Genomic DNA, 576,716 nt, shown 5'->3' with positions numbered 1-576,716 from the left:
TTAGTACTAGCAGTCCGCCACTGTTGTCCACGTACCCAGAATTTCCTTATGTATGCCAGTATTGTTCCACTGGTGCCCTATATGCCAAGAATTACCTCTAATATGCCAGTACCAGTGTTCTTCCATGGGCACACTTCACTGTAAGAATAATCCCCAGGGTGGCATGTCAATATTTTGTCACAAGTGTCTGTCAGGCTCAGAATTACTGCAAGTATACCAGCAGCAGTATTTTTCCATGGTATCTCTACAAGATAATAGTCACCTTTATTGTTCCAGTGCCAACGATAAACTCACATTCACAATCACTCACTTATATTCACTCTTGTTATTCACACTCTCATCTATTCTCACCCACCCCCATCAAATTACACTCATACATTCTCACTCATTCACTTGCATTCACTCCTAATCCAACTCATTCTCACTCATACTTACTGATACTCAGACCCGGTTTTACTAATGCTTTTTCCGGGTTTGCATTACTCGAGTGATGCAAACCTGGTGCAAAGTGTTGGGGTGGGATTTACTATCCAACACAAATCAGGATTTACTTTGGCTAGTGTAAGAAATTTGGTTATTAGTTGAGAGGAATGGAAGCTTGACTCAAATAATAAATACAATCCTTATTAGAGTGAATCACCAACGTCACTAAATTAACATGTGCTTGATTCTTTAACACCTAGGCCTAAAGCAGTCAGGCTTAACTTAGAGGCAATGTGTAAAGTATTTATGCAACACTCAAACAGCAATAAAGTGAACACACAACGCAAGAAAAATCCCAAACCAATTTAGAAAATAGAGTGCATTTAAAAAAATAAAATGATAGCAAAATGATTAAAGACAGTGCAAAAAAGCAAAACGTACCACTCGTGATTATCTGGTTGCGCTGAAGCGGGGAAAGTCACAAGTTCAGGCTGACTACGATGGCACGCAGATCAGATACAGGGACCAAGTTCATCCAGCCGAAGAGTTACCTTTTCAAGTCTGAATGAAGAGTGGTGTTCACGTTGGCGGGGGAGCACGAGGAGAAGATTGTTGGTGTGAGAAACAGGTCAGGCATTGTAGTCAGTTGCTGCTGTATCATAAAGATCCGGACATCGCTGGAGATGCGCATTGGTAGTCGACACAGGTTGTCGCTGTTGGAGCAAAGAGTAGATCTCATTGGAGCTTCGAGATTTTGGTTGCTACAGAGGGTCGCTATTGGTGTGAAGAGCTGGTCCCACTGGAGCTATTTGTGACAGTCATCTTGTGCAATCAATTCTCAGTGCAAAGAGGTTACTATACTAATACAACAAGTCTTAAGCATCTAAACCTCTGCATCTTCACTTTTTCTTCAAGAGAAGTAGTCTCTGATGCCAGGACCACGGGGAGCACCTCTTGGAGGAGATCAGGAGTCACTCCAGCAGAGGCCAGAAGCAGGGCTCGGGTTGGTTCAGTTGGTTCTGATCAGCTGGGCAGTTGCAGGAGGACCTCTGGAAGCTTGGTGTACACCGGTAGCTCAAACATAAGCCAGCCAACTGACCTTTGGAGTCACTTTTGGAAAGCCTGGGTTCATGGCAAGCAGTTCCAATCTTACTGCTTCAGACAGCAGGGCAGAACTTCTTCTGAATCTTTTTCATAGGTCCAGATGTGTTCAGATGAGATGTTGTGAAGGTCCCACTTTTATACTTTGTGCCAGCGTTTATGTGAGGGAATTCCCTGGCTTACCTCCAAAACTAGTTTTGGTCAGTTCTTCCTCTTCCCCTAGTTCTGGCTGCAAACTGTCTGTGATGACAAAACAAGGGCAAGCCTGGTGTCAAGTTCCTTTGTGTATGCTGCAAGGATTGCCAATTGAAGTGTAGTCAGGGCAGGACACATCTCCTCTCCTTTCTGCAAGAAAGACCTTCTCAACCTCACACCTAGGTGGCTTTTGTCTAAATACCTGGAAGCAATTCACAACCCACAGCAGGCGAGCCATTCACAGTCATGTGACCCAGGACGCTGGCAGAAAGGCACAGTTGGCTTGGGCAGAAAAATGCCAACTTTTTGAAAGTTGCGTTTTCAAAAATGTAACTTAAAATTCAACTTCACCATTAAAGTGGGTTTTAAATTACAATTAATTTGAGTGGAAACAGAATTTCTCTGTCTGGTTCCAAATTGAAGTTAGTACTTATTACTTGAAATAAGGTAACCTAGTGTTAGTCTATGGTTGAGAGAGCATCACAGCAGTGAAAAACAACTTTAGGAGGACATGTAAAACCAACATCTCCTACTTTTTAAATACTATGCACCCTGCCCTATGAGCTTTCGGGGTCTACCCTACGGGTGACTTAGAAGTACTAGAAAGAAAGGTTCAGTTCCAGCTAAATGTGCTGCATTTTTTTTGTACACTAATAGTGAATAATGGAATAGTATTCATTTTTAGTATAATAAAAATACAGAATGTGGAGCCTCCCTTGTGCTCTTGGCACTGAGTTTGCCACTGTGAAGACAGGGGCACAAAGGCAGTGCTAGGGACTGCAAGGGGCAAGCCAGGAGTCGCAGCTGGTACTTGTGGTAACCACTAAATAATGCCCGTGTGCTCTTGGACCTGTCAGCTGCATTCAGTACCATCTTGCACAACATCATTCTGGAGAGGTTGACAGGGGTAGGGGTTGCAGGACAAACACTAAAGTGGCTTATCTGCTTTCTAGTAGAGTACCTTCAAGCAATCCTTCTAGGAGAATTCATGTCCTCTGCCAAGCACATCTCAGTTGAGGCTCTGAGCATCTCGGCTCTGAGCCACTCTGTCTACCTTGTATGTCTTTCCCTTGACGTTATGTATAGACTCTTTTGGGTTCAACCTTTCGCTCATGCAGACGGCACACGAGTAAGGGTGAAATTAGAGGGGGATCCACAACAATCCACAACAATCCTCATTCTGCCTGACAAAGGTAACAGAATGGATGAAATACACCCCCCAACACTAACTGGGAAGAAAATGGAGGTGGTGATATTTGGAAATCAATCAATCTGTAGCCAAACCTATACCCTACACAAGAAACCTTGGAGTCATGCTTGATTCAAATCTTAACCCCTTAAAGGGTTTGGTTGCAACCTTTATGTTTCTTTTAAAAGTCATCAGTAAAGTAATACCACTACTCCTGTCTCATGCAGAAGTATAATGGCCTGGGCACTGGCCCTGTCATACCTGGACTATTACAATGCACCCTTACTGAGACTGCCTAAATACCTAATTCATGCAAAATGCAGATGCAAGATTATTGCTGGGTCTAATTTCCAGCCATCTTCGAAATTGGCTCACCTAGGTCAGAGAAGTTTCTTCAAGGCACTCTGCCAATGCCATAAGTCTACCTATAATTTAAGAAATGAAGACTCTGTTAATAAATCCCTTTTTACTACACATAGACCAGTGAGAACTCTTAGATTATCGAATCAGAGCCTGCCGATGACATGGAAGTTTATAAAAACAGAATAGGGGGAAGAAGGCTAGCAGTCATCATTCCTAGGCTCTGGAACAATTTGCCTGCAGGGATTAGAGCACAATCTGACTATCTGAATTTCAAAAGACTTCTTAAAACATACCTGTTAAGTTTCAGTGATCCACCTTAAGAACATTTGCCAGAGAAGTACATTTGCCAAACATCGGAGAATGTAAGGATGTAAGATGGTGAAGGAGTTGGAGAGCTAGGACATTGCGGTTGAAGCCATTATTGTGCTATACAAAACCCACATTCATTCATTCATTCATTCACACCTCTCACAGCAGAGTCATCAGCCATGTTACAGAAAGCGTGCAGGCTCAAGCTTCTGATAGCAGTGCTACCCCCTTCTTAAATACACCTTGCAGGCTCAGACCAATGATAATCTAGATGTGCTTCCGATAACTAGAAATTTTACAGGACAATTTGCTGCCTCAGGCTTCTGGCAGCACTGCTTTCCATCAAGGTACACAGATTCTAGAGGCTGAGGCATCTCACTACAGACCTATCCTTCAGGTTACAGAGGTCTTATATCCTCAGGCATCTGACAGCAACTCTAAGCCTCAGGCTACACAGAGTTTACAGACTCGGCCCTCTGACAGCAGAGTTATCCTTCGGATTACCAATCTCTTAAAAGCACAAGCGTCTGACAGAAACCCTATCCCTCAGGTTCAGAGGCCTTAACGGGTCAAGCATCTGATGGCAAGGCTATTCCTAAGGTAGCACAGGCCTTGCAGGCTCAAGTCTTTTCCAGCAGAGCTATACTTCAACTCATGTATCTCTTGCAGATGAGACCTTTTAAAACAAGAGCTATTGCCCAGAGTGCAGAGATCTGCCAGCCTCAGGCTTCTACCAGCAAAGTCTTCCCCCATGCTACACAAATCTTATAGGCAAACACTTTGTACAGTAAATCTATCCTTCTTTGTATGACTACATTACATACAAACATAAACAGAAGAACAGTCAGCCAGGTTTCAAATATCTTAATTCACACAACAGTTCTATCATTTAGGTAACGCGTTTTTAATAGAATGAGACTTCTGCCAGCAGCCTATCATTGAATCAGAAAATGCACATGTCCAAATCAGAGAGGAACGCAGAGCTATCCACCAGGCTGCTATTCTAGGAAAAACCTAACCCCTGGGGAAGAGTTTCCTAGACTGGGGTATAGGAAACAATTATTCTCTGCAGAAAGCACTTAAAGTTAATGAAAACATGTTACTATATAAATCCGCTCTAAAACACATCAAAATTACCTGTCAAAGGAAAGCATATTGGTGTCTGTTAGTTTTACAAAGTAGATTTGTCATCGACAATTTTCAGTAATAGGAGACACTGGATAAAACATTTTTATTTGTGTAGTTTGCTAATGTAGTACACAGTTACATGTGCAAGTGGGGTTAGTAATTTCCCTGACCAATTCACCATACAGGCAGAGCACAAGGAAGAGGTCTGCAAGCTCAATTTACACTCATTCACTTCACGCACAGGAAATGTAACAGCTGATGGGAGGGAGCTCCAGAAGGATCTCGGGCCAGGGCCCCATTCGCCAAACCATTAAAAACATCTCCATCTGAGCTCCCCTTCATCCTTGGGTGAGCATCACCTGGCAACTAAGTACCTTGATTGAACCTGCCTGGTACCCGCTTAGGCAAACTCAGAAAACATGTGATGCATTTGACACCACATATTACTCTTTGCTCTTGCTCAGTAAGCACATGCGGTGACGAGATCTCACTTTCTGGTGGCATCTAACTTCTGCCAGTCACCCAAAGGTTGGCAGATACTGATCCCTCAACCATTAGTCATTTTCATGTGGACTTTGGTAAGAGAACTCTGCATTCAGTTCAGTTCAAAGACATTGACAGGAACACAAACCCCTTGGTGGCTGAAGCCCCTAAAGGCATAAAGTAGGCCTAAGACCCTGATAATGTCTATTGATTGGCTCAGAGAAGTAAGCTGAGAAGAGGAGCTGCCAGCTAGAAAGACAATAACAATGGCCAGGTAATTAAATCCACATGAACTATGTGCAGAAAATGTGTGCTGATATGCAGTCACAAAGACTTCTCTGCCCAGCTAGTAAAAAAACAAAATTTGAGTGTAAATTGGTAGTAAAAAATAAAACAGTTGTAAGTCCAGGACCACACATGGCCAATCACTGGTACTGCAGCACATCCCATAGAAAATAATAAAGGTAGGGAATTAAAATAAATCCCCAAAGGAAATAATATTACATTGAATTATTTAAAATAGTTAAAACTATAAATAAATATAATTTAATGTTAAATGTTGAACGTAGAACAAAATAAAGAAAATGCTACAGAACTATTAACTTAATTTTGCAATAAATATTTTAATTAATGACAATATATTAAATTACAATCAAATTATTTTTCTGAAGTTTAAATTTTAAAAAAGTAATTCCCACCTAAAGAGCAAAATATTTCTTGATATGCATTAATGATTATTAAAAGTGATGTACAAAATTAATGTAAATTAATGTAGCCTAGATGACACACCACATCCTAAAGCTTAACCCACTTAATAACTTTAAAGTACCCTGCTTGAAATGTTATGCAGGTTTGTAGAGCACACTATAATCTGGAAGGGTATCCTGGTGCTGAGCAGGTGTGAGTTTACCCACACCTAGGGCCTAGTGGGATTACTCGTAAAGCCAGGTCCTCAGCTTCTTGTGGAATTTAAGAAGTGAGGAAGAGGCTCCTATGTGTAGCGTCAGATCGTTCCATGCTTTTGGAGCGATGTAGGAGGAGACTGAAGTGCCATGTCTGGTTTTCTGTATGTGTGGATTGTGCGTAAGTAGGAGTCCGGATAAGCAGAGGTGCTTGGAAGGTTTGTCAAAGCAGGTGCAATTGTTGAGGCATGCTGGGCCACTGTTATGAAATACCTTGAAAGTGTGGGTGGGGAGTTTGAAAGGGGCTCCTTTGTGTATGGGGAGCCAGTGGCGCTCCTTCAGGTGTGGTGAGATATAAGTGCGGCTTGGGAGGTTGAGGGTGATTCTGGTTTCCTAGTTTTGAATGGTCTGCAGCCTTCTGGTAAGTTTTTTGTTGATCCAAGCAAAAAGGGTGTTACCATAGCCCAGCTTGCTTTTGTTCAGGGCATGTGTGAAGGTCTTCCAGATGCTGATCGGAAGCCATTTGAAAATATTCCTCAGCATTTTCAGGCTCTCGTGGTCCTTGGTGTGGATTGTCGGGGTGGGTGTTGGTCCTAGGTCTGTTGGAATCCCACAGGGGGGAAGTGCTCTTCCCAAAGATCTTGATTTAGTTTGTGTTGGTGTTCAGCTTCAGACAGCTGATCTTCATTCAGGAGGCAATTTCAGTTATGCAGGCATTGAACATGACCTGGGTACTGGGCTTCTTGACCATGAGGGAGAGAATTAGTTGCGTAACGTCGGCGTAGGAGAGGACGTTGATGTGAGAGCGGATGATGCTGGCTAGTGGGATCATGTATGAGTTGAAGAGGCTCAGGGAAGATCCTTGTGGAACTCTGCAGAGGAGGTTGTGGGTGTCCAAGGTGTACGGTGCTAGGCTGACTGACTGGGTCCTTCCAGTCAAGAAGGTGCAGATACATCAGAGTGCGTGTCCTTGAATTCTGAAGTTGTGTAGGCAATGGATGAGAATGGGATAGAAGACCTTGTCAAACCCTGCAGAGGATAAGGGCTGTCATGTCTCTTCTGTCCAGAGTCATACGGATGCCACCCTTGATGGCGATGATGTTGGTTTGTATGGCTGTGTCTGAAAAACAAACTGAGCGGTGTCAAGGAGTTTCTGATCACTGAGGTATGCAGTGAAGCATCTGTTGATGATTTTCTCTAAGACCTTGGCCGGGAATGGTAACAGGGAGATCAGTCCGTAGTTGGCAAGAGTCGAGGGGGGTACACAGAAGTCTTTTTCAGAAGAGGATAGTTTCATGTTTCAAAGCATCTAGGAAGGTTGCAGATGAGGTGGAGGCATTCAGAATAGGTGTGGTCTTGGTGCTGATGGGTTGCAGACTTCTGGAGTAGGCTTGGTATCAGCGGTGTCTGATGGGTCCCCTAAGTTGATTAACTTCATGGTGGCCGTAGTTCTTTTGGAGTGATGACAGGTCATGTGCATCGTATATAATGTCTGTGTTTCAAGAACATCTAACTACCTCCCCAGACACTGTCCATCTCAGTCAGTTGACACAATGATGGGAGAAGGGAATACCTTCTTGAGACACCAGGATTTAAGGGGACTACAACTAGAAAACACCCAGGCTGTGAAGTTCCATCCCTTCTCACATCAGAACAATTTCTTCCTTTACTACGTTTAAAACAAAGCTGAAAAGGCTTGGCCAGAGACATTTGTGAAAATCATCATTCTCTCTGAGACAGTTTTTCAGAATGATTACTATATTTCACCATAATTTTCTACCTTTGTGTGATACGGTATTTTACAACTGTTTCTTACAATTGTGATACACTTTATAAGATTATATGTTATAGAAGGTGTACTTTTTATCTAATAGAAGATATTAGATTTCATTTTTACATTGGATTGTATGAGATTGTTCATCTGTAAAGCTCTCTGCTACCTATCCAGGCTTATCAACCCCATGCACAACTGCTTACTAATAATTAAAAAATAAAAAATAAATAACTGTTGGATGGTGGACAATGGAAGTGTGTTTTCAATGGAGGGAATTGAAAATGTTGCAGTGGTCAAAATGGCGTCTGATAATTTAAAATCTTGTCATTTGTTTCCACATTCACAGTAGCTAGACCTGCTTAATATGGTTCCCAGATTGCAGTTGTTCTTCTGCAAGTCATTTCCTGTCACACTAGCTATTATTATCCATTTAAAAAAAATGTCCTGTTTAATTTTTGTTTGTGGATCCTTCCAGTCGAAAGTAGTTCTATAAAAACCTATTAAGGCCTGTATGTGTTCTTTTCATATTAGGTATGCCATTTGACCATCTCTGCTGACGTCGGCCCCCATTTGTAGGTTTTAAAGTCCCCTTTTGAGCGCTCAGCGACGTAACTTCATTTATTAAATAACAGAGCCGGTATCATCTACACAAACGACCAATTATTATGCCCTCCGACAATAACGTATCTAAGTAACTTGTGAACAAGAAAGTGTGACCTGCTTTTGTTTTCATTCCACAGTCACCCGAATATCTTGATTCTAAGAGAACATTAAGACATTGGTTCAATAGCTTCAAACATAGGAAACACATCTCTGTCACACATACCGGCAGTCACGGTCAAAATCATCAAGTTAGGTTGGCTGCCCTGACATATCCCCTGTATTGGTTCCTTCATCTTCAATAATTAGTTTAAAGAACTCTTTGCCACAGCTTTTTAATTGTTTTAGCCATTTTTGAAGTGTACCTCTGAGAACCTCACAGCTGGCGCCTGTTGCCACATAATCTGTGTTTTTGTAGCAGGTACCCTATAATGATAGGCTCAAAATCCGGAGGAACTCATATCAATTCCTCCACTACATTTAAAATATTACCAAATTAAAAGTTACAAGGGAGGCAAGCATGTTTATAGCTTGCAACTCCTTTAAGATTACTGTTCATTTCTAATTTTACTTTAAGTGTACGATCAGAATTGCTTTTAATTTTTATTAATTTCCAAGAGGACGTTAAAGATGACATTTTCAAAAGGCCACCTTAGCATGCCCAATATTTTCTAAATGGAAAAGAGAAAAAAATCAAATAAGTTGAATGTCAAACATTTTTGCAGTCGTTCAGGGTGATTTAGAGTCTGGTGGCTGCCCACCACCCTCCTGGGTCAGGCGAGGCTGGGCCTCAGCTCTCCTGGTGGAGGACCGAACACCAGGTTTAGGGTCTCCGCCTACTTGGAGGGGATGCTGGGTCAGCAGAGGCTGTGGCCTCAGCTCACCTGGTGGAGGACCGAACACCAGGTTTAGGGTCTCCGCCTACTTGGAGGGGATGCTGGGTCAGCAGAGGCTGTGGCCTCAGCTCACCTGGTGGAGGACCGAACACCAGGTTTAGGGTCTCCGCCTGCTTGGAGGGGATGCTGGGTCAGGGAAGCCGCTGCTGCCCTGGAGGCGTTGAAGACCCTGTGTTTCTGCAAAGCAGGCACCATGCTTGCCTTCGTCATACCTCCACAATGTAAGATTTGAAGCACCAGACTTTTTGCAAAAAATTCTAAAATCCATTTGGCATGCAAAAACCCAGCTCAGAAGAGACAGTGAAACATCTACCAGCATTGTAATTTTCTTGGTGTCAGCTAAACATCTAAGTAAACCTGAAGAAGAAAGAGTGTGTGTTTTTAAAAGAGACAAAAAGCAACAACATTTTTGAAAAAAGTTCCTTGTTTCAGATTGCATCAACTTTTCAAGTAATGACACAGGCTCGGTCCGGCATTAAGGGCCAGATGTAAGTAGCCTTTTGCGCCTCGCAAATGGTGAAAAACGCTGTTTGCGAGGCGCAAAAGGCGAAAAACGCCGTTTGCGAGGCGCAAAAGGCCTCACGTGATGCAGAAACACATTTTGCGAGTCGGTACCGACTCGCAAAATGTGTTTCCGACTCGCAAATAGGAAGGGGCGTTCCCTTCCTATTTGCGACTCGCACCGCGATGTAGAGTTGATTTGTGACCGCGAAGCGGTCGCAAATCAACTCGCAGTTACCATCCACTTGAAGTGGATGGTAACTCATTCGCAAACGGGAAGGGGTCCCCATGGGACCCCTTCCCCTTTGTGAATGCAAACAAAAATATTTTTTCAGAGTAGGCAGTGGTCCTATGGACCACTGCCTACTCTGAAAAAAAACGAAACTAAAAGGTTTCGAAATTTTTTCTATTTGCAGCTCGTTTTCCTTTATTCAAAAGCAGTCACGAACATGGTGGTCTGCTGTCTCCAGCAGGCCACCATCCCCGTGAGTGCCTAGACTCGCTATGGGGTCGCAAACTGCGACCCACCTCATAAATATTGATGAGGTGGGTCTTTGTGACCCCATAGCGAGTCGCAGAAGGTGTCTGAGACCCCTTTCTGCATTCCCTTTTGCGAGTTGAAAATTGCGAGTGGCTGGGACTCGCAATTTGCAACTCTCAAAAGGGAACCTTCCTACATCTGGCCCTAAATCTCTAGTGGAGAAGAGATTCCTGATTCGACAAAGAGGGAAGGACTTCCCTGCTCATCTTTTGGTAACATTGTAAAGTTACCCTGCAAGATAATGAGATGAGTGACTCCTATTCATAGAGAGGGATTATAATGTGTTTTAGCTAGCACTTCAAACCAGATAGTTTTTTATGTCTCTGTCCGCAACAACTAGTAAGTTTGATGATATTCAATTTACTAGCTCAAAAGGTGGAAGGCCGAGTTGCCATGTGTAATCAAGGATTGGCGTATTGAGCCTCCTATAAGAAAGATCACAGCACTGTTTGGCTTTAAGGCAAGTTAACATCATCATTAAAGACAAGGAAAGGGCAGATTAAGAGGCAGACACTCTGGTGAAGTAAATGAGTCAAACCCTTTCATTGTGGATAATAGTGTTTCACTCTGAACTTTGCTCGTGATTATACTCAGACTCATCCAGACCTCTGCTCTTGATTATACTCTGGGACACTCAGAGCAGTGGGTCCCAACCCGTGGTCCGTGTACCCTCAGGGGTCTGTGACACATTCCCAGGGGGTCCACAGGCATCTCAAGGTGTGGGCAGGCAATCAGGCAGTCACTTCTCTCAAGCTGGGGTCTCTCGACAGAAACATGTGAGTGTTTTTGTATTTGTTACTTCATTTGTGCAGCAGTTTTAAAAGCGCTTCAAAGTTCCTTGTATATCCAGCAGTTTTCGGGAAAAAATAAGTGTCAAGATAACTCTTGTGATTAATGTACCTGCTGGAGAGAGATGGGAGTTTTGTCTAGTGGTGGTTTTGACTCATCTGTGGTACAGCAGATGGTTAATATGCTCGCTGCAAAGAACGTGTATCATGCATATCAAAGAACAGTATTTTATGTGCATAGCACAGTAGGTTACTGCTTTTGTCACAGGGATTCTTTTGTTGCTGTGCTATTCATAAGTTGCATTCCTAATGAGCTATGAACTGCTTATGAAGCGTTTTTCGACTCTCTTCCTGGTGTTACCCCATTACAACCCTATTTAAAATGGAGGTATGGGGTCCTCCCAGTAAACAGTTTCTATACATAGTGGGGTGAGAAGTACTGCAGTTTGAGTAGGTGCCCACTTTGCAATGCAGCAGAAGAAACTCTCCACCATTTTGCCTTTTTTTGCCCTGCATATGCTAGGCCATGCAAGCATTGGCTAAAACTACTGTGCAATCTCTTGGGTTTCAGGCAATAGGCACCCACACTACGCATTTTACGATTTGATACAAGAGAGTTGATTGTGGTCAGGGCTGCCTTTAGGGTGGTGCAAGCGGTGGGGCCGCTGGGTGCTGACCTGGATTGGGGGGCGCTGACCTCAGGGGGGCGCTGTGTTTAGCAATGACTTACGAAACCTGCAATTTTAAAGCACCTGCTGGAAAGTTCACTGTGCATCCAGCCTTCAGGAAACAATTAAAAGGTCAAGATACCTCTTGTGATTAATGTTCTTGCTAGGAGAGAAATGGGAGTTTTGTCTAGCGGCAGCTTTGACTCCCATGAAGTAGCGTAGAGGGTTAATGAGCCTGATGCAAAGAACAGAACTATATTTTATGTGGATGGCTGAGTGGATTAGTAAAGCCAGCCTCTACCAGCGCTTTAAAACAAATGAATGTATGTGAAGGGGGGGCTATGGAGAGAGATGAGGGGCAGTGAGTGAGTGAATCCGAGGAAGTGGTCATGGGGTCAGGGGTGCCAAAAAAGACTGTCGCACGGGGCGCCACCAGCGCTAAAGCCGTCCCTGATTGTGGCCGCAATGACCAACTTTCTGCACGCTGCCTGGCTCCTCCGCAAACGTGGAATTCAGCATTAACGTCTTCGCCATGGCCGTTGCTGCCTTGTTTTTATAGTACCTTTTATTCGTCTTTTTAAAGGCGCTGCCTGTTTACTTTAGAGCTAGTTTTATGATCTGTGTCTTGTTTTTGTATGCATCAATTAATGCTATTGTACGACACAGTATGAGCCGTGGTCAGCTGCTTGTTTCTTAGTTTTATTTTAATGATTTTACACTGTGCTTATTTTTATATTTGCATTTTAATGCATGATGTTTTAATGATTTTGATATTCCAAAATAAACATTTATGATGAGGATGATAAACAAGTAAGTCCTAGCTGTGGTCTTCATAATGCCCAAACTCACTCATAGTTGTGTGCTGATCAGACCTAGGAGCTCTGCTACTGATCTTAGCCAGACTCACTCACAGTTCTGCTCCTGATACTACACAGACTTTTTGGATAATGGGCAGTATCACACAGTAACTGCTCTGCACTCATACTCACCTGTCGAGAAGGAAATAAACATGAAATCACTTTTTAGAAGTCAGTCCAGCGACCCCTCCTAGCATCAAATTTTTTTCTATGAGGTGGAAATGAAAAAGTGTGAAAAATCTTCATCTTCTGTGTTTTTGAATTGTATTGTTTTTTCAAGACTTTCCCACCCGCTCACCTCAAACTCATTTACTTATAACATTACCATCCTATTCTTTAGATCCATAGGTGTTTTCTAACTAGATGCTGGCTTCTGAACACCCTACCCTGCACATCACATAGTAAGTAACATAAAACAAAGGTAATGCAATGCACTTAAAGCTAAAAGTTTGGGCTATAAGCACATTTTCTGACAAAGGCAGGTTTGCTATTGCTGGCCACGTAAACGTGTTTTTAAGACTGAGTTCCTGGAAAGAGAGGAAATGCCCACATCTGTTAAAGACTGACACTGCAGACATCCTGCCTTGGCACTACTACCCGTTGGCACTGCCAAACGTAGTTTGTGGATCATTGTATTTTTTCAGTAGCAGATAGATTTTGATGAGAGGATTTTTCATTTGCCCTCTTGAGAACACAACGTCAATATGCTGCTGCCTTACCAGACCTGCCCTGCCAATTATAGGCCCAGATTTGAGAGGGCCTAGTGCCTCCGTGTGCCCCATTGGCACCATTTTGCATGACTCTAATGTGGCCCAATGAGGCCAAATTTGCAGCACCAAATTTACAAATGCATGCATTGTGCCACTTTGTAACCCTAAGCGCCACATTAGGGGGAACGCAAAAATGGCATAGTGCAATCGGAGAGCTTCCACTGCGCCATTTTGTGTGGCTATTTTTAACGCCTACACAGAGCAGGAGTTAAAAGAGGGCATACCATTGTTTTCAATGGGCCCCTATGTACTCTGCAGGATTAGCGCCAAAATATTGGCGCTAACCCTGCACAGTACGTTTATAGCGTCAAAAATGTAGATGCTATTGCCCCTACCCTGCCCCATGGTGTGCCGTATATTAAATACAGCGCACACATGGTGTAGTAGGGGGGCACAAGGGGCTGTGAGAAAAATGACGGTACATGTAATGTAGCGCCACTTTTCTTAAATATGGGCCATCATTTGCTGTAGTCTGTTGAGCGCACAGAGATTGCACACAACCAAGGACAATTTTTCAGGTCTCTGTTGGTGTTGGGTCCATATGCCAGTTGCTTGCACCCCTATGGGCGATCACCTAATGGGGCGCGTAGAGCGCGTGCTGAGACGTACAGTTACCCAGAAGTTGGCAGCCTTGTCCGGCCCGCGCCATGAATGGATGGAAATGAGGAAGGAAGCACCTGCCGCTTGAAGGAAATCCAGGAGAACTTTTATTATCCCTTTTCATAGGTCTATTCAGAACTGCATTAGGGGTTTCCTCTTTCCTTCTCTGGTACTTCACGGTCATTCATAACAAGGACGGTATTGTCTTTAGGAAAGATATGCCAGGGATTATGACTGGAGTTTACAGAAGCCCTTGCCAATAAAAGTATTTATAACAAATTTACAAATGAATGCATTTTTTCTAAGAGGTAAAGCTTGCCAAACAAACACTACAATGAAAGCGACAAAAGCAGGTTTTTTTCTGAATTGGACGTTAGGTTTCTATTACCACAAAAACTGAGTTTCCGACCCTTCTCACTCCCCCGGCCCTTGCTGTGCTGAGATGTAGTAACTCCTCGGAGTATTCTCCCAGAGATTAGACTGAGCTAAGTCTAAAGCAGGCATTGATAGAGAGGGCTAGCCACAAAGGCGTTTGGAGTACCTAATGAGGTACTCCTGTGGTACTCTTTTACAGCACCCAGACAGATTTGTGAGGCATCCCCTGTAAGTGATACAACTCTACCCCCAGTGTTGCTTAGATCATTGAGTAAGTGCTAAGCCGGGTGCAGAGAACATTTGCACCTGTTTTAGCATCATATAGTTTCTTGGCCAGAAACACGGCTTTGTGATCTCCGCTCCTTCTGAATTCTCTCATATTCAGCATCTGCTCATGCAGGAGTTGTCTCGGAGAAACCATGTGTTTTCATTGTTCCCTGCCTGAGTAGCTCACTACAAAAGTCTGAGAATCTGGAAGTCTTTCTTCATTGGCCCACTTTTCTGAGGCGTCCAAGACATGGATTACTGCGCCTCGCCCTACAATTACATATTTCTGGGTGTCTTTGTATTTTTCAAACAGTCATTGAACCACGTGGAGACCTGCAAACCTATTGGGGGCCACGGAGGGCAAGACTGTTGGCTCTCTGAAGCTGTTTGGCCAATTTCAGACTTAATAATAATGGCTGAAATGACTGCTAACTCTGGGAAGGATGACCATTGTATTGATAACATCCGGTCCATTTTTGAGGAGGGCTTGCACAATGAACTTCAGGCATAGTGCAAAATGGCAACTGTATGTAGAGTGTGTGTGCCCTTTTCAGATGGCACGAGGCATAACTCATCCCAAAACAGTGGGTTCGAATTCCACATCCCTGGGCACTTTCACCAAGCCGCACATAGCACTGGTTGCATGATGGTGAATGCTTTGCATGGTACTGGATTTGGGAGATGTCCTAGAGCAGAGGTCTTCAAACTGGGGGGTGGGCCCCCCTAGGGGGGCCTCAAGTGATCCCAGGGGGGGCCCCAGACTCTGGCCAAAATAAATATTATACAGATAACAGGCTTTTGTTTTAAGCAGAAACATGTTATTGCAGTTTAAAAAAGGTAACAGTACTTAACTGCAATGTTTAAATAGGTTTAGACATATTTAAACATTGGCTTGTTTATAAAAATAATTGTGAAAAATTCTGAGGGGGGCCCAATGATTTTTATTTTTCAACTGGGGGGGCGTGGCATTAAAAAGTTTGGAGACCTCTTTCCTAGAGTCTTCTGTCAACCACCCATTGCTCCACATGTAGCTTGTTATATATGTTTGTGTACTGCTAATTGTGGTGTGTGTAACCCAGGCACAACTACAGTGGTGCAAAGATGACTGCTGAGTTCTGAATAAACAAAAGTCTTTTAATAGATTTTCTGGTGGATCGGCATAGATGGGAATGCATAAGTCCCAGCAAGATAGGAAAAGTGTCTATGCCACAACCCTTCTGTGACTGGTATGAGAACTCTGGGATGATAACACTAAATTCTGGAAACTGACAAAACCTGAGAGGACAGTCTTGTGTCAGAATCAGTCAGGGTTGTAAGATTTCTGACTGTCTATGGTGAAGGTAGCAGGGGCGGCTCCTCCGGAATGCCGGAGGAGCGTTGCCCCACTGGCTAAGAGCCAACAGCAGAAAAATAATACAATATTTGAATATCAGGTTATTTTTCTGCCGCTGGCTCAGCCAGCAGGTGCATGGAGGGGCTGGGCCTCGGGAGGTGGGAGGGAGGATGAGGAATTGTGTGCACTATGTGCGCATGTTTTTGGATGGCCTAAGATGGCCGTCCAAACACACATGCACACTTAGGTTTCTCCAGCCCGGCTGTGTACACAGCTGGGCTGGAGAAACTGCACAAGCCCCAGCTGCTTACATGCTATGTTTAGCATGTAATCAGCGCCAGGATTACTGGGGAGCCTCTTCTGGTGTCCCAGCACAGAATGAGGATGAGCGAGGTGGCAGAAGAGGACGCTGGGGGCAATGAACGGTAAGTTTTTTTTAAACATTTATTTTTTACCCCCCATCCCTGTCGTCCCTCCCGCCCCCCCTTTGATATCTGTAGCAGCCGTCGCTGGGAGGAAGGCAAGGGCCCTAAGAGATAGGGCAGAGACTTGAGACACTGAGGATTTACTGCAAGAATCTCAGATTTGGAAGGACTGAGTTCAAGACAGTTTGCATTCATCCACCACTGCACCTCATCCAGAGACTCCTAAGGGGATCAAAACTCAAAAATCAATGCAAAGACCTGAGGCTGCCTGCCTGGAAACTGATGCATCCCTTCCCTGTGTGGAATGAATTGATGCATTTCTTACCTAGTCAACAAAGACTCTACGCATGGTTTCACTTACTTATCAGGGTCGGAGAGAAACTTTCTGACTAATACCTGACCACACCCATTCGTATTTCGAGTTGCACAATAGTGAGATACTATACGACAGTAAGGAAACTGCTCATCATGCAATTGGACACTTTGGGTCTAACTTTTATATTTCTACGGCTCACTTGTACAAGCAACACGTTTTAGCCTTGAAAAAGTCATGTAATTACGAAACACATGTCGGCTGTCGATGTTTTAATGCTACGAATGGTCTCAACTTGGCGACGTCTTTCCCGACAATAAACTTGCTGATGCTACATCTCTTTGATCGTGTATATTGACTCACCATGGAGAATTAAAAGACACCAATATGAAAATCAGGATGTGCCGTGGTTTTATATGTACGGTACAGCAAGAGGGTACCATGTGAGTGTCACCTGCACACATGCAGATTACAATATCTAATCTATACCTCACATGAGCTAGAGGTATGAAGAAAAGGCTGTACTCTCTGGAATAAACCCAGGGATTGGCTGATGGGAAGAGGTGAAGGAACCCAGGTGAACCCACTGATGTGTGTTAGAAAAGACACAATCCCTTCCAACGCTTCTTCTCAAATACAAAGCGTCCCAAGATGTTCCAGGAGAATCTGGCAATGGTCGGTATTGAAGACATCAGATGGATCTAATGCAGCTCCCACTTTGCCATTGTCCGCGAGTCTCATCATGATCCAACCAGATGTCACTGTCGTTTCTGTCCCATCACCTGGGTGAAAGTCTAACTGAAGTCGATGAAGCAAGGTTTCCTGCCATAGCCTGCAGTTGTTTTGTTGTTGCTTTCTCCATCAGGTTAAGAAGAGAGAATGGTCTATAATGTGCTGGATCATCTGATTCAAGAGAGTTTTTTTCAGAGATGAAGAACAGGTTGGTGTCTGGAGTTCTCCTTGTCTTGCTCATCTGCTCCTTCCACTCCTCTTGCGCTCACTGTTACAGAAGGACAACCATGCTTCCTCTGTCAGCCTGAGCCAGGTCCAGCCAGGATAAACAATGTGATGGTCATGCTCACACCCTTTGACTCCTACCATCATTTACTGGAGTCCTTATCGCCCGACACATATGCCGGGTCTGCCTCTTGGACATCTTGAATAGTGGACATACAGGTTTCCCCCTACATAAGTCGCTTACATTACTCAGAAAACTTTGCATTCTGAGGGTTTGAAGATGATTGTGAATGTCAGGCCCAGAATGCAGACATGCGGTAGGAGTGCAACTAAAGCAATTTGTCATCTTAGGTCATAAAATAATTTTGAAAGCGCCTGGACCTGGCCCCACTCCTAGCTTGTTTGTGCACCCTTTTGATTCCTTGTCAATATGAGACTATCACTGCTGCATACAATAGATGCTTTATTATGTGCATAATGATTTCCCCCTTGTTTGCACACCTGGCTGGGAAGTAACTTGTTTTTTATAGTGCTTCATCTTCACCTACAGTTTTGCCACTTCGAAGCACCATAAACACCAGATCCCACCCTATTGAGTTGTAGGTATTTCATCAAACTTGGACTGGTGAAAGGCTAAGTATGAACTGCTGGGATTCAGACTCAGGACCCTCAGATCGTATAACCAAGGGCTGCTCCTTCGCAATGGTGAATGAGCGTCGCCCCCCTGGCTAAGCCAGCAGCTGAAAATTAAACAATAGTTTACTAACATTTTTTTTTCAGCTGCTGGCTCAGTCAGCAGCATGTGTAGGGAGGAGCGGGCTGGGCCTTAAGAAGGGGAGAGGGGAGGAGGAGTAGCGTGCACTTCAGTGCGCATGTGTGTTTGGCCAACTGTCTTAGGCTGGCCAAACACACATGCGCTCTTAGGTTTCTTCAATCTGGCTGCGTTACACAACTGGGTTGCAGAGACTGCACAGCCTCCCATGCAGTGTCTGAGTAGCAGACCAAGCCACTCAGACCAATCCTGGTGCTGCTCTCATGCTAGGTTTAGCATGAGAGCAGTGTCAGGATTGTATGGGGAGCCTGTGTTGGTGTTCCAGGGACTGCTGGGACACCATCACCCTTGAGAGGGAACAGGAGCGAGGTAGCAGGCGTCAGAAAGGTACTTTAAAAAAAATTATTACTTTTTTATTTTATTCCCATGTCCCATTGACCCCCGCCCGTCCCTCCCCTTGAGATTTGCGCTGCTGCACATAACATGACACCATTATGCCTTTCACACTTTGAGCTATCTTGCTACCTGGCTTAGAATTTAATCAGATTTCAGTGCCATTGGTCTACGAGTATCACGAGTAAGGCTCCCAGTTTGAAAACCCAGAAATGAGATCTTCCTCCAAAATGCCAATTCCATGCTACAAATCATTACTGCAATCCGATTAGCTGGATAGATTGACAGCATGGTGGGCCTTAAAGGGCTTAAGATGTGTACACTTGAGAGTACAAAAATGCTACTCATGTCATGTGAGGTGCACATTATTGCTTATGGCTAATTATTGCCCTAAATCCCAACAGGCATCAAAGAACCAGGTGTTCATTACAACTTTGGTGGTCTTTTCGAAAACCCCTGACGCTGCAAGCATCAAAAGACCGTCAGTGCTGGCGGTTTGAAGACCGCCCTTTTACGACGTCGTGCCCATTTCTGCCTGATTTTGTGTGGAAATCCAACACCGTTGACCTGGTTGACGTCCTAATAGAGGCGCTTTCCACCGCCGGCACCACCCGCCAACAGGACACCACCTGCCATATTATGATCCGTAATACGGCGCTGCGGTTTCCTGCACGGCGGTGCGGTGCCGGTGGTGGAGAGTGTCCCGACCCATCCCCTCCCAGGCAGCCAACTCACCGAAGCAGGTAAGTTGATCGACTGAAGGGGGGGGGTTGTGTGAATGTGTGTGGTGTCTGCGTGTGTGTATGAATGCGGGGGTGGGTGTCTGTGTGTGCATTTGTGAGTGCGTGTATGCCGAGGGGGGGTGTTGTGTGTGTGTGTGTGAGTGCATGTATGTTTGTGTGAATGCGGAGGGGGGAAGGAAGTGTCAGCTTGAGTGTGTGAATGCGAGTGCATGTGCCCGTTTGAGTGCGTGCATGTGAGTGTATGTGTCTGAGTGAGTGCATGCCAGTGTATGTGTCTGTCTGAGTACGTGTGCGCGAGTAAATGGGTGTATCTGGGTTCGTGTTTGGGTATGCATGTGTGGGGGTGTATGTAGGCGAATGCGAGGGTGAGTGGGGGTGTGTGACTGTAGGTGTGTGGTCTTGTGGGGGTGTGTCTGCCATCAGGTGCATGACCACCAGCATTTTCGTGACGGTGCGACCGCCACAAAAATGCTGGCAGTCTGCTGAGTCGTAATACTGATGACAGTATTACAGCTACTGCCGGGCCGGAGGTGCTCACCTCTGGCTCTGTGGACCGACCGCCCTGGCAGTACGGGCGACGTTTCAGTGGTTTGGGTTTGGCCAAACCGCCGAAGTCGTAATATGGCAGTCTTTACCGCCAGCCCGGTGGCGGTCTTGTCTGGCGGTCCAACAACCGCCAGACTCATAATGAGGGCGTGAGTGTACATTTATTGGTTGAAATATGTGGAACTGTCGTAGTTACCACTACTTTAACCACAGAACAAAAGTAAATCTGGATAACTGCCAGTAACTTGTGCAAAAACAAATGTGACAACATAAAGATGTACAGTCAAGATTAATCAGATATGCATATCAGATGTAGAGTTTGCTACTTTGTTAAGTCAAATGCACACCCTTGTAATCACTTGGTTGAACCTTCTCCCCCATTCTAGGAAAAGCAGCTCCACAAGTGTAAAATTAAATCTTCCCAGGAGAAGTGGTGTCTTTATTAGAATTGGGCATGTTGCCTTATTGCAAAACTGTATTGAACGGATAGTTATAAGAGGTGAAGATGAGGCAACCATTTATTTTTGGCAAAATTAATCAACGCTGAATCATCGAAAGAAACTTTAACAGCATTAATGCTAATGTTATGTATGGTTCTCAGTGAGCACCTCAATTGTGAATACTAGATTCCTGCTACAATAGCATAGTACCTAAGATGAGATCTATAGGTGCTGTATAAACAATTGTATAGCATGTTGTACATTTTGCACATTTGTCAAAATAAACTTTATAATTGTTTTTTTCTATCTTAGATTAGGTGCTGTAGAAACTGCTCTGATACTTACCCTTTCCATGTGGGAGAGACATTTATTTTTCTCTCAATTAATTAATTTTCTGTGGTAATTAATTTGTGCTTTATATGGAATGTTCTTATTCCTCGAGCAGAAGCGTGTTATGAATGAAGCTTAGAATTGAAACTGTTCTCAAATAGAAACAAATTATGATACTTTTAGGAATCTTCCCTAGGTTTCTGGCTAAATGTTTTGAAACATAGGGCCATAAGCAAGAACACATTTTCCCATAGACACATAATGGGTAGAACTCTTTGATACCCATAGTCTATTCCCGGACCGTGTGTTTCATTTAATGAAAATATCTGTAAGCAACTCTCATGGATCGGAAGCTGAAGACCAAAAGCAAATGGCATTGGTTAGACTAGACGGTAGATGCAGGCCTACTTTATCAATGCACTCAAGATCTGAAACAACATTCCTGTATCTATCAGGGCCTCACAAACCCTGCTCCGAAATGAGACACACCTCTTCAAAGAGCACTACATCACAACGCAGTAACAGTTCACTTCTCCCAGAACCCTGTGTCCCTTCAATCAGTTGTTGACCCTGCATGGGGTTCCGCTGTCAATAGGGTGGGATTACATCTATGATTAAAATGCCTTCATCTGCTTCATACCAATTATTTTAAGGGGGAAAAATTAAAGCTCTCCCGAGACCGGGCTTACATCCCCCACCCTCTAAAAAAGTGTCATAATGGGGAGCCTCAGCAAATCCGCCAATAGGTCAAGGCAGCCACGGTTCAAAAAGTTTGGAAACCACTGGCATAGATGATTCCTACTGCTCTGTGAGAGCCTGCCAATGTAGCGCTGGAGAGCCGAGAGCACAGCTTCAGGGGTAGGGGTAAAAGCAAAGCACAGAGGATGTTGGGTAGCAAGAGGCCAGCTATTTATTTATGTTTTTTAACATTTGGGACTGGGAGGAGAGGCCATGTGTATGTGACTCCCCCACTACTCCTCGGCCCCTTTCCAGCATTTGAAAGTAGGGGCAGATGATTTTGAGGGCCATACATAATGTAAAATTATAGATTGGTAAAAAGTCAATAAAGTGTTTTTTCACCTCAGGGATTTAAGTGACATAAACGTCCCTTTGATGGTTTGTGAGGTGTCACTCATAACCCTTTGTGAAAAGCATCCCCGGTCTTCACTGTCACTCATCTACAGTTCCATGTATCTTTAAACCAGTGTTTCCCGATATAAAGTTCCCTATTAATACTTCATCAATTAAAATTCTTATTCAGTTAGAAACACAGGTGACAGTAAATAATGTGAGGGTTCTCTTAAATTAGCATTAAAACAAAGCTGCCAAACTGCTGACCTGCTCTTAATTCAAACATACTGGACCCCATTGTCACAAGTTCAAATCCTGACATGTCCACTCAGCCTTTCATGTTCCCATGATCCATAAAATGAGTACCAGTGAGCTGGGTGAAGATAAACCTCTGTCATAGATGTCAAGAGGCCGGCAAGGAGTTAACGTGCTGTTGACAAATACACATATCATTTTGTGTTTTCTAAGCCATTAAACAAAAGATTATAGTAATGAAAAGATAATTATCTTCCAACACACCACCTGCTCTGCTCCTGATGACTTTGAACAAATATATAGGCGTAATCATTTGTTAAAGTAGACAAATTAAGCCAGATACTTACAAATGTCAGTAAAATAGGATTCTAACTAGTACCTTGGTTGTTTTCTAAAACCATGAGCATGCAGCCCCATCCCCAACTAAAAGCGTTTCTGCCACCTTTGAGAAGATTTGTGGTAAACATCCCCAGTCTGCTCCCTGGGGCAGCAAGTCAAAGCCCAGGAGACACTAGGGAAGGAGATTCAAGTAATCTAGCACATGCCTCTGGATCACAGTCTTTGGCTGACACCAATCCACTTACCAGGTGTGCAAAATGTCAACGCAGACGCATTATTGTTGGTGTTTTTAGAATATCATGAAACAGGAATAACCACTAAGTTGACAGGGCCATTCCATAGTTAGACCGTGCATAACAGCCAGAACTGCAAAGTTCAGAGACATAACATCCAGGTGTCTGGAGCTCAACTCTAAAGAACATACACATTTGATGAGCTACTTGGGTGATGTTCTGTGTGCTTGTCACTGGCTGTCTAACCTAGGACAATTTGAAGGAATTTAGAGCCAGGATTACCTTGGTCCTGGCAGTAGTGGTTTCTGAGTGACTTCCAGCGGCAGCCGCTGCAAATGTCAAGGGAGGAGCAGGGGACAGCGGGAATGGGGGGAACAAATAATTTAAATTTGAAAAAAACACTTTCTTTCCCTACCGCCGTCTCCTGCTGCCTCACTCCTCTGCTGTTCTGGAAGTCACTGGGACACCAGCACAAGCTCCCCAGCAATCCTGGTGCTGCTCTCATGCTAAACCTAGCATGAAAGCAGCGTCAGGATTGGTCTGAGTAACCTTGGACTGCTGCTCGGACCCTGCCCTGGGGTCTGTACAGTTTCTCCAGCCCGGCTGCTCAACACAGCCATGTTGGAGAAACCTAAGTGTGCATGTGTGTTTGGCCGGCCTAAGACGGCCGGCCAAACACACATGGGCACTTAGTGCACTCCACTCCTCCTCCCTCTTCCCTCCCATGGCCCCGCCCCTCCCTTCACATGCTGACTGAGCCAGCAGCAGAAAAATAAAAACAATAATGATGTAGTGTTTTATTTTTCTGCAGCTAGCTCTTAGCCAGGGAGGCGATGCTCCTCCGCCATTGCAGAGGAGCCACCCTTGCCTTTCTCTCAAAAGGAGACATTCAGACAGAACATGGTTGCAGGATGAATGGCTGCACGAACCGCCATAGCCACCCATCTCTGAACCTACAAGCTTGGCTCCTAAAAAGAATGAGTAACTTTATCTGAACCCTCCTGCAGACTGCAGGAACGTCTGCAGGGAAGCCAAAGACCATCAATAAAATGTTCACGTGCTTTTAAACGGGAAAGGTTCTGCATATAGAAGGTGAACAAGACGTCTTACACAAGAGCATCCTTTGAATAGTTGATGCTACCTTGTGTTCTTGATTTATTTACACCTGGCTATTGGTGCCCTTCCATTAAAGACCCCGTTGCCCAGTGAAGCAGCAGTGCTGATGGATAAGGAATGCAGGGGAAGGGTCAACATTAAATAAAATAACAAAGCAACCTGCTGCCTAGACCCTTGGGGCGTCGGTGAATCGAGAAGCCACAGAGTATGCTGTTCAGCTGCAGCAAAGCCCCTTTGTGCCAGAGACCTCCCTGTGCTAAATGTGCTCAATTTGCAAAGTTCAAGGTTACAGCCTCAGCTTCAACTCACCAAAGAAAGTTGCATTTGTACGCTTTTGTGAATATTTTAACTTATTTATGTCAGAATTCATTTCTCATACCGAACACCTGCCCACAATTCAGGGTGATTTAGTGCTGCCTTGTCAGTTTTGTTGAACTGTGGGGGTGAACACCAGATCAGCCCTCGTATTCTTGGCCTCTGTGCGTCTATTAGAAGTCATCTCTTACTTTCATCCCTTCTCTGAAGTCAGGGGCCTTGCTTGCTGGTCCACATGTGTGTGCTGTGAGTGTCCGCGTGGTGTGTCTGTGTGCTTGTGTTTGTTCGCAGTCTGTGTGTCTGTAATTCTGTTTACGTCACTCAGATCTTCATCACAGTTTCAGTGATTAGGGGTCTTTTTGGGCGGTCTAAAGATACTTTTCTATTGTGGCTTAACACCGTCTTCTCCACAGTGATGGGTCCTCATTTGAACCCCATGTACAAGTCAGTTGTGTATCTTTTCAATAGAGCATAATCTCTATTTACGTTTTAAACGCACCCTACGCTGTTCTTAATTTCAAAGTCTTCAAAACTAAATGCAATTTATTCTTTATAGAGCAAAAACGTGACCTCCATCAAATGTCCAGCAGAGGGAAGCAAAGCCCAACAAAAGGTTCCTCGCCTGCGCCCTTATGACATGATTAACTTGGTTCCGAATTATTTTCAGTGTTAATTTATATATAGCACTGCCGTCTGATGTCCCATCAGTTGATAAAAAGCAGGTCTTGAACAAAAGCTCCTGGAAAAGGCTAGTTTATACAATATTAGCAGAACCTGGAAACAAGGTCACTGTAGTCTGAGACTGAGACTACCACGGCGCTCGTGTTTGTGCCACTTAGGAGAGAGGCGAGGCAACGCGTGCTTCTCATGGAGAGTCAATGTGAAACCACGAGTATGCTTTTGCAGCACAGTTTTGTCTCACAGAAAAGGCACTAGATAAATAAATAGATTACAGAAGACCACAGATGATAGAGGGAGACCTTTGAAGGTATATTGTAACATTTATATAGCGCTTACTACTTCTTCGTAAGGCGCTTAAGCACTTGCCTACATGGGTAGCATGCTTGACCATGAAGGGTATGTGGTTCGAAGGGTGTTATGTTTTTTTGGCTTCTATGCGGGAAGAGTTTACATGTCGTGCGTGACGACCCACCAATCAATCAATCAGTATTTGTAAAGCGCGGCTACTCACCCACGAGGGTCTCAAGGCGCTGGCGGGGGGAGGGGTGGAGCCTCATCCGAAGAACCACGTCTTGAGGTTCTTCCTGAAGATGGTGAGCGATGGGCTTTGTCTGAGGTGCAGGGGGAGGTTGTTCCAGCTCTTTGCTGCAGTGTAGGTGAAGGATCGTCCTCCAGCGGTGGTTTTGTAGATGCAAGGGATGGTGGCCATGGCCATCTGGGAAGAGCGGAGGGATCTGGCAGGGGTGTGGAAGGAGACGCAGTGGATCAGGTAGGCTGGTTCTGTGTTGTGTATGGCCTTGTATGTGTGGGTGAGAAGGTTGAAGGTGATTCGCCTCTCGACCAGTAGCCAGTGGAGGGTCCTCAAGTGATGGGAGATGTGTTCTCGGCGCACCAAGGTGCAGTTATCTTGTTACAGAACTCAGCACTTTGCATGACGACGAATAAAGAAGTGTGAGAGACAGAAATACAGATTCATAGCTGCCAAGCTTCCTAGGTCCATACCTGATGTGGTGCTCCAGTCCAGATTTTTTCCTTTGAATTCTGGGACTTGTAGTCCTCTTTTATAATGGAATGAACAAGACTATAAGTCCCGGAGTTCAAAGAAAAAAATGTACTGGAGCAGCACATCACACATGGACCTGGGGAACTTGGCAAGGCTGCAGATTATGTTTTTCAGTAAGCTGGCAGTTTTAATCACCTTTGCAGGTCCCTTTATGGTATTTATTATGAACAGAGTCCACTAAACTGGTTGCCGTGCATGGCTGTCCAGTCTGAGATTTCTATGAATGTTTATGGTCCCGAGCAGGTGTTGGATGGCGGGAGAGATGGTGGGGAGCTCTGCCTGGGTGGACTGCGTTACAGTCATCCCTTATATGATCGTCTTTATGGGTTGTCAAGAAGCAGTCATAGTATGTAGTTAGTAGGGAGGCTGCAGTGGTGGTACCACAGCTCTCTTCAGTTATTCCACGCCTGTTCGGTTGATGATGGGTGGTTTGTTGCTGTGGGCTGGTACAGTGCTGGGTGTAGTCCACATCCACATGCTGGATGTACAAAAAGGGCACATCATATATTCAATACACTATCCAAGAGCCTACATTTTGGTTATGGACTGAGTACATTGTCTATCGTGCACCCCAATGACCTACAATAAGTTGTGGGGGTGACAATGAATGAGGGCTAATTATCCTTGAGAAAAAGCTCCCACTTGGGACTATAAGTATTCCCCTAGTACACTGCAACTCATCCACCATATTGATTGCCTTTCTATGTGACACACGTTACCACTTACTGCCCATGAAAAGCATTGACAGTTCCTGGTCCAGCAACTCTTTTCTCATGCTTGCATCTCATGAAGACAGGATGCTGGAGACACAAATCTTGATGACTCTACTCAGTGGTGGCTCAGTTTGCCTTAGTGACTGGATGTTTGCTGCCAGCATCTCCTTGGATCTTAACCTTCCTTTCAGGCTGGAGCCCTGGCATCCTTCCAGGAATGGTGTCAGATCACTGCTACCCACACAGGGCAGTGGGCGTTGCTCTACTATCTTGAGAAATCAGAAACCTTTTCCTGTGCCAGGCCAAATAATGTAATTAGGAAGCAGGTGGGATACGTGGATTTCTTTGCAGAACATGAGGATTTATGTAGACATTTGTCCTTTGGACACATAGGGGGTCATTCTGGGTCTAGCAGTAAGGATGCCGAGGCCAATACTGTAACACTGTTCCTGCCGGTCAGCTCGGCGGGAACTCGTAGTACAATGTTCCCGCTGGGCTGCCCAGCTGGAATATTGTAATATGACGGGGGGAACAACACCGGCATGGCGGTGGTGTCCTCCCTGCTGCTTTGGCGGTCCCAAGGTGGCTCCGCTAAAGTCGCGATGAGGCCCATAGTTTTAAAAAAATCGACACCTCAGAACAGCACCTATTGCATTGGATTTCCTCCCTGAAGGAGACACAGGCTAGCGTTTGATATAGCTCCCATGTGCAGAGGTCTGTAGTGATGGGTGGGAGTACACTAGCAATAGTGAACATTCTGATGGGATACTGGAAGGTGGCCCACATGTACTGGAGTGGTTGTCAGCAATTATTTCAAATGTATCTAATTACATCAGAATATTAATCAGAATACATCTGATGCTGAAGTCTGCAGGAACCATTCATGAACTTTCAGTTATAAATGTAATTTTATACCTTGGTGGGCTTGGTATACAATAAAAAGTGTTATTTTGGTGTCCTTTAGTGGCTGCACCCAGAGGCTGCTGCCTTACCTTGTCCTTTGGAAGCAGATCTTGCACCGGGTGACTCAATTTCCGAACCTCTTTGCACTCTGCACTGTCTCCCAGCAGAGAAAAGAAATATCCTTACAGCTTTGTGCTTTTGCTACCAGGAGGCACATGTTCTTTACCTGTGCACCCTATCACAATCTCAAATCGGCCAATACCAATCTTGCTAATGTTGTTCAAATAAGGAAGATAACTCGAGGGAGGTGAACCCTTCCAATTTCTAACCACCACTCTATAGAACAGACTGCAGAGTGCTTTCCACACCCTAACTTCATATCTATGTTTTAGGAAACATGTATCATATTTTTGTTTCATCATCTCTTTCTTAATCAGCCATCCTGTAAGTTAGTATATAGCGCCAAGACACCCACAAAGCAATCAATCTACCAGTCAATCAATCCATCAGGATGGGAAACCTTCAGACAAGCTATTGATGGAATTCTCGGTTTTGGATGCATATGTAATACCGTTGGTTGCTTGGAGTGCATAGCTGTGCACTTATCACCATTTAATAAGGTCCATCCTGGCCCTGCTTCCGTTTTCATCTCTTCTGTATCAATCAGATTCAAAGGGTTGTACACTAGTAGATCCAATTTGCAACCTCAAACCTCCCCAACAGCTCCCATTAATGTTTTGCTTAGGTGAGTTTCACCAACTGCTCTGTGAACTCTAGAAGTACAGATATTAATACATGTTTCACTTGTAGGTTGTTTCCTAGTTTGACAAGAACTAATGAATGGATTTGCTCTGGACCAACTTCTATCTTAATACCAGACTTGGATTCAGCAATCTTCACTGCAGTGGGGACCAAAAAATCTACTCAGAATGCGAATTACAACTTTGGAACCCCTTCTAAATCTCCAACCAGGATCGCTCGGCAAAATATTTTCAAGATTTCGTAAACCACACCTTTTTGGCAAAGTATCTTGCAGATTCTTCAAAACAGGACAAATTTACTAGCGATCCCAAAAGTTGTCTTGTAATAAGGTGCAAATTAACCATAACTACAGTGGTACTTAAGCTGACTCTACCACGCCCATGTTGCTTTTTAATGCAGATTACAACACTTTAAACAGGCATACTCTTGAACTCTCTGCAGTGTGGGAAAATTGCCACAGATTGTTTTAGGAAAAAGACATCCTGGGTGTTGTAGGGGCGAGGCTGCCTCTTCCTGCCAAACCACATTCATCCAGTCTGACTCCATGTTGTAGACATGTCCTCATGTCTGCTTCATTTCCAGTATCTGAGGGTTTGTCTTCCTGTCTGTCTGTCTCTGCAGTAAGCATGCTGCTTGCTGTTTTGGGTACCTGATTGCTTCAGGTATCCTAGTGTTTCTCTTCCTTTCTGGTTGAGCTCCACAGTAGGCATTTTGTTTGCTGTTTCGGGTTTCTGATTGTTTCATGTATCTGAGTGTTTGTCTTCCTGGCTAGCTGAGCTCTCCAGTAAGCATGCTGCTTGCTGTTTTAGGTATCTGGTTGTATCAGGTATCTGAGTTGTTTCAGGTATCTGAGTGTTTGTCTTCCTGGCTACCTTGCTGTTTTAGGTATCTGATTGTATCAGGTATCTGAGTTGTTTCAGGTATCTGATTGTTTCAGGTATCTGAGTGTTTGTCTTCCTGGCTAGCTGAGCTCTCCAGTAAGTATGCTTCTTGCTGTTTTAGGTATCTGATTGTATCAGGTATCTGAGTTGTTTCAGGTACCTGAGTGTTTCAGGTATCTGAGTGTTTGTCTTCCTGGCTAGCTGAGCTCTCCAGTAAGCATGCTGCTTGCTGTTTTAGGTATCTGGTTGTATCAGGTATCTGAGTTGTTTCAGGTATCTGAGTGTTTGTCTTCCTGGCTACCTTGCTGTTTTAGGTATCTGATTGTATCGGGTATCTGAGTTATTTCAGGTATCTGATTGTTTCAGGTATCTGAGTGTTTGTCTTCCTGGCTAGCTGAGCTCTCCAGTAAGTATGCTTCTTGCTGTTTTAGGTATCTGATTGTATCAGGTATCTGAGTTGTTTCAGGTACCTGAGTGTTTCAGGTATCTGAGTGTTTGTCTTCCTGGCTAGCTGAGCTCTCCAGTAAGCATGCTGCTTGCTGTTTTAGGTATCTGGTTGTATCAGGTATCTGAGTCGTTTCAGGTATCTGAGTTGTTGTCCTCCTGTCTGGCTCAGCTCTACAGTATGCATGCTAGTTGCAGGCACATAGTTCTGCCATCTTACACCTGTGAATATGGAGCTGCACCAGGGCATAAGGGTTGCACTGAGCATATGCAAGTGCACATCAACCTATAGCTGTATAAGTTTGCATATAGAGCCACACCTGCAGGTATTCAGGCTGCACCAAGCATATGAAAAAGAACATATAAGTGTACACCTGTTTGCATGGAGCAACACCAGAGTGGCTGCATTCATTATTTGGGACTGTACATGTGCATGTCAACCAATATATGCACTTATGAGATTTCACTCAGGAAAATGGGTTATGCACGCACACACAGGGCTGGACTGACCATGTTTGGACAAACATGAGCAAATGGGGCGATACCAGCACATATGGACAGTCCATGAGCGTTTAGGGTTGCAGTGAGGGCCTGTTCCAGAGACAAAGTGGCCAAAATATTGCTACTACAACCAACGTGACAAACAATGTGTTTGCCCATGAGAACAACAAACCTGGGCAGCAAAACTAGAAAGAAACTGTCTGGTAATGTGAAAGAGTGTTGCCCAGGTTTGTGGGCAATCTTCCGCCCTTATCCATGAAGTCAAGAATGGTGTTTCTTGAAATCAGGGGTCTCCAAGAGTTACTTATGTTCAATGAAAAGCATCCTGAGCTACTAATATTAGTGATGTAATAATTATCACCCCATCATCACAAGTCCCTTTGTATCCCTGAATGTTGGTTATTGGAGAGGTGGGTGTCAGAGGGGTTGAAAAAGGTCTTGCTATGCTCTATCAATCTCAAGTAAATCTTTGTTCGTGAGGTTTGGTGGCAGACTCATCCTTTTTCTTTATCAGCGGGAGTGTCTGATGTCCGATCCTTGGAGTCTTCAGGCTGTACAGCGTTACAAGAAATAATTATGTTCTCAAGCATATCAGTGAGAAGTAGACACTGCCAGTACACACCCAGAGATTTAATAGCTACCTCTTTCAGATGATAAAAGGACAGAGGGGTTTCCACCCTGTAATCAATTCCAGACTTTTGAAATGTTTACATGAGATGTCCCTGGCCTTTCACAGAAATCTCTATTAGGCATTCTTGGGGTCTGGCAACTTACAGATATGACTAGTCAGTCAGGGTTGGTTGATGTGTGGAATGACATATTAATCCTCTCATTTGTGCTCTTTCAGAAGAGTTGGTGACCTTTTTAGTTCTGCTAAACGATAAAGCCTACTGCAGTGTTGAGGATTATAGTTGTGTTATACGCACTAGTCATATTTTACTTATGGGTCAACATTCACTTGAAGTACAACTGCACCCTCTATTTGCATAAAATTCTATGTTGTGGGATGTTAGAGTGGTTTTACATTTCATTTTGCAATGGCCTGATGATGAACTTCCATCATGATTTTCTTCCATCTCAACTATGATTTTATGCCTGAGCTCTTTTAAAAGGGTATCCGTATCAGGGTTTGGTTATACATAGCAGTTTTCCACCCAGAACGAGTTTCTCGATATGTCATTAGGCATCCTGAGGCCTTTTCTACTAAATATTTTACCCATGTTTATATTAAAGGCAGATAATGGCGGTCATTCTAACCGCGGCGGGCGGCCGTCGCCGCCCGCCATGCGGTTACCGCCGAATGACCGCTCCGCGGTCAAAAGACCGCGGTGGCCGTTCTGGCTTTCCCGCTGGGCCGGCGGGTGACCGCCAAAAGGCCGCCTGCCGGCCCAGCGGGAAACCCCCTGCAACAATGAAGCCGGCTCCGAATGGAGCCGGCGGAGTTGTAGGGGTGCGACGGGTGCAGTGGCACCTGTCGCGATTTTCACTGTCTGCATAGCAGACAGTGAAAATCTTTGTGGGGCCCTGTTAGGGGGCCCCTGCACTGCCCATGCCAGTGGCATGGGCAGTGCAGGGGCCCCCAGGGGCCCCACGACACCCGTTCCCGCCATCCTGTTCCTGGTGGTAAAATCCGCCAGAAACAGGGTGGCGGGAAGGGGGTCGGAATCCCCATGGCGGCGCTGCAAGCAGCGCCGCCATGGAGGATTCCCTGGGCCAGGGGAAAACCGGGGGGAAACCGCTGGTTCCCCTTTTCTGACCGCGGCTTTACTGCCGCGGTCAGAATCGCCCAGGAAGCACCGCCAGCCTGTTGGCGGTGCTTCCGCTGCCCTCCCATGACCGCCAGGGTCGGAATGACCCCCAATGTGTTGTGGAATCTCTCAGATGGTATGTAGCACAGACTTCTGCTGTCAGACTTCTTGCAGTCTTTTAGCTTTTAATTTCATTCAAGAAGCCTTTTGCTCCTGTTTCTTTGCCACATCGGAAAAGTGAATTAGACGGTTAATGACAGAGGTAGCTATTGTTGTTTCTGTTGAGGCTTCTGCCTGTACGGCTTGTTTTACCAAGGGGACTATGGTGTCTAAAGGCCACTTGTCTTTCCAAAGTTTGCAAGATAATATGAGCACCACAGGCTAGTTTTATAAATCTGTTTTAGAATATGGTGGCTCATGTATCACAGAATATGATTGACACGCTTTAAACCTGTCATTATTGATCTTCGAGGCTTGTCATAACATGAAGGGAAAGTTAGACTCTATTAAAGATTCAGAGATTAAGATTATGCTTCCTGACTACTTTCTTAACATTGTGTTTGTACTTTAATCTTACAGGGACAAGAATGGAGTATATAGTTCTTAGAACAGCTCAGTTTCTGGTTACACATGAAGATTTCTAGTTGTCTGTTCAGGAAGTTGGTCTGCGATCTGCTGTGTTTTCTCTGCAAAGAAGAGAAGGAATGATCTCAGGCCAAAGCGTATGACATGGGGGCCTCCATATTTATTGGTGGACCGTGTATGACATCATCATTAAAGTAATACTGGAATTCATCATTAGGGTTTTACTGTGGAACGTGCTTACCATCATTGTTATAATGTTTTAGTTACTGTTTCTAGTAGACATTCTGCAGTAAAGAATGCAAGTCATATTTTTCATGTCTTTAACTGAATTTACCTGTCACTTTAGTGTTAGTGAATTTTGCACAGTGGTTGAGGTATCCCAACAAAATATTGTGGTTCACAAATATAATGGGACAGAATATAGAAGGTAAAAATATCATCTTTTTGTTGGTTCTTTGTTACTGTTTTTCAAAGTATAATTATATATAATATTGTTTTATATAACATATTTCTTATTAGTTTGACAAATATTACTTATTATTTGTTTTTAATTTGTTTTGTTATAGTTTGTGAGTTTTTATATGATTTTTTTTTATTTATTTCGAAGTTGTGAATGCAGTAGTGGGTTGTTGGGTGTGTAAAAGACTAGGGCGTGAAGCTTTTTTTTTAAAAAAAAAAATTGTTTTTAATTTATACTTGTTTTATGCAATTACATATTTAATTGATAATTAATTCTGTAAATTAATTCATTAGCTGTTCTTTTAATAGTTGTTGATTTTTTATGAATTGTTAAATTTCTGATTAATTTGCTTAGTTTATAGTTTAGATTGAAGTGTTTTAGTTGAATAAACTAGGAGTGGGAATAGTAAATCTGACTCCTCCAAAGTCCAACATTTTTCCTTCTGTTGCTTAAATTGGAGTGGGTATAGTAAATCTGACCCCTCCAGATTCCAACTCATTCCCTACTTTTGCCAATGTTGGAATAGTAAATATGACCCCTTCAAAGTCCAACACTTTACTGTTGCTTAAACTGGGATGGGTATAGTAAATCTGACCAATCTAAAGTCTAACACTTTCCCTTCTGTTAGATTAGAGTGGGAATAGTAAATTTAACCCCTCCAAGGTACAACACTCTCTCTATTTTTGTTAATACTGGAGTGGGGATAGTGAATCTAACCCTTTCAAAGTTCAACATATACCCTACCTTTGCTAATGCTGGAGCGGGAATACTAAATTTGAACCGTCCTAAGTCTAACACTTTCCTCTACTCATGCTCAGGTTCGAGTGTTTTACATCTCTAAATCTAATGTTTTTCTTTAATGTTTTTAGAAGACCTTTAGTATGTGCATTTGTGTTTTACTTTTAATTGTTGGCACAATGTAAATCGTTTTTATATTCATTTTTAATTTTTGGGTTTATTTTTTTCTTTATGTGTAGTCTTTAATGACATATAACATGTTTTGCACAATATTTTTAATATTTAATTGTATTTTTATTTTGCAATTATTTTAAAGTGCATACTTGTATTTCATGTTTGTAATTCATACATTTTTATATTTTATACATTACATATATTGTTTTAAAAATCTAATAATGTTTTTAAAGTTTAAATATGGTTTAAAGCTAAAATAGTGTATGATAGATAAAATGCAATAGACTTGCCATTTTTTGAGGATCTCTATGTTTTTGTTGATATTTTTGACTTTGTGTGCAAAGTGTATAAAGTTTATATTTCTGTTCTCGATATTTTCTTGACAATATTTTTTTATGGTATTTTTGCCCATGATATTTCGTCAGACAACCGTGTTTGCGCATGACCGACACTCAGTATGTCATCAAAAAGTCACAGCCAAACCTGATTGTAAGTTGGGACACCCAATTAGGCATGGTATACAGGGCACAAGTCCTAAAAAAAGAAGTGAGGGGACTAACCAAGTTAGATAGTATTCAAGTGACATCACAGCTCGTGACATCGCACGCAGCTTTACAGGAAGTGAAATCACAGGAATTGGCATCACAACCCATGACTGTACAGGAAGTGACATCACGAGAAGTGACATCAGATCTTATGACCTCACACATGTGTTTAGCAGGTCTATCATGAGAACATTTGAGCGCTTTATGAGTACACATGCAAACACTCCTGATTTAGACAGAAGCTGCACATAAAACAATGTTGCCTTTTGTCAGCGTATAGCTTCCTTTTCCCAAGGACAGAACACACTATCTCCATCAGGCATAACAGTCCATAAGCAGCACATTTCCATGTTGATGAAATTGCTTTAGCTACCTGCGCATGTAACGCCTACCTGACGCAAGGTGACACAAAGCGGAGCAATGTGCTGCCTTGCGTTCGTGTATGTTTTGTAACAAGTCAACACAACAGGAATTTGTGTGACACTATAAATCCCAAAATAGATTTTGCATCAGGGTTGCGCCAGAAAAGTGACACAACCCTAATGCAAAACCTGTGTCTCAACTTATGCATTTGTTTTTAAAAGCTCTGTCACAAAGAAATTGGCAGCAACGTGAAACAGGACAGTAAATCTGCTCTGTTTAATTGGTTGCAAAGTCTGATTTTCAAAATATCGTATGGGGTTAAGGCACCTGGTGCAGAGATCTTTGGGTTCCCAGTAAATCTGAGAGAATAATAATAATGGTGAAATAATTTTGGCGATTAACCCACTTGCTGAAAAGATCTAGTTTTGTCTAGTGCCCATTTTGACTCAAAGTAGCATACAGGGTTAATGTGCCTCCTGCAAAGCACATCAAGTAACTCATTTTTATTTTATGTAGATAGGTAAGTGGGTTACTGCTTTTAACACGGAGATACTTGTGTTACTTGCAGTTCATAAGTTGTAGTCCTTCTAATATAGCGCAGTGAGCTATGAAGGACGATATGTGACTCCTACACCTTGTAACCCTCACTGCCTTATGTAACATATCCTGAACATTGATGTACAAACTTGTATGATTTATTGTCAATGTAATGAGTATGTGCAATTTAAAGCGCTCTGACACCCTGCATTTTGATGAGCAGCGTTAAAACAAAAAGAAAATAGCAGTATTTCCATATTTTTGTTTAACTACTAGGACAGATCAATACATCTGACATTCTTACAGGGCATGCATCTCTCATACCCAGGAAGTGAACAAAGTCAAACATGTGCCTCTCTTAAGAACTTGTAAAGTGCTAACAAACTGTGAGCCTTTGTTTTCCCTCCACTGCATTTACATCTAGATGTTAGGCTCTAGATAGGTCCAAGGCAGAATACTCCAACAAAAGGAGGCCTGATGGCCCCTTAAATTTGCCCTTTGTTAGGGGACTAGATGGAGCTTGAATTATGAAAACCCCTCGCCCTGCACATTGTTGTTCGGATCGAAAGCAGACAACGCGCAGGCGCTGCCGAATGTGTTCCAGTGTCTGAAAATTACACGGGACACGTTCAGCAATTTTACAGTACGGCCCAACTTCTTCTTGGCAGGGTGGACAGCGTCCACCCCTGTGAAAACAGTGGGTAGACGCCGTCCACCCGCGTCTCCCACCCACATGTGCCCAGATGGTATATGTTGCATTTGGTGGGTGCTCTCCAAATCCCCTGTAAACATGTCTTCAAATCTAATTATATGTTGCACAAAATTATTCGTTGAGTATACTTAATGTTGTGTTATTTGCCACAAATCTCCCAGTGTTCCGTGGAGTAAGCCAGTACCAACAATGAAAAAAAACTCAAACACAAAATTTCATCATTTTAACACCTAAGAATATTGCATCATTTTCCCAAAAATGCTTACCGGAAGTAGAACCCACCTTACAGTTTCACTCTAATGTGGCCATCAGTGACTAGCGAGGGTACCAGGGGTCCCTGCCCTGTGGGTGGGTAGTATAATTCAGTCACTCTGGGTTTCAGAGGACTACCAAGGGCATTCCGCTCCCGGTGCCACTGTACCTGCTCCACTATTGATGGCTACACCTGATGGGGCCATCCCCTGTGCCCCAGACACATCCTCCTGGCCGCGAGCCTGTCCATGTGTAAAGCATAGCAGCTCAAGGGACTTCCTTATTTACAATGAGGACTCGTGTTGTCTTAACACAGCCTGCAGCCACTTTCACAGTTTAGCAAGCTGTTTCTAGGTAAACCTTCCTCCGAGGGAGAGCTGTGAAGACGGCTTAGCAGGAGCCCCCGACTTAGAAGCTCGCCTGCGAAAGGCTGGCGGCGACAGCTCCTGTCATTGCACGTGCAAAGCAAATGTCAGGCTCCCTGCTGCAGGGCGGCACACCCCGCAGGATGTTCGCGGGATTACGCGTCCTCGGTGAGGCAGGATTAACGCCTCTCCAGTTCCGCCTCCTCTTCCCGGTTCTGCAGCTCGGCTTGGCGCGCAAACACCTCTAAGAGCAGGTGGTCAACAGAGCATCGTCTTCAGGTGCCTGTAATGGAAGGGTTGTTCTAAGCATTAATGCGCGCAGACATCTAGGGTGTAACCAGGCACCCATCCGTGCAGCATTCACAGGGTCAATACGTATAACATCCTGATTCGGCTCTTCACCTGCTGTTCTACACCGAGGCGCGCTTTAGAAAGGGGCCAGGGAGTCAGTCTGTGCAGGGAGTATCTGCACAATCCAAGGTGTGCTGGGCCCCTGCAGCTCTGTCCTTGTATAAAACGTGCAGTGGTCACATTCCTTCCCCATCCAATGATGCCAGCTAGCACTTCCTTGCAGGACACCTGATTTTGAGGAACTAGCCTTGCAAATAATGTAAGATATCACGGCACCGATGTACCATCAGTGTCATAAAAGTAGCTACATAGGTTGTCAATGAGTACACCATGTTTCAGTCTCTTTTGAGTATTTATGGACCTCTTCAGGACATTTTGGCTATGCTGCCTTCAATAGACATTTCATATACATGTGGTGGTTCTAATACACCAGTCAACAGGAACTCAGAGCGCAGCACTTAGTGATCTGGAAGTATAAATCACCAGTCTTCATCAATCTTTCATCAAGACACTGATCCCGGACTCATTAAGAGAATAATGGAATGAGGTTGCTTAACAAAAACAGAAAGTGAATTCCGCTTCCACTGTGCTTTTGTAGAGTGTCACTGTCTGATCATGGGCTGTGTTGTTTTGGCATGCTATAAAAGCATGCCCTGTTACTTACTTCAGCATTACTGCATGTAGTAATCAGTCCTCAAAGGGCCTGAATTACCACAGGACACCAGGGAACGTTTAACACGTATTCTTTATTTCACTCCTGCTCCGTAACTGCCTTCGCGCCCTTTCTCCCCCTCCCTTGTCACCTCCCCTCGCCGTCCAGCCCATCCTGTCTCTTTGAAGAGGGGTGATCACTTCTTCCCCCTCCGTGACTCCTCTGCTGGTGCAGTCCCGTGTTGGTGACGACACCACAATACAGAATTAAGAATGCATGACACACTGCAAAATTAGAATCCACAAGAAAGACATCACTGCTCTCACAAGGCCACGCGTCCAGTGCATGCTGCTGTAAAACTCCTTCATCCAGTCTAGAATGTTTCATTGATAACTCTTTGCCTTTGTTGCCTTGTAGGTTCCTGCATCCAGAGTCCTGGTAGCCAGGCAACACCTGAGCCGCAGTGACTCGGCACCAACGATGTTACAGCCAGAAATTCACAATTTAAAAAATTCCAATAATTCAGTTGCGTCCATCTGCTGCTATTTGCTTTCTGACTCACAGAACAAGATGATGTGCATTGTCAGGCATCGGTGCTTTCCCTGTCTACCCCCCATGACTCAGCCGACAGTAGTCAGAAGGGCAGGACACACTATTCCATGCTATAGATACTTACACTTTGGTAAATGACGTTCCAGTGGATCAGTGCCTCGCTTTTCTGTTGCACTGTTTATTGCATAGTGTGTGTTCATAAGCCTTTCAAGATGTGTTTTTAAAAATGTTCATTTTTTTTATCTTGAATTTAATTTTCTTCGTGAGTGGTTGCATGTAATCTACCTTCTAGAGCAGAGGTCTTTAAACTGGGGGGCAGGCCCACCTAGGGGGGGCCCAAGTGATCCTAGGGGGGGGGGTGCCAGACTCTGGCCAAAAGAAGCATTATACAGATAACAGGCCTTTGTTTTAAGCAGAATCATGTTATTGCATTTAAAAAAAGGTAACAGTACTTAACTGCAATTTTTAAATAGGGCTAGACATATTTAAACATTGCCATCTTTATAAAATAATTGTGAAAAATTCTGAGGGGGGCCCAAGGATATTTATTGTGCAACTGGGGGGGCGCAGCATTAAAAGGTTTGGAGACCACTGTTCTAGAGCTAAAACATACATACATGAACAACCACGAAAAGGGGCCTTGATAAAGTGCAAAAATCCGCATTTGTCTTGTTTTTATATTTTTCCTGCCTTCATTTAAAGTGGAGATGTTTATATGCTGCTAAGTGAATAGGAAAGATCATGTAACAAATGATATTATTACATATTACAATAAGGTAAGATAATTTACAATGTATGCCCTTTCAGTCACCCCTTCTTGTACCCCCCATCCATCTTCCTTGCACAGTCCTTACTAAGGTAAGGCCTTGCCTCAGATACAGGCACTCTTGCGGATAGACCTAAAATCCTTACTCACCTGAAAATGTTTCCAGATATGTGATCTCTTTAGCGAGGATAGTGACATAACCACTCCTCCGGGAAGGACATGATGAACAAGAGAAGCTTAGCAGTGATTGAAGTCTTGAGACTTCTTTGTCCCAGCTCCAACTGACTGAGAGAGAAGTCATGGCCAGAAGAACTTTGACAACTTTCTGGAGTAGCAGGATGGTAGATATGTAAGTCATAACTCAAACTAAGGAAGCTCCACCCTTTACTCTTTTTGTTCTTCTGGCTGGAGGTAGGCACCCTTGATCTCTGGCTGTGGAGATTGGTTGGGAGATGCCATGCCGGGATATCCTTTTGATCTGGGTTCTATAGCAATTCTAGAGATTTGGTGGTCGGTCAACTTTCTGCCATCTTTCCTTCAGAGTCTCTCCTTCTGGTTGTTTGAAGTTGTCGATGGGTTATGTAGTCGCCTAACCAAGTGTTCCTTCGAGCCCTGCCCCTCTTCATTTGAAAATAATTTTGACCTCCTGTTTGCAATACATTTCATATAAATAGAATAGGCTATTGGGTCAGTCCATTCCTCGGGACTGGATGACTTGGTTGTCTATCTCAGTTCCCTGCTCCTGATTCAGTGACGCTCCTCTCTATTCTTACATTTGCCCCGCCCAGGAGCTTTTCAGTCTTATAGTGGTTTGACGAGGCCCCACAATGGAATGTAAGGGGCTCTTCCTGTCTCTCGCCTTCCCAATCCCACTCTCTTTAGTCCCCCTTCTTGTACCCCTTGTAGCATCTGTTTGTTCCCACTTCCCCCTTGTACATTTTGCACTGCTCCCTATGCCAGAGCCGGCTTTAGAGCGGTGGGCGCGTGGTGCGGACGCACTGGGTCCTGACCTGGATTTGGGGAGCGCTGACCTCAGGGAGGTGCTGTGTTTAGCAATAACTTACGACCTTGCGATTTAAAAGCACCTGCTGAAAAGTTCCATGTGCGTTCAGCCTTCAAGAAACAGTGAAAATGTCAAGATGCGTCTTGTGATTAATGTTCCTTCTAGGGAGACAGATGGGAGTTTTGTCTAGCAGCAGCTTTGACTCGCCATAAAGTAGCGTAGAGGGTTAATATGCCTGCTGCAAAGAAAATAACTATATTTTATGTGGATAGCTGAGTGAATTAGTAAAGCCAGCCTCTACAAGCGCTTTAAAGCAAATGAAAGTATGTGAAAGGGGGGCTATGGCAGTGGTGTAACGAAACTGAAGGGGGCCCCCAGCAAAGTACCTGTAGGGGGCTCTGCCGCCCTTGCACTGTGTAGTGTGCTGAGGGCCCGAGCATCATGGTAGCTACAGGGGCCTTTGTTATGCCACCGGACTATGGAGAGTTGAGGGGCACATTTGCCGGGCAGTAGTGAGTAAATCCAAGGAGGTGGTCATACGGTGGGTGCCAAAAAACACTGTCACACAGGGCTCCACCAGCGCTAAATATGGCCCTGCCCTACGCCATGAGGTTGGGTTATAGAAGAGAGAGTAGTGGGGTATGTAGATGTGAGGGAGATGCGAGGTAGAGAGAGAAAGGAGATAGATGAGGGGGAGTGGTAAGGTAGAGAAATAATTGAGAGAGGGTATGGTAGAAACATGGAGATAGAGATAGAAAGGGAAGGTACTGATAGAGATGATGTTGCGTGAGGTAAGTTAGAAGGGGAGAGCTACAGAGAGATCGTATGGAAAAAGCTCAGTGAGGTGCAGTGAGGGAATGAGGTGGAGAGTTGAGGCAGAGAGGGTATCAAGACTGATAGATTTAGATGTATGCACCGAGAGTAATAGAGAGAGGGGCAAAGTCACGAGAGGGATGGAGAGAGATGAAGTCAAGTGAGGCATATGGAGAGAGCGATAGATAAAGGTGAGGCAGAGAGAGCTGAGCTAGGGAGTGCGGATGAAGGTACATGAAGGAAGTTGAGATGGAGAGAGGGATAAGAGAAAGGGTTAAAGTAAAAGAGGGGAGGTGAATTATGGAGAGAGAAATGACAGAGAAATATAGGGCCAAATTTAAGAAAAGTGGCGCTGCACCCAGTGCAGCGCCACTTTTCTTTCGCCCCATAGCCCCCCCCAACCCCACCGTGTCTGTACTGTATCTAAGATACGGCGCACCATGGAGGTAGTTAGGGAACTAGCGTCAACGTTTTTGATGCTAGTTCAGAGCTTTGCGGGATTAGCATAAAAAATGTTGACGCTCATCCTGCAAACCCCATTGAGCCCCCATTGTAAACAATGGTGTGCCTCCTTTTAACGCCTGCCCTGAGCAGGCGTTAAAAGTGCCGAAAAAAATGACGCAAAGATATCTCTTACATTTCTTTGCACCATTTTTTCGGCCCCCCCTAATGGGGCAACACTACCTTTGCGTACATTATGCCTGGCACAGGGTTACCAAGTGGCACAATGCATGCATTGCACCACTTTGTAAATTTGGCACAGCGATTTTGGCATTGTTAGGACACATTGGCATAACAAAAATGACGCTAATATAGTGCAAGGAGGGGCTAGGGGCTCTCAAATCTGCCCCATAATTTTTCATTTATTTGCCACCGACTGCCAGAGAGTTCGAAGGTTAAGGCTGGGCAGGCCTGGCATGCACAATGGGGGATATAATTTTTTTATAGCACACGGCAGTGAAACAGCCAGAGCTGCTGAACTGAGTCATCCAAGGGAAAGAAACCAGCATAGAGCCATATTTACTATAAATGGCCTGCTGTTGCTCACTACCCTTGCCCTGGCGTACAAACAGGTGCCTGGCACCACACACAATGCTTGTACCATGGTGCAGAAGTGTGTGTGTGTGTTGTCTAGCATTGAATTTGTAATAGAAGCGTCCCCTTCCAGTACAAAATCCTATGCCTAAATTTTATTCTTAAACATTCCACACATTGTATATGTGATGTACAGTGAAGGAAACACACAATATATGGAATGTCTGTAGAAATTAAAATATTTCTCCATGTTAGTGCATTATTCAAGGAGGTGTTATTTTTTCTTTGACAAAGCCCAGTCTGACTATCTTAGTTGATTGGGCTATGCATCAAAAACAATGGGTGCTTGGCTAATGGGACCAAATTAGAAGTAACGCCACATTGACAGAAAGGGCCTCATTTACGAGGCCCTTGCACCACCGGAGTGTCACTATTAGCAACGCTCTGGTGGCGCAATGCCCTGTGCCATATTTTCAAGGTGGCGTTAAGCCACTTTTGTGGCGTAACGCCGCCTTGTGAATTTCACCCCTTTACACGCATCACTTAGTGTAAAAGGGGCGTGCAACAAATGTTGCTATGGGTGTTCTACCGCAACACCCATTTTGATGCTGCCCTAGATGTGGGATAAATTGTAAACCTTAGGCAGCACCAAAAACTAACGCCACCCCAAGGGTAGCGTTAGCATGGCGCAACAAGGAGAAATACTTTTATCTATCCTCGTTTTTGCTTTTTGTATGTGTGCTGCATTCTGCAGCACACACAGAAAGAGCAAAATCCCATGAATAATTGTTAATGTGCAGGAAGGGACACCTTCCTGCACATAAACAATCATTCCCTGCAACGCAGGCACCCTTGCACTAGTGTGCCTACGTTGGCGCTAGGCAGCTACATTTAGAGCCAGTGCTAGGGAAAACACAGGGGTGCACCATATTGTCTTAAATACGGCGCGTCCCTGCATTTCTGAAGTGATGCAGCATGGCGCTGACAAATTTGGCACAGCGCAGCACTGCACCGCTTTCTAGTAAATGAGGCCCAAAGTGACATGAAGTGGTGTAAAGCAGCGCAAAGGGCAATTTGCGCTGAGAAAAAGGCAACTTGCCAGAACACATTTTGGTGCTGGAATGTGAAACACCCTTGCAAGAGTTAGCCCTGCTTTGCATCACTTGGTATGACTTCGCCCTCGTGCAAACCCTTGCTAAATGTGGGCCTCAGCCTCGGTTAAACATGCGTGTCTGTCAAGTTATTAAAAAAGCCTGTTTCTATAAGCTATGTTATTATGGCAAGAAGTTCTACTCTCACTCGCTTTGTTAGTGGGCCCCTGGGAAGGTGGGGGCCCTTTGCTAGTGCCCCCTTTACCCATGGCGTAACGAAACTTGAGGGGGCCCCCTGCAAAACACATAGAGGGGGTCCCCTCCGGACTCACTCAGGGGCTACCAGGCTAGGGTACAGTGCCAAGGGGACCCCCCGGAGCTCGAGGCCCCCCGGCATCGCGGGGGCCGTAGGAGCCTTTGTTACACCACTGACTTAAGTGACGGTGTATTTGCAGCAAAAACAGGGATTACTTTTCTCACGACTGGCAGTTGTGCTCGGTGCATGTCAGGCCCGTTTGCTGCGACCTGTCCCCATGTGAGGGCCAAGGGCGCTGCATCTCGTTGAGTGAGTTTTTGTACTTCCGAAACAAACTACTCTGCGTTACTGAGAGATTGCCCGGCGGTGCCCCTGGCAACCCTTCAAGGTAACATGGATGGTACGTGGCAATTATGAAACATAACAGCCAATCTCCATGGCAACGCTCGCAGCTGCTATTAGCATATGGGCATTTGAAGGCACATTGCACACTTTGCTGACAATTCACTAAGTGTGCACGTTTAGGAAACCATGGATGAAGAAAAAAAGCATTGGCAAAGCCACGCCAATAGATTTCATGGCTGAGACCTATTGAGTTTTCAAAGGCACGCTATTATTACTGACATTACTAATATTATTATTGTTGTTATGAGTCTTGCAAGGAAGATGGATAAGTCTGTCATAGGCCAATTACAGCTGCCCTTCATGATTTTAAGGCCAACTCTCTCTCTCTCTTTCTCCCGCTGTCACTCACTCTCTCCATATATATTACCTTATGGCAATAGCCAGCAGGTAGTTATAGTTAGCACCTAGTTTCCGTAGGAAAATATTTTTTGTTTAGCCTATAAGTTTGGAGCTGTCTGACGAATCGTCACGAAATTTTCAAAACTAGTTTGCCCCTCACTTTTGCTGCTGTTTGGAAAGTTTTGGGGCGATTTGTTAAGTGGGGGCCTAAAGAAAAAGAGGTTCCAAAACTTGTTTTCCCCATGCAAATTCCCATGGGGATTTTAGATACAACTATAGCCCGAACCGCTAGACTGAATTACACCAAATTTGGCAGAAAGCTAGATCTTGGTACGGAAAGCGTGCTTTTTAGGTCGCAGCCTACCAGACAGAGCAGCTGTCTAGGTATGCTAAAGACATCTTGGGGAGTTTCAGAAGTGGACCTGGGGGTGCATTCTGCCTTTCTCGTGCCATTGGCTTTGTGGTTTGTAACTCTTGTTTTCTTGCTTCCCATTTGCTGGGTTTATTTGCTTTAGGCTGTCTAGGTTCAGTTCGTCCCACCCGAAGAGAAAGCTGTGTTCACTAAATACTTCCACAAACTCATTTTTTTGTCAACAGGCCTTTAAATCTTGGCCTACATTTACGAGCAGCCTGAGCCACCAGTGCATTACTTTTTGTGATGCACCGGCGGCACAGACTGCGCACCCATATCTACCAGGGCACTTTGCGTGGCTTTATGTGGCCTTCTAGATATGGAGTAAGGCAACGCAGCTCAAGTCACTGAGTTGCCTTACTTTGCGTCAGGGAGGCGCTTCCATGGGTGTTGCGTGGGTGTTCCCATGCAACATCCATGGATTTTGATGCATTCCCAGATTTACAAGGTTTTGTAAACCTGGGAATGCGTCAAAAGTCTACCCCACCCCAGGGGTGGCATAAGAGTGATGCAACGGGGAGAAATATGTTTATTTTTCCCTGTTTTTTCCTCTTTCAATGTGTGCTGCATTATGCAGCACACATAGAAGGAGGTAATAACCTCCATTGATTGTTTTTGTGCAGGAAAGTGTCCCTTCCTGCACAAAAATAATCACCCCCCAAAACACAGGCACCCTTGCACCATGGTGCAAGGGTGCCTGCATTGGTACATGGCAGCAATTTGTGCGCCAGCGCAGGGGGTGAAGACAGAAATGCACTGTATCTTGTAGATATGGTGCACTTCTGCCCTTTCCCAATGGCGCACGGCTGCGCAGCAAAGCATTTGCTGCACAGCACTGCACCATAGGCCTTGTAAATATGGCCCCTTGTTCCTATCTGTCACTTTGCTGGGCATTCAAAGACACGGTCTAATGTCAAGCTGTGTTTTTGCAGCACCCTGATTATTTTGTCTTGCTTTCTGCTGACTTCAAAGTGACAACCTTTAAAGGAAAGAGGAATGCAGCCTTTCTCCGTGGACCCTGCTTGTGCCCTTTTTTTATTTTATTTTAGACATCACCATCTCAAAGGGTATCTTGTTCTTTATCTGCACAAAACATTTGCACGTTTTTTGCAAAATTCTTCTTCTTTGAGTTCATTTAATTTGTAAAACTGCCTTTTTAGAAACAAAGTACAAAACCACATTTCATTCTCAGTGTCAGCCTAACATATAGTGATAGTGGGCAATTTATACTGTTTATGGCTCATTCACTGTCAAGCACAGGATAAGATGTTTTCACAGAAAAGGGTCACCAACATTGTAACACAATCTAACAATGCTTGGTTTTCACTTTCATGTGTAAAGCAAATCCTTTATTTATGACATGTGGCAACTCGTTTGGGAGAGTTGGATAAGTTTAAAGGCATGTTTTATGAAAACTTTTGTGTTTGTTTACCTACAAAATAATTATGTATTCCATCTACAAATGTGTCTTTTTCGGAACACACACATTACTGGATATAAACGATCCCCTCATGTTACCTTGCAGGCACTAGGGCCATGATTTGGATGGTGCAGCAGGTGCAGTGGCACAGGGGCCCAAAGCTCTAGGAAACCCACCGAGCACTGATTATTGCTATATGTTAGCAACACAAAAGGATGATGGACGGAGTGCTGAACAATGCAATCACTCACCCCCAGTCACAGATCTGGGTGTAATCCATCGTTCTTTTGCTCACCATGCCACCCCAGTTTGGACCCAGTGAAATGATGAGGAGTGACACCATTTACGATGAAATCCGTTATCATTTATTTATGTTAAGAGTCATATAAAACACCCCAGACAACACAAGCCTTCTTCCTGCTCTTCTCCACCAACTGTCAGATCCCCTGGTTACTGTCACCAGGTTCCCTTAGTCACAGTTGCCAGGTTCCGTAACCAGGTTCCAGTGCAGGTTCTACATACAGAATGCCACACCCAGCCATATGCAAATCAGTCTTGATCCTGTTCCTCATGGGAATAGTCCAGCCCGAACTGCCAAGCCAGGTCCTCACTGGACCGGAAACAAGCCTCCTGGGACCGGTTTCAGGGCTTCATCATTAGCCAGGCTAGCTTGAATCCAGTGGCACAGTGAGTAAGGGACCCACGTCTGGACATACCCTTCCCACTTAGGGCAACATTAGCAACACAAAAGGATGATGGACGGAGTGCTGAACAATGCAAACACTCACCCCCAGTCACAGATCTGGGATACAAGACTTTCAGCCATTTGCAACATAGCTCAAACCCAATAGAAAAACCAATAAATCTCACATAGGCAAGACCTACTGGATTTGGCAATGCCTGTTGTAAATTGGTGTAAGTCTGTTTAGTAGTTTCAGAGTTATTAAAGGAAAAAGAAATATAGATATCTAGGGATGCGAATCCTTCCCGGAGACCGCAGGGAAAAGTAAGGCTCTGATTGGCTGGCCGCAACCTAACAGGAAAGTTGTGGCTGCCATTTTCTTTCTCGCTTGGGGAAGAGAGAAAAAAGGGGAAAACATATAAGGGGTCAGGATACAGGTATCCTGACCCTTGTGGAAGAGTCCCTCAAGGACCCCTCATGGGCAAAAAATTGCCCAATTTTTTTTTCGGCCAAAAGTCGGATCGGCAGATCCACCGTGAATTCATCACTGGACTCAGCACGACCCCCAGTGTCAATCTGCGATGGATCAACGAATCCGAAGCAGACTTAAAAAAACATGGCCATGCGCAGCGTGGACTTAGGTGCACACAGAGGGGTTACCCTCAGGGCTTGGCCCAATCCTCGCCATGCATGGCCTTTGGCGGTGGTTGTATTAATGTACGGCAATTACATATTACTTTACGTTAAAAAACATAGAAATTCACTGAGAAAACAAAGGTTACAGTGATGTAACCTTAACCCTGTAACCTTTGGTTTTGTCAGTGAATATATGTATATTTATATATATATTCACTGACAAAACCAAAGGTTTTAGGAATGTTATAGTTAGGTAGTTAGGCTCTGAATTTACTCGACAAAACCATAGAAATTCAGCAGTTATAGTTATGGTTAACTCAAGTAACTTTAACTCACGCTCTAAGGTAACTATAACTCACTCCCCCACCATGCAAAGTTTTCTGATCAATAATTTTATTGCAAATGTTGCAGTGATAATATCAATGATGTCATAGAAGGTGTCATTAATGATGTAATATGTGGAGTAATTAGCTGTGCATGGCAAGCATAGGAGTTATGGTTACCTTTGGACGTGAGTTATAGTTACTTGAGTTAACCATAACTGCTGAATTTCTATGGATTTTTGCAACTGAATTTAGAACCTAACTATAACGCCCCTGTAACCTTTGTAACCAGTGAATTTCTGTTTTTTTTAGCATGCACACACATACATATAACCAGCACTGTGCATGGCCTTCAGCCGTTTGTAGCGGGGGTTGGCCACAGGGCCAGGCCTATAGCCAGGCCCAGCCTGGCGTCTAACTCTCCTGCACGCACCAAAACCCAAGCTGCGCAGAGCTTTTGGCCATGCGCAGCATAGGGTTGTATGCAGTGGGTGTTTTTTATTCTTTTTTTTTCTGGATCTCTGGATCCACTGCACTAGATCAGCAGGTCCTAACTATAACTACCTACTAGCGACATATATATATATGTATATTCACTGAAAAAAACAAAGGTTACAGGGACGTTATAGTTAGGAAATAGAAGTTTTTAAAAACATAGAAATTCACTTAAAAAACCAAAGGTTACAGGGACGTTATAGTTAGGCTCACATTTTAAACATACAAAACCATAGAAATTCACCAGTTATAGTTAAAGTTACCTCAAGTAACTATAATTCGTGCCCTAAGGTAACTATAACTCGCGCCCCCGCATGCACACTTTTCCGGCAAATTTGTGGGATAATTATTAGTGCATGGCGAGGGTGCGAGTTATAGTTACCTTAGGGCAATTATTTCAAAACAAGCCCTTTACAGGCAATCTGTGACCGCAGGGAGCCCTCAAGGGCTGCCCCGCAGTCCCTACTTTTTTTTTTTTTTTTTAAAAAGCCCTTTCGGGCTACCTGACACTGCAGAGGAAGCCTTAAGGCTTCCCTCACAGTGACAATGCTTCAGGAAGCAGGGAACTGCTTTGACAGCAGCTCCCTGCTTGCTGAAGCATTTCATCTTTGTCCCCTGCACTTGTACAGGGGAGAGAGATAAAACTTTGGATTTTGACAGGGGGACCTCAAACCCAAAGTATTTTCTGTGGCTTGGCTGCAGCTGCAGAGCTGCAGCCAAGCCACAGCAAACAGCTATGTCCCGGGGTGGGCACCCCCGGGGCATAGCGGGAGCTGGCCCTGGGGGGTGGCGGTCCCCAGGGCCATCTGTGGCTCAATGAGGTGGTACCTCGAACATGAAGATAGCCCCCGGGGCTGATGGTCCCCAGGGCTAATGGTTTAAACGGGTTTGAAACGGGACCCCTTTCCATTGTTTTCTGTTTGCCCTGGGGGTGGTTGTCCGGGGCATGGGGGGCCACACGCCCCATGCATATATCTATGTAGAAGCCCCAGGGAATGGTGGTCCCCAGGGTGAGGGGCGCTGCACACACCCCCTGCTGAAAATTCACTGTAGCCCTGGCGGGTGGTGGTCCCCGGGGCTAATGGGGGTCCCAAAGGGACCCCCTTTACTTTTTTTTTAAATATTCAACCCTGGGAGTGGTGGTCCCCAGGGCACGGGGGGCACAGGCCCCCTGCCTATTGTTTCTTAAACCCCCCACATTTCTAAACAAATGCCGCTGGGACTTCCGTAAAATAAAAAAACAATGCTTTTTAGTCCTGGGGTTCCCTTTGGGACCCCACCACCCGAGCTAAGGGGTCAGGCTGTTCATACCCTGGCCCCTGTTGTACTTTATAATAATTTTTGGGGGGACTCACCTTCAGCTGAGTCCCAAGATGGCTGACAACACTTCTGTTGTTGAAGTGTTATCAGCCAATCAGATCTCTGCACGAGATCGGGAGGGATTGCATGTTCATACCCTGGCCCCTTTTGTATTTTTTAATATTTTTTTATGGGACTCACCTTCACCTTCAGCTGAGTCCCAAGATGGCTGACAACACTTCTGTTGTTGAAGTGTTATCAGCCAATCAGATCTCTGCACAATATCGGGAGGGGTCGCAAATCCTTTGCATACCTATATACACAAATTTGGATTTTCTTAAATTTCTCGAAAACTACTGAACAGATTTACAGCAAATAACAAAAAGGGCTCTTTCTGGACCAAGAGCTAGCGTTTTGCCAGATTTGGTGTAATTCCGTCCATTGGTTTTTGCGCTATCGCTGTTCAATTTTTCCTATGGGAATTAACATTGGAAAAGCTCTAAATTTCAACCCCCCTATATCTCTGCCCCCGCTTCATGGATCACCCCAAAATTTTCCAGACATCAGCTCACATGACTATCTAATTTTTTTAGAAAATTTCGTGAAGATTCGTCAAGCGGCAGCAAAGATATAGGCGAGCAAAAAACAGCTTTTTCTATAGTAACTAGAGCCTAACTATATATAAATATATGGGTATATATATATATATATATATATATATTGCTATTATTGAGTGTTTGCTAGAACAATTTACTCACACAAAAACGTTTATGTGTATAAATGTACCCTAGGGGCAGGCAGTATGGATTCCAAGGTGGGAAGAATGAACGTTTCTGTACTTCCACAAATGTACATATTTGTAGGAATTCACAACTGTTTTCCTACCCATTCTAGTCCCATTCAATTCCTATAAGTGGTGGGATATTTACTAATTTCAAGGCAGAGTAAATCCCTTTCATAGTGGAACTGGGCGGGGAACACCGCCATAATAGATGTGGGTGTAAGGAAGAGGTGAAGTTGCACACATACAAAGCATTTTGTTAAGTACAATAGTACTCTTCGTGTAGTTTCACAGGTGGAAATCCCTAGCATTCGCATAGGTAGATATTCACAGAACCTTCCCTGGAGCACTCCTTCAAAATCTACAACTATAAATATTTTTAGGAGAACGTATGGAAAGGATTGGGAGTTCTAAAAATTCTGAAATCCGCAAAAGTGCAAGGTAACAAGCCTCTGGGGGCAGATTTTCATTTTTAATACAATCAGATCCAAATATTTTTAGGTTTTAAGGTAGTATCTACTGTCTCTGACGTGGAGCCTGACGTCAGTCAGTAAAGTCTGTGACGAGGGAGACTCCGAGTACTAGAGGTAACATGCAATTATTTCTCGTTTTGCCACCTAATTTAAGACTGCACTGCAGGTCTGGGCTTGCTGTAATGAGAAGCGCCTCCTGCATGGGGTGGCTTGGCAGCAGTCCAGGCCCTGCGAGCATTTGGCACATGATCAGCGGAGGTGACACCAATTATATGTGTCACCCCCTCCGGAAGTGGGCGGTGCATGAGAGCCAGTGCAAAGACCATCCATCACGAGGCACTGGGCCCAGCCGCCTCAAGAGCTTATTGAGCGACCGTGGCATCCCAAGGGAGACTCTCCTACAAAGAGATTCATATCATCTGATTTGAGCTTCGGGGGTGATAAAGAAGAAACATGTATATGTATGTACTAAAAGGCACAGTTAAAGTGCAGTTATTGTTCTGAAATGTACTTAAAAAATGCTGAAATTCAGCACTTATGGTTTGTTTCACAATCCATGTCTCCCAAAACAGCCCTGCAAACCATAAGTGGCACACCAAATGCAACGCTCATGACCTCACTACAAAAGGCATAATAAATCCCTAAATGAACTTATCAATCAATCAGTATTTGTAAAGTGCTGCTCATGCACCCTGAGGGTATCTGGGCGCCAAGGTTTCGTTGGTCTCAGTCGAAAAGTCAAGTCTTGAGTCCCCTCCTGAAATGCGCCATGGAGGGCGATGTATGTTCCAGACCTTGGCACGAGAAAGGAGCAGGAGCGCCCTCCACTGCGGCTGCGACGAATGTACAGGGGGAGTGTGTGCGAGGGCGAGGTGAAACGCGGGTGTCTGGGGGCTGGTGGAAGTTTTTGCGGTGGTTGATGATTGCTGGTCCCTGGTCATGTGAGGGTATAGGGTAGATTCCATGTCATATTGCCATTTGTACTTTCAGTAAGATGACTATGGGTACAGTATTATTTATTGGGTTGAATCTTTCATTATTTACCAAAATTGTGCTTTCATGTGTTGTCACTTTTTGGTTCAAATATTGTGAGTGCATGACCACTGCAGAGGTTTTGCTCATATACTACCTCAAATTGAAGGGAAGTTAAAGGTTTAGGCGGGTCAAAGGTGGCTCATCAAAAAAACAAAAAGGCTAGAAATTCAGAAGTTAAAAGTTCACCTAACCTCTCACCCTAGCCATGCTAACTTTTCCTTTGCTCTCACCACCTCCATCACTTGTGACAGATGTAAATGAAATTCAATGAGAGCCAGAGTATTTATGAGTGTGGAAGAGTTTGTATGGCTGCATGCCTACATAGAATGAGTGACTGGGGCCAGATTTAAAGTTTTACAGAGAGTACTCTGTCCATGAGGGTAGCAGAGGACATTAGCTCTGCCACCCTGATGGATTATCCATCTAACAAATATAAAGATAACTGGTGGCCCAGCAGTGATCTCTGTAGGAAACCCACTGAACACCGATTACTGGTATATGTTACAACTACACAAGCAGTCACAAGCGCAGTTACCTTGCAGGCACTAGGGGCTCACGCTATGTGTGATCTGGTTGGAACCACCCTCATGGGGTTTTCCTTTGAGATACAAAGGTTTGGTTGGGGGCCGCCATTGGTTTTGATAGCCATCCACCAAACCTGTAACATTTTTTTTCCTTTTCAAAAACAAATTCCCCAAGTGGGTGTTTGTTATTGAAAAACAAAAAATAATGACTCCCCACACCTCCCCAAACTCGGAGTTTTCTCTCAAGGTGTAGTGATAATTTTATTTTCTGTTCCTCGGCCCCACCAGGTTTTTCCTGGTGGTGATGGATCGGAAAAACATCAGATCATCAATTCTAAATAGAGTGGGAAGTGTGAAGGCCTTTGACAGCCCATACTCCGTCATGCCATCAGAAGAAGCTTCCAGTTGAAGGAGCCCATGGTGGCTCCATCAAAAGAAAGCTGACGGTCCAACTGCTTTTGAACTAGGGGGGTGGACATACTAGGTCTGCCACCTTGATGGCCTACTGTCTGCCACATTTAGAAATCACCACTGGCACACCAGTGATGTCTGTACTTTGTAGGAACTGTTGCCATGGCAGTTCCTGTCAAGGTACACAACGTCTGGTGGACGGCTGCTGTCGTTTTGATGGCTGTTTACTATGCAAACACTTCTAACAATTTTTGATTTTCAAAAACAAACTGCCAAAGAGGGAGATTGTTATTGAGAAACAGAAAACTAACAGCACCCATTCCCTGGGTTCATTATTTTTTTTCTGTTGCTCACCGCCAAGTTTTTCCTGGTGGTGACAGACAGAACACGCATTTGCAATGCAACGGGTCTCGCGTTTGCTCATGTTAGAGCGTTGTAAACTCCTAACACGACTTTTCATCTATCGGGCAAAAGTGCATTTATGTACATAACCCAAAAAAGTGTAATTAACTATGTAAAGCGCTCGACTTCTGCCAAGTGAGATCGCGCTCATAAATTAGAGAAAAAGAAGTCCACGAGCCCGATGGAAAACAGCGAGCCTCGCATGTTTTCTGTACTTGGTCGCTGCGCTCGAGGAGGGCTAGCCACCGGAAAAGGCATGACGTATGCATGCTTTCGACTAATGAAAGCAAGCAGATTTTATTAGGCAAGCCCACGAACCAATAAAAAACACTGACCTGACGTTGACAGGGATCCGAGCCCTTTTCTAAACACTAAAGCGTCTCGCTGCGATACGCATGCGCGAGCGCATGCAACGCAGGCTCGACCCTAAAAACAAATCAGATAGTCTACTCTAAACAGACATGGCTGTTTGATTACTTTACTCTAAAGGCCCCTTATCCACCAGGCTGTTAGATGTTGTTCTCTGTCAACAGAGCCAATTGGGGCTTCATTAACGGAAAGCTGATGGTCCACCTGTCTCCAAATGAAGCGGGCAGATTGTCAGTTTGGCGGAGAGGATACCCTGTGATGTCTGCCAAAACTCGAAATCAACCCCCAGAAATGTCCACATTTTTATGCGGGGAATGCATTGGCATGGTGTTAAAATGTCTAGAATTGATGGCAACATTGGTCAATGTGTAATCGTACTTTATAATTTACTTCTTACATGTGAGTGAATAATAGCTCTTTTTTATTAAATGTTGGCATAACACTTTTGTGATTCAAAACTTGGTTTCCGTCCATATGTAAAAAGTACAGATTAAATTGCTAAAATTGTAGATTTTCCAATGAGATATGCTGTGTGTGAAAACATGCCTGATGTTGTTAAGAGTGTAGCGCATGGGGTGGGAGTTATCGGCTTAAATGCCAGTGCGTGATAGTACTTTTAGTATTGTATTGTGGTGTTTCATGTTGTTCTCTTTCAAAATCTGAGTTCCACCCATGTGTAATTATTTTCGATGTAATTCATGATAGTGTACATTGTGTACTGCACTGTTTGTGTGTGACAATTTCTTTGAAGTTCCTAAGAGTGTGTGCTCAGGTGGCAGGTAATGCAGTGGGGGTGAGAGTAGATGGAGCCAGTGCCTTAACACGCACATTTTAGGTATTTTTAGGATTTGCTCTTTAGATACTATTGATTTGACCCCTCATCAATCTTAACCTCTATTTAGCATTATGGGTTTTAGGGAAATGCATTGGATTTATAGATCTACAGCTTTCTGAGCTCTGAACTTCCACAATGGCCTGTTTGCTCTTGCAAACAGTGAGCTGCGCCAACTGCTCAAGCATTTTTCACCTCAGTCGCGAGCAAGGCACAAGGTGTTTCATCTTTCGTGGGCCTTGTTGGGCTGCAAAATGTTGGTGGCCACCGAGGACTGGGGAAGCTTACACCTGCCATGGAAACCTGTCCACTATCGCAAGCCACCTATCAGCTTTCCTGGTGTCCTTCATCCTCATGTTTTTGAGGTAATTGCAAACAGGGCACATGGACAGCTGACATCTTGTTGGGGGCCAAGGAGGAGCTGCCTCCTGCTCCTATGCCATTCACTATAGCAGCTGGTTAAGTTGTTGGCCGACCCCGCTCCTATGCCCTTCCATTTGTTGGGCATTTAAACAAGTGTTCTCCAGTGGCTTACACAGTGTGGTTTACGCCTGCAGTAAAGGGGTGATAGACCATGAACTTGTGGGTCTGATGATCTGCATTTGGTTGATCGTGTGTATGAGTGTGTGTGGGTGTCTGGTGAGTGGAGGTGTCTGATGGAAGCTGTATAGATATCTGGTAGCGGGTGTAGGGGCTTCCTATGGAGCCTTCTATTGGTGTGTCTGTTGATGTATGATGATGTGTGATGGTGTGACTGGATCTCAAATTATGTACGAGTGTCTGCTCTCTCTCCTTGACTAGTTGTGAGGGTGTACATCTTTATCTACACCCCATCTTGCTCAAGGGCATGGATTATGTATGCCCCTTCCCCACCACCACGGCTAATGATGGGGACAATGCTTTCCACATTGCCTTGCACAAGGATGGACATGTTGTTGCGGGCCCACAAGATGTAGTGGCCTATATTGTCAGCACCTGTCTCTACGCCCTGTTACCAACTGCATGACCAAGCCATATTTAAAGTTGCAGCTCAATCAAGGAAAACAAATACTTTGATTGTCCTGCATAAAGTATTCAGTTCAGTATGATGATGCAACTAGTTTAGTTTGATGATACAATATCCATATAAGCCAACAACCCATACTAGAGATAAATATTAAAGTGAATAAGTAGAGCTCAGGCTAGTGACACCACAATGTGGGCACACCATCACCAGAAATTTGATCTCGTTTACTGAAAACAAAGCAGCGTTTTTCTGATCAAAATAGATCTGACTTAATTTCTCAGTGTACAAACAATGTATTAAATGAGTTAATTAGTTTATGAGTATAAATCCCCGCACCCCTTCTCTGGGGATCGCCTCCTCCCGCTCACAGTCCATCCATTGACCAGGCCTCCTGCAATGGTTCGGTCTCACAAATAACAGCTGTTTTCATTTTAAACCTAAAATGTACATTTTATTTCAGGAGATTGAATCAGCCATTTGTGGCTTGAAGCAGAATCAGGAAAGCTTAATTACACTGCAAACATTACATGCTGCTGGAAAGCTGCATTTCCCATGACTCTGTATCCAGACTTGCTCCTGCCAAATCAGCAGGGCTTCTTGCTGCACAGAAGCTGAATTTTATGGCAAGACCAGAGGCTCATATTAGGCTTTTAACTTCCTTTAATTTCAAACGTAGCAGTCCAGAACAACAAGAAAAAGGCATTTCCAGCAAGGCTTAGAGCCATCAAGCCAATGGGTGAATAACAGTAGTTCAATAAAAACACCAATCAGGAATAATATCCATCTTGACTGCAATCAGCCCTCCTTTCCTTTGCTAGAGGTCTACATTATCTTCGAAGGTGGTCAACTAACAAGGTTATGAATATATTTGTATGTATGCATATTTAAGATACTTGTAGTAATATCATTTTCTTTGCAATATTTAATGATAGTGCGGTCACTTCTTGCGACCTTGTGTTTCCTCACCACCACATCTCCCAACCGGTCATTGTCCTAAGGCGGCAAGTCGTCCCACTGCTCGACCGAAGCGTGGAGTTTGGCTGCTTCTTGGTCACCACAGACCAGTTGTTATCATTTCACAGCAACGCTCCCTCCCAAGAAGCCAGGCCAGTGTCACTCCTTACCTGGAGTCCAGGGGCATGGCCTTGTCACCAGCCTCCCATGGTCCACATCAGCTTCTCTGGGCTGCTTACCTTTGTTTCAGCCTCTCCCCAATGGGTGTGACCAGCCCACATCAGGAACCAAAGTCATCCCAGTGTATAAAACCTTACTGGGTTGTGTACCACTATATTTATATTCTGCTAGGGCGTTCTTCTGTATATCTTAACTGTCTCCTAAAAGGTGTGCTTTATTTTAGTCTGCATGTTATAGTTGTTCATTTTAGTTAACAATGACTTCTGATTTTCCTCAACTTTTTTTCTGTGATGGCGACAGTGGGGATTTTAGAAATAATTCAAACAATTTTATTCAGTTGTCTGTCCATCAAGCTGTGTCCTCATCTATGACTGGAATAACAAAAAATATTGAAAATACTAAGCAAAATATCATGACTAAAAATACTTTGATCCTTCTTGCAGGGGACTGCAGAAAGTGCTAGGCGCAAAATATATCAACCAAATTATCTACCGTAAGAGACAATGCAACTGTTAACATAGGTGATTTATCTAATAAAAATCATCCACAAGTAGAGCGCAGTCGGTTGTGAGTGCACCTCGAAAACAAATGAGAGCCATGAGAATTCCAGCCCTCATTTAAAGAAGGGCATTTTGTTTGCTAATAAACAGAATTTTGCACAAATAATATTTAGAGATGTGCAAGATACAGACAATGATATTTATCATAAGAACACTGAGTCACTTTGCTGGCCACTTCAAAAACTATCAAAACTACTGAGGTTCTATTACTACCTGCAAGACTTGAAACCCCAATTCCTCCTAACAAAGAAACCAAAATGCCTGAAATTGCTGAGCAAAAGTACACAGAGGTACCATCCCAACTGATAAGTAAAAGTTGTGGCCTTCATATTTTAGGGGGGAAACATCCTTTTTTATGACTTTTTTTTCCGAAAGTCGTGGTTAACGAAAGCGCAACAACGCTTTTTTTAACCACGACTCCGTTTTTTTGTGCCTTAACTACATATGTTCTGAACAACGAACATGCGTGGTTAAGGTACAAAGAAGGGAGTTGGCGAAGGTAAGTGGTGGGTTTAGGTTTTGGGGAGGGGGTAGGGGGTCAGGGGGTTTAGGTTTTGGGGTGGGGTTGGGGGGTGGGGCGTTTTTGGTTTTGGGGAGTGGGTGGAGGGTCAGGGGTTTTAGGTTTTAGGGTGGGGTTGGGGGGGTGGGGCGTTTTTGGTTTTGGGGACTGGGTGGGGGTCAGGGGGTTTTAGGTTTTAGGGTGGGGTTGGGGGGTAGGGCGTTTTTGGTTTTGGGGAGTGGGTGGGGGGGTCAGGGGTTTTTAGGTTTTAGGGTGGGGTTGGGGGGGTGGGGCGTTTTTGGTTTTGGGGAGTGGGTGGGGGATTAGGGGGTTTTAGGTTTTAGGGTGGGGTTGGGGGGGTGGGGCGTTTTTGGTTTTGGGGAGTGGGTGGGGGGTCAGGAGGTTTTAGGTTTTAGGGTGGGGTTGGGGGGGTGGGGCGTTTTTGGTTTTGGGGAGTGGGTGGGGAGTCAGGGGTTTTAGGTTGGGGGGTGGGCGTTTTTGGTTTTGGGGAGTGGGTGGGGGTCAGGGGGTTTTAGGTTTTGGGGTGGGTTTGGGGGTTGGGGTGTTTTTGGTTTTGGGGAGTGGGTGGGGGGTCAGGGGGTTTTAGGTTTTGGGGTGGGGTTGGGGGGGTGAGGCGTTTTTGGTTTTGGGGAGTGGGTGGGGGTCAGGGGGTTTTAGGTTTTGGGGTGGGGTTGGGGGGGTGGGGTGAGGGATGTAGGGTGAATGGTGCCTATTGCTAATGATTTTCTCAGGAATGCCTTTACAACGAAATATCGTTGTTAAGGCATTCGTGGTAAAATCATTAGTAGTAGCAACGAGGTCGGTGTTCCGACCTCGTTGTTAAGGCAGTAGTTGTTTTTGAAGTCGTTGTTTCGTCGTACAATCGTTTTAGGGACCTGTTTAAGACATTTCCTTCCAAAAATGGCAAACTATTACTGCAGCATCTTGGGTGTTTTCCAAGGTTCAGGGTTATTTCATAGAACTTTAAACAACTGCTGTTCAAGATTATCATCTTCTTCCTCTAAAAGTCGCCAAAGACTTGGAATCTATAATATTTCAAGAGGTTCAAGCTCTCCTTCACAAACAGGCAATTAAAGAAATCTATCCTCCTCCCTCTAGTTTCTAAGTACTATATTTCTAATGAATATTTCAACCAATTTGTGGTCTATTATCATTTCAAAATAGAGACTATAACTCATCTAAGGGACTCCGTATTGCAAGGGGATAGGATTATCCAAATAGATCTCCAGGATGTCTGACTAGCTATTCCAATTCGCCCACAGCTCAGAAATTATCTTCAATTTCGAAGGAAAGATTAAACATACTGGTTTACGTCCATTCTGTAAATCATCAGCACCTTGGTGCTTTACCAAAATCATGAAGCCAGAAGTTGTACTACCCTTTATATCTTAAGATGATTTCTGGTTGGGCTTGGCCTGGAAGGAGACCAGACAAGACGTGTCTCTGAACTCTGCATGTCGGGCCCTGTAACTCTCTCCCACCATGGTTAAAACCAGGGCCATATAATGTCTGTGAGCTCCAGTGGGCCTCGGAGCTCCTGCAGAATGATTGGGGAGCTCATTGACACCAGGACCCTTTGTAGTACGCATTCCTTGTCCCAGGGCCTCTGACTGTCCAGCGGGACTTCCAAGATGACGGTCACCGGCATATCACCCCCGGCCAAGCGGTGCAGCAAGGAGCCTGGTTGCAGCACCAAACCAGCACTGCTGTTGTTTGGCACGAGCAAAGTGATCGACTGGGGTTGGGAGCATGGAGGGCCCCCAAAATGTGCCCAGCGGCGGGGGTACGCCATTGACTAGTTAATGGACTGGGTCCTCTGTGACCTGGTGCCTTGGTCAAGGAGGAATACAGAGAGGTGCTGCGCTGGTACCCAGCGAGAGGCAAAGGGGGGAGCGGCGACTGATGCTGGGGCAGCGATACACCTGGAGTGTTCAGGGGAGGCCTTTCACAATAGGCCTATAGAGGAAGACGAGGACTACCCTTAAGCCAGGCGCACAGGTTGGGTCCAGTGGACAGGTTACAATAGACTTGGCCACGAGTTGCAGAGTGGCTCCCGAGGCTGAGAGGCCAGAGGCCTGGTTCGTGCGATGTGAGTACCGTGGAGGCCCGTTGAACAGTGCTACAGGGTGTGAACCCCTCTGCAATGCAGGATTCAGGACCCTAGTAGCCAGCTTCCCCTCTGAAAGTGTATTGTCGCCATCTTTTGCTGCTCTCTTGGATGACGAGGCACAGACAAAGAACATGGGTGCATAATCAACCAGAAAAAAGATGTGAAGTGCCCTGCACTCAGTGATATTCCCACCCTGCAACTCTGTTGGGCTGGGGTAGAGGGCCCCTTATCGGCCTCCTGGTAATGGCAACCTCAAAATTGAAGGACACCAAAACCTCTACCATATGGTACCTTTTGCAGAAAACTGGACTCGCTCCAGCTCCATGTTGAAGGTCCCCATCCTCCCATAGCAAAGTCAACCACAGTCCCGGACTCCCAGGCACCAGCACCCAAAGAGGACATTCATACATTGCTCTGAGAGTTCCATAAGGACATCTCTCAGACCAGACTTTGCCAGAGTCCTGCCAGATTTGAATCAATTCTGCACCACGCAGAAATGTTCCTGGATAGTATTAAGACAACTATAGCTGAACATACCCTGGAGAACAACAACCACTCGTCCCAGATGGATTTACTGGAACTCCAACAGCGCATGCTGCAGGATATGAATGATGCCCTGGAAAATTGTTCCAGCCGTAACAATATCCAGATCCACAGTATATCTCCAACAGTGTTGACATCGCACTTGGAGGCCCACTTTCAGGCCTTTTTCACTCATTTGCTCGAACTTCTAAGGAATGTCCCTGTTCTCTTGGATTATATGCACAGGGTGTACTCGATCTACCAACAACAATGGAACCTCTCCCCAGACCTGCTCACCCGACTCTACTATTTTCATGTGAAAGAGAAGATCCTAATGGCAGCCTGCCAACAGGAGTCACTAATATTTCAAGGTGATACCATATCAGTATTCCAAGACAAATCACCCAGTGGCTCCAACACAGCAAGATATAGTATTGCTGAAGCTTCCCCTTTCAACTGCTTTTCACCTACAAGAACAAGTGCCACATGTAGAAAGACCTCCAGGAGGCGAGGGTGGTCTTGGGCCTCCCTTCCCCCATTCCACAGCATCTAAACCATGACCAGGCACCCATGAATCTGATGGATAAGGGATGCGGATGGCATGTCCAGCCTCCGAGGGCCCCCCAAACATCACCACGGAAACAACAACACCAGAAAAATAAAGAACGCCATCCGTCTTCCTCGGAGGCTGACAGTCTGCCCAGAGAGGAGAAACCATGAACTCGTAGCATCCAATGTATTGACTGACTCTGGCTGATAACCATTTTGTGCTGGTGTTAATGTTACATGCATCCTCGTATCAAAGGGGGACAGGCAGGCGATCGACAATTTCAGTGGAGCCAGACCCACTTTTGTAGAGTAACTCAGTGAAGCTCAAACCCAAGGAGTTTGACATTTTGTTCACACCCAATGCCCCTCATTGGGCCCTGAGTTCCCTCCCCCCCACTCTCCTTTTCCAGTACAATCAACTAAGTACTGACTTGTTTCACTAGTCTACATTACACATGAGACCAAATCTGATTCCATTTACCATAAAACGTCAGGCCCCCTTCAGGCATTCTCAACACAGCTTCATTCCTGGTGGCCCCCCTCATTGGCAGTTCTTGCCGCCTTCTCCCTACTCACCCCACAGGTTGATAATCACACTCTTCTGCTTGAAGTCCCGTCACAAATGTGATGCCACCCCTGAAAATCATCTCACTAAATGGTCAAGGCCTCAATTCACCAATGAAATGATGAGCGCTACTTCAATGGCTTAAACAAGGAGGTTGACATGGTGCTACTCCAAGAGACCCGCCTAATCAAGGAGGACACCAGAAGCCGTTCATAAAATTGGTGTCCCTCACAATTCCACTCCTCCCACACACGCAAGACCAGAAGGGTAGCTATCCTCATATGTAGAAACCATACCTTCCACATTGACGTCACCTATAGGGATTGAGAAGACCATCTGAGGTAAACTAGATTAAACTTCTCCTTATCATCATATCACTCAACCCTTAACAAGGGATGGATGGGATTTCTATGCGCCACTAGATCCTCGGCTGAACTGGTCCCGTGCCAGACACGCAGATTGCTCTCTTTCACAGGTTCAGGGAATTACGGACCTTAATTTTGCGGACTTTTGGTGGCACCTTCATTCAGGCAAGAGGGACTGCACGTTCTATTCCCACATCCACAAATCCTACTCCCAGATAGACAATTGTTTGAACTCCGGGCCCTCTTATCTGCTTTGGTAGACGTTACTATAGATGTCACATCTCTTTCAGACCATGCACCTGTTTGGCTCACAATATATGTCCTCCCACCACAGATACTATATCTGAAACCCTGGTTTAATAATGAAGCAGCATTGAGGGATCCAACTCCCAGTGCCAGTATTAAAGGCACTATAGAGCACTACTTCACTGAAAATGACAACAGAGAGATTAATCCCTCTATCCTATGGGATACTCCCAAAGTGGTGTTTTGAGGAGACCTGATCTCCCACACAGCGACATTCGAACGCTTGGCCAAGCAGTCTAGAGCTGACCTGGAGCTCCAGCTCACCCAAGCTGAGCAGAGGCAAAAACCAGGGGGTTCCTTCAGAGCCATGGGAGACATGCACAGAATAAGGTATGAATTAGAACACCACCGGATTCGGCCAAGAAGCTCTTGTATATAGGCCAAACTTTTATGAAAAGGGTAATAAGGTGACCAGGCTATTTACCTATAAACTCCAACAGGAAGCGACACATACCCAAATACAGGCACTCAAAACTCACGTATCCAAACAGCAACCCACACAGAGTAGGTTAAGTACATTTTTTATAATTAGTACTCATCGCTGTTTCATAGTCAGGGGCTTGACCCTGAATTCCAAGACAACTACCGTGGGGACTACTCTCCTCCAGACCTGGAAATTGACTTGTGCTACTTAGAAGACAATGCCCCTCATTATGACCCTGGCGGTCGGCGGTAATATGGTGGAAAGTACTGTCAACAGGCTGGCGGTACTTTCCACCATATTATGACATTGGCAGTTTGGCTGAAGCCAAACCGCCAATGTACCACACCGACCGCCACGGCGGGAACAGCCGCCGGGCTGGAGATATCAATCTCCAGCCCGGCGGCCGTCACTGTACCACCTGCGGGATAATGACCCTGCCTACCACCATGGTTTCCGTGGCTTCCCTACTGCCATGAAAGCCATGGCGGTAGGCACTATCAGTGACAGGGAATCCATTCCCTGTCACTGATAGAGGTCTTCCCCACCCCCACCTCCCTCTCCAGATACCCCCCAACCCGCCCTTCCTCTCCAAACCCCTCCTACATTCACACCCCCTTCACACACACACACACACACACACACACACATATACACACACCCATTCCCACATGCATCCACGCATGCATACATCCATACACACACACAGCCGCACACACTTTCATACATACATGCAGACACGCATTCACAGAACACAACATATATGCACTCACACCTCCATACATGCACACACATTCAACACAAAACACACACCCACATACACGCACGCACAAACATTTACACCCCCTCACACACACATAACACCCCCCTCCCGTGTCGGAGCACCCACTTACCTGTGTTCAGGGGGTCCTCTGGCAGGAGACGGGATGGGGCACTGCTGCCAGCAGCAGCGTCCACCAGCAGAACACCGCCAGGCCGTATTATGGGTCATAATATGGCTGGCGGTGGTCTACTGGCACCTTACAGCCATCCACCGGCATGGCCACAGCCGGATTTCTGCCATTTTTCTGGTGGAAATCCGGCTGTGGTCATAATACGGCTGGGAGCCGCAGCAACGGTCTTTTGGCGGCCGTCGCCGCGGTGGTAGGCGGTTTTTACCGCCAATATCATAATGAGGGCCAATATCTCTACAACAGAGGTACTTGATTTGATTAAATGTCTCCCCGTGCGCAAGTCCCCAAGCCCAGACAGCTTTATGGACACTTTTTAGAAAGCATACGCTTCTCTCCTGGCTACCCCACCAGTGAAAGTTTTTAATTATTACTTGTCGACTGGGCAGTACCAGACACTATGATGGCAGCAGGCACTATGATGGCGTCAGGCATAATATATGCAAAGGGAGCATTCCACCATTAGGGGGGCCGAAAAAATGTTGCAAAGAAATCTAAGATTTCTTTGCGTCATTTCTTTCTGCACTTTTAATGCCTACCCAGAGCAGGAATTCAAAGGGGGCTTGCCATTGAATATAATGGCCCTCTATGTACTCTGCAGGTGTAGTGCCAACATTTTGTCACTACTCCTGCAGAGTACATCAATAGCGTAAAAAATAATGACACCATTGTCCCCTACCCTGCAACACAGTGCACCGTATTTTAAATACGGCGCAAACATGGTGGCGGTAGGGGGGCGCTAAGGGGTGCAAGGAAAGTGGCGCTGCACTGGGTCAGTGCCACTTTCCTTAAATCAGCCCCTTGATTTTCTTCGTGTTAATTGTAGGAGGCTGGCCTGGCTTGTAGTGGGTACCAAGGGGTACTTACACTCTGTACCAGGTCCGGTTATCCCTTATTAGTGTAGAAGAGGTGTCTAGCAGCTTAGGCTGATAGAAGGTAGCTATAGCAGAGCAGCTTAGGCTGAACTAGGAGACATGCAAAGCTCCTACTATACCACTGGTGTCATATGCACAATATCATAAGAAAACACAATACACAGATATACTAAAAGTAAAGGTACTTTATTTTTATGACAATATGCCAAAAGTATCTCAGTGAGTACCCTCAGTATGAGGATGCCAAATATACACAAGATATATGTACACAATACCAAAAATATGCAGTAATAGCAAAAGGAAGTAATGCAAGCAGTGTAAAGTTACAGGAGATTGCAATAGGAGCACATAGGTATAGGGGCAACACAAACCATATACTCCAAAAGTGGAATGCGAACCACGAATGGTACCCAAACCTATGTGAGCTTGTAGAGGGTTGCTGGGACTGTAAGAAAACAGTGAGGGTCAGAAAAATAGCCCACCCCAAGACCCTGAAAAGTAGGTGTAAAGTGCACCTATAACCCCCAGAGAGCACAGAAGTCGTGATAGGGGGTTTCTGCAAGGAAGACCAACACCAGCAAAGCAACAACAGTGGATTTCTGGACCTGAGTACCTGTGAAACAAGGGGACCAAGTCCAAGAGTCGCGACAATGTCGAGAGTGGGCAGATGCCCAGGAAATGCCAGCTGAGGGTGCAAAGAAGCTGCCACCGGATGGTAGAAGCTGTGGATTCTGCAAGAACGAAGAGGGCTAGAAACTTCCCCTTTGGAGGATGGATGTCCCAAGAAGCTTGCAGAGGTGTTCCCACGCAGAAAGACCGCAAACAAGCCTTGCTAGCTGTAAGGGTCGTAGTTAGGGTTTTTGGATGCTGCTGTGGCCCAGGAGGGACCAGGATGTCGCCACTTGGATGAGGAGACAGAGGGGGTGCCCAGCAAGTCAGGGAGCCCTCACAGAAGCAGGCAGCACCCGCAGAAGTACCGGAACAGGCACTTGGAAGAGGAGTGAACTGGAGTCCACCCGAAGACACAAAAGGGAGTCCCACGACGCCGGAGGACAACTCAGAAGTTGTGCACTGCAGGTTAGAGTGTCGGGGACCCAGGCTTGGCTGTGAACGAAGGAAATCCTGGAAGAGTGCACAGGAGCCAGAGCAGCTGCAAATCACGCGGTACCCAGCAATGCAGTCTAGCGTGGGGAGGCAAGGACTTACCTCCGCCAAACTTGGACTGAAGAGTCACTGGACTGTGGGAGTCACTTGGACAGAGTTGCTGAGTTCCAGGGACCACGCTCGTCATGCTGAGAGGGGACCCAGAGGACCGGTGATGCAGTCTTTTGTTGCCTGCAATTGCAGGGGGAAGATTCCGTCGACCCACAGGAGATTTCTTCAGAGCTCCTGGTGCAAGAAGGAGGCAGGCTACCCCCAGAGCATGCGCCACCAGGAAACAGGCAAGAAAGACAGCAGGATGAAGCGATACAAGGTTGCAGTAGTCGTCTTTGCTACTTTGTTGCGGTTTTGCAGACGTCCTGAGCAGTCAGCGGTCGATCCTTTGGCAGAAGGTGAAGAGAGAAGTGCAGAGGAACTCTGGCGAGCTCTTGCATTCGGTATCTGAAGAATTCCCCAAAGCAGAGACCCTAAATAGCCAGAAAAGTAGGTTTGGCTACCTAGGAAGGATGATAGGCTAGTAACACAGGTAAGAGCCTATCAGAAGGAGTCTCTGACGTCACCTGATGGCACTGGCCACTCAGAGCAGTCCAGTGCGCCAGCAACAACTCTGTTTCCAAGATTTCAGAGGTCTGGAGCACACTGGAGGAGCTCTGGGCACCTCCCCTGGGAGGTGCAGGTCAGGGGAGTGGTCACTCCCCTTTCCTTTGACCAGTTTCGTGCCAGAGCAGGGCTGGGGGATCCCTGAACCGGTGTAGACTGGCTTATGCAGAGATGGGCACCATCTGTGCCCATCAAAGCATTTCCAGAGGCTGGGGGAGGCTACTCCTCCCCAGCCCTGACACCTTTTTCCAAAGGGAGAGGGTGTAACACCCTCTCTCTGAGGAAGTCCTTTGTTCTGCCTTCCTGGGCCAGGCCTAAGTAACTTAGCACCCAACCTTCACCAGGTGAAGGTTAGACATATAGGTGACTTATAAGTTACTTAAGTGCAGTAGTAAATGGCTGTGAAATAACGTGGACGTTATTTCACTCAGGCTGCATTGGCAGGCCTGTGTAAGAATTGTCAGAGCTCCCTATGGGTGGCAAAAGAAATGCTGCAGCCCATAGGGATCTTCTGGAACCCCAATACCATGGGTACCTCAGTACCATATACTAAGGAATTATAAGGGTGTTCCAGTATGCCAATGGGAATTGGTGAAATTAGTCACTAGCCTGTTAGTGACAATTTAGAAAGCAGAGGGAGCATAACCACTGAGGTTCTGGTTAGCAGAGCCTCAGTGAGACAGTTAGTCATCACACAGGGAACACATACAGGGCACACTTATGAGCACTGGGGCCCTGGCTGGCAGGGTCCCAGTGACACATACACTAAAACAACATATATACAGTGAAATATGGGGGTAAGATGCCAGGCAAGATGGTACTTTCCTACATTAATGAAAGAAGTTCTTCATTCAACATTGGCCCATGTTGCACGTTACTCATTGTGTGTTTTATATATTACATGATTTGTTAATTGATTTTAGAACTTTTTGGAAAGAGTTGGTGTGTTTGAGTCAGTCCTGTGAATTACAGAAAATTATTCACAGAGAGGACCTCTTTTCTGTGAAATACAAGCTTTGAAAGAAATACAAGCTTTGAAATGATTGGTAAACATATGCCATATCTATCTATCTATCTATCTATCTATCTATCTATCTATCTATCTATCTATCTATCTATCTATCTATCTATCTATCTATCGACACAGACGCAAACATGTATGTGTGTATATTACCCAGTGACGGTCACCACAGAGTAGCTATAGTTAGGAATACGTTTCCATAGGAAGTGGGTTTTTTGGTTTGCTAATAACGTTGGCCCTGTTTGATGAACTTTCACAAAACTTTCCAACCATACAGTCTCATCAACCTCAGCTCCATCCTGGGAGGTTTTGGGGCAATCAGTCAAGTGGGGGCGAGAAAAAGGAGGGGTCGCAAAATGTATTTTCCTCATACAATATTCCAGTTTTCCATGGGAAAATTAGATACAGCTACAGCCAAAATGGCTTAATGGAATTATACCATATTTGTCAGAAAGCTAGATCTGGATCCAGAATGTGTGCTTTTCGTGATTTGGTGTAAATCCATTTAGTAGTTTTTGAGAAATTAAAGTTAAAAAATGACATCGTTTGTGCCCTGGAGGATCAACACAGCCAACAGATCTAAAGATAAGATCAGATTGTCTGTCACCACATCAACAAAGTTGTGACTGCAGCCATTTTAGGATTCAGGACTCTATCCACTGTCCTGCAAAAAAATAAAACAGACGATTTAGCGGGCAGGATAGGGATACCCTGGCCCCCTAGGCCCAATGAGGTGTCCCATAGGACAACCACCCTTGTGCTAAAAACGTGTATTGTTTTAACAGTAAAATTAAAATAAGGTTTGCTTTCGCACTTCTGCAATAAAATCTGCCTGTGTGGGCCAGGGCCCGAGGGGTCGGTGCAAAAACCATTTATGGGTTGAGAGGTGTTCATTCCCACACCCTGAGCATTTTAAGGTACCACTGGGACCCCATCCCCTGAGCCACTTTCATTTTAAAGGGGAGGAGGGTATGACACCTTCCCTTAGTCGCTTTAAGACCCCGGGGACCCTATCCTTAGGGCCGATTTGCTTTTTATGGGGAGGGGGCGTGTGGCCCCCCACCCCAGCCACTTGGCCGCAGAGCCAAACCATTTTTTTTACCTGGGGGAGAGTGGGGCCCCACTCCCTGAGCCTACCCATGGCCCCAGGGACCCCATCCTCCAGGGCAAAAGCATTTTGTAATTTAGAAAGGGGGACTGGGGCCCCCTCCCCAAATCATCATAAAGCCCCAGGCATCCCATCAGATGGGGCTGATGACATACAGTGTCCAGGGGACTCTTGCGGGCAGGGAATTCTAGATTGCTCCAGCCGGTAGAAGCAGAAACAAGAGCTGCTTCTGCCGGGAGAGAGTAAACCATTGACACCAGCCAATGGTGCATTGGGATGGGAGCTGACTGAGGAGCTGACTGTGCCGGGGGTACATAGGCCTTCGCTCACAGCCCTCAACATTTATTTATATTGTGAGTGCCACGGGTGGGACCAGGGCACCCAATTTAAAAAAAAACACACACACAGGCAATGCTAGAATGTGCTCCCCACACTGCCCTTTTTGTAAAAAGAAAATTGTAGGCTGTAGGTGCCCAGATGAGACCAAGGCACCCAAGTAAATGTTTAAAAAAATAAGAAAAGTGGCTTTGCTGCTTCATTACAATTGCGGCAAGGCTGCTAATAAAACATTCACTGCTCACTCCTTGTTGTGACCCATAATGCCCTGCATGGACTTCTTCAGAACAATTAGGCAGGAGCATCAACTAAACATTTGAAAAAGCATTGGGGGACTGCTAGAAGTGCAGCAGCCCCCTAGGAAAGTTTAAAAAAAAAGTAATTCTCCAAGATCATTGAATGCATAACCCTTGGAAAGCTTACAATTTTTTTCTAAAGCACTCTGAGTTGGAGCTGTATGCTATACAGCTGGAGTGCGAGGGCCCTCTTTAGTTGGTTCTAAGGCTGAATATTGTGGCCTGAAGAATGTCAAGGAAAAACTCACACACACTTTCATAGTTGCTTGGAAGCAAAAACTGCTTTATTTTACAGTTCTTTGTGAAAACAATTATGCATTTTTCTGCATGTATTTGCAAGAATTATTTTGGAATATGGTTATTGATAAATTATTGTGGGGATTTTTTGGCAAAGCCAATAGGTCTGCTTTATATAGCTTGATGTGCTCATCTCTTGATAGTCAATAGGCCTTTCATATTTCTACATATTTGGGCACCCAACCCCACACGGTCCTGCCTGGCACCCAGCCCTATGCCACACAAGGCCAAAGGTCATGCGCGGTGGGGATAGAGCACCCACAGGTGATTGGGTGCCTGAAAAGGTTTGTACTGTGATGTTCATCTTGCTTTAGGTTAAAAAAAAAAGCCATAGAAATTCACTTTAAAAAAGGTTAAAGGGACTTTATAGTTAGATGAAAATGTTAGTTAAATTATAACCTTTAAACTAACAAACCACTGAAATTCTCCAAGAGTCTTTTCTACTTTCCCTAAACAGAGAGTTCTTGAATGTTTGCCTATTGCTAATGTTTTTTTCTTTTTATTATTTTTTTAGTTAATTTCCCACAATTATAATATACCAACAAGCGAAATCCAATAATCAAAAGAGACAAAATCCATATCAATACAGTACATAGAAAATCATACAATACTGCATAGACACCAAATCATCATGATGTAATATTAATCCAGATTAATCCATGATCACGCCTTCCAGCCCTGACTGACGAGACAACCAATTAATCAAAGCACTCCAGCATTTCCTGGCTCGTTTCCCTTTACAATTATATGAAGAGCTTTCCAAGTTATAAACACACAATAAGCGCCCGAACAAGCGATGAACAGTGGAGGATCAGAGTCTATCCATGCCATTGCAATAAGAAGACGCGCTACAGCTAATGAAATAGAGATAAAATACACCTCCAAGAGCTACCCTCGAAAGATTGATCGAACCCAAGGAGCATCATAGAGGAGGTGATTTGAACCTCTTTTCCAAATAATTGTTGCCAATATGACTTAATTCCTTTCTGTAATGGCTGAAGCTTGTCACGGCTATAAAACATATGAACCTTATCAGCTGGACCCTCATCACACCTAGGGCATTCATCATCCTTTCTCTTTCCCCAACCAAAAAGTTTCACTGGTGTAAATAAAGCCTAAAAAGAGTTTTGTAATGCCGCGCGTGGAGACTGGACGACAGAAGAACTTTCCTTCCTATTGCCAAGGCCATTTGCATATCTACATCTTCTTTCCCCAGCCTCCAGGCCCAAGTAGCTTCCTGATGCTGTAAATCACCTGTAGCAGTATTCGTTCTAATCTTATAAATAGGACCGATTTTACAACCTACCTGCAGAATAGCATCCAGAAGAGGAATTATCTCCAATGAAATTAAGGGCCAGATGTAGCAAAGGGTTTTTCCCATTCTGTGTCAATGGGAAAATGTGTTCGTACATATGGCCTTAAATCCTGATTGAGTCTACTAAAAAATCTCTTACTTGCAATTATTTAAAACATGTACGATGAGCTATACCATAATCTTGTTGAAGGTCACGAAATGAGCAAAGCTGACCTATCGAGAAAAGATTCCCCAATCCATTCAGAGAGGATTGCTCCTATTGCCTACCAATAACATCGTGCGAGATCATAGGAAACAACAGAGACCACCAGAGAGTCGTATATACATTATATTGTTTGACATTAATCAGCTTACAAATGTTATGCCAAATATTCTAGGCTGTGATCCCAAACCTTGAATTTCACCTTCCTATAATAACTTGGCTCAATCTGATGGAAGTAGCCACGTGCCTGAGTGCCCAATGCTAGTTCATAAATAGTGGGGGTGGTGGATTTTTTTCCTCTGGCCCTGTACGACGATCCTGTGCTGCCAAAAATAAAATAAAATATCTAGATGCTGAAGCAAGGCTGCCCAGTAATAAAATTGAAAGTTTGGAACCACCCAACCCCTATGTTCCTGGGGAAAGCAAAGACAGCCCGCCTAGTTTTATTATATTGCCAGATGAAATTTGTGGATATCAAGTTAAGCTTCCTGAGCTAAATCTGATCTAGCTCCAGAGGTATTGTTCAAAATAAATAGAACACCTTGGGCAAAACTGTCATTTTAATAATATTATATCGTCCAATCCGAGAAAGATGAAAACCATGAATATTGCGGAGGTCCAAGCTGATCTTCTTAAGTAGGGGATCAAAATTAATCTGGGATATATTTTGAACTTTCTGTAATATTTTAACACCCAAATATGTAGCCACATCCACTCTATGAGAGTCCACCAAATTGATGTTTTCAGTGCCTATTATATGAGTTTTTTGGAGAGTAAGTAGATAACAGGATTTAACTCCAAATTCAATGGCCATCTTATCGATCTCGAGAAGTGCACCCTGAGGATCAGATGTTATTACTGCGATGTCAGTATTACATTCTCTTACACATACTGGCTTAATAAGCAGAATTTGAATAATTGGCTGTATAAAAGATCGATATAGAAAGCAAAAAGGATTGGAGAGCAAGGACAACCTTGTCTTGAACGCCATATAATTGTAATCAGTCCCGATTCACAGCCCATGATTTTAAGCTTAGCAAATGTAGTAAGATATAGGCCCTCATTCCAACCCTGGCGGTCTCTGACCGCCAGGGTGGAGGGCAACGGAAGCACCGCCAACAGGCTGGCGGTGCTTCCAGGGCCATTCTGACCGCGGCGGTAAAGCCGCGGTCAGAAAATGGGATCCGGCGGTTTACCGCCGGATTTCCCCTGGCCCAGAGAATCCTCCATGGCGGCGCTGCTTGCAGCACCGCCATGGGGACTCCGACCCCCTTCCCGCCAGCCTGTTTCTGGCGGTTTACACCGCCAGAACCAGGATGGCGGGAACGGGTGTCGTGGGGCCCCTGGGGGCCCCTGCACTGCCCATGCCACTGGCATGGGTAGTGCAGGGGCCCCCTAACAGGGCCCCATTAAGATTTTCACTGTCTGCTTTGCAGACAGTGAAAATCGCGACGGGTGCAACTGCACCCGTCGCACCCCTGCAACTCCGCCGGCTCCATTCAGAGCCAGCTTCATTGTTGCAGGGTCTTTCCCGCTGGGCCAGCGGGCGCCCTTTTGGCGGTCGCCCGCCGGCCCAGCGGGAAAGTCGAAATGACTCCCGCTGTCTTTTGACCGCAGAGCGGTCTTTCGACGGGGGAACTTTGGCGGGCAGCCTCCACCGCCCGCCAAAGTTGGAATGACCCCCATAGTGCCCTAATTGCGTTAATTAGCTATGGGCCGAAACCCTTACATTCCATCGTTGACCACAAAACCCCCCATGATACTCAGTCAAACACCTTTTCAGCATCGAGGAGGAGTATTGCCATCCACTCCCCAGTAAAAGTAATGGCCCGTCTGACATGGTCTGTAGTGCCTCTGAATGGGATAAACCCATGCTGCCACAGAGAGACCAGATGGGCCACAACCCTCCCCAAGCGAGCGGCAAGGATTTTAGCATACAATTTAGATTCGGTAGTAATCAGATATCAAGCTCTCACCTCCGGCCCAGTGGTCCGACCGCCGTGGTGGTACGGGTGGCATTTCAGCAGTTTGACTTCGGCCAAACCACCAAAGTCGTAATATGGCGGTCTTCACTGCTGGCCTGGCAGCGGACCGACCGCCACCATGGCGTTTAGGTGACTGCCAAAAGCATAATGACCACCTAAGTCTTTTCATGCAAGCTGAATGCGTGGTATGTGCATTGCTAACAGGAGAAAGGAGGAATTGAGTGCTCAAGCTGGTGTGATGATGCGCCTTCTTCAGGCTGCCACGCATACAGGAGTGTGCAGAAAGATGTCTGGATTGCTCATGGGTGAGGAACATATTTCCCAAACATCCTTTCACATAGTCACACTCCAGGTTATTTAGCTAATGTACTGCACATGCCTCAGGTAGTGTAATACATCTGCGAAAACTGAACTGTCAGGGCGCTCATCAATCCATCTGTATCCCTATGACCAAATGAATTTGTGATCCTACAGCAGGAGTGGTATCCCCAGCCTGCCCCAGCTTGTGATGAGGCTATAAGTGCCAGCACAATCAGAGCTGGGGGAGAGTTTGTGATGAAACTCCTTTTTCTTAGTCCCACCCATTTTCATCTACCTGCCTTCATTGTACCTCGACACTGAATTTCTGGAGTTGCCTGACCTGCAGAGTGGCCCGACATTTCAGGAAGTAAGTTGAATATATTTCTGGTGTAACTGTGTCTGCTTGTGTTAGAGCATGCTATGATGTGTTTGTGTGTGTAAGTGAGTGAGAGAGCATGTGTTTGTGTGTCTACGCATGTGTGTATTTTTCAGTAGGCTGAACCGGGTTTATTGGTTTGTGGCCATTCATTGTATGACAGCGAGAAGTGTACTGTTAGCTTGAATTCAGTGGAATGGTTGAGATTGTGTTTTACAATCGGAGACTCCCTTGGCTTCAGGGAGACTTGAGTTTGTGTGACAGCAGTATATACACAACTGTTATGAACTATTTAAATTGAAGTTCCCTGCAGCCCTTGGTTACTGTGCTTTTGCAGATAAGTAGGTTTCCTATCCAACTTTCACTTTGACTTTTTAGGCCTGGCTGGGATAGCGCAATGTTGCCAGATGTTAATGTGATTAACCTAAAAAAGAGCTTTTAGGAGTACTCCAGACAGGGGTATTGGCTCTGCCCACATGCTGGTAGGCAGGAGTAGACGTTCTGATTGAGCAGAAGTTGTTTACTTCTACAGAATATGGTGCTTCCCCTCCACACAGCTGTGATTATTTTGTTTATCTATCTGCCTGAGCCAGCAGCAGTATGGTGGCCTGATCTTAAACTTTCCGGGGCATACACGGCATTGTAGTGCTTTTAAAGTGTCTTAAATAACTAGGTAATTTACAGTGTTTGTTTTACTGTGGCGGCACAGATTGGAGGAGGACAGGCATGGGGAATGTATTGCATTCCCTGCACCCTCTCCTTCTATCTTAACTTTAAACATCAGAGTGAAGTTTTGTGTTTGAGAGCAGTTTGGGATGCCCAGTCCTACACTGATCTACGAGAACTTTAGGTCTAGCCTGACTGTCTAAACATTGCTGACTCTTATTTGATTAACAAAAAAGAGCTTTCAGTACTGAAAGAGGAGCTTAGACCAGTGCTTAATTTGTAAATAAAAACATGCCAGTCCCCAAAGCCCTCCTCTTAAACACGCAGCTGCTGCAATTACATGTGCGAACACAGAATACTGAGGCAGCATAATCCTGAAGACATCTCGGGCCTCTTCAATCCATTTACAGCCACTCCCTCCCCTTTCAGCTCACTTGTGCAGCTTTCTGTTTTCTCCCTTTGTGACGCTTTTTCATTTTTTGCTTCCTCCGTCTTTCCCATATGTGTCTTTTGCTCGCAGGAAATGCTTGAGGCAGAAGAATAAGTGCCAGCCCTCAAAAATAAGTGCTGGTGCCTGCACCGGGAACAACAAGCACAAATTAAACACTGGCTTAAACTCCGCACACACATTGGTTTCCCTGAGTACACAATGTAACTGGACTGAATTTGTGTGCTTCCACTAAAAAGACAGCTTGTATTTCACTTATTGGCTTGTGACAAAAAATACTCATTACAGCAGGACTGATGTTTATGGTGCAAGGCCAATGATAAAGATTATAGGCTGATTGTTTATAATGAAAAATTATGATAAAGGCTGTAGGCTTCACATATTTATTGAGGAAAGCATATGTTTAAGTCTATAGGCATTTAAGGGTAGATTGTTATCAATCTGTATTAAAGCCCACAGATAATTGTGTTACATGGAATCCCACAGATTACCATTCTAGGCCAGGGTTTTGGCATTGGTTGCCCTATCAGACAAACCGTGGGCATAGAAGGTTTGCACTATCAGAATCCCTGTTAGGCCCTAGTAGGAGAGACAGCATTTTGCTTTGCCTTCTCTAAATTTGTATACTATGTAATTTTATGACTGTTTGCCTGACGGTTGCCTTGTGGAAAAGCGTAGTATCAGTACAGAAGGCCTTATTTGGTATGATAATAAGCCAATGATAATAAATAAATGCTTGATTGGTTGACTAAGAAAAAATATTTCCAGTGCCAAAGGTCTGATCTGTTTATATGAAAAGTTTTGATAAATGTCTACACCCGATATATTGATTGTGAAAAGCATATGGTAAAGTCAATAGGCATTTAAGGGTGGATATTTATTCCTCTGTATTACAGCGTACAGATAGATATTTTGTTACATAAAATGTCACAGAGTGCCTTTGTAGGGAAGGATTTGGGTGTTCCTTACTGTCTCTGACAAACCCTCGGGGGAGAATATTTGCACTGTAATAATTCTTGCTATTTTTAACTATCTCCAAGAATCTTGTAATGAGAAAATGTATTAAATAATATATACATCCATAAATGTAAATAGACGTCCATATGGATACATAGAGGGGCTTTGGAACAGCTATGTGCTGTCACTGATCTGTCTGAGTGTCATTGACACTCTGCTTCCATCCATGACAGTGTACCACATTGGGTAGTAGTTCAAATCTTTAAGATTGAAGGGTCATTAAGTAAAGCTCAGTGTAGGTAAAAGCACCGAAGTTAAAATTGTCATATTCACCCTTTTAAATGAAGAGTGTAAATAAGTGCACATGTATTTCTGTCAGACAAGCAATGTAGTGGATGAACTACCTATCCCAGGGCTCGGTGAAACGGTTAAGTCATAGCAAATTAAATACTGCTAAACATACAAATATTAACCTGAGAAATAATGCGGACCCTCATACATCCGCCTAACACTCTTACTTGCCCTCTCACATCAGTGTAGATGGAGACACCAGCTAAGGCTATCACACGAATCGCACAATGGGGATGCCAGAAAGGCCCACTGAGCCCTTTTTTTCCATATATGTTTCTAGCTTTACTCTGATGCACGACGAAAGGGGGACCTTATAAACTTGACAAAATGTACCCTTCTGCCCCTAGGATTATATTTACTCTTACAAAATGCATGCACACTCTCAAATATTTAAATATCTAGGATACTGCTTCCAAATTCTTATTTAAACCAGTGACTTTTTATCCAAGTTATTTGACAAAGTGCATTGTAAAATGGGTTTTTTTGCAGATTCATTTTCAAAGTTTTGTCAGAGTGACTCCCCTTCCCGGACCATAACTTGAAATGCCCAGCTCCTTCGCTTTGCTTGCTTGCTTGGTGAAAAGCAGAAACAATGTGAATACACCCCACTACTTCTATACTTCACTGGCAAAGGCCAAGCGTTGGAGAAGCAGAATGATACATTTACCACCATACACAACCCCTCAGTGGCATCTATGGTGTTTTACTTTGCACCAAACCACTTAAAATCATTTTTGTGCTCTCAAACAACAGACATACAAAAGGTGCAATGCAATTTTTGTGAACATGAAAACGCACAAGTAGTAACACACAAAAAAAAAATTCTTTAAACCAAAATGATCTATTTTTGAACCAGATTGGTAGTCCTGGATGACCCTGGAGTTTTTGGGTATCAAGTAAAAGCTGTACTAAGGACTTATCACTGAGACATAAGAGACAAAGGTCCAAGATGATATTCTTCCACTCATCGCCAACTTCAGTACCAGAGCAGAGCATAGCAGGCCACCTGACTCAGTGACATTGAAGTTGTCTGAGCACCTGATGGCTGTCACAGAAGAATTCTGTCCTCCTAGTTCATCATCTGAGCAAATGCACCTCTAGGGGCTGCAGGATGGAAACCAACACCACCACTCCATCCACCACTTTTCAAATGTGGATATGCACTTCTTACATCTGTGCCTAGGCATAAGTTAAAATCTTACCAGAGGCACTCCATGCGCCAAAGAGGAAGAAGCATTGACTGCACTGAGATGCCGCGCTCAGCATGTAGCCCGCCGAGACTAGTCATAGAGTCTTAATGCTTGCAGACATCTTGAATTGCATCCTACAAGATGCTTTGTGCTCAGAACTTGAAAGCCACCAGCAAGCTTACTGGAACACATACGTAAAACTTGAGGGTCTTCTTCGCTTCCTAAATGAGTGCTATGATTTTCAGAGTGAGATGTTCAGGGTGATAGACAGTACATAGGAAGTGGCCTGGCAATCCCTATCCAACATGAAGTGTGGTTCCTTTCCTTTGATCTCATTCCTTTTAGACCATATATAGGGAAGTTTAGTTTGTCTCAGATTTTTGCTTCTTGTGGCTGTAACTTGAATTGGATATTTATCGGGATGTTGGCCTGACCCTTTTCCCTTCCTGTTCCATCAGGAGGAGTTTGGTACTTGCCTTTCTCATCATCCATACTTTTCACCTTTAATCAAGACTCTTGTGATTGCCAGGATGTTTATTTTTCCTTTCTGGTTTTTCTCTCCAATGTAGACCCCTCTTAATAATACATCTGACACCTTTCATGTGTACTGCTCTGTACAGGATAGCAGTATGGCCACACAATAAATGATTGGAAAAAGTTTAGTTGCAAACTAAGCAGATGTTCAATAATGTGTTAGTTTTAGACGGTGGCATTTTTTAACCAATCTGTAGTTAATGTTTCTGCTTCTGGGTGTTTTACCTCTTTCCAGGACACGGCTTCAGTCCGTTTACCTTTTTTTACTGCAGCTGCCATGATGGCTTGCACAGTTCTTCTGTAATCTGGCTTCTAGGAAATCCCTGGCTGTCCCGGAAAGGGCAGGAGAGGGAAGGGCAGTATGCTCCGCAGTATAAATGGCAAGAGATTTGGGTTATGCAGGAGCTAAGGTGAAGGGTTGCAGAGTTCGTGGTATGAGATGGAGAGTTCCAGTCCCAGCTGCCATCTGCTTGGGCAATCTAGAAGGGGCTCAGCATCCTGTACTTGACAACAGTACACAGCATGCACCGCCAGCACTGTGACTGCATGTGTTACAGCACAGTCTCCATACACAATCAGTACTTAGACACATTAACATTCCATAACACATCATCACATACATTGCAAGCAGCGTATTCTGAGAGGTGGTGTTTCAGATTGGCACATAGTAAAAATGAGACCACAACTATAGTTTTGTTGGCCTCTTCGTCCAACTAGGGTGACACTAACAACATCTGCTGCAGCTTGTGTACCTCTGTCCCCAGCCACGGGAGCTTTGGATCCAGCAGTATTGTCACTCCTGTTCCCAGCAGTTCCTTGTCCTGTGAGCTTTGTCACTGTGAAAGGCACATACAGAACCCTATAGAATGGCTCCTCCGTGTAAGTTACCCTGCTCGGTGCAAGGAATGGCCATCAAAGATTTCCAAAACTAAGGTTCCGGACATTCAGTATAAGTAACACCTTGTTAAAAGTGCACCACTTTAAAAACTGCACAAATGGAAGTTCCAGTGCCAAACATTACATAAAAAACACCTTTCACTCCACTTTAAAATTACTCAACAATTAAAAGATTAAAAACATGTTTCTGGAGCGTGAACTGAATGGAAAACGTCGGGGAGGCAGCAGCCACTGCAGCTGAATTATCATAAATACTTTCTCCTTAGCAGAGCTTCTATGAGAAATTAGTACCTACTGGTAGTGAAATAAACATGTTTGGAAAAAGGCAAGACACACATTGAAATCATGCATTAAGATATGCTAAATGTTGGCTGTGTTTTAAGTGTGATTAAGAAAAAGCTTGTTTGCATAAGGTTAAAAAACATAAATTTTTACATCCCCTTTCAAAGAATACTCTCCGGTCCATCTTCTAAACAAAAATACCAGTTTCATAGAAACAAAGGGGGATATTTATAGTCCCCTAGCGGTACGTGGTGCCATATTGACGTCATTATTTTTTACGTTAATGTGGCTCAACGAGGCGGAAATCTCCGTACCGTATTTACAGGGTGGCGCAATGCATGCATTGCACCACCCTGTAAGCCTTTGCGCTACGTTATGCCTGCGCCAAGAATAATATATGCAAAGGGGGCGTTCCCCAACTAGGGAAGCCGGAAAAAAGGCGTAAATATGAGATTTCCTTGCGTCATCTTTTACGGCACTTTTAACGGCTGCGGAAGAGCAGGCGTTAAAAGGGGACTTCCATTCTTTTAGAATGGGGACCTTTGTACTCTGCAGGAGTAGCGCCATAGTGTCATATGAAATTATGCTATTGCCCCGTACGCTGCGCCATGGTGAACCGTATTTTAAATACAGCACACACATGGTGGCGGTACGGGGTACTAAGGGGCGAAGGGAAAGTGCAGCTGCACTCGGTGCAGCGCCACTTTCCATAAATCTGCCCCTCAGTACCACCGCCACCGGCGATAGTATCAACCAATTAGCTTCATGTTGTAAAGAAGACATTTATCTTTTCAAATACTTTTTATTGCCCCCTCATAGCTGCACAGCTTTGCTTCAATCACAACTTCTTGCGAGAGATGAAAAGTTGACTTTTAAGTAGATTTGAGTCTGACACTGCATGATCCCTAATGCTAATGAAGGTGCAATGGATATCATTAGTGCAATCTAGGCAAAACTACAAGGATGAGGCATGTCCAGACATTGTACTGTGAGAGCATCACACATGGAATACTTCTGCCGCCAACTGCAAGTCGCTGAGGATACTAAAGGAGTCGATTTACCTTAACAGCAGAATGTACTGCACGAGAATCAGAGTTGAAGTTTTGGTCTTCAGTGAATCTACTTCAGATTCACCATCAATAATGCAGTTCCTAAAGGCAGTTCCTTCATAAAGAGTTATTAACATTTCTGTTCTCTTCATTTTAACTGATGTGTCCGATACATACACTGTGATAGCCAAAGCAGTAAAGAATATTTTTTTGTAATTCATGAACATAACAAAATTGGCATTCAGTCTAATTATTTTTCCCTTTGCCACATACATTGAACTTTTCTTTACCTCCCCGTTAGTAAGTCCTACTCTTGTGCAGCAAATGGTTTAAAAGGAGATTAAAATCTTTTTCTTGCATTGTAATGTTAATGAGTCCATTGTTCACAGACATTTCTGAAATGCTTGAGAACACTGCACAAAACTTCAGAAATATGTTCAAAGAACATAATGCAAATCTAAATAAATCAAAGAGCAGCCCTTTTTGGTGGAGAGATGTAAGTAGACGTGACAAGGTGGCATGTCTCATAGCATTTTGCAAATTATGCTAAACATTATGCTAAACAGCATTACCAATATCAGTAAGACAGATATCATCTCTGCAAAACTAAACTGGCTTTTTGCATCTTACACTGCCATGGGAAATATTGCCAAACAGATCATCTCCAAAATATGCTGTCGTGAGTCTGGGACGTGCATGCTCCACCCTTCAGTTGAAGTCAGAAGTGAAGGCTTATTTTCGATGCTGGGAATTGAGCGGAAAATAAAGCGTGGATTGTGATACATGCAACGTAAACAGGTAAGATCTTCCTTCATTACAACACAAAGGTGTGACTCTGGACTATGTCCAAAAACAGAACCTCCAACGTCAAATAATTACATGAGGATGACGCAGAATCCACATTTCCTGTAATGTAGGAACAACAGTTCCATCTCACACCAGGAACTTCAGCCCACTTTATCAAAACTCCTGCACAACCCATGGTTGCCAAGGGATGCTCGACTGCATATTGCTCAGGAATCTGCTAGAAACCACACTTCAGGAGAACACAGCAGCTGCAGAAACAAAATGCATTGAAAAACATGTCCGCTAAATAGTATGAACACCCAGAAGCTGAAATGCCAACTACTGACTGGCTAAATACAATGTCACTATCTAAAAATAACAAATTATTGAACATGTGTCTATTTTGTGATTAAATGTTTTTCAGTCATGTGTTGTGTGACCTCAATCAGGTGTTTGCACTATTAACTGAAATTAATAGACACGTGGTATCTGTTATTGAAAAAAACACTGAACTTGATTATTTACTGTTCATGAACGTTAAAAAACAACAACAAAAAATAAAAATGTTAGTTCAGTTTATCTTTATTTGCATAGTTACTTAAAATCATTGCCAGAAAATACCCATTTAAGGCTAAAATATCAACCATCCAACATTTAAGACTTAAGTATAAAACATACCATACCGCATAGAAGCGTAAAATGTTCGTTTTATCCTGAATCTGTGTAAAGATTTCCTGAAACGCAATGCATCACATAGTTTACCTATTCATGAAATCAACTCTTAGCCGCCTCCCTGGGCCGAGACGGAATCTATGAGCTGTAAGTGCAAAGAGTCAAGGTCCGCACACAAGTGCTGTGTGCCGAACGGGTCTGAGGACCTTACTGGCCTAGTTACAGTCAGGTTTGCCTGAAAAAAACAACAAAGGGGCATATATACACATTACCTCAATCTAGTTAGTGTGGTGGCCCTGGAAGCTTCCTGCTTGCCAGAGTGAAAACTGTTACCACTCGACTCGTCCGAAGTCGGTTTCCTTGGATTTCCACCAGCTTTCCTTTCAAGGGCCCAGGGACTGGATAGGGCACCACTTGTCAGAGCAGGAGTCTCTCCAGAGACTCCAGGTGCTGGCAGAGAGAAGTCTCTGCTGTCCCTGAGACTTCAAACAACAGGAGGCAAGCTCTAACTCAAGCCCTTGGAAGGAAAGCTGGTGGAAATCCAAGGAAACCGACTTCGGACGACTCCAGACCGACGCCGCTGCTGAATCCGGTAAACGCCGCCTGCACCCGACGCCGTGGCCCTCGCTGGAACGCGATGCTCTTCGCAGGCCCGAAGCCGCTGCAGCCCCACTGAAGTCCGCGTCTCCGTAGAAGTCGCCGCACCACGTCATAACCGACGCCGCTCGAAGTGCGTGGATTCAACGTTTCACACAGACGCCGCAATCCCCGACTTCGCGCATCGGCTTGTTTTCACTCTTCACAAAAGGTACTGTACTTGGGGGTCTACACGACTCCGTGTCCGGCGCTGCTGGTGTCGGCTTGTTGGGAACGACTCCGTCACGACGCCGTGTTAACGTCTCATCGAAGCATTTTTGTTTCTAATCGCTATTTTTGAGTTTAATCTTTAAAAATTCATAACTTGACTTGTGTATGTCGGATTTTTGTCGTTATGGTCTTGTTTTGTTTAGATAAATATTTCCTGTTTTTCTAAACTGGTGTTGTGTCATTTTGTAGTGTTTTCATTAAGTTACAGTGTGTGTTGGTACAAATACTTTACACCTAGCACTCTGGAGTTAAGCCTACTGCTCTGCCAAGCTACCAAGGGGGTAAGCAGGGGTTAGCTGAGGGTGATTCTCTTTTACCCTGACTAGAGTGAGGGTCCTTCCTTGAACAGGGGGTAACCTGACTGTCAACCAAAGACCCCATTTCTAACTTTGGTGATCAGCGGTTGGGATTTGGACTTGTATTTGTACTTGACATACAGTGATTAAGTGTACACTACTGTTTGAGTTCAGACAACTACGTGACCACATACTACTTGCTTGGTGATCTTTTGCTTTTTCTCTTAAGGACTCCTTTTTGTTCTACTTCCATGATTTTGCTGATCCCTCGACTGATTCTTTTTACTTCATTAGGAACTTATTTTCTGCCTTTGGAACTTTGCACTTGTGACCATCATGTCTCAATCTGGAGATGCAACAGCTGGAGCTGTGTTTGAAATAGAGAAACTGAAGGAGTACTCAGTTGCTCAATTGAAACAGTTCCTTAAAGATCTTGACTGTCCCACTTAGAGCTCCACCAGGGAGGGAGCGCTGCAAAAGGCACAGAGGGCCTGGGTGATAGTCAAGAAGGCGGGAGGGCACACAGAGGAGGAGAATGTGGGTGGGAAAGTGCAGAGGATACACAGTGGTGTAGTGGAGGTACCTGTTACGCCTTGGGGGAGGGTCCCCAGCAGGGGTAGCAGGGTGTCATCCAAGGGTCTGACTCCTGAAGAGTTACAGGATAGACAGGCAGATAGGGTTGAAGTTCAAGGAGTTGAGGATGCAAAGGGAGAAGGAGTTGGAAGAAAGGAGGAGGGTCTTAGAGATCAAAAAGAGGATTTGGGCTTATGAGCTCAAAATGAAGGAGCTGGAAGTCATAAGGGCTGAGTCCAGCTGGAATGGTGGCAGCAACAATGTTATATCTAGTGCTGCTGAAGAAATGCACATGCCCAGAGATGTGGTGCCCTACTTGAAGGAGGGAGTTAACACACACCAGGAGGTTCAGGGGTATGAGGTAGCTCCAGTGATGCACAGGGTCCCTGAGGTGGATTGGGGAACTGGCATGGGGAGTCATATTCCTACTGGTGGGAGGGACACTCTACTGACTCTAGGTGAGAGTGACAGGGAGAGGGCTTCCCCCCAGGTAGAAGTCCTGGTTATGGAGTGTGAAGACATCCCAGAAGAGTGTGGGTTGAGTGTCAGGGACAGTCATGTACTGTCTCACCAGTCTCAGGAGGGTGATGTGGGGTGCTTTTTCAAAGCAGAGTCACTGGATGGTTGGGTGAAGGGTACTTTGGTTAATTCATGTGAGGGGCTGAGTGATGTAATTGCTGGAGAGCATATGTCTAGTCCTTATTTTCCAGAGCTATGCCAACACCAGGTGGAGTGTGAGTTCTCTGACCCCAGGGAGCTTACAATGGAGGCAGACTTCTGGGTGAGTACCAGAGAGTCTGAAGAGGCATTTGGGGGTGCTCCTGAGAGGAGTGGTCTAGGTAGTTCCCAACCAGGTGAGGTAGGGAAGGATTGGAGTGTCCCAGGTAGGTCCCAGTGTAGTGGGATGGGTGAGGGACCCCATGTCCAGTCTCAGAGGAGAGGGAATGGGAATGGGTTGAGGCCCAAGGTGCCCGAGATCCGGTCCCAGGTCCTGGAGGGTTCCATGAGGGAACACCAGGAGGGGAGCCTAGCCTGTACCAAAGGGCCATCTGTTGAGGGAGACCCCACAGTGTCAGGAGAACTTGGGGGGGCGGCTGTAGCCAGTGTCCCACCAGTTCAGGTGTCTGGCAGTACCACTCCTAGTGAGGGGGTGCAGAAGTCCAGACAGAGGTTTGAGAGGGGGTTGCGGACCTCAGTGGAGAACCTGGAGGGTCAGGGGTCAGCTCTGAGAGCAGAGCCCCCCATGAATGACCTTGATGAGACCATTTCTGGGTTGGGGGGAATCCAGACTCTGTCAGATGGGCAGAGGTCAGGAGACCTGCGCCAGCCAGACTCTTGTGTGGCCCTTGGGGACGGTGTGTCCCTTAAGGGGGGTAAGTGTGCCCCCCTAGAAGTCCTGGTGTGCCAGGCAATGGTTCAACTGCAGGGTGGTGACTCTGGGTTGAATGATCAGGTTCAGGGGGTAAACTCTGACCTGATGGGGGGTAGGTGTGCTCCCAAGGACGTCCTGGTGCGCCAGGCAGTGGTCAACTGCAGGGTGGTGACTCTGGGTTGGATGACCAGGTTCAGAGGGTAAACTCTGACCTGGTGGGGGGTAGGTATGCCCCCCAGAAAGTCCTGGGTTGTCAGGCGGCGGTCCTGTCTGTGGGTACAGACCCTGGACTGGAGGATAAGGTGCAGGGGATAAACCCTGACCTGAAGGAAGGGGCTACTGCTAACAGTGCCCCTACCATGTTGTCTTCTTGGGGGGCCACTCCTAGTTGGGTGGTTCAGGACCCCAGAAGAGAGGGCAGGGGGAGGGAAGCCTCACCCCTGGCCCTGGTCCAACCTGAAGGTACAGACCCCAGGTTGGAGGACCAGTTGCAGGTTAACATCCCTGCACTGGTGGAAGAATTGTGCAGGACTGCTTCTACAAGCACCCTGACAATTTTTTACTCTGGGGGTGCCGCTCCTGGAGGGAGGGTACAGAGCCCCAGAGGGGAGGACCAGGGTCAGGTTATCTTCTCTGACCTGGTGGAAGGGAGAGTGGTCAAAGGGTGTCAGGCACCTGGGGCTACCGCCCCCACTCTCCACAGTCACAGTGGGTGGAGAGGCCTGAGGTCAGGCTCTCATCCCTGACAGTCATCAGGGGTCTCTGTGGCTTGCTGTCCTGGTGGACAGAGTTGCCCCTGGGGGTGGGACGAGAGTCACACCCCAGGGGTGGAGTGGGCAACACCACTGTGTTGGCCCTGGTGGTACTATCTGCCCATTGCAATACATCTGTGAGCAAAGTAAAGTTAGGCGCTGCACAGATGGTGTCTGCAGATATGGAGAAGGGTTCCCCATGGGTTAGCTCAGTGGGCCCTGAGGGTATGGACAGAGGGATCCAACTGGAGTCAGGATGGTATAGAACTGGAACATGCCCCTGCTGTTGTGGGCCTGGGTCCTTGTTCTATCGCCCCAATCAGGGAAGTAAATCAAGGTATTGATTGTTCTCCCCTGGCTTTAGGCTGGTAGGGGGTCGTGTTGGACTTTTGCTTATGCAGGGTCATCCCGAATCTTTTTGCCTCCTGCCTCCTATTTTTTTCTGACCTGTCGCTGTTGGCTTTCGAACTCTGAGCACTTTCCCACTGCTAACCAGTGCTAAAGTGCATATGCTCTCCGTGTAAATTGTATGTAATTGGTTTATCCATGATTGGCCTATTTGATTTACTAGTAAGTCCCTAGTAAGGTGCACTAGAGGTGCCAGGGCCTGTAAATCAAATGCTACTAGTGGGCCTGCAGCACTGGTTGTGCCACCCACATAAGTAGTTCTGTAATCACATCTCAGACCTGCCACTGCAGTGTCAGTGTGTGCAGTTTTAACTGTAAATTCGCCTTGGCAAGTGTACCTACTTGCCAGGCCTAAAACTTCCCTTTTCATACATGTCAGACACCCCTAAGGTAGGCCCTAGGTAGCCCCAAGGGCAGGGTGCATTGTATGGTTAAGGTAGGACATATAGTAATGCGTTTTATATGTCCTGACAGTGAAATATTGCTAAATTCGTTTTTCACTGTTGCAAGGCCTGTCCCTCTCATAGGTTAATATGGGGGCTACCTTTAAATCTGATTAAAGTGTAGATTCCCTTTGGGAGCGGATGGACATGTGGAGTTTGGGGTCTCTGAACTCACAATTTAAAAATACATCTTTTTAGTAAAGTTGATTTTAAGATTATGCGTTTGAAAATGCCACTTTTAGAAAGTGAGCATTTTCTTGCTTATACCATTTCTGTGACTCTGCCTGTTTGTGGATTCCCTGTCTGGGTCAGTTTGACAGTTGGGTTGTTTTTCACCTCACACTAGACAGTGACACAAAGGGAGCTGGGGTGTAACCTGCATTTCCTGATTAGCCATCTCTGCTAGGAGTGAGGGGTGGAGTGGTCACTCTCCTCTGAAAGGACTGTGCCTGCCTCTGACAATGCAGACTCCAACCCCTGGTGTGTGTCTGAGGCCTTGCCTGGGCAAGGCAGGATCTCACAAGTAGGTGTGAGTCCCCTTTGAAGAAAGGTGACTTCAAAGACTAAAATGGGTATAAGAAGGGCACCCAAATCTACAGACTTGAGAAACACTTCTGGAACCAAGAGGAACCTCTGCCTGCAGGAGAGCTGAAGAGCTGAGGAGAAGTGCTGCCCTGCCTGTGACTGTGCTTTGTGGAGCTTTCCTGCAGTGCTGCTTCTGCCAGAGTAAGAGGGCCTAGACTGGACTTTGTGTGCCTTCCATCTTGTGAAGAAATCTCCAAGGGCTTGATTTAGAGCTTTCCTCCTGTTGTTTGAAGTCTCAGGGACAGCAAATACTTCTCTCTGCCAGCACCTGGAGTCTCTGGAGAGACTCCTGCTCTGACAAGTGGTGCCCTATTCAGTCCCTGGGCCCTTGAAAGGAAAGCTGGTGGTAATCCAAGGAAATCGACTTCGGACGACTTCGGACCGACGCCGCTGCTGAATCCGGTGACACCGCCTGCACCCGACGCCGTCACCTTTGCTGGAACGCGACGCTCTTCGCAGGCCCGACGCCGCTGCAGCCTCGCTGAAGTCCGCGACTCCGTGGAAGTCGCTGCACCACATTGTGATCGACGCCGCTCAAAGTGCGCAGATTCAACGTTTCGCACAGACGCAGCGATCCCCGACTTCGCGCATTGGCATGTTTTCACTCTTCACCAAAGGTACTGTACTTGGGGGTCTACGTGACTCTGTGTTCGGCGCCGCTGGTGTCGGCTTGTTGGGAACGACTCCGTCACGACGCCGTGTTAACACCTCATCGAAGCATTTTTGTTTCTAAGCGCTATTTTTTTAGTTTAATCTTTAAAAATTCATAATTTGACTTGTGTATGTTGGATTTTTGTCGTTTTGGTCTTGTTTTGTTTAGATAAATATTTCCTATTTTTCTAAACTGGTGTTGTGTCATTTTGTAGTGTTTTCATTAAGTTACTGTGTGTGTTGGTACAAATACTTTACACCTAGCACTCTGAAGTTAAGCCTACTGCTCTGCCAAGCTACCAAGGGGGTAAGCAGGGGTTAGCTGAGGGTGATTCTCTTTTACCCTGACTAGAGTGAGGGTCCTTGCTTGAACAGGGGGTAACCTGACTGTCAACCAAAGACCCCATTTCTAACAATGGCCAACCTCCAGTCTTTGTAGCAAGCAGAATTAAAATATATGTTCCTACTCAAGCCCACAGATACTCTCCTGCCATCCAGATGAGGATCCCTTGTTTCAAGTGACAGAGGGCAGGAGCTTCTCTGTCCTGGCCCCCATCTTATGGAACTCTCTTCTTCCTTGGTCAGGCTGGACACTAACTTCGTGAGCTTCAGGAAGCCTACGAATTAAGCAAGATTTTGATTAGCACGAGCCCTCTCTTCTTTCCCTCCTGGTTATCACGGTACCAAGAAACCCTTAGGGGTACATGTGCTCTATAACTTTTCCTAAGATAACATAACATAAAATCATTGACGCAAGGTAAATTCCACACAGGCATCAAAGTAAAACAAGTAACATTTCCCCTCCAAACAATCCAGGGACATGTCTGATATACATCATTTTAGAACCATCACAAGCATGTTTTTCTTAGCCAAGGTAACTGTCATATATGCATACAGTCAATTATTAATTTACGTGATGGAAAATAAGGTTCTAGGGAAACACTGGTTTCAGACCAGGGTCTGCGCAGAAACATCAGTATCTAACAGACTGCATCAATGACAACAGTGGTCCTGGTCTTGCATGAGTTGTCTAGCTAGTGACTCATCCCATTGCAGCATCCTGACAAGCAGCTTTGTCACCAGACCCTCGAATCCTTAACTGGTTCTTGTGATTTCTGCAAAGCCATACATAAATTTGAGGACTCAAAGTCCACCAAGTCCTGCAGGGCTCTGTATCCGCTCTTATTCTAGGCAGAGTTTGCATGAAAGCTTTTAGACCAATAGGCCTCAGCTTGATATCACAACATCTTGTAGATGACAGAAAACACTTCCAGAAAGTAAAAAAAGACCATTGTTTCTCAGCTCTACAAGTACCTTACAACTTTGAGCAATCATTTTATCGCTATTCATCCGTAGATATTTTTGGTTTAAGAAAAAATAAAGTTGCAGTTGGTATTTTATCATACTTTGGAAATGAAAACATACACTTGCCTGAGGATATTTGTGTATAAATTGTGCACTCTATTAATGAGCAGTATACAATGCCACAATATGTTTTTATTACAGTTTTTGATGAACACATCTTGTGATTTTTATAGCTGGTATCTGTGTGTGACCCGCAGGCAGGTTTGCCACCTTCCTCGGAGAAATAAACCGGCCATTTGTACATTTTTTCAAGCTCTTGAGGGCCAGACTATGATACTTAAACAATAGTTTGTGAAAATTCCTCTGTATCCTTTATTCATACGGCAACTCAGCCTCTAATTTATTCACAAGTCAAATATGAATAGTTCAAACAGCTTTAAAATAATTTTGACTTTATATTTGTTACGTTCAATATATATTTCAAAGCAGAAGAAAATACTGAATGTTTATGTTTTTTACTTTTTTAACTGTCTTGGCAGAAAAATAGCAGCTTATGTCGATAAAATACAGGTCAAACGTTTGACCATTTTCGTGCCATTTCATCCCATTTGCCTTCTAAAGTTAACTGCTAATAATTAAATTCGACATCGTTAATTACACTACAAAATTTCGCTTGCAAATGCTGTACTCCAAGTAGTTTGTATTATTAGAAAAATCTCTCTCCTGCTTATGGTAGCCAGCTTGCCAGTTATTTACAGGCATGGCTCGTTTTAAAGTCCTGTCAGTACGAAAACAAAGAAAGTGGCCTAAAGCTGGTATTTTTCCTCTTCTAAGCACATACTTAAAAGGAGACATTTATGAAGACGGCCTTTTAAATTTTATTCTAGCGCTGTCTCAGTGATCCGTGCCTGATAGTTAAAAAACACACAGCAAAGCCATGTGATAAAAGAACATGGGCGAATTTATATAAAGTCATATTCGAGTAAAACGCCAGGGCCTTTGCAGGATCTTAAAACATGAAGAAATGGCCGGTATTTTCCTTTGAGAAAAGTGACAACCAAATCCTTTTGTCAAGGCAATGCTCCATGTTATTAATAATATTTTCTCCAGGACTTTGGGCCTCATTCGCGAAGTCTCCGTTGGCGCCTCTGGATCCAGGGCTGACATTTCGGGGGAGCCTGGTTTGACTCTGAAACCACCAAACTTGGCTGCTTTCGAGCACCCGCCATCTTGCTTCGGCCAGAAACGTGTCACCCCAGTTCAGCACTAGGCATGCAAAGAGTTGCTCTGTCTTCCTACAGGAAACAAACGCACTTTGCTAGCAGGGGCTTTCTGCTTGTTTGGGAAGGAGACAGAAGTTTCCTTGAGTAGACACTGCTGAATTATTAGAAACTTTTCTCCCCCCCTTCCCCCGCCTAACTAACACGTTTTTGTGTTATTGTTTCTCGTTCATTTTCATCTCCAAACTTTTAAATGGGTTGTGTTTCCAAATGTTTATACTTTTATATTTTAATCCGTTTTTGTAATATTATATTGATGGTTGGGCGTTTTGATGGCCGTCAGCCCTGCTTTGTGCGCAGTATGCATTTTAATAATTTACCCATAACAATTTTCAGTTTGCAAAAAAAAAATAGTTCGTTCAAGTTTGGGCGCGCTATAAATACCTTAAATAAATACATGAAAAAAATAAACCAAATAACCCACAGCTGGTGCCATTTTCAACTTGATCGCGTTTTGCTTAATTTTTCGTGATTTTTTCCTGAACAAATTTCCAGTGTAGTGTTTTTTGCTTTGTTTTTTCAGAAGGAAAATAAAATCGCAATCCCTACATGCAGAATGACAAGCCTTACTAGTTTGTCGCCGTAAGTGTGTTTATATCAGCACAACTCCTGGAAGTGATGTATAGAAAACATGTACCACTTAATATAACTGCTACATATATATATATATATATATATATATATATATATATATATATATATATACATACACACATACATATTGCATGGCATATGTAGGGGGACAATTGAACTGTAAGCAAGGGAATGGAATAAAAAAGTAAGAACTATGAAAAATATATTTTAAAAAAATCTACAAAAGGCAAAGTTGCAGGCCAGGGAAACAGGGGATCTGCAGTAACGGCAAGGCTTCAAGTTGATCGATGGCGCCGCAGGCATTATTAATGGTTTGCAGATTTTTACCTTTAAAACTCTGGGTGGATTATTTATTATGTCACAGCCCGGCATGCATGATCTATGAAAGGCGCAATAATCTTTGTACGCGCCCCTCTGATTTGCCTGGTCTGCAGCCTTTAATTACAAACCCAACCCAAAGAGCACTCCTGCTGTTGGGGCCTACAGAAGGAAAATGGGTAAGAGTGGGCGGTGGGAACCCATGGACCCCCAATGTAAAACTGTTTCCTTTAAATTATTCTCAGCCTAATTTGATGACACTAGGTGCTCGAAGTGGAAGGCAGCAGGACGGTGGTGGTGGGCGGGGGTCATTAATTTCCTTTGGAAAGCAGACATACATGAAAGTGCCCCTTTGCCCTAAGCTTGTCTTGCGGTCCCTTGGGCTGGTCTCTATGGAGAAAGGGTGGGCGGCAAAGCCTATTGTGGCAGTTTTCCTACCCGCGTCTTCCTGCTGGAAAGGCAAAGCAAAGATCTCCACCATGTAGAGTGTCCCATTTATTCCAATCTAGCATTTGGTAGAATGCTTGCTACTTTTCAGCAAATCTTATTTACTCAAAGAAATCATGTTATTTAACAAGCATTGGTATAGCACATCCTGCCATTTGTATGGCCACGTGCCACTCATCAGTGTTTGGAACTGGTGATTCCAAACTATAGGATGAAAGGTAAATCTAATTCAGAGGGCACAACAGTCTCCAAAGCCTACCTATAAAATCCATGAAGGGATATGATGATTGTGGTTAAATCCTAGACTTAACAGTTTGCCTATTTTGCTGTTCAGGTGAAATGAGGCCAAGCACCTTTTAGGTAAAACCTTCACAATAAAAAAAGGTTGAATCAAAGCTACTAATAAGATTGATCATCGGAAGAAACACTGTATTAATGGCGCTGTCGAAATCCAGCCACTAATGAAGGGATTTACTATAACTTGCAATCTACACCGGGAAGAAGACGCCAAACGTTCAAAACAGCCTCCTCAATGCTAAATTTTCTTTGTTTCACTTTTTTATTGTCTTTTGGGTTATGAGTTTAGAAAATGACCCTTAAATATTCCACATCACCCGGGCACTTTTGAATAACGTTATGATCTCACTCTCGAGCTACGCTACCTGAAGATCGTAACAAAAATATCATCGGCCAGAAATATGGAAAGTAAATATTGTTTACAAAAAAGTTAGCGCTTTTGAGTTCATACAAAAAAACCTAATGGAGCAATATTATTGTAAGTGATAATTGGAACACTATATCTTGAGAGGCAATATTTGTGCAAACAATATTCTGATATACAACTAGAGGTCTAGTTATCAGTGGTGCAACCGGAGCAGTAGCACCAGGGCCCTGGACCCCAGCGTTTCTTCCACCTACTACAATTTATTTAAAATCTTGCTTATTTTGTTGAGGAATATTTGCTGTGTGGAGGTGCCTGTGCTTGTTGGGTGTGTACTCTTTCCTACTAAGTGAACGGGGCTCTGTGGGGTGGTGGGACAGCAGAGGAAAGGTTGAGTGTAGAAGTGAGAAAGGAGGTTGGGAGGGTAGAGAAAGGATGGAAAGGAAGGGCTGGCAGAAGAGAAGAAATAACGAGGAAAGGATAGAGGTGATTGAATATAAGACAGAGGATAGAGAAAAGAGGGGCATAGGGAGGCTGTAGAGACAGAAAGTGAATGGTAAAAGAGGAAAAGGAGTGAAAGATAAGTAGAAACAGCTATTTAGATAAGAAAAGGGAGAAAGGAAGACGAAAAGGAGAGCAGAGGATTAGGAAGAAATGAATAACAGGAAAAGGAGGTAAAAGATGGTGAAAGGTAACAGGGAGAGGATGGAGTGAAAGAAGAGGGAAGGAGGAAAGAGAAGGAAGAAAAGATGGAAAATGGGGACATGGAAGAGACAGACCTTGCACAAATAAAGAGGAGACGAGAGTACGGAGAAATAGATAGAAGTGAAAGCGAGATGTAGATGTGAGATGGAGGAAGGGGTTTGGATGAGAGAAATATTACAGGAGGTTGGGGAAGGAAGGGTAAGTTGTAGACAGACAGGACAGCGGGTGAGGAGGCAGAAGCAGGGGAGAGGAAAATGTGGCAAAGGGGAGACTGGAGGGGAGCAAGGAAGAGATAAAAAAAAGTGGTGAAAGGGGAGGAAGAGTAGAAGGATGAGAGAAGGGTGGAAGAGAGGGAGTGTGTAAGACAAAACTGAGAGGTAGGAAGGAGAAGAGAGAGGGGTCATGTATACAGGGAGCCAGAGGAAACACAGTTAGAAACAGGAGCTCAGAGACATATACTTAGTGGCAAAACTATAATTAAAGCAGTAGGTGCAGCGCCTAGATGTGTATGGGGGCACTGTAGCTCGGTTATTGCCTTGTTCTAATAAATACCTGAGAGATGAGGGGCCTGTTTTTCCTTGTTTGCACAGCAGCCCTAACTATCCCAGCTACACCACTACATACAGCCCTTGCTGCTGGATTTGAAATCTGCTCCTAGATTCAGATCTGGAGAATTCAATCAATCAATCAGTATTTGTACAGCACGGCTACTCACCCGTGAGGGTCTCAAGGCACTGGGGGGGGGCTCATCCGAAGAGCCATGTCTTGAGGTTCTTCCTGAAGATGGTGAGCGATGGGCTTTGTTTGAGATGCAGGGGGAGGTTGTTCCAGCTCTTTGCTGAACTGTAGGTGAAAGATCTTCCTCCGTCTCTGGTTTTGCGGATGCGAGGGACAGTGGCCAAGGCCATCTGGGTGGAGCGGAGGGATCTGGCGGGGGTGTGGAAGGAGATGCGGTCGTTCAAGTAGGCTGGTTCTGCACTGTGTATGACCTTGTACGTATGGGTGAGAAGCTTGAAGGTGATTTGCTTCTCGACTGGTAGCCAGTAGAGGGTCCTCAGGTGTCTGGAGATGTGTTCTCGGCGAGGGAGGTCCAGAATGAGTCTGGCCGGTGGCATTCTCGATGAGTTGAAGTTTTTTGACGTTCCTAGATGAGGTGCTAGTGTAGAGGGCATTGCCGTATTCGAGCTTGCTCATGACTAAGGCGTGGGTGACTGCCCTGCGACAGGCTGCTGGGATCCATCTGAAGATCTTCCAAAGTTTGCGGAGTGTGTGCCAGCAGGAGGAGGCGATGGCTTCTGACAATGGCAGCAAGAGGGGCCATGTATACGTTGAACAGTGGGGCACTCAGTGAGGATCATTGGGGGACTCCACATTTGACTCCTTTGGGTCTGGAGGTGTAGGGCGGGAGTCTGACCGTCTTCGTCCTCCCGTAGAGGAAGGAGTGGATCCATTTCAGGGCTCTTCTGCGGATTTCTATGTCTTGGAATCTGGTGTACAGAGTGCTGTGGGAGACTGTGTCAAAAGCTGCTGAGAGGTGGAGGAGTATGAGTGCTGCGATATGGCCGCGGTCTAGGATTAATCGGATGTCGTCAGTGGCTGCCAGGAGTGCTGTCTCCGTGCCGTGATTGCTGCGGAAGCCATACTGGGAGCTGTCCAGGGAGTTGTTGGCCTCAATGAAATTCCGCAGTTGTGTGTCGATTGCTTTTTCTAGTACTTTGGCGGGGTAGGGTAGTAGCAAGATGGGCTGGAACTTCTTTAGTTCTGATGGGTCGGCCAAAGGTTTCTTCAGGAAAGGGTGTATTTTTTGGCGTGTTGCCATTCCTCAGGGAAGGTGCCCCTGCTGATGGAGCAGTTGATTGTGTTATGAAGCTCGGGGCGATGGATGCGCTGGCTCTGATGTATATGTGGTGCGGGCAGAGGTCCGAGGGGGCTCCGGAGTGGGTGCTGTTCGTGATGTTGACTGTTTCCTCTGTGATTAGCGTGGACCAGTCATGGATGGTCTGAGCGGGTTCTGGGAGGGGTGGGTCGGTCGCAGGTTCCGGTGCTAGGTGACAGAAAGCTGTCATAGATGTCCTGGATCTTGTGGTGGAAAAAGAAGGCAAGTTTGTTGCAGAGGTCCTGTGGGGGGGTGCTGGTGGCTTTGGAGGGGGGAGTCTGTGAGCTTGTTGATGACTGAGAAGAGTTCCTTCAAGTTGTGTGCAGAGGAGTTGATGCGCTCCTAGATTGCGTCCTTCCTTGCGTTCGTGATTTTTCGTTGGTGGGTGGCGGTTGCAGCTCTGAATGAGGTGAGGTCTTCGCTAGATTGTCTGTTCCTCCATTTTTTATGTAAACGTCTGCGGGTACACTTTGATTCTTGGAGTTTGGTGATGAACCAGCTGGCCTTCTTAGGTACGCGTTTGGCCGATGTCAGCCGGTGAGGGGCTAGAGTGTCGGCACATTCGGTGAGCCATGGGTTGAGATTGCGTGCTGCTGTGTTGGCGTCCTCAGTGGGAGGGAGGGAATTGGCGAGCAATGAGGTGAGTATTGCATTTGTGGTGCCTAGACAGGGCAGTTAGGAGAGTGTAGCATTTGTGGTATCTAGACAGGGCAATTAGTTAGGAGAGTATAGTGTTTGTGGTGCCTAGACAGGGCAGAGAGTGTAGCATTTGCGGTGTCTAGACAGGGTAGTTAGGAGAGTGTAGCGTTTGTAGGGTCTAGACAGGGCAGTTAGTGGAGTGTAGCATTTGCGGTGTCTATCATGCCTCATTTTTAAGACAAGGCAGATAGTGATGTTTCAGTCTGAGCAAAGATGAAACCAGTTCTGTGAACAGTCGGTGGTTCTGAAATTTGACAGCTATAAGAGCCTTGACAGAAGCCCTTGCCTTTAAGTCTTTGAGGATCCATGTTTTCTTACCCTGTAACAGATATATCCGTGTTCTGTTTATACTTTGTCAGCTTATCTTTATTTTCAACAATGGCAAGAAGCAGGTAGGAAGTTGCGTGGAGTGGATCCCTTCAGAAGAGCCGTCAAATGAAGCAAGTCGATCACCTGACACCCATGAGGCATGTACTGGGTCTGACAAGGTTGAGAGGCCTAACTCTAAGCTCATTTGGGGAGCCACGCTACTGCAACTGGGCAGCGCAAGAGTACATGTGAAGCTGGCGGTGCTGCTGCATGTGGGAGCTCACCACAGTGGAACCACTAGACATACCCATGTGAGTATGTGAAACTGGTGTGCCCAGGCAACAGCTATAGAGAACTTGTCAGTGCTGTAGCTGCAGTGGTTCCCAACCTTTTGACTTTTGTGGACCCCCACTTATTATTACTAGAACTTGGGGACCCCCACTGAATCATTATTGGAATACGGGGACCCCTCCACTGAGTCATTACTGAAAGCTGGGGACCTAATGTGTTAAAATTATCAAATTTTCTAAGCAGTTGCGGACCCCTGAGGAGGCTTCACAGACCCCCAGGGGTCCTCCGACCACAGGTTGGGAACCACTGCTGTAGCTGGCACAGTGAGACTTTATCTACAGCGTGTTTGGTGACCCAGGTCAGGCATGGAGGAAGATGGTGGCAGGCATGTTGTGTGCGCGGAAGCGAGATTCAACAAGGAGTGCTACTGTTTCCTTTATGCTACAGGACAGAAAATGTAAATATCCTGCCCATATTAATACACTGCTGTTGACGTGGAATTCAACATGCGTGCTACAGTGCAGTCTGGTGTCGCTTTCGCAACTGGGTAATCTATGTACATTGATTTGGCAAATTTAAGGTACTGTGACTATTTGTTACATTGCACATGGCTTGGAAAAAAGGTGAAGGTAAAGGCCATTTTGACTAGTAATATATCAATGTGTGACTTAAACAGTCTGGCTGCCACGTTGGACATCAGGTATTTCAAATGTTTGATCTGGCTCAGATAAAACAAAGATATCTGGTCTTGTGTAGCAGTTCAGACACAGATGTCCGGTGTGTTGTGGTGAGGGATGCTGTGTACGTGGTCACTAGGCAGAATGAGCAGACACGTCATATGTTTTGTGGTCACCATGAGCCGCCACTAGGGATGGCAGAAGCACGAAAGGCGAGTTTACATTCTATAACTGTAAATCGTGTGGAAATTGTGAAGGCAGAGCACAGAAAAGCTTTACTTCTGCCTTTTCTTGACCCAGAAAGTCAGATTGTTTTTATAAATTTAACAGAAAATTCTAGATGAAAATTAATTCAGCAGATTAGAAGTACATTTGATAAATATACATGTAGAGGAAGGGCCTCATTTAGAGCTTGCTGGACGGGGTTACTCTGTCACAAACATGAGGGATATCCTGTCCATTATATTACCATTCCAATATCTCCTATGAAAATTCCAATATGGCGGACGGAATAACTGTCACGTTTGTGACAGAGTAACCCGTCCACCAAGATTTAAATCAGGCTCAAAGTTTGGTGATAGGATGACAGAGGCATCATTTTGGAAATAGAAAGCAACATGCGCTGCACAGCATAAGAAATAGTATAACTGGTTTATGGGAATTAGCAAGCAGGTGAGTTAGGCTAACTTGGATTAAATAGAAGGAGGTGATGATGATTGTATTCAGAACATAATATTAGGAGGAAGTGTAAAGTGAGGACAGACTCAGGGCAAAGTTGATGCTAATTTCTGAGGAGGGTTTTAAAGAGCTGTTTCAAGGAATGCTGGAGTTATGTGTGGTTACTAATAAGCTAGGTGGATATGTAGGCTATCCCGTTGATATATGTGGGTAATTGCAACAGGACAAGTTTTTAAGAATAGGAGGACTCTAGGCGGAGAGGATATTTTGGAAAAAGTTGAGGAGGTGTTGTGAAGCCTAACCAGAAACATTTGTGGATGAAACTGAATCCTAACTGTGCGTCTCAGGTTTTGCAGTGTGACATACACCGTGTGGCAGACAGAATCCACATTCAGGCCCATATTTATACTCTTTTAGCGCCGCATTTGCATATTTTTTTGACGCAAAAACTGCGCAATCTTACAAAATACAATTGTATTTTGCAAGTTTGCGCCGTTTTTGCATCACAAAATGACACAAATGCGGCGCTAAAAAAGTATTAATATGGGCCTTAGTATTCAGGGAAAACGAACTGGGACGTGACCTAGAATCAAGGTGGGAGCCTGAGCAGTGGTGCAGAGGGTGAGAAGTAGTCAGTTGAGCTTGAAGGGTGCTGTAAAAGAAAGAGTTCGGTAGATTGTGTAAGGCGAATGCGGTATAGGTGAGAACCCCCTTAATTGTCCCTTCCTGGTCATGGAAGGAAATGAGGGCGTACGTTTTGGGCTATTCCTTTTGCTTTCATAGTTACAATTTTATAGTAGGACTCGTCTCGTGAGGAGGCCCCACGGGACGGAGTAGGGAGCGGTGCAACAAAGGGGAGGTGATGGTTAGCACTGTGCACACACCAGGCTGACTTAGTGCTTAAAACGAAAAAGAAGCAGAGGCCGCCCATGAACCCATTGGATGGAGAAAGGATGAGCTGTCGCTGAGCAGTGAATTATTATCTCATTTCTGTTTTGTTGGGATACTTTTGCTGAAAAGTGACCTTCGCACCAGCTGTCGAAACCCTTTTTTCAAGACCTTCCGTTGTCAGGCATTTCTCACGCAGTAAGGTATTTCTTCCGAGTGGCACCGGCGGCCTCCTGAGTGGCCTGGCAAAGTTCAACTCCAACAATAGTCCTCCAGGCGCGCGGCCGCCCTCTCTCGGGAGACAATTACCGCGGCCTTTGATGATGGTGAATTATTTCCTCGCGCCATTTTTCTGCAGGCTGAGGCCTAGCCGTGAATGCCGTGCCACGGCCCTGAGGAACACATGCCTCGATGAACAATCTCCCTGCTCCTGGAGCTGGCACGGGCTGGGGATAGAACCAGTTTCCCACCTGATGACCAATAGGTGCGGTGTTTACTGCCGCGTGACCTAGTAGTGGGCTTAGGTGACAAATGATCTAGAATGAAGTGTTATGTAAGGCGCTAACAGAGCTCATTCCTTCCAGGTCAGTGGAATGTGGACTAACTAGGTTTTGAGTGTGAAGACTCACAGGGAGAAACTATCAGTGACATTATCCTGGCAGGAACAGCAAAGCTGCCAAGTTTCACAGCTCCATGAGTGATATGCTGCTCCACTCCAGGTTTTTTTTCTTTGAATTCTGGGAACTGTAGTTCTGTTTTATAATGGATAAAAAAAACAATACCACAAGTACCAGAACTCAAAGAAAAAACCTGGAATGGAACAGCATATCACGCATGGACCTGGGACACTTGGTAGGGTTGAAACAGAGGAACCAAACAAGCAAGCATGTACTAACAGCCAGAGGCGCAAGCAACGACAAACACGGACATACAGAGCCCGATTCACAAACTGCATTTTTAGCGTGTAAAGCAGTACAAAAGTATTACTCACGTACTACAAAGTTCTATTCACAAACCTACAGCCAGAGACTTTAGTCTCTGCCGTTCCTATCTTTTCTGCATGAAAGCACAGGGGTACAGATATCCATACTTGTAGGTATGTTTTGGTAGTAGACGTGGGAGAGACAGCTGAGAGTGCCTGGAAATAAGGAATACTTAGTTCTGAATGGGAGGGGTTTAGAGAAATTTAAAAAGGGATTTTCAGGGGGCGGGGCACACACTAATATAAAACACACATCGAGGGGCATGTCCCAAAATGTGTTTTACAAATGTAGTTTTCCATAGGAAAATCAAACAGCGATACTGCAAAAACAGCTGAACAGAAGTACACCAAATTTGAGAGAAAGCTAGATCTGGGTACAGAAAGCATGCTTTTTGTGATTTGGTGTAAATCCATTCAGTAGTTTTTGAGAAATTACGGTTTCAAATGGCTGTACAGTTCACACTGCAGAAGATCCATGTAGCCAATCTTAGAGCCAACAGATCTCAGGATAAGGTCTGATTGGCTGCCATCGCATCAACAATGATGTGGCCTATTTTAGACTTAGAGACCAAGGGGCATATTTACAAGCCCCGCTGCGCTGGGCAGCGCAGCGCGTGATCTTGCTGCGCTGTCATCCGCCACAGGGAAAGGGCAGAAATGCACAGAATTTACAAGATACAGTGCAGTTCTGTCCTTTCCCCCGCGCAGGCACCAAAATTGCTACCTAGTGTCAACGCAGGCACCCCTGCAGCATGGTGCAGCGGTGTCTGCGTTGTGAACAAGATTGTTTTTGTGCAGGAAGGGACACCTTTCTATGGGTTTGTACGTTTGCAACGTGAGCCTAATTATAACATTCCTGTAACCTTTAGATTTTTAAGAATAAGAGCAAGATTATATATATATATATATATATATATATATATATAATATATAAATTTATACATATACCCCCAAAATGCAGCAGCGCCAGTCCGCTACCAAGCCCCTGGCGGTGCCGGTTTAAGGAGTCTTGCTGCTTCACAACCGTTGAATTCCCTCCACTCCTTACCAGAAGGAAGTACTGGTAGTCGGGAACGTGTGTCAATATAAATTCCTTTATTGCTGCACCATCGGCAGTATGACGTGTTTCGACAGTAAACATACAACTTAAATAATCATGTCAGTTAGCGTAGTTATGTAAGTTAAGGAATTTGCATTGACATACGTTCCAAAGGGAGTTCCTTATGGTGAGGAGTCAAGGGTGTATATATATATATATATATATATATATAGACATATATATATATATATATATATATATATATATATATATATATATATATATATATATATATATACATATATACATACATATAGATAGATATATTTTTATTTATATATCATTAATTCATTGTTTATTATTATTATTATTATTATTATTTGAAATCCCAATCCTTGCCTTTATTTTCTATGAGAGTGTGTTGCAGTATCTGTGAATGTCCATGTGTGGTGTTTGACTTACTCCAAGGCTGGGATAGAGTACATTTACTTCTAAAAACAGGCGTACATGTGTTTATATGTCCGCTCCAGATAGAAAAGACAGGGGGAGTGGATGTCTCCACCTGTATGTTAGTGTATGTTAGCATTTTGTGGCATGTTTCGTACATAATAGAAGCAAGTCTACTTGCAAACACTTTTTGTAAAAAATAAAAAAAAGGGTGCATCTTTTATTCTGCACTTACCAGCTATCCTTTTGGAGGTTCTTCTTATCTCTGAGTGTCCCCTTGAACTAACTGTTGCTTTAAGCACTGCGTCTGTGTTGTGAACATTAATTTGAATGAATATTGAAATAAATTATTCCCACAGGCAAGAAGTATTCACCCTATCCACACAGGCTGGATTACTTTTAAGTGTTTACCGTTTTTATTTTCTGCTGCAGGCAAAACCATCTTCTATAAATCATGAACCTTACCACCACCTCCTGTTTAATGCTGCTCAGTTAACTTTAACAGCTATTGCACTGCGTTGGTGAAAGATGGATTTTATTTTTATTAAAATGTGCAAGTTATACATCAGGCTTCGTGTACATGAAAGATGACGTACGTCTAAAATGAAAGCAGTGGTCACACAGTTGCGTAATTACAGTGACCCTGCCTATGGTGACACTGACGCAAGTCGTCATAGAGTCTCTGAAAACAGGCTGCGTATACCTCACACACCTTCTTAGGCAAGGACTCACAGACACTCAGAGAGGCACTGGCATAAACTCAGAGACATTCTCAATCACACACTCTCAGACTTAAAACACAACTATTTACAGACACCCACAAACAGTCTCAGATAGACACTAACAAACGTGAATCACAAAGATGTCACTTACAGACACTTAGGGCCAAATTCACAAAGTTCGTCGCTCCGGCACCATGCAAGGTGACGTGGGCGACGCAAAACCTAGAACGAGATTTACCAAGCCACGCAGGGCCACCTTGCGTGGCCTTGCGTAGCTGCGTAAAACTGAAGTAACGCAAGGCAGTGCAAGTTGGTGCCTTGTGTTACTCTGCCCTGAGGCATTTCATGGGGGGAGCGTGGGTGTTCCCACGCATCCAGCCTTGGATTTTGGTCTATTCCCAGGTTTACCAAAACAGGGTCAACCTGAGAATTTGTCAAAATGATACATAGAGAGAGGAAAATGCCTCTAAGGAATGTTTTTGTTCATGAAGGTGCCTCTTCTGCACAAAAACAATCCTGCCTACGATGCAGGCACCTTTTTCACCATGGCACAAGCGTGCATGCATTAGCGCAACGCAGCACATTGTGCGCCAGCGCCGGGAGAGGACAGGATTGCACCATATAACATTAAACATGGCACATTCCTGTCCTCTCTCTTTCACGTAGCGCTCCAAGGTGGCTTGATGTGTTGTATTACATGGAAGTATGATAAACCTGCCCCTTAGGACCTTACCACAGGTGCGCACAAATTACATTTTGCTTTAAAATGGGAGCTTGCCCCATAACCAGGGGTCGAAGTTATTATCAGAGACATTTTGCCACGAAATGCCTGTTCCAGTGTGTGTGTGTCTGAAGTGAAATGGTGCCAAAGAGGTAAAACATGCTATATTCCAGTGCACAAAGCCTAAAAATACACCCCACGCCTCTTTTCTCTTTATTAATTCAAACTGACATGCAGTTTACCCGCCGACTAAATAATGCACCACATGATATCAGAGTATTTATTTGGCAAGTGAGTAATATGCACATAAAACGAGAGGCAACTTGTAATAAGGCCCTGAAAATAAATCAATCACAGAAAAATGACAGCCAAGGATTTACAGACCCTAGCAAACTTTCAAGGACAATACCTACCCTTAGAGTAGGAGATTGACATAGCCACCTTAACACGTGTGATATTATTCTTCTGTGACCTCGTATTGTAATAAAAGATTAGTGAGTCTCTTTGATGCAAATATTAGTTTTGATTTTTCTATGTTCACAGTATCTGCATTGACTCTAATCAGAGCACAACTAATGGCCTGGTGTAGAGTTGGCGGTGGTGTTACTCCCGTCCACTGTATTATGATTCCCATATCATTAATGAGATCGGATTCGGGGAGACGGAATATCCGTCACGTTTGTGACAAAGGAATCCCCTCTGCCAATCTCTAACTCAGGCCTTTAGTTCTTGAATTTCTTCTAAAATAAAAATAAGCTGGCGAACATTTTCAGGTCTGGCATAACAGCGGAGCTGTTCCGTGCATGTTGCTACAATTTGTCTAAAATATACCTGGAGTGGACTTTGGCTTTACCCAGAGGAATATTCCTCTCTTACCCTATGCGTTTGGCTAATTAAGATATCATTCCCTCTTAGAGGAAGTGCTTTGACTGAAATACCAGACTATTTTACATCTCAGTACTGTCAACCATGACACTGTTCGTCACTTTCAAATGTTTATTTCCTATACGCATCATACACAAAAAACACTCCATTTTGCTACTTTTGCTATTGGCAAAGCCAAAACTGCTTTGTAAATGCCTATGTTTACATGTGCTGGCACATTAAAGCCAGACCTGTTGAATTTGCCAAGGCTTATTCTCCCAAGACGAAACTGTGTTTCATATACTTCCGATCACAAAATATATCCCAGCAGCTTCCTGCTTTAGCTATCACCTGACAATAAAGGTGCTCTGCTTCCTTGCTCTCCTCTGCATGTCTCTCCAAAAAGGAGCTTGTCTGGGACATGAAGTTGACTTTCACTGCTGAAGGCCTGCCACGTGGAGGAAACACTAAGAGGCTTATTTAGGGCTTGGCAGTGATTGGCTGTTTCAGGTAGACTGTGTCATATGGATTTGAGTCAATCAGCTTTACCATAAGCTGCTGTAGCGGGAGATAATGAAGCCAACATAGCGTGCAGAGGACACATTTCAGCCCTGTAGGTGAGCTGCAGCGCCTGAGCATTAAGGGGCTGCTTCTCAATGTTTTTTTGTATAGGTAAGTCAAACTTAGCGCTGTGTCATGTGAACAACTCTTACTGGTGCAGGCGATACTTACTACAGTGAAAAATCCAGCACTGGCTGTATTACAGATAGTGCCTTGGGGGTGCAGTGGGCATGTGTACCCATTTTCTGCACCCTGTGAGCGTTTTGACCATAGAAAAGGGCCCTAGACACTTGTTTGGCACCCTCTGCAATATAAATTGTGGCAGCACATATTTTGTTCCTGTTTGATCCCAAGAGAGTGTTCTCTCATTTGCAAGGATTGTGATACTATGCAAATGAGAACATTTCTTTGCCTCTGCACTCGTGCCATATTACATATACGGACACAGAGGCAAACAGACCTCCAGGAGATGCTCTGTTTGTACACATTCAATGTTCCCCCTGAAAACACCCTGTGGTAGCCGGCCCAGGTGTTCCTGGGACCCCATTCATCAGTTACATGCTACCTGCAGAGAGATCACTGCCCTCCTTGTTCTGCCAATCCTCTTCATTGAAAGACTTTCTGGTGGTTTCGAACCACTGGTCTGCGTTTCAATGCTGTGCGGTCCCTTGCGCAGTGCGAGTTCACACCTACCCAAAAAAAGCACACTTTTTTTTAGTGTAATGGCACATTGTCCCCCTCTGTACCAGCTGACCTCAAAATGAGTTTCTACTTAGCGCAGACAGGACAATGTGCATTTTATATATATGGTCCCAGGTGGACATAATTTCCATTCGGTGTTTGGGATGGAAACATGGGTTGTTTGCAAACTGTGGATTGTCCGCAAAGCAGCTAAAATAAATTTATATCTCAGTTCAACTGGAAGGACTTTCTCCACAGATAATATTTTTTCAACATAGAGCGAAAAAGAAAGAAACAAAAATAAATGTGTATTTGTAAATTTATGCTAACCCTATACCTGCTGATTTCCCACTCAGCATTCTAAAGGAAATAAGCTGTGGCCGCCGCATAGGCACATCTCTGTCTATCTTAGTTATAAGAGAAGAAACCCCTACAGCAATGAGAAGTGGAGTATCATGGGTATATCTCTTCCAGTCGCGGGTCGCTTCGCTCACTAGGGGAGGGTCGGGGTGGGGCAGCTGAGGCATGTGGAGGTGGAAGGGGTGTGGGTAGGAGGGTGTAGAATGTAATTAAAAAAATAAAAAATAAAAACTTACCTGATCCGCCGCGCTGCTCCTCTTTCTCCCATCGATGCAGGCAGGCAGGCACGGGCTCCCAGCCTGCCCTGTGGCGAATCCAGACGCTGCTCAGAGCATCGTCAAGATTGGCTAGGATCGCCCAGCCAGGGCGCTCCCAGGCAGACTGGGAGCCTGTGCATGGTATCTCCAGCCCGGCAACTGTGTTGCTGGGCTGGAGAGAGCCTTCTGCGCATTTGTGTTTGACCAGCTCGAGACAGCCGTTCAAACATACATGCACACTGAGAGGAGTGCACAGTGCACTCCACTCACTGCTCATCACCCCCTTGGCCCGCCCCTTTAACAAACAACACGGTTTATTATCATTTTGTTTGTTAATGGTTTTGCAGCTTCTGCTGCTGGTGAGGGGTAGGGCGTAGCTCCTCCGTCATAACGGAGGAGCTGCTGCTGATCTCTTCTACTCTTCTGGCAGGAGAGGAAGCATGCCACGATCCTGATTCAAGTAGGTCAGAAAAGGGTGAAGTATTTGCGAGGGGCTCTTTAGATCTTCTATTTCAAGATTTTCACTTGAAAATTAAGTATACCCTAAATAATTAGTATTTGACAGACCCTGTTCTTCATTTTTTGTCTTTTACTCCAAGCCTTTTCCCCCTTTCCAGATCTGCCCGAAATCTGTTGGGGTGAACAGTGGAGGTGCAATAATTATTGCAAAACTCAGAATTCTGATTCCTGTGTAAACTCCTGTTTGCACAGAGTTCAGACTTTAATCCTCACCTCTCAATCAGTGCCTTAGAGAAATGTGCAACAGCAAGAACAACATGGGAATAGCACTTTCTACGCTCCTGGTACAGAACAACCACTCTTAGACCACTGAGCAGCGCCAGAATCCTTGGCATATCTCTATCAACTCTTTCAGTATCCTTAGAAGTACTATAAGAGCAATAACCAGTGAGGGGACCATGGGGACAGGTTGATCTGCCCTTCAAGTAGCAGAAGTACTTCTAGAGTGATAAGCAGCTGGAGCAGCATGAGCACATCTCTGTCTACCCTTCCAGTAGAAGAATAACTCTTAGGGCAATGAGTAGCGCAGGCACTTGAAGCATTAAATCAATCTACAGTTTCACTTCTGGGTGGTAACTATTGATGAAAATACACCAATCTCAGGGACATTTAAACGTGTACAACAACCAATGGACCAAACCTCTTAAGTGCAGCGAAATCCAACTCATAGCAAATGCCAACAGTTCTTTGGGACAAGGCATCATGCATATGTGTTTAAACAAACTCTCTTTTCTACCACTCATCCTTGTAGCTGCGTCAGTGCTCTCGGCATGCACTGTAAGTGAGCCAGACCAGATTACTGAGATCCCTTGAGACGTCAGAATGTATTTCTTGTATTATGAAGATCTGGTTTGGTGCAGGTGATGCTGTGGCAGAGCCTGATCCATCGGCTGAGGTTCGAACATGGGACCACTAGCAGCTAAAGGCCAAGCTAAAAAACTTGTTGAGTTAGGGTTCAGGTTTTACTAAGTTCAATTGCATCTAGGGAAGGATGGCAGTATGATGTTTGTTTAATATGTCAGCAGTGATTGAGTTGGAGTAGTTGATTCTCAGAAAAATCTGTAAAACGTCGGTGTAGGTAACAGCTTGGGCTGAACTTATAAATAAGGTAGGGCTAAGAGTAGAGCACTTTGGAAAACGCATAGGTCACTGCATGACCTGTGTTTATATAAGAATACATGGCAGATTGTTGAAAACGTCAGGTCAGGAGTTATGAAAGTCATTCCAAGACTAAGGGCCTAATTTACAGTTTGGCGGATGGGTTACTCTATTACAAACGTGACGGATATCCCGTTCCCCGTATTACGATGTCCATAGGAAATAATGGAATCGTAATACGGCAGATGGGATATCTATAACTTTTGTGATAGAGTATCCCTATCCGCCAAATTCTAAATCAGGCTCTAAGCCTGCTAAACTCATATCCATCATTCATAGCTAGCTTCCTTTACCTGCAACCCAACACGCATAGTTTGCACCATGAATATCAAACCCAATATATCAGTGTTACAGAATATTGAGGACAAAATATTGAAGAAAAAAATCAACAGATAAGTAAGTCTACATTTTCTATACCACTTTACTCCACATATATGTATCTACATGTAACATATATCATCAAGATATGTAGATGTGGATTTATGAACAGTAAATCTATACTTCCCTATATGCGCTTACCTTTAGATATTTTGTCCCTTGATATTCTGTCCCAGATATTCTTGGACCACTATTTTGTTGCTGTCGATATTCAGTAGTACAATTATATGCATAGGGCAATGATTGCTATAGTTATCTATTGATATCAAAGGCACTGCTATCACCTTTGGCAGTGTTATGGATATTTCTTTAATGCATTTGCTACTATATATTATGCCAGCACACACTGCTAGCTGCAACACACATGTATATTTCTTAAACAAGGTTTTGTTATTATATTTTCAAATTTATTAAATCTATCACTTAAACCAAAAAAGTGTAAAAAAAAAAATATATATATATATATATAAAAAAAATATATACATATGTATATATATATATATATATATATATATATATATATATATATATATATATATACATATGTATATTCACTGAAAAAACAAAGGTTACAGGGACGTCATAGTTAGGAAACATAATTTAAAAAACCATAGAAATTCACTTAAAAAAACCCAAAGCTTACAGGGACGTTATGTTCTGATTTTACTCGCACAAAACCAGAGAAATTCAGCAGTTAGAGTTATCTCAAGTAACTATAACTCGCTCCCTAAGGTAACTATAACTTGTGCCCATGCCACGCAGTTACCTGATCAATAATTTTACTGTAGATGTTACAGTCACATTATCAATGATGCTATCAAAGATGTCATGAGTACTGTAATTTGGAGGGCGCTAGTTATAGTTACCTTGGGTTGTGAGTTATAGTTACTTGAAATAACTCTAACTATAACTGCTGAATTTCTCTGGTTTTGTGTGAGTAAATTCAGAACATAACTATAACGTCCCTGTAAGCTTTGGTGTTTTTGAGTGAATTTCCAATTTTTTTGTAATTCCATTTCCTCACAATAACGTACTTGTAACAATTTTTTCAGTAAATTTACAAATATATATATGTATATATATGTATTTTATATATATATTTATATATGTATATGTATATATATATATATATATATACATACACCCTTTTTTGGCTTAAGTGATACACATCATAAATATTTGCACATATTTGCACGCAGAGAAACAGATGAAAACTCTGCTTTCTGCAAGCAGGGGCTGCGTGACAGCTCCTACTTGCAGAAAGCGGAGTTTGTTTGCTTTTGCTTAGTGGGAACTGTCAGCTCCAATGTTGTATTGGCCCCAGGGAGGTGGTGGTCCATCGGGCCAGGGGTCCACAATGGACCCCTTCATTCTTTTATGTTAGCCCCGGGGAGCTGGTGGTCCCCAGGACTGCAGGGGCTGTGTGGCCCCCCACATAGAATTTAATGTTTGCCCCTGGGAGGTGGCAGTCCCTGGAGCTGTGGGGAGGGGCGCCCGACCTACATAGTGTATTTAGCACCAGGAATTTGGAGGTCCCCAGGGCTGCGAGGGGGGGGGCGTGGCCCCCAGCATACAATTGAATCTTTGCTCTGGGGAGGTGGGGGGTCCCTCAGACTCTGGCAATATGGCCTCCCTATCTCAAAGTATTGTTTTGCCTCAGGGAGGTGGTGGTCCCAGGTTCTAATAGAAGCCCTGGGAGGGGGGCCCTGTGCACCCTTCTCTTTTTTAAAGCCCCCAATGCCCTGGGATGTGGCCCACCTGGGGGCCAATTAAAAGAAAAGAGCAGGAAACTGCCTCTCTGTTTTTTAAAAACATTGGAAAAATCCACAGATCTGGACCCACTGATTTTCCCGACATTTGTTTTTTAAAATGCTTTTTAGCCTTGGCGGTATCCCTGAGGGACCCCTAGACCAAGGGTAGATTGACCCTACCCTGGACCCTTTTCTTTTTTTTTTTAACCTTTTTTGTGTGGGATTCGGCTGATCCCAAGATAGCTGCCAAAACGTCCTTGTTGAAGTGCTGGCAGCTAATTAGATATCAGCATGGGCTGTCTCTCTATGTATGTATATCAGTGCCTAAAGAAAACTAGTGGTTGCCGGTGGGGGGCACCGGCACTTATTTTTGGGGATCGGCACTTATTTTTCCTATATCAGATATTTATCAAGTGCAAGATAGAGAAAAAAACAGAGATCGGAAAGACGGAGGAAGACTGCAAAACCAGTCACAAACAGAAAGCAGAAACCTGCAAGTGCAAGAAAAATGGTCAGGGAGAGTCTGGTAGTGGATTAAAGACTTGTTCTTTTAGTATTCGGTGTGGCGATGTTTAATTGCACCAGCCCCTGGCTTCTAAGTAGATTCCTTCATTATGGTTACAGCAGGCAACAGAGAGATAGGACAATAATTGGACACAATAGAAGGATTAGCGTACGTTTTTTGTAAGACGCAAGCAGGAACTTCAACTCATTGTAACCAACAGATAAAAAACTGGTTAAGAATTTGAGCAATAGATTCTGTAGCTAACATAAATAGACCAGGAGGGCCTGGATCGTTAGTCAAACCAGATTTGCGTTGTAGAAAAGCCTGCTGAGTTTATACCAGCAATATAGGTCCCAAGTTATTCAGAAAGTAAGTTGTAATAGATTTGGTACCTGTCACTTCTGCTCCCAGGGAACCTACAACAGAAGCTGATGAAATGAAGCTCTCATGATTCCTTCTATTTTCTCAAAATGAAACTTGTTTCTCACAGAGATCTGCAGAAGCAGGGATTGTCGAATTACACGCTATCTCGTTCAAATATGATTTTACCATTTTGAAAGTCTATCTTGAGGAATTCTCTGCCTCACTAATGCCAAAGGCATAGAAGGAACGAACATTGAGTGTTCCTAATAGTTTTTATGATATTCTTTTAGAGCCAGTTTATAACAGTCCTTGTGAGTATAACTACAGTCCAGACACACTTACACTTAAGTTGGTTACTTGAGCGTAGGTTGAAAGTTCAGCATCTGTGTCCATAGAGACCGAGAAGATAGGTTGCGAGGTCATTAAAAAAGGTAGTCATGTCTTCTGCTTTAGTTTTCCTCCACTCTCTCGCCTCCATCGAGTACTTAATAACAGAGCAACTCTTCATAGGACCCATCTCCCATGTGAAAGAAACCAAGTAACTGTCTGACCAAGGGCGGGGGTGAAAGGTAAATCGAGAGACAAAGCAAGATTAGAAAACATAGGATCGAGCATATGTCCACTTTGATGCGTAGCATGAGTGACAACTTGGTGCAGACTAGGAGCTTGGCACGCTTCTTCCAGAGCACACCCAGAGGTCTCTGTTTCCATATTCAAATACCAATTAAAATCACTCAGTATCCATGGAAGCCAATTCACCAAAATGCCAGGGTGGCGGAAATGACATCACATGCCATTTCATCTGGGAAACAGCCATTACAACGTGGCTGCTTTCCTGACTAGTCTTTACCGCGCATGATGTACAACGCATGCGTCATTACAACGAATAGCCTTTACCACGCATACCAATACAATGATTGTAATGGTTGGCATGGTAAGGGCTGTGCATGGTAAGGATGGTGAAGGCTATCAATGTCATTAGAGGAAACGGAAAGATCATTCTGTTTCCTCAGAACGAGCTGCAATGTGCCTTAGGAGTAATGTAAGGGGGATTGGGTCTGAGGGTGCTACTGTTTTAAGGAGGGGGTGGGGGGCTAGGTTTTTGGGCATGGGTGGTTTTCGGGCTTAGGGGTGTATTCGGCCTGGAGGGGGTACTGTTTGAGGGAGCGGGTGGGGGGTTAGGATTTAGGGTAGGAGATGGTTTTTAGGCTTAGGACGGGGGGGAGGATTGGGCTTGGGGGTGGGGGTACTGTTTTAGGGAGGGGGTGGGGAGTTAGTTTTTAGGGCAGGGGTCGTTTTTTTCGGGATTAGGGTGGGGGATTGGGTCTGGGGTGGGGGAACTGTTTTAGGGAGGGGTGGGGTGGGAGGGTTAGGTTTTAGAGCGGGGTGGTTTTCGGGCTTCGGGATATTGGGCCTGGGGGGTACTGTTTTAGGGAGGGAGGTCGGGGTTAGGACTTAGTGGGGGAGATGATTTTTGGGTTTAGGGCAGGGGGATTGGGCTTGGGGGGTGGGAGGTACTGTTTTTGGGGGGGTTAGGTTTTCGGGCAGAGGGTGGGTTTTCAGGATTAGGGTGGGGTATTGGGTCTAGGGCGGGGTTGGCTTTCAGGTTTAGGGGGATACTGGGCCTGAGAGGGTATTGTTTGAGGGAGGGGGTGGGGTTAGGATTTAGGGTGGGGGAGTTGGTTTTTGGGCCTAGGGTTGGGGGGGAATTGGGCTTGGGGGTGAGGAACTGTTTTAGGGAGGGGCTGGAGGTGGGGGTTAGGTTTTAGGGTGGGCCGGTCAATTTTCAGGATTGTGGCAGGAAGACGATTTTGGGGCTCAGGGTGGGGGATAGGTTTGGACAAATTTAGGGCTCAGGGTGAGAGGGGGCATTTTTTAGACTGACTGGGGGGTCGCACTAGGACCTTTGCCATGCATATGCCTTTAAAAACGTGCTTTTACAACATAATTCATTGTAAAGGCATGCGTGGTAAGGGATATGCGAAGTAATGGTATTCTCGTTGTAACGCACTCGTGGTAACAACGTGCGTTGCAACGGAATGCATGGTTCTGACATACAACCTTTCATCGTTACTTTCACTCACACACACATGCTTACACAAACACTCATTCACTCATACAAACACTCTCTTTTACATAAACACACTCTCACCCACAAGCATGCACACAACATACATTTAAAAGTGTTTTTTACTTACTTCAGCCACCAAGTAGGGTCATGTTCCAGCTTAGCGGTGGCCGCGCAATTGTCAAAGGGGGGTGGGGGCCACAATGGGGATGGGGGAAACAAAAAACAAAACAAAACACTGACCGTTCTCATCGTCGCCGACGACTCCTGCCACCTCCTTCTTCCCCCTTTCCTGCCCCGTAGCCCGGCCCAGTCCCGCCACTCCCTGCAATGCTGGCTGAGCAAGCAGATGAAAAATAAAACAATATTAAGCTATTGTTTTATCTGTCACATGCTGGCTCTGAGCCAGGGGGCAACACCCTTCCGCCATTGAGGAGGAGTCACCCTTGTTCCAGCTAACTGCACTCCAATTTTTTAATACACTAATAGTGAATAATCTTGAAAACAAGGAAGTGAAGCCCCAACCAGCATCAATAAGGGTGAGCTGTCACTGTGTTCCTGGCACTGCGTTTGCCACCTCTAATGTCAGGTAGTTGCAGAGGCAGTGCCAAGGGTCGCAAGGGACAAGCTGGGGGTTGCAGCTGCGAGCCCTAGCGACCTCTAAATGACATCCATGCCAATATGGTCAAGTTCAAATACTTTTGTGCCACTGGGCAAATTGCTTTATCCCAAGATTCCAGGAATTCTGAGAGCAGGCTGGGAGGCCAGTAGACCAGAACTCAAGAGAAAGAAAGTTTCGGGGAGAAAGAGATACAAAAATCCCAATCTTTAGCTCCTCTTGAATTATTGATCTGAAAAATACTGCACTGCTAATCTGCCCGAACTATATTAGCAACTCAACCTCCCTGTTTACTTAGCCGATCTTTTCGGTGAATGACAAACCCTGAAGGAACAGCTTAAAAAATGTCATGCCCAGAGTCACAGTGTAACCAAGTATCAGTCAAAACAAGAGTTTGACAACAATTGCAAGATGTGAAGTGCATGTTTAGGCCAGTGGTTTTCAAACTTTTTAATGCTGAGCCCCCCAAGTGGGCAAAAAAAAATAATAATTGCCCCCTCAGAATTTTCCACAATTTTTCTATTAAGTTGGCAATACCTTTGCCAGAGACGAGTAACCTTCACAGCGACTTCTGGTTTTGTGAGTATCGTCTTATTTTAATTGTACGAAGAACATATTATTTTAATTCTCTGTGTCTATGCTGGTTTACAGCAGCACCTCTTTCCACTAAAAACTTTCATGAAAATGCATAACTTATTGAAACGATTGTTAACTAAGTTCCAAGCCTACCTTATTTGAAAATGAGGTTGTCCTGCCTGCCCAGTCCCATCATACTGAGCAAAATCCCTCCTCTGACTGAGAGGACTGGAGAAAGATGGTCGGCTAAACCTCTGTCGGCTCCTTCCTCAATAGTGTATGTCGCGCCCGGATACCAAAGTCATGATCAGGGGGCGTAGCTACAAGGGGGGTGTTTGGGGTGTTACACCCCCTCTAATAAATGTATCATTTAATCAATAGTTGGGTACAGGATCCTTCAGTCGGGTATGGTAAGATGTCTGCCAAATTTTATCTGGAATTTTTAAATACTCAGACAAAAACGCACACACACACTCTCATCTTTGTTTTGAAGGTCTCAATACATGGTTATTTTACAAAATGCTGTTTTTTAAAGTATCCCTTCACAATCCGCACTCCTTTACTTTTCCGCTGGCCCTTAAGCCACCCTCATGTGCAGCTTCACATACATTGATTAGCATGATATGCCAATGCGATTGTCGGAAACTCTGAAGCTCACCACCTCTCCTCACCCCCCCCCCCAGTCTTACTGACCAAGCTACACCCCTGGGCATGATTGGAAATGTAACAATGTTTTCTTTAAAGCAGACTATTGCATTAAAACACTTAGGGCTATATGTATCAAGGGTTTTACCCATTCTGGGTCTATAGGAAAATGTGTTCGTACATATGGCCCTTGAAGCAAAGTATGATAATTGTTCATTTATTTAGCTGCCCTCATTACAAATACATTATGAATATTTCACAGCTACAACAACAAATTCCCAAAAATGTTCTAAGCCCCCTACTCTCTAACCCCGTACCTGATAATTGGTATGCAGCACAAAGTAATGCGCAATGGCTGGCTGACACTGTAGTGTAAATGCGGAGTAGTTAAAATGTTGTGTTGTTGAGTCACATAAGCAGGACCTGGGGATATTTACACCCAGGCATTGTGGATATGCTGATAGGAATGCATTACTACATGCAGGGCTGTGGGAGGAGTCTGGGGTGGACATGCAAACTTTAGTGAATATCCACAAACCTATGGGGTTGTGGAGTTTCGTGCACTTTTTGCTGCACTTTTCCCACGTATGAAAGGCACAAGTATGTGTGTTTCCAAGATTAGAAAGTGAAGGGTAATCATGAGAGTAAAGGGAACATTTTTTCACTGAGGAGAGATATAGAAATATGATTGCATATATTTACAGTTGCACGAATCGATCAAACGTATTATTCAGAACTAATTGACTTCAAGATTGCCTGCTTAAATCTTAAAGAGTTATATAACGCCCAACCATATACTTGAACAGTAAACTTAATCTCAGAAGAGATGACCAAAACATCAGGAGCAGGCTAATTCTGGAAATCCCAGCATTCAAAAGATCAAAACTTCCAAACTTGCTTTCTCCTGCCTCGCGCTCAGGCTGAGAACTTCCATCCCTGGCCACAATAGACCAAACCCGAGTCTCCTGCTCGTCCTCAAAAACATAAAAACCTGCCTCTTCAAACCCTTGTGGCTAGGTCTTCACTACATAAATACTATCAATAAATAAATACGTAAATAAACACATACATACATACATAAATACATACATACATACATAAATACATACACAAGTAAATAAATAAAATGTTGATTCCCCACTCGGTGCTGGTTTAAGCTTAGTAGAGGAGTCTGCATGGATAGCTATAACATGCTTAGATTTAACTCTTACCCTTAGAGAGGTTTGTAAATTCACAAATACTTGGACATTGTACAAGGACATCTATGATGTCTAGATTTCTGTTAGCTAAACAGTTGTGATTCTGACTCTTAGCCTTGTTCTGTCGTTCTAACTACAGCCAGCAAAACTCCTTAACCACCCTAAACTGCAGCAAACAAAAGCTGCCACCATTTTTAACCACAGCGATATATACTCAATTACCACTCTTAACCTCAGCTAGCAATACACCCTAACCTTCCAACACATTTCCATGCCCACCCTTAACCTCAGCTAACAAACCTCCTTAACAACCTTCAGGAGGAACCTGGTTTCTCATATCTGAGAATCTACATAGTGCTTTACAGTGAAAACTTTATACATGAAAATCTGTTTTTATGGTTCATCCAGCTTTGTTAGAGTTACCAGCGCTCCCAGTGATAAGAATGAACGTGTTCTTATATTCTTTATTTCAATGACTCAATATTCACAAAAATCAGTCCAGTCTCTATCTTATAGACAAAATACCTTGAGTTGCATTATTATACATTACGCATTATAATATTGTTCTATGTCAAGTGAATGTCATTATGGCATTCTTTATTTAAGAGTTCTAGAAATCCAAATCATCTAGCTCAATGCTCTGATCATTAGGTTTGTTAGCCTTCTTTAGAGAAGGGGGTCTATTGCTTGCAGAGACAGGACTGACACATGCTGAGCCTCTATCCTCCTCATCCGAGGAGCTGTCAGGGTACATTTGTGCAGGTTTACTGCCCGAGCTGTCAGAGTCACCATGGCCACCTTTGCCATTTCCATTCTCCAGGTCCTCGCTCAGTCCATTAGAGGCTGGACCTATATTCATTTCATCTGCTGGCCTGCTATCCAGTTCTTCTTCTGTATCCCTGTTCATATTCTCTGTTGAACTTTCACCTATGTCCTCTAATATATCTCCATTATCATCTTCTGGCATACCCCCATTATTTTGGATTAATGGAATTTCATCTATTTCTTCTCCTATTTCAGTGATATGTTCTATGCGCCTTCCACAAATTGCCTCTTCCTCATCCCCAATGTCCTCCTCAGCTGGACCTTCATCCTTGTCCTTTGCAGGGCATGCATTATATTCTTTTGCTGGATCTTCATATTTTTCCTCTGTCGAACCTCCATCCAGATCCTCTAATGGATCAGCAGCAGTTTCAATTGCTAGATCACAATGTTCTTCCTGTGGGGTACTTTCAGCAATGTCCTCCTCTGGAACGTCATCAGTTTCTTCCACTACACCAATATTATTTTCTTCTGCTAGATGTGCATCAACACATTTTGCTGGGCCATTGTTCTCTTCCACTGGCTCTTGATCTACTTTCTGTACCAAACATCCACCAGTATCCCCAGTGGGATCATCATCAGCCTCCTCTGCTAAACATCCATCTTTTTCTTCTGCTCCAGTCTCATCCGCAGCTGGATCATCATCAGTTTCCTCTCCTAGATCACTATCTTCTGTCTCTTTTGGAACTCCATCTACATCCCATGCTAGAGTATCACTGAGGTCTTCTACTGTATGTCTGTTCACTTCTTCTGAAGAATTTCTAGCTGTTTCCATGTCCTTTGCTGGATCTTCAATTACATCCTCGGCATCACCATCTTCATTTTCCTGCACTGGTTCATCATCTATTTCATGTGTGTTATCCCTATCCATATCATCTGCTGAAACCCCATCTGTTTCATCCTGCCTACCGTCAACAGGATTATGCATGTCACTGATTGAGGAACACTCCAAAGCAACAGTAGCTGTTTCTATTAAGATCGCTTTTTCCTTATTGCTGTCATCTTCAAGCAGGTCATCATCTAAAGGTTCAGCTGTTTCACGTTTGTTATGGTCAGCATCACTGTTATACTCTGATTCTGAGTCACACTTCTCAATTTGATGTGTTGTCTCTTCACTTTCCACTATCTCTTCATCCTCGTGTCTCTCTTCTATTGTAGACAGTTCTGAATATCCATCACCTAATGCTCCTGGTTCACCTGTGCTGTTTTCTTTCTCTTCTCTATAATCAACTACACGAGAGCCAGTATAGTCACTACCTTCTAGAACCTCTTCATCTGTAATATTGTCAGGAGTGTTTGGATTATCCATACCTTTGTTGAACTCATCCACAGCCTCTGCATTATCAATAAGTTCATAAATACTTTCATGTTCAGAATTGTTTCCCTCAGCTTTGTGGTTTTCCATCAATGTGTTTTCTTCTTCCTGTTTATCCTGATCCTCTTTTGTGTTTTTAAGGTGTGAGCAACAAACATTATTCCCACCCTCTTTTAGGTTACAAGCCCTCTCAATTTCATGCTCACTAGTTCCATCTTGTTCTGAGTTATCATTATTCTCTTGTTTAGAAGACCCTTGTGTTATATTCTTGTTGTCTCCAGAGCTACTCAAAGTCACTGAAAAAGCTGGATTAGGTTCCACCACAGTGTCATCTAAAAGTTCGTTTTGGATTACTGAGCTCTCTTGAACCTCTTTTCCTGAACTGCATGGACAAGCTGGGTTTGTTTCATTGTGCTCTTTTTTCATCCGCAGAATTTCTCGCAAGTCAAATGCTCGAACAATCGGAGCACTGGCTGATACTGTATTGCCTTTAAGCGGTCTCATAGCCAGCTTTTTCCGTATGCAGGTTTCACATGGACAGTATTCATCATCCGCACTTATCTCATCTGCCATTGATGCACTGAAAGTAAGATCTTCTTCATCAGTTTCCAAAGAAATGTCATTTGATACTGCTTGTTTGTTTTGTCCCATAATCAGCTCATTGAATGCAGATTTCTTGCGCATAGTTTGCAAGCGCTTTCTCCTTTGCTCTACTTGCTGTGCAGGCCTCTTCTTGGATGTTTCGTTGGGGGGTCTGGGGGCTTTATTCCCGGCTCTGCTTTGAATTTTGGCTACTTCGATTTCAACACTTTTCTGGATTCTCTTTTCAACCTCACTTTTAAGCTCTGCAATCATTCCATCAAGGCTCTCATTGTCCTCAAGGTTCCATCTTATTTTGAATTCATTCATGGCATCAACATAATGAGTTATGAATTCTTTCTCAATTTTCTTTAACAATTTTAGTACCCACACAGGGTCAGTGACAAATGATTGCTTGTTCACAAAGGATTCATTTTTCTCATTAGATTCTGAAATGAAGTACACTGTAGAGTCACAGTCACTCTGAGAATTGGCCTCTGTAGTGCCCTGTGACCTCAGTGCATTTGGATCAAATTCTTTCTCATCACTGCTGCCAGGTTTTACAGGATCAACAGTGCTGTCACCACTTTTGGCCTTAGACACTGGTTCTTCTTTTTCACAATCTACAGTCTCTTCTTCATCCAATGGAGAAGGGATGTCTTTTTCAATAATTCCTTCATCAAGATCAATATTTCTCTCTTTCAGGTTGCTTGTTTTCATGTATTCATCTACCTCATTAGCATCTATATTACAGTCTCTGCACTGTTCCGTACTTTGGAGGATTTTATTTGCTTCAGTGTTTGGTGATGTAGCCCTGAAACGGTTTTCCACAGATTGGTTTTCTTCATTTTCACTATCCATTGAGGAAGAAGATGAAGGTCTCTCACACTGCTCTTTATCACCAAGAGCCTCAAAGGTAGTTGACACAGGCTCCATCTGAGTTGTAAACATATTCTCTACACTAGGGGCTAGAAAAAACATTTTACATTCACCTGTTTTCTCGGATGTTACTGTGTTATCTCCAGTACCAGACACACTACCATCGCCAGATCCTCCAGACCCACTGTTGACATCCACTCCAGAAGAGGACGCAGGTGTTGGCTCAGCATCTCGTGAGCAGTTCTGATGTGATTCTCTGGACACACTAGGCTTTTCCTTTGTTCGTCTATCTAGTTTTTGCTCATCTACATCAATGGAACCATCTACCCAGAGTGCCTGGAAAATATTCACTAGGTCTATGTATCGGGAGCTGCACAGGCCTGCTGACTTGCCAATGGGGTCTTCTGTCTCTTCATCAAGAAGTTTAAGACCAGCAAGACATTTGATCAGAACTTTGGCTGAGTTACTGAGTTTTCTACCTATAGTAGGTGATACTTCAGGCAAACTATGTGACCTGTCAATTGTTGGTACAGTGGATGGCCTCAACAATGCCTTCATTATCTGTACAGAAGCATGGACAGTGCTTGGCAAATCTTTTCCATTGCTATTTCTACATGTAGGAAATTCTGTAAGACTGGCCTCATCCTGGTTCCTTTTCACTCCTTCCAGCATAACGTTGCTATGATTTTCCTGAGTTCTAACTGTTTCTGTTTTCACTGTGTCAGCATCAGTTGCAGAGGTTCCGAAGCTTAATGTCTCTTTCATGAACTCACTGTTTTTATTTTCAGCCTCTTCACCAAGTATTCCCTCTGTTGACACAGTTATTTGACTATTTTTCAATGTTTTGGTGGCTGTTTTTTCAATGTGTTGCTGCTCTGCCTCATATTCAACAACAATTGTTTCTGCTGGGATGTTTTTCAACCACTCATGAACAACTTCTTCTGAAGTGATATTTGGAAGTGCAGAAGGTGTCATCCCACTGCCTTCTACTATCAAAGCACTAGTGTCCTCCACCTCTAAATTACCCTTCTTTTCAAAATAACTTGTACTACTTTTTCGTCTGCTACGGATCACATCTTGATCAATGCTGATATCGTCCTTTTCAGTTGTTGCTGTGTTTTGGTCACTTCGGGGTTTCTCTTTTGAGATGATTGGCTTAGATGCCGAAGTAGATGGTATAGAGCTTTCAAGGGTTTCTCTTCTGTCTTCCGCGTTCTGTGCTGACCCCAAGTCTATGCTGCTAGAAGAAGAAAGCTTTAATTTTGAATGCCTTGGTTTGTTGCCACTTGGTTTTCCTTTTGGTGGAGATGGGCAGTGTGAATTGGTTGAGCAGGCAGTCTCAGATCCAGAGCCTCTTTTACAATTTTTAGCATCACACCCTCTGGACAACTTTTTTTCCTTTCTCTGATCTGAAGCGTTGGCGATGCTGGATTTCGACAAAGTATCTTCACTCATGCTATCTCCATTCACAACCTCATTCTTCATTTCAGAGTTTGAAGACACCCCAGAGCTGGTGCTTTCAAGCCTATCAACACCTGGATTGCTGACACAATTATATTTCGAGCTAGAAGAGAATGATTCATGGGAAAGCTTGGACACCAGGGATCCAAAACTGACATCTGTGTTGTCTTCACCACCATTCAAGTTTGACACAAACAGATTTGAACCAGATGAAAAGTTGGTTTTGTTTCCAGGTTGCTTACTATTTGAACTCTCACTTTGTGGACTCCAGTTGCCCATGTTAAAGTTAGGTGAGGATGCTTTGCTCACATCCTCTACCTCTGAATGTTGTGAGCTAGAATTGGAAAATGTTTTATTTTCACATACTTGCTTATTTGAATCAGGAGATAGCCTTTGGTTTGATTCAGGAGGTGGTTTTTGGTTCTGACACAATGGTCTCTGAAGTACTTCAGAATATTCATCTGGGCATATTTTGTCACCCTCATTCTTCTGCACGTCTGTATCCTTTGCATTGGTGGGTCTCTCTAAGGACCACTGCTTAGCTTTGCTCTGCAGTGTTCTTGCTGATACTGAGGTAATTATGCTTTTACTGCTTCCCTTTTCCTCCCCATCTCCAGCCTTGTTGATGTCATTGTAATAGTGGACAGACATGGACGACCTTTCTGTTTTGATTCTGCAGTGCTTGTTGTAATCAGAACAACCTCTTTCTGCACTGCCGAGCCTGTTTGCTGACCTTGGGGTCTCCATACCTGTTTTATCAAGGCTGTGGATAGAAGAGTGACTTTTGGAATGAGCACCATAATGTTTACAAATGTTTCTATTATTGTTTTGAGAACTTTGAGATGACTCAGACATATTGCTGTCTTGTCTGTCATGGTTGGTTATGTTTTTTCTTTTTTGTGATTGATGGGCTGAAGATGGCTCCACCTGCTCATAACTGGTAGCATTGTTATCTGAATCAGACTTTTGGTGGGTTAATTCAACAGAGACTTGAGCATCTAGACTCTTGTTCGAGACTAGTTTTGAAGTTATACTTGCTGAAGAGCCCTGTCTGCTTCTATCTCCATGTACTCTAACCTTGCTATGTGTTGGTCCAACACTAGAAGTGGCTGTGGATAAACCACTTTGGCTTCTGCAGTGACTGACAGCGCAGTGTCCCGCTCTAGAGTCACCATTCTCTACAACCTCAGAGTAACACGATGACTCCTGCACAAAGTGTCCTGTGTACTCCTCACTGGAAGTGGTGCGGATGCTGTCTATGGAGGTCTTCTGCTTGCACATCATTCTTCGGTGTGATGAAATACTGGAGCCTGAGGACCGAGCTTGCCATGCGTTCCTCATGCAGGCCTCACCTTCGCATGATGAAATCATTGGATTCTTCCAAATGTCATAATCCTGGCACTGTTTACCACAGTTGTGGCAGTATAGTTCTTCATCATCTGCCTCATTGTGTTTGGAACTGTACGAGTCAGCGTCGCATGGGTAGAAGGACTCGTCAGTCTCTGAAAGCATCCCTGGGTTTGTGGCCTCCCTGCATTCCATCCTATCTTCTTCTTCTTCATACACACATAGTTCCTCACCATTCTGCTTGTTGTGCGCCCTGGACTTTTTGATCTGCGTGGACCACTGGAGAGTCTCATCGTTTAATAAGCGGAAGCGAACTTTCATCTCCACTGACAAGCTACCGTCCTTATTCACGTGAACTCTCTTCTCAATATCATCATTCACCAGGGAATGGGACGAGTCCCTCTCCTTTGGCTTTGAGAAGGATGCATGCCTGCTGTCTATGGGTGACATATTGAACCCATTGCCATATGACTTTTCAGACGACAGGGAAAATCTTGTTCTGTTACTTGAAGCAGATCGTGGGTGGATGACACTTTTTTTGGCTTTCAGTCCAAAGCTCACTGGCACGGCGTCATTTTGGGCATGAGAAATAAAATAGGAAAAAGAGAAAAAAAATTAGAATTTATTTGAGCATGCAATTTAAATATGAAAATCACAAAACTAAATAGACTGCTCCCATAAATATTTCATGCAATTAAATTACATATGCTTTGTTCCATTTTAAATTGTGTATGTTCTTCATGCCTTTTAGGTCCTCATTATGAGTTCCCCATATTTTGGTACGTGCACTGAGGGGTCAGAGTTATCTATTCCAGCTGGGATACTTGCACCAAAATACTGAGCGTTCAAGTTATATTTGCCAAAATAAGGTATACGACATAGATCTGGGAATCACGGACCAATTTCATGATCTCATCTCTGTTTAGGGGACCATAGCAGGCCCAATACTGCATCTATTTACCATTTGGAGCAGTTGATAAGTGGATAGCGGGGTTATTTCGAGGTGTGGGATGAGGGTGGCAGTCTGTAAGACACAGCAGGTGAAGGGAGAGCTGGGGGGAGCGTTTGCTCCTCCCTCTTTTGTACAGGAAGTGGGTGGGTGGAGGCCATGCACAGAACCTGCCTGCAGCACCACATAAGGCTCAGTGTGTGGTGTCCCTGGGCCTGGGATTACAGAGTCTGGTATTTGCAGAGCTATTGAGTCTGGGTTCAGAGAAACTGGGCAAGATGAATGTCCGCCCCTCCTCCACCACCCCCCTCCCATGGAGATACAGCTCTAGACCAATTGTAACGAGGGCCTTAGTGTTCTTTTTACATCATATTGCAATTCTAATGTATGCGCCCCCAGGCTTGCTAGGCCTAGCAACAGGCAGCTTGTGCTGTCTGGACAGACATATTGTTGTTACTTTTTTAAACTATACTTAGAGGGAGCTTCTGAGAAGTATTTATCTCTCACCACATTATTTGTCGTTTTGTGGCGGAATCTCAAAACTACAGTTAATTATCACATTTTGTCACAGTCAATCCTTTGTCACCCATGGATTCCAAAGTGCGAGAGGGACCCTAAAATAACCTCCTAAATGTTTTTCTTTTCACAGATATGGAGAGGCCGACCCCAATATGATGGTCCCAAAGTCTTGCAAGACTGTATCTTTGAGTGTGAATTTATTTTTCCTTTTTTAAGCTCTCAGCTATTTTTGGTCCCACCTATTAGGCGGCTTGCAAAAGACCTACTGGGGGCTTCCAGCCCACCCACTTCTTACCATTGGTTGGCTTTGCTGTCACTCTCATTTGCTTGATTGTTTAGTGTCTTTCTCATCTTGTGTTTGTCCCTTTCGTGGAGCATAGTCTATTGCTTGTGTTTTCCACAAATCTCACTTGTGTGCTTCTGCTCCCCCTCCAAACACCCACTCTTCCCTAACGTGTTACTCCCTCCCTCTGTGCTACATGTTCTCTTTCTCATGAGCTTCTTCCCCCAGTCCCACCATGCTCTGTGTTGCTCTCTCACTCTCTCGTGAACTTCTCCCCCGCCAAACTCCCTGCACACATGCTCCATGTTCTCTCCATTATGTGCTTCTTCCCCGGGTCCCACCTTGCTCTCTGTTGCTCTCTCTCATAGGTTGCTTTTCTCTCTTCTCCCACCCACTTGCTGTTGCACTCTCCCACCCCAGCAGTCCTTTATGTTGTTTTTTTTCACTAAAAAAGAGTCAATTTTTTCTATTTACACATTCAAGATGTGTCCACCATCCAAGCAGCATGCACCATCTTCAACTGATAAAGAAAGCAAAGCAAATAGCAGCCAGGCAATTCTGCTGGCATGTCCATTTGCGCTGACGCATGCTAGTGCGTAAGTCATCACATATGTACACTGCAGTGAATTGACATGCTTCATCGTGCCTTTTTTGCCAAAACTACAAGGCATTAGGATAAAGCTTTTCGCCGTTTCTCCCGATGATGCACAACATTGGAAAAAAGCATTGTCAAAGCCAAAGGGCAGCAAGGCGAGGCCTACTGGCTTTGCCAATGATTGTTCTTTCCCTTCCGCTGGGACACTGTATACTTCAACTTGTAAATTATTACCCTTTCATAAATTCGGTAATTTGCACATTTTGCTCTTCCCATTAACGAATGTGCAGTGCAATGTTAACAACGTTCTTGAACTAAACTCGTTTCACAGCCAAAGGCCAAATTTCCCAATGAAACACTCGGCAGCATTTAAATATGGAACGTGAAAATGGCTAATCGAAAGCTCTAGAACGTGTGTGGATTGTGTCAGTTGGGTTTTCACATTGTTAATTGAAACATATCTGCCTGGACAGTACAAAGTTGCCACCAAATACCAGAAAATGTTTTTTTCCCTTCTCACTGCACTGTTTACATTACTGACTATAAAAGCCAAAGCCTGTCAAAGCGGCTAATGAGATGACCCCACCTACATGAGACAAGAAACAGGAAATGGTGAGAAATAAATCCCGCCCCCAAGTGGGTGGCAGACGAAGGCTCACCTTCCCAGCATCCTCACTGCATACTAAGGGCTGATTTAGATCTCGGTGGATGGAATGCTTGGTCACAAACGTGACGGATATCCCATCCGCCGTATTATGATCCCCATAGGATATAATGGGATCATAATACGGCGGACGGGCTATCCATCACATTTGTGGGAGTACTCCCCTCCGTCAGGATGGAAATCAGGCCCTAAGTCCTGATGAAGGCCACAACGCGGATGGTGGGTTTGGGGTCTGTAACGACTGGGATGGATGGGCGCAGACCTACAGGTAATCAAGATTTCCAGTTAATAACAAGGCCATCACCTCTATGTTGCACATACGAGCCATTACTAAAGAAAATAAACATCATCAATAATAGATATCATGCTAAATTTCAATACAGACCCAGAGGTTTAATGAACCCCATATATTCATCACATTACAGAGCTTAATACTCCAGTTCCAAATTTCTTGTCACTTTTATGCAAACTACAAAGTCTATTATGACGAACAAAAGGGCGAGGAGTCGCCCATGTAGCTGAAAAAGCCAATTTAATATTACATCCATCCAAAAGGATTGTTATATAGTATCACATCAAGATTAAAAAAGATTTCCAGTGTGTAGTGTAAGATTTAAGAGTGGAAGCCTTCCTAGAGTTCTGAGTTACTTCTTCTGGATGAGACCTCTCTGCTGCTACCCACCCCTCTTAACTTCTAGAATGACTGAGCTATTTTGCCCAGCCTTGTCCCCTCAGGCCCTAGGGAGTAGGAGAAAAATGAGGAATTCTCCACAGTTCTAGAATCCCCAGTGACTTCGGCAGGGGAACCAAGGCTTCATGGGCCAAAACGGAACCACTAAAATTAAGTCCCTTTTCCCCAACTGTATTCTGGACACAATGTTCAGAATTAGGGAAAAAGGGGGAAGACATGAAGAAGAGTTGGAGGCAAGTCTACTGAAAGAACATCTACACCCATGAATCACCCATCTGAAACCTGGAGCAAAAGATTGGAACTTGTACAATGTTCACACTGACAAAAAGGTAGAAACTGGGGACCCAAACCTGCCCCAGTCTGTGTCCCACCTTATCCTAGAAGACTGGCATCCATAGTTATCACATTCGGAGGATCTGGATATGGCGGAACCCCCTGCTGAGATTTTCTGGACCAATCCATCATCTCATAGTATTCTGACAGCCTGAGATACTGGGATAAATGTCTTGTAAATTAGGAACTGGGTTTACAAATATTTTTCACATGCTTCACCGTGGGATAAAGATACACCAAGGACCCATGGTCCCATGAAAATACAAGAGGCCATGGGGCCTAGTTAAGAGTTTGGCGGGTGGGAAAGCCATTCCACCAAACTCCCGACAGGGTGGCCACTGCCTTCGTGGCAACCACCCTGCCGGAGTCATTAAGAGTTTGCTGCTAGGTGGGTGGGCAGAAACCTCAGTTTCCGCCTGCCAGCATAGCGGAAAGAGGCTACAGCATTGTCTCCAGCTCGTAATTGAGCCGGTGGCAATGCTGTAGCGTGCACCGGCACCCTTGCAATATTCACTGTCTGCAAAGCAGACATTGAACATTGCAACAGTGCTGGGAAGTGGGCCCCAGTACTGCCCATGCCAATTGCAGGGGCCCTCCTGTGGCCCCCTGCACCTGTTCTCCGCCAGCCGTTTCATGGCGGTGCTACCGCCATGAAAAGGCTGGCAGAGAACAAGGTCGTAATCCGCAGCGCAGCATGCAGCGCTGCCCTGCGGATTATGATCTCCAATACCGCCATGCCGCCAGGATCATGGATCCTGGCGGTTCCCTAGCAGTCTGACCGCCAGGGTTTTAATGTGGCAGTCAGACCGCTGCAACAGCGGCAGTCCTGACCGTCACACTCGTAATGAGGCCCCATGTGTCTCTGGATCTTCAGTCAGAACCTTACAGAGCATGAGACATCCCAAACAATGTCTCCATTACCTGAAGTATCTTGACTGCTGGAAATGCTGGCAAAAGGACTAGATTCAACTCTGTCCTTACTCCTGCTCTGGTAAATGTCCTGTTTAGATGGCATTATCCGACACTTTGATTTATTCAGAAGGTATGAGGACAAAATATTGAGTTTTAAATATCGAGTTACAGAAATATCAGACAAAATATTGTGATACAAAAATATTGAGGTGCAGAAATATCTTTCTCAAAAATATAGATTTTTTTAGGAAAGTAATAATGTTGTCAAGGATATTGTTGGTAATATTGTTTTTAATAATATAGTTGTAAAAAATCTTGTTTCTTAATTACCTTTATGTTTTTAGTTAATATTTTAATTTTATGTGTTACTGTTTGTATCATAGCTAATAATATTTTTAATTATAATTTGTAATTTTAAGTGATTTATAATTTTTAACTTAACTGCTGGTAGTTATTTATAGTGTTGCAGCGGCTTGCTAGTTTTGCAAGGGTGTAGGGTGAGAAGTTAATTGAATACAGTGAATTAACACATATTTAATAATTATTATTTCATTGATTAATAATAATGTAAATTGTGTAATAATTATATTTTCAAGCTACATATTAGGTATGGGCTGCTAGGTTTGTAAAGGCATAGGGTGGGAAGTTAACTAAGTAATAATTAACTATTAATTATTCATGTATTATCCATTATGTAATTGAGTAATCATTATGAAAATTGTGTAATAATTATATTTTTTAAGTTGTATATTAGGTCCGGGCTGCTGGGTTTCTCGGGGTATACAGTGACAAGTTAATTATGTAACAATTAACCATTTAGTATTAATTATTTAATTGATTAATGTAAATTCTATAACACTTCTAATGTTTAAGTTATATGTTAGGTGCGGGCTGATACGTTTGTAGAGGTGTAGGGTGGGAAGTTAATTAAGTAATAATTAACAGTTATTAATTTATTCTTAATTATTTGATTATCAATTATGTAAACTGAAATAAATAAATTTTTTGAGTTATATATAAGTGCCCGGCTTCTGGGGCATACAATGGGAAGTTAAATAATAATTATTAATTAACAAATAATTGTCAATTCATAATAAGTATGTATTTGATTATTAATTATGTTAATTGTGTTATACTTATTTATGTTAGTTACATTTTAAGTGCGGGCTGTTAAGTTTGTGGGGGTATAGTCTGGGAAGTTAAAATATCGAGTAGAAAACAAATAACAATTATTTTTAATTGATAAATACTTGTTAAATTGTTTAATAATCATGCAAATTGTTTTATTTTTGTTTTTATATGTATATATTTTTTGGTTAGTTAATAATGTTCCTATTAGGAGTTTTATATTTGTTGTAAATTAATATGGTTATTCAGATATTTTATGTGTTTGAAGTGAAATACCTTACCTACTGTTGCACACACTGAAGTGAGAATAGTAAATTTAACCCCCTGCCCCCTGTTTCCCCCCGCCCAGCGCCTTGAGACCCTCACGGGTGAGTAGCGCGCTCTACACATTTTTTGGATTGATTGATTGAACCCCTACAAAGTTTTCCTTACTGCTGCACAGGCTGGAGGGGGAGTAGTAAATATTACCAATCCGAAATCTAACACTTTCCCTACTGTTGCACAGACTGGAGCCGAATAGTAAATTTAACCCTTCCGGAGTCCAACACTTTCCCTACTGTTGCACAGACTGGAGTGGGAACAGTAAATGTAATCCTTCCAAAGTCCAACACTTTCCCTACTGTTGCACAGACTGGAGTGTGGAATAATATATTTAATCCATCGGAAGTCCAATGCTTTTCCTACTGTTGCACAGACTGGAGTAACAATAGTAAACTGAATCCCTTTGAAGTCTGAATTTTTTCCTACTGTTACAAATATTGGAATAGTACATTGTACCCCTCTGAGGTCCACCACTTTCCCTACTGTTGCACAGCCTGGAGTGGGAATAGTAAATCTTACCCCTCCGATGTCCACCCCTTTCCTTACTGTTGCACAGGCTGGAGTGGGAATAGTAAATCTTACCCTTCGAAGTCCAACACTTTCCCTACTACTGCAAATACTGGAGTGGGAATAGTAAACCTTACCTCTCCGAAGTGCATTGCTTTCCCTAATGTTGCAGAAACTCGAGTCGGAATATTAAATGTAATGTTCCAATAGTTTTCAGAAATATTAGTTAAATAAATTGTATAGTAATATTTTTTTTGTTTTTTTAATATTGTATATTATTTGTTATTTTTAATTTTATTTTAATGTTTATAGTATTTTTTGTAAGTGTGTTTTTTGGATTTTGCAATTTTTAATATTTTATTTACTGTCTACATTATTTAGTATATTTTTCTTATACAATTGGTTATATTTTTATGGTTGTATTGTCTGTGTATGTATAATATGTATGTGTGAAAATATATAAATAAATACATATTTATTTATAATATAATATAAAAATATTTATTTTACATTATAATATACATTTTTCAATTTAGTATTACAAAATATATTTTCATATTAGAATATTTAAAAAAAGAAAAAGAAATGACAGTGTTATTATGTTACACTATATATTTATATACATATATTCACAAATAAAAAATATATTGTGTGTTTACATACGTATATATTTATTTATAGTATTAAATATTAGTGGAATACATTTCATTTATATTATATTAAATTTATATATTAACATATTGAATATTTACTACTTTAGTTTCTACATAATAAGATGTATATTTCTGTCTATGTTTGGATGATATTAGTGTCAACAATAGCTTTTTTATCGAATACTTTTGTATTTACCATAATAAGTATAGGAGCACAATATTGTGATAAACAGTATTTATTACAATATTTTTGTCTTTTTGTTTACCACAATATTGTGTCAGTGATCCATTCAGAAGAAACCCCTGAGTCTTCAGACAGTTGCAAAAGTCCGGTAGCCCTTCCTCCACCTTCAGAACTATTGAGTAGATAGTCATCCAGGTGTGGTAATAAGGACCAACCCTGAAAATGCAATTGTGTTACTACGGATGCTATCACTTTCGTAAACACCCTGAAAGCGTATTTCAGTCCAAAGGGGAGCAACTGAAACTCAAAATGTTTACCTTGAACACAATTATGAAGTATTTCTTATGCGCTTACAGGATTGGAATGTGAAAATATGCTCTCTCAAATCCAATGTGTTCATAAAGTCTCCTGTTGAGATTAGAAGGATCATTTTTTGCAAATTCCCCATTTTGAAGTGAATCACCTCTACCCATTGGTTCAATTGTCTGAGGTTGATTACCATTCTGTACCCTCCTGATATTTTGGGTACAACAAAAATCCCCAAGAAAGAGTCCTATGCTGACCCCTGAGGTATAGATTGCATCTAGCAGCCACCAAACCTCAACCAGCCCAGGAAGATGCTTTGACAATGTCAAAGCAAATGTCAGAAATGTTCTCAGTCTACCTTTCCATCCTTCCAGAAGCAAACAGCTTTCTGCTCTTTTCTTCGTAGTCATGGAAAGCTTTTTGAAATCTGATATGAGAGACTGAGAGGTTCCAGTGCCAACTGGAATCCAGAATAGGCTTCTGTCAGCAAACAAGCTATTTTCTCACCCGTTCTTTAAAAGCACCTCTTTAGTCATTGAGGTTTTCCCCACTAAATGTCCAACCAAAGAATCCACTGGTTTCTTAATTTAATTCAATGCATATAACCTCTGCATAAACTTTGGAAGAACAATCTTGTCCACACCCTTCCATCACAAAGAACCATTTCCTTTATATGAGGACATATGGGCAGAGTCAACTGGGGAGAATGAACAAATTCACATATTAATATCTCTGTTAAAGAACCAGGTTCTTCCAGAGCGGAAAAACTTGTGTTTTCTTTTACGTGAGCCAGAATCCTGAATTACATATCCTTTTCCACCTTTTTACCACATTGTTCCTCTGGGGCAACACCCGCCTGCGCATTCTCAGCATCTGAAGAATCTGAATGACAGCTTGCAGCATTTAATCCACTTTTATCAATAACTTAGTCCTTCTTGTTACCCAATTCAGCTGGTGTTTCAATAATCAGTTTTTTAAAAATCTGACATCGTCTGATTCTTTGTGAGATGACTTACTCCTCTTCAGAGGAAGTGAAGGGGATTTTGAGGCAGAAGATTTGAAGGAGGAGGAAGGAGACACATGCTTACGCTTCCTATCAAGTTTCCACATTATTACCAAAACAGCAGTTACAGGTTCAGAATAGGAGTTTCTCACAACTCCAAACAGAAGTGCTTACCTTTGAAATACTGGTGCTATATAGAGAAGCTTACACGTTGAAAATCAAACTGTGCGCATGGCCTTCTTACACAAGGTGCATGAGCGGACACTAGCATTTCTAACGTCCCTTCCCTCACTACAAGGACCTTGTGCTAAGCAAAACTACTTTAAATATTAAGGCAAGAAACAGAAAATTCTCATCAAACCAGACCTGACAAGACATATATACTTAAAACAAAATGTCATTTAGATGTTACAGGAGGAACGTACAAGTAAGAAGAAAATACATATATGTATATACCCATTGGTTTATGAAATTTTGTTTTTTGTTCTGGGTTTTGGTTTTCTGCTAACAATTGGGGTTGGCATGGGTAGGGGGTGTAAGGGGTAATGATAACTTTGGAAGTACTGTTTTTTTATGTTTTTGAAGCACAAAAGCATCATCGAAAGGAAAACTGACATGGTCTTGTTGATGGACATTGCCATAGCACACAAGGGGGGGACGTAGGGATAGTAGGATGCAAATGAGGATTATCAATTTTATTATTTGTAATGTGTAAGGCGTGAATGACCCTAGTAAAACCAGAAGAGTGCTGGCCTATTTAAATAGACACGGTATCGATATTGCCATGCGTCGGGAGACACGCTGCTCTCTGCTCTCAACCAGATTCATGCTGAAGTGGGGTCCACATAGATTCTTCTCATCATGCTCCACATATTCCAGAGTGGTGGTGACTTTAATACACAGATTATTACACTTCCAACTGGTTGAATGCTTAAATGACAATATAGAATGATCTATGGTGGTGCCTAGCACTGGAGGGGAAAAACTGTTTTTTGTGAATTTATATGGCCCAAATTTAGACGCTCTAGTACAACAATGCAATAAGTATACGGACTAGCCTATAATTTGGGGATTGGATTACAGCATTGCGCTTTCTGATACAGAAGATCGAGATCTAAGGACCACCCGTTCCCCTCAGAGGGCCAGCTTGGCATGTATTGGAAATCGTTACACTGGTGGATATTTGGAGGCTACTACAACCGGCTGACACCAAATACACTTTTTACTCACCCATGCACGGCATACACTCAATTTAGACATATGGTTACTGTCTTGTAGCTTGGTATCCCTATTGCATGCCGTAGAAATATTGCCTTGTAGAATATCAGACCATGCCTCTGTCAGAATGGTACTTAATATCGGTACTCTGCGTCCTAGACAACTGCTTACATGGAGACTTAGAGGTATGGAACTAAGAGGTCAGGTGTTCAGGACAGATATATGGTGTAGGAGGCTGGCCTGGCTTGTAGTGGGTACCAAGGGGTACTTACACTCTGTACCAGGTCCAGTTATCCCTTATTAGTGTAGAAGAGGTGTTTCTAGCAGCTTAGGCTGATAGAAGGTAGCTATAGCAGAGCAGCTTAGGCTGAACTAGGAGACATGCAAAGCTCCTACTATACCACTGGTGTCATATGCACAATATCATAAGAAAACACAATACACAGATATACTAAAAATAAAGGTACTTTGTTTTTATGACAATATGCCAAAAGTATCTCCCTCAGTATGAGAATGCCAAATATACACAAGATATATGTACACAATACCAAAAATATGCAGTAATAGCAAAAGGAAGTAATGCAAGCAGTGTAAAGTTACAATGTATTGCAATAGGAGCACATAGGTATAGGGGCAACACAAACCATATACTCCAAAAGTGGAATGCGAATAACGTATGGACCCCAAACCTATGTGAGCTTGTAGAGAGTCGCTGGGACTGTAAGAAAACAGTGAGGGTTAGAATAATAGCCCACCCCAAGACCCTGAAAAGTAGGTGTAAAGTGCACCTATATTCCCCAGAGAGCACAGAAGTCGTGATAGGGGAATTCTGCAAGGAAGACCAACACCAGCAATGCAACCAAAGTGGATTTCCGGACAAGAGTACCTGTGGAACAAGGGGACCAAGTCCAAGAGTCGCGCCAAAGTCGAGAGTGGGCAGATGCCCACGAAATGCCAGCTGAGGGTGCAAAGAAGCTGCCACCGGATGGTAGAAGCTGTGGATTCTGCAAGAACGAAGAGGGCTAGAAACTTCCCTTTGGGAGGATGGATGTCCCACGTCGTGAAGAAGCTTGCAGAGGTGTTCCCACGCAGAAAGACCGCAAACAAGCCTTGCTAGCTGCAAGGGTTGCGGTTAGGGTTTTTGGATGCTGCTGTGGCCCAGGAGGGACCAGGATGTCGCCACTTGGATGAGGAGACAGAGGGGGCGCCCAGCAAGTCAGGGAGCCCTCACAGAAGCAGGCAGCGCCCGCAGAAGTACCGGAACAGGCACTTGGAAGAGGAGTGAACCGGAGCTCACCCGAAGATACAAAAGGGAGTCCCACGACGCCGGAGGACAAATCAGGAGGTTGTGCACTGCAGGTTAGAGTGTCGGGGCCCCAGGCTTGGTTGTGCACAAAGGAAATCCTGGAAGAGTGCACAGGAGCCGGAGCAGCTGCAAATCACGCGGTACCCAGCAATGCAGTCTAGCGTGGGGAGGCAAGGACTTACCTCCACCAAACTTGGACTGAAGAGTCACTGGACTGTGGGAGTCACTTGGACAGAGTTGCTGAGTTCCAGGGACCACGCTCGTTGTGCTGAGAGGGGACCCAGAGGACCGGTGATGCAGTCTTTTGTTGCCTGCGGTTGCAGGGGGAAGATTCCGTCGACCCACGGGAGATTTCTTCAGAGCTCCTAGTGCAGAGAGGAGGCAGGCTACCCCCACAGCATGCACCACCAGGAAAACAGTCGAGAAGGCGGCAGGATCAGCAATACAAGGTTGCAGTAGTCGTCTTTGCTACTTTGTTGCGGTTTTGCAGGCGTCCTGAGCAGTCAGCGGTCGATCCTTTGGCAGAAGGTGAAGAGAGAGATGCAGAGGAACTCTGATGAGCTCTTGCATTCGTTATCTAAAGAATTCCCCAAAGCAGAGACCCTAAATAGCCAGAAAAGGAGGTTTGGCTACCTAGGAAGGAGGATAGGCTAGCAACACAGGCAAGAGCCTATCAGGAGGAGTCTCTGACGTCACCTGCTGGCACTGGCCACTCAGAGCAGTCCAGTGTGCCAGCAGCACCTCTGTTTCCAAGATGGCAGAGGTCTGGAGCACACTGGAGGAGCTCTGGGCACCTCCCCTGGGAGGTGCAGGTCAGGGGAGAGGTCACTCCCCTTTCCTTTGTCCAGTTTCACGCCAGAGCAGGGCTGGGGGATCCCTGAACCGGTGTAGACTGGCTTATGCAGAGATGGGCACCATCTGTGCCCATCAAAGCATTTCCAGAGGCTGGGGGAGGCTACTCCTCCCCAGCCCTGACACATTTTTCCAAAGGGAGAGGGTGTAACACCCTCTCTCTGAGGAAGTCCTTTGTTCTGCCTTCCTGGGCCAAGCCTGGCTGGACCCCAGGAGGGCAGAAACCTGTCTGAGGGGTTGGCAGCAGCAGCAGCTGCAGTGAAATCCCGGGAAAGGCAGTTTGGCAGTACCCGGGTCTGTGCTAGAGACTCGGGGGATCATGGAATTGTCTCCCCAATGCCAGGATGGCATTGGGGTGACAATTCCATGATCTTAGACATGTTACATGGCCATGTTCGGAGTTACCATTGTGACGCTGTACATAGGTAGTGACCTATGTACAGTGCACGCGTGTAATGGTGTCCCCGCACTCACAAAGTCCGGGGAATTTGCCCTGAACGATGTGGGGGCACCTTGGCTAGTGCCAGGGTGCCCACACACTAAGTAACTTAGCACCCAACCTTCACCAGGTGAAGGTTAGACATATAGGTGACTTATAAGTTATTTAAGTGCAGTGGTAAATGGCTGTGAAATAATGTGGTCATTATTTCACTCAGGCTGCAGTGGCTGGCCTGTGTAAGAATTGTCAGAGCTCCCTATGGGTGGCAAAAGAAATGCTGCAGCCCATAGGGATCTCCTGGAACCCCAATACCCTGGGTACCTTAGTACCATATACTAGGGAATTATAAGGGTGTTGCAGTATGCCAATGTGAATTGGTGAAATTGGTCACTAGCCTGTTAGTGACAATTTAGAAAGCAGAGAGAGCATAACCACTGAGGTTCTGGTTAGCAGAGCCTCAGTGAGACAGTTAGTCATCACACAGGGAACACATACAGGGCACACTTATGAGCACTGGGGCCCTGGCTGGCAGGGTCCCAGTGACACATACACTAAAACAACATACATACAGTGAAATATGGGGGTAACATGCCAGGCAAGATGGTACTTTCCTACATATGGGAAGCCACCATTGATTTTTTTAAGATAAATGAAAATTCGGTTACAGAGGTGAGCACCCTGTGGGAAGCGTTCAAGCCCTACATCAGAGATGTCTGTATGACAAAAAGCTAAGATATTCTGAAATCACTTTGGGGACAATTAGCTAAATTAGAGGGACAGCTACTTAATGCTGAATACTGCAACACCAAAGATGATGCTGTTTTATCAAGACTGAATGAAAACTGATAGAATTACGGGAGGCTGCAGACAGGGAAGTACTATCTGAACAAACAGACAAGAGCTTGAGTATTTGATGAAAGAGACACACTGAGCCAACCAAAACTCAAAATGAAGTGGGCCCGATACACTGTACTAAAAATAGTGACGGTGATCTAACAACTGAACCAAACAGCATACCTCATATATTTAAGAGTTATCATGTGAAGCTCTATCATTCGTCCTTGGATAAAACTGATGAGGAAATAGATGCATGTTTTGGAGATATCACCTTGGGCTGGGTGGATGGTGTGTTGAGGCAGCTACTTAACTCTCTGCTCACATTGGAGGACATCAAACTAGCTATCATAGCGTTATCCAGTAGTAAATTCTCCCAGAGGTCCCAGACTAACTATATCTTTTATAAACAATATGTGGACTTGCTAGCCCCTAGACTGCTGGATGTATATAGCGAGGTACTGGAAAAGGGAATCCTATCCCCATCTATGAGGGAGGCAGTACTCGTGTCTTACTGAAGCAGGGGAGGGATTCCCAGAAATGGTCTTCCTATAGGCTACTGTCGTTACTGACAGTGAATAACAACATTTTTGCCAAGATACTAGCACAGAGACTGCTGCCTTTGATGCATTTTCTGGTATTTTCAGAGTTTAGGTTTATCCCACAGAGGTCAAGTGATTTTAACCTTCACACCCTCATGTCAGTATTGCATAATAGCTAACTCAATTTTTCAGCATTGGAGGTTTGCCTAGATATAGAAAAGGCATTCAACACCATAGTTTATCCAAACATAGGTAGAGTGTTGTCATCAATGGGACTCAGGATGCACTTTATGAAGATGTTAAATCTGCTATATATTGCCCCAATGGCTACAGTTAGAATTGACAATGATTACTCTAAGCCATTCCAGATAAATAGGTGAACCAGACAGGTTTGCCCACTCTCTCTGTTAATATTTGCCTTGGCCACAAAGCCACTGGCTTGCTGTATGCAAGAGTGTCATGGGCAGCACAGGTTCACACTCGGCAACTTTATGTAGATGATGTTGTGCTATATGTAAAGTACCCAGCCCTTGATCTGAACCCTATGCTCAGTGAGGTGCTGTTATTGGGCGGATTCTCTGGGCTCAGAGTAAACTGGCCTGAATCAATGATGTTCCCGATGGTGGACAACATGGTTGCCACAAATGTAGAGTTGCCCTTGTCTTGGTGCGAAGATGGGCTGAAATACTTAGGAATACACCTAACTCGAGACACAACAGAATTAGTCCGCACAACTTTGGGGTTGCTTTAGAATCCCTTAAAACCAGAGTGCTGAGGTGGGTGAAATTGCCTTTGCCAATGAATGGGAGGGTCTTTATCATTAAAATGATAATTTTGCCACAGTTTTTAGATATGTTCTTAAACATTCCCGTCAGGCTATTTCCACCTTTCTTTAAATGCTTAGGCAGGTCTTGCTTAAATTGATATGGGCTCATGTACAGCCTCAAGTGCGCTGGGAGATCCCGATGAGATCACAAGAGGCGGGGGCCTGGTGGTTCCTGACTTTACATTGAACTACCTGGTTGCACAGACACACTATACTAAATACTGGATCAATCATACTTCCTCACTGAGACATGTTGAAGTCAAGCGTGCTATCAGTCATACTTAACAACTAGTAGGCAGAGTCAAGAATCCCTTACAACCTAGAATGGACAATGTATGTAGATACTGTAAGAAGTACTAGCTACTCCTGGTGAAGGCTGTTCAACCTTCACCTAACAAGGCCTAACAAGGTTCTCTACTCCACCTTATCACCTCTGGTGGATAATGCACTTCTGCCACTAACTAAGGACAAAGGTAATAAAGAGAGTAGAAAGATGATTGACCTGTTCACTCGTGGTTCATTCTTAATGCTACTGGATAACAAGGAGAAAGGAGGCTGCTCTGCACTGGAAATAATTACATATACCAGACGTTCTGACGAAATCCAGGATGTATGCAGCTATTTTCCCAGTCCTCCAGTTGTGCTTGAAATGTTGCTGAAGTATATCGAAAGGGAGGAGGGGAAGGGCTTGGTATCATTTTTATATGGTGGAATGTTGTCGTCACTGCTGAATACATTAGACAAAGCTTGACCCTTGTGAGAATGGTCTCTGGAAGCGTCAGTCTCGGACAAAACCTGGTTCTTCTGTTGTGACAGGTCACAGACATCCCATTCACATGTGAACACAAACTGATAGGGCCCGATTCACAAAGGTAAACTTAAACCAAAAGCCTAAGTTTAGACCAGAAGTCTAAACTTAAACCAAAAGTGCAACTTTACTACAAGTAAAGTTAGACTTTTGGTCTAAGTTTAGACCAAAAGTCTAAACTTAGACTAAGGGCCGGATTTATGGAAAGTGGTGCTGCACCCAGTGCAGCGCCACTTTCCTTGCATCTCTTAGCACCCCACTAACGCCTCCATGTGTGCTCCATATCTAAGATACAGCGCACCATGGCGATAGTTAGGGAACTAGCATCAAAATTTTTTACACTAGTTTGGAGCTTTGCAGAATTAGCATCAAACATTTTGATGCTAAACCAGCAAAATCCATTGAGGCCCATTGTAAACAATGGTTTGCCCCCTTTTAACATCTGCTCTGAGCAGACGTTAAAAGTGATGAAAAAAATGACGCAAAGAATCTCTTTGATTTCTTTGTGCCATTTTTTGCCCCCCCACCTCTAATGGGTGACATCCCCTTTGCATACATTATGACTGGCGCAGGCATAATGTAAACAAAGGGTTACAAAGTGGCGCAATGTATGCATTGCGCCACTTTGTAAATTTGGTGCATCGATTTTGGCCCCGTTGGGCCACATTAACATAAAACAAAATTATGCTAATGTGGCACAAGGAGGTGCTAGGGGCTCTTAAATCTGCCCCTAAAGGTCTAACTTTACTAGTAGTAAAGCTAGACTTTTGGTCTACGGTTACACTTTTGGTCTAAACATAGACCAAAAGTCTAAACTTAAACCAAAAGTGTAATTTTACTCTTTTATACACTCTCAGGTTACAACTGATCGCTGTGGTAGCCTGGTCACCTTCATCCATCAGGAGGCTTTTGGCTCTCTGCTTTCTCCCTAGTGGGAACGCCCCTTGTACCCCTGATGGCACTTGATTGTTGGGTTAGTTGTAAACAGTGGAGTAATGTCTGGATACCACTAGCGTTGGTGTGTTTGAGAGGGTGGGAATGCGCCTTAAGCAGGCTGGGATTGCTGAAGTGGGAGGGAGGATGGGCTGTTTAGTTGCTTATGTTTTGCCTAGACAAACTGTTTATCTGATGCCTTTCCTGGTATTGGTACATATATTACTTACATGCACATGTTGATGCCCCGGAAACATGAGTATTAACGGTGGTCCCAACACAGCCTCTCTCTACTTCTTATCCTGGAATGTATGGGGTTTAAGTAACCCAAAAAAGATTAGAGAGGTATTGGCTTCCTTAGATCGCAATCACGTGCAAGTCGCTTTTCTGCAGGAAACACATTTGTTGAAGCATGCGGCAGAGGTGATGGGTGCTAGATGGGCGAGTTTATCGCTTAGTCTCATACTCCATTCATGGGGGGGAATCATCTTAATTTGGAAAGGGGTGCAGTTTGAGCTGGTGCATGCAGAGGCAGATGTTCAAGGACATTATGTTTTAGCACAAGGTAACTATGTGGTACTATTCTTTGTCACTATGGTTAACACTTATGGCCCCAATGTGGATGACCCGGATTTCTTCATGCATCTTTGGAGACGACTGCGTGTCTTGCCCTCTATGTCTTTGATGTGGTGGATGGGGGGGACTTAAATTGTGCCTGGATGCTGGGCTAGATCGGTCGGCCTCTACAGGTAGACAGGATAACTGTGCGGAACGAGTCATGTGAGAAGGTATGGCGGAATATGGGGCTAGAGATGAGTGGCATCTCCATCACCTGGGAGTCAAGGAGGGCACATACATTTCCTCAGTGCCTGGTTCTTGGTCATGTATCGATTACTTGTTGACTACAAGGGAGGTACAGACTTTGGTGGCCAAAGTTTGCCATTTTCCCCACACTTTATCAGATCAAGCTCTGGTACACATGACACTGCATGTCCCCACATATGTCCCTCCACAGTTTCACTGGCACTTATCCCATACAGCTTTACTAGATCCAGTGTTTCGAGGGGATGTCAATAAGGCTATTGTACAATACTTTCTTCTAAGCAAAGATTCAGTGGAGAGTGCAGGTGCGCTCTGGGAGGGATTTAAGGCCACTATTGGAGGGGTATGCATTGGGGCGCAGGCTGGCATACTAAAGGATATCAGGTCCCGGTTGCGGACTATTGAAATCACACTTCAGGATCTGGATGAACTATGCCTTCCGACTTCCCCATGGCACATTGGCGAGTATTCAGGACCAGGTGACTGCTTGTAACGAAAGTGCAGAGCAGGAGGTGAAGCACTTGTCAAGAAGACATGTTGCCCGTGCCGATGGCGAGGGGGATAGGCCTGCACATGCTTTGGCTTATAAACTCACTTGACTCCAGCAATTACTTCCCAATAGGGTTCTGCCGGATCATGCTAGGTTCATCCACCTGCTGTATCACTCAGAACCTCTGTATTCTATTTGCCCTGGACCATCACCTTGATCCATTCATGAAGGCAGAGATGATCCTTCTTGATGCTACTAAGGTGTTGGATTCTGTTGCCTGGACCTACCTGTTCACTATATTGCTGAGAATGTTTATCCCTTCCGGATTTATCAGGTGGATCCAGCAACTATATTTGGTTCTGGTAGCCAGGATGCCTGTAAATGAAGTCACCTCGGACCCCATTCCGGTGTGCAGGGGTACTCACCAAGGGGGTCCCCTGTCACCAATCCTATTTGCCCTGGCTCTAGAGCCATTGGCTTGAGTCATTATGCAACGTCATGCTGACGGGCCCTCTCCGATTCCGCATAGGTTCCTTGAGAGTACAGGACTAAGCACAATTACCAACAATAACCACTGGATTAACCCCTAAACCTTGGGCTCTGAGGTAGTGTGCTGTTCAGAGTAAAGTGTTTCAATGCCTCATCAGGGTTAGTAAGTGCTACATAAATGCAATTACAATACAATAAGCTATCGTGTCACATTATCACTGGCAGCAAAGCTCAAAGGTAGAGTGGATGCCATGTGAAAACCGAGTACTAAAACGTTTATAAAAGACAAAATCCAAAATATAATAAAATCATGACCTCATAAAAATATCTTCCTGAAAATTGCTTTTGTTACATACTTACTATTCCATTTCATAATGAATAATAAATGTAAATTAGATATGAAGTTGCACAAATCATCTGGATTCACAAAGAGAATTTATTCCACTGGAATAATTATGGGAGAGGTACAGATAGGGGTGGAGTTCCAGCAAACCCTTATTCACAGCGGGATGTACTGGAAGACAGCTGTAGATGTACAAGTAAGACATACAGCAGAAAGAGGCATCAGCTCACCCACCCAGACAAAATAATGGAGGAGGACACTATCCACATACCCACTTGTATTGGTCTTTTCAGTAAGCAGGACTTTGTACAGGCCCAACAAACTACCAACCATTCAACCTTGGCTCTGCTTTCATGCTCAGCTATAGCTGCTAATATCCTCACACGTGTCTTAATTCCAATATATTTATCACTGTAAACAAATTCCAAGTGGGTATTTTCTGTCAAACCTACAAGATGTGAGAGGTCATGCTGATTCTGAAGAATCCAGCTCTCTGTCTGTACATTTAGCCAATATTCTATGATAAGTTAAATAATAGAAAAGGTATCAGGTGCTCAACTTTAGATCTGGTTTAAAGACAATGAACTCTTGGCCATCCATCCATTAGACTGGATATAAACCTAAGTACAATCTGTCCCTCTTAAGGTTTGGATTGAATCCTGCTGACAATCCTCATTATGTTGGATCTGTCAACAGACTTTGTCACAATCCAGCATAAGATACGCTTGACGTCACTTGACAGCACGCTTTCTCTAAAGCAAACCATGCCATGCGTAGTTTTTCATGTCAAAGACAATGCTGCCTAATTAGTATTTACTGTATATGCAGTATGGATCAGAATCTCCTAAGGAAGAAGAAATATTGCAGGCCTGGACCAAGCATTGATCACTGTAGCATTTAGGTATTGGATCAGATTTGAGACTCGCATGCCAACAGTGTCAGTCATCAAATTTGTCTCCCTCTATCAGTATTGTATCTCATAAAATTAAAAAAACTGGAAACTTTCTAGAAGAAAATCTCACAACTGGGTTCATAAATGTGTTCCTTTATGCTGTGCAGCTCCCAGTGGTGGATTCCGCTAGCACTTCACACCATTTCTTTCTGGCCAGACACATATTAGTAGCTCAGTGTAGGAAGTTGGCTCTGTATGTACTATTTCAAAGTAAGAAATAGTGTGCACAGAGTCCAAGGGTTCCCCTTGGAGGTAAGAAAGTGGCAAAAATAGATAATTCTAATGCTCTATTTTGTGGGAGTGTGGTCGAGCAGCAGGCTTATCAGAGGGTAGTGTTAAGCATTTGTTGTACACACACAGGCAATAAATGAGGAACACACACTCAAAGACAAATTCCAGGCCAATAGATTTTTATATAGAAAAATATCTTTTCTTAGTTTATTTTAAGAACCACAGGTTCACGATTTACAAACAATACTTTAAATGAAAGGTATTTCACTCAGGTATTCTAGGAACTTTGAATAATCACAATAGCATGTACAGCTTTGACAAAAATGGCAATAAGCTAATTTAAAAGTGGACACTGCAAAAATCAACAGTTCCTGGGAGAGGTAAGTAAATGTTACGTTCACAGGTAAGTAACACACTTACAGGGTTCAGAGTTGGGACCAAGGTAGCCCACCGTTGGGGATTCAAGGCAACCCCAAAGTTACCACACCAGCAGCTTAGGGCCGGTCAGGTGCAGAGGTCAAAGTGGTGCCCAAAACACATAGGCTTTGATGGAAATAGGGGTGCCCCGGTTTCAGTCTGCCAGCTGGTAAGTACCCGTGTCTTTGGAGGGCAGACCAGGGGGGTTTTGTAGGGCACTGGGGGGGACATAAGCAGGCACAGAGAGTACACCCTCACGAGCACAGGGGTGGCCGGGTGCAGAGTGCAAACAGGTGCCGGGTTTCTAATAGGAATCAATGGGGAGATCCGGGGGTCTCTTCAACGATGCAGGCAGGCACAGGGGGGGGGGGCTCCTCGGGGCAGCCACCACCTGGGCTAGCCAGAGGGTCACCTGGGGGTCACTCCTGCACTGGAGTTTGGTTCCTTCAGGTCCTGGGGGCTGCGGGTGCAGTGTGGTTTCTAGGCATCGGGTTCCTTGAAGCAGGCAGTCGCAGTCAGGGGGAGCCTCTGGATTTCCTCTGCAGGTGTTGCTGTGGGGGCTCAACTCTGGCTACTCATGGGCTCGCAGTCGCCGGGGAGTCCTCCCTGTAGTGCTAGTTTTCCACAGGTCGCGCCGGGGGCGTCGGGTGCAGAGTGGAAAGTCTCACGCTTCCGGCGGGAAACGTGTGGTCTTTAAAAGTTGCTTCTTTGTTGCAAAGAGTTGCAGTTTCTTGAACAGGGCCGCTGTTCTCGGGAGTTTCCTGGTCCTTTATATGCAGGGTAGTCCTCTGAGGCTTCAGAGGTTGCTGGACCCTGTTGGATGTGTCGCTGTTGCAGTTTTCTTCGAAGTAGGGAGACAGGCCGGTGGGGCTGGGGCCAAATCAGTTGTCGTCTCCGTCTTCACTGCAGGGCTTCAGGTCAGCAGTCCTTCTTCTTCTTTAGGTTGCAGGAATCTATCTTCCTCGGTTCTGGGAGCCCCTAAATACTCAATTTAGGGGGGTGTTTAGGTCTGGGAGGGCAGTAGCCAATGGCTACTGTCCTTGAGGGTGGCTACACCCTCTTTGTGCCTCCTCCCTGTGGGGAGGGGGGCACATCCCTAATCCTATTGGGGGAATCCTCCTTCTACAAGATGGAGGATTTCTAAAAGTAAGAGTCACCTCAGCTCAGGACACCTTAGGGGCTGTCCTGACTGGGGGATGACTCCTCCTTGTTTTTCTCATTATCTCCTCCAGCCTTGCCGCCAAAAGTGGGGGCAGTGGCCGGAGGGGCGGGCATCTCCACTAGCTGGGATGCTCTGTGGTGCTGTAACAAAGGGGGTGAGCCTTTGAGGCTCACCGCCGGGTGTTACAGTTCCTGCAGGGGGAGGTGAGAATCACCTCCACCCAGTACAGGCTTTGTTCCTGGCCACAGAGTGGCAAAGGCACTCTCCCCATGTGGCCAGCAACATGTCTGGTGTGTGGCAGGCTGGCAAAAACTAGTCAGCCCACACTGGAAGTCGGGTATGTTTTCAGGGGGCATCTCTAAGATGCCCTCTGGGTGTATTTTTACAATAAAGTGCACACTGGCATCAGTGTGCATTTATTGTGCTGAGAAGTTTGATACCAAACTTCCCAGTTTTCAGTGTATCCATTATGGTGCTGTGGAGTTCGTGCTTGACAGACTCCCAGACCATATACTCTTATGGCTACCCTGCACTTACAATGTCTAAGGTTTTGCTTAGACACTGTAGGGGCATAGTGCTCATGCACATATGCCCTCACCTGTGGTATAGTGCACCCTGCCTTAGGGCTGTAAGGCCTGCTAGAGGGGTGGCTTACCTATGCCACAGGCTGTGTGAGGTTGGCATGGCACTCTGAGGGGAGTGCCATGTCGACTAAGTCATTTTCTCCCCACCAGCACACACAAGCTGGCAAGCAGTGTGTATGTGCTGAGTGAGGGGTCCCTAGGGTGGCATAAGACATGCTGCAGCCCTTAGAGACCTTCCCTGGCATCAGGACCCTTGGTACCAGGGGCAACAGTTACAAGGGACTTACCTGGGTGCCAGGGTTGTGCCAATTGTGGAGACAAAGTTACAGTTTAGGGAAAGAACACTGGTGCTGGGGCCTGGTTAGCAGGGTCCCAGCACACTTTCAAATCATAACTTGGCATCAGCAAAGGCAAAAAGTCAGGGGGTAACCATGCCAAGGAGGCATTTCCTTACACTCATTCATAAATTCACATTACTAAAACCAAAATATTTTCAAACAAATCAAAACCACTGTCTCCAAGAGGAGGAGATTTTCCGGCTTGCTCTTTGATGTATTTCCATATGCCTGGCAGAGGATTGTGGGAAGATTGTATCTCCATACCTGACTTGAATGACTATCACTAATACTAAAAGGGTGGTTTTATGGTTAGGTGAATGAAACCTATTGCTGATGTCAAAGAAGGGAAGTGTTCAGGTCCTGCCTAGACCATGGAGTTTCAGTTCTGAAACTGGAAAGTGCTGAAGGCTCTGTAGACAGGCGGAACAGTGATTACTGAGTAGAAACTGGAAAACCTCTCATCTGTGCTACTTCACTTTGTCTGGGGATCCAAGACCCTATGGGCACAGTGGGTTGATGCAGCTGGAAAGTCTTGGTTTAAAAGGCAGTCACAGACCTACTAGTGCACTATGATTTTGACAGATGTTTTGGGTGCAGTGCGGAAACAAGTGAGCTTCAAGTGGTAAATGAAATAACACATACCGGATTACTGTGGTTCCTGCTTGCTCGTTCTGCAGCCACAGCTGCCTAGAACAGTGATAAGTCCCTCGTGCATTCCTGTGCTCTTGACGGTGGCAGCATCCCTTCCTCCAGTGACAGTAATGAATAGGCAGGGACAGGGAATTGACTAGCTGTTTGAGGAATGCCCTGGCTGTCATTGCAGGAAAGGTGGAGGTAAAATGCACCAGCAGAAAAACCAACATGGATTCCTTTGGAGTACAGGGCTCTATAATGCACAGAAGCATAAAAGTGCTGGAACGGTGGGTGGTGCTGGAGTGCTTAGGCTGCCTTCTTTATCCTCAATGCCTGCCCTACATGTGTATATGGAATGTGTGTTGACACTGTAATGGTCAGGTGGCCGGGGTCCTGTGGCACAAACAAGATTGACAGAGTGCCAGAGAGAGAAACAGCTCAGAGTGGCCCATGGAGAGCGAGAATCTGCTTAGATTGTCTCTTCCTTAGATCGACTTCCATCTGTTCACCCTCCTCTGTGCAGCTCCACTTGTTTGCTGCTGCTGCCTCTGCTGCGAGCAACCTGAGAGCTCGCCTGACTCTCAGTTCGAGGCCCACCTCCACCTGCAGGCTCCCGCCTGTGCCTCATCCATGGTGCCCATCTGAGTATAAGTATCTTCTGTCTCTTTTCTTTTTGCTATTTTTTCTGCCATCTTTATTTATTTTTTCTTTCTTTTCATTTGTGTCTCTCTCTCCTTTCAGCCTTTTACTCTCCCTGCGCTCTGTTCCCTGCTGCTGCTCCCACGGCGGCCCTGCCCCCACCTTCCCTCCCTCCTGTGAAACGCTTTCCCACCCTCCCATCTCCCAGCTGACTGGACCCCCTGCCTCCTTCCCCTTCTTGATGGCGGCCACTGCGCAGCCGTGCTGAGGGCATGCCACTGGCACGCCAAAGGTAAGCCTGTCTGCGCCCATCCGCACCTGGACTGCGCCCAGCGCCACAAACCCTGGTCCTCCAACATTCCATCGCTACAACTCGGAGACAATGGAAACGACACCAACACCGCTAAATAACCTCGTCACAACAGGACTAAAGCAACTGGTTACCTCGCCAAACCACACATGTCGCTGGACACACACTCAAAACCATCTTTTCCACCAGCAACAACATCACCATTGACAACACTTCCATGCTTCACTGGACTGACCACCACTTCATCCATTTCCCCATCACATCACCGACCGTCCCCCTCTGCACACTCTGAGCCCCAAACAAAAAATGTAACCAGATCACTGAGAAACAGGTCACCAAGACCCTCAGCAAGTCTCCCCCACCCCTCACCGCAGAAGCTAACATCTCAGCTTAGAATTTCCTTCAACGGATCTCTGGATGCACCAACACTCTAGCACCTCTCCGGAAGGCCTCAGCCAAAGACCACCTCAAGAAGGCCAGCTGGTTCTCCCCCGCCTTCCAGGACCCCATGTGCACCTGCAGATGGCTAGAGAAAAAATAGACAAACAGCAAGGTCAATGAAGACTTTGAGGCCTTCAGAGCTGCCACCAAATCCCACCACCACCTCATCAGAGTCACCAGGAAAGCCGCCCTGCAGGACTGTATTAGCGCCACTGTTCACAACACGAAAGAGCTCTTCGCCACGGTCAAGGAGTTTGCCAAACCCAAATCGGAAACACCATACGTCCTTCCATCTAAAGACCATTGCGACAAACTAGCCACCTTCTTCCACTGGAAAATCAAAGACATATACAATTGCTTCCGACCCCAATACCCTCCAAGCCCTCCTACAAACCCCCAGTTCCAACACCCGAACCTTCACAGATCCTGCACCGCTGGACCACCCTCCCCACGGACGAGACCCACACCATCATGAGTAGCATCCATTGTGAAGCCCCTACGGACCCCTGTCCTCACCACATTTTCAACAAAGCCAAAAACTCTATTGCACCCGAGCTCTGCCACACTCTCAACTGTTCCATAGATACAGCCACTTTCCCAGAGGACTGGAAGTACGCTAAGATCTGCCTGCTCCTGAAAAAACCCACAGCCATTCTTCTGGACCTCAAGAATTACTGCCCCATCTCTCTGCTGACTTTCCCAGCCAATGTCATCAAAAAGGCCATCAACACTCAGCTCCATAAGCACATCGAGGACAACAACATCCTGGACATCTCCCAATCAGGAGCAACCACAGCACGGAGACCGCACTCCTCGCCGCCACAGATGACATCCGCTCACTCCTCAACCACAACCATACAGCATTCCTTATCGTACTGGACTTATCGTCGGCCTTCAACACGGTTTCGCACCTCACCCTCTGCTCCAGACTCCACACAGCCGGCATCCGCAGAAAGACCCTACAACGGATGCGTTCCTTCCTGTCTGGCAGAACCTACGGAGATCAGCTGCGGAGTTCCACAGGGCTCCTCCCTGAGCCCCACACTCTACAACATCTACATAGCCCTGCTCGCATCCATCGTCAAGAACCACGGACTGAACATCATCTCCTACACCAACAACACTTAGCTGATCATCTCTCTGACCGAAAACCCCACAACTGCCAAGAAGAATTTCTACAATAGGATTGAAGCTGTCACTGCCTGGATGAAGGATAGCTGTCTCAGGCTAAACTCTGACAAGACCGAGATCCTCATCCTGGGACCCTCCATATCAGCCTGGAATGACTCCTGGTGGCCATCCAACCTCACCCTACAGACCACGCACGCAACCTCGGCTTCATCCTAGACTCATTGTTCACCATGACCCGCCAAGTCAACTCAGTCACATCCTCCTGTTATCACACACTCCGACTGCTCCAGGAGATCTACGAATGGATCTCAAAGAACTGCTGCAGAACCGTGACCCACGCCCTGGTTACCAGCAGACTCGACTATGGCAATGCCCTTTATGCCGGTATCACCCAGAAGAACCTGAAGAAACTACAGCACACTCAAAATGCCTCCGCCAGAATCATCCTGGACACTCCCCAATGCAAACACATCTCCAATCACCTAAGAGACCTCCACTGGCTTCCTAAAAAGAAAAGGATTAACTTCAAACTCCTCATACACGCATACAGGGCCCTCCACGTCCTAGGATCCGCGTACCTCAACCACTACATCACCTTCTATTCCCCTACCAGACCTCTCCGCTCACCTCAACAAGCACTGGCCACCGTACCCTGCATACGGAAGACCTCAGCTGGTGGAAGATCCTTCGCCTTCCACATGGCAAAGAGCTAGAACACCTTGCCCCTGCACCTCAGGCAGTCACCATCACTTCATCAATTCAGAAAGGTCTTAAAACCTGGCTCTTCCACTGAAGCTCAGAGGACAAACCCCCTCAGCGCCTTGAGACCCTTAAGGGTGAGTGGCTGCGCTTTATAAACATTGATTTAATTTGATTTTATTCCTCCAAAATGATGCTCTGTAACTATTTGTGTATGTGACCATAAGCTGCCTTATTTACTTTTAAAGTTCTCCACCTACCATGGAGAACTGATAAGTGCAAAATACTACAGACAGACTGTACACAGGAGAGGTGGCGCGCTTAGATGTACTCCCTCTTCTACTGTCTTAATTGGATGGGGACAGATATGTTGGGCTCAAAGATAGGATCTAAAGGGGTAGAGGAGAGTAAAAGCAACAAGGAGAGTGTACTGTCCAGACAGGGCAAAGCCCCTGGCCTGAGTGTCATTGGGTCGTGCTTGTGGTGGCACGGAGGCCACCTTATAACAGCACATTTGCACAGAGTCCTTCTGGTGTGCTCCATTATGTAATTGGTGACAAGGTGGGCTACAGTGCAGCAAAGCTGTCAGCTAATACGGTGATCTTAACAGCAATGTGAGGGTGACATGAACAGAAGGGATGTGCCAAGTGATATATTTAAAGGCACTCTGGTTTTGCACTCCTTGTCAGGGTGTGGGGGTTAAATGTGAGGTATTGGCCAGCAAAATGCTCTACCCAGCAACAAAACTGAGGCTCACCAGTGTTTTGGAGGGGCTATCAGGATGCTGCCATACTGCCACTTTGAGAAACAGGCTTAACATTGGTACTGGGCAACATGCACATCAACACTTACCGTACTTAGTTTCACTTCACCTTTAAGTCCAGGTCTCTGTTTCACTTCCCTGCTGTATTATGGTACTTGTAGTTCTCTCTTTCTTCAGACTCTTCCTAGATCATGGATTGGTCATGGCTTATTGTTCACTAGATTTGGTTCTGGACCCGATGATTATTCTGACCCCCTTATATTTGCATCTTGGACCCTTCTTTATGTTTGCGTTGATCCATACTCTGTTCTAGGCTTTCCTATTGCATCTTGTGACTCCTGGTTTCCCTGGCCTTCCCTTCTCCAGGGCCCAGTTCTGCCTTCCCTTTATTGGTGGTTCCTCGAGTCCCTGCAACTTAAGTCCTTTCCCCTGGCTTTTGCCCTGCACCTGCGTTCCTCCTCTAAGCCTCCAGCTATTGCAGCTCCATGAAAGCAAAGTACAGCAGCTCGCAACTGACTTCTGTTGAGTCTACTTGTGCTCTGTTTTGTTCCTGCAGCTGTTATTACAGACATGTTCTTTGATGTTGTGTCCCTTATTCCGGGTACTCATTTTCCTGTTTTTGGCTCTTTTGTAGTATCTGCTCCTGTTCCATGTTTTCCTGCATTTCTGTTCCTGTGTTAGCCATTGATCATAGTTTCCTCTCTGCACTCTTCTTTATCTGCCCTGTTATATGCAGGCTTCATGCCTTGTGTTCTGTGTTCCTGTTTCTCTGCATATTTCTATCTTGCCTTGTTTGAGTGTAGATCTTTCCTAGCCTTGTTTTCAGTATTTCAGCTCTGTGCATTCCAGTCCTGTTCCTGACCCTGATTCCAGTGTTGCTTTTCCCTGAGCCCAGTTTCTGTTTACGTGTTCCTTATTCTGTTCCCTGTTGTTCTGTCTTGTGGTTATATTGTAATTCTGATTGTCTTAGCTTCCAAGGGTGCCAGTCAGACTCCAAGTGTTGTGCCTTAGGGACAGAGCACCACCTTGCACTCCTTTGCATAAGAGCTACTGAGTGTCTCCAAGAACCCTGAGATTAACTTGCTCCCTGCTTTCCTATAAGATCTTTTCAATTCACAGAGAGATAATTTCCGAGGAGCAGGCATTTATCATTTATGATAGTCTGTCTAGCGTTTCCCTGCCTTACCTTTCCTGCAGACTTACTGTTCCCTGTTCACTGCCTGTTCCAACCAACCTGCTTCAGTTCTCAGCTTCTGCCCTGTTTCCCTTCCAGTCTTCAGGTACTCTCTTGTTTAGATTAAATTTCAGTTATCCAGCATTGTCCCAATCTCACCCAGCTAGTCCCCTGACAGACCATTTGCTAGTCCCCTGACAGGTGCAGACAATCGGCAAAATAGAGGAGACACTTTTCAACCACAGGAAAGTGGACAAGTTTGCTAGGCTAACTCAAGACCCAAGGTTAAGATCCACATGAGAATGAAGGTTAGATCCCCAGGACTTGTATGCCTCCCTCAAAATAATCCTGCATATCACTGAAAACACCAGCAACGTTTCTGTGCTTCTTTAGAGGAAGATTTGTAAAGTAGGAGTAGATATTGTGCTACTGCTCCAAGACATGTACAATGTAGGATGGAGAGTCACAGGAGCAGTGAGTCAGAGCTCTGAGCTGGAGATCTATTAGGGCAAGGCACCTACGGCCAGGAGGACCTAATTAACACAGAAAAGGATAACCAGTAACAGGACCAGTGAAAGGAACATAAGAAAGAGAATAACCAAGAGGAGAAAGAAGAGGACAAGAATAGGTGGAGGTTTTTGTGATTTTAGACCATGTATATTTGGACATAATATTGATTACATAGGCCATGCAGCTTAGATTGTTCAACCTTTAGAGACCCCATCACTTCAGCACTTATGGTAAGTATGGGCTCAAAAATCACAGCATGCAAAAGGCTGTTGGGTAGGGGGATCACCTCATTCTAGGTCATTACGGACACTGTCTCCAGTCCTGACCTTTTCACTTACAAATCATGATTTAAGTGTTGTAGTCTCTTTAGTTAATTGAACACAAAACAAGATTACAGCCCCGAGAATGTATATGCCTGTGACACAAACATCCAGTACTGGAAACAGTTTCTGCAGTGACCTGGAGGGAGGTGGTCACCCTGCTATTTGGTGAAAAGCCACAACTGGCACACATGACATAGGCCACTTGGCAACAGGGCTGTGGCCTAGCAAAGTACACTAAGAGCCAGCATGTGTGAGAGTATTCAGAGGGATGGCAAAGGTGCACTGAGGGACAGCAGGCACTGCCTCATGATGGCATATTTGTCTGGTGGCTGATTGGGTGCAGGAGTAGTGAAACATGGCAGAGACGTCAAAGGGTGGATAGGCAAAAAGGGTTGTGGTATGTAAAAAATGGCCTAAAGTAACTTGTAGGACTCAAGTGAGCAAAAATGTTTACGAACCTTTGGAGTTCAGAAGGGTTCAGGATCAGAAGGCTCTGATGACCAGAAAAGGGGCTCAGTAGTAAAGCAACAGCTTAATGGGCTCAGATGGACCACATAGGGTCGATGACTGTTAGCTGTATTGCAATGAGACAAGAGTCCAGCAGTGGAGGCCTTAGCACCCGAAGGGTGGCCTGTGAAGCTGCTGAAGCTGCCTATGAGGCAGAAGTGTTTAGAAGTAAAGGAGTTTTTTAGCTGACAAGGTAGTGTGCAAACATCTTAGCAGTAAAATGTGAAAATGGATAGGGGTTTTTTAAGGCTGAAGAAAGAATAGGGAGGGCTTTAGGGCCATGATAGATTATGAAGCAGTGGTTTGGAAGCAAACGGGGATGGGGGGGTACTAAGTACCAATAGAAATAATTCTAAAATTAAACAAGACATTTTGAAGCCAATAGTGAGGCTGTGAGATCCAGTATAGGCGTGATTTTTGTGGGGGTAACAGAGCAGCTCAAGTTGTTTGTGAGAGCTGCACAGACCACAGATGGGTCAACATGGCTACAGTAATGGAAGATATTAGGGAGTGAAATCTTGCAAAGGAGAGAACTTGGCCAGTAGAGCAATGTGAAAGCTGACGTAGAGCTGGAGGGTGGTTTGAATGCCAAGATCATCAAAAAGGATTAAGGGAAGCTAAGTTTCTTCTCAGGAGCATGAAGACCAGCAAAGGATGATCTCTAAAGAGCCAAAAGGTAGTGAGGATGTGGTTTGAACACTGGAATAGGGGCACTGAGTGCTGGAAAAAGTAGGATGCCTGCAGGTTTGAGACCAACTAAAGGGTTTTTACAATGACAGAGAAGTGTGGATGAGCTCTAATATCAACAGAGGTGTAATCATCATTCTCATAAGGGTAGCAGATAGGTTCTTTGGGATGATGATAGCAGAACTGAACTGAGTACCTGCAGAAAGTACAGAAAATCTTTGAGGAGCCATCAGGCATCTTCAAAAGTTGGCAGGGAGAAACAGTTGGGTCTGGTGAACTCTTAAATCTTGAAGCGGGAAGGTTAATATGGATTCCGAAGGTCAGTGGAAGGGTATGTGGACCAGGAATGGCCTTGTGAGAGCCAATGGTGTTTTCTTAGGTGCTCTGAGAGTTAGTAGATATGGCCAGAGAGATGGTGTGGGCACCGAGCATTGAGAGTAGTGCTGTGAGCATCAGAAGAAGCCTTTTAGGTGCTGATAGGGTCTTTATAGAGGGTCAGAGTCTCTTAAATGAAGTGGGAGGGTGGCAAAGGCCGATAGGGTCTTTATAGAGGGTCAGAGTCTCTTAAATGAAGTGGGAGGGTGGCAAAGGCAGACAGTGGGGCAGGTCAGAAGCCTGTGCTGAGGGTTTTTGAAGAGGTCTTCAAGTATGTACTTAGGGGTCTTAGAACGACCAGAAGGTAGTGGCAGGAAGTATAGTCAATTAGGCTCGCTAGGGTAGAAGAAGATCAGGTGGATGCTGATGGGCACTAGTGGAGGGGGTGGTGAGAGCATTTCTGAAGTTGATGGGAGCCTTCAGGGTCATTGGAAGGGTTTGGGTAGGCTGGGCTCTGAGGCCTGATAGAGGACCTGTGAGGGCTGTCACAGGCAGCGTTAATTGTAGGGCTGGAAGGATGCTCTGAGGTCCAGAATGGGAGATTAATGAGTCAGCAGACAGTCTTTGTGGAGTCGTAAGGATTCACAGACGGACTCAGATAGACTGCAAATAGGAGTGTTGGGTTTGGGGTTTTAAGGAAGGGGGTCTGGAGGAGGTTTTGAAGGAGTTGTGAAAATGGGATGGATGTCGATGAGGATATCTAGGTTGGGTGTTGAGGCTCTATTTGCACAGCCTCCATCCAAATAATACATAAAACCTACTATTTAGCAAGTAGCTGGGTAAATAATAAAGTGTCTTTGCTATTTGCACAGCCACAAGCCAAATACTATATAATCTTTGCGATTTATCTGGTGGCAGGGCAAATAACCACCACATATGGTATTTGCTCAGAAAACATGTTTTTGCATCTTTTATTACCTCGTGGTTTTAAATGTCCCCATTAATGACTTATTTTGCTACCTGGTCACATTTCAAATGAAGAAGTAAATAGCTCTTCAATTTCTACAGCTCTTTGAAGTTGCATGTGCTTCTCTACACTCGCCAAAAAGCAAACTTCAGGTGTCTAGGTAGGGTTTTGGGGCCCGTGGAGGTCTTCCTGCCCCCTCAAGGACATTTAACGCTTCTCTACATTCTCTACACCTCCTTAAAGCACATATTTATAGGTATAGGTAGATGTTGTAATTTTCTGAGAACACGCTTTGTGCATTATGGTGAATGTTCACGAAGTAGCAAGTTTTTCTTCTCACATCCAATGCCATATTCCCAGACATACTTGATAACAGGGCACAGCTGTGACCCGTTGTTTTGTGTGTTGGTCCAATCTATTTGTCAGTATTCTGGAGCACATGGTACGTTCTGGTCACATCTGTTTTGAGCCTTGTATGAGTTCGAAGGATAACTCAGAAACGGCTTCACGTGTTTGTTACTCTGCTTTCTGTTTGATCTTTTCTAGCAGATGAATAACAAGGCATCATATAGGAGCACCTCAAGGAGATCTCCAGCAGTATGAGGCTTGGTAAATATTTGCTCCTATTGTAAAAGTAATTTTTGATTGACCACTGAATATGGCTCATGGTCTTTCGAGTATTGTTACACAGGATGTCTTCCACTTTAGGTGCGGTGCTGAGGAAGACCCTGGTTGGATGATATGAGTAACACATGTTGATCCAGGGGTCGAAATGTCAACGCTTTTATAACCAGCACTTTAGCTCCTGGCATCTGGCCGGGATACACTTCTTGTCATTGCCCGGACATTAGATGAATGTTGTTAAAAGGTTCGTAGCCAAGTCTATTGATGAAGAAATAAAAACTTTTACATTGGAGGATGTTTTTTAATTAGTACTGGTTCTGCACTGCACAAGCACTTTACCACTGTCACACATGCATAGCCTGTTCTTTTTAAAAAGTATTCCATGAAACATTCTGTATGATATGGCAAATAATTTATATTGTTTAAATGAATTGGACAACACATTACTGAGCCCCGTGGTCATCATTCAATGTATTGGGTATAAAACAGGTTGGAGAAAAGATGAATGCACTCCATCTGATTATGTGCATGCTGTTCAAATTACTTCGACAGAACCACGTGTTTACATTGACTATATACCCAGGTTGTGAGGAACATGGGGTTTCCCCCTTAGATGTTACGTCTATGGCTTCAAAAAAGGCACTTTCGCCCTCTTCCTCATTAACCTTCTTTAGCAACTGAGAAAAAATGTGTGATATGGAAATATTATTGCAAGGCCTTCAAGTTACTTTAGGCCCTGACATACTATTTCAATTTAAACTCCTGAACATATGAATCTTGGACTGAAAAATGAAAAAGTTATCAATTACAGATAGTGCAGTTGGTGTGGTCGGAATAGGATTTATTTATTAAGTTGTTTCCTTCAGAAAAATATTTCATATTTCATCCATGTCTCTAATTCTGGCTATTATTTTTATTTTATTTTTTCTAGTGCCAACTGTTTTGAAACTTCAGTTCGAGGAGGTTCCTTCAATTACATTGAAAGGAATGCTGTCAAGTGGAGAAGTGTGGCACAATGGTTAGAGCAGCAGACCCTGATGCAGAGATCTGGCCTGGGACCAGCGTTCACCTCGGCAGGTCTTGGGATCAATTCCCTTGGACCAGATAATTCTTGACTTGGGTCCCACTCTGTAACTCTGGCCAATAGCTTGCTTAATGTCCACGACAGCTCTCACAGCGCTTGGATGCCTGGCTTCACCCTGGGGCTGTCCAGGAGTGGGTGCCTTGCAGGTAAAAGCCAGGAGGGGTTCCTCAGTGGTATGTGTACAGTACCTTGAGACCCTAACAGGTGAGTAGTGTGCTATACAAGTGTGAAGTTTACGGTTTATCAAAAGGAAAGATGCCAAAATGAAGCTATGCAGCTGTACTCTTAATTAGACTATAATGGCCTAATTAAGGGATTGTTGGTAAAGGAAAACCTCTGATTTGTGGTGGAATTGCAAAATCTGGAGAGGAATCTGCTAGTGGAGTTCCATCTGCCTTAAAACTAATATAGTTGAAGAGGCCCAGCTTGTGGATTCTCCTCCGGATATAACATTTGCTTTTGGGAAATGCAAGTTGATTCAATTTAAACTGTATTTATTTCATAGTCATCTTTAAATAAACCATTATTAGTATACAGAAACTATTTTACAAAAGTCAATCACTGAGTGCACTTTTCATTGTCTTTTACAACTTTGCTTTCCAGCACAATGTAATTTAGGAGTTTAGGGCCTAATTCCGGCTTCGGCTGATGATACTCTTTCCATCAGGGTGGCTGAGGACATTACCTCCGCCCCTGACAGGCGCCTGTGCGCCAGTTTTAGTGACGACCGCCGGCCTAGCAGTCATATCCATGCCATTAAAGGAATCATCTTCACAGCGGTTCCCTTCAATGTACAAAAAGTTGATGGATGAGAACTGTCGGTTTTGACTACAGTTGACCAAATTGTTAAACTTTTTTTTGTTTTTCATAAACAAACTCCCAGGGCGTGCATTTCCTTCTGAAAAACAAAAAAAAAATGATACCTTCATCCAGGTAGATTTCTCATAGGGTGTGGTGGACATTGTTTGATTTCTTCTGTCTCTCACTGACAGGTTTCATCTGGCAGTGATGGACAGAAAAAAAGGACATTACACCATCCACCCTAAATAGGGCGGGCAGTGTTATGCCCTTCTTCCAATGGCCCTTAATTCATCAGGTTATTGGAGGAAGTTTTCCATTTATAGAGTAACAGGAGATTCACTTACGGAAAGTTTACGGTCAAGGTACTTCATCGTGGCAGAGTAGCCTGTCAGCCAAACTGTAAACAAGGCCATAAGCCTATTTTAGACACTTGGAGCAGATATGAAACTAAGATTGTATCCATGAGATCTGTGATAACAAATGATGACATAAAGTGTTATCTGTGAGAAAGAATGTACCAAGTATAAAACACAGACAAAAGTGGAAAATTGACAAATTGAACACTATGATTAGAATCACTCTAGTGAGTTGGCGGCCATTTTGTTTAGAGGCAGACTAACAATGCAAGTACTGAAGAAAACATTAGAGGAACCTTATTACAACGTAGGTTGGTTCTGCTACAAAATACAATTCCCCCAGCCTGATGTCTCAGGAGGACTCACCGTTTTTCTTACCGTCTGTTGAATTGCTCGCTTGGCTAGGATGGGAGCGCAAGCTCAGACCCGGCAACTGGTCGGAGGAGCTTTTTCTCCGATTCTCTGTCAGAAGTGGCTTGAAGGCTTCCCGACCCACGCCTACCAATACATTGGAAGATTGCAACACAGTCTGGATGTTGTCAACCTACAAAAAAGAGAAAAAACTGCCATTTAAAGCTTCGGATAAATTGGTAACAGTTAGACGATGTGTATTAAAATGTATATACATGTTTTATTCAGTTCCTAGGTCCAGGTTTCTGTGTATTTTAGAACCGAGTAAATGCAGCAATACCAGAGGGATTCGGCGGTGTAAGCAGGTAAAAGAGTAGAGGATATTGCACAAGTTTTACTCAGAAGCCTTCTGATTTCGAAACATTTTTAGACCTGGATTCTTAGAGTATTTTGCACATCTAAGCGCGAGTTAGGTGCGCACAATTACCACTTTGATGAATATCTTCAATTCTAATTCACCATGCATGTCCCACAGTAGCAATGGGTTAGGATGATCCCTATATTGAAGGGAGCATGGTGGATTGGATTTCTCCATAGGGAAAATACTTTCCTCATGGAGAAAAACAAGGTAAGTTAAATGCAATCTACTCTTATGTATTATATTAACACACATTGAATAGAAGTCTTAGACCTGATACCAATTTCTTATGTAGCTATTTTACACATACCAGCACAAAAGGAAATCTATGACACATTCTTAAAATTCTTTGAGAATCCCAAAAATGTTAGACTCTACATGATTTTTCAGTCTGTCATGCGATGGATGCTTTGAAAAATCACCAGCATTACGCCCCTATCTGAGCAGACCACTGCACTACGAAGTCGCTTCTTCTGGAGCCCATCAACCACCACCCATAGCACACTGTAAGCGATCTACCCGAAAGACCTGGGGCCATAGCACATACAGTGAAAACACATCCTCTGCCACAGGCTGGGGCTGACTGGTGTCTACAGTGGTTGAAGAGCTGGACAGTGGTAAAGTAGTACTTGTCATAGGAACATTAAAGGCATGTGCTGCTTTTGGGTGGAAATGTAGCAGCAGAACACAGTAGCATTCACAAAGCAACATACTGATACAAAAGGCACATCACAACAAAAGAGTCAAACCAAAACGCAACATAACTGCAGTACAACAAAATCATGTTGCAGGAATAAGACCCAAAAAAACAACTGAACGCCAACACAACAAAATGCACAACAAATGTGCATAAACAATCTTGCCACACATTACCACCTCTAGAATCCTGTTTTCATATTATGCTGGTAGAGGTGTTTGGAGCAAGCACTTTATTAACTTACCACCAAGGGCATGAAATGGCGCCAGTCGAAAATGTTTTGTCATCATGACCATGTACTCTGCCGGATGTTCAAGACCTTCGTTTTGTTAATGTGTTAAGCACAAGTTAGAGCATCATAAAATAATTCATCTCAGGATGTGTACTGTATAAAAACCTCCCTTGAATATGGTTTAATAGACCATAACGCTGTTCCATTTCTAGTAACAATATTGGCCACATGTAGGGGGGCTCATGACAACCGACTTGACGCACCTCACTAATGGCATTCAAGTCAGGACAACAGATAGAGCAAATCTTCTCTGCACCACTCTTGCAACTTGCATAGTAGGTGAATGCAGCAGACCAGTCAATATTACACGAGGAAGTTAATACCTGAGCCAGAATGGAGGAGTAGTATTGTCAATTATTGTAAAAATGTTAGACATTAAGTGCTTATCAATATTTGTATTTGTAAAAAATGTAAAAAAGGAATAATAGAGTAAACCGTGTGCACTGGGTTAACACGTTAATTTTAGGACACATTTTTTTTCTACGATTAACTAGCCTACAAACACAAAGTTTTTGTATTCATTAAAATATAACATCTTTGGCCGTATTACTGAATTTGACACTCCAGGCACAAATTACCCTTTAGTTCTTTGTGCTGCATGGGTCCAGACTCAACATACCTAAATGTAGACCTGTCTGAAATATGGATTGAGAACCCACATGTGAAGCATCTTCCATGCAAAGGGGGTGCTCTTAGGCAAGCCGTTATCTGTGAGCCTTTTGGCATTTCTGAGGCATGTCCACAGGGGTAAAAAATCCAGGAGTACAGGCAGAATCTCAGTAGACAGTCTGCATGACGAGTCCAGGTCATCTTTTCGGAGGGAGCACAGGAAGTCTCAGGAACACTGGGGGGTACGAGGCAGTGGGTTCAGGGTCACGCAGCTCCATTGTGATGGTTGTCGGTCTCCTCCCCTTGCAAAGAGAGGCTGGAGCATTCATATTTGAGATTCGCCTGGTACGTAAGTCATTTCTAGAGCGTGATTTAGTACTTCTGGTGTGCTTGGGAAGGGACCAGTGTATTGGAAGATCTGAAGAGAGGACATATAACATGCGCACTCTGACGAGAAGCAGCAGAGCAAATTGGGCGCTCTTTACTGCCATCTAGAAGCAGGTCTACTGCACTCAAAGTTCGGTGATTTCAGTCAATTCTGTACTCAATTGTGAAGATAAAACTTTCAAAAATAAAAGGAGCACAAATGGTACCATGACTATGTGGAAGTTAAATATGGAGAACAGCACAGATTATGCACATATTCCTAGAGAATGTCATAGCGTTCGAGCCACATTATCAGTATCTGTACATGTGAACCACATACCCAACACTTGAGGGGTAGCCGGTTTTGTGGTCACACAAGATGGCCGACAGGACCCACCCTTGAGGAGCTCCTCATGGCTCCATTGATGTCCTGCATCATCCTGCCGTAATCCTATTTGCTGTTTGTGGTTCCCTGGTTTGGATATATTGGCCGACCTACAGAGTCCCCTCCCCTTGTGTCAGATCGTAGCTGCAATCCCATGCCTGCGAGCGGTGAAGTTGAGATTCAGGCAGTCCTGGCCTGGAAGAAATGCATCACAAGTCTTGACTGCAGCCTTGGTGGGACAGCTGTACTGGTGCCTGGACCTTTGTGGTGTATTCGCCTGCTCTTGGGGCCGGTAGAGGAGTTGTGGGGGGCCCTGTGGATCCTCTCTGGGCCTGTGTGGAGTGGTGTGAGCCCTTCAGTCGTTGCCTGCGTATGGGTGTCCTTTCTTCTGTGTATGACGCTACCATGTGGAGGGTGGCAGCACCAGAGATCAGAACCAGGAGCCATTGGCACAGACGGGAGGCAATAGGATCGGTGCAGAGAGCACGGGGCACCAGGGGGAGCCTAGACAATGCTGAAGTAGGCCCCAGGAGAGCCTGACACACGAGTGCCAGATTGCAGAGAGGGAGAGCGGGAGCGGTCTAGTGGACTTTGGCAAGAGGCGCTGGATCAGAGGTGCACGGTGGGGCCTGTTTCCTTCCTCTCCCAGATACTGGTCACCTCCTCTGGTGTAAGGACCACGGCGCCTCTTCCAGTGGGGCACGGAGACCAAAAGGACATCAGGTGGGCCCTGCAGAGACATTTGGGAGAGCACCTTGGACACTACTTCGAACCCCATTCATCACGCATAGTGCCTGCTGAAATCTGGGCACAGGAGTAGAGGTCACTTCTGCCTTCGTGGGGCACGACATCCAGTAGGGCCCACAACATCCAGTAGGGCCCAGGCAACCGGTTGTCATCTGGAGGGTTCTGCTAGACTGGCCCCTGAAAGGGTGTGGGGTGTGTTGCTGTGTTCTGCGGTGCGTGCTTTTATGGGGCCCCCCCTACACATACTAGGGGCATGGATCTCGTTCCTTTGAAAGTGAGACATCCCTTGGGACTACCCTTGCACTCACCAAGCCACATGGGGAAGAACTTAACCCCACTGCCCCTATCAGGGCAATACTATTGAACAATACATGACACCCCAGAAGGGCATGCTCAGACAGACATGTCATTGAGGCCCTTGGTACGATCCTAGTCCTGTGGCTGCTGCGGAGGAGGCATCCAGGGTGGAACTAATGGTGGCAACACAAGGCTCCAGAGTAGTGCTAGACAGTAAGATAGAAACAGTGTTCCTAGAAGTCAATCTCCTCTGTACCAACCTGCGCAAGGTCACCAAGAAGGTGCACACAGCTGAGGGGAGCATCGACAATTTCAAACTAAAAGTGGCCTCTCTCCAAAAGCAAATGGCTACCATCCTCTCAAAAACAAGGACATTGGAAGCAAGAGCGGAGGATGCAGAGGGGCGTTCACGCTGCAATAATGTCAGGCTTCTGGGCTTCTCCTAGCGCACAGAAGGGAGATCAACGGAGCAATTTATAGAGTAATGGGTGTGAGATATGCTGCAGCCAAAACACCTTTCCAATGTTTTTGTCATTAAACGTGGAGATAGGGCACTGATTGATTTGTGTTCTTAACTATAAGGATGGAGACAATATCCTGTGGGCTGCTCGCAAAATGGACACTGCGCACTTTGACAATCGCAAAATATTCGTATACCCGGATTATATGCAACAAGTGCAGCAGAACAGTAAAACCTTCCTGGAGGTCAAGAGACAGCTGAAAACTATGGGCCTGAATACATGCTATTGTACCAGGCCAGACTGAGATTAATCTCAAATGGTCAGTCTCACTTTTTCAATAGCCCTGATGATGTTTGTGATGGCTCGAAATGTGGGATAAAGCACCACATGGCGCAATGGGTTCTTGGAGGAGCCGGCAGAGGGGACATCACAATGCCGATGGGGGCCCGAGGGCCCAGCAGGTGGGTCAACTTGTGCCTCGCAGCAGGACTGGACACATTGAGAGTGGTAATACAAAATGACAGCACCCTGGCAATGGACGCTGTCCCTGTGGAATCGGGGGGTGGACAATGGGGCTGAGGATGCAATGGATGTGTCAACCCTGGGTGAGCCTGGAAAGTGAGGAGATGCAACGGAACTGCCGTCGAATTTGTCTGCCCCTTTCTGTGCCCATTGGGTCTGGGGCATGACTGAAGATTCAGCACTTGCATGTGAGTGGCAGGGGGCTCCGTGAGGGGCATCTTATCATTGCTGTAGCTCTGGACTTTCTTTGTTGGGAGGGATGGGGCCTTGTGTTCTTCAGTCACCTGATGACAGATTGGATTATGCAAATATTCTGTACCCAGGGGCTCCTGACTATTTAATTCAGCAATTACAATTGGTATAGAATATAGCAATTCGCCTTGTTTAAGCTTCCCAAGTTACCAAGCATGCTTCTATCTCTCGATACCGGAACCAGTAAAAAAAAGGATTATGTTCAAAGCATTAATAATGGATCATGTCTCTTACTTCAAGACCGGACACAAATATTTGTCCAATAGGACGGTGGAATACTGTCCTACAAGAACCCTATGTTCTCAGTCAGCAAGGCTGTTCACGATCGCCCACACCAAGGTAAATAAATGGGTCTGGTCTGCCAGCTTAGTTCTTGCTGCCATATAGTGGAATGAGCTTCCTCTCCCTCTTAGAGGCATTTCTGAAAAGAAAGTGTTTCAAAAGCTCTTGAAATCTTATCTGTTTAGGTAGTAGGGTGGAGAAGCGCCCCTACGGGTCATCTGCCTCAGCGCTCTTATAGTATCTATTGTACTTTACAAAACCCCTCATTCATTAATTAATTCATTGCAGGTGGGAAATACTGTACATTTCATAATGCTGTATGTGGATAACGCCCACAAAGATTTGCGGCCACCATCTTGAGTGGCAGTTAAACCTGAAGAAGCTGGTTCTAAGAACAGCCTCCGCAAGAGCCACCGGGAGTGAGGACGCCGGTGCAACCAATGTGGGTACAAAGAAAAGGGGAATAATTTTTGCTGAGGGAAGAACTTAACAACACTGGCAATAGTTTTCCTGACACGGAGTCCTTACAGGTGTTGGGTGGGCTCCTTAGATCAGGTGAGGGTGAACATTTGACAATGCTTTTTAAAAGGGCCATCAGAGGAGATCTTCCAAGCCACCTCTACACGCTCGGCAGGCATGGGAGACAGAACTGGCAGAACCATTCCCAGGTGTGAACTGGGATCGGGCTAGTGTACTAGTCCATAAATTATCATGGTACAGTAGATTGAAGCTAATACATTTCAATTACCTTCACCGCACGTACATTACTTCATATGCCCTTAGTAAGATTTACCCCGCTAGGATGGCCAAATGTCCCGGATGAGTGGAGGAAAGGGCTACATTTTAGCCTCTAGCCTGGTCATGGGGGGAGGTCATGGCATATAGGAGAGGAATAGCATTGTGGCTTGAGGCACTTCAGGGGTTCTGCTCCCGGTTAACCCTGTGCCTGTTTGTTGGGTATGTTGGCACATCCCTAGGGCAGAAAGATGTCTGATAAGTTCTTACAGCTGGCTCTCCTTCTGGTGAAAAGAAGGCTGGGCTTGGGATGTCCTGGAAAGGTGCACAGTTGAAGAGCGGTGCTGAATTTGAGCCGGTGGTCTCCAGTGGAGGGCACTGGCACTTATTTTTGAGAGCCGGTACTTATTTGCATTTACTGTGAGCAGTCGTGGCTCACTGCACGGTGAAGGGGCGGGACAGTGCACGGCAGGGGAGGGACAAAATAAACATTCAATTACAGACATTTTTTTTTTACCTGCCTCGCCCCTCCTCTTTCCTAGTCAATGGAGGCATTGCTCCAAGCCTGCCCTGCGGCCAATCCTAACTCTGCATGAAAGCAGCGTAAGGATTGGCTGGAGCTCCTTGGTTGGGCGCTCCCAAGCAAACTGGGAGCCTGTGCCTACTATTTCCAGCCCAGAAACACAGTTCCGGGTTGGAGAGAGTACAGTGCACATGTGGGTTTGGCCAGCCTGAGATGATTGGCCAAACATACATGCGCACTGAGGGGGAGTGCTGTGCACTCCCCCTTTGTCCCTGTCGTCCCCCATGGCCCCGCCGCTTTAACAATAAAATGATAATAAACACAGTTTCCACAGTTTATTATTGTTTTATTGTTAAAGGTTTTCAGTGGCTGCTGCTCGTGGGGGGGAGACGCTTCTCCACCATAGCGGAGGAGACGCCGCAGACTGTGAGCAAAAGATTCATATGGGAAAGACGGAGGAAGAAAAATTAGAAAAAGCATCAAAAAGGGAGAAAGCAGAAAGCTGCTACAGTGACCGGGGCAAAGAGTGGCTGTAAATGGATTAAACAGTCGCGGCTCACAGGTGTTAAAGGGGGTGGGGTGGCGTGTGCTGGTGGGGGGGGCAGGGTGTGGCGGGGGGATAGTAATACATGAAAAAAAAAAAAAACCTTACCTTGGCGCCCGTGCACCACTCTTCTGCTGGAGGCAGGCACAGGATCCCAGCCTGCCCTGCGGCCAATCCTGATGATGCTCAAAGCAGCATCAGGATTGGCTGGGAGCGTCCAGTCAGGGTGCTGCCAGGCAGACTGGGAGTCTGTGCAGGCTCTCTCCAGCCCAGCAACAGTTTGGCCCGCCGAGACGGCGGGCCAAACACACATGCGCTCTGAGGGGGAGTGTTGAGGGAATGCTGAGCACTCCTCAAGCACCCCTCTCAGAGCACGTCACCCCCATGGCCCTACCCCTTTACAAGGAAACAATAACAAAAACTGTTTGTTATTGTTTCCCTGTAAAGGTTTTGCAGCTGTCGCTGTTGGAGGTGGGGCGATGCTCCTCCGCCCTCATGTAGGAGATGCCCCTGGGATTAAAGAGACCTGAGATGGGTTTAGGATTATGATTCCTCAGTATTCTGTGCTCGCACATTTAATTGCAGCAGCCGCGTGTTTCAAAGGAGAGCTTTGGGCACCGGTGTGTTTTTATTTACAAATTAAGCACTGCTGAAGAGCAACACATTAAAATGACTAGGTGTGACAACAAAACTCAGAAGGTCATTGCAACGTGGGTACTGGTGTTGAAGCAGTTTTAATTGTACGATAGAGATGATGGATCTGATTGAGATGTGGCCACTGACACAGATGAGGGATAATGAGACTGTTGTGATTGTTGAGCCTGGGAATGACTCCACTTGTTCTGTTGGTGCCACTCATGGGTCACGGGTGCAGGCCTCTAATCCTGATTCACAGTGTATTGAATGTATACTTTCTTCTGTACTTATACTTATGCTGATCCTGTATAATACCAGGCTGTGGATAGCACTAAGGATGGGTGGTATGGGCAACTGGTTTGTTTTAGATTTATTTACTTTGTTTCTACTTAAGTTTTTTCTATGTAGCCATGACAAAATACATAAGTAAAGGTGTTAAAAACCCTTGAGAGGAAACCAAATGGAGCCCCCAAACAAGTCAGTGCCTTCTGAACTGTACCCATCCTCTAGGGACCTTTGATGCCCTCTCAAGGGGTGGGTATTCCAAGCACTCTCGTGGATCAGCAAGTTCATTCTCTGCTACTGTATGCTGAGCCCTTCCTTGGGGAGGAGCTTACAGGGGCTAATACACAAAGACGGTACTTCTAAGTGAGCTGACATTTTTGGGAGTTCAAAAAGGATTACATTTGGTGATTTTCGATGCATCAGCTCCTAGAGGGGAGGTCAGTTCGCCAAAATGCAAGTGATAGTGGAAATTACATCACACTCTCAATAATATCACAGTGTCGACCTTTTGTTTTTTTACCTCTCAGACTAGGAATTATGAGGGCTGTGTTGGGTGTACGAAATGGCAAACCAGTGGTAGCAGCTGCTGACCTATAGCCTTAAAGCTCTATGGGGCATATTTACAAGCCCTAGTGCCACCTGAGCATCACTTTTTGTGACGCTTTGGTGATGTTGTGCACTGCGCCATATTTACAAGTCGCCAATAAACCACTTTGTGGCTTAACGCCACCTTGTAAATATGGTCCCCTCCGATGCAGTTTTCTGCGGCAAAGGGGCGTGCAATGGGTGTGGCTGTGGGCATTCCACTGCTATTGACTCTGCCCCTGATTTACAAGGAATTGTAAATCTGAGGCAGTACCAAAAACGCATGTTGCAACGAGGAGACATACTTTTATTTCACTTTGTTTTTGCTTTTTTCTGTGTATTCTGCTTTCTGCAGCACACATTGAAAGAGCAAAAGGCCATGAATGATTGTTTATGTGCAGGAAGGTGCCCCTTCCTGCACATAAACAATCATTCAGTAATGACGATTTGCTACTTCTATGTATGCTGCATTCGGCAGCACAAATTGAAGTGCCAAATCGACATTTTAGATTGTTTATGTGCAGGAAGGAACACCTTCCTGCACATAAACAATTCCCTCCAACGCAGACACCCTTGCACTTTGGTGCAAGGATGCCTGCGTTGGCACTGGCAGCACAATTTAGTGCCAAACACAGGGGTGGGCCGTATTTTTATAAATACGGCACATCCCTGCGTTTCAGAAGTGACACAGCGCGGCGTTGCCAATTTTGGCCCATCTAACTCTAATTTTCCTAAGCCTGGATCTACAATTGAAGGGTTGCTAAAACATCTTTCTTGTGCAAAGGGAAAGTACTCGTCCCTGTGGAGAAACTCCTTAATCAACACCTCCGTTGAATGTGTGGATGCTTCTTTCCCTGTATTACCCTGAATACATAAATAATAGCAATGTCAGAAAAAAAAAAAAGTTTTCTGAAGCAAAATTGGTACATCAAATTTCCCAACATTTTCAGGTCTTGACTAGAGACACCTTTAACTGTTTCGTGAGCCTCATGTTTCCAAAAAACAAAGTACTATTAAAAAATAAATACGAACATATAATCATACAGCAGCTTTCGGTCAGTCCTCCTTATCCACTGGTCTGTTAAACTGTTATTCAAATTTGTTTCCACTTATCACAGCGTAGAGCATGGAGCGGTCAGCCCACTTCTGTCATTGTCTATTATGACTGTGAATGTGGCATTTTGGTTGTGTACATCCATGTAAAACTAAGTCCACTTTAGTGCCACGACTAGGGGGCCAGTCCCTGCTTTCATTTCTGCTTTCGTTTCATGTTTTTTTTAAAGGTTTTTTAGATGAGTAATTTTTTACTTTTTTTTTGCAAACATGTGCCTTTAGATATTGAACTATTGATTAAAAACCTGGAATCATAATTTTTGACAATGCAGTATTTTGCTGTGTTATCAACAACTCAATAATGAACTCCTACAGCTATCGAATCCCGGGGGATGTTAACAAAAAGTCGCCAAGAAGTGGCTCACTATTTTAGTCAGTTCTAATACTCCTACTTTCTACAAACAATAGGGCACATTTACAAGAAAGTGGCACATCATAGATTTTGCCCCACTTTTCTTGCACCCCGCTACAGGCACCTAACAACACCATGGTTGCTCCATATTTACAATACAGCACACCATAGCGGTCATTGGCACAATATCGTCAACATTTTTGATGCTATTGTGGCACTTTGCTACACTAGCGTCAAAAAATGTTATGCTAGTGCAGCAAAGCATAGGGAGGTCCATTAAACATAATGGATGTGTCATTTTAACGACTGCTCTGAGCAGGTGTTAAAAATGATGCAAAAAATGGCACAGTGAAACCTTGTAAATTTAACTGCACCATTTTTTCGGGTCTTCCAGCACTGGTGAGGATGAGTTGAGAGTAGGGGTGGGCAGTGAACTCTGCTCCACTCCCCGGGCTTGTGGAGTTTTTCCGACTCTGCTTAGAGCGCCGACTTCTGAAAAACTCTGCACCGCTTTTTCCTCACTCGCGCTTGGCAGCATTAAGTTTGCAAGTGCGAGTGAGGAAAATCTTACTCCAAACCACCTCCCGGGAAGATTTCTCAACGCGGGCAGTCACAGATGGTTGCTACCACTTGCATTGAGAAACCTTCCGTTCGTGTTGAGGAAGCTGCCACTTGAGTAGAAAATCTACTCGAGCAGCAGAAAAACTTGAGCTGTGCATGGTGCCGTTTGCTCTGATTTTACAGTGTGGGCCAAACATCAGTGCGAATGGCGTGACCTAACACACAGTGCTGCTTCGCAGAACTCTGCGTCGCACGACAGAATTTTTTGGTTACTCTCCTGAGTTCTGCGAACTCCGCAACCACCACGCGGGCCTAGTTGAGAGTCATGGTGGATGAAATCATAAGAGTAGAGCCACAGTTGTTTGGAGCACTAGTCCAGCACATTCCACTCAGTAGGAAAATGGAAATGTGGCAAAGAATAGTCTACAGAGTCAATGCTGTAGCACAAAGGAGGACATTAGGAAGAGGTGGAATGACCCGAGGGGGAAGGTACATTCCCTGGCCTTCAAGCAACACATGGAGTCCCTGAAGACTGGTGCTGGTCCTGCCAGTGCCCCGTTACAACTCTTTCCCGAGGCGGAGAAGGTCTTGGTCTTCCTGAGAGCTTGACAGGAATAGCTCGGGAGTGGAGTCTGGTAAGTTACAACACCAAAACTGTCACAAATCTTCAATGGCCTGCATGCTCACATTTCACTCCTTGCCACTGTTGGTCATCTACTTACCCAACATGCAATACCCAGAGTTGCAGAGATGTAAGCTTGTCAATGTGCATTGTCGTACAGAACATCACATGTATCAATCCCCATAACATTCCATAAGTTGGAATGGGGTCTCAATTGTGTTTGGGTCTCAGGTGTTTCAATTTCAAAAGATCATCCCAGGACCCAGGCTATGTGTCAACATATAAACGTATGGGCCAGCATGAGTGCAGTGTGGCAACAGATATGGAAGACTAAACATTTGTCAAGTGTTGGGAAGTACAGAGAGTGACATGACTGCAACTACCAGGAGGCCCTCTTTCTGTAACACATACCAACAGGTCTTCCTGCATTTGTCCAAATACACCTGTGTCTCATCTCTCAAATTATATAACCTCCCCTGGGAGTTTAGCATTTGTGTAGTTTGGGGAGTCAGCAAATGACATGACTACAACTACCAGGAGGCCCTCTTTCTGTAACACAAACCAACAGGCATTCCTGCACGTGTCCAAATACACGTGTCATCTCTCAAACGATGTACCCTTCCCTGGGAGTGAGCAATCTACATATCATGCTCAACTCAGAGACATGTCTGTCTACCTAGCTGATATTTGTCCTGGTATCACAAAATGAAACTATTGAGGACAGGAATGACGCCTTAACAAGTTTGTACATCAAGTGTTCCTAAGGGATTAAGCTGCTACATCAAATTGGTAGTGGCAGTTAACACATTGACTCAGCACTGCTCATATGATGGCTACAGCTACATATCCAACAAAGTAGTGTGTTTGCCTGTATCCCACACAACTAGGCCTTGGAATGGTCAAATACACGTCTCCTCTCCTCTATGTTGGCTTAATGGTTACTAAGATGTCATGTTCATTCCCTCGTCTAAAGTGCAACTGATCACCACATCTAAAGAGCTGCTTGAGTCCAATAGTTAATGCAAGCTTCACATGCCATGTCAACAACTTCAATACCATTGTAACATAGCACAATCAGCAAACCTACCACTTAACAGTGTAGTGTTTAAGGTCTCTACTTACAGTCACACAAAACCTTTAGGTACGGATGCCACACTTCAAACAATAACAATGTACTCTATTGGTCAACAGGTCGAGCTGGCACAGCACCTGGCCAGACATTGTCCACCGACCAGACCTCCAACCCACCTCTGGATAAAGCCCTCAGTGATGAAGACACTCTTGGGTATGTGGACGTGGATGATGGTCCTGGCCCATCTGGGCAGCCTGGTCAGATGTCAACAACGAGTCCACAATAACACCTCCTACCCCAGTTGTTTCAACATCACAGACAACAACGTGCCCCCCAACCTGTGCACTTAGCACAATGGCTACCACCTTGTGCTCCCCAGTCCTGGATCCTGAGGTGCAAACCAACAATCCTGACTGTTAGGGTCCAGGGCCCAGTTGGAGAGGAAACCGTGTGCCAAGGGTACAAGCTTGTGGGAGTAGGGTCCATGGGAGAGATCCTGTGGGCCAGTGGAGTGAGATCACTGGGGCCATTCACGACCAAGATACCATCAGCCAAGTCTTGGGGGCTATCATGAGTCCCAAGGGGTGATGGGCCAGGGGCTAACAGAACTCTGGGAAATCAAGCAACTGCAGAGGGGCATGAACCAACATATGGGGGCCCATAACACCACCATGGGCACCATAACAGGGGTGCTGAGAGACATCCATACAAACCTAAGGAAGGCTCCCCCCCCAACTTCTACCCCTTCCTGTGGGCCAGCTACATCAAGCCCAAGTACATCTGTGGCAGACACAGGAAGAGAGGCCCTGCCAGAGGACCAACCACCCTCAGATACCCCTGCCTCTGCAGCAGCCTAGCCCCCACCCCTCGCCAGCGGGGACATCCATGTAAGAACCCAGGAGGTGCTGATTGCATGACACCCACCACTGCCAGCAAGAAACCTCATCCTTAATGTCCTCCTTTGTGTGTCATACATACACTCTGTGGACTGATCCTGAAGCCCATACCATTTCTGATGGTAGGAGTACTCTGGGCTTTGGACTTCCAGTGGTGTGGCATCTACCCCCATGATTTTACTCACCATGACTGACCCCTTCACTTTTCTTTTAGCAATATAGATATGTAAGAACATGTGAACCATAAAATGAAAAAAATAACTACTTGTGAAAGAAGGGACATTACATGTACAGTGTCCAGCTCAGGATTACAACTATTCCACTTAAACACATAATACAAGTATCTTGTCAAAGAAGTAATTTGTATTACATTTTTCAGCTCATAGGCAGTCAATACATCTGAAACATAGCAAATCATACATGATGAAATCATACTGGCTAAATGATCAAACTTCCAGGCATGGACCTCCAGACCATGGAAGGAAAGGATATATCAGACACTGTCCTGTAGAATAGGCAACAGACAGATGGCAGTACAACAGTTTCTGATCACAGGTTCATTACAAACTGCATCTGGTGGTATGACACAAACAAATGTCAGTGATGTACCACAGGCACTTTGACCTACAATGATGAAACACATCAACAGCTACATATAGTTAATATAAAAAGAATGTTCGCCAATGTGAAGAGAAACTAACATGAATTTGGCCTAGGACCATATCTTTTCTGACCACATGATGACACACATGATGTATAAGGGCCACCACACAACAAGGAAGAAGTTCAATGGAGTCCTCTAAACTTCAGTGGTGTTAACAACCAAGGACAGTTGAAACATGCAGAGTCTTCTGTTTTGTAATGAGACATAAGTGCCACAATGAGTCACACACTTCCTGATTGTAGCACCTGACATTGCACACACAAGATCATGATAGATGTAACTTACCACCAATCCAGGACCTTTCTAATTGCAGTTGGGACATCAGCTGGGGTATAGTGCTGTCTGCATAACAAAGGAATCATGGGCTGAACCTGGGAACCGGGCACAGACGTTTGAAATGTACAGACCTGACAAGCAGACAACTTCCACGTTGATCGAATGGAAGTGCTTCCTGTTGCAATAGACTTGTTCACTGCCATGTTTGGCACCAATGCAATTTGGGTGCCATTAATGGCTCCCACGACATTTGAGATCTGACCAGATCCTTAGAAGTCAACCTTCACATTAGCTAATTCCTCACGTCTGGGGACCCTGATTTATCTGTCAGAGTGTTTCATCACACTCACGCATATCGTTTAAAACACCACTGAACGCAGTCGTTTAAAACACCACTGAACATAGGTTGTGACATACCACCAGATATAGCCACTGTATATTGAAATAACCCTGTGACCAGGAAGTGTAATACTGCCATGAGTCTCGCAATGGGTGGCATACATATTTGATTAGTCTTTTGAAGCATGAGATCTGGCTCCAACTGACGACAAAGATCTTGGATTGTTTGCCTATTCAGATGAAACTGCTTTATTATGTCACGTTTTTTCATGGTCTGGTGGTGTGTGAATGGACTGTAGACTGGAAGTTGTCGCATCCTCCCTCTCTCAAGTTCCCTAATTGTGGAATCAAATGATTTGGAGCATTAGACATTGTGTCCAGACCAACATATCTGACAAAAAAAGTAATGTGACAAAATACACATTAGACCCATTACACATCCAAATATTCTCCTACTCAAGGTTTAGCTCTGATCCTCATTGTTGTCTAGACATGTTTCTACAACATATATATGCACATAACACACCTATCTGCTCCTATTGTGCCCTTTAATATTGTAAAGTATGTTCCGACTGCCAGAAATATCATCACTGGCGGCAGTGCTTAATTTGAGCCCATGGTTTCTGGTGCGGGCACCGGCACTTATTTTTGAGGGTTGGCACTTTTTTTTCTGCATCAGGAAATTAATGCGAGCAAAAGACGCATATGAAAAAGACAGAAGATAGGAAGATGGAAAAGCATCACAAAGGGAGAAAGCTGAAAGCTGCAAGAGTGAGTTGAAGGGGCAGGGAGTGACTGTAAATGGATTAGAAAGCCCCAGATGGCTTTAGGATTAGGCTGTCTTAGTATTCTGTGCTCGCACATTTAAAATGCGGCAGCCCCGTGTTTCAGAGAAGAGCTTTGTGTATCAGCACCTTTTTGGTTACAAATTAACCACTGACCGGCGGGTTACAGTGCACTGCAGTAATATGGCATATGTGACCAGCAACACACTACACTGATGACTGTGTAGAGAATTTACATATCAATGGATGTTGACATATTTTGAGATGTGTGTGCACATTTATACATCTTGTGACAAACTTTACAGTCTGCAAAACTGGAATTTCAACCACCAAAATGGCAGATGCCTGACCTTGCTCATAGGACTTTAGGCACGGTGGGCGGTTTCAACGGCTGCGGTCACAGCCATTGGCTAACGTAGTTGACTGTGACCGTTGCGGGCCAATGGCTGTGGCTGTCTATGGAGATGACCAAGTACGTGGGGTACATGCATGTCGCATTTTGGAAAATTGCTCACTTGCCTCCTGATACTGCTGCCATCAACACTTCCACCTCGTCAGCTGCTGTGTGCACCTCTGGGATCAATCATGCCCAGCCAAGCAGGTGAAAGGGCCCCTGCCTTCTCTCCACAGGAGCTGGAGAGGTTAGCAGAAGAGGTTAGTGGAAGAGGTTATTCCCCTGTATGGCCAGCTCTATGGCTCACCAAGGGAGCAGGTAACTATCTCATTGGCATATTTGACTCTGCTCAATGCTACCCTTTCCTTCCTTACAGGCCACAATGTGCCCCAGAGTCCCAGTGAGTTATTTGGGTTCCTGTTGTCCCAGTCTGTGATCCATACATAGGATGTACTGGTTGTGGAGTGTGGAGCCCTGTACTCTCTGTATTTCAAATAACCATTGTGATGAGTGATAAGCCCTAGATCCTCCTTGTTTTGCCTTCATACGTCTATGCAAGTGGACTTTATAGACAAACAATGCTATATGTGATGATCTGATGATGGTAAATTACAGTAAATGTATTGGCATTTCAGCATGAGCTGTGTATGTACACTGTTTGAGTCAGTTGAGGATGATGGTAGCAATGTGTAAAGTGCCATTGATCACTCAGCCCAGATCTGGCCTTGGCCAACTGTGGTGTGACAACAGAGTAAATCTCATGGAGCCCTTCAGAGTGCCACACAACTCACATATAGGATGGCCACAGGATGTACTGTCATGCCAGGAAGTGATGGAAATGTGATGGTCATGTAGGTTCTGCATGCTCAGCCTGCAGAGGGCAAGGCCTGTCAAAGCCTTTTCACAGTATGGGACTTCTGGAAAGTGGGTTATTGGTAAGGGTAGGTAGGTACCTATACTTAGCAATAGGCCACAACCCCCCACCAGGTCCAGTCAAGGTCTCAGTAAGTTAATCCTTGCTCAACCCTTAGTAGCTTGGCCCACTAGCAGTTAGGCTTCAATCAGGAGACCGATGTGCAAAGCATTTAATATCAACAAAACAGTAAATAAGTAAACCACAACACACAATAAAAATCTAACACCAATTTATGAAAATAGGAAGTATTTTTATGTTTAAAATTACACCAAATGGCACAATTCCAATGTAGGGAACCAAAGATATGTTTTTTTTAAAGATTAAAAGTAAAATTAGTGCTTAGAAGCAAATAGCGCTCAAAGGGTTAAAAAAAAAAGGTTGCCCCGGACAGAGACAAAGTCCAGAGTTAAGGCCACCCGGTGAAATAACACTGTTACACTTGCTTTTAGAAGAGTTTCTTGATTAAGGAAAGTGGTCCACAGCACCAGTCAAGGGTTCAGAGACTCTGGTCTGCCTTTTGGGGCCTGGGGCTACAACTCCCACAATGCACCTCTTTAACTATGGAGCTTTTTACAAACATTGCTCCAAACGTCTCCAAATGTCTGTGGTTCTTCTTCCAGAGGTCCTTTTTAGGTCCTTGAAGTGTCCACAAACTTGATCCAAGGTTCCAGAAGCTCTGAGTTGCTCCTTGGAAGTGGGGACTACAGTTCCCAGAATGCACCTGGTCATAATCCTCAAATGGCCACTGGACGCTGGTCAGCTGGGCTCTTCTTGCAGGACTTAATGCAGGGAACTCTGGTCAGCTCCTTTGTACCTGTAGCTTGTGGGGAGTCCGCTCCTGGAGTTGCAGAAGCAAGGCAAAGTGCTTTTCTTACTGAAGCCCAAAGTGAGCAGCTGGTGCAGTCCTTGTGAGTGCAGTTCTTCAGGTGCAGACCAGGGGTTCAGCAGGGCAGTCCTTATTCTCCAGTATCTTCTTCCTGCAGGGATCTGAATTATCGGGCAGCTCTGCCATATTTATTCCTGCTACTGGGGTGGGAAACAGGGGGATGCTCCTGTCCAATGGGGAGCATGCCATCACCCTCTGGGTGACCACTTCCTGTGAAGTGTGGCAAAAATCAATCACAGAAAGCAACATTTTCTCAAAATCCAAGATGGAGAAAATTTATCCTTGGAGGTTAGATCTGTCTGAGTCCACCCACTATTGTGGTTAAGTCTCCCTTAACACATCCCTTCCAGCCCCTCTCCTAATCTAATCAGTGGGGCTCCCATCTGTCTGGGGGAGCAGGAAATGAAGGAGGTCCAGTTTCTGTCCCAAGAGGCTATCCCTCCTTTGAAGATCAGTTTGGCTACTCTTCCCCCATCCTGCTCTGCCATCTGCTGCAGCAGTTCTCCTCCCACCAGATGTTTCCTTTATCTCATCCCAGGCCACTTAACACCTCGTTAAGGTAGCTTGGCTCAGGCTGCCAGAGACCGACCAAGCAGGGAAGGGCACTACAGGGCTGAATTTGGTAACTTTCAGAAAGAGTTCTAAAACTCTTTCCCTGTGCTAGTTATATTAAATTCAACATTGACACGTTGTTGGATTTATTATAGCATTTCATTTGATGCCAAATTTGATATAGGTAGCTCCTCTCTGTCAGAAATGGGACTTTATTATTTTAAAACAAAGGGGGTTATTACAACTTTGGAGGAGGTGTTAATCCGTCCCAAAAGTGACGGTAAAGTGACGGATATACCACCAGCCGTATTACGAGTTCCATAGGATATAATGGACTCGTAATACGGCTGGTAGTATATCGGTCACTTTACCGTCACTTTTGGGACGGATTAACACCTCCTCCAAAGTTGTAATAACCCCCAAAGTCTCCCAATATTAGCCTATGGAGCCCAGTGACTGCATTTGAGAAAATTAATTTGGCTGTTTACCCCTCACCAGGGCTTATAAAGCATCTTTTATAAAGTCCCTGCTTATATTTACACTACACTTAGGGCAGTCCTTAGGAGTGACTTATATGCAAAAATAAGGTAGTTTAAGACTTTGGAAGTACTTTTAATTCCAAAGTCAAAGTTGGGGTTAACTTTAACTTAAAAGCAGCCAGCAAGACAGGTCTGCCTTTACAATGACACTGGACACCACAGCAGTGAACCTATGGGTGCACTAACTATACTGGGGTCCCTAAACCTACATGCCCTACCATGTACTAGGGACGAAAAGGTAGGTTGTTAGAGCCAATTATAATTAGGCCTAATTTGCATATATCATTTTAAATAAAGCACTGGCCCTGGGACTGATTAGTAGTGTCCAGGGTACAGTCAGAGTCAGAAAACACCAATATCAGTTAAAAATGGGGGCAAATGTGAGGGGGCTTCTGCAATCAGCCCAGTTTTCCCACAGGGACATAGCCTAGGCTAGTGCACAGTAACTTTGGCTATGTAACGGAAGCACCAGGCCCACTCATGTCACTTACTAGGACTTCAGTTACAAAATTGTTAGATACAAAAGTGTTATCTTACTTTATTTATTTATGTTACTGGGTGGCCGAGTTAATTTTTTTTATTTTATATTTCTTTTTTTATTGCCTGTATATACGATTTTTATAGTGCATATATTTATAGGTGGTGGAAAGGTGTGTCTTTCTTAAAATATTGTTCAGTAGATTGTATTGTATATTTATTTATATATTTTTAATATACATTCATTATTAATCTGGATTTTAGACTTTCTGTGAATTATCTTTTTATTCAGATTGGTATTTTAAATTTGCTTCGATAATATTTAGAGGAGAAATATTCATAAAATATGAGTGTTGGTGTTTTAGAGAGGTTAAATGGTATTGTTATATTGGGGGTCATTCTGACCTCGGCGGTAAAAGGCCCTTACCGCCGGTCAGAAGTCCGCCATTCTACTGCCGCGGCCGCGGTAGACCGCCACGGTCATTCTGACCACCAACTGTGAAACCGCCAAAAATCCGACATCCAAGGAAGGCCGCCACATCAGCGGGCCGCGGAAAACTGGAGATGAACAAACCTCCACCGTCACGCCAACACAAACAAGCCCATGCCATTCTGACCAACGAATCCACGCGGCGGTCTTTCAACCGCGGTATTCCATTGGCGGTACACACCGCCGCGGTCAAAATACACACCCAGCTCCAAAACACTGCCACATTGGACATTTTGAAATACGCACACCTGAGACACATACAAACAACGCTCCCACACATCCAATCAACTATAAAACACACACCCACATCACCCACAAACCCCCACTAGTTGGAAATCGGAGCGAAGGCGAGAGCGAGAGAGATAGAGATAGCGAGCACAGCAATAGAAAACCCCAACACACACAGGAACCCAACTTCATCACCCACACCACATCTACGCACACATCACCACATATCACCACGCACATCACCACAAACACCACCCCACACCTCATCCACACCACCCGATGGCACCCCAAAGACACCCAAGGTTTTCGGACCAAGAACTCCGGGTCATGGTGGAGGAAATCATGAGGGTTGAGCCCCAGCTCTTCGGCACACAGGTGCAGCACACCACCATAGCAAGGAAGGCTGAGCTATGGCAAAGGATCGTAGACAGGGTCAACGCTGTGGGACAGCATCCCAGAAATCGGGAAGATATCAGAAAGCGATGGAACGACCTACGGGGGAAGGTGCGCTCGATGATCTCCAGGCACAACATCGCTGTGCAGAAGACTGGCGGCGGACCCCCACCCACCCCACCCCAATTCACAGCATGGGAGCAAGAGGTGGTAAACATCCTGCATCCTGATGGCCTCGCTGGAGTACACGGAGGAATGGACTCTGGTAAGTCGAATCTCAACTACTTCACCCCCCCCAACCACCAGCATGCCAACCCCCCCCCTCCCCCACCCCCAATATCACCCCCCAGCACATAACCTCCCTGCCAATGTCTCACCAGCACAACCCACCCTAAACAACACCAACCCCTGAATGCCAACACAAACCATAGACAGCCACCACCAAAGCATGACCATTGCACATACCCATACACCCCCCCAAAACCCTCACAACACCTCCCACAAGGGAATGCCAGCACTGGGGGACAAGGGCACTCAAAATGCACGCCATGGCACACACAGAAACAATAACCATACTCCTTCACCCCTGCAGGGCCCGAACGCCAACACACCGCCACGGAGGGTCCAGAGATGTCCATCCCACCCCCAGAACAGGCCCCCAGCGAGGACAGCAGCTCTGTCGACCTAGAACCTGACGACCAGCCCGGACCATCGGGGACCTCTGGACAGTCGGTTCCCCACACACAGACACAGGCCACAGCAGACCCAAACCCCTCTGGGAACACCAGCACAGCTCCCACCCAGCGGGCCCATGCCTCTGTCTCACGGACGCGTCAATCAGCGGTGTGTCCGCCACTACAGGGCACCCAGGCTGACCCAACACCCCAACAACAACAGGGACCTGGGGGCAGTGGTAGTGGGCACACCGTCCAGGGGACAGAGGCCTGGGGAAACAGGGCAACTGGGAGGGCTGCTGTGCGACAGGGGGGGAGGACAGGCCCAGGGAACCGACTCTCCAAGAGGCCCTCACCACCATCATGGAAGCATACCATCACTCCCAGGAGACGATGGCGACGGTACTGGCCAGGTTCACCGAGATCCAGGCACAGCAGGAGGAACGGTACATGGGGTTCAGCAATGAACTCCGGGACATCGCTACCGCAATGGGGACCATAGTCCAGGCCCTCAACCGGATAGAAACCACATTGCGGGACCATGTGGCACCGCAAAGGGCCCCTGTCACTAGCCAGGAACAGCCTACCTCCTCCGCTGGCGCTAGTGGTCAGGAGGCCCCCACAGAATGACGGGCCACCAGAACCCCACCTCCTGCTGAAGAACAACCACCCCGCAAGAGGAACCTGAGATCTCAAAGGAAGACAGAGTAGGATGCCAAGACCCCCGCCAGCCTAATATCACCCCGGATGTCATTCCACTGTCCCACAGTGTCACCCTGTCCAACCTTGAACTGCCCCTGCTCCATCCTTCCACAGCCATATGAACAATGCACCTGTGCGACCGAGAACTGGACTCTGCCATGGACATAACTCCACCCTCACCCTTCACCGTTTTAATATCATGTACCAATATATAGCACTAAAAATAAATCACTCATTGCACATAAATCATTCTGGAGTCAGCCTGTATTAATTACAAATGTATAACACATTACTTATCAATAATGTTCTGTAATTTATGTGTGGACAACATACCGATGTCAATAAGCATTAGTCCATGGGCTAACCAAGCAGAAGTCACGCAGTGGGTCATACAGCACTGAAAAGGGAAGGGAAAAGTAAACTTCAGTTTAAAAGAACTGGGGGGAAATACACAAAGTAAAGATGCAGGGGGCATTCAGTAAATGTTAAATGGCGTGGGTGATTCCTACCTGTGTGCTACTGAAAATACTGTTGGATAACTCTGTCCCTGTTGTCTGGGTCGTCCTCTTTGTCTTCCTCCTCTTCACTCTCCGCAGGCTCCACAGCTGCTTCAACCCCACCATCTGGACCATCCTCCTGCAGGAAGGGCACCTGACGTCGCAATGCCAGATTGTGAAGCATACAGCAGGCCACGATGATCTGGCACACCTTCTTTGGTGAGTACATCAGGAATCCCCCTGTCATATGTAGGCACCTAAACCTGGCCTTCAGGAGGCTAAAGGTTCTTTCAATGATCCTCCTAGTTCGCCCATGGGCCTCATTGTACCGTTCCATGCCCTGGTCCGGGGATTCCTCACTGGGGTCAATAGCCAAGGCAGGTTGGGGTAACCAGAGTCACCAATTAGCCACACACGTTGTCTCTGTAGCTGTTCCATCACATAAGGGATGCTGCTATTTCGCATCACATACGCGTCATGCACTGACCCAGGGAACATGGCATTCACATGGGAGATGTACTGGTCAGCCAAACAGACCACCTGAACGTTCATCGAATGGTAACTTTTCCTGTTTCTGTACACCTGCTCATCGTCTTTTGGGGGTACTAAAGCCACATGGGTCCCATCAATGGCACCAATTATGTTGGGGATATGTCCAAGGGCATAAAAATCACCCTTCACAGTGGCCAAATCTACCTCCTCAGGGAATACAATGTAGCGCCGCATGTGTTTCGTCAGGGCAGACAACACTCTAGACAAGATTTTTGAAAACATAGGCTGAGACATTCCAGATGACATGGCCACTGTTGTCTGGAATGAGCCACTTGCCAGAAAATGGAGGACTGACAGAACCTGCACTAGAGGGGGAATTCCTGTGGGTTGGCGGATGGGGGACATCAGGGCTGGCTCCAGCTGGGCACACAATTCATGTATAGTGGCTCGGTCAAGTCGGTATCGTAGTATGATGTGGCGTTCTTCCATTGTCGACAGGTCCACCAGCGGTCGGTACACGCGAGGATTTATCCTTCTCCTCGCAAGTCCCAGCGGACGGTGCCTAGGAAGGACAACATGGAGCACAGAGTCAAGCAAGTCACAGGTACGTTCACCACTGCATGCAAAGCACACGATTATCTATGTATTGAAAGGCGTGTATGTGTGGCAATGCAAGGCCTAGGCCCGTGTGACGCAGTACAAATAATGCCATGTGGGCCCTTGAAATGGCGGCTGCCTGACCTGTGAAGTGGGACAATGGGATGTGAGGTCAATGCGCTGGCATGGCACACCGTGGCGGTAGGCGGTCGAAGACCGCTATACGAAGCCGCATTGGCTAACATTGAAGTCTATGGGTTTCAGGAGCCAATAATGAGGTGCGCCGGCGGTCGCGGTACGCACCGCCGCGGTACGCACCGCCGCAGGCGTGACCGCCATTTTCTATCTGCTTAATCACTCGAGACCTGATCTTCCACAGGAGAGGACCTATACTGCAAGTGCTGCTGTGACCTCGGTCTGGAAGTGACAATGGCTGCTGCGACGGGGGAAAGGGCCCCCGCCTTCAGTTCCGAAGAGTTGGAGAAGCTTGTGGACGGGGTCCTCCCCCAGTATGCGTTACTCTACGGTCCTCCAGACCAACAGGTAAGTACACTGGGTGCACATTGAATGGGCTATGCCTGTGTGGAGTGGGGTGGATGCTAAGTTGGTGGGGTGGGGGGCGAATGAGGAGTGCAACGCACGACAGATGAGAGCATGTGCCATATGGCAAGGTTGGGGAGGGGGGCCAATCGCATCTAACATGCAGGAATATGATGATTTCTCCTTCCCACCCTGTACATGTCAAATAGGTCAGCGCCCATCAGAAAGTGGACATATGGCGTGCCATCGCCAAGGAAGTCCGGGCCCTGGGGGTCCACGTCAGACGGGGCACCCACTGCCACAAGAGGTGGGAGGACATCCGCCGCGGGACCAGGAAGACCGCCGAGTCACTGCTGGGGATGGCCTCCCAACCTAGGAGGGGTGCCAGTCGTACCCTGACCCCCCTGATGTCCCGGATCCTGGCGGTGGCCTACCCTGATTTGGATGGGCGCTTGAGGACATCACAGCAGACACAAGGGGGTGAGTATCAGCACATTCTGCTATCTCTCTGCGCAGTGGAGGCGTCTGGGTGGGGGAGGAGGGTTGGGGGTGACATTAGGCCAGGGCGCTTTCTGTAGTGTAGTCCTCTCCTTTAGGCAAGGCCCTGTGCTCCCGGCCCCCACCTCTGTAGGGTGACAAGTACAGCTATCGATGGTCCAGCATCACACATGTGCGCCTTTGTCGTTGTCCTAGTCAGAAGTACTGAGTAGTGTACCCCGAATGCGCGGCTTAGTGCATGAGGCTCCTGTGTCTGTCCTCTCCGCCAACGGTGTTGACATTGCATGCACTCAACCTGGTCTTCGTTTTTCTCCCCCCACCCTTCTTCTTCGTCTTCTTGTGCATCTGTGCTTTAGCATCATCAGGCGGAGGAGATTTGGCATCGGAGCACGAGGGAGCTGCAGGTCACAAGGCCCCAGTGGGACCAGGAACAGACACCGAGGGCACCAGTGATCCGGAGGGCGAGGGGAGCACCACAACGGGGACCGGTGGTGACACCAGCGACAGCGACACGTCCTCGGATGGGAGCTCCCTAGCGGTGGCGGCAACATCCGGGCCCCCCGCCTCTACAGGTACAGCCGCCACCCAGCGCACCAGCCCCGCCCTCCCAGCAGCCCCTCAGACTACGCTCCATGCCCGCTCGCCCAGGAAGGCGGGCGTCTCCTTCGCCCCAGGCACCTCAGCCCCTGCCCCTGCTGCCCTCAGTGAGGTCATTGATCTCCTCAGGACACTCATTGTTGGGCAGACTACCCTTTTGAATGCCATCCAGGGGGTAGAAAGGGAGGTGCATCGGAGCAATGCCTACCTGGAGGGCATTCATTCGGGTCAGGCTGCCCATCAACGATCGTTCAATGCTCTGGCCTCAGCACTGACGGCAGCCATTGTCCCTGTTTCCAGCCTCCCTCTTCTGACTGCCTCCAGCCTGTCTCTGTCTCCTGTTCCTCAGCCTATCCCATCCACACCATCAGACCAGCCTGCACACACCTCAACACCCAAGGGCAGCTCATCCAGACACAAGCACCACAGAACCCACAAGCATTCACGCAAGCAACACCCAGATGCAGACATTCCAACAGTCACTACCACCTCTGTGTCCCCCTCCTCCTCGTCTCCCTCCTCCCTCCCTTCTCCCTCCCTGTGACGTCTACACTCACACCTGCATGCACACCACCATCAGCCAGTGCTTCCATCACCAGCACACCCTCCAGTCCAGTCCGCACACGTGCAGTCACCACCCCCACTACCATTTACACGTCCCCTGTGTCCTCTCCCACTGTGTCTGTCACCCCCTCTTCCAAGACACACAAACGCAGGCAGACACCCACCCAACAGCCATCCACCTCACTACAGCCTCCAGCACATGCACCTGCACCCAAAGACAGCACACCTGACTCTCCTACAACCACATCCTCTTCCTCCACTTCCATCTCCACTTCTCCTACCTTTTACCTTGGTCCTAAGAAAGTTTTCCTTGCTAATCTTGACCTCTTTCCCTCCACTGACCCACCCCCTCCATCTGCAAAGAGTCCCAAGAGCACCTCAGCCACCACCAGCCCAGCTTCGAGTGTCACTGTGGTGCATGGGTTCTGGAGCCCACCCTTTGCCAGCAGTGACACCTCAATCAGCAGCAAGGGGACAGCCAGCCCCCCACCAGGCAAGAAGACCAGGAAGCTAAAGGGCCGCCGTGAGAGGACTGACACGGCTGCCCCCAAGGAGCCAAGTTCGCCCACTTCACCAGCCACAACATCTAGGGGAGGCAAGGGCCCGAGAGCCCCATCTAAGGAGCGAAAGGGCAGCAGGGCGGAAAAGTCAGCCAGCAGGAGCGCGGAGCAGGAAGGGCCCACAAGCCCCATCCCGGGTGTTAGGAAGGACACCAAAGGGCCCAGGACTCCGTCACCGAAGGGTCCAGCAACAGCACGGTCGGAGGGCGAGTGAGCAGGGAGTCCAGGCCAGGTCTGGCTCCCTTGATCTACTGGACGAGCACCGCTGAAGAGGGCCCTGCCGTGCAGAAGAGCACCGCTGAACAGGGCCCCGCCGCGCAGAAGAGCACCGCTGAAGAGGGCCCCGCCGTGCAGAAGAGCACCGCTGAAGAGGGCCCCGCCGTGCAGAAGAGCACCACTGAAGAGGGCCCCACCGTGCAGAAGAGCACCGCTGAAGAGGGCCCCGCCGTGCAGAAGAGCACCGCTGAAGAGGGCCCCGCCGTGCAGAAGAGCACTGCTGAAGAGGCCCCCGCCGTGCAGAAGAGCACCGCTGAAGAGGGCCCTGCAGTGCAGAAGAGCACCGCGGAACAGGGCCCCGCCGTGCAGAAGAGCACCGCTGAAGAGGGCCCCGCCGTGCAGAAGAGCACCGCTGAACAGGGCCCCGCCATCTCAAGCACCGCTCCGCTGGGCCCTTCATCCCAAGCACCGCTCCGCTGGGCACCGCCGTCTCAAGCACCGCTCCGCTGGGCCCTTCATCCCAAGCACCGCTCCGCTGGGCACCGCCATCTCAAGCACCGCTCCGCTGGGCCCTTCATCCCAAGCACCGCTCCGCTGGGCACCGCCATCTCAAGCACCGCTCCGCTGGGCCCGCCATCTCAAGCACCGCTCCGCTGGGCACCGCCATCTCAAGCACCGCTCTGCTGGGCCCTTCATCCCAAGCACCGCTCCGCTGGGCCCCGCCGTCTCAAGCACCGCTCCGCTGGGCACCGCCATCTCAAGCACCGCTCCGCTGGGCCCTGCCGTCTCAAGCACCGCTCCGCTGGGCCCTTCATCTCAAGCACCGCTCCGCTGGGCCCTCCATCCCAAGCACCGCTCCGCTGGGCCCCGCCATCTCAAGAACCGCTCCGCTGGGCCCTTCATCCCAAGCACCGCTCCGCTGGGCCCCGCCGTCTCAAGCACCACTCCGCTGGGCCCCGCCATCTCAAGCACTGCTCCGCTGGGCCCTTCATCCCAAGCACCGCTCCGCTGGGCCCTTCATCCCAAGCACCGCTCCGCTGGGCCCCGCCGTCTCAAGCACCGCTCCGCTGGGACCTTCATCCCAAGCACCGCTCCGCTGGGCCCCGCCGTCTCAAGCACCGCTCCGCTGGGCACCGCCATCTCAAGCACCGCTCCGCTGGGCCCTTCATCCCAAGCACCGCTCCGCTGGGCCCCGCCGTCTCAAGCAACGCTCCGCTGGGCACCGCCATCTCAAGCACCGCTCCGCTCGGCCCTTCATCCCAAGCACCGCTTCGCTGGGCCCCGCCGTCTCAAGCAACACTCCGCTGAGCCCCGCCATCTCAAGCACCGCTCCGCTGGGCCCCGCCATCTCAAGCACTGCTCCGCTGGGCCCTTCATCCCAAGCACCGCTCCGTTGGGCCCTTCATCCCAAGCACCGCTCCGCTGGGCCCCGCCGTCTCAAGCACCGCTCCGCTGGGCCCCGCCATCTCAAGCACCGCTCCGCTGGGCCCTTCATCCCAAGCACCGCTCCGCTGGGCCCTTCATCCCAAGCACCGCTCCGCTGGGCCCCGCCGTCTCAAGCACCGCTCCGCTGGGCCCTTCATCCCAAGCACCGCTCCGCTGGGCCCTTCATCCCAAGCACCGCTCCGCTGGGCCCTGCCGTCTCAAGCACCGCTCCGCTGGGCCCTTCATCCCAAGCACCGCTCCGCTGGGCCCCGCCGTCTCAAGCACCGCTCCGCTGGGCACCGCCATCTCAAGCACCGCTCCGCTGGGCCCTCCATCCCAAGCACCGCTCCGCTGGGCCCTTCATCTCAAGCACCACTCCGCTGGGCCCTTCCTGTCAAGCACTGCTAACGGTTCACTGTGCCCACCATGCCTCCTCCTTGACCAGTGGAGACTGTAATCCACCTGATGGACTGTGGCTTTGCACTCCCCAGGATTGATCAGTGGGCAACCCACCCACTGTAGAGACTTGAGAGACTATGGCTTTGCACTCCCCAGGATGGCCGAGTGGGCAACCCACCCACTGTAGAGACTTGAGAGACTGTGGCTTTGCACTCCCCAGGATGGCCGAGTGGGCATGGTGGCCCCTTCGTGGATCTGGCGTCGTGGAATCATGTGGCTGTGGTGCCCCCCCCCTTCCCTTCCCCCTGAGGTGCCTGTCGTTTTTTCATCAGATGCCCCTGCAGTGTTCTCTCCAAAGGACTCAGGTCTCCTGTGTGGGCTTTGCCCTTGTGTTGCTACACTTTGGCCCACGGACACTTTGAATCTCGTTAGTTGTGCAGGACTTATTGCCTCGGTTTTTCGTATGCACTGGATATTGAATTTGGATTTTTGAGTTGTTATTGCTATTTGACCGTGACTTATCAGTGGTTTTTATTTCCCATAAATTTCGAGTCACTATTTAATTATGTCCTTGTTTTCTTTACGGGGGTTTGGGTGGTTTCACTGTGACTTGTTGCTCTGCATTGGTGTGTACATGGTTTGGGGGGGTGGGTGTATCGCGTATGTGTGTGCACGTGACCTTTCGTCCTCCCCCCTCCCCTGTGTCGTAGGTGCAGTACTCACCGTTGTCGTCTGCGCCGGCGTTCGTACTCGTGGTAGATGAGCAGGTAGACGAGAGCAGGTAGGATGTTTAATTCAGGTTCCATGCTGTCCTCCTTCCTCGTGGAGTGCGTAGAGGTGCGCGTTTTCCCGTTCGTAGTCTGTTTCCGCCGTGTTTTTATCGGCGGTGCTCCCGCCCCGGAAAAGGTGGCGGATTGGCCGGTCATGATAGTGTGGGCGGAACATTGTCTGCCGCCTGGCTGTTGGCGGTGACCGCCGCGCTGTTTGTCGGTCCCGCCGTGGCGGTCGGAGTGTTAATGTGGCGGGCTGTGTTGGCGGTTCCCGCCAGGGTCAGAATTCCATTTTTTGGACCGCCGGCCTGTTGGCGGGTTGGCTGCCGCTTTATCACCGACTGCCAGGGTTAGAATAACCCCCATAGTGTGTGTTTTTGAAAGTAGGGTTCTAAAGTAGAGTTGTCATTGAGTCTAGATATGGTAGGTCTGACTTGTTAGTAAAATGTGTTAGGAGTTCATGTAGTTGTTTAGCTTGTTTGGAAATGTTTGGTTTGAGTTGGGTTAAGGCCTGTTCTGTTGTAAGCTCCTGGTAGCTTTGTTCATTTTTAGTTTTAGGAACTGGTAGAATGTAGAGTTGTTTCTTCCAACTGTTCCCTGGAAGAAATTGTGCAACCCTTCCACTGCATTATTCGTCTTTGCTTCTTGGAACATGGTACTGTCATAGAGATTCCCCCATGGAATGTTATACTTGGGTTGGCTTTGATTAGTTCATGCGACCAACCCAAGTATCTTCAAAATAATCAGCTTTTATATTTTACGTGCAAATTCTAGGTTAGTTGCGTGTTCCAGTGATTCTTAAACGGTGGTCTGTTGACCCTCGAGGGCCACAACACCTTCTCAGGGGGTCTGTGGCTACTTAGAAAATTTTAATTAATAATAGATTGTTAAAGTGTATGTAAATAAAAAGCAAAATGTAAAAAATAAAATTTTAAAAAGCTAAGTAAATGCGAAGGAATTTACAATTGGAGGCTAAAAAGTAAGTTGGTGTCATCAGAATGAACAGTGGGAGCAGTACAAGTGCATGAAACTAAATGTAATATGGCTGATGGGTGGCCTCAGTTGAATTTAGAGTAGCCCGGTGTTTCCATTTAAATGAAATTTTTTATTATTTTATATTTGTGAATTAAATAAAATATTTCAGCATTTATGTATTTATTTGTTTGACAAATGCTCGTTTCTCTATTTGTGTGTATTGATTTGCAATTCAAATCAGCAAAATTGCTTAAGGTGGGGTCCACATCTTCCAGTGATGACTCGGTGAGGGTCCCCAGACTCCAAAAATGATCCATGGAGGGTCCGCAGATTTCAGTAATGATTAAATTGGGGTCCTCAGAAGTCAAAAGGTTAAGAATGACTGCTATGCTCAAGTTCGGTTTTCAGGTTTTTGTAGCTGCCTCCATATGATCTGGTTAGCACGACAGTTGATTTCCTGAGCTGCAGTGTGTGGGTAGATTTTGAGTGTGGGTGAAATCATTGCCTGATTAAAACCTAGCCGAGTTTTGGTGGAGTATAGTTGTTTATTTGTCATTTTATGTGTTAATATTTCATTGTAGGTTACACTTAGTTTATTAGGTAAACATGCACACACTAATGGGATGTTTGTGTTTTTATACTGGTTATTCAGATATATACATACCCCATACACTGGCTGGTGGGCTGGTGACTGTGCAGCTGGCAAATCAATGGGGGTTTTTAAAATAGGAGACCAAAAAACCAAAAGTACACAGTTCCAGCCAATAGACTAGTACAAATGTATACAGTAAGTAATAGAGTCTATGAGTCACCGGGTGGATAACCTACCCCTGTGTAGGAAAGTACCATCTTGCCTGGCATGTTACCCCCATATTTCACTGTATATATGTTGTTTTAGTGTATGTGTCACTGGGACCCTGCCAGCCAGGGCCCCAGTGCTCATAAGTGTGCCCTATATGTGTTACCTGTGTTATGACTAACTGTCTCACTGAGGCTCTGCTAATCAGAACCTCAGTGGTTATGCTCTCTCACTTCTTTCTAAATTGTCACTAACAGGCTAGTGACCAATTTTACCAATTCACATTGGCATACTGGAACACCCTTATAATTCCCTAGTATATGGTACTGAGGTACACTACCTATGTGTAGCTTCACAATGGTAACTCCGAATATGGCAACGTAACATGTCTATGATCATGGAATTGCCCCCTCTATGCCATCCTGGCATTGTTGGCACAATCCCATGATCCCACGGGTCTCTAGCACAGACCCGGGTACTGCCAAACTGCCTTTTCAGGGGTTTCACTGCAGCTGCTGCTGCTGCCAACCCCTCAGACAGGTTTCTGCCCTCCTGGGGTCCAGCCAGGCTTGGCCCAGGAAGGCAGAACAAAGGACTTCCTCAGAGAGAGGGTGTTACACCCTCTCCCTTTGGAAAAAGGTGTTAAGGAAGGGGAGGAGTAGCCTCCCCCAGCCTCTGAAAATGCTTTCATGGGCACAGATGGTGCCCATTTCTGCATAAGCCAGTCTACACCGGTTCAGGGACCCCTCAGCCCTGCTCTGGCGCGAAACTGGACAAAGGAAAGGGGAGTGACCACTCCCCTGACCTGCACCTCCCCTGGGAGGTGCCCAGAGCTCCTCCAGTGTGCTCCAGACCTCTGCCATCTTGGAAACAGAGGTGCTGCTGGCACACTGGACTGCTCTGAGTGGCCAGGGCCAGCAGGTGACGTCAGAGACTCCTTCTGATAGGCTCCTTCAGGTGTTGCTAGCCTATCTTCTCTCCTAAGTAGTCAAACCCTCTTTTTTGTCTATTTAGGGTCTCTGCTTTGGGGATTTCCTTAGATAACGAATGCAAGAGCTCATCCGAGTTCCTCTGCATCTCTCTCTTCACCTTCTGCCAAGGAATCGACTGCTGACCGCGCTGGAAGCCTGCAAAACTGCAACAAAGTAGCAACGACGACTACTGCGACACTGTAACGCTGATCCAGCCGCCTTCTCGACTGTTTTCCTGGTGGTGCATGCTGTGGGGGTAGTCTGCCTCCTCTCTGCACTAGAAACTCCGAAGAAATCTCCCGTGGGTCGACGGAATCTTCCCCCTGCAACTGCAGGCACCAAAGAACTGCATCACCGGTCTTCTGGGTCTCCTCTCAGCATGACGAGCGAAGTCCCTTGAACTCAGCAACTCTGTCCAAGTGACTCCCACAGTCCAGTGACTCTTCAGTCCAAGTTTGGTGGAAGTAAGTCCTTGCCTCCCCACGCCAGACTGCATTGCTGGGAACCGCGTGTTTTGCAGCTACTCCGGCTCCTGTGCACTTCACGAAGATTTTCTTTGTGCACATCCAAGCCTGGGTCCACGGCACTCTAACCTGCATTGCACGACCTCCTGAGTTGTCCTCCGGCGGCGTGGGACTCTCTTGTGCAACTTCGGGTGAGCACCGTTTCACTCCACTTTGTAGTGCCTGTCCCGGCACGTCTGCGGGTGCTGCCTGCTTTTGTGAGGGCTCCTTGTCTTGCTGGGTGCCCCCTCTGTCCCCTGACGCAATTGGCAACATCCTGGTCCCTCCTGGGCCACAGCAGCACCCAAAAACCCTAACCGCGAGCTTTGCAGCTAGCAAGGCTTGTTTACGGTCTTTCCGCAGGAAAACACTTCTGCACAACTCTCCACGGCATGGGACATCCATCCTCCAAATGGGAAGTTTCTAGCCCTTGTCGTTCTTGCAGAATCCTCAGCATCTACTGTCCAGTAGCAGCTTCTTTGCACCCACAGCTGACATTTCCTGGGCATCTGCCCACTCTCGACTTGATCGTGACTTTTGGACTTGGTCCCCTTGTTCCACAGGTACTCTCGTCTGGAAATCCATTGTTGTTGCATTGCTGGTTTTGGTCTTTCCTGCAGAATTCCCCTATCACGACTTCTGTGCTCTTTGGGGAACTTTAGTGCACTTTGCACTCACTTTTCAGGGTCTTGGGGTGGGCTATTTCTCTAACCCTCACTGTTTTCTTACAGTCCCAGCGACCCTCTACAAGGTTACATAGGTTTGGGGTCCATTCGTGGTTCGCATTCCACTTTTGGAGTATATGGTTTGTGTTGCCCCTATCCCTATGTGCCCCCATTGCATCCTATTGTAACTATACATTGTTTGCACTGTTTTCTAATACTATACTGCATATTTTTGGTATTGTGTACATATATCTTGTGTATATTTGCTATCCTCATACTGAGGGTACTCACTGAGATACTTTTGGCATATTGTCATAAAAATAAAGTACTATTATTTTTAGTATATCTGTGTATTGTGTTTTCTTATGATATTGTGCATATGACACTAGTGGTACTGTAGGAGCTTCACTCGTCTCCTAGTTCAGCCTAAGCTGCTCTGCTAAGCTACCATTATCTATCAGCCTAAGCTGCTAGACACCCTATACACTAATAAGGGATACCTGGGCCTGGTGCAAGGTGTAAGTACCCCTTGGTACTCACTACAAGCCAGTCCAGCCTCTTACACCCTGCTCCGCGTTTTCTGGGACGCGCAGCAGGGGTAGGTTATCCACCCGGTGGCCACACGAGCGGGTTGACTATACAAGCGTGGACCACTGATGCTTATCGCTATCCCGATGGGACCCATCCTTTAATACAAGGAGGGTTTTTGTGGTATGAAGAAATCCTGTATTGGGTTATAACATGTGGATTAGGTACGTTTTTTGGTCCTGACGAATCGGACCGATCTTAACAGACATTTTTTGCGAGAAACATGTTGACCCTGAAGATAGAAGTAGAGTTAGTTCTGTACTGTAACTCTCCACATTCCCCCAATTCAGGGACTGACAGTTTTTTTGTTTCTGAGGGTGGACTAGACATTACTTCTAATCCTTACCCACACTCTGTTTTTAATCATGACAGGGGTCTGGGTTGATTAAATACGATATTTCCAGACCTCTAGCCATTTTTATTTTCACATACCCATATACCAATCCCACATACTAGAACTCAAATACTGACATTCTTTACACTTAAAAGATCTCCGGCAAAGAGCCCGATGATGAAGCATGTCACCATTTGGTGAGTGAAGGCTCTTGTTCTGATAAGAGCAGACTCATAGACTCTATTACTTACTGTATACATTTGTACTAGTCTATTGGCTGGAACTGTGTACTTTTGGTTTTTTGGTATTATGATGGGAGTACCGTACACAGGACCAACTTTTCTCTAAACACTCCTGACATATTAGCCCTTCTTTGTTTGTATTCGATTTAAAATAGGAGAACCAGCCTGTTCTGTAATCTCCAAATGTCCTTATTCAAACAAAAAATGGCTCCGACGCTCTTGGAAGTGAACTCACTGAAGTTTTATTAACAGTCCACCACACATTACGTTGAGATAAGGTTAGTAAATTATTATTGGTAACATAAATGATTATTTTTATGATTGTTATTGTGGTTGTCATATAGTAAAAAGGTGCCTTTTTCTGTGTGGTTGATAAGTATTGCAGTATGTCTATATATTCAAATGTGTTGTCCTACTAGTGTTTCCCTGCCTGTTGTACTTTTTCTGACAATTAGGGTCTCATTATGAACCTGGCGGTCATTAGACCACCAGGGCCACGGATGGCAGCTAGACCGCTGGCAATGTGGCAGTCCAACTGCCATATTAGGACTGCGTCTGACCACCGGCACTGCCACGTTGCCACCAGCCGACAGTGTGGCGGTGTCAGATATCATAATCCACCAGAGTAGCGCTGCCCTCTGGATTACGAGTCCCCTCTCTGCCAGCAGTTGCATGACGGTTCCACCGCCATGCAACGGCTGGCGGAGACGGAGATACGGGGGCCCGATGGGGGCCCCTGCATTGCCCATGCATAGCAGCCCCCCAGGGCCAGCCCTGTCGTGCTTTTCACTGCCTGAAAAGCGCAGCATTGCTACCGGCTCGAATGCGAGCCGGCGTCAATGGTGTGATGCCGCCAAGTTCAAAATCAGACCCTTAGGGGTTTGTTTTATTTTACTTTTTTAATTTGTTGAAACATTATTGTAACTTTAGTTTTAGTTTTGTGCATTGGTTAGTATACTTACTTTCGAGTTGGTCTGTTTTTTAAATTCGAGCAATTCCATGACTATGGCTTTATTTTTTTTCCTTGAAACGTTTTTTCTTTTTGTAAAGGATGCACCTGTAATTTCAAGAAATAAACATGTAGTACAGTTTTAATGATTTGTTATCTATAATGTTAGTTTTTTATAATTTTGTAAGCTTTTACTGATTGTCAAACTTACTTTACTTGTGTTATTTAGTGGTGCGTTGAAGTGTTGCAGTCTTCCTTTGTTGGTGTACAGTCTGGTATAGTGTCCTGCTGTAATTCTTTTTTAGGAAGCATTTTCTTGTGCATTTTCGTGACCTTTTTATACTGTTTGTTAACTGCAAAAGCATTCCTATTTCTTAAATGTTTTTACGTTTGATTTAATTTGATTGGTTGGGTGGAGACTAGTTTCAATTTTCTTTTACACCATTTATGGTAAACACTAGATATTGTTTTTGGGATACATTTATATTTATCTTAATTTAAGTTTTACATATTTTCATATGGTGTATAACTTTCATGTTTCTGTGTTTTATTTAGGATTATGTCAATTTTCCAGTGTTGGATATTTTGGTTTTCATGATTTTTGTTATGTTTCCTTAGTTTTCATGTATGAGCAATATTTGCTATTTAGATATTTTTTTCAGCCATATTTTTCTCAGCAACATCTTTGTGTTAACTGGTAAAGCATAGCGTTATAAATATTTCTATTTTGGATAGTTTAGGGGTTGACAATGTATATTCTGTTTGTATAGATGCAAACCAAGGAGATTATAAATGACAGACATGCAGTGATACTTGCAATTTTTTACTAAATCCCTACCAGCTAATTTGCTGACAAAATATGACATAATTATTGTACCATTTGAGAAAATGCGTTTGTGATAAAGTAGCTGTTTATTGTTAGTATGACTTAAGGATGCCAATTTGTAACGATTTTATTAGTAATTCTTCCAGGATGCACTCTGACTTAAGGAATGTGATTATGGGGGTCATTCCGACCCTGGTGGTAAAAACCGCCAGGGCCGCGAACGACGGAAAGCACCGCCAACAGGCTGGCGGTGCTTCCTGGGCCATTCTGACCGCGGCGGTAAAGCCGCGGTCAGAAAACCGGGTCCGGCGGTTTCCCGCCGGATTAACCCCGGTTGGCCCAATCCGCCATGGCGGCGCTGCAATCAGCGCCGCCATGGGGATTCTGACCCCCTTCCCGCCAGCCTGTTTCTGGCGGTTTTTACCGCCAGGAACAGGATGGCGGGAATGGGTGTCCTGGGGCCCCTGGGGGCCCCTGCACTGCCCATGCCACTGGCATGGGCAGTGCAGGGGCCCCCTAACATGGCCCCATGAAGCTTTTCACTGTCTGCTTAGCAGACAGTGAAAAGCGCGACGGGTGCAACTGCACCCGTCGCACACCTGCAACACCGCCGGCTCCATTCGGAGCCGGCTTCTGTGTTGCAGGCAGCCTTCCCGCTGGGCCGGCGGGCGCTAACAATGTTAGCGCCCGCCGGCCCAGCAGGAAGGTCGGAATGGCCCCAGCGGTCTTCCGACCGCGGAGCGGCCATATGGCGGTTCCCGCCAGGCGGGCGGCGACCGCTGCCCGCCTCGGTTGGAATGAGGGCCTATGTTTTTATTAGATACACCAGTGGTTCCCAACCTATGGGTTTTGCAAAGCCTCCCTAGGGAGTCAGCGACTGTTAAGAAAATGTAATACTTTTAGCAGATTAGGTCCCCAGCTTTGAGTAATGATTCCATGGGGGTCCCTGAATACCAATAATGATTCAGTGGGGGTCCCCGGGTCCCGGTATTGATATAGTGGGGGTCCACAGAAGTCAAAAGGTTGGGAACCACTGAGTTACACAATTATGCATCTGCAACTGATATGGCTTAAATGATCAGTCGCCATCTTTCTCTGTGCTAAAACAGGAAGCTTGTCCTCAGTTTCTCCACCACGCATTTTATTTTTAGTTGCAGAAATAGTGGACTATTACTGAGTGTGAAATTATAGTAACACTAGTACTATACTGTGTTGTATTCCGTGTTCTTACACTGTGTTGTGCCACTTCCATCAATGAACACACTGCGTAGGATGATTCTCATCCTTGCTAACTGAAATCCAGTGCATGCATAAAAGCAGATATTGAACATAGTTCACTGTTTGTTCATCATCTTCGTGCAGTAGTATATCTATTAGCTTGAACAAGTGTATGTAAGAAGAGGAAAGAAAATGGTTAGGGTACATTATGTGACAACTATGTGCAAGATCATTCATTACATTTTTATTTACTTAATGTTATTTCACTCTTTACTACATTATACTATGGGTACTGCACTTGGGAGTTAGAATGCTTAACTGATAAAGGAATACAACAAAAGAGGCTCAACTTGACATGGAGTGCCTCAGTATTCGCATGATCCAGCTCAGCCAATAGACCCATAAAGCAAATGTAAACTAAATCCAGATTCTTAAAAATATATCAGTGAAAGAGGCATCTTTAAACTCTTGGAAAACTGAACTGAACTCACACATTCACTCACAGAGGAGGAGTACAGTACTTACTTGTCTTTGTGTTGCAAAGGTCAATGCTGTGGTGGCTCTGGTCACTCAGAGAACTGAAATGGGGGAACCTAACTGTGAATAAAAGTTTTTTTTTTCAACATCTCCATATAATCTGAAACTCTTGTGAGTCCCAGGCTGTACTATCATTCAGGCATATTTAGGTACAGTTATGAACTAAAAGTGATTAACAACCATTTCTAATGCACAATCTCTTGTTTGTCATGTATTAGTGACATATTTATAGAAAGGTACTGAAATCAAACTACATAATTTTATTAAAGCATTGAATTCTCTCCATGAGCTGCAATGACAAACAACCACAACAGTAAATGACCTTGAAGGAAATGTACATTTCAATTAAATAAATATGTAATGGGGGCAAAGCCTGGCAGCCAACATGGTCGATACATAATCTGGCATCTCCATCACTTCTCCACAATCCATAACCATCCTGGTGCTTAATGCACCGAACACATCACATCACTGCAGTCAAGTCAGGGGACGGCCTTCCCCCTAGCCAGGAAGGAGGGCAACTCTGGAGGTGCCCTTCTGGGCATCCCGAAAGTTCCCTTGCAGAGATTTCCCTACATACAGGGCTGCCTGGGGTACCTATGTAGAGGCACTCCAGAGTCTTGGGATGGCTTTCATTATCTGGACTACCGTCTACATTGAGGTAGGATCCATCTTGACCCAAAGTCCTGAAATATAACTACTAGGAGATGAGGTGGGGGGAGCACAAATGGCAAGGATACACTTTGTTTAGACTGCAGCAGTAGGCATTGAAAAGGGCGGTGTCACAGGAGGGGGATGGCAACCCAAATTGAAGATCAGAAAAAGCAGGAAAGCCTTTTGGGCTCCCCCCATGGGCCTGCTGAAAGTGGACTTGCAGAGATTCTTCCCATACAGGGCTGCCTGAGGAGCCTGTGTCAAGCTGCTCCAGAGTCCTGTGCTGCTTTCACCACCTGGATGACCTGCCCTGAGGATGAGGAATCTATTCCAGCCCACAAGCCTGAAATATAACCACCAGAAGGTGAGCTGGAGAGGCAAGACACAAGGGGCGAGAGTGCAAAGAGGCCTTGGGTTCGGCTTTTCCATGTCCCACCCCATCCCTGAGAATGTTGCTGGGGCAGAAATGTCTTGATTTTGGTGGACTGGGAGACTTCAGTTCCCCCACTGATGTCTGGCAAAACTAACTGTGGTGGAGTCCACAGGCAAAAGAAAATAGCAGAGCACATGAGGCACTGTTCTACCTTTCCCCTGAAAGCAGCTCTTCAATCTCAGGCCAATATAGACACTAACATTTTAGGAGAGGCTGCGATGACTGTGCCTGACCCATGGCCGAGTCTGGGTCACCAGGGAAGTGATTTTACAGGCAATTAAAACACCTCTATTCCAAGACTACATCTGCTTGGGGCAGCAACCAAGCTGCTCCTTCCTTGTGGTGAAGCTAAAAATGAGGGCTATGCAGTTCAACTATAAGTTGATTTTCCAAGCAAACCTCCCAATGGGATTCCAGGGAAATACATTTTTTGAGTCCCTGGAGGATGGTGGAGGAACAGATAACAAAGGGACCCCCCCTGAGCCAGCAACCATGGGAATCTATGACTTCCCTGGTGGTGATACTAACTTATTGGACCTGTTTGCAGTTTTCTGAACCCTTGAAATACATGGCTGATCTGTTTTGCTGCGTCCCGGCTCCTATGTGTGACTGTGAGGCTGACACTGTGAGGGACACCAATAGTGTGCGGGGAGCCAGAAAAAGCGAACATTTGTTTGGTGGTTTACCCTTTAACAATTAATATTATGGTCTGGTTTGTAGATGCAGTGGATCATATTGGAGACAGCTCCATGGCCCCCTTAGTTCAAGTTTAGTTCTATTAGGAAACTTACAGAGGGTCGGGCGACAGATGGTTTGAGGGTGCAAGTATAGGGTGGAGGAGTTGGGAATGCAGGTAAAGGTTTACAGGTTTTGTGTTTGTTTAGCATGTATTTAGACAGCATTGCAGAGTAGTCTCAGGCCTTCGACCACTGGGCAGTGGAATACCAAGAAGGAGGCAGCCCGGCAGGGGCCCATGCCTTGCCGAAAGAGAGAGGTGAGGACTGAGGCCTATAGGGGTGGGTACTCTAGTGCCCAACAAATGAGACGATAAGGGATTTTGCACTCCCTCATGAAGGCAGATCATTGTTCCTCACTATGGATAGCCTTAGTGAGACCAATGGTAAGTGCTTGTGGCAGTGTCAGATCCTCTCCTGGAATGTTAAAGGTCTAAATAATAAAATCAAGTGAGGAGCAGTGATGTAATATGTTAGCCGACATGCACCTGATGTTCTCCTCCTCCAAGAGAAACACCTCATGGACACTAGATGTGGGTTCCTAGGGTGATACATCTATACAAGTGTTTTCCATGCTGGGTTCACCACCAGTTCCAGGAGGGTGGCTATACTTCTACAGAAAATGTTCCCCCTCATAGTCACAGCAACTCAGGTCGACTCCTTGGTTCATGTTGATATTTGGGATTTTAGTGGGACAGGAATGGATATTGGTTGGTGTTTGAGCTCCACAGGTCTGCTTGAAGTAACCTTGATCTGGGTCACTGGAGATTAGCTGACTCCCCTCAGGGCTTCACGGTGATAGTGGGGAACTTTAGCTCTGTGATGGACCCAAAGTTAGATGTGATTGGCATCACCTCCACCATTAGACCAAGAGCCCTCCTCAAGTGGGTGTCTGCGCCAGGCTTGACAGACACCTGACTCAGTATACTTATTATTCTTTGCAGCATCATTCCACAACCTGAATTGATTATATATTCAGAAATGGCAGATGATAGGGAGATAGTGCAGACCTACATTCTCCCAGAAGTCTGTCAGACCATTCCACAGTGATGCTGGTGGTCAGCGGAACAGAGGTGCTTGGTGGCTCCAAGATTACTACTTTGAAGACCTGCTTAGGGAAGCCACTATAGAATATTTTGAGCTCAATTTACCCTTGGTCTCCTCCATTATGCCCTTATGGGAAGCCTTGAAGATGGCAAGCTGAGGTAGGGCACTATCATACATTTGAGCTAATGAGAGAGACAGGCATCAGGTGGTGACTTCACTGGAGAATGAAATCAGCAACCTTGAGTCACATTTCACTGACTCCTCTTGGAAGACGTGCTCAAGCAACTCAAGCAAGTCAGACCCGCAATGAGGCATACCTTGCTGAACTCTTCCCATGCATGTGTCTATTTACACACCATAGAATTTACAAATGGGGGACAAAGCGTGGAAAATTGTATACTAGCTGGCAAACTGCGAGGTGAAGGTGCATATGATATCATCTCTAAGACAAAATACAGAGGCCTAGTAACTAACCATTTAGGGAATCGATACACTAGCAATTCCCTTCCCCCCTGCAGGCAGACCTAGGCTGTCCAATATTGAACAACCGGCAACTTCCTTCTCTCAGCAGCAGGCCGTTCAGCTCTTTGTGTCACCCAGGAAGAGTTTCAGCAGGCACTTTAAGAAATGCCCCAGGCAAAACACCTGGACCAAATAGGTGGCCACTATTTATTTTTTTAGAAATGTACCTCCCTTCTCCTACCACACCTGCTCTCCGCCTTTGAGGAGGCTCATCAGGTGGGCTCACTTCCGCAGGACTTAAGGGTTACCACCATAGCAGAGATATTCAAAGAGGGGAAGGCCCTGCAGGAGTGTAGCACTTATCGCCTCACCTCATTCATTCATTCATAAATACAGATGTGCAGATTCTGGCCTGGGTTCTGGTGAATAGATAATCTAAAGTCATACAGTTGCTTATCCATGGAAACAAGAATGGCTTCATGGAGCCCCTGACACTCACCACTGTCTCTGTAGAGTGAATGTTGCACTGGTTCACTCATACAAATTAAAAGGAGATGCAGCCTTGATACCATTAGAAATAGCCTTGGATGCAGTGCATTGGCCTTTCTTACACCTGTTACTGTGGAGGATGCATTTGAGCCCTTAGTTTGATAAATATGTACAGGCATTTATATAAGCATATATGCAATAGCTAGGGTCAATGTGGTTCTCTCCCTATCCTTTGTAATACAGCAAGGCACCCACCAGGGGTACTTGCTCTCCTGCCTCCTCTTCGCCATAGTAATGGAACTTTAATCCCACTGGACTAGATGTGATGCACAGTTGACTGGTTTCTGCTGGAGAGGTGATCGGGAGGACAATGTCTGCCTGTACACCGACCTCCTGTTAAATGTCCAGCATCCTAGTGTCTATTTGCCTAGAATATCTGAGATCCTAAAGGTCTATGGCAAGGCCTATGGACTGCAGGTGAATTGGGCCAAAAATGTATATCTTCCTGTAACATTGGTCCTCTGGGAACTACAGCATCTTCCGCTTAAAGTAGCAGGTGACTATTTCAGGTACTTGGGGATGTGGGTACAAGAGGTCCAAATAGGGCTATAGAATTAAGCATTTCCCTGCTCATCAGGTGAACAAGCAAGGAGTTAGAGGGCTGGTCCACCCTGCCACTGAGAATCATGGGCTGCAGTGTCCTCTTCAAGAAGCCGAGGCCCCTGCAGAGGTTTCTTTACATGTTGCAGAATTTCCCCTTTCCTCTACAACTACAATTTTATCAGCAACTAGTTGCTGCTGTTGAGTATTTGTGGTGAGGGAATCCACAGCGGGTTTCCCTGATAAGACACATGCAACACCAGTATGATGCGGGTTTTGGGACCCTGGACATTCTGACCTACTACTGGGCTTCATATCTGGTTCTGCTTCATGATTGACTTTTTAGGGAGAGGTCCAATTCAGCTCTGGAATGGAACCTTCAGGAACCTTATAGAATACACTCCCCGATGTACGGGTTCACACTTTCCAATGTACTCCTCTCAGTTACAGGTTTTCGTCTGCAGTGCTGGCAAGAGGCACTTCAGTGCACTAAATGCTTGAGGTCCCTTCAAAATAAAACTGCTCCCTGAAGGGATTCCAGGCCTGGGACCATATAGGAATAGCAACGTTGGGAAACATACGAGCACTAATTCATAATAAATCTTTTGAACAACTGTAAAACAAATGTAAGCTCCCCAAGTCTAATTTCTTCTGGTACTTGCATGTTCGTCATGCCCTTAGGACATGTAAAGAAAGGCTAGCACAGGTGCCTGAAAACTTGAAGCTAAGCTAACGACTGACCCCTTGGGTAGGAGGGGCTTTTCAAAAACATACATAGCCCTGATAGTGAATATGCCTGGTGTATTTGATACACTGTGACTGGCACAGGACCTCGAGGTGGGAGAGCTACAGGATGAAGAATGGAGGACGGTCTGAATGATCCCTCGGACCCGGACTGTGAGAAATTGGGTTTTTGGTTGACTCAGGTGTGAGCCCTGGTTAAGGGTGAACCACAAAAAGTCACTAAAGTAACCTGTGCTTAACCCTGGGTAGCATGGTACAAAAAGCAGTCAGGCTAAACTTAGAGGCAAAGTGTTAAGTATTTATTTAGAACACAAACAGCAAAACAGTGAAAACACGACACAATAAAAACCCCAAACCAATTTAGAAAAATAGAGAAATTTCAATACATTATTTGACACCAAAACCATCAAAATCCAATTAGGAGAACCAGTGGCCATTTTCTGAAGTTTTAGAAAATGGCCACCTGGGCACCTTTAGCACCAAAACCTTGGGGATTCAAGACCCACTCAGGCTCTGTCCAGGTGTGAGTTCAAGATGGTGGGAGGCAGTTATCTCCTTGTGGCTGTGAACAAGAGTCCAGCTAAACTAGCCCTTGGAGTCACTTCTTAAGTCCTGGGTGCAAGTGAAGATGCAGAGCTGTCCTCTGAAGTTTCAAGGTAGTCTCCAGGCAGCAAAGCAGTCCTTCCAGTTACAGAAGCAGTCTGGCAGAGTGCACAGCATGTTACTGCAGCAGGGACTCCTCTGAGAGTCCTTCTGCAGGTCCAATAGAGAACTGAGGAGTAGGTCTGAGAGCTCTATGTTTATACCCTGGTTCCCTGCTTCTAGAGGTTGGGCGAAGTTTCCATAAGGGTTCTCTGAAGTTCCAGGACTTTCCTGCCTCCCCTGGCTCCTAGTTGGCTGCACTGACAATACCGGGCTGTTAAGTCAATTGTGTGACAGCAGAGCTCAGCCTATTCAGGTGTAAAAGGGACTGTGCTTAGTTCCACCCCCCATCAAGTCAGTGAATGGCCCATTCAGGCTCTGCTAATCCCAGTATTGTGTGACTGTCTGTGGTGAATTCACAGAGTCTCAACTGTCAGTTATAACAAGTCATGTGACCTAAGGCAGGCTACAGGCACAGAGAGCTAAGGGCAGGCAAATGCCAACTTTCTAAAAGTGACATTTTCAAACTTGTAAAGATAAATCCGACTTTACCAATAAGGAGGGTGTATCATTACAAGTTCATAGATGCCAAACATGATATATCTGCCTCCTCTGGTTTAGGAATTTAGCAGTTAAATATAATAAGGAATCCTCAATGTTATCCTGTGGAAAGAGTAGGCCTCACGGTAGTGAAGAAACAGATTTGGGAGTTTTTCACTACTAAGACATGTAAAACTAAAAGGCATATGTCCTACCTTTTAAATACACAGCACCCTGCACTAAGGGCTAGCCCGGCCTACTTATCAATCAATCGTGGATTTGTAAACCGCGGCTAATCACCCATAGGGTCTCAGGGCGCTGAATGTAGGTGTGCTGCTCAGTCGAAGAGCTAGGTCTTGATGTTCTTCCTGAACTGCTTTAGTGATGCGGTCTGCCTGAGCTTGAGGGGTGGTGTGTTCCATGGCCGGGCTGCTAGGTAGGAGAAGGATCTTCCTCCTGCTGTACTTTTCTGGATCTTGGGGATGGCTGCAAGGGCATGTTGGGAGGAACGGAGACGTCTGATGGGTACGTAGAAGGAGAGGCAGTGGTTGAGGTATGCCAGTCCTATGTAGTGCAGTGCCTTGAAGGTGTGGATCAGGAGTTTGTTTGTGATGCGCTTGTTGAGGGGGGTGGCATATGTAATAAAAAGGGAGTTTAAGGCTTGGCAAGGGGTTTTTTAATGCCACGTGGGGCACTGCCTTCAGGCTGCAATGGCAGATCTGGAACAAGTTTTAAGGTGCTACTTTAGTGGGTGGCACAATAAGTGACGCAGGGTCACTGGTATCATTTAATTTACAGGCCGTGGGTATACGGTATAACACTCCACAATGGATTTACATGTAAATTAAATATGCCAATCAGGTATATGCCAATCAAACCATGTTTTAGGGAAAGAGTACACACACTTTTAGCACTGGTTAGCAGTGGTAAAGTGCACAGAGTCCTAAGGCCAACAAGAAAAAATCCACCAAAAAGTATGATGAATGAAAAAGTTTGGGGGTGTCTCTGAGAGAAGGCCATTACCAACACTGACAATTTTAGCCAGACTCCAGCTTATTCACTTCATGTTCCTCCACAAAATATCCTACCACCCTGCTTGCCTCTGGAGGATGGGGAGGACTCAGATGAAGGCAACCAGAAGGCATACTCCTACCCTATCCTGGAATATCTGGCAAATGCACAGTATAGGGAAAGATACATTAGTCCCTTGGAGAAGTCCTTGGTCAGCATATCACACTGGACCCCAAGATGGTTTTGTTAGGCAGTATGTAGGAATGGGGAGGGCCAACAGTGGCCCATGCTCTGGTGAAAGTAGTGTTCTTAATATCCACGCAGGTCATTGCCAAAAGGTGGAAGGAAAGGGAAGCTCTGACAAAAGCTGAATGGCTTTGGGGAATTGATCACTGCTCGATGGTCAAACAGGCTGTGTATAGAGCTCGGGGTTGCACCAAGAATCTGGGGGCCCTGGTGCAAGTCTCATGGTGGTGTGAAAGGGGGAAAAGGCAAATAGATGATTTCCTTGATCTGACAAGACTGTGGATTCAGGTCTTAGACACTAGTGGGGATCGCTGGTTCTGATAAGCAGTATGAAGTTCTGATATCTGTGACTAACCACTTGATTGCAACGTCTCTCATTGGTTGTATTGTTATCATAGGAAAAACAATAAAAGGATTTATTAAAAAAATAATATGTAACAGGCATTTAGTTAAAAACTACTTAAGTAATTAATTTATTATGAGTATTTACATAACAAGTACACTTAAATAATTACATGACAGTCATCTGCTCCAGTACTGTATAAGGCAATATTATTATAGGCGAAATAAAATGTATTAAGTGAAACATTTCAAGTACAAAATCAGAAAGAAAATAGTTAGACAAATGCCTTACAGAATTCCACAAATAAAATTCTGGATAAAATAGTAAAACATGCACAGTTGCATCCTAATTAGAAAATGTGTTTTAAACAATTTCACAGTCAGCCCTTAAAGTAAGAAAATATGACTATGACACTGGAACACATAGTGATGTCCTTACAGACATGTTTTCAGTTAACTAACATTGGCTTGTAAAAGGAGTCCAGAGGTGAAGTCAATATTAGAGCAGAAAGAGTTCCACTGTTGTGCTCTGTTAGACTTGTCATCTCTTGGTGTGGTGTCCCCTATCTTTTTGGCTTCTGACCTCCTGTTTTGATCTTGTGTTGAATTGTGTTTTTGCTGGCTTTTGGGACTCTGGGCACTCTACCACTGCTGACCAGAGCTAAAATGCAAGTACTCTCTGTCTAAAATGGTACTGGTAACTGGCTTATCCATGACTGGCATATTTGATTCACTAGTAAATCCCTAGTATAGTGCACCATGTGTGCCCAGGGCCTATAAATCAAATGCTAGTAGTGGGCCTGCAGCTCTGATTGTATCACCCACAGGAGTAGCCCTATAAACATGTCTCAGACCTGCCACTGCAGTGTCTGTGTGTGCAGTTTACACTTCCAGATCGACCTGGCAAGTGCACATACTTGCCAGGCCCAAACCTTCCATTTACTACATGTAAGTCACGCCTAGAGTAGGCCCAAGGCAACCCCATGGGCAGGGTGCATTGTATTTAAATGGTAGGACATGTACTGGTGTATTTTACATATCCTAATAGTAAAATACTGCTAATGTGGTTTTCTATATTGCAAAGCATATCTCTCTCAAAGGGCAACATGGGGGTTGCACTGAAATATCTTTTAAGTGTAATTTCCAATTCAGAGCAATATGGAGTCTGGGGTCTCTGAACTCACAATTGAAAAATACATATTTTGGTGAAGTTGGTTTTTAAATTGTAAGCTTGAAAATGCCACTTTTAGAAAGTGGCCATTTTCTTGCTTAACCATTCTGTGCCTCTCTCTGGCTGTGGAATACACGTCTGGGTCAGGATGACAGTTGGGCTGTTTGTGAATTTCCTCTAGACAGTCACACAAAGGGAGCGTAGGTGTGCCCTGCATATGCTGATGGATCTTCCTGGGCTAGAGTGGTGGGAGGAACTGACACTTTATTTCCTTTATTAAGTGCAGTAATCAAAAAACAAAGTACAAACAAAGACAGTGATACATGATTCAAATACAGGACAATGTCTTCTTTCAAGCATTAGTAAGTAAGTATGACACTCGTGGCCCCATATGGTTTGAGGCCTAGACATTTGCAGAAGTTCCTGCGCATACAGTTCAAGTTGCTCCTTACAATAGGTCAGGTCTTTTAGCCAGTGTTCAAAAACAGGAGCTTGTTTCCCTCCCCAGTGAAGGGCCACCCTCCTCTTCGCCAGTAACAGAGCGATTGCAGTTAATCTATGACTGGCAGGCTGTAGTGGCTGCACTAACCCCAGCAGACATATTTTGGGGGGTGAATGCCACCTCCTCCATGATCATGTGGTGGAGATACAGTGCTCTGCCGCAGTAGGCCGCGCTGCATGTTTGTCAAGCTTCTTTGCAATTGTGTCCATTGTCATATTAAGAGTGTCAATTTTACTATTGCTAGATTGCAGACTCTTCTGCATCGCCAACAGAGTAGTCTCCAAGGATGGGGGGGGCTGGGCAGGCCCGTCCTGTTCCCAGTCTGAGGCCACTTGTTGGGATGGATTGGCATATTTCTGTACTTCGAAAGTGAGGTGCGATTGATGCTTGTCTGTTTTACCCATATTTCGGGCAGTGACCACTGCAGCGAACGAGCACAGGGAACAACAGAGGATGCTGTCATCAAAAGTCGTATTAACATTACCCTCCTGGACCGTCAGTTCCTTTGCTGCCTTGATATTTCACAAATCAGGGAGTCAATAACAGGCCCACCCCAGAGGTGTGGTGACCTGCTGAAATGCACACTATCTTCTTGGCCTGTATGAATTTCACTTAGTCCTCCAGGCATCTACAGGCCATCACGTTCATGCCATGCTTGCTGATTTCTATCTCCCAATTATATTTTGCATGGAAGCATGTTCTTGGCTCCAAGTTAGCTGCCTGTAGCAGAGGTAGTTTCTCAGGGTGTTGTGGCTGCACACTACCTCTTGCCTAGCGGGTATTCCTCAGTGCCATAGTACTTGATGAATCGCACTTTATCAGAGGGTCTGTCCATGTTATTTATTTTGGGGGCTTAACGACTCAAGTTCAGTTTTTGTTTGCCTGCATGGTTCCTCTGCTTTGGCACTGCTCGCACGGGTGCTGCGGAAGCGCTACATTCCAAGCGGCAATCCATGTGGTAGAGGCGGTCCCCCCAGGCGCCTCCACCCAGGGCCTTCCCTTTGTAGGCGGCTCCCCCTCACCACTACTCACCGCCTGCTTAGCACTGCTCCATCCGCCACAGCGGGAGACCATACTTTGCCGATGATCACCAGTCTCCTGGCCTCCATTGCATCTCCAGCCAGGTTCTGCAGCAACAGGGGACAGGGGAGGGTCACACTCCGCTCCTACTCCCAGCACAGCCCGACACGGCCAGAAGCAGTACACCGTCAGCCATCGCTCGGTCCCACAGCTGCCATCTCTGCACGTCCCCAGCCCTCCAGGCCATCCACAGCACCAGCACCTCCCCTGCGACTAGGCAGTGCCACCAGGTCAGCACTCATTATTCTCCCGGGGCATCTCCACCACCAGCAGGCCTCCCAGCTGTCCCGATCCACCAGCTCCGACTGGGGAACAGTTCTCCACCGCCACGTATCCGATCACCAGATAAGCTTCTGCTGCCCATTTCAGGCTGAATGCTTGCCATTTCAGCTAATAAATGTTGGATTGTTACTCCCTGAGAGCAGAGCAGCACCAATGTGTGGCCATCTTTCCGACAGCACTATAGCGACTCCGGGTGGAGCTGACACTTGCACCTGAATAGGACTGTGCCTGTCCTTACACAAAATATTCTTCAACCCCCTGGGGTCTGTCTGGGGCAGGGCAAGAAAGGGAGGGTCTTGTGCACTACAAAGACTTTCCTTTGAAGTTTGCCTACATGAGAGGCAGAAATTAGTATTGGTATTGGGCCTCTGAGACCACAACTTCAGAACACTTCTGGAATGAGAATATTCTGCCAAGAAGAAGAGCTGGATGCTGTATGAGGAACTGCCACTCTACCTGTTGCTTTGTTGTGCTGGCCTGATGCTTCTGTCCTGGGAGTGAAAGGACTGGACTTTTCTTTCTACATCCTGATTTCCAAGGTTCTCCATGGGATTGAACTGAGTTTGCATCCTGTTAGAAGTCTCAGGGACATCAAAGACTTCATCTGTCAGTGCCTGGACTCTTCTGCTGAGAGTCCTGACTTGCCAAGTGGTGCCAAATCCAGTCCCTCGGCCCTTGGAAGTGGAAACTGGTGCCCTGAGGAAGAAGATCCGTGCATCAGATCGCCACGGTTGAAAATCAACGCATTGCCTGGCTTGTGGCAGAAGAATTGACACAGAGCCTAGCTTGCGGCTCAAGAATCAACGCAGCGCCTGTCTTGCAGTGGGAGAATCGACGCATCGCCTGTAGGACCGACACAGCACCTGCTCCACCATGGCTCTATCGTCACAGTGTATCTGGATTTTACCAAACATCGTCCCTAGGTGTCATTTTCGACCCCACACCGCAGCAAGGAAACAAGGCTGCGTGACCGGAAACCAACGCATCACCTCTCCTGCAGGAAGAGAACTGACACATCACCTCCCCTGCCAGTAACGAACCGATGCATCACCTCCCCTGCCAATAAGGAACCAAAGCATCACCTCCCCTGCACAGTAAGGAACCAACACATAGCTTTGATTTCTGGAACCTCACCTCCTATGCAGCCTGCATTGTCTTTGTCTTTGACACATCCCAGGTACTATGTGTTAAAAAGAGGCAACCATTGATTCCTCTGAATTAAGACTCTTTGCAACTTTTTAAAAGTGATATCTTTGCTTGTGTATGTTGGATTTTTGTCATTGCGGTCTTGTATTATTCAGATACATATTGGCTATTTTTCTAAACTGTTGTGGAGTACGTTTATGGTGTTTTTACTGTGTTACTGTGTGTGTGTGTGTGTGTGTGTGTGTGTGTACAAATATTTTACACATTACCTCTCAGATAAGCCTGACTGTTCGTGCAAAACTACCAAGGGTGTGAGCAGGGGTTATATTAGCTGTGTGGCTCCCTTACCCTGACTAGAGTGATGGTCCCTACTCGGACAGGGTGCAAACCACTGCCAACTAGAGATCCCAGTTCTAACATGTTCTGATTTTCTCTAATGAGGCCGCAGGATTGAATATCCATGTTGCTTTGTTGCATTGGAAAAATCTCAAGCAAGGTGCATATCAGATGGGGAGAATAACCTGAGCATGAGCATGAGAACTATTATTCACAATGTAATCCTAATAGTATTTCAAGATTTAGATTAAAATTACTATAAACATTCTTGAGTTCTGATTAGTTTATAGAACTCAAATGTATTTCTCCTGATGTCACATGTTTTATATTTTAGTGTGTTTTAATTTTATTTCAGTTAGTAATTCAGTTAATTAACATTAATTTATATTTGTTTACTTTATTTAATGAGATCAGTGTTTTGGTGAAAGAGATGCAGTCAAGATTTCACAGTTTCTCAGCTAGCGAAGCAGAGAATTTCTAGGAAACAAATTGGGTTTGCTTAAACATATTTATTCAGTGCTTTTAGAATATGATTAGTTGAACAATTTGCCAGCATAAGCGCTGGGAGTGAATAAAGGTAAAAAAATATTCATTGTAGGAAGATGGACAGTTTCAACAATGGGTATCTCCAAATATGCAGTGAGTGATCAATATTACTAAATTTAATATGGAATTCATATTTATAAGCTGTTTGTAAAATTCAGTTTACTTATTATTTATTTACTTTTCTCTTTAATTTATTATAATTTATTACAGAACACAAATAATAATGAACTTTACATGTGCTGTTTACAACAGGATCCCATTTATATATGAAATGTAACACTTTTTTATTTTGTTTTTATAATCAATAATATACCAGCCATCTACATTTATTGGAAGGTTTATGTAAAGCATTACTATATTTTATTATAGCTTTACCACCAACCAAAACCTAGCAATTTCCCATTGCATGTATTATCTGACAAAAATGGATAGGTATTTAATCCTTGCTGTACTGATAGTCTTCTATCACAAATAAAACCATGAGGAAATTTAGGTTATTGAAGAGATTCAAATAAGTAACAAGATAGCCTTCGCATGTTCTCTGTCAGTAGTGACAACTTCTGTTTCACCTTTAACAAACTGACAAGTTGTTGGGAAATTGTTTAAGGTACTGAATTATTCTGGTTGAGGTGAAAAGCTGATTTTGAATATTTCATCGAAATAGTATGAAAAACATATGGGCGGCAACCTCATGAAAAAGAGTTAAAATGTCTTTGAATGCACTGATAAAAGGCCATGGAGCTTTGTAAATTGAGAACAGAAATTCTCCAATTCATTAATTAACTTACACAGCAATGCTTGGATTGTTTGGTTTACAATTTGAAAATTAATTTAAATATGCTTTATAGCACAGAACTAAAAATGATGTAATAAAGTAACACTCAAAAAGACAAAAAAGGTTACTTTTGGTTTTTGATATCCTCAAAAATGAAGAAATAATAATGGTTTATCAGCATTGTTTATCAGCATAACAAATGTTATTTATTGGAGGGGATTTGTCTCTCTTGCTCACTTTCAGCAGGGCATCCTGCTTCAATGAGACAGGAATAGTGATTTCTATTTTATTGTTAGAGTGTATATGCAGCCCTCTCACGTACCAGCCGGTTCTTCCATCGGGAGTCAGATGAAAAAGATGACAAGAGCTCCAATTGTTTGAAATGCTGAAAATTCTGGGCATTGAAAATCTTTGGGACAGATATTGAGGCACTTTGTGTGCTGTACAAATATTGATGCTGGCTATACTAATAGGAGCTTAAGCATTTATTTATGCAGCATACAGTACTTCAAATGCAGCCCATCCATAAGGGAGGAAAGGCCCATCCCACTCCACCAACGTTTTGCAAACATAAGGAGTGTCTGTCAGACTGAGCAAAAGTCAACCTGACAGACACTCTTCATGTTCTGATTAGATAATCAAGCACTTCACCTTAGTTAAATGCGCAGGTGCCATGCTGCATGAGCTGAACTTTGCAGGGCTTAGGATTTCACAGCCCTGTGGGTGTGACCCCCCTCAACACAGCAAAGTGCTTTGAGGTCCTCCCCTTATGACGAAGGGGATCACTAGTGATGGAGTTGGACCTGGGTGCTTCAGTTTTAAGACTGAAGTGCACAGGATCGAGTGTCAGTCAGTGAAGTTCGTCATACAGTAGGGTGGTGTCTGCGGTCTCACTGACCCCATCCCACTCTTTGGCGAGTAAGGGACTCCCAAGATGAGCCAGTGAGAGGAGGCAACAGAGCAAATCCTCCAGGAGTCTTCCCTCACAACTTCCGAGATCACTGCTGCAGGCCAGTATTTTTTTTTTTTTCTAATGTTTGATGCATGCATATGTGTATGTACAAATGTATGGATATTAGTGTGCGTGTGATACGAGTGGGTGTGTGCATGTTTGTTAATGTATGGGTGTGAGAGAGTGTGGCTGTAGATGGGTGAGTGTGAGTATGTAGGCATGTACGTGTATATCAATCTTCTATAGCTACGGAATCTATAGTCGAGTAAACCATCTTGACATGTTGAAAAGCCTTCGTTTAACATCAGCAAAGTCACACATGGGAGTGCTTGGTAGTTCACAGTTTGTGGATGCATAACATGAGCCATGCAAATATAGAATTGTCATTCCTCTGTTGAAGTAATCGAATTTGAAGTGCTATTAACTTCTAATGGCTGAGCAGCCTTTCTATGTTTACCAGGGCCTGCTCAAGACTAACAGTCATATTGCCAAAGGCTGACTTTAGGCAGGACTATGATAAGGCTTCAGACATCACTAGCATTACAATGTTTATCAAACATCAAATTAATTCCTAAACATAGATTTTTGCTAAATATATGATCATTTAGAGCCACCGTAGTATTAGAATATTGTAGTCAGAATTCTTCTCACATAATTATTGTTTGCAACATAGCACCGATTGGAGTTAATAATATAAAATCTACACCCATTGGCATAATTATGTTGTAAAAAATATTTAGGCCACATCATATATGGTAGACAATTTTTCTGTACGTGTTGTTGTGACATACAACCGTACAGGTCAGTTTTTCATATCTGTATGATGTCTGGGCAGCACCCAGTCTGCCAAGCTTCCCACTTCACTGACAGCAATTAGATCTTCCCAGATCTGTGAATAAAGTGTGAACCCACTCTCAGGAAAGACCAAGGAATCTCTGGGAGTAGGTGGCTCACTGGTAGAGCTCTGGCAGGAAGGGAGGGGAACATTGATTACATGACATCAATGCTTGTTTTTAGGAATGTAAGGGGAAAAGGAAGCACACATGACCACAAAGGCCAGGTAGGGGCACTGATAGGTGGCATGTTTACTGTAAACTCCCTGGCCAGGAGGGAAGAGGAGTCAATTCCACAAGACAAACCCCCAGGAAGCTGGATGCAGGTAGTGCTTAGTTTATAAAAAAAATGAGTGCCGGTGCACATAGCTCTGCTCAGAAGCCATGGCCAGTGCTATTAAAAGTTGGTTTGTTGAATACCAGGACGGCGTAGTCTTGAATCCACCTCATGCATCTGCAATCCACTACTAGACACTTCATGCCCTTGATCTCACCCTTACAGGTTCCTGTTTTCTCCCTTTCTGACGGTGTTCTGCCTTTCTCTTCCTCCTTAGTTGCCTTCCCCTCTCTTGGTAAACGTTTGATAAGTTAAAATAAATATCAATCCCCAGAAATGAGTGCCAGTGGGTCTCACCGGCAACCACTGGCTTAAATTAAACACTTGATGCAGGTCAAAAGCCACCCTGGGCAAATGCAACTCGGCTCGGTCTCATCCAGGGCTGGGCAAAGCACAATTGCAGAATGCTTCCAGGTGAGGTGGGATTAGTTAAGTAACCCTGACCATGCCAAGATTCACACAAATGCTGCTTCAGAATATCTGTCACTCAGTAATGTTCCTTTTGTTGTAAAGAAGCACAACAGAAAAGAAGCCTCAATAGTTTCTTGCCCACCCGAGCACAAAGACATTGCATCCATTTAACCTTTTAATTGAGCCAACACTACATCCTCAGCACCTCTGTCAACCACTGGCCAAGACGCTGGGAAGGCATATTTATTCTGTTTTACCCTTGGAGTCTTTTTTTAAACTGTTATGACAATCAGCGCTCAAGGCATGTGGACGTCATTACAGCAGAGTGAAACTCAATGGACTTGTTTTACTTTCACTGCATCAGGCTCGGGGTGTCATATCTCTCCCCCGGAGCACTGATTCTCTTGGAAGAGGTATCGATGGAAAGAGGACAATCTTTACCAGTGATATCTCTGCCCCGTGGATCCATGCTTTGTGATCTCCATAGGAGACTAATGCCCAAGCATGGATCCAGCAAATAAATATCAGGGATTTTGGGGGGAAAGCCCCTTGGGCAGAAGATTGTACTCCTCTACCCCTGTACAATATCAGTCTTTCTGTACCCTGGGGGACGGATGGGGCAATTGCCATGGTCTTCCTCCCGGAGGGCATTAAGTCCACTCGACACCAAGGACATTGAAATATATATATATGTATATATATATATATATAGTGATGGGGGCTGCTCATCATGGGTATGGTTACACCTGCAACGATGGAGACAATCTTTCTGCTTCCCTCACTCCCAGGGTGTGGATGGGTTGATTACTTCCACTATGCCTCCAGAGGGGCAGAAAGCCCACTAGATACCAGGGATCATTATAAAAAAAAACGTAGGGGTGGGAGCTGGCCCATAATGGTCATAGTCATGCCCCACACCCAGAAAAATATACTGATAGTCTTTCTGCCCCCATGTGGGGCAGATGAGGTGATTACGCCCAATCTATCCCCCAGGAGGGCAGAAAGCCCACTAGACACCTGCGATATTTAAAACAAAAATATAGGGGTGCCTCGTACCCATCATGTGCATTGCCACCCCAAGAAAAAGGCAAACAGTCTTTCTGCCCCTTGGGGGATGGATGGGGTGATGACAATCTCTAATCTGCCCCTCCCAGGGGCAAAATACCACTAGACTACAGGGATTATTATAAAAACATATAAAGGTGAGGGTTGCATGTCCCCCACCCCCAACAAATATGCTGAGAGTCTTTTTGCTCCCCCTAGGGGGTAGATGGGAATGATTACCCCCAATCTTGCCCCCCAGGGGTAGAAAACTGGCTGCCCACTATGAGCTTGGGCAAGCCCTACCCCAGAAAGGGCACGGACAGTCTTTCTGCACCCTCAAGAGGCAGATGGGCTAATTACCCACAATCCGGCCCCTTGGGGGAGCAGAAAGCTCACTAGACGCCAGGGAAAAAAAGACAGGGGTCGGGCTGCCCACCATAGCATGACCATGCACCCACCCTGAAAAAGGGTCAACAGACTTTCTGCCCCCTGTGAAGTGGATGGGGCAATTCCCCCCAATTTGCCACATGGGGATCAGAAAGCCCACTAAACACCAGGTACTGCATTTCTGCAGTATTTGTTTGGGGTGGGGACAACCCCCCTGGGCATGGGCCCGCCCAATAGACTTTCTGCCCCCCTGGGTGGGGTGGATAGGGGTAAGCCCACTGAACCCCAGGGATTTCAAAATGGCACCATTTACCGTGGCATCGAGCCATACCTCTGTCCCAGAAGGGGCAAATCTATCTTCCAAACCTAGGAGGTTTGTCTAAATTGAAGAGGTTGCCCCATATCTGCCCCCTGGGGGTAGGGGGAGTAAGTCCACCTGATACCTGGGATTTTGCATTTGGGGCAGGTGTTGCACTCTGGCATTGGCCATACCCCCACCTCAAAAGGGAACAGACCAGTCTTTTTGTCCCCCCCGAGTGGCAGACAGAAGGTTTGCCTCCAATTTTCTGCTGGGGGGGAGCAAAAGCCCATTACATGGCAGGAATACATGTGTTCAATAAAATAACGGGGTGGGTCTGATGCATCTTAACATCAAGCCCCACATTCAACCCTAAAGCATCAACAGTCTTTCTTCTCCTCTGCTGACTAAAGAATCCCATCCTAGTGGCAAGCAAGAGGACATGTGATTTTTTTGGGTGTTATTTTTGCATAAGGGCCAGGAGAGTGTGGCTAACTTTCAATATCGTCCCACTTGTTATGGTGAATGACTGCACTTTTTGGGGCTTAGATAGGCTGCCTCCTGGGAATACCTACCAGATCCAGGCAGTTTTGAACATTAGACACGTGGGAGAGTCCAGGGTGGTGTGATCTATGTGGATCCCACAAACCTTTCTTACCCACAATGGCCTGCAAACCCTGGACTTCCCTAGGTGTCTAGTTTCCATACATGTGTAGGTTTGCTAGCTTTTTGTAGGCTAAGCTAGGGCCCAAAATGCACAGCTACCCACTCTGCAAAAACAGGGTCAGTTCTGAGTGAAAAATATGATGTATCAATGCTGTCACCTGTCAAGGGCAGGTACCCTCTTTATCCAGAGACTTCGTGAAATGCTGTGTGGAAGGACGTTTTTGGCTCTCCACAGATTCCAGAACTTTCCATTACAGAAATGTGAGGAAATGTGTTTTTTTAGACACAGTTTAAGATTTGCAAAAGATTCTGGGTAAACAAAACCTGGTGAAAGCCACTCAAGTCACCCTATCCTGGAGTCTCCGGGTGTCTTTTTTTTCAAAATTGTGCAGGATTGCTAGGATTTCCTAGTTACTGGCTGAGCTAGTACCCAGAATCCCAAGCTACCAACATTGCAAAAAAACAGCCATTTTTCAGTGGAGAAGTGAGATGTGTCCATATTACATTTTGGCCCATTTCCTGTTGTGGGCACTTGGCCTAATCACACATAAGTGTGGTACCATTTTTATCGGGAGATGTTGAGGAATGCTAGGTGGAAGAACGTTTGTGGCTCCCCACAGATTCTAGAACTTAACATCACAGAAATATGAGGAAAATATGTTTTGTAGTCAAAGTTTGAGATTTACAAGGGATTCTGGGTAAAGAAATATTTTGAGACCCACACAAGTCACTGTACCCTGAATCTCCTTAGTTGTCTCGTTTAAAAAAATGTACAGGTTTGCTAGGTTTCCCTAGGTGCCTTCTAAGCTAGTGCCCAAAATCCACAGCTACCCATATAGGGAAAAAAGAGTCAATTTTCAACTAAAAAATGTGATGCACCCATATACCCTTTTAGCCTGTTTCCTGTCGCAGGCACTAGGCCACCCACACAAGTGAGGTATCATTTTTATTGGAAGATGTGTCGGGACACAGAACAGCAGACAATGTGTTATTACCAGTTGCATTTCCTCATTTGTGCATTCCAAATATAAGCCAGTGTGTAAGAAAGAAGACATTTTGAAAAATGCCCTCTGAATCACATGCTACTATGGATACCCACAAATTCTGAGATATACAAATAATCACTGCCCTGAAACTCCACATTTTGTTGTCATTTCAGAAATACATAGATTTTCTTGATACCTGCTAGGCCTGGCATCCTTGGTGTGGTCTTTTCCCTCACTTTTTTGCTTTCAACCCTCCTGTTTTGTTGGCTTTGTTTTTGCTGGATTTGGAACTCTGCTAACCAGTGCTAAAGTGTTTGTGATCTCCCCCTCAAACTTGCTAGAGTTGGCGTATACCCAATTGGCATATTCAATTTACTTGTAAGTTCCTTGTAAAGTGGAACTACCTGTGCCGGGAGCCTGTGAATTAAATGGTACTAGTGGGACTGCAGCACTCTCTGATTGTGCCACCCACATAAGTTGCCCTTTAAGGAGGTCTCAGGCCTGCCATTGCAGCCTGTGTGTGCAGTTTTTATACTGCCATATCGACCTGGCAAAATAAACCTTTTGCCGGACCTAAACCTCCCTTTTTAAAACATGTAATCGTCCCTAAGGTAGGCCCTGGACAGCTCAGAGAGCAGAATTCAGTGTATTCGTTATACATGTCCTGGTAGTGAAAAACTACTAAGTTAGCTTTTCACTACTGCGAGGCCTATCTCGTCCATAGGCAAATATTGGAGTTATCTTAATACATTTAATAATTGATCATTTCCAAATGGGAAGAGGTAATCAGTTCATGTTTCATGTCTTTGGAATTGTAATGAATGGCGAATTCGGATTTTAAACTACAATTGAAAATGACACTTTTAGAAAAGAAAATAAGTTACTTACCTGTAACTGTAGTTCTCCAGTATTGGTATCTTTCATAGATTCACATGCTTGAATCATTCCCCGTCGTCGAAGTGGGAGTACCACGGTACATAAAAAGCAGTAAATAGAGAAAAAACATCTTTTTTTTTTTTTTTTTACTGAAATCCATAGGAAAAAACACACTCAATTATAGAACTATTAGCCTCTTTATAAAGAGCCCAAACTTCAACCAATCAGGTGTGACCACCCTCTTAGAACCCTTAGCACAGAGGCTCAGTCTGTCAGATTTCTCCGCACTAGTGTACACAGGAAAAAATCTCAGAAGGTGAGCCTCTCTGGGGAGGAGGGTCGGTCGCATGTGAATCTATGAAAGATACCAATACTGGAGAACTACAGTTACAGGTAAGTAACTTATTTTCTTCTCCAGTATTGGGGTATCTTTCATAGATTCACATGCTTGAATCAGAATAGCCAGCAGTAAGGATAAATTATTATTTCCTTGTAGTACCAACAGAATGCATAAACAAAATGCATGTTGACTGAATGTATATAAGCAATTAACATCTGCAGATTAAGTGCTAATCATTTTAAGTACATGTAGTATCCATCTATTATATATATATATAAATATATATATATATATATATATATATATATATATATATATATATATATACCTACACATATACATATACACATATACACATTAAACATTAACACTTGCATATAAATACATACACCTCTATGTAGTAAAAAATATGTGTATCCATAACTGCACACATGCAAGCGTATACTTTAAATTATACATCAAATAATACACAGAGGGTGGAGGGTAAAGCTTATAGGCTCACCTTATGTGAACAAATTGCGCAAAACTGCTTGTCCTACCGCAGCATCCACCTTGTCCGTAGCTTCCAGGCAGTAATGCTGGGTGAAAGTATGAGCACGTGTCCATGTCGCCGCCTTGCAGATCTGGTCCAAAGGTATTCCGGCGAACAGAGCTGTGGAAGTGGATACCGCTCTAGTGGAATGCGCCCGGACCTTAGATGATAATGGCTTCCCCGCCAACTGGTGGGTCAACTGAATGGCAGCAGAAATCCAGCGCGCTATAGTTTGTTTAGTAACTGCGCTACCGCGATTGACCTTTCCATAGCTGATAAACAACTGTTCAGATTTACGGAAAGCACTTGTTCTTTCTATATAGAACTTTAAACAGCGCTTAATGTCTAACGAATGCAGAGCTCGTTCAGCTGCCGTTTGAGGATTTGGAAAAAATGTTCGTAGAACTACTGGTTCGTTTAAATGAAAAGATGATGGAACTTTAGGTATAAACCTTGGATTTGTCCTCAAAATGACCACCTCTGGCTTGAATTGAAGGAAAGGTGGAGAAATTGTAAAGGCCTGGATATCACTGACTCTTCTTGCCGATGTCAAGGCTAAAAGAAGGGCCGTTTTAAAAGAAACGAACTTCAAATCCACTCTATGAATAGGCTCGAACGGATGTTTAATTAATTGGGAGAGCACAATGTTCAGATGCCATTGTGGTGCAGGACGATGAATTGGCGGATACTTTCTGAACAAACCTTTAAGAAATTGTTTTATTATTCTGGCGGACCATAGTGAAGGTGACTGAGAGGTCCGTCGGTAACGAGATATGGCAGCCAAATGCACTTTAATCGATGAATGCGAAAGACCGGATTTAGCCAAATGTAGTAAATATGGCAACATTTGTTCAGGGGATGATGTTAGAGGATGGATGCTGGAAGCTGCGCACCACAAACAAAACCTCTTCCACTTGAATTTGTATGTACGATTTGTAGACTGGGCTCTGGCACAGGCAAGTACCTCTCTACAATCCGGAGGAATATTCAATCCATCAAATTCATAGAATTCAGGAGCCAGGCTGATAAACGAAGAGATGTTGGGTTGGGATGACGAACCTCACCCTGGCTCATTGTCAGCAGATCCGGAATTGCCTTCAGCCGAATGTGAGGTTGTTCCGATAGCAATAGAAGTTCTGTGAACCAGAACTGGCGTGGCCATCTCGGAGCGATTAGAAGAATCCTGCATTGTTCCCTCTTCATCTTTAGCAGAAGTCTCGGGATGAGTGGAAGCGGGGGAAAAGCGTATGCATAAATCCCTGACCATCTGATCAAAAACGCATTCCCCCTCGAACCCTTCTGCGGACGCCAGCTTGCGAAGTGTCGGCATTTCTTGTTGTCCTTGGTCGCGAACAGATCTAGGGCGGGCTTGCCCCAAAGGTGAAAGAGATTGTCGAGAACCGATTGATTGAGTTCCCACTCGTGGCAGCTGGTTCGGTTCCTGCTCAAAGCATCTGCCCAGATGTTGGTGATCCCCGGGAGATGTTCTGCTCGGATGGTGATTCGATGCTGAATCACCCAATGCCACAGCTTCTGCGCCTCCAGGGATAATGCTCGAGATCTTGTGCCTCCTTGCTTGTTGATATAATGCATGACCGTGGTGTTGTCTGTCCTTATCAACACTGAAGAGCCTTTGATGTTCGTGAGGAAGGATTTGAGTGCCAAAGCCACCGCTCTTAACTCTAATATATTTATGTGGAGAGTTGATTCTTGAGTAGACCATTTTCCCCTCACAGAAAGATCCTGTAAATGAGCACCCCATCCCTCCAGGGATGCGTCTGTTGTTACTATATGCATGGTCCTGTCTTTCAGAAATGACAGCCCGTCTGAGACTAGGGGAGTTTCTTTCCACCACGTGAAAGCCTGTTTCGCTGCAGGGGTGATTTGTACTAGCTGGTCGAAAGCTGGTCTGTTTCCATTGGTTGTCTAGTTGTTGCTGAAGAGTCCTCATGTGGAGGCGACAGTTCTTTATCAATGGAATGCAAGACGATAGTATCCCTAGAAAAGACTTGTAAGTCCGCACTGAAACTGACCTTTTTTTGCTGAGCCTTGCTGCTAAGTTTAGAAGTTTCTGTCTTCTGTCCTGTGAAGCAAAGGCTTTCGCTTGTAAAGTGTCTAGGATGGCTCCTAGAAACGTGATGTTCTGAGTGGGCTCTGTGTGAGACTTGGGGTAATTGACCGTCAAACCCAAAGCTCCGAAAAGGGAGAGACATGTTTCCGTGTCTCTGGCAGCCTTCGACGCTGTACATGCTTTTATTAGCCAGTCGTCTAGGTATGAGAACACCTGTACCCCTAATTGCCTGAGGTGGGCTGCCACTGGCGCCAAAACCTTGGTGAACACTCTTGGAGCTGACTTGAGGCCAAACGGAAGCACTCTGAACTGGTAGTGAATGCCTGCGACCCTGAACCGCAAGAATTTCCGATGATTGGGGTGAATTGGAATGTGGAAATATGCGTCCTGAAGACCTAACGAGGTCATAAAATCTCCTCGTTGAGGAGGCTCAGAACGTCTTGAAGAGAGATCATGCGAAAAGATTGCTTCTTGAGGTATTTGTTGAGCGATCGAAGATCGAGAATAGGTCTCCAGTCTCCGTTTTTCTTCCTGATAAGGAAAAAACGGGAGTAAAAACCTGTTCCCCTCTGGTTCCTTGGCACGATCTCTATTGCTCCCTTGCTCATTAAGATAGCAATCTGTTCCATAAGCTTGTTGAGATGGGCTGGCGGGGGGCCTCTTGGTGGTACTTGAGGAGGAGGCTGGTTGAATTCTAGTGTATGCCCCCGATTGATAATATCCAAAACCCATCTGTCTGTTGTTATTCTGGACCATTGGTGTAGAAATCCGGAAATTGTGCCCCCTATACGAGTGTCGGTGTAGGGGCTGGGTGCAGGCACTTGATGAGGGTCACTGCTTTCTAGCTGTTTCCTTGGTTCTGAAAGCAGACTTTCCTCTCGTTTGCTGTCTGAAGCGAGCTGATGATTGCTGGCGAAAGGAATGCTGTTGTTGCTGGGCATAAGTTGAGCGATATTGCCCTTGGTAAGAGGAGTAAGGTCGATATTGCTGAAAACCTCCTCTTTGTGAAAAAGTACCTCTCCCTCTCGCTCCTCGAAAGGGTTGCCTTTTGTACTGAAGCGTTGCAAGTGGCCTGGCTGTTTCAGTGTCTGTTTTGATAGACTGCAATGCATCGTCGACATGTTTTCCAAATAAAAGCTCGCCATCATATGGCATGTCTAAAACTTTCAACTGAACTTCCGGCCTAAAAGAGGTAGCCTTTAGCCACCCTTGGCGTCTGAGAACCGCAGCACCGGCCAATTGTCAAAAACCTGTAGAGGAAACATCAATGGCAGAGTCTATGATTTCAGCCGAAATCTTTTCTCCTTCTTGAAGAATTCTGCGTGCCTCTGCCCTACTGGATTCAGGTATCATGTCAATGAATTGTGACATGTCAGACCACATCTGACGATCGTATCTCCCCAGTATTGCTAGAGAGTTGGCTGCTCAAACAGTGGTGGCAGCCATGGTTGACATTTTTTTACCTATGGAGTCCAGACGCCGTCCTTCCTTGTCTGGAGGGGCAGTCAGAGAAGCTGACGGATTCCTGGATCTTCTCTGGGCTGCTTGGGAGATAACCGAATCCGGCTTAGGATGGCTGATTAGACATGCTGGGGAGTTGTCAGGTGCTTTATATTTCTTTTCTAGTCTGGGCAAGACTGCAGGAATGGAGGACGGAGTCTGCATGACTTTTAAGCCTTCTTCCCAGATGAAATCGACAATAGGAATGGCCCTTACCGATTTTCTAGTGTCCTCTTTAAAATCATAAAGAAAACAATCTGATTGTTTTGACGTAATCGGTAGCTGGAATCTTTTAGCAGCTCTCTCCATGACACTATGGAAACCCCCAATGTCCTGAGGTGGAGAGTCTACTGGCGGTGGTGTAGACGGAGATGGAGTCTGAATCTGATACTCATCCCATTCCGGTATTAAAGAGTCTGAGTCTTGTATCTCCCCTTCTTCCTGTTCCTCCTCGGATGACGGTGACGCAATACTCTGAACCGATGGAGGTGCTGTGGTAGGGTCTGGGAATGCGGAAGGCCTAGCTGGAGTGGACAGTGGTGTCTGCTGAGGCTGTACCGGTGTAGAAGAAGCAGGCGGGGGAAACCTCGCATAGGAGTCCTGCATCATTTGCTGAAGGTTGTTAATCAATGATACCGGCATTTGTACTGTCTGTTCTGGTTGTTCGAAATGCCCTTGATCCTGTTGGTGCGGAAAAGGCTGAAGATCCTCCTCTTCATCTTCCTCTTGGCATTTTATACGTAGTTCGGACGGACTACGCGCTACCGGAAAAAATCTGTCATCAGAGTACCCATCGCCATCATCATCATCATCAGCAAAAAGATGCTGTGGAGGAACGGGTGCAACCTTGCTGGGCGATGTATGGGATGGTAGTAATAAAGAGGACCTGCCCTGTACAGGTAAAATTCTTTGCGGTAGGTAAGGAGATGCTTCAGGAAAATGAACCGTCGACGGAACTGTCGTCGACGGAGCACTCGTCGGCGGTGCAGGCGTCGACGGTGTAGGCGTCGACGGAGCAGGCGTCGACGGAGCAGGCGTCGACGGGGCCGTCGGTGTAGTTGGTGGTACCAGTGTCGACGAAGGAGCCGTCGACGAAGCCAATGCCACTGCGCCACCCGTCGACGGGGTTGACATCGACGGAGTTTTTGCTATCTGGCGCGTCAATGGAATCTTCGTCGGCGAAACCGACGGCGACCTCCTGAATTTCTTCGTCGATGAATGTGTCGACGGTAAAGATTTTAGCTTCTTACCCGTCGACGGCTTCTTAATGATCTTCAAAGTGTGCGACGACGACGGACCATACTTGAGACTCACCAATGTTATCGTCGTAGACGAAAGCGGAGACAAAGTCATTATCATCGGAGACGGAGGAGCTGTAAACGTAGCCGTCATCGTAGTCGTCATCACAGGTAGAACTGTCGTCGACGGAGCGCTCGTCGACGGTGTAGATTTTTTGGACGTCGACGGAGGCAGTGAACTGGAAGGCTTTTTAAGCTTCTTTGAAGAAGAAGCAGGTGTTGATGGTTCTGAGTGAACCCTGCCACTTGCTACCTTAGGTGTTGAAGGTAGATCCCCGGTGTCCTTAAAAGCATGCAGCTTCTTGGCTGACTTAGTGCTTGTAGGGGATAGGCTCTCCACAGACCTCTTTCTTTTCTTTGAGGTCACTGAAGTGTCACTCTCCTCTTCAGAAAGAGCTTCTCTTGCCTTCTTTTTCTGGAGCCAAAGTAGGAGCCTGGCTTCTCTGTCCCTCAGAGTCTTATTAGGAAAGGTCCTGCAGATCTTACAGTCCTTGACCTTATGCTCTGGATGTAAGCAATAGATACATTCTTTGTGAGGGTCCTCACAGTGAAGTCTCAATTTGCCACAGGTCCCACAAGGTCTAAAAAGGCCTTTTCTTGTAGACATGATGGAAAAAAGTCTTGAAGGAAAAATGAAGTGAAAATTTCTAAGGATTTCTCTTGAAGAGATGGAAAACTGAGCAGAGCTCAGGGAGACTCCCTTACACACGACGTGCGGTAGAAAATCTGACAGACTGAGCCTCTGTGCTGAGGGTTCTAAGAGGGTGGTCACACCTGATTGGTTGAAGTTTGGGCTCTTTATAAAGAGGCTAATAGTTCTAAAATTGAGTGTGTTTTTTCCTATGGATTTCAGTAAAAAAAAAAAAAAAAGATGTTTTTTCTCTATTTACTGCTTTTTATGTACCGTGGGACTCCCACTTCGACGACGGGGAATGATTCAAGCATGTGAATCTATGAAAGATACCCCAATACTGGAGAATTGGCATTTTCCTGGCACACCCATTTAGTGCATGCAACCTGTCTCTGGGTTACATGACAGGGTGTAGTTGAGCTTTGTGTATTCCTCCTAGATAGCCTCACACAACAGAGAGCTTAGGTGTGTCTGGAAGGGCCATCACTGGCAGGATGGGAGGGGATATTGGGCACAGCCCTATTCAGACTTCAATAGGCTGTGCCATGACTCCACACAAAGGGCTGCATATTCCCTGTTGATAGTCTGGAGTCAGGACAAGAAAGGCAGGATGCCTGGGGACTTCAAAGAGAAACCTCTAAAAGCTTCTTCCACTTCAAAGGAAGGGCCAGGTATGACTATTGGATGCCAGGCACCAACTCTTCAGTACACTTTGGGACCTGTAGATACCTTGCCAAGAAGAAGGACTATTGTGCTGCTGAAAGGACTGCTACTCTGCTGTGCTGCTGCTCTGAAGGAATACTGCCCTCTATGCTGACCTTCTGCCTGAGGATCCTCTTGCTTGGGTGAAAAGAACTTGACCTGCATCTGTTGAACCTAGAAACCTAAAGTGACTCAATGGCTAGTTGGCTGTCCTCCTGGCTAGAGCCACAGGGACAGAAGCTTCCAACAACCTTGAACGCAGCACCTGGAGTCTGCCATCTGTGAATCCTACTCGGTCAAGTGGTGCCACCTCAGTCCTCAGCCCTTGGAAGTGGGCCTGACAGTGCTCTGTCAGCCCATTTGTGGATCCAGCAGAACTGATGCATCACCTCTGCTGTGCAGCACAATTCCAAGCAGAACTGAGACATCGCCTCTGCTGTGAGGGTTCTCCCAGCACAAGGACTGCACATCGACCTCACAGCCCGCATCAGAACTGCCACTGTTTGAAGCTTCACTGATACAGGCCCTCGCATCACAAATCTCTCATCGATGGCAGCCTCGACGACAATGCAGGTTCTCTCATCATCGTCTTTCAGTTCTTTAGAACCGACAAATTGCTTCAACTGCACTTTGCATCCTTGACGCCAGACTTTGCATCGCAAGCCCTCATTGATGGGATTGTCAACAATGACACAGGACCTTGCATCGCAGTTTTGCAGCTCCTCTGAACGGACGCATTTCCTCGGTTGTCATGCATACTCGTCACTGGACCTCTCAATGCCCTGCAACCAGGATTTAAGGTACTCTTGATGAGCAGGCCTACCTGGTTTCCTGTAGCTGGCCCAGGCTCCATCACAGTTGGTCTGACCTTGTGACTTTGTTCCGGGCCAGTACGTCCAGATATTCAGAGTTGGTGCATTGTGCTTTTTGGCTCTATTTGCACTGAAATCTTTAAACTTGAATATCTCCAGTTCTACCGATTGGAGTTTTGTTGTGTTGGTTGTGTTTTATTTATCAGAATTTACTTTCATTTTCTAAACTGGTGTGGGATTTTTCTAATGTTATGTTCTCACTTTATTACTGTTTGACATGCTTCACAAATACTTTATACATTGCCTCTAAATTAAGCCTGACTGCTCTGTGCCAAGCTACCAGAGGGGCCTTGCTTGTACCTCACCCTGACAAGGATTGTGGTTCCTGCTTGAGTAGGGCTTCACCCCCTCATCCATTAACCCAGTTTCTCACTATACATATTTCACCATATGATTTGTTTTTCACTCCGCACACAATGAAAAACCATTGTATGGTGCAGCTCAGTTGTGTGACTCTGGGCACCTCAGTTTCTTGGAGAACCTACAAACCCTATGTATCCCCACAACCAGAAGGGTCTAGTGGACATAATGGTATATGGCTTTTGTGAAGCGGCCATTGTGACAAAAGGTTGCAGATTAAAACATATCCCAAATGGCCATTTTTCCTACTGATTTTCAATATTTATTTATTTCAACAGTTAGTTTCTTTGAGAAAACCTTGAAGGATCTATACATATGACCCCTTGCTGAATGCAGAATGTTGCCTGCATTTCAAACATCTATTGCTTTCCTGAATCACCCATAGGTTTCACACTGGTTTCCACCACAAACTGGAAGTGGGTTGAAAGCCCAAACAAATCGGAAAACGGGGCTACCTCTTCGAAACAAAGTTTGTTTTCAGTTTAAAATGACAGTTTTAAAGTTGTGTCCTTTTTCCGCTGGCTCAGAACAACAGACATCATCACTAACACTTCCCTTAGTACAACAGACATCATCACTAACACTTCCATCATTAATACAGACACCAACCTCCGGCTGTTGATTCAAAAGGGCTATATTTCTGCCACTTCTATTGATCTTAAGATTAACCTTAAAATCATCCATTAATGTGGTTAAAACCTCTGGGAGTGTAACAAGCCTATTAATTATTGGAGCACAGGTACAATCCAACTTCCTTTTGTCATAATAGTTCTGTGCTCGGTTAATCAAAGCTTTTAAGTTTGCCAGCTTCTGGTCAATCCCGACACAGATTTAGCCATAATATTCAACAAATCCAACTGCACATCCTTTTTTGTGGACTGGTAGGACAAAGCATCAAGAGTTAGTTGGGAAATTTTAAAGAAAATATCCCACACAGCCCCATGATCTAATTTGGCTAGTGGACTTTTTGATTGTTGGCTATCCTTATTGCTCCCCGGACCAGGACAGTCAGGTATTTGATCTTGTAGTGATCCAACAACTGAGTATTCTATCACTCTTTTATAACTGCTCGGTATACTCTGACCGTGAGATATTGCCTCCTCCTGTAAAACTGAAGCAGTAGCCTGCACTCCTTGCCTTTCAGCCTCAGTATCTGTTTGGTCAGTATTTATAGACACACCCTTATCACTGCACAAGCCTGAGGAACTCAGATTAAGTGGACTTCAGTTGGATAACCTTTAGTATCAAGAGCATAAGATATACTTAGGGCGTTATTATCACAAAATGTTTGTCCATCCTCCTGAGTCCTTTAGCTCGATGGCATTGTTGAGGTTTCCATACCCTTCTTAACAATAACTTTCACCTCTGAGGGACAGGACCACCATTTTCCAAAATCCTACTTAAGATAGTTCCTAGTGGAAACGCGGGGCTACTGGAGAGGGATAGGATGATCTAAAGGTGAGTAATTCTAAATCACTTATTGAACCCCAGGCATTCTCTTTTTCCTCTAATACTTCCAGCTTATTACCCAGAGCATTAATCTCCACCTCCCCCTCCACTCCAAGCCCAATTTATTTCCCTTTCTCACATACAAGACTACCTTCACTTTTTATTGAGGAAATTGGATGTGGAAGGTCCACTGTTCCTTCAGGAATCGTAAAAATATCTCCTATAGGATCCTTCAAAAAGTCAAATTTATGAGAAACGTTCATTGATTTCTCAAACATTTACGAGATGGGAGAAATTAGTGTCTGGTGCTCCTGGTTCATTTTTAATTTCCGGTTCTTTGCTGAGAGCAGAGACCGTGACTTTTGTTTTTTCCTAATCAATGGCTGCTTCACTCTTTCCTTCCCTGAGTGCATCTTCTCTGCTGAGGAATGATTAGAACTATAACTCCTTTATTTATTGTCTGCAAGATTATCATAAAAGTCTTTTTAGAACTATAATAGGTAAAGCCTGACCACGCCACCACACCTCATTAAAACAGAGGGCCACGAGCAGTCTCCACTATTCAGCAGGACAAAACTATTACATATATTACATATGCTTCCTTTGTCCCTTTACTTACTATAATTGCAGATATGATCCATATTTGTACCAGAATTTATTTCATAATCATGGAAAGAATGCACTGGGACTGCAAGCCGCACCCGTAAAAATGAGCGGCTTCCGCAGCCTGATGCACTCAGCCTTAAGTGTAAGTCCTTGCCCACCCATTTGAGGCACAGCAAAGATAAAGGTCATCCAATCCAACTCAAAACCAACTCTGCACTTCCAGGTAGTTGTATCCATTACCCTCAGGCACTATTACTGTACCCCCATCTACCTGAGTCGAAATCTTCCAACAGCAGGATTTCAGGCCCCAAACTAGGCCACAAAGGTCCACAAAAGTCCACTCCTGGCCCTCACCACACCTCATTTACCTCACCTCACCTTTCGTAGAGTGCCCCCTTCTCCAGAATCCTCAAAGTCATCCAATATCCACCAAAATGTAGTGCTTGCCAGAGGAGGGGTGCTGGGTGGTGCCAGGGAGGCACTAAGGGAAAGGGCAGCCAATCAGGAGACCAATGCAATCCCAACAAGCTGGCCAGCAAACCCAGAGTAAATAGTAAGACCAGTGGGTTCGGTGAGTTCGGCGGGTTCAGCGAGACGGCAGGTGGGACCGCAGGGCCACAGGGCCGTGGGGCTAGCCGCAGCCAGCCAAACCGAGCGGGAGCCACTTGTAGCCGCCTATACCATGGAACCACCTGGAAAGGCCTAGAACTGACTGGAGCCGTGGCAACAGCAGTGTGCGACGGCGGCATAGCGCCTGCGTCACTTCATCCAAAGGAGAGCTGTATATTGGGAATGCTAAAGCTGTCAGATTAAAAGAGTTCTTGGAATTCTGAAGAAGTGGTCCAACAGTGCATGAAATCTTCAGTTTATACAAATGTTTCATGTCGCTAAGTTGCACTTTTGATTCCACATTTGATGCAAAATTATACTTACTTTTATTAAAATATACTTTCTAAATCAAACGTTATTGCATGCTGTAGCTCAGCTTCTTTGACCATAAACCGATTAATCCAATTGTCTAAACCATATCATGTCTAATTATGATGATATTAGGCAATGTTACAGTACCCAGCAAAAACTGAAATGTCTCCTAATGCATGAGTAAGACCTATTAATTTCACCCATCCCAATGATACTGATTACTTCGTTGATATTAGAAGGTTAACAAACTGAACTGTCACTGACAGCAATTGGAAAACCTCAGTCACCCAAAAAGCGCTGCAGCAGCAATTCACTTACACAAGCTATCCTGCAAGATTTTACTCGTGCAGGTTTGCTTTAATTTACAACATGGGACGCAATCTAGGATTTCCCGAGGGTGTGTATCACATCTATTTTGCGTTTGTGCATTTACAATAAAACATTTCTGCAAGTGCCACTCCACAGTACAAGTGGCCAAGTAGTCAGTCCGATCTGTGCCAGTGCGAAAATCATCACAGATGTAAACTCATCCAGTCGGGAAGGTAAGGCACATGGGGCCATATGTACAAACACATTTTCCCATAGACACAGAATGGGCAAAACTGCTTGCTACATCTGGCCCATGGTTTCAAGAGCTTCTGAGGTTGGACAGAAGCTCTTACCAGATTCTCCTCAGCAAGGCACGGCACTCGCTCTCCTATAAGGTTTCAAAGAAGGTGTTGTTTAGAAACGTCACTGTCAGGCTCTGCGGGGAAAATCCCACAGTCCCGGTACACGCTGTGACGCTGCTCCTGTGGTGCTCAACAGAGCACTTTCTGGAGTCACACAGGTGTTAATGGGTGAAACCTTGGCCTACCTCAGGTAGTCTGGACTGAGTATCAAGGCGGTCCCCTAATATGCATGTAGGTACCGTGTGTACAAATTAAGCTAAAATGATGGTCAAGGAAGTGAAGAACATATGGCAAGATCAGAGCTATTATGACAAATAAAAATATTCCTGATCAGGAATAACTGGGCAGACTGTGTCTGTCACAAGAGAAGGAGCCACAAAGTCATGCATCAGAAGTGTCCAGTGGCGGGTTGCGGCAGCACACCAAGAGCGTTCTCTGGGGAATCTTATTCCCACAGTGTTCACAGGTCGGGGAGATTAGTGAAATCAGTAACTAGGAAGCAGCAGGCTGCCCTCTGTGGAAAATTGCAGGTTTTGCAGGTTATTTTTCACATCTGTTTTGACAACCTTCACTGATGTATCAGTCCAGTTCCTGGGCCAGGTGTGGCACTGAGTCAGGTACCACTCAGGTAACGGACTATGGGGGTCATTCTGACCTCGGCGGTAAAAGTCGCTTACCGCCGGCCAGAAGGCCGCCATAACACCGCCGCGGTAAACCGCCACGGTCATTCTGACCCGCAACTGGCAAACCGCCAAAAACCCGACATCCACAATAATCCGCCACACCAAAGGTCAGGGGAAACTGGCGATGACCAAACCTCCACCGTCAGGCCAACAGAAATACGCCCATGCTATTCCGACCCACAAATCCCCGCAGCGGTCTTTCAACCGCGGTATTCCATTGGCGGTACACACCGCCGCGGTCAAAATACACACACCTTTACAAAACACATCCACATTGGATAATTCAAAATACACACACCTGAGACACATACACACACCACTCCCACACACCCAATCCAGTATAAAACACACACCCACATCACCCACAAACCCCTACGACCACAATTGCGAGTGAAGGACAGAGAGAGAGAGCACAGCATAGAGTACACCATCACACAGAGGCAAATCACAACATCACCAACACACTTTCCACGCACAAAACACCATACACCACCACACTCACCACACTCTACAACACATACACCACCCCTCACCTCATCCACCCCACCCCATGGCACCCCAAAGACACCCCAGGTTCTCTGACGCAGAACTCAGGGTCATGGTGGAGGAAATAGTTCGTGTAGAGCCCCAGCTCTTCAGGGCACAGGTGCAGCACACCACCATTGCCAGGAAGATGGAGCTATGGAGCAGAATAGTGGACAGGGTCAACGCTGTGGGACAGCATCCACGCAATCGGGACGACATCAGGAAGCAGTGGAACGACCTACGGGGGAAGGTGCGTTCCATGGTATCAAGGCACAACATTGCGGTGCAGAAGACTGGCGGCGGACCCCCACCTACTCCCCCAGAATTCACAGCATGGGAGGAGGAAGTCTTGCACATCCTGCATCCTGAGGGCCTCGCAGGAGTAGGCGGAGGAATGGACTCTGGTAAGTCAAATCTTCACTACTTCATTCCCCCCACCCCACCTGCATGCCAAATCATACTCCCACCCTCACCCCCACCCCCATCACACCAACTCCTTGCTAATGGCTCACCATCACAACCCACCCATCCCAAAACCTAGCCCTGCATGCCTCCCCAAAGCATGGACACCCATCCCCAAAGCATGCCCACTGCACACACCCATCACCCCCACAAGCCACCGTCACTAAAGCCCCCACAAGGGAATGCCATCACTGGGGGACACAGCCACCCACCCATTACACGAAATGCCACACACAGAAGCAATAACCATACCCTTATACCCCTGCAGGACCCGAACGCCACCACACCGCCACGGAGGGTCCAGAGATGTCCATCCCACCCCCAGAAGAGGCCCCCAGTGATGACAGCAGCTCTGTCTCCCTGGACCCTGATGACCAGCCCGGCCCATCAGGGACCTCGGGACAGTCGGTTCCCCACAGACAGCCACAGGCTACACCAGACCCAACCCCCTCTGGGAACACCAGCACAGCTCCCACCCAGCGGGCCCATGCCTCTGTCTCCAGGACACGTCAATCAGCGGTGTGTCCACCACTACAGGGCACCCAGGTTGACCCACCACCCCAACAACAACAGGGACCTGGGGGCAGTGGGAGTGGGCACACCATCCAGGGGACAGAGGCCCAGGGAAACAGGGGAACTGGGAGGGCTGCTGTGCGACAGGGGGGGGACAGGCCTAGGGAACCGACTCTCCAAGAGGCCCTCTCCTCCATCAGGGGAGCATACCACCGCTCCCAGGAGACGATGGCTACGGTACTGGCCAGGTTCCAGGAGATCCAGGTCATGCAGGAGCAACAGTACATGGGGTTCAGAGAGGAACTGAGGAACATTAGTTCCACAATGGGGACCATCGTCGTGGCCCTAACCCAGATAGTCACCACATTGCGGGACCATGTGGCACCACAAAGGGCCCCTGTCACTAGCCTGGACCAGGAACAGCCTACCACCTCCGCCGGCGCTAGTGGACAGGAGGCCCCCACACAACGACAGGCCACCAGAACCCCACCTCCTGCAGAAGAAGAACCACCCCGCAAGCGGAACCTGAGATCTCACAAGAAGACAGAGTAGGATTGCAAGACCCCCGCCAGCAAACGATACCCCCTGATGTCATCCCACTGTCCCACATTGTCACCCTGTCCATCCTTGAACTGCCCCTGCTCCATCCTTCCACAGGCATATGGACAATGCACCTGTGCGACTGAGAACTGGACTCTGCCATGGACATTACTCCACCATCACCCATCCCCGTTTTACAATCATGTTCCATAAATTTAGCACTTGAATTAAATCACTTTTTGCACTAAAAAAATCTGGAGTCTGCTTGTAATTTGAACAAATGTATTAGACATAACGGTGCCAAAATGTTCAGTTACATTGGGATGACAACATACCACTGTCACACAGCTGTAGTCCATGGGCAAACAAAGCAGAGGTCACGCAGTGGGGCCCACAGCTCTGAAAACGGAAGGGAAAGTCACAACTCAGTTAACAGGAACTGGGGGGGAACTCAGACAGTAGAGAGGCAGGAGACTTTAAGTAAATGTAAAATGGCGTGGTTGATTCGTACCTGTGTGCTACTGAAAATACTGTTGTATCACTGTGTCCCTGTTGTCTGTGTCGTCCCCGTCGTCCTCCTCCTCTTCACTCTCCACAGGCTCCACAGCTGCTACAACACCACCATCTGGACCATCCTCCTGCAGGAAAGGCACCTGGCGTTGCAAAGCCAGGTTGTGAAGCATACAGCAGGCCACGATGATATGGCACACCTTCTTTGGTGAGTACATTAGGGATCCCCCTGTCATATGCAGGCACCTAAACCTGGCCTTCAGGAGGCCGAAGGTTCTTTCTATAATCCTCCTAGTTCGCCCATGGGCCTCATTGTAGTGTTCCTCTGCCCTTGTCCTGGGATTCCTCACTGGGGTAAGTAGCCACAACAGGTTGGGGTAACCAGAGTCACCTATTAGCCACACACGGTGTCTCTGTAGCTGTTCCATCACATAAGGGATGCTGCTATTTCGCATGATGTACGCGTCATGCACTGACCCAGGGAACTTGGCATTTACATGGGAGATGTACTGGTCAGCCAAACAGACCACCTGGACATTCATAGAATGATAACTTTTTCTGTTCCTGTACACCTGCTCACTGCCACTGGGGGGAACCAAGGCCACATGTGTCCCATCAATGGCACCAATGATGTGGGGGATATGTCCAAGGGCATAGAAATCACCCTTCACTGTAGCCAAATCGGCCACCTCAGGGAAAACAATGTAGCTCCGCATGTGTTTCAGCAGGGCAGACAACACTCTGGACAAAACCTTAGAAAACATAGGCTGAGACATCCCTGATGATATGGCCACTGTTGTTTGGAATGATCCACTTGCCAAAAAATGGAGTACTGACAGAACCTGCACCAGAGGGGGAATCCCTGTGGGTTGGCGAATGAGGGACATCAGGTCTGGCTCCAGCTGGGCACACAGTTCCTGTATAGTGGCTCGGTCAAGTCTGTATGTAAGTAGGACATGTCTTTCTTCCATTGTCGACAGGTCCACCAGCGGTCTGTACACGGGAGGATTCCTCCATCTCCTCGCAAGTCCCAGCGGACGGTGCCTAGGAAGGACAACATGGAGCACAGAGTCAAGCAACCCACAGGTACGTAACCACAGCTTGCACAGTACACGATTCGCTATGCATTGAATGGCTTGTATGAGTGGCAATGCAAGGCCTAGGCCTGTGTGACGCCGTAGAAATTCAGCCATGTGGGCCCTTGAAATGGCGGCTGCCTGACCTGTGAAGTGTGACAATGAGATGTGAGGTCAATGCGCTGGCGTGGCACACCGTGGCGGTAGGCGGTCGAAGACCGCGGCGCAAAGCAGCATTGGTTAACCTAGAACCCTATGGGTCTCAGGAGCCAATGACGATGTGCGCCGGCGGTCGCGGTACGCACCGCCGCGGTACGCACCGCCGCGGGCGTGACCGCCATTTTCTAACTGCTTAATCACTCAAGACCTGATCATCCACAGGAGAGGACCTATACTGCAAGTGCTGCTGTGAACTCGGTCCGGAAGAGACAATGGCTGCTGCGACTGGGGAAAGGGCCCCTGCCTTCACATTTGAGGAATTGGATAAACTCGTTGATGGGGTCCTCCCCCAGTATGCGCTACTCTACGGTCCTCCAGACCAACAGGTAAGTACACTAGGAGCACGTAGTATGGGCTATGCTTGTGTTGAGTGGGGTGGATGTAAGATGGTGGGGAGGGGAGCGTATGAGGATAGCAACGCACGACAGATGAGAGCATGTGCCACATGGCAAGGTTGGGGAGGGGGGGCCACTCACATCGACCATGCAGAAAAGTGATGATATTTCTTTTTCCACCCTGTCCATGTCACATAGGTCAGCGCCCATCAGAAGATCGACATTTGGCGTGCCATCGCCAAGGACGTCCGGGCCCTGGGGGTCCACAACAGACGGGGTACCCACTGCCGCAAGAGGTGGGAGGACATCCGCCGCGGGAGCAGAAAGACCGCCGAGGCTCTGCTGGGGATGGCCTCCCAACGTAGGAGGGGTGCCAGTCGTCAATTGACCCCCCTGATGTCCCGGATCCTGGCGGTGGCCTACCCCGATTTGGGTGGGCGCGTGAGGACATCACAGCAGACACAAGGGGGAGTATCAGCACATTCTGCTATATTAGCGCACAGTGGAGGCGTCTGGGTGGGGGAGGAGGGCTGTGGCTATCTCTAGGCCAGGGCGGTTTCTGTAGGCTAGGCCCCTCCGTTAGACATGGCCCTGTGCCCCGGCCCCCAACTCTGTAGGGTGCTAAGTACAGCTATCCATGGCCCGGGCTCACCTATGTGTGCATTTGTCGTCCATAGACTTGTAGGCCAAGTCACAATAATTGAGTAGTGTACCCTGAGTGTGCGGCGTAGTGCAGGGGGCTTCTGTGTCTGTCCTCTCCGCCAACGGTGCCGCCAATGCATGCACTCAACATGTCTTTCTTTCTTCTCTCCCCCCCTTATTTTTGGGTTTTCCTGCTCATGTGTGCATTAGCATCATCAGGCGGAGGAGAAGTGGCATCGGCGCACGAGGGAGCTGCATCTCACATGGGCCCGGAGGGCCCTGCAACCGACTCGGACTTAACCAGTGAGACGGAGGGCGAGGGGGGCTCCACAACGGGGACCCGTGGAGACGTCAGCGACACCGACACGTCCTCGGAAGGGAGCTCCCTTGTGGTGGCGGCACCATCCGTGCCCACCGCAAAAACAGGTACAGCAGCCACCAAGCGCACCAGCTCCGCCCTCCCAGCAGCCCCTCAGCTTTCGCCCGTGCCCGCTCGGCCAGGAAGCCGGCCATCTCCTTCACCCCTGGCACCTCAGGTCCTGCCCCAGTTACCCCTGCTGCCCTCAGTGAGGAGGTCATTGACCTCCTCCAGACGCTCATTGTTGGGCAGTCTACGCTTTTGAATGCCATCCAGGGGGTGGAAAGGGAGGTGCATCGGAGCAATGCATACCTGGAGGGCATTCATTCGGGTCAGGCTGCCCATCAGCGATCGTTCAACGCTCTGGCCTCAGCACTGACGGCAGCAATTGTCCCTGTGTCTAGCCTCCCCCCTCCAACTTCCTCAACCCAGTCCCACTCCCCTGTTCCTCTGCCTATCCCAGACACACCTACAGACCAGCCTGCACACACATCAACACCCAAGGGCAGCTCATCCAGACATAAGCACCACAGAACACACAAGCATTCACCCAAGCAACATCCACATGCAGACACAGCAACACCCACTGCCTCCACTGTGTCCCCCTCCTCCTCGTCTCCCTCCTCCCTCCCTGTGACGTCTCCACTCACACCTGCATGCACACCACCATCAGCAAGTACGTCTATCACCACCACACCCACCAGAACAGTCCGCACACGTGCAGTCACCACCCCCACTACCATTTACACGTCCCCTGTGTCCTCTCCCAGTGTGTCTGTCACCCCCTCTTCCAAACCACACAAATGCAGGCAGCCACCCACCCAACAGCCATCCACCTCACGACAGCCTCCGTCACAAGCACCTGCACCCAAAGACAGCACACTTGACTCTCCTACAACCACATCCTCTTCCTCCACTCCCATACCCACTACAACTACCCGTCCCTGTCTTTCGAAATTGATTTTTCTTTCCAACCTTGACCTCTTTCCAACAACTGACCCACCCCCTCCATCTTGTAAGAGTCCAACCAGCACTTCAGCCACCACAAGCCCTGCACCTACTAGGACCATCGTTCAGGGCTATTGGAGTCCACCAGCTCCTAGGGCAGAAACATCGGCCAGCAGCAAGGGGACAGCCAGCCCACCCCCTGGGAAAAGAAGCAAAAAAGTGAAGGGCCGGCACCACAGGCCTTAGACGGCTGCCCCCAAGGACACCAGCCTTGCACCGTCACCTGGCCCATCCACCAAGGGAGGCAAGGGCCCCAGAGATTCCTCCAAGGAGGGCAAAGGCCCCAGAGATACTTCCAAGGGAGGCAAGGGCCCCAGAGATTCGTCCAAGGAGGGCAAGGGCCCCAGAGATACTTCCAAGGGAGGCAAGGGCCCCAGAGATTCGTCCAAGGAGGGCAAGGGCAGCAGGGCGAAGAAGTCCGGCAGCAGGCGAGCTGCCCAGGAGGGCCCCACCAGCCCCATTTGGGGTGTGACGGAGGACACCCACGGGCCCAGGAGTCCAGCACAGGAGGGCCCCGCAAGCGATAGGTCGGATGGCGACTGAGCGGGAATGATTGCCCAGATCTGGTTCCCTAGGAACACAAGACAAGCACCGCTGAACAGGGCCCCGCCGTGAGAAGCACCGCTCCGCTGGGCCCCGCCGTGAGCAGAACCGCTGAACAGGGCCCCGCCATGAGAAGCACCGCTCCGCTGGGCCCCGCCGTGAGAAGAACCGCTGAACAGGGCCCCGCCGTGAGAAGAACCGCTGAACAGGGCCCCGCCGTGAGAAGAACCGCTGAACAGGGCCCCGCCGTGAGAAGAACCGCTGAACAGGGCCCCGCCGTGAGAAGCACCGCTCCGCTGGGCCCCGCCGTGAGAAGAACCGCTGAACAGGGCCCCGCCGTGAGAAGCACCGCTCCGCTGGGCCCCGCCATGAGAAGAACCGCTGAACAGGGCCCCGCCGTGAGAAGAACCGCTGAACAGGGCCCCGCCGTGAGAAGAACCGCTGAACAGGGCCCCGCCGTCTCTGCACCGCTCCGCTGGGTCCTTCATCTGAAGCACCGCTCCGCTGGGCCCTTCATCTCAAGCACCGCTCCGCTGGGCCCTTCATCTCAAGCACCGCTCCGCTGGGCCCCGCCGTCTCTGCACCGCTGGGCCCTTCATCTCAAGCACCGCTCCGCTGGGCCCTTCATCTCAAGCACCGCTCCGCTGGGCCCCGCCGTCTCTGCACCGCTCCGCTGGGCCCTTCATCTCAAGCACCGCTCCGCTGGGCACTTCATCTCAAGCACCGCTCCGCTGGGCCCCGCCGTCTCTGCACCGCTCCGCTGGGCCCTTCATCTCAAGCACCGCTCCGCTGGGTCCTTCATCTCAAGCACCGCTCCGCTGGGCCCTTCATCTCAAGCACCGCTCCGCTGGGCCCTTCCTCTCAAGCACCGCTCCGCTGGGCCCTTCATCTCAAGCACCGCTCCGCTGGGCCCTTCCTCTCAAGCACCGCTCCGCTGGGCCCTTCATCTCAAGCACCGCTCCGCTGGGCCCCGCCGTCTCCTGTCAGGCACCGCTCCGCTGGGCCCTTCATCAAAAGCACCGCTCCGCTGGGCCCTTCCTCTCAAGCACCGCTCCGCTGGGCCCTTCATCTCAAGCACCGCTCCGCTGGGCCCTTCCTGTCAAGCACCGCTCTGCTGGGCCCTTCCTCTCAAGCACCGCTCCGCTGGGCCCTTCATCTCAAGCACCGCTCCGCTGGGCCCCGCCGTCTCTGCACCGCTCCGCTGGGCCCTTCATCTCAAGCACCGCTCCGCTGGGCCCTTCATCTCAAGCACCGCTCCGCTGGGCCCCGACGTCTCTGCACCGCTCCGCTGGGCCCTTCATCTCAAGCACCGCTCCGCTGGGCCCTTCATCTCAAGCACCGCTCCGCTGGGCCCTTCCTGTCAAGCAACGCTCCGCTGGGCCCTTCATCTCAAGCACCGCTCCGCTGGGCCCTTCCTCTCAAGCACCGCTCCGCTGGGCCCTTCCTCTCAAGCACCGCTCGCTGGGCCCCGCCGTCTCTGCACCGCTCCGCTGGGCCCTTCCTCTCAAGCACCGCTCCGCTGGGCCCTTCCTCTCAAGCACCGCTCCGCTGGGCCCTTCCTCTCAAGCACCGCTCCGCTGGGGCCTTCATCTCAAGCACCGCTGGCCCATTGGCAGGGCCGGATCTGTGTCGGGCAGGGCTTCACGAAGCACTCTGGGCACCATGCCTCCTCCATAACCAGTGGAGTCTGTAATCCACCAGATGGACTGTGGCTTTGCACTCCCCAGGATGGTACAGTGGGCAATCCACCCACTGAAAAGACTTGTGAGACTGTGGCTTTGCACTCCCCAGGATGGTACAGTGGGCAATCCACCCACTGTAGAGACTTGTGAGACTGTGGCTTTGCACTCTCCAGGATGGTACAGTGGGCAATCCACCGACTGTAGAGACTTGTGAGACTGTGGCTTTGCACTCCCCAGGATGGTACAGTGGGCATGGAGGCCCCTCGTGGATCTGGCGTCGTGGACTCATGTGGCTGAGGTGCCCCCCCTTCCCTTCCCCCTGAGGTGCCTGTGGTTTTATTATCTGATGCCCCAGCAGTGTTCTCTCCAATGGAATCGGGTTTCGTGTGTGGGCTTTGCCCATGTGTTTATGCACATTGGCCCACGGACAATGGCATGTAGCCAATATGTGCTGGACTTTTGGACTATGTTCATATTCTTCATGTTGTGATTTATTTGTTTTAATAATCTAATATTTCACTTAAGTTCAAATATGCTTTAATATACTTCTATTTTAATGATCATTTTATTTTGTCTTTGAATTATTCCAGGGGGTTTGGGGGGTGTAAATCTGACTTGTTGCTCTGCATTGGTGTGTGGGGATTTGGGGGGGGGGGGAGGTGTCGCGTATGTGTGTGCCCGTAATCTTTTCTCCTCCCCCCTCCCCTGTGTCGTAGGTGCAGTACTCACCGTTGTCTCCTGTGGCGGCGTTCGTGCTCCTGGTAGAGGAGCAGGTAGACAATCGCTGGTAGGATGTTTAATTCGGGTTCCATGCTGTCCAGATTCCTCGTGGAGTGTATAGAGGTGAGCGTTTTCCCGTTCGTGATCTGTTTCCGCCGTGTTTTTATCGGAAAAGGTGTGGCTTTGCACTCCCCAGGATTGAACAGTGGGCATGGAGGCCCCTCGTGGATCTGGCGTCGTGGACTCATGTGGCTGAGGTGCCCCCCTTCCATTCCCCCTCAGGTGCCTGTAGTTTTCCTATCTGATGCCCCTGCAGTGTTCTCTCCAATGGATTCGGGTCTCATGTGTGGGCTTTGCCCATGTGTTGAGGACCATTGGCCCACGTACAATGACAGAAAGCCAATTTTGACGGAACAATTTACATATGTGTATATAGTTATTGGATATTCGACTTACTTATTTACTTAGCCTTACAATATATTTGAATTCCAATAACATATTATTTTGTCTTTGCATTCTTCCAGGGGGTTTGGGGGGTGTCATTCTGAGTTGTTGCTCTGCATTGGTGTGTAGGTAGTTGGGTGGGGGGGGGGGGTGTCGCGTATGTGTGTGCCCGTATTCTTTTCTCCTCCCCCCTCCCCTGTGTCATAGGTGCAGTACTCACCGTTGTCTTCTGCGCCGGCGTTCGTGCTCCTGGTAGAGGAGCAGGTAGACAATTGCTGGTAGGATGTGTAGTTCTGGTTCCATGCTGTCCAGATTCCTCGTGGAGTGTGTAGGGTGAGCGTTTTCCCGTTCGTAGTCTGTTTCCGCCGTGTTTTTATCGGCGGGGCTCCCGCCCCGGAAAAGGTGGCGGATCGGTGGGTCTTGATAGGGTGGGCGGTACATTGTCTGCCGCCTGTCTGTTGGCGGTGACCGCCGCGCTGTTTGTTTGCCCCGCCATGGCGGTCGGAGTGTTAAAGTGGCGGGCTGTGTTGGCGGTTCCCGCCAGGGTCAGAATTCCATTTTTTTGACCGCCTGCCTGTTGGCGGGTTGGCCGCCGCTTTAACACCGACCGCCAGGGTTGGAATGACCCCCTATGTCACCAATGTTTACTGGTTGAGGGAGGAGTATGCATGCTGCTCCTAGATCTCTCAGCGGCCTCTGACGTGGTGAGTACCTTTCTGTCTTGGCAATGCAATTTGTGATTGGGAGACTGGTTTTCCTCTTTGCTGACTTCTAGATCTCCATGATTCACATACAGGCCACTCATTTCAACACATGTGGACCCATTTCTACGCCATACTGGGTGCCACAGAGCTCAAATGTGTCTTGCGCGTTCTTTAATATCATCCTAGAGCCTGTAGAGAACATAGGGCCAGATGTAGCAAATATGGAAATTGCGACTTGCAATTTGCGAGTCGGAGCGACTCGCAAATTGCAAGTCGCAATTTCCAATGCAGAACGGTGTCTGCGACTCGCTATGGGGTCGCAATGATCCACCTCATTAATATTAATGAGGTGGGTCGCAAATTGCGGCCCCATAGCGAGTCTAGGCACTCACAAACATGGAGGCCTGCTGTCGTCAGCAGACCTCCATGTTCGTGACTGCTTTATCAATAAAGCAGTTTTTTTTTTTTAAGTGTAGCCCATTTTCCTTAAAGGAAAACGAGCTGCACTTAAAAAAAAAAACGAAACCTTTAGTTTCGGTATTTTTTCAGGGCAGGTAGTGGTCCCTTGGACCACTACCTGCCCTGAAAAAATAATTTTGGGTCCATTCACAAAGTGGAAGGGGTCCCATGGGGACCCCTTCCAATTTGCGAGTGGGTTACCATCCACTTGAAGTGGATGGTAACTGCGATACCCTTTGCAAATGGTATTGCATTCCACTCCGAATCGTAAATAGGAAGGGAACACCCCTTCCTATTTGCGATTCTGAAATGCATATTGCGAGTCGGTCCCGACTCGCAATATGCATTTCTGCATAGGGAAATGCGTTTAGCGAGTCGCAAACGTCAATTTTTGCCGTTTGCGACTCGCTAAAAGTTTCGTGCCTCTGGCCCCAAAAGTTTGGTGAGGGTGTCTCAATCCACCAGTAAGCTGATAACACCCAACAATGTCTTTGGATGTTGTTAATTGATGACAGGCAGGAATGACCAGTCTTTGCCTCCTTAAAGGAGTTACATCAGGTCAGGTGATGAACCTGTGCATCTCTGTTGCCATGTGCATGGGCGGTCTTCTGCACCTCAGTGTTCCACCACGTCTCCAGTTTCACATGCAAGGGTTGTGAGTGATGGCTTAGGATTCCCAGGGCGCTTCAGTTCAACCCTCATGATTGCCCTGATTGCCGTTGTTTCCAAGGGAAGACGGAAGCCTCCAAAGGGAACCTCTCGAGGAAGACTGTTTCGAGATGGCACTCAGATAATCTTTATATCCTCTACCAGGTGATTCTCCCCAAGATCAACACTTAAGCCAGTGGGCGCAAGAAGTCTATGCCTGGCAATGGTGCTTGTTGGTGAGTTTCCTCACTATTGTGCTATTTAACCCCTGTCTTCACCTGCACTTTTTCCTGTGTTTTGCCCCTCAGGATGAAATCAGGCTTTCCTGGTTAGTATTGCCTCTAACCTCCATGCCTCTTAGGGCTAATTCATCTTCTATGTCATTAATGGTGTCTGTCTCTATATCGCTTGCTCTAATAACAATTCCGGTAAATATATGTATTACCTTATAAGATGCTATTTGTTATAGGCTACTGATTTTCAGATGTGCATTAGAGTCCATGGGAAGTCACCTTCTGGGTACTCTCTTCTACAGTCTCCTTTCCACTCCTGCACCAGTTTTTCTCACTATCTATCCATCTTTTCTGGTGCCCCCGTGGTGTGGGATACAGCGATGTGCGCTCCTGCTGCTTTCCCTTAAGTTAGGGGGGAGGCAGTGTACTGCTATCCGCTGCCAGAATATTTGAGAACTTGCTCAAAAATCACAGGGTCTGTGACTGCAAATGGAGTTTCTTTAGTGTACAAAAGCCTTTAAGGAACTACAGCATTCTTATAGACATGTAAAGGGAATTTGCACTCCTTCTGAATTGTAAATGGGAGGGGATAGGAAAGGGGTGTCCCCCCTCTTATTTCTGATTTGGACATGAATGTACCAATGGTTTGTCACTTCAATTGCAGGCGAAGACCATTGATAAGTTACCAAAGCCTTACTTGGGATGACAACTGATTTGCAAGGGGGGTGGTTCCTAATTGTGTATCACGTCAATGGCCATAGGAGAAGCAGGTCGTTTTCTCAGATGTCTTCTAAAACAGGAAATACTTTTTAAGCAGCATCTGTGCTTTGCTAGACATAGGATGCTTTAAAAAAAATATATTCTCATTTTGGAAACCAGATGCAGAGACGGAGGTCTGTAGTGCCTTGCAGGCCTCTTATTCCTCCTTTGGATCCAACCTCAAGGAGTTTCACATTGTAACGTCCCCAATTAATATCCAATAAGCAGGTCACTTTACGAACCCATTAAATGGACAGATCGTGATGCAACCTATTAGTACATAGGTTGCATTTCAATTTGCACACCCATTAACAAAGCAGTTGGTATGCAAATTACACATCCCTGGTTTGTGAATGGGAAATGGTTCAAAACGTGTTTGCATTGCCACCAAACAAAATCAATCAAAGCCTGTGGGGCCTTGTGTACAAATATTTCAAATAAAAATTCATAAATTATGACTATTAATGATTCGCAGTTCGCAATTTCTCATTTTGAATGTATTAAAATTGATTTTGTAAAAGTGGTTGCAATTTGCGCCCCAACTTCTACTGAATGCATTAGTAATTTGCAAACTGACCTATGTACTAGTAGGTCACAAAATACAGAATTGTAGTGGATTGCAATAAATTTACCTCATCAATATCTCTAAGTAGGTTGCCAACTGCAACCCAGTGTGATTGGCCACATTCCAGGTATTGTGATCTGCTCGGGCCAGCAGGCCACAATGCCTATGATTGCTTTTAAATATAACAATTTTTTTTAAATAAACTCTCTGCTTCTGATTTTTGGTCCATCCTCACGAGGTTTGAAAACCTCCACCCAGGGTGGAGGCAGTACACCTAGGGCCTAATTACGACCTTAGCGGAGGGGATTGATCTGCCCCAAATGAGACAGATATCCCGCCCACCGTCTTACAAGTTCCATTATATCCTATGGAACTTGTAACACAGCGGACGGGGTATCCGCCATATTTGGGGCGGAATAACCCCCCCTGCTAAGGTCGTAATTAGGCCCTTATTGTTTCTATCCACTTTAGTTCATCTAAAACCTGTTCTGCACTCTGCAGTCCAACTAGTGAAGGGTGGGAAATTGTTTGACTACATCAATCCTATTTTGGTATCATTGGACTAATTTCCACTTCACGTTTCGAGTTAGTTTAATTTGGAGCAGACTGTTTTCAAGGTATTTGTCCCATGAAAACCTTCGTATGTGGCACAGAGATGGAGGTAAGGCTTTCTTCAAGTAATCTATGCTTCGCTTTTTCATCTGATTCAGATTTTTCTTTCTTGTGTTATCCTTCCCAGCCTCAATCTTTTGGTAATCAGAAATAAGGTGGAAATCCAGTTCTTGTAAAGTTAAGGAGCCAATGCATAAATATGATGTTTATTGGAAGGATCAGAACTTGTGTGATTGGATGATCTTTTCAGAGCGTGTTCTTAATTGAACGATTGGCAGGATGCTTGAGTGAGAGTGGTCGGTGTGTCATGTGGATGTGTGTTTTAAAAAAGAAGGGTTTAATGCACCGAAGGTAAGGATAGGTGCCGGAAGATGTACATCTTCAGATCTGTAGCAGGTTCTTAACTCCAGAGCATAAGTTCTTTCATGTTGCTTCTTCAACCACATAGTCATAGCTTTTTGACTTAGGAAAAAGACTGAAGCATAATTTTAGGATTCTGCTTGGGTGTAATTTTCAATGCTATGGTTCAATTGCTATTATTGTAATTCTACCTCTCCTTTTGCAATATGTATCATCATATTCCGTATCTTGAAATGTATCGCTCTGACATAGCGACGCTTAACGTCTTTCAGGCAGGAAAGCTTATAGGGAAACCTCTGGCTCTATTCAGGTGGTGGTTACACATTTTTCAGTCATTCAAGATTTCTAGGACATTTGATGATCAACCAAGATTTTCAAGTTGGAAACTGCTGGACTCTTTGTGATTCTCCACTATGACGTATTTCATATTTTAAATTGGCCAGTCTTTCCTTTGTTTAAGTACTGCAGAATGCAACATACTTTCTATCCGCCTTGAGATGCTTTTCTTCCTTATGTTTCTACTTCACTCTGTCGTGTTCATTTGTGCACACGTACATAGTCCGCTGCACCACTGAATTAAAAAGTTTATTAAAAACATATTGTGCATATGGGTTTCTGGATCCCTACCTACAGATATGCAGCCAGAGCAAAGGGATATCCTACTGGTTAATGACAGAGGTCAAATGAAAGCAACAGACACCATTAAAGGTTAACAACCATTATGTAAAGTATTTTTAGAGGCAATGGGCCTGATTATGATCTTGGCAGATGCAATACTCCGCCACAAGCGTGACGGATATCCGGCCCATCATTTTATAAGTTCCATAGGATATAATGGAACTTGTAATACGGCAGACGGGATATCTGTCACGTTTGTGGTGGAGTATCCCATCCGTCAAGGTCATAATCAGGCCCAATATGCAGTGAAGAGGGATGCTTGGGGTATAATTTAATGAAATTAAATAAGCGAAATATACAGTGTGCTGTAATTTGTAGAAATATAAAAACAGCATAATGATAAAGATATTTACAAAAAATTCAATAAATAATTCAATAAAACTTCTGCTGTTTCTGAGAGAGTGAAGATGATCATTTGTAAAGCATGCTATACATAACCAATTCTTCTTGACACTAAGAAAAAGTTAAAAAGGGTGAATCAGCATGACTTAAGCTTGTTATGTAGGAACATATTAGGGAGGCATTTAAGAAAAGAAATGTTAATAGTACGGACAGTGGCAAGAGACAAAATAGTGATCTCTGATATTCATCATGGAGATCTTTATTAAACTAATAAAAAAATAATATTTACGCTGATGTGTGAAACTGTGGAACACTTTACCATGATAAAAATCTCCTTCTGAAAAAAGATAACTTACAAAGGCCCAAGCCTGCTGAATAGGAAACAAAACTGGATTGACAGCCTCATTGAGAGAGAAACCTGCACTGTCACTTTAAGAATACAACACAGTGACAGTTGAACGTCAGAATTCTGTTTAACGGCTTAGTGAATCCAGTAGAATCGTAGACTATCTCTTTCATTGGATTTAACAGGGAGACAAGCAGGTTCTTCGTGAATTCAGTAAGATATCCATGTTAAATAACTTTTCCAGTCATTAGTATCTATAAACACTGAGGACATCATTTGTGGGCTGTGAAAACTATTTGTACCTGAATGAAGGTGATTAAAAGTGTTCAAGTTTCACTCATGTTTTGTGCAGTACCACACCGGGGAAAACAGAACCTTGTTATTATTTCTTCCAATGGCAGTATGCATTAACACTCCTAGATATGTTAACTCTTAGATTGTGGGCTAACGTGTCCTCTGCATTTGGGAGAGTGGAAACCATAAGATCGGTAAGTCGGCCATAGGCAGTGCTTAATTTGTAAATAAAAAGGTGCCGGTGCTCAAAGCCCTCCTCAAACACGCGGCTGCTTCAATTAAATGTGTGAACACGGAATAGTCAGGAAGCGTAATCCTGAAGCCATTTCGGCCCTCTTTAATCCATAAAAAGCCACTCCCTGCCCCTTCAGCTCACTCTTGCAGCTTTCTACTTTCTCCCTTTGTGGCGCTTTTTCGTTTTTTTCCCTTCATCCGTCTTTCCCTTCTGTGTCTTTTGCTCGCAGCAAATGCTTGAGGGAGAAGAATAAGCCCGGGCCCTCAAAAATAAGTGCCAGGGCTCAGCACCGGAAACAACAAGCACAAATTAAGCACTGGCCATAGGTCAACTGAACATTAGCTAAACGGATTTGTGCGCAGTAGCTGATCCCCTTCGGGTCTAATCGGAACAGAAGGAGAGAGCACAATGTAGTGTCTTGCAAAATTATGGATTAATTACCGGTGTCTGCTGTATAAAGTTTGCAAACAGGGCCTTCTTGAGGAGGGATATCTTAACATTTACATTTTGGTAAAATTGTCTATTGACCTACCCAGAAGGGACTTTTCGGTTCTCTGTTAATAAACTGTAATATGAAAAAATCTACTGAGCGATAAACTAATTAGCCATTGCTGAGGCTGCACAGTTAGGTAACAAGAATAAATACTTAGGATGTCCTTTTGGTCTGTCCAGGTGGATAGCCAGGGTGCACTAGAGATTTGCTTACATTTGGAAAGGTTGCAAGCGGTACTAATTTACATGTCAATCCAATATCTCCTTTAGAATGAGTGATTTGCTCGTAAAGCAACCTTGTTTAAACAGCACTGTACCAATGTCTATGCCACAGTTTATGTGGCTCACATTGCTAGAGGCCTAAAATATTGACATGGAAACCACATATCTCATTTTGAAAGAGGATCATTTGGTCACAAAACTACCTTATTGTTTATACAGAATTGTGTAATGTATAACTTTTCACTGTTGTAATGGCAGATCGCCACTGGAGGAAGCTCAGAGTTATGATGCACTGTAACAGTAACACAATATATTGGAAAAACATACAAAACAATTAGGAGAAAAATGAGGATGAAGATGGTGGTTAGTGGCTGAGTGCAGCTGAGCACGGTCGGAGGTCTGGCTCCTTCAGTAACCTGCAGCATGACGGATTGACCTATCTCCCCCCCCCTCCAGCTCAGGCTCTGATTGGGACTCATTTTCAGACTCTACCGACTCCTACCGCAAGATCTCGGGACCCTAGCCCGTATGTGCAGCTGTTCAGAGATCTCCTGGTGGTACCAGTTTGGGAGCGGGACACTAGCCGGCAGCGTCTCCATGATTGCTGGCTTTGGGCTGCCAGCGTTGCTCTCAAGCCCCTCCAACCTCTCCAGATCTCACTTTCCATGCCTCAGCATTTGTTGCGCTCACTGCGGACACAGGGAAGGCTCCCTTGTGCCTGGAACCCTTAGGGACTGTGAGGCGGAGCTCCCCCTGGGAAACCTAGGAGCGGGACTGAGATGCTGTGGCCTGCACTCCCTCTGTGGGCCCAGGGTTAGGTTGGCACACACTGCACTCTGACGGGGACACGAAAGGAAAGTCAACCCACAAAATTGGACATGCATCCAAAACATAAGCAGGAAAAACTTGTTTCTCGCCTCCCTAACTACATTGTTGCAAAGTTGATACCCAGATCAGGCAGTGGCTGGCCAGGCTCACGGCTCTCAGCCTTGCTTACATTGCTAGATAATTGGCTGCATGCTATTCCATCATTCACGAAAGGATCTCTGTGTCATCAGGGGGCAGGGCCCGAGGCTGTAGGGCCAATCGAAGGGGCTCTGGTCATCTTTCTTCATAGGGTGAGGTCTCAGTAAATTTCATTTATGAGGGGTTGCTTGAGGAATTTAAGGGCCTGATTTAGAGTTTGGCAAATGGGTTAGTCTGTCACAAATGTGACATATATCTCATCCGCCATACTACGATTCCCATAGGATATCATGGGATCGTAATACGGTAGACGGGATATCCGTCATGTTTGTGACGGAGTAACCCATTCACCAAACTCTAAGTCAGACCCTTAGTTTTAATGATAGTCGCTGTTGATAGTAGGTGTCCTGGCCAGCAACTGCACATTTTGTCATGGAATATTAATGGGGTCAAGTTGCCACACAAGTGGAAGCTGGTAAGGGAGGAGTCAAACACCCTTAAGCCACAAATTATTTGCATTCAGGAGACACACCTTGCCCAGGCTGACAGCTCCTTGTTAAAGGATGTTGCCTATAGAGTTTAGTCTATTTTATGTTTTACTCCTGCACAGAGAGGTGTTGCATTACTGGCACGGGATGCAACGCCAAGAGGGTGGATATGGGGACTATCCAGAAGGACAGCGTTCACTTTACCATCTGTATAGTTTATGTCCAAATACGATGATTCGAAGACCTTTGAAGCCCTGTTAACTGAGCTCCATCTTTGGACACCATACTTTATTGTATGTGGTGACTTCAATGTGACATTATGGCCCTCATTCTGACCCTGGCGGTCTTTGACCGCCAGGGCGGAGGACCGCGGGAGCACCGCCGACAAGCCGGCGGTGCTCCAATGGGGATTCCGACCGCGGCGGTAAAGCCGCGGTCGGACCGGCACCACTGGCGGGGTCCCGCCAGTGTACCGCGGCCCCATTGAATCCTCCGCGGCGGCGCAGCTTGCTGCACCGCCGCGGGGATTCCGACCCCCCCTACCGCCATCCAGATCCCGGCGGTCGGACCGCCGAGATCCGGATGGCGGTAGGGGGGGTCGCGGGGCCCCTGGGGGCCCCTGCAGTGCCCATGCCACTGGCATGGGCATTGCAGGGGCCCCCGTAAGAGGGCCCCTACATGTATTTCACTGTCTGCGCAGCAGACAGTGAAATACGCGACGGGTGCAACTGCACCCGTCGCACAGCTTCCACTCCGCCGGCTCGATTCCGAGCCGGCTTCATCGTGGAAGCCTCTTTCCCGCTGGGCTGGCTGGCGGTCTGAAGGAGACCGCCCGCCAGCCCAGCGGGAAAGTCAGAATTACCGCCGCGGTCTTTCGACCGCGGAACGGTAACCTGACGGCGGGACTTTGGCGGGCGGCCTCCGCCGCCCGCCAAGGTCAGAATGAGGGCCTATGTCTCAATAGAGACTTGTGACAGGTAAGTACAATTGGATATGTGAATACGCAGTTATGGTGTCTATTTTTCTTTATTTAGTTTCTCAAATAACTATTACTTCTTTTCTCTTAGTCTTCTCTCTACTGATTATTAAGTCTATTGGGAATTCTTCTTTCCGTTCTTTCTGGTTTCTTTATTTTCCTTTCTTTCTTGTTGCAGGTTGGCGTCTCAGGGGTCCACAGGATCATCCACCAGAAGGGGGAGGGAAAAACAACAAGCCTGTTTTAAAAGGTATGTTGGCCTATATAGTAGTTATTTTCTCTTTTCCTGTCTGGCTTTTATTTTCCTCTCTTTCTGCCTTCTTTTGTTTTTCTTGTGCCCTTTTCTCTGTGTTTCTGTTAGTTTCTACTAATGGTTTTCTGCTATTCCTTTTATCTGATGCTCCCTTTGTTCTAACTTACTGTCTTCTAAAATACGTTCTGTTAATTTCCTCTTTTTTCTTAAAATAGTACCATGAGACCTCTCACCCAGTGCCTTTCTTTCCTTTATGTCTAATTTTTAGTTTGTTCAGTGCTTTTTATTTTTCTCACAGGCTTTCTCGTGAAATAGAAAGAAAATGTAGTGCTCCCCTTATTGGTGCCCCTTTTATGACCCTCCCTTCCCTTTCTCAGTTTGTGCCCCGTACCTGGTGTGGCCACGTTCCTCCGCTTCTTCTCTCCCTCAGTCTCCTGGGTGTGGGCTCCAATTTGCTGTTCCTGGCTGCCCGACTCCAGTTTCCTCTGTTGGTCTGTCTCCGACCTCCTCGTCCACGTCGCAGCTTTCCTTCCGCTGTGCTTCGCTGTGTTCCTCCTGCTGTGTGTCTCCGTGTTCCTCAGGCTCCTCGACTCCGGGCTCGTCCCCCTGCTCGAGTCTGTTTTTTGCCTGCTCCTCCCGCTGCACACCTCCATCGTGTTCAGGCTCACCCCTTACGTCTTCCTGCTGGCGTTTTTCTTCCTGTTGGGACCCCGTCCCCTGCTCCCCGCAGTCAGCTAGACGTAGAGGTTTGACCTCTGTGCCGGCATGTTGAGAGGTACCCCCAGTGTACCTCCAGGTCGACTCAGATTCTCGCGGCCCATGACAGGACTCTTCGTTTGAGATTCCAGCTTCTGACCTGGTTCACTCTAGAGGGGCTCTTGGGGGTAAGTATAAACTTAGGGGGCCTCTACATCAGTTCATCTCTTCAAATGTGTTGGTTGACCTTTGGTGCTTCAAGCGACCTAAGGGCTTCACATTCTATTCTGCTCCTCCTAAATACTTGTCACAGCTAAATATGTTTCTGATTAGCAACATACTGGTTTCATCTTCTAAGTTGTATATTAATCCTAAGGTTATATTTGACCACAGTTCTCTATCTCTGTTCATGCAATCTACTGGGCCTATAAAAGCATCAGGGATCTAGGGTTGGACATTTGAGTTTAACTTCTATTAGATGTCGGCTGTATCGACACGATGACCTCTCACTTATGTGAGTTCCTAGAGTTTAATATTGGTTCAGCATGTTGTCTGGGATGCGTGTAAAGCCTCTTGCAAGGGACAAACACTTCAGATCACTGCTTACCATTGAAAAGCGATTATGGTTGTGGAGATAGAGGTTGCCAGACCCTCGATATTTTAGAGTCCAACTTGGGATGCATTATAGTAGCCAGGGATGAGTCCCGGTTCGAGGCCATCCTGGAGCAGTCCATGGTTCTGTGGATATCGGTCAAGAAGAAAATCTGGGATCGTAGGTCAAAAATTGTTGCACCAGGCACTTGTCCAGCTTCGAAAACAGCAAAGATATGGGGTGGATCCTCTCCTTCAGAATAAAGGATAACTCCAACGCTACCATCATTCATAACATTAGGGGTGAGAAAGGACAGCTGGTGATTGATCCAGCTGCCATTAGAGATGTCTTTTGGCAGTTCTATCAAGCCCTCTATTGAGGCAATTGTTCTTCATCTACTGGCAAAATTCTTCAATTTACTGGGCCGTATTTTCACCATAAAGTAAGCCATGCTGAAAGTTTGTGGCTTGAAGCACATATGACTCTTTCTGAAGTGGAAACTGCTCCTGGCTCTCCCTGTCTAAAGGCAAGGCCTCCGACCCCAATGAGATCCCGCTAGAATTTTATGCCACCTTTATGCATATCTTGGGTCCGACCCTTAGGACCATTTTAACTCTTTTGAAGTTGCTGGTCAGGTACCTGGATCCTGGGGAGGGACCACCATCGTTATTTCCCCAAAAAAGCAAAAGATCCTATGCTCTCTGGGACATATCACCACATTTCTTTAATCAATGCGGATTCAAAGACTTATACACTAATTCTCGCTAGCCAGTTGTCTGCAGTTATCGTGGGCTTGATAGATCCAAACCAGCATGGCTTTACTCCGGGCCGCAACACAACATCTCATATCAACACAACAATCACCTCCATCTGGCGGAGGATGCAGATGATCGGGCTGTTTTAAACTCTACCGCCGATCAGTGGTTTAGAGTCGGTGGTGGCAGCGGCTCAAGCATTCGGGAAAGTCTCTGGATACAAGCTTAACACAGATAAAACACAGGTGTTGTCCAATGTTACTCCTCCTGGTTTCGACAAAAGATGGTTACAGACAGTTGTTTATTTAGGGGTTACCTTATCACTTCACATGGCTGACATTATTGAGAATGATTATGGGAAACTATAAGTACTCGACCAACATTTTTACTAAATGGAATTGTCTCCATCTAGGTTTGATTGGACGCTGTAATCTAATCTCATCAAAATGATTATTCTCCAGGGGTAACTTTATCTGTTCCATTGTAACCCGCTTTTTCTCCAGGTGGTCTTCTTTAACAGGGTGGAGGATTTATGGCAGAGGTTTATCTGGTGTTATAGGAAACCTCGATTTAAGATTCAGCTTCTTCAGCAGCCCAAAGCGGATGACGAGGTTTCTCTTTTGGTATTGCAATTTTATTATGTTGCCTCATGTTTTTTTCACAACTTGGTTATGGGAAATGGGGGACGTGGCTACAAGAGTGTATGTTTGCTGACTTCATGACGTTGGAGGTACCAATCATGCCAGATGTTGGGATCGTGGATACAATGTATTTTAAGCGGACTCTATTTAAAACCTTAAAGGTTTTTCATTTTATTTGGCATTCTTTAAGCAAATATTTTCCAATCTTACCCCACTCAATCAGCTATCCTCTTGGATACAATCCCAACTTACCTTGCTTTGGGCATTACAGCTTTTATGAGAACTGGGAGAGGGTAAGACTCTTCTCCCTGGGTCAACTATTTGAGGGTGGAGTTATTTTTCCTGCAAGAATTTGCAGTAGCTGTACTCTCTTCCCCATACTTTTTTTTACAGGTATCTCCAAGTTTGTCATTTTATACCTAGCCTTAATGAAGATGGGATTCAGTGTGGTACCGAAGGCTCCAGCACAGAGAAATATCGGCTTGGCATATAAGTTAATTTATCAGCACTCTTGGGCCCACAAGGAGGATCCGTTCCAGGGCAGGGCCAATAAATGGATACTGCGGTGATGGCTGGAGATTTGAGGCATAGTAATATCCTGGTGCAGACGGTTCTTATTGTGTCAGGTGTCAAGGTGCATCATTTTAGATGTATCAATGACTTTTATTATTCTCTGTGCTGCCTCTTTGTCATGAAGCTTCAGACGGACTACTGCTGTTTCCAGGGTGGCTTCGAGGGTGCTAATGTGTTTAATATCATTGCCTCTTGTCCAGTTCTGTGTTTATACTGGGACTTTGTTTTTGGTAAGATGTATAGATCCAAAACTGATCATCCTGAGACATTTGCCAGCTATCCCTCTTCATTTACAGGATTACATTTTTTTGCAATCTCTCTGGCAAGACTTGTGCTGGCGCGCTTCTGGCTCTCTAGGGTGACCCGCAATCCTTGAAACTGGTGGCGTAAATTTCTGAATATCAGCATGTTAGAGATGATACTTGTAGAGAGTGTGCCACAGAGATGGAGGTTGAGGCATATATAGGATCCAATCCGGCTTTGGATGACGGATGCACTTTCTGGTCAGGACACTGAGATAAGTCTTTAAATCCTGCTCCTCACCATGCTACTCTCCCCTACACTGAATAACTTATTATTTTATCTTGTTGCCTCCCATAGGATGCATTTTGCTCTTAATGTTGCTCTCAATTTGTGGTTGGATTTGCTATTTATTCTGTCCCCCGATGCTGATGTACGTATGTTTCTCATAACTTCAATAAAGAAAATTGAGAAAAATGAAGGACCATGTAAACTGAAAGAGACCTTAATATGTTAAATAAGTCTGGCACATGTCCAATATACAATTGATAAATAAAAGAATATATCATATGTGCTCAGTGTAAAAGGAGAGGGTGAACACAGTGCTTGCGTGTGAGGAAATCAGTGCGACAAGTGATCAAGGAGAAGTAATATATGGCGATACACTGTATTTATTATTCAGCAAAGTACATAAAGTAACTTAAGTCCTTATAATTTGTCTTAGTAAAATGTACACAGCAGACAAAGTAAGATCCCAAATGTAATCTTTGTTGTTGAGTTGCTGTTGACAATGCTACAATCCTTAAAGAACTTGAAGGGTCATCTTCAGGACTAAGAGTAACTGTCCTAAGCACATATTGCCATCTAGCAATTCTGTAGTAATTCTGCACTAAGGAGCACATATACATGTGAACTGACAGAAAACAAGCTGCTTAGGGGAGGTAATTTAGATAAAAAACACAAATTCTAAGGTGGATCCAGAGGCTGGAATTTCTGTCAAGGTCTCCAATGAATTGTGTAACCTTAGTTACTGGTGGTGAGTTTATACTGGATATAGAAGAGTACCGCAGGCACACATTTCCTGCTACTGGACAAGGAACAGAAATGCCATAGAAGATCCAGTGTCTCAGAAAAAGCAGAGCGGCCCATGGAAATTAATATCAAGAATGGCTGTTAAAGGCAAAATTGACAGAGGTGGAGCTAAGGAATAGCCTGAAACTGAAAGGATACATAAGGGAAACTGAAGTGAATTCTTTAGAAAATAGAGACAGCTCTGGAGACAGCAATAAAATCTTGTTGATGAGTTTATTCTTCAAGATATCCACACAGGAACTCCAGCCTCACCTCCAAGCTGCTCCACTAATCTCCAACTGCCGACTACCAATTCCAGAATCTTTCATGTCTGGAGCAGCATGGGGGAAGCGGAACATACCAACAACCAAATAATAATATAACAATAAAAGTAATTTAACGATAGACAATTGTCATGTAATAAGATAAAAATATTAACTAAAAAAATATGAACTATACTACACTACCTCCCTTTTCAAAACAAGAAAAGCACACAAAAAAAAAATAAAAAATAACATTTCATCTTAACTTAACAACTCTATTTAAGTTCCAAATGCGCCCATCATCAACCTTTATCGCTCGTCGGAAAACTTTAACAACTTTAAAAACTTTACTATAATGAGACTGTCCACCACCTGTTTTTCCAGGTAGTTTGATTTTAACAGAATCCCCCACATCAACTAGTACCTTCTTCACAGATTTTCGCAAGTCATAAATGCGTTTTCTCTCTTTTTGACAGTGCACGTTTTTCTCAAGAGCAATCTTCTTTTGCAACTCACAATCAAGTTCCTTTTGAGTATATTTTTTCATCCAAGGAGGATCCAACCTGGTATGAGGAAAACGTTTCTTGAACAGAACAAACGGAGATTGGCCTGTGCTTGAATGAGGAGTAAAACGATAATCCTCAACTTTGCGTCTAACCATACTCACCCAATCTTCCCCCAATTGCCTGGCTAATTGAACAGTTTCTTTTAAAGTTCGGTTGAATCGTTCTACCATACCATTAGTTTCTGGATGATATAGTGCACACCTCTTATGTACTATACCTCTAGAGTTTAAAAAATCACACATTAACCTTGACGTGAATTGGACCCCATTGTCAGAAACAATACATTTCGGGTTACCTTCTCTACCAAATACTTCAGATAAGAAACGGATAACAATCGTTGAGGTAACTTCATGCGTGATCAATACTTCTGGCCACCGTGACAATACATCCATAACAACTATAACATATTTTGAAGATGTACCAGAACCTATTGGACCCATTATATCAATGGAGATTTCCTCCCACACTTCTTCAGGAATTTCTTTCAAAAACATTGGTTGAGTCCTAAATTTCAGACTTTTATCTGCAACTCTGCACTCAACACACTCACGAACTCTCCTCTCAATCTCTAGATCCATTCCAGGCCATCAATACACACATCTCATTCTTTCCTTCGTTTTGCAAATTCCCTGATGACCTTCATGAGCCAGATTCATCAAACGTCCACGCAAACTTTTAGGAGGTATTAATCTACTACCCCTCATAACCAGATCATTGCAAACAGAAAGTTCATGCCAAATTTTCTTAAACTGTTCACCATACCTGTCTTTATTGCACCAAGTCTTACCACCAGACAACATACTTTTGATGTTTTTCAACTCTTCATCCTTGTCAAGTTCTGATTTCCACTCATCTTCAGAAACACAACCCTCAGTAATATTGCAAACTTTCACTTCCTCATCCACCCACCAAGTCCCCTCACAATCATTCTCATCTAAGTTTCTTACTCTCATCCTAGATAAACAATCTGCAGTCCTGTTATCACACCCAGGCACATACTTAACAGAGAAATGAAAATCCTGCAGACCCACAATCCATTTACATATACGAGATGAAATATTATCCAATCCTTTCTTCTCAAACACTTCACATAAAGGCTTATGGTCCGTATGCACTTCAAACCTAGTTCCCCAAAGAAACTGTTTGAATTTTCTGATGCCCCAAAATATTGCCAAAGCTTCCTTTTCAATAGTGGAGTACTTGCTCTCCGCCCCACGCAAACTGCGTGAAGCAAAAGCAATATTGTTCAACTTGTCATTGTCTACCTGCTTCAAAACACATCCTAAACCCTTCTCAGAGGCGTCAGTAGAAAGGTAACAAGGTGAACCAGGACGGAAACTGCTGAGAGACTGAGCACTAGATAAGGCTTGTTTTAAGTCTTCAAATTCCGTTTGACAATCAGCATCCCAGACAAAGTCAACACCTTTCTTGAGCAGGTTCCTTATGGAAGAGCTTCTTCTGGCAAAATCAGGAATGAATTTAGCATAAAACTCTGACATTCCCAAAAAGGCTTGAACATCACCTTTACATTCTGGAGCAACTAGATTCACAATAGTAGTCACTAATTCCTGTTTAGGTTTAACCCCATCCCTGGAAATGACATGACCCAAATATGAAATTTCTGTTTTGAAAAATCTGCACTTATTACCTTTCAATGTAATACCTTGTGACTGAAATATTCTGAGTACTTTCCTGACTAACTCTTTGTGCAATTCAAATGTTTCTGAAAAAATCAAAACATCATCTTGAAAATTTTTTACGCCCTCAATGCCCCCCAAAATATCATCCATTAATCTCTGAAAAACAGAAGCTGCAGAACACAAACCAAATGGCATCCTATTGAACATGTAAACTCCAAATGGTGTAATGAAGGAAGTAAGAGGTTTGGACTCATCGCACAACTGTACTTGGTGGTAGGCCGAACTGAGATCAAGTGTAGTGAAAAACTTAGCATTCCCAAGAGAACCAACCATCTCTGATATATTTGGCAGAGGAAATTTGTCTTCAACTACAGCCAAATTAAGGTTTCTCAAGTCCACACACAATCGGATTTCTCCTGAACCCTTCATAGCAACCACAATGGGAGCAATCCATTCTGCCACCTCCACCTTCTCAATAATGCCTGGAGATAACAACCTCTGCAGTTCCACCTTAACCTTATCACGAATACTAAAAGGAATATTTCTAACTTTACAAATTTTGGGAATGACATTATCTTTCAAAACAATACGATGCTTATACCCCTTGATGCAACCAACTTCGTTGTTGAAAACACAGGGAAATTCTTTCATGAAATCATCACTAACATTTGTTATTTCCTGCACCTGCACCTGAGGATTCGAATTAGGATTCAATATGATTCCCAATAACTTCTGATGGGGCCAGCTTAGTATTGTGTCTCCTACAACTGGAACATAAACTTTGCCAACAATCCTGTTTCCTTTGAAGTTAATGTTCGCATTGAAATAACCTTTGAGCTCAATGGGCTTGCCGCCATAACCAAAAGGTGTAACATCTGGAACATGTAATGTAACTTTTCCCAAGAAATACTTATCATAATCAGATTGTGAAACAAGGGTCAATTTCGCTCCAGAATCCATCATCATAGAAATGTCAAAGCCACCCACCTCCACAATATCTGACGGATAAGCACAATGATGATCAGAAATGCAATTGACGTCATTAACTATTTGAAGAACAAAGCTATGCTCTCCCTCCTCCCAGTCCGTACATTCAATTTCATTGACCTTAGCATTTTTCTTTCCCATGGCCCTACAGCATTTAAAAAAATGTCCTTTTTTCCCACATTTGTTGCAAACAGCATTGAGAGCTGGACACATTTTGTTGTTAGCCAAATGTGAAGGTGAATTACATCTGAAACAAAGTAATCTTTCTTTCACCGAGGAATTTTGTCTCACTTTAGATTTAACATCCAAACTATGCACTGTGGAATCCGTTTTCTTAGATTTCCTTAGATCTTCGATGCAAGACTCAGAGTGTTCAATCTGTTTAGCCACCAACAAGACCTCTTCCAGCGTAGGATCTCCTTTAGACCACAAAGCTTCTCTTACTTTGTCACTCTTACACTCCAGCATGAACTGATCTCGAATTCGTTCGTCCAAGTTGTTGTCGAATTTACACTGTGCCGCTAATTTCCGTAGATTAGTAACAAAGTCTTCAATAGATTCTGAATCACCTTGTTTACACTTTCCAAAATAAAATCGTTGAAGAATAATTGAAATCTTTGGTAAGTAATGTCTGTCCAATTTAAGTAACATTAGCTCAAATTCATTTAAGGAAGAGTCTCCATCAGCACCATCAGGTTGTGTAATATGTGGCAAAGTCTCTAAAAGTTCCTGTCCTTCCGCACCCAAACAATGCTGAAGAAGCGCAGTTTTCCTCTCAGCTGATAAATTACTTCCACAAACTCGTATATAAGTGAGAAAAACTTTTTTCCATTTGCTCCAGGGAATAGATGGATACCCGGTACGGAAAGAAAAAATGGAGGAGGCGAGATGTTCTGCATTTTGACAAGGAAGAAAAAAAATAGCGTGCCTCCCAAGAAAATAGATGAACTCTTCAGTGTACTCCTAAAAATTCGGAAAGATGGACTCTTTCAGACAAGAGCTACCAGACTAAGCCTGATGAGTTTAACTGGTACTTTATCTGCGTCCGAAAATGCTTTTTGTACCTTGAAAATGCATGGAGATACAGATATCGATGAGATGTACTCACCGCGAGTACAAAAGAATTATATTGTTACACCACGAAACTAAAATGAGCCTTCATTCATGACACACGCGCGGTGTCCAGCAAAATTTTTTTTTTACATAGAATGCTTTCATTCGCAGCACTGTTACACAATTGTTTAATTAGCACGATGTCAGAAAGCTTCAGGGAGTTGTTACGAGACGCTGAAGGAAGCGTTTTGTGTTTATGTAGAACACTTTAGTTCGCGGCACGGTCACGCTGAAGGAAGCGTTTTGTGTTTATTTTGAAAGCTTTCATTCGTGGCACGGTCACACTGAAGGAAGCGCTCGAGGCAAGCGTTGCTATGGCAACCAACTCTCGAGTGAAACGAAAGGAACAGAATTTTTATTATTAAATCAGTAGAAGTAAACAAAATTAATAACGATGTAGCAGCGCAGTGAAGGAATGTCACAAGGATCAAAGGCGTGGAGACATTACACTTAAAAGAGGGTGAATGACGGGTGCGAAAGGCGCATCTGATTCTCCTTATTATAATGACCTAAGGTGTTGAATCAAACGGTGCAAATGATTGGGGTCAAACCCTCTAACTCCCCAAAGTGACAACAGTTGTTGTCCAATATTCAAAATCAAAATCAAATGCACACGTAATAATTACTCAAAACGGCATAATAACCATACAATGTATCAAATCAAGTCAAGATCTTTTTATAATTGCATTGAATATAAAAGCCAATGAATATCAGGTATTGAAGTCTCCCATCCAGAAATTTATTAATTAAATCGTCTAGAGATCAAACAAAACATAACCGTGTCAGGTTCACAGTCCCCGGTGGTATATAGTACTCCAAATCATGTATCCATATGTGATTGTGTCCAAAGTCCATACGTAATTAAATCAAAAGTTCTCAATTCGTATCCTCATGTGACTTTACTTCCACATTAACAGTGTAATTGGTCATCTTCCCATTAGTGTCCATTCATCTCTCACAAAATTTGGTTCCAAGGTTGATCAGTATAATCAGTCGTCCTTAGTCTGTCAACACGTGTTTCATCCGGGGAGTACCCCCAGGATTTCCTCAGGACTTCCTATAATTGTATTGTATATATAACGTTACACATTGTGATGATATGCAAATCAAAGTAGGCCTAATATTAGAAAAATAATTAGGTTTTTGCAAGCATGGAAGTAACATAAATCCGATAATATCCCAATTCGCAATGCACATTTTACATGCCAATTACATTAAACAAAATCAATAGTTACTAGAAACTCATGACTACACCTCTATGTATCTCATCCTCAAAAGAAAATTGTTTCCTCATCTCTAAGAAAATTGTGTACACCTCATAGACCTAACCCCATACCATTGCAGTATAATGTCACAAAAATTGTTTAACAAAACATTAATTAATATGACCCCATAGTTAAACACTGACCGATCAGGTCTCCCAAATAATTTGTAATTACACAAACTTGCTCCAAAGTTCCTACAACTGTTTCTAGCATATTATACCATTACTGAGTACAAAGATACATGTCACAAAGAAACTCCAATTTTCTTATGGATACTGTTATTATGAAGCAAATAAAGAAAGAATACGTCTTTAAATTAAATTATCTCTCCCATAAGTCACCTTATCCAATTGTTATAAATCATGAAATACTATGCACCGTTTATCGAAGAAACGCTAACATATCTCATTAATTTTCTAATTTATCATACTTATATCTACAGATTCTATACTGTGTCAAAGCGAATGGTTAGAACTCACCAGGTTATTTAATTGAAAAGCGTGTACGCTGTAGAATTCCTTCGTGGTGCCGAAGCGAGTACGCTATGCCGGTAAAATAATCTAAGCCGAAGCCGTCATGGCTTCCGACTATTTACGTGATCGCACAGAAGCTAGAAATAAAGGACGGACTACATTATCTGTATTCCCCGATGCCGGGGAAGTAAAGATAGAAATAAAGAGCGGACTACTCCAAGTTTCAAATATTAGTCCGAGTTATCGTACTATACAACGTTTTGTCGTTGTTATCACTATACTGTTCCGAAAAGCATATTCTACTCTATTACAAAACTGTATTCTTGGTTATTTTATCCATGGAGCCATACTTAGAACTAATCTCATATGCCCTATTCTTCATCTCCTGGCAAAATACACATCAAGATTCAGTGTTCAACTGTTTGGTAACCTTCCCTGAATAACATTTTGAGCTACATTTCTTGTTCTAATTACACTTTACTACAATCATTAAATACATAATACAAAAAACGTTTTTTCTTTTTTAACTATTGCGAGATCAATATCCATATAGCATCATGTATAGGTGAACCATGTCTACAGACAGCATTAAATCATAAAAGGTTGATAGAAATGTATCTGGTATTAAAGAACCTATATTTCTCCTAATAATAAATCAATTATCTCCTAAAAAATATTCCATCTCATGGTCCGTATTTAAGCCCTGTTCCACTGCTCCCATTCTCATAATCCATTTTGATTCTCTTCTGCGTAGCTCTAGCTCTCTATTTCCACCGCGTGGATTCAGTGCACAATGATCAAAACCTATAAATTTAAACGTTTTATGAGCACTTTGTGCCGTGCAAGTTTTCATATGGGACGCTATGGGATAGCGTTCATCTCCTTGATTAATGGCTCTCCAATGTTCTGAAATCCTAATTTTCAGTGGCCTAATGGTGCTACCTATATATATTTTGTCGCAAGCACAAATAAGCATATATACAACAAATTTAGTGTTGCAATCTATGTGAGAATTAATAAGTATTTTAGTACCTCTTTGATCTTCCACATCTTTTTTGGGTTGCCATGCCCACTTACACATCAAACATGACCCACATTTAAAGAAACCCAAATTTCGTCTGGTGAGCCAATCTTTTGTAGTTTTTTCTGCCAGATAACTTGGACATAATATGTTGTTGAGGGTATTACCTCTCCTATACGCCACTTCTGGTCTTCTTCCTATGTATTTATGAAGTATTTCATCTTGGCATAATAAATACCAGTATTTATTCATAATTTTAATTAGTTTTTGAGAGTTTTCTGTAAAGTCCAAGATAATTCTGATTTTATAATCCCTAGTACGTTTTTCACTTTTTCTGTGCATACCTTGATCTAAAGTGTGCCTACGGGACATATTCCGCACTTTGTTAATGGTTTTATATATGAGTGTCTCAGAATATCCTCTTGTTATAAATCTATGTCCCATATCTATAATTTGTTTCTCAAATTCTTCATTCTTACTACAGTTTCTCCTCGCTCTTGTCATCTCACCCATTGGAATGGCTTCAATTTGATGTCGAGGGTGGGAGCTGGTGGCGTGTAGCAGCGTATTACAGGCAGTGGGTTTGCGATATAGTCTGCTTTCTATTTTGTCATCCTCTATATAGAGTTCCACATCCAGGAATTCCAAATGAGTTGTACTATACTTATAGGTAAATTTAATATTTGCTTCATTCTCATTTAGATATACCCAAAATTCCCGTAGTGTAGACTCATCCCCTGTCCATAACATGAAGCAGTCATCAATATATCGTCCCCAGTATAGGACATGTGTGTGCCAGGTTGCTGCACCCGGACCCCATAGCCAAGTTTCTTCTAACCACCCCATACATAGGTTAGCGTATGAGGGGGAAAATTTGGATCCCATTGCTACCCCTTGTTTTTGCTTAAACCATTCATGTTTAAAAAGAAAATAGTTATTATTCAAAATGAATTCTATCATATTGAGAATCATCTTAGTGTGTTCCAAATATTGAGCTGCTCTTTTATTTAGAAAGTGTTCAACCGCTCTTAGTCCAATATCATGACGTATAGATGTGTATAATGCCACTACATCTAGAGTGACCATAATCATGCCTGGTTCCCACTGTATATCAGAAAGTATGCTGAGTATATGCTTCGTGTCTCGTATATATGATGGTAAATTACAGACAAATGGTTGTAAAAATAGATCAACAAATTCTGAGAGTTTTTCGGTAGGACCTCCCATACCAGATACAATCGGTCTTCCTGGAGGGAAGACCGACTGTTTATGAATTTTAGGTAAAGTATAAATACACGGAAATTTTGGACGGTGAACACGTAAGTAGAGAAACTCATTCAAATCCAGTAGCTCTCTGGCCCTATAACCTTTCAACATGTTATTAATTTCTCTCGTTACAGTCAAGATAGGGTTCTGTATCACCTTCTCATAACATTTGATATCATGCAGTTGCACATGTATTTCTTGCTCATAATCCTTGCGGTTCATGACCACTATGTTCCCGCCTTTATCGGCTCTTTTTATAACTATATCTTTGTCTTGTTTAAGAGCTTCCAATGCTACAGATTCATAAGCTGTAAGATTAGATTTTTTAGAAAAAGATCTCTTCTTCTCCTCTTTATTAAGATCTGTCCATACCATTTTGTAAAAAGTTTCAAGATTACTATCAACTTGGCACCTAGGCACCCACGTTGATTTCTGTTTAAGACCACTTGTGATATGTTTGTTCGATGCTAAATGTAGATCCTGTAAAACACTTGCAATGGTAGTGGGATATTCCTCATAATCAGTGATTGACATGAGTGTCACCGTGTCATAAATGTCCTGAATAGATAAACCTCCATAAGACAACTCAGCTTTCTGAGTTGCTTCCTCATCTCTAATTCTTGAATGAAAATATTTCTTCAATTTCAATTTTCTTATGAATTTGTATAGATCTATTTTGGAATTACAAATGTCGCCCTTTGATGATGGACAATAGCCAAGACCTTTATTCAAAAGGGATAACATATCTGAGGATAATTCTTTATTGGATAAATTAATTACATTGTTCTCTGTCTCAGTGCATGGTCCAGATTCTAATTCTTTTTGTCCCGGGACCTTGTTCTCATCCCTGAATATACATCGCTTTTTTCTTCCTCTCCTCCCTCTTCTGGTCTTGCCGCCCTGTTCCTTTTTTGATTCAATTCCCAGTTTCCTTGTTTTATTCTCTTTAGTTCTTGTAAAAAACCTACTCCTTGTATATTTGACTCTACTTGTGTTTCACTTAATCCCGTATCGCTGATGCTTGTAGCGGAGCTACTCCTAGATGTGGACGGGGATTCTATTGAGGTACTAGAAGCCCCTATGGTTGTCCCATTTTTTATCAGATGATCGTATTTCCGTGAAAAGGTGAACACCCTGCCATTCTTATAATCTAATTCATCCCGTTTGAATTTCCTTGCTTTCCTCTGCTTTATCTCATCTTGATATTGGATAATCACATCATTTAAAATAGTGTAATCTATTCAGGACATTTATGACACGGTGACACTCATGTCAATCACTGATTATGAGGAATATCCCACTACCATTGCAAGTGTTTTACAGGATCTACATTTAGCATCGAACAAACATATCACAAGTGGTCTTAAACAGAAATCAACGTGGGTGCCTAGGTGCCAAGTTGATAGTAATCTTGAAACTTTTTACAAAATGGTATGGACAGATCTTAATAAAGAGGAGAAGAAGAGATCTTTTTCTAAAAAATCTAATCTTACAGCTTATGAATCTGTGGCATTGGAAGCTCTTAAACAAGACAAAGATATAGTTATAAAAAGAGCCGATAAAGGCGGGAACATAGTGGTCATGAACCGCAAGGATTATGAGCAAGAAATACATGTGCAACTGCATGATATCAAATGTTATGAGAAGGTGATACAGAACCCTATCTTGACTGTAACGAGAGAAATTAATAACATGTTGAAAGGTTATAGGGCCAGAGAGCTACTGGATGAGAATGAGTTTCTCTACTTACGTGTTCACCGTCCAAAATTTCCGTGTATTTATACTTTACCTAAAATTCATAAACAGTCGGTCTTCCCTCCAGGAAGACCGATTGTATCTGGTATGGGAGGTCCTACCGAAAAACTCTCAGAATTTGTTGATCTATTTTTACAACCATTTGTCTGTAATTTACCATCATATATACGAGACACGAAGCATATACTCAGCATACTTTCTGATATACAGTGGGAACCAGGCATGATTATGGTCACTCTAGATGTAGTGGCATTATACACATCTATACGTCATGATATTGGACTAAGAGCGGTTGAACACTTTCTAAATAAAAGAGCAGCTCAATATTTGGAACACACTAAGATGATTCTCAATATGATAGAATTCATTTTGAATAATAACTATTTTCTTTTTAAACATGAATGGTTTAAGCAAAAACAAGGGGTAGCAATGGGATCCAAATTTTCCCCCTCATACGCTAACCTATGTATGGGGTGGTTAGAAGAAACTTGGCTATGGGGTCCGGGTGCAGCAACCTGGCACACACATGTCCTATACTGGGGACGATATATTGATGACTGCTTCATGTTATGGACAGGGGATGAGTCTACACTACGGGAATTTTGGGTATATCTAAATGAGAATGAAGCAAATATTAAATTTACCTATAAGTATAGTACAACTCATTTGGAATTCCTGGATGTGGAACTCTATATAGAGGATGACAAAATAGAAAGCAGACTATATCGCAAACCCACTGCCTGTAATACGCTGCTACACGCCACCAGCTCCCACCCTCGACATCAAATTGAAGCCATTCCAATGGGTGAGATGACAAGAGCGAGGAGAAACTGTAGTAAGAATGAAGAATTTGAGAAACAAATTATAGATATGGGACATAGATTTATAACAAGAGGATATTCTGAGACACTCATATATAAAACCATTAACAAAGTGCGGAATATGTCCCGTAGGCACACTTTAGATCAAGGTATGCACAGAAAAAGTGAAAAACGTACTAGGGATTATAAAATCAGAATTATCTTGGACTTTACAGAAAACTCTCAAAAACTAATTAAAATTATGAATAAATACTGGTATTTATTATGCCAAGATGAAATACTTCATAAATACATAGGAAGAAGACCAGAAGTGGCGTATAGGAGAGGTAATACCCTCAACAACATATTATGTCCAAGTTATCTGGCAGAAAAAACTACAAAAGATTGGCTCACCAGACGAAATTTGGGTTTCTTTAAATGTGGGTCATGTTTGATGTGTAAGTGGGCATGGCAACCCAAAAAAGATGTGGAAGATCAAAGAGGTACTAAAATACTTATTAATTCTCACATAGATTGCAACACTAAATTTGTTGTATATATGCTTATTTGTGCTTGCGACAAAATATATATAGGTAGCACCATTAGGCCACTGAAAATTAGGATTTCAGAACATTGGAGAGCCATTAATCAAGGAGATGAACGCTATCCCATAGCGTCCCATATGAAAACTTGCACGGCACAAAGTGCTCATAAAACGTTTAAATTTATAGGTTTTGATCATTGTGCACTGAATCCACGCGGTGGAAATAGAGAGCTAGAGCTACGCAGAAGAGAATCAAAATGGATTATGAGAATGGGAGCAGTGGAACAGGGCTTAAATACGGACCATGAGATGGAATATTTTTTAGGAGATAATTGATTTATTATTAGGAGAAATATAGGTTCTTTAATACCAGATACATTTCTATCAACCTTTTATGATTTAATGCTGTCTGTAGACATGGTTCACCTATACATGATGCTATATGGATATTGATCTCGCAATAGTTAAAAAAGAAAAAACGTTTTTTGTATTATGTATTTAATGATTGTAGTAAAGTGTAATTAGAACAAGAAATGTAGCTCAAAATGTTATTCAGGGAAGGTTACCAAACAGTTGAACACTGAATCTTGATGTGTATTTTGCCAGGAGATGAAGAATAGGGCATATGAGATTAGTTCTAAGTATGGCTCCATGGATAAAATAACCAAGAATACAGTTTTGTAATAGAGTAGAATATGCTTTTCGGAACAGTATAGTGATAACAACGACAAAACGTTGTATAGTACGATAACTCGGACTAATATTTGAAACTTGGAGTAGTCCGCTCTTTATTTCTATCTTCCCCGGCATCGGGGAATACAGATAATGTAGTCCGTCCTTTATTTCTAGCTTCAGTGCGATCACGTAAATAGTCGGAAGCCATGACGGCTTCGGCTTAGATTATTTCACCGGCATAGCGTACTCGCTTCGGCACCACGAAGGAATTCTACAGCGTACACGCTTTTCAATTAAATAACCTGGTGAGTTCTAACCATTCGCTTTGACACAGTATAGAATCTGTAGACATAAGTATGATAAATTAGAAAATTAATGAGATATGTTAGCGTTTCTTCGATAAACGGTGCATAGTATTTCATGATTTATAACAATTGGATAAGGTGACTTATGGGAGAGATAATTTAATTTAAAGACGTATTCTTTCTTTATTTGCTTCATAATAACAGTATCCATAAGAAAATTGGAGTTTCTTTGTGACATGTATCTTTGTACTCAGTAATGGTATAATATGCTAGAAACAGTTGTAGGAACTTTGGAGCAAGTTTGTGTAATTACAAATTATTTGGGAGACCTGATCGGTCAGTGTTTAACTATGGGGTCATATTAATTAATGTTTTGTTAAACAATTTTTGTGACATTATACTGCAATGGTATGGGGTTAGGTCTATGAGGTGTACACAATTTTCTTAGAGATGAGGAAACAATTTTCTTTTGAGGATGAGATACATAGAGGTGTAGTCATGAGTTTCTAGTAACTATTGATTTTGTTTAATGTAATTGGCATGTAAAATGTGCATTGCAAATTGGGATATTATCGGATTTATGTTACTTCCATGCTTGCAAAAACCTAATTATTTTTCTAATATTAGGCCTACTTTGATTTGCATATCATCACAATGTGTAACGTTATATATACAATACAATTATAGGAAGTCCTGAGGAAATCCTGGGGGTACTCCCCGGATGAAACACGTGTTGACAGACTAAGGACGACTGATTATACTGATCAACCTTGGAACCAAATTTTGTGAGAGATGAATGGACACTAATGGGAAGATGACCAATTACACTGTTAATGTGGAAGTAAAGTCACATGAGGATACGAATTGAGAACTTTTGATTTAATTACGTATGGACTTTGGACACAATCACATATGGATACATGATTTGGAGTACTATATACCACCGGGGACTGTGAACCTGACACGGTTATGTTTTGTTTGATCTCTAGACGATTTAATTAATAAATTTCTGGATGGGAGACTTCAATACCTGATATTCATTGGCTTTTATATTCAATGCAATTATAAAAAGATCTTGACTTGATTTGATACATTGTATGGTTATTATGCCGTTTTGAGTAATTATTACGTGTGCATTTGATTTTGATTTTGCGTGGAGACATTACCTTTGAATGTGACACGAAGTAAGATGAGTTGAAGTTCCAAGATTAGAAGAGGTTCAGCTCGTCGCCAAAATGAAGTGAATTCTTTAGAAAATAGAGACAGCTTTGGAGACAGCAATAAAATCTTGTTGATGAGTTTATTCTTCAAGATATCCACACAGGAACTCCAGCCTCACCTCCAAGCTGCTCCACTAATCTCCAACTGCCGACTACCAATTCCAGAATCTTTCATGTCTGGAGCAGCATGGGGGAAGCGTAACATACCAACAACCAAATAATAATATAACAATAAAAGTAATTTAACGATAGACAATTGTCATGTAATAAGATAAAAATATTAACTAAAAAAATATGAACTATACTACAGAAACATAAACGCCTGTGTAGGCTACACAGTTCCTAGGGGAAAATGAAGTGGCACTACAGTGTGAAAGAACAATTAAAGGTACATAATGTAATAAACATGAAAGGACATAATCCACCACATAGGGTATGTAAATGCATTGCAGTAAGTATTTAGAATTCATTGCATTAAAAAAACAATACAAGGCCGTACAAAGATACACACCCAGGAAGTATTGTGGCAGAAAAAGGGGGTTACCTACAGATTCAGACTGGAGGAAGAGCATAGCCCGTCAGAGGGTCCCGAAGCATCTACCTGGGCCACAAGGAAAAGCATCACCCAGGAAGTAGAGGTTTGGGGAAAAAACATAGCACAATGTTGTGATGTCATGATTCAGAGGACAGGGGAAGGGGGCAAGGTCACACCAGGACTATCATCATTACGACACCCGGAAAGTGACAAATCCACCGCAAATACTATAGGTGAGGCTATCCTCAGTAACGTACACTCACAATAACTTACACTAACATGAGTGAAACCTTGATATCTAAATCCCATTATGATGCTAATGGCATTTCATTCTTTTAACTTATAAAGTCATATTCTATCATCCTCAGAAATGGGACTACTTAGGAAGGGCTAGTCTTTTGACTCTATTGAAGACAATTACTTTCTTAACCTTCATGAAGAATATTTAGATTTATTAGACCCATCGGACTTAAAATGGGTTTTTTTCTAGTCAATCTGGAAAGCACTACTGATTTTTAACCTTCATCTGCATTTAAACCTCCTTCTTTAACATGCCCCCTAAAATACTGGCATTCGAAAATGTAGTCCTCAAATAACTTCCAGGATGGAAACACAGGTTGAGTTTGTTCCATATATCAGTACTAAACCTGAATGCATGGCATTAAATATTTTCAGACAAGAAAGCTCGTTAGTGATCAAACCCACTGACAAAGGTGGAGAAATTGTTATTATAGATAAGCTTTACTACCTTGATGACATTTTGCAAACGCTCTCTCACATACCTCTTTGACATGCAATTTTTAAATCAGATTTCAATGGATATCCTTAGGATTACTAAAGGAGCCGAAGTACTTGGCACACTTGGCAACAAAGAATATTGTTTTTTTAATATAAATAGTCCTCTCACACCTATCATCTTTACCATTCTTAAAATCCATAAGAACAGCACAAACTCACGTGGCTGCTCCATTGTTTCTGGATACAGTTCCGTCCTGGAACCTATTGGCAGATATGTAGATGTATTAATCTGGCAATTTCTACCATTTAGCACTACTTACGTAAGGGGCAATATGGACCTTGTTTGACTTATAGAAGACCTTGAATTCAATTTCACAACAGATCTATTAGTGGGTTCGAATAATGGATATCTATACACCAATATCCCTGAGATCGATGGCCTTAATATAACTGAGAGGCTGTTCGATTCACGTCCCATCCCTTCCTTCCAAATCATCTATCTCTGGAAGTGATACCTGGATGATATTTTTGATCTAAAGGGGCACCAGCAATGCCTTAACTTGATTTTATCACATGGCTGAAGGACACCCATAAACATCTTACATTTACTTATGATTGTTAGAAAAATTCTCTACCCTTCCTTGACCTCATTATAAAGGTTGTGGATGGTAGGCTTGGAACTTGTTTGTATTGCAAACACACTGCCTGCAATACATTATAACCATATAACAGCAATCAATCACCCTTGTGGGTTCAAAGACAGATTATCGTATAACCTGTTTTTACATATCCGTAGACACTATAAATTGAAGACTGATTATTCTTTGGTCGCATCTGTTCTTTTCAAAAAAATAATTAATGGGTTATTGCAAATGCTTGATTTCCAGATCATCTAAAAGAACTAGGGATAGCTCATGGGATTAATTACCTACCCCACACAATACAGAGTAGACTTGTTGGATCAAAGTGTCACAAATGTTCAGCCTTTTTTCGAACAAGCTTACGAAGATTAACAAAATACTGTTCTATCCTGATGACAGGTGGTATGATGATAGAACTCCAACTATTCTCCATTAAAAAAGTTTAAAAAACAATGTGACCATGTCAATAGGAAGTCTCACATCTCTCTCTCTGTACACTCTCTTCTTCGAGATAAGTATATAGGGGCACTCTTCCTGATGCCTCTAAACAACTAGAAGGAAACATGATGATACGAGGCAAGGTGCCACAAAGAGGAAGGAAGAACATTCTTCTATGATGATACTGAGGATACCTTGAGAGAAAGCATAAAACCCTCTCCTACAAAATTAGTAGAAAAATCATGAAGAAACAAGGTAAAGGCATAAAATGGGTGGCGAACATGATGAAGACACAGTATCCTCAAGCACTGCAAACAATAGTTTCCTTTAATAGTGAGCCTCACAAGAACTTCCTTCGGTGACCCGCACATGCTCCTTCACCATCTGGTATTGGGACTATCTAGCTAAGCTTCAAAATAACTTTAGGAAAATGCAAAAGTAGATTTAACCAGCAGGTGTCAATAGAGGTAAAAAAACTAAGGGGGTCATTCTGACCTTGGCGGTACATGAACGCCATGGCGGAGTGCGGCGGAAGCACCGCCAACAGGCTGGCGGTGCTTCCTGGGCGATTCTGACTGCGGCGGTAAAGCCGCGGTCGGAAAAGGGGAGCCGGCGGTTTCCCGCCGGTTTCCCGCCGGTTTCCCGCCGGTTTCCCGCTGGCCCATGGAATCCGCCATGACGGCGCTGCTTGCAGCACCGCCATGGGGATTACGAGCGCCTTCCCGCGAGCCTGTTTCTGGCGGTGTCCACCGCCAGAACCAGGATGGCGGGAACGGGTGCCGTGGGGCCCCTGGGGGCCCCTGCACTGCCCATGCCACTGGCATGGGCAGTGCAGGGGCCCCCTAACAGGGCCCCACAAAGATTTTCACTGTCTGCTGTGCAGACAGTGAAAATCGTGACGGGTGCCACTGCACCCGTCGCACCCCTTCAACTTCGCCGGCTCCATTCCGAGCCGGCTTCATTGTTGAAGGGGCTGTCCCGCTGGGCCGGCCGGCGGTCTTCTGGCGGTCGCCCGCCGGCCCAGCGGGAAAGCCGGAATGGCCGCCGCGGTCTTTCGGCGGGAACCGCTTGGCGGGCGGCAACCGCCGCGGTCAGAATGACCGCCTAAATCTGAAAAATTAAGCTTTCTTTAGGGTCTTTTGTAGTTTCCATAGGAGCATATGCCATTCCTCAACAAACCACAAGGAAAAACTCACGACGAGACCTCCAACAAGTACCTTTGCACTTGGGCCAGCTCTGCCCCCAGAAAAGGCATGCTGCAGTCCTTGTCTGGTACCAGCAACAGACGGGAGAAATGTTGTGAGCTGGAGGGGAGCAAATTTGTTCCTGTGTTTTGCCCTGAAGCAGTTAGTGATGATGGGCGGTGTTCTTTCTTCTTTGTCTCACCCTCCTTCCGATAACTGAACATTTGACCAAAGTCATCTACTAGAAACTAAAAAGGAACCTATTAACTATATTTGGAATGTGCCCCAGTAACATGGCACTGCAAACGGTGAAATTGTTCTGTTTGTTGCCAAGCTACGGACACCAAGACATTCAAATATAGTACCATTATGCTGACCTTTAATCATTATAGTAAATAAATGTAATTCACCAAAAATTATTTATACCATTTAGCGTCCTTTAATTATATTTATATTGATCAGGCAACACAAAATGGATGCATGACCAAAATGCCTTAGTAGCTGCAGGGTATCTACCTCTTAATAAGGCGTCAAAGAGATTGGTTTGTTACCCCCTATGTATCCCTCTAATGATGGCCTCAGGCTTTGCTGGCATTTGAGAGACGCAGGGGCGTTCCTTGGTTCCCTTTTGGCAAAGCATCAAGAGATCTTTTAAAACTGTTTGATTGAAGGGAGTGGCAAAGCTTTGCTATCCTATTTTGGAGATCCATGTGCATGTATCAAGGATAGCTAGATGAAGCCAGTTAAGAATGCCCAAGAGTGACCAAGATGGTTTTACAGGCATTGTTTCCTAACAAATCACTGGCTAAGGGAGGCTCTAATCACCGCACACAGTGATCCATTGGCGGTCAGCGAATCATGTAAAAACTGCAAACGTACACTTAAATGAAGGAGGGAACAGCTGTCACAGGAAGACTGGGAAATGTTAGAGGATGCTGCGTCCAGAAAGAATACCAAAATGTTTTGGGACACAGCAAGAAAGTTTAGGCAAAGGGCTGTTTCAACAAATACCTTGGCGCTTATTGGTTTACCCACTTCAAATCTATTTATAGGCCCACTGATGAGGGGAATCGAATAAAGATTTTACTGAATAAATTAGAAGGATCACCAAAAATGTCTGTTACCTTAATGGAAGTGGAAAAGGCTGTTAGACAAAGCTCAAGTGAGAAAGCCCTAAGGCTGATGGTGTCCCCGTGGATCTTATCAAATGCAGTATTGAGCTGTGGCGGCCTTTACTTACAAATGTTTTTAATAATTTGTGGTGTATTAACATCGCCAGTTCTTGGGCCCTCTCAATCATCGTTTCTATTTCTGAAAAAGGAGACCCCACTGTGACCAAATGTTATTGTCCAATTTCATTAATTGACAGTCAAAATTACTTTGGACTCAGGGAATAAAACTGTGCTGATATTGTTAGATCTATCCACTGCATTTGATACCATCTCGCATGCCATCCTACTGCAACGTATTTGGAATATCGGAATATCCCATAATGCTTGACCTGGCTATAATCTTTTCTAACCAACAGAAGACAAACTGTATCGCTTGGACAATTTCGTTCATCAGAAAAAAAGGTCAGGATGGGCTCGCCTCAGGTCTCTTCTCTGAGCCCATCCTTGTTTAACATATATTTTGTTCCTCTCATCTCACTAATGGCGTCATATGGGATTGACACAATGTCATATGCCCATGCCACTCAACTAATTCTGTCTATAGACAAAAACTCATTCAATTCAGAAGCCAATTTTCAGAATTGCCTAACTGATATAGGGGGTTATTCTAACTTTGGAGGAGGTGTTAATCCGTCCCAAAAGAGACGGAAAAGTGACGGATTTACCACCAGCCGTATTACGAGTCCATTATATCCTATGGAACTCGTAATACGGCTGGTGGTATATCCGTCACTTTTGGGACGGATTAACACTCCTCCAAAGTTAGAATAACCCCCATAGTTCGTTGGCTGCACAATAACCATCTTAAATGTAATTTGGAAAAGACAGAAATACTTATTTTTAGCAAATCCAATTGTTTCTCGCCTTCACAACTGTGGCCAATCCTGTCCCCTCCCAGCAACTGTGAGAAGGGAAAAAAACCGTGAGGTTAAATTTTATACCAATCTTTCTTTTATACCTAAAGTTTGACTGTGGCAAGTATGTGCTTTACGCTCATAAAATCTTAGATTTTTTTTTTATCTTCTGCATCTAGCTGGCAAGAAAACTGTGGCTTTTGCCCATATCTCTTTGAGGCTAGACTACTGTAATAGCCTCTATTCTGGCTGCACTAAATGTATTTTCCATAAGTTGCATATGGTACACAATGCAGCCGCCAGATGGTCCTTCAACTCCCTAGTTCAAGTTCTGCATCAGGGGCTCTTCACACCTTGCATTGGCTTCTGATCCCAAAAAGGATTCTGCTCAAAGTAATTTAGTTTGTTTATAGAGCGTTCAAAGGTACTGGACCTAAATAGCCCAATGCCTGGTTTTGTCATTATTTGCCCCAGCGCACCCTAATTCATCCTCAGAGAACATGTTGAAACTACCCCGTTCTGACTGAAATCCAGGAACGGAAAGTCATTTACAGTATTAGGTTCCAAAGCTTGGAACCCACTGCCTGCAGTATGCGTTCCATTGGATCTGAAATAAGGTTTAAAAAAGAATTCAAAACTTGTCGTTTCCGAGCATCAGACTCACTGTGCAGTTCACGAATCTAGGGCCACTTACTTCTTTCTTCAGGATCTGTAGTAGTTCAGCATAGCGCCGGGATGCTCGTAGGAGTGTCAGCTGCGCTCTGTAAATCCTACGTCATTCATTCATTCAGCTCACTTAAGATCTTGAGTGTTTTTTTCCATTGAAAACAAACGGAGATTCAGCATAAGGTTTTTAGCCCCTGTCAGTGCTTGAACATCCATCTTATTATTTGCCAGGACACCACTGCAAAGCACTGTTCACTGTACCTGGCCTTCAGTGTTAATTACACAAAGTTATGGCTATTGTTATAACAGCTGGGCATTGATGTGGCTCCTTAACAATTTCCTTAACAATCTGCACAAAAATGTAGCTGCCAAAGTTCGCTTTTGCCCATCTGGAGAACTGTCAGAGCTTTTACCCCTGGCCAGGCATGTGCGGCAAGGCTGAATCTGTTTAAAATTTATATCAATAGTTGAAATTATTTTTAGTTAGTTCTAGATGTACCGAAGATTGCGAGTATATGTATCCCTGTGTTACTGCACGCGGATGAAGCAATGCTTTTGGCTCGCACACCAAGAGAAGTTTGTATCTTGGTTTGTATGCTGGTGGAGTCTTTTGTGAGCTTTATAAGTAAATTGGATTTAACTACACATTTTGGGAAGTCCCATATTATGGATGTGACCCAGGAAAAGGTAAAATCACAAGCCTAAGGAATGGTACTCATTCGTTGAATAGCGTTAATAGTTTATCTAGGTGTAACCTTTGACTCTTCCAGTTCCTGAAAGTCACAGATAAGAAACTCCAGCCTTAAACTAATTAAGTCAACAGGAGCAATTTTAAACTTCTTGTGGTCTGTGGACCCGACAACACTTTCCTCCCTGCTCACTATTTAAAATGAACAATGTGTCTCTGCAGCAGGTTCTGGAGTCAGGGTTTGGGGTATTCTAATGTTCTTCCAATTCAGATTGAAGGAAACTATATATGTAGGTGGTTTCTTTTTCTCCCCCTCTACGAGCTTGGATTATGTTATCCATTGAGGGTTAAGATTACAGTATATAATTGTACATGTGAGGCTGGTTCCTTTGTTGTTGTGGGTGATATTTTGGACTAATGATGAAGAAAGCCTGAACAGGATTACTATAAAGGATTGTCTTACACTTGGAAGGATCTGAAGACTCCTTGGATAGACTGTGTACAACACACTTTTAAAGAGTTGGGACTGGCTAATATGTTTGATCTACCGTCATCTAAGGTACCTTGTTAAGTTCAAGTTTTGCAAATTTAGTCAGAAACAGAGTTTAGGAATGGAATCCACCAAAAGCTCCAATAGGGACTACATTTTTTTGTCAGGATCAGGCAAATCTACACTTTATTTAAATATAGCGCTGACCCTGTGAAAAAGGTCATTTTTGCTTTGCTTTAGAGAAGGTACAGTGGGGAGTCTCCTCTGTTTCTTAAAGTGTTGGAGCGCTTTCTGTCGAGCCACAATGGTTTTGCCCATGTCATGGGACCTCAGCTCAATCGTTAATGCACTGTATGTTTTGTGGGTATTTTAAATAGCTTTTTAAAATCAATTTTAAAAGTGTTTAGCATCAAAAAAGTGCAGTCTTGCTGTAATATTTGTAGCAGCACTGACATTTGTAATGGTGTGGGTTCTTATCTGACAGCAGCAGTGAGGTTGAGCAAGTCTACGAAGGGATGACAGTTGTATGTCACCTTCACCTTCTGCTGCAATGCGCGTCGTTACCACATGTGCGTTACAACGAGAATGCCATCACTACGCATATCCTTTACCACGCATGCCTTTACAACTAATTATATAGTAAAAACATGTGCTTTAAAGGCATATGTGTGGTAAAGGTCCTAGCGTGCTTCCTCCCCGAGTCATTCTAAAAAATACCCCTCCCTCACTCTGAACCCTAAATTAGTGCAAGCCTATCACCCTACCCTGAGCCCTAAAATTGGCCTCCCGTCCTACGCCTGAAAGACTACCCCCCTAAAACCTTCCCCCGTCTCCCCAAACCACGTACCCCCAGGCCCAATCCCCCCCAAGCCTGAAAAACATCCCGCCCTGAAACCTAACCCCCACTCCTCATCCCTCCCTAAAACACTACCCCCACCTCCTTGCCCAATCCCCCTACCCTAAGCCCGAATATCTCCCCTGCCCTGAAGCCTAACCTCCCCACGCCTACCCCCTCCCTAAAACAGTACCCCCCACCTCCAGGACCAATCTCCCCACACTAAGCCTACATACTGTCACCCCCTCCTTCAAACCTAACCCCGCCCCCTCCCTAAAACAGTACCCTCCCCCCACCCACAGGCTCAATTCCATCCCGCCCTAAGCCTGGAAATCGTGTCCCTCGCCCTAAAACGTAACCTCCCCACCCCCTGTCCCCTCCTTAAAACAGTACACTCCCACCCCAAAGCCCGATCCCCCCTCCCGTCCTAAGCTGGAAAACCATCTCCCCGGCCTTAAAACCTAACCCCCCCCAGCCCCTGCTCCCCTCCCTAGAACAGTACCACCCAACCCACAGGCCCTATTCCCCCCCTCCCTAAGCCCAAAAACCGTCCCCCCACCCTAAAACCCACCCCCACCACCTCCTCTTTCAAAAAATACCCCCCAACCCCAGGCCCAATCCCACTTACCTCACTCCTACGGCACGGCCCAGCTCATTCTGAGAAAATTGAATGATCTTTCCATTTCCTCTAACAACACCCAAAGTCTTCACCAGCATTACCACGCATACCCCTTACCATGCATACCATTACAAGAAAAGTTGTTGTAATGGTATGCCTGGTAAAGGCTATGCGTTGCGCTGTAATGGCTTAGTTTCCCGGGTTGACCTTCTAGACATTTCAATTGCCAGACCTTGTTAGGCGAATGGCACTTTTGTAATCTTTAGGATACCTCAGTTTATTACCTCTCAGAACACAGCGGACCCAGTGAGGCTTTTGCTTTCTGATAGGCTGTTTAGCCAAAGATATCTAATTTTAAGAATTGAAATCTCCTTGACAATGTATATAGTGTGTGGCACACACTATGCTTTCTCTTCAGATGGACTATATGCATTATTTGCAATACGTGTATGCTGTTTATCTCTGGCAATTTGTATATGCACTTTAGAGATTCTGGGCCTGATTTAGAGATTGGCGGATAGGGTTACTCCATCACAAACAGATATCCCGTCCGCTGTATTATGATCCATTATATCCTATGGGAATCGTAATGTGGCAGATGAGATATCCGTCACGTGTGTGACAGAGTAACCAGTCCACCTAACTCTAAATCAGTCCTTTAATATCTTAATCTGTTTTTGTTGTATTCATGTATTGTGCTTGCTCTTTTATGATTTTCATTCAAAATTAAATAAAAGATTATGATTGATTGATTGATTGAACAATTCAATATACGGTCTGGAGGTAGCGAGTTACTATTGAACAAAAATTGATGACGTTGGATAATCTAATGTAATTATGTCATGCAAGGCTTCAAAACCATGGAGAAATGGCATTCTATGGCTAAGTTGTTGTGCACACAGTGACAATTCCCGTTAATGCGTCTTCTATCCTACACCTGCTTTAAGGGTATTTTATCTCTTTTTAGAAAGTGTAAAGGTCTTAGACAAGCACATAAATGTTGGCATCATATCTACTTACTATCTAGATTGACATATTTCATTATTTTAGTATTAGAAGGTGCCTTAATATTATGGAAGCACACTGTAGTAGGTGACATAGTTTTATTGTTTTTAGTTATATCAGAATATACTCAATAAGGGAATCCAGATGATGTATTTATCACAATGTTGTTTAGTCTTTTTGATACTTCAGTGTCTGAAAGTGCAGCTTTGTTTCATAACACTAAAGATAAGATCAGTGATCAGATACTATAAAAACCTAGGTATCTGATCCTATGTTAAAGGTATTTCGCCTTTGCCCTTATACTTTTACAAATTAAGCATTGGTTCATAAGCAGCTTTATTCTAAAATGCCACAGTTTTCGATTTGAACAAATAACATTACTTTATTAGGCTACTGAGGACATATAAGCCGCTCTTTATGGTATTGAAAATCTAAGAAATGGGTCCTGGACTGAACTAAATCTCATTGGCTTCATTATGAGTGCCATGGAGGGATTGGTGATATTTAAAGCAAACTATAAAAACCAAAACCCTGGAGTTCAAAGTTTATCAAGTAGGGAAAATACCATCTACTCTGAGTATTTGCCTTTAGAGAGAATTAATTTGCAGATTTTGGGGCTCACTATATGACATTCCACTCTTTCTTGCTCGTTAAATTCCAGAAGTTTTTATCTGCTAAAATCTAATAGTGGTTACGAACTTTATCGCCCCGTGTGTAACTGTGCAAATGTGTTGTTACCAGGGCACTTGTAATCAGACCCACTCAGTATTATTTTCTGTATGTTAACATCACATATCAATGGAATTGGAGATTCACTAAATACTTTGTGGTACTTGAATTGAGTGCATTTAAGTGAGTGTGGACTGCAACACATTATGAGAATTTTCTGTGTTGACATGCACAATTTCTGAAGCATAACATCTTGGTAATAGCTCGGTAAAGTTATTTGGTGTGACGTCCATTTTTAAGGCCTGATTAAAATAATAAATGCCTGCTGAGGTGGGAAAAATAAACAAAACAATTGTTGTTTGTATACAATTTATCTAAGAGATGAAGAACTGTATGCACTATGATTCACCATGTAAATTAGACACTCATGAATTGCAATGCAAACACTTCATAGGAGACAAAATGATAGTCCTAACAGCCAACAGCATGAGGTTAAAGGGAATAACTTTTCTGGGCAGAGCCAAAGTCCACTCAATATGCAGTATAAAGCATTTGTAACAATAGGCATTGCAGACTGTTTTGCCGCCAAGCCAGATCTAAAAAGGTTTGTAATTTATAATTTGGTATTTCTGTCTAGGTGGCGTGACCCAACAAAACAGAAGGAATTAGGCAGGTAAATGAAAGCCTATGCCAGAAGTATTGTTTTCTCATTACTAGCAGGTCACCTGCCAAACCTCTGCCTACTGTACTTTAGTTTAAATAAAGTCTTCAGATATTTTGTAAATAAGCCATAAATGCAATAATACAGTAAAGAGTAATTTAAAGGAACTGTTATAAAATTACACATTCTTTTTTTAATTTGGCTGCGAAAGAGTCACTAAGTACTTGATTTTAGTTTAAATAATGTTTTCAGATGTGTCCCTATAAGATTATTTTCTAGTGTCATTTACATTTCCCAATCAGAATCTGCCCTGCAAGTGTAAGATTTGCTCTCTGTGCAAAGCCCAAAGGCCAGTGGGGGGCAGTATAAAGAGCAAAGGCCCTCACATGGTTCTCCTTTGAATCTTCACTGCCGCAGGCTGAGGAAGAGCATAAGTTCTCTTGTAGCAAACACTGTCCTATGGTCATGGCTCTTAGGACCCAGCTTAAAGCACTTGACTGGGATAAAGCAGACTATGGGCCTGATTACAACTTTGGAGGAGGTGTTAATCTGTCCCAAATGTGACGGATATACCACAAGCCGTATTACGAGTTCCATAGGATATAATGGACTCGTAATACGGCTGGTGGTATATCCGTCACTTTACCGTCACTTTTGGGACGGATTAACACCTCCCCCAAAGTTGTAATCAGACCCTATGTCTTACTGTGCAATAAAAAAAGGTGCTACTGTCAAAAATGAAGGGGGAGACTTTTGGCAACACAGCTGAAGCTAGAGTGAACACTGGCAATATCCAAAAGATAGTCAACCCGTTGGGAGACATGGTATGTGAGGATGGGACCACTGCAAACTACTTGTACACTTTTTTATCAATAACTTTACGCCAAATTACAGGTATCAGAAGGGGGGAATCACAAGATCGCCATGGATATCTTAGCTATTCTCTGCTTCAGGACTGGAAAGAGACTTTAGATGAGCTTATCACAACCGATGAAGTCATTGCAGCAGTGACTTGGCTTAAACATGGCTCTCATTTAGGGGTGGTCAGGGGTCGCATTTACAACCCTAGCTTGCCCCTTGCAACCTCTGGCACTACTCTTGTGACCCCTGTCCTAGGAGACCCCTAAAGTGGTGTGAGGAATGCAAAACTGGACTTTCCTGGGCTTTCTTTTTAAATTATGATTAATTCCCAGCCAACATCAACATGTTGTCTGCCATAAAAAAACATTCAGCTGTGAAATTACACTACACTGAAACTAAGGTCCTCATTTACAAGGATCTGACGCATCGGCTCCAATGCGTCAGATTTCTTGCACTGCTCTATGACCCCCAAACAACGTCATGGATACGCTGTATTTGCAATACAGAGCTCCATGACACGTTTTCACAGATGCATCACAAATTCTGATGCATTAGTGGCGCTCAACTTACGCATTGCTGGACTAGCATCAAAAAAATTATGATACTCTAGCAATGCCTGGAGGCCCCCATTGAGAAAAGCCCTGCGTCAGTTTTATGCCTGCTTTGAGCAGGTGCTAAAATTTTGACACAGTGAAGTTGCAGAATGAAGCAGTGAAATGTTGTAAATTTCACTGCATGAGTTCTGCGTGGCTTTTCCCATGGAAACTCCTACCCTGCATACATTACACCTGGCGCAGGTATGATGTGATGCAAGGCTTTACAAACTGACACATAGGGCCCAATGTGTTAGTTTGTAAATGTGGAGCAGCGTAGAGCACTGCTTGCGCCACTGTTGCATTAAAAAACAGAATGACACAATGGTGGTGCAAAGGCCTTGTAAATGAGGCCCTAAATGTTACTATTTTGGTGACCTGTGAGACATGGGCTGAGGTGCTTTTGCAGCGTGCATCTCCAGCAAGAACGGAGTACAATGATAAGCTGAAACTAACAAAACTTGAGTCATAATTTATTGTTGAGAAGGCCTTGCAAAAGGCAGGCAAAATGTCTCTTGCTGTCTCTGGACACGTCAGAGGAGAGGGGAATCTATCCCACAGTATAAGACTCATGGATCAAAAGGATGGGAGAAGAAGCTACGCACCAGGAGAGGGAGAAACTGTGGTATGGCATTGTCTTTTGCACTAGACGTCTGGCTGTGGGACACCCAAAATAAAATTTGGACTTGTTGGCAGAGGACGCCCAAGAGAATAGGGAAGTGGGATGTAATCAAAGGTCATTTTTGCTGGGGAGTATATGGGGGAGTGGGCACCTTATGACTTTTCTTGCGGCATTGTGCCAAGTTGGGTTGATTCTGGGAGGAAATGATAAAGAAAATTAACAAAGCATTTGAAATCCAGATGCCAAAAGCCCTGAATGTAGTCCTAACGAGATCTTTTGCTCCCTAAGCCAGCCAAGATCACATAGAGGGAAGCAACTAGCAATGGCGAGAGAGGCAGTGACACAAGTAATACTGGCATTTTTGGGGAAGGCTTTACCTCCAGTGCTCTTAGCCTCGATTAATAAGGTGTGGGACTAACTGACCATGGAGAAAATTATGTTGTCACTCAATAACAGAGTTCAGGGCCGGCTTTAGCACTGGTGACGCCGAGTGTGACAATCTTTTTTGGCGCCCCCCTCAATGACTTCCTTCTCCACTGATTCCCTCACTACCACCCTCCAAAAGTGTGCCTCACCTCTCCATAGCCCCAATTTCACATGTATTTCTTTTATTTTATAGTGCTACACATGCTGGTGTAGGATGTCAAAGCACTTTACATCACACACATATACAGACACAATGAATCTTATGTGTGTGAATCAGTCTATGGGAAATGTTACATAGAACAATGAGGATTACAAGGTGTAGGAGTCACTCATCATACTAGTAGGTAGTATATTTTTAAAGTGCTTGGTTTGGAGAAGCACAAACGTTATTTAATATGTACCACAATGGCTGGGGTTGGCTTCACTAAAAAGAATGTATTTCTACCCAAACAAACCATTTTTAGGAACTTTAGGATAAAGAAATACAGGAAAAAAACGTAGTACCTGATTTAGAGTTTGGCTGACGGGTTACTCTGCCACAAATGTGATGGATATTCCATCGGCAGTATTACGATCTCCATAGGCTATAATAAGATACCAACACGGGAGACGGGATATTCTTCATGTTTGCGACAGAGTAACCCCATCCAACATGGACGAGGAGTTGGGGAGGATGGAATATATAAATCTTTTGTTTCCACGTGACATAGCTCCTCACTGGCCAGGTGGTTGTGGGCGAGGGTATCTGTAGGTGAATATAAAAATGAAAGGACAATGGGAACAGACCAATCTGACTGTAAACATGCAGGTTCATGCCCTGGGGCAGACATCAGTTAAAGGCTAATAGTAAAGGGGGTACAGACTGAATTATGTAAGAAGTTCATCCGAAAGGTGTGATAAGGTTTGCCCAAGAGCAGCATTCATTGAGGTGTGTGTGCTTCTGCACACATGGCATGCATCAGAGACACACGGGATGGGGAGACAGGGCGAAAACTAAGAAAGAGAGCAAGTGTGAGGCGGTGAGAGAGAAAAGGAAGAGTGGTATAGAAACTGAAAAATAAGAAGACCGAGAGAGGGAAGAGGCAGGATCCGGAAGAGTGACCATGAGGGAGAGAAAGATGCCGGTAGAAGTAAGGGGTAGGGAAACAATTAGAGTTAGACAGAGAAACAGACTGACAGATAGACTGGTATGAAGAAAGATAGATAGATAGTAGTTATAGCATAACATTCAATGGCCTTATGATCCCCTATGTGCACTTCACACAAAACATAAATCATTGATTTTCCAGCCTCCGCTAACCTATTTCCATGTATTTCAATTATTTTGTTTACTCTGACCACCTATGCTGCAGACACTGACATGGCACCTGAATTAATTAATTTCAACCTTCAATCTTGTCCACTATCTCTACTGCACCTTGATATCAGTTGCTCAGCATTTCCAAATTCCAATCCTAACTCATTTACCATGCTTCTGTGTCCCTCATAAACAAATTTGTCATTACCAAGGTTACCATGGCTGTCAATTTGTGAGCTCCTCAAAGTAATTCTGCTTGCTACCAGCCTATCCTCTTACATGCCTCAACTGCAGACCAACCCCAACCACAGCACAGAAGGATTTCAGTCAGCTGCACAGCCAAGAACAAGGGCAGGCACAAACCCTCCCTTACACAGATTAAACTCTCTTCCATAATTGATTGTGGCCCGCTTCACTGGTGTGTGTCCCTTTAGTTCTTTGGGCCAAAGACTTCCTACCAGAATTTAAGATTACTCTCAGAACATAACTCCTCTATCTGGAGTTTACTAAAAACTGTGTCCCTTCCCCGGCCAATCGAGTCAGCATATTAAGCTGTAAAGCTGTTCTGTATAAAATGCACTTGCTCATACATGCAGTCTTACCCTCTTTCCATCCAAAGTGTAGAGTTTCTTCACTGTGTACTGCAAGAGTTCTGAAACATCTTCAAGGAAAGTCTTAAAGTTCCGAGTATTCCTACGGTTTAGGATTATTAAACGCCTAACAGTAGGATCCATGTTTTTGACCAGTGTGATCTTCTTATGTAGCTTTGGGGTGGGGTGGGAATGAGTCAGCGAGTACTCTTCAAGTTGGTTCTCTGGGAGCAACGACCTTCGAGCTCTGAGTGTGCGACTGGCTCGACGAGGACCCATCTGGTGTATGGGGGTGGCAGCACTGACGGGTTGCACATACTTCTTGTCAGAGCAGAGGTAGCAGCCACCATCTTCCAGCTGTTCTAGTCTGTTGATACAGTGAGTTCCCCGAGGTGTGGTTATTGTCCGTACTCCAAATGGCAGGGGCACCCTATTAGAAAGGTCATCCATGAGGGTGTTGATGCTTTTAAAGCTCCGTTGGTTGATCGCCATCTTGACACCACTAAACTGGGGGTCCCCACTCTTGAAGAAGGTTATCTTCTTGGCCGGCACAACTTCAGTGACAGCATTCGCTCGGACAACTGGTGGAAGTGGCGGTTCATAGCTTGGGCGGCTACCCCTGGCCAAATATTCATTTGCGGGTGCCAGATCCATTCCAAGTGGTCACGGGAAACTGAAAGAAAATAAATTCAAGAAAACAATCAATCATCTTATCTAAAGTCAGCAGGATTTGACAGAGACCTTACTGAGATGACCTGAAAGAATCTAAAAACATACATGATGAAAGATTTATTTAAAGGAAAATGCCAATGAGAGATCATACCTTATACAGAACATTTACTCTCTAAGTGGAAGGAATTTTCTGTAAATGGAAACTAAATGCTAGGGTCAGAGTTATCTACGCTACTGACCATATGCAGAAGACACAACCAGGGCCCACCTCTGGATGCTTGGGACAGGTCCTTGCAGGCCTTAGAAGGTAAATCTGATAATTGACCCTCCTGAGCAGATACGTCTTACACTTATTAATGCTTGGTAACACACATGAGGGTGCCGGGAAGCCCTATTCATAAGTTACAGCCTGATGATTATACAACTTTCTGGTCACATTACCAATCTTGACAGAGCCTTCGTGCTTAGGGGATCAGTGGAATTCAACAAATTCAGTTCACTGTCCGCGAGTGTAATTCCTGGAAATCAGCAAATATAGGATTGACAGGCTAGACAGTGACCCCACCATTCAGTCTGGTACATCATATTTTGATTATAACCCTTCCCCTCACTCATGTTTACTTATGGAATGTCCTATTGATGTGCAGCATACTGAATCTATTACAGGGATTGCTACACAGAATGGTTTCCAGGAGACAGGAGCTGTTGTGTAAGTTACGACTTTGGCGTAACTCTACAAAGGGTTTCTTCTAACCCACAGGTGACAGAGGTGAAGTTGGTTCAATACATCAGCACTGAGTGTGAAAGACAAGTTATTGTGGCCCGCAAGACACTATTCAATGTGTAATTGACATAGACATAGAAGTATTGCTTTTGGGTTGCTAACAACCCCATGAAGGGATCAGGGGCACCATGGAAACAGCAGCAACCACATTTCATTATTCACAGTAGCATACATACTGTACACTTTTATTTTAAAAAGTATTTATTACTACAGAAATAATCTGTTTCTCAGTACATCTAAAACAACTACACAGAATAATATAAAAACAGCAATGAGACACATTATAAGTAACAAGAATAAAATGAACATTTCCAGCCTTGCTAAAATGTAGTCTAGAACCTAGCACCCTATTGCCTATTTCTATGCACTTTAAGAGCATGAAAGGCAAAGGAACTTGCAATCTAGATTTTCTTAGGGAGAAGGGATGCACTGTATACCTTCTTTACAGCAAAAACTGTCTTTATCAGTGGAAGTATGAAGACAATGTTCCCAGCAAAGGACAAGCACCCACTGCTGTAGCAGGCAATCAGTCTTCCTCCGGGACCAGGTCCTATCAGCTTCAGACAAGATGTGTCACCTATGAAGTGTGAAGTGCACTGGTAGTAAGTGAGATTGTTTCTGTCAGAATCTCTGGCGATAATCTGGGTGAAGGACCTCTCTCTCAAATGGGTGACTGACAGTTCTTATATCCTAAATTTTAGCAGGAATTGGAATGTCGAAACTAGATTATGGACATCAAAGTGTACATTTCTGACATTGTCTTATGGACATATAGGGAATAGAGACGCCAATTCAGACTACACTCTTTTGATTAAAATACTTATATCGGTTGTTGTTTATCTTTGACATAATGGAGAATAAACATCTGATCAAGACGAGTGTCACATTAGATGTTGTACATATGTCATTGATCAAAGAACTTGACAATATCACAGTTATTAGAAAGATAAGGTATGGCGACAATAGTACTATAACACAGGCATGACATGACTCTGCAAATACAAGGAGATGGCGGTAATAAATATCCAGGGCGGAGAACATGGCGGCATCCATGAGCTAAGATGGAGTTGGGGCCTAGATGAGATGAAGAGAGACCCTAGGGTCTTTACCTTAGAGCCACAGGGAAAATAGACAATCTTAGGACATGATGGGGATTGGGCAAGGATGAAAAAGAGGATCCCTGGTAGTAGATAAAGACAATTTTGGAGTAAAGGATAATAGAAGTACCAAAATGGGTGACGATGCAAAAAATATCAGCTGGTGTGAGAAAGCTCTGTGGATGGAACACAATGGAGCAATGACAAGAGCATACTCAGAGAAGGAGTTCGATGAAAATCAGACAAAGGGTAGGGAATGGTATCAGACCTGTTGATGAAGGCATGATGCAAAAAGGCACCATGGCAGATGTCAGCCAACAACAAGGGAAGCAGGGGTGAAGGTGACTAAATGGATTGTCATGGCTGTCACCCACAGTGATTTATCATGTTTTGTCTTCCAAAATACCACATTAAAACAACAGAATGGGGGGTGGGGGTGCCAAACCCGCTGAGATGGCTGAAACACACATGGGAGGCTCTAACAACACCATTAATGTTGCTCCAAAAAATGCTGCAATGCATGAGTAAAACGGACAAAATCCTGAAACAAAACTAGAAACATCCCTGAAGATTGATTATGAACAAGAAAATCTCCTTTACCAAAACAGGTAACTGCTAATTATAAAAGCCTGCACAGAGGGTCGAAGAGCAGAGACTGTAAAAGAGGAGAACAAATACTTTCATCCCTGAGGGTGTTAAAAAGGAAGCAGAGTGCAGGGTAGCTCTGGACTTGAAACCTGACTGTGCAGAGAATCTGGCTGAAGAGCGATCTTCCAATGAGAGCTGGAGGACAATCAGACTGGTGGGAAGCTTGGACACTCAGAGGCACAGCCGACGGACTGCAGGAAAGGCAATTAGAAAGATGCACTTTCTATGCCAAAAAGGTAGAGTGATTGAAATGCTCCAGATGATCAGTGGGTTCAAGGTGAGATGCCATGATTGAGAGGAGGAGCAAAACGGAGAGACCCCACCAAGATTCCAAGCTGGAAAACTTAAGAAATAGTTGAGAACAAAGATGTACGTAGAGGGACAACTGATCCCAACATAAAAACTCTAGGAGGGCACCTTAAAAAAAATCCAAAGACAGACTCTGTGGAAGCTGTACCACAAATTATGGTCACATAAACTCTGCAAAAGCCTGCAAGATCCAGAAAGGGAGACTGAAGAAGACTTAATAATGAGCCAATATCACAGTTATATCAAGAAAAGTACTCCTCAGGTCATATAGACATATAGGATGAAAATGATCATATAAAGAGAACAACCCTAAGATTTGACAATGTGACTCTTGAGTATGAACAGATTTTAGCTGAAAATGTTAGAATAAACAGCTGTACTAAAAGCAAAATTAGAGAAATAATTTGAAATGACTGGTTTATAAACCCTCCGCACAAAGATGTCTCTAGTAATGTAACTCGACAACTGATTACTAGATGCCACAGACTCAGAAACTAAAGGACCAGAAAAGACTGATCGAATTCTACTCTAATGTTAGTCAAGAATCAAGAGAACAAACTGAACAACTATATAAAGGCCAAAAAAAGACAACTTACTGACCAAAAAGCACCTACACTTCATGCTTCAGATTGTGCACAGGCTGAAAAAAAGAACTGAAGCAGGAATTAAGTGAAATGCGCAAAACACTGATTGGAACAAGTACTACTCCGAGACACAACACAGAGCAAAAAGGGCAAAGAGTTCAAAATTTAGATGGAAAGACAGTATTAAAAAAGCTGAATAAATGGCGAATGATAACATGAAGAAGATGGAAAAGAATATACTAATGTTGTAGGAAAAACTCAAAGAGCTAGAAAAACAAGCCCATAGAGATAATATACAAATGCAAACCATCTCAAAAGAACCAGAGGGCTCGGGTATCACAGGCTATGTACATGCCATTTTTATTCAAATTTTGGATTTTAAAGAGTGTGATCTAGTGGGAGTAAAAATAACACATAGAGTGGGATCCAAAACACAATAGGCCACCAACAAGCCAAGGCATATTGTGGTGAAAAAGACTTCTCATCAACAAAAGGAACATTTGATACATGAAGCTCGGAAGCAAAGCCATGTGAACCCCAGAGGCAACAAAATACTTCATTTTGCACGACTTGGCTCAGACAACCTTGCTGAAAAAGAAGGGTCTTTGTAGTACAAATGATCACTAAAAGAGGATTTATGTTGAACTTTTTCATGCAGGCAATTTCAGCAGGAAGGAGAAAGTCACCCAGCAATCAAGAGGACAAACGCCCTCATTAGGACCATGGCGGTAAAAGCCGCCTACCGCCGCAGCGACGGGCACCAAAAGACCATTACCGCGGCTACCAGCTGTCTGATGGATTATGACCACAGCCGGATTTCCACCAGAAGGATGGCAGAAATCCGGCTGTGGCCATGCCGGCGGATGGCGGTAAGGTGGCGCTGCTGCTGGCAGTAGACTGCCGCCGGTCATATTATGTTGTAGAAATTCCTATGGGCCAATAAACTTTCCAGGATTTCCTTCGATAAATGTGTCAGATCCACCTATGATGAGGGTCCAGCAATGGTCAAATTCCGCCTTTATTATTGGGCAGTTAATATCGTGATAGTGAATGAATGGATGAGTGGGAGGTGGGCAGAACCCGCCTTTAGGATGGAGGTTTCTTTGATTGGCTTTGATAATCTCATGGGTATGCTTTATGGCCGCTGATCCTTAACTCACTCTTGGAGATCACCACAGTAGTCTTCTTGAACTGGAGAGCTGCGCTGCAATAGACTGGATGGGACCAACAAGTGACGCTGGAAACTCAATTGTGGGGTGATAGATGGCTGGACTGGGTCCCATGACTCAAAGGGTTTAGGGTGTGGGACATCATCAGCATTTTCTGGCTGGGCAACATCTGGGAAGATGACCACATGAAATCCTTTCAGGACCTCTAAATAGAGTTCTCCCTGCACAAATCACAGTTTTTCCAATACCTCCAATTCCATCACGTGCTCTCCAGATACAGGGAGGTGTTGGCTGGACTTCCAGAATACCACCCCTTGGAGGCCCGGCTACTTATGGGCCCACTGGCCAGGGGAGGTATCTCCCAGATCTACAGAGCCTTGGTTAATCATGACCCATGTACACTGATGCGTTTGAGGGAGTGTTGGTAGAGGTGGCTGGGTCTGCCCGATGAGGCGGAGTGGAGGGAAGCACTCATGGCAATACACACCTTAGCCATATCAGCCCGGCTGGGCCTTCTTCAACCGAAATACCTCCACTGCACTTATTATACACTGAGGCATCTGTGGAGACCCCACAGACTTCCGGAACCTGCTTGCACTAGATGTGGGAGTGACACAGGGGATTTTTACTACATGGTATGGGAGTATCCAATCATCCACAAGCACTGGCGATCTATATTTACGACCTTATCAGCGGTCTTGGAACAGAAGCTTGAGGCATCACCCAAGGTTGTGCGGTTGGGTCTGGTGGACGAGATGAGAGGTCCAAGAGGGGACTGAACATTAGTGGGGCTGGACACGCTTTTAGCGAAAAGAGACGTGGCTAGATACTGGAAGTCACCAGAGGCAACAACTTTGAGGGAGTAGAGGGTGGGCATGGACCGTTACTCAAAACTGGAAGAGCTGATTTACCTGGCCCGAGGTTGCCCCAGGAAACCCTCAAGAAAATGGGGGAAAGGGTTGGCACACTACAGGGCAGATATGGCAAATGTATGTATTCCAAAGGGTGGGTTAGATTGACTTTGGACGCTTATCAGGAATGTATTTGGGATCCGTTGTGTGCGTCTGAAATGTGTGTGTTTGCTATGTGCCTATTATAAAACTAATAAAGTGTTGTTACAAAAAAAACGTAATTATATTTAAACTAACTGTACATAGCATTTAGTACTTATAAATGCACAAGAAACATGAACATTTCACCTTAGGTGGGATTTTTTTTAAACATACATTTAATATAATGTGTTTAAAATAATTAAATATTTATTTCAAAATCAAATTAATAGTGTTTTAGAATGTTTTATGTTACTCTACCTTTACAATAAATATATAACATTAATGTTCATTAAAATTTTACAGAAAAATATTTTTACTGTATTTTTTAAAGTTTAATAAGGTTTTGAACATTTCTCTGCGCTTTACCATGGGAGGGGTCTCCAACCTGACTGCTGAGGTCTCCGTCAAGTGTATGGAACCTAAAATATAGTCAGAAAGTTACTAGTTGTAACTTTGATACTATAGTTAATGTTTATTCAGACTCCAACCCATACACCGAGGCAGTGGGGACATGTAAGTCCATACTCTGCACTAGTCTTACACTTGGAAATGGTGACTAGACAAATGTAGTAAAGTTACTACAAAGTATAAGAGTAAATTTATATGTGTAGATTTGCACCTGTGTAAAGTTACCTTTATGAATAAGCTCCAGAATGTGTACTGTACATGCACCAACTGCTTTTTTGATCAACTAAATCCCACGTAGGTTTTCAGAAATGTCTGTAAAATCAGAGCTTAATTGAATACTCGGAAGTAGCTTATTGATAAGACTGTGAATTTCAAACTGTGATGCCATCTGTACTGGAGGTCGTGAAGGAAGATCAAGAGGTGTGAGGGTCTCGATGGGAGGAGCCATCAGTCTCTCAAGCACTCTGAAACAGATCTATGACCTATCAAAAGAAAACAGTGGGGTCCCAGGCTTCTCAGCACTGGGCGATTAGAACTGTCTTTCGTCTCTTGTCTTTTGTGTCTTGGGCCATGTATCAGACATCAAAGTATGTTAAAATATCGACTACAAAAGCATTGTGCTATCAAAATATTATGGTCAAATGTATAGAATTACTGTTCTTGAATCTACATCCATGTACCTTGTAGATAAATACATTTTCATGGTACATATATGTGGAATTATGTTAAGTAAACCTATACCTATCAATCTATACCCACCTTGCCGATATTTTGTCCTTGATATTCTGATAGCCCTGTATTCGGAAGTTGATATGAATGTGGAATACCCATCAGAGGGGAGCACTGCCCGACACTGCTTCACTCGTCCTTCCTACCTAACATTGCAGGGGACAGAGGAGAATCACTGCTAATAAGAACTATTTATGTAGCACACAATACAAAGTGAATAGCTGGCAAGTCATAATTACTCATATTTTACAGAAGCCTGCCAATAAATAGCAAGTGGCCAATGTATCTGGGTAAACTTTTCAAACTGAACATCATTTCATGGTTGAAATATTCATGTGTTTGGGGGAGATCAAATTTTATTAAAATACTAATGGCATAGAAGTTATATATAGCATATGGTAACTAAATAACCTACATTTAAAAGCCTTACAGAGAAAATATCATCAGTTGTAAAATATGCATGTTTGAATGATGGTGAACCAGGTGGCCACCATTCATTAGAAACATTACATTTTAACATGAGAGTTTTGCATTTATATTAAATGAAATACTAATGTGAATTAATATTATAAGTGTTATTAAAAATAGTAAATGAATATGAATCAATTGAATTTATGTTGAATTAAGTATTTTTTGTTAATGTGAGTTACAGGTGTGCAGAAAAACAAATGCACATTTAAAATTGCTCTTACATGCTGTAAATAATGTTTGCAATTAAATCATTTGATCTGCATATATGAATAGTAAGGTGCGCAATAGGTTTTATTAATGTGTTGACTGTATTAAGGCTTTCTTAGCTTGACTTGGCCTGAAAGATTCATTTTGCAGCAGTAATGGAAAATCACTTGTTTAATCTGCCCCCCTGACCTGAATAGTTTTCTTAGGCTGTTAATGTGACTGTTGAATGGTGAGTTGCCCTAGCTGGATGTTTAAAAAAATATATTTTTGTCTGTCTTTTATTTTAGTTTTTGCCCGCATGTGTTAGCCCATTCCCACACATGCAAATCAAAATTTGTGTTAGTGCTAGGATTGGCCCAGCCCTGAAATTTGAACTCTGAAATCTGAATGTGAAAATTGCATTTTGATGATTTACTGATCTCACATCATCTGGTTTGAAATCTAACAATAATATGCATATTGTGTTGTTGCTAATTTACATTATTCTTTTGGAGTGTCTAACAGTATTGATGTTTAGTAGGCTAAATCTTTTCAGACGTTTCAGTCAGCCTATGGTTTTCATGTATCTTTACAACTTAGTTTTGTGCATCAAATATGTGACATTGATATTGGGATTGTAGTAAAGCTTTGAAACTTTATTCAGTTTGGAGTTTGATTTAGTGTTAAATTGTTCATGGTGTCTTGAATTGTTTATGGTATAATGTCATTAATTTGTGATTGCATGATTCTGACTACTACACTCTTCACCAAGCCCAAAGTTTCAGTCGACCTCTATAGGTGAGAATAGTGATGGTGTCTCACCTTCTCACTGGTGGTTATTGAACATGGAGCGGGGAGAAATGCTTCCCAGGGCCCAGCATGCCAGCAGTTTCATAGCTGCCAAGTGCTGCAGTCATAAAAGCCAAAGGTGTTGCACATGTCTTGAGGTCACTTGGTGGCTGGGCAAGATAATGTGAGAAAATAAAAAAATAACAATGACCATCAGTTTTTATGTCATGGATACCATTCATTACTCCTTAGCAAGCCAGTGAGATAGCTCACTACGTTGGGCACCCATTGTGGAGATCTTTGTGTAACCAGAAGGTCACAAGTTCGAATTCTGGCAGGTAGACTCATCCTTTAGTGATTTATAATAAAACGAGTACAGTTTGGTAAGACTTAACTCCTGTATCAGTGCCTAGGAATTACACGTTAGAGTACACTGCACCAGAGCAGCAATTATTATTTTTGCATTTAACATTTTGTCTCCATAGCGTACAATGTGGTTTTTTGATTTCACATCCTCCACTTGCTGTGGAAGGAACTTCAAATTCTCAGTTCACTTGCTATATTTTGCTCTGTAGATATTTATTGTGATATATTGTAAAGCACACCTGCTAGCAGTTTTGTCTACATTTGTTTTATGGAGCATTATCAAACTATCAATATCACATACCCATATTATGTTCTCAGCTAGAATGCTCCTTGGAGCTTTCTAGCTGAAAACATCTAGGCTTTTAAAAAAGCCCTTCTGAGGCATTAGTTTAAAGAAACCCTAACATGACTGGTATGTTTTGTCTAATGTTTGTCAGGCATTGCAGTGACATAGCAGGACTAGCGCCTTGAGAATAGCTAAGAAACATCTGTCTGAAAACTGTAAATCATACTCTGATTGGCTAGTGGAACATTCATACATTACAAAATTCAGACGTAAAGAAAGAGGGCATTTATTGCCAATCAGTGCTTCTTTCTCAGTTAGCTTATTGGTCAGCACAACTTGAACATTTATGATGGACTTTAACATATAATTAGTATGCAAAGCCGACGAGGAAAAAGGCATAACCGTTGATGCTTGACCTCTTCACAGCACTTGATTATTCTGATTATTAAATCTTACTCGACTGGGGATTATAGCACTGTATATCTAAATATAGGAAGTCAAAATAATAGATACAGATTCATGCCAACCCCAATAACTAACAACCATTTATTAGAAATACTGTTTAGTTGAAAAAAACAATGTAAATTCAAAAATAATTGATAATGATTTGCTTTGAAAAAAATACTGTTTTTTGTTTTGAACAAAACATTTTTCTAGACTTCATATCGAATCCCAGTTAGGTAAGTTAATTATCAAAATATGACAAAGGCTCAATACAATTGCTAAAAAAGGAATTGAAACGTAGTGCAGAATTCTTAAAAAAAGCACGAAAGAAAAAAGAAAGGGTAGAAAAGTGTTTAAGATTGTGGTAGTTATTTTTACTGCAGCGCTAAACAGGAAAAAGAGTGTAAGAAAAACAAAAGGAAGTTGTAGAATGATAGTGGGAAGGATACATAAGTAAATAGGGGCATGATGGTTTGGAGGAGAAATCAGGGTATTTAAAGGGCCCCCCAAAAATGTAGTAAAAAGGAGAAGAAACGATGTGGAAGAGCGAGCCAAGGGAGTAACTTTGAGGTACCCCACCTCCCAGGCAAAGTATAAAAATGAAGACGAAGAAGGAGGGTGGGAGAAGGAAAGTGGGTGGGGGAAACAAAGCAGTGGAAAGGTAGGATGTGGGCTTAGGGGTAACCTCAACCCCCATGCAGCAATTTAAGAAGAAAGTTGAACATTGTGACAGAATAATGGACAGAATAATGGAAGGCAATGGGGTGCATGGGAGTGGAATCTTTGCACTCCTTGTAGAAATAACATCAGAAAGAACCCACTGGAAGTGCAAGTCATTTCCACAATATTTTACTGTACCCCCCCTTTATTCCTGTAATGCATTCTCCTAATGCCAAGATTTCTCCTAAAGTTTTACGTTTCCCAAGACCTATACCATTAGTCCAACTGTGTTCTGAGGTTACAGCTGACCTTGTTCCCTATGTGACATGTGAGTAGGAGTAGGATCTGAGGTGGGTTGACTTGGTCACTGGATAAACAACACTTGTGGGAATCTGAGGCTTTAATGACTGTAACTTTCCACTCCCTTTTCCCTGTAGTGCATATTGTTTGTGGGGTTAATTACATTGATTAAGGTGTATTATTAACTGAGACAATCTAATATTCCCTAAAATTAGTAAACCTCACTGGGAATTATCACTAACTAGTAGTTAAACAGTTCAGTTTGGGATTTATACTAGGATTTGATCCATCAGTCTATACTGTGTTTTAGGCAATTGCCAACATTGTGTTCTCTACTTTCATGTATGAAAAGTGGATTGCACTGAGAATAAATTATATATCTTCAAATTTGTGCAAAAACAAATAGCTTAACTATGACGGTTGGTTTCTGTACCACCCAGCTTCTTTCCAATGCTGCCTCTATGAATTGTGACTTAGATTCTATTGTATCTGCTTTCCAATAATGTGTGGATATTGTCATAAACATTGCTTATTCCCTAGAATACTTGCAAAAAAGAAGGTGTGGTATCAACATATTGTAGTTAGAATATCTTCTGACAGAAATATTGTGACCTAAATATTGTTAACAAAAATATCCCCTATTGGTGATAATAATAGAAAATCTACACCCAGTGGGAAAATATTTTTGTAAACAATGTTTAGGATGCAATATCTATATTAAATAATATTTTTGACTATGATATTCTGGCATGCAGTTTAAGAAAACAAGCCACAACTGATTCCCATTCCACCCTCCCACCATCCCAATGTTAGCTTTTCTTTGAAGAAGGATTGGTAATGCCCTCCTATTAAACCTACTATCAGTATCTTAAAAGGTGTTCTTACCACCTATCTCTCCTCAGCATGTCCCTCTATGGTTCTTCACCACCAATACTAATACAGTCGGTGGTGCATGTAGTCCCCAGGAAGTCTAGTAATCACTTCTCAATAATGGAATGCCTTGGCATTCCTTGACATATGAACTGGACTTCCAACCCTTGTATCAGAATTTGGGGAACCTGCATTTCAACATATAAAGCAGATCACTTTGTTTCTCAGCCAGCAATGTAACCACAAGCCCAAACCTCCTGATATCTTAAACCCTCTCAGATTAAGAATCTATATGTAGTCTCCCTGCTTTTCAATCCAAACATGGAGACACAGAATCCCCAGTAAGAATCAAGAACATCCCCATTCCACAATCAGGTTAAGAGTTCTCACACTAGTTGACTTCTTCTATCCTCTCTTGTCTAGACCAGTGTAACACAATCTCAGTGCACCTCATCGCCTGCAATTCTACGCCACCCAGAAGAACACTGTTAGGTGGGGGGAAGACCATTCTAGTCGTGTATAACAGGGCTATACAACATCGGTGCACAAAATCCAGATCAATGTCAGATTTCTTAAAATGACCATGCTGAGTAAATCTACAATGATGCCTGTGGTCTCGCTCATTCATTTAGTGAGGTGTTGTCTTGGAAAGCTAGCATAGATCTAGCCCTTGTCAGCATATGTTGAGCACTTTTGAATATTAAGTCCTTTTCAGCTTTTAACACTGGACATGTGTTGGACCTGGCCCTTTTTGCAGGATCATCCTCAAACTTTTTGCCTCCTTACTCCTATATTTTCTGACCAGTTTGTGTTGGCTTTAGGACTCTGGGCACTTTACCACTGCTAATCAGGGCTAATGTGCATATGATCTATGTGTAAATTGTATTGGTGATTGGTTTATCCCTGATTGGCATATTTGATTTACTAGCAAGTCCCTAGTAAAGTGCACTAGAGGTGCCCAGAGCTTATAAATCAAATGCTACTAGTGAGCCTGCAGCACTGATTGTGCCACCCACATGAGTAGCCTTGTAAACCTGCCTCGGACCTGCCACTGCAGTGTGTTTGTGCAGTCTTGCACTGCCATTCAACCTATCAAGTGTACCCACTTGCCAGGCTCAAACCTTCCCTTTGACTACATGTAAGTCACCCCTAAGGTACGCCTTAGGTAGCCCCATGGGCAGGGTGCAGTGTTTTAAAAGGTAGGACATGTATTGGTGTGTTTTACATGGCCTGATAGTAAAAGTCTGCCAAATTTATTTTCACTATTGCAAGGCCTATCTCTCCCATAGGTTAACATGGGGCTGCCTTTAAATGTCTTTTAAGTGCAGTTTCCCATTGGGAGCAGGGTCTCTGAAGTCACAATTTACAAATACATCTTTTGGTAGAGTTGGTTTTTAGATTCTCTGTTTGAAAATGCCACTTTTAGAAATTGGGCATTTTCTTGCTTAACCATTCAGTGACTCTGCCTGCTTGTGTATTCCCGGTCTGGGTCAGACTGACAGTTGGGCTGTTTGTGACACAAAGGGAGCTAAGGAGTGTCCTGCATGTCCTGATGAGTCCCCTGGGCTAGAGTAGGGAGAGAGGAGCTGCACCTGAAAGGGCTGTGCCTGTCCTCACACAATGCCATCTTCAACCCCCTGGTGTGTGTCTGGGGCCTGTCCTGGCCAAGGCAGGGTCTTGTGAATAACAGAGACTTTCCTTTGAAGTTTGCCTACTTCAAAGGCAGAAATGAATATAAGTAGTGGACCCCAAGCCCAAGATTTTCAGAATACTTCTGAATCTAGAAGAACATCTGCCAAGGAGAAGAGCTTGATGCTTGAGGAGGACCTGCCTCTCTGCCTGTTGCTTGCTGTGCTGGCATGCTGCTGCAGCTCCTGCCTTACATGGGAAAGGACTGGACTTTGCTTTCTGAAATCCTGCATGTGAAGCTTCTCCAAGGGCTTGGACTGAGCTTTCTTGCTGTTAAGAAATCTCGGGGCCATCAAAGACTTCACCTGCCAGCACCTGGGTACTCCTGCTGAAGACCCTGACTTGCCAAGGGATGCCAATCCAGTTCCTGTGCCCTTGGCAGTGAGTTCTGGTGAGAAAACAAGAAGATCCAGGTACCCAAACTTTGGACAACTCCAGATCCAGCGATGCTGCACGACCCCACGTCAGTGCCTGCAACCTGAAGCCGTGGTCTCTGTGGGAGTGTGACAACCCTGACCGACACCGCAGGCCTGACACCGCCCCAGCCTCACTGATGTTCTGCAACTCCGTGAGTCCCAAAGTGCTGTGTCACCGACACTAGTGACACCTGACTCCGCCATGGCGCCTATAGCCCGGTACCCAGTGAGGTTGCCCAATGCATCCTGACCTGCCGGATTCATCGACCCCGCCAGATCGTCAGGAACCAATGCCTCTAACCGACGCCGCATCACCTCCCCTGCTCTGCAGTAAGGAACCGATGCCGCACTGGATCCAGCGACACCTCACCTCTCGGACTCCATGCACCAGCTTGTTTCTTTGTCTACCAGAGGTATTGTACCTGAGGGTCCGTGCGACTCCGTGACCAGCACCTGCCTTCCTTGCAAGTGGCGTTGGATTGTTGGGAACAATTCCGTCAATGATGTCGCAATAGCCCCATTTGGAGCTATTGTGTTTCTAAGCGCTATACTGAAGTTTAATCTTGGAAAATTCGTATCTTTGCATGTGTATGTTGGATTTTGTTTCATTTTGGTCTTGTTTTACTCGGATACATTTTGGCCATTTCTCTAAACTGGTGTTGAAAAGTGCTTTTGTGGTGTTTTCACAGTGTTACTGTGTGTGTTTGTACAAATACTTTACACGTTGCCCCTGAGTTAAACCTGACTGCTTGAGCCAAGCTACCAAGGTGGTGAGCAGTGGTTATCTAAACTGTATCTCTCTTACCCTGACTAGAATGAGGGTCTCTGTTTGGACAAAGTGCAATCTGACTGCCAACCAGAGTCCTCATTTCTAACAACAAGGTTCCATGCAAACAGGCTTGCATTACTATCATGATTCACTACAAAAAGACACCTACCTGTTACTCATAAAAAGTCCCCAAAATTCACTTCTGGGCCTTATAATATAAAATCCGTTTTGCCTGGTCCAGAAAACGAGAAAGCAGACCTTCACTTGCAACGCCCCAAAATATATAAGCTCTCTCCCACCCTTGCTTAGTGATATGTACATTACATTCACCACAACAGAACTGCCCTGTAGTTTGTTAAACAGATGTAACTTTGCATAGATTTCTCATAACCAGCCAAATAGAAGTGCAAGTCATTTCTACAATATTTTACTGTATCCCTAGATTGTCTTTATTCTTGCAATGTATGCTGATGCTTCAAATGTGTGCCCTGTATAAACGTGAAACAAAATAGATATTGGGTTCATGCTGAACACAATAACTTACACATGCTGGAGGAAAAGTAAGGGCTTAATTCACAAAGCCAAACACAAATTTGTGAGTTTGTGCGCACTCACAATCTTGTTTCAGACATATTCTGACCTTGGCCAGTGTTTGGAAGTTTACAGTTATTAAGGGCAGGGGTAAATCCCTTGTCAAGAGATTTGGAAAGGGGTTTCTCCACATGCAAACCTTGTTGAGAGAAAGAGTGTAATTACACATAAGAAAAGGCATTTTCACATGCACAGTTGTATTCTTTGTCCCACCTTGACAGAGCAGAAGTGACTTTAAATCAACACATTGTTTGTGAATTTCTGCATTGGAGCATTTTTTTTATATAATGCTAGCATAATCAGAATCATCACAAGTGTTCCAAGATAACTTCTGTAAATGAGGGAGGCGTTATCTTAGAAACCTTTGAGAAGCAACTAAAGATGAGGGGTAGTGTAAAGTGTCTATTATCGATCTCAGTGACACCAATGTAGACCAAAGTCCAGTTGTGCTTCTAAAACTAGTGAATGAAGATTTCAGCAGCATGCTTGGGTGCCCAGAGCATATACCCACCACCAAATAACTTATGCACTCTATTAATACGATCAGTTACATAGTAAAGTACATATAAGTAGCATTATTGGTTGGGAAAAAATAAATTCCTTCCACATTGTCTGAATATGTGCCTAGAGCCTAGTTTGTCTGTAAAATAGCTTTACACTGAATCTACATCTAGCTGATGTAACTTAATGCATTCATTGACTTACTTTCTGACTCATCGACCAACTGACTAAGAGCACGTGACCACTTGTATAGCCCACTATGTATGCTACAGCTGCATCACAGTCAGTACATTTCAGGTGAGTACATCGGAGTATTCACATTGCAGGTACGTACATCAAGAGGCATTTAGGTTTTTAAGTGACAAAGTTAGGTTTATATGTATATGTATAGTCACTGAAAAAACAGAGGTTAAAGTGACATTGTAGTTAAGTGAAAATGTAAGTTAAAATATACCATTTTAAACTCACAAAGGATCTGCAATTCACCAGTTATAGTTAACTGAGGTAACTCTAACTCGCACCCCTACCATGCACAGTATTTTCATCAATGATGTTATTTCAGAAGTTGTATTGACGTTTTCAGTGATGACATAGAATATGCCAAGAGTGATGGTTGATGGCGAGTACTTCTGTAAGTGAAGGAATGCTGTAGATCTCCAGGAGTAATCTTGGAAACCACTGAGAAGTATCTAAAGACAGATCATTCTCTCTATATTTAGCAACTATCATGAGCACCCATGCAATCCAACTCAGAAGGGACAACGGCTTAGTCACCCTACTGGGTAATTGCTTTTAATCTGCAGACTATTTGTCAGTAGCAGGTGTAATCACTCAGTAAGCCTTTTAAACAATGCAACATTTGGCAAGTGTATTGAACATCAAGGGCAGCCTTAGACTAATGGCCAACAACTGGGGTCTTAGACAAACCAAACAATTTGCACACTTATCAATTTGATAGATTTTGTGTTTTTTTCCTCAAATATGGTTCCCCCTTACCTTGGTGCCCCTGTGAATGCCTAGTTCACCGACATGGAAAGGCGGTCCCTGTTGTGCATTAATATCTAACTGTCCTCTCAATTCCAAAAAGTTGTGAAACCCTTTCACACAACTTTCATCTTGAAGGACACAGAATCCTTTTTGTATGATGATTACATTACTAGGTGAATGGCCATCACATGAGTCTTTGGAAATTATTTATGTGGCACAGAGAACCACATGTAATCACTCTACAAAGACTAGGTCATACCATAACACGCTTAGGGATATTTTCTTAGACTGTGATCTCACCCCCACCACCCCTAGAATTTGGGTGCAGAGTTCAGAGAACCTTTTCTAAACAAAGTCACCCCATGCTACCAATTTGCTATGCTCACCCCAGGAAATTATGCATGATTCCTTAAAGCACTGGAAAAGGTGATGCTCTGCCTTGTCAAATTGGTCCAGGCTATTGGTCAATGTAGATAGGAAAAGTTGTAACACTCAGGGCACCACAGTGCCAAATTATTATTGTTACCATTATTCAAAAAAGCCCAGCTCATGTGCTACTTATGTCTCTGCCATGACAGCAGAATTGTCTGGTTTTACTGCCATGATGGTATGGCTGTTTTCACAATAGCAGTAGCACCACCGTTCAGTGCCCAGATTTATATGGCCCTCTAAGCCCAGCTGCTTAAATTACGGGCACAAGGGTCAAGATGTATACATTGAATTTTTTTATTTATTTTTAAAAATTGTTATAGCATGCACAAAGTCCAAATCGGCATTGATTCAACAGTGTAGCAGTGCTTCCACAGTAGTTATGTAGAAAACCAATGGGTACAATATGCATAGTGCACTAAACGTTTCAGTTTTGAAGTCTTTATTATATCAATATCACAAACAAAATGAAGGTGAATATATCTATATACACATGTAGGTATATCATATCAATCAATATTAGTTATTGACTAATCCGTTGTCAGAATAAACTCTTATAGGTATTAATTTATAATGTATCAGTTTTAAAAGGTATACATCATACACATCAATCTTAACAATGTCCTGAGATGTAAGATACATTTCATAAGTAGTCACTCATTAAATGACAATTTCTGAAACAATATTAGCAGAGACCGTGTTTAATATAGGGACAAGTATGTTATAGTACAAGTTGCTCCGCATACTTACGTAATGAAGTAGCATAGTTGTCAAGCAAACCACAGCTATCGCAGACCATTTGGTGATCCAGACTTGAGCACCAGGGAATTAAAAATCAGTGAAAGGCTTCGAAGGTACGCAGAATTGTTTGAAATCTAAAGAGATGCCAGAGTAAGGCAGCAGCTCCCTTCAGCAGGATGCAGTCGGCATGTGCTGCTGAGGATGGAACCAAGCCCACCTAGGAAGACCTTCAAATCCGGGAGAGCATTAGATACAGAGACCATGCGCCTGTTGCGTAAAGGTGCCCAGAGATCAGCATCCCTCCTAATCCATAATGTAATTAGAGTTCAAGGATGGTATTGTTAGTTGGATTTGCAGTATTAGCTGTTTCGAAGCGGCGTCTTAGGGCCGGCCTGGGAACCCAAAGCAGCCCTGGCAAATTTTGTCAGACCAGCCTCCATTGGGTACATAGCAAGTGAGCCTGGACACTGCAACAGGGCTTGAAAATTTGGGGGGAAATGTAAAAAATGGTGTATTCTACAGCACATTTTTCACTCTATATATTCAATTGCATTAGCACATTTTTCACTCTATATATTCAATTGCATTAGTTTAAATATATAGTAAATGATGGCCTTACAGAGCCCAGGATGCAGAAATCTTGATTGAGGTTCTTCAGTGCTTCCCTCACCATCACCCTCTAACAGTTTCTCTCATCTCTCCATAGACCCTCCCTCACATGTATCACATTTGTTTTATAGCACCTCTCTTACCAGCAGAGGGTTTTGGACTACTTTACCTCACACACACATACAAAGGCAATGAATCATAGGTGTGTAAATCAGTGTATAGAAAATATTATGTAAGACAAAGGGGACAACAAGGTGTAGGATTCAAGTCATCCGTACTTCTAGACATTTCTTTAAAGTGCTTGGTTTCTACCCAAACTAACCCTTTTTAGCGCAATTAGGATAATCAAAGACTGGAGAAAAAACATAACTTTCTAACCTGTACAATCCAGTTTGCATGAAGCTCTTCGGCGGTAGTTGTTAGCTCACTGTGCTAGATGGTGATTGCAACTTATGAACTGCACATAACAAAGGGATCTCCTGACAAAAGTGGTATCCCATTGTGTTATGCACATAATGCACGTTCTTTGCAATAGGCATATTTACCCTCTGCGCTACCTTAGATGGTACATTAAACACCAGAGTTATCTTGGCACTTTTATTGTTGTCTTAAAACTGCTAGATATACAAGGAACTTTGCAGTGCTTTTAAAACTGCTGCACTGCTACAAAATCAGCACCCAGTAACAAAAACGGCCCGCACCCTTCCAACCTCCAAGGGAAAGCCCGATGCCCGGTACAGCCAGTCCAGTCTTAGTCCTAGAGGTGTTTTGCATTTTTCATCTGCATCTGGTGTATAATTGCTAAAAAAAAAAAACAGCAATAGAGAGAGGACTGGCAACCAAATTATACCATTTCAAGATAGAATTAAAGTACCATAAGCAATTCAGTGAAAACAGACTGTATCAACCAATAAAAATCATCAGTGAAGATGAGGGAGAGTGCATGCCTCATAGCCCAAACCAGCGAGAAAGCAGGAGAGAGAAGAGTACATTTCAGAGGTACTGTGTACTCTATTTGATCAACTCAGGTTTCCTGTGCACAACTGATGCTATATGCCAAGACAGGCTCTTCGGGGCACATCACAAAATATTGTTGACTTGTGTTATTCCACATCTTTGGTGGTAAGTTAAGGCAGTGCTTGTGCAAACACCTTTTAACTCCAAATGATGAAAACGGGATACTGAGAGGGGGCGCAGGGGGGAGGCCTGGGGGCGGGGTTAACAATTGCAATAACTTTTGTCTACATTTGTTGTTTGGTATTTTGTTTGAAAATAATGACTTCTTGTTGTCTTTTGGGCTGCTGTATTTTGTGCCTCATTTTGGCAATGCGATTTTGTTGTGTTGTATTGCAGTTGTTATTTGGGTTCAGTTTTGGCAGATTTTTTGTGTATGATGCTGTGATGTTATGTTATGATGTGTATGTTACTTTGTTAAGTTCTGCTGTTTACTTTAGATGTCAACAAATGCTGCTACCGTTCCAGTAAAAAGCAGCATACACCTTTAGAGTCCTTGTGACAAGCAACCATTTATTATTAAGGTGGTAAAATAGAGCTGCTCCAGCTTTCCAACTACTTAAGACATCAGTCAGCCCACACCTATGGCACAGACTGTGTCTTAACTAAGTGCTTCGGGTGCTCCAGGAGCCAGTTATAGTCATGGCTTGTGATAGAATCAGGGTTGGAGTCTTACAATTGGGCTCTTTTTTCTCGAGGACTAACATTCTTACTATAATGACTTCTCAATTTTATCTGTTCGATCTGTGTACATATTTTGCCTTTTCCTATATGGGAAGAATTAAATTGATTTGCATACCTAAGAAACTGCTTTCTTTCCTCATTCCGAATGTTTTTTTGCCTCTGATAATGGGTGTTTCAACACATGCGCTCTGCTCCTGTTCCTGATGTCTGCGTCTGTGAACTCTGATATTGGTTTGGATTAAAGAACATTTTAAGATTATTTTTGGGCGGTTGCCAGAGCCTGTCTATCATGTAGACTGTAACAATCTATTCCATGTCCTAGAAAGGTCTTTGTCATCTCAGTCTCTGCAACCATACCGTACTATTGCTTTCTTTGCTTGTCTTTTATGTATGGGTCTAACTACAAGAGCCTTTCTTGTTTACATATTTAGTGCAAATACATGTTGACGGTAGTACTGCAGCCATAACAACTGCTCGTAGTATCTGTGCAGATCCTCATGAATTACAAGCACAACTAGAACAGCCTTCAAACACAGCCTTAACTGAATCCTAGCTAAGGCATTTTCAGAAAACTTCAAAACGTTTCAAAGTATTTACCATGAAGCTCCTTCATTCATGCACAGGGGCAGCACATGCAGGGTCTGACCTATCTCCATCCACTTCTACCAGTCCCAATGCCACAAACCCGCAGTGCCTGGCTTTCAAATGTATGCATTTGCCAGTTATACCACTCTCTTCAGATGTGTGCAGTGGGCCCTGAGCATAGGGCATGGGTTTTTGCCACACCATGTACCCATGTCCCAGAAAGGACTGTTTACAGTCTCCACTTGTACACAGTGGGCCTTTAAATTAATACTTGGCCTTCTCCCCTGATCACAGATCACTTGACCTCAGACCAAAGCCTCCTTGCATGGTCGTTGGCTATATCTAGCAAACACAGTGCACAACCTTCACCATACCCTCTACACGTATTGCCTGTTCCCTCAACCAAACTGTGCAGAGCTGTGCAGAGGTTCAGATGTGCACAATTGGGCCTGATCATAAGTTTGGCTTTTGTCAGACTTCTCTAACCTAAACACCACTAGCAAATCAACACCCCCAGGCCAGAACTGCTACCGTTGGCCGGTAAATCTAGTGCTGAAATGTCCTTGGTGTGGTTTTGCTGTTGTTAGGAGGAAGGGTCGTGACTTTGATGACCTTGTGTGTGTCTGCTTGTATTACAACCAGTGCAAGTTCCAGACTGACAGTGGCTGTGTTTGTGTGGCAATTGGCTCGGCTGCAAAATTGTCTGTTCTAGTAGCCTTGATGCTTTGAGCTTCTATTACAAATAGGTGCCACTGGCCCTGCCTAGCTTTAAATCCAGGCCCAGGCCAGCCCAAGAAAATAAGAAGCAAAAGAGTGGAGGATTCTATCAACATCCGTAATACTTCTCATTTGAATTAATGATATGCATACCCCAATACCTTTGCAAATTGTTGCTGAAATAGTTAGTGCACATTGTGTCAGCATGTTCGGCACTGAGTAGCTTGTGTGGCTCCTAAGCTGCTCCTTTTCCAGAGGCACATACAAGACTACAGGTCAAAATTGACAGAATCTCCCGTGCTCCAAAAACGGTCACATTATAGCCTGTATTTATCAAAGGAGCCACACAGCAACATACCAGAACATATTTTGCGCCAAATTTACTGCCCTGTTAAGCGTATACTCCAGTTTCATGCAGTGTACTTCTGCACACCTCAACTCAAGACTCAGAAAGTGGAAGGGTTTCTACTGAGGCTTTCATAGCACATGCCAGACCTGTCGAGAGACAAAGGCTACCTAATCATAGCATGAAAATACAGTTCATCTGATCTGTGTGCTCTATGCACTGCAGCCAAGGTCAGTTGTGGGCCTGCCTTGGGGGCGTTTGGCCTCACAGGCTCAAAGTGGAGGCCAACAGGACCCTATCAAGACTACTCTGGTCTGACCCCAAGACATTAGCCCCACTTTTTGTTGCTAGCGGTCCTTGGGTGGTGGGCTCAGAGGAAGGAACTTTCACATCCCCAGACAAAAGCCACCATGACTTATCTTGCATCCACCTACTTATTGCACTCCAAGTATTATTGCCACTTTAAGATTGAGAGGAGGACTGCCAGTGGCAGTGACAAGGAAGCCACCTGGGGATCAGGCAGGGCAACCACTGCCCAACCTCCAAGGTACTGTTACCTCCACCATGAATGGGAGCCAGGCCAGCTGCGGCTCAACCTCAGATCTCAACCAGCAACAGGAAAATTGCCAAATCGGGCAGGGTGTGCCTGAGACTGTTAATTTAAGGATCCTATTTCCTTATGGACACAGAATGGGTAAACCCCTTTCATTAAATTCTATGCAACTTTCTTCTAACTGAACCCAATGGTTATACAAGCAGTTCTGTATAGAAACTCATTAAATAACGGGATCATGTGTGAGCCAAAAGGGAACATCCATCCAGTAACAACACACTACTGCATTCCTAGATTGTTCCAAGCAATGGCTTCTTTGCTTTATTCTGTAAGTTATTACAAACTCCACAAGCTGTGTGCACTTCATTACTGGCCTCTGACTAGTGCAATGTGTAAAACAAACATTTTTCAAACTTAAAAATACATATTGTAACTACAAATCTGACAAAGTGCTGTCACTTCTGTTACAGAACCACAGATCTGCAGAGCCATTACAGAGTGGCTTGGAGTGAAGGAGGCCCTTCAGTTAGTTTCTTTCTCTGGTCACTGATTTGTGTTACAGCATGAAGCTTGTGTGCTGTCCCGGATACAGGCTAGCATTCCTTGCTCGTGACAGTACCTTCGCCAGGTGACAGATTCCAGTTCCGTGTGCCAACTGCTCCATCTTGTACAATGGCTGGTTTGGTATGTGGCTGTGAGTTGTGTGGTGATGTGGTAAACACGCTCTGCACAAGCAGGTTCTCCGTAAAAGGTAGTTCTCCAATATCATGAGACAATGTTTCTGCACAGTAAGGCCCATATTTATACTTTTTTAACTCCGCATTAGCGTCGCTTTTTGACGCAAAAATACAATTGTATTTTGTAAGTTTGCGCCACTTTTGCATCAAAAAATGACACAAATGAGGTGCTAAAGAAGTATAAATATGGGGCAAAATTTTAGCAACATATGCTTGCATAGCGCCATAGGCAGCCTCAGTCATTGAGCTTCACTGTGCGAAGGGACTGGCGCAGTCAGACGCAAACCACCTGTCTCGTTGATATTAATAGGGATGGGATCACCTCAGCATCGCATTGCACACAAATGAGAATGTTGGACAGAGGCATGCATTAGGACCAGTGGCCTGGCATGGATGGCATGATCCCTACTGCAAGCAAGAAAAATAGGCTCCCTGAACTCTGGTGGCATTTTAAGACATAGCAATAATCAGCGTTCCTCAGCCCTCTGGTCCCTGGTGCCACTGCACCTGCTGTGACCCTGGTAGTACAGCAACATTCAAATTCACAATGTCTGCCTTTTAGCCCCTGTCCTTTAAATGCACGTCACAATGCATCTAAAAGTGGCACACTGTAAAAGGAATGTGGAGGAGGCCAATGGGACTACTGTCTGCTCGCCAGTTTGACTTTAACCTGCACAAGAAATTTAGGGGCATATTTATGGAAAATGAAACACAACTGCGCTAGCACAGTTGTGCATCAAAAAATGTTGCACAAGCTAACACCATTGCCAGCACCATCCATGCACCATATTTAAAAAAAGAAGCATAATGACACTAAGGAATGGTTAGTGTCTAAAAAAAAGATGCTAGCCAGTGAGGGATGGCGTTAGGGAAAATGGCACTAGAGGGCCAAAAATGACGCTGGACTGATTAGCGGCTATAAATTTGCCGCTAGTCAGCCCAGCATAATTTTTTGGTCACACAAGCAGCCAAAAAATGACTCCAGTCTAAGGGGGTTATTACAACTTTGGAGGAGGTGTTAATCCATCCCAAATGTGATGGATATACCAGCAGCCGTATTATGAGTTCCATAGGATATAATGGACTCGTAATACGGCTGGTGGTATATCCGTCACTTTTGGGACGAATTAACACCTCCTCCAAAGTTGTAATAACCCCCTAAGTATCCATAAGTATCCCTAAGTAAACATTTGCACAACCCCATTGCCCACCACAGGGGACCAGTGTCCCCAGGACAGCCGCAACAGGACCAGTGCCATACAGGGGGCCCCATGTAAGAGGCCCCAGTGGCATACAACAGACAGACACATGTACTTACTGAGATGGGCTCCCTCCACTTGAAGTGTCCCTGTGCTGTGGGTGGTGGTGATGCTGGGGGTTAGGGTGAGCATCTATGTGCCCAATAAGGTAACACCATGATGGACTCCATGGTATTTCCCACAGAAATGGGCCTCACATCACTTTAACAACCATGCGTTAATTTTTTATGCTAATCGGCCTTAGCATAATTTTTTGGGTCTGCTTCCTAGGAGTGTGTTGATTTTGCATCGGTAGGTAAATATGGCACAGGAGGGCTAGTGTCATTTTTTGGATAGGAACGCCTACCTTGCATATCATTGTCGCAAAACAATGCAAGGTGGGTTGGCGCTTTCAAAAAATGACGCTAACTCTGATATTTTGGTACTAGACGGGTCTAGCGTCAAAATATAAATTTGGAGTTAAGTTAGTGCCACTTTAGCGTAACAAAATTACACTAAGGCAGCGCAAATGTTTCAGAAATATGGGCCTTACTGTGTACGCTTTGTGAATGATTACCGCCAGGGTCCTAGCTTTAAGGGGGTGTTTGGGGTGTTCCAGCCCTGTACAAATTGTGTTCTGTAGTAAATAGTTGGGTACAGGTGCTTTCAGTCGGGTTTAGTGAGGTGTGTGTCGGATTTCACCTGGGTGTTTTAAATACACACAGACAAAAACACACACACACTTTGTCGTCCGTTTTGAAGGTCTTAATATATGTTGGTTAGTTTGATAGTATTGTGTTTTAAGTATTACTAACAATACGCACTGCCCCTTAAACTCCCTCACACACTGCTTCTCATACACTCATCACACTGCATTTGTGCATTTCATTGTGAAAGATGCCTCTAATGGCCTCTCCCGACTGCGGCTCACTAGGGTTTGCACAGGCTACAATGCCAACTGCAATGGCAATGGACATTTCGAACATTGTAAAGCGTAAAGTACCTTTCAGAATCTTCCCTAATGAAGGATACTTTAGAGGTACACTTCCTAAAGTAGCCATCTTATCTTACTTAACAGCAACATGTTGTAATGTAGCTGAAGTATTTCTTTTCTTACACTGATCTGTCAAAACTTCCAGTATTTGTATCTCCTAGGGCATGTCCATTATTTCCACATAAAGCAACTTCCGCCCCTCTTATGCTTTTTGACACACAAAGGCAATTTGTTTTTTTGTCTCCTTTGAAACCTGTGTTTCATGTAAATCTGCTTAAAGTTGTGTCGAACCTTTGCAGCACACGTCACTGACGTGTGGCTACGTCACCAGTGCTTAGCTCGTGGCTCTTGCTTGCTTTCCCTGTCTGTGCATGTGCTACCTGCAGAGCAACCTCCAACAGTCTTGTTTAATTCATCTGCTTGCAGGTCTCTAAGCTTGTTACACGTGTTTGTCTTAATGTCTAACAGCTAAAGATCAGAGGCCACAGTACTTTATCCAACGCACATTTATTCTTAGAAACAAGATCTCCGGATAGAAAGCTTAGAAGCTCCAACAAGCATGCAAACCTCCAGACTCGGTGACTGGCAGCAAAAGAGGGCCCTTAGAGAAGGGGGCACTTCACCAAATGTGTCCAGTAAGGACATCAAGGAACTGTCATAAAGCTATACACATATGGATTAGGAAGTCTAGGTATTTCTTATGTTACCAGCATCATACACATCGGAAGACCAGAATCTCAACCCTCCAAAAATGGTCCACGTCCTAGCAAACTCATTAACATATTATGGTCATTGACCCCCATCTACGTGCAATGTTCACTCCTCCAACCACTGTCTTTTGCACATTTGCATATCAGCTGCAAAGACTCGTTAAAGATTGCAGGCAAAATCCTAGCCAATAATCTTGAACTTTTATTAATCACCGACACATGGCCAAATGATGTCACTCAGCAGTGTTGGAACTACTCATTCCACCAAATTATTCAATGCATGCCAATAGTCTAAGTCACCGACAACCTCTTTGGGTGAAACCGAGCATCATTGCTTGGGTTCCTGTTCAGTAGGCACTTGGATTGGTGGTTCCAGCTGGACTGTTGCTATTGGAGTATGACCACGGCTGATTTGGATATGGCTGTCCCAGCATTCCGCCCAGAACAAATTTTAATAGTAACCCCAACCTAGATCCATTGGCTGGATGACTTCCTAATCCCATGTTCTCTTTTTTTCTTTAAAGGTTTGACCAAGGATCAGCAGAGTAAAAATAAAAATAGGTCAGAGACAACGAGAACATCAACTTGTCTACCCTAGCATCAGGAACCTTCTCAAACCCCAAGCTGAAGATCAGCTCAATCTTAAGCCTTTAAAATGAGGCAATGACGGGGTTAAAGAATAAACTTGAACCCATAAAACTAAATGAAAAATAGAAAATGAGAAACCTGCCCAGCAGTATTCCTGAGAACACAGAGAGAGACCCTCTCAGAGCCAAAGAGCTGCTCTGGTGTCAGAACTCATTATAAGGAAACCTTGAAAAACTAAATAATTAGAGTGATATATAAAAAAAAAAAACACAACTTTAAGACCAAATATATACTATTCAGAACTAAGATCACCTCAGCAAAAGGCACCAACACAAGTCTATTTTTAAGCTGCCCAAAAGTCAAACTCTTTTTCGACCCTCGAAATCAACAAAACTAAAGTAAAGACAACTGTGAGAAACTCTCCTGATTCTTTTAGGAAAAAGTAAAAAATATACAACTTCCTCTCACTACCCTGACAAATGATCTAGTATGAGACGTTCTTCCCCAGAAAAGATCACAGAAACTGAACTGCTCAATACCACTTTGAGGCTTGCATAATCCATCTACTTCACTGATCTAATTCCCACCAAACTACTTAAGACATGAGCACCTCTCTTGCCCCATACTGATCTAACTTAATTAGTTACTCTGCTACATGGACAATGGCCTGATTGCCAAAACAAATGGTCCTCACATGCTTCCCTTAGTGTGAGAAAGTCATCCTTTTAGCATGGTCACCCAAAATGTTTTATGACTGATACTGGTGGTAACTGACCCTGACTGTGCTCTGGGCTCAGCTAAACAGGCCCGGGCCAGTGCTCTGAATACAAGATGTAGGGTAAAGTGGCACAATTGGTAATGACAGACTCCTTTAAGTCCCTAGTAGATAACAGGGTAAAGGGGATAGGCAATAGGGCAAGGGGGATTCAAACTACCTATACGGCAGGGAAGTTTAGAGCCCTGTAGATTTCCCGCACTGCTGTGTTGCCTGCTGTCATTTTTAAAGGCAGCCCTGTCTGGCAGACTGTCTCTAAAAACTAAAATGTGTGCAAATTCAACTTTGGAATTAAGTCCACAGTGTCCACAGTGACAATCTACCTTATTTTTACACTTAAGTCACCCCTAATGTCTCCCCTAGGTGCCCCAGGGGTGAGGTGCCATGTAGCTATAAGCAGGGGCATCATAAAAGATGTAGATATGCCCTGGTGAGGAAAAACTGCACCTTTCATTTTTCCTCATTGTAGATACTTTGCTCCATAGGATAACATGGGAGTATTTTCCATACGCATAAGTATTGCTAGGAAGGAGCTAAATGTGGCATGCAAAGACTCAAAAGATCGGTAATGATAAATCCAACAACTTGCCTCTGTTGAATTTATCATAACCAATACAGAAGCAAAGTTATATGACTTTCTTTTCTGTAAGCCAAATTCCAGACTAGTGGCCTCTCCTGATTGGTGAGCCTTAACAGGATTAGCTAGGCTGCTTTGATGAGATGATAAGTGGCCTGCATTGAGCAGAGGTTATCTAATGGGGCGAGGTCTGCAGCTGCAGAGGCCAGGCCAGGAAGGGGGCTGGGTAAATCAAATTGGGCTTCACAAGAAGCAGGACTGAAGGGATCTTGGATTTTAAAGTGCAGTGCTTTATGAGACAAGAAAATGCCACACTTTGGAGGAAGCTGTCATGCTTTAGGGTGGTACCCAGCAGCTCACTGGACAAGGGTGCCCCCATGCTTGTCCCCCAAGATAATTGAGTAAAAATGGCTGATCTGCATTGCAACTCAGATCTTCTGCCTGAAACCAAAAGAAGAAGAAAGATTGCTCTGCTGCAACCCTGGTCTGCAACCCAAAGGACTGCACTCTAAAGTATTGCTCCTTTTGCAAACTGGACCAGCAGCCCTAAGGACTCTGCCTTGTTTAAAAAAGGAATCAGGAGTGGACTCCCTTAAAGCAACACGTTAACAGAGGTTGCCAGCACCAACTACCACAAAAGTCCCCAGAGTGGAGTGTGTCAATTGGACTTTTAAGGATTTGGCCAGGTGCATTGTGGGAATTGTAGCCCTAAGCTTCCAAGGATCATCTCAGTGCTGCTAGACCCTTGGGTTTATGGACACTTTGAACCCTCACGAGGAACTTCAGGAAGAAGTTCCAGAAGTTCAGAGAAGTTTGAAGCAACTTTTGGAAAAAGCTCCATAAGTGGAACGACTCGCCGTCGTGAATCAAGCCAACTACCCTCAACCTTGACCCAGCCAGAATTTCAGGTTCATCCCGCTGAAAGCTCTGAGGCTCCAGACTTCCAGAATTTGACCGGGGCCTCACAGAAATGCAGTCCAACGAAGTTGCATCAAAATTTTCTTGCTGGGGAGGACCGCATAGCATTGAGAACGAAAAGCTCCAGAAAAGTTTCTAAGTGGGAAGGTAACATTTTGACTGAGACTTCTCACTAAGTGTATCCGTTCAGGGCTCCATCGCAGTCAGCCTCAAACTTTGACAGATTTTAAAAGGATGTTGTTTCTTTTGCGATGGATGGCATATTACACAACAGCGGCCCTTCATAGAATGTTTCCCCTGGTAGAAGACTGGTGCTTTCAATGTCATGAGCTCGTGGCCAGGGCTTGGCTTCACATTGTCTACTCATGTTTGAAATTGACGTATTTTTGCGCCATCTTTCCTCTGCCCGAGTCAGGCTCTTAGAGCTCGTGTAGAATGGGAACCATCACTGATTCTTTTTGGCTTTACTAGGCTAGTTCAGGGTGTAGTGAGCAAATCAGCACAAATTAGCTTGTCAATTGCACTTTCTATAGCTCCTTCACTGATTTTACAACTCTGGCTTACAGAAAGGGTCATCGTATGAAGATTGGCTCGTTAAAATGTCTAGAACTAGGAGGTTTTAGGAAGCCTATGCCAAAAGGGCATTCCTGGCCTCCTGGCATTATTTTGATTTAATTCAACATGGGGGTGATCCGTCCCATTAATATACAGAAAAGCAACACATTATTTATATCAATTTTTGAGATACTTGGCGTTATGGCTATGCTTCCACTCTTGTTTCAATTTTAGCACAGGTCCACCTTATGAGTCCGTATTGACGGTCCCTGTATCGGGCATATATCTCTGTTTTAAGGCGGGACGTTTACAGAATGTTTTTGCCTTATCTGTAGGCATTCTTAGCACGTCTGCACATTTTGCAGTTTAGCATATTTGCACTTCAGCACATGTGCACTTTAGCACATGTTCACTTTATCTGGTCTCTGTGGTTCTTTAGATACCATACATTATGTAACTGATGTGAGGTGTATATTTTGGGTGTGTTAATCTGAGTGTGCATCTTTTCGATCTCATCAGCGCATCAGTGTTGACAGAAGACAGGGAAGAAGCCCCTTCAGTGTTTAATGTATTGTGCCTTATTTTGTATTGACGGTACTGACGGTCCCTGTATCGGAGTATATGACTCCGGTTTGTAGTATCAACCAGGTGACCTGTTTTTTTTAAAGTAGGAGACATTTACAGAATGTTTTTGCCTTGTTCATTGGCGTTCTTACTACATCTGTACTTTACATTTCATACTTTAGCATATCTTCACTTTTGCACAAGTGCACTTTAGCACATGGTCACTTTATCTGACTTCTGTGGTTCTTTAGATACTGTACATTATGAAACTGATGTGAGGTGTATATTTTGTTTGTGTTATTCTGATTGTTCACCTTTTTGATCCTATCTGTGTATCCGTGTCGATAGAAGATAGGGAAGATGCCGCTTCAGTGTTCAAAGTATTGTATTTTATTTTGTATTGTGTAACGTATGGCATTTCTGCTAAAAAAATAATCTGGTTGAGTTATTATGTTTAATGTGATTTATTAGTATAAAGTTATGTGCGCAGAAAAATAAATGCACTTCTTTATCATAAATAATGTGATGCCTTAACAAAGTTTGCAATATTAAATTAAATGTTACTCTCTTTTCTTGATATATTAATTAGCATTGCATTTATAAGTTTGAATATTATGTGTGTGTAGGAAAGTACCATCTTGCCTGGCATGTTACCCCCATTTTTCACTGTATATATGTTGTTTTAGTTGTATGTGTCACTGGGACCCTGGTAACCCAGGGCCCCAGTGCTCATAAGTGTGCCTGAATGTGTTACCTGTGTAGTGACTAACTGTCTCACTGAGGCTCTGCTAATCAGAACCTCAGTGGTTATGCTCTCTCATTTCTTTCCAAATTGTCACTAACAGGCTAGTGACCATTTTTACCAATTTACATTGGCTTACTGGAACACCCTTATAATTCCCTAGTATATGGTACTGAGGTACCCAGGGTATTGGGGTTCCAGGAGATCCCTATGGGCTGCAGCATTTCTTTTGCCACCCATAGGGAGCTCTGACAATTCTTACACAGGCCTGCCACTGCAGCCTGAGTGAAATAACGTCCACGTTATTTCACAGCCATTTTACACTGCACTTAAGTAACTTATAAGTCACCTATATGTCTAACCTTTACCTGGTAAAGGTTAGGTGCAAAGTTACTTAGTGTGAGGGCACCCTGGCACTAGCCAAGGTGCCCCCACATTGTTCAGAGCCAATTCCCTGAACTTTGTGAGTGCGGGGACACCATTACACGCGTGCACTACATATAGGTCACTACCTATATGTAGCTTCACCATGGTAACTCCGAATATGGCCATGTAACATGTCTATGATCATGGCATTGCCCCCTCTATACCATCCTGGCATAGTTGGCACAATCCCATGATCCCAGTGGTCTGTAGCACAGACCCTGGTACTGCAAAACTGCCCTTCCTGGGGTTTCACTGCAGCTGCTGCTGCTGCCAACCCCTCAGACAAGCAGCTGCCCTCCTGGGGTCCAGCCAGGCCTGGCCCAGGATGGCAGAACAAAGAACTTCCTCTGAGAGAGGGTGTGACACCCTCTCCCTTTGGAAAATGGTGTGAAGGCAGGGGAGGAGTAGCCTCCCCCAGCCTCTGGAAATGCTTTGTTGGGCACAGAGGTGCCCAATTCTGCATAAGCCAGTCTACACCGGTTCAGGGACCCCTTAGCCCCTGCTCTGGCGCGAAACTGGACAAAGGAAAGGGGAGTGACCACTCCCCTGACCTGCACCTCCCCTGGGAGGTGTCCAGAGCTCCTCCAGTGTGCTCCAGACCTCTGCCATCTTGGAAACAGAGGTGCTGCTGGCACACTGGACTGCTCTGAGTGGCCAGTGCCACCAGGTGACGTCAGAGACTCCTGCTGATAGGCTCCTTCAGGTGTTAGTAGCCTATCCTCTCTCCTAGGTAGCCAAACCCTCTTTTCTGGCTATTTAGGGTCTCTGTCTCTGGGGAAACGGCAGATAACGAATGCATGAGCTCAGCCGAGTTCCTCTGCATCTCTCTCTTCACCTTCTGATAAGGAATCGACCGCTGACCGCGCTGGAAGCCTGCAAACCTGCAACATAGTAGCAAAGACGACTACTGCAACTCTGTAACGCTGATCCTGCCGCCTTCTCGACTGTTTTCCTGCTTGTGCATGCTGTGGGGGTAGCCTGCCTCCTCTCTGCACCAGAAGCTCCGAAGAAATCTCCCGTGGGTCGACGGAATCTTCCCCCTGCAACCGCAGGCACCAAAAAGCTGCATTACCGGTCCCTTGGGTCTCCTCTCAGCACGACGAGCGAGGTCCCTCGAATCCAGCGACTCCGTCCAAGTGACCCCCACAGTCCAGTGACTCTTCAGTCCAAGTTTGGTGGAGGTAAGTCCTTGCCTCACCTCGCTGGGCTGCAATGCTGGGAACCGCGACTTTGCAGCTACTCCGGCCCCTGTGCACTTCCGGCGGAAATCCTTTGTGCACAGCCAAGCCTGGGTCCACGGCACTCTAACCTGCATTGCACGACTTTCTAAGTTGGTCTCCGGCGACGTGGGACTCCTTTGTGCAACTTCGGCGAGCACCGTTTCACGCATCCTCGTAGTGCCTGTTTCTGGCACTTCTCCGGGTGCTACCTGCTTCAGTGAGGGCTCTTTGTCTTGCTCGACGTCCCCTCTCTCTTCAGGTCCAATTTGCGACCTCCTGGTCCCTCCTGGGCCCCAGCAGCGTCCAAAAACGCCAAACGCACGATTTGCATCTAGCAAGGCTTGTTGGCGTCCTTCCGGCGGGAAAACACTTCTGCACGACTCTCCAAGGCGAGAGGGATCCGTCCACCAAAGGGGAAGTCTCTAGCCCTTTTCGTTCCTGCAGAAACCTCAGTTTCTTCTGTCCAGTCGAAGCTTCTTTGCACCCGCAGCTGGCATTTCCTGGGCATCTGCCCATCTCCGACTTGCTTGTGACTTTTGGACTTGGTCCCCTTGTTCCACAGGTACCCTAGATTGGAAATCCACAGTTGTTGCATTGCTGGTTTGTGTCTTTCCTGCATTATTCCTCTAACACAACTCTTTTGTCCTTAGGGGAACTTTAGTGCACTTTGCACTCACTTTTCAGGGTCTTGGGGAGGGTTATTTTTCTAACTCTCACTATTTTCTAATAGTCCCAGCGACCCTCTACAAGGTCACATAGGTTTGGGGTCCATTCGTGGTTCGCATTCCACTTTTGGAGTATATGGGTTGTGTTGCCCCTATCCCTATGTTTCCCCATTGCATCCTATTGTAACTATACATTGTTTGCACTGTTTTCTAAGACTATACTGCATATTTTTGCTATTGTGTATATATATCTTGTGTATATTTCCTATCCTCTCACTGAGGGTACACTCTAAGATACTTTGGCATATTGTCATAAAAATAAAGTACCTTTATTTTTAGCATAACAGTGTATTGTGTTTTCTTATGATATTGTGCATATGACACTAAGTGGTACTTAGCTTCACACGTCTCCTAGTTCAGCCTAAGCTGCTCTGCTAAGCTACCATTATCTATCAGCCTAAGCTGCTAGACACCCTATACACTAATAAGGGATAACTGGGCCTGGTGCAAGGTGCAAGTACCCCTTGGTACTCACTACAAGCCAGTCCAGCCTCCTACATTGGTTGTGCAGTGGTGGGATAAGTGCTTGAGACTACTTACCACTCTTGTCATTGTACTTTTCATAAGAGAAAAATATACAAAACAAGGTCAGTGTATATACACATAGCCAAAAAGTTTTGCATTTCCTCTTTTCACTCTTTTCTAAGTGCTGAAAAGTACTCCTAAACTTTCAAAAAGTTCTTAAAAGTTTAAAAAGTTTTTTCTGTCTTTCTAAAAAGTTCTGAAAACTTTTTTTTTCTCTTTTTCTATCACTTTAATTCTCTCTAAAAAATGTCTGGCACAGGCCAAAGTGTTGATCTGTCCAAACTTGCATATGACAACCTTAGCTGGAAAAGAGCAAGGAGTCTCTGTATAGAGAGAGGTTTGAGTGTAGGGAAGAATCCTTCCTTGGAACTGTTACTTAACATGCTTAGAGAACAGGATAAGGCCATAGGTGCCCCATCTGTTGAAAAAGTACCTAATAGTTCCCAATCTGATTCAGGGACTCCCCCAGGAAAAGATTCAGGAAATAAACTTCCTAGCCTGCCCATTACTAGACAATCTAGCATAGATGGTAATGATGATGAGCCACACCAAATAAATAGTGTTGTCTCACATCATAGCAAAAGCATTTATTCTCACCATACTGGTAGTAATGTTTCTGTAAACCAAGCTGTTAAGTTGGCTTCTGTAAGGGACAGGTCTCCTTCTGTTCATTCCCATCATAGCTCTGTTTCTAGAAATGTCCCTCCCACCAACCCTGATGACAGAATGTTAGAGAGGGAACTCAATAAGTTGAGGGTGGAACAAACCAGACTGAAGCTTAAAAAGCAACAGCTGGATTTGGATAGACAGTCTTTTGAATTAGAGAAGGAAAGACAGAAGTTGGGTTTAGATACCCATGGTGGCAGCAGCAGTATTCCCCATAGTCATCCTGCAAAAGAGCATGATTCCAGGAATCTGCACAAGATAGTTCCCCCTTATAAGGAGGGGGATGACATTAACAAGTGGTTTGCTGCACTTGAGAGGGCCTGTGTTGTACAGGATGTCCCTCAAAGGCAGTGGGCTGCTATCCTATGGCTATCATTTAGTGGAAAAGGTAGGGATAGGCTCCTTACTGTGAAAGAAAATGATGCTAATAATTTCCAAGTTCTTAAGAATGCACTCCTGGATGGTTATGGCTTAACCACTGAACAGTACAGGATAAAGTTCAGAGAGACCAAAAAGGAGTCTTCACAAGACTGGGTTGATTTCATTGACCAGGCAGTGAAGGCCTTGGAGGGGTGGTTACATGGCAGTAAAGTTACTGATTATGACAGCCTGTATAACTTAATCCTGAGAGAGCATATTCTTAATAATTGTGTGTCTGATTTGTTGCACCAGTACTTGGTGGACTCTGATCTGACCTCTCCCCAAGAATTGGGAAAGAAGGCAGACAAATGGGTCAGAACAAGAGTGAACAGAAAAGTTCATACAGGGGGTGACAAAGATGGCAACAAAAAGAAGGATGGTAAGTCTTCTGACAAGGGTGGGGACAAATCTAAAAATGAGTCTTCATCAGGCCCACAAAAACACTCTGGTGGGGGTGGTGGGTCCAAATCCTCCTTTAATCAGAACAAGGAAAAGAAACCATGGTGCTATTTATGTAAAATAAAAGGCCATTGGACAACAGATCCCAGTTGTCCAAAGAAAGGCACCACAGCTCCTACCACTACAACCCCTACTGCTACACCTAGTGTCCCTACTAATAGCAGTGGTGGTGGGAGCAAACCTACTAATAGCCAATCCAAGGGAGTAGCTGGGCTCACTTTTGGTAATTTAGTTGGGGTTGGTCTGATTAGGGAGACCACAGAGGCTACTTTAGTCTCTGAAGGGGCTACTGATTTAGCCACTTTGGTTGCTTGCCCCCATAACTTGGAGAAGTACAAGCAACTAACCCTAATAAATGGTGTTGAGGTCCAGGCCTACAGGGACACAGGTGCCAGTGTCACAATGGTGATTGAGAAACTGGTGCACCCTGAACAACACATACTTGGACACCAGTACCAAGTAACCGATGCTCACAACATAACACAAAGCCACCCCATGGCTGTTGTAAATCTCAACTGGGGGGGGGGTAACTGGTCCAAAGAAAGTTGTGGTAGCTTCAGATTTACCTGTAGACTGTCTATTAGGGAATGATTTGGAGACATCAGCTTGGTCAGATGTGGAGTTGGAGGCCCATGCAGCAATGCTGGGCATCCCAGGGCATATTTTTGCTTTGACAAGGGCTCAGGCCAAAAAGCAAAAAGGACAGGGAAGCTTGGATCCTGGAACAATGGACCAAGTGCTCCCTAAAGCTAGGGCTAGTAGAAGCAAACCACTTCCTACTATCCCTCCCTCTACAGTGGATTCTACTTCTGAGGAAGAAGAATTCCCTCCCTGTGCAGAACCTACACCAGAGGAGCTGGAAGCAGACACTGCTGAGCTTTTGGGTGAAGGGGGGCCTGCCAGAGAGGAGCTGAGTGTGGCACAGCAAACCTGTCCCACATTAGAGGGTCTCAGACAGCAAGCTGTCAAACAGGCTAATGGGGATGTCAGTGACTCTCACAGAGTTTACTGGGAGGACAGCCTCTTGTACACTGAGCATAGGGATCCTAAACCTGGAGCTGCCAGGAGATTAGTGATTCCTCAGGAGTACAGAAAGTTCCTCCTAACACTGGCACATGACATTCCCCTAGCTGGGCACCTGGGTCAAATGAAAACTTGGGACAGATTGGTTCCATTGTTTCATTGGCCTAGGATGTCTGAGGACACAAAGGAATTTTGTAAGTCCTGTGAAACCTGTCAAGCCAGTGGCAAGACAGGTGGCACTCCAAAGGCACCCCTTATCCCACTGCCTGTGGTTGGGGTTCCCTTTGAAAGGGTAGGGGTTGACATAGTTGGCCCCCTTGACCCTCCTACTGCTTCAGGCAATAGGTTTATCTTGGTGGTAGTGGACCATGCCACAAGATACCCTGAAGCAATTCCTTTAAGGACCACTACAGCTCCTGCAGTGGCAAAGGCCCTCCTGGGAATATTTTCCAGGGTGGGCTTCCCAAAGGAAGTAGTATCAGACAGAGGAAGCAATTTCATGTCTGCATACTTAAAGGCCATGTGGAAGGAGTGTGGTGTAACGTACAAGTTCACAACACCCTATCATCCACAAACAAATGGACTGGTGGAGAGATTTAATAAAACTCTCAAAGGCATGATTATGGGTCTCCCTGAAAAACTCCGCAGGAGATGGGATATCCTTCTACCATGCCTCCTTTTTGCCTACAGGGAGGTACCCCAGAAAGGAGTGGGCTTCAGCCCCTTTGAACTTCTTTTTGGACACCCTGTTAGGGGTCCACTCACACTTGTAAAGGAGGGTTGGGAACAACCTTTAAAAGCTCCTAAGCAGGATATTGTGGATTATGTACTTGGCCTCAGATCAAGGATGGCTGAGTACATGAAAAAGGCCAGTAAAAACCTTCAGGCCAGCCAAGAGCTCCAGAAGCAATGGCATGATCAGAAGGCTGTTTTGGTTCAGTACCAACCAGGGCAGAAAGTGTGGGTCTTGGAGCCTGTGGCCCCAAGAGCACTCCAAGATAAATGGAGTGGACCCCACACAATTGTTGAAAAGAAGGGTGAAGTCACCTACTTAGTTGACTTAGGCACTGCCAGGAGTCCCCTTAGGGTGCTCCATGTCAACCGCCTGAAACCCTACTATGACAGGGCTGATCTCACCCTGCTCATGGCAACAGATGAGGGACAGGAAGAAGACAGTGATCCTCTACCTGATCTCTTCTCTTCCACAGAACAAGATGCTCTTGTGGAAGGTGTAGTTTTGGCTGATTGTCTTACTGCTGAGCAGAAAGACAATTGCATAAATCTCCTAGGACAATTTTCAGAACTCTTCTCTACTGTGCCAGGCACCACTTCTTGGTGTGAGCACACTATAGATACTGGAGACAGTTTACCTGTCAAAAGTAAGATCTATAGGCAGCCTGACCATGTCAGGGACTGCATAAAGCAAGAAGTTCAGAAAATGTTGGAACTAGGAGTGGTTGAGCACTCTGACAGTCCATGGGCTTCTCCTGTGGTACTGGTACCAAAACCCAATTCTAAAGATGGAAAGAAGGAAATGCGGTTTTGTGTAGACTATAGAGGTCTCAACTTGGTAACCAAAACTGATGCTCACCCTATACCCAGGGCAGATGAGCTTATAGATACACTGGCATCTGCCAAGTATCTAAGCACTTTTGACTTGACTGAAGGGTATTGGCAGATCAAATTGTCAGAAGATGCTAAACCTAAGACTGCATTTTCAACCATTGGAGGACATTACCAGTTTACTGTAATGCCTTTTGGTTTGAAAAATGCACCTGCCACTTTTCAGAGGTTGGTGAACACAGTCCTGCAAGGGCTGGAAGCTTTCAGTGCAGCATATTTGGACGATATAGCTGTCTTTAGCTCCAGCTGGGATGATCACCTGGTCCACCTATGGAAAGTTTTGGAGGCCCTGCAAAAGGCAGGCCTCACTATCAAGGCTTCAAAGTGCCAGATAGGGCAGGGTAAGGTGGTTTATCTGGGACACCTTGTTGGTGGGGAACAGATTGCACCACTTCAGGGGAAAATCCAAACAATTATTGATTGGGTTCCCCCTACCACTCAGACTCAGGTGAGAGCCTTCCTAGGCCTCACTGGGTATTACAGGAGGTTCATTAAGAACTATGGCTCCATTGCAGCCCCTCTTAATGACCTGACATCCAAGAAAATGCCTAAAAAGGTATTATGGACAGCAAGCTGTCAGAAAGCTTTTGAGGAGCTGAAGCAGGCCATGTGCTCTGCACCTGTCCTGAAAAGCCCTTGTTACTCTAAAAAATTCTATGTCCAAACTGATGCATCTGAATTAGGAGTAGGGGCAGTCCTATCACAACTTAATTCTGAGGGCCAGGATCAACCTGTTGCTTTTATTAGTAGAAGGTTGACCTCTAGAGAAAAGCGTTGGTCTGCCATTGAGAGGGAGGCCTTTGCTGTGGTCTGGGCTCTGAAGAAGTTAAGGCCATACCTGTTTGGCACTCACTTCATTGTTCAGACAGACCACAAACCTCTACTTTGGCTAAAACAAATGAAAGGTGAAAATCCTAAATTGTTGAGGTGGTCCATATCCCTACAGGGAATGGACTATACAGTGGAACATAGACCTGGGAGTAGCCACTCCAATGCAGATGGACTCTCCAGATATTTCCACTTAGACAATGAAGACTCATCAGGTCATGGCTAGTCTTATTGTCCTTCGTTTGGGGGGGGGTTGTGTAGGAAAGTACTATCTTGCCTGGCATGTTACCCCCATTTTTCACTGTATATATGTTGTTTTAGTTGTATGTGTCACTGGGACCCTGGTAACCCAGGGCCCCAGTGCTCATAAGTGTGCCTGAATGTGTTACCTGTGTAGTGACTAACTGTCTCACTGAGGCTCTGCTAATCAGAACCTCAGTGGTTATGCTCTCTCATTTCTTTCCAAATTGTCACTAACAGGCTAGTGACCATTTTTACCAATTTACATTGGCTTACTGGAACACCCTTATAATTCCCTAGTATATGGTACTGAGGTACCCAGGGTATTGGGGTTCCAGGAGATCCCTATGGGTTGCAGCATTTCTTTTACCACCCATAGGGAGCTCTGACAATTCTTACACAGGCCTGCCACTGCAGCCTGAGTGAAATAACGTCCACGTTATTTCACAGCCATTTTACACTGCACTTAAGTAACTTATAAGTCACCTATATGTCTAACCTTTACCTGGTAAAGGTTAGGTGCAAAGTTACTTAGTGTGAGGGCACCCTGGCACTAGCCAAGGTGCCCCCACATTGTTCAGAGCCAATTCCCTGAACTTTGTGAGTGCGGGGACACCATTACACGCGTGCACTACATATAGGTCACTACCTATATGTAGCTTCACCATGGTAACTCCGAATATGGCCATGTAACATGTCTATGATCATGGAATTGCCCCCTCTATACCATCCTGGCATAGTTGGCACAATCCCATGATCCCAGTGGTCTGTAGCAAAGACCCTGGTACTGCCAAACTGCCCTTCCTGGGGTTTCACTGCAGCTGCTGCTGCTGCCAACCCCTCAGACAAGCAGCTGCCCTCCTGGGGTCCAGCCAGGCCTGGCCCAGGATGGCAGAACAAAGAACTTCCTCTGAGAGAGGGTGTGACACCCTTTCCCTTTGGAAAATGGTGTGAATGCAGGGGAGGAGTAGCCTCCCCCAGCCTCTGGAAATGCTTTGTTGGGCACAGAGGTGCCCAATTCTGCATAAGCCAGTCTACACCGGTTCAGGGACCCCTTAGCCCCTGCTCTGGCATGAAACTGGACAAAGGAAAGGGGAGTGACCACTCCCCTGACCTGCACCTCCCCTGGGAGGTGTCCAGAGCTCCTCCAGTGTGCTCCAGACCTCTGCCATCTTGGAAACAGAGGTGCTGCTGGCACACTGGACTGCTCTGAGTGGCCAGTGCCACCAGGTGACGTCAGAGACTCCTGCTGATAGGCTCCTTCAGGTGTTAGTAGCCTATCCTCTCTCCTAGGTAGCCAAACCCTCTTTTCTGGCTATTTAGGGTCTCTGTCTCTGGGGAAACGGCAGATAACGAATGCATGAGCTCAGCCGAGTTCCTCTGCATCTCTCTCTTCACCTTCTGATAAGGAATCGACCGCTGACCGCGCTGGAAGCCTGCAAACCTGCAACATAGTAGCAAAGACGACTACTGCAACTCTGTAACGCTGATCCTGCCGCCTTCTCGACTGTTTTCCTGCTTGTGCATGCTGTGGGGGTAGCCTGCCTCCTCTCTGCACCAGAAGCTCCGAAGAAATCTCCCGTGGGTCGACGGAATCTTCCCCCTGCAACCGCAGGCACCAAAAAGCTGCATTACCGGTCCCTTGGGTCTCCTCTCAGCACGACGAGCGAGGTCCCTTGAATCCAGCGACTCTGTCCAAGTGACCCCCACAGTCCAGTGACTCTTCAGTCCAAGTTTGGTGGAGGTAAGTCCTTGCCTCACCTCGCTGGGCTGCATTGCTGGGAACCGCGACTTTGCAGCTACTCCGGCCCCTGTGCACTTCCGGCGGAAATCCTTTGTGCACAGCCAAGCCTGGGTCCACGGCACTCTAACCTGCATTGCACGACTTTCTAAGTTGGTCTCCGGCGACGTGGGACTCCTTTGTGCAACTTCGGCGAGCACCGTTTCAAGCATCCTCGTAGTGCCTGTTTCTGGCACTTCTCTGGGTGCTACCTGCTTCAGTGAGGGCTCTTTGTCTTGCTCGACGTCCCCTCTCTCTTCAGGTCCAATTTGCGATCTCCTGGTCCCTCCTGGGCCCCAGCAGCGTCCAAAAACGCCAAACGCGCGATTTGCGTCTAGCAAGGCTTGTTGGCGTCCTTCCGGCGGGAAAACACTTCTGCACGACTCTCCAAGGCGAGAGGGATCCGTCCACCAAAGGGGAAGTCTCTAGCCCTTTTCGTTCCTGCAGAAACCTCAGCTTCTTCTGTCCAGTCGAAGCTTCTTTGCACCCGCAGCTGGCATTTCCTGGGCATCTGCCCATCTCCGACTTGCTTGTGACTTTTGGACTTGGTCCCCTTGTTCCACAGGTACCCTAGATTGGAAATCCACAGTTGTTGCATTGCTGGTTTGTGTCTTTCCTGCATTATTCCTCTAACACAACTCTTTTGTCCTTAGGGGAACTTTAGTGCACTTTGCACTCACTTTTCAGGGTCTTGGGGAGGGTTATTTTTCTAACTCTCACTATTTTCTAATAGTCCCAGCGACCCTCTACAAGGTCACATAGGTTTGGGGTCCATTCGTGGTTCGCATTCCACTTTTGGAGTATATGGGTTGTGTTGCCCCTATCCCTATGTTTCCCCATTGCATCCTATTGTAACTATACATTGTTTGCACTGTTTTCTAAGACTATACTGCATATTTTTGCTATTGTGTATATATATCTTGTGTATATTTCCTATCCTCTCACTGAGGGTACACTCTAAGATACTTTGGCATATTGTCATAAAAATAAAGTACCTTTATTTTTAGTATAACAGTGTATTGTGTTTTCTTATGATATTGTGCATATGACACTAAGTGGTACTGTAGTAGCTTCACACGTCTCCTAGTTCAGCCTAAGCTGCTCTGCTAAGCTACAATTATCTATCAGCCTAAGCTGCTAGACACCCTATACACTAATAAGGGATAACTGGGCCTGGTGCAAGGTGCAAGTACCCCTTGGTACTCACTACAAGCCAGTCCAGCCTCCTACAGTGTGATTAACTGCATTATTCTCACCTCATATTTTTTGTATTAGCATAACTAGGCCTGCAGACATCGTATTTTGCAGTCATGTAAAAGTGATAAATCATTTGTCTTTCTCTAACATTAATTTTTCCATTAAGTTGTTGCTTATGAATAGTGAAGGGTCCCATTGTTCAATGTACAAGAAGTATTTTCCAATGACCTTTGGAAAGGACCTTTGTGGACTAAACCTTAAAGCAGTTGATATTGTTAACATGAACATTCACATGGGAACTATTGAATCCATCTTACACTCTGGGAAGAATGTGTATTGTATCAAGTGATGTACAAAATTGTTGTTGACTATTGGATTCACACGGAAAGAGGAGATGACTTCAGATCAAACCTGAAAAAAACACAGCCAAATTGCAAGTTCAATTTGTGCTCAAACACTGATTTGATATTGCCCCTTTTGCGTGATGTGGAACCACTGAACTGTCCAATCAGAGACATTTGGGAACTTTACTACGGGATGGACTTTGTAAGTTTCAGTCTGAGTTGCTCTCCAGTTGTCCTCTAGTTCTCCTTTTGACCCTTTGATGTTTTTTCCGAGTTGTTTCCCTGTGCAGCACATGTTCTGCACTTTCCCTGATAGTGCTTCTAACAGACTTTGCTGATGATCTACATGCTTTGCTGACAAACCTGAATTGAATGCTGATCCTAGGAGAGGCGTATTGTATTGCAAATCTTATTTTTCCCTGACCTGCGTTTCTTTAGTAGAAGTTAGCATGCTGGCACCTGCCTAGTTTATTTTTCTTAGTTAGTTTAACTTAGCACAAGAAAGATGGTTTTCCAAATTATTTTTGTCTCTCTCTTCTTTTTTACTTTTGTCCACATGTGTTAGCCCATTCCCCCACTTGATTGTCTTAATGTGGCTAGAGGTAGGGACAACCTATGTCTAAATCCTGATTTCTAATTTTTTGCAATTTCAAATGGCTGTGTGCACAGTCTGATTTAAAGTGTATTTATGTTTCACAAGTTATTTCATTATTAATATTTATTATTCTGCATGAATGTCTAATGGTATAGATGTTGAGTAGATTAAACCTGTTTTGTCGACTTGGCCAACCTATGGTTTGCATTTATCCTTACAATTTGATTTTGTGCACATTTTACATGACTTTGGTTTTGTGGTGATAAAATAAAGCTTCAAAATGTTTATTTGAGGTTTCTTCTGTGGCCACATTGGTCATGGTGTTTAAATTTGTGGTTGGGTTTGAAATGATTGTGTACGGTTAACCACACTCTTCACAGGGTCAAAAGATCCCTCAACCTCAGTGAATCACTTAAAAAGCATTAACAGAAGTAGATAAGATATCTTGGATTAGATTTTCTGGCATTGTATAGCTGTTTCCAGATCATTAAATTTCACAAAAGGGGTCCTTTCTAAAACTTATCTTATTGCAGGAACATAACTACTAAGTTTTGCTTGTAGTAAAGTGTCATTCAAAGTGTCACACATTAGTCATTGAAATGTCATACATAAACTAACTGAAAATACAGAAATGTTACACATATGTAACCTGACAACCTGGAAGTTCTCGGAACAGCTCCTACTGCCACCAGGGCCAATATATTTATGAAACTTCAAAAAGCCCTAAATATTGGCCAAATCCATGTCATTTAACTTATGACCAGTTACAAAAATACATCTCCTAGATACAATCTATGTAAATGTCAATAAGTATACATCCTTATGCCGTTTGCATATGTTCATCCAATGTTTTATGCACATTGATAATCAGTGTACTTTCACAGTGACTTGGTGCCTCGCCTTGCACCACCCTGTTGAATCGTGTTAGAAAGAGAATATTACCAGTACTATAGTTCCTGAGAAGGGTACCAATATGTTGGGGTGTGTGTTAGCAGAACATACAATAGTTAAATGTGTGAGAAAAGATGCCACCTGACACCTTCAAGTGTAAAGTACAGAATGGAGTCCATTCAAAGACGCGCACAGGCTGCATCCAGCACATCTGCCGCAGAGTAGCTGACGAGCCACACAGAAGATGTAACACCAGTTATCCTACAGAGGCCACTAATTTGAAGGGCCCAATGCTCATCACCCAAACCAGTGAGTTCGCGTGTATCCCAGAAGTGATCTCCATTAACCTAAACGAGTCGCTGATTTAAGAGCGCCAGTGTTCATCACCTAAAATGCTAAAAACTAAAAAAGTGCTACTATACCCACATCATGCTCAACTCTAAACCCAAATGTGAGTGACGTCATTTACGTATTACATAGCCTTTTCATGGCCTTTTTCAAATCTGTATCCCCTTCTTCTGAGAAACATTAAGTAACACATGAACATAAAGAATAATAACAATAGTGGAACAAGAATTGGGTCTCGCATTTGCTTGCTTTAGAGCTATTAGGGCTGTAAACTCCTGAACGGACATTTCTTGCCACATAAATTGAAAATGAAAAGTAGTACAGCTTCACATGAGCGAGCTGATTCAAAGCGCCACGGCCGCCATGAGCATGAGCGCGAAGGAGAAACACAAACAGAAAAAGAAGTTTGCTCGCAGTCAAACGTACAGGGGTTGCTCCTCCATTAGGGCGGAGGAAGGTTGCCCACCCCCTCCCGGCCAGTAGCGGCAGCAGCAAAACCCTTAAAAGAAAATTATAATAAACTTTGTTTAGCATTGTTTTCTTTTAAAGGGGCGGGCCACAGGGGTGACAAGCCGTGAGCACTCCCTCTTACTGCACATGTATGCTTGGCCAGACGTCTCGGGACGGCCAAAAACACATGCGCAGTAGGCTCTCTCCAGCACAGCAATACAGTACTGCAAAGGCTCCCAGTCTGCCCTGCCTTGAGCAGCCTCAGGATTGGCCGCAGGGCAGGCTGGAAGCCTGTGTTTGCAGCAAGGAGATAGAGGAGCGGAGTGGTGTGCAGTGTTAAGGTAAGCATTTTTTTAATTATATTTTATTTTGGAATTATAGTTAAGTAATGTTTGAGTCCCAAGACTAAATAGAGGGCCGATACTGAGTTCAGGTTAACTATCTGTCAATGTTCTCAAACTATAAACACCAGTTAATGCTGAAGCTCGTACCACAGACAGCGTGCTGGCTGATGCGAGAGGCTAAGGATTCACCACATCCAGCGTCTGAACTGTGGGCCTGCCGTAGAGTCCACCTACAGCTCATATGCCCTGCATGCATGTCTTCGGAGCTGTGTTTTAATATCTGTTCACAAGCAGCGCCTCTGTCTCCTCCACTCCTAAAGCCCAATGATATGCATCTAGGATGAACAGAATGCCTGGCAGTACAAAGGGCTAAACACAGTAAGCACTGGGAAGAGCTAAAACTAACTCCATACAAGCACTATATATTAAACTATCTCCAACAAATGGCAACCAAGTGACTCATGTCATGTGTGACACCTGCAGGCTTTTTTAGCCAACAGCATTTTGCATGGTGTAAGTTCCCATTCTACAGGAACACTGTTACCATGAAACTACATGTCCAGGATGCAACGAGCTGTTGGATACACACAACTGGATAAAGGGACCACCCATGACATGCGGTCCCTAGACCGCAACGGCAAGAGCTGTGCCCTTCTTTTAAAATACTGACACAGAGTACTGAATAAACAAACTTTAGTGATGGAGCTAGGTTTTGAGGAAAGATGGACTTTTAACCTTGCAAACTGTATATCTTCATATAGAATGTTTGTATAATGGAATGCCCACAATTGCAAATCTAGCTTAAGACTTGTGTTGTTGGCATTCCCCGAAGTGTTTCTATGTAAAAGTTGGTGAGTATCCACAAACATGTTATGTGTAGTTGTAAAGTGTGCTATCACCTGCAAGGATATCCTGGTGCTGAGCAGTTGTGCGTGTCCAGTCCTACCTATGGTAGGTTGGTTAATTGATAAGCCAGGTCTTAAGCTGTTTGCAGAATTCAAGCAGAGAAGAGGAGGCTCTGATGTGGAGAGGGAGGTTGTTCCACACTTTAGGAACTATGTAGAAGAACACCTGTCCTCCTAATCTGGTTCTGTGTATGCATGAGATGTTGGTGAGTAGGATTCCTGCAGAACAGATGTATTTGGATGGTTGGTGGAAGGAGATGCAACTGTTTAGGTAGGTGGGGCCTGAGTTGTGTAGTGCCTTGTCAGTGTGAGCAAAGAATATTCACCAATTTGCAAGACAGCTAGTGCATGTATGATTCTAGGGTGAGAACAGGTTGGTGACACCTTTGTATTTAACTGTGATGTAGGAGAATTAGTTTTTCCTGAGGTGGGAAAAACATGCTAATTCACATTTGCATTGCATTTTGACACGGGCAAATGCACAAATATTACAATTTCATTTGCAGAAATACTTCTGCGTTTGAGTTTCCCAGACACAGATTTCCAGGCCTACGAAACTGTATGTTAATTCCAAAATAGCCCGAAATTTGCTACAAACAGGGGCTTGGCCTTGATGGGCAAATTGGCAGGCCTTAGCCTGTGAGCTCCCGACCGCGCAGCTCCAGGGACCCTCTCCTGTAGGTCCTGCCGTGCCGAAGCTCAGGGAGACAGCAGGCATGCCCCCTGAAAGGACAGCCCACGCATATCCAGTGCAATTTGGGGCTTTGTGTGTGGCCACCGTCAGCATACCGGACCTGAGGCACGCGGCCTCCAACATGGCAGCCTGGGAGTGAATACAGGGCATATGCCGGATCCCGGTAAGTGTGTGACTCCCACTGGTGGGGTGGTGGCCACGGCTCAGGCCCTGGGCGCATCTGGCGTCTTCCCATGTGATGTGGGCCCTTGTGGGGGCTCATTGAACTCACTGGTCATCCAGGAGGCCGCAACTGGGAAGGTTGCACCCTGTTACCCAAGCCTGGCTTTTTGATTTTGTGACAGCCCGCCTGGGTGGGCGTAGGACTATGGGCTCCCTCTCCTAGGCCCCAAGGCCACTAGAGACTTTCTGGAGAGCCCGTCAGCTTGGGGTGCCGTTGACTGCTGCAGCAGGACCCCCCCTCACACTCTATCACCATCTGCCGATGGTCATCTATGAGCTCCAGCTCGGGCCCCTGGCATGGGCCCATCGGACTAGACGGGGACCAGCAGACTGGGCCCCAGTAGGCCAGGACAAGGGCCAATCCAGACAACTCAAGATGGACAAGTACACGGCCCTCCTCAGGAATATGGCTGGTGCCTCAGGGACCGTTCTGGGGGCCCCCAAACTGAAAATAATACGTCCATCATCCTAAAAGCCATTAATGGGGCGTGGCCAAGATGGTGGCGTGAGCGGACGTGTTTGCCCTTGCTCCGCCACCTAGGCCTCCGATATGGTGCTGCGACCCAGGTAGGGGTGAATTTTGGTGGCTCGGCGCCCGGCGCCCCAGACGGTGGAGCACCCCGAGGAGCCTGAGGTGCCTGAGGAAGCGCCGCGCAGGAGAGCGGAGCCGTCCGGCTGGCGCCTACAACAGGCGGGCGCGGCCCGTGGCGGTTCGGGTCGTGTGGCGGCCCTCGTGCCTGGTGGCCTGTTGGCTGTAAGCAGTGATGCGGAGGCGCCCCGTGAGGACGTCGCGCTACTGGTACTTGGCGGGGTTTTACTTTGCTCCTGATGTGGGCCCCTTGCAGTGAAGAAGAGCGTGCTGACCCATTGATGGGCAGCCGGTTCTGGGCATAGAGCAGCCCTTGGCGACACGGAGCCCTTGGACCCTTGATCGGTGGTGCAGACGGCCCACGGTGGACCCCACTGGCGGTGAGACACGGGGAGCTGTGAAGAAGTAAAGTGCACCCCCAGCGAGAGGAGAGGCTGGTGGTGACTGGTGACCTCGGTGGGCCTCGGGCGACCCGGCCTCTAGGCGTACCTGTGGGGAGGCCCCGATTGAACTGGAAGTACGACGCAGTGCGGGAGCGATGGCGGCTGCTAAAGGCAAGCGGGAATGGACTGTCAGAGACATGCTCACCGGGGCTCGCCCGGTGCCGGGGGGGGCCCTGAGGAGCCACCTGCTATGAGATCTCCGGAGGAGAGGGGCGAGGTGGAAGCGGATGAAGCAGCCCCGGTCACGAGGGGCCTTCTTGCCTCCTTGTTCGATTCTCTCCGGAGTGATCTCCAAGTGCTTCGAAGGGACATCTCCCATGAGGTAAAAGAGCTGAGGGCAGAGGTCATCTCCCTAGGTGAGCGGGTGGCACAGGTTGAGGATGGTGAAATCTCCCGGGGAGAGGAGGTGGCGGACCTCCAACAATAATGCATTTGCTTGCGGGAGCAACAGGATCTCCTCCAGCTTACAGTGGAGGACCTAGTGAACCGGTCACGCAGGCACAATATTCGCATTAGAGGAGCACCGTCCGGGGCTGAGAAGGAGGACATTGGAGAGTTCGTGGTGGAGTTACTCCTCTCAGTTCTTGGTCTGGAAGAGTCCCGACAGATTACGCTTGATAGAGTGCATCGAGTGGGTCGGGCTCGAAGTGATGGAGATCGCCCTCCGGATATCCTGGCATGTGTCCACAATTACGGGCTCAAGGAGAGTATACTGCAGCGGGCACGCAAAATGCTGCAGATCCAATTTAGAGGGCTCCAGCTCCAACTATTTCAGGACTTCTCTGCACGGACTTTGCAGCGGCGGCGTGAATTCAAGCCTATTACGGAACACTTGCGAGCACAGGATGTGTCATACTCTTGGGGTCATCCGTTTCGCCTTATCTTCCGCTGGGAGACGCAGCTCCATCAAGTGAAGTCCATATCGGAGGCGCGTCGGATCCTGGGCCTGGTGGAGAGTGGCCAGGACCTGGGAGCGACACCGGGCCCGAGCGGGGAGGACTGTCCGAGTTGGAGTAGAAAGGAGAGGAGGAGGAAGCGACAGCGACCTACCACGTCGGATCAATTGTCGGAGCAACAGTCGGCAGTGAGCAATGTAGCAGCCGGGACCAACATTTAGTCTGGGGCACCTGAGGTCGGCTGGTTAGCATTGGGTCGTACATTCGCCGGCCTCCGGGCTGTCAAGGAGGGGCCTGGGCGGTGGGGTGGACGGGCCTAGCTGGTGAATTTGAGGGGGGTTCCACGGCCCAGTTGAGACTTTTTCCTCTTTGGAGATGAGGGTGAGAGGACTTTATGGTTGTGAGCACCTGTTGTGCGCAATGGTTATTTGTTGGTATGCTTCCCTGGGAGTCCGGTCTATGAGTAGTAGTGGCGTAGCAGCCCTGAGCTCCTCTCCCCTGGGTGACTCTCCCCCTGCGACGATATGACAGTTAAGTGTTTAAGTTTGAATGTTCGTGGGCTTAACAACCCAACCAAGAGGCTGGCGATCCTGTCAGGTCTAGAGAAATCTGGGAGTCACATTTGTCTATTGCAAGAGACCCACTTACTACACAAAGATACGTTTCGCATGCGCTCAAGATGGTTCCCTAGACAGCTTTGGTCCTCAACTACTATGAAGCATGCAGGGGTGGCAATATTGCTCTCGAGGACGTTTGCTGGGGAGATAGATGAAGTCCCAGGTAGGTTCCTGGCTATTAGAATGCGGCTCGGGCGCTTTCTTTTATAGTTGCTTCCCTTTATGCTCCGAATTCCCAACAGGAGGCTTTCCTGAGACAGTCAATCTCCCCTATACTTAGTTTGCCAGATAGCGCCATCTTTATAGGGGGAGATTTTAATATAGTGATGGACAATGAACTTGACCGTTCGGGTCAACGCTTTGGGCAGACTGGGGCATTGTCCGAGATGGGGCGTCAATTGTTGGCCGAGTGTGGGTTGGAGGATGTCTGGAGGAAGTCGCATCCTACCCTCCGAGATCATTCCTTCTACTCTGCGGCAACCAAGACTTGCGCACGGCTTGATCTTTTCTTGGCCTCTCAGGAGTTTGTGTCCCGAAGTTAGAGAGACTACGAAAGAGCCCAGGGCCTTGGCTGACCATGCCCCTATTACAGTTGAAATGGACATGGAGGTAGGCCGGGTCGGTACCCCGAGCTGGTGCTTTAAGGACTCCCTGCTTCATAGTGATTCAGCGGTGAAGTCGATTCGGCGTTCGATTGCGGACTATATCGCCTTTAATGACGACGGTAGCACTTCCATGGAGACTGTTTGGGAGGCGTTGAAGGCAGTAGTGTGAGGCTTGGGGATGGCATTGTAGCGAGGGATAACAGAGAGAGAAGAGAGGTGAGGGAGCAGTTAGAGCAGAGAGTGGCTGTCCTGGAGCGTTCCCATAAATTGACTGGTGCGCCCAGAATTTGGCGAGAGTTAGAGAAGGTAAGGCAGCAGCTGAAGCGACTAGACTGGGACAGGGCGGAATACGCAGTAGTACGTCTTAAGCACAAATATTATATTGGGAGCAATAGATGCCGAAAGCTCTTAGCACACCGTTTGCAAGCACAGCGGGCGGCGTCGACAGTTAAACTGATTCGTCCCTCTTCCGGTGAGGTGGCCTGCACGAGTGATCAGATTGCTGAGGCCTTTGTGGGGTTTTACTGGGGTTTATATGCAGCAGACGAGCGGGATGATGCGGCCCTGGACTCTTATTTAGAGGGCATAGCAATCACTCCTCTTGGGGGGAGGGAGGCGACGTTATTAGACCAGAAGATAAGGCCAGAAGAAGTTATATCGGCGATTTCCCGCCTGAAAAATGGGAAGACCACCGGCCCTGATGGGTTCACGACGTTGTTTTATAAGACCTTTTGTGTTGAGCTCGCTCCGCTACTCACACGGCTTTTTAATTCCTTTCGGACGTCGGGGACCCTGGTGAAGTCGATTCGGCGTTCGATTGCGGACTATATCGCCTTTAATGACGACGGTAGCACTTCCATGGAGACTGTTTGGGAGGCGTTGAAGGCAGTAGTGTGAGGCTTGGGGATGGCATTGTAGCGAGGGATAACAGAGAGAGAAGAGAGGTGAGGGAGCAGTTAGAGCAGAGAGTGGCTGTCCTGGAGCGTTCCCATAAATTGACTGGTGCGCCCAGAATTTGGCGAGAGTTAGAGAAGGTAAGGCAGCAGCTGAAGCGACTAGACTGGGACAGGGCGGAATACGCAGTAGTACGTCTTAAGCACAAATATTATATTGGGAGCAATAGATGCCGAAAGCTCTTAGCACACCGTTTGCAAGCACAGCGGGCGGCGTCGACAGTTAAACTGATTCGTCCCTCTTCCGGTGAGGTGGCCTGCACGAGTGATCAGATTGCTGAGGCCTTTGTGGGGTTTTACTGGGGTTTATATGCAGCAGACGAGCGGGATGATGCGGCCCTGGACTCTTATTTAGAGGGCATAGCAATCACTCCTCTTGGGGGGAGGGAGGCGACGTTATTAGACCAGAAGATAAGGCCAGAAGAAGTTATATCGGCGATTTCCCGCCTGAAAAATGGGAAGACCACCGGCCCTGATGGGTTCACGACGTTGTTTTATAAGACCTTTTGTGTTGAGCTCGCTCCGCTACTCACACGGCTTTTTAATTCCTTTCGGACGTCGGGGACCCTGGCGCCGAGTATGTTGGACGCCACTATTGCTGTTATATATAAGTCGGATTAGGATCCAGAAGACTGCGCTTCGTATAGGTCGATCTCGCTTCTGAACATAGATGCCAAATTATTCACCGGGATACTTGCTTTTCGCCTTAATTCTTATATGCCAGGTCTTATTGATCCCGATCAGTCGGGTTTCATCCCAAATCGACAATGCGGCGATAATACAAAGCGACTTTTGCATCTCCTAGGCTTTTTCTCTCCATTGACGCGGAAAAGGCGTTCGATAGGGTCCATTGGCCATACCTCCTCCGGGTCTTGAAGCGCTTCGGATTGGGCCCGGGCTTTAGATCTTGGATCCAATGCGCATATCGGTCCCCTAGAGCGGCGGTCCGAGTCAATAGTGTGCTCGCTGCATCGTTTCCGGTTGGGTGTGGGACTAGACAGGGTTGCCCACTTTCTCCCCTCTTGTTTGCGCTATATATGGAGCCCCTTGCACAGCGCTTGCGAGACAGCCCTTTGATTTCTGGTGTGAAATTCTGCGGATACCACCATCTTATTACCTTATATGCAGACAATGTGATTTTCACACTCGCGGAGCCTGCTACCTCTCTGCCGGCGCTTATAGAGCTATTAGCTGAGTTTAGCCAGGTTTCGGGATTTAAAGTGAACATGCGGAAGTCTCAGGTCCTTAGTCTGTTTTTGAGCGCAGACCTTGAGGAAGATCTGAGAGCGGACGATTGCCACCCTACAATCGGCGGTCCTGAGATTTATATGGGAGGGTCGACCGGCGCGTCTACTGCAGCAGGTTTTATACCGCCCCAAGAGCAGTGGGGGACTGGCGATCCCGTGTCTTTTGAGATATTTTCAGGCCACACAGCTGCACTTTCTTGTGGATTGGAGTCGCCCGCTCACGGAGAAACACTGGTGTTTTATGGATCAGGCTTTAGCAGGCTCCCATATTTGGAAGGAGCCTTGGCTCAGACGTAGGCATAGGGCTGGAGGTCTGTATGCGTCCCCGATCACTGGGACAACGTTGCGGGTATGGGATACGGTGGCTTGCCGTTTGGGGCTGAAGTCTTTCCCCTCCCCGATGACCCCCATAGGTGAGAACCCTGATTTCGAGCCTGGACTTCGTCTGGAAGGTCTGAGACGTTGGTATGAGGGGGGCTATAGGTGGGTGGGAAGCCTTTTTGACGAACATGGGGTTGTGTCCTTTGATCAGATGAGAGAGGCCTACAGCTTGGTGGAGGCGGATAGGCTGATGTATTTTCAGATTCGACACTGGGCTCTCCTGCCGTCGAACAGGGCCTTGATAGATAGGCCTCTCACGACATTTGAGAAATGGCTGTTCCTAAAGAAGGATGATAGGAGAATTATCTCGGAGCTCTATCGCCTCCTACAGGGAGAAAGCCGTCCGCCTAAGTCAAAGTGTCAGCTGAGATGGGAGAGGGAGCTGGAGAGAGAACTCTCGGATGAGGCATGGGACAGCATATTCTATAGAATACACCATACAGCATATAATCCTGCAGGGACAGAGACATCATACAAAGTCGCCTCTTACTGGTACTACACTCCTGCGTGGTTGCATGCATGGGATCGTGATAAGACAGACCTTTGCTGGAGAGGGTGTGGAGCGACAGGTATACAGGTACATTTGCTTTGGCACTGCCCCAAGTTAAATTGTTACTGGGCAAACATTATAGATGATATAGACACAGCGTTCCAGGTGAAGATCCCGAGATTCCCATCGTACATCCTACTGGAGCTGCCCAATCCGCTTACTTTTCCTTTAAGATCCCTAAAAGAGAGGCAGATGGCCCTAGCACTTAATGCAGCGTTGCAACTGATTCTAGCCCCCTGGGGTACAGATAGAGTACCGACTCGAATCTCATGGCTCCAGAAGCTCTGTTTTATTCTTGCAATGGAGAAGCTTACATTAGCCTCTCAGCATCTGATGGAAGAGCTAGGCGCATTGTGGAAACCGTTCCTTCGGCTTCTCTCTGCAGAATTTACTGAGCTGACATGTCCGACCTACCTGAGAGTTTTGAGGCTGATTTGAATCATGGGTTGGAGTATTGCGGGGAGTTGTTGGAGGGGGAGTGCGCTTGGATGATGTAGGGGGTAGGGGAGGAAAGGGTAGAAGGAAGACGCGGACTCTTGGATGGAAGCATTGTTGAAATGTTATTATTTATACGTTTATGTGGTTCTCATCTACGGGACTGACATCTTGCTGAGCTATTGGACACCGCCAGTGGGCACATGGCTCAACAAGGAGAAGATTGACTGAGGAGGTCCTTTGAGCATGGTTTTGGGACTCATGAGGGAGACCTTTGTATGGAGATATGACATAGCTCCTGTGCTGATACATTTCATTTTCCTCCCACGATGAATGATATTTTGTATGTTTTTTTTTTTTTTTTTTTTATAAAACAATAAATAGATTTGATCTTAAAAGCCATTATTGACTCTAAACTATTTTTGGAAACTAAAATTGAGCAGGTGCAGATGGATGTTTCTTTAAAGTGACAGGGCTTTTGCCAAACTGTTGTAAGGGTCTCAGAGGCAAACGTGAGGATTTCTAATCTAGAAGACACAGTCAAACATCTCTCCTCTGAAGTAACATGTCTTTATCCTGAGAGTTTCCTCAAACAATGGATCCGTACCTAGTTAAAACCAGAGGACATCTCCTTCTGCTTTGTTCTCAAATGGGCGCACTGATCCCTGGCCACTAAGCCCCCTCTGGGTTCTCCTCCACGCTATCTGAGTGCCCACTTTCTAAACTACAGACATTGTGATGCGGTATTGCAGGGGGCTCGCAAAATCATTGACCTAAAATTTCAAGTAGAGCGAATCTTGTTCTTTCCAGATTTAACTTGCTTGGTTCATTCCCAACCCAAATCCTCTGACCACGTCAGAGCCAAGCTGCAATCTATGCATATTTACTATATGTCCCTCTATCCCGCAAAATTCAGGATCATTCATCAGCCCAAAACGGTTTTCTTTAAATTCCCTAAAGAGGCCTTGACTTGGCTCACGGAACAACATCCACTTACTACTAATTCTCCTTTCCCCTCTCTGACCTTCTCCAGAAGCATGACCACCACCACGAGTGGGAAACCAAAGAGTCATCTCCAGCGGAAGCGCTCACATCACTGTGCCACGGGTAACTTGGATATGAATGCTGATACAGACTTCGATGGGGAAGGGCACTTATGGCACAGGGACACACCGCTTGAAGATCATTCATTGCCTGACTCCAACGCTAACGCAAAGTCTGGTTGATCGGTCAACGTCCTGCTAAATCTTTGTTTGCATGCCAGTACCGCTGTATCCTGCACAAATATGGCTAGATGTAGTCCTTGGGGCAATGGATGGGTGTCTCTTTGGTCAGCTTAGAATCATCTCCCCCCAATAATTCTTGGTGTTCTTTTGTTCGGAATGGTCGACAGATGCTTCTTATGGGTGGGAAGTATAGGGTGGGGGAGTTGGGGTGATTGTGAAATGTTCAACATGTTTTGGTTATGTTTGCACTGATTTTTTTTTTGCCTTGTACGCATTTTGTAGGAGCACAGATATCACAATCCCACAGATGGGATCCCTAGCTAGTGGTCCTTCCTGCACATCTCCCTTCCACCATCCTCACCACCCCTCTTGCACCACACATGCATGGACCAACACTTTCTCTTCTAGGTCAAGCCATGACACATGCATTCACCGGTTTAACATGGAATGTTAATGGCCTTTTAGACTGCATTAAGAGAGGGACAGTATTTAATTTCTTTCAACATCAATCCCCACACATGGTAATGATGCAGGAGGCACAACTCCTAGGTACCAGCGGTCACTTTTTGGCCAGCAAGGGTTATGACAGGGTATTCCATGCAGGGTATGTCAGGGGCTCCAGAGGGGTCACCATCCTCCTTCACAGATCTTTTCCGATAGCAGTCACCAATGTCACACAAGACACCCAGGGTAGATACATCCTACTGGAGGGCTCATTGGAGGGCACCCTATACAATATTTTATGCATTTATGTTCCCTCAACCATGATGAAGGCCCTCGGTGATTTGGTGGCTGCCCTTCCACAGGTGATTAGGTTCATAGGGGGCGACTTCAATTACATTATGGACACACATGACTGGTTTGGGCCTGGATGTCCAACTCCCAGAAGCAGCCGGGACTTGAAGGACTGGAGAAGGGGACTTGGCCTCAGTGATTCATGGCGAGTGTGGCAACCCACAGATTCAGGCTTCACATCCATCTCAGCCACTCACGACTCCCTTGCCTGCATAGATTACTTGATTTTACCAGCCAATTACCTCCTTCGTAGCTCAGGATCTCAGATCCTGTTGCAAGGAATATCAGACCACGCATCGGTTATGCTCTGGTTTGGCGTCTCTCCCAGGAGTGCTTGCCGTATCTGGCGTCTTAACGCCTGGTTCCTTAGGAACAAGGAGTTCACGGAGCACCTGTCTGCTGAATTCTGAGTATTCCTCGTTGAGACCAATAGGGACCCTGTGGACTCCCCCACAATGCTAGGGGAGTGAGGCAAAGCATATATGATGGGTGTGGTCTGCTACCTTTTCCGGCAGACTGACCGCGAAAAGTATTGTCGTAAGGTTGAGCTTGAAACCTCGCTAATGAATATTGACCGCAGGTACCCAGGGACTATCACAGTCCTAGAGAGACATCCAACAGAACTAAATAGGACTTCCCTGCATCAATTATGTCTGAACTAAGCACGCAAGTGTTGGATGGCATCCATGCACTGGGTATATGAATGTGGCGTTAAGTCGAGTAAGTTGTTGCACTGGCTTGTCACACACCAGGCAGAGAATAGGGTGATCCCTGGGGAGCTCTAGGGTGTAAGTGGAGGACTCGAAGGGGATTTCTGATGTCTTTATACCCATAAACATCCCCTGATGGTGCAGCGGCGACACCCTAGTAGAGGAGCTGCCGATGCCCGGTCTTTCTCCTCAGGACAAAACTGCTTTAAAACAAGATATCACCACCAATTAAATTGGGGAGGCTCTGGTGGACCTCAACTCTGGGAAAACTCTGGGACCAGATAGATTCCCAGTGGAATTTTATAAAAGGCTAAGCTCTGATGTGGTCTCACCCCTCCACAAGCTGTATACCAAGGCAATATACCATGGCAACTTTTCCCCAGATATTGATCAAGCCACAATCGTGGTTCTACCCAAGCTGGGTGGGATCCTGACCACCTGTGCCTCTTTTCGGCCCATTTCCCTCATTAACAGTGAGGTTAAATTGTATGCCAATATCTTGGCTAATCGACTGCTAAAGATCCTCCACACCCTGGTCCACCTGGACCAATGTGGATTCATCCCCCAACATAGTACTGGACACTGTATCCGTCGCATACACATAGCATTGTCACGTATCAAAGCTCTTGTAGGCCCTGCAGTCCTCCTGTTACTAGATTTCGAAAAAGCTTTGATACAGTGTATTGGACTTACTTAAAGAAAGTGCTTGGTGGTATTGGTCTTGGCCCTCCACTCCGAGCATATGTGAAAGTCCTCTATGTGTGGACTCGGGCCCACGTACAGGTAATGGTGTTCTATCAGACCCCTTTCCTGTGCAAAGGGGCACTAGGCAAAGGTGTCCATTGTCCCCGCCTTTATTTGCACTCGCCATTGAGTCACTGGCAGTGTGGTTCCGGTATAATGCCCAAGAGTGGGGATTTGACTGGGGATTGGCAATGGAAGATCAAATAGCCCTGTATGCAGACAATGCTCTTTTGTTTATGTCCAGACCAGTTGAGATGGAATCAAGAGTGCTTCAAACCCTTGATGGTTTTGGGGAAGACTCTGGACTACAAGTCATTAGGGGCAAGTCTCTATCAGTTCAGATACAAGTGCACCACCAGGACGAGGCCTGGCAATCAATAATCCTAGTGCATCGGGTTAGTTTCCAATATCTGGGGGTGCATGTCTCCTGGGAACCAGAACTGGCATGGAACTTGAATCTTGACACTGTGATGCGCAGGGCCAAAGAGGACCTTTCACGCTGGCTTAATCTTCCTCTCAACACTACGGGTAGGATAGCCTTAAATAACATGATGGTTTTACCCAAGTTCCTATATGCCCTACAAAACTATCCCTTCCATATTCCACAAATATGGTTTGACTCCGTTTTGGCCATGTGGCTCGGCTTTATCTGGGCTGGAGCCAGAGTGGCTTTTGGGAAATGTACCGAGGAGTGTATGATAGTGGTTTGGCCATGGTGGACATACAACTATTCAATTGGGCAGCCATCTACTTCCCATTAATGACTGGGTGCACTGGGGGTGGGACAATCCGGCCTACAAGGGGAAACTGGCTCTATTAGGACCTGACAACGTACTCCACATCTTGTATGGCGGCTCAATTCCCTCTGGTATTCCAGAAGTTACCCAGGTGGCCTTTAAGGTATGGAGGGCAGTCCTCCACCTGCTGGAATGAGACCCCAGACCTACTTTGGAGACCCCACTTTGAGAGGGCAGATGGCTATCTCAGGTGTCCTCGCTGGAGGGATTTAAAGGGTGGAATTCTATTGGACTGTCACGACTTGGCAATGTTTGGGACAGTAGACACAAGAGGTCCTTCCAGGAACTCCAGACAGAATTTCATATGCCTTCCTCCAAGTTCTACTACTATTTGCAACTTTGTCACCCCCTAAAGGCTTATGGTGACAAGCTTAAAGATCCCCCAAATATTATCCCCTAAAAAATAAAGTCCTCATGGACCACCTTGGCACGGGAGGGGTACCCCAGATCTATATATCCCTAGTAATACATTCGCCGATCTCATCGCTTCCACTGAAAGAACGGTGGGAGGGGTAGGGGGTGTCCTTGAATGAGGCGGACTGGCATGATGCTTGCATGGCTCATCGTACTTTAGCTATTTCAGCCAGACTCCACTCCATTCAATTGAAATATTTTCACCAAGCCTACATGACCCCTCTACGCTAAAGGTGATATTGCTCCCAATTGTACCTCCCTGGTGGGCCCTTCGTTGGAGGCATGGACTAAGGGGATGGATTGGTGTGGCAAATTGGAAGAAACCATTTATGAGGCCTGGAGTTGCCCCCGCAAATATTATAAAGTATGGAAGAAATGGTGGGACTACCACGGACTGACAAACTAGCTGCCATTCACTGTATCCTCTGTTAAAATGGGGTGACTATACTGTGGGATTCGCTCCAATCTCCTGTGATAATGATGATGCGATTTATATTGATTCGTATTCTGTACAAGGCAAAAGGTTTGTTGTTAGCCTACAAAATGTTAATTAAAAGTTTCTCTAAAAAAGAATTGTTACAAACATAGGAGTAACGGCATGGGAGCATATTTTCAACTGCTTGGAGAATCAGGCCTTAAACTCTTCCAACACTCCTTTCTGACCTCTTCCCACCCTGGAAATGGTCAGAAATTTCCCTTTCAGACTGCAAAATCGGTACAGATCACCACCATATTCAATGGGGTGTAGGAGAAAGGAGGCTTATTCCATGGAGGAAAAAATGTAATCCTTGTGGACAAAAACAAATATGCATTTATACAGGAGCTCCATTCCTGTGTTTAAATCTATGCAATGTCTACGTAGATTCATAGAAAATGGAAATAGGAGCCCTGGTAGTATGCCCAGAAATCTGTCTCTGATGCTGCTTCCCAAGGGTTCTTCTGCAAATGTTTGTGAATAGAAAAAAGGTAAAGATGTGTTCAGGCGGAGATTTGAATCTCCGCCTGTACTTTTAAGTTTTTTTGGCAATTGGGCCCATAGAGTACACCACTGGATTACTTACTCCGATCAGGCCTCTGAATGAATTGCATTTAGTAAAAAAAGAAAGTGTGTGCTTGTCTATGTGTACTCAGACACTTGGCAGTTGGCCACTCAAAAGTCAAAACTCTCAATGTCATGAAGACGAGTACCAAAAACCAGTAGCTGCAATGTGGGTTCTGTTAGGTCTGCCCGAACCTTGTGATGTAGGCTGCATGCAATACAAATGATTGACACACCCACAGTTATGATGGGTACTGTAGAATGAACCATGAGCATTCACTCCAAGTTTATCTATGCCTTCAGGCCGCCTCGACCCTCTGGTGATGAAAGTGCAACAAAGTATGGTAGAGGCTGGGTGGCACTCTACATCCCTCCCAAACCAATAACGGTGATCTCAATGTTTACACATCACACACATGGTCTTTCAGCTTCTGACTGGGTGGGGAATTTGGTCTAAGTCCATATTTCGGTCTGCTACCACTCTCTTCTAGTCTCCTGGCAAGCCTGCTGTTCTGGTTTTTCAGGCTGGCTGGCGGACACCAGTCTGGACTTGATGGTCGCCTCCGTGGGTGCAGGGCGAGACAGAGGCATGTCCACCACTGACATGGGGTCATCCATTTCTGGTGTGTCACTGTCGTCAATTGTACAATTGTTGTCTTCTTGGCTGCTGTCCTGAGGCCTGATGCATTTGAACCAGGACACATTATGCAACATGGTTGCCTTGCCCTGCCGGGCACTCACCGTGGTTCCTTTTATGTCAGTTATTTCCCACATTTCCTTTTCAAACGGGGTGCTAAATTTCCACCCTGGGTGACGATCCTTTAGCACCACCCAGTCACCAATTGATAAGTCAGCGATTCTCGCTGTATGATCCCCGCTGGCCCTGTCATTTGTGGTTCGCCCTTTGACTTGGGTGGCTTGAATGTCTATTTCTGCTGGGCTCCAGCCCAGCCCAGCTGGGATAACATCTTGAGTTTGCCGCTTCAGAAGCAGATCACTAGGGGTATACCCCATTGCGCTGTGTGGTGTCTGCCGGTACACTCTTAAGACCTGATGCAGGCAGCATTCAGCATCTTCTCCACACTCAACACCAATTTTGAGGACTCAGCGGAGGGTGTGCATGAAGCACTCGACATTGCCATTCGCTTGAGGCCACTGTGGGGTTATTCATCTGTTGACTCTGAAAGTTTTGTAGGTAGATTTGAAACTCCTGTCCCTGAAAGGGAGATCCATAGTCTGTTTTTATTTCTGTGGGTAGTCCAGGTAAGGTAAACACTTTTTCCAGCACTGGCTTTACATTTTCAAATGCTCTTGACCTGACAAGCTCCACAATGGGGAATATGGTGTGGCTGTCAAGTATTACCGCGGTGAGCCTGTCATAGGAAAAACTGCCAAAATCCAGGCTAGCGCTGGACCACGGTGTGGTGCAGGCTTCCTCAGTGATCACTGGGGAACCTGGAGTGTCTCCTCTCATAATGGTGCAGGACTGGCAGATCTGAACATGCTCTTCGGCCCACTTGTCCATTCCAGGGAACCAGACCTTGTCTCTAAGACAGGCCTTTGTTTTTGCAATCCCCTGCTTTCCTTCACATGTCAGTTCGACCACCCTGGCCCTATAGGCTTCGAGGCATCACTATCTGGTGTCCTCGTAGGCGGAGGCCCGTGTTGTTGGTGCTGAGTTCACCCCGCACTCTCCATAATTGATCCCTGGCCGCCTGTTCATTAGATTTCATTGCTCTGGCATCATCTAGGAAATCATCTTCCACTGCCATTTGTGTACAGCCTCCTTGGCTTTGGCAAGTGTGTCATCTCTTTTGGTTGCTTCCTCGATCTCCTCCAGTGAGAGAGCTCTGGGCACGATTCATGCAGTACCATTTGGAAAAATTCCTTAGCCCTTGCCTCCGTCTCCATTGGGCAGGTGTCAAATGTTCCCCCCACCAGATGTCGGGACAAGTAGTCTGCAGGATTGTTTATTCTTGGCCGGTATGTGATCTCAAAAGAGTAGGGTTGGAGCTGCACTGTCCACCTTTCGATGCAAGGTGGCCCATTCCTGGCAGAGCCTGTGAATAGTGTGTTTGCGGTCTGTAAGCATGTGGAATTTTTGTCCGTAAAGATGGAGGTGGAAGTACCGACAGGCCCATTGGATGGCCAGTGCTTCCCTTTCCACCTCAGCATATTGCTGTGTCAGCATGTTTCCGTGTCAGTGAGGTCCCTCCTAGTATATGCGATGGGCAGCCAGACCCAGTCTTCTTCCTCTTGAAGCAGAACTGCCCCCAGGTCTACTGGGTTGGCATCAACAATCACCTCTGTATTACACCTGGGGGTCGAAAAAGGCCATTGTTCCATCAACCAGGAGCACTTCCTTCACCTTCTTCAATGCCTGTTCGGCCCGGCTATCCCAGTTCCAGGGTTGATTGTGCCTGGTCAAGACATGAAGCAGTTCTAACAGGGTTTCCAGATTAGGAATGAACTACCCACAGTAGTTTCCCATGACAAAAAAACTCCTGATTTCCGACACACTCCAGGGGGGCATCTACTTTCTTTGGGTCGACCTGTAACCCTTCACTAGAAAAGCGATAGCCAAAGAATTCCACTGAGTTTGTGTAGAAGGACATTTGTTCAGGTGGAGGGTTAGCCCACTGTTTGCCAGCCTTTACAATGTGGCTCTCAGTCTTGTGAGATAATCCTCCAACGTGTCCGAATATATGAGGATATCATCACTCATATTGATCACACACAGGAATCATAACAGTGGTTCCCAGATAGCATCTGGAAATACTGCAGCTGCAAAGGATATACCAGAACTGAGCCTTCAGTACCTGTGGAGTCCAATGTGGGTCGAGAATGTGGTGATATACCTACTTGCCTCCTCTAACTCCAACTGATGGTAACCATTATTCAAATCTATCTTGGAGAACCAGTAAGATCCATTGAGGTTGCCCACAATCTCATCAATGGTGGGGGTGATGTGCCGCTCCCTGTGAATTGCTTTATTTGGCACCCTCATGTCCATACACAACCTGATGGCCTCTGGTTGTTTCAGCTTAGGGTGATGATTAAGGGTGACACCCATGGTGTGGGTCCAGTCACTCTTTTCATTAAATCCCAGTTGTTCAAGCTGGTCCAGTTCTTTTTCAACTACGGTCCGTAAATGAAACGGCACCCTCCTGTGTCTGAGTGCAGTCGGCCGGATGGTTTCACTGATGTGCAACTAGACTTGGTACCCTTGAGATATCCCAAGCCCCAGAACAGTTGAGGGGATTTGTCAAGCACGTTTGCAGCATGTGACTCATGTACTTGGCTAGCAAAGAACACTAGACCCAAGTCTTCTGCGGTGTGACATCTGAGGAGGGTGCCAATGCTGCCTTTGGTCACATGGAATTTTGCTAATGTGGTATACCCTTCACTCTCTGCGGTGACGTTGATCACCCCTCTCAAGGGGAGGGGCGGAGTTCCTCCACACATACAGATCCTAGCTTTGGTGGGTGCTATTAGTGTGCACTGTATCAGTTTGTTGAACTGGGTGTCATCCATTACATTCACAAATGTGCCAGTGTCTATGAGAGTGGTGATTTCAGCCTTGCCGATGTGTACCTTGCACATAGGCTGTGGTGTTTTCCAATGTTGGTCCCTGCCTGTGAAGGAAAATGGGAAGAACTCATCGTCATCATCTTCTTCCTCTCAGGTCATGGTTTTCGGGCATTGCGAGAGATGTTTCCTGTCATCATCTTGCAGCAAGAGCTGGCGGATAGTTGCACGGCCTTTCTCTCTGTGATTTGATCTGTTGGCTGGTGCACCCTGGCGGCATGCCTTTGCGAAGTGGTTCATGTGGCCACATTTCAAGCAGGATTTGTCTTGTGTAGGACAGACATTTGGTGGTCTATGTTGCATGCCACAGTTCCCACACCCCTAGTCGGGCTGGTGGTAAAACTGAGCTGATTGGCCAGACGTCGCTGAATTGCATCAACTTTCTCCTCTTTGATCTTCACTACCGGGTGATTGTAGGTGGCGCCGCATTGCACATAAGTGCGCCTTCCATGTCTTCAGCTCTGACGTCAGCTAGGTCATGAGGCCTGATGAGAATTAGGATGTCATTCAGCAAGATAGCTGGCTGACGAAGGATCAATTTGCAGAGGATAGACAACCGGCAGCCCTGGATTATCTGTGCGCAGATTTCATCTGTCTGATTGATGCCTGTGCAGGTACTTGCCAGCTTGCGTAGGCGCATGTAGAACAGACTCACTTTCTGTTTGACGCGCCTGCCTTAGTTTAAATCACTCATAGTCCAGGTTGAGTTGGGAGGTCAAAATATCTATTGAGAACTGCCACGGCTGCATCAAAATCATCCTCCCCCTTGGTGTTCGGAAGGTGTTCAAATAGTTTGCTCAGTTTTGCCCCCACAGCATCATAGATCTCTTCACTGTACCACCAGTTTTGCTGGTGGCGCGAAAAAAGTGGTGGAGGAGTCCGATCCATTGGCATCATCTCGTGCGGCGGTGGTTGGATCAACCAACTGGCTAAAAGTTGGTAGTGGGGCTACCAATGCTTGTGCATCTTGTTGGGGTGTGGACGGTGGCACAGCTTGGCAGACATGATTCTCTCCTGTGCTCTGCTGTGTGTGATGGTGCTTGAGGCCTACTGGGGCTTAGTAGTGATGGTGTGCCTTTTGATTCTTGAACAAGGCCTTCTACGTCTTTCTCTTTCTTTGTTTTTTTCCCTCTCCCGGGAGACTCCCTCAGGGCCCAGCCCTTTGGTTCACCAGGGCACTGGTTCCAGCTCTGACATCGCGTTCTCTGGGGCCCCACAGCTGGCAGACACTCTTGACAGGCAGCTTAATGAGCCTTCAGTGCAGCGCGTGCCACTGATGGAGCCCACTCGGCAGGGCGGGCCTGCAGAGTCACAGACTGCTACTGGGTGATGCCGCAGCCTGTGGCGCGGGCTGGATAGCGGCGTGCACGTTCTCCCTTCCGAGTAGGAGGGTACCACTGGGTGAAGTGACAGAGAAAGAGCAAACACACAGGCAGCTGCACCAACCTCTTAGGAGCAAACTCTGCTTCACGACTTGCTGACAGTTACCGCACTCAAGGGGGTGCTGCCCTGGGCCGCAGTGCGACTGCACACGGGCAGTGTTGGGCGCTGGAGAGCAAAGCGGTGTGCCCACTTGATGGGTGCATCTCAGCACGCAAGGGTGTGCAGACCGGCCTCATCGCCAGTGTGAGGTCCACCTGAACCTTGTGGTGTAGGCCACATGCGATATAAGTGACGGACACACACCGATATGATGGGTACTGAAGAATGAGCCACAAAGTTGACTCAACGTTTATTTATGTCTTCAGGCCGCACCCGGCCCTCCGGTAATGAAAGTGCAACAAAAAATGGTAGAGGCTGGCTGGCAGTGGACAGGTTCGTCAACGTGTGACTGACACTAACAACAACCAATAGCTAAGGATAGGGTGGACCAGTTGCTTCTCTCTAAGAAAGCTGATATAAGCTCTCTGAGATACCTGAACCTGTCCCATCCAGGAACGCACCAGTCAATTGAATATTGCGCCTGGATTTGAACTGCAATCAGGAGCTGGTGACACAGCAAATGCTGCCAGCTGGTGAAAGTGAACATTCATGTGATTCCATAGCAGCTAGACCGCTCTCTGCCCATCATAACTGATTAACGATACAGCTATTTACTGATACAACTATTTACTAATTTAGAGTACGTCTTTGAATGTATCGCTGGTGAGAGCTGTGTCCTTGGGGATTTTAAAGTGCACCTTGCATGTATCAAGGCACCAGGCTGATCATGTGCTGACACAGTGAAAATACCCACCCCACACCAGTACTGCGACGCCGAGCTACATAAATCAACAGCACAAAAAAGAGTGCAGTGAAGAAGCCGTGCACACTCTGCTGAGGCTGCTGACAGATTTGCAATTTGCACCAATTTTGAAGAGATTGTTGGAGAAATGAGGATGCGCATCCATGAGCTCCAAAAGAACTGGCAAATAATATACATTCTTTGCCACAATCAATGACCAAGAAGTAAATGTCTCTATCAAAAAACAGCAGAGTCAGCCGTGACTAAGGTATTTTAACCTCGGTAATGTTTTTAAGTTAGCGACACAATACACAGGAGCAAGAATACTGTGAACCTTCACTTTACCCCTTCTGCAAAGCAGAAGTGAACAGGAACTAATGGGAGCTAACATAGGGCCAGATGTAGCAAAAATAAAAATTGCGACTCACATTTTGCGAGTTGATGCGACTCGCAAAATGCGAGTCGCAAATTGGAATGCCAAAAAAAAAGCGATCCGATTTTGCGACTCGCAGCCGGACTCGCAACGCTGTGTGCGAGTCCGCAGTTTGCGAGGTCGCTGTTTGCGAGTGTGCAAAAACGAACTCGCAATTAGCGAGTGGGTGTCGCAAATTGCGAATACCTTCAAAATTGCTTGCAGATGCAGCAGAACACTCCAGAAAGCATACCAGAACACCCTGGAAACACTTCCTGGCACATGATGATGACATCACAGCCAGGAAGCTAACAAATACACCTGGGAGGAGGGCTCAACAGTGAGCAGTGTCTCTGCCACTCACAGTAGGGTGCTGAGGAGTGGTAGGCACAGCACCATGGACGCAGCAGGGACCAGCCAGGCTGGCAGGAGGGGCAGGAGATCATAGATAACAGCCAGGACAGATTCATGTGGCACATGGCGTTAATGTGCCACATGACTGGTTGGCATTTTCCAGCCCATGGACAATTTCAACTTGTATATAGTTTCTTCATGACATTAATAAAACAGTTATTTTTGTTCCACTTAACAAATGGTTAATAGGTGAGTATGGTGGGAGTTGACACGTACCGTCCAGAATATTGCGTTGCAATGTGGTCCCGTCTCAGTCTGCCTTGATTAGCTAGACTCCTATCCCCATGATGGCGATGTGGTTGTTCTTGCTCTTCATCATCAGGATCTGGGTCTGCAGGGGTGAGAGGTAGCCCACGTCGGGTGGCTATGTTGTGGAGGATGGCGCATGCGACCACAATTTTGAAAGCGGTAATGGGGGTGTATTGGAGGGTGCCTCCGCTGCGGTGGAGGCATCGGAATCTTGCCTTCAGGAGTCCGAAGGTGCGCTCTATGAGGTTCCTGGTCCTCTTATGCGCACTGTTGTATTGCCTCTCTGAATCATTGCTGGGTGTTAAAAATGGAGTCATGATCCATGGCCTTAGAGCATATGCACTGTCACCTGTTGGGCACAAAAGTACACTGTTAGTAAGTCCAGATAGTCGTGCACAGTGACCTGTGTGTATGTCTGCAAGGTGTATGCAGCTCTACCTAGGAGGTATCCGTCTCCAAACTCCCCACGTTCCAGGCGTTGATGTATCCCACTATGTCTAAAAATGTATGAGTCATGGGTACTGCCTGGAAACTTAGCTACGATGTCCGTGATGACGTAATGGGCATCACAAACAACCTGTATGTTGAGTGAGTGGGTACACTTTCTGTTGCGGAAAATATGTTCCAGATTAGCGGGGGGCATATTTGAATGTGTGTCCCATCTACACATCCAATGACATGGGGGAAGTGGGCAATGCGGTAAAAGGCCAGCTTCGTGCTGTTAATTTCTGCCTCATTCCTTGGTAAGTATATGAACTGAGACCTGTGCGCTACTAAGGCATCTAGAAATGCCCTGAGGAACCTTGACACTGCACTTTGGGATACCCCACCTGCCACGGCAATGACCCCCTGATAGCTCCCTGAGGCCAAGAGGTGCAGTGCGCATAGTACTTGCACATGCGTAGGGATGGCGCAGCCACGCAGAGTCTTGTGTTCTAGCTGTGGTTTTAGTAAATCTATTAATTCTAGAATGGCAGCGCTGCTAAGGCGGTATTTATCATAGATCTCCTCTTCAGTTTGCTGGAAAAGGGTCTGCCTTGTTCTATATATCTTCTCCTGTCTGTGGCCCCTCCTCCTCCTCTGCTGGGCTGCGTAGACTCTCCTCCTCACTGCTATCAGGTATATGTCCGCCATCTTGAGTGACCCAGATGCCTTCTGGGTCTCCTTTTATACTTTGGTAATGGTTACCACCTGCTCTGAGTTAGTGGTAAATGCGACTTGCAAACTGGACTTTTTGCGACTAGTCGCAATTTGGGAGTTGCAATTGCATAAGGTTTGCGACTCGCAAATTGCGACTTGCAATTTGCGGGTCGCAAAATGGGGTCGCAACGGATGCGACTCGCAAACGGGTCCCATCGCTTTTTGCGAGTCGGAAATGGGCTTTTTGCATCCCATTTCCGATTTTGCACTGTTGCAAATTGCGAATCGGCCCGTTTGCGAGTCGCAAACGTTTGCTACATCTGGCCCATAGTCCCTTGTTTGAAATGGGACTCAAAGCGCACGGCCGCTCCAGGGAGCGTCCGGTGATGAGCACAGTGATATTTAAATAGTGATGATGCTGCACCAGATCCCTCCACATCCTGCTCAGCCTCGGATCTGCCTCTGCTGCTGGCCCACACTGCCTTTCAGGCAACAGTTCCACTACTCTTTTGTCACCCTTCAACCTCTGGCGTTCTTAAGCATAATTTTTATTGCGTTTTCTGGAGAAACATACACAACATGTCTTTCGTCAGTGTCTTATGTTTTCTTACATTCGTTTTAGATTCTTTTCAAGTTAAACAACAGGTTAAGCTGGTTTTCCCTCATCTATCCGTCTGTGACTGGGCCATGATCAATCAGCCACCGGCTCAGAATTGCACCAGCCATCATTTTAAACATGCCCTGGCAGTCCGCACCAAATTCGCTTCTAAGAATCCTGCAATATCCCCTCTCCCCTCCCCCGTGGTGCATCCAGTCAGTCTGTGGGGTATGTTTGCCCCATAGGTCCTGCCTCATGCATATAGTGCCGCCCCGTGGTACTGCGTTCTCTCCCTGGAAACTCCGCTCACCCAAAGCCCCTGTACATTAATGTTGCACAGCTGCACCTTGGTGGATGATCGTAGGTCTCTTCTTGCGCTAGCTCCTCTGCGTCTCTTAGGGTGTCTACTGGTGCCCCCCAGGCCAGTGCAGCATCCATCGAGCCCTCCCCTCGTTTCGCCCTCCTGCAGCTTCCCCTCTGTCCATTTCCTGAACTTGTGTTTCCATGCTTGCAAGCTAGGGACCCTTGGATTTTTCCAGTATTTCACGACCTCTCTCTTTTAGTGAGGACCAGCACCAGTTCCGGGAGGTGTCTAGTGACTTTCGTCTTTGCTGTGTGGGGAAACCATCCAAACAGGCAGTGTTATGCCTCTCGGGGGCCTCGCGCTCTATGCTATCAGTTAGCGTTTCCATAATATTCCCCCAGTCCTAGCCTAGCTCACCACAGCAAGGGCATGTGCGTTCTGTCTGTGGGGAATACCAATTGAGTCTCCGGTGGGGAAGGTATGCCCTGAGTAATACATAAAAATTATTAGTTTAAATCTGGCATTTCTGGTCGCCTTGGCTGTGCTATATAGGATGATTTCCCAATCGCTTTCCTCTATCGCCAGACCCAGATCTTCTTTCCATTTACCCTTCAGATCCAGCATTGGGCCTGGAGATCTCCCCAGTATCTTTTGTAGAGGTAGATGACTGCCCTATATGTGCCCACTGTTGTCAGTATATATTGAAGGCGGGCAGCTTTTGGTGGTTCCGCTACCCCGGACCCCCAGTGTTTGCGTATAGCTGCAATAATCACGTTATATGAAAGGAAGAGCCCCTGTGGGAGGTCATATCTAAGCTGTAGCTGGTCAAAGGGAACGAGTGACCCTCCTCGACGAGGGCTCCTTTTGTAGCTATTCCTGCTTCCCGCCAGGCTATAGGTCCCTTCCATGTCCCTCCATGTGGTAATTTCTTAAAGTAGTCGAGGGGTGTATCCGGTGAGAAGATGACAGGTATCTATACCTTTTTAAGACTGCGGATCCAGCATGTCACGTGACTTAAAACTAAGCGATCCCCGCAGCGCTCAGGGGAAGGTCGAGCAGAGCTCGGGTCAACATGGGCACTTCTGGGGTTAACGGCAGGGCCTCTCCGTCAGGTCTTTGTCTGCAGCCATCCATTGCGTGAGCCATTGCAACTGTGCTACTAGGCAATAGGCCTGGTAGTCTGGGACCGCTAGTCCCCCCTCTGTCACTGGGCGCTGCATAGTGGCTAACACCACCCTGCGCCTGACCTGGCCCCATATAAAACTGGTGATAATCTTACTAATATCTTGGTAGTAGGAGGCTGGTATCAAGACCAGGAGTGTCATAAAGAGGGAGAGCAGTCTGGGCAGTCATATCATCTTTAGCAGGGCCACTCGGCGCCCACTGCCAACAACAGCAGCATCGCTCAAAAGGCAGTGCTGGCCCTAAGGGGCCTGATCCTCATGCCTATATTGCCTTATAGCAAGTCTTCCAGATTGCTGAACACTCGGACTCCGAGATATTGGAAGGTGGTAGGTTCCCACAGCAGGGGACCCAAGTCTTCTGAGGGCTGCCTCGAGTTGTGAATTGAAACAAGCAGAATTTGTTCAAATTTACTCTGAGCCCCGGCAGCGATCCATATCAATCTAGCATCGCACAGGCTTCATCCAATGTTTCCCGGCCATCCCGCATACAGCACTATGTGGTGCACTCGATTCCCCACTCTCAGGCCTTGATAGTTACTGCCTGTGCGGACCGAGATGGCTAGGGGTTCCACTGCTAATACAAAGAGAAGGGGGGTTAGGGGGTAGCCCTGCCTGGTCCCCCACTCCACTTCCCATCCCCCTGATATTGATCGACGAGTGCGGACTCCAGCCATTAGGAATGTATACAACAGGCGAGTCCAAGTCAAAAAGCCCTCTCCAAGGCCCATTTTCTCCATTACACCATATAGGAAGTGCCACTGTAGGCTGTTGAATGCCTTCTCAATATCAATTGCTAATTTGATGGCCTCCCCCTCTCTCTATGTAGATCCCCGAGGATCTGGCACAGCTGCCTGATGTTGTGTGGCCATGCTGCGCCAAGTATGAATCCTGCTTGGTCTCGATGTGCTAGATACGACATGTGGGGTAGCAGCTGCATGGCTAAAATTCTGCTGAGGTTTTAATAATCATTATTTAACATGGAGAGCGGCCTGAAGACTCTCTTTTCGAGTGGTCTGCGGGAGGGTCCCTCCTGTCTGGCCGCATTATATGGGCCCACCAGTATTGGGGCCAATAGCTCAGTGTATGCGCGTAAAACTCTATGAGCAGCCCATCTGTCCCCGGGACCTTATTCCTAGCCAGCGTTTTTATGGCTGTCTTAACCTCCCGAGGAGTGACTTCCTCTCCTAGTGCGTGTGCCTCTTCTCCAGTGAGGGTTGGTAAGCAAAGATGTCCCAGGAATTCCATCAGCCGCATCTTGGAGGGGTCCATCACCCTGTTGTATAATTTGGCATAGTAATTGTGAAATTCCTTATTGGCTGCCTTTGCAACCATCTGCCATCATCAGTAGTCAGCTCCACAATGATCGATCTGCATTTAACAAGGTTTGCTATCCAAGCTAGGAGCAAGTCCGTGCGGTCACGCTCGGCGTGGGCCCGCAACATGGAGCTGAGACACCTTTTCACATGCCTCCAGGAGCTCCGCCTGGGTCTCCGAATGTTCCAGGCGGAGCTTTTCCAGCAGCCTGAGGGATTCCTCTGCTTTCAGAGTCTCCCTCAACAGTGTGAGCCAGACTCCGACCATTTTGGAGATGCAGCTCCCCGAGTACCACCTTGAAGGTGTCCCACTCTGATAAGGGTGACCCTGTTGTTCTTGCGTTCTCCACAAAATATTGCTTTATGCTTGTCCTAATTCAGTCTCTGAAGGCCTAATCATCTAGGGGGTCCAGATGCAGCCTCCACATGGGTATGGCCAGTCGGTTTCTTTCCCACTGTAACCCCATCAACAGGGGGTTATGATCAGAGATTGTGTGGGACAAGTACTCTGTGTTCGTCACCAGCATGTGCACATCTGGAGTACAAAAGAGGGTGTCCAGGGGGACATGCAGGCTGTGGAGACCCGTAAAGAAGGAGTATTTATGCTCCTCTGTGTGCTGCTTTCTCCAGGAGTCAAGCAGGCCCCACTCTTGCTGCCATCGTGCAAACCCCTGAGAAATGCACACAGCTGATGCCTCCCTCAGGGGGAGATGTGAGCGGTCCATCTCCAGATCGAAGACACAGTTGTAATCACTTCCCAAGAGGACCGAACCCGTTCGATACAGGGCTACTTTACATGACAATTCCTCTAGAAACTCCTGTTGTCCTACATTAGGGCCATAAATGCTGCCCAGCGCTATGTTGTTCCCGTCCAGGCACCCCAGCGCTATGGCATATCATCCGTCAGGATCCACAATCTGTCCAGTGTGCTAACACCTGCCCTGATCCATATTAGGACACCCCGTTTAAATGAGTTGCCCCTCCACCTGTGCTGTTATGTTAAGCCTTCTGCGGCAGTCAGATGTGTTTTCTGGAGGAGGCCAATATGCACTCCTCTGCGTTGCAAGTATGAGTTTACCTTGTACCATTTGATAATAGAGTACATTCCCCGTATATTCCAGGTAAGGATTTTATATGTTCCAGTTGCCGTTATGGTGTCATGATATAATGATGAATCTTACCTAGGCACATCCTGCGCCCTTCGTGTTGGGCTACCTGCCCCATGAACTCTTTTCTGAGCAGCTACATTTTATGGATGCACCTGCCTTAAACCCATAATCTCCCCTCCCCAGGCAAGTAGAGTTCCCCCCTCATCCAAACAAGCAAGTAATAAACAGGCAATTAAACAGCAGTTCGAGCATTCTTGCTGTGCCTGACCAGAGAAAGTTACCAATCCAATACGCTGGCCTCACCCGCTCCCCCTCCGTGTCTATTATAAATAATATTGTCCATCCCTGCGTTGACACCCCGTGGTTTACCTGGTGCCTTCACTAGAAGAGGTCATCTGCCGCATGTGGTGTGATCTTGGGGAGATCGTTGCCTGTGAGCCCAGGGGTGTTGTTCCCACATGAAGTGCTGGAGTATCAGGAGTCCTCTCCCATCAGGAGGGAGGGCAAGATCCTCTGACTCAATGTCACTACCTCCTGCAATGCTCTCTGCCAGGTCCTCTGTGCTCCTTCACCTGATGGAGCAATTTCACCAGAGGGAGGTCTACACTTCTTTTCCCTCTTCAGCAATGGCCTCGATCATCCTGTCGGCTCTCTGCTGGGTCCGGCGTGGGCATTTGCATCCAGCCAGTGCCACACCTCCTGAGGTGTGTGAAAGAATTGTACACCCTCACACAAGACCACCTGCAGGCACACCAGGTACAACATGGCATATTAATATCAAAGCTGCTGCAGCCAACTCTTGGCCTCCGTGAACGATGCGCATTGTTTTTGGATGGCCTTAGTGAAGCTGGGGAAAATCATGACCTTCTGATTGTCTATTCGGACATCCCCCTTCCTTCGTGCACAGGCCAGGATATGGTCTTGATCCTTGTAATGGAGTAGCCTTGCCGCCAGCAGCCTCAATGGCGCCCCAGGCAGCGGTGGTCATCCAGGAACCCTGTGTGCTCACTCCAGGGCATAGAAGAGGGAGAGTCCAGCCCAGTCCTGCCCCACCTCCTCGCGCAGCCAGTTTTCTAGGAAGATTAAGGGATCCCTGCCTTCCATCCTCTCCGATATGTCCACCATTCAAATGTTATTCCAGCGCAATCTTTTCTCTCAGTCTTCTGCACGAGTCTCCAGTGTTTTCACCTGAACTGCAAGCGCTGCCATTTGAACCCACATCTGCGCTACGTCGGGGAGCAGGTCCGAGAGTGTCCTTTCTGTTGCAGTCATTTGCTTGGCCAAATGCCAAAAGTCATCTGGCAGGAGGCCTAGGTCCTCGCCCAATGTATTAATTTTGGTCTCTAAGACTTCTCTAGTGATCGTGACAGCTTGGAATATGTCTTGCAGAGTGGGTCCCGTGGGCGATACCCTATCCAGCACCATACCTTGGGCCAACGGTCTTGGGGTTTGGGAGCTATTGCCGGTGTCTCTCTTTCTGATTGCTTTCCTGTTAGAAATGGGGTCTTTGGTTGGCAGTCAGGTTACCCCTTGTCCAAGCATGGACCCTCACTCTAGTCAGGGTAAGTCACATACAATCCAAATTATCCTGTGCCCACCCTCTGGTAGCTTGGCACTGAGCAGTCAGGCTTAAATTAGAAGTCAATGTGTAAAGTATTTGTGCAATAAATCATACAATATCACAATATAGCACCACAAAAATACACCACACAGTGTTTAGAAAAATATATAATATTTATCTGGTTAAATGCAGGTCAAAACGATTAAAGATTAAATAAGCAAATATAGGGATATCACTGAAAGTGATATCAAATGTCTTAGAGTTGAAATATTACTGTAAAAGCAATAAAAAAAGTGTCCTAAGTTTTCCTAGAAACAACAAGTGTCTCTTGCAGGGCGAAGTACCTGCTTTGCGTTGAAAAATCTTCGCATGGGACCGCAGAGGAGGAGGTGCGTGGAAAACAGTGAGTGTTCGTTGGTTTCGCCCCTTGGCAAACTGACTTGCGTTGTTATTTTCCACGCGGGGAGAATGTTGCGTCGATTTCCGGCACGCGGACTCGGATCCTCTTCGGGTTGTGGGGTTTCAGATGCCCTGGGGACGATGCGTGGAATCCTGGGCTTGCGGAGCGAAGTCACAGGGGCTGCGTCGATTCCGGTAGGCGATGCGTGGAATTTTCTCCCGCACGGCATGTGCTGCATCGATTCCTCTCAGGAAGTCAACGGCGTCGTTCTGAGTCAGCTTGCGTCGATCCAGTAGGGCGGTGCATCGAAGTTCCGGTCGCGTCGCTGGCACTGGGTTGATTTTCTGTCGCGAAGTTGGGGCTGCGTCGTTCCGGACTCGGCGTGCAGTGAATTTTTTCACCGCGAGCTGGCTGAGCGTCGTTCTTGGCAGGCGGTGCGTCAAATTTTCAACGCACGGGGATTTCAGCTGCAGGGAAGAAGTCTTTTTGGTCCTGAGACTTCAGGGAACAGGAGGCAAGCTCTATCCAAGCCCTTGGAGAGCACTTCTGCAGCACAGAAAGAGAGCAGAAAGACAGCAGGGCAACAACAAGGCAGTAGTCCTCTTCAGAAAGCAGTCAGGGGAGTCCTTTGGGCAGCCAGGCAGTTCTTCTTGTCAGGGTGCAGGTTCTGGTTCATGTTTTTTCTCCAGGAAGTGTCTGAGGTGGTAGGGCAGAGGCCCTGTTTTTATACCCAAATGTGCCTTTGAAGTGGGGGAGACTTCATAGAGTGGCTTAGAAGTGCACCAGGTCCCTTTACAGTTCAATCTTGTCTGCCAGGGTCCCAGTAGGGGGTGTGGCAGTCCTTTGTGGGAGAGCAGGCCCTCCACCCTCACAGCCCAGGAAGACCCATTCAATATGCAGATGTATGCAAGTGAGGCTGAGTATCCTGTGTTTGGGGTGTGTCTGAGTGAATACACAAGGAGCTGTCAACTAAACCCAGCCAGACGTGGATTGTAAGGCACAGAAAGATTTAAGTGCAGAGAAATGCTCACTTTCTAAAAGTGCCATTTCTAAATTGTAATATTAAATCTAACTTCACCAGTCAGCAGGATTTTGTATTACCATTCTGGCCATACTAAATATAACCTTCCTACTCCTTTCAGATCAGCAACTACCACTCAAACAGTGTATGAGGGCAGCCCCAATGTTAGCCTATGAAGGGAGCAGGCCTCACAGTAGTGTAGAAACGAATTTAGGGGTTTTACACTACCAGGACATGTAAATTACACAGCTACATGTCCTGCCTTTTATCTACACAGCACGCTGCCCTAGGGGTTACCTAGGGCACACATTAGAGGTGACTTATATGTAGAAAAAGGGGAGTTTTAGGCTTGGCAAGTACTTTTAAATGCCAAGTCCAATTGGCAGTGAACCTGTACACACAGGCCTTGCAATGGCAGGCCTGAGACAAGGTTAAGGGGCTACTGAAGTGGGTGGCACAACCAGTGCTGCAGACCCACTAGTAGCTTTTAATCTACAGGCCCTGGGCACATATAGTGCACTCTACTAGGGACGTATAAGTAAATTAAATAGCCCAATTGTGTGATCCAATGTTACCATGTTTAAAGGGAGAGAGCATATGCACTTTAGCACTGGTTAGCAGTGGTAAAGTGTGCAGAGTCTGAAAACCAGCAAAACAGTATCTCAAAAGTGGAGGGAGGCAGGCAAAAGGTTAGGGGTGACCACCCTAAGGCTGTCAGGTCTAACATGTGTCCCCCCCCCAGCTGAAAGTGGGGAGAGCTACCCAACCTCCTGGGAGCTCTCATCGCTAAGCGGAAGTATCTGCAGAGACCATCAGCGTTGGCGTTGTCAATCCTCGGACGATGCTCCACCGTAAAGTCCATCCCCTTTAGGGAAATGGGCCAACTCAAGAGTTTAGGATTCTCACCCCTCATCTGCATGAGCCATCTGAGGGGCCTGTGGTCTGTCTGAACCCGGAAGTGAGTCCCAAACAGGTTTGGTCTCAGCTTCTTCAGTGCCCAGACCACAGCAAATGCTTCTCTTTCAATCACACTCCACCTCTGTTCCCGTGGTAATAGTCTTCTGCTAATAAAGACTACTGGTTGGTCTAGGCCCTCCTCATTTAGCTGTGCTAAGACCGCCCCATGCCAGGCTCTGAACTGTCTGTATGCACAATAAATTCCTTGGAGTAGTCAGGAGCCTTGAGCACGGGCCGTGCACATGGCTTCCTTCAGGGAGTCAAAGGCTTTCTGACAAGCCTCTGTCCAATTCACCAACCTAGGTTGCTTTTTGGATGTGAGTTCTGTCAAGGGCGTCAACATGGTTCCATAGCCCTTGACAAATCTGCAGTAGTACCCAGTGAGGCCTAAGAAGGCTCTCACCTGTTTGGGTTCTAGGTGGTTGCCAGGCCTTGATAGTTTCAATCTTGGCCGCACCTAGTCTGTCTATGAGCTCATCAGCTCAGAGGATGTGGTGAGCGTCAGTACGTGTGACTGAATTGAGACCCAGGTAGTCCACGCAGAACCGAAGTTCTGGCTTGGCACCGGGTGCAGCAGCCTTAGGTACCAGCACCACAGGGCTGGCCCAGGGACTACTAGACTTCTCAATAACCCCTAGAGCCAACATCTTGGAGACTTCCTCTTTGATGCTGTCCTTCACCTTGTCTGACAACCTGTACATTTTGTTCTTTACAGGGGGACTGTCTCCCGTGTCAATATCATCGACACACAAGTGTATGAGTCCAGGGGTGAGAGAAAACAGGGAGGAGTACTGTTCCAGTAACTGGTAGCAGCCCCCTCTCTGGTCTAGGGTCAGGGAGTCAGAGAGAATGACACCCTCCACTGACCCATCACCTTCCTTTGCAGCGAGGAGGTCGGGGAGAGGTTCACTCTCCTCCTCCATACCCTCATCTGTCACCAGAAGCACGTTGACTTCGGTCCTCTCAAAGTGAGGCTTCAGTCGGTTGACATGGAGCACCCTTAGGGGGTTCCTAGGGGATTGGAGGTCCACTAGGTAAATGGCCTCCCCTTTCCGCTCCTTCACTTCAAATGGGCCAGACCAGCGGTCTTGGAGAGCTCTAGGCTCTACTGGCTCCATTACCTACACTTTGCCTCCAGGTTGAAACTCTACCACGGTGTCCTTCTAGTCATACCAGCATTTCATTACCTCTTGACTGGCCTCAAGGTTACTTTTGGCCATTTTCCAGAAGCGGTGCATCTGGTTGCGGAGGGCCAGCATGTAGCTGACCACATCCTGAGGGGGTGCCTTTGGAGCTTTCTCCAACCCCTCTTTGACAATGCTTAAGGGTCCCCTGTCAGGGTACCCATAGAGAAGCTCAAAGGGACTGAACCCCACCCCCTTCTGGGGTGCCTCTCTGTAAGCAAAGAGAAGGCATGGTAAGAGGACGTCCCACTTACGCCTCAGGGAGGCCAGTGATCATGCCTTTCAAGATCTTGTTGAATCTCTCCACAAGACCATTAGATTGGGGGTGATAGGGTGTGGTGAACTTGTAGGTTATACCACACGCATCCCACATAGACTTCATGTATGCAGACATGAAGTTAGTGCCTCTGTCAGACACTATCTCCTTTGGGATTTCCACACAGGTAAATATCCGCATTAGAGTTCTGGTCACCACCGGTGCAGTTACGGTCCTCAGAGGGATTGCCTCTGGGTAACTGTTGGCATGGTCCACCAAAACCAGGATGAACCTGTTGCCTAGGGCAGTTTTGGGGTCCAATGGACAAACAATGTCGATGCCCACCCTTTCAAAGGGGGTACCAATGACAGGAAGTGGGATCAGGGGGGGCTTAACCCTTTTTCCTGTTTTATCACTGGCCTGGCAGGTAGGACAGGACCTACAGAACGTATCTGAGTTTGTCCTCATTTGGGGCCAATAGAAGTGGGTGACAAGCCTGGCAAAGGTCTTGTCTTGCCCCAAATGTCCTGCCAGGGGAATGTCAAGAGCCAGACGCAGTAGGAAGGTCCAGTAACACTGGGGGACCACCAGCGCACGCGCTGCCCCAATGGCCGGAACCTTAGGCTCACTGTAGAGCAGATCATTCTCCCAATATATGTGGTGATCGCCAGAGGCTTCACCTGCTGCCTGGGCTGAGGCTTGCTTGCTCATGCCCTCTAAAGTGGGACATTCATTCTGCGCTGTGCAGAATTCCTCCCTGGTGGGCCCACCCTCAACTTGCCAGCCAGCATGCTCAGGTAGGTCACCTAAGGCAGCAATGTCTTCTCCAGTTGGCTAAGGGGCCTCCTCCTCAGGAACCCCATCAACCACTGCGGGAACTTCTGGGACCGGTTTCCCGCACCCCTTGCCCCTCCTCTTGGCAGTTGTCTGGGCCATTGTTCCAGGCTCCAGACACCCTTGACTTCCTTCCCGGGCAGCCATGGACCGTGTAGTCATGCAGACCCTCTCAGGCAATCCTAACATCTCCAAGTGAGACCTTAGCTCTACCTCCTTCCAGGAAGTGTGCTCAAGGTCATTGCCTAACAGACAATCTACAGGCATGGCAGGACTCACAGCTACTTTTAGAGTACCAAAGACCCCCACCCCCCACTCAGAGGGAACCAGAGCTAACAGTAGGTGGCTCTCATGATTGTCTGCGACTATGACTTGGTGGAATATATTTGGGAGGACCTGCTCTGCTGACACCAGCTGACCCTTGACAGTAGTCATGCTGGCTCCTGTGTCACGCAGAGCTTCCACCCTTTGCTCATTGATGGTGACCCACTGCCTATACTTGGAAGTATTGGCAGGCATGGGTTTTTTTTGCCACCATCTCTGCATCCCCCAGGGACACTAGGGTTACCTTTGTCTGCTCCCCAAAACTGTCTGGGACCATCTCCTCCCCAAGCGCTACACTAGCCAACCCAGGTGTCTGCCTTCCTTTGGGGGGCTGTGCCCTCTTGGGACACTTGGAGTCGCTCTCAGAGTGCCCATACTTATTGCACTCTGCACATTGGGGTACAAACCTCCCTGTCTTATGGTCGGTAAAACCTCTTCTTTTGGAATCAGACCGGGACTGGTTACACTATTCCCCTGGGAACTATTTTGGTGGCCTTTTGAGAACTCCTTGGTTTAAAGTTTTTCTCCCCCCTCTTTCCTCTGATGGGAATCCTGACCACCTTTGTGGTTGTCCCCCTCAGATTCCTTTCTGGACACTCTGGTGCTAGTCCAGAGGTCTGCCTTCTCAGCAAGCTTCCTGGGATCAGTCAGCTTACTGTCTACTAGGTGCTGGCGCATCTCTGTAAAACAAATATTGAGCATATGCTCTCTCAGAATCAAATTATACAATCCTGTGTAATCATCTACTTTGCAGCCCCACACCCATCCATTCAGTGCCTTACTGGAAAAGTCAAAGAAATCTACCCATGTTTGTGTGGACTGTTTGGTGCTGTCTCTGAACCTCGGACGGTATTTCTCACGGGTCAGCCCAAACTTGGCAAGTAAAATGGCTTTCATAAGTGGGTATGTGTTTTGATCCTTTGGGTCCAATGTGAGAAGTGTGGCCCTCCCAATTGCTGGCGTATAACTCCACATAGCTGTACCCCATTGCCCTTCAGGAACCTCATGAGCCCTTAGTGCAATTTCATAAGCAGCTAGCCATTCATCTATGTAATCTCCCACCACAAAACTGGGTGCCACATTTTTGGGTATACAAACCTTCTTTTCTCCAGCAGGTCCTGTCTGTATGCTGCACCATTACTGCTGGACTGAGACTGCTTCGCCTTAAGATCCAGCTCCTTGAGACTCAGTTTGTGAGCCAACAAAAGTTTTTTCTCAGCCAAAGCTCTCTCTGCCCTCCTTTCTTCCTGTTGAGCCTCAATTTTCAGTCTTGCCATTTGCAATTGGAACTCCCTCTCCTCTCTCCTTTCCTCTGCGGTCAGGCCTTGATCAGAGACACTGCTCCCTGGTTTTGCAGGGGGCACAATTGCAGTGGTAACTTCATCGACTGATGGCAAAAAATCCTCTGAGGGCCATCTTCTGGCTCCTCATCCTCAGCATCATCCTCTAAATGGGCTTCTGCTCAGGCCCTCAGCACCACTTGAAAGTCCTCCTTTCTGGAGGCCCCTTGGGTGGGTACACTCATCTCCTTGCAGAACCCTTTTAGTTGTTTGACAGTATATGTCTCTAACAGGTCCAGGTCAAAATCTCCTGCTTGAGATCCAGCCTGAGACATGTAGAGTTAGGATTTAAGTTTAGAAAATTGTCAGGAAAAAAAGAATTTGCAAAAAGAGGTAAAAATCAAGTTGACCTTTAACTGTGGGTAGGTAGTAAAATACTTAGCTACTGTATGTCACTGCACAAATACAAGTCCTATCCTTACCGCTGATCCCCAATGTTAGAAATGGGGTCTTTGGTTGGTTGTCAGGTTACCCCCTGTCCAAGCAAGGACCCTCATTCTAGTCAGGGTAAGTCACACACAATCCAAATTATCCTATGCCCACCCTCTGGTAGCTTGGCACTGAGCAGTCAGGCTTAACTTAGAAGGCAATGTGTAAAGCATTTGTGCAATAAATCATACAATAACACCATATAGCACCACAAAAATACACCACACAGTGTTTAGAAAAATATATAATATTTATTTGGTTAAATGCAGGTCAAAACGATTAAAGATGAAATAAGCAAATGTAGGGATATCAAGTGATATCAAATGTCTTAGAGTTGAAATATTACAGTAAAAGGAATAAAAAAGTGTTGTAAGTTCTCCTAGAAACAACAAGTGTCTCTTGCAGGGCAAAGTATCTGGTTTGCGTTGAAAAATCCTCGCAAGGGACCGCAGAGGAAGAGGTGCGTGGAAAACGGTGAGTGTGCATCAGTTTCGCCCCTTCATACACAGACCTGCGTCGTTATTTTCCACGCAGGTAAGACGCTGCGTTGATTTCTGTCACGCGGACTCGGATCCTCTTCTGGTTGCGGGGTTTTCAGACGCCCCGGGGACGATGCGTGGAATCCTGGGCTTGCGGAGCGAAGTCACAGGGGCTGCGTCGATTCTGGTAGACGATGCGTGGAATTTTCTTCCGCATTGCAGTAATGCGTCGATTCCTCTCAGGAAGTCAGGAGGCGTAGTTCTGAGTTGGCTTACGTCGATCCAGTAGGGCCATGCGTCGAAGTTCCAGTCGTGTCGCTGGTGCTGCGTCGACCTTCTTTCGCGAAGTCGGGGCTGCGTCGTTCCGGTCTCGGTGTGCGGTGATTTTTGCACCGCGAGCAGGCTGTGCGTCGTTCTTGGCAGGCGGTGCGTCGAATTTTCGCCACACTAGGATTTCAGCTGCAGGAGAGAAGACTTTTTGGTCCTGAGACTTCAGGAAACAGGAGGCAAGCTCTATCCAAGACCTTGGAGAGCATTTCTGCAGCACAGCAAGAGAGCAGAAAGACAGCAGGGCAACAGCAAGGCAGTAGTCCTCTTCAGAAAGCAGTCAGGTGAGTCCTTTGGGCAACCAGGCAGTTCTTCTTGTAAGGGTGCAGGTTCTGGTTCAGGTTTCTTCTCCAGGAAGTGTCTGAGGTGGTAGGGCAGAGGCCCTGTTTTTATTCCCAAATGTGCCTTTGAAGTGGGGGAGACTTCAAAGAGTAGCCTAGAAGTGCACCAGGTCACCTTTCAGTTCAATCCTGTCTGCCAGAGTCCCAGTAGGGGGTGTGGCAGTCCTTTGTGTGAGAGCAGGCCCTCCACCCTCCCAGCCCAGGAAGACCCATTCAAAATGCAGATGTTTGCAAGTGAGGCTGAGTATCCTGTGTTTGGGGTGTGTCTGATTGAATGCACAAGGAGCTGTCAACTAAACCCAGCCAGACGTTGATTGTAAGGCACAGAAAGATTTAAGTGCAGAGAAATGCTCACTTTCTAAAAGTGGCATTTCTAAAATAGTAATCAAACTTCACCAGTCAGCAGGATTTTGTATTACCAATCTGGCCGTACTAAATATGACCTTCCTACTCCTTTCAGATCAGCAGCTACCACTCAAAGAATGTATGAGGGCAGCCCCAATGATAGCCTATGAAGGGAGCAGGCCTCACAGTAGTGTAAAAACGAATTTAGAAGTTTTACACTACCAGGGCATGTAAACTACACAGGTACATGTCTGTCTTTTACCTATACAGCACCCTGCCCTAGGGGTTTCCTAGGGCACACCTTAGGGTTGACGTATATGTAGAAAAATTGGAGTTTTAGGCTTGGCAAGTACTTTTAAATGCCAAGTCGAATTGGCAGTGAAACTGCACACACAGGCCTTGCAATGGCAAGGTTAAGGGGCTACTGAAGTGGGTGGCACACTCAGTGCTGCAGGACCACTAGTAGCTTTTAATCTACAGGCCCTGGGCACATACAGTGCACTCTACTAGGGACTTATAGGTAAATTAAATAGCCCAATTGGGTGTGATCCAATGTTACCATGTTTAAAGGGAGAGAGCATTGCGCTTTAGCACTGGTTAGCAGTGGTAAAGAGTGCAGAGTCTAAAAACCAGCAAAAACAGTATCTCAAAAGCGGAGGGAGGCAGGCAAAAAGTTATGGGTGACCACCCCAAGGCTGTCAGGTCTAACACTTCCCCACTGAGGTACGAGGGCGAGTGCCTGCGTTCAGGTTCCTGAGGGATAATCCGTTGTCACTGTGCTATGCAGTCTTTTCAGCACGATATGCTCCATTGTGCTCTTGTGCGTGTCCTGGCTCAGGGGTCCCAAAAGTCCTTTGGGCGTGCATCAGTGGGCTAGGGCTCAGCCCCTTTCCATGTGCGAGGATCCCCAGCAACCTTGTATAGGCTTTGATCGGGGGATGCAGGGCCGCTGCATTGCAGTGACCCTTTGCCAGCCTCGCTTTGCCCCGTAGTCTCTGGAGTGCTGTTTTGGTGCTTTACTGTGTGCAGTGAACTTTTGCTGGGCCAACCATGCTGTGGGGCAATCACCAGGTCCGGTGGGTGGCAAGTGTTGCGGTTGGCCCAAAAGGCTTTGGCAGTGACTGCTGTGGGGAGGGGGAGAACCTCCAGCCTCACGCTCCTCTCAGGGAGGGCCCCCTCCTCCATCTTGCACTGCCGGTTAGGAATTTTATTCGCCCTTGGGGGGCCCCTGGGCCTTGCAGTATGCAACTGGGCCACCCAGTGCCAAATGGTGTCCCTCCTTGCTCGCACCGCTGGCAGCCCCAAGGGCAATCCCGGGGGCGCTCCTCCCACCTTATCAGCTGGATCACTTTAAAGACTGCAGATGGGGGTGGGGTCTCTTAATATCAAGCTCCCGGGCCTCAGGGTCCCCCTCTCCCAGGCCCTGGCCTCTCTTGCAGTATCGTAGTCCCATGAGTCACAGCACTCTTCAGTGCCCAGCGGCCACCATCTTGCATCTCCACTTTGCGGTCCAGGGGCCCACACCCAGCTCCGGGTTTGCGCGCGCTTCCCAGGTGTATCTGATGCTCCTGCCATTGTCCGCTGGCCTCCCTGTCCCTCCCATTTGTCTTTAGCCCGCAGCGCGGCCAGTCGCCTGGTCAGAGGGAGCCGCTCCCTCAGTGCACCGCCATCTTAGCTCCCTCGCAGCCCCCGCTCGGGGCCCCACATTGTCCTCCGGTGGTGCACCAGCAGGCAGTTTGCTCCTTTTTTGGGGGTCTCTATGAGGAGTCCCCCTGTTGCACTGCACTAGGGAGCGAGTAGCCCCCAGGATCAGCGACAGATTGGGGCAGGCCAAGCAGGAGCCCGCAGAAGCACGCTGGCCACGCCCCCCACTCTGTCCTTCTGCATGTTTAGAAACTAAAATGGAAAAATATTCCAGAGAATTTTATTTTTGGATCTGAAGGATAACATGAATGATGGCACATTTAAAGAAGGTTCCTGGTACATATACCCGAAAAAGATGGAAGAGTCAATGCAGCGAGAAAGAATGTGATGTGCCAAGGATCACACAGAATCATGTGAAGGTTAATGAGAATTTAAATCTGTGAACTCTAGAACCATAGCCCGTGATATGTAGAAGTAAATATGGAGTGAATTATCACAATTGTACAGCACACTATATTTATAACTGTTTTCTGGTGCTGAGCAAACAACGTGCAATAAATGAATGCACCATATCATTATTTTTATGCAAATGTTATGCATCATTAAATTTGTCATATGCATTATATTTAAGGGTTTCCGATGCCAGAAATTAAATTGACGCTAAGCCTATATTTTACGCCACAGTGACTGCGGAAGGACCAGTTAATACAGAGAAACACTGTAGGACCCATTCAATAAACATAAACCTCATCATTTGTTTGTGTATATAGTGCTTTAGATCGCACTTCTGCCGTTTCTACATGCTTTAAATAATAGGTGTTGCTATCACAAAATGTAATGCTACTGAATTTACCGACATCGGAGTGATAAAAGGCTGCGTCTGCCTTGCCTGAATTCAAACTTATGACTTTCAGATCACTGTCTCTGTTCGGGTGAGTGCTAGCTCACCGAGGCATCTTGCTGATCAAGCTTTACAAACTATGCTGAAAACATATAGCTTACTGAATCCTGAGACTTTGTTCTAATTCGCAAACATTTCAGCAGACACCAAAGTTAAGCGCTAGTGATTTATACGTTGTGTAAGTGCCCACAGGAAATAATCAGTAGATTACCTCATCAAATGTAGGCATGGGTAGCTTGCTGCTGCATACAATTAAGAGATTATATAAATATCCTTTTATGTCTGTTTAGTTTTCTTCAACAAAGCTTTTTCCATAACTAAACTTTGTTAGACACATCTTGTAAATGTCCAACTTTTTGCTCTCCTTCACTCCACTTTTTTCCCTCCTCACACCGGGTCCTTTTAGCTTTGAGTACGGTGTTCCCAAAACCGTACGGCTGCATTGTATCTCACAACATGTGTGGCTGTCCCTGAGAGCTGTTACTTTGCATGTGGTCACATCATTTGCATAACTTTATGAGTCGCTCGGTTAATTGCAATATGTGCCGTAGTTTCAGCTTTTATCAGGTGCAACAAACATCTCTCATCAACTATCAGGCCACTCGTAGTGAGAGACCTAATCACAGCATGCTAATGGGAAAGTTAGGAAGTAACTTAAATGTTTTGACTTCACTGGGGTTTGTATTTTGTGTTTGTAGTTCGTATATTGTATTTTATTTAGAAATTCTTCATGATTTTATGTTTTTTTTTCTTCTCTTTTAATGTATTTTAACCTGCTGATGTACTTTTATGGCTCACCTAAGCTGAAGAAAGTAATTTTGATTGACTGATGGAGTTCACTGAGGTGTATCTTAGCTGTATCTGGTTGAGTGAATCATCAGTGAGTAATAGTTATGCATCTTTAAGTTATGACTCAATCCAAGAGTAAGTCGCACCTATTCATGGAAAATCGTTTTGAATCAGGCCTGAGATCTTGAGTTCTTTGTGGCCATCATAAATTGTAAAATGTCATCCTTGCCTCTGTATTTATATGTGCCTAGGTGCCCACTAATTGGATGGCATTTGTATTATTACCACCAGCTTTGTAAATTGATGGCAGCCTCACTGTGCTGAGCTATATATCATCATAATAATCCGTGTTATGGATGTGGAGTGGAGGATAATATTGGCTACTGGCATCACAATAGTGAATACACAAAAATAGGCCAAGTTTGTGAAAGTTCTTCCTCTATTTTAGCTCAGTGACCATAACTATAGCCATATTGGGGGCGTCTGTCCAGAGGTTGAAGTGCAGGGGGGTCACTGGGAGTCCATTGCTTCTATTGTTATGGTTAAATCCTTCTTCACAACAATTCACCTACTCTCCCTTTGGGATATAAAGTATACTGCTCCTTTATTTACAATAAAACTTGATACTCTTTGGTGCCTGTTCAAAGCAGTGAGGAAATCCAAATTTGAGGGAGAACTGGAGTATATCAGGATTCCAAGTTCTGGCATAATCAATGCACCTCCACAATTTTTCCCACACATAGTTTTCCAGGAAAAAAACAGATGAAATATGTCTGTGGAAAATCGTTTGGAAAAAAAAAGACAAAACATTCTGTAAGGGTGCGCAAAACATCAACAGCCTGCGCCATGTCAAAACTTGAAACCGGTGTATATTGCCTGTACTAGTGGAACTCACCAAATGCAATCATTCCCACTTACTCCGCAACTTGGAGTGAGGCCCTAATTGCCTATGACATAAGAACATGTTGCTTTTTTCAGCTAGCATGCACCACTAAACGAACAGCTGTACCTTTAAATAGAGGGCTGCGAAAAAACTTGTACTCCCTGCACTCGTAAAGTTACTACTAGCAAAAGACCTTTGTGAATAGCAAACAATAGTTTATATTTGTGAATCAGGCCTCGAATCTCTACACGTTTCTAGGCAATCTGGGCCAGAGGTTTATTAATCTACTTACATTAAAGTGATTCTAATATATTTTTGCAAAAAATACTAACTGCTTTGCCACTAGACAGATTCTGCGTTTATTCTTGTGATCTGCAATGCACGTGAAAGAGCCAGGTATCAAGCAGTTGGTGGGAAAAGTAACAGTTTGGCAATGTATTATAAGGAATAAAACACCCCCTGCCTACATTGAAAAGATATTGCAAGTCACCTCAGATTTCCGTGATCTCATAATGGAACTTGCCTCCAGCATGGTCGTGGAACTCCCCGGTATTCCGTAATATCCCTATAATGTACAGCAGGGAGTACTTTACCCCATATGTCACAGCAGTAACATTATGTGATAACTGCACTTTCTGATTGTATAACTGGGATATCACTACAATTGTGATGTCATGGATATACTGTGGCTTCTGATTATATGCCATGTAGTTCATTCTGGCTATAGATTCTGCATGCTAGGGCACCAAAAATACACACATTACAAACTACAATATACTTAAGTATTTCTTAAAGTAGGAACAAACAGCCTTTTTGAGCAGTATACCTTCAAATATAGTATAGTAGTCATGAACAGTCACCATAGCATGTACTTCTGTTTTCAGCATGCAAAGAAAACAACTTGTTGAAACACTCACCAACTTTTGAAAGCCTAAAATAAAACGAATTTAAACTAACCAAACCTAACTATTGTGCTCTGAAAGAAGACGAGGGCAGCTCGCATCTCAAGGGAAGGCACTGCTTTTGTGGCAGAAATCCTCTGGGTAGCGTGGGCGAAAAACGGAGAAACCGTTGTGCAATCTACGGGCCTCTGTCAGATATATTCCTAATCCATTAAGTACAGGTGTTTTGGAGAAATGACATTTGGCGCCGCTTTGACCACACGGGGTTGCTTTAAACCAAAAAACAGCAAAAGGGCAGGCTTACCTCATGTAGAAGATGCCGAGGACATCGTTGCTGCTCCGGCCTGTAATCCACCGCCCTGCCCTTCTCTTCATCAGCCTAGTTACATAAATCCAGGCCAAGCAGAGATCCCGCCCCCTCCTCCCCACAGTTTTAGGTCTTATTATAGGACCGGATCAGGGACTGATTTGCTTCGATGACTACTTGCTGCTGAGGGAACAGGTGAAGAGATCCCCGATAGGCCCTGTCACCACATCTCGGCATAATGCCCTTCCGCGGGCCACCATCCTCCCCAATAAAACGAGTGCGTCCAGAGCTGTAGGGTTCGGGGGAGGTCCGCACTGCTGCAAGTGGGTCCTTTGACCTAGATTACAAGTTGACAAATTGCATTTCATAGGATTAGCCCTGGCTGCCATCTGCATACCTGTCAGCATCCCTGTGTCACTAAGGCGCCTTCAGCCTGTGTGACTTTTCTTCGCTCTGCACTAAGCATTCTGGGACTTGTAGTTGTGCAGTTTCCCTTATGAGTAGGGAGCTGCAATTCCACAAGATGCTTCTGCTACTGACTTAATTAAATCCAGCAAGATTTGACCGTGACCTAAATGATCCCTTCTGCCCTCACCTGAAATTGAAGGTCTTGAGTTTAAATTCTGATAAAGCAATTCTGCTTTCTATCCTTCCACAGTCCGCGAACAGATTGCAATTAAATCAGATTATATCACCACCTACTTTAGAGACTAAAGTATGGTATGAAGCTGTAAAGAAAACATACATTATTATTGCCATGTCACGGCATTAGCTGACACTTATGCACAAATATATTTGCGAGATGGGGCGAAGGAGAGGCTTCCTATTGACAGGCTGGCTGGCACCACTTCACATATACAAAGACTTTCCTCCTCAGCGTCAGGAAACAATCTGGAGTGTGTGGTGTGCGCTATGCAAATACCTAATGATATTGCCTGTAAAACAATAAGGTTATATTTTACTTTTGGGAAGTCCAGCCGTTCCTGAGTTAACGTGAACCCAGATTGTTCTTTCTCAGTGTGGCTTGTACTTCATAATACGTTATTAAGTTACAGTCCACTAGCAGTTCAGAGGGGCAGGGGCATCTGGTGATCTTTAAACGTGGTGGAGTGAAGAACCTGCCCCTCCTTGAAGCAAGCATTCTTCAGCGAGGCTGCTGTAAGCGAGAAAAGTTTGAAAAAATTGGATAAATTAATGCAGCACAATTTTCACACAAATTTGCTAAAAATCCAGGAGCTGTGAAGAACTCTTGAAATATTCTTCTACTTCTGCGTTGACACAAGCAGATATAACCCTGCCCAGAAAAGCTGCAGGTTCAGTCCTTCTTAGATAATTTAGCAAAAATGATGGCAAAATTAAGTATTTTGCAGCACACCTTCTATAAAAAAAATATATAAAAAGCTCATCAAATAGTTTATCATTTACCATCACATCTACCGACAATTCTACGGTTTAGTTCATTTTAGTCTTCCATCTTGTCCCCTCGAAGAACCTTTTCAATCGTATGAGAATCTCCTTGGAAATGGAAGAGAGGAAAAAAGAAAATCATTAAGAAACTCTTGCAATCTCAGCTAGTACAATATATCACGACAGGGTTTACAGGCTCAGGTTATGGGGATTTTACACGACCAGAAAGCAGACAGGTTACCCCAATCTTACAGATTAGGACTTCAGACAGCTATATGGATATTCAGTACAAACATCTGTCCCAAAACAACATCTTTTCAGTTCATGAAAATAAGTAGACTGTGCTAATAAATACACACTATTGGATAATAAACTTTATTACGTCAAACAAAAGTGTTTCATTTGTATGAGGAAAAAACATTTTTGACAGAAAACGAATTTTTCAATTTTAATAAATACTTCATTTGCATGATCACAACAATTTAGAGTTTCCATCAAGTACTCAAACGTCCCACTGCCAATAATGCAAATGTTCTGCCTTGCATGCCAGTATGTCAGCTACAATATGGAAAGAATTACCCAAATGTTAATCGCTGTGAAACTACAGCAGGGTGGCACACAGTCCTGGAAAAAAAAACCAGGTAAAATACAAATATATAAATTATTACGCCAGGGGCACCAGCATTCAAAGTGTGAGCAGCATCTTACTATGAATGCCCACAATAGATCAGGAATAACCACATTTATTCCAAGGCCAGCAATATACAAAGGGCAGCAGTGGGCACTACCAGTATGCCGGGACACCATAATCATTGAGCCATGGATGCCCCTGATTTGGCAACAATAACCGCCAATGTGCCTGTTCTAGCATTTTGGACCCAATGTGGCAATGATCACCAATTTCGACCAGTGGGCACCAATATGGCATCGATCCCAATAATCAGACCCTTGTGTAAGGATCCACCTGCCCTCTGCGAAACTCTAAAGAATTTCCTTTTGATGCTCTTGGATTTTGAACTCCACTTGAACAGAGGCTTGTCCTTTGCTCACACCCAGGTGCTGCTGATGGCCTTGCCCAATTGCCTTGTGCATTACCCATTGGCATCAGACAGGTGTTCTGGTCTGTACTGACACAAAATGTTACGTTTTAATTACGTTTCTTGTGACAGGATCAACACTTTGCCAGCTTTATGCTCCTTTTTAAAGCACATAGGTGGAATTATCTTTCGTTCTCCTGTGTTTGGCTTCCTGAGTCTTGGGCACTTGCTCACAACATACTTCAAACTAATAAATCTCATGTGCAGATTTAATTCACCGATGAAGGAAAAGTTTATGTAATCATTAGTAGAACCAGAACTTTGACATGTGTTTACCAAAGAACAAGAAAATGTACTTTATTTTAGACAGTTCAAACAGAAACGGACACGTTTCGGTGTGATTTAAATAGAAATGTTTCCAAAGATTATCCAAGAATGAATGTTTTATTGGATTTTCTTACCTGTACATTCTTATTATGTGGCATTCATGTGTATATGAACCACCTCTTGACCTCACAAGGAGCAAGATAGTGTTTTGGCTGAAGGCCTTCATGGGGACCCCTGCTCTGGCCTGATTCACTGGGAGCTTCTTCTGTAAGGTGCAGAACAGGGTCAAGGACAAGCAGAACTCTTGCTTACAGGCAAGAGCCACTGATGTATTGTAAATGACAAACAGAAGCATGGATAAATGGTATGCCTAATATCAGCTATCCGTCACTTTTGTGGCATCACAGTGTGTGAACGTGGGTATACACCCCCTTTAAGCAATCAGAAGAGCTGTCCTGACTTATTTTGAATTCTTGCTGGATTCACTTCTTGTTGCAGAGATGGGAGGTCAGTGGCGGCGGCCACAAACCTCAAGGGTGGTGGGGGATTGGGGTCAGGGGCAGAGGGGAGGATGGCATGGGGACATTTAAAAAAAAAAGAAACGTACCTGTCCCAACGCTGCCGGACGCTTTGCTCCTCTTGTTCCGGCTACTGATGGTGTCCCAGCAGTCCCTGGGACTCTGCACAGACTCCCCATGCACCAGGATTGGTATGAGCGGCCTGGTCTGCCGCTCAGACACTGCATGGGAGTCTGTGCTGTTTATCCAACCCATCTCCAAGACGGCCGGCCAAACAATCATGCACACTTAGGCGCATTCCACTCCACTTCCTCTCCCCCCCATGGCCCAGCCCCGCCCCTCCCTGCACACGCTGGTTCTGCTGAGCCAGCAGCTAAAATAATATGAAATATTGCTTTATTTTTCAGCTGCAGGCTCTTAGCCAGTCGGACTACACTCCTCTACCATTGCGGAGGAGCCGCTGCTGCGGGAGGTGCCAAATCCTTGACAGGGTCGAAGGTGCTGTGTAGTCCATTGCCGCAATGCCCTCCATGCCTGCTGTGCAGAGCCCACACGCTTGTAAGCTATTGTGCCAGGGGCATTGCTGTGTGCTTATGGAATATATGAAGAATAAACTTACAAGAGCCTCCAAAATAAACCTTTGTGTGCACGGGAATAGATTCTCTGATCGATTAGGGAATCTTCTAACCTGCATGTATACTATGTTCTCATTAGCAACAGATTCTATGCATGTGAGTAAGCAATTTAACATAGCCTTGTAGCATTTAAAAATAGTTTGTAGATAATATATTGAATCATAGACGGGAAGCAGTGGGTTTCACCAAAGGGTTCAGAGTGACATCAAATAGAAAACAAGAGAAAAGCTTAAGTTGTCTGAGGTCACTCAGATCCCGAGGTGAAAAACATCAGTTATTCACTTTTTACCCTTGCATAATTTTATGTTATGTATGACCCCCAAAATCAGGTGTCCACGCTTTCAATTGCTATGCAGGGTCTGTCCAAACCAATCATCCCTATGCAATGGGCTGACGATAGTGTATGAAAACCAGCCAAGTAATCAACCAGCCCCTGGAAAAACATGCTTCAATGGTGCTAATCATGAGTATAACCATTTTGGGGACGTGGGGAGCAGAACCAGTCCAGCTCCCCAGAGGACAATCACCTCTTCCTGAATGCTGCCTGCCAGAGACCATACTCCTGCCCGACCTGACAGCCAGGCAGCAGAAGTAGTAGCAGGTATTGTTGCCCCCCCAGGACCAGCACTAAGGTTTCCAGTGCCTCTAGGAGCCTTGCCCGCCATCCCAGATTGCTGTTGTTTTACCCCATGGTCCTGGCATGGAGGTGAAGTGGCATTTGAGAAAAGCTAATGGTCAGGAACCCTCAGCCTCTCCCAGCCCAACATCTCCACCAACCTCAACCAAGCTATAGAGAACTTCAATGCCTTGATTATCGGTGTCACCCACACCAAACCAGCCAGTTGGGATATCCCAGAACTCAGCGCAACTGAACGCAGATATAAACAACTGGAAAAACGATGATGCTCCAGCAGAAATGACAGCGATTGAACAACCTTCAAATCTGTCATCAACAACTACCAGCGTCTCCTCCCAGCTGCAAAGAAGGCCCTGACACGCTGCATCAAGGCCATTGCCAACCAGACCAAGCAACTCAACACCATTGTCAGAGAGTTCACCTGTCCGTCAGCCACAGAAAACACAATCGCTTCCTCAGAAGACCTCTGCACTGCTCTTGCAGACCACTTCCACAACAAGATAGCCACCATTTACAGAAACTTTGAGCCCCAAGCCACTGACCTCTTCAGCATCCCAACCTCTGCAGAAACAGCTGCTGACTACATGCTCACCACATGGGAACAACTCAACAGTGTGAACACCAAAGCTCTAATGATCTCCGTTCACTCAGGAGCACCCACAGACACCTGCCCCCATCGACTCATCAACTTCGGAAGCGACGAGATCAGCCACGAATTTAAAACTATCCACAGCCATTCATCACCACAGCCACTTTCCCTGATGCCTGCAAACACACAAAGAAGTTCGACCCCTCCTCAAGAAACCCTCTGCAGACCCCAACAACCTATAGATCTATTGCCCCATCTTGCTGCTCCTGTTCCTCGTCACAGTCCTAGAAAAGTGCCAACTCACTGAACACCTGGAGAGAAACAACCTGCTAGACCCCTCCCAATCAGGATTTCGCACCAACTGCAGTACCAAAACAGCCCTGACTACCACAACAGACGACATCCGCACCCTAGTCAACAGAGGAGAATCTGCTGCCCTGATCCTTCTTGAGTTCTCTGCTGCCTTTGACACCGTCTCCCACTACACACTCATCAACCGACTGCATCAGTGTGGACTCAAAGACGATGCTCTTAGATGGATGACATCCTTCCACTCAGTGCGCACATAGAAGATCATTCTCCCTCCTCTTACCTCACAGCCAAAGCACACCATCTGTGGCGTCCCGCAAGGCTCATCCATCAGTCCAACCCTCTTCAGCAACTACATGATGCCACTAGCAGACTTCATCAGAGCCACAACATCAACATCATCTCCCAGGCCAACGACACCCAGCTCATCCTCTCACTCTCAGCGGACCCTACTACCACGATAACCAACTTTCACAACTGCATGAGGTACGTCGCAGCCTGGATGAAGGACAACTGTTTGAAGCTCAACATTGACAAATCTGAAGTTCTGGTCTTCGGCATCCACACCTCCATCTTGAACAATTCCTGGTAGCCACTGGAACTCTGACCCACCCCAACTCCGAAAGATCACACCCGCAACCTAGGCATCATCCTAGGCAGCGAAATCCCCATGCAAAAACAGGTCAATGTTGTCTCCTCACCCTGCTTACACACGCTCCACATGTACCTCCGTCTTTCCAATACGTTTTTTTTTTACTCGCAGTAAATGCCTGACACAGAAGAATAAGTGCCAGCCCTTAAAATAGGTGCAGGTGCCCCACACCGGAAACCACTGGCTCAAATTAAGCAACAAAGCAGGGGAATAGTGGGTAGGAAGACATAATGTGATAAAGTTCTCCCCCCACAGTGTCAATTGAAGGTGGCAGGCTGGAATTTAAGCCAGTGCTTAAAATGTAAAAATAAGTGTTGGTCCCCAAAACATTCCTGAGGAGGTGGTGTGAGCCTCCGAGGATTACCTGTTGGAGCTGCGCCATTAGCCACCGAGCCTCTGACCACCCCTGAATGCTGCCCACTGGGCCCAGAGAGAGATAAAAAGATAAATAGTCATACTTTTATTTTCTATTGTGGTTCATGGAAACAGAAGAAGGATTGCCAATCCATTTAAGCACTAAAAGAAAACGGTATTGGCTGTCTTTCTGCTATTTCCATGCCTCGTGGAAATAAAGGGATTCATTTGCTGTTTCCTCCGTTCAGAATGAGACTGGGACTGTGCAGGTGGGGGTAGAGAGTCCTAGTCCCCAAAAATAACTGTTGGCGGTGCTCACCGGCAATCACCAGCGAAAATTAACCACTGGTTGGAGAACAGAAACCGTAAGAGGAAGGCGGGACAAAAAGGCCAAAATGCATTTCCGTGGCCTTTCAAAATTGTTAATCTGCTATCCTTGCCCTGTAATGGTGCATGCAATCCCGAGCATCCGCAGAAGTGGATCCCCTCTTTAGAGTTGCTAGACGGAAACCTCTTCCATTTGCCCAAAAGCACCGGTGCACCAATGTCACCCAGACCCGTTCCTCGAGTAAATGCACTTTTTCTGGGGAGCCCAGACCATATACACACCATACTGAATGAGCAGCGTTGATGCCGGATCAAAGAAACCACCAGAAACTATAATTCAAGAAGTAAGAAATTGTATTGGATGTGTTGATGTGACAGATTGTAACAAACGTTAAAAACACACCCTGACAATCTGTGACACCTAAAAAGGGCAATATTGAAGCATACTTAAATGACAACTGACAAACCTGTGTCTCCGTGCATATCCCTTTTAGTCAGAAAATAAAGTTTCCTATTTGTGTCTCGACACCAGGCCCAGACCGGTCTCCTCCCCATAGTATGAGGGTGTGGTGTCGCCTGGAGCATGAAAATGGCCAATGAAGCGATCTCCCTCATAGTACCCTCCCCAGCCTACTCCTGCGGAAAAAAATATCACATAATAACTCAGCATTCTGCCGTGAAATGCCATTTGGACCATCCCTATCATGAGTATATTGTGTTACCCCTAAGTCCTACAAAAACGACCAGTGATAGCTCTGAAACGCCACTTCTAGACAACAAAAAATTACTAAATTTAATAATTCAGAAAACAAAACTATAAAATGCAACCTAAATCCTCCCAGTGATAGGGGAAGAATGAGTGGGATAACAGGACGTTGTAAAATTCCGCAGCACTTCAGATGAAATCTCCAAGTTGGAGTCAAAGCGCCTTTTCTTAGGAGGTTTATAAGTGTCTTGCCAGTGCCGAGCCTAGAATCCACCAGAAGCTGATCATCCTACTGGAAACACCAGAAGGGAACCCCCACCCTCATTCCCCATGTGTGTGTGTGTGTGTGTGTGTATATATATATATACATATATACACACACACACACACAATTTCCCTGATGTCACCCCTGCGTCTGCCTGGGTCTAAATGCACTGTTCACCATTTTGGGAAGCATGCTGTACTTTGCTTGGGTTTTCTACTCAAAGCAGACTCCACAAGGCGCCCCCCAAGAGGGAATGACACCTGATGCTATAATCCTAACCCCGTACTATTAAATATGTGCCTCCGGAATGTGGAAATGAGTGCCCAGTAGAGGATACTGGGGTGTGGCAATTGCTGTGAACTGACTCATATTTTCTACAAACAACTATTAGTCACTGACACTTTGAAGTTCACACCCTTGCTTGGCTGTTGATCAACTGCTGTAAATGTGTGAAGCGAATAGGCAATTATGAGCTCACTAGGATTTCACATCACTTAATCACCTATGGATTGTACTACATACTCCATCGGAACAATTATGCCCAGCTTACAAGTTTTAGCAATTTACATTCCCCTTTCTTATTCTGATAAAAGGGTGTTTAATATGATAAGTGTTAATTGAGCTGGGGTAGGGGGAGTGGATTCACTACCTTCATATGGAAGAGGGGGCGGGGTTAACACCCTCAAATAAAATGATACAAATATATAAATGAATATGTATATAAGATAGATAGAAAAAAAAAAAAAAGTTACTTACCTGTACACTGTGGTTCTCCAGTATTGATATCTTTCATAGATTCACATGCTTGAATCTTCTCCATCGACATGGTGGAAGTCCCACGGTAACAGTAATGCAAGCAGTGTGAAAGCATTAGCATTAATCAATCAATCAATCAAAAAATGTATTAAGCGCGCTACACACCCGATAGGGTCTCAAGGCGCTGTAGGGGGGTGGATATGGAAGGGGGGAGGCCTTTTTACTCCTCCAAAAAAGCTTTCTGAAGGTCAGGAGGTCCTGGGTCTTGCGTAGGTTGGTGGGGAGGGAGTTCCCTGTCTTGGAGGCGAGGTAGGAGAAGGATCTGCCTCCGGAGGTGGTACGTTGGATGCGTGGGACTGTGGGGACGGCAAGGTCAGCAAAGCGGAGGAGTCAAGTGGGTGTGTGGAGGTTCACTCATTCGTTGAGGTAGGCTGGTCCAGTGTTGTGGAGGGATTTGTGAGCGTGGATGAGGGCTTTGAAGACGATCCTTTTGTTGATGGGCAGCCAGTGAAGGGATATGAGGTGAGCGGAGATGTGTTTGTGGCGTGGGAGGGTGAGGATGAGACGTGCGGCTGCGTTCTGGATACGCTGGAGTTTCTGCTGAAGCTTGGCTGCGGTACCACCGTAGAGGGTGTTTCCGTAGTCTAATCTGCTGCTGATGAGTGCCTGGGTGATGTTTTTTTCTGTTTTCTAAGGGAATCCATTTGAAGGTCTTCCGTAGCATGTGAAGGGTGTTGAAACAGGAGGATGATATGGTGTTGATTTGCTGGGCCACGGAGAGAGATGAGTCTAGGATGAAGCCGAGGTTGCGTGCGTGGGTGGAGGGTGTTGGGGGTCGTCCCAGGGCGGTGGGCCACCAGGAGTCATCCCATACTGTCTTGTTGGGGCCGAAGATGATGATTTCTTTTTTGTTGGAGTTGAGTTTGAGGTGGCTTGCTGTCATCCATTTGGCGGTGTCGAGGAGTCCGGCGAGGAGGTTTGTCTTGGCGGTGGAAGGTTTCTTGGTGAGGGAGATGACGAACTGGGTATCGTCTGCGTACGAGATGATGGTGATTCCGTGGGGGCGGAGGATGTTGGCGAATGTGGCCATGTAAATGTTGAAGAGGGTAGGGCTGAGGGAGGACCCTCGGGGGACCCCGCAGATGATCTTGGTTGTTGGGGACTGGAAAGGTGGGAGGCGGACTTTCTGGGTTCTTTCGGCGAGGAAGGAGGTGAGCCAGTCTGGGCCTTGTGCCGGATTCCTGCGTCCGAAAGGCATGCGCAGAGAATTTGGTGGCAAACAGAGTCGAAGGCTGCGGAGAGGGCCAGGAGGATGAGTGTGACAGTCTCGCACTTGTCGACTCTGGTTCTGATGTCGTCAGTGCAGGCGATGAGGGCGGTCTCAATGCTGTGGTTCTTGTGAAATCCAGACTGGGAGTGCGTTGTGTTCCTCTAGGAAGTGAGACAGTTGGGCGTTCACTATCTTCTCAGCGACCTTGGCAGGGAAGGCGAGAAGAGTGATGGGGCGGTAGTTGGTGAGGTCTTCCAAGTCTGCTTTGGGTTTTTTAAAGAAGTGCAGTGACTTCGGCGTGCTTCCAGGTGTCTGGGAAGGTTGCGGCGTCGAAGGAGCTGTTGATTACAGCGCAGAGTTGGGGAGCAATGATTGGGCTGGCCTTGTTGAAGATATGGTGGGGGCAGGGGTCTGTGGAGGAGCCTGAGTGGATGGAGTTCATGTTTTTTTTGGTTTCTTCGTCGTTGGTTGGGGTCCAGGTGAGGAGTTGGATGGGGTGGGGGGTGTTGTGTTGTTGGTCATGTCGGTGGTGTCGGTGGTGTTGATGGTGGGAGCGGATGGTGTGAAACTGTTGTGTATGTCTAAGATTTTGTGGTGGAAGTAGTTGGAGAGGGAGTTGCAAAGGTTTTGTGTGTGAGGGGGGTCGATGGTGCAGGATTTCGGTTTGGTGAGCTCTTTGATGATGGTAAAGAGTTCCTTGAAGTTATGTGAGTTACTATCTATGCGTTCTTTGTAGTAAGCCCTTTTGGTGGTCCGGATGAGTTGGTGGTGTTTACGTATGGTAGTTTTGAGGGTGGAGAAGTTGTTCATGGAGGGCTCTTGGCGCCATGCTTTCTCAGTTTTGCGGCATTCACGCTTGGAGGCTTGGAGTTCAGTGGTGAACCAGGGGGCGGTCTTGATGTTGCAGGTGTTGTTGTTACTTTTCAGTGGGGCGAGGGAGTCTGTGCAGGTTGTTAGCCAGTGTGTGAGGCTGTGAGCAGCGATGTTGGGGTTGTTGGTGAAGGGGGGTGGATTTTGTGTGAGCTTGGCGTTCAGGTGCTCTATGGGGATCTTGTCCCACAATCAGTAGGGGGTGGTGTGTTGCTGGTAGTGGGTGGGGGGTTTCGTGAAGGAGAAGTGGACGCAGTGGTGGTCGGTCCAGTGGAGTTTGGTGGTGTGTGTGACTGTGATGTGGTTGCTGGAGGTGAAGCGTGTGTCCTGCTAAGTGAGTGGGTGAGTTGACTAGTTGTTTGAGTCCTAAGTTCGTGAGGCTGTCTAGCAGGGATGTGGAGTTGTGGTCGTGAGTGATTTCCAGGTGAAAGTTGAAGTCACCAAGGAGAATATAGTCTGTGGAGGTGAGGGTGTGGGAGCTGATGGTATCAGTGATGGCGTCACAGAAAAGGGGGCAGGAGTCTGGTGGCCTGTAAATGAAGGTTCGTCTGAGGCTGGTGTTGACGTTTATGTGAATTAAGAAGTGTAGGTGTTCTGTGTTATCTAGGGTGTTGAGGGTGTTGGTGGTGATCTTGATGGTGCTCTTGTGTATGATGGCGATGCCTCCCCCTGGTTTGTTTATGCGGTCTCTGCGAGAGATTTTGTAGCCTTCTGGGACGGCTATGGCTATGTCGGGTTCTGATGAGGGGTTCATCCAACTTTCCATGAAGAAGGCGATGTCAGGGGAGTGTGTTGTGATCAAGTCCCAGAGCTCGATGGCGTGCTTGTGGACGGAGCGGGTGTTTAGGAGTATGCAGTTAAGGTGGGTGCGGGGGCTGTTGTAGTTGTGGTCCGTGTAGGTGTTGTTGGTGTTTGTGGGAGTGCAGGAGAAGCGGCATGCGTGACATGTGAAAGGTCTGTGTGTGTGCTTGGGGTTGGCCTGAGTGCAGGAGGGGAGATGTTGTCCTGGATTAAAGGCGTGGAGTTTGGTGGAGGAGTAACGTTGCCTCGGGGGTTCGGAGCAGTGAGGGCCAGGGGGACCGACGCTGGGCGCAGTACAGTCGTGGACGGGCACAGGCGGGCTTGCTTCTGGCACGCCTGCTGCGTGCGGCCTCTATTAGGAAAGAGAGGTGGGAAGGAGGAGCAGCTGGGAGGTGGGAGGGGGTGGCCAATGGGGGCGCGAGGGGGACGGGGCCGCAGGGGACGCAGCAGCAGGGATGGGGAAACCGGCAAGAGCCGCAGGCAGCAAACAGAGCAGAAAAAACAAAATGGGTCACAAAAAGGGCACAAATACAATTGAAATCAAGGCAGAGAACGAAATTCGAAATGCAAGAAACGAAATACAGAACAAGTGAAGAGGACGCTAGATACTCCTACCACTAGGAGTGCCTCAGTCTTCCAGCTGCAGCCAGGGCAGCAAGGACGGGGTCAGGGACATGAGGGCAGAATGGGGGTCCGCTCGACGCGAAGAGTCGTGCCTGGCCTTAAGGACAGATCAGGATCACTGTTCGCGCTGCGCAGCGGCCGCCATTAAGAAGGGGAGATGGGAGGGAGGAGCAGCTGGGAGGCGGTGGCCAATGGGGGCATGAGGCGGGCGGGGACGCAGGGGACGCAGCGGCAGGGATGGGGAAACCAGCAAGAGATGGAGGCAGCAAACAGAGCGGCAAAAACAAAATGGGGCACAAAAAGGTCACAAATACAATTGCAATCAAGGCAGAGAACGAAATTCGAAATGCAAGAAATTAAATACAGAACAAGTGAAGAGGACGCTAGATACTCCTCCCACTAGGAGGGCCCGGTCTTCCAGAGGCAGCGAGGGCAGCAAGGACGGGGTCAGGGACACGAGGGGAGAATGGGGGATCCGCTCGACGCGAAGAGTCGTGCCTGGCCTTAAAACCCTATAGAAAACAAATTGTTTTAAAACATCCCCACTTTAACCAATCATAGCAGAGACCATGAAGCACTCATCCCCTGCAGGGCCACCATATCTCAGATTTCACACACGAGTGTGGTACAGGATAAAAAACAGAGGTAAGAAATTGGTGAGCCTTAACAGGGAAGAAGGAGCATCTCATGTGAATCTATGAAATATATCAATATTGGAGAACCACAGTGTACACGTAAATAACTTGTTTTTTCTCCAGTATTGTATCTTTCATAGGTTCACATGCTTGAATCAGACTAGCAAGGAGTATTAAGTGAAGGATGAAAGCAAATAAGGCAAACCATCTAACCATGAAAAAAACAGAAACAATATAGGAATTCTAAAAAACATAACAGTGAACTTAACAACATGATACGAGAAACATTACCTGACAGGCTCATAATAAAAGCAAGAGATGGAGAAATATAGCAAGAAGAGAGAGATTGGACACCAAAATGTAAATGAACCAAAAATCTCAAATGCTGCGTACTTTATGAAAACAGGCATCTAAGCACAGCTTTTCTGACTGCCACAGCTGCTTTTCTCCATGAATACAGGCAGTAGTGCTTCATGAAGATGTGGGCATTAACCCACGTTGCTGTTCTACATATGTCAGGCAATGTCACTCCTGTGAAAAAGGCTGAAGAATCGATGACCTTTCAAGTAGAATATGCTTTCACCTTCGCAGATAGTGGTCTTCCTGACTTCTCATGGCAGAAAGCAATAGTCAAAGCAATACCTGCCCATGACGAAGCTTGTCCTTTTCTTGGTGAGGCAAAAGAAATCAGGAGTTGGTCTGTCTTTCTGAAGGTTTTGGTTCTCTCTAAGTAGAAATTCCGACAGCGTCTGATGTCAAGAGAGTGCAAGGCCCTCACTCCAGGTGAAGACGTTTTACTGAACAATGTTGTTAAAACAATGGGCTCCTTTAGGTGGAAAGATATTGGCACTTTCTGGATGAATTTAGGGTTAGTTTCTACGATAACCCTATTGTCACAAAAATGTAATTATGTCTCTTGAACTGTGAAAGCTTAGCTTTCACTTATCCTTCTTGCAGAAGTGACAGCCAAAAGAAAAGCTACTTTCTAAGAGAGAAATTTCAAGTCAGCTTTGTGGTTTAGTTTGAAAGGAGATCTCATGAACTGGGATAAAACTGTGCTTAACTTCCAAAGTAAAGGAAGAGGCTTAATCGAAGGGTAGACCCGAAAAAAGCCCTTCACAAACTCCTTAACCAGTGCATTGGACCATAATGACAATTGGCCAGAACGCCTCCTGAATCTAGAGATGGCTGCTAGATGAACTTTAATAGATGAGTGAATGAGTCCTGATTTTGCTAGCTGCAGCAGATAAGGGAGAATCTGCTCTGGTGTAGACAAGAGAGGATGACAAGACTGAAAGTGCACCATGAGCAAAACCTCTTCCACTTTGCAGAGTAACATTTGTTTGTGGATGCAGCACAAGCATTTTGAAGAATAGATTTGCACTCAGAAAGAATTAGAGTGCTGAACTCAGTGTTGTGAGTAGCCAAGCTGACGAATTGAGAGAACAAATTTGTGGATGTACTATCTTCCCTTAGTTCATTGAGAGAATATCCTCTTCTGGCTGGAACAGGATATGCAGGCACTCTGATAGGCAAAGTAACTTGATGAACCAATACTGCCTTGGCCACGCTGGGCTATGAGTATGAGACAGCAAGGTCCCCTTTCATCCTGTGTATGGCCTTGGAAATGAGAGGGAATAAAGGGAACACATATGCGAACATCCCTGGCCATGCGAAGTGAAAAGCGTTTTCCAAAAACCCCGGTTAAGGGTAGCTGCTGTTGCAGTCAGTGGCAAAAGATCCAGGTTTGTGGAAACCCCAGTGCTGAAAAACCAGTCTTAACTGCCATTGGTTTAGCTCCCACTCATGGCACTGCTTGTTTCTTATGCTTAGGGTGCGTTCTGTACTCCTGGGACATGTTCTATTTTCAAGGAGATATTGCTGGCTAGTAACCATTCCAATTTTTGTTGTGCTTGCTCCGGTAGAACCCGACTATGTCCCTCCCTGTTTGGTGATATAAAATATGATTGTTGAAGAGATGCAGTGCGTGGCACGGTAAGCCTTGAGACCTGGGAAAACCGCCTTCAGCTCTAGGAGGTTTATCTGTGACAAAGTCTCCTTTTTCCGTGTACCTCCAGGTACTGTAAATGAGTGCCCCAACCTTTTTGGGAAGCATCTGTCCTCATCACTACCTGAGGTAGCACAAGACGGAACGAGAGTCCCTGAGATATGCTCCGTCTCGTCTGCCAAGACATTGCAGACTTTATGTATGAAGTGAGCAAAATCTTGTCCTCAAAGGAGGCCTGGCACTGGATTCACTGAGCGTCCAGCTGCTCCAGTAGTGGCGACATGCAAAGATGACAGTTTGGAATCAATGGGATTCAGGACAACATCAATAGGGATTTTGTGAGTGACTTTACATGGAGAATCCTGTCCTCTGTGGGAAAAGCTTTTGACACTTTGGTATCTAGGATTGCTCCCAAAAACACCGCCAATCTGGATGGAATTAGAGAGGAATTTCTCCTTGTTCAGTTTGAGACACAGAGATTTGAAAAGGCATAGGCAGGCCTCAGTCAACTGTCTATCCAAGTAAAAGAGGGGCCCTTTATTAACCAGTCGTCCAGGTAGGGGAAAACCTGGTGTCCTGAACGTCTCAGAAAAACCCTGTTGGAGCTATGTATTGCGTTGACTTAGCGGGACCTCCTCTATCTCATTCTTAGAAAGAACTGATTGAATTTACTCCTTTAGTAAGGAGAGATGGTGATGTGATCTGCGTGGAGGGAGATCGGGAGGGGTTTTGAACAAATTCCAGGGTGTGACCATGCTGGATTACGTCTAATACCCATCTTTTGGAAGAGATGAGTTTCCAATGATTGTAGAATTTGGAAGGGGGATTGTTGAACTGAAGTGGGACAATAGGTTCCTGTGTTACATCATTGTCTGCTGGAACTACCCTGAGCCTTTCCCCAGACATTGGACGTCAACTCAGTGGCGGTAAACATCCTTTATGCCGAATTTTTTATAACGAAGTCCTGGTTAACGAAAGCGGAACAACGCTTTCTTTAACCACGACTTCGGTATTTTGTGCCTTAACCACGCATGTCCTGAACAACGAACATGCATGGTTAAGGTACAAACAAGGGAGTCGGCTGAGGAGGACGACGCAGATGACAAGGTGACGACTCAGGTAAGTGGGGGGTTTTAGGTTTTGGGGAGGGGGTGGGGGGTCAGGGGGTTTTAGGTTTTGGGGTGGGGTTGGGGGGGTGGGGCGTTTTTGGTTTTGGGGAGGGGGTGGGGGGTCGGGGGTTTTAGGTTTTGGGGTGGGGTTGGGGGGGTGGGGCGTTTTTGGTTTTGAGGAGGGTGTGGGGGGTCGGGGGTTTTAGGTTTTAGGGTGGGGTTGGGGGGGTGGGGCGTTTTTGGTTTTGGGGAGTGGGTGTGGGGTCAGGGGGTTTTAGGTTTTAGGGTGGGGTTGGGGGGGTGGGGCGTTTTTGGTTTTGGGGAGTGGGTGGGGGGTCAGGGGGTTTTAGGTTTTAGGGTGGGGTTGGGGGGGTGGGGCGTTTTTGGTTTTGGGGAGTGGGTGGGGGGTCAGGGGATTTTAGGTTTTGGGGTGGGGTTGGGGGGGTGGGGTGAGGGATGTAGGGTGAATGGTGCCTATTGCTAATGATTTTATCAGGAATGCCTTTACAACAAAATATCGTTGTTAAGGCATTCATGGTAAAATCATTAGTAGTAAAGACGAGGTCGGTGTTCCGACCTCGTTGTTAAGGTTAGTAGTAGTTTAAGATTCGGTGTTCCGTCATATAACCCTCAGTGGCTGCTTAGAGTAGGAGGACACTATTGTTAACCTGTAGGGTTGTTGTATCGAGTATAGGGCTCAAAAACTTTGCTGAGAGTATGGTTGACATCTGTTTTGTTGTAACAGAGCTCGGGAAGAAAACTGACCTCTGCCACGAAAAGACTGGAATCACAACTGTTGCAAATTGCCCAAAGAATGTGCGGTTTTGGGTCCAATTTTAATGGATTGTAATACATCGTCCGTATGCCTACCAAACAAGCTTTCTCCATCAAAAGGGCATGTCGAGGATCTTTGATTTGCACCTCTGGGTGAAATGATGTTGCCCCTGCCATCTGCCAAAAGGCCGTAGATCAGATGTCCATGGTGACATCAATTATTTCCGAAGAGACCTTCTCCCCTTCCATCGGGATTTCTTGGGCTTCTTTTTATTTGTCCTCAGGGAGGTACTCTATGAATGCTAGCATGGCAGACTGCATCTGAAGGTCGTATCTCCGGAGGATGGCCAGAGCGTTGGAGTCTCTAATAGAAGTCGCCGCCATAACGGAGGATCTCTTGCCAGTGTTGTCCAGGCTGTGGCCCTCTTTTTCCAGAGGGACTGTGTACAGTGAGGAAGAATTTTTAGCCCGTCGTTGGGCCACCTGCGTTATGATGGAGTCTGGTCGAGGCTGACCAAAAAAGCAAGTTGGTGAATTATCCGGAGCCTTATATTTTTTTGTCAAGCTTTGGGAGGACCGTAGCCAATGAAGCCAGTGTTTTCATTAATTTTAATCCATCCTGCCAGATAAAGTCATGTCACGGATTCGGGCGGGTCTGATCAGGACTCTGCTTGGGACACCCCTTGAGGTCACCGAATGTCCTAAAGAGGTAGTGTACTGGGGCAGAAGAGCAGCTAAAAGCATACACGGAAAGGACAGCTATGGACAGGCACAGGGAAGAAAAAGCAGAGCAACCCTTGTGTGAACAAACAGGAAACAGATTACTAATGGACAAACACGCTGGGGTTGTACACAGTGTAAGGGCAGAACCTCCCACAGTGACAGGGAATGTCAATGCCCCTGTGCAGTTTGCTCTTACAGATAGTCACCCTGCCAGACCCATAGAAAGGAGGCAGCAGAAGTGATTCTGTCTCTGGATCCTAGAGCACAAACAAGGATAGTACTTACATACACAAGACATGCTCTTGAGGGTCCAGCTGGAAACACAGTGGCGATTCCTGAGAAAACAGCAATAGCACACTGTCACTGTTAGGCACGAAAGACAACGCATAACACTAGACAGCGATGGGGGCTGGAATTGCCTCCTGGAACCCAGGAGACAACCCCAGTACAAAGGAGGACACTTATACACTGGTGAAGACTGATAGAACACTTACCAGACACAAATACTGAGAGGAAACGGAAACTGAAGGGAACAAACTAAGAGGCAGAGGCAAGAACTGGGAACAGGCTCATGCTGAAGCAAAGGCAGGACTAGGACTAGAAAACAGGGCGCAAACCTCTGGCTGGAACAAACAGAGACAGGACTGGGAAACAGAGAGCAGGCTCTGGCTGGAACAGGCAAATACAGGTCTGGAATACAGGGAGTAGGAATAAGCAGTAAACAGGACTAGGAAACAGAGAGCAGGTTCAGGCTGAAACAAGGCAGGAGCAGAACTGAGAAACAGGGAGCAGACTCTGGAAGAAACAAACAGGTACAAGGCTAAGAGATAGGGAGCAGACTCTGGCTGGAACAAATCAGGAGCAGGGCAGAGAAACAGCAAACAGGATCAAGCTGGAACAAAACAGGGACGAAACTGGAACACCATCCGATAAGGGGTCTGTAACACAAAGGAATCGAACTCCAATGCACAACGGGGATCTTGAGGAAATGGCTGCTTATAAGCAGTTCCAAGCTGCAAAAACCCCCAGGTGGAATTACATGACCGGGGTGCACAGGAGAGGTCTCAGGTGTGTGTAGTTTCAGACACTCGCAAGTCCTGGAGGAGAGGATCCGGTGAAAAGGAGCAACTGGACTTCTCCCATAGAAAACAATGGGAAACAGAATCCAGGCTTCCTGACTACCAGGCTGTGCATTATGGGATTTGCAGTCCCAGGAAGCAAATGTAGTACTACACAAGTATACCATGGCGAAAGGAGAAACAAACAGGAGTCAGAAAGGGACTCTAGATAAGTGTTCAAGGTGATTCCCAGGCTACCGAGAGTCCCCTTACAGCGCTCCCTAGAAATGGGATGACCGAGCTGTAACAAGTCAAGAATAGGGATAGATCTTTTTGTGCGTTGGGCCTCACTTTAAAGTTGTAGAGAAAACACTCTGTTTAGCTAGAAGAGGAAAATCAAAGCTTTTGGGCGCTCTCTCCAGGATGTCATGGAAACCACCAATTTTGGCTGCGGCGAATCTGCCAGAGGAGGAGTAGATAAGGCTGATATTGGATCCACATAATCGTCCCATTTGGGATGATTCCCTGAATCGAACTGGATGTCCCCTTCCTCAGGCTTCTGATCACCATCACTGTCAGCTAAAGTGTCCCTTATAGAAATAGGTAGCAAGACAGGTCTTTCTCTTTGAGGTCTGGCAGGTCTCCTTGGAGTAGAGGCAGTCTCTGGAATCTCCGGTCTTAGAGGTGGTTGGTGAGTCGAGGCATTAGCCTCGGGTCACCTCTTGTAATAATCTTCATGGACAAATTGGTGACCAATGAAACAGGGATTGCAATAGAATGTTCTTGCACCTGATGTTCCTCCTCTGGTTCTTCATATGGGTAATGCTCCTGGAACGTGTCATATTCCTGAGCTGATTGATGGCTTCCATCAGTGAAAGAAAATTCATCCTCCAGATATGTAGGCTGCCCCTGGTCTGCATCTTCACCCTCAGTCTCTTGACACTTTAAGGTGAGCTGAGAAGAGCTATATTCTGGTCCAAAAAGACTTTCATTCCTTAATTCCAGCAACTCTAGAAGGCATACTAGGGGTAAAGGTGATACTTTAGAAATGTCATGTGGCATAGTTGATGTTATGCCTTTGCTTGTAATATACAATGTTTTTCCTCACTGCCGTCGACGGAGTCGTGGATGGTGCCGTCAACATGGTCATCAACGATGTAGCCCAGGATGGAATTCTTGTTGACGGAAAGACATCCGGTGAAGCTGACCGTGTCGACAAAGCTGCTGCTGTAACCTGAGCTGTTGATGACTATCTTGCCGTCGACAATGCAGTCATTAGAGTCTTTCATCAACAATGAAGAAGTGGTTGTCATCATTCTGGTCATCAAAGTTGTAGATGTCGCAGTCATCACAGGCATAGAAGGGGATACCAGAGACGATGCAGCGGTCGTTGACAGGGTGATCTTCATCAACGGATCCATCGACAGACGGATTTTCTTCATTGGGAGCAGGTAGCGGTGAAGAGACAGGTCTCCTTTGAGAGGGAGAAGGCCCAGCTGGCTACTTGCATCTCAGCCTCTCAACACTGGCCTCCCTAGTGTGTGAGTTAGGCCTCTTAGAGTCTCTGTCAGATGAGAAGGAGCCCTAATGTTTCTGCTTTTTTGAGGAGGAATATCCACTCTCCTCACACTCAGACACTCATTCAGATAGTGCTTTCTTTTTCTGGAGCAAAGAAGCAACCTAGCCTCACAAACATTGAGAGTATTAGCTGAGAAAGTGTGACAGGACGTGCTCTCCTTAGGCTTGTGCTGAGAGTAAAGACAGTAAAAACATTCTTTGTGGGGGTCCTCCGAGAAGAACCTTGATTACTCACAGGACTTACAAGGCTTGAAAAGCCTCTATTTTGCAACCCTCACACATGATGAAAATAGGAAATTGCACCACCAAACTAAACTTCAAAAGTTTGGACATCAACTGGATAGCTGTCAGGTCACAAGCGGAGTAATACTGTGACTAAGCAGAGCTCAGGGGAGACTCCCTAACACACAACATGGGGTTAGATGTCTGAGGTATTGTAGCCCTGCAAGTGATGAGTGCTTCAGAGTCTCTACTCTGATTGGTTGAAGTTTGGATGTTTTAAAACAATGTGAATTGGCTACCAATGTCTATTGTTTTCTATGGGGTTTTAATGCAAATGTTTTAACACTGCTTATATTACTGTTCCCGTGAGACTCCCACCATAACGATGTTGGTAGAGTGGCAAAAGAACAATGGGTTGAGCTAACCCAAGCGAGTGCCAATGGTTGGACTATTTCCAAGCATTTCTCCCATCGATTTTAATGTATTTGATGTAACATCCGAAGTGGCCAACGGTATGCCCAGACGTGGGTCTCATGCTCACTGTGACACCTGAACCAAGCTGCACCTGACTGAAGAGGCCCAACCACCTCGAAACTGGTCTTGTGATGCTTGTGTTCTGATTCCAAGAAAACCTGGCTTGGCAGGTGGACTAGAATGTTCCAATAAGAGAAAGATCGAGGCTGATTTGCATTTGTTTGGGTCTAACCTGAGGTGGCATAGTGGGCAAAATATTTGTGAGCTGGAATGCTACCCTGAGCGATTGCTAATGGTTAAATTATTTGCTAGCGTTTCTCCCATAATTTTTTCTGTGTTTCTTATAACCAAAGCTAACCATATCTTCACTTTAATCTTAGTTTTTTTCAGTGAATATATATATATATATATATATATATATATATATATACAGTATATATATATATATATATATGTTGCAATCTAACAAAGCGGCTCAAATCCTTGCGCCGCGCTCCTGAAACCGGTGCTCAGACCGAGGGCAAGCCGAACCCTCAATTAATTAATAAAAATATAAATTCTGTCGAGCACTCCGCCAAGGTTGTTTGTATCTTTAAATTTATTGAAGTGACTGTGACAAAAACCAAAGAACAACGCGTTTCGACCACCACGGTCTTTATCGAGTTCTGAAATTCATCAATCCATTTGTGTCCTCTTTATAGTTACTTTTCACTGCTGACCAAAATGGTGCATGCTGGAACTAGTGGTACAACACACAAAAAGAGAGAAATAATGAAAATACTATAACCAACCTCTCTATATTAATCTTAATAATTATGCTAACAAAAACTGTGTAAATATACATATTTATAAACTATGTTAATAACAAATATAAATCAATAAGGAAAAATTATTATTAAATCAAGCATGAAGAAATTCTATACAATTAATTATGGATAGTTATTACATTGTCCAAAATAGGAGTTTTAGCTACACATTTTCACTCATTTGCAACATATATTAGTCTTTAGCACTTTAATAACCAATTTAAATACATATGTGTCCTATTTGAATTGAGTTCACTCTTTACCCTATTCGATTTTCACATGGTAGTAAATATCCACATATGTACTCATAGATGATATGAAAACACTTATACAACAAGTTCATGAAGATTATTCCTGTTTCAATCTACAAGTGGACATAAAGTTCCTCATCATAATTCATCCCATAAGGGGCCTTCGTTCGCATTTGAATTATATATCTGGACTCTAATTGACGCAGTTTCTTAATTCGGTTGCCCCCTCTTTCCTGATCTGGGATGTGATCTATCCCATAGTATCTTAGGCTTTTCCAATCACTTGATGTATGTGTTTGCAAATGTTTAGCAGTTGCATATGTGATGTCTTTATGGGTTATTGCTCTAATATGCTCTAGTATCCTTTTCTTTAGCATGCAAATAGTACTTCCTATATATTTGAGACCACAATGGCATTCAATAATATAGATTACAAATTTAGGGGGTTATTCCAACTTTGGAGGAGGTGGTAATCCGTCCCAAATGTGACGGATTTACCTCCAGCCGTATTACGAGTTCCATAGGATATAATGGACTCGTAATACGGCTGGTGGTATATCCGTCACTTTACCGTCACTTTTGGGACGGATTACCACTTCCTCCAAAGTTGGAATAGCCCCCTTAGTGTTGCAAGTGATTTTATGTTTAATTACCATCACCTGCCCATTCGGGAATGATACCCTTTTCACTGACTTGCCTATTTTACACCCTTTGCAACTATTACACTTAGAAAAACTCTTTTGTTCTTCTTCCAACCAGTTACAGTCTTTTCTTAAGGTAAAGTGACTTCTCACCACCATGTCTTTAATGCTCGGTGCTTTTCTATATGAAAACTGAGGTTTGGAACCTACCAACGGCCCCAAGTCTGAATCCTTCTCAATTATTTTCCAATGTTTCTCAATTATGTTCCTTATACTCCCACTTTCTTTCGTATATCTCATAATCATTCTAAGTGGTTCATTCAAATGTAATTCTCTTTTCTTGAATAAGATTTCTTCTCGTTTTCTTGACTTAATCAACGTCATATTTTTCTTTAACAAATTATCGTTATAACCTCGATTTCTAAATCTTTCGTAGGTTTCTGAACATTTCAGGTGTAATTCCTTATCATTAGAGCAAATTCTTCTCATCCTAATAAATTCCCCCATAGGTATACTCCTGATCAAAGATTTGGGGTGAAAACTATGACCGTGTAAAGTGCTAAAGACTAATATATGTTGCAAATGAGTGAAAATGTGTAGCTAAAACTCCTATTTTGGACAATGTGATAACTATGCTTAATTAATTTTAATTAATTGTATAGAATTTCTTCATGTTTGATTTAATAATAATTTTTCCTTATTGATTTATATTTGTTATTAACATAGTTTATAAGTATGTATATTTACACAGTTTTTGTTAGCATAATTATTAAGATTAATATAGAGAGGTTGGTTATAGTATTTTCATTATTTCTCTCTTTTTGTGTGTTGTACCACTAGTTCCAGCATGCACCATTTTGGTCAGCAGTGAAAAGTAACTATAAAGAGGACACAAATGGATTGATGAATTTCAGAACTCGATAAAGACCGTGGTGGTCAAAACGCGTTGTTCTTTGGTTTTTGTCACAGTCACTTCAATAAATTTAAAGATACAAACAACCTTGGTGGAGTGCTCAACAGACTTTATATTTTTATATATATATATATATATATATATATATATATATATATATATATATATATATCACACACACTCAATCCGATGGGACAGAAGCCACATGTCACTGACCACCTGAATCATAAGGGGTGCACACTGACTCCAGGAGAACTGAGTATAATAGATATTTAATTATATAAATAGGGATTTAAAAGGAGGTAAACATTATCTGACTTAGGCAGATTTCCCCTCAATAAAAAAAGTATGTGTGTGTGTATGTTTACATAAAGGGTAAACGGCTAATACAGTCCAATATTGTCATCAAGGGGGTCCGGTAATATTAACATGAGGCCAGAGGCCAAGTGGTTTGTGAATGTCACCAGAACCCAAAGATGGCAATTTAGGAACATATTACCCATGCCATATGTTATGCATTTTCTATATTACATGTTTGTAGAATGTTTAGGTTCTTCAACAAATTGTTAAAATATTGGCAATGGTCAGGGTCATTAGATGTATACAATTCTGTGGCTGCAGCATATACTGCATAATTATCGAATTACTGCATTTGCAATATTATTTCGATAATTTGCAGAGTTAATCAAAAATGTTTCTAGCTCAAACAGAAATTAAAATAATGCAGCCCGTGAATGTGCTGCATAATTGTATTTTTGATATATAATTTATATATGCTGCAAACTTCAAGTATCTGTGATAATGGTAAAGCTCTGAAGAATGGTTTAGGGACTGTCATCATTATGATGATGAAATCCATATTACACAATAAATGCTTAACTAGCTTCCTATTTCATGGTTTCTCTGTAAATTATGTTTTTTATTTACCCATTGCAATTTGTGCGATAAAGGCAACCAACACGTAAAATATATATATATATATATATATATATATATACATATATATATATATATATATATATATATATATATATATCACAGCATACTCTACTCTTACAGCCTTCTGATCTCCCAGTTGGGATAAGTGCTGCGCCATGGGAAGGGTGCCCATCAACATGTTACTTGGGAGGTACGAACTCCGATGCAGTTCAGTGTATAATAGGCTGCTAAGATGCTTTTTGGCTTTACGACATTAGAACATTTCCCAACCAGTGTAATTTCATATAACAAAGTAATTCATACCATAACTGATTATGTGATCAGACAATTTTCAGACAAATTTTTTAATATATGATTTTAATAAAACAATTGCCTCAGATACAATGTTGTCATATTCATTACTAGTGTGTCATGCTGTCTTAATATTTTCCCAGATATTACACCCAGGTGAGTCAGTACTCAATGCATGAGTGTAATGAATACAGTCACACCAAAAGGGATATTTGTTTTTTGCATTGATAAGACGCCATGATGTATAATTCTCAGTCCACTTACTTCACTCATTGTGAGTCCTATAGTATGTCCCATACAACGAGTCCATCTTTGGACTAATAAATGTCAGGAACGGCATTACTGGCTTAAATGGTAAAATTTTGATTACTATACCACCCTTTAGCATATACTCCAGTATCCCCCTTCCTGGCTCTTCCAGGGTTGATACTACGGTTCCCCTTTGATTACTCACAATTTCAACCGTATGACATACTGTGCTAGATTTACTAAATTTTCATGCAACGCAACTCAGCAAAGGGAACGTCTACCACTATGAAATGTAAGGTAATATAGCGCAAGCCGTTATATTTGATTTCTTGACAAAGTCACACAAGGTAGCACAAATCATCCCTTCCGTGTCTTACTAAATATAATTCATTGACTTGTGCTGTTTGCGTCAACTTGCTTGATGCAAGGGCAAAGCGAGTTGTTATGACCTGATCTTGCTATATTGCATCCTCTCCATATATCTCAGTTTCCTGCTGCCCAGTCAGTGTGTTTGTGTGTGTTGCAGTGTGTGGGTATGTGTGGGTGGTGTAATGGAATATTGATGAATGTCTCTGCTGGTAAGAGTGTCCATTGGAGTGGTCAGTTGGAGAGAGTGGGATGAACAGTAAGGATGCTGCTCCTGATGGGGCTTTTACATATAACCTATAACCTGTAGCTTAAGAGATATCTTCTTCAATAAAGTTACATCTTGTAGCTTACACGACTGGCTACCTGACTCCTACTTAACAAGAAGGAATCCTTGTATTACAACACTGGCGACAACTGGAAAACAAACCCACGCATAAAGGCAGAGTAAAGAACCTACTGTAATAAACAAAGAGAAAAGAAATTGAAGGCTTGAGAAGGAGGCATAGACGCCCTGAACCCTACCAGTGTCTTTTCCATTTAACAGCCTGCAGATTGAGAGGGTGGTCTACTTTTTTACACACAAATGAACAGTGAGCCTATGTCAACTGAAGGGTGTTGGACCTGGCCTTTTTTGCAGGGTCATCCCCAAACTTTTTCACTCCTTTCTCCTATTTTTTCTGACCTGGTTTTGTTGGCTTTAGGACTCTGGGCACTTTTCTACTGCTAACCTGTGCTAAAGTGCATATGCGCGCTGTCTAAATTCAATTAGTGATTTGCTTTTCCATGATTGGCACATTTGATTTACTAGTAAGTCCCTAGTAAAGTGCACTTTGTGTGCCCAGGGCTTGTAAATCAAATGCTACTCGTGGGCCTGCAGCACTGATTGTGCCACCCACAGGAGTAGCCCTGTAAACATGCCTCAGACCTGCCACTGCAGTGTCTGTGTGTGCAGTTTTAAACTGCCATCTCAAACATGTAAGTACACCCACATCATAGGCCCAAACATTCCCTTTTAGTACATGTAAGGCACCCCTAAGGTAGGCTCAAGTTAGCCCCATTGGCAGGGTGCAGTGTATTTAAAAGGTAGGACATGTATTAGTGTGTTTTAAATGTCCTGATAGTGACGTACTACCAATTTCGATTTTCACCATTGCAAAGCCTACTTCTTCCATAAGTTAACATTGGGATTACCTTGAAATATCTCTTTAAGTGTAATTTCCCATTTGGAGCAGATAGAGATGAGGAGTTTGGGGTCTCTGAACTCAGAATTTAAAAATACATATTTTAGTGAAGGTGGTTTTTAAGTTGTGTGTTTTGAAAATGCCACTTTTAGAAAGTGTCTCACTTATAAATGCTCTTAAAGGAATCGTTTTGATATAGTTTATGTACATAGGTTTTCAATTAATGAATAAGACAAATCCGTACTGTTAAAATCCAACATAATAATCCATAGGATTCAGGAAGTTCAACAAGTGTACAACAAATACAATGAATGTCCATCCCATAGACAACAACACTGTATATTGCCCCCACGTCCCTCCAGATCACATAATTGTATCCCAACAGAAGATCCAGGAAAGGATTATAACCCTCCTATTGACACAGCCCTGCTCAATAATTGCCAGGTTTCCAGTCCCAGTTCAAGCAATATCATGGTCTTTCAATTCAGCTTGTCAAATGAGAGGGTAATGTCGACGTTTCGGTCTGTGGTGGCAGTCAAAGGTCCGTCAGACCGTCATCAGGACTCAGTGTTGTACAATAATACCTACACATAAGGAAGAATAATTATAAAACAGAACGTGCAATCAGCCAAATCATACCTTGTTGAACCCACAAAAACACCACAAACACAGGTGTGGATACTAGTATAGGCTACCACCTACATGACAAAGAAAGTTCAAAAGGTACCTCAAAAACACAAAAAGTGTGCACCATATAATACACTGTATCAGGCTCCCAACCAAAATAATGGTATTCCGCTACTTACAACAGGTTGCAAAAATAGACTGTACATTTTTTGGGACTACATTGAACCAGAACTGTTAGACCTGGCATCCTTGGCGTGGCCTCCCCTAACTTTTTGCCTCTGCTTCCAAGGTTGTTGCTGTGTGCTGGACTCTGTTTTTGATGTTTTGTTACTCTGGGCACTTAACCACTGCTGACCAGTGCTAAAGTGTAAATGCTCCCTCTGTGAAATTACATGTGTAATTGACTTTTCCATAATTGCCACATTTGCTTTACTAGTAAGTCCTTAGTAAAGTGTACTAGAGATGCCTAGGGCCTGTAAATCAAATGCTACTACTGCAGCACTCATTGTGCCACCCACATGAGTAGCCCTTTAAACATGGCTCAGACCTGCCACTGCAGTGTCTGTGCAGTTTTAAACTGCCAATTCGACTTGGCAAGTGTACCCACTTGCCAAGCCTAAACCTTCCCTTTTTATACATGTAAGGCACCTGTAAGGTAGGCCGTAGGTAGTCCCATGGGAGGGTGCAGTGTGTATTAAAGGTGGGACATGTTCTGATGTGTTTTACATGTCCTAACAGTGAAATACTGCCAAATTCGGTTTTCACCGTTGCAAGGCCTATCTCTCTCATAGGTTAACATGGTGCTGCCTTTAAATATCATTAAAGTGCAGTTTCCCTTTGAGAGCAGATAGAAATATGGAGTTTGGGGTTTCTGAACTCACAATTTAAAAATACATATTTTAGTGAAGTTGGTTTTTAGATTGTTAGTTTGAAAATGCCACTTTTAGAAAGTAGGTATTTTCTTACTTTAACCATTCTGTGACTCTGCAGGTTTGTGGATTCCCTGTCTGGGTCAGACTGACATTTGGGCTGTTTGTGAATCTCCTCTAGATAGTGACACAAAGGGAGCTGGGGTATAGCCTGCATAGCCTGATAAGCCATTTGGGCTAGAGTGGAGGGAGGAGTGGCCACTTACACCTGAATGGGCTGTGCCTGCCCTCACACAATGCAGTCTCCAACCCCCTGTTGTGTGTCTGGGAACTGGCCTGGGCAAGACAGGATCCTGTAAACAACAGAGAATTTTCTTTGAAGTTGGGCAACTTCAAAGGCAGAAAGGGGTATAAGTAGTGGACCCAAAACCCCAGACTTTAGATTTCTTCAAGATTTGCTTCTGGGACGAAGAGGAACCTCTGCCAAGGAGAAGAGCTGAAGAGCTGAGAAGTGCTGCCCCTGCGTGTGACTGTGCTTTGTTGGGCTATCCTGCCTGTGAAAGGGCACAAAGACTGGACTTTGTGGCATATTCCTGCTTGAGAAGAACCTTCAAGGGCTTGGACTGAGCTTGCCCCCTGTTCTGAAGTCCCAGGGCCATCAAAGACTTCCGCTGCCAGCACCTGGTCTCTCTGCCGAGACTCCTGCCCTGCCAAGTGGTACCTAATCCAGTCCCTGGGTCCATGAAAGGAGAAGCTGGTGGAAAAACAAAGAAAAACCAAGTAAACTGACTTTGGACAACTCCAGACTGATGCCGCAGTCGAATCCCATAAGGCCCCCTGCAACCGAAACCGTAGTCCTTACTGGAGTGCGACAACCCTGCAGGCCCGGCGCCGCTGCAGCCTCGCTGAAGTCTGCGACTCCCTGGAAGTCGGCGCACCACATCGTGACCGCCGGACGTGTGCAGATCCAACGCTTCACACTGACGCCGCCCCACCTCCACCGCTCCGCAGCAAGGACCCGACGCCTATTCGTGATGCCTCTGCTCCTTTGCTCTGCAGCACCGGAATCGACATCACCTCGGATCCAGCAACGCCGCGATCCCCGACTCCGTGCACCGGCATTTTTCCTCATTTTCACAAGGTACTGTACCTTGGGGTCCGTGTGACTCCATGACCGGTGCCATTGGCGTAGGATTGTTGGGAATTACTCTGTTACGATGCAGTGATATCATCTCATCGAAGCATTTGTGTTTCCAAGCACTATTTTTGAGTTTAATCTTTAAAAATTAATAACTTTGCTTGTGTATGTTGGATTTTTGTTGTTGAGTAATTTTGTAGTGTTTTTACTGTATTACTGTGTGTGATGGTACAAATGCTTTACACATTGTCTCTGGGTGAAGCCCTTCTGCTCGTGCCAAGCTACCAAGGGTGTGAGCGGGGGTTAACCAGGTGTGTTTCTCCTTTGCCCTGACTAGAGTGAGGGTCCTTGCTTAGACCAGGGGTAACCTAACTGCCAACCAAAGTCCCCATTTCTAACAAGAACCATGCACACTGAGTAACATTTGGGGAATAAACACAGAGGGTCGGACATTACCCATGTGAGTACTGCAGTGCATGAGCTTCTATCAGAATTGTAAAAACATGTTGTCTAAATGAGAGAACTTGGCAGCTGAAACATTTCACTAATTGTGGTTCTAAAAATGCTATTTATTGTATTGAGTGCCCATGCTCTTTGTCTTACATTGGTAAAACAACTTAGGAGTTTAGAAAACAGGTTTTTCAACATCAATCACGAATACAGTGTTATGGTGTGAATGCTCCTATGGTTGAACAATACAATCCTATGAAACATGCCCCCAACAATATGCACTGCTTTGTACTTGATGTTATAAAACCCTTGAAAAGACATGTAAATGTGGACTGCCAGAGAACCGATGGATTTGGCTTGCAGATACAGTGAAGAAGGGTCTGAAACAACAGGTGGTATGGCAAATACTAGCAAAGTCGTAGATGGACTATCTTGAACAAAACCGTTAATGTGATGTATTTCACATAGAGGGTTATGGATCTTGACTTCCTTTCATTGTTCTGTGCCTGCAATTGTGGATGCTGGATCGATATCTAGCAGTTTTACTACATGGGGTCTGGTCCCTTTCATAGTTACCTATTGTTCCTTTTGTTTCTTAGGGATAGTTGGAGGGTTGTGAGTCCCTTTGTCTGTACTTCCATTTCTGACATTAAGTTGTATTGGTTGTTGTGGCTGCTGGCTAATAATACTCTAAGAATGATTGGTTGGGTCATTTGTTTCTTTTTCTTTATGTTCTTTTTATGAGTTAGGCTCTGGGGCTACCTATAGCAGGCTTGTGAATGTGCATTTAGATGGGCCATTACATTTAAAGATGGCCGCCACAGTCATTGCAATGGTCATGTGACATGCTACTACTTGAATGCTCTGCATCAGAGAGACAGGCAACGGTGTGTATCTTACTAACATGGACTGAGTGGATGGCCTAGATGGACTTTTTTATTATGTTGCTGAAGTCCACAACAATAAACTTACCATAATTACAACTGTCTCTAAACTCTGGGTAATAGATAGGCATTTTTACCATTTCAAGATGGACGCCATAGTCACTGGCATGGTCATATGGCCGTCACTTCCCTATTTCAACAAGCCAGGAAGACCGGCAATGTTTGATTCTGATTGGCACGGGTTGAGCGGACACGGATTGAGACAGACGCTAGCTGCCCCATATTTAGAATGTATGAATAGGCTACAGTAGAGGCAGCGTTTTTCTACAGTTTATGTTGTATGGAGATTAATAAATTTGAATATTTATGGATTTGTTTACTTGGGCTTGTAGGTGGAAGTCCCCTTGTGTGTTGCTACAGAGTCTATTTTTGCACCCTGTTGTAAGTAGCGAAATGTAGTTATTTTGATTGGGAGCCTGATACAGTGTATTAAATGGTGCATGCTTTCTATATTTTCGAGGTACTTTAAAAAAAAAAAATTGTCATGTAGATGGTGGTCTATATGAGTATCTACACCTATGTTTGTAGTGATTTCTTGGGTTCAACAAACGGTACACACTGTATGATTTGGCTAGTTGCACATACTGTTTTATAATTAATCTTCCTTATGTGTAGGTATTTTTTTACAACACTGAGTCTGATGACAGTCTTATATTCCTCTGTCTGCCACCACAGACCAAAATGTTGACATTACCTTCTTATTTGACAAACTGAATTGAAAGATATTGCTTGCACCGGGACTGGAAACCAGGCAATTACTGTGCAGGACTGTGTCAAGAGGAGGGTTATAACCCTTTCCTGGATCTTCTATTGGTATACAATGGTGTGATCTAGGAGGGCTATATACAGTGTTGTTGTTTATGGGGTGGACATTCATTGTATTTGTTGTACATTTGTTGAACTTCCTGAATCCTATGGATTAATTTATTGGATTTGACCAGTATGGAGTATGTGCATAAATGATATCCAAATAATTCCTCTATGAGCATTTATAAGTGAGACATTGTCTGTACACCGTTCCTAGGGGAATATTGGTTTGCCCCTGTGTTGACTTTTAGAAAGTAGACATTTTCTTGCTTAACCATTCTGTGCCTCTGCCTGGCTGTGGAATACATGTTTGGAACAGAATGACTATTGGGCTGGTTGTGAATTCAGTTTAGACAGTCACACAAAGGGAGCTGAGGTGTGCCCTGCTTATCCTGATGGGTCTCCCTGGGCTAGAGTGGTGGGAGGAGCTGACTCTTGCACCTGAATAGGGCTGTGCCTGTCCTTACAGAGTGCAGTCAACAACCCCTACAGTGTATGTGGGACCAGAGCAGGAAAGCCAGGGTCTTGTGCATTACAAAGATTTTTCTTTTAAGTTTGCCTACTTTCAAGGCAGGAATGAGTATAAGTATAAGACCCAAAAAACCCAGACTTGTAGAACACTTCTAGATCAAGAGGAGACTCTTCCAAGGAGAAGAGCTCTGAGGAGTACTGCCCCTTTGCTGTGTGCTTTGCTGGGTTGGCCTGCAGTTGCTGCTTCTGCTTTGGAGAGAACAAGGACTAGACTTTGCTGTGCATCCTACTTCTGAAGTTTCTCCAAGGGCTTGGACTGAGCTTGCCTCCTGCTAAGAAGTCTCAGAGACAGCGAAGACTTCACCTACCACCCTCTGCTTTCTTTTGCTGAGGACCCTGACTTGCCTGGTGGGGCGCATTCAACTTCCTGGGCCCCTGGGAGTGAAAGCTGGTCTAAAAACAAGAAGAACCAGTCACATCGACTCCGGACAACTCCAAAGCCGCTGCCCAGCTCCATGCTGCTGCCTCCACCCGAAACTGTGGTCCCCGCCGACGTGCAATGACTGCGACCGACGCCGCAGTCCTGACGCTGCTAGCCCAACACTGCTGCAGCACCTCTGAAGCCCAGCAACATTGTGAATCCCGAGTGTCGTGTCACTGACGTCCATGACACCTGAATCTGCTGCGCTGCCTGTGGCACCATGGTATGGCCGCAACCCTGTGAAGTCACCTCATCGCGTCTTGACCCGCTGGAATCATTGACCCCACCGGATCATCAGGAACCAACGCCTCACCTCTGTAAGGAACCAATACCACTGGCTCCAGTGACACCTCACCTCCCTGACTCTCTTCTACGTCTTTGACTCTGCCTCATTTGTAAGGTACTGTACCTGGGGTACGTGCAACTCCGTGACCGACGCTGCACTCTCTCGCGAGTGGCATCGGACTGTTGGGAATGACTCCGTCACAACGCCGTGATTGCACCAGTTGGAGCTACTGTGTTTTTAACTGCTTTGTTGCGATTTAAGCTTTAAAAATCATAGCTTTACTTGTGTATGTTGGATTTTTGTAATTTTGGTCTTGTGTTACTTAGATAAATATTTGCTATTTTTCTAAACTGATGTGGGGTCCATTTGTAGTGTTTTCACTGTGTTACTGTGTGTGTGTGTGTGTGTGCGGGTACAAACACTTTACACATTGCCTCTGGGATAAGCCTGACTGCTCGTGCCAAGCTACCAAGGGGGTGAGCAGGGGTTATCTTAGGAGTGTGACTCCCTTAACCTGACTTGAGTGAGGGTCCCTACTTGGATAGGGTGCAAACTGACTGCCAACTAGAGACTCCATCTCTAACACTGGTGATCAGCAATGAGCATAGGATTTGTGCTTGTACCTGACATACAGGGATTGGTGTACACTACTGTCTGATTGCTGACCATTATGCAACCACATACTGGATCTAGAGGCAGTCCTGTTTTGCTATGAGCTAAAACGCTGGCAAGCAACACAACCAGATGATTCTGAGGAGGACTGCTCTGAAAGTGAAGCAGTGGCCCTGAGAGGGAAACAGAGGAAGAGGGATGGCATCTAGCTCTTGATCAAAGGCTGAGAGAGCTGGATGAAGAGCTCGAGAAAGCTGAGGCTGAGAGAGCCCTAGCCAAGGAAAAATAAATGTTTGTAGCTCATGAACTGAGTCTTGGAGAGCTGACGCTGGAAGTCATGAGGACTGAGTCTAGTTCAGATGGTGGCAGTAAAAGTGTTACATCCAGCACTGTAGGAGATGTGCACATGACCCGAGACTTGGTGCCCAACTTGAAGCAAGCGGTGACATATACCAGGAGGTTCAGGTTTACGAGGTAGCCCCAGTGGTGTACAGGGTCCCTGAGGTGGATTGGAGAGCTCGTAAAGGGAGTCATAGTCCTAGTATTGGGTGGGACGCTCTATTGGCTCTAAGTGAGAGTGACAGGGAGAGGGGTTCCCCTGGTAGAAGTCCTGGTAGTGAAGTATGGAGACACCCCAGAAGAGTGTGGGTTGATGTTGGAAAACGGGTTATTAGTAAGGGAAGGTAAGTAACTACACTTAGCAATAGGCCACTAACCTCCACTTAGGTCCAGTTAGGTCTCAGTAAATTAAACCCAGCTCAACCCTTGGTAGCTTGGCAACGAGCAGCAAGGCTTAACTTAGTAGACAGAATGTAAAGCATTCAAATATCACCAAACAGTAATTAAATAAAACACAGGAAACAGTTTAAAAATCCAAAATCAATTTATAAAAATAGATTATATTTTTATCCTTAAAATGACACCAAAACGAAGAAAATCGGATAAGGGGAACTGGAGATATGATTTTTTTTTAAAGAATTAATGCTTTCTAGCGCATAGAAGCAACTAGAGCTCAAAGGCTTAAAAAGGTCACCCTGGAAAGGAACAAAGTCCAGAGTTCAGGCCACCCATGAGGTAATCCTGTCACACTTACTTTCAGAAGTGTTTGATTCAGGAAAGTGGTCCACAGCACCAGCCAAGGGTTCAGAAGCTCTGGTGTGCCTCTTGGGGTCTGGCACTACAATTCCCACAATGCACCTCTTCAACTTATGGAGGTTCTCCAAACGTTTCCAAACTTCTGGATCTTCTTCCAGAGGTCCTTTTTGTGCACTTGAAGTGTCCACAGCCGGATCCAAGGTTCCAGAAGCTCTGAGTTCCTCCTTGGGAGTTGGGACTACAATTCCCAGAATGCACCTGGTCAGAATCCTCAAATGGCCACTGGACGCTGGTCAGCTGGGCTCTGCTTGCAGGACTTGATGCAGGGGACTCTGGGCAGCTCCTTTGTACCTGTAGCAAACAGGGAGTCCCTTCTTGCTTGAAGCAGTAGAAGACAGGTAAGGTCCTTTTAGTGGTGAAGCCCAAGTGTGCAGCTGGTGCAGTCCTCCAGACCGCAGTGTCCAGGTGCAGGTCAAGGGTCCAGCAGGGCAGTCCTTCTTCTCCTGTAGTTCTTCCTTGTAGGAATCTGATAGGGATCTGAGGTGTGGGTGCAGGTCTGCCAGTTTTATCCTTGCTCCTGGGAGAAAAACGGGGGGGTCCTGGTTCTCCAATCAGGGGCAGGGTCCTTCCCCCTGTGATGACCACTTCCTGGGAAGTGTGGCAAAAATCAATCCCAGGGAGCAACATTTCTCAAAAATCCATCATGGATAAAAGTGATTTTTGGAGGTTACATCTGGCTGAGCCCACCCACTGGTGTGGCTACAAATCCTAAACACACCCCTTTCCTGCACCATCAGAGTCAGGAAAACACCACCAAAAATTGAAAAGTGGGGACACAAAGTTAGAGGGCCTCTGCAATCAGCCCTGTTCTCTCACAGTTGAGTGTCAGGGATAGTCAGATTCTGTCTCATCAGTCTCAGGAGGGTGATGTGGGGTATTTTTTCAAGGCACTGGTTGGTGATGTGGACAGTAGTTTGGATAACACGTGAGGGGCTGTGTGATGTGATTGCTGGAGAGCATATGTTCAGTCCCTGTTTTCCAAAGCTACTCCAACACCAGGTGGAGTATGAGTCCTCTGACCCCAGGGAACTTGCACTGGAGGCAGACCTCTGGGTGAGTCTCAGAGTCTGAAGAGGCCTTTCGGGGTGCTCCTGAAGGGAGTGGCCCAGGTATTCCCTAACCAAGGTGTGAGAAAGCCTCTTTCTAGCCTTGTTACCCCCACTTTTGGCCTGTTTGTGAGTATATGTCAGGGTGTTTTCACTGTCTCACTGGGATCCTGCTAGCCAAGGCCCAGTGCTCATAGTAAAAACCCTGTGTTTTCAGTATGTTTGTTATGTGTCACTGGGACCCTGCTAGCCAGGACCCCAGTGCTCATAAGTTTGTGGCCTATATGTATGTGTTCCCTGTGTGATGCCTAACTGTCTCACTGAGGCTCTGCTAACCAGAACCTCAGTGGCTATGCTCTCTCTGCTTTCTAAATTGTCACTAGCAGGCTAGTGACCAATTTCACCAATTCACATTGGCATACTGGAACACCCTTATAATTACCTAGTATATGGTACTGAGGTACCCAGGGTATTGGGGTTCCAGGAGATCCCTATGGGCTGCAGCATTTCGTTTGCCACCCATAGGGAGCTCTGACAATTCTTACACAGGCCTGCCACTGCAGCCTGAGTGAAATAACGTCCACGTTATTTCACAGCCATTTACCACTGCACTTAAGTAACCTATAAGTCACCTATATGTCTAACCTTTACCTGGTAAAGGTTGGGTGCTAAGTTACTTAGTGTGTGGGCAACCTGGCACTAGCCAAGGTGCCCCCACATCGTTCAGGGCAAATTCCCCGAACTTTGTGAGTGCGGGGACACAATTACACGCGTGCACTGGACATAGGTCACTACCTATGTACAGCCTCACAATGGTAACTCCGAACATGGCCATGTAACATGTCTAAGATCATGGAATTGTCACCCCAATGCCATCCTGCCATTGGGGAGACAATTCCATGATCCCCCGAGTCTCTAGCACAGACCCGGGTACTGCCAAACTACCTTTCCCGGGGATTCACTGCAGCTGCTGCTGCTGCCAACCCCTCAGACAGGTTTCTGCCCTCCTGGGGTCCAGCCAGGCTTGGCCCAGGAAGGCAGAACAAAGGACTTCCTCAGAGAGAGGTGTTACACCCTCTCCCTTTGGAAAAAGGTGTCAGGGCTGGGGAGGAGTAGCCTCCCCCAGCCTCTGGAAATGCTTTGGTGCCCATCTCTGCATAAGCCAGTCTACACCGGTTTAGGGATCCCCCAGACCTGCTCTGGTGCGAAACTGGACAAAGGAAAGGGGAGTGACCACTCCCCTGACCTGCACCTCCCAGGGGAGGTGCCCAGAGCTCCTCCAGTGTGCTCCAGACCTCTGCCATCTTGGAAACAGAGGTGCAGCTGGCACACTGGACTGCTCTGAGTGGCCAGTGCCAGCAGGTGACGTAAGAGACTCCTCCTGATAGGCTCTTACCTGTGTTGCTAGCCTATCCTCCTTCCTAGGTAGGTAGCCAAACCTCCTTTTCTGGCTATTTAGGGTCTCTGCTTTGGGGAATTCTTTAGATAACGAATGCAAGAGCTCATCAGAGTTCCTCTGCATCTCTCTCTTCACCTTCTGCCAAAGGATCGACCGCTGACTGCTCAGGACGCCTGCAAAACCGCAACAAAGTAGCAAAGACGACTACTGCAACCTTGTTTCGCTGATCCTGCCGTCTTCTCTACTGTTTTCCTGGTGGTGCATGCTCTGGGGGTAGCCTGCCTCCTCTCTGCACTAGGAGCTCTGAAGAAATCTCCCGTGGGTCGACGGAATCTTCCCCCTGCAACCGCAGGCAACAGAAGACTGCATCACCGGTCCTCTGGATCCCCTCTCAGCACAACGAGCGTGGTCCCTGGAACTCAGAAACTCTGTCCAAGTGACTCCCACAGTCCAGTGACTCTTCAGTCCAAGTTTGGTGGAGGTAAGTCCTTGCCTCCCCAAGCTAGACTGCATTGCTGGGTACCACGTGATTTGCAACTGCTCCGGCTCCTGTGCACTCTTCCAGGATTTCCTTCGTGCACAGCCAAGCCTGGCTCCCCGACACTCTAACCTGCAGTGCACAACCTCCTGAGTTGTCCTCCGGCATCGTGGGACTACCTTTTGTGTCTTCGGGTGAGCTCCGGTTCACTCCTCTTCATAGTGCCTGTTCCGGCACTTCTGCGGGTGCTGCCTGCTTCTGTGAGGGCTCCCTAACTTGCTGGGCGCCCCCTCTGTCTCCTCATCCAAGGGGCGACATCCTGGTCCCTCCTGGGCCACAGCAGCATCCAAAAACCCTAACCGCAACCCTTGCAGCTAGCAAGGCTTGTTTGCGGTCTTTCTGCGTGGGAACACCTCTGCAAGCTTCTTCACGACGTGGGACATCCATCCTCCAAAGGGGAAGTTCCTAGTCCTCTTCGTTCTTGCAGAATCCACAGCTTCTACCATCCGGTGGCAGCTTCTTTGCACCCTTAGCTGGCATTTCCTAGGCATCTGCCCACTCTCGACTTTGTCGCAACTCTTGGACTTGGTCCCCTTGTTCCACAGGTACAATCCACTTTGGTTGTATTGGTGGTGTTGGTCTTCCTTGCAGAATTCCCCTATCACAACTTCTGTGCTCTCTGGGGAATATAGGTGCACTTCACATCTACTTTTCAGGGTCTTGGGGTGGGCTATTTTTCTAACCCTCACTGTTTTCTTACAGTCCCAGCGACCCTCTACAAGCTCACATAGGTTTGGGGTCCATTCGTGATTCGCATTCCACTTTTGGAGTATATGGTTTGTGTTGCCCCTATACCTATGTGCTCCTATTGCAATCTATTGTAACTTTACACTGCTTGCATTACTTCCTTTTGCTATTACTGCATATTTTTGGTATTGTGTACATATATCTTGTGTATATTTGGCATCCTCATACTGAGGGTACTCACTGAGATACTTTTGGCATATTGTCATAAAAATAAAGTACCTTTATTTTTAGTATATCTGTGTATTGTGTTTTCTTATGATATTGTGCATATGACACCAGTGGTATAGTAGGAGCTTTGCATGTCTCCTAGTTCAGCCTAAGCTGCTCTGCTATAGCTACCTTCTATCAGCCTAAGCTGCTACAGGGAGTGCAGAATTATTAGGCAAGTTGTATTTTTGAGGATTAATTTTATTATTGAACAACAACCATGTTCTCAATGAACCCAAAAAACTCATTAATATCAAAACTGAATATTTTTGGAAGTAGTTTTTAGTTTGTTTTTAGTTTTAGCTATGTTAGGGGGATATCTGTGTGTGCAGGTGACTATCACTGTGCATAATTATTAGGCAACTTAACAAAAAAAAATATATACCCATTTCAATTATTTATCATTACCAGTGAAACCAATATAACATCTCAACATTCACAAATATACATTTCTGACATTCAAAAACAAAACAAAAACAAATCAGTGACCAATATAGCCACCTTTCTTTGCAAGGACACTCAAAAGCCTGCCATACATGGATTCTGTCAGTGTTTTGATCTGTTCACCATCAACATTGCGTGCAGCAGCAACCACAGCCTCCCAGACACTGTTCAGAGAGGTGTACTGTTTTCCCTCCTTGTAAATCTCACATTTGATGATGGACCACAGGTTCTCAATGGGGTTCAGATCAGGTGAACAAGGAGGCCATGTCATTAGATTTCCTTCTTTTATACCCTTTCTTGCCAGCCACGCTGTGGAGTACTTGGACGCGTGTGATGGAGCATTGTCCTGCATGAAAATCATGTTTTTCTTGAAGGATGCAGACTTCTTCCTGTACCACTGCTTGAAGAAGGTGTCTTCCAGGAACTGGCAGTAGGACTGGGAGTTGAGCTTGACTCCATCCTCAACCCGAAAAGGCCCCACAAGCTCATCTTTGATGATACCAGCCCAAACCAGTACTCCACCTCCACCTTGCTGGCGTCTGAGTCGGACTGGAGCTCTCTGCCCTTTACCAATCCAGCCACGGGCCCATCCATCTGGCCCATCAAGACTCACTCTCATTTCATCAGTCCATAAAACCTTAGAAAAATCAGTCTTGAGATATTTCTTGGCCCAGTCTTGACGTTTCAGCTTGTGTGTCTTGTTCAGTGGTGGTCGTCTTTCAGCCTTTCTTACCTTGGCCATGTCTCTGAGTATTGCACACCTTGTGCTTTTGGGCACTCCAGTGATGTTGCAGCTCTGAAATATGGCCAAACTGGTGGCAAGTGGCATCGTGGCAGCTGCACGCTTGACTTTTCTCAGTTCATGGGCAGTTATTTTGCGCCTTGGTTTTTCCACACGCTTCTTGCGACCCTGTTGACTATTTTGAATGAAACGCTTGATTGTTCGATGATCACGCTTCAGAAGCTTTGCAATTTTAAGAGTGCTGCATCCCTCTGCAAGATATGTCACTATTTTTGACTTTTCTGAGCCTGTCAAGTCCTTCTTTTGACCCATTTTGCCAAAGGAAAGGAAGTTGCCTAATAATTATGCACACCTGATATAGGGTGTTGATGTCATTAGACCACACCCCTTCTCATTACAGAGATGCACATCACCTAATATGCTTAATTGGTAGTAGGCTTTCGAGCCTATACAGCTTGGAGTAAGACAACATGCATAAAGAGGATGATGTGGTCAAAATACTCATTTGCCTAATAATTCTGCACTCCCTGTAGAAACACCTCTTCTACACCAATAAGACCTGGAACTGGACCTGGTACAGAGTGTAAGTGCCCCTTGGTACCCACTACAAGCCAGGCCAGCCTCCTACATTGGTTGTGCAGCGGTGGGATAAGTACTTGCAACTACTTACCACTTTGTCATTTTGTACTTTTCATAAGAGAAAAATATACAAAACAAGTTCAGTGTATGTACACCTAACCAAAAAGTTTTGCTTTTCTTCTCTTACTCTATTTGCTAAGTGCTGAAAAGTACCTCTAAACTTTCAAAAAGTTTCTAAAAAGTTGAAAAAGTATTTTTTCTGTTTCCTTAAAAAGTCCTGAAACTTTTTCTTTCTTTTTTCTGTCCCTAAACCCTTTTCTATCATGTCTGGTATAGGTCCTACTCTTGATCTGGTCAGCTCTGCTTATGATAACCTTAGCTGGAAAGGGTTGAGGAGTCTCTGCATTGATAGAGGTTTAGGGGTAGGGAAGAATCCCTCTAGAGAATTGTTAAATAACATGCTCATTGAGAATGATAAGGCCTTAGCTGGCACATCAGTTGAGAAGTTAGGAGATGGTTCACACTCTGATTCTGGGGCACCCCCAGTAAGAATGTTAGATGGTATCCTTCCCAACATGCCCCTTAGCAGACCACCGAGCATAACTGGTACTAATGTGAGCTCTCATCACAGTAGGGATGTCATTCCTGCAGGCCAGGTTGTTAGGGTGCCAACTGTTAGGGACAGGTCTCCCTCTGTTCATTCAGATCATTCTTCTGTGTCAAAGCATGCCCAACCCACCCACCCTGATGACAGAATGTTAGAAAGGGAGCTCAATAGATTGAGAGTGGAAGAGTCCAGGCTGAAGCTTAAACAGCAACAGCTGGCTCTAGACAGGGAATCTTTAGACTTAGAAAAAGAAAGACAGAGGTTGGGGTTTGGACCCCATGGTGGAAGCAGTAGTATTCCAGATAGTAATCCTGTGAAAGAGCATGATTCTAGGAATCTGAATAAGATAGTTCCTCCTTACAAGGAGGGGGATGACATTAACAAGTGGTTTGCTGCACTTGAGAGGGCCTGTGTTGTACAGGGGGTCCCTCAAAGGCAGTGGGCAGCTATCAAGTCAAGTCAAGTCAATGAAGTCTTTATTCGATATTTCATCATAAAAGACATGCTACACGTCATAATACTTATAAAATTATCAGTGCTAACGATTAAAACAATAAATACAATATTTCATGAAAGCTACTAAGAACGTATTAAATCTATCTAATGCTTCATTTGTTAAATATGGCAGTGGGCAGCTATCCTATGGCTATCTTTCAGTGGAAAGGGTAAGGATAGGCTCCTTACTGTGAAGGAAAGTGATGCCAATAATTTTACAGTTTTCAAGAATGCACTCTTGGATGGATTTGGCTTAACCACTGAACAACACAGGATTAAGTTCAGAGAAACCAGAAAAGAGTCCTCACAAGACTGGGTAGACTTTGTTGACTATTCAGTGAAGGCCTTGGAGGGGTGGTTACATGGCAGTAAAGTTTCTGACTATGAAAGCCTGTACAATCTAATCTTGAGAGAGCATATTCTGAATAACTGTGTGTCTGATTTGTTACACCAATATCTAGTGGACTCAGATCTGACCTCTCCCCAAGAATTGGGAAAGAAGGCAGACAAATGGGTCAGAACAAGAGTGAACAGAAAAGTTCATACAGGGGGTGACAAAGATGGCAAGAAGAAAGATGGTGAGAAATCTCAGGATAAGCACGGGGATAAAGGTAAAACCAAAGATCCTTCTTCACATCCTAAACACTCTTCAGGGGGTGGGGATAAATACAATTCTTCCTCTTCTTCACAAAATACACACATTAAAAAACCTTGGTGCTATGTGTGTAAAAATAAAGTTGGGGGAGGTTTGCAGTGGCCCACGTAGGTCCCAGTGTAGTGGGATGGGTGAGGGGTCCCAAGAGAGGGAGTGGGGGTGGGAAGAAGCCTAAGTTGCCCAAGACCCAGTCCCAAAGCCTGGAGGGTTCCATGAGACAACACCAGGGGAAGCCAAGACAGTAACGGGAGACCATCGGCTGAGGGGGACCCCACAGTGTCAGGAGAACTTGGGGGGCGGCTGTCACAAGCACCTCACCAGTTCTGGTGCCTGGCAGTACCATTCATGGTGGAAGGGTGCAGAAGTCCAGAAAAAGGGAGTGAAGGGGGGAGACTGTCCCCAGTGGGAGGTCCAGGGAGTCAGGGGTTGCCAGCTCTGAGGTCAGAGCACACCAAGGCTGACACTGGTGCTGCCACTTCAAGCCTAGGGGGCCTGCATACACTGTCAGGTGGACACAGGGCTGGAAGCCTGTGCCAGGCCAATTCTTACCCAAACACGGTGCAAACTGACTGCCAACTAGAGACCCCATTTTTAACAAAGTGTAAGAGCGTTGGACCTGCTGCTGTATGCAGATTGATTCCAAAATAAGTGTAAGGGCATTGGATCTGCTGATGTATGCAGACTGATGCTAACCAGTTTTACTGGCGGGGTACCGGTGGTGAGTGAACCAGCAGCGTGTAAAGACATACCACTGGTGATGTTGACCCTCGTGGAGATTTAGGGCCAGATGTAGCAAACTGTTTGCGACTCGCAAACGGCGAAAATCGGCGTTTGCTACTCGCAAATGCGTGTTTGCTATGCAGAAATGCATTTTGCGGGGGTGTTCCCTTCCTATTTGCGAGTCGCAGTTACCATCCACTTGAAGTGGATGGTAACCCACTCGCAAACGGAAAGGGGTCCCCATGGGACCCCTTCCCCTTTGTGACTGGACCCAAAATTATTTTTTCAGAGCAGGCAGTGGTCCAAGGGACTGGGGGTCAGATGCAGGAAACGTTTAGCGAGTCGCAAACGGCAAAAATTGCCGTTTGCGACTCGCTAAACGCATTTCCTTATGCAGAAATGCATATTGCAAGTCGGTACCGACTCGCAATATGCATTTCAGAATCGCAAATAGGAAGGGGTGTTCCCTTCCTATTTGCGATTCGGAGTGGTATGCAATACCATTTGCGACCGCATATGGTGTTGCAGTTACCATCCACTTCAAGTGGATGGTAACCCACTCGCAAACTGGAAGGGGTCCCTATGGGACCCCTTCCACTTTGTGAATGGACCCACAAATATTTTTTCAGGGTAGGTAGTGGTCCAAGGGGCCACTACCTGCCCTGAAAAAAAAACGAAACTAAAGGTTTCGGATTTTTTTTTAAGTGCAGCTCGTTTTCCGGGCTACACTTTAAAAAAACAAAAACTGCTTTATTTAAAAGCAGTCACGAACATGGAGGTCTGCTGACTACAGCAGGCCTCCATGTTTGCGAGTGCCTATAGTCGCTATGGGGCCGCAATTTGCGACCCACCTCATGAATATTAATGAGGTGGGTCTTTGCGACCCCATAGCGACTTGCAGACGGTGTCTGAGACACCGTTTTGCATACCAATTTGCGAGTTGCAGGGACTCGCAATTTGCAAGTCGCAAATTGGCTTTTTGCTACATCTGGCCCCACTACCTGCCCTGAAAAAATCCAAAACTAAAGGTTTCGGTTTTTTTTTCTAAGTGCAGCTCGTTTTCCTTTAAGGAAAACGGGCTACACTTGGAATAAAAAAACTGCTTTATTTAAAAGCAGTCACGGACATGGAGGTCTGCTGTTCCCAGCAGGCCTCCATCCCCGTGAGTGCCCAGAGTCGCTATGGGGGCGCAAATTGCAACCCACCTCATTAATATTAATGAGGTGGGTCTTTGCGACCCCATAGCGACTCCCAGAAGGTGTCTGAGACACCGTTCTGCATAGCAAATTGCAAGTCGCAATTTGCTAGTTTCCTACATCTGGCCCCTCACCCGTTAATGAGGTGTGGCAGACAAGTACGTTGGGGAGTGAAGGGTGATTGACTCCAAACTTCACAGTGGCAAGAGTTGTGCAGGCATTGTTAAGTGCGAGACGGGTGAGCCCAGTATTATTTGAATGGGGCCTGCGCGCGTTGTTTTATAGGCATTAGTTAGCTGGAACAGTGCAGGGCGCCAGAGCCGAATCGTTAGCAGCACGTGGAGAAACCTAAAGTATGTGCTTTTTAAGTTGAAATCGGGGGCCATTATCGAGCCTCATGAAAGCGCACAGTTGTGTGTCCGTCACCACTATGGTTACTATTTAATAGCTAAATTGAGCCTCGTTTTATTCCAGGCATTTGAGGGCGGGGGCATTCAGATGAGACTGTGCCGCTGTTCTTGAGGGGTAAAGGGTCCATTGGCATGTGAAGCATGTTGCCAAGGCAGGTGCATGTATGTTGTGAGCGTGTAGAACAGCGTTGCTAAGAGCTGAGCCGTGCATTTATCCTAAGGTGCACTGCGACCAACGTTTCCAAGGATCATGCGCGGCGTTCATGGAGGCCGTGAGGCGAGACTGTGCAGCAGTGACCGGCCACGTCAAGGAAGAACTAGAATGTGATCGGCAGTTCCGCATTGGTTTGAACACCAGGAAGCGCTTACAGCATATGGGAGAAAAAAAACCTGGAATGGTGTTACATTCTTAAGCACATGTTACAGTCTTAAGTACGGGCACAGCAATTGGGTATTTGCAGTGGTGTATTGTAGCTGCGTAGTAGGGCACGAGGTTGCTGCTGAGTGACACGCACTCACTGTGCAACAAACAGGACATAACAGTATTCTTGAGCATTCTTCAGCATTCTGGATAACCCGCAAGGTATTCTGGGTAAACTGCAGGGTTGTGGATTATGTGTTGTAAAGAGGTCGGGTGAGGTGTTGCTCACAGGTAAGGAAGCCTTAGAACTCGCTGCCAGTGAATAATATTTTATGCTATGCTGAATTGTCTTTAATTCAATGCAATGTGGGACGCTTACACAATCGAGTTAACATTTTGTTAAGTGCTATTCTAAGTCTGTTGTTTGTATAATTCTGAGAGAAAGTATGGTTCTTTCCTTATGTGTGGTATGCAATGAGTTCAAATGTTGCGTAGTTTTCCATTTGCTCGTGTAGGGTGTGCAGGGGTTTGGATAAGTGTGGGGCAAAAGAATCCTATTGTTAATTTCACAAGATGCCCTGTGAGTTGGGATGAGTGAGGGTTGAAAGAGACCCATTGCGAGTTTTGAAAGACACTGATTATGTAAATTACATGAGGTGTGCAGTGTGTTGGGATGAGGGCTGAAAGAGATCCATTGCGAAGGTTGAAAGACACCCATTATTACTTTCGCAAGATGCCCTGTGTTGGGATGAGTGAGGGTAGAAAGAAACCCATTGCAAGGGTTGAAAGAACCCCATTGTTAATTTCAGAAGATGCCTGTGTTTTGGGATGAGTGAGGGTTGCAAGAGACCCATTGCAAGGGTTGAAAGAACCCCATTGTTAATTTCACAAGATGCCCTGTGTTTTGGGATGAGTGAGGGCTGAAAAAGATCCATTGCGAAGGTTGAAAGGCACCCTTGTTAATTTCACAAGATGCCCTGTGTTTTGGGATGAGTGAGGGCTGAAAGAGATCCATTGCGAAGGTTGAAAGGCACCCTTGTTAATTTCACAAGATGCCCTGTATACTGGGATGAGCAAAGGTTGAAAAATACCCATTGTGAGGGTTGAAAAAACACTAATTGTTAATTTCACAAGATGCGTGGTGCAAGATGCAAATGTGTTGGGATGAGTGTAGAGTGAAGTGGTTATGAACTCCTGGTCCTCTTAAGTCTAAGCAATAGGGGATATACCCTTTAGCCTGCATAAGATATGCAGACCCAAATTTATACTTTATTAGCGCCGTATTTGCGTCATTTTTTGACGCAGAAACGGCGCAAACTTGCAAAATTCAATTGAATTTTGCAAGTTTGCGCCGTTTTTGCAAAAAGCGGCGCAAATACGGCTCTAAAAAAGTATAAATATGGGCCGCAGTTTAGGGTGGATGATGTTCGTTTCTCCCTGATGTTGCTGCAGTCCTTCCTAGGGGGTTAAGGAGTGGTTGTGGGGTGCATGTATGTTGCACCCTAAAGTGGTATTGGTCCTGCATGTGCTGTGCAGTGTGACGTGAACGTCGTGTGTTGCACCTTGTTGTGTCCTAATGGGTCTGTAGTTGAATTTCGACTGTATAGATTGTAACCATCTGCACCTTGAACTGATGATGAGTTGATGATGAGTTTCTCCAGGCAAGTTGTGAGACCTCGGAGCCACAAAAAGTGGCAGTGTCAATAATAATTTCTGTGCTTGACCCTGGATGTGAAACTTTCTACCTGATGACCTGAATCTTACTTTAAGACCATTGCACGTATGGAAAAAAACATTAAACCTGATTATTCTCTTCACTTGAGTATGGCACGGGGAGCTTGCCTTTTACCGTCCTGTCTTTCCCCTTTAGTCAGCGCCAAGACGCCATTTTGGTGTTCGAGCACTTTATAATTACTTTATGTGTTCGTGCATTCGGGCCTGAATTTCGTTTGCTATCAAAAACGCAAATAAAAAAATTGACATAAATAACAAAATTTGTCATTGCACAAACGGATGAATGTGACTATGGCAAAAGGAAAGGTTTATTATTTGCCGGTTCACGACGCAAATCTTATTTTTGCTCTGGTCAGTCGGTGTAAATGTCTGCGCAAAATCGCACTACAGTAGTGCAAAGTCGCTTATTGAGGCGGAGACCACTGATTGATTCCACAGTGAACATGCAGGTGGCGGTGCAAGTCAGGACATAGGGAATACAACGATGTCAACAAAATGAAAGCTTGAAAAAATACAGCACTGGGCCTTAAGTCTTTCAAACAGCTCCTCTTGCCAAATCCCTCAATAAACAAGGAGTGTATGTTTGGAAAGGATGATGCACAGACAGCGGCGTGAAGCCAGCACTCAGGACTGCACGTAGCAAATGTATTTTACCTATGCGCTTCCTATGTGGCTGGCAGGGATTTGCAAAGATGGAAGAGAGACGCCTTTTCCAGCCCAGCATGTATGGGTTTTTGAGAGCATCTAGAAACAATCAGGCATAAAACTAAGGTTGTAGAGCGTCCGAGTTCTTCCATTCAAGCACAACTCCAGTCGTAACGGAAGTGACATCATTCGCTCAGCCTTATGACATCACAAGATTGACGCCTTGTCCCTAAACTATAAAGAGTAAACAGGGCCAGAGGCGAGGCTTGGAGGTGGGAGAGGGGGCGGCGTTTGAAGGTCTTAAAAAATATTGCATGTTTTGCAAAAGACTGTGTTTACATACCCCTAACAATCCGCGCTCCTCTCCCTCTTGAGTCCCCCTTAATTCCCTGCTTCTCATACACTGTATTTTCTTATTATAGTCCAGCATGATAGTTGGACAGACTGAAGCTCACACTCCCTCAGTTTTACTAAGCTGCGCCCATGAACAGGGCATTCAGAGCGGCTGGTGTACTTTCTCCCCCTGCACCTGCCTTCATGCCCCTGAAGCTGGTGGTGGTTGAAGGGGGCATTAGGGGCAGTGACAAGAGTACCAGAGGGCGGGCCATGTGTAGGGTCGCTTCCGCTGTACCCAGTCTCCATGACTCCTGGCGCCTAGAGGCGTATCTTGGTCAGTAATATTGGGGGATGTGCGCTTCGGATTTTCAAACAATCGCCCTGGCATATCCTGCACGAATACACGATCTGAAAAGCAGGGCATGAGCATGGCTTAAGGGGCAGTGGAAAGAGAGAGGAGTGTGGATTGCTAGGGGTGCTAAGTAGGAGGAAACTAAATATTTTCTAAAATTATCAATGTTCCTTAGGACTTTCAAAACAGAGAAAGCAGGCTAAAAAAAGAGCAGAGAGAGAAACGGAGAGGGTGGCTGTTTTTGTCAGAGAGTGTGTGTGTGTATGTGTGTGTGTATATATATATATATATATATATATATATATATATATATATATATATATATCCCACGCTGTGAGGGCCTGATCGGTCCTCATAGCATGGATAAACCCTGTCGGGCCCAGACAAATGCTGTCCTTATGAGGACCAGTGCGTTAGGAGGACCGATCCCCGTAGTGTGTTTTGGTAGTTTTGAGCGAGTGCATCAAAAAAGTAAAAGTGCACTCATATTTGCCTCGGTCCGCTTTATAACCTTCCCTACTATCAAAGCGCTCATGTGAAATCCGACAGAGACCTCACCATACCCAATTACAAGCACTAGGACACAACCACGTATTACAGAATGAATTTATCAGGATGTATAACACCCCAAACTCCCCCGCTCCCTGAAGCTACACCTCAGGGCACCAGTGGTAGCAAGATCAGTGTCAGGAGAACAAAAGTGTAACCACGGCCCCTAATAAGTGCCCCTGAGTGTTCCTACAGCAGTGGGAACAGGTTCAAGCTGAACTTTGCACACTCCTGCGAATGGACCACCCCCCTCTGGGCCAAGGTAGGTGATGCAAACCTCCAGGTGGGAGGTGCCTTCATTAATACAATTTTTCTATTTTAGAAGAGCGGGTTAGGCAAGTTAGGGCACCTGCAGAAAAGGAGGTGTCGGGGTTACTGAAAGGACGAGATCTGAGATGTTGATACGCTCAGGGTGGCATGATAGCAATTAAAAGCTAAATGGTAACATACTGTAATAGCTGAAGAACAAACACTAGGTCTTGGAACCTATCCCAGTTTTTATAGTGCCGAAGTGGTTTTGCCTGAGGCTGGGTTGCAAGTTAGAAAAACTGTATCTTCCTACAGGAAGCTTTCTCTTTTTACTGGCGTGTAATTCCAAGAGTTTTTCTCGACTGGCCTTAAACAAGTGAAATACGTAGGGCTTGATTTAGAGTTGGTTGGTATTAGAAAATCCTCCAGTTTGAAGTAGAAGTAGATACATGCTTTGGAAACTTCACCAGAGCAAGTCCTTCCAGCATGCTTGGGAATCTTGCAACTAAACTAAACAAAACATTACACATTGACACAAATACGTCAGGTGTGCGGTACCAACCAGACACCGGTGGAGCACACATAGTACAAGCTATTATTAAGGGCTTATGTAGTGGGAAGTTAATGAAGGCATCACCTGGAACCTTGGAACAAAACCTGAGGTCCAACTTAAAGACTGCGATCTGGAATCTGAGACATTGCCTCTCAAGCTGCCCAAGAGGAAAACGCACCCAATTCCTATCGACAACACCTCAAATAATTTCCACAGCGACATATGAACGATACAGTAGTAACATGCTACCCCAATCAAGATAAAATACAAATTGCCCTTTCCCCTTTATGATCAACAAACTAACATACTAGTCAATAGATTCCAGGAAAAAAATAAACAAACGTTTTCTATCTACTAAACTAGGACAAAGTGAATAAAAAGAGGGAGCACAAATAGAGATCCACCGCTCTGCGCGCTCTTGCATGTATATACTTGTGTATTTTTTTAATTCCAGGTTGTTTATATTCTTTTTTATGTTCGTATTACCAGAAGTAAACAGCAAACCGGAGCACTCCGTCAGTCCATATAATATGGCAGTAGGAACGATAGTGACACAGTATTATCTGTAGCACTGAACGATTGTAAAGTAGACGTCTCATTGCAGTCTATAGGCTCATGCTCAGCCTTCACGTATGTGAGCTGTAAATGGACACATCATCACACACGTACATACGTAGGACTCGTAGGACAGAGTGTAGCACAGAAACGAATCCCCCGGTCTAAAGAGAACGAAGAGGGAGGACAAGAATGGAAGCAACAGAGAGAGTAGAGAGTAGAAAGGGGGGTACAAGGATGGCATGGCTGCCCGGGACCGAGGGGGGATTTTCCCTTGAAGAGACCCCCGACACGCAAAGGCGTCTAGCTTCCCAGCGTACGTCAAGTGTGGCGTTTATGGCGGAGGTAAGTGTAGAATGTCCGAGAAGCCGTACCGAAGAGAGAAGAAAGGTACAGAAAGAAATGGATAGAAAAGGGTAGGGTGGGCGCAGGGAAGTGATAGACCAGCAGAACAAAACCTTGAGAAAAGAATATAACACCATCAACAACCCCCTATTTGCCCACCCACCCTCTGAATGCGAGCAGTCTGCATACCCCCACCAGGGTGCACAAAGCCAGGAGGGGGCAGCCCTCCAACCCTGCTAAGAACAATCACAGGAACAGTAAGGTCTATAACGAGAACAAGTGGGGTATACAGTGACCAGACCAAGAGTCCCCCCTTATGACTCAGAGGCTATTAGATCAGGTTAACGCTTTGAGAAATCAGGCCAGCAAGTTAGTTTATATTATGTCCCATTCAGGAAACCCAGTAGGGTCAGTTCATTTATGGTAAGACTATTAGTATCAGGTTCGTATCACCTATGCGGCTATGACATACAGTAGCAACAGGGAGCGGATCATGATCCCAAATATCTGGGAGGTACATAAAAAAATAGGAGTGGAGTGGAGCAGCACAATTTGTCTCTGATGATATCAGATAGCATGTCATAAGGAACCCCAGCCAGACACCAGAGACTTAAGTAAAACCACTTCAGTTATTAGGAATGCAAAGCACATTGAAATGTACAGTTCTTAGTGAACTCCAACGAACTCTGCGATTCAGGGAAACAAAGTAGGCACTGATCCCCTTTCTGGGAAACGACTACTTGGGAATCACCCAACAGGACGAATAACATGTGTATGCTAAACAATTGTCCAATATGTTTTCGAGTATTTAAATAGTATTAGAACATTAGAACGTTGGCAGCTCCATTGAAAACAATGGAGTGCTGTGGGCTTTTACTGGCCGGTAAAAGCCCGCAGCGCCAACATTCCAATGTTCGCTTTGTTCACAGCAAGAGCTGTGAACAAAGCCTCACGGAGCCCGAGGGGATTCTAATCCCCTCGGGCTCTGAGCAATTTGTTTTATTTAAGAGAACATTCTGCCCTGAGTGGCAGAATGTTCTAATAGCCTTAGAACCCGCCGTAGCGGGCTCTACCGGCTATTAAAGGCCCTTTCCCTTGTTAAATGCCCTCGCCTTCGGCTCGGGCATTGAACGCGGGAGTGGGCCTTTAATAGCCGGTAGAGCCCGCTACGGCGGGTTCTAGGGCTATATAACAACCTAGGAGAAGCATTTACACAAATGGAGAGCGAGACTGCTGTAGTGGGATAAAGAGAGAGATTAGATTAGATGTAGAGGACAGTGGTCAACTGTTGTGTGTTCATAGCTGATGGAACTGAAGAGTCTAGAAATTTCGCTTTGCGGCTTATTGGGTTCAGTGAAGATCCCTGTTTTACCTTGGAAGACATTCTGGAACTTCGAGGGATCAGCAAAGCCATAAGGAATGTTGTGATCTCTTAGTGCTTAGCGGAGTGCTAGAAAACCTTTCCTGATTGTGACTGTGTCCTTCGAGCAGTCTTGTGCAATGTTGATTTTAGAGCTATTCCAGGTGATCTGTTGAACCTTCCTCATGTGGGAAAGTATGATATACGCATGACAATAACGTAATGGTCTAAAAATCATTGCTCTGGGACATAGGTTCAGAGATTCGGAGCGAGGTTTACCAATAGGTACACAATGTGGTTCTATTTCAAAGTCCTTGTCGAATTTGATGTCGAGTGTGCAAGGTAGCAATGCCTCCAGGAACTCGACACAGGTTTGAGTAATCCTCCGATTTTTCAGGTAGTCCAAAGATAAGTAAATTTCCTCTCTGGTTCTCCAGCAATCTGATTCTGGTTTCTGCTTCTAAGACCTTGCTGGACATTTTCTGTATATCATTCCTTAAAGACTGTATATCCAGATGCATTGCATCTGTGTTTTTCTTAGTGTCGTGCATGCAATCATGCAGAGAGTTGAGACACTGTATGATCATCTCCATACACACTTGAATCCGCTTTCGTTTTGAAAAGCGAATCTGGTAACAATGGATCAGCCTTAAATCGTTTTAAGGACGTTTTATTGCCTCTGGGAAACTTTCCTTCTTTATTCCTGTGGTTAGCCCTTGTGCTGTACCCCTCTGAGGTATGTGGGTAGATGCTGTAGGTGTCAGCCCATGAGAATTGTAGGAAAATGGCTCCCTGTTGCAGTTACCCCCCACCTTTTGCCTGATATTGATGCTGACTTGACTGAGAAGTGTGCTGGGACCCTGCTAACCAGGCCCGGGCACCAGTGTTCTTTCACTACAAATGTACAATTGTTTCCACAATTGGCACACCCCTGGCACACAAATAAGTCCCTTGTAAAAGGTACCAGTGGTACCAAAGGCCCTGTGACCAGGGAAGGTCCCTAAGGGCTGCAGCATGTGTTGTGCCACCCTAAGGGAACCCTCACCTAACACAAGCACACTGCCATTGCAGATTGTGTGTGTTGGTGGGGAGAAAAAGGCAAAGTCGACATGGCATCCCCCTCAGGATGCCATGCACACAAAATACTGCCTGTGGAATAAATAAGCCACCCCTCTAGCAGGCCTTACAGCCCTAAGGCAGGATGCACTATACCACAGGTGAGGGTATAGCTGCATGAGCAATATGCCCCTACTGTGTCTAAGTCCATTCTTAGACATTGTAAGTACAGTGTGGCCATATTAAGTATATGGTCTGGGAGTTTGTCAAAAACGACCCCCACAGCTCCATAATGGCTACACTGAATACTGGGAAGTTTGGTATTAAATTTCTCAGAATAATAAACCCACACTGATGCCAGTGTTGGATTTATTACACAATGCACACAGAGGGCATCTTAGAAGATGCCCCCTGAATTTTACCCAGTCCTTCAGTGCAGGACTGACTGGTCTGTGCCAGCCTGCCACTGAGACGAGTTTCTGCCCCCCTGGGGTGAGAGCCTTTGTGCTCTCTGACGACAGAAACAAAGCCTGCACTGGGTGGAGGTGCTTCTCACCTCCCCTGCAGGAACTGTAACACCTGGCGGTGAGCCTCAAAGGCTCATGCCTTTTGTTACAGCACCCCAGGGCATCCCAGCTAGTGGAGATGCCCGCCCCTCCAGCCACTGCACCCTCTTTTGGCGGCAAGGCTGGAGGGGATAATTAGAAAAACAAGGCGGAGTCACCCACCAGTCAGAACTGCCCCTAAGGTGCCCTGAGCTGAGGTGAGCCTTAGCTTTAGAAATCCTCCATCTTGAGATTGGAGGATTCCCCCAATAGGATTAGGGATGTGCCCTCCTCCCCTCAGGGAGGAGGCAGAAGGAGCCACCCTCCAGCCACTGGCTACTGCCCTCCTGACCTAAACACACCCCTAAATCTAGTATTTAGAGGTGACCCAGAACCCAGGAAATCAGATTCCTGCAACCTGAAACAAGAAGAAGGACTACTGACCTGAAAGCCCAGCAGAGACGACAGAGACAACAACTGCTTTGGCCCCTGCCCCACCGGCCTGTCTCCAGACTCAAAGAAAACTGCACAGCGACGCATCCGAGAGGGACCAGCGACCACTGAAGCCTCAGAGGACCGCCCTGAAACCCGAAGGACCAAGAAACTCCTGTGAACAGCAGCACTGTTCACCTACAGCAACATTTTTGCAACTTTCTAACAACTTTCAAAGAACTCACTCTTCCCGCCGGAAGCATGAGACTTCACCCTCTGCACCCGGCGCCCCCCGCTCGAGCTCCAGAGAACTAACACTACAGGGAGGACTCCCAGGCAACTGCGGCCTCGTGAGTAAACCGAGACGACCCCCCTGGACTCCCACTGCGACTCATGCAGAGAGAATCCAGAGGCTCCCCCTGACTGCGACTGCCTGTAACAAGGAACCCAACGCCTGGACCAAGCACTGCACCTGCAGCCCCCAGGACCAGAAGTAACTGAACTCCAGTGCAGGAGTGACCCTCAGGCGACCCTCTGCCTAGCCCAGTCGGTGGCTGGCCCGAGAAGCCCCCCTGTGCCCTGCCTGCACCACTAGAGTGACCCCCAGGTCCCTCCATTGATTTCTATTACAAACCCAACGCCTGAGGGTGTGTTTTGTGTGCCTACTTGTGTCCCCCCCCCCAGTGCTCTACAAAACCCCCCTGGTCTGCCCTCCGAAGACGCAGGTACTTACCTGTTGGCAGACTAGAACCGGAGCACCCCTGTTCTTCATAGGCGCCTATGTGTTTGGGCCCTCCTTTGACCTCTGCACCTGACCGGCCCTGTGTTGCTGGTGCGGTAACTTTGGGATTGCCTTGAACCCCCAACGGTGGGCTGCCTATGCCAAGGAACTTGAACTTGTAAGTGCCTTACTTACCTGAAAAACTAACCATTACTTACCTCCCCAAGGAACTGTGGATTTTTGCTCTGTGTCCACTTTTAAAATAGCTTATTGCCATTTTAACTAAAACTGTGTAACTTACTGCTCTAATTCAAAGTTCCTAACTTACCTGTGTAGAGTACCTTGCATTTTATGTATTCACTTCAAATCTTGAAACTTGTGGTTCTGAAATAAATTAAGAAAATATATTTTTCTGTATAAAAACTATTGGCCTGGAGTTAGGTCTTTGAGTGTGTGTTCCTCATTTATTGCCTGTGTGTGTGCAACAAATGCTTAACACTACCCTCTGATAAGCCTACTGCTTGACCACACTACCACAAAAAATAGAGCATTAGAATTATCTAATTTTGCCACTATCTTACCTCTAAGGGGAACCCTTGGACTCTGTGCATACTATCTCTTACTTTGAGATAGTATATACAGAGCCAACTTCCTACATTGGTGGATCAGCGGTGGGGTCTAAGACTTTGCATTTGCTGGACTACTCAGCCAATACCTGATCACACAACTAAATTCCAAAAATTGTCATTAGAAACTGATTTTTGCAATTTGAACTATTTTTCTGAATTTTTAAAAGTCCTGCTAGGGTCTCGTGTAAGTCCCTGTTAGCATTTCTTTTAGAGATTAAAAGTTTTGTACAAGTTTGGGATTAAGTTCTAGAAGTAGTTTTTAGATTCTTAGAAAGTAATCCCAACTTTTAGATTGATAATGTCTAGCACAGAGGAAATGGTGGTGGAACTCAACCTCAACCCTTACCTGCATCTAAGGATGTCAGAGTTAAGGACTCTCTGTAAGCTAAAAAAGATAAAAACTGGGTCCAACCCTCCCAAAGTAAAGCTCCAGGAGCTTTTGGCAGAGTTCAAAAGGGACAACCCTTCTGAGGATAATCCCTCAGATGGGGAAGTTAGAGAACAGGAGGATGAATTCACCCCTCCTGTCCTAAATAGGGAGAACAGGGTTCCTCAAACCATGACTCCACAAATCATAGTCAGAGAGACTGGTTCTTCCACAGGGGAGACCAGCACAGCTGAAAGCACTAAGGGCAGCCTCAATGAAGGTGACCTTCCGTTAGCCAGGATGGTCAAAAGATTGGCTTTCGAGAAGCAGCTCCTAGCCATAGAAAGGGAAAGGCAAGAGATGGGTTTAGCCCCCATCAATGGTGGCAGCACCTTAAATAGGGTCAGAGAGAGTACTGACAGCCTAAAAATCCCAAAAGGGATTGTAACAAAATATGAAGATGGTGATGATATCACCAAATGGTTCACAGCTTTTGAGAGGGCTTGTGCAACCAGAAAAGTAAACAGATCTCACTGGGGAGCTCTCCTTTGGGAAATGTTCACTGGAAAGTGTAGGGATAGACTCCTCACACTCTCCGGTAAAGATGCAGGATCCTATGACCTCATGAAGGCTACCCTGATTGAGGGCTTTGGATTCTCAACTGAGGAGTACAGGATTAGGTTCAGGGGGGCTCAGAAAACCTCGAGCAAGATCTGGCTTGATTTTGTAGATTACTCAGTGAAAACACTGGATGGTTGGGTAACTGGAAACGAAGTGAATGACTATGTTGGGCTTTATAATTTGTTTATAAAATAATAGATTTTAAGTAACTGCTTCAATGAAAAGTTGCACCAGTATCTTGTAGACCTAGGTCCAATTTCTCCCCAAGAATTGGGAAAGAAGGCAGACCACTGGGTCAAAACTAGGGTAACCAAAACTTCCACTGGGGGTGACCAAAAGAAAGGAGTTACAAAGCCTCCCCAGGAGAAAGTGGGTGACACTAGAAACAAAGAAAAAGAGTCCTCTGTAGGCCCCCAAAAATCAGACCAGGTGGGTGGGCCCCAAGACACAATCCAAAACAAAGGTGGGTACCAGGGTAAGAACTGGGATGCCACTAAGGCATGGTGCCAAAACTGTATACATACAGACAGGGCACCACACCAAGGACACTTCTTTTCCCAAAAACAAACCCCTAGCAAAATCCCAGAGGTGACCAGTGTAGCCATTGGGGATGACTCCTCAGATAAGGAGGTCTTCATAGCCATCAACTGGAAAAACGGCCCACCAGGTGAGTTGGAGATTCCAGAGGGAAGTAGACACTTCCACCACCTACTGGTGAATTAAATCCCAGCCACTGCCCTGAGAGACACTTGTGCCAGTCACACTATTATGCATGACAGGCTGGTGTTCTCTAACCAGTACATCCCAGGTGAGACTTCCAGAGTAAGAGTTATCCCAGACAGGGTCACCGATAGGCCTGTGGCTTTTTTGCCCATAGAAGTGGGTGGGACTTTTAGCTGGAGAAGGGTGGTAGTCAGTACAGACCTCCCCCTTGATTGTCTCCTTGGAAATGACTACCCAGAGGTTGGGCAGAACCCAAGAGAGGAACTGGTCCAGTGCCAGTCCTCTTCCAAGGATTCTGGAGGTGCTGTCCCTGCAGTTACTGCAAGTAGGCCCTATTAGAAAAAGAAAAGAAAACAGTGTAGGAAAGGTGGTCATCCTTTAGCCAAGGTTCCTGCAAGCCAAGGAGATTCTGCTCCAGGAGGAGAGAACTCCAAAAGTGGCACTGGTAAAGTCAAACCTGACCCACAAGAAGTCCTGACTAGTCAGGCAACTGTTAAACCTGAGTGGGTGGCTCCTCAGTTCACAGAGGAAAGAGTGGAAGAAGGGTATTTACTACAAAATGTAGTAACCCTCCACTCTAAAACAGCAGACAGGCACCCTGAACCCAAAGAAGCCTGTAACTTAGCCCCTTCCCTTGTAGATGAAGAGCTAAAGGTGTGGTTCTGGGCACTGACAGCTGTCAGTGGCCTCTGCTGGGTGTTAGCCTTTATGGCTGCACTATCCTTGGCATGGTGGTCTGACCTCATGCCAAATATCAAGTTAGGCCCCCTGACCCTGTTGGTCATGGTTGGGTTACTCCAGCTCTGGGTAACCTCTTTGGGTAAGCTAGGGGTGACCCTGGCTAAGATAAGATTAGCAGAGGTGGATACCTCTAACCCCAAAATAGAGAGAATGGGTGAAGACATTAAAAACTCAGACAAGAGGCAATTGAGACTGGGTCCTATCACTGTGGAAGTAGGTCGGTTCCCCAGAGGAAATGACCAGAACAGGAGGATGTAACGCAGAGTAGGCCCTGCAACAAACCAGCCTGTTTTCCCTACTCTTCCTCGCCTGACAGACTAGGAAGACTCTCCCAGCTTTGGCTGAGTCTCCTGGACTGTGGGCTGGGGGCGGCTTGTGTAGGAAAATGGCTCCCTGTTGCAGTTACCCCCCACTTTTTGCCTGATATTGATGCCGACTTGACTGAGAAGTGTGCTGGGACCCTGCTAACCACGCCCCAGCACCAGTGTTTTTTCACAAAAAATGTACAATTGTTTCCACAATTGGCAAACCCCTGGCACACAGATAAGTCCCTTGTAAAAGGTACCAATGGTACCAAGGGCCCTGTAACAGGGAAGGTCCCTAAGGACTTCAGCGTGTGTTGTGCCACCGTAAGGGACCCCTCACATAACACAGGCACACTGCCATTGTGTGTGTTGGTGGGGAGAAAAAGGCAAAGTCGACATGGCATCCCCCTCAGGATGCCATGCACACAAAATACCACCTGTGGCATAGGTAATTCACCCCTCTAGCAGGCCTTACAGCCATGAGGCAGGATGCACTATACCACAGGTGAGGGCATAGCTGCATGAGCAATATGCCCCTACAGTGTCTAAGTCCATTCTTAGACATTGTAAGTACAGTTTGGCCATATTAAGTATATGGTCTTGGAGTTTGTCAAAAACGAACTTCACAGCTCCATAATGGCTACACTGAATACTGGGAAGTTTGGTATTAAACTTCTCAGAATATTAAACCCACACTGATGCCAGTGTTGGATTTATTACAAAATGCACTCAGAGGGCATCTTAGAAGATACCCGCTGTATTTTACCCAATTGGTCAGTGCAGGACTGACTGGTCTGTGCCAGCCTGCCACTGAGATGAGTTTCTGCCCCCCTGGGGTGAGAGCCTTTGTGCTCTCTCGGGACAGAAACAAAGCATGCACAGGGTGAAGGTGCTTCTCATCTCCCCCTGCAGGAACTGTAACACCTTAAAGGCTCATGCCTTTTGTTACAGCACCCCAGGGCATCCCAGCTAGTGGAGATGCCCGCCCCTCCGGCCACTGCCCCCACGTTTGGCGGAAAGGCTGGAGGAGATAATTAGAAAAACAAGGAGGAGTCACCCACCAGTCAGTACTGCCCGTAAGGTGCCCTGAGCTGAGATGAGCCCTACCTTTAGAAATTCTCCATCTTGAGATTGGAGGATTTCCCCAATAGGATTAGGAATGTGCCCCCTCCACTCGGGAAGGAGGCACAAAGAGGGTGTAGCCACCCTCCAGGACAGTAGCCACTGGCTACTGCCCTCCTGACCTACACACACCCCTAAATCTTGTATTTAGGGGCAACCCAGAACCCAGGAAATCAGATTCCTGCAACCTGAAACAAGAAGAAGGACTGCTGACCTGAAAGCCCTGCGGAGACGACGGAGACGACAACTGCTTTGGCCCCTGCCATACCGGCCTGTCTCCTGACTCAAAGAAAACTGCACAGCTACGCATCTGACAGGGACCAGTGACCTCTGAAGCCTCAGAGGACTGCCCTGACACCCGAATGGCCAAGAAACTCCTGAGAACAGCGGCACTGTTCTCCTACAGCAACATTTTTGCAACTTTCTAACAACTTTCAAATAACTCACTCTTCCCGCCGGAAGCGTGAGACTTCACCCTCTGCACCCGACGCCCCTGGCTCGAGCTCCAGAGAACCAACACTAGAGAGAGGACTCCCAGGTGACTGCGACCTCGTGAGTAACCCGAGACGACCCCCCTGGACTCCTACAGCGACGCATGCAGAGAGAATCCAGAGGCTCCCCCTGACCGCAACTGCCTGTAACAAGGAACCCGACATCTGGACCAAGCACTGCACCTGCAGCCCCCAGGACCAGAAGGAACCGAACTCCAGTTCAGGAGTGACCCTCAGGCGACCCTCTGCCAAGCTCAGTTGGTGGCTGGCCCGAGAAGCCCCCGTGCCCTTCCTGCACCGCTAGAGTGACCCCCGGGTCCCTCCATTGATTTCTATAACAAACCCAACGCCTGCTTCGCACACTGCACCCGGCCGCCCCTGTGCCGCGGAGGGTGTGTTTTGTGTGCCTACTTGTGCCCCCCCTCAGTGCTCTACAAAACCCCCATGGTCTGCCCTCCGAAGACACAGGTATTTACCTGTTGGCAGACTGGAACTGGAGCACCCCTGTTCCTCATAGGCGCCTATGTGTTTTGGGCCCTCCAGTGACCTCTGCTCCTGACCGGCCCTGTGTTGCGGGTGTGGCACCGTTGGGGTTGCCTTAAACCCCCAACAGTGGGCTGCCTATGCCCAGGAACTTGAACTTGTAAGTGCCTTACTTACCTGAAAAACTAACCTTTACTTACCTCCCCCAGGAACTGTTGAGTTTTGCACTGTGTCCACTTTTAAAATAGCTTATTGCCATTTTAACTAAAACTGTGTATGTTACTGCTCTAATTCAAAGTTGCTAACTTACCTGTGTGGAGTACCTTGCATTTTATGTATTTACTTCAAATTTTGAAACTTGTGGTTCTAAAATAAATTAAGAAAATATATTTTCTGTATAAAAACTATTGGCCTGGAGTTATGTCTTTGAGTGTGTGTTCCTCATTTATTGCCTGTGTGTGTACAACAAATGCTTAACACTACCCTCTGATAAGCCTACTGCTCGACCACACTACCACAAAATAGAGCATTAGAATTATCTAATTTTGCCACTATTTTACCTCTAAGGGGAACCCTTGGACTCTGTGCACACTATCTCTTACTTTGAGATAGTATATACAGAGCCAACTTCCTACAAGAATGGTAGCCAGTTTACCACAAATTTCAAACTGTTCCTGGTTCTATGGAGCGAGTAGCATCAGTGTAAAGAGGGAGATTTCCTATTGTTTGAGGATTGTAGACTCAGGTTAGGTATTGTGCAGGGATATTGCCTACAAATCGACCGTCATCCTGATTGACATTACTCTCACACATTTCTCCTATTTTACTTTCATATTCCCCTTCTCACATTTCTCATCTCATAGTCCTCCTCACATATTCACCTGTAAGACAATGCTTGAGTTCTGCCAAATTCTGCCAGCGCTTATGCTCTGCCAGGGCTACATGCCGCTTCCACAGACCAATGCTTGTTTACTGTTTGCCCACTAAGTACAATTCCTGGTCCAAATGTGGCCGCAGGAGGCATATCCATGCGGAGAATGTTCTCGTAAGGATTTTCACCTGTCTAAGGACTTATGATAGACTACCTCCCATCCCTCCCTCGACTTCCTTAACCAATGAGGCTCCTTTGCCTCCCCTAGACCCTTCCCCTCTCTTATTAAAAAAGCCCCCCACCCCCACCCACTCCTGTTTTCTATTATCTCCTTACCTGGTGAGACTTACTTCTCTCCTCCTTGGCGTCGCTGAGGGGGGCGTTGTCCTCTTCTTCGGCGCTGGTCGTGGGGCCTCTGGTGCCGTCTGTCCAGTCACTCGGCAACCGGCTTGTTAGAGGCGAGGGAGGCTGCCTCTCTGGGGTTTTCCGGCAACGTCGTCTGACGCGGTCGGACAGCTTTATGGTGGCTGGGCTGTGCTTCTGGGTTTCAGAGGTCGCGGAGCACTTCGGTTGCCCGGCATCCTGTTTCTGCAGGTTTTTGGGGGTAAGGCAGGCATAAAGGCCCGTGTTTTTTTACTAGTTTTATTTATTATCCTGATTGGGGGGCCAATTAGGAATTTTTATGTGATTGGTGTTTAGATAGGCCGTTTTTGGCCTTTTTCAGACTGGCAAGGTGGTTTGGTCTTCAGTTGTTCGCTGTCATCATGTCAAAGAAGGGTGCAAAACGCAGGAGAGTGATTTCTTCTTCTTCCTCTTCCGAGGACGAAGGGGTTTCAGTGCCATTACAGTCTGCCAGAGTGGAAAGGACTGATATGGCTGGTTCTGCTCCTCTTATGTCTTGTGAGGAAGTTCAGGACATGATTGAGGTGGCAGTTTCCAGGACTCTCCAGGCTGGGGCTGTTCGTCCAGGTCGTCCCTCTGCTGCTCCCACCTTCATGGACGCCTCTGGTTCCTTTTCTTCTGAGGGGAATGGTCCTTCTACGTCTTCTGGGGGCAAATATGTGTCTCGTGAGGAAATGTGGAGTATTCTGGCTCATGTCCGAGACAATTTGGGTTTTCCTGCTTTTCAACCTGCAGGGGAGGATTCTACCCTATTTCCTCAATATGTGACTCCTTCTCGGTTTGCTATGCCTTTCCTGCGGCCTGTTAAGGACATGGTTTTCCGGGAATGGAAGGAGGTGGACACAGCCCAGGTTCATCGTTTTCTGCAAAAATTATATTTGCTGGAAGGAGAGGATGCTCTTCCTCCTTCTCTGCATTTAGATTCCGTGCTGGCTACCTTGATTGGAAAAACGGCAGTCAATCCAGAAGACTGTACTCTTTCTGGTGCCACCGATCGGAAGGTGGACTCTGGTTTGAAGAGGGCCTTTTCCGCTGGAAATGTGACTCTTCAGGCTGGTATTTTTTTGGCTTATTCCGTGCGGTCCTTGGTTCAGGACTTTGACAAACTTGCAGTGGCTGTGCAGGACGGGTCGGAATGTTCAGAATTACTGTCCGTGATGGAGCAACAGGCCCGTTTATTGGCTGATTTTTCCTCGGATATTATCCGCTCTTCGGCTATGACCTCTGGGGCAGTGATTGGTGAACGCAGGTCTCTTTGGTTGCGTCAGTGGAAGGCTGATCCTGGGGAGAAGGCGGCTCTCCTAAGACTTCCTTTTGAGGGTCAGGCTCTGTTTGGGGATCAGTTGCCTGCAATGATCTCTAAGGCCTTTAAGGACTGCAAGCACGCTTTACCTTATAAAGGAAGCTCAGCATCTGGCAAAGGGTGGAAGTCGCACTCCAGGTCCTCTCCTCGAAGTTTGTTCCTCGGTCCTCATCTTCCAGGAAGCATAGGTTTCAGCCTCGGTTTTCTCCTAAGAGGTCTGTTCCTTCGGCAAAAGGGGCTGCTAAGAAGGGGTCCTGACAATCAAAGTGTGGGAGCAAGTCCAGTGGGAGGAAAACTGAGACATTTTCTGTCCGAATGGAGAAAGGATGTCACTGATCAGTGGGTCCTGAACATTGTAGAAAATGGATACTCCATAGAGTTCAATCTTGTTCCTCTGGACACTGGGGTTCGTCTGACTCCTTTACCTGTGGACGAAGGCAGGTGGGAGGCTTTGGTGAAGGGAGTCCAGTCCTTGCTGTCAAAAGGGGCCATTCGCAGTGTTCCCGTGGAAGAAATGGAGAAGGGTACTTATTCTATTCTGTTCCTTATTTCAAAACTGACAGGAGGTTTCCGTCCTGTTTTAAATCTAAAATGGGCCCCAGTCGCATACGCAAGCCGCTCACTAACTGATACGGAGAAGAGATATTCTCAGATTGAGCGAGAAGCTATTGCCATCCACTGGGGATGTAAGCACTTCCACCTATATGGCTACGGACACCCATTTGTTGTCACTACAGACCACAAACCATTAATACCACTTTTCCAAGGCACAGCGTCCAAGTCACCTCCACGCATCGAAAAGTGGATGCTCCAATTGCAGGAATACAATTGCAAAGAAGATTATCGCTCAGGATCAAACAACCCCGCAGACTACCTCTCAAGGCACTCCAGACCTGCCACCCAGCGAGAAGAAAGTGAAGCCTGTGAAACTGAGGAATACGTCAAAGCGTAGCGGAGAGATCACAACCACTACCGATCACGATGGACACAATAAGACAAGCCACGGGATTAGATGACAACCTCCAGAGAGCTATACAAACGATATAGAACAACAACTGGCGCACTGGACCGAAACAGTGGCAGTCTTTAACCCCGGAATCGAGAATGGTCATGGAGGGGCTACACCGAGTGTGGCACGAACTGACAGTCAGTGAAGACGGATGTCTTCTTCGAGATCACAGGCTAGTGATCTCATCCAGCCTCACGAACAGAGTCATTCAGCTAGCACACGCTGGCCACCAGGGGATGGTGAAAACAAAGAACAGGCTTGGGACGAAAGTGTGGTTCCCACAGATGGATGAAAGGGTAGAGGAATTAATACGGTCATGCCACTGGTGCCAAACGACTGGAACTCCCAACACACCAGTCCCAATTGAGACCGAAGAACGACCCCACAAACCGTGGGTGTCAACCAGCCTTGATTTTGGAAGTCTGCCTAATGGAGATCATCTGATGGTCATGATTGACGACTACTCTCAATACACAGAGTTTGAAATAATCCGAACCTTAACAGCGTCCGAAGTCATATCAAAGATGGAGAAAAAAAATTGCGTCTCATGGGCTAGTAAAAGAAGCCAAGACTGACAATGGACCGCCGTTTCGTGGAAGTGAGTTTGGGGAATACCTACGGTCACTCGCCATTAAGCACCGGAAGATCACTCCCAGGTGGCCTCAAGCCAATGGGGAAGTCGAAACATTTATGAGGACATTGAATAAAATAGTTTGAATTGCGCTGGCCAAGAATGAAGCACCAGAGAGAGCTGTTTACTCCTTTCTCCGTGATTACCGTATGACACCCCACTCTACCACTGGAGTAGCTCCTGGTCATTTGTCAATGGGTCGAGTAGTAACCGATGTTATACCCCATCATGAATCCTGGAAGCAGAGTCCCATAAATGGAAGAAAAGAATATGCCAAGAGGAAAAAGTCAAATGATGGGGCGAGCAGACACCAGAGAGCACGTCATTCGGACATCCAAGAAGGAGATGCTGTACTTATAAGGGACCGGTTCCCAGGGAGCAAATTTCATCTACCGTTTGAAGACAAACCGTGGATAGTTACCAGTCATCAAGGATCAATGATCGTGGCAAAGATAGGGCCTGAACAAGATGCGCAGAACGTATCATGGTTCAAGAGGTTCCAAGCTTCACGAGAAGTACTGAACACCAGTCCAGAACATGATCCCCCAGCAACAGAAATGGATGGGTCTGAAGAGGATGATGAGCTGGAGCATCGCTCGATTAATCCTGCCCCAAACAATACAGAAAGTATCTGTGAGAGACAGGACAGTAATTCCGACACCAACCCCAGGGACACCGATTCATGTGATGGAAGAAATTCCCGATCAAGATACCACCTGAGAAGCAATCCTGCACCCTTGACGAAGCTGCGTGACTTCCTACTATAACTCAATGGAGCTAAGTTCTTATTTGACATTGCCGTTAATACAATTGTGTTATATTTACTTATTTGCTGTGAAATTTTGGGAGGGATGTAGTGTCGCGCCTGTGAGCTAACGGGAGTGCGGTCACTACCACGTGGGAAGTTTTAAGAGGGGTGTTGCCACGACAACCCCCGCCATGTTTAAAGTGTTAGTTCAGCCTAGGCTCACAGGAGCCAATGGAAATAAAGAGTTGCTGGTGACGGCAGGGAGGCAGTGGAGACGCCGGGGACGAAAGACGCATGACTGCTCCCTCCGAAGCTGTGTAACGGATAGAAATGAATAACCGGTTATCCGAGTGTTCTGTATCGCGCGCAGCGCCTGCAAACAGAACATCACAATACTGTCTCTACATTATGCCTAAAAATAGATTGCCGGTGCCCACCCTTTAAGACTAATCGCATACATTAAATATACCGTATCTGTTTGTTTCTACTGCCCCCGCGCTCCTGATGAAGCAGGCTGCGTTTCATTATTTATTCTCTAGCTCATCCAGGTCCGGCGGTTTACTGGCTGTAAGCATAGACTCCAGAGACACACGTTTCACCTCATGACCACAGGTTTGAATGGTGGCGGCTCCACTCAGCTTTTCATCCTTTGGAGGATGATCAAACAAGTACTATTGAGCTGGCTAACAACACAGGCCTGTTATTCAGGCCCAAGGAGTGAAGTGCTCTTTACGAACAAATGGAAATGCATGTCCATTATCTATAAAACGGCATACCTCACTGCCTGCAAAGTACTCTGTCTTCTTGGTCAATGTTAGGCCTCTGTATTTATTTTTGTGGTTCTATACAGCGCGGATATGGCCCTGAGGCATCAGAACGTTTCACAATAAAGGCAGAACATAGCAATAACAAATACAAAATATACATGTACATTGAAGGTGAACGCCATGATTAGAGTCTCCCGCGAGGTACAGCCCTTCCACATATTCATAGAAAAACATAGAAATTGTAAGCAGGTAGTACAGTACCTCATGAACAGGGCCGGCCTAAGGGCAGTGCGAGGGGTGCGGCTGCACTGGGTGCTGCCCTGCATTGGGAGGGGGTATGCTGTGTTTAGCAATATCTTACGATTTAAAATCACCTGCTACAGAGTTCATTGTGCGTGTCCAGCTTTTAGGCAGCAATAAAAATGTAAAGATAACTTGCTATTGGTGTTCCTGTTAGAGAAATCGAAGTTTTGTCTAGTAGTAGTTTTGACACACCAGAAAGTAGCACAGATGGTTAATATTCCTGCTGCAAAGAACAGATCCGTATTTCATGTGGCTAGCTGAGTGGATCAGTAAAGCCAGCACTTTAAAAGAAATTAAATGTATGTGAGAGAAGTGTTATGGAGAGATGAGGAACACTTTTGCCAGTTGGGAGTGAGGGAATCCAAGGAGGAGGTCATGGGGGCACCAAAAAAGATTGTCGCACCAGGCACCACGAGCGTTAAAGCCAACTCTTCCCATGAGGATCATCAATAGTTTGTGCAGGTTGAGGCTGGTATGTGATTGGAGGGGATATGACCAGGTAGGAGTGGTTTAGGCAAGGTGTCATTCAAAAAGAAGAGCTTTGAGGTTTTTTTTTTAAGGTGACATGGAATGTAGTCAGGTCCATGTTCGGAAGGAGTGAATTCCAGGTTTTTGTGGCACTTCTGGGTTAGGTCTGGTTCATGTATCGCTCATGCTTACAAGTGGGGTGTTCAAGTAGGAGCAGTTGAGCGTTTCTTGAATCTCTTTGGTGTCTGAGGTTTTCAATTTGTCAGAGAAGTACGAGGGTAAAAAGGACTGACGAGCTTTATGAGTGGTGCAGGAAGCATTTTAAGGGAGCGAAGAATAGGGGATATGTGGTTGAAGATCTAGGGCCTGATTACAACTTTGGAGGAGGTGATAATCCGTCCCAAATGTGACGGATATACCACCAGCCGTATTACGAGTTCCATAGGATATAATGGACTCGTAATACGGCTGGTGGTATATCCGTCACATTTGGGACGGATTAACACCTTCCTCCAAAGTTGTAATCAGGCCCCTTGTGTCCTATTACAAAGTGGGTGCCATGTGTAGGACCGCTCTGAGTGGAACTAGGTGGATTTTGAGAATGGCAGATTGAAGTGCAATTCCTGTAGTCTAGTCTAGAGAGCACAAGTGCCTCGACAACAGATTTAAGGTCTTGTGCTGGGATGAGGTTCTAGATTTCCCAGAGCAGTTTTAGCTGGAACCCAGCACTCCTAGCCATTGAGGAGATATGGCTCTGGAGGTTAAGATATCTGTCCAGGGTCTATCCAAGAGATTCAGCAAACTGAATGATGGAGGAACTGTCGTCAGTGTCTGGGAAGAGTTCCGTCCAGACTTGGATCAAAGAGTTAGCTTTCTTCTGTTTTCATTGTGCTTGATTTGAGTTGGTTGTTAAACATCTAAGCTTGAAATCTTTTCAGGGAGTTGGATAGGCAGGTTAAGTCTTCTGGGCAGGAGACCTTCAGGTAGATTTGGGTGTCACTGGTGAATAAATGGAAAAGGACTCCTGAGTTACTGAAGATCGTACAGAAGGGTTCAAGGTAAAGGCTGAAAAGGGTTGGAATCAAACCTAGGTTGACTCATTGTTGCAGGGTGACTGGACCTGAGACCGCAATCCAAATTTTTTATATTTGGGGGCGGTTTGTCAGGAACGAGATGAACTTTTTAAGTATGACAGCATCACTACCCATTCAATGCTTTAGGATGTCTAACAAAGCCTGGTGGTTGACTGTTTCAAACGCAGAGCAGAGGTGAAGGAGCACTAGTACCAGTGTCAAGGATGTGGAGGGTGTTGTCCACAATCTGCAGAATTGTATTCTTAGTGCTTTGGCGCTGACGGAATCCATGTTTCAGGGAGTCAAGGAGATTGTGTTCCTGGAAGTGATATGACAGTTGGAAGGCTACGCAATTTCCAGTCACCTTCCTAGGAGAGGCAGGGTGAAAAATGGGTGGCACTTGTTAAAATCGTCAGAGTCCAGAGATTGTTTTTTTTAAGGAGTGGAGGAATGTGATCGCTTTGTAGGCACTCTGGGAATGAGTACTGACTCCGAGATGAGTTATCTAGGGTTGTCCACATGGGGAGAAGAAGCTTATTATTGTTATTATTATGTTTTTGTTAAGCGCACAGCTATTGAACGAGTTTTCCGGCGCTAGTCAACAGTTAACCAATGATCAGAAAGGAGATTAATATATAGGGTGTGTGAAAACAGCCATGTTTTTAGCCTGCGTTTAAAGGACCCTTCCTCTTTTGTGGCCCTCAGATCTAGTGGAAGAGAATTCCAGCTTAAAGCGGCTAACACTGAAAAACAGCATTCACCCCAATCCTTCCTTTTAGTTTTTGGGGCTAGGAATTTGCTGATGGAGCCCGGAATGTCATCGCAAAGATGGTTAGAGGGTTTCACCTTGGATAGAGTAAACAGAGTAAAAAAAGGGTGCTAAGTGCACTACTGTTGGCCCAATCACGTAGCTCCAGTCCAACTTTATCAAATTCAGAAAGTATTTGAGACCCTGTTTTTCACTTAAGCCTTGAGTATCTGTTTTGCTGAATTGTCCTGACAGAGTTCACATGCTCTTCCACATATGCTTTCAAACTGCTAACAGTCAGGCAATGTATAAAATTCCCCATAAAAGACGGGGGTCTACTGTGGCTGGGTAGTAGCAGCCTGATGCCAAGGCACATCCAAAGCTCCATCCTGGCCCTCTCCCCCCTTCTAAGGCTTTATACAGCAGGACAGACTCTGTGCCTGATTTAGATCTTGGGGGTAACAGTCCCGCTGTCAGTTTTCTGACTGAAAACCCATCTGCCCCCTTTTCGGTCTGCCTGCCCGATTTAGATGTTGGCAGTCCCACAGGCAAAAGCATACATAGAATCTAAAATGGCTGATTCCCCAACAAGCCAGAGCCTCCCTTTCTATTACTGAGTAAGTGACTTCTACTCCTTCGATTTTCTAGATGCAAAACTAATTATATGTTCCTTGTCATTCGCAACCTGTGTCAACACTACCCTAATTCATACACTACTGGCATCAATGGTAATATATGTTTTACTTGAAACATCAAAATGCCCCACAGAGGAAGCCCGCAGAATGCTTTCCTTTACCCCTTCAAAAGCATGCTCACACTCATCTCCCCACTCAAACATAGTACCTTTCTTCATCATCCTGAGTAAAGGTTCAACTATTTCTAAAAATGTTTTCACATACTTTGCACACTATTCAGCAAGACCAAGAAAGGATTTCAGATACTCTTTACTAGATGGTCTCAGTACCCTCGCTACTGCTGCTACCATATTCTTCATTGGTTTTATCATTTTATCACTTATTTCATGCCCCAAGTATGTCACTTCTCCACTCCTCAATTGACACTTTTCTTTCTTTATTTTCAATCCATGTTTCTTCAACAGTCTCATTACTTCCTCAAATAATTGGTCATGCTCAATTTCACTTTTCCCCATAGTAAGTATATAATCTTGGATACATAATATTTGGCTCATGTCCCTAAAAATGTTCCTTGTTATCTGCTGGAAAAACCGCCACAGCTAAGGCTAGCCTGAATGGCATTCTCCTGAAGCAAAAAGCTCCTAATGGGGTAACAAACAATGTCACGGGCCTAGACTCTTCATGCAGATTGACTTGGTGATATGCAGCAGACACATCTAGGAAACTAAACACAACCCCACCTTGACTTGTAAGGAGTCAAGTGCCTAGACGCTTCACACAGATTGACTTGGTGATATGCATCAGACACTAAGACACTACACACAGCCCCATCTCCCATAGTTGTTAACATTTCTGGTATATTCTGGTACATGGCTGTCTGTCCACCTAGATGTTGTTGTTCAAGTCACGCAAATCAACACAGAAGCAAATGTATCCCCCTTCTTTTGATGCTACAGCGATTGGCACTAACCATTGAGATGCTTCGAAGGGCTCAATTATCTCTTGTCATAATTTGTCCACTTGTTGTCATAAAGGTTCTCTCATTATGTTGGGAATATTTCTCACTAATAATTGGTTTTGCTTCTTTCTTCAATATTATTTTGTGAGAAAACCCCTTTAACAAACTTAGCTCATCTGTAAATACACATTGGAATTTCATCATTAAATCACATGGTTGCTCATTTGTTACCTCCTCATTTTTCATCCTCTCTGCTATCATCACTGGTGCCCTAGCTCTCTGATTTATTACAATATTCAAGTATTTCTGATGAAGCAATCCCAATAAATCTGATCCATAATCAGTCACACACATCCATCCACAGGCAGCCTCCCCTTTGAATGTGATTGTCATCCATTTCATTCCTATAATTGTAATTCTCCTTCCAGCATACCCAATAGCTCGTATATCTGATTTCCTCATGTCTTCGAACATTTTGTTAGATAGAAGTGTATATAAGTTCCTGAGTCCACCAACACTCTTGTTGCTTTATCATCTATAAATGCTTGACAGTGTTTTTTTCTAGTTTGTCTGTACTTTCAGACTTCACTTCATGTAGTACTGCCACAGTTCCACTCTCTTCACTATCATCTTCCATTATATTTTGAGACTTCTCATGTGTGCTTAAAACTATTTCCTGAATGATTCCACAATTGTCATGGACCTCCTGTTCAACTTCTTGTATCTTTTTACTGTCACTTCTTGTTTTAGAAGCTTTCACAAAATGTCCCCTTCTTCCACAATTTCAACATATTACATTCCGAGCCTAGTGCTGTGCTTGAAGCGATATGCACAGGGGCACCACAATTAAAATATTTGACTTCCCTAAAAGTGGAGTTTCTTTGCTTTATAGCTCCATCACTTCTAAATTTAGAAAATCCTATTTTCCTCCCTATGTCATTCTTTCTTTTGCTTTCCTTCTTATTGCCAATAGCATCTTTCACCTCATCTTTTACATCTCTTTTAGTAGTATTAGTAACATCCATCTGTTTTAACTACATTGCTGTATGTTCCATACCTTTAGCTGTCTGAAAAGCCTTGCCAAAGTGGGATCTTTAGTAAGATGTTTCTCTTTTATTCCCATATTATTGGTGCAACTTACAATTTGATCCCTAAGTAATGAATCAGCTAACTGCTTAAAATTAGAAAATAATGTAAATTCTCTTAATTCAGCCACACAGGATGGAATGTCTTCATCAGCCCTCTCTGCTCTCGAAAAAAACATATGGTGCACAAGGACAACATTAGTTTTTGTGGTAAATTGTAAACCCAACAGCTGTGAAGAAATTTCATAGACATTGTTAGGCTGACCATCTCCCCTGCCTAAAGATATACCTGGTAAGTCTTCATTTATTCTCCTTCATTCAGCACCTAAGTGATGAAGAAGAATGGCTTGTCGTCTAAGTGGCCCCTTCAAAAGCCAACATATAAGTAACAAACATTTTCTTCCACTGCTTCCATGGTACTGGTGGATCTCTGGGATTTGATAAAAACAGTGGAGGAGATGCCATGTTTTGATCTGCCATATTCCCTGCACAGAAATGTAAAATATTAAACTAAAACAAATCCAAAATATAAATATAATATGTAAAGCTCATACATCTAATTACAGTAGTAACCTAAAATAATGAACAGCACTCAAGTTCTCTTGTACTGTGCCTTCTATTTACTTCTCTGAATGGTCACAAGCCACCTTCTTTCTATTTCTAATCCATTGCTCTGTGCTTTCCTCTAAGTCTGTAGAGGGATCTCATCTACTGAGGAATGACTGACTACCAGGTAAAGCAATCAACACTGGCACCTTCCCAGAGGACTGGAAACACACCGAAGTATGCCCCCTCCTGAAGAAACCCTTGGCTGACCCATCAGAACTAAAGAACTTCAAACCCATCTCGCTGCTACCCTACCCGGCCAAAGTACTAGACAAAGCCATCAATACACAACTAAGAAATTACATTGAGGTCAACAACTCTCTGGACAGCTCCCAGTCCGGGTTCCGCAGCAACCACAGCATGGAGACAGCTCTTCTTGCAGCCACTGATGACATCTGATCACTTCTGGACCACAGCACTCATGCTCCTCATCCTCTGAGCGGCATTCGCACGGTCTCCCACAGCACACTATGCACCAGACTCCACAGAGTAGGAATCCGCAGAACAGCCCTGAAAGAGATCCACTCCTTCTTCTCCAGAAGGGCTCAAAGGGTCAGGCTCCCTCCCTATACACCTAAACCCACAGGAGTCAGCTGCAGAGTTCCCCAAGGATCTTCTCCGAGTCGTACTCTTTTCAACATATACATGACCCCACCCATAGCCATCGTCAGAAGCCACGGAATGAACATCGCGCCATACGCTGATGACACACAACTCATCATTTCCCTCACTGAAGACCCGATACCTAAGACAAAGCCCATCGCTCACCATCTTCAGGAAGAACCTCAAGACATGGCTCTTCGGATGAGGTCCCACTCCCCCTTCCAATCCCCCCCAGCACCTTGAGATCCTCAGGGGTGAGTAGCCACGCTTCACAAAAACTGATTGAATGAGTGGAATGTTCTCATTTATTTATTTCATGTAGAAGCACTCAGCCCCCTGGAAAAGCTATGAAGGCACCCACCCTGCACAATGGCAAACTCTATGTTGTGAAACTCCTGCGCTCAACCCCAGCCAGCTTTGAAGAGGTACTTTATTTACCCAGAAACTGCACTCCACGGACAGTATGAAGAGTGAACACAGTCATCTCAGGAAGTTCCTGTGCTCGGCCCCTTCACACAGCCAAGAAAGAGTAGTTGCGTGGCCACTGTCCGCATGGAACAGTTTAGAATTTAGAGCTCATGGTGTCCTGTGAACAACCGCTATAAATTATGCATTCCTGTGATGCATACAATGAAAGATCAACTTACAATACGATATCCAAGGAAATGTTTTAGTATTGGTTTTTGGAAAGTCTGGTAAAAATAATTGCCAATGTGAAGTTTGGGTGAATCACTTCACAAAGTTGAACATTCCTATATCTTCAGTAACTTTTCTGCATTATTGTAATCCAGGGGTGGAGATGTAACAACGTGTGTCCCTGCACAGACCAAGTTCTCCTTGTCACCAATGTAATATGAGAATGCACACTTTTTTGATGAACATTTAGCTTTAATCAAAGGTACATCTCCAGATCAGCGTCAGTTACTTTTTCCGCTAACTCCTCTTATTTCCCCACTCCAGTCTGTTCCACAATAACGTCACATTCGATTCCCACGTCTACATCATCAGCATTATGCCATCTCCACAGCCTTCTCATCTTGCCTTCTTCCTTGGGGTTCGTGTATATCCCTGCTATCGAGCATGGACCATGTACAACTTCCTGTCTGGGGCCAGTTTCCTTCCATTGGCTGCAGATAATCCTTTGGGCATAGAGTGCATGTCTTTGTAATCCCTCTCCATCTTCACCCTCCTTCCGACTTGTTGCTCCTTACCTCGTGTAAAATGCAACATGGCTTACCTTTTCTCACATATAACAGCTTTTAGATGTTGCCATGTTAAACATATAAATATGTGGTGACAGCCTGTTAAGCAGCAGTGTGCTTCATTCTGGAGCAAATGTGGTACTGTAACACTAAAAAATCTATCTGGCTGCTGTACAGTGAAGGAATAAGGGAAAGTTATTCACGGTTTGTGATTCCAAGTTGGTTTACGGTTCTTGAGACAGGCCGTGACTGGATAAACCTCTGCGTTATAAATCTCCAGTCAGCTGTAAGTTGCGTTTTCACTAGGCAGGCATCAGTACACCAGACATTGTTGTTTACATGGCAAACTGATGCCATGAGTGCTGCCTCATAGCGCTTATGTTGTTCTAATGCTCCCGCGACCCTCTACAGCCCCAACTCAGTTCCTAATCGTGCCACCTGCATGAAAACCAGCAACGATGTGGACTAGGTGTCAGAGTTTAGATGTGAAGCTCACTGTTATCCCATCCCATCCCCATTCACAAACAAGCGCTGGCAAAGCCAGGTTTCCTGGCTTTAATATGCTAAAACTTAAACAGACAAATGCTATCTGCATGCATTCAAAATTTAAAGACAGGCCTATTGGCTTTGTCCAGTTTAAGTGCCTGAGAATGGCAAGGAGTATCAGTGTTCCAAGGTCGACTAAATTTTGGTGTTTGGTCCCAAATTCTGCACTAGCAACAAACCATTTGTTGCAATTTGACACCATCTTGAGGCCATTTATAGTGAACAAAAGGGGCACACTTGAACACTATGGCCTGAATAGAGCAATATCCCTAGCTGGCTCTCTGCAGATGTATTGCAGTAAAAGCACCGCTCTCCCTAAGGAACAACTGTACATTCATCTGAATTGGCAAGTGTGTGTGGCCACAAAGCATTCTTCACGGCTCACTCACATCAGCATGATGGACACATCCACAGTCGATGCAGTTTTTGTGTGTTTATGTGTAAGCTTTCACTGTCGGCGTGTCGCTGTATATGCTGTACTTGAGATGTCTGTATCAGTGAAAAACGAAACACAAATAATTGCTGTATTTCTACAATGCATGTACAATGCATGTATAAGGTAAAACATTTAGGTTGTGATGATTCAGTGTAATTTGACATGTAAAATAGACCCTAATGGCTTGCAACGCAAGCACCCTATGGGGAACAGAATAATACACCAAGCAGCCAATAGCACGAGGTGAGAGAGAAATACTTACTCTATATTTTTAAAACATTGTTCCCAGTAGATCCTGGAGACAGCTCAGCTACAGAGTATCAAGCGACACCCGAACTACAACAAGAGCCAAAATACATAAGCCATTCAGTATGTAAACAAAACACAGAAATATGGCACACCTATCTGACAAGGATTTTGTCATCCCAATAAAAAGTTAATAACATTATGTGAGAGAAAGGAAAATACACCTTGAGCGGTTTATTTCTTTCATTCTGTGAGGGCTTCCATGACATGCAGCGCTATTCAAATGTAAGTGGAGCTAAATCAATGGTGCAGTTTGACATTTGTTTAAATAAATGTTTTATATGGTACTTTAAAAGAGACTTCCGCCATTATAAGTGCTGTAAACTACTGACATTACTCTTGTCCAATTTACTGGTACTCAGTTTACCAACTACAGGATAGAATGCTTTGTCTGACTTCCCAGGCCTCAAACTCATGACCTGCAAATCACTGCAGCACACTGTTCCATCACATTCTTCGTTGTACATGTGATATGTGTGTCTCTGCTGTATTCGTGCCCTGCAGGGATCTACATGCAATCAGCAGTGCACAGTCTGAATCTCGAACAGGGACATCTCTGCCCTTCATCCTTCTGTGATTGATAACATGGTATCGCCGTATTGCTTGTTAATTACAGTGCCGCAATGCCCGTTGTAGTAATCGCTGCATAAAATACAGGATATTATATATCTGTTGAAGAAACAAATAAAGGTGTCAATGAAAACTGAGGTCATTATCTCGACCGTATGCACAAATAAATATGTGTTATGAAGTTGTCATATCCTATGTGTAGGATCAATGGCATTGCTTCCAGTTTACAAATTAATTGATTCTCTTGTATGTGTCACATTTCACCCGCTATCTTAATGACTGAAGCGCTGCGGTTGCTGTACTGTATAACAGATGTTGCATATCCAATTACAAAAATGGAATGCACTTCATTTGATTGGTGGTCATTAGTGCAATGGCCACACGATGCCGATAAGCCTACTGAAAAGAAGACGGGGACTATCAAAAGGTATGACGAGAAAGGAGCTTTAATGAAGTACAACCATAGATCGCCTGGTCCACCTAGGAGCGTTCCACCCTTCTACATTCCACCCACTTTCTTTCACAACCAAAAATGAAAAACAAAGTAAGAAAACATAATCATAAGACAGTACAACAATAACTGTAAGCAAACTGAAGGATAGGATACTTCCACAGTAATAGGAGAAAACAGCATTATGTACAGCTAAAAATGCAATACTTTGCGTGTGGATTGACACACCAATAATAAGAACATGTAAGCATAGATGAAAATGTTCACATTACATGACAGAATCCTGGTATTTTACAGGAACATTCCTAGACCTCTGAGATCGACATGCATGACCACAACTCCTGGACTGAATACTACCACTGGTATTTGTTCCAGATTTTGAGCACATCCGCTTTGTCAGTGAGTTGGGAACAATGGATATTACAGATTTATTCCACACCTTATCATTTTCTAACACCACAACATGGTCTTTAACCTCCTTGACCCGTACTTGGGCAGGACATGACCTGGTTTTTGAACTCTAACTCAATCACCTGCAGTAACGTGTAAGGTGTGACACCTATCTTTTGAGCGGTGCTTATCCTGCTTCTAACATTAGCAACACTCTCATTTCCTTGTCATCCATTCCTTATTCAATTTGGAGCCAGCAACCCTCCCCTTAACAGGGTAAAAGATGCGACCCTTTTGCTGATATGTGAGGTAGATTGTATTGCCTACACCTTATCTTTAACACCTGACTTCTATTCTAATCTGTTAACCAATGCAAGTTGCTACTGATCCTTGATCACAAGGTTCACTCTTTCTACTAATCCATTACTACGGGATGATATAAGGAAGTTCTCATGTGCTTCACACGCCACAGACTTTAAAAAACCTTGCATTTCTTTAGCCACAAACTGAGTGCCATTATCTGTTACTGGCTTCTCAGGGTAACCTTCTCTCATAAATACACCTTAAAGAAATTCTATGATGAATCACAAATTAACATATCCACAATCTATACTTCAGGCCATTTGAAGTAATATCAAACAATATCAAACTTGGGTCTGCTACCTAGGACTCAAAAGGGCACTGAAATGTCCAAAGCCAACATATGCCAAGGTAAGTTGTTGCAAGTTACCCGGAGAAATACGACTAGGTACAGTCACCTCAGATTTGTCAATCCACATACATACAATGTAGTTTCTCATAAAATGTTCTACCTCTCTGTCAACTCCAGGCCACCAAAAAATACTATCTCAACCTCGGTTTCATAGCACGTATTCCCATGTCTTAAATGCACTAATTCCAAAACCTTTCTGCTGAGATCTTTCGGAAACACCAACAACCCAGGACTAAGCAATATACTGTCCAATTCATCTGCCACATGTTTTTAAGCGATGAGACTATCCTGCAACTGTTTAGTGTCAGACCATCCTTGACTCAAACTGTTCATAACAGTCTGCCCCTTAACTATTATCTAGTAAAGTTTGTCTCCACTCCTCCTGGGACAATGCACCCTCTATGATGGCACCTACAGAATTTGTAGTGCACACTACTTCATGATCCTCATTTATGTTCTTCTTGAATAATCTCCACAAGTAAAGGTAGCCTAGGTAGGCAATCAGCTGCACAATTCTTTGCACCTGCAACAAACTCTGTGTACTGGAATTTCTGAAGCCTATACTGCCCTTTGACAGTGCAGGGGGTTGCTTTACCACCATCACTGGTACTAAACAGGTCAACTAAAGGTTTATAATCAGTTCTTAGAATAAACTGACTTCCCCAAACAAAGTTCTTGAAATATTGCATACCTCACCATAAAGCAAGGGCCTAATTTTTCATTGTGGAGTAAGTTGACTCCACTCCACGCAATGCTCTGGATGCAAAAGCTATAATTTCTTCACATCCATTATCTATTTTCTGCATCAGCACCGCACCCAACCCCTGATTACTCGCATTAACAGTAATGATACTCACATCTATAGCGTTAAAAGGTTTATGAGGCTTGGCCGATACTATTCCAAGTTTGGTATATTCAAATAAACCATGACACTCCTCAATCTACACATCCTTAACATTTTTCTTAATGAGTTCATCTATACATGAAATCTTACTTGCAAAATTATGAATGCAATTGGCAAGAATTATCTCAACTGATCTTTATTAACAGGTTTTGGTGCTTTCTGAATAGCCTCCAATATTTTAACCTTAGGTTTGATGCCTTTTCCGGATGAAAGATGACCTAAATAATCCACACCGTTTTGTAAAACCATGTACTTATTCTTTCTAAGTGCTAGTCCACTAGCCCCCACTTTGTATATCCTGCCGTTGTGCTCACACAAGTCATTTCGTATACCAAGATACTATCTTGGAAATAGACAATACCTTCCACACCTTAAATATATTTTTCATTAATCTTCCAAACACAGATGAAGCAGACACTAATCCGAAAGGCATTCCAGACATAATGATAAGTCCCCTCTGGTGTCACAAAGGACACAAGGTGTCTAGAGTCTACACAAAGCTTCACCTGATGGTAAGCAGCAGACAAGGGATGTAAACAGCTCTTCCCCTTTGAGTGTAGCTAGCATTTCATTAATGTTCAGCAACAGTTGACGTTTAATCAATATCCTGGAATTCAAATCTCACAAATCAACACAAAGTCACAGATACTTGTCTGACTTACATGCAAGAACTACTTGAGCCAGCCACTTTGAAATCTTCAGTAGGTTAAAAAATTCCTGACTTGCATCATTTCTCCAGTTCTGCTTATAACTCTTTCCTCATACACAATGGAACTTTATGTATTTTATGCACTAGAGGTTGTGCCCTCTTTTTGTTGCATAATAAAGTGTTGGAAACCTACAAGTTTAGCCAATTCATCCTTAAATACGTTTGGAAATTCTTTCACCTACTAATTTCTGCTTATCACATTCATCGACAATGACCTTAGGAATCTCTGTCTTAACACAACCATTTCTGGATGACTAGGATCAATAATTATTTCAAGATTTCTCTGATCTTCCTTCCCAACAAACTCATACCACTCTTCACAATATATGCTTGAGTGGTGGTGGTACAGCTTCCAAACTCTAAAGACACCTCAATCATTTGCATAATTTTCACCCTTTCCCCACTATAAGCAAATATCTTTATCGTAAACTCTTATAAATGTATCCCACCAAAATCAGGTAATTCCTTCTCACATGGCAAAGTAAAAGGAGAACCATGATCTGCTATGACTCTTACGCATTTGTTGAGATATGACACAGAATGGGGGTTTCCTTCTCCCTTTTGTCCTCTATGGCAAGCTCAAGTACATCATTCTGATCACAATTGGTGGAGGACAACATTAGTACAACATTTTCATCCTCTTGAATAGTACAATCACCTAGGGCCTGATTTAGATATTGGAGGATGAGTTACTTGCTCACAATGATGATGGATATCCCGTCTGCCAACATCTGAATCTCATATTTAATCCAATGTCTAAATCAGTCCCCAAGATGGCTGACTGTAGAATTTACACAGGTTTCTTTCTTATTTAGGCCTTACAGTGACCCTTTTTTCAACATTTATAACATAATTGGCTAAATTCTCAATACAATTTAGGTTTAGCATTTCCCAAATGAGGCCTGCCACCACAATAAAAACACTATACTTCACTTCTAAAACAATCACCAGAATTACAAAAAGCTTCACTTTTCCTTTTATCACCCCTGACCTTTGTACCACATGTATGTTGTTTAGTGATTAACTTAACTTCTTCGGACCCCAAATTCAAATTCAGTTTCCTCAAGCACTGTTCAGAATGCTCAACACGCCTGGCCAACATTAAAGCTGACTCCAGATCTGGATCCACTGTAGATATTAATCATTCTTAAACTGTCTTATTATTCATCCTTTCTATCAGTTGATTACGAATGATCTTACCTTTAAATTCATAATAATTGCATGTGGCAGCAGGCGTTCTTAATGCAGCCACAAAATCGTCAATAAATTCTCCTGGTAACTGCACCGCACCGCACCCTTTGAAGAAATGCATGTTGCTCTTACACAATGTTCTTTTTAGGATTAAATTGTTTGTCTAGAGCTTTGATAATGGGTGCATACTCATCCTATGTCTCAACTATATCGCCATCATCACCACCATCTGTGCGTACTGTTACAACTTCTACAGGAAAAGTTTTGAGTATACCCCTTCCTTCAGGGCCAAAATTATACATCAACAATGCTTTTTCTTTTTTGAGGTGAATGTATCACCATTAATGGCCTCAAAATACAACTCAAATGCGTCATTCCACTGTACTGAATTAAGAGGAGAAGTCCCAGGACTTTGTAGTAATGGGGGTGGTGCTCCTATTTCTTCCATGGTTACAGAACCAAAACGTTGGCAGGGGTTGCTGCTGCCTACCACTTCACAAAAATTCACCAGAAAGTATATTGAACAAACTTTTCTATTTTCTGCATGCCAATACAAAGTTCAGTCTACTCAGCTTCTTGCACCAAATTGCTAGATTACAAGAAATAACAAGCAGTTGCAATGTAAGGGGTCTTGCATTTGCTTGAGTTAGCTCTATTAGCGTTGTAAGCTCCTAACCAGACGTTTCTTGCCACACAAATTAAAAGAAAAAACAAAGCACAATCGCGCTATGTAAAATGCAGCACGATTGCGCTGAAATTGAAAACAGAAAAAAAAACAGAGTGCGATCGCGCTATGGAAACCCCAGAGCGATCGCGCTGCGTGGAAAATAAAAAGATAAAGTAGTCCGGAAACCATGCTGAAAACATGGTGCCTTGTATGTTTTCAGTAGTTTACCGGTGCTGTGTAGGTGGGCTAAACACCGGAAATGACATGACTTATGCATGCCTTTCACAAATGAAAGCAAGCGGATTTTAAAGGCAAGCCCACAAACCAATGAAAGTGACTGACGTGACATGGGTGTGGTTAGAAGCCCAAAGAGAGATTACTGCAGGGGACGGAACGCTTCATGCTCGCCCAATAGGTGTGCCTGTCATTGACCCGTTTAATATCCAACACTTTCCCTAAAATGGTTTAGATTTGAGTGGGAATATTAAATCTGCCCCCTTTAGTATCCAACACCTTCCTCAAAATGGTTTACATTGGAAGAAGAATAGTAAATTTGACCCCTTTGGTGCCCAACAGCTTTCCCTAGATCGTACAGATTAGAATGGGAATGGTATATCTGACCCTTTTAGTGTCCAATACCTTCTCCATAATGGTTTAGTTTGGAGAGAGAAAGGAAATTGAACCAATTTAGTGTTCAATACCTTCCAAAAAATGATTTAGATTAGAGTGGGAATAGTAAACCTGACCCCTTTAGTATCTAAAACCTTTCTCTAGATGGTTTATTTTGGAGTCGGTAGAGGACATTTTACCCTTTTATTGTTCAACGTCTTCTCCACAAAGGTTCACACTGGAATGAGAATTGTAAATCCAACACATTTATCTTCCAGCATCTTCCCCAAAATGGTTTAGGTTGAAGTTGAAATAGTAAATCTGACCTCTTTAATGTCCAACACCTTCCCCAAAATGTTTTAGAATGGAGTGGGAATAGTAAATCTGACCACTTTAGTGTCCATCGCCTTCCCCAAAATGGTTTAGATTGGAGGGGAAATAATAAATCTGACCCCTTTAGTTTCGAAAATCTTTCCCAAAGTGGCTTAAATTGGAGTGGGAATACTATATTATATTCGTAGAGTGCATATATCTTTAATAAATACATTGTATTCTAGTTTTTTAGTGTATTTTATTACCTTTATGTCTTGTTCACGGGGATGTTTGAGTTTTATATGTATTTGTTTCAGAGAGGAATAGTGTTATATTAGTGTTTTGGTTCTAGTTGATAGTATATATTGTATAGATATTATTTAAAACTTTAAAAATATTTTTTCATACTTTTTTTAACATAAAATCTTTTTACTACAAAAATAGTTGCAACATATTTTAGCATATGTTTACTTTCATATACATGTAAAAATGTTTTTAACCCCTTCGCTGCCAGGCCTTTTCCCCCTCAGATAGCAGGCATTTTTTTGGCTATTTGGAGTAGTTCGCGCTTAGGCCCTCATAACTTTTTGTCCACACAAGCTACCCATGCCAAATTTGTGTCCTGTTTTCCCAACACCCTAGGGATTCTAGGGGTACCCAGAGTTTGTGGGTTCCCCTGGAGGTGACCAAGAAATTAGCCAAAATACAGCACAAAAATTTCGTTGTTTTTTTTTAAATGGGGAAAAAGGGCTGCAGGTGAAGGATTATGTTTTTTGTCCCTGAAAATGGCATCAACAAAGCATTTGTGGTGTTAAAATCACTATATTCCAAGCTTTCAGGAACAGGCAGTCCTGAATCAGAAAACCACATTTTTCAACACGATTTTGGCATTTTACTGGGACATATCCCATTTTTACTATAGTTTGTGCTTTTAGCCTCCTTCCAGTTAGTGACAGAAATGGGTGTGAAACCAATGCTGGATCCCGGAAAGCAAAACATTTCTGAAAAGTAGACAAAATTCTAAACTCAGCAAGGGGTCATTGTGTAGTTCTTACAAGGTTTTTCTACAGAAAATAACAGCTGAAATAAATAAAAAAAATGAAATTGAAGTGAAAAAAACAGACATTTTTCTCCACGTTTTACTCTGTAACTTTTTCCTGTGATGTCAGATTTCTGAAAGCAATATACCGTTACGTCTGCTCGACTCTTCTGGTTGCAGGATATATAGGGCTTGTAGGTTCATCAAGAACCCTAGGTATCCAGAGCCAATAAATGAGCTGCACCTTGCAATGGGTTTTCATTGTATACCGGGAATACAGCAATTCATTTGCTGAAATATAAAGAGTGAAAAATAGGTATCAAGGAAGCCTTTGTAGTTCCAAAATGGGCACAAGATAAGTTGTTGAGAAGCAGTGGTTATCTCTGAATTCCGGGGTGCCCATACTAGCATGTGAATTACAGGGCATTTCTCAAATAGACGTTTTTTTTACATACTGTAGTATATTTTGAAGGACCAAATGTAGAGAAAGACAAGGGGCAGTAACACTTGTTTTGTTATTCTGTCTTCCCCCATATCTCCCGATAAAAATGGTACCTCACTTGCGTGGGTAGGCCTAATGCCGCGACAGGAAACCCAACATAGACACATCACATTTTTACATTGAAATCTGACATGTTTTTTTGCAAACTGCCTAGCTGTTGATTTTGGCCTCTAGCTCAGCCGGCACCTAAGGAAACCTACCAAACCTGTGCATTTTTTAAAACTAGACACCTAGGGGAATCCAAGATGGGGTGACTTGTGGGGCTCTCACCAGGTTCTGTTACCCAGAATCCTTTGCAAACCTCAAAATTTGGCCCAAAAAAACACTTTTTCCTCACATTTCGGTGACAGAAAGTTCTGGAATCTGAGAGGAGCCACAAATTTCGTTCCACCCAGCGTTCCCCCAAGTCTCCCGATAAAAATGGTACCTCACTTGTGTGGGTAGGTCCAGTGCCCGTGAAAGTTAATGCCCTAAAACACTATGTGGACACATCAAAATTATCAAATCACAAAAATGTGGGCAAAGTGTGTGATTTCCAGCAGAGGTGGAGGTTTGCAAGGCATTGTGGGTAAGAAAATGGTGCAGATTGCATGTGAAGCACACCACTCTGGAATCACCCAGATTTTTAGTTTTCAGATGTGTCTAGGTCTTGTGGATTTTTCTACATGGAAGTGTCCCAACGTCCAAAAAGTGCAGCCCTCACCACTCGAAGTGGGACGATTTTGAGAGTTAGACAAGCTCTCATGGCCCAAATGTAAACCCAAAACCCAAAATAATCAAATGTCCTCTTGCTTGCCGTGGGATAAGATGTTTTAGTGTGCGGGGGAGAGCTGAAAGACTATTTTCCCCTTCAGTTCGGGGGGGGATAACCATGCCTATACTGGTTGGTAGCCACCACCCTACTATTTTTTTTTAATTCCCTGGCATCTAGTAGGCTTTCTTCCCCCTAGGCAGTGGATCCGGGGTAATTGCCCCATCTGCCCACCGGTGGGCAGACCAACTTTGGCCCCATTTATTTGGGGTGGGGGTATGGCTATAACCTCACCCTCTTTTTTTGAAAAAAATCTTCCCTGGTCTCTGGTGGGCTTCCTACCCCCAGATGGGCCTTTCAAAAATAGGCCAATCTGCCTCCAAGGGGGGCAGATATGGCAAACATAAATCTGCCCCCATGGAGAGCGACCCTTGCCCAAGGGGCTGCCCCTCCAAACAAAATACACACATACACACACCAATCCCTGGTGCTTAAGTGGTTCCCCCCCCCCCGGGGGCAGATCGGCCTAATAGAAATAGGCCCATCTGCCCCCAAGGGGTGCAATGGCCTAAAATAAATTTGCCGTCCCCCCCAGGGGAGCGACCCTTGCCTAAGGGGTCGCCCCCTTGCGTGAAATTGGCGCAAAAAAAAAATCCCTGTTGCCAAGTGGTTTCTGCCCGGCCTAATAAAAATAGGCTGATTTGCCCCCAAGGGGGGCAGAATTGACCTAAAATAAAATTGCCCCCTCAGGGGAATGACCCTTGCCTAAGTATTTGCCCCCATCTGTAAAAAATAAAAAAATAAAAAATCCCTGGAGCCTAGTGGTTTCTGCTCCCCCTGGGGGCAGATCGGCCTAATTACAGTAGGCCGATCTGCCCCCAGGGTGGGCAGAAAAGGCATTAAAATAAATTGCCCCCTTAGGTGGCAACCCTTGCCCAAGGGGTCGCTCCCCTTATTCGTATAGATTAAAAAAAAAATCCCTGGTGTCTAGTGCCCACCTTGGGGGCAGATTGGCCTAAGAAAAATAGGCCGATCTGGCCCCAAAGGGGGCAGAAATGGCCTAAAAATAATTAGCCCCCCAGGGAGCAACCCTTGCCTGAGGGGTCACTCCCCTCCTGCAAAAAAATAATAATAATAAATAATCCCTTGCGTCTAGAGGTTTCTGCCCCCCCTGAGGGCAGATCGGCCTAACAACGATAGGAGATGGAGGGGGGCAGAAAAGGCCTTAAAAAAAAATTGAATGCCCCCTAAGAAGCGACCAATGCCCAAGGGGCCGCTCCCTTTATTGAAATATAATTTAAAAAAAAAAATCCTGGTGGTTATTTGGCATTTCTGCTGCCCGATCGCTTTGCAATGGGGCACCAGAAATGCTGAGAGAGACATGAAAGGAAAGGAAAGACTTCGATGTCTTTCCTTTCCTTTCATGCCTCTCCCACCCCACTTCCCGGCCGGAACAGAAATGCCTTTGCATTTCTCTTCCAGGATCGCCTCTGATGAGGTCAGCGCTGATGTCATCAGAGGTTACTGGGGGGGGGTGAAGGGGTCGGAGTGGAAGGGGAAGCAATTCCCCTTCCATCACTGCCCTGGGGGGTGGTGGGAGGCTCATGGGGGGAGCGCCAACGCTCCCCCGTGGGCCCGGTGCAGGACGAGCTGGTCTCGTCCCCGGCACACGGGAACCATGTGCGACGACGAGACCAGCTCGTACCGGGCGCTGTAGGGGTTAAATAATTACAAACATTTTGTAGTGTCATTTTTAATAACACATTTTTATGTCAAATACATATTACGTTGATGTTTTACACATTGCAGATTTGCCTCTTCACATGTTTATTTTTTCACAAGCATAATGTTTCCAAACATATCTGTTACAATATGTACAAATTTCATACATGTTAATTAGAGCTATTGTTTCATAATGTATATTTTTATAGCTCTTTTAACATGTATAACGTACACATTGGTATTGGTTTATGTTTTTTTTTTTTTTAAATTATTACATATTTTATCATTTTTTAACACTATATATATTTTTTACATTTAGTTTAATATATCCATTTATTTTCATAGGACAATACTTATTTTTTAATTTTTACGTGGCTTTTATTTTTTTACCGCTACCTGTATTTTGTATTCTGTTTACATCATTGTTGGGTGGCTTTAGTTCCCGGGAGTTGTTGATCCATTCTGCTGCTCAAATAATGAGGTAAGACTAATTTTAAATTCTTTTAGGGTTTTTGTGATGGGGATGTGTACAGCTATAGTTATTGTAGAGGAGTGTGTTGATCAGCAACCCACCAGATGAACAGGAACAAGAGAGCAAGACACAGGATTGCAAGAAAAAAAAGAGTTATCAAACAGAGAGAAGAAAATACAAAACCGAACCCTGGGGAAAGAGGTAAGTAAGGTCCATGAGTGGAAGCATGAATACGATTATTAATCCCTCAGATAGGCAACTAACAGAATGTGGTATTTCAAGAGATAATAGTTTCTCACCTTTGGCTTGTGATAAGGATGTAGTGGTCTGCTCTGCTGAAAAGGTGGGGAAACAGTCATCATGCACTTTGATTTGTAAACATCAGAGACTCAATGGCAAATCAATGATAAGGAATGTTAAGTGATCATCAGCCATGGTGACAATATAAACACTGTAGACAAATATAAGTAGCTCCTTACCGACTGGAGAGCCAAGGGTTTGATTGAATGGGAGGAATACATTTTTTGAGGAATAATATTCCTCATGTACCAGTTTTGTACTTACTTTCCAATTTACACAAAAGCGTATATGCCTGGAGGGGCAGCCTCCTAGAAAATACATCTCAATTATATTGATCACTTTTTGAGGCCATTGGTATCAGCGCTACCGTCCCACATAGAAGACACTAAAGATTTTCTTAAGTGGATTGGGGACATAAATTGGGAGGATATTTTCTGCTGATAATTTTGGATGTCTCCTCCCTATATATCAGTATACAAAATCAGGATGGGGTTGCTGCATGAGAACATTTCTTTAGCGCCAGGATGATTTGTTACTATGCACATACTAACATGATACTTGAGATGATGATGGTTTGAATAATAGCATGTTCCTCTTTAACAGAACACTGTACAGGCAGATTTTGGAGACTGGCATGGAAATGTGCTTTGCCTACACCTATGCCAATCTTCTGATGGGCTGAAGGGAGGAACAAGTGTCCATGATGCCGGATTTAGCCCAGGATATGGAAAAGATAATGATGTGGGTAAAATTTATTGAAGATTTATTCCACATAAGCCGTGGAGAAGAGTGTAGGAGGCTGGCTCTCTATATAGTGAACGAAAATGGCATGCACTGTGCAGAGAGTCCAGGCAGCCACACCTTGGTACCCAGCGGCAAAAATAGACAACCCAATGCTCTATTTTTTGTGGTAGTGTGGGTGAGCAGTTATGCTTATCTAGGAGTCATACTAAGCATGTGTTGTTCTCACAGTATAAAAAAATGAAGACGCATTCAAAAGAATAACTCAAGTCCAATTTACAAAAATAACATGGATCTTTATATAATTTTTAAGCTCAGGAACTTTGTTACCATGTAAGCAGTTTTTAAATTAAAAATACTTTTCAGGTTCAAAAATCGACTGCAATTTTCTGAATCTTCAATGTTATCCTATAAGAGGAAAACAAGAATGCAGTTTTGCAGGCAAGTAAACGACTTACAAATCCAGTCTTTGGGTTTTGAGGTCAACAGCAGGCAAGGTTCAAATCAGCACCAAGAGTGCACCCACAGCAGCACAGGGGCGGCTGGGTGCAGATGTCGAATTCGGAGTCAGGTGCCCAATGTTAACCAATTGAGACTGCAGATGCACAAAGATGCACTGCTCACAGGTGAGTTCAAGTGGCGTCAGTGGTTGGTCTCCGGGTGTTGAGATATGCACTGAGGAGGGCCACAAGGCAGTACCAAACTTACACCCTCAGCGGCACATGGGAGGCCAGGTGCAGAGTGCCAATGAAGCATCGGGTGTCCAATTTTTTTTTTTTTTAAATCTCTTTATTGACATTTCTTACATAGCAGTATTCATATACATTCAAGCACAACATCGCTGTTTGTATAATTGTACCAACTTGGGTAACCACAATATTGAAAAAAATAACTGTAGTGAGAGATCAAGAGGAGTGAAAAGAAAGGTTGAAACATACAGAGGAATAGTGTAGAAACTGCCTGTGGGTGGCCCTGGACAGGAAAGGGGGGAGAGGGGAGGGAACCGAGGAGGGGTGCGGCGGGGGCACGCCCCATCTGCTGTGTGTTTTTCGGGTACATGAGTCATTCGTGGAATCCAACCGATTCTTTATTGGTTGTAGGCGGATAGTTACATCAGTCTAACATTGTGGATAAAGCAGGTGATAGGGCATCCAGTTCATGCGTGTGGGTGCATTGGGTCCAGGAAAAGAACGCCAGGGCGAGTGCGTAGTATCCTCCCTTCTGCGCCATGTATGTGGGTGACAAGGTTACAGGTAACTATTGCGTCGGGCTCGGGGAGTATTTCTCCATATGTTTTAATCAGCTGTGTGGGACCACGCCGTCTGGGGAGTGAGGGGATGGCTTCCCATGTGCGCTCTCCATTGTCCTCGTGCCTCAGCAATGTGATGGATATGTGATCTATATGTGTCAAATAAAGTTGGTGGTAGTTTCAATGATGTCGTGTGTCACCTTTAGTCTCGATTGAGACAACAAGGGAGTCCCATTTGTCCATTCCCTTGATCGTCACCCCCCTATCCCGGAGAGAATGCAGTACCTGTGCCTCCGCTTTTGCCCATTTCAACAGTTCGTCTGTCCAACGGTGCTTGTCCGGTTTGGTGCCTTCCACTGCATCTCTAGGAGGCGTTTAAATAGCACGAACGCCAGTTTGATGCACTTGTGCACCTGTTTCCCTGCCTTGGGCCTCAGGAGGATACCTACAGGGGTGTGGAATTTATTAAAATATCTACTTGTCCAGGGGACAGGTTGCTTCTCAAATCTACTTGTCCTGTAAAAAGATCTACTTGTCACTTTGGTGCCATGAAGTGTGGCGACAAATTATGGCAGCAATTAATAGCCTCTCTGATTATGCCAGGGCTACTACCATAGTAGGGCTTAAATACTTGGAGTTTCAATCCCTACTGTAGCAATTTCCTTATTTTGCCACTTTTCTGCAGATCTGCATACTGGGGCTGGAGGAAGCAGTAAGCAATAGTTCCAGGGCTGGAATGCCTTTGAGTCTGCAAACCTACTAACCTGCATGTTTTAAAGATTTTTACCAGCTTCTCTCTAATATTTTCCCATAATAAGAAAGGTTGGACATTTACTCCTGACAATGGCAGAATTAGAACTTCTTCCAGGGTTGGGAAGAAAGTGGCTGGAGGGAAAATGAACTTGCAAATGCTCAATAGATTTTCACATGAGCAAATCTACACATCGTATTTACCCATGCTAAAATACAGTTCACAAATATTTTATAGGGGTACGACATATACCATGGGTGCACTTTTGTGACTTTCTTTAAGAATTTGGGGCCACATTTAGGTAGGTTCAGATTTGTGACCTGAAAATTGCTAATCCAAATGTAGGATGGTGTCCTTGACACCATCTGTGATTCGCAAGGGCTTCGCAAATGCCCACCTCATGAATAATCATGAGGTGGGTTGCAATTTGCGACCCCCTCGCGAATGGTGGCCTGCTGGAGACAGCAGACCACCATGTCTGTGACTGCTTTTCAATAAAGCAGTTTTTTTGGTTTGTTTTTGTAATGCAGCCTGTTTTCCTTAAAGGAAAACGAGATGCATAACAAAAACGAAAAATGAAACGTTTTCGTTTCATTTTTTCAGAGCAAGCAGTGGTCCGGCCTGCTCTGAAAAAATGTTTACAGTGACATTCACAATGGGGAAGGGGTCCCATGGGGATTCCTTCCCTTTTGCGAAAGTGTTAGCACCCATTTGAAATGGGTGCAAACTGCGATTGGTTTGCGCCCGCGTTCGCGGTCACAAAACAATCCTACATTGCACTGCGAGTTGCAATTAGGAAGGGAACACCCCTTACTAATTGCGAGTCGCAAACCAGTTTTGTGATTCGGTAACCAGGTTACTGAATCGCAAAACTGGGTTTGTGCATCGCAATGTGCTTTTTGCATGTCGCAAACAGCGAACGTCGCTGTTTGCGACATGCAAAAAGCTACCTACATGTGGGTCTTGGTCCCTAATTAGGTCTGGTGTTAACAAAGACATTTTGTTTTTATTAAACTTCTATTTCTCTCTCTTTCGGCTGGCTTTACTGTGAGTGATCGCATTCTGCTCTTCCACAAGGAGCATATTGCCACACAAAGTAGTTTTGTTCAGTGTCAGGAACTACAGTGGCAATCAGTGGCGTAACGAAACTGGAGGGTGCCCCTTTGCAAAGAACATGGAGGAGTCCCCTCTCCAGACTCACTCAGGGCAGGTGCTGTGCTGGAGGGGCCCCCTGGAGGGCGGCTGCAGGGCCTTGGTTATGCCGCTGGTGGCAACGTGTGCTTTAAGAGTTCAAAAACTTTTTGGGGGGGTTTTGCCAATGTTTGTTACAATGTTGAGGGCCTGGTAGCTCCCACAACAATAAAGTGTTACAAAAGCCATGTCAAAACAAGACACGCATTGATGAAACTAAAAGACTTATAAAAATATGTCAGATCAGTTGGCTTTGTCAGTGTATGTTTATTTTCATGCTTCCCATAATCGTGTTGAAAATGGTTACACTGATTTTCCATTAGAAAAATATTTTTGGGAAATGCTAGCATGCATCAACACATTTTTACTAAATGACACTTCTTTTGCATATAATCAGAGAGCATTCTGGGAGCATTATACTTAGCCTCTTAGCCTAAACTTTTCAAACATGTGTGTACACGTTTTTTTTTTTTTGTACTGGAACCAACGTCAGTAGTGAAGTGTGACCTTAAAACATTTATTTACAGCACTCACCCTAATAATGGAGGCTTTCACATAATGAACCATAAATACAAGTTCGAACAGCATTATCTTTTGGAAACACATTACCTCAATTGCAGAGAATTCCACTCTCTGTAAACAGGCAGCCAAAGGGTTTGTGCTGCAGGGAGTTGGGCCTACTTGTCCCAAGGACAAAGTAAACATAAAATCTTGTTGCCCTTGACCCCAAACAAGATGTCCCGGGCGTCGGGCGATAGGAATTCCACATCCCTGATACCTAGTAAACAGGATTCGGGCGTGGGAGACAATGGATGACCTAACCATTCAGCAGTTAGTGAGGTTATGGCTTGCCTGGACCGCAGCACAGGGGGGCAATCCCACGTCATATGGAAGAAGGTAGCATCTGGGTCGCCACACCTTGGACATTCCTGACTAGCTTGGGGGAACATTCGCCGGAGCCAATGGGGGGAAGGTAGGTTTGATGTAAATAATTGAATTGTGTGTAACGGAATCTGGGGTTACGTGAAACTTTGCTTGTCAAGTTGAGTACGGTGTTCCATGGCTGTTGTGTCTTCGGTGTGGGGAGAGCCAGATCCCACCTGGCCTTCGCTTTTGCCTGAGCCACATCCGGGCTCCCGAGCAAAGTACTGTATATCTGAGATGTGCTGAGCTGAGTACCAAGGCCGGCTAGTAAATCATGCAGGATAGGGGCGGTTGGGGGCTCATATTCCCCGCAATGCCATGTGTTGCGTAGAAGCTGCCGCAAAGCGCAGTGCATTATAAACCAACCCCAACTCAATTCATGGGCATTCGCGAGTGCAGTGTATTTAAAAAATCGACCCTCTTCGAATATGTCCCCTATTGTCTGTATGCCCTTTGAAGGCCAGGAGGACAGTCTGTGCTGTCCATCCAGCCTCCAGGCACTCGGGATGGACAGCAGGAGAATCCTGGGTGAGTAGGGCAAAGCCTGGTGTCCATCCAGTACGTATCAGCGCCAGCTCCTATGGGCTGCGTCTAACAGGATGTTGTGGTGACGCGGGGGCTGCTGTGGTCTAGCAGCCATCGCAGCACAATAGTGTGACCCAAGGAGGCGTGTACCAACCTTGCCTCCGAGTTTGGGGGGTCATGCATCCAGCGCGAAATCCAATGTGTTTACGCTGCCGCATATTACAGCTCGTAGTGCGGTGTGCCTAGTCCCCCCTGCGTGAGCAGTAAGTGTGTGTTTGCAAGAACTACTCACCGTCGTCCACAGTCCAATATCAAGTCAGTCAACAGAATATTCAGCGTCTTAAAGAAGACACAAGGGATTATTATCGGTAGTGCAGAGAAGTGATATAGCAGCCGTGGAAGTATGATCATCTTAGCGATCGCCATTCTCCCCAGTGGTGACAACGGAAGCGAGCGCCAAAAAGGCAATGAGCCTCTGATAGTTCTGACCGTGCATCCCAGGTTCCCCACTCTGAGGTCAGTTGCACTGCGATAAATGTGTATCCCGAGGTATTTCAAAGTGATATAGCACCATGGTAAAGCACGTGTCGAGACAGTGGGACAATGAGTCTCGGGAACCAGTATCAGTGGGAACAGGCAGGACTTTGTCCAGTTCACGCGCAAGCCAGAAAGGTCACCAAATAGGTCCAGTAACCACAATAAGTCCAGAAGGGACTCTGTGCAATTGCGTAGGTATATCAGTGCGTCATCCGCGTAGAGGGAGACGATTTGGTGTATTTCACCATCAGGTATGCCCCACTCTGGAGCCCTGCTCCTGAGCCGTGCCGCGAGGGGTTCAATCGCCAATGCGAACAATATCGGTGAGAGTGGGCAACCCTGTCTCGTGTCTCTTCCGATGTCGAACCTGTCCGATATGATCCTGCCCATCTTGACCCGGGCAGTCGGGCCTGAATACAAAACAGTGATCCACCACATGAATGCTTTCCCGAAACATAAAACGCCTTAGTGCATCCATTAAGAAGGGCCAGTCCAGTGTATCAAATGCCTTCTCTATATCGAGGGACACCGTAACCCCTTCATACTCCGACTTCGGGGCATCAGACATGAGCCTTAGCAGGCATTGTATATTAATGATGGTGTTCCGACCAGGGATAAAATCTGACTGGTCGTCTTGAACCAGAGACGGCAGCAGCGGGAGAAGGCGGTTCGCAAGGACCTTCCCCAATATTTACAGTCTAGGTTTAACAGTGATAGGGGTCGGTACGAAAGAACATCTAGTGGGTCACAACCTGGCTTAGGGAGAACTACTATCTCTGCTTCACGCTGCGAATCCGAAAGCCGACCCTTTGTGAAAGCCTCTTGTAGCATTTCCAGATATGGTTTGATTATCTGTGCAGAGAATGTATGATAGTATTCTGCTGGTAGACCATCGCTGCCCGGAGCTTTGTTACGGGCCAGTTGGCGCAAAGCCAGCTGAATCTCTTCAGGGTCTATGGGTTTCTCCAGTTCCAGCAGTTGGGATGTGTGGAACGCGTGGAAGAAGTCCGCCAGCTGCGCTGATGTTGGGGTGAGGTCTTGCCGCGTATAAAGTACTTTAGTATTGCCTGAATGTGTCATTTATTTCTGATTATGTGTTAACTACGACACCAGAATCCAATCGTATGGCACCTATTGGAGTGTGCTGTTGCTCGTTGCATATTAACCAAGCCAGCATCCTGACAGAGCGGTCTCCCTCGGAGTGTGTCCGGGCAACATAGTGACAATAGTCGAACCTCCGCAAGCGACGGTAGTCAACCTCTGTCCATTTCGCGTGTGGTGCACCTCTGGAGCTCTTGTGCCCAACGCCACCCCATGTTCCGCCTCCCGAAGCTCAGACTCAATCTGCAGTAGCTCGCGCGCAAGTGTGTGTTGCACCCCACCCGCCGTCGACAGACACAGGCCTTGCACCACCACTTATGAGCATCCCATTCCACCGCCTGCGAAGACGCAGTTCCACCATTAATTGTGAAATAAGTAGTGATGTGCCTTGCTAGTTCTAGGTGAGACGGGGGATCTAATAGCAGGTTCGGTTGCAGGCGCCAGGAGAGAATGCGTGTATGTGCTCTGCCCCACTGAACGGAGGCCGTCAAAGGGCAATGATCCAATATGGTTTTCGCCAGGTACGAGGCCTTAGTGAAGTTGTTGATCAGCCCATACAAGCCGAACAACATGTCTATGCGGGTGTGGAGGCGGTGAACCGGGGAGAAAGAGGAGTATTCCCTATCTAGTGGGTGTAGGGATCTCCACACATCACTAATTCTCCTTTCTAGCAGCCAAGTCTGCAGCACCAGGGAAGTTTTCCTGCTAGGGGCGCCGTCAAGTGGGGGGTGGGATATGTCTATATCTATGTCTGGCACGCAATTTAGATCGCCGCCCCATATGCTGTGTAGTGACGGATCCCGAAGAAGTTGGGGGGTGACTGACATTAAGAAGTCACCCTGTTTCGAATTTGGGGTGTATAGTCCGACTATGACTAGTGGCCTCCCATCCAGGGACCCCTCTAATTGGACAAATCTACCATCTTCCTACAATCCTATGGCGCTCTACGGTGTAGGGGATCTCTGGGGCAATCCACACCAGCACCCCCTTCGCGAATGCCGATGTCGTGGTGCCATAAGCTAATCTGGGCCATTTTCTATTGAGGCGGCATAGGTCTTCTGGAGTAAGGTGCGTTTCCTGCAGTATGGCTATGTGTGTTCTGTGTCTTTTGAGGTACGCATATACCCTACAGTGCTTGGCAGCACTAGCCATACCTCTCACATTCCATGTCAAGATGTTGTATGTGTCCATGGCCGTGTAGGTATGGGAGAGCGCAGCGGTACAGGCACTAGCAAGATTCGTCGTTGGGGTAGGAACATCACAGCAAGCATCGACATCTGCAGATTCCCCCCAATCATACCCCACCCCAACCCACACCACCCACCAAGCATAAGAAAAGATATAGAAAAGAGGTAAGTACTAGAAAAAAGAAAACTTACAGGGCAATGCCCAACTTGTAGCACGTTGGCACAACAGGTGCCACAGAGAGCAACTGTCTGAACAAGGTCCCTTCGGTGTCCCATATGGGTGTAGGGAGGCATAGATGTAAAAGGCATAAGGTCCATAGACCGCGGCCCGATCCGGATATTCCGTGCTCCTGCGCCACCCCGGGCGCTCCGCCGCTCAAGTGGGTAATAATACCAAAGACCCGCCTCCGACGGTGCAGCCGGGCAGACCAGCAATCAAGGCCTGTGGTGCAGAAATACCAGGACTGGCGTGGTGCACCCTCCATCACGGGCCAGGTGTTCATTGGACTGTGTGCGCCACTGTGGCGTGATTCTGCTCCACAGGTCACCCAGATGGATTGTTCAAAGCCCGTAGCGATAGGCAGGATTAAATATCATCTGCTGTGTGCGGGGTGAGCTCCGGACCAAATATGGATGGGGAGGGGGGGAGGCTGGAGTGGCCCTGCAATTAATTTGAGTCCATGGTCTTGTCCTCCAGGCAGGCTGAATGCTGTGCTGAGGCGAACAAATTAGCGTCTTTTAAGGCCTGTGCCTAGCTCTCCGCCACTTGCGATCTAGAGGGCCGCGTATTGGCACCAGGTCTCTTCCTCCTGTGGGGTCGGGGAGTGAGCCATTCATCCTGCTTGGGGTCATCTTTAGTTGGGTCAACCAGATCCTTGGCATGCAACTAAGTCCAATCGTCTTCCGGACGGGACGTTGCGGGTCCTCTCGCCATCTATCACCTAGAGACGTGCAGGGAACAACAGAGAGTGAGTAATGTTGCTATCGCATAGAAGTTGCTTGACCTTCGTGAAAGAGGCCCGTTTGTGTTGTACCTCCACTGTGTAGTCAGGGTAAGCCGTGATAACATTATTGTCCAACTGTATGGGGCCCTGTGATCTGACGCACTGCAGGATCCGATCCCTGTCGCTGAAATTAGGGAGATGTGCAATTAGGGGCTGAGGAGGAGCCCCCGGACACGGTGGTCTACCTGGAATCCGGTGGGCCCATTCAACTGTGAGCACCAGTGACACTTTGTGCAATAGCACTGTGTCTTTCAATCACTGTTCTAGGAACACTTCAGCATTTGGCATCTCCACCCGCTCCGTGAACCCCATGAATCTGACATTGTTCCTTCGCGAGCGGCCCTCTGCATCTTCCGCTCTGCGTTGCAGGTGTAGGACCTCCGTTTCCATTTGCTGTAGTTGGTCTCTTAGCTCTCTGATATCGGGCTGAACTGTGGTGAGCGCTGTTTCATTAACGGTGACTCTGTCCACCTGTTTACTGTAGTCCGCTCTGAGTAGATTCACTTCTAGTGCCACTGAGTCGATTTTCCTCTCTAGGGATGTTTTGGTGTCTAGCACAGCTTGTAAGAGGTTATTGAATTGTGCAGAGTGAGCACGCAAATGTTTCATTCACCTAGGGTAGGGCAGCAGCTTGGTCTCCGGTAGCCCCTGTGGGGGCGGCATCTCCCCATCCGCAGTTTGCTGCGCCTTGAGTGGTTTTGGCTGGACCATGACAATTTGTGGCTCTGATCTTCAGTGAGCCGTCACGCCGGTCTAACACCTCACAGAGCAACTGCCTCCTGTCCCATCACACAGCGTGGTGTGTGCTGCCACTAATTCTCAGTCCACTTCAGAACCTCACTGTTAGTTTGTGCCAGGGTGGCCCCGGAGCCACCTCACCGACCCCTGGGGCAGGCCGTCACACTGCCCGGTCAACGGGCCAGGCGTCTGCAAGGGCAGCCCTACCGGAATCACGGTCCCTCCTGTAGTTGCGGTGGTGATGGCGGCTGTTGTGTGCTTCTGCAGGGTCCTTTTGTGTTGGGGAAGCTGCCACACAGCTGAGTCCTTCCTCAAGCCGAAAGGGCAGTACCTGCGGTGGAGTCTGTGGTGTTGTGTCGCTGTTCCCTGTGCCCAGGTCTAGGTCAGGTGCCCAGTCCACCCGGAGGGCACTCCAACCGAAGCCACAACACCTCAATGCCACCTTCTGACCACACCGGCTCCGTGTGGTCCCGTTCCAGCACTGCCCGTTGGCCTTCGCAAGTCCAGTGTCCCACACGGGATATAGACGCACGGGGTTCCTGGGTGCTCAGCTCGTACTGTAATAGGCCTTGCTGTAGCGCCGCCCGCCAGAGTAGCCATCCACGAGGCCCGTCGGCCCAGCCCTCCTCTCTGGGAAACTCCTCCATCAATGGTCTATCCTGAGCCAGCCATCATCCATCCACACGCTGGCCTGTCACGCACGCAGCCATCCAGTCGCATAATGGCGGGTCCTCCCGCTGCAGGGGGCACAACACGCCCGTCAGGAGGGCCCGACCCAGGGGTTCACTGGGTGCGCGGGCAACCGGGCCCACAGGCGACAAGCAATCCCCTGCTGGGTCAACCGGTCCCGGAACAGCCCGCAGGTGTGCTCCCACTCCCTCCTCCTCGGACCCGCAGACGCGCCGGGCCCGAAAGATTAGGCCCGAAGGTGCTGTCGCATCCTTGCGGAAAGCACCTCTGCAGTGGTTCCACACCTCAGATCTGCGGTCGATGCCTCGATCCCTGCATGCCCGACCGCGAAGTGCATTCGTTCCCAGCCAGCCACGCGTACCCACACCCGGGGGGCTGCCTCGATCAGGATGGCGCAGAACAGGAGAATCGGCAGAGTATTGTCGGGCCGCGAGCGGAGCTCTTTAAGAAGCATCCGCTCCGGCCGTCATCTTAGCCACCATTGGGCGCCCAATGTTAACCAGTTGAGACAGGGGGAACCGAAGATGCACTGCTCCCAGGTGAGTAGAGCGGGGTCATGGGCTGATCTAATGGAGTTGAGGTAAGTACAAGGGGGGGCCTCAAGGCAGCACCAAACTTTCAGCGGCAGGGGACGGCCAGGTACAGAGTGGCAACACAGCATTAGGCACCCAATGTTATCCAGGAGGAGATCGGTTTCAGAAAACAGGCTCTGGCCATAGCTGCCCAGGTAAATAGAGATGCCAGGGGTCATAGGGACACTGCCGGTCCAGCTATGAGGGGCTCTGGGTGCAGGGTGTCTTTTGGCATTGAAAACAGCTTACAGGGCAGGTCGCCATCAGGGGGAGGCTTCAAATTGATGCTGCAGGTGTCACTGTGGAATCCAACAGGAGTCAGCCCACAGTGGACCCCTGCTCAGAAGCGCTGGGGAACCTTCACAGGACCGGTTGGCCACTTGGACTCGGGATGTGGGTATTGGGTGCAGAGGTTGTTCCACAAGCGGTTTCGCGATTCTTCCGTCAGACTTCATCCTCTTTAAAACTGGTTTCTTTTGAACAGGTCCGCTCTCTATGGGAGATCTTGGTCTTTATCGAAGGCAGGCAGTCCTCCCAGGGCTTTGGAGGTTGCTGGGCTGCAGAATAAGTTATCTTTTGGTGCAGGTTTGAGGCTGCAGACATGCCGGTAGGGCTGGGGCCAAGTCAGTTAGTAACTTCCATCTTCTCTGCTGGTGCGACTTCTGTGGTGTCCGGCTCCTCTTAGGTCATCAGGAATCTAAAGTTCTGGTCAGGGGATCCCACCACAAAAGTGTATTTAGGGATTTAGGGGGGGCTACCTGGTAGTAACCAATCAGCTACCTGCCATAGGGTGGCTACTCCCACTATGTGACCATCTCATTTGGGAGAGGGACAAAACCCTGACCCTAATTGGCTATTTTTCCTTCCATCCAACATGGAGGAAAATTAAATGGAGGGGTCACTTTACCTGCTACACCTAAAGGGTGGTGCTGGCTGAGGGTGGCGACTCCTTCCATTCTTTCTAGTTCTCCCACTGGTTTTCCCACCTAAAGTGGGGGCAGAACTGGAGGGTTGCCTTCTGCTGGTAGCAGCGTGGCTGGGGGCCACATTTCAAAGGCTTTGTCTTCTGGCCCCAGAGAGCACAGGCTGTCACCCCAGGGGTCCAGAATCATGTCTTGTGGTGGCAGGCTAACACTGCCAGGGCTGTTAGGTTTTCAGGAGCACCTCTAAGGTGCCCTCTGGGTACATTTTATTATCCATCCAACACTGGCACCAGTGGGCATTTATTTTACTGAGTTGTTTGATACCAAGCAACCAAGGGTTCAGAAAGACCATCATGTAGCTGGGGAACTCGTGCACCAGTGTACAGCACATACATTTAAAATGGCTTCCCCGTACACTTACTATGCCTGAGAATTTACAAAGACATAGCAGGGGCATATCTGCTCATGCAGACATGTCCTCACATGTAATATAATGCACTCTCCCCTAGGGCTGTAAGGCCTGCTAGAGGGGTGACTTACATATACTGCATGCAATGTTAGGAGACATGACACACGTTGTGTGCCATGTCGTGTTTGTAATTTTGGTGACACCTTGTCATGCAGCTTGCAAAGGCAGTCTGCATAAGGCTGGTGTGGGGCCTCTCAGAGTGGCAAAATTGATGCTGCAGTCTGGGGAGTCCTTTTCAGTACCCATGCCCTAGGCACCAGTGGTCCCGCTTACTAGGGGCTTACAAGGGTGGCTGAAGTTGCCAATCACAGTATAGTTTTGGGAAAGAGATTTGGCCCTGGGAACCTGTTTAACAGAGGCCCAGAGCACGCACAGTTTGAAACCACATCATGTTCTAGGCAAAAAAAGTGGGGGGCTAACCATGTCAAACAGAGGCACTTTCTCACAAAGTGGCAGTGAGTGATTTTGTTATTCGATTACATCAAAACAACCTGAACCTAAAATGCAAATGCAACATGGGTACAGAAAATATTGTCTTCCTGAATTCTTCTGTGGAACTGTCAGGCGACAAATAGATGTCCAAGTTATATCGGAAACCAACAGCAGGCAACAGTCTACTGCATGCTCAGAGAAGTCACCCTAAGTCCTTAAACTGGAACATCCCTTATGGAGAGTTAATATGAGCTGAAAGTAACCGCAGCAACCAGGAAGATTTTTTGGTAGAACAGGAAATTATGGTTCAGAGATTTAAAGAATGTGGGCACCCTGCTTAGGTGCTGAAGAAAGTCATCCAGAGAGTAAGTAAAAAATCTAGGGCCAAGATTTTATATGGCCCAGGGAGGGAGGTTGAGACAAAAGATGATGGAACATTGAGGTTGATCCCCACCTATACGAGGAGCTTAGGTTGTGCAAGCAAGATTTAGCAAAAGAATTGGGACCTTCTGAAGTGTGATAAAATCACTGGTAAGATAGTGAATGAGAAAGCATCCATAACTTACCAAAACAGTAGACAACTGAAAGATGTGCTAGTACTAAGTGATATCACAACCAAAAGTAAATTTAATACCATTGATTTATGTATGGAAATTGCAACGCCTACAAACACTCTAAGAACAATGGTTATGACGTTCCATGTAGTAAGACTTCTAAAGAAATCTCTCAATTTATAACATGTTCTACTAACTAAGCGATCTGCGTACTCCGCTTCCTTTGTGGCTTAAGATAGGTAGGCAGCACTATTTACTCAGTAGAGTACATTAGAACATATGAGAACATTGATAGCACACGTGAGAATTATAAAGATTACCATTACTCTTGTGAATGTATAAGACCCAAATAATGACTAACCTATTTTTCTCTGACCTGCCCTGTACATGTAGGGGGGTTAATACTCAAACTACAATGTGTGTGTGTGGGGGGGTGATTTCAATACTAATCTGACAAATTAAATACCAGTAGTGGGCATACAGCACTTACTGTGCTACCCACTTAAGTAGTGCCTTAAAATAAAACAAGTCACATTCCTGCAATTGCATCCTGAAATAATTTTTAAGCTGCCAAATGCGCTTGGCAATAAATCATAAGGGTGAGATTCTAATTGGCAATATATCACAAGGGTGTTTAATTGATATCCATGACACACATTATCCAGCAGCAAGACACTTTGAGGAGTTTCACTACAGTGACTGTAATCTTCTACAATACTGTAGTATAGAAAAAACTTAGATGGATTCCAGAGGAAGAGTTATACTACTGAAACTTAGGAGGAGAGAATCTTGTCACATAATTGATTTGAATACAAAATCTCCTTTTGAACTGAACTCTGATGAAGAGCTGCCAATACATCTGGGTTGCCTTATCAATATTATGATTAGCGGTTGCTTTTCTTTTACCAAATTTTGGTCTGCTGCTATTAGTTTGCTTGTTGCCCATGAGACTTAAGTGTATTTGGATTTTAACAGAGTAGTTCTTTTTATACCAATTTTGATTTCTGTTTTTTCTCCTACTTACAGGGAGGCCTCATATTCCCTTTTAATGCTTATACGTCACTCCAAAGGTAAGCCCTAGGTATCCCATAGGGCAGGGTGCATTGTAATTCAAAAGTTGGACATGTATTTTTAATTTTTACATGTCTTGTTAGTGAAGAACTCCTATATTCATTTTTCACTATTGTGAGGCCTACCTCTCTCATAAGATAACTTTGGGTTGCCTTATTAAATTTAGAAAGTGCTAACTTGTGAATGGAAACAGGTAAATGTAGGAAGTTGGCTCTGTATGTACTATTTCAAAGTAAGAAATAGCATGCACAGAGTCCAAGGGTTCCCCTTAGAGGTAAGATAGGGCAAAAAGAGATAATTCTAATGCTCTATTTTGTGGTAGTGTGGTCGAGCAGTAGCCTTATCAGAGGGTAGTGTTAAGCATTTGTTGTACATACACACAGGCAATAAATGAGGAACACACACTCAAAGACAACTCCAGGCCAATAGGTTTTTGTATAGAAAAATATATTTTCTTAGTTTATTTTAAGAACCACAGGTTCAAGATTTACAATCAATACTTTAAATGAAAGGTATTTCACTCAGGTATCTTAGGAACTTTGAATCAACAAAATAGCATGTACAGTTTTGGCAAAAATGGCAATAAGCTATTTTAAAACTAGACAGTGCAAAATTCAACATTTCCTGGGGGAGGTAAGAATTTGTTAGTTGTTCAGGTAAGTAAAGCACTTACAGGGTTCAAGTTTGGATCCAAGGTAGCCCACCGTTGGTGGTTCAGAGCAACCCCAAAGTCACCACACCAGCAGCTCAGGGCCGGTCAGGTGCAGAGGTCAAAGTGGTGCCCAAAACACATAGGCTTCAATAGAGAATGGGGTGCCCCGGTTCCAGTCTGCCAGCAGGTAAGTACCCGCGACTTCGGAGGGCAGACCAGGGGGGTTTTGTAGGGCACCGGGGCGGGACACAAGTCAGCACAAAAAGTACACCCTCAGCGGCACAGGGGCGGCCGGGTGCGTAGTGCAAACAAGCGTCGGGTATGCAATTGATTTCAATGGGAGACCCAGGGGTCTCTTCAGCGAAGCACGCAGGCAAGGGGGGGGGCTCCTCGGAGTAGCCACCACCTGGGCAAGGGAGAGGACCTCCTGGGGGTCGCTCCTGCACTGGAGGTCGGATCCTTCAGGTCCTGAGGGCTGCGGGTGCAGTGTGTTTCCCAGGCGTCGGGTTCTTGGAAGCAGGCAGTCGCGGTCAGGGGGAGCCTCGGGATTCCCTCTGCAGGCATCGCAATGGGGTTTAGGGGGGGGGCAACTCTGGCTACTCACAGGGTCGTAGTCGCCGGGGAGTCCTCCCTGTAATGTTGTTTCTCCGCAGGTCGAGCCGGGGGCGTCGGGTGCAGAGTGGAAAGTCTCAAGCTTCCGGCGGGAAACGTGCAGTCCTTTAAAGTTGTTTCTTTGTTGCAAGTTTCAGTCTTTGTGGAACAGGGCCGCTGTCCTCGGGAGTTCTTGGTCCTTTTAGATGCAGGGTAGTCCTCTGAGGCTTCAGAGGTCGCTGGACCCTGGGGGACGCGTCGCTGTTGCAGTTTTTCTCAAAGTGGAGAGACAGGCCGGTAGGGCTGGGGCCAAAGCAGTTGGTGTCTCCGTCTTCTCTGCAGGGCTTCAGGTCAGCAGTCCTTCTTCGTCTTCAGGTTGTAGGAATCTATCTTCCTCGGTTCTGGGAGCCCCTAAATAATCAATTTAGGGGTGTGTTTAGGTCTGGGAGGTTAGTAGCCAATGGCTACTAGCCCTGAGGGTGGCTACACCCTCTTTGTGCCTCCTCCTGGTGGGGAGGGGGTCACATCCCTAATCCTATTGAGGGATTTCTAAAAGTCAGAGTCACCTCAGCTCAGGTCACCTTAGAGATTGTCCTGACTGGCCAGTGACGCCTCCTTGTTTTTCTCATTATCTCCTCCGGCCTAGCCGCCAAAAGTGGGGCCGTGGCCGGAGGGGGCGGGCATCTCCACTAGCTGGGATGCCCTGTGGTGCTGTAACAAAAGGGGTGAGCCTTTGAGGCTCACCGCCAGGTGTTACAGTTCCTGCAGGGGGAGGTGAGAAGCACCTCCACCCAGTACAGGCTTTGTTCCTGGCCACAGAGTGACAAAGGCACTCTCCCCATGTGGCCAGCAACATGTCTGGTGTGTGGCAGGCTGGTAAAACTAGTCAGCCCACACTGGAAGTCGGTATGTTTTCAGGGGGCATCTCTAAGATGCCCTCTGGGTGTATTTCACAATAAAATGTACACTGGCATCAGTGTGCATTTATTGTGCTGAGAAGTTTGATACCAAACTTCCCAGTTTTCAGTCTAGCCATCATGGTGCTGTGGAGTTCGTGTTTGACAGACTCCCAGACCATATACTCTTATGGCTACCCTGCACTTACAATGTCTAAGGTTTTGCTTAGACACTGTAGGGGCATAGTGCTCATGCACCTATGCCCTCACCTATGGTATAGTGCACCCTGCCTTAGGGCTGTAAGGCCTGCTAGAGGGGTGACTTATCTATGTCATAGGCAGTGTGAGTTGGCATGGCACCCTGAGGGGAGTGCCATGTTGACTTAGTAATTTTCTCCCCACCAGCACACACAAGCTGGCAAGCAGTGTGTCTGTGCTGAGTGAGGGGTCCCCAGGGTGGCATAAGACAAGCTGCAGCCCTTAGAGACCTTCCCTGGCATCAGGGCCCTTGGTACCAGGGGTACCAGTTACAAGGGACTTACCTGGATGCCAGGGTGTGCCAATTGTGGAAACAAAGGTACAGGTTAGGTAAAGAACACTGGTGCTGGGGCCTGGTTAGCAGGCCTCAGCACACTTTCAAATCATAACTTGGCATCAGCAAAGGCAAAAAGTCAGGGGGTAACCATGCCAAGGAGGCAATTCCTTACACAACCCCCCCCCCCAAACAAAAGAGGATGAGACTAACCTTTCCCAAGAGAGTCTTCATTTTCTAAGTGGAAGAACCTGGAAAGACCATCTGCATTGGCAGGGGCAGGCCCAGGTCTGTGTTCCACTATAAAGTCCATTCCCTGTAGGGAGATGGACCACCTCAACAGTTTTGGATTTTCACCTTTCATTTGCATTAGCCATCTGAGAGGTCTGTGGTCAGTTTGAACTACAAAGTGAGTACCAAAGATGTATGGTATCAGCTTCTTCAAGGAGCAAACCAAAGCAAAGGCCTCCCTCTCAATGGCACTCCAACGCTGTTCCCTGGGGACTAACCTCCTGCTAATGAAAGCAACAGGCTGTTCAAGGCCATCATCATTTGTTTGGGACAAAACTGCCCCATCCCATGTTCAGAGGCATCAGTCTGCACAATGAACTGCTTGGAGTAATCTGGAGTTTTTAGAACTGGTGCTGTGCACATAGCTTGTTTCAGGGTGTCCAAGGCCTGTTGGCATGCTATAGTCCAGTTTACCTTCTTAGGCATTTTCTTGGAGGTAAGTTCTGTGAGGGGTGTCACTATTGATCCATATCCCTTCACAAACATCCTGTAGTAGCCAGTCAAGCCAAGGAATGCCCTGACTTGAGTCTGGGTTTTTGGAGCTACCCAGTCCAGAATAGTCTGGATCTTGGGTTGAAGTGGCTGAACTTGGCCTCCACCTACAAGGTGTCCCAAGTAAACCACAGTTCCCTGCCCTATCTGACATTTGGATGCCTTGATAGAGAGGCCTGCTGCTTGCAGGGCCTTCAAAACCTTCTTCAGGTGGACCAGGTGATCCTGCCAGCTTTAGCTAAAGACAGCAATATCGTCAAGATAAGCTGCACTAAAGGACTCCAAGCCAGCAAGGACTTGATTCACTAACCTTTGGAAGGTGGCAGGGGCATTCTTTAAGCCAAAGGGCATTACAGTAAACTGATAATGCCCATCAGGTGTGGAGAATGCTGTCTTTTCTTTTGCTCCTGGTGCCATTTTGATTTGCCAGTACCCTGCTGTCAAGTCAAAGGTACTTAAGTATCTGGCAGCACCTAGTTTGTCAATCAATTCATCTGCCCTTGGAATGGGATGGGCATCTGTCTTGGTGACAGAATTAAGTCCTCTGTAGTCCACACAAAACATAATTTCTCTCTTACCATCCTTGGTGTGAGATTCGGGGACTAAGACCACTGGGCTAGCCCAGGGGCTGTCATAGTGCTCAATGACTCCCAATTCCAGCATCTTGTGGACTTCCACTTTGATGCTTTCCTTAACTTGGTCAGACTGTCTGAATATATTGTTTTTGACAGGCATGCTGTCTCCTGTGTCCACATCATGGGTACACAGGTGTGTCTGACCAGGGGTTAGGGAAAAGAGCTCAGCAAACTGTTGTAAGACTTTCCTACAGTCAGATTGCTGTTGGTCAGAGAGGGTGTCTGAATAGATCACTCCATCTACTGAGCCATCTTTAGGGTCAGTGGAGAGGAGATCAGGGAGAGGTTCACTCTCAGCTTCCTGGTCCTCATCTGTCACCATCAACAGATTCACATCTGCCCTGTCATGAAAGAGTTTGAGGCGGTTCACATGGATCACCCTTTTGGGGGTCCTGCTAGTGCCTAAGTCCACCAGGTAGGTGACCTGACTCTTTCTCTCTAGCACTGGGTAAGGGCCACTCCATCTATCCTAAAGTGCCCTGGGAGCCACAGGCTCCAGAACCCAGACTTTCTGCCCTGGCTGAAATTCAACCATAGCAGCCTTTTGGTCATACCACATCTTCTGGAGTTGTTGGCTGGCCTCAAGGTTTTTGCTTGCCTTTTCCATGTACTCTGCCATTCTGGAACATAGGCCTAGTACATAGTCCGCTATATCTTGTTTAGGCTCATGAAGAGGTCTCTCCCAGCCTTCTTTCACAAGAGCTAGTGGTCCCCTTACAGGATGGCCAAACAGAAGTTCAAGGGGGAAAACCCTACTCCCTTCTGAGGCACCTCTCTGTAGGCGAAAAGTAGACATGGCAAGAGGACATCCCATCTCCTTCTGAGTTTTTCAGGGAGCCCCATGATCATGCCCTTCAATGTCTTGTTGAATCTCTCCACAAGGCCATTGGTTTGTGGATGGTATGGTGTGGTGAATTTGTAAGTCACCCCACACTCATTCCACATGTGCTTCAGGTATGCTGACATGAAGTTGGTACCCCTGTCAGACACCACCTCCTTAGGAAATCCCACTCTGGTAAAGATACCAATGAGTGCTTTAGCTATTGCAGGGGCAGTAGTGGACCTAAGGGGAATTGCTTCAGGGTACCTAGTGGCATGATCCACTACCACAAGGATATACTGGTTCCCTGAGGCTGTGGGAGGCTCAAGTGGACCCACTATGTCCACACCCACTCTTTGAAAGGGGACCCCCACCACTGGAAGTGGAATAAGGGGGGCCTTTGGGTGTCCACCTGTCTTACCACTGGCTTGACAGGTGGCACAGGAGACACAAAACTCCTTTACTTTCTGGGACATGTTGGGCCAATAGAAATGGTTAACTAACCTTTCCTACGTCTTGGTTTGTCCCAAATGCCCAGCAAGTGGAATATCATGAGCTAAGGTCAGAATTAACTCCCTAAACTCCTGAGGCACTACCACTCTCCTATTGGCACCAGGTTTGGGATCTCTTGCCTCAGTGTAGAGAAGTCCATCTTCCCAATACACTCTATGTGTTCCAGTGATTTTTCCTTTGGTCTCTTCAGCAGCTTGTTGCCTAAGGCCTTCAAGAGAGGGACATGTTTCTTGCCCCTTACACAACTGTTCCCTTGTGGGTCCCCCTGGGCCTAGGAGCTCAACCTGATGAGGTTCTAACTCCATGGGCTCAGTTCCCTCAGAGGGTAGAACTTCTTCCTGGGAAGAGGGGTTCTTTTTCTTTTGTTGTGTTGAAGCTGGTTCCCCAGTCTTCTTTCCTTTTCTCTTGGAGGGTTGGGCCATTATTCCAGGCTCCAACACCACTTTCTCACCCTGAGCCTTGCACTGTGCCCTTGTCTTGACACACACCAGTTCAGGGATACCCAGCATGGCTGCATGGGTTTTGAGTTCTACCTCAGCCCATGCTGAGGACTCCAGGTCATTTCCAAGCAAACAGTCTACAGGGATATTTGAGGAGACCACTACCTGTTTCAGGCCATTGACCCCTCCCCACTCTAAAGTTACCATAGCCATGGGATGAACTTTAGTCTGATTGTCAGCGTTGGTGACTGGATAAGTTTGTCCAGTCAGGTATTGTCCTGGGGAAAACAGTTTCTCTGTCACCATGGTGACACTGGCACCTGTATCCCTCAGGCCTTCTACACTACTCCCATTAATTAAGAGTTGCTGCCTGTATTTTTGCATATTAGGGGGCCAGGCAGCCAGTGTGGCTAAGTCCACCCCACCCTCAGAAACTAATGTAGCTTCAGTGTGAACCCTAATTTGCTCTGGGCACACTGTTGATCCCACCTGGAGACTGGCTATTCCAGTGTTAACTGGAGTAGAGTTTGAAGTGGAACCTTTCTAGGGACAGGCCTTGTCTCTAGTTTGGTGTCCCTGCTGATTACAGCTACGACACCAGGCCTTCTTGGGATCAAAGTTTTTACCCTTGTACCCATAATTGGGTTGTGAAGAGGCTTTGGACCCTCCCTCCTGAGCAGGTTTTTGGGGCCCTGTAGAAGACTCTTTACTTTTACCCTTGGATGTCTCAACACTCTTCCCCTGGGGAGTTTTTGTGACCCCTTTCTTTTGGTCACCCCCTGTAGAAGTCTTGGTCACCCTAGTCTTGACCCAATGGTCTGCCTTCTTTCCCAATTCTTGGGGAGAAATTGGTCCTAGGTCTACCAGATGCTGATGCAGTTTATCATTGAAACAATTACTTAACAGGTGTTCTTTCACAAATAGATTGTACAGCCCATCATAATCATTTACACCACTGCCATGAATCCAACCATTCAGTGTTTTGACTGAGAAGACAACAAAATCAACCCAGGTCTGGCTCGAGGATTTTTGAGCCCCCCTGAACCTAATCCTGTACTCCTCAGTTGAGAATCCAAAGCCCTCAATCAGGGTAGCCTTCATGAGGGCATGGGATTCTGCATCTTTTCCAGAGAGTGTGAGGAGTCTATCCCTACACTTTCCAGTGAACATTTCCCAAAGGAGAGCACCCCAGTGAGATTTGTTTACTTTTCCGGTTGCGCAAGCCCTTTCAAAAGCTGTGAACCATTTGGTGATGCCATCACCATCTTCATATTTAGTTACAATCCCTTTTGGGATTTTTTGCATGTCAGGAGAATCTCTTACCCTATTTATGTTGATGCCACCATTGATGGGACCTAAGCCCATCTCTTGTCTTTCCCTTTCTATGGCTAGGATCTGTTTTTCCAAAGCCAATCTTCTGGCCATCCTGGCTAACAGGAGGTCATCTTCATTGAGGCTGTCCTCAATGCTTCCAGAGTTACTGGACTCTCCTGTGAGAGAAGCAGCATCTCTGACTATCACTTGTGGAGTCAGGGTTGGAGGAACCCTGGTCTCCCTATCTAGGACTGGAGGTGGGAGTTCCTCCAAATCACTAGCATTCCCCTCTGTGAGGGCATCATCAGAGGGGTTGTTTTTAGCAAACTCTGCCAAGAACTCCTGGAGCTGTACTTTGGTAGGGTTTGAACCAGTCTTTATCTTTTTGATTTTACAGAGAGACCTTAACTCTGACATCCTAAGATGCAGGTAACGGGTGAGGTTGAGTTCCATCACTAACTCTTCTGTAGTAGACATTATGGTGGTCATTCTGACCTCGGCGGTAAAAGGCGCCTACCGCCGGTCAGAAATCCTCCATAATCCCGCCGCGGTCGCGGAAACCCGCCACGGTCATTCTGACCCGCAGAAGGCAAACCTCCGAAAATCCGACCGCCACAACAGACCGCCAGACCAGCGGTCGGCGGAAAGGTGGAGGTGCCCAAACCTCCACCGCCACGCCAACAGAAATACGCCCATCCCATTACGACCCACGAATCCACGCGGCGGTCATTCAAACACGGTATTCCATTGGCGGGACACACCGCCGCGGTCAGAATACACACAAACGAACAAAACTCAGCCACATTGGACGATTTGAATCCCACACACCTGATACACATACACACACCACTCCCACACACACAATACAATATAAAACACACACCCACATCACCCACAAACCCCTACGCTAAAAAATTCGGAAAGAAGGCAAGAGCGAGACACCAGCATCCAAAAAATAACAGCCACAGCCACTCAACACCATCACCCACACACTATCCACACACAAAACAACACACACCACCACACTCAACTCACTTAAATACACATACTCCACCCCACACATCATACACACCACCCCATGGCACCCCAAAGACAACCCCGCTTCACAGACGAAGAACTCAGGGTCATGGTGGAGGAAATCGTTCGGGTAGAGCCCCAGCTGTTCGGCACACAGATACAATACACCAGCATTGCCCGGAGGACGGAGCTATGGCAGAGGATTGTCGACAGGGTGAACGCAGTGGGACAGCACCCCAGAAATCGGCAAGACATCAGGAAGCGATGGAACGACCTACGGGGGAAGGTGCGTTCCATGGTATCCAGGCACAACATCGCCGTGCAGAAGACTGGCGGAGGACCCCCACCTCAACCCCCACAATTCACATCATGGGAGGAGGAAGTCTTGAACATCCTGCATCCTGACGGCCTCGCAGGAGTCGGCGGAGGAATGGATACTGGTAAGTTGAAGCTTCAATACTGCTTCCCCCCCACCTGCATGCCAAATCAGTCCCCAACCCTCACCCCCATCTTCGAACCCCACCCTCACCCCCACCCCCATCCTCACCCCCACCCTCACCCCCACCACCATCCTCACCCCCACCACCATCCTCACCCCCACCCCCAGCACACCTATTCCACGCCAATGTCTCACCATCACAACCCACACATCCCAAAACCTAGGCCTGCATGCGTCCACTAAGCATGGACACCCATCACCAAAGCATGCCCAATGCATATACACATCCCCCCCACAAGCCACCCTCACCAAAGCCCCCACACACGAATGCCAGCACTTGGGGACACGAGAACCCACAGATACACCCATATGCGACACATTTAAACTATAACCATACCTCTATACCCCTGCAGGACCCGACCGTCAACACACCGCGGCGGAGGGGCCAGAATTCTCCACACCCCCCACCCAAGAGGCCGTCAGCGATGACAGCAGCTCTGTCGACCTGGACACCGATGACCAGCCCGGACCATCGGGGACCTCTGGACAGTCGGTTCCCCTCACACAGGCCCAGGCCACTACAGACCCAAACCCCTCTGGGAACACCAGCACAGCTCCCACCCAGCGGGCCCATGCCTCTGTCTCCAGGGCGCGTCAATCTGCGGTGTGTCTACCACTACAGGGCACCCAGGATAACCCACCACCCCAACAACAACAGGGACCTGGGGGCAGTGGTAGTGGGCACACCGGCCAGGGGGCAGAGGCCCAGGGAAACAGGGGAACTCGGCGGGCAGCTGTGCGACAGGGGGGGGAGGAGAGGCCCAGGGAACCCACTCTCCACGAGGTCCTCACCACCATCATGGGAGCATACAACCGCTCCCAGGAGACGATGGCGACGGTACTGGCCCGGTTCCAGGAGATCCAGGTGCTGCAGGAGGAACACTATCGGGGGTACAGGGAGGACATCAGAGCCATCAACACCACCCTGGTTACCATGGTAGGGCTGCTGCAGGACCTCGTAAACAGCAGGGCGGACACTGAACAACACCCAAGGGCCCCTGCCACTAGCCTGGACCAAGAACAGCCATCCACCTCCGCCGGCGCTAGTGGACAGGAGGCCCCCGCACAGCAGCAGCCCACCAGACCCCCACCTCCTGCAGGAGAAGAACCACCCCGCAAGAGGGCCCTGAGATCTCGCAAGAAGACAGAGTAGGATGTCAAGACCCCCGCCAGCAAAGGATACCACCTGATGTCATCCCACTGTCCCACATTGTCACCCTGTCCATCCTTGAACTGCCCATGCTCCATCTCTCCACAGGCCTCTGGACAATGCACCTGTGTGACTGTTACTCTGGACTCTGCCATGGACATTCCTTCACCATAGCCCCCACCCACTTGAAACCACCCATCCCATTTTGAGCACTTCAATAAACACCTATTTTGCACCAAAATATCAGGAGTCTGGCTGTGATTTCAATAGATTGTAATTGACATGACAGTGCAAATATGTCCTTGTACATGGTGAAGTCAACAAACAGCTGCCACAAAGCTGTAGTCCATGGGGAAACGAAGCACAGGACTCGTAGTGGGGACCCCAGATCTGAAATAGGGAGGGAAAAGCCAAAACTCAGTCATCATACACTGGGGCAAATAGACAGGCAGCAGAGATGCTGGAGAGTAGTTAACATTTACTAAATTATCTTTGAAATGTTACCTGTGTCCTATTGGAAGTACTGTTCAATGATTCTGTCCCTGTTGTCTGTTTCAGCCCCGTCGTCTTCCTCCTCGTCACTCTCCTCAGGTTCCACCGCTACCACAACACCACCGTCTCGACCATCCTCCTGCAGGAAAGGCACCTGGCGGCGCAAAGCCAGGTTGTGAAGCATGCAGCAGGCCACGATGATGTGACACACCTTCTTAGGTGAGTACATTAGGGATCCACCTGTCATATGCAGGCAGCGAAACCTGGCCTTTAGGAGGCCAAAGGTGCGTTCGATCACCCTCCTAGTACGCCCATGGGCCTCATTGTACCGTTCCTCTGCCCTGGTCCGGGGATTCCTTACTGGGGTCAGTAGCCACGACAGGTTGGGGTACCCAGAGTCCCCCACTAGCCATACACGGTGTCTCTGTAGCTGTTCCATCACGTAAGGGATGCTGCTATTCCTGAGGATGTAGGCGTCATGCACTGACCCTGGGAATTTGGCATTTACATGCGAGATGTACTGGTCAGCCAAACACACCACCTGGATGTTCATTGAATGGTAATTTTTTCTGTTCCTGTACACCTGCTCCCTGTCTCTTGGGGGAACCAAAGCCACATGGGTCCCATCAATGGCACCAATTACGTTGGGAATATGTCCAAGGGCGTAGAAATCACCCTTCACTGTAGCCAATTCGCCCACCTCAGGGAAAATGATGTAGTTCCTCACGGATTTCATCAGGGCAGACAACACTCTGGATAACACCTTCGAAAACATGGGCTGAGACATCCCGGAAGCAATTCCCACGGTTGTCTGAAATGACCCACTTGCCAAGAAATGTAGTACTGACATGACCTGCACCAGAGGGGGAATCCCTGTGGGTTGGCGGATGGGGGACATCAGGTCGGGCTCCAGCTGGGCACACAGTTCATGGATAGTGGCACGGTTAAGACGGTAGGTCAGGATAATGAGGCGTTCTTCCATTGTCGACAGGTCCACCAGCGGTCGGTACACGGGAGGATTCATCCGTCTCCTCGCCCAACCCAGCGGACGGTGCCTAGGAAGGACAACATGGAGCACACAGTCAAGCAACCCACAGGTACGTACTCACAGCTAGCACAGTATACGATTCTCTATGCAGTGAATGGCGTGTCTGAGTGGCTATGCAAGGCCTAGGCCTGTGTGACGCAGTTGAAATTGAGCCATGTGGGCCCTGGAAATGGCGGCTGCCTGACCTGTGAAGTGTGACAATGGGATGTGAGGTCAATGCGCTGGCGTGGCACACCGCGGCGGGCGGCGGGCGAAGACCGCAGCGCGAAGCCGCATTGGTTAACATTGAAGCCTATGGGTTTCAGGAGCCAATGGCGAAGGGCGCCGGCGGTGGCGGGACGCACCGCCGCGGTACGCACCGCCGCGGACGTGACCGCCATTTTCTATCTACTTATCCACTTGCGACTTGAACTTTCACAGGAGAGGACCTATACTGCAAGTGTTGCTGTGACCTCGGTCTGGAAGGGACAATGGCTGCTGCGACTGGGGAAAGGGCCCCTGCCTTCACTGGAGAGGAGTTGGAGAAACTTGTGGATGGGGTCCTCCCCCAGTATGCGCTACTCTACGGTCCTCCAGACCAACAAGTGAGTTTAATTCAATATGGATTTGGGGCCACTGGCTGGCTTGGGGGCCTGGCGGGGATGGGGGGCATGTTGGGGCTGGCGGGGGGCCTGGCGGGGATGGGGGGCATGTTGGGCATGGCGGGGGGCCTGGCGGGGATGGGGGGCATGTTGGGCATGGCGGGGGGCATGGCGGGGATGGGGGGCATGTTGGGGCTGGCGGGGGGCCTGGCGGGGGGCCTGGCGGGCATGGGGGACAGGTTGGGCATGCCGGGGGGCATGGCGGGGGGCCTGGCGGGGATGGGGGGCATGTTGGGCATGGCGGGGGGCCTGGCGGGGGGCCTGGCGGGGATGGGGGGCATGTTGGGCATGGCGGGGGGCCTGGCGGGGATGGGGGGCGTTGGGCCACTGGAAAGGAAAATGCTGAGAAACTTGAACGTGGTATTTCTCCCTCCCTGTACGTGTCACATAGGTCCGCGCCCATGAGAAGATCGGGATTTGGCGTGCCATCGCCAAGGAAGTCCGGGCCCTGGGGGTCCACCATCGACGGGGCACCCACTGCCGCAAGAGGTGGGAGGACATCCGCCGCGGGACCAAGAAGACCGCCGAGTCTCTGCTGGGGATGGCCTCCCAACGTAGGCGGGGTGCCTGCCGTCAACTGAGCCCCCTGATGTTCCGGATCCTGGCGGTGGCCTACCCTGAATTGGATGGGCGCGTGAGGGCAGCACAGCAGACACAAGGGGGTGAGTACAAGCATTATCTACTCTGTTGTCGCGCAGTGGAGGTGTCTGGGTGGGGGAGGAGGGCTGGGGGTCCCCCTAGGCCAGGGCGATATCTGTAGGCTGGGCACCCCCGTAAGCCCCTGTGTCCCCAGCCACCACCCTCAGTAGTTTGTCAGTACAGCCATCCCTGGGCCGTGTCATCCATGGGTGCAGTTGTCAACTCTAGGCGTGTAGGGCATGTTCCACGGAATGCGTAGCGTACCCCAAGTGCGCAAGTTAGTGCAGGGGGCATCTGTGTCTGTCATGTCCGCTAACTGTACCGGAGATCCATGTACTCAATATCCCTTTATTTCTCTCTCCCCCCCCCTTTTTGTTTGTCTTTCTGTGCTTGTGTGCATCAGCATCATCAGGCGGAGGAGAAGTGGCATCGGGGCAGGAGGGAGCTGCATCTCACATGGCCCAGGAGGGCCATGCCACAGAGTCAGACTGGACCAGTGAGACGGAGGGCGAGGGGAGCTCCACGACGGGGACGACTGGACCCTGCAGCGACACGGACACGTCCTCGGAAGGGGGCTCCCTTGCGGGGGTGGCACCATCCGTGCCCCCCGCCATTACAGGTACAGCCGCCACCCAGCGCACCATCTCCGCCCTCCCAGCAGCCCCTCAGCGTTCGCCCCGTGCCCGCTCTGCCAGGAAGCCGGGCATCTCCTTCGCCCCAGGCACCTCAGGCCCTGCCCCTGTTACCCCCGCTGCCCTCAGTGAGGAGGTCATTGACCTCCTCCGAACGCTCATTGTTGGGCAGACTACCCTTTTGAATGCCATCCAGGGGGTGGAGAGGGAGGTTCATCGCAGCAATGCGTACCTGGAGGGCATTCATTCGGGTCAGGCTGCCCATCAGCGATCGTTCCAGGCTCTGGCCTCAGCACTGACGGCAGCCATTGTCCCTGTCTCCTGCCTGCCTCTACTAACTCCCTCCTCCCAGTCTCCTGTTCCTCTGCCTGTCCCACCCACACCATCAGACCAGCCTGCACACACCTCAACACCCAAGAGAAGCTCATCCAAACATAAGCACCACAGATCACGCAGACATTCACACACGCAACATTCCGATGCAGACATGCCAACAGTCACTACCACCTCTGTGACCCCCACCTCCTCGTCTCCCTCCTCCCTCCCTGTGACGTCTACACTCACACCTCCATTCACCTCACCATCAGCCAATGTTTCCATCACCAGCACACCCTCCACTCCAGTCCGCACACGTGCAGTCACCACCCCCACTGCCATTTACACGTCCCCTGTGTCCTCTCCCACTGTGTCTGTCACCCCCTCTTCCACACCACACAAACGCAGCCACCCACCCACCCAACAGCCATCCACCTCACGACAGCCTATCCCTCCTGCACCTGCACCCAAAGACAGCAAACGTGACTCACCTACAACCACATCCTCTCCCTCCACTCCCATTCCCACTGTACCTACCACTCTCCATTGTCCCAAGAAGCTCTTCCTCGCCACTACTAACTTCTTTCCTGACCCTGAGCCCCCCCCTCCTTCTCGTCGGGGTAAGAAGAGTACCTCAGCCACCACCAGCCCTGCAGCCCCCTTGACAAGGGTGCAGGGGTATTGGAGCCCGCCAGCCCGCATGTCTGGATCTTCGCCCAGCAGCAAGGGGACAGGCAGCCCACCCCCTGGGAAGAGGAGCAGAAGGCGGAAGGGGCGCCGCAGGAGCCCGCCTTCTACATCCCCCCCGGACACCACCCAGAGACAGTCACCAGCCACAGCTCCAAAGGGAGGAAAGGGCCACAGGCCGACGACTAAGGAGGGCAAGGGCAGCAAGTCGGAGAGGTCAGGCAGCAGGCCTGCTGCCCAGGAGGAGCCCACAACCCCCATAGCCGCTGCCCCGGGAGGAACCGGCACAGCTGCCCCGGGAGAGCCCACCACCCCCATAGCCGCTGCCCAGGGAGGACCCAGCCCAGCTGGCCAGGAGGGCCCCACCACCCACAGCCCAGGTGGGCATTGAAGGAGCACCATCCCCGCTGCCCAGGAGGGCACCACCAGGCAATTAGCAGTTGGCCATAGACCGGCCGCCGTCTCAAGAACCGCTGAACTGGGCACCGCCGTCTCAAGAACCGCTGAACTGGGCCCCGCCGTCTCAAGAACCGCTGAACTGGGCCCTTCAAGGCAAGTAGCGCTGACCTGGGCCCCACCGTCTCAAGAACCGCTGAACTGGGCCCCGCCGTCTCAAGAACCGCTGAACTGGGCCCCGCCGTCTCAAGAACCGCTGAACTGGGCCCTTCAAGGCAAGGAGCGCTGAACTGGGCCCCACCGTCTCAAGAACCGCTGAACTGGGCCCCGCCGTCTCAAGAACCGCTGAACTGGGCCCCGCCGTCTCAAGAACCGCTGAACTGGGCCCCGCCGTCTCAAGAACCGCTGAACTGGGCCCTTCAAGGCAAGGAGCGCTGAACTGGGCCCCACCGTCTCAAGAACCGCTGAACTGGGCCCCGCCGTCTCAAGAACCGCTGAACTGGGCCCCGCCGTCTCAAGAACCGCTGAACTGGGCCCTTCAAGGCAAGGAGCGCTGAACTGGGCCCCACCGTCTCAAGAACCACTGAACTGGGCCCCGCCGTCTCAAGAACCGCTGAACTGGGCCCCGCCGTCTCAAGAACCGCTGAACTGGGCCCCGCCGTCTCAAGAACCGCTGAACTGGGCCCTTCAAGGCAAGGAGCGCTGAACTGGGCCCCACCGTCTCAAGAACCGCTGAACTGGGCCCCGCCGTCTCAAGAACCGCTGAACTGGGCCCCGCCGTCTCAAGAACCGCTGAACTGGGCCCTTCAAGGCAAGGAGCGCTGAACTGGGCCCCACCGTCTCAAGAACCGCTGAACTGGGCCCCGCCGTCTCAAGAACCGCTGAACTGGGCCCTTCAAGGCAAGTAGCGCTGACCTGGGCCCCACCGTCTCAAGAACCGCTGAACTGGGCCCCGCCGTCTCAAGAACCGCTGAACTGGGCCCCGCCGTCTCAAGAACCGCTGAACTGGGCCCCGCCGTCTCAAGAACCGCTGAACTGGGCCCTTCAAGGCAAGGAGCGCTGAACTGGGCCCCACCGTCTCAAGAACCGCTGAACTGGGCCCCGCCGTCTCAAGAACCGCTAAACTGGGCCCTTCAAGGCAAGGAGCGCTGAACTGGGCCCCACCGTCTCAAGAACCGCTGAACTGGGCCCCGCCGTCTCAGGAACCGCTGAACTGGGCCCCGCCGTCTCAAGAACCGCTGAACTGGGCCCTTCAGGGCAAGAACCGCTGGCCCTTTGGCAGACGAGGCAGGGCAGGATCTATCTCGGGCAGGGCTGCAGGATGTCCTCTGGCCAACTTGCCTCCTCCAGTGGCAGTGGGGTCTGTTATGGACTGTATGGACTGTGGCTTTGCTCTCCCCAGGATGGCCCAGTGGGCAGGCCACCCACTGTATGGACTGTATGGACTGTGGCTTTGCTCTCCCCAGGATGGCCCAGTGGGCAGGCCACCCACTGTATGGACTGTTTGGACTGTGGCTTTGCTCTCCCCAGGATGGCCCAGTGGGCAGGCCACCCACTGTATGGACTGTATGGACTGTGGCTTTGCTCTCCCCAGGATGGCCCAGTGGGCAGGCCACCCACTGTATGGACTGTATGGACTGTGGCTTTGCTCTCCCCAGGATGGCCCAGTGGGCAGGCCACCCACTGTATGGACTGTATGGACTGTGGCTTTGCTCTCCCCAGGATGGCCCAGTGGGCAGGCCACCCACTGTATGGACTGTATGGACTGTGGCTTTGCTCTCCCCAGGATGGCCCAGTGGGCAGGCCACCCACTGTATGGACTGTATGGACTGTGGCTTTGCTCTCCCCAGGATGGGCCAGTGGTCATGGAGTCCCCTCGTGGATCTGGCGTCGTGTACTCAAGTGGCTGAGGTGCCCCCCCTTCCCTTCCCCCTGAGGTGCCTGTCCTATTTTCTTTCGGATGCCCCTGCAGTGTTCTCTCCGTGGAGTTCTTGTCGTGGGACTGGGCCTTGCCCCTTTGCACAGGACCCCTGTGATCCACGGACAGTGGTTGGACTACATTTAGTAGCTGTATATATTTTGTACATAGTTTATTTATTTATTGGGATTACTGGTGTACATATTTCAATATATCTGCCCGTTTATGATCTCTTCTTTTGGTCTTTGCATTATTTCGGAGGGGGGTGGTTTGTGGGTTGTGACAGTGATCTGTGGGAATGCATTGATGTGTGTGTTGTAGTGGGTGTGGGTGGGTGGGTGTGTGCCGGTAATCTTTTCCCTCCCCTGTGTCGTAGGTGCCGTACTCACCGATGTCTTCCGCGCCGCCGGGCGTGCTCCTGGTATATGAGCAGGAATAGGAGTGCGGGGATGACCTGCAACTCTGGCTCCATACTGCCGGAATCTCGCGTGGAGTGCGTAGAGGTGAGCGTTTTCCCGTTCGTAGTCTGTTTCCGCCGTGTTCTTATCGGCGGTGCTCCCGCCCCGGAAAAGGTGGCAGATTGGTGGGTCGTAATAGGGTGGGCGGTACTTTGTCTGCCGCCGGGCTGTTGGCGGGAACCGCCGCGCTGTTGGTTTGTACCGCTGTGGCGGTCGGAGTGTTAAGTTGGCGGGCTGTGTTGGCGGTTCCCGCCAGGGTCAGAATTGCATATTTTAGACCGCCGGCCTGTTGGCGGCTTGGCCGCCGCTTTATCACCGACCGCCAGGGTCAGAATGAGGGCCTATGTTTCTAAAAGTTGGAATACTTTTTAAGAATCTAAAACTATCTCTAGAACTTAATTCAAACTTTTACAAAACTTTTAAACTCTAAAAGAAATGCTAACAGGGACTAACACAAGGCCCTAGCAGAACTTTTAACAAATTTAGAAAAATAGCTCAAATTTCAAAAATCAGTTTCTAATGACACTTTTTGGAATTTAGTCGTGTGATCAGGTATTGGCTGAGTAGTCCAGCAAATGCAAAGTCTTGTACCCCACCGCTGATCCACCAATGTAGGAAGTTGGCTCTGTATGTACTATTTCAAAGTAAGAAATAGCATGCAGAGAGTCCAAGGGTTCCCCTTAGAGGTAAGATAGTGGCAAAAAGAGATAATTCTAATGCTCTATTTTGTGGTAGTGTGGTCAAGCAGTAGGCTTATCAGAGGGTAGTGTTAAGCATTTGTTGTACATACACACAGGCAATAAATGAGGAACACACACTCGAAGACAATTCCAGGCCAATAGGTTTTAGTACAGAAAAAAATATTTTCTTAGTTTATTTTAAGAACCACAGGTTCAAGATTTACAATCAATATTTTAAATGAAAGGTATTTCACTCAGGTATCTTAGGAACTTTGAATCAACAAAATAGCATGTACAGTTTTGGCAAAAATGGCAATAAGCTATTTTAAAACTAGACAGTGCAAAATTCAACAGTTCCTGGGGGAGGTAAGAATTTGTTAGTTGTTCAGGTAAGTAAAGCACTTACAGGGTTCAAGTTTGGATCCAAGGTAGCCCACCGTTGGTGGTTCAGAGCAACCCCAAAGTCACCACACCAGCAGCTCAGGGCCGGTCAGGTGCAGAGGTCAAAGTGGTGCCCAAAACACATAGGCTTCAATAGAGAAGGGGGTGCCCCGGTTCCAGTCTGCCAGCAGGTAAGTACCCGCGACTTCGGAGGGCAGACCAGGGGGGTTTTGTAGGGCACCGGGGCGGGACACAAGTCAGCACAAAAAGTACACCCTCAGCGGCACAGGGGCGGCCGGGTGCGTAGTGCAAACAAGCGTCGGGTTTGCAATTGATTTCAATGGGAGACCCAGGGGTCTCTTCAGCGAAGCAGGCAGGCAAGGGCTGGGGGCTCCTCGGGATAGCCACCACCTGGGCAAGGGAGAGGGCCTCCTGGGGGTCGCTCCTGCACTGGAGGTCGTATCCTTCAGGTCCTGGGGGCTGCGGGTGCAGTGTGTTTCCCAGGTGTCGGGTTCTTGGAAGCAGGCAGTCGCGGTCAGGGGGAGCCTCGGGATTCCCTCTGCAGGCGTCGCTGGGGGGGCCTCAGGGGGTCAACTCTGGCTACTCACAGGGTCGTAGTCGCCGGGGTGTCCTCCCTGTAGTGTTGTTTCTCCGCAGGTCGAGCCGGGGGCGTCGGGTGCAGAGTGGAAAGTCTCAGCCTTCCGGTGGGAAACGTGCAGTCCTTTAAAGTTGTTTCTTTGTTGCAAGTTTCAGTGTTTGTGTAACAGGGCCGCTGTCCTCGGGAGTTCTTGGTCCTTTTAGATGCAGGGTAGTCCTCTGAGGCTTCAGAGGTCGCTGGACCCTGGGGGACGCGTCGCTGTAGCAGTTTTTCTCGAAGTGGGGAGACAGGCCGGTAGGGCTGGGGCCAAAGCAGTTGGTGTCTTCGTCTTCTCTGCAGGGCTTCAGGTCAGCAGTCCTTCTTCGTCTTCAGGTTGCAGGAATCTATCTTCCTCGGTTCTGGGCGCCCCTAAATACTCAATTTAGGGTGTGTGTTTAGTGTTTAGGTCTGGGAGGTTAGTACCCAATGGCTACTAGCCCTGAGAGTGGCTACACACTTTTTGTGCCTCCTCCCGGTAAGGAGGGGGTCACATCCCTATTCCTATTGAGGGAATCCTCCATCTGCAAGATGGAGGATTTCTAAAAGTCAGAGTCACCTCAGCTCAGGTCACCTTAGGGATTGTCCTGACTGGCCAGTGACGCCTCCTTGTTTTTCTCATTATCTCCTCCGGCCTAGCCGCCAAAAGTGGGGCCGTGGCCGTAGGGGGCGGGCATCTCCACTAGCTGGGATGCCCTGTGGTGCTGTAACAAAGGGGGTGAGCCTTTGAGGCTCACCGCCAGGTGTTACAGTTCCTGCAGGGGGAGGTGAGAAGCACCTCCACCCAGTACAGGCTTTGTTCCTGGCCACAGAGTGACAAAGGCACTATCCCCATGTGGCCAGCAACATGTCTGGTGTGTGTCAGGCTGGTAAAACTAGTCAGCCCACACTGGAAGTCGGGTATGTTTTCAGGGGGCATCTCTAAGATGCCCTCTGGGTGTATTTCACAATAAAATGTACACTGGCATCAGTGTGCATTTATTGTGCTGAGAAGTTTGATACCAAACTTCCCAGTTTTCAGTCTAGCCATTATGGTGCTGTGGAGTTCGTGTTTGACAGACTCCCAGACCATATACTCTTATGGCTACCCTGCACTTACAATGTCTAAGGTTTTGCTTAGACACTGTAGGGGCATAGTGCCCATGCACCTATGCCCTCACCTATGGTATAGTGCACCCTGCCTTAGGGCTGTAAGGCCTGCTAGAGGGGTGACTTATCTATGTCATAGGCAGTGTGAGGTTGGCATGGCACCCTGAGGGGAGTGCCATGTCGACTTAGTCATTTTCTCCCCACCAGCACACACAAGCTGGCAAGCAGTGTGTCTGTGCTGAGTGAGGGGTCCCCAGGGTGGCATAAGACATGCAGCAGCCCTTAGAGACCTTCCCTGGCATCAGGGCCCTTGGTAACACGGGTACCAGTTACAAGGGACTTACCTGGATGCCCGGGTGTGCCAATTGTGGAGACAAAGGTACAGGTTAGGGAAAGAACACTGGTGCTGGGGCCTGGTTAGCAGGCCTCAGCACACTTTCAAATCATAGCTTGGCATCAGCAAAGGCAAAAAGTCAGGGGGTAATCATGCCAAGGAGGCATTTCCTTACAGTAAACATTTCATGTTTGGTGTCTGAGAAACTGTAATTTAAAATCCGCTTCAATGGCATTTTCCTGCCTTAACTATATGGTGTCTACAGTCTGTTCCTGTGTCACATGACTGGGGATGTAGTTGGGAGCTGGACTTTGTTTATTCCTCCCAGACAGCCACATAATAGAGGGAATAGGTGTGTCTGGATGGGTCATCAAATGGCAGGATGGAGGGGGGCTGGGCACAGCCGAACTTGCAACTGAAAGGCTGTGCCCTACCTTCACACAAAGCGCTTGTCACCACTGCATTGTTCATGCAACCAGGCCAGAGCAGGTGATGCAGGAAACTTCAAGCACTTCAAAGGGAATTCTCTAGAATATCCTCCTACTTCAAAGAAGGCAATAGGTATAAAAATAGGACCCTCATACCCACTCTTCAGTTCACTTTCTGGATGTGTGGAAGGACTCTCAGAGGAAGGCCTGCTCCTGTGGCCTGTTATGTACTGAAGAAGACTGCTTTGCTGCATCTCAAAGTATTGCTTTGCTGCCTAAAGCAGAGGCCTGCACTGCTGCTTGAGCCTTGTTCCACTTCTTGAACCCAAGATTACCAGCGTGACTCCAAGGGCTAGTTGGCTGGCCTCTTGATCAGAGTCTTAGGGACTGAAAAAGCTCCAACCATCTTGAACCCGCACCTGAAGTCTTAGCCCCCTAAGTGGTGCCCCTGCAGTCCGGGACCCTTGGTGGTGGTGGTGGTGTTAAAGGTGCCCAGATATCCAAAATCCAAAACTTGGGATTGAGAAACTTTTTGGCTAAAAATTGCTCTGAGAACCGAGAGGAAACCAGGACCAACATGATCATCTATCCACCCACAGTGCATCACTGATTGGTCTGGATTCATGGCAGCTTCTACTACAGTGTTCTCCACAGCAGTAAATCGTCTTCAGTGGTCTTTCACCAAAGGAGTATCCAGCCTTGTGGAACTCTCATCAGTTACAACAAGCAGCTTCTTCCTGCTGGAGATTTTCAACTTCCAAAAAACAGACTAAGGGCCTGATTTAGATTTTGGCAGAGGAGAAATCTCTGTCACAAACGTGACGTTTATCCTGTCCACCGTATTACGTTCCCATTATATCCTATTGAAATCGTAATATGGCAGACGGGATATCTGTCACGTTTGTGACAGAGCATTCCATCCACTTTGATCTAAATAAGCCCCGAAGACCAAATGTGGAAATCTTCAAAGCGACTTCAGCCAGCGGCTCCCTGGTGATGATGCCTCCTCCACAGACACCACCTGCGGAATTCGCCTCAATGAACTTCTACCTTCTCAGAGCATTTTTTAAAAATGTTTCTAAGTTTGAAGGTAAAGACTGACCAGGCCCAATCTGCTTTTTGTGTTCGGCTTGCGCTCCATCGCAGTCTGCTTATATTTTTGGACTTTCACCCGGTCTCAGGTGACTTGTTCTCCGCGGTTGACACTTTGATCTTTTAGGTGCCAGTTTTTACCTTAAACCTTTAAAATTCTTAGCTACAGCTCTACTAATAAGATTTTTGTAGTATTTCAAAAAATTTCTTTCCCCTTTTCCCAAATAATCTAGATATCATTAAAAAAATGAAGTACTAGTTGAGAGGGACGGGAACCCAATCCTTTTCATGGAGAGCCAATAAAGCCACTAAATTAACCTGTGCTTAATACTCTGGTAACTTCGGCACAAATCAGTCAGCCTTAACTTATAGGTAATGTGTAAAGTAGTTATAGAGCCCTAAACAAGTAATAAAGGGAAAACACCATACAAGAAAAATCTTAAAACAATTTAAAATATAGAGAATAGTATAATAAAAAACTGACACCAAAACAACAAAAATCAAAGAAGTAGGACTAGAGGTATGAATTTTCAAAATTTTAATTATAAATAGAGCCTAAAAGTACAAAGCGCCAACTGCGGTTATCTGGTCATGCTGGACCAAGTCAAAGTCAAAAGTTATGGCCAACTGTGGTGGAGCACCCGTCTGACACAAGGACTAGGTTCATTGCGGTAGAAAGTTTAACTTTGGACTTAGGAACCTTTATGCAGATAGAGTTGTTGTTGACCAGTCAGCAGAGGTACAGGCTGCAAGTGGGGCTCAGTCACAGCCGGTTGCTGATGAGTGGGGGCCCGTTGGGGTCCTTGATGAAGGTGTGAAAGCTCCAAGCAGATGAAGTCTGAGCCCACACAGGACTCGACGTAAATGGGATGCTGCTTGGCACCGGTCCCAATGAAGCCCTCTACATTTAGACTTAAACACTTTGCTGGAAGTCAGATCTCTTTCAGTGGGGCAAACCAGCAAGCTGCGGCCTACTGGTGATTCAGAGGCTACGGATGCGACATGATCAAGGTCTCTGTTCATTCTCAAGGCAGAAGACTGGCAAAAAGTTCTATGTCCCACTTCTTACAGGACCGGGGGCACAGACTTGACGTACTCAAGCAGAGGCCAGCAGCAATGTACATAGAGTCTAGTTGGTCCTGGTCAGCTGGGCAGTGGCAGAGAAGGGGCCTCTGGAATGTTGCAGTGGCACTTCTTGTGACGCCGCGGACTACAGCAGCGTCCCTTTATCGGACCATGGTCGGGCCGGCAGCCCACATTTTGGGATGCCGGAACCGCAGCCTCCCGTTTTTTTGTGCTCCCTTGGGGTCTCTTGCTGCTGTGTAGCCCACGAGGCACACTTTATGCTCTGGGTCGCGCCGCAGCCCCTGGCAGCCTCCCTGACTTTCCCTTCCACTTACCTCCTTGGGTCCTTTCTCTTTATTCTTCCTTTTTTCCTCTGTCTTCATTTCTTCTTTCTTCTTGGTCTTCCATATTGCCTTCTTCCTTGGTGTTTGTCCTCCCAGCATACCTTTTTCCTCTTCTACTTGGTATATAAGCACTGCAGTTACTTCCTTCCTTGCGTTGCAAACACTTCCGTCTTGGTGGTGATCCTCCCTCCTGTTTCCAGCTTCCTACGTGCTCCTGCCTCTTCCCTGAAGAATTGTCTCCTAGTTATTTGCCTTTTTTCATTGTTTTTTCCCCTTTTTCAGGAGTTCCTGTGATAGAGTTTTTTTCCCATTACTTGGGTTTTTCCTCTAGGACTCCTTCTGGAGGGTATGGTCTGCCTTGGCGTTTTTCTAGTCGGCAGCACCGTGGCTACTAGAAAGGGTTGCCCTTATCTTGGCCAGCCCAGAACCAGTAAGAAACCAGGCGTTCCTCCAAGTACCACAGCCTACGACGGTAAGAGACGTGCAGAGCGTGACAGATTGCAATGTCAAAAGAATCAGCGTTGCATGAAAACCATGGAGGGACTACATAATGTAATAGAAAATGCACAATCCATGCTCCATACTGTGCAACAAGAAGCCCAAGAATTACAACAACTGTGTGCTGAGAATATCGCACTACAGCAAGCCTTGACTTCTCGGCCCATGGATATACCTCTGTGTCCACCTCGATATTCTGGAGATCCTCATAAAATAAAGAAATTTCTTGACTCTTTGACAGTCTTCTTTGCCTTTCAACCCTTCCAATTTTCATCTGACAAACCCAAGGCAGGTTATTTGATCAGTGCTTTGTCTGGGCCCCGCACTAGCTTTGGCGACCCCCTTGGTATCTGCTGAGTATCCTGTATTATCCAATTATCCTGCCTTTCTTAAACTTTTTAATGAGATGTTTGAATGACCGGGGTTGGAGGCTGTGGCTGAAGAAGCATTATGTGATATACAGCAAGGCAATCAGGATGTATTGCAATACATAACCTGATTTAAACAGTTAGCAGCTGAGACCACTTGGGTGGAACATACTTTTGTAACCCTGTTTCGCCAAGGACTTCGAGAAGAAATAAAGGATGAATTGGTGCATTCTACTCAATAATGATCCCTGAAAGAATTGATGGATCAAGCATTGAATATAGAGTATCGGTTGCGGGAACGTAAGATGGAAAGACGAAAGATTCGCTTACAGTATCAGTCTGGATTACCCCGTTCCACAGCCTGTTGTTCTGACGAAGTCCATCCTAAGGTGAATAAATCTACAGAAGAGGAACCCATGCAGACAGACCTAGTCCGTGGTCCTCTATCCGAATCATTAAAGAGGATAGGCGATGAAAGGGCCTTTGTCTTTATTGTGGCCAGGCTGGTCACTTGATCTGGATGTGTCCTGTCCGTCCTTCCACACTTTCGGGAAATGCCTGCTCCTGCCCCCTATGAGGAGGAAGGGGACGGGAGAAATAGACTTACTTTCAATATGTTCCTCCAAAGAGAACACCACAGCTCTGTTTATACTGTCCATTACCGTACAGTGTTCCCAGACTCATGAACAGCAGGTTTTTGCATTATTGGATTGTGAAGCAAGCGGTATATATTTGGATGAGACTTGAGCCAAAGAAAGAGGTATACCACAAGTTCCTAAAGAGATGCAGGAACAAGTCCACACAGTAGATGGTTCCACGTTAACCTCAGGACCAGTGGTGGATACTACACCCACACTCTGTTTGAGTTTTGGAAGACATCAGGAACACGTTACCTGTGATCTAATATTCTCTCCAAATCATACCATGATATTAGGAATTCCCTGGTTAACTCGGCACAACCCATATATTAATTGGGAAACAAGAACAATATTTTTAACATCACAATTTTGCCAACAGAACTGTTACTCCACAAACTCTTATTGGTCCCCTAAAGGTTTAATCCTTTCTTCCAAGGATACAAGCTGCTCTATTAACATGATACAGGGAGTACCAAGCTGTTATCAAGAATACTGTGACGTACTCCAGAAGCCTAGCAAACCCTTTTGCCTCCTCACTGGGTCTATGACTGCACAATTCCTTTGATTCCGGGAGAAGTGGTTCCATTTGGACAGATTTATTCGTTGACCGAACAAGAAAAGAAGGTACTTAAAGAATACCTAGATGATAATAAACAGAATGGTTTAATCGCCCCCTCTTCATCTCCTGTGGGGCTCCTCTTTTTTCGTTCCAAAGAAATCAAAAGATCTGCATCCCTGTGTTGACGTTCGTAGACTGAACAAAATAATCATCAAGGATCTACATTCCTTACCCCTTATTAGGGATATACTTGACGCAGTCCAAGGTGCCATGAGGTTCACAAAATTGGATCTGAGGGTTGCCTATCATCTCTTACGTGTCAAGGAAGGAGATGAATGGAAAACAGCTTTTTGTACTCCATTTGGCCATTATGAATATTGAGTCATGCCTGTTGGTTTAACAAATGCACCCTCAATATTCCAACGATTCATGGACTCTGTGTTTTCTGATTATTGAATCACAGTGTGGTGATTTATCTGGATGACATCCTAGTATATTCTTGAATACCTGAACAGAACACTAAGCACGTACTTCAGGTTTTGGAAAGACTCACAAAGAATCAGCTATTCTGACAACCTGAAAAGTGTGAATTTAACAAGGCAGAGGTACAATATCTTGGGTTCTGCATCAATCAGACTGGAATAGCTATGGATCCAGGCAAAGTACAAGCCATTTTGGATCGGCCCTCTCCCTCTTCTGTTAAGGAAACCCAATGCTTCCTATGTCTCTCCAACTTCTATCGGCAATTCATACAAGACTTTGCCCATAAACAAAGTTTTATCGCTCAGACCATCAAAGGAGAAAATCTGAAGAAGGGATTTGTTTCAACTGAAAGTGCAGAGATGGCCTTTCAAAATCTGAAACAGGTGTTCCTATCACCCGGATACTACTGAAAAATTTATAGTAGTCACTGACGCCTCTGAGAGAGCTATTGGTGTCTTACTTCAGAAACAAGAAGACAATGGCTTAGAACATCCTGTCTTTTACGCGTCCCACATACTGACAAAAGCTGAAGGTAATTATTTTGTGTTAGAACAGGATTTACTTGCTATTAAGGCTGCCTGTAAAGAATGAAGACATTTCCTAATCGGTACCAAAGAACCGTTTGAAGCAAGAACTGATCACCGTAATCTACAATGTCTCCGAAATGTTCACTGTCGAAATAGCCGGCAGGCAAGATGGGCTTTCTTTTTCAGCCAACATGACTTTGTTGTGATCTACATTCCTTGAACTCAGAACTTAGTAGCTGATGGATTATCTCGTCGCTACCCAGAAAGCACTGACACTTCCTCTCCAAAAATATTAGAACCAAGTCAAATCATCGGGGTTGCCCAGTCCTTTCTAGAGCGTGTTAAGACAGAATACCAATATCTTCCACTTGAAGGATTGAATATTTTGAGTCCTCAATTACAAAAGAATCAGGACTACTTCTATCATCAAAACGCTCTATTTTTACCAACCAAGATAGTACATACCAAGGCTTTACAGATGTGCCGTGATTCTCCTGTAGCTGAACATCGTGGAATTAAGAAGATACAGGAGTTGCTCCTACGTTCTTTCTGGTGGCCTACACTTAAGACCGATGCCGAATCTTACGTAACACCATGTCCTGTATGTGCCCAACCAAAGTCACCTCGGACCAAGCCAGCAGGATTATTGATGCCCTTGCCTGCTGCCTCTGCTCCATGGCACACCCTGTCTACAGATTTCAAATGTTCGTTACCATCTTCTTCAAGGAATCGTGTCATTATGGTAACCAATGACTCATTTACCAAGATGGCGCATTTCACAGCCTTAAAGAAATTGCCTACAGCCAAAGAAATGAGTCATATTTTCATGCAAGATATCTTTCCTCTACATGGCCTTCCACAAGTAATCATTTCAGATGGGGCACCCCAATACGTGTCACGTTTTTGGAAGGCTTTTTTACCTAATTACATATTGATGTCTCCCTTTCATCTGGATTTTATCCACAGACTAATGGTCAAACTGAACGCTTAATCAGGAACTCCAACAGTATTTACGTTGTTTCTGCGATGCCACACATTGTAATTGGTCTGATTTCCTTTCTTTAGCTGAGTTTTCATATAATAATACGGTGCATAGTGCTACAGGATCAACACCTTTTTTTGGCACCTTTGGCTTCCATCCCAAAACCTTTCCCACAATAACTCGCATGCTACCTCCGGTTCCTGTGGTTACATCATTTGCTCGCCGACTCCGCCATATTCAGGATGTGATCCGTACCACTCTTTCAGCTTCTAAACAAACTATGAAAAGAAAGGCTGATAGCCGACGTTGGGTGGCACCATCTTACTAACTGGGAGACAAAGTATGGCTTTCTTCAAAATTTCAGCCTTTTTGTTTTATGGCTTTCTTCAAAATTCAAAATTTCAGCCTTTTTGTTTTTCTCAAACCCAATTCGAACCCGCTTTTATCCTCCTTTTCAAATAGTTCAGTTATTGAATCCTGTTGCTGTTCGGCTACATTTACCTCAGACTTGAAAAGTACATCCATTTTTTCATGTTTCACAGCGCAAGCCTTTTGTTCCTGATCCTTACCATAGGCGGTTTCAATGTCCTCCTCCTCTTTCTGTGGATAGCCATCCTGAATATGAGGTACAAGAGATCTGTGATTCACGTATCTTTCGGAACATGCTACAATTCCTGATTCACTAGAAAGGTTATCCCCTCAGTGACTGTTCATGGGAAGATGCTTCTTCGGTTCATGCACCCCGTTTGGCTCACAGTTTTTTCTCTCTTTTTCCAGACAAGCCTAGGGCCTCGGGAAGGGGGCCTACTGTGACGCTGCGGAACACTGCTGCGTCCCTTTTTCAGACCGTGGGCGGGCCGGCAGTCTGCATTTTGGGACGCCGGAAACGCTGTGGCCCGTTATTTTGTGCTTGTTTGGGGTTTCTTGCTGTGGTGCAGCCCAGGAAGCACATTCGTGATCAGGGTCGCGCCGCAGCTTCTGGCAGCCTCGCTGACTTTCCCTTCCACTTACCTCCTTGGGTACTTTCTCTTTTCTCTTTCTTTTTTCTTTTTTCTTCTGTCTTCATTTCTTCTTTCTTCTTGGTCTTCCATATTGTCTTCTTCCTTGGTGTTTGTCCTCCCCACATGCCTTTTTCCTTTTCTACTTGGTCTTTTTTCTCACTCCTTTCTATGTGGTCTTTCCCAATCCAAGATGGTATCATACGTTCTTCCTTTTTTGTCACTTCCTGTTTCACTGCATATAAGCACTGCAGTTCCTTCCTTCCTTGCGTTGCAAACACTTCTGTCTTAGTGGTGATCCTAGCTCCCGTTTCCAGCTTTCTACCCGCTCCTGCTTCTTCCCTGAAGAATTGTCTCCTAGTCTTTTGCCTTTGTTCCTAGGTTTTTCCTCTTTTTAAGGAGTTCCTGTGATAGAGTTTTTTTCCCATTACTTGTCTATTTCAGGTGCTTTTAAAACAAATGTATGGTATCATTATGTGGTTTGCCTTGGTGTTTTTCTAGTCAGCAGCACCATGGCTACTATAAAGGGTCACCCTTATCTTGGCCAGTCCAGAACCAGTAAGAAACCAGGCATTCCTCCAAGTATTGTAGCCTACGGCGGTAAGAGATGTGCAGACCGTGACACTTCTAGGGTAATGGGTTCAAGGCAAGTAGGCCCAGTCTTCAGTCAGGTTCTTCAGACAACTGAGCAGTCCTTCTTCTCATTCTTCACAGGGGCATAAGTGTTCTGAGAACAGGTCTGTGGGTCCACTTTTAAGTACAGTGGACAGCCTGTGGCTGAAGGGTAAAGCCTTTGTTCTTCCCTTAAACCAGTCCTAGTCACCCCCTCTACCCCCACTGGATTTGGTGCCAGCCTGATTAGAGAGAAAGGGGAGGCAGGCCTGGGTGTTAGCTTCATCTGCCAGTACTGAGGTAGGCAGCCTTTAAAGTTCAGGAAGGGACTGGCAGCAGCTCTCCAGGTCATCCTGTCAAGGGAGGAGTCCACCTCCCTTCTCCCAGGGCCCTTTGTCCACTGACTGGGAGCAATACACAAATCACCACAGGGGAGCTGTCAGGTGAAAGCTGCATATTGGCTGGAAACCTTTCAGTATTAGGCAGGAAAATGTCAACTTTATAAAAGTGTAATTTACAAAATAGTAACATAAAATCCAACTTGACCATTAAATTGGATTCTAAATTACTATTACAATGAGTACTTGAGCCATTTTTCTAGCTACTCTGAATCTGAATTTAACATTTATTAAAGGCAATAGTATACACCAGTATTAATCCATGGGAAGGCCAGTCTTGGCACAGTAGAAAATGACTTTGGAGGGTTTCACTGCCAGGACATGTCAAACATTAGATATGCATGTCCTACCTTTTGAACAGCATGCACCCTGCTCTATGGGCATTGAGAGCCTACCTTAGGGGTGACCTATAAGTATCAACAAGGAAGATTAAGACCTGACAAGAGGTTTGTTTTGTCGGGTCAAAATGGCGGTTTAAAACTGCACACCCAGGCTGCAGTGGCAGGCCTGGGGATCTGTTTTGCAGTGCTATTGTAGTGGGTGACACAATAAGTGCTGCAGCCTATGGGTAGTATTTAATTTACAGTCCTTGGGTACATCAAGCACCACATACTAGAGATTTAAAAGTAAATTAAATGTGCCAATAAGGTGTACACCAATTTTAAAATGTTTAACAGGGAGGGCACACACACTTTACCACTTGTTATTGGGGTAATGGGCCGAGGGTTCTACAGCCAATAATAATACCGTTCTATAAAAAGATAAAAGAATTGTGGGTGATCCTGAAAAAAGATACATTTTCCATCAGTATTAAAAATGAATAGTGTCTGACCAAAAGTATCATTTTGATTTGTAAAAATCATTCATGTCCCCTAGTGTCCTTTTGGGTTGGTGCTTGCAAATTTGTGTACTCGGTGCCCATCACAGAAAAGGTCACTATAAGTCTCACATTTGCTGAAGCACATTGTCCACAGGTACACCGGCAAGACAGTAGCAGGTGAGTACAAATCCAGCAGGAAAAAAGATTTATTGTTTCACGTCGGATGGAGGTGGTAATAATAAAGGATGTTGAGCAGGTAGGCTGCCTTCCCACAGGAAGAAGCACGGGCGGCTGGCATTGAGTGTCCAGTTGAGTTGCAGTAGAAGAGACACAAGCAGGATAAATCCTAGCAGGTGTCCCTAGCCTGGGGTCTGATGCGGGTCCAGAGCTGGGCACTGGTGGATAGGTGTCTTGTGGGGGTGCTGCACACCTGCACTGGACAAAGAGGATCCACGTCTGCAATTCGGTACACTTCACAGCTGTGCTGGTGATGAAAAGCACAAGTTACAATCATCTGTAGTCCTCTGAGCTGCAGGTTGGACTTCCTTTGGTGCACCTTCACATGCCCCCAGTTCCCTGGCTGAGGGTTGTGGCAGACCTCGTATGGGCAGTCAAGTAATAATGAATCTTGAGCATGAGACAGAAACTCTAGAGACAGCTAATACTTTTTGAACAGTACTTGTGGACTGCATCATAATTTAATTGCAAGTCTAGTTTGCAAGCAACATCATAGGATGTCCTATTACCATTATGTAGACATTGAGTTTAGTACTATGAGTTGGAATAGTCCTTGTGGACCACAAAGCCAAAAGCAAGCTGTCAGGCTATTTCAGTTGGGTTTCGTAACATATTTTTGCTATCTTATTATTAAGCATGCTGTTATTTCCCTCAGCTTTCACTGCTGACTTGAGCTAATAGGTATAGTGGAAGTGAGTGGTGTTGGATTCTTGAAGTTTCGCAAATCTTCTGTACTACTGCTGAAATGAAAAAATAAATGGGTTCCTGTCACTTAAGAGGCGACTTGCAATATTGAAGTGTAGGATAAACTCCTTGATTAAAACTTTAACTAGAATTTTGGCATTTACTCTTGCAGATAGATATTGTAGGAAGTTGGCTCTGTATGTGCTATTTCAAAGTAAGGAATAGCATGCACAGAGTCCAAGGGTTCCCCTTAGAGGTAAGATAGTGGCAAAAAGAGATAATACTAATGCTCTATTTTGTGGTAGTGTGGTCGAGCAGTAGGCTTATCCAAGGAGTAGTGTTAAGCATTTGTTGTACATACACATAGACAATAAATGAGGTACACACACTCAGAGACAAATCCAGCCAATAGATTTTTGTATAGAAAAATATCTTTTCTTAGTTTATTTTAAGAACCACAGGTTCAAATTTTACATGTAATATCTCATTCGAAAGGTATTGCAGGTAAGTACTTTAGGAACTTCAAATCATCAAAATTGCATGTATACTTTTCGAGTTATTCACAAATAGCTGTTTTAAAAGTGGACACTTAGTGCAATTTTCACAGTTCCTAGGGGAGGTAAGTATTTGTTAGGTTAACCAGGTAAGTAAGACACTTACAGGGCTTAGTTCTTGGTCCAAGGTAGCCCACCGTTGGGGGTTCAGAGCAACCCCAAAGTCACCACACCAGCAGCTCAGGGCCGGTCAGGTGCAGAGTTCAAAGTGGTGCCCAAAACACATAGGCTAGAATGGAGAGAAGGGGGTGCCCCGGTTCCGGTCTGCTTGCAGGTAAGTACCCGCGTCTTCGGAGGGCAGACCAGAGGGGTTTTGTAGGGCACCGGGGGGGACACAAGCCCACACAGAAATTTCACCCTCAGCGGCGCGGGGGCGGCCGGGTGCAGTGTAGAAACAAGCGTCGGGTTCGCAATGTTAGTCTATGAGAGATCTCGGGATCTCCTCAGCGCTGCAGGCAGGCAAGGGGGGGATTCCTCGGGGAAACCTCCACTTGGACAAGGGAGAGGGACTCCTGGGGGTCACTTCTCCAGTGAAAGTCCGGTCCTTCAGGTCCTGGGGGCTGCGGGTGCAGGGTCTCTCCCAGGCGTCGGGACTTTAGGTTCAAAGAGTCGCGGTCAGGGGAAGCCTCGGGATTCCCTCTGCAGGCGGCGCTGTGGGGGCTCAGGGGGGACAGGTTTTGGTACTCACAGTATCAGAGTAGTCCTGGGGTCCCGCCTGAGGTGTCGGATCTCCACCAGCCGAGTCGGGGTCGCCGGGTGCAGTGTTGCAAGTCTCACGCTTCTTGCGGGGAGCTTGCAGGGTTCTTTAAAGCTGCTGGAAACAGAGTCGCAGCTTTTCTTGGAGCAGGTCCGCTGTCCTCGGGAGTTTCTTGTCTTTTCGAAGCAGGGGCAGTCCTCAGAGGATGTCGAGGTCGCTGGTCCCTTTGGAAGGCGTCGCTGGAGCAGGATCTTTGGAAGGCAGGAGACAGGCCGGTGAGTTTCTGGAGCCAAGGCAGTTGTCGTCTTCTGGTATTCCGCTGCAGGGGTTTTCAGCTGGGTAGTCCTTCTTCTTGTAGTTGCAGGAATCTGATTTTCTAGGGTTCAGGGTAGCCCTTAAATACTAAATTTAAGGGCGTGTTTAGGTCTGGGGGGTTAGTAGCCAATGGCTACTAGCCCTGAGGGTGGGTACACCCTCTTTGTGCCTCCTCCCAAGGGGAGGGGGTCACAATCCTAACCCTATTGGGGGAATCCTCCATCTGCAAGATGGAGGATTTCTAAAAGTTAGAGTCACTTCAGCTCAGGACACCTTAGGGGCTGTCCTGACTGGCCAGTGACTCCTCCTTGTTTTTCTCATTATTTTCTCCGGCCTTGCCGCCAAAAGTGGGGCCTGGCCGGAGGGGGCGGGCAACTCCACTAGCTGGAGTGTCCTGCTGGGTTGGCACAAAGGAGGTGAGCCTTTGAGGCTCACCGCCAGGTGTGACAATTCCTGCCTGGGGGAGGTGTTAGCATCCCCACCCAGTGCAGGCTTTGTTACTGGCCTCAGAGTGACAAAGGCACTCTCCCCATGGGGCCAGCAACATGTCTCGGTTTGTGGCAGGCTGCTAAAACTAGTCAGCCTACACAGATAGTCGGTTAAGTTTCAGGGGGCACCTCTAAGGTGCCCTCTGGGGTGTATTTTACAATAAAATGTACACTGGCATCAGTGTGCATTTATTGTGCTGAGAAGTTTGATACCAAACTTCCCAGTTTTCAGTGTAGCCATTATGGTGCTGTGGAGTTCGTGTTTGACAAACTCCCAGACCATATACTCTTATGGCTACCCTGCACTTACAATGTCTAAGGTTTTGTTTAGACACTGTAGGGGTACCATGCTCATGCACTGGTACCCTCACATATGGTATAGTGCACCCTGCCTTAGGGCTGTAAGGCCTGCTAGAGGGGTGTCTTACCTATACTGCATAGGCAGTGAGAGGCTGGCATGGCACCCTGAGGGGAGTGCCATGTCGACTTACTCGTTTTGTCCTCACTAGCACACACAAGCTGGCAAGCAGTGTGTCTGTGCTGAGTGAGAGGTCTCCAGGGTGGCATAAGACATGCTGCAGCCCTTAGAGACCTTCCTTGGCATCAGGGCCCTTGGTACTAGAAGTACCAGTTACAAAGGACTTATCTGAATGCCAGGGTGTGCCAATTGTGGATACAATGGTACATTTTAGGTGAAGGAACACTGGTGCTGGGGCCTGGTTAGCAGGGTCCCAGCACACTTCTCAGTCAAGTCAGCATCAGTATCAGGCAAAAAGTGGGGGGTAACTGCAACAGGGAGCCATTTCTTTACACAAGCCCCCCCCAGCCCACAGGCCAGGAGACTCAGCCCAAGCTGGGAGAGTCTTCCTAGTCTGTCAGGCGAGGAAGAGTAGGAGAAATAGGCTGGTTAGTTGCAGGGCCTACTCTGCCTTACATCCTTCTGTTCAGGTCATTCCCTTTGGGGAACTGACCTACTTCCACAGTGATAGGACCTAGTCTGAATTGCCTCTTGTCTGCCTCTTCAATGTCTCCACCCATTCTTTCTATTTTGGTCTTAGAGGTATCCACCTCTGCTGACCTTATCTTGGCCAGGGTTACCCCTAGCTTACCCAGAGAGGTTACCCAGAGCTGGAGTAACCCCACCATGACCAATAGGGTCAGGGGGCCTAACTTGCTATTTGGCATGGGGTCAGACCACCATGCTAAGAATAGTGCAGCCATAAAGGCTAACACCCAGCAGAGGCCACTGACAGCTGTTAGTGCCCAGAACCACACCTTTAGCTCTTCACCTAAAAGGGAAGGGGCTAAGTTACAGGCCTCTTTGGGTTCAGGTTGCCTGTCTGCTGTATTAGAGTGGGGGGTTACCACATCTTGTAGTAAACACCCTTCTTCCACTCTTTCTTCTGTTAGCTGAGGAGCCACCCACTCAGGTTTAACAGTTGCCTGTCTAGCCAGGACTTCTTGTGGGTCAGGTTGGACTTTATCAGGGCCATTTTTGGAGTTCTCCCCTACTGGAGCAGAATCTCCTTGGCTTGCTGTAACCTTGGCTAAAGGTTGTCCACCCTTCCTACTCTGTTTTCTTTTCTTCTTCTTCTGGGGCCTGCTTGCATTTACTGCAGAGGCAGGACTTCCAGAATCCTTGGGAGAGGACTGGCACTGGACCAGTTCCTCTCTTGGGCTCTGACTAACCTCTGGGTAGTCATTTCCAAGGAGACAATCAAGGGGGAGGTCTGTACTGACTACTACCCTTCTCCAGCTAAGAGTGCCACCCACTTCTATGGGCACTAAAGCCACAGGCCTCTTAGTGACCCTGTCTAGGCTAACTCTTACCCTGGCAGTCTCACCTGGGATGTACTGGTTTGAGAGCACCAGCCTGTCATGCACAATAGTGTGACTGGCACAAGTGTCTCTCAGGGCAGTGGTTGGGATTCCATTCACCAGTAGGTGGTGGAAGTGTCTACTTCCCTCTGGAATCTCCAACTCACCTGTTGGGCCCTGTTTCCAGTTGAAGGCTAGGAAGACCTCCTCATCTGAGGAGTCATCTCCCATGGCTACACTGGTTACCCCTGGAATTTTGTTCTGGGGTTTGTTTTTGGGACAAGAAGTGTCCTTGGTGTGGTGCCCAGACTGTTTACAGTTGTGGCACCATGCCTTAGTGGCATCCCAGTTCTTACCCTGGTACCCACCTTTGTTTTGGGTTGTGTCTTGGGGCCCACCCACCTGTTCTGGTTTTTGGGGGCCTACAGAGGACTCTTTTTCTTTGTTTCTAGTGTCACCCACTTTCTCCTGGGGAGTTTTTGTAACCCCTTTCTTTTGGTCACCCCCAGTGGAAGTTTTGGTTACCCTAGTCTTGACCCAGTGGTCTGCCTTCTTTCCCAATTCTTGGGGAGAAATTGGACCTAGGTCTACCAGATACTGATGCAACTTTTCATTGAAGCAGTTACTTAAAATGTGTTCTTTCATAAACAAATTATAAAGCCCAACATAGTCACACACTTCATTTCCAGTTAACCAACCATCCAGTGTTTTTACTGAGTAGTCTACAAAATCAACCCAGGTCTGGCTCGAGGATTTTTGAGCCCCCCTGAATCTAATTCTATACTCCTCAGTGGAGAATCCAAAGCCCTCAATCAGGGTACCCTTCATGAGGTCATAAGATTCTGCATCTTTTCCAGAGAGTGTGAGGAGTCTATCCCTACACTTTCCAGTGAACATTTCCCAAAGGAGAGCACCCCAGTGAGATCTGTTCACTTTTCTGGTTACACAAGCCCTCTCAAAAGCTGTGAACCATTTGGTGATGTCATCACCAGCTTCATATTTTGTTACAATCCCTTTGGGGATTTTTAGGATGTCAGGAGAATCTCTGACCCTATTTAGGTTGCTGCCACCATCGATGGGACCTAGGCCCATCTCTTTTCTTTCCCTTTCTATGGCTAGGAGCTGCTTTTCCAAAGCCAATCTTTTGACCATCCTGGCTAACAGGGGGTCATCTTCACTGAGAGCATCCTCAGTGATTTCAGAAATGCTGGACCCTCCTGTGAGGGAAGCAACATTTCTGACTATCATTTTTGGAGACAGGGCTTGAGAGGCCCTGGTCTCCCTATTTAGGACTGGAAGGGGGGAATTGCCCTCCAAGTCACTAATTTCTTCCTCTGTGAAGTCATCCTCAGAGGGGTTGGCTTTTTCAAACTCTGCCAACAGCTCCTGGAGCTGAATTTTGGTAGGTCTGGAGCCAATGGTTATTTTCTTTATATTACAGAGAGACCTTAGCTCCCTCATCTTAAGATGGAGGTAAGGTGTGGTGTCGAGTTCCACCACATTCATCTCTGTATCAGACATTATTTTGCTAAAAGTTGGAAGACTTTTTAAAGAATCTAAAACTGTTTCTAGAATCTAATTTCAAACTTTTACAAACTTTTAAACTCTAAAAGAAATGCTAAACAGGATCTAACACAAGGCCCTAGCAGGTCTTTTAAGAATTTAGAAAACTTTTCAAATTGCAAAAATCAATTTCTAATGACAATTTTGGAATTTGTTGTGTGATCAGGTATTGGCTGAGTAGTCCAGCAAATGCAAAGTCTTGTACCCCACCGCTGATCCACCAATGTAGGAAGTTGGCTCTGTATGTGCTATTTCAAAGTAAGGAATAGCATGCACAAAGTCCAAGGGTTCCCCTTAGAGGTAAGATAGTGGCAAAAAGAGATAATACTAATGCTCTATTTTGTGGTAGTGTGGTCGAGCAGTAGGCTTATCCAAGGAGTAGTGTTAAGCATTTGTTGTACATACACATAGACAATAAATGAGGTACACACACTCAGAGACAAATCCAGCCAATAGGTTTTTGTATAGAAAAATATCTTTTCTTAGTTTATTTTAAGAACCACAGGTTCAAATTTTACATGTAATATCTCATTCGAAAGGTATTGCAGGTAAGTACTTTAGGAACTTCAAATCATCAAAATTGCATGTATACTTTTCGAGTTATTCACAAATAGCTGTTTTAAAAGTGGACACTTAGTGCAATTTTCACAGTTCCTAGGGGAGGTAAGTATTTGTTAGGTTAACCAGGTAAGTAAGACACTTACAGGGCTTAGTTCTTGGTCCAAGGTAGCCCACCGTTGGGGGTTCAGAGCAACCCCAAAGTCACCACACCAGCAGCTCAGGGCCGGTCAGGTGCAGAGTTCAAAGTGGTGCCCAAAACACATAGGCTAGAATGGAGAGAAGGGGGTGCCCCGGTTCCGGTCTGCTTGCAGGTAAGTACCCGCGTCTTCGGAGGGCAGACCAGAGGGGTTTTGTAGGGCACCGGGGGACACACAAGCCCACACAGAAATTTCACCCTCAGCGGCGCGGGGGCGGCCGGGTGCAGTGTAGAAACAAGCGTCGGGTTCGCAATGTTAGTCTATGAGAGATCTCGGGATCTCCTCAGCGCTGCAGGCAGGCCAGGGGGGGATTCCTCGGGGAAACCTCCACTTGGACAAGGGAGAGGGACTCCTGGGGGTCACTTCTCCAGTGAAAGTCTGGTCCTTCAGGTCCTGGGGGCTGCGGGTGCAGGGTCTCTCCCAGGCGTCGGGACTTTAGGTTCAAAGAGTCGCGGTCAGGGGAAGCCTCGGGATTCCCTCTGCAGGCGGCGCTGTGGGGGCTCAGGGGGGACAGGTTTTGGTACTCACAGTATCAGAGTAGTCCTGGGGTCCCGCCTGAGGTGTCGGATCTCCACCAGCCGAGTCGGGGTCGCCGGGTGCAGTGTTGCAAGTCTCACGCTTCTTGCGGGGAGCTTGCAGGGTTCTTTAAAGCTGCTGGAAACAGAGTCGCAGCTTTTCTTGGAGCAGGTCCGCTGTCCTCAGGAGTTTCTTGTCTTTTCGAAGCAGGGGCAGTCCTCAGAGGATGTCGAGGTCGCTGGTCCCTTTGGAAGGCGTCGCTGGAGCAGGATCTTTGGAAGGCAGGAGACAGGCCGGTGAGTTTCTGGAGCCAAGGCAGTTGTCGTCTTCTGGTCTTCCGCTGCAGGGGTTTTCAGCTGGGCAGTCCTTCTTCTTGTAGTTGCAGGAATCTGATTTTCTAGGGTTCAGGGTAGCCCTTAAATACTAAATTTAAGGGCGTGTTTAGGTCTGGGGGGTTAGTAGCCAATGGCTACTAGCCCTGAGGGTGGGTACACCCTCTTTGTGCCTCCTCCCAAGGGGAGGGGGTCACAATCCTAACCCTATTGGGGGAATCCTCCATCTGCAAGATGGAGGATTTCTAAAAGTTAGAGTCACTTCAGCTCAGGACACCTTAGGGGCTGTCCTGACTGGCCAGTGACTCCTCCTTGTTTTTCTCATTATTTTCTCCGGCCTTGCCGCCAAAAGTGGGGCCTGGCCGGAGGGGGCGGGCAACTCCACTAGCTGGAGTGTCCTGCTGGGTTGGCACAAAGGAGGTGAGCCTTTGAGGCTCACCGCCAGGTGTGACAATTCCTGCCTGGGGGAGGTGTTAGCATCCCCACCCAGTGCAGGCTTTGTTACTGGCCTCAGAGTGACAAAGGCACTCTCCCCATGGGGCCAGCAACATGTCTCGGTTTGTGGCAGGCTGCTAAAACTAGTCAGCCTACACAGATAGTCGGTTAAGTTTCAGGGGGCACCTCTAAGGTGCCCTCTGGGGTGTATTTTACAATAAAATGTACACTGGCATCAGTGTGCATTTATTGTGCTGAGAAGTTTGATACCAAACTTCCCAGTTTTCAGTGTAGCCATTATGGTGCTGTGGAGTTCGTGTTTGACAAACTCCCAGACCATATACTCTTATGGCTACCCTGCACTTACAATGTCTAAGGTTTTGTTTAGACACTGTAGGGGTACCATGCTCATGCACTGGTACCCTCACCTATGGTATAGTGCACCCTGCCTTAGGGCTGTAAGGCCTGCTAGAGGGGTGTCTTACCTATACTGCATAGGCAGTGAGAGGCTGGCATGGCACCCTGAGGGGAGTGCCATGTCGACTTACTCGTTTTGTCCTCACTAGCACACACAAGCTGGCAAGCAGTGTGTCTGTGCTGAGTGAGAGGTCTCCAGGGTGGCATAAGACATGCTGCAGCCCTTAGAGACCTTCCTTGGCATCAGGGCCCTTGGTACTAGAAGTACCAGTTACAAGGGACTTATCTGAATGCCAGGGTGTGCCAATTGTGGATACAATGGTACATTTTAGGTGAAGGAACACTGGTGCTGGGGCCTGGTTAGCAGGGTCCCAGCACACTTCTCAGTCAAGTCAGCATCAGTATCAGGCAAAAAGTGGGGGGTAACTGCAACAGGGAGCCATTTCTTTACAGATATGCTTCCACCCACCCAGAGAACACGGAAAAAATCACAAGTACATAAGAATAGAAGGCAGATTTTGATATCTGTACAAAATCTAGTTTGAGGTGAAGAAAGAGAACTCAAGGAAGGGGGTAAGAAATGGTGGTGGTTTGGATTCCCTGCCGATATTATGTGACTGGCAGATGATACAGTGAAAGTAATTCTGGGCAATAAAAGGGGGTATAGCAGTGGGTTGCTGTGGCATGAATCATACCATCTCTACTGACATGGACAGCTCCATGACACAACTGCGCGTGGCTGAGGAGCAGAGCATCCATATGCTCTTGGATGTCTCTCTGTGCTCCTTTTGGGTCCCTTGAACAATACTGCTTTGAGCAGTATTGTTTTTCGATTTCTTGCTACTGTAACAAAGATGAAGTCTTTAAAGAAGGAACAGGAAACAAATCAGTCTGTACAAACAAAGCAATTTCATTGGTTTGACATAGAGAAGCCTTTTCAGCCACAGAATCAGCAAGGGCATACCCTTAGGGAAACTTTATCATGAGAATTCTGGTGGGCAGCAGAATTACATCTACAATTCAGACATTCAAAAGCAAACCATTCAGCGTATAAACTCAAATGTTTAATCTGGATCATAACAGACATTAGAAAATTCATCTGTATCTGCTACAATCTTTTTCTCATTAAGGGCACAGGCTCAGAGAAGGGCAACAAGCTCATCTACAAGGTAGATCTCACATTACAGATATGGTACCTCTCAACAATCTGATATATAGTACATACAGCGTATCCTCCAACAGCCTTGCCTGCAGCATTTCTAATACAGGTGCATGTGTAAGATCAATACAGGCATTTGTTACATGCTGTCACCATAACACAGTCATGGGGTTTTCTCTCCTCACTGGTGGGCATCAAGATGCAGGGTTCTGAGTGGGATGGGGCACTAGAGTAATATGAGACCAGACAACAAAAGTATCTCATATCAGGATAGCCCGGCAGTTGAAAGGTGTTGAGTCTAGGTGGTGGTAAGGAGGAGATCAACAAACGATGGGGGAGCAGCCATAATCAAGGCAGAATTCAATCAAATGTTTTCAAAGGCTTTATCAAGGTGAATAGGAGCAGCTGCAGAGTTGAGACATGGAGAGAGCCCTGACCCTATGGGGTCTAAAGAGAGGAATAGTAAGCTATGGTCTTTTTCTGATCTCCACGATCCTACATAAAGATGGTAAATGGCTTTGCATAGTAATAAAGGAGATCCAAAGGGGGCACATGGGCCAGAGCTTGTTTATTTGTTCAAATGCATGTTCGGCTTCTGTAGACCACTGCAAGGTTTCAGGGGTGTCCTTGTTAACATAATTTTACAAGGATTTTGCCAAAACAGCATACCCCAGAATCCAATGTCTACAACACCCAGCCACACCCAAGAAAGTCAGTTCCTTGCTTGATAAGATCTGCAACGACTGATTTAATTCTTGTTTCATCTTCAGGCTTTCACAGGTACTGTGAAGTATAATGCAACTTTTTTTATAGGATTTATTTTGATCTTTATCATCTTTATTGGTTAGATGCACCCTACATCATTAGCCACTGTAGACTACGATACATATGTTGTAGTTTTCATACAAAATAGGGCCACAGATTCGGTTTTCTAGACTCTATGGCAAAAGTGCAGGCTTTACGTCAACTTAACAACTTGAGACAGTAACCCTGGTGGACTGTAATCCATGAACCACCTGTGCATAGAATAGTATGTTTTGGGCAATGATCAGTCCTGTGACAGTTACAGGAATATTTGTTGTAATGAGCTCCATATCTCTTTTCATCATGAATAAACACAATCAAGAATTCACACTATGACTATATTTTATGATTTTATTAAAATCATGTCCTATTTTAATGAAAATAATGTATAGTTGCAACTATAAACTAAATAATGGCAATGAAAGTGATTAATAAACAAAACATTACAAAGAACTGAAGCATTATAACAATGTTGCTGAATGTCCTTACATGAAAAGATGGAACCGATCTCTGTTCTCCGACCCCTTAGTTCTTCTTGCATCTAGCTAAACTGTCTTAGCATCAGAGGGGCTTGTAAAAGTGTGTAAGGCAGACTCTCACCCGTATACATTATCAGAACAACAGACATACTTGTTCTGTATTGACAACGTCATTTCTCTCTCTGCCCAGCATGTTATGGAGTACTAAGCAAACCAATAAGGCCACGCCACCCACCCCCCGGTGATGACCAATCAGGACCCTATTCAAACCCTATTCACACAAACCAAGGTGTCAAAACGTAAACACAAACAAGCATTTGCAATGCAATAGGTCTCCCATTAGTGAGAGTTAGAGTTGTTGACGTTGTAAATGATAATGACAACCTCGCATTTGGGACCTTATAAATATTTAACCATGCAGCACATTAAACCTATCGGAAATAAACAGTGTTTGTGCATTCCTTCATACACTTGGTATTAGACTGTAATGGTCTGAACAGCCTCTACAGAGCACCACAGTAAAATAGCATTTTGAAAAAATGGTCAGGCAACTATATATTCAGGCCCTAGAGGGCATAATCACATACAACAAAAATGATAAAGAACATTGCAGTGTAACCATATAATCAGCCCCTTGAGGGCATAGTGTATTACACATTTTTAGGCCTAGCAGGCCTTTTAAATATCATTTAACTATGGAGTCAGTGGCACAAGGGTGCAGTGCTGCAGGTCTTTACTAGCTGTCCCTGTAGAGTCAACAGCAGATGGTGAAGTACCACTGGTTGTGGCTAGATGTCTCTGTAGAGTCAACAGCAGAAGGTGCAGTACCACTGGTTATGGCTAGATGTCCATGTGGAGCCAATAGCACTCAGAGTACAATGTGGAGCCTACTGAGTTGGTAATGCCTTGGTGCAATTATCATCCTTCAGCCCTTGGAGAACATAGTGCATCACACATTTACAGATCAAGCAAGGATATCAGAATATTGTTACAAACAAGGTCTTTGGAACACAAACTCTTCTCAGCTGTAAAAACAAAAGTTCCAGCTATAAGAAAACTTAAATATATATTGAATGGTGGAAGAGGTTATGATCTTTGTGCCCCCTCAAACCTAGTGTGACCCACAAGATGGCCTGGACAGAACGAGTACATTGTTGGAAAATGTTTTGGTGGTGGCCCCATTGCCCTAGGATCACCACAGGCTGAGTTATGGGCAAAATGTGTTGTAAAAGGGATGCCTGCAAAGCATTATGGGGTGAGTTTCTGTGCATACATTAAACCTGTGTTTGTGCATTAGCAGAAGGTGCAATACCACTGGGGTCTTTGGCTAGATGTTCCTGTGGAGCTTACTGAGTTAGTAGTGTCTTTAGTGCAATTATCATCCTTCAGCCCTTGGAAAGCATAGTACATTACACACTTGCAGGCCAAGTAAGGCTGTCAGAATATTATTACAAACAAAGCCCTTATAACACAAACTCCTCTCAGCTGTAAAAAAAACAAAAGTTCCCACTATAAGAAAGTTTAACTATGCAGTGAATGGTGGAAAAGGTATGATTTTTGGGCCTTCTCTAATCTAGTGTGACCCTCAAGATGGTCTTGACAGAAAGAGCACATCCCTCTAAATGTTTTGGTGGTGGTCCCATTGCCTAGGACCACCACAGACTGAGTTATAGCCAAAAATGTGTTGTAAAAGGAATGCCTGCAAAGCATTATGGGGTGAGTTTCCCAGAGTGCAGTGAATATTGTAGTATCGGCTCTCCAGTTGTGCGGAGAGAGCCTGTTGAGGATTCATTCCTGGGTCAATATCATGCTATATAAAGCCACAAAAAAGATGTACAAAACACATACATGACACAAGTACTTGTAATTACTTATTCTCTAAAGTAACGACCAAGTGAAGGGCAAACATGGAAAACGAACTGCGCGCGTGATCACAAGTGCTTACTAACAAACACACGAGGCAGGAAACAAAAGAAAATAGTCCGTCCAAGCAACAGAAAAACAATACAGGTGTAATTAAACTGTACTTGGCCGGAGGACCTCAGCCACGTACAGGAAGTGACGTATCAGCTCCCTCAGTCATGAGGCAGCAAAACAAGACACTGCCTTCAACCTATGGTAAGTGGGAGGCAGCGGCAGGCAGGAGCGAAGTTCGATACTCCATCCAACAGGTCTTGCAGACAACACATGCGCACTGTCTAGGCTCGATCTAAAACGGGCTAGTGCCTCTCACTCTCTCGCTCTCTCTTTCTCTCCCTCAGACTAATTTAGCCCAGAACGGGCCTGCATTGACAAAGACCAACCTTAAACATGAGAGACAGATTTTGCAAGACTTTCTGTTTAGAGGCCATCTTGCATTTGAGACAATAAAAGCTCCGCTTCTGCTAGATCTTCAGATTCCTGATCAAAAGGCTCAAATTTGTGAGTGCCTCCAAGTTTCTTTACTTGAATGGCTTATGAATCCTGCAAAGTCACATCATTTTGGTATGATAAGCATTTTTTAAAGACTTTATTTACCATTTTAAGAAAAACAAGCATATGGAACATCAAATCGGAAACAAATTAGGCAGTAAGGCAATGACAGATTAATAAACCCAAGACATTGGTAGTCATATTAATAATAATACGTGAGACAAAGCACAATAGCGACGGCGCGTGACATGAGATGCAGTCCCTTAGTAAAGCGGAGTTTCTGCCTCCCAGCATATTGTCACATTGGTTTCTTTTTTGTTTCTTTTCTCGTATGGACTCGGCTGCATAGCCTCCCATCACAATTCCTCCCACGATAAACTCTGTTACTCTCATTCTTGATTCTTCCCTGTCTCCTGTCTCCTCTTTCTACGTACACATGCCTCAGTCATCTGGCCCTGATTGTCCATCCTGCCCCATAACGAGTGGGTGGCATCATGCCAAGCAGCAGTCAATTGGTTCACTATCTCCGCACATCTCTCTAGAGCACACTCAGCATGTTCATCCATTCTAACCATGTTTAATTGCCTTTCTTCTGCCAAGGCCCATTCCTAAAAATCCTTTCTCCACAAGGGAGTGTGTGCCTGTGCACCATCCAGTGTATCATGATATGCCGTCTAGCCAATAAAAGATGCAAAACAGGTACACATCCTCACACCGTCCCCACATTAGGCAGCGACCCAAGCAGGCAGTGTTAGGGATGACCTCCTATTTGAGGGTTGTAATTCCTCTTAGCTTTGCCACTACTGCACACCAAACAACCCCCATGCCCAGGTCATGTGTAGACAAATCGCCAGACTGACTCTGCATCTAGGGCAGCCCCCAGTGCACTCAGGGAACAGCCCATGGAGCGTTTGTGGTGTGAGTTAGGTGTGGTGCAGGTAATGAATGAATCTGACATTACTCGCCACCTCCTTTGCCTGTCCACATGCCCTGTCCCAGTCTCTGTCTCTCAAGGGGCCAGCTAAATCTTGTTCCCACATCTTTCACACCCTCAATGTGTCCTAATAGCTATTCAGTTTGAGTGCTGCATAGAGGCACAATATCATGCTCCTACTAGAGCTGATGTCCAACACAGCCCTCAGCAGCTCTGACTTTGGAGGCTCCGCCGGAAAGTCTGGCCACATCACTCGTATCTTCCTGAAGATCTTCGCATATTGCAAAAACTGACCCAACTCAAGGTTAAACAGTTCCTGTGCTTCTACAAAAGAGACAAATATGGCTCCCTAATAAAGTTCTGCTAGCGACTGACATCCCCATCTGTCCACTGGCTCACGTCCATCACTGTATGCATCTGCTGGAGCGGACCCAGCCACTTTACTGGTAGAGTCATGGCGTAGAGCTTGTGACAAGGACACTGCGCTTCAACGCCTCCCATGCAGTAACCTTCTGACTCATGATGTGTGGGCATTCTGGGAGTCACGAGGACCCCTCATGAGTTGCAATGGGAGGTCCAGTCCCGCAATCAGCCCATCCAGTAGGCATTTCTCCCAGTTCGGGCCCTCCTCACACCATAGCGCTGCATATTGGACGTGCCCTGCCAAATGGTAGAGGAACATGTCAGGGACACCCAGTCCCCCTTTGTTGAGGTCCAGTTTCAGATGTCCAGCTTCCCTCTACTCCTCTTCCCTGCCTACACGAGCAATATTAATAGGCTATTACGGGTCCGAAATGTAGATCAGGGGAGGGTACAAAAAGTGTTTTGTAACACATACAAATAGCATGAAAGGAGGACCATCTTGCTCAGGGTCACGTGCCCCATAACAGAGAGCGGCAAGGTTTTCTAGAAGACTACTGAGGATTTTAGTCCCTGTATCACCCTTCCCATGTTATACGTGTATTACCACTCAGGTGTGTGAGCCACTTGACACCCCAAGTACCACAATGCCTGCACTTGCCAGGGTGTCCATATCTCCGGTAGGTCCCCCTGATCTACCCTCGCTAGCTCAGCCAGCAGGAGTACCACAGTTTTCAGCTTGTTGACCCAGGGGCCGGACACTGCACCAAACTTGTCCATCGCCCTCATAAAGAGGGGAACCACCATCCGGGGTTGCCGCAAATACACAAGAGTGTTGTCTGAGTACATAGACATGACATGGGTTCTGTGAGCAATTCTTATCTCCTAATCAGCGATGTGGGTCCTGAGATATATTGCCAGTGGCTCCACCACTAGGGCAAATAGCAATGGGGATAGCGGGCATCCTTGCCTGGTGCCCAAAGGTCGGAGACAGCGTTCCCCATTTGCACTCTGGTCAGCAGAGCCACATACAGAAGCCAGACCCAGCACATGAATTGGGGGCCGAAGCCCATCCTACGTAGGCCCTCCCACAAATACACCCAGCTTTAGAGAGTCAAATGACTTTTCAACATCAAAGGCCACCAGAGCCCCTCCTATCCTGTCCTCTCTGACCGAGTGCAGAACATAAAACAGGAAACATAGGATCATATGTGTGCCTCTACCTGGGATGAACCCACATTGGTCTTCATGCACCAAATGTGCCACAACCACTCGCAGCCTAGTAGCTAGAGATTTTGAAAGGATCTTAGTGTTGACGTTAATCATTGATAATAGGTGCTATGAACCCGGGTCATTAGGGTCTTTATCTGATTTGGGGATCATGACTCTCAATGACTGTCGCAGAGACTGTGGAAGAACCCCCATGTGACACGTCTACCAGTGGGTCTTATGAGTGCCTTATATCGTTGGTACAAGACCACTGAAAGGCCATCCAGATTCTGGGTCCTGCACCTGGACATGATACCCAGAGCCTCGTCCAATTCCTCATCCTGTAGTTCAGCTTCAAGCAATCTACACTGCACTGGCGTTAATCTGGGTGTCTCTACCTGGTTAAGGAACTCTTCAATATCCATTTGGGCTACAGGGTTAGAGTCTTCATAGACCTTTGCAAAGTGGCTGTGAAACAGGACATTAATAGTCACCTGCATACACGCCGTCCTGCCCTCTGGGGTGGTAAGGCCCAATATCTGAGGCTAGGGACGCTTCCTGTTCTGCAGCCAGACCAGTAATCATCCTAGTCTGTTCCACTTGCAATGCAAGCGTTGCTGATAGTCTTGTCTGGTAAAGTTATCTGGACGGTCCTAGGGGCCCTGCAGTGCCTGTCTAGAAGCCACCACCTGGGCTGATCCCCACCACGCCTCTGGGCCTCACTCTTTAATGCTTTCAGGCCCTTCTCATCCTATCCAAGTTCCACATCCAAACGGCGACAGGTACCACATTCTTTGGAGAGACCCTCCACATAGGTAACCACTTTGAACATGTCCTACTCCAAGCCCCCGGTGCCAGTAGTCTGCCAGTTCAAAGCAAAGTACCCCTTTATTGTTTCACGCAGGCTCTCCCGGAATGCATCATCCTGAAGCACTTCAGGCCAGAGTCTCCATAGCAGCACTTTAGGTCTTGTTGCCTTCCTTCCCTACTCCAGCAATAACGAGTAGTGGTTCAAGAGACAGTACACCAAATATTTTGACTCTCCCACTTCTCGCACAATCACTCTAGTCACCAGGAATCTGTCCTATCTTCTATATGTGTCATGAACTATTGTGTGACAAAAGTATTCCCTCAGCTAAGTGCTGCACTCTCCAAACATCAATGCAGTCAAGGTGTGTCATAACGTACCGTAACTCAGCACTGATCAGTGGTTTTCTCCCAATTTTTAGGGGGTGTCTGTCCTACTGGTCGTCCAAGACACAATTAAAGTCACCCCTCATAGCAGGGGAGTGCCTATGTAGGGTAACAGCAAGGCACAAACGCGGGTGTAAAACTCCCTATCATCTGTGTTGGGGGCATGGATGTTCAGTAGACAGATTTCTCTACCATCCAGGGCTCCCTGCAGTAAAACGTACCCGCCCTCGATGTCCGCCATACAGCAGATCATCCAAAACTGGACCTCAGGAGCTATCCAAATAGCCACGACCCTTGCTCGACTATGTGGAGGAGTATAGTTGGCTGCACCACTTCTTTCCTGGTTTCTGAGCCTCCCCATCAGGCAAATGAATTTCCTGCAGACACACCATGCGGATGTCGGGTCCCCGAAGGAACGTATGTGTCCTCTATCGCTTGACAACTGTGTTGACGTCATGTGCATTTCACAATGAGGGCTCCCGGGGATGGCACCCTTGGGTGTCCACCCCTGGTGAGTGGTGAAGGACAGGCCCGTGGAGCATTTTGATTGATTGCTCGTGACAAGTGAGGGGGTGCAATATAACAGTAGATTATAACCGTTATATTGAAGTGCGTCATTCCGATGCTGTGACCAGGTAGCGCAGGGTAGGAACATGTTTGGCTCTCTTTATTTATGTCATGGCAGAAAAGGCAGCGGCTGTCAGGGAAGCCCTCAGGGTAACTTATGAGGCCGGGAGGGATGACCCTATCCAACCAGGCGTATTGTCTCAAGCCTGGGTTGGATTTGAGCGTGCTAGCCGAGCTGCGGCTGGGGGGGTGGCGGCAGTGGTTTTAGCCTGCTCACCGCCGCAGCAACAATTAAACAGAAATACAAGTGCTCGTTGTCTAGGGGAGCATAAACAAAAAGTAAAAAAAGAAACAGCACTTACGGTGCCGAAGAGCATTTCCAGTGTGGAGCCGCCGGATATTGTAGTTAAACGAAACTGCGCGTTGCACGCTAGCTTCGTCAGGAGAGAAGTCTGTGAAGGAGGGGTGGGCCTCAGAGGAATTTGAGGCCAAAATGGCTGGTAATCCTCGGCTTGCTGAGGCAGCCCCGTCCGTGGAAGTAGAGCGGAGCGAAAGAAGGCCTGAAAAACTACAATTGCTTAGCAAAGTGTTAGCACATGCCATGGAACAGAAAATACCTATTTTTAAGAGCTTAATTAAACGCTCTGAAGAAGTTAGGATGGAGGCAGGTGTAGAAAGGGAATTGTTTCCCATGAAGTCGGTATGGGTGGTGAGTGAGTTACACAGCCAGAAAAGAGTGATGGATGACGTCACAGAAGGGGTCTTGGTAGGGGCAATTAAGAGTGGACACACCAAAACAGTAAAGAAAATGGGAATTTTAGCAAAGAATGTTGAAGAAGGGTTAGAAGAAAGCCCTAACAGAGCTACCTCGCAGTTTGAGGGGGTAAGCGTCTTGAGGTACTTGAGTACAACGAGGGGTGTAAAGTGAGCTTAGAGAGAGGCAAAACAAGGGTCACAGTTCCTGTAGGTTTTGGCGACTTACAGGACATCAGAGGGAGCATGCTGCATAATGAAAGCGGATGTAGCGGGGACCAGCCGACCAAGTTTGGAGCGACTTGGGAGAACCGGCAAGAAGTGAGGGAGAGGTTCAGAGCAACCGTCCCGACAGCATGGGAGCACCAAATGCCTTACTGAGGTACAAAAGAAAAGTGTTGACTGGAAGAATTTTGATGGGGGGTGGGCAATTGGGAGAGTCCAGGAACAAGTTTTGTGGGGAATGATGATATTGAGCTATGTGAATTGGACTATGATGAAGAAAGTGAAGATTTGGAAGAAGGGGAGATACCAAACTGGCGTAAAAATGGGGACAGACAAGAATGTTTGGAAAAAAAGGGGATAGGGGTGATGCTAAAGACTGGTCCAAAGGTTATATTTTGCAGGTTTCTAAGGAGGCAGAGCAATCAGGAAAGAGTCGGGGTTTTAAGAAAGCACAAGGGAGGAATGATGGACGCAGTTTGGCGATGGACGCAAGGAATAAATTGAATACAGGTGAGACACAATGGTGGTGCAGTTGGGGGGGAAGTGGATTACAGAATGAGGTTGGGGGTCGTAATAAACACAATTTCAAATGCTCTGCCCATAAAAGTGTAGGTACTGAACCTGGAGTTGTAGTAGAAAGAGCAAGTACGCAGGTTTCAGATATAAAGAATAAAGAGGTATCCAAAGACAAGAGTGGGGAGGTAGGTGGGGATCAAACTGGGGAGGATAAGAAGGGAAAAACAGATGAAGAAGTACCAAAGAGCAGAACAGAAGGCTTAAAAAGGTTACCATACATGGGGCTGTCCATGCCTGTGGGAGCACATTTGAGTGTAGCAACGAAGGAGAAGATTTGGAAAGGTGAATTTACAGATGTCTACAAACTTTTACATAGAGAAATACAATCGAAAGAGGGATCAAAGGAAGAAGCCTGGGAGATGGCAAGGAGACCTAGAGTTCCGACTACTATTGAGACATGGAAGTCAGCATTTTTTATATTTGCAAGTGTTTATTGTGAAAAAATATCCTGCGAGGGCGGTAGCTATATTTAAATACATTGACACAATCAGAAAAGCTAGTATAGAATTTGGAGGTTTGCATGGATACACTATGATTAGGAGTTCCGAGCATTGATGGTCCTATTGCCTGTTAAACCATGGGGAGAAGTGGATAATGAATTATGGGTCCAGTGCAGTGCTTAATTTGTGCTTGTTGTATCTGGTGCTGAGCACCAGCACTTATTTTTTAGGGCTGGGGCTTATTCTTCTGCCTCAAGCATTTGCTGCGAGCAAAAGACACATATGGGAAAGACGGAGGAAGAGAAAAACGAAAAAGAGTCACAAAGGGAGAAATTAAAATGCTGCAAGAGTGAGCTGAAGGGGCAGGTAGAGGCATTAAATGGATTAAAGAGGCCCAAGATGGCTTCAGGATTACACCGCCTCAATATTCCGTGTTCACACATTTAATTGCAGCAGCCACATGTTTAAGAGGAGGGCTTTGAGCACAGACACCTTTTTATTTACAAATTAAGCACTGGTCCAGTGGATGTATCCACAGGGGCCGCCGCCTTGAATGTATACAGCCAGTGGTCTGGCTGTGCAGTCTCTGCCTTTTCTCAGGAAACCCACCACAGGAGGGGTGGGGGTGTGGGGACGTGGCCAAAATGTCAATTTAGGAGCATGCTGGGATTTTAATAGGGGATACTAACCGAGAAATCCATGCAGATACAAACATGAATGCTTAAAGTGCGGAGGCAAACATGTAGTTTTACAATGTTTTGGGGAGCAAGGAGATTTTAGCGTAGGTGGGCAAAGCAGAGGGAGGGCAGGATACGCTCAGTATGGACGTAAACGCTTTTACTCCTATTAAAGTAGACATTTTGAGTTATTGGTTACAGTTTGACCCCAACAGAGAAGAGGCAGTGAAGCTGGAATTGGGGTTCAGAGAACGTTTTCGGCTAGGCTACCAGGGCCCAAGAACTAGGAGGTTTGCCGATAACCTGAAGCAAAGGAGCATCACTACATCATAAAAGAAAAACTGAGTCGCAGAGGGCAGAATGGCAGGTCCTTTTCCTTATTGGCCTCTAGAGAGTTTGATAATATCCCCTTTAGGTGTCGCTCCAAAAAAGAGCAAAGAAGAATCCAGGATGATTCATCATCTTTCATGGCCAGGAAGGTTCATCCGTCAATTACATAGCAAGGGAGGATGCAGCTGTTCAATTTGTGTCAGTAGGCCATGGCACTTGTTCGAACAGTAGGTCCTGGGGCTGAATTGGCAAAATGTGATGTTAAATCAGCTTTTCGTTTATTGCCAGTACATCCTTTGGATTTTACATTATTGGGAATCCAGTTTGAGAATCAGATTTATGTGGATAAGGTGCTACCAATGAGTTGTGATATTTCTTGTAACTTGTTTGAATCTTTTAGTACTTTTTTACAGTGGTGTTTTACTTATTCCACTGGGAGGGAGCTGATTACACACTATTTAGATACTTTTTGTTGGTTGGTGCAAGTGGGGAGTGTGCAATAGCACTGAAACAGTTTCAAGAAATGGCAGGAGAATTGGGTGTTCCTTTAGCCCCAGAGAAAATAGAAGGCCCAAGTACTTGTTTGGTTTACATTGGTATTGAATTGGATACAGTAAAGATGAAAGGCAGGCTTCCACAGGCCAAAGTTCAGGAGATTATGAAGGTTTTGGAAGAAGCAATCCAGGCTAACAAGTTGCAGTTGCATCAAGTACAACGTGTGCTAGGCCTACTTAATTTTGCATGTAAAGTGGTAAGAGCCGGTAGGTCTTTCTGCAGAAGACTTGGCTTTGCAATATCAGGAGTTAGTCTGCCAAGCCACAGAATAGGAATCAGAGCCGGTTTAAGAACAGACTTTGGTGGATGGTTGACTTTTTTTGAGGGGTCTTAATGGGAGAACCATGTGGTTGCCAGACGAAGACTTTGTGTAGACAGTCCAAATTTTTTCAGATGCAGCAGCTGCTAAGGGATTTGGAGTGTTTTGGGATGGAAGATTGTGTGCAGAAGAGTGGCCGGAAACATGGTTAAAAGAAAAAGAAGCATTGCCTTTTTTGAGTTTTTCCCTCTGTTAGTAGCCCGAGCATTGTGGGGGAAAGACCTAGAGGATAAGACAGTTACTTTCAACGTGGATAACAAGACGGTGGTAGATTTGCTTAATGGTCAGAAGGTCAAAGATAGGATACTCTTAAAAATGCTGCAAAGATTCATGCTGGGTTGTTTGATGTTTAATATTGTATTCAGAACTAAACATGTGGCAGGCGTGAACAATAATATAGCGGACGCATTATCTTGTTCACAATGGCTGAGATTCCTTGGTTAGATGCCCGGAGCAGATTTACTGAAAACACGGGTTCCAAAGGAGGTATGGGAGCTTGCAAAATGAGGATGCTAAGATTGGTGGAGAAGTCATTCGTGGAGAGCACTAAAAGGGCTTATAGGAAAGCATGGGAGGAGTTCTTGAGAACAGGTGCAGCGTCTTGGCCTAGTAATGAGCAAGGCTGGCTACAAAGAAGGGATGATGTGCTATCTTTTATAATGAATAATGTTAACAGACAAATTTCAGCCACAACTATTGCTGTCAAATTGGCCGGTTTGTGTTTTTATGGCAAGTTTTTCTGGGGTTACGAGCCTTCTGCTGGGGAAATGGGTAGGAGGCTATTGCTGGGATGGGCAAAAAAGAAGCAGTCCAATCACCTAGCCAGGGATCCTATATCCATGAAGATGTTGGTAAGTTTGTGAAGCATTTTTGGGTGGGTATGTTTTTCACATTTTGAGCAGACTTTGTTCCGGTTACTCATGTCATGGTTGTTTTTTGGCGCATTCAGAATATCTGAACTGTTGGGAAAAAATCAGGAGGCAGGGCTGAGGGAGGAACATGTCACAGTGTTGGCTGAGAATGTGCAAATATTTCTTGAACAATCTAAGACAGATCAAAGAAAGAAAGGAACAACAGTGTCATTGAAGATATGGTATGCCCAGTAGACAGTTGGTTCAGTTTTAAGGCACTCAGGAGTACTGAGTTTCCTTTTGTTTTTAGCCATCAAGATGGTTCAAGGCTAACTGCTGCGCAAGTGTTGGGGGTCTTGAGGAAAGCGCTTTGTTATATAGGACTGGATCCTTTACGTTTTGGCACGCACTCTTTCCATATAGGAGAAGCATCCGAAGCAGCAAGATTAGGTTTTTCAATTAGAGATTTGAAGAAGCAGATGGTCATCTGATTGCTGTCTTCGTTATATTAGGGATCTTGAGGACACTTAGGGGGTCATTCCGACCCTGGCGGTCCATGACCGCCAGGGCCGGGGACCACGGAAGCACCGCCAACAGGCTGGCGGTGCTTCCAGGGCCATTCTGACCGCGGCGGTAAAGCCGCGGTCAGAAAAGGGGAACCGGCGGTTTCCTGCCGGTTTTCCCCTGGCCCAGGGAATCCTCCATGGCGGCGCTGCTTGCAGCGCTGCCATGGGGATTCCGACCCCCTTCCCGCCACCCTGTTTCTGGCGGTTTTCACCGCCAGAAACAGGATGGCGGGAACGGGTGTCGTGGGGCCCCTGGGGGCCCCTGCACTGCCCATGCCACTGGAATGGGCAGTGCAGGGGCCCCCTAACAGGGCCCCATAAATATTTTCACTGTCTGCTTTGCAGACAGTGAAAATCGCGACGGGTGCCACTGCACCCGTCGCACCCCTGCAACTCCGCCGGCTCCATTCGGAGCCGGCTTCCTTGTTGCAGGGTCTTTCCCGCTGGGCCGGCGGGCGCCCTTTTGGCGGTCGCCCGCCGGCCCAGCGGGAAAGCCAGAATGGCATCCGCGGTCTCCTGACCGCGGAGCGGCCATTTGGCGGTGACCGCATGGCGGGCGGCGACCGCCGCCCGCCGCGGTAAGAATGACCGCCTTAGTTCGTACAGTATGTATAACAATTTTTTCTCATTTCAGGTTGTGTGGCCGGCCTGGCTATTACATTCATGTCTAATTGGATAGTGGGACATTAATTTGTCAATTGGGCGGCAAAACAAGCGGACAACAGACAGTTCGGAAGTAATGTATGTTTCCGGAGTAATGAAGTTAAAATTGAATGGTGGGGTAGAGGAAGCATGAGATGGGGACAGTTGCTTCCTTACTTATCAAATTTGATATCTGTTAGAATCTGTCCTGATGTTCTTATTGTACATTTAGGTGAAAATGATTTTGTACAATTGTGAGGTTTAGGCCTGATGAAAGAGATGAAAAAAGATCTGGACATCATTGGGAGGTCTTGGGCTGGGACGAAAGTGGTAGTGACAGCGCTAGTACCCAGAAGGGTTTGGAGAGGGGCTGTAAAATATACTGCAGTGGAGAGGGCTAGACGAAATGTGAACAGAGAAATGTCCCGCCTTTGCAAAGGAAGGGGTTTGTAGGTGGTTGGGGCAACAGGACATTAAAAAAGAAGATTTTCAATTTTATCAACAAGATGGGGTGCATCTTTCATTTATAGGAACGGAATTATACCTTTTGGAAATGAGAGAAAAATTGGCATCCATATTGGGTATTCAAAGATGGTGTGGGTAACAGAATGGTTGTTTCCTTTTCTTAATTTTGAAATATCAGCCTGGCATTTTGGCGATGTCTTAGCTGCTTTTGCGGCAGTGTTTTTTCCTTTTTTCCCACCTTTTTGCAGGAAAACGGGGGAGGGGATCAGGAAATAACTCATTGTCAGGGTTTTTACTGGTGGCGCAGTAAACAGGAAGTATTGGGGTCATTACAGAGTAGGGGTTAGCAGAGGGAACACCGGGAAGCGATGGGGGAGTCACGGGGAAGGTCAGGGGAAGAAAGAAAAGGAATGGGGAAGATTGAAGCCTGGAAGACTGCTCTGAAGTTTTGGGTTGTTTGGGGGTGAGGTTTAAGGGTGGGGTGTTAGCATTGTTATGTATTAGTGAGGCCATTGGTTTATAATTTGTAAAATGTGTTAAAAATTTCAGAACTGCTTGCCTGTCCCATAAAGCAGCCTTTTACTCTCTTGGATTATGGTCTGGTTAATTCACTGTCTCGCCCAATGAGGGATCCCGGGGATGGCACCCTTGGGTGTCCCCCCTCGGGCAGCTTCGGTTGAGTGGTGAAGGTCCGGCTCATGGAGCATTTTGATTGTTTGCTTGCGACAAGTGAGGAGGTGCAATATAACAGTAGATTATAACCATTATGTTGAAGTGCATCATTCCGATGCTGTGACCAGGTAGCGTAGGGTAGGAAAAATGTTGGCCCCGCCCTCCCTCCCTTTTTAAAAAGTTTTTGATTCTCGGGCCTGTTTTTATGGTTTCAGGCTTGCAGTTTGGAATCGCTAGTTTGCCGCTGGACAGGTGGCAGTCAAGAGGTGCGCAGTAAACAGGAAGGATTGGGGTCATTACAGAGTAGGGGTTGGCAGAGGAGACACCGGGGATCGATGGGGGAGTCACAGGGAAGGTCAGGGGAAGACAGAAAAGGATTGGGGAAGATTGAAGCCTGGAAGACTGCTCTGAAGTTTTGGGTTGTTCGGGGGGAGGTTTAAGGGTGGGTGTTAGTATTGTTATGTATTTGTGAGATCATTGGTTTATAATTTGTAAAATGTGTTAAAAGTTTCAGAACTGCTTGCCTGTCCAATAAAGCGGCCTTTTACTCTCTTGGATTATGGTCTGGTTAATTCACTGTCTCGCCCGAAACCATTTTTTACGGGGTCTGCCATTGTGTGCATCGTTGTAGTCACAGGCTCCCTCCACAACACCACCAGGAGAGCCCCACTCTTGTCCTATCTGTGCACAAGCCCCCTCGCTGTCCCACTCCTGATGCAATAAGCCATTCTTCACTGCTCCTCACTGCCTCATAACAATCAGACATACCCCCTCCCCCAAACAAACACTGTGTCGTAATGTATGTTAATGAAGTCAAATCCCTCCACCCTCGAGGTTCCCTTAACTGTGTCTGGAGTAAAAACGTGGGATGAAAGTGACATCTATGCACTCAACCTGGGGGGCTTCCCAACCCGCAGCCGCTAGGCAAGTAAAGGTAGAGTTTAGAGCCACCCCAGTCAGTGTTCACTTCGAACTGTCCAGTCAATTTATGATGGCCACAACATGCCAGACTTACCCCAACCAAGTAACCAAAAATGTCAAACAAATAAAAAACAAAAATAACAGAGGTGTCTAACAAAATCCCAAGTTAAGGTTAATGAAGAACACCACGGGTAGGGGGTGGCAACAGCCATACTATGAGGCCCACAGCATACAGAACTCCCATTGACCCCCGCGACCATCTGCATTACCTTATTCAAGAGCAATGGGATCCATGATGGCCCCTCTTATGCCGGATCCTCCACCACTGGGGTCCAGCCATACTCTGTTTCCCATAGAGGGAGGTGTCCAGTGTGAGAGAACAGGGCTGATTGCAGAGGCCCCCTAACTTTTTGCCCCCATTTTCCACTTTTTTGCTGGTGTTTTCCTGACTCTGATGGTGCCCTGGATACTGCTAACCAGTCACAGGGCCTGTGCTCTGTGTAAAATCAGTATGCAATTAGGTTAATTATAATTGGCTAAGTCAACCTACCTATAAGTTACTAGTATATGGTAGGGCATGTAGGTTTAGGGACCCCAGCATAGGTAGTTCACCCATAGGTGCTAAGGTGCCCAGTGTCATTTTAAAGGCAGGCCTGCCTTGCTGGCTGCTTTTAAATTAAAGTTATATGCAAATTCGACTTTGGAATTAAAAGTAGTTCCAAAGTCTTAAACTACCTTATGTTTACATATAAGTCACCCCTAAGGTGTGCCCTATGTGTCCATAGGGCTGGGTGCCATGTAACTATAAGCAGGGACCTTATAAAAATAGTTTTATAAGCCCTGGTGAGGTAAAACAGCCAAATTTGTTTTTCCCTCATTGTAGTGAATGGCCTCTATAGACTAGAATGGGGAGACTTTATTTTAATTTTAAAAGTCCCCTCAAGTAACAGATACCAGAAGTTTTGTATCAAATTAATTGTTCTAATAAATCCCACAACATCCAGTTGGGGGATTTAATATAACTTGCTCAGGTAAAGAGTTTTAAACTTTACCTGAAAAGTTGCCAACTTCAGCCCTGCAGTGTTTATGCTGCTGTGCTCTGATTGGCCAGCCTCTGGCAGCCTGGCCAGGCTGCCTTGATGAGGTGTGAAGTGGCCTGGCTCCACACAAAGAGATGTGGCTGGGGGAGGAGATCTCCCCTCAGCAGATGGTGAGGCAGGAAGGGGGAGGGCTGCCAAACTGGTCTTCAAAGGCAGGGAAGGACATTTGGAGCAACCCAGCAACACCCTCACATCCTTCAAACCCAGACAATTAGGTGCCCCCTTGATTAGATTAGGAGAGGGCAGGAGAGGGGTGTGTTTAGGATTTTTAGCCACACCAGTGGATGGGCTCAGCCAGATGTAACCTCCAAAAATCACTTTCAGCCATGATGGATTTTTGAGGAATGTTGCTCCCTGGGATTGATTTTTGCCACACTTCCCAGGAAGTGGTCATCACAGGGAGAAGGACCCTGCCCCTGATTGGAGATCCAGGACCCCCCTGTTTTTCACCCAGGAGCAAGGATAAAACTGGCAGACCTGCACCCACACCTCAGTTCCCTACCAGATCCCCATCAGATTCCAACAAGGAAGAACTACAGGAGAAGAAGGACTGCCCTGCTGGACCCCTGGCCTGCACCTGGATCCTGCACTCTGAAGGACTGCAACAGCTGCACACTTGGGCTTCACCACAAGAAGGACTTTGCCTGGCTTCAACTAGTTCAAGGAGGGACTCCCTGTTTGCTACAGGTGAAAAATTGCTAACCAGAGTCCCCTGTACCAGCTCCTGAAGAAACTAACCAGCTGATCACTGTCCAGTGGCCAAAAAGTAGCTTGCGCCAGGTGCATTCTGGGAGTTGTAGTCCACACCCCCAAGGAGCACCTTGGGGTGAGCTGTGGACCCCAAAAGAACCGTAAAGGAGCATCTGGAAGAAGATCCAGAAGTTTGGAAAACTTTTGGAAAAAAGCTCCACAGAGGGACCCACCTGCCGCGGCAACTCTAGCCGGCGTGCCTCAACCGCGACCAGGCCTGACTTGCAGGTTCGTCCCGGTGAAGAAAATCTCCAAAAAAGAGACTAAGGGGGTCATTCCAACCCTGGCAGTCGGTGTTAAAGCGGCGGCCAACCCGCCAACAGGCAGGCGGTAAAAAAAATTGAATTCTGACCCTGGCGGGAACCGCCAACACAGGCCACCACTTTAACACTCCGACCGCCACGGCGGGGCAAACAAACAGCGCGGCGGTCACCGCCAACAGACAGGTGGCAGACAATGTACCGCCCACCCTATCACGACCCACCAATACGCCACCTTTTCCGGGGCGGGAGCCCCGCCGATAAAAACACAGCGGAAACAGACCACGAACGGGAAAACGCTCACCTCTATACACTCCACGAGGAATCAGGACAGCATGGAACCCGAATTAAACATCCTACCAGCCATTGTCTTCCTGCTCCTCTACCAGGAGCACGAACGCCGCCGCAGGAGACAACGGTGAGTACTGCACCTACGACACAGGGGAGGGGGGAGGAGAAAAGATTACATGCCATTGTTCGTGGGCCAATGTGCATAAACACATGGGCAAAGCCCACACACGAGACCCGATTCCATTGGAGAGAACACTGCTGGGGCATCAGATAATAAAACCACAGGCACCTCGGGGGAAGGGAAGGGAGGGCACCTCAGCCACATGACTCCACGACGCCAGATCCACGAGGGGCCTCCATGCCCACTGTACCATCCTGGGGAGTGCAAAGCCACAGTCTCTCAAGTCTCTACAATGGGTGGGTTGCCCACTGTACCATCCTGGGGAGTGCAAAGCCACAGTCTCTCAAGTCTCTACAGTGGGTGGATTGCCCACTGTACCATCCTGGGGAGTGCAAAGCCACAGTCTCTCAAGTCTCTACAGTGGGTGGATTGCCCACTGTACCATCCTGGGGAGTGCAAAGCCACAGTCCATCAGGTGGATTACAGACTCCACTGGTTATGGAGGAGGCATGGTGCCCAGAGTGCTTCGTGAAGCCCTGCCCGACACAGATCCGGCCCTGCCAATGGGCCAGCTGGGCTTGAGATGAAGGGCCCAGCGGAGCGGTGCAGAGACGGCAGGGCCCAGCGGAGCGGTGCTTGAGATGAAGGGCCCAGCAGAGCGGTGCTTGAGATGAAGGGCCCAGCGGAGCGGTGCTTGAGATGAAGGGCCCAGCGGAGCGTTGCTTGACAGGAAGGGCCCAGCGGAGCGGTGCAGAGACGGCGGGGCCCAGTGGAGCGGTGCTTGAGATGAAGGGCCCAGCGGAGCGGTGCTTGACAGGAAGGGCCTAGCGGAGCAGTGCAGAGACGGCGGGGCCCAGCGGAGCGGTGCTTGAGATGAAGGGCCCAGCGGAGCAGTGCTTGAGATGAAGGGCCCAGCGGAGCGGTGCTTGAGATGAAGGGCCCAGCGGAGCGGGGCTTGAGATGAAGGGCCCAGCGGAGCGGTGCTTGAGATGAAGGGCCCAGCGGAGCGGTGCTTGACAGGAAGGGCCCAGCGGAGCGGTGCTTGAGATGAAGGGCCCAGCGGAGCGGTGCTTGAGATGAAGGGCCCAGCGGAGCGGTGCTTGACAGGAAGGGCCCAGCGGAGCGGTGCTTGAGATGAAGGGCCCAGCGGAGCGGTGCTTGAGATGAAGGGCCCAGCGGAGCGGTGCTTGACAGGAAGGGCCCAGCGGAGCGGTGCAGAGACGGCGGGGCCCAGCGGAGCGGTGCTTGAGATGAAGGGCCCAGCGGAGCGGTGCTTGAGATGAAGGGCCCAGCGTAGCAGGGGCTTGAGATGAAGGGCCCAGCGGAGCGTTGCTTGAGATGAAGGGCTCAGCGGAGCGGGGCTTGAGATGAAGGGCCCAGCGGAGCGGTGCTTGAGATGAAGGGCCCAGCGGAGCGGTGCTTGAGATGAAGGGCCCAGCAGAGCGGTGCTTGAGATGAAGGGCCCAGTGGAGCGGAGCTTGACAGGAAGGGCCCAGCGGAGCGGTGCAGAGACGGCGGGGCCCAGCGGAGCGGTGCTTGAGATGAAGAGCCCAGCGGAGCGGTGCTTGACAGGAAGGGCCCAGCGGAGCGGTGCAGAGACGGCGGGCCCAGCGGAGCGGTGCTTGAGATGAAGGGCCCAGCGGAGCGGTGCTTGAGATGAAGGGCCCAGCGGAGCGGGGCTTGAGATGAAGGGCCCAGCGGAGCGGTGCTTGAGATGAAGGGCCCAGCGGAGCGGGGCTTGAGATGAAGGGCCCAGCGGAGCGGTGCTTGAGATGAAGGGCCCAGCGGAGCGGTGCTTGAGATGAAGGGCCCAGCGGAGCGGTGCTTGACAGGAAGGGCCCAGCAGAGCGGTGCTTGAGATGAAGGGCCCAGCGGAGCGGGGCTTGAGATGAAGGGCCCAGCGGAGCGGTGCTTGAGATGAAGGGCCCAGCGGAGCGGTGCTTGACAGGAAGGGCCCAGCGGAGCGGTGCTTGAGATGAAGGGCCCAGCGGAGCAGTGCTTGAGATGAAGGGCCCAGCGGAGCGGTGCTTGAGATGAAGGGCCCAGCGGAGCGGTGCTTGAGATGAAGGGCCCAGCGGAGCGGTGCTTGACAGGAAGGAACCAGCGGAGCGGTGCAGAGACGGCGGGGCCCAGCGGAGCGGTGCTTGAGATGAAGGGCCCAGCGGAGCGGTGCTTGAGATGAAGGGCCCAGCGGAGCGGTGCTTGACAGGAAGGGCCCAGCGGAGCGGTGCAGAGACGGCGGGGCCCAGCGGAGCGGTGCTTGAGATGAAGGGCCCAGCGGAGCGGTGCTTGAGATGAAGGGCCCAGCGGAGCGGTGCTTCTCACGGCGGGGCCCTGTTCAGCGGTGCTTCTCACAGCGGGGCCCTGTTCAGCTTTGCTTCTCTCGGCGGGGCCCTGTTCAGCGGTGCTACTCACGGCGGGGCCCTGTTCAGCAGTGCTTCTCACGGCGGGCCCTGTTCAGCAGTGCTTCTCTTGGCGGGGCCCTGTTCAGCGGTGCTTCTCACAGCGGGGCCCTCTTCAGCGGTGCTTCTCACGGCGGGGCCCTGTTCAGCGGTGCTACTCACGGCGGGGCCCTGTTCAGCGGTGCTTTTCACGGCGGGGCCCTGTTCAGCGGTGCTTCTCACGGCGGGGCCCTGTTCAGCGGTGCTTCTCTTGGCGGGGCCCTGTTCAGCGGTGCTTCTCACGGCGGGGCCCTGTTCAGCGGTGCTTCTCTTGGCGGGGCCCTGTTCAGCGGTGCTACTCACGGCGGGGCCCTGTTCAGCGGTGCTTCTCACGGCGGGGCCCTGTTCAGCGGTGCTTCTCACGGCGGGGCCCTGTTCAGCGGTGCTTCTCACGGCGGGGCCCTGTTCAGCGGTGCTTCTCTTGGCGGGGCCCTGTTCAGCGGTGCTACTCACGGCGGGGCCCTGTTCAGCGTTGCTTCTCTTGTGTTTCTAGGGAACCAGATCTGGCCAGTAATTGCCGCTCAGTCGCCATCCGACCTTCCGCTTGCAGGGCCCTCCTGTGCTGGAGTCCTGGGCCCGTGGGTGTCCTCCGTCACACCCCAAATGGGGCTGGTGGGGCCCTCCTGGGCAGCTCGCCTGCTGCCGGACTTCTTCGCCCTGCTGCCCTTGCCCTCCCTGGCAGAATCTCTGGGGCCCTTGCCTCCCTTGGTGGATGGACCAGGTGACGATGCAAGGCTGGTGTCCTTGGGGGCAGCCGTCTCAGGCCTGTCGCGCCGGCCCTTCCCTTTTTTGCTCCTTTTCCCAGGGGGTGGGCAGGCTGTCCCCTTGCTGCTGGCCGATGTTCCTGCCCTAGGAGCTGGTGGACTCCAATAGCCCTGAACGATGGTCCTAGTAGGTGCAGGGCTTGTGGTGGCTGAGGTGCTGGTTGGAGTCTTATGAGATGGAGGGGGTGGGTCAGTTGTTGGAAAGAGGTCAAGGTTGGAAAGGAAAATCAATTTAGAAAGACAGGGACGGGTAGTTGTAGTGGGTATGGGAGTGGAGGAAGAGGATGTGGTTGTAGGAGAGTCAAGTGTGCTGTCTTTGGGTGCAGGTGCTTGTGACGGAGGCTGTCGTGAGGTGGATGGCTGTTGGGTGGGTGGCTGCCTGCGTTTGTGTGGTTTGGAAGAGGGGGTGACAGACACACTGGGAGAGGACACAGGGGACGTGTAAATGGTAGTGGGGGTGGTGACTGCACGTGTGCGGACTGTTCTGGTGGGTGTGGTGGTGATGGACGTACTGGCTGTTGGTGGTGTGCATGCAGGTGTGAGTGGAGACGTCACAGGGAGGGAGGAGGGAGACGAGGAGGAGGGGGACACAGAGGAGGCAGTGGCTGTTGGCATGTCTGCATGTGGATGTTGCTTGTGTGAATGCTTGTGTGATCTGTGGTGCTTATGTCTGGATGAGCTGCCCTTGGGTGTTGATGTGTGTGCAGGCTGGTCTGTAGGTGTGTCTGGGATAGGCAGAGGAACAGGGGAGTGGGACTGGGTTGAGGAAGTTGGAGGGGGGAGGCTAGACACAGGGACAATTGCTGCCGTCAGTGCTGAGGCCAGAGCGTTGAACGATCGCTGATGGGCAGCCTGACCCGAATGAATGCCCTCCAGGTATGCATTGCTCCGATGCACCTCCCTTTCTACCCCCTGGATGGCATTCAAAAGGGTAGACTGCCCAACAATGAGCGTCTGGAGGAGGTCAATGATCTCCGCACTGAGGGCAGCAGGGGTAACTGGGGCAGGACCTGAGGTGCCAGGGGCGAAGGAGATGGCCGGCTTCCTGGCCGAACGGGCACGGGGCGAAAGCTGAGGGGCTGCTGGGAGGGCGGAGCTGGTGCGCTGGGTGGCGGCTGTACCTGTTGTTGCGGTGGGCACGGATGGTGCCACCACCACAAGGGAGCTCCCTTCCGAGGACGTGTCGGTGTCGCTGACGTCTCCACAGGTCCCCGTTGTGGAGCTCCCCTCGCCCTCCGTCTCACTGGTTAAGTCCGAGTCGGTTGCAGGGCCCTCCGGGGCCATGTGAGATGCAGCTCCCTCGTGCGCCGATGCCACTTCTCCTCCGCCTGATGATGCTAATGCACACATGAACAGGAAAACCAACAAAAAGGGGGGGAGAAGAAAGAAAGACATGTTGAGTGCATGCATTGGCGGCACCGTTGGCGGAGAGGACAGACACAGAAGCCCCCTGCACTATGCCGCGCACTCGGGGTACACTACTCAATTATAGTGACTTGGCCTACAAGTCTATGGACGACAAATGCACACATAGGTGAGGCCGGGCCATGGATAGCTGTACTTAGCACCCTACAGAGGTGGGGGGCGGGGCACAGGGCCATGTCTAACGGAGGGGCCTAGCCTACAGAAACCGCCCTGGCCTAGAGATAGCCACAGCCCTCCTCCCCCACCCAGACACCTCCATTGTGCGCTAATATAGCAGAATGTGCTGATACTCACCCCCTTGTGTCTGCTGTGATGTCCTCACGCGCCCATCCAAATCGGGGTAGGCCACCGCCAGGATCTGGGACATCAGGGGGGTCAATTGATGACTGGCACCCCTCCTATGTTGGGAGGCCATCCCCAGCAGAGCCTCGGCGGTCTTTCTGCTCCCGCGGCGGATGTCCTCCCACCTCTTGCGGCAGTGGGTGCCCCGTCTGTTGTGGACCCCCAGGGCCCAGACGTCCTTGGCGATGGCACGCCAAATGTCGATCTTCTGATGGGCGCTGACCTATGTGACATGGACAGGGTTGAAAAAGAAATATCATCACTTTTCTGCATGGTCGATGTGAGTGGCCCCCCCTCCCCAACCTTGCCATGTGGCACATGCTCTCATCTGTCGTGCGTTGCACTCCTCATTCGCTCCCCTCCCCACCATCTTACATCCACCCCACTCAACACAGGCATAGCCCATACTACGTGCTCCCAGTGTACTTACCTGTTGGTCTGGAGGACCGTAGAGTAGCGCATACTGGGGGAGGACCCCATCAACGAGTTTATTCAATTCCTCAGATGTGAAGGCAGGGGCCCTTTCCCCAGTCGCAGCAGCCATTGTCTCTTCCAGACCGAGTTCACAGCAGCACTTGCAGTATAGGTCCTCTCCTGTGGATGATCAGGTCTCGAGTGATTAAGCAGTTAGAAAATGGCGGTCACGCCCGCGGCGGTGCGTACCGCGACCGCCGGCGCACATCGTCATTGGCTCCTGAGACCCATAGGGTTCAATGTTAACCAATGCTGCTTTGCGCCGCGGTCTTCGACCGCCTACCGCCACGGTGTGCCACGCCAGCGCATTGACCTCACATCCCATTGTCACACTTCACAGGTCAGGCAGCCGCCATTTCAAGGGCCCACATGGCTTAATTTCTACTGCGTCACACATACCTAGGCCTTGCATTGCCACTCATACAAGCCATTCAATGCATAGCGAATCGTGTACTGTGCAAGCTGTGGTTACGTACCTGTGGGTTGCTTGACTCTATGCTCCATGTTGTCCTTCCTAGGCACCGTCCGCTGGGACTTGCGAGGAAATGGAGGAATCCTCCCGTGTACAGACCGCTGGTGGACCTGTCGACAATGGAAGAAAGACATGTCATACTTACATACAGACTTGACCGAGCCACTATACAGGAAATGTGTGCCCAGCTGGAGCCAGACCTGATGTCCCCCATTCGCCAACCCACAGGGATTCCCCCTCTGGTGCAGGTTCTGTCAGTACTCAATTTTTTGGCAAGTGGATCATTCCAAACAACAGTGGCCATATCATCAGGGATGTCTCAGCCTATGTTTTCTAAGGTTTTGTCCAGAGTGTTGTCTGCCCTGATGAAATACATGCGGAGATACATTGTTTTCCCTGAGGTGGCCGATTTGGCTACAGTGAAGGGTGATTTCTATGCCCTTGGACATATCCCCAACATCATTGGTGCCTTTGATGGGACCCATGTGGCCTTGGTTCCCCCCAGTGGAAGTGAGCAGGTGTACAGGAACAGAAAAAGTTATCATTCTATGAATGTCCAGGTGGTCTGTTTGGCTGACCAGTACATCTTCCATGTAAATGCCAAGTTCCCTGGGTCAGTGCATGACGCGTAAATCAAACGAAATAGCAGCATCCCTTATGTGATGGAACAGCTACAGAGACACCATGTGTGGCTAATAGGTGACTGCTTACCCCAACCTGTCGTGGCTACTTACCCCTGTGAGGAATCCCAGGACAAGGGCAGAGGAACGCTACATTGAGGCCCATGGGCGAACTAGGAGGATTATAGAAAGAACCTTCGGCCCCCTGAAGGCCAGGTTTAGGTGCCTGCATATGACAGGGGGATCCCTAATGTACTCACCAAAGAAGGTGTGCCATATCATCGTGGCCTGCTGTATGCTTCACAACCTGGCTTTGCGACGCCAGGTGCCTTTCCTGCAAGAGGATGGTCCAGATGGTGGTGTTGTAGCAGCTGTGGAGCCTGTGGAGAGTGAAGAGGAGGAGGACGACGGGGACGACACAGACAACAGGGACACAGTGATACAACAGTATTTTCAGTAGCACACAGGTACGAATCAACCACGCCATTTTACATTTACTTAAAGTGTCCTGCCTCTCTACTGTCTGAGTTCCCCCCCAGTTCCTGTTAACTGAGTTGTGACTTTCCCTTCCGTTTTAAGAGCTGTGGGCCTGTAGGAAAGTACCATCTTGCCTGGCATGTTACCCCCATTTTTCACTGTATATATGTTGTTTTAGTTGTATGTGTCACTGGGACCCTGTCACCCAGGGCCCCAGTGCTCATAAGTGTGCCTGAATGTGTTACCTGTGTAGTGACTAACTGTCTCACTGAGGCTCTGCTAACCAGAACCTCAGTGGTTATGCTCTCTCATTTCTTTCAAATTGTCACTAACAGGCTAGTGACCAATTTTACCAATTTACATTGACTTACTGGAACACCCTTATAATTCCCTAGTATATGGTACTGAGGTACCCAGGGTATTGGGGTTCCAGGAGATCCCTATGGGCTGCAGCATTTCTTTTGCCACCCATAGGGAGCTCTGACAATTCTTACACAGGCCTGCCACTGCAGCCTGAGTGAAATAACGTCTACGTTATTTCACAGCCATTTTACACTGCACTTAAGTAACTTATAAGTCACCTATATGTCTAACCTTTACCTAGGTAAAGGTTGGGTGCTAAGTTACTTAGTGTGAGGGCACCCTGGCACTAGCCAAGGTGCCCCCACATTGTTCAGGGCCAATTCCCCGGACTTTGTGAGTGCGGGGACACCATTACACGCGTGCACTACATATAGGTCACTACCTATATGTAGCTTCACAATGGTAACTCCGAATATGGCCATGTAATATGTCTATGATCATGGAATTGCCCCCTCTATACCATCCTGGCATAGTTGGCACAATCCCATGATCCCAGTGGTCTGTAGCACAGACCCTGGTACTGCCAAACTGCCTTTCCCGGGGTTTCACTGCAGCTGCTGCTGCTGCCAACCCCTCAGACAGGCATCTGCCCTCCTGGGGTCCAGCCAGGCCTCTCCCAGGATGGCAGAACAAAGGACTTCCTCTGAGAGAAGGTGTTACACCCTCTCCCTTTGGAAAATGGTGTAAAGGCAGGGGAGGAGTAGCCTCCCCCAGCCTCTGGAAATGCTTTCATGGGCACATTTGGTGCCCATTTCTGCATAAGCCAGTCTACACCGGTTCAGGGACCCCGTAGCCCTGCTCTGGCGCGAAACTGGACAAAGGAAAGGGGAGTGACCACTCCCCTGACCTGTACCTCCCCTGGGAGGTGCCCAGAGCTCCTCCAGTGTGCTCCAGACCTCTGCCATCTTGGAAACACAGGTGCTGCTGGCACACTGGACTGCTCTGAATGGCCAGTGCCACCAGGTGACGTCAGAGACTCCTTGTGAGAGGCTCCTTCAGGTGTTGCTAGCCTATCCTCTCTCCTAAGTAGCCAAACCCTCTTTTCTGGCTATTTAGGGTCTCTGTCTCTTGGGATTCCTTAGATAACGAATGCAAGAGCTCATCCGAGTTCCTCTGCATCTCTCTCTTCACCTTCTGCCAAGGAATCGACTGCTGACCGCGCTGGAAGCCTGCAAAACTGCAACATAGCAGCAAAGACGACTACTGCAACTCTGTAACGCTGATCCTGCCGCCTTCTCGACTGTTTTCCTGGTGGTGCATGCTGTGGGGGTAGTCTGCCTCCTCTCTGCACTAGAAGCTCCGAAGAAATCTCCCGTGGGTCGACGGAATCTTCCCCCTGCAACCGCAGGCACCAAAAAGCTGCATTACCGGTCCCTTGGGTCTCCTCTCAGCACGACGAGCGAGGTCCCTCGAATCCAGCAACCGTGTCCAAGTGACCCCCACAGTCCAGTGACTCTTCAGTCCAAGTTTGGTGGAGGTAAGTCCTTGCCTCCCCACGCCAGACTGCATTGCTGGGAACCGCGACTTTTGCAGCTACTCCGGCCCCTGTGCACTTCCGGCGGAAATCCTTTGTGCACAGCCAAGCCTGGGTCCACGGCACTCTAACCTGCATTGCACGACCTCCTAAGTTGTTCTCCGGCGACGTGGAACTTCTTTGTGCGACTTCGGGTGAGCACTGTTTCACGCATCTTCGTAGTGCCTGTTTCTGGCACTTCTCTGGGTGCTACCTGCTGCTGAGAGGGCTCCTTGGGCCAGATGTAGCAAAGTGTTTGCGCCTCGCAAACGGCGAAAATCGCCGTTTGCGAGGCGCAAAAGCCACTTTGCCATTCAGAAATGCATTTTGCGAGTCGGCTCCGACTCGCAAAATGCATTTCCGACTCGCAAATAGGAAGGGTGTTCCCTTCCTATGTACGCGGTCGCAAATGGAGTCGCAGTTACCATCCACTTCAAGTGGATGGTAACCCACTCGCAAATTGGAAGGGGTCCCCATGGGACCCCTTCCAGTTTGTGACTGGACCCCAAATTATTTTTTCAGGGCAGGGAGTGGTCCAAGGGACCACTCCCTGCCCTGAAAAAAACCCGAAACTAAAGGTTTCGTTTTTTTTGAAGTGCAGCTCGTTTTCCTGTTAGGAAAACGGGCTACACTTAAAAAAAAAACAACTGCTTTATTGAAAAACAGGTCGCGAACATGGAGGTCTGCTGACGACAGCAGGCCTCCATGTTAGCGAGTGCCTATACTCGCAATGGGGCCGCAATTTGCGACCCACCTCATGAATATTCATGAGGTGGGTCATTGCGACCCCATTGCGAGTCGCAGTCGGTGTCTGAGACACCGTACTGCATAGCAATTTGCGACTTGCAAATTGCGAGTCGCAGGGACTCGCAATTTGCAAGTCGCAAATTGCCGACTTGCTACATCTGGCCCCTTGTCTTGCTCGACGTCCCCTCTCTCTCCTGACGCAATTTGCGACATCCTGGTCCTTCCTGGGCCACAGCAGCATCCAAAAACGCTTACCGCACGATTTGCAGCTAGCAAGGCTTGTTGGCGGTCTTTCGGCAGGAAAACACTTCTGCACGACTCTCCAAGGCGAGAGGGATCCGTCCACCAAAGGGAAAGTCTCTAGCCCTTTTCGTTCCTGCAGAAACCTCAGCTTCTTCTGTCCAGTAGAAGCTTCTTTGCACCCGCAGCTGGCATTTCCTGGGCATCTGCCCATCTCCGACTTGCTTGTGACTTTTGGACTTGGTCCCCTTGTTCCACAGGTACCCTCGGCTGGAAATCCATCGTTGTTGCATTGTTGGTTTGTGTCTTTCCTGCCTTATTCCCCTATCACGACTTCTTTGTCCTTTGGGGAACTTTAGTGCACTTTGCACTCACTTTTCAGGGTCTGGGGGTGGGCTATTTTTCTAACCCTCACTATTTTCTAATAGTCCCAGCGACCCTCTACAAGGTCACATAGGTTTGGGGTCCATTTGTGGTTCGCATTCCACTTTTGGAGTATATGGTTTGTGTTGCCCCTATCCCTATGTGTCCCCATTGCATCCTATTGTAACTATACATTGTTTGCACTGTTTTCTAAGACTATTACTGCATATTTTGGTATTGTGTATATATATCTTGTGTATATTTCCTATCCTCTCACTGAGGGTACACTCTGAGATACTTTGGCATATTGTCATAAAAATAAAGTACCTTTATTTTTAGTATAACTGTGTATTGTGTTTTCTTATGATATTGTGCATATGACACTAAGTGGTACTGTAGGAGCTTCACTCGTCTCCTAGTTCAGCCTAAGCTGCTCTGCTAAGCTACCATTATCTATCAGCCTATGCTGCTAGACACCCTCTTCCATCGCAAGATCAGCGACCTCCACGACAGCTTCGGACACCAGACCCAACCATACACCACTGAACCCGCTTCCCCGGACATCACCCTCAACAACTGGACCCACATCAACACGGAAGAAACCAAATCCATCATGAACTCTATCCACTCCGGCGCCCCTTCGGACCCCTGCCCGCACTTCATCTTTAACAAAGCCGACGACATCATCGCCCCGCACCTCCAGACCGTCATCAACTCTTCTTTTTCTTCTGCTACCTTCCCCGAATGCTGGAAGCACGCTGAAGTCAACGCCCTACTAAAGAAACCTACGGCTGACCCAAGCGACCTGAAAAACTTCCGCCCCATCTCTCTTCTACCTTTCCCAGCCAAGGTAATAGAAAAGACCGTCAACAAACAGCTGATCACCTTCCTGGAAGACAACAACCTGCTCGACCCCTCACAAACCGGATTCCGAACCAACCACAGCACGGAAACCGCCCTCATCTCAGTCACAGACGACATCAGAACCCTGATGGACAACGGTGAAACAGTCGCCCTCATTCTCCTCGACCTCTCGGCTGCCTTTGACACCGTCTGTCACCGCACCCTAATCACCCGCCTACGCTCCACCGGGATCCAAGGCCAGGCCCTGGACTGGATCGCCTCCTTCCTCGCTAACCGCTCCCAAAGAGTTTACCTCCCTCCGTTTCGCTCAGAACCCACCAAGATCATCTGCGGCGTACCTCAAGGCTCATCGCTCAGCCCGACACTCTTCAATGTCTACATGAGCCCCCTCGCCGACATCGTACGCAAGCACGACATCATCATCACCTCCTACGCCGACGACACCCAACTTGTACTCTCCCTCACCAAGGACCCCGCCAGCGCCAAGACCAACCTACAAGAGGGTATGAAGGACGTCGCAGATTGGATGAGGCTCAGCCGCCTAAAGCTGAACTCTGAAAAAACGGAAGTCCTCATCCTCGGCAACACCCCGTCCGCCTGGGACGACTCCTGGTGGCCCACGGCCCTCGGCACCGCACCGACCCCCGCAGACCACGCCCGCAACCTCGGCTTCATCTTGGACCCTCTTCTCACCATGACCAAGCAAGTCAACGCCGTGTCCTCCGCCTGCTTCCTCACTCTCCGCATGCTCCGTAAGATCTTCCGCTGGATCCCCGCCGACACCAGAAAAACCGTGACCCACGCCCTCGTCACGAGCCGCCTGGACTACGGCAACACCCTCTACGCCGGGACCACAGCCAAACTCCAAAACCGCCTGCAACGCATCCAAAACGCCTCGGCCCGCCTCATCCTCGACGTACCCCGCAACAGCCACATCTCCGCCCACCTGAGACACCTGCATTGGCTCCCAGTCAGCAAAAGGATCACCTTCCGTCTTCTCACCCACGCACACAAAGCCCTCCACAACAAGGGACCGGAATACCTCAACAGACGCCTCAGCTTCTACGTCCCCACCCGCCCCCTCCGCTCCGCTGGCCTCGCACTTGCTGCCGTCCCTCGCACCCGCCGCTCCACGGCGGGTGGGAGATCTTTCTCCTTCCTGGCGGCCAAGACCTGGAACTCCCTCCCCACCAGCCTCAGGACCACCCAGGACCACTCCGCTTTCCGGAGACTCCTAAAGACTTGGCTGTTCGAGCAGCGATAACCCCCCCTTTCCCCCCTAGCGCCTTGAGACCCGCACGGGTGAGTAGCGCGCTTTATAAATGTTAATGATTTGATTTGATTTGATTTATACACTAATAAGGGATAACTGGGCCTGGTGCAAGGTGCAAGTACCCCTATGTACTCACTACAAGCCAGTCCAGCCTCCTACATTGGTTGTGCAGCGGTGGGATAAGTGCTTTGAGACTACTTACCACTCTTGTCATTGTACTTTTCATAAGAGAAAAATATACAAAACAAGTTCAGTGTATATACACATAACCAAAAAGTTTTGCATTTCCTCTTTTCACTCTTTTCTAAGTGCTGAAAAGTACTTCTAACTTTCTAAAAAGTTCTAAAAAGTTTTAAAAGTTTTTTTTCCAGTCTTTCTAAAAGCTCTGACAAACTTTTTTCTCTTTTTCTATCACTTTAACTCTCTCTAAAAATGTCTGGCACAGGCCAAAATGTTGATCTGTCCAAACTTGCATATGATCACCTTAGCTGGAAAGGAGCAAGGAGTCTCTGCATAGAGAGAGGTTTGAGTGTAGGGAAGAATCCTTCCTTGGAATTGTTACTTAACATGCTTAGAGAACAAGATAAGGCTAAAAGTGCCCCATCTGTTGAAAAAGTAGCTAATGGTTCCCAATCTGATCCAGGGACTCCCCCAGGAAAAGATTCAGGAAAGAAACTTCTCAGCCTGCCCATTACTAGACAGTCTAGCATAGTTGGTACAGAGGTTGAATCACACCATACTGATGGTGTGCTCTCACATTATACTGTTAGCCAAGCTGTTAGGGTGCCCTCTGTAGGGGTTAGGTCTCCTTCTGTTCATTCTCATCATACTTCTGTGTCTAGGAATGTCCCTCCCACCCACCCTGATGACAGATTGTTAGAAAGGGAGTTCAATAGATTGAGAGTGGAACAAACCAGACTGAATCTCAAGAAGCAACAGCTGGATTTGGATAGACAGACCTTAGAAGTAGAGGAGAGACAGAAACTGGGTTTAGAAACCCATGGTGGCAGCAGCAGTATTCCCCATAGTCATCCCGCAAAAGAGCATGATTCCAGGAATCTGCACAAGATAGTTCCCCCTTATAAGGAGGGGGATGACATTAACAAGTGGTTTGCTGCACTTGAGAGGGCCTGTGCTGTACAGGATGTCCCTCAAAGGCAGTGGGCTGCTATCCTATGGCTATCATTTAGTGGAAAAGGTAGGGATAGGCTCCTTACTGTAAAAGAAAATGAAGCTAATGATTACAAAGTTCTTAAGAATGCACTCCTGGATGGTTATGGCTTAACCACTGAACAATACAGGATAAAGTTCAGAGAGACCAAAAAGGAGTCTTCACAAGACTGGGTTGATTTCATTGACCATTCAGTGAAGGCCTTGGAGGGGTGGTTACATGGCAGTAAAGTTACTGATTATGACAGCCTGTATAACTTGATCCTGAGAGAGCATATTCTTAATAAATGTGTGTCTGATTTGTTGCACCAGTACTTGGTGGACTCTGATCTGACCTCTCCCCAAGAATTGGGAAAGAAGGCAGACAAATGGGTCAGAACAAGGGTGAACAGAAAAGTTCATACAGGGGGTGACAAAGATGGCAACAAGAAGAAGGAAGGTAAGTCTTCTGACAAGGGTGGGGACAAATCTAAAAATGAGTCTTCATCAGGCCCACAAAAACACTCTGGTGGGGTGGTGGGCCCAAATCCTCTTCAAATCAAAACAAAGAAAAGAAACCATGGTGCTATTTATGTAAAATAAAAGGCCATTGGACAACAGATCCCAGTTGTCCAAAGAAAAGCACCAAGCCTCCTACCACTACAACCCCTACTGCTACACCTAGTGTCCCTACTAATAGCAGTGGTGGTGGGAGCAAACCTACTAATAGCCAATCCAAGGGAGTAGCTGGGCTCACTTTTGGTAACTTAGTTGGGGTTGGTCTGATTAGGGAGACCACAGAGGCTGTGTTAGTCTCTGAGGGGGCTATTGATTTAGCCACCTTAGTTGCTTGTCCCCTTAATATGGATAAGTACAAGCAGCTACCCCTAATAAATGGTGTTGAGGTTCAGGCCTACAGGGACACTGGAGCCAGTGTAACTATGGTCATAGAGAAACTGGTCCACCCTGAACAACACCTACTTGGTCACCAGTACCAAGTAACCGATGCTCACAACAACACACTTAGCCACCCCATGGCTGTTGTAAATCTCAACTGGGGGGGGTTACTGGTCCAAAGAAAGTTGTGGTAGCTTCAGATTTACCTGTAGACTGTCTATTAGGGAATGATTTGGAGACACCAGCTTGGTCAGATGTGGAGTTGGAGGCCCATGCAGCAATGCTGGGCATCCCAGGGCATATTTTTGCTTTAACAAGGGCTCAGGCCAAAAAGCAAAAAGGACAGGGAAGCTTGGATCCTGGAACAATGGACCAAGTGCTCCCTAAAGCTAGGGCTAGTAGAAGCAAACCACTTCCTACTATCCCTCCCTCTACAGTGGATTCTACTTCTGAGGAAGAAGAATTTCCACCCTGTGCAGAACCTACACCAGAGGAGCTGGAAGCAGACACTGCTGAGCTTTTGGGTGAAGGGGGGCCTGCCAGGGAGGAGCTGAGTGTGGCACAGCATACCTGTCCCACACTAGAGGGTCTAAGACAGCAAGCTGTCAAACAGGCTAATGGGGATGTCAGTGACTCTCACAGAGTTTACTGGGAGGACAACCTTTTGTACATTGAAGCAAGGGATCCTAAACCAGGAACTGCCAGGAGGTTAGTGATTCCTCAGGAGTACAGAAAGTTCCTCCTAACTCTAGCCCACGACATTCCCCTAGCTGGACATCTGGGACAAATGAAAACTTGGGACAGGCTTGTTCCCTTGTTTCATTGGCCTAGAATGTCTGAGGACACAAAATAATTTTGTAAGTCCTGTGAAACCTGTCAAGCCAGTGGCAAGACAGGTGGCACTCCAAAGGCACCCCTTATTCCACTGCCTGTGGTTGGGGTTCCTTTTGAAAGGGTAGGGGTTGACATAGTTGCCCCCCTTGACCCTCCTACTGCTTCAGGCAATAGGTTTATCTTGGTGGTAGTGGACCATGCCACAAGATATACCGAAGCAATTCCTTTAAGGACCACTACAGCACCTGCAGTGGCAAAAGCCCTCCTGGGAATATTTTCCAGGGTGGGCTTCCCAAAGGAAGTAGTATCAGACAGGGGAAGCAATTTCATGGCTGCATACTTAAAGGCCATGTGGAAGGAGTGTGGGGTGACTTACAAGTTCACTACACCCTATCATCCACAAACAAATGGACTGGTGGAGAGATTTAATAAAACTCTCAAAGGCATGATTATGGGTCTCCCTGAAAAACTCCGCAGGAGATGGGATATCCTGTTACCATGCCTCCTTTTTGCCTACAGGGAGGTACCCCAGAAAGGAGTGGGCTTCAGCCCCTTTGAACTCCTCTTTGGACACCCTGTTAGGGGTCCACTAACACTTGTCAAGGAGGGTTGGGAACAACCTTTAAAAGCTCCAAAGCAAGATATAGTGGATTATGTACTTGGCCTCAGATCAAGGATGGCTGAGTATATGAAAAAGGCCAGTAAAAACCTTCAGGCCAGCCAAGAGCTCCAAAAGCAATGGCATGATCAGAAGGCTGTTTTGGTTCAGTACCAACCAGGGCAGAAAGTGTGGGTCTTGGAGCCTGTGGCCCCAAGAGCACTCCAAGATAAATGGAGTGGACCCCACATAATTGTTGAAAAGAAGGGTGAAGTCACCTACTTAGTTGACTTAGGCACTGCCAGGAGTCCCCTTAGGACGCTCCATGTCAATCGCCTGAAGCCCTACTATGACAGGGCTGATCTCACCCTGCTCATGGCAACTGATGAGGGACAGGAAGAAGACAGTGATCCTCTACCTGATCTCTTCTCTTCCACAGAACAAGATGCTCTTGTGGAAGGTGTAGTTTTGGCAGATTGTCTTACTGCTGAGCAGAAAGACCATTGCATAAATCTCCTAGATCAATTCTCTGAACTCTTCTCTACTGTGCCAGGTACCACTTCTTGGTGTGAGCACACTATAGATACTGGAGACAGCTTGCCTGTCAAAAGTAAGATCTATAGGCAGCCTGACCATGTCAGGGACTGCATAAAGCAAGAGGTACAGAAAATGTTAGAACTAGGAGTGGTTGAGCACTCTGAAAGTCCATGGGCTTCTCCTGTGGTACTTGTACCAAAACCCCATTCCAAAGATGGAAAGAAGGAAATGCGGTTTTGTGTAGACTACAGAGGTCTCAACCTGGTAACCAAAACTGATGCTCACCCTATACCCAGGGCAGATGAGCTCATAGATACACTGGCATCTGCCAAGTATCTAAGCACTTTTGATTTGACTGCAGGGTATTGGCAGATCAAATTATCAGAAGATGCTAAACCAAAAACTGCATTTTCAACCATTGGAGGACATTACCAGTTCACAGTAATGCCTTTTGGATTGAAAAATGCACCTGCCACTTTTCAGAGGTTGGTGAACACAGTCCTGCAAGGGCTGGAAGCTTTCAGTGCAGCATATTTGGACGATATAGCTGTCTTTAGCTCCAGCTGGGATGATCACCTGGTCCACCTATGGAAAGTTTTAGAGGCCCTGCAAAAGGCAGGCCTCACTATCAAGGCTTCAAAGTGCCAGATAGTGCAGGGTAAGGTGGTTTATCTGGGACACCTTGTTGGTGGGGAACAGATTGCACCACTTCAGGGGAAAATCCAAACAATTATTGATTGGATTCCCCCTACCACTCAGACTCAGGTGAGAGCCTTCCTAGGCCTCACTGGGTATTACAGGAGGTTCATTAAGAACTATGGCTCCATTGCAGCCCCTCTTAATGACCTCACATCCAAGAAAATGCCTAAAAAGGTATTATGGACAGCAAACAGTCAGAAAGCTTTTGAGGAGCTGAAGCAGGCCATGTGCTCTGCACCTGTCCTGAAAAGCCCTTGTTACTCTAAAAAATTCTATGTCCAAACTGATGCATCTGAATTAGGAGTAGGGGCAGTCCTATCACAACTTAATTCTGAGGGCCAGGATCAACCTGTTGCTTTTATTAGTAGGAGGTTGACCCCTAGAGAAAAGCGTTGGTCTGCCATAGAGAGGGAGGCCTTTGGTGTGGTCTGGGCTCTGAAGAAGTTGAGGCCATACCTGTTTGGCACTCACTTCATTGTTCAGACAGACCACAAACCTCTACTTTGGCTAAAACAAATGAAAGGTGAAAATCCTAAATTATTGAGGTGGTCCATATCCCTACAGGGAATGGACTATACAGTGGAACATAGACCTGGGAGTAGCCACTCCAATGCAGATGGACTCTCCAGATATTTCCACTTAGACAATGAAGACTCATCAGGTCATGGCTAGTCTTATTGTCCTTCGTTTGGGGGGGGGGGTTGTGTAGGAAAGTACCATCTTGCCTGGCATGTTACCCCCATTTTTCACTGTATATATGTTGTTTTAGTTGTATGTGTCACTGGGACCCTGTCACCCAGGGCCCCAGTGCTCCGCTGGCCTCGCACTTGCTGCCGTCCCTCGCACCCGCCGCTCCACGGCGGGTGGGAGATCTTTCTCCTTCCTGGCGGCCAAGACCTGGAACTCCCTCCCCACCAGCCTCAGGACCACCCAGGACCACTCCGCTTTCCGGAGACTCCTAAAGACTTGGCTGTTCGAGCAGCGATAACCCCCCCTTTCCCCCCTAGCGCCTTGAGACCCGCACGGGTGAGTAGCGCGCTTTATAAATGTTAATGATTTGATTTGATTTGATTTATACACTAATAAGGGATAACTGGGCCTGGTGCAAGGTGCAAGTACCCCTATGTACTCACTACAAGCCAGTCCAGCCTCCTACATTGGTTGTGCAGCGGTGGGATAAGTGCTTTGAGACTACTTACCACTCTTGTCATTGTACTTTTCATAAGAGAAAAATATACAAAACAAGTTCAGTGTATATACACATAACCAAAAAGTTTTGCATTTCCTCTTTTCACTCTTTTCTAAGTGCTGAAAAGTACTTCTAACTTTCTAAAAAGTTCTAAAAAGTTTTAAAAGTTTTTTTTCCAGTCTTTCTAAAAGCTCTGACAAACTTTTTTCTCTTTTTCTATCACTTTAACTCTCTCTAAAAATGTCTGGCACAGGCCAAAATGTTGATCTGTCCAAACTTGCATATGATCACCTTAGCTGGAAAGGAGCAAGGAGTCTCTGCATAGAGAGAGGTTTGAGTGTAGGGAAGAATCCTTCCTTGGAATTGTTACTTAACATGCTTAGAGAACAAGATAAGGCTAAAAGTGCCCCATCTGTTGAAAAAGTAGCTAATGGTTCCCAATCTGATCCAGGGACTCCCCCAGGAAAAGATTCAGGAAAGAAACTTCTCAGCCTGCCCATTACTAGACAGTCTAGCATAGTTGGTACAGAGGTTGAATCACACCATACTGATGGTGTGCTCTCACATTATACTGTTAGCCAAGCTGTTAGGGTGCCCTCTGTAGGGGTTAGGTCTCCTTCTGTTCATTCTCATCATACTTCTGTGTCTAGGAATGTCCCTCCCACCCACCCTGATGACAGATTGTTAGAAAGGGAGTTCAATAGATTGAGAGTGGAACAAACCAGACTGAATCTCAAGAAGCAACAGCTGGATTTGGATAGACAGACCTTAGAAGTAGAGGAGAGACAGAAACTGGGTTTAGAAACCCATGGTGGCAGCAGCAGTATTCCCCATAGTCATCCCGCAAAAGAGCATGATTCCAGGAATCTGCACAAGATAGTTCCCCCTTATAAGGAGGGGGATGACATTAACAAGTGGTTTGCTGCACTTGAGAGGGCCTGTGCTGTACAGGATGTCCCTCAAAGGCAGTGGGCTGCTATCCTATGGCTATCATTTAGTGGAAAAGGTAGGGATAGGCTCCTTACTGTAAAAGAAAATGAAGCTAATGATTACAAAGTTCTTAAGAATGCACTCCTGGATGGTTATGGCTTAACCACTGAACAATACAGGATAAAGTTCAGAGAGACCAAAAAGGAGTCTTCACAAGACTGGGTTGATTTCATTGACCATTCAGTGAAGGCCTTGGAGGGGTGGTTACATGGCAGTAAAGTTACTGATTATGACAGCCTGTATAACTTGATCCTGAGAGAGCATATTCTTAATAAATGTGTGTCTGATTTGTTGCACCAGTACTTGGTGGACTCTGATCTGACCTCTCCCCAAGAATTGGGAAAGAAGGCAGACAAATGGGTCAGAACAAGGGTGAACAGAAAAGTTCATACAGGGGGTGACAAAGATGGCAACAAGAAGAAGGAAGGTAAGTCTTCTGACAAGGGTGGGGACAAATCTAAAAATGAGTCTTCATCAGGCCCACAAAAACACTCTGGTGGGGTGGTGGGCCCAAATCCTCTTCAAATCAAAACAAAGAAAAGAAACCATGGTGCTATTTATGTAAAATAAAAGGCCATTGGACAACAGATCCCAGTTGTCCAAAGAAAAGCACCAAGCCTCCTACCACTACAACCCCTACTGCTACACCTAGTGTCCCTACTAATAGCAGTGGTGGTGGGAGCAAACCTACTAATAGCCAATCCAAGGGAGTAGCTGGGCTCACTTTTGGTAACTTAGTTGGGGTTGGTCTGATTAGGGAGACCACAGAGGCTGTGTTAGTCTCTGAGGGGGCTATTGATTTAGCCACCTTAGTTGCTTGTCCCCTTAATATGGATAAGTACAAGCAGCTACCCCTAATAAATGGTGTTGAGGTTCAGGCCTACAGGGACACTGGAGCCAGTGTAACTATGGTCATAGAGAAACTGGTCCACCCTGAACAACACCTACTTGGTCACCAGTACCAAGTAACCGATGCTCACAACAACACACTTAGCCACCCCATGGCTGTTGTAAATCTCAACTGGGGGGGGTTACTGGTCCAAAGAAAGTTGTGGTAGCTTCAGATTTACCTGTAGACTGTCTATTAGGGAATGATTTGGAGACACCAGCTTGGTCAGATGTGGAGTTGGAGGCCCATGCAGCAATGCTGGGCATCCCAGGGCATATTTTTGCTTTAACAAGGGCTCAGGCCAAAAAGCAAAAAGGACAGGGAAGCTTGGATCCTGGAACAATGGACCAAGTGCTCCCTAAAGCTAGGGCTAGTAGAAGCAAACCACTTCCTACTATCCCTCCCTCTACAGTGGATTCTACTTCTGAGGAAGAAGAATTTCCACCCTGTGCAGAACCTACACCAGAGGAGCTGGAAGCAGACACTGCTGAGCTTTTGGGTGAAGGGGGGCCTGCCAGGGAGGAGCTGAGTGTGGCACAGCATACCTGTCCCACACTAGAGGGTCTAAGACAGCAAGCTGTCAAACAGGCTAATGGGGATGTCAGTGACTCTCACAGAGTTTACTGGGAGGACAACCTTTTGTACATTGAAGCAAGGGATCCTAAACCAGGAACTGCCAGGAGGTTAGTGATTCCTCAGGAGTACAGAAAGTTCCTCCTAACTCTAGCCCACGACATTCCCCTAGCTGGACATCTGGGACAAATGAAAACTTGGGACAGGCTTGTTCCCTTGTTTCATTGGCCTAGAATGTCTGAGGACACAAAATAATTTTGTAAGTCCTGTGAAACCTGTCAAGCCAGTGGCAAGACAGGTGGCACTCCAAAGGCACCCCTTATTCCACTGCCTGTGGTTGGGGTTCCTTTTGAAAGGGTAGGGGTTGACATAGTTGCCCCCCTTGACCCTCCTACTGCTTCAGGCAATAGGTTTATCTTGGTGGTAGTGGACCATGCCACAAGATATACCGAAGCAATTCCTTTAAGGACCACTACAGCACCTGCAGTGGCAAAAGCCCTCCTGGGAATATTTTCCAGGGTGGGCTTCCCAAAGGAAGTAGTATCAGACAGGGGAAGCAATTTCATGGCTGCATACTTAAAGGCCATGTGGAAGGAGTGTGGGGTGACTTACAAGTTCACTACACCCTATCATCCACAAACAAATGGACTGGTGGAGAGATTTAATAAAACTCTCAAAGGCATGATTATGGGTCTCCCTGAAAAACTCCGCAGGAGATGGGATATCCTGTTACCATGCCTCCTTTTTGCCTACAGGGAGGTACCCCAGAAAGGAGTGGGCTTCAGCCCCTTTGAACTCCTCTTTGGACACCCTGTTAGGGGTCCACTAACACTTGTCAAGGAGGGTTGGGAACAACCTTTAAAAGCTCCAAAGCAAGATATAGTGGATTATGTACTTGGCCTCAGATCAAGGATGGCTGAGTATATGAAAAAGGCCAGTAAAAACCTTCAGGCCAGCCAAGAGCTCCAAAAGCAATGGCATGATCAGAAGGCTGTTTTGGTTCAGTACCAACCAGGGCAGAAAGTGTGGGTCTTGGAGCCTGTGGCCCCAAGAGCACTCCAAGATAAATGGAGTGGACCCCACATAATTGTTGAAAAGAAGGGTGAAGTCACCTACTTAGTTGACTTAGGCACTGCCAGGAGTCCCCTTAGGACGCTCCATGTCAATCGCCTGAAGCCCTACTATGACAGGGCTGATCTCACCCTGCTCATGGCAACTGATGAGGGACAGGAAGAAGACAGTGATCCTCTACCTGATCTCTTCTCTTCCACAGAACAAGATGCTCTTGTGGAAGGTGTAGTTTTGGCAGATTGTCTTACTGCTGAGCAGAAAGACCATTGCATAAATCTCCTAGATCAATTCTCTGAACTCTTCTCTACTGTGCCAGGTACCACTTCTTGGTGTGAGCACACTATAGATACTGGAGACAGCTTGCCTGTCAAAAGTAAGATCTATAGGCAGCCTGACCATGTCAGGGACTGCATAAAGCAAGAGGTACAGAAAATGTTAGAACTAGGAGTGGTTGAGCACTCTGAAAGTCCATGGGCTTCTCCTGTGGTACTTGTACCAAAACCCCATTCCAAAGATGGAAAGAAGGAAATGCGGTTTTGTGTAGACTACAGAGGTCTCAACCTGGTAACCAAAACTGATGCTCACCCTATACCCAGGGCAGATGAGCTCATAGATACACTGGCATCTGCCAAGTATCTAAGCACTTTTGATTTGACTGCAGGGTATTGGCAGATCAAATTATCAGAAGATGCTAAACCAAAAACTGCATTTTCAACCATTGGAGGACATTACCAGTTCACAGTAATGCCTTTTGGATTGAAAAATGCACCTGCCACTTTTCAGAGGTTGGTGAACACAGTCCTGCAAGGGCTGGAAGCTTTCAGTGCAGCATATTTGGACGATATAGCTGTCTTTAGCTCCAGCTGGGATGATCACCTGGTCCACCTATGGAAAGTTTTAGAGGCCCTGCAAAAGGCAGGCCTCACTATCAAGGCTTCAAAGTGCCAGATAGTGCAGGGTAAGGTGGTTTATCTGGGACACCTTGTTGGTGGGGAACAGATTGCACCACTTCAGGGGAAAATCCAAACAATTATTGATTGGATTCCCCCTACCACTCAGACTCAGGTGAGAGCCTTCCTAGGCCTCACTGGGTATTACAGGAGGTTCATTAAGAACTATGGCTCCATTGCAGCCCCTCTTAATGACCTCACATCCAAGAAAATGCCTAAAAAGGTATTATGGACAGCAAACAGTCAGAAAGCTTTTGAGGAGCTGAAGCAGGCCATGTGCTCTGCACCTGTCCTGAAAAGCCCTTGTTACTCTAAAAAATTCTATGTCCAAACTGATGCATCTGAATTAGGAGTAGGGGCAGTCCTATCACAACTTAATTCTGAGGGCCAGGATCAACCTGTTGCTTTTATTAGTAGGAGGTTGACCCCTAGAGAAAAGCGTTGGTCTGCCATAGAGAGGGAGGCCTTTGGTGTGGTCTGGGCTCTGAAGAAGTTGAGGCCATACCTGTTTGGCACTCACTTCATTGTTCAGACAGACCACAAACCTCTACTTTGGCTAAAACAAATGAAAGGTGAAAATCCTAAATTATTGAGGTGGTCCATATCCCTACAGGGAATGGACTATACAGTGGAACATAGACCTGGGAGTAGCCACTCCAATGCAGATGGACTCTCCAGATATTTCCACTTAGACAATGAAGACTCATCAGGTCATGGCTAGTCTTATTGTCCTTCGTTTGGGGGGGGGGGTTGTGTAGGAAAGTACCATCTTGCCTGGCATGTTACCCCCATTTTTCACTGTATATATGTTGTTTTAGTTGTATGTGTCACTGGGACCCTGTCACCCAGGGCCCCAGTGCTCATAAGTGTGCCTGAATGTGTTACCTGTGTAGTGACTAACTGTCTCACTGAGGCTCTGCTAACCAGAACCTCAGTGGTTATGCTCTCTCATTTCTTTCAAATTGTCACTAACAGGCTAGTGACCAATTTTACCAATTTACATTGGCTTACTGGAACACCCTTATAATTCCCTAGTATATGGTACTGAGGTACCCAGGGTATTGGGGTTCCAGGAGATCCCTATGGGCTGCAGCATTTCTTTTGCCACCCATAGGGAGCTCTGACAATTCTTACACAGGCCTGCCACTGCAGCCTGAGTGAAATAACGTCCACGTTATTTCACAGCCATTTTACACTGCACTTAAGTAACTTATAAGTCACCTATATGTCTAACCTTTACCTAGGTAAAGGTTGGGTGCTAAGTTACTTAGTGTGAGGGCACCCTGGCACTAGCCAAGGTGCCCACACATTGTTCAGGGCCAATTCCCCGGACTTTGTGAGTGCGGGGACACCATTACACGCGTGCACTACATATAGGTCACTACCTATATGTAGCTTCACAATGGTAACTCCGAATATGGCCATGTAATATGTCTATGATCATGGAATTGCCCCCTCTATACCATCCTGGCATAGTTGGCACAATCCCATGATCCCAGTGGTCTGTAGCACAGACCCTGGTACTGCCAAACTGCCTTTCCCAGGGTTTCACTGCAGCTGCTGCTGCTGCCAACCCCTCAGACAGGCATCTGCCCTCCTGGGGTCCAGCCAGGCCTGGCCCAGGATGGCAGAACAAAGGACTTCCTCTGAGAGAGGGTGTTACACCCTCTCCCTTTGGAAAATGGTGTGAAGGCAGGGGAGGCGTAGCCTCCCCCAGCCTCTGGAAATGCTTTCATGGGCACATTTGGTGCCCATTTCTGCATAAGCCAGTCTACACCGGTTCAGGGACCCCTTAGCCCTGCTCTGGCGCGAAACTGGACAAAGGAAAGGGGAGTGACCACTCCCCTGACCTGTACCTCCCCTGGGAGGTGCCCAGAGCTCCTCCAGTGTGCTCCAGACCTCTGCCATCTTGGAAACACAGGTGCTGCTGGCACACTGGACTGCTCTGAGTGGCCAGTGCCACCAGGTGACGTCAGAGACTCCTTGTGATAGGCTCCTTCAGGTGTTGCTAGCCTATCCTCTCTCCTAGGTAGCCAAACCCTCTTTTCTGGCTATTTAGGGTCTCTGTCTCTTGGGATTCCTTAGATAACGAATGCAAGAGCTCATCCGAGTTCCTCTGCATCTCTCTCTTCACCTTCTGCCAAGGAATCGACTGCTGACCGCGCTGGAAGCCTGCAAAACTGCAACATAGTAGCAAAGACGACTACTGCAACTCTGTAACGCTGATCCTGCCGCCTTCTCGACTGTTTTCCTGGTGGTGCATGCTGTGGGGGTAGTCTGCCTCCTCTCTGCACTAGAAGCTCCGAAGAAATCTCCCGTGGGTCGACGGAATCTTCCCCCTGCAACCGCAGGCACCAAAAAGCTGCATTACCGGTCCCTTGGGTCTCCTCTCAGCACGACGAGCGAGGTCCCTCGAATCCAGCAACCGTGTCCAAGTGACCCCCACAGTCCAGTGACTCTTCAGTCCAAGTTTGGTGGAGGTAAGTCCTTACCTCCCCACGCCAGACTGCATTGCTGGGAACCGCGACTTTTGCAGCTACTCCGGCCCCTGTGCACTTCCGGCGGAAATCCTTTGTGCACAGCCAAGCCTGGGTCCACGACACTCTAACCTGCATTGCACGACCTCCTAAGTTGTTCTCCGGCGACGTGGGACTTCTTTGTGCGACTTCGGGTGAGCACTGTTTCACGCACCCTAGTAGTGCCTGTTTCTGGCACTTCTCCGGGTGCTACCTGCTTCTGAGAGGGCTCCTTGTCTTGCTCGACGTCCCCTCTCTCTCCTGACGCAATTTGCGACATCCTGGTCCTTCCTGGGCCACAGCAGCATCCAAAAACGCTTACCGCACGATTTGCAGCTAGCAAGGCTTGTTGGCGGTCTTTCGGCGGGAAAACACTTCTGCACGACTCTCCAAGGCGAGAGGGATCCGTCCACCAAAGGGGAAGTCTCTAGCCCTTTTCGTTCCTGCAGAAACCTCAGCTTCTTCTGTCCAGTAGAAGCTTCTTTGCCCCCGCAGCTGGCATTTCCTGGGCATCTGCCCATCTCCGACTTGCTTGTGACTTTTGGACTTGGTCCCCTTGTTCCACAGGTACCCTCGGCTGGAAATCCATCGATGTTGCATTGTTGGTTTGTGTCTTTCCTGCCTTATTCCCCTATCACGACTTCTTTGTCCTTTGGGGAACTTTAGTGCACTTTGCACTCACTTTTCAGGGTCTGGGGGTGGGCTATTTTTCTAACCCTCACTATTTTCTAATAGTCCCAGCGACCCTCTACAAGGTCACATAGGTTTGGGGTCCATTTGTGGTTCGCATTCCACTTTTGGAGTATATGGTTTGTGTTGCCCCTATCCCTATGTGTCCCCATTGCATCCTATTGTAACTATACATTGTTTGCACTGTTTTCTAAGACTATTACTGCATATTTTGGTATTGTGTATATATATCTTGTGTATATTTCCTATCCTCTCACTGAGGGTACACTCTGAGATACTTTGGCATATTGTCATAAAAATAAAGTACCTTTATTTTTAGTATAACTGTGTATTGTGTTTTCTTATGATATTGTGCATATGACACTAAGTGGTACTGTAGGAGCTTCACTCGTCTCCTAGTTCAGCCTAAGCTGCTCTGCTAAGCTACCATTATCTATCAGCCTATGCTGCTAGACACCCTATACACTAATAAGGGATAACTGGGCCTGGTGCAAGGTGCAAGTACCCCTAGGTACTCACTACAAGCCAGTCCAGCCTCCTACATTGGTTGTGCAGCGGTGGGATAAGTGCTTTGAGACTACTTACCACTCTTGTCATTGTACTTTTCATAAGAGAAAAATATACAAAACAAGTTCAGTGTATATACACATAACCAAAAAGTTTTGCATTTCCTCTTTTCACTCTTTTCTAAGTGCTGAAAAGTACTTCTAACTTTCTAAAAAGTTCTAAAAAGTTTTTTTTCCAGTCTTTCTAAAAGCTCTGACAAACTTTTTTCTCTTTTTCTATCACTTTAACTCTCTCTAAAAATGTCTGGCACAGGCCAAAATGTTGATCTGTCCAAACGTTCATATGATCACCTTAGCTGGAAAGGAGCAAGGAGTCTCTGCATAGAGAGAGGTTTGAGTGTAGGGAAGAATCCTTCCTTGGAATTGTTACTTAACATGCTTAGAGAACAAGATAAGGCTAAAAGTGCCCCATCTGTTGAAAAAGTAGCTAATGGTTCCCAATCTGATCCAGGGACTCCCCCGGGAAAAGATTCAGGAAAGAAACTTCTCAGCCTGCCCATTACTAGACAGTCTAGCATAGTTGGTACAGAGGTTGAATCACACCATACTGATGGTGTGCTCTCACATTATACTGTTAGCCAAGCTGTTAGGGTGCCCTCTGTAAGGGACAGGTCTCCTTCTGTTCATTCTCATCATACTTCTGTGTCTAGGAATGTCCCTCCCACCCACCCTGATGACAGATTGTTAGAAAGGGAGCTCAATAGATTGAGAGTGGAACAAACCAGACTGAAGCTCAAGAAGCAACAGCTGGATTTGGATAGACAGACCTTAGAAGTAGAGAAGGAGAGACAGAAACTGGGTTTAGAAACCCATGGTGGCAGCAGCAGTATTCCCCATAGTCATCCTGCAAAAGAGCATGATTCCAGGAATCTGCACAAGATTGTTCCCCCTTATAAGAAGGGGGATGACATTAACAAGTGGTTTGCTGCACTTGAGAGGGCCTGTGCTGTACAGGATGTCCCTCAAAGGCAGTGGGCTGCTATCCTATGGCTATCATTTAGTGGAAAAGGTAGGGATAGGCTCCTTACTGTAAAAGAAAATGAAGCTAATGATTACAAAGTTCTTAAGAATGCACTCCTGGATGGTTATGGCTTAACCACTGAACAATACAGGATAAAGTTCAGAGAGACCAAAAAGGAGTCTTCACAAGACTGGGTTGATTTCATTGACCATTCAGTGAAGGCCTTGGAGGGGTGGTTACATGGCAGTTACTGATTATGACAGCCTGTATAACTTGATCCTGAGAGAGCATATTCTTAATAATTGTGTGTCTGATTTGTTGCACCAGTACTTGGTGGACTCTGATCTGACCTCTCCCCAAGAATTGGGAAAGAAGGCAGACAAATGGGTCAGAACAAGGGTGAACAGAAAAGTTCATACAGGGGGTGACAAAGATGGCAACAAGAAGAAGGAAGGTAAGTCTTCTGACAAGGGTGGGGACAAATCTAAAAATGAGTCTTCATCAGGCCCACAAAAACACTCTGGTGGGGGTGGTGGGCCCAAATCCTCTTCAAATCAAAACAAAGAAAAGAAACCATGGTGCTATTTATGTAAAATAGAAGGCCATTGGACAACAGATCCCAGTTGTCCAAAGAAAAGCACCAAGCCTCCTACCACTACAACCCCTACTGCTACACCTAGTGTCCCTACTAATAGCAGTGGTGGTGGGAGCAAACCTACTAATAGCCAATCCAAGGGAGTAGCTGGGCTCACTTTTGGTAACTTAGTTGGGGTTGGTCTGATTAGGGAGACCACAGAGGCTGTGTTAGTCTCTGAGGGGGCTATTGATTTAGCCACCTTAGTTGCTTGTCCCCTTAATATGGATAAGTACAAGCAGCTACCCCTAATAAATGGTGTTGAGGTTCAGGCCTACAGGGACACTGGAGCCAGTGTAACTATGGTCATAGAGAAACTGGTCCACCCTGAACAACACCTACTTGGTCACTAGTACCAAGTAACCGATGCTCACAACAACACACTTAGCCACCCCATGGCTGTTGTAAATCTCAACTGGGGGGGGGTTACTGGTCCAAAGAAAGTTGTGGTAGCTTCAGATTTACCTGTAGACTGTCTATTAGGGAATGATTTGGAGACATCAGCTTGGTCAGATGTGGAGTTGGAGGCCCATGCAGCAATGCTGGGCATCCCAGGGCATATTTTTGCTTTAACAAGGGCTCAGGCCAAAAAGCAAAAAGGACAGGGAAGCTTGGATCCTGGAACAATGGACCAAGTGCTCCCTAAAGCTAGGGCTAGTAGAAGCAAACCACTTCCTACTATCCCTCCCTCTACAGTGGATTCTACTTCTGAGGAAGAAGAATTTCCACCCTGTGCAGAACCTACACCAGAGGAGCTGGAAGCAGACACTGCTGAGCTTTTGGGTGAAGGGGGGCCTGCCAGGGAGGAGCTGAGTGTGGCACAGCATACCTGTCCCACACTAGAGGGTCTAAGACAGCAAGCTGTCAAACAGGCTAATGGGGATGTCAGTGACTCTCACAGAGTTTACTGGGAGGACAACCTTTTGTACATTGAAGCAAGGGATCCTAAACCAGGAACTGCCAGGAGGTTAGTGATTCCTCAGGAGTACAGAAAGTTCCTCCTAACTCTAGCCCACGACATTCCCCTAGCTGGACATCTGGGACAAATGAAAACTTGGGACAGGCTTGTTCCCTTGTTTCATTGGCCTAGAATGTCTGAGGACACAAAATAATTTTGTAAGTCCTGTGAAACCTGTCAAGCCAGTGGCAAGACAGGTGGCACTCCAAAGGCACCCCTTATTCCACTGCCTGTGGTTGGGGTTCCTTTTGAAAGGGTAGGGGTTGACATAGTTGCCCCCCTTGACCCTCCTACTGCTTCAGGCAATAGGTTTATCTTGGTGGTAGTGGACCATGCCACAAGATATACCGAAGCAATTCCTTTAAGGACCACTACAGCACCTGCAGTGGCAAAGGCCCTCCTGGGAATATTTTCCAGGGTGGGCTTCCCAAAGGAAGTAGTATCAGACAGGGGAAGCAATTTCATGGCTGCATACTTAAAGGCCATGTGGAAGGAGTGTGGGGTGACTTACAAGTTCACTACACCCTATCATCCACAAACAAATGGACTGGTGGAGAGATTTAATAAAACTCTCAAAGGCATGATTATGGGTCTCCCTGAAAAACTCCGCAGGAGATGGGATATCCTGTTACCATGCCTCCTTTTTGCCTACAGGGAGGTACCCCAGAAAGGAGTGGGCTTCAGCCCCTTTGAACTCCTCTTTGGACACCCTGTTAGGGGTCCACTAACACTTGTCAAGGAGGGTTGGGAACAACCTTTAAAAGCTCCAAAGCAAGATATAGTGGATTATGTACTTGGCCTCAGATCAAGGATGGCTGAGTATATGAAAAAGGCCAGTAAAAACCTTCAGGCCAGCCAAGAGCTCCAAAAGCAATGGCATGATCAGAAGGCTGTTTTGGTTCAGTACCAACCAGGGCAGAAAGTGTGGGTCTTGGAGCCTGTGGCCCCAAGAGCACTCCAAGATAAATGGAGTGGACCCCACATAATTGTTGAAAAGAAGGGTGAAGTCACCTACTTAGTTGACTTAGGCACTGCCAGGAGTCCCCTTAGGACGCTCCATGTCAATCGCCTGAAGCCCTACTATGACAGGGCTGATCTCACCCTGCTCATGGCAACTGATGAGGGACAGGAAGAAGACAGTGATCCTCTACCTGATCTCTTCTCTTCCACAGAACAAGATGCTCTTGTGGAAGGTGTAGTTTTGGCAGATTGTCTTACTGCTGAGCAGAAAGACCATTGCATAAATCTCCTAGATCAATTCTCTGAACTCTTCTCTACTGTGCCAGGTACCACTTCTTGGTGTGAGCACACTATAGATACTGGAGACAGCTTGCCTGTCAAAAGTAAGATCTATAGGCAGCCTGACCATGTCAGGGACTGCATAAAGCAAGAGGTACAGAAAATGTTAGAACTAGGAGTGGTTGAGCACTCTGAAAGTCCATGGGCTTCTCCTGTGGTACTTGTACCAAAACCCCATTCCAAAGATGGAAAGAAGGAAATGCGGTTTTGTGTAGACTACAGAGGTCTCAACCTGGTAACCAAAACTGATGCTCACCCTATACCCAGGGCAGATGAGCTCATAGATACACTGGCATCTGCCAAGTATCTAAGCACTTTTGATTTGACTGCAGGGTATTGGCAGATCAAATTATCAGAAGATGCTAAACCAAAAACTGCATTTTCAACCATTGGAGGACATTACCAGTTCACAGTAATGCCTTTTGGATTGAAAAATGCACCTGCCACTTTTCAGAGGTTGGTGAACACAGTCCTGCAAGGGCTGGAAGCTTTCAGTGCAGCATATTTGGACGATATAGCTGTCTTTAGCTCCAGCTGGGATGATCACCTGGTCCACCTATGGAAAGTTTTAGAGGCCCTGCAAAAGGCAGGCCTCACTATCAAGGCTTCAAAGTGCCAGATAGTGCAGGGTAAGGTGGTTTATCTGGGACACCTTGTTGGTGGGGAACAGATTGCACCACTTCAGGGGAAAATCCAAACAATTATTGATTGGATTCCCCCTACCACTCAGACTCAGGTGAGAGCCTTCCTAGGCCTCACTGGGTATTACAGGAGGTTCATTAAGAACTATGGCTCCATTGCAGCCCCTCTTAATGACCTCACATCCAAGAAAATGCCTAAAAAGGTATTATGGACAGCAAACAGTCAGAAAGCTTTTGAGGAGCTGAAGCAGGCCATGTGCTCTGCACCTGTCCTGAAAAGCCCTTGTTACTCTAAAAAATTCTATGTCCAAACTGATGCATCTGAATTAGGAGTAGGGGCAGTCCTATCACAACTTAATTCTGAGGGCCAGGATCAACCTGTTGCTTTTATTAGTAGGAGGTTGACCCCTAGAGAAAAGCGTTGGTCTGCCATAGAGAGGGAGGCCTTTGGTGTGGTCTGGGCTCTGAAGAAGTTGAGGCCATACCTGTTTGGCACTCACTTCATTGTTCAGACAGACCACAAACCTCTACTTTGGCTAAAACAAATGAAAGGTGAAAATCCTAAATTATTGAGGTGGTCCATATCCCTACAGGGAATGGACTATACAGTGGAACATAGACCTGGGAGTAGCCACTCCAATGCAGATGGACTCTCCAGATATTTCCACTTAGACAATGAAGACTCATCAGGTCATGGCTAGTCTTATTGTCCTTCGTTTGGGGGGGGGGGGTTGTGTAGGAAAGTACCATCTTGCCTGGCATGTTACCCCCATTTTTCACTGTATATATGTTGTTTTAGTTGTATGTGTCACTGGGACCCTGTCACCCAGGGCCCCAGTGCTCATAAGTGTGCCTGAATGTGTTACCTGTGTAGTGACTAACTGTCTCACTGAGGCTCTGCTAACCAGAACCTCAGTGGTTATGCTCTCTCATTTCTTTCAAATTGTCACTAACAGGCTAGTGACCAATTTTACCAATTTACATTGGCTTACTGGAACACCCTTATAATTCCCTAGTATATGGTACTGAGGTACCCAGGGTATTGGGGTTCCAGGAGATCCCTATGGGCTGCAGCATTTCTTTTGCCACCCATAGGGAGCTCTGACAATTCTTACACAGGCCTGCCACTGCAGCCTGAGTGAAATAACGTCCACGTTATTTCACAGCCATTTTACACTGCACTTAAGTAACTTATAAGTCACCTATATGTCTAACCTTTACCTAGGTAAAGGTTGGGTGCTAAGTTACTTAGTGTGAGGGCACCCTGGCACTAGCCAAGGTGCCCACACATTGTTCAGGGCCAATTCCCCGGACTTTGTGAGTGCGGGGACACCATTACACGCGTGCACTACATATAGGTCACTACCTATATGTAGCTTCACAATGGTAACTCCGAATATGGCCATGTAATATGTCTATGATCATGGAATTGCCCCCTCTATACCATCCTGGCATAGTTGGCACAATCCCATGATCCCAGTGGTCTGTAGCACAGACCCTGGTACTGCCAAACTGCCTTTCCCAGGGTTTCACTGCAGCTGCTGCTGCTGCCAACCCCTCAGACAGGCATCTGCCCTCCTGGGGTCCAGCCAGGCCTGGCCCAGGATGGCAGAACAAAGGACTTCCTCTGAGAGAGGGTGTTACACCCTCTCCCTTTGGAAAATGGTGTGAAGGCAGGGGAGGCGTAGCCTCCCCCAGCCTCTGGAAATGCTTTCATGGGCACATTTGGTGCCCATTTCTGCATAAGCCAGTCTACACCGGTTCAGGGACCCCTTAGCCCTGCTCTGGCGCGAAACTGGACAAAGGAAAGGGGAGTGACCACTCCCCTGACCTGTACCTCCCCTGGGAGGTGCCCAGAGCTCCTCCAGTGTGCTCCAGACCTCTGCCATCTTGGAAACACAGGTGCTGCTGGCACACTGGACTGCTCTGAGTGGCCAGTGCCACCAGGTGACGTCAGAGACTCCTTGTGATAGGCTCCTTCAGGTGTTGCTAGCCTATCCTCTCTCCTAGGTAGCCAAACCCTCTTTTCTGGCTATTTAGGGTCTCTGTCTCTTGGGATTCCTTAGATAACGAATGCAAGAGCTCATCCGAGTTCCTCTGCATCTCTCTCTTCACCTTCTGCCAAGGAATCGACTGCTGACCGCGCTGGAAGCCTGCAAAACTGCAACATAGTAGCAAAGACGACTACTGCAACTCTGTAACGCTGATCCTGCCGCCTTCTCGACTGTTTTCCTGGTGGTGCATGCTGTGGGGGTAGTCTGCCTCCTCTCTGCACTAGAAGCTCCGAAGAAATCTCCCGTGGGTCGACGGAATCTTCCCCCTGCAACCGCAGGCACCAAAAAGCTGCATTACCGGTCCCTTGGGTCTCCTCTCAGCACGACGAGCGAGGTCCCTCGAATCCAGCAACCGTGTCCAAGTGACCCCCACAGTCCAGTGACTCTTCAGTCCAAGTTTGGTGGAGGTAAGTCCTTACCTCCCCACGCCAGACTGCATTGCTGGGAACCGCGACTTTTGCAGCTACTCCGGCCCCTGTGCACTTCCGGCGGAAATCCTTTGTGCACAGCCAAGCCTGGGTCCACGACACTCTAACCTGCATTGCACGACCTCCTAAGTTGTTCTCCGGCGACGTGGGACTTCTTTGTGCGACTTCGGGTGAGCACTGTTTCACGCACCCTCGTAGTGCCTGTTTCTGGCACTTCTCCGGGTGCTACCTGCTTCTGAGAGGGCTCCTTGTCTTGCTCGACGTCCCCTCTCTCTCCTGACGCAATTTGCGACATCCTGGTCCTTCCTGGGCCACAGCAGCATCCAAAAACGCTTACCGCACGATTTGCAGATAGCAAGGCTTGTTGGCGGTCTTTCGGCGGGAAAACACTTCTGCACGACTCTCCAAGGCGAGAGGGATCCGTCCACCAAAGGGGAAGTCTCTAGCCCTTTTCGTTCCTGCAGAAACCTCAGCTTCTTCTGTCCAGTAGAAGCTTCTTTGCACCCGCAGCTGGCATTTCCTGGGCATCTGCCCATCTCCGACTTGCTTGTGACTTTTGGACTTGGTCCCCTTGTTCCACAGGTACCCTCGGCTGGAAATCCATTGATGTTGCATTGTTGGTTTGTGTCTTTCCTGCCTTATTCCCCTATCACGACTTCTTTGTCCTTTGGGGAACTTTAGTGCACTTTGCACTCACTTTTCAGGGTCTGGGGGTGGGCTATTTTTCTAACCCTCACTATTTTCTAATAGTCCCAGCGACCCTCTACAAGGTCACATAGGTTTGGGGTCCATTTGTGGTTCGCATTCCACTTTTGGAGTATATGGTTTGTGTTGCCCCTATCCCTATGTGTCCCCATTGCATCCTATTGTAACTATACATTGTTTGCACTGTTTTCTAAGACTATTACTGCATATTTTGGTATTGTGTATATATATCTTGTGTATATTTCCTATCCTCTCACTGAGGGTACACTCTGAGATACTTTGGCATATTGTCATAAAAATAAAGTACCTTTATTTTTAGTATAACTGTGTATTGTGTTTTCTTATGATATTGTGCATATGACACTAAGTGGTACTGTAGGAGCTTCACTCGTCTCCTAGTTCAGCCTAAGCTGCTCTGCTAAGCTACCATTATCTATCAGCCTATGCTGCTAGACACCCTATACACTAATAAGGGATAACTGGGCCTGGTGCAAGGTGCAAGTACCCCTAGGTACTCACTACAAGCCAGTCCAGCCTCCTACATTGGTTGTGCAGCGGTGGGATAAGTGCTTTGAGACTACTTACCACTCTTGTCATTGTACTTTTCATAAGAGAAAAATATACAAAACAAGTTCAGTGTATATACACATAACCAAAAAGTTTTGCATTTCCTCTTTTCACTCTTTTCTAAGTGCTGAAAAGTACTTCTAACTTTCTAAAAAATTCTAAAAAGTTTTTTTTCCAGTCTTTCTAAAAGCTCTGACAAACTTTTTTCTCTTTTTCTATCACTTTAACTCTCTCTAAAAATGTCTGGCACAGGCCAAAATGTTGATCTGTCCAAACGTTCATATGATCACCTTAGCTGGAAAGGAGCAAGGAGTCTCTGCATAGAGAGAGGTTTGAGTGTAGGGAAGAATCCTTCCTTGGAATTGTTACTTAACATGCTTAGAGAACAAGATAAGGCTAAAAGTGCCCCATCTGTTGAAAAAGTAGCTAATGGTTCCCAATCTGATCCAGGGACTCCCCCGGGAAAAGATTCAGGAAAGAAACTTCTCAGCCTGCCCATTACTAGACAGTCTAGCATAGTTGGTACAGAGGTTGAATCACACCATACTGATGGTGTGCTCTCACATTATACTGTTAGCCAAGCTGTTAGGGTGCCCTCTGTAAGGGACAGGTCTCCTTCTGTTCATTCTCATCATACTTCTGTGTCTAGGAATGTCCCTCCCACCCACCCTGATGACAGATTGTTAGAAAGGGAGCTCAATAGATTGAGAGTGGAACAAACCAGACTGAAGCTCAAGAAGCAACAGCTGGATTTGGATAGACAGACCTTAGAAGTAGAGAAGGAGAGACAGAAACTGGGTTTAGAAACCCATGGTGGCAGCAGCAGTATTCCCCATAGTCATCCTGCAAAAGAGCATGATTCCAGGAATCTGCACAAGATTGTTCCCCCTTATAAGGAGGGGGATGACATTAACAAGTGGTTTGCTGCACTTGAGAGGGCCTGTGCTGTACAGGATGTCCCTCAAAGGCAGTGGGCTGCTATCCTATGGCTATCATTTAGTGGAAAAGGTAGGGATAGGCTCCTTACTGTAAAAGAAAATGAAGCTAATGATTACAAAGTTCTTAAGAATGCACTCCTGGATGGTTATGGCTTAACCACTGAACAATACAGGATAAAGTTCAGAGAGACCAAAAAGGAGTCTTCACAAGACTGGGTTGATTTCATTGACCATTCAGTGAAGGCCTTGGAGGGGTGGTTACATGGCAGTTACTGATTATGACAGCCTGTATAACTTGATCCTGAGAGAGCATATTCTTAATAATTGTGTGTCTGATTTGTTGCACCAGTACTTGGTGGACTCTGATCTGACCTCTCCCCAAGAATTGGGAAAGAAGGCAGACAAATGGGTCAGAACAAGGGTGAACAGAAAAGTTCATACAGGGGGTGACAAAGATGGCAACAAGAAGAAGGAAGGTAAGTCTTCTGACAAGGGTGGGGACAAATCTAAAAATGAGTCTTCATCAGGCCCACAAAAACACTCTGGTGGGGGTGGTGGGCCCAAATCCTCTTCAAATCAAAACAAAGAAAAGAAACCATGGTGCTATTTATGTAAAATAGAAGGCCATTGGACAACAGATCCCAGTTGTCCAAAGAAAAGCACCAAGCCTCCTACCACTACAACCCCTACTGCTACACCTAGTGTCCCTACTAATAGCAGTGGTGGTGGGAGCAAACCTACTAATAGCCAATCCAAGGGAGTAGCTGGGCTCACTTTTGGTAACTTAGTTGGGGTTGGTCTGATTAGGGAGACCACAGAGGCTGTGTTAGTCTCTGAGGGGGCTATTGATTTAGCCACCTTAGTTGCTTGTCCCCTTAATATGGATAAGTACAAGCAGCTACCCCTAATAAATGGTGTTGAGGTTCAGGCCTACAGGGACACTGGAGCCAGTGTAACTATGGTCATAGAGAAACTGGTCCACCCTGAACAACACCTACTTGGTCACCAGTACCAAGTAACCGATGCTCACAACAACACACTTAGCCACCCCATGGCTGTTGTAAATCTCAACTGGGGGGGGGGGTTACTGGTCCAAAGAAAGTTGTGGTAGCTTCAGATTTACCTGAAGACTGTCTATTAGGGAATGATTTGGAGACATCAGCTTGGTCAGATGTGGAGTTGGAGGCCCATGCAGCAATGCTGGGCATCCCAGGGCATATTTTTGCATTAACAAGGGCTCAGGCCAAAAAGCAAAAAGGACAGGGAAGCTTGGATCCTGGAACAATGGACCAAGTGCTCCCTAAAGCTAGGGCTAGTAGAAGCAAACCACTTCCTACTATCCCTCCCTCTACAGTGGATTCTACTTCTGAGGAAGAAGAATTTCCACCCTGTGCAGAACCTACACCAGAGGAGCTGGAAGCAGACACTGCTGAGCTTTTGGGTGAAGGGGAGCCTGCCAGGGAGGAGCTGAGTGTGGCACAGCATACCTGTCCCACACTAGAGGGTCTAAGACAGCAAGCTGTCAAACAGGCTAATGGGGATGTCAGTGACTCTCACAGAGTTTACTGGGAGGACAACCTCTTGTACACTGAAGCAAGGGATCCTAAACCTGGAACTGCCAGGAGGTTAGTGATTCCTCAGGAGTACAGAAAGTTCCTCCTAACTCTAGCCCACAACATTCCCCTAGCTGGACATCTGGGACAAATGAAAACTTGGGACAGGCTTGTTCCCTTGTTTCATTGGCCTAGAATGTCTGAGGACACAAAAGAATTTTGTAAGTCCTGTGAAACCTGTCAAGCCAGTGGCAAGACAGGTGGCACTCCAAAGGCACCCCTTATTCCACTGCCTGTGGTTGGGGTTCCCTTTGAAAGGGTAGGGGTTGACATAGTTGGCCCCCTTGACCCTCCTACTGCTTCAGGCAATAGGTTTATCTTGGTGGTAGTGGACCATGCCACAAGATATCCTGAAGCAATTCCTTTAAGGACCACTACAGCACCTGCAGTGGCAAAGGCCCTCCTGGGAATATTTTCCAGGGTGGGCTTCCCAAAGGAAGTAGTATCAGACAGGGGAAGCAATTTCATGGCTGCATACTTAAAGGCCATGTGGAAGGAGTGTGGGGTGACTTACAAGTTCACTACACCCTATCATCCACAAACAAATGGACTGGTGGAGAGATTTAATAAAACTCTCAAAGGCATGATTATGGGTCTCCCTGAAAAACTCCGCAGGAGATGGGATATCCTGTTACCATGCCTCCTTTTTGCCTACAGGGAGGTACCCCAGAAAGGAGTGGGCTTCAGCCCCTTTGAACTCCTCTTTGGACACCCTGTTAGGGGTCCACTAACACTTGTCAAGGAGGGTTGGGAACAACCTTTAAAAGCTCCATAGCAAGATATAGTGGATTATGTACTTGGCCTCAGATCAAGGATGGCTGAGTATATGAAAAAGGCCAGTAAAAACCTTCAGGCCAGCCAAGAGCTCCAAAAGCAATGGCATGATCAGAAGGCTGTTTTGGTTCAGTACCAACCAGGGCAGAAAGTGTGGGTCTTGGAGCCTGTGGTCCCAAGAGCACTCCAAGATAAATGGAGTGGACCCCACATAATTGTTGAAACGAAGGGTGAAGTCACCTACTTAGTTGACTTAGGCACTGCCAGGAGTCCCCTTAGGGTGCTCCATGTCAATCGTCTGAAGCCCTACTATGACAGGGCTGATCTCATTGATCTCACCCTGCTCATGGCAACTGATGAGGGACAGGAAGAAGACAGTGATCCTCTACCTGATCTCTTCTCTTCCACAGAACAAGATGCTCTTGTGGAAGGTGAAGTTTTGGCAGATTGTCTTACTGCTGAGCAGAAAGACCATTGCATAAATCTCCTAGATCAATTCTCTGAACTCTTCTCTACTGTGCCAGGTACCACTTCTTGGTGTGAGCACACTATAGATACTGGCGACAGCTTGCCTGTCAAAAGTAAGATCTATAGGCAGCCTGACCATGTCAGGGACTGCATAAAGCAAGAGGTACAGAAAATGTTAGAACTAGGAGTGGTTGAGCACTCGGAAAGTCCATGGGCTTCTCCTGTGGTACTTGTACCAAAACCCCATTCCAAAGATGGAAAGAAGTAAATGCGGTTTTGTGTAGACTACAGAGGTCTCAACCTGGTAACCAAAACTGATGCTCACCCTATACCCAGGGCAGATGAGCTCATAGATACACTGGCATCTGCCAAGTATCTAAGCACTTTTGATTTGACTGCAGGGTATTGGCAGATCAAATTATCAGAAGATGCTAAACCAAAAACTGCATTTTCAACCATTGGAGGACATTACCAGTTCACAGTAATGCCTTTTGGATTGAAAAATGCACCTGCCACTTTTCAGAGGTTGGTGAACACAGTCCTGCAAGGGCTGGAAGCTTTCAGTGCAGCATATTTAGACGATATAGCTGTCTTTAGCTCCAGCTGGGATGATCACCTGGTCCACCTATGGAAAGTTTTAGAGGCCCTGCAAAAGGCAGGCCTCACTATCAAGGCTTCAAAGTGCCAGATAGGGCAGGGTAAGGTGGTTTATCTGGGACACCTTGTTGGTGGGGAACAGATTACACCACATCAGGGGAAAATCCAAACAATTATTGATTGGATTCCCCCTACCACTCAGACTCAGGTGAGAGCCTTCCTAGGCCTCACTGGGTATTACAGGAGGTTCATTAAGAACTATGGCTCCATTGCAGCCCCTCTTAATGACCTCACATCCAAGAAAATGCCTAAAAAGGTATTATGGACAGCAAACTGTCAGAAAGCTTTTGAGGAGCTGAAGCAGGCCATGTGCTCTGCACCTGTCCTGAAAAGCCCTTGTTACTCTAAAAAATTCTATGTCCAAACTGATGCATCTGAATTAGGAGTAGGGGCAGTCCTATCACAACTTAATTCTGAGGGCCAGGATCAACCTGTTGCTTTTATTAGTAGGAGGTTGACCCCTAGAGAAAAGCGTTGGTCTGCCATAGAGAGGGAGGCCTTTGCTGTGGTCTGGGCTCTAAAGAAGTTGAGGCCATACCTGTTTGGCACTCACTTCATTGTTCAGACAGACCACAAACCTCTACTTTGGCTAAAACAAATGAAACGTGAAAATCCTAAATTATTGAGGTGGTCCATATCCCTACAGGGAATGGACTATACAGTGGAACATAGACCTGGGAGTAGCCACTCCAATGCAGATGGACTCTCCAGATATTTCCACTTAGACAATGAAGACTCATCAGGTCATGGCTAGTCTTATTGTCCTTCGTTTGGGGGGGGGTTGTGTAGGAAAGTACCATCTTGCCTGGCATGTTACCCCAATTTTTCACAGTATATATGTTGTTTTAGTTGTATGTGTCACTGGGACCCTGTCACCCAGGGCCCCAGTGCTCATAAGTGTGCCTGAATGTGTTACCTGTGTAGTGACTAACTGTCTCACTGAGGCTCTGCTAACCAGAACCTCAGTGGTTATGCTCTCTCATTTCTTTCAAATTGTCACTAACAGGCTAGTGACCAATTTTACCAATTTACATTGGCTTACTGGAACACCCTTATAATTCCCTAGTACATGGTACTGAGGTACCCAGGGTATTGGGGTTCCAGGAGATCCCTATGGGCTGCAGCATTTCTTTTGCCACCCATAGGGAGCTCTGACAATTCTTACACAGGCCTGCCACTGCAGCCTGAGTGAAATAACGTCCACGTTATTTCACAGCCATTTTACACTGCACTTAAGTAACTTATAAGTCACCTATATGTCTAACCTTTACCTAGGTAAAGGTTGGGTGCTAAGTTACTTAGTGTGAGGGCACCCTGGCACTAGCCAAGGTGCCCACACATTGTTCAGGGCCAATTCCCCAGACTTTGTGAGTGCGGGGACACCATTACACGCGTGCACTACATATAGGTCACTACCTATATGTAGCTTCACAATGGTAACTCCGAATATGGCCAAGTAATATGTCTATGATCATGGAATTGCCCCCTCTATACCATCCTGGCATAGTTGGCACAATCCCATGATCCCAGTGGTCTGTAGCACAGACCCTGGTACTGCCAAACTGCCTTTCCCGGGGTTTCACTGCAGCTGCTGCTGCTGCCAACCCCTCAGACAGGCATCTGCCCTCCTGGGGTCCAGCCAGGCCTGGCCCAGGATGGCAGAACAAAGGACTTCCTCTGAGAGAGGGTGTTACACCCTCTCCCTTTGGAAAATGGTGTGAAGGCAGGGGAGGAGTAGCCTCCCCCAGCCTCTGGAAATGCTTTCATGGGCACATTTGGTGCCCATTTCTGCATAAGCCAGTCTACACCAGTTCAGGGACTCCTTAGCCCTGCTCTGGCGCGAAACTGGACAAAGGAAAGGGGAGTGACCACTCCCCTGACCTGTACCTCCCCTGGGAGGTGCCCAGAGCTCCTCCAGTGTGCTCCAGACCTCTGCCATCTTGGAAACACAGGTGCTGCTGGCACACTGGACTGCTCTGAGTGGCCAGTGCCACCAGGTGACGTCAGAGACTCCTTGTGATAGGCTCCTTCAGGTGTTGCTAGCCTATCCTCTCTCCTAGGTAGCCAAACCCTCTTTTCTGGCTATTTAGGGTCTCTGTCTCTTGGGATTCCTTAGATAACGAATGCAAGAGCTCATCCGAGTTCCTCTGCATCTCTCTCTTCACCTTCTGCCAAGGAATCGACTGCTGACCGCGCTGGAAGCCTGCAAAACTGCAACATAGTAGCAAAGACGACTACTGCAACTCTGTAACGCTGATCCTGCCGCCTTCTCGACTGTTTTCCTGGTGGTGCATGCTGTGGGAGTAGTCTGCCTCCTCTCTGCACTAGAAGCTCCGAAGAAATCTCCCGTGGGTCGACGGAATCTTCCCCCTGCAACCGCAGGCACCAAAAAGCTGCATTACCGGTCCCTTGGGTCTCCTCTCAGCACGACGAGCGAGGTCCCTCGAATCCAGCAACCGTGTCCAAGTGACCCCCACAGTCCAGTGACTCTTCAGTCCAAGTTTGGTGGAGGTAAGTCCTTACCTCCCCACGCCAGACTGCATTGCTGGGAACCGCGACTTTTGCAGCTACTCCGGCCCCTGTGCACTTCCGGCGGAAATCCTTTGTGCACAGCCAAGCCTGGGTCCACGACACTCTAACCTGCATTGCACGACCTCCTAAGTTGTTCTCCGGCGACGTGGGACTTCTTTGTGCGACTTCGGGTGAGCACCGTTTCACGCACCCTCGTAGTGCCTGTTTCTGGCACTTCTCCGGGTGCTACCTGCTTCTGAGAGGGCTCCTTGTCTTGCTCGACGTCCCCTCTCTCTCCTCACGCAATTTGCGACATCCTGGTCCTTCCTGGGCCACAGCAGCATCCAAAAACGCTTACCGCACGATTTGCAGCTAGCAAGGCTTGTTGGCGGTCTTTCGGCGGGAAAACACTTCTGCACGACTCTCCAAGGCGAGAGGGATCCGTCCACCAAAGGGGACGTCTCTAGCCCTTTTCGTTCCTGCAGAAACCTCAGCTTCTTCTGTCCAGTAGAAGCTTCTTTGCACCCGCAGCTGGCATTTCCTGGGCATCTGCCCATCTCCGACTTGCTTGTGACTTTTGGACTTGGTCCCCTTGTTCCACAGGTACCCTCGGCTGGAAATCCATCGATGTTGCATTGTTGGTTTGTGTCTTTCCTGCCTTATTCCCCTATCACGACTTCTTTGTCCTTTGGGGAACTTTAGTGCACTTTGCACTCACTTTTCAGGGTCTGGGGGTGGGCTATTTTTCTAACCCTCACTATTTTCTAATAGTCCCAGCGACCCTCTACAAGGTCACATAGGTTTGGGGTCCATTTGTGGTTCGCATTCCACTTTTGGAGTATATGGTTTGTGTTGCCCCTATCCCTATGTGTCCCCATTGCATCCTATTGTAACTATACATTGTTTGCACTGTTTTCTAAGACTATTACTGCATATTTTGGTATTGTGTATATATATCTTGTGTATATTTCCTATCCTCTCACTGAGGGTACACTCTGAGATACTTTGGCATATTGTCATAAAAATAAAGTACCTTTATTTTTAGTATAACTGTGTATTGTGTTTTCTTATGATATTGTGCATATGACACTAAGTGGTACTGTAGGAGCTTCACTCGTCTCCTAGTTCAGCCTAAGCTGCTCTGCTAAGCTACCATTATCTATCAGCCTATGCTGCTAGACACCCTATACACTAATAAGGGATAACTGGGCCTGGTGCAAGGTGCAAGTACCCCTAGGTACTCACTACAAGCCAGTCCAGCCTCCTACAGGGCCCCACTGCGTGACCTCTGCTTTGTTTGCCCATGGACTACAGCTGTGTGACAGTGGTATGTTGTCATCACAATGTAACTGAACATTTTGGCACCGTTATGTCTAATACATTTGTTCAAAATACAAGAAGACTCCAGATTTTTTGAGTGCAAGAAGTGATTTAATTAAAGTGCTAAATTTAAGGAACATGATTGTAAAACGGGGATGGGTGATGGTGGAGTAATGTCCATGGCAGAGTCCAGTTCTCAGTCGCACAGGTGCATTGTCCATATGCCTGTGGAAGGATGGAGCATGGGCAGTTCAAGGTTGGACAGGGTGACAATGTGGGACAGTGGGATGACATCAGGGGGTATCGTTTGCTGGCGGGGTCTTGGCATCCTACTCTGTCTTCTTGTGAGATCTCAGGTTCCGCTTGCGGGGTGGCCTGTCGTTGTGTGGGGGCCTCCTGTCCACTAGCGCCGGCGGAGGTGGTAGACTGTTCCTGGTCCAGGCTAGTGACAGGGGCCCTTTGTGGTGCCACATGGTCCCGCAATGTGGTGACTATCTGGTTTAGGGCCACGACGATGGTCCCCATTGCGGAACTAATGTTCCTCAGTTCCTCTCTGAACCCCATGTACTGTTGCTCCTGCATGACCTGGATCTCCTGGAACCTGGCCAGTACCGTAGCCATCGTCTCCTGGGAGTGGTGGTATGCTCCCATGATGGAGGAGAGGGCCTCTTGGAGAGTCGGTTCCCTGGGCCTGTCCCCCCCCTGTCGCACAGCAGCCCTCCCAGTTGCCCTGTTTCCCTGGGCCTCTGTCCCCTGGACGGTGTGCCCACTACCACTGCCCCCAGGTCCCTGTTGTTGTTGGGGTGGTGGGTCAACCTGGGTGCCCTGTAGTGGTGGACACACCGCTGATTGACGTGTCCTGGGGACAGAGGCATGGGCCCGCTGGGTGGGAGCTGTGCTGGTGTTCCCAGAGGGGGTTAGGTCTGGTGTAGCCTGTGGCTGTCTGTGGGGAACCGACTGTCCCGAGGTCCCCGATGGGCCGGGCTGGTCATCAGGGTCCAGGGAGACAGAGCTGCTGTCATCACTGGGGGCCTCTTCTGGGGGTGGGATGGACATCTCTGGACCCTCTGTGGCGGTGTGGTGGCGTTCGGGTCCTGCAGGGGTATAAGAGAATGGTTAATGCTTCTGTGTGTGGCATTTCGTGTAAAGGGTGGGTGGCCGTGTCCCCCAGTGCTGGCATTCCCTTGTGGGGGCTTTTGTGACGGTGGCTTGTGGGGGTGATGGGTGTGTGCAGTGGGCATGCTTTGGGGATGGGTGTCCATGCTTTGGGGATGCACGCAGGGCTAGGTTTTGGGATGGGTGGAATGTGATGGTGAGCCATTTGCAAGGAGTTGGTGTGATGGGGGTGGGGGTGAGGGTGGGGGTATGATTTGGCATGCAGGTGGGGTGGGGGGAATGGAGTAGTGAAGATTTGACTTACCAGAGTCCATTCCTCCGCCTACTCCTGCGAGGCCCTCAGGATGCAGGATGTGCAAGACTTCCTCCTCCCATGCTGTGAATTCAGGGGGAGTAGGTGGGGGTCCGCCGCCAGTCTTCTGCACCGCAATGTTGTGCCTTGATACCATGGAACGCACCTTCCCCCGTAGGTCGTTCCACCTCTTCCTGATGTCCTCCCGATTGCGTGGATGCTGTCCCACTGCGTTGACCCTGTCCACTATTCTTTGCCATAGCTCCATCTTCCTGGCAATGGTGGTGTGCTGCACCTGTGCCCCGAAAAGCTGGGGCTCTACACGAACTATTTCCTCCACCATGACCCTGAGTTCGACGTCAGAGAACCTGGGGTGTCTTTAGGGTGCCATGGGGTGGTGTGGATGAGGTGAGGGGTGGTGTATGTGTTGTAGACTGTGGTGGGTGTGGTGGTGTATGGTGTTTTGTGCGTGGAAATTGTGTGGGTGATGTTGTGATTTGCCTCTGTGTGATGGTGTACTCTATGCTGTGCTCTCTCTCTCTGTCCTTCACTCGCAATTGTGGTCGTAAGGGTTTGTGGATGATGTGGTTGTGTGTTTTATATTTAATTGGGTGTGTGGGTGTGGTGTGTGTATGTGTCTCAGGTGTGTGTATTTTGAATTATCCAATGTGGTAGTGTTTTGTAAAGGTGTGTGTATTTTGACCGCGGCGGTGTGTACCGCCAATGGAATACAGCGGTTGAAAGACCGCTGCAGGGATTTGTGGGTCGGAATGGTATGGGCGTATTTCTGTTGGCGTGACGGTGGAGGTTTCCCGCTGACCTTTGGTGTGGCGGACTTTTGTGGATGTCGGATTTTTGGCGGTTTGCCAGTTGCAGGTCAGAATGACCGTGGCGGTTTACCGCGGCCGCGGCGGTGTTATGGCGGCCTTCTGGCTGGCGGTAAGCGCCTTTTACCGCCGAGGTCAGAATGACCCCCTAAGTCCGAACGTAGGAAGTTGACCGGGACCTCCCAGGCAGCCTATCCGAGGAGGGCTCCAAGGATGTCGGATCAAGATCCAGGTTTGCCCTGGTCAAAGGATTTTCACCTCGAAAAAACGACTAAGTCCGAAGGTAAAAATCTCCACGAGGGCTCCTGCGACGTGTATCCGAGGAAGAGTTCCAGGAGGTCGGATTGGACTGGCAGGTTCGTCCTGCTGAAGAAAATTTTCAGAAAAACGACTAAGTCCTAAAGTTAACTTTTGACCGAGGCCTCCCGCGGGCTGTAGCCGAGCCAGGCTCCATCGCAGTCTGCCTTAAACTTTGACTTTGCCCCGGTTGAGGTGCGACCAGATGACCAGATTGGCGCTTTTTGTTTCTAGGTGCTAGAAAACAATAATTCTTTAAAAATTAATATCTCCGGTTCCCCTTATCCGATTTTATTTGTTTTTGTGTCATTTTAAAGATATAAATATAATCTATTTTTATAAATTGATTTGCCATTTTTAAACTGTTTCCTGTGTTTTATTTAATTACTGTTTTGTGATATTTGAATGCTTTACACTCTGTCTCCTAAGTTAAGCCTTGTCGCTCGTTGCCAAGCTACCAAGGGTTGAGCTGGGTTTAATTTACTGAGACCTAACTGGACCTAAGTAGAGGTTGGTGGCCTACTGCTAAGTGTAGGTACTTACCTGTCCTTACCAATAACCCATTTTCCAACCAGTCATAGGCTAATGCATTGTCCGCTCTTGTGTTGTTTCTCAGGTATCACTCACTCCCGTTGGACATGCTCAGGAGGTAGCAAGTCACTCGCCATCGGGTTAAATTGGTCCTTGGTCACCCCCATCATTACTACCATCACTAGAGCCCTGGCCTCCTCTCTATCCAAGCTCCTGCTTTCGTTGTCCAGCATGCCATCCTGCTGCACAACAATCTGCTCTGCCATCTGTGCAACCTCTCGAGAACCTCCGGCCCCCTGCCCCCTCAATCTGGGCTGGCCCTTCCTCAGTCTCCAGTCTGCCAAGATATCACCTGCAGCAGTTGGGGGGGCCAGCTCCCAGGGTTGTCTCTATCCAGCCCCACACCTCCTCCGGGGCACCAAAGAAGTGAGCATGGCCCCATGTAGGAACTTCGGGCATGCTGGGAAAAATAGCATGTAGTGTAGCCCTTTGGATCACAATTGCTGCTTAACAGCTGCAAAGGTCTGCCTCAGATATTCCACTTTTTGAGTATAGTTAACATTTAGGGCAGAGATGTCTATTTTGGTTCGAGTGATGCCTTGGAGAGTTAAATGGCCACCAGGATTTGGGCCCCAGTAGTGTCAGGTGATGCAGCACCTAAGTCGCCCCCCACTCGCTGCAGGTGCAGTGTCAGCCCTGTCCAGGCCAGGCGCAGTGTACTGGTCCATTTTTGTCTGCTGGGTCTCCGGAGCTGCCTGACTGTCCTCACCACAAGCAGTCTAGTCACTCAGGTAATGTGCAGCAGGTTTCCCCAGGATTCAGGTAGACCGCAGCTCCCCACTCCAGGGGCATCCAGCCCCCCCTCTTGAAAAACAAGAAGTCAAAGAGGTCTGCTCTGCATAAGTGGCTCCTTTGCATCGAGGGGGAGGCAGGAGGAACCCCAACCACCAGCCAAGTCACAGAGGAGAGTAGCACATGTCCCCTCGCATCTATTCCACCTCCACCAAAGGGTCCACCACAGGGGGCCGCTCTGTGCCAACTCTCGCTCCTCTCCAAAAGTCGACAGGGGGCAAGGGGCACCCCTGCACCATACCGGGCACCAATGACTACTCCGGTGCGCCTTCTAACTCGAGCTTGAACCCTGGGGCCCCCTATGATGGTCGCCACAATGGGATGTCTCTGCTGGTCTTCCAAGCACCTCCTGGGAGCCTCCTAGCCCTCTCCAAAAGAGGAGTTGTGGGGGGCAATCTGCTGCACAAGTCTATGTGGGGGGAAGCCCCAGCCTGCTCAGAACTTACTGTCTGTCCAGGAGGCCTCCTTCCTCCAGCAGGGCTCCAGGAGCCTCCTCCAATGATCTGCACTAGATAGAGAGGCACCCTTGTATTCGATCCGGTCTGCAATTCAATATGGTGGAGGTGGGAGCCTCCAATGACCCTCTGCGCCCGCGGGGCATTCACGACTAGCCCAGGATGCTTTCTCACTCCATCAGGGCCCCGCTGCCGCCACCAGCAATCTGCCACAGTGTGGACTTCTTTGCGGCCACCCAGGTGCCCTAAGGCCTTGGAGTCCTTTTCAGCCACGGCGGACACGGCAGGTCCCCAGCACACAGGCCATATGTCCCAGCCCCTCCGAGGGGCTGCAAGGGTAACTCGCCCTGCCACATAGTCCTCAGACCCTTGGCCAGCAAAGGAGGTGGGAGCAGTGCCACTCACATAATCTCTTGCCCTCACCCCAGGAAACAGGTCAGGCAGGAGATGCAAGGCTCAATCAGGGCCCCAGCACAGGAGCTCAACAAACATGCCCTCTCATAGCTGGGGACCAGCAGCAATCTTCATATGTGTCCACCATGCCCCTGCAGCGCTGCCAATGCCTCTCGCAGGCAGCACTTAGAAGGCGGAGCGCAGATGGCCGCCAGCACTGGGCCCTCTCATTCTCTGGGCCGCCATGTTGTCAGGCCGACAGGCCTGCCTGCACTGAGAGCAATGAACGCCTCACAGTGCTCCCCCCAGGTCATCAGTGTTTGAAGGCACTGGCGCACGTGGTCAGCAGGCCCCCGCGCACTCAGTGGTACAGGATGTTGAAGGATTTTGAACAGGGTTCTGGGAGCCGGCTGTTAGTCTGTATTGTTGGGCCTCCTTCCGACCTCCCATGATAACCATTGCTGCACAGTTAAAAGCTATCTGGACAATCTGCTTGGGCACCTCTGTAGTACTAATTATGAGACACCAGGTTGAAACAATAAAATGTAATCCAGGAAAAGAAAAGACTAGATTTCAAGACATCAAAAGATTTGAACATTTTAATTCTAACAGATAACCGAGTGCTATAAGTGAGAAAAGAAAACTAATCACAGTTGTGTGGGTTAAATGTTAAGAAGGGCATTGTAATAAAATAAGAGCATTCCTTGCCTCACATCAGGACTGATATTAAGAACGCACTCATTGAGCGCAGTAAGGTGAATTGGCTTGAAGCTGTGAGAAAGTAGATCACAGCTCCAGTGCTTCCCTCCAAGAAATTCCCAAAGCAATCCCCTTCCCACACAAGGTTTCAATCTGTCGTACATGAGTTAGGGAACTGCGAGAAGAGTAGAAATGGTGTGTGGACATGTGAGGCTCGACAGCTTAGGCTTTGCAGGATATTCCCCATAGGGGTGACATTGTTGGCTATCTTTCAAAAGTTGCCTGACAGCAAGCCACTTTGCACGCAATTCATGATGAAACTGGATAGTTGGGGAGGTGGGGATTAGAAGAAAAACAATGCTTGCTTTATTGCAGCCAAGAGTTATAGGGACAGATTATAAATGTGGTCTATAGACATACTCAAAAGAGGTAATGAAGGACAATCAGAGGTTTTCACGGCAGCTTGCTCACGTATCAATGAGGAAAGTGGTGCATTTTATTTTTATCACATAATCAGTGTAAGGCCCTTTCTGAACTATGGGAATCAGGGTGTTTAGGGAACAGTAAGCATCTCTTAGGCTGTCTGAGTATTCAGGATATGGATTCTGTTTAACCTTGTTAAACTCTGGGGAAGTGGTGAGTTACGACAATCTCTTTTCCAATGTCCCAGTTGCCCAAAAGCAAGCAAAACATGATCCCTACCCCACTCCTGAGGCTTTGCTGCTGCCACTCCCATATTCACTTCCCAAGATTATTTCTTGTAACACAACACAATTCACAACAGTTACTAGTTCAACCACATTTTTGTTTGCCATCTAATAGTAATATAGTTCTATGATAATAGTTATAAAATCCCAACCACTTTATTTTGCACATTCAGTGACAATCCCTGCACAAAAGTACTATCTACAGCTTCTTGCACCATCTTCAACAAATGGGCCAGCCTGAATACCTTCCAAACACATCTTTGAGTCTATCAAGATAGTCTGCTGGTGACTCTTCTATATTTTGCACACAAGTCAAAATCTTAGTCCAGTGTGTTCTCCAGGGGAACACATCCGCAACTGCATTATACCAGGCACCCCTCACCACACCCATGGTCCTGTTTTCCTGGGGTCCTGTCTCGGCCAGACTCCTCCTTCTCAACCATTCAATATCTTACGTCACCTGGCATCACCACCAAACACAGCAATTGATTCATGTCAGCCCAGTTAATTTTACACACTTTGAACACTCTTTGCAATTCCTCATGGAATTGTGTAGTGTTCTCTTAAATACCATGGGACTGTTTCTTGAAGCTCAATGAATCAAATGTTGTCCAGGGAGTGTGAACAGTGACTCTAACCCCAGGACTTGGGTAGTCTCTTAAAGGAAGGAGATAGTTTGTGGCATGCAGTGAAGGATCTTCATTGAGTGCCTCACAGAGTGAGGGGTGGACTTTGCACTTTCTTTGAAAACCTAACTCATAGCCAGTCTCGCTACAGTCCATCTCAAGCTTTCTTGGGTGATAGTAGGGCTGTGCTCATGGGGATCCCTGGACGGAATGAAATCTTGGTAATGGAGTTTGCATCTTGTCTTGCTACACAAGTGTGTTGTCTTATCGTCCTACTGTTGGTTACTGCAGCACTCGCTTGCACATTACTCCTGCCAGCAGCCCCGCCAATGCTTGCTCATTTCCAGATGTATTCATTGGTGCAGTCCCAACATCATCAGCCAGCACGGGAAAGTTAAAAACATCCAATAAATCCTCCTCCCCCTGGTTCTCGGTATTCTTCGCTTTTTCTTGAGGTTCAATGATCCAGGGAAACAGACATGGAGGAGCCAGTACAGAAGGAGTACAAGTACTTGCTCTGGCCAAAGGGGGCTTACTTGGTAATCCAGTTATCTACTGAGTATGTTTTATAACACTGACTTGGGATTTGTGTTTGCTCTCATACCAATTCAGAAATGCGGTTCTTCAGCATCGACTTTATTTTTTGGATCCTACAACTTCTTTTTCAAATTATTCAAATCATCTAGGTCAAAGGTACCACTAAAAGGAAAGGATTTCTTTCCACTCTTGTGAGTTCCATCCACAGTTTCAAAAATGTACATGTGCCTTTACTACACTGGTGGTACATAGTGGGAGCAGGAGTCCCCTTCAATGGAGGTTTATTATGCTTAGATTTGTCAACCCTCATAGCATAACCTTTATTGCTCATAATGCCTCCTTCAATCATACACAGAAACCAAGATGTCTGTTTGCTTCATGCCATAGCTCATCCGTTGGAGGGAGGTTGCGAAGGAAACAGAAAGTAGGGTAGGGGGTCCTTCAGTTATTATGTAACTGGGTATTGTGCACTCACATTCAAAGGTCCTCTTGTTTTTGGGCAGTCTTCGGTTGTGCACCCCGAGGGGCAGGTGCGCCTGGATGAAAGAGACTCTTTCCCACACACATTCATCTTGTAATGGTCTATGCTTCGAGTCCTGGTTCTCCTGCCTTTCTTCCCTGTACCCACATTATTTTCTAGAGCTCACTCGCTCTAAACTGTGAATTGCAAACACACCATGTCTGCTGTGGGACCTCTCCAATTTCTATCTACCCAACCTGTATATTTTCTAGTCTCCTCCTACCCTGATGGCTTTTGGGTGCACCTTTAACACATCGATTTTGCAACGATATGGGGAGGATCCTGTTAAGGCCCATGGGAGAGGGACTCACTGTGAACCTGTAACATAAATGTCCTCACTGGCCATCAATAATATATTATTAATGAATTTCACAACACATTAACTTGTTTTTAATGTTAGACATAATAACTTGTATGTAATTTTTCAAAGATCAATGACAGAACATCTACAAAATGGTATGCAATTACTGACAAACCTTTCACATATACACAATACTTTTTCTAACTAAGTCTTTAACACAAAATACATAGATCGTTTTGTCTGTCTGAAAACTAATGGAGCACCATATGTAGGTGAATTATTGCTGTTAGAAAATCAGACAAGTATATTTATCAAAGCATACCTCCTTTCTCTTTCTCTGTTCCAGACAAACGGACTATTTGCTTTAGACCTTTAACACATCAAAACATATCACACACAAACAGCAAAGCAAAACAATATACAAGATCAGACATCACCTTCATTTAGTTCAGAGTACTTAAAGTGTCTGCCAAATCACCAAATCTAGCGTTGGGCCATGCTCCACTCCAGTGGATAGTTGCGTCCCTTACCTTGGCGCACAGGGTCATCTTGTGGAATAAAAGAAATTCTAGCTTACGTGTCAAAAATTTTCAATTCTATTAAGGACACGGAGGCGAGGATTATGCTTTCTCTTTCTTTACTAACTTAAATAGCAGCCAATCAAATACAAGTAAACAAAAAAACTAAACATCCCATGATGCCTCACATGTCATCACATGGTCCAATCACCAAGCATGACCTATGTCCATAAGTCCTTTGACCCTCAACGTCACTTCCTCTTTCTTTGGTCAAAACAGATAAAGTTCAAAATTAATCGAAACTTCTTACACCATCTTGAAAAACAGGAGTCAGGAACATCCACTCCAACCGGATAACCAGAACTTGAAGAGCTCACCACAAAGGGAAACATTCCCAGGAAGTAGCTACGCACAACACTTTCCATGAGGCCGTGAAATTTCAGGAATTCTTCTGATCAGAATCTATAAATAATAAACAGGAAGGTAATATCCAAAAGGAATTGAACACATTTCAATAAAAATTGATATTTCTATAAATGACAACAAACTGGGTGGGCAATAGATCATCAACTTCAACCTTAATGTGATACTCAATATCATATTGTACTTAAGGGAGGGATAATCCTCGCCTCCGTGTCCTAAATAGCATTGAAAATTCTTGACG

At 46.2% G+C, this 576,716-nt stretch overlaps 1 protein-coding gene across 2 annotated transcripts; it reads right to left on the bottom strand.

The window, feature by feature from the left end:
• Window positions 1-113,830: 113,830 nt before the first annotated feature.
• RP1L1 (RP1 like 1) lies at window positions 113,831-514,278 on the bottom strand. Of its 2 annotated transcripts, XM_069236166.1 has the most exons (7): window positions 514,176-514,278; window positions 439,880-440,592; window positions 367,444-367,533; window positions 366,016-367,174; window positions 279,053-279,713; window positions 155,265-155,442; window positions 113,831-120,860 (listed from the first exon to the last, which is right to left on the bottom strand). In XM_069236166.1, exons 5-7 carry the CDS (start codon window positions 279,692-279,694, stop codon window positions 114,508-114,510), a joined length of 7,173 nt encoding a protein of 2,390 aa, XP_069092267.1. In that variant the 5' UTR covers window positions 279,695-279,713; window positions 366,016-367,174; window positions 367,444-367,533; window positions 439,880-440,592; window positions 514,176-514,278; the 3' UTR covers window positions 113,831-114,507. The 2 variants fall into 2 exon arrangements, with proteins under 2 accessions (XP_069092267.1, XP_069092269.1); XM_069236168.1 differs by having other exon boundaries at window positions 155,277-155,442; window positions 366,016-367,533.
• Between the last annotated feature and the right edge of the window lie 62,438 nt (window positions 514,279-576,716).

The sequence above is a fragment of the Pleurodeles waltl genome, chromosome 5 (genome assembly GCF_031143425.1).
Source record: "Pleurodeles waltl isolate 20211129_DDA chromosome 5, aPleWal1.hap1.20221129, whole genome shotgun sequence".
Lineage (NCBI taxonomy): Eukaryota > Metazoa > Chordata > Amphibia > Caudata > Salamandridae > Pleurodeles > Pleurodeles waltl.
This window is presented reverse-complemented; position numbering and strand designations above follow the sequence as displayed.

Coding starts and splice junctions, on each gene's coding strand:
- RP1L1 (XM_069236166.1), bottom strand. CDS start 279,694: ATGGATCTGGCACCCGCAAATGAATATTTGGCCAGGGGTAGCCGCCCA. Junction 155,443..279,052: donor ACACTTTGGATGGAAAGAGG/GTAAGACTGCAT, acceptor TCTTTTTTGTAG/GTTGACAACATCCAGACTGT. Junction 120,861..155,264: donor AACAGACGGTAAGAAAAACG/GTGAGTCCTCCT, acceptor ACGCCGTGCCAG/TGAGCTTTGGACTGAAAGCC.